Raw genomic sequence first — 482521 nt, forward strand, 5'->3', positions numbered from 1 at the left:
TTCATGTCCAGAGAGGCTGGCCCAGAGAACCGGCTCCATTTGGGGCCAGGTGGAGGCTATTGGACCCTAAGCCTCCACTCTGCTGACTGCTCCGTCTTTCATCCATGGGGACCCCGCAGTCGCTGCTTGGAGGTGTGGCCACACACCCAAGGAGAAGGACACGGGGCTGGTGTTTGGTCCCCTTAGGTCCCCGTAAGGCCGAGTCGCAGGGGGTCATGGATGCTGGGAGGCCTCATGACGCCCCAGGAGAACGCACCACACAATGACCCCCCAACCTAGCCTGCTGGCCCTGGGAGCAGAGCCCCCACCGGGTACTCACCGCTCTGGGAGGCCTCCCCGGCGTGGTGGCTGCCGCCCACTCGCAGGCGCTGCTCCCCATCTGGTGAGGCCAGCGGCACTAATCAGCGCAGCGTGGTGCAGCCGAGTGGCTGGGGCTTAATTGACACCAGGTGGCCCCTCCCCAGGGGCAGGTTGGGAGGCTGCTGGCGGGCTGGAGGCTGAGCCCAGGCAGGGGCTACACCCAGGCCGAGTGGCTCAGACTCCACGGAGGGGTGAGGGCAGTAAGGCCGCTGCCAGCCACCCCTCCCCTGCTCTCCCACTGGCGCCCCCATAGCACGCCCAGTCCCTCTCTTCCCTAGGCTCTGACCTTTCTTTCATGTTAGAGAAGTGGCTGTGGCCGTGTCTGCCCAGGCGGAGGGTGGCTCAGGTTTCCCCCTAGCTGGCTGGGGCAGCCAGAGCCTGTGAGCTGGGCCTGCAGTGGCCAGGCAGGGCAGCTGGAACCTGAGGGTCCCAGGTGCCACTCATTGTGGTCACGACTGATCCTGTGACCTATCTTTACTGAGCACTTACTATGTGCCAGGTCCTGCCTGCATGGTGCCCACACTGCCCCCACTAAGCAAAACAAAACAAAACCCAAACCATTTGTCAGTTAAGTTGATTCCAACTTATGGCAACCGCATGTGTTGTGGAGTAGAACTGCACTCCATAGGGTTTGAACACCTGACCTTTCAGTTAGCAGCTGAACACTCAACGATTTGCACCACTCGGGGCTCCCCCACTACATCCGCCGCTAAATATGGGAGAGGACGGAATTTATTAACCCCACTTTGCTGATGATGAACTGAGGCTCAGAGAAGCTAAGCTTCTTCCCCAAGGTCACACAGCCTACTTAAGAGTAGGATAGCCAGGATACATGCCCAGCTGTCTGAGACCATGTGGGGATTTTAACCTCCACCTGCACAAATGGTAATATTATTCCCATTTTTAAGATAAGGAAATCAAGGCTCAGAGAGAGGAAGCCAGTTCTCAAGGTCCTACAGCAAGGTGCAGAGTTTGGATTTGCCACTAGGTCTGCTGAGTCAGACTGCCTGGGAAAACAGTCTACTGCTGAAACCCAAGCCTTCTCTCCCGACCCACATGTGTCTCTGCCTATATTAGGGCTCTGAGTCTGAGCCACAGCTTGGAGCTTAGTGGAAAGAGCACTGGCCATGGAGTCAGAAGTGCTGTGCTAAACCTGCTGTGTGACCTTCAGCAGGTTACTCTACCTCTCTGGTCCTTTCCACAGCTGCAACAGGCACCAAGTGGGACATCACATGGAAAGGGCTTTGTGGCTGGAACGCTAACGAAGGATTGGGGAATGTCACAGCAGCCACCACTCTGCCTCAATACCCTTCCCAGAAGCCCCAACCCTCACAGCCAGGGAGTGTGGGACCCATCAGTTACAAGCACACACAGGCTTTGCAATCACATGGACCTGAATTCAAACTTTGACTCAGTGCCTCCCCAACTATATGACCTTCACAAGTCACTTCATTTCTCCCAGTGAGTGACGCTGGCCTGGGTGTGTGGGCATGACATGAAATCGTGGCCAGTACTTGCCTCTTCATTCAACATGTACTAAGAGCCTACTATGCGCAGCTTACTGTGCTGGGGACGCAATGGCGGTCAGCATAGAATCAGTCCATGCCCTGGAGGTGGAGACAGATGATAAATAAGGAAGCACAAATAACTATGTAATTCCTTGTAGTACATGCTCGACAAATAGAAGTAACTATTTTTTGTGCACTTATTCAACAAAAGAATTTGTTGAGCACCTACTATGTGCCAGGCACTGTTCTAGGCACTCGGGAGACAGTAGGAAACAATGCAGTCAGATCCCTGTCTGCATGGAGCTGACCTGTTTTAATTATTAACTGCCTCGATTATAACATATAGCAATAATAATTATACTATTCATCATCAGGACAGGTTTCCCTCACAGGTAGTGTGCCTTGGTTTCCTCACTGGTAGAATAACCTGCCTGTCTGCCCCAAGGTGGAGAGGGGGATTCCAGAATGTTCCTAGGTCTATTCCTGTGTGAGGCTCACGGGTTCTTTTTGGTCTGACTTTTGAGCACCCTGGCGGGCAGCTCAATCCCCTGGAACAGACCCAGAACCCACGTGGGTTGGGGGGAGCTGAGCTTGTGACTCAGCCCATCCAGCTTGTCAAGCCGAGAGTAGAAGGGAGCAGGCAGCTGGCTGGGCTGTCAGCCATGGGGCTCCCGGGCCAGGCATGGGGCAGGTGCCTGGAGTGCAGAGTGGGGCTTTAGGATGACAAGGGAGGGGCTCCACGTTCAGGTGACAACATGCCAACTCATAGTGCTGGCTGTCACTAGTAAAGAGAATGTTCCAGTAAAATGGGGATAATAGTGCCCATGTGGGTAAAAACGTACCATGTATATGAAGGATTCAGCCCAGTGCCTGTCATGTCGTTAGCGCACTATATATTTTAGAGAATGTTAACCACCTCAGATATAGGGGCACGGACACAATGACCCCAGATGCCTGGACACAGAGGCAGGTCCAATGAGAGCACCAGTACCAAAAAAACTCATTGCCATCAAGTCGATTCTGATTCATAGTGACCCTATAGGACAGAGGAGAACTGCCCCACAGAGTTTCCAAGGAGCAGCTGGTGGATTCGAACCGCCGGCCTTTTGGTTAGCAGCTGAGCTCTTAACTACTGTACCATCGAGGCTCCAGAGCACTAAAAAAAAAAAAAAAACCAAAAAACAAACCCGGTGCCATCGAGTTGATTCCGACTCATAGCGACCCTATAGGGCAGAGTAGAACTGCCTCACAGAGTTTCCAAGGAGCACCTGGTGGATTCGAACTGCCAACCCTTTGGTTAGCAGCCGTAGCACTCAACCGCTACGCCACCAGGGTTTCCAGATGGGAAAACACAGAACCTGGCATTAGGGGCTATCGGCTGCATCATGGAAGGAAAGCACACAGGCCGGCTGGTGGACGATGGCAGGAAAGGAGGGGCCCATCAGAGCACTCTCTTAAGGGCCAAAGGCTCAGGCCATGGAGAGCAAGCAAGGAGAGGACCCTGCCCCAGACAACCAACCAGGGCTCACAGCCTTGCAAAACTGGCTACTTCTCCCAGTCCAAACACCTCTCAGGGTGGGCATAAATCAAGGCAGAATTGGCTAGCTGAATTTACCAAGGGGTGAGTTTGTGGTTTCTCAGTGTTAATGTCTGGACAGTGGGTTCGGGAGGCCCACAGAGGGTCCCGCATGGCTTCCCAATGCCAGGAGAATTAGGAGGTTGCAGAGATCAATAGTGCAATTTGGGAAAGCCTGAATTAAACTGGTTTCTTTCCTGCAGGACTTCTAAGAGCTTTGATTAGGCTAAAGGATGGTGTGATTCAGGCACACATGTCAGCAAGTTTTCCCAAACCTGTTTAACCCTGGGATTTTATTTTTCAAGGAATGCTTGAAGGAAGGATGTGGCTTCTAAAAAAGAATGGCGTAGGGGCGGGGATCCTGGTCCTGTCACTGACGAACTAGGTAAGTAGAATGGGAAGATAATTACAGAACCTTGTCCAGAAGATTCTTAGCCAAAGAGGAAAATACATGTAAAATATAAATTAAGAAGCAGGAAAGGACAGCAATTATTATCATTATAATAATTAATTTACCGTATTAATTATATATGTAAATACAATAAAATATATATAATAATAATGATACATTGACATTAGAATTCTTAAATGATCATGATTACATAATTATTATTGCATAACTGTAATTATCATCAACAGTCCAGGTGTTGACAAATGAGGATGTGGCAAGACTGGGTGCACCTGCCACATGAGATGATCTTGGGGTCAAAGTGGCCCACCAGAAGGCTTAAAGGAGTGATAGCATTATAGGGTGAAAGGAGAAAGAAGCCAGCCCAGTCCCCAGAAAAGTGATTGGAAGGTTCGTCCTTAGTTTTTGGCTACATGTATTCCAGGCTTACTGTGTGGGTTCACACAGCTGGTGAGGAAAAGAGAAAGACCCGTTCCCAGGGATCTGACTCTAAGGCCTGTGCCCTAATTCAGAACAAAATAGTCCATGCAAAGTGCTACCTCAAGGCCAGGCATAGAGTGAGTATTCTGTAAATGGCAGCTCAAAGGGTCACTGAGTAGGCCCTTTTGAGGTGCCAAAAACCAAAAACAAACAAACAAACCCACTGCCGCTGAGTCAATTGCAACTCATAGCAACCCTACACGACAGAGTAGAACTGCCCCATAGAGTTTCCAAGGAGCTCCTGGTGGATTTGAACTGCTGACCCTTTGGTTAGCAGCCGTAGCACTTAACCACTATGCCGCCAGGGTTTCCTCTGAGGTGCCAGTATCATCATAAAACGTACCTGGATGTAGAGAGAGCTAAAAACCTCATCTATCAGAAGAGCTGCTAAACCAAAACAAAACAAAAAAAAAACCCATTGCCATCAAGTCGATTGTGACTCACAGCGACCCTACAGAACAGAGCAGAACTGCCCCATAAGGTTTCCAAGGAGCAGCTGCTAGATTGGAACTGGTCCACCAGGGCTCCAGGAAGAGCTGCTAGGAGGTGGCAAAGTCATTCCTACAAAAGCCTCTAAATCTCGAAACTCAACCTTTGGTGCGAAGATGAGAAGCAAAGGGGAGGATGGATAGAACCACAGACTGGTGAGGGCTGGGGGCAGTAGCTATAGTATTGTGTACACTGTGAGAAATGGGGCCGAAGGGGTTTCCATTCTAAAACGACACTGACCTTTCTCTGAGTGGCCTATCTTAAATTGCTAATGGTAGCTATGTGCTTGGCATCATGCTAAGTGGTTTACACGTATGATCTCATTTAATCCTCACAAAAACCCTGTGGCATAGAGGCTAGTATGGTCTCCACCCATTATACAGATGATGAAACTGAGGTTCAGAGAGGCTAAGCAACCTGGCCAAGGTCACATGGCTAGTGAGCAAAAGAGCTGGGATTCTAGTGCAGTTCTGTCCGACTAAAGCTCTTGCTCTTTGCACTGCTGTGTGATACTGTCCCCTGGCGCAACCCCCTTTATGTTTCTACAGCTTTTCAGTGATTTTGTATTCGTCTTGTAATGCCATGTCTTACCCCATTTGACAATGACGAAAATGGGACATAAGCAGGATCAATGACAAACTTAATAAACTATTGGCTTAAAGATACATGTATCTAAACTGACTCTGAAATCGGCTTCTGCTATATTTATATTTAAAAATAAAACCTGAGTCTTATTTTGCTCTGCTCTACTCTTTCTAATTTGCTTACAGGGTCACTGTATTCATCGTCTTGGCTCTGAGTGTTTTGTAAATGCCCCTTCCTGAGAAGAGATGACATCATGACCTGACCTGGTATCACGTTGGTGAGCAGAGATCTGGGCCGGAGACTAGTGTGTTCACGTGTATTTGGTTTACAAGTGACAAGACAATTCTAAATGAGCTTCGGGGGTTAAAAAAAATAAATAAAAGAGAAGAGAAGTGGGCAGGCAGCAGAGAATTTATTGGAACACTGAATGAACATCTTGAGAAACTGAAGGAATCCAAGGAACAACAAATTCTTGGGGAAAGCAGAAACTGGAGCCGCCCTGAGGATGTCGGCAGCAGACACTTTCCTGGACCTTCTCTGAGCCAGAAACTTGACTTAAAAAACCAGTAGCTGTTGAGTTGATTCGGACTCCTGGAGACCCCAAGTATGAGCCATTCAGTCTGTGCTGCGACTCTCTAACTCCGCTGCCGTGGTGTGAACGCGGCTATAGACAATGTGCAAACAAATGGGCGTGCCTGTAAGCCAATAAAACTATTTATGGATACTACAATTTGAATTCCATATCATTTTCATGTGTCACAAAATATTATTCTCATTTCGATTTTTTTTCCAGCCATTTAAAAATGCAAAGCTCATTCTGATCTTGTGGACTGTACAAAAAGAGGCGGCCGATCAGATTTGGCTCTGGGGAATGTAGTTTGCTGACCGGCCCCTGTTGTAATGAAAAGTAACATTAAGTCATTTGAATGATTCAAATTTTCATCCCAAGAGAGAGAAAGCAGCAATGGAGAAAACATCTTTTCAAATATGTCTTTTCAAAAAACATCTTTGCGAGTGAACACTAAACCAGCCTTTTATCGGTACCAGAAGGACAGCCACAATGCTCATTAGAAGCAAAGATGGTGAGACTTCATCTCACATACCTTGGACATGTTAGCAGGAGGGACCAGTCCCTGGAGAAGGACATCATGCTTGGTTGGCTGGAAGAGGGTCAGAGAAAAAGAGGAAGACCCTCAGCTAGATGGATCGACACAGTGGCTGCAACAATGGACTCAAGCATAACAACAATTGTGAGGATGGCACAGGACCAGGAAGCGTTTTGTTCTGTTGTACATAGGGTCGCTACGAGTCAGAACCAACTGACGGCATCTAACAACAACAACAACAACAACAGTTACTGTTGCTTCAACTTGGACTCATGTGTATCAGAGTAGAATTGTGGTCCAAAGGGTTTTCAATGGCTGCTTTCTTGAGAGTAGATTGCCAGGCCTTTGGTTAGTAGCCAAGCTCAGTGACTGTTTCCACCTCTCCCCTGAAAACAAACCCATTGCTGTCGAGTCGATGCTGACTCATGGAACCCAGTGCGTTACACAGTAAAATGGCTCCATAGGTTTTTGTTTTGTTTTTACTGTAATCTTTACGGAAGCAGGTCACCATGCCTTTGTTCCCTGGTGCGGCTGGGTGGGCCTGAACTGTCAACCTTTAGGTTAGTAGCCAAGTGCAAACTCTGCACCACCCCATTAAAACCCTTTGCCTTCTAGTCGATTCCAACTCCTAGTGACCCTGTAGGACAGAGTAGAACTGCCCCATAGGGTTTCCAAGACTGTAATCTTTATGGAAGCAAACTGCCACATCTTTCTCTTGCACAGCGGTTCGAACCACTGACCTTCCAGTTAGTAGCAGAGCGCTTAATCACTGTGCCACCCAGGGACTCCTAAATCAGCCTTAAACCCAGAAAAGCAATCACTAATCTGGGCTTCAGCTGGTGATGCTGGGCAGTCTGTCCCCTATTCCCCTGGTTCAGTTTGTAGGGGACATCACTCAGCTATGCTTCATGTCTGCCTTCTTGTTGGGGTGGTGCTAGCAACTTCCTGTTTCTTGAAGAACTTCTAGCCTTCTGCTTTAAGTGGCATCTGATTTCCCTTTAAAGAAAAACATCTCATTGGGGCTGGAAAATGTCACAAAGAACAAAAACCCAGGATGGCCCTGAACTAAGCTCTAGAAAATAGCTGGCCTTCTGCCCTCCAAGCCTCATCCCACAGTCAGGCAGCTGGTATGGAACCAGATGCTGTTAAAAAAGAGAGAAAAAAAGATCAAATAAATCAAAACCCTCAGATGTTTTGTTGGAGGCGTCTGAAGCGCCCTTCTTTTGGAATGTAAAGTCAGAGGGGAAGGAGTCCCTCTCTAGAGGGGACTGGAGCCTAGAATTTCACGCCCCATGCTCTCCTTTGGGAGCAAGTCCTGGCAGAGTGGGGAACGGAGCTGCTGTAAACTCCCAAGACACATAGATTCCAATGACAACAATAATTGTCATTGTTGTTAGTTGTCATCAAGTTGGCACTGACTCATGGTGACCCCGGGTACAACAGAACACAATGCTGCCCAGTCCTGCGCCATCTTTGTGATTGTTGATGTGCTTGAGGCCATTGTTGCAGCCACTGTGTGTTTTGAGTGCCTTCCAACCCAGGGAGCTTGTCTTCCAGCACTGTAGCAGACAATATGCCGTTGTTTTCATTGGCTCATTTTGGAAGCAGATTGCCAGGACTTTCTTCCTAGTCTATATTAGTTTGGAGGCTCCTCTAAACCTGTCCACCATGGGAGACCCTACCGGTACTTGAAATATCAGAGGCATAACTTCTAGCATCATAGCAACATGCAAGCCACCACGGTATGACAAACTGACAGGTGGCTGGTGGATGGTGATGGATAGCCATTCTTTTACAGAATGATAGTAAGTTGGAAGGATTTTACTTTTTGTTTTTGATAATCTTACGTGGCCAAACAAAAAGTTGGTGACAATATATAAACTCTCCTAAAGTTTTTTTTTTCCCCCTCTCCAGCAAACTTGGACCATTAGGCTTCACAGTCTGTAAAGAGCCCAAGAATATACTTTGATTCTTTTCCATGGCTGAGAGCACTGTTTCACAAAGTATTCCGTGGAACATGAATTCTCTAAGATACTGTGAGCAAAGGGCTCAGGGGCCAAACAAGTTGAGAACCTTATGTAGTCTAGCCCCCTCTGAGAGACTTACAATGCATGTGAGCATATTAAAGTCTCTGATAAGTCCTGCAACAAAGAAACCTGCTTAGCTTAGTTTCATCTAGTGCTTCACTGATTTTGACCACTGTACTTTATGCTTTTTGACCACACTTACTAACTTCCCTCAAACGTACTTCAGAATAATTCTAGGCACTGGCTGAAGTTGCTGAATTTGGGCCCACAAGCGTGTTTTTCCTTGTTTGGCTCGTTAGCAGCTAAGATGGCATTTCAAATGTGCGTGAATCCCCAGGGGAGCCTCCTGAGTTATAAATGGTGCCAGGGAAACAATGACCCAGTTGTCAAGTGCCGTGGTAATTTAGAGTCTTGGAAGGGCAGGGACTCTGTATTTATACCATGGGGTAGAGCTGGACCCAGCTGAGTCCCAGCCTGCCTGCAGGCCAGGAACCAGCAACCCACCCCCAGGAGCAAAAATCCAGATTGTTCAGGGAAACAGTTACCTGCAGGCAGATTTCAGAAACACATATGCAAATGTCAAGCAAGGCATGCAGGTACCCAGCTCTGACCAGAGGGAAGGGTGGCAAGAGGCGGTGTCAGGCTTGTAGGTGAGGGAGGGGGATGAGCGAGAGTTTGTGAGGGTCAGGGTGTGCATGGGTGTGTGGAGGGGGGACTAGGAATTTGCATGTTCTGAAAGTGGGTGAGTGTGGGTACAGGTGTGTGCTTGCAGTGAGTGTGGGTTCAGGTGTGTGCTTGTAGGTGACAGAGTGTGTGAGTGTGTTAGAGTGTGTGTGTGTGTGAGAGAGAAAGAGAAAGAGAGAGAGAGAGGGCCTGTGGAGGCCATCTCCCAGGAGGCAGGGCAGGGGCTTGAAGGTGGGGGGCAGTCAAGTCCCCTGGCTGCAGCCAGTCCTCGGTGTCAGAGGCCTCCAGGCCACCTCTGAAACCTGTCAGCTTATGAGAAGGGCTGAGCCGAGGCGAGAGGCCCTCCTTTGCTCAATCCCACCTGTCCCTGGAGCCCCAGTCACCTGCATAGGCCACACCTGCCTCCCCCGACATGGCTCTGCCTGGACCTCCCAGTCTCTTGGAAGATGGAGGAAAGGCCCAAAGGCCAGTTTGACCCAGAGCTCACTTCAGGAATCGAGGATTAGGATCGGTGAGGGAGAGATGCCTTAGCCCTTGTGGGACCCATGTGTCTGACAACCGACAGGTGACCTCAGAACTGCTGCTGCCTTTAGGTCAGGGCCCCAAACCCTAGTTGGCATTTCAGGCCCTCAACGAATGTCCCCCATCCAAGTCCAAGGCCTCCTTCTCAGAATGTCCTGACCTAAAGCCAGCATCGAGGGCTTACTCTGTGTGGAAGATGATAAGTACTTTTGGTCAAGCCTGTGGATGTTCACAACCATTTTATGAAATAAGCAGTGTTATGATCTCTGTTTTACAGGAGGCTCCAAGAGGCAAAGTGATTTGCCTGCGGTCACGCAGTGCTAAGTGGTTTAAGTCTGGGACTCAGACCCAAATCCGGTGGTTACTGCCTGTGCATACAAGATGCTCCTGGCTGAGGCAGAGCTGCTTTGGGGTGGCAGACTCCCTGAGGTTAGTGCCTTTTGCTTGTCATTCTGAAAGCATAGCTGGGCGAATGATAGAAGACCCAGGTTCAGATCCCAGCTCTGCCCCTTGCTAGCCTGTCTTAGTCATCTAGTGCTGCTATAGCAGAAATGCCACAAGTGCGTGGCTTTAACAAAGAGAAGATTATTTTCTCACAGTCCAGTAAGCTAGCAGTCCGAATTCAGGGCACTAGCTCCTGGGGGATGCTTTCTTTCTCTGTCGGGTCTGGAGGAAGGTCCTCTTCAGCAGTCTTCCCTTGGTCTGGGAGCAACTCAGCCCAGGAACCCCCAGTCTAAAGGACGTGATCCACTCCTTTCAGGGAAACCTATGAGGTTTCCCTGTCTTTCTGCTCACTTCTCTCTTTTATATCTCAAAAGAGATTGGCTTAAGACACTACCTAATCTTGTAGACGTCGTCAATATAACTGCCACTAATCCATCTTATTACATCATGGTAATAGGATTTACAACATATAGGAAAATCATGTAAAATGGTGGACAATCACACAATACTGAGAACCATGGACCAACTACGTTGACAGTTATTTCAGGGGGACACAATTCAATCCATGACATAGCCTTACCTCTTTCTGAGCCCCAATTTCTTCAGCTCCAAAATGGGGTGATATTTCCTAACTCCCAGGGCTGTCAGGAAGCAAGGCCACGTTTGAATGAATGGTGATTAAATCATGATTGGTGGCATCCGTGGTGTTATGCCTGCCACATCGTTGAGGAACGATTATTTGAGCCTGAGTCTGTCTTAGTGACTCCTGTAACTTCTCTCTTGCTACGTCTGTGAGATAAGAGTAGCTGATATTGCTTTCCCAGCATGATCCTTCCTCTTCCATGAAAGCTTTCCTTACTGTTCGCCCCATAAACCAGGCCTGCACTACCCCCTCTCATGCCCTGTACTTACCCAAATTCAGAGCAGGGTTTCTCCACTTGGGAACTGGTAACATTTTGGGCTGAATAACTCCTTGTTGTGGGGGCTATCCTGTGTACTGTAGGGTGTTTAGCAGCATCCCTGGCCTCCACCCACTGGATGCCATTAGTACCACCCCATCAGCTGGGACAAACAAAACGTCTCCAGTCAAACCAGTTACCATCAAGTCGATTCTGACTCACAATGATGCCATGTGTATCAGAATAGAACTGTGCTCCATAGGGTTTTCATGGCTGTGACCTTTCAGTAGCAGATTGCCAGGCCTTTCATCCTAGTCACCTCCAAATGTCCCTTGGGGGAGTGACATTTCCCCTGGTTGAGAACCAAGGATTCATTGCAATCATGTGAATCATTACCCGTCTTCTCTGGAGGCAGCCCAGCAGGTGGTTCAGAGTGTGGGCTCTAGATTCAAAGTGTCTAGGTTTGGATCCTGGCTCCATGCTCAACACTGTGAGACTTTGGGCAAATCTCTCAACCTGTCTGAGCCTTGATTGTTTCAGCTGTATAAGGGGAACAATAAAATATTGGCTTCAAAGGGCTACGGTGAAGATTAAACAAGATGACAAATGTAAGGAACTTAGCCCTGGGCCTAGGAACGGGCTGATGGGTGGGCTGTGGAGGGTCTCACATCTGAGCAAAGATGAGGAGGAGTCCAGGGGCTGGAAGGTCTAAGAGGCCTTGTTTTTGCTTCCTGGGGAGCTGGGCCACCTCATCTGTGCCTGGGTCTCTGGCTCCCAGGCACTTCCCCCACAGCCTGTACATGGAAGTTAATGAGCCGTTCAGTTCCGATGACTTGCAAGGCCTCCCTCACTCAGCTCTACACCGGCTGTGCCTGATTGATCGTGGCCCCGTGGCCGTAGAGGACCACAAGCCAGAACCGGTACCATCAATTCATTCCAGGCTCTAGGGAAGATTCCTCTGCTTTAAACAGGAGCTATGGGGATGGAAGATTTTGGCATGGGTATATTCAACTCACTCGGCAACAGAAGGGACTGTCAACATTGTCCCAGAGCTAACTGTCAGCTCCGGACTTGAAACAGCTAAGGTTTATTGGTTGCTTTTACCAGGAACTGTGTTAGTGTTTACCTGCTTTTACTCCTGACCACAGTTCTATGAAGTAAAAACACTGAAGCTCTGAGGGCTGACATCCCTACCCAGCTAGGTCACACGGCTGGTCTAAGTGGCAGAGCTCAGGACTGAAATTCAGGTCCTGCAGAAGTCATTTCCTTCTTGGAGCCTTCGTTTTTCCATTTGTAAGATGGGGCCACCCATACCCCTTACCCAAACGAGTTGTGGTGAGTGGGAAAAGAAACCGTGTTTGTGAAAGTTGGTTGATGAGTTTGGAGTGTTAGATGCCAGTTCCAGTAAGAGAATGTTCCAGAACTAAGTGAAACATACTAGGGGTGGGCCAGGGCCTGGGTCATCTCTCGGCCATCAGAGATCGAGAATTGTGGGGTACGCAATGCCCCTTGAGTGGAGTTTGTTTTTCAGCCACACTAGGAATAAAATTTTAATACTAGCAACTAACATCTGTAGAGCCTTTACCAGGGCCTGGACTCTGCCCTAAGTACTTATATTAGTTCATTTAATCATCACAACAGTAGGAGGTAGATACTAGAGATATAATTGTGAGCTGCAGCCGAGTCAGCTCCAACTCATGGAGACCCATGTACAACAGAACAAAATGTTGCCCGGTCTTCATCATCTCCACAATTGTTGGTGTGCTCAAGTCCACTGTTGGGGCCGCTGTGGATTTTGACTGCCTTCCAGTCTAAGAGGCTAATCTTCCAACACTATATTGGATAATATTCTGTTGTGATCCATAGGGTTTTCACTGGCTAATTTTCAAAAGTAGATTTTCCAAGGCTTTCTTCTTAGTCTGTCTTAGTCTGGAAGCTCTGCTGAAACCTGTCCAGCATTTATGCCCATTTTATAGATGAGGAAACGGAGGCTTAGAGAAGCTAAGCAACCTTCCCAGTGCCACACAACCTGCACATAGTAGAGCGAGAATTTGACTCCAGTTCTGTCAAGAGGCTCTTGTTCCTGGAGTGGGCTCCTGGGAAGAACTTTCCAGAACAGATGAGACTGGTTATTCCATCTCTCAGCAGCATGGTCTCCAGGGAGGGAGCAGGCAGTTCTGGTTGGGGTTGCTTTCTAGCTTGTTTCCCCATCTTTCAGTTCCTTCTGCTGTTGAATGAGTTGAAGATCCTCTGCCTCACTAGCTGGTTTTCCAGGTCAGATGAGATCTTGTTTCATAAAAGCATTTTGTCCAGTGGTAGGACCCTCATCTTCCATGTGGGAGAACTGGGTTCATTTCCCGGCCAATACACCTCGTGTGCAGCTACCTCCCATCCGTCCATGGAGGCTTACATGCTGTCATTATGAAATAGGTTTCAGTGGAGTTTCCAGACTAGGATGGACTAGGAAGAAAGGCCTGGTGACCTATTCCTAAAAATCAGCCAATGAAAACCCTACGGATCACAATGGTCTGATCCTATTGTGCGTGGGGTCATCATGAGTTGGGGGCTGACCCAACGGCAGCAAGCAACAACAAAAACCAAACCTGTTGCCGTCAAGTTGATTCCAAATCATAGCCACCCTGTAGGACGGAGCAGAGCTGCCTCATGGGGTTTCCAAGGAGTGGCTAGTGGATTCTAACTAACGACCCTTTGGTTAGCAGCTATAGCTCTTAACCGTTGTGCCATCAGGGCTCTAGCAAACAATAAAGTCGGCTCTAAAAATCCAAGGTTCTTAGGAGCCCACCATGCTGCGTGTATACTCAAGAGAGAATGAGATTTGATTCTTGCCTTGGGTTGGGACAGCTACTGCATTCCTCTGCCCTCAGTCTCCTCATCTGTAAAATGGAACCGGGCAGTGAAAAGATCAGTAGTTGGGAGGGGCAGGGGAAGGAGGGAGAGAGGTGCAGGTGAAGCATAAGTCATTTTTAGAGCAGTGAAGCTATTCTGCAGGATACTGTAAAGGTGGATCTACGACACGCATTTGTCAAAACCCATAGGACTGCATAGCCCTACTGTAAACTATGGACTTTAGTTAATAATAATGTGTTTGTCTTAGTCATCTAGTGCTGCTAGAACAGAAATACCACAAGTGGATGGCTTTAACAAGGAGAAATTTATTCTCTCATAGTCTAGGAGGCTACAAGTCCAAATTCAGGGCATCAGGTCCAGAGGAAGGCTTTCTCTCTGTCAGCTCTGAAGGGAGGTCCTTGTCATCAATCTTCCCCTGGACTAGGAGCTTCTCCACGCAGGAACCCTGGATCCAAAGGATGAGCTCTGCTCCCGATGCTACTTTCTTAGTGGTATGAGGTCCCCATGTCTCTCTGCTCACTTCTCTCCTTTATATCTCAAAAAGAGATTGGCTTAAGACACTATCAAATATTGTCGATCTCATCAATATTACTGTCTCTAATCCATCTCATTAACACCATAGTGGTAGGATTTATAACACATAGGGAAATCACATCAGATGACAAAATGGTAGACAATGGTAGGATACTGGGAATCATGACCTAGCCAAATTGATACACATATTTTGGCGGGACACAATTCAATCCATTACAGTGTCCACATTGGTTCATCAGTTTAACAAATGTACCACACTGATGTGAGAAACTGTGTGCAGAGGGAGAGGGGGTATGTGGGAACTCTCTGTACCCTTTTGCGCAATTTTTCTGTAAACCCAAAAAATAGGGTCTATTAAAAAAATGGAATTGGGTGGTTGTGGCAATTAACAAGACAAGGCTAAGTATTTTCTGGACTAGGCACAGAGCAAGAGTTCAATATGTACAATACGTGCAAGCCACATTTGTGTGTATGTGTGTGTGTACGTGTGTGTACATGTGTGTGCACGTACATGTGTGTGTTTATGCTTTCACACCATATTCATCCCTAAGGCGAACACTCATTTATGGCTGGCCAGATGGAAGAATACTCAGCCAGGCTGTGATAATTTGGATTACTTATCAACAAACAAGGAGCCCTGGTGCTGCAGTGGGTAAAGCGCTCAGCTGCTAACCAAAAAGTCAGCAGTTCAAACCCACCACATGCCCTGTGGGAGAAAGATGTTGCAGTCTGCTTCCACAAAGATTCACAGCCTTGCAAACCCTATGGGGCAGTTCTACCCTCCCCTACAGGGTTGCTATGAGTTGGAATTGACTCGACAGCAATGGGGTTGGTTTGGTTTGGGTCAGCAAACATTCCCTTCTCTCCCCCTCTGTGATGGTTAAGGTTGTGTGTCTACTTGGCTGGGCCATGACTCTCAGCAGTTTGGCAGTTAGGATGTAATTTGGCAGTTATGTAGTGATATAATCAACTCCATGATGAAATCTGTATGAACAGCCAATCAGCAGAGAGGGAGTTTCTTTGTGAGTATGTCCTACCTTCAGTATATAAGTGGATGTTCCAGCAAGGCTCTTGCTCTGGATCCTGCATCCTGCTCGTCATCATCTGACCTCTGGCCCTTGGAACTTGAGCTAGTAGCTTACCTGCCAATCTTGGGATTCGTTAGCCTCTGCAGGCTGTGAGCTAGCAGCCTGCCATCTGACCTGCCAATCTGGGGTTGGTCAGGCCCTGCAGCTATGTGAGTCAGGAGAAGCCTGAGGCCTGACCCACGGACTTGGGACTTGCCAGCCTCTACAACCGTGTGATCCATTTCCTTGAGATAAATCTCTCTCTCTCTCTCTACGTATGTACATATGTACGTGCTTCACTGGATTTGCTACTCTAGCGAACCTAGCCTAAGACAACCTCCCATTTTGGTGGGAGCTTAAATCCCTGTCTCTTTGAAAGTCTGGGCCTGTGACTTATTTTGGCCAATGGAATGTTAGTGTACACAGTTTAAGACGATGGCTTGAATGTGCTTGTGCAGGTCGGCTTGGGTATTATGTTCTGTGATCTGTCATCTGAAGAGCATGGTCCAGGGAACTGCCCCCTGGCAATTACTGATCTTTTCACTGCCCAGTTCCATTTTACAGATGAGGAAACTGAGGGCAGAGGAATGGATTAGCTGGCCCAACCCAAGGCAAGAATCAAAGCTCATTCTTTCTTGAGTATACACACAGCATGGGGGGCTCCTAAGAACCTTGGATTTTTAGAGCCAACTTTACAAAGTGCTTTGATGAAATTAGATCTCATCTGATCTGGAAAACCGCCAGTGAGGCAGAGGATCTTCAACTCATTCAATAGCAGAAGGAACTGAAAGATGTGAAACAAGCTAGAGAGCAACCCCAACTGGAACTGCCAGCTCCCTTCCTGGCGACAGTGCTGCTGAGAGATGATAGAACAAGCTTCTTCTGTTCTGGAGACGTGAGAAAACATGTACAGCAGACTTGAACCCAATATGAAGCCTAAAGAGGAGGCTCTCAGTGAAGCCCATCCTACAGTCCCAGGAGCATAAGATAAATGCTTGTTGTCGCAAGCCACAGAGTTTGGGGAGTTTTGTTATGCACCACTCTTGTGGCAATAGCTGACTGATACATTGGCCAATGCCACATCTCGAGATTCCTTTGGCTCGACAGACAACAACAGAATTCAGACCCATTTTGGCAGCAGTGCGATGCAGTAATTCTCAAATTCTTTATTGGCATAAATAATTCAGACATTGTATTCTCACTAAACGTTGCACTAAACACAAGAAACGAGAGGCTTGCCAGCTCAGAGGCTCACAACCTGTCCAACAGCCCAAGTTAGAAATACTTTGTTGAGAAGTGTAGAAAACTTTATAAATGGTTCTGTACAAATATACACAGTGGATCCTCCATCCATCTGGTCTTCCTTTCCTGGATGGCATCTGCATCGACTGCTCTTTCCCAACAATGAGATGTTGGCAACGAGTGAGAAAGAAATAGAGACAGAGACCAAGACAGACATAGAAAGGGAAAGGAGTGGCCCCCAAAGAAAAACATGAAGCCAATTTCTTACGTCGACTCATTCTGCAACAGTCAGCACAAACAGACATGGAGAAAGCAACACGGGTCATCGGTCCTGTTGATCTGTACAAGGATTAGTCTTTATATAATATATATATATGTATAATATTTATAGGTATATATACTTTGTGTATAGAAAAAGATAACAGCATCATTTACAGAGAAAGCCTTTTTACAGTTGAGTTTTCCTAAGGTCAATAACTTCAAGAGTTGATCAACCGAACGAATCATGCAACTAGTGTGCAGAGTGGACTCCAGTGCAAGGTGAAAGCTTGGGGAGAAACTAGTGCTGGAGCTATGGACCACTGAGTTTGGGATGTTCTTGGGCAAAGGGGCTCACCTGGTGGGACCAGTCTTTTCTGCCCCAGTAAAACCCCTTGGCTTCAGCCTTGGGGCCTGAAGATGTCTTGCCTCCAAGAGGGTCTTAGGGGGCTGATCTTGCCAGTGGCTTCCCAGCTCTTTTATGGATACTGACCACCCCCCCCCCACAGTAGCTATGGGGGATCCTGATGAGACTTGGGCATCCACTCTTGTGTCCCTCAGGGCACCAGCACCTAAGAAAATGGATAACATCCACCGCCTCTTCATTCTAACACCCTGTTGTTCCAGAACATCTAGAGTGGGATTCTGAGGGACATTTCAATTAGGTGATGGAGATGCCGCATTTACTGAGCACCTGCTGTGTACCAGGTTTTTTGTGATGCTACTGACATTCACTATTTCATTCACTCCCTCCAAAGACCTCGTGAGTTAGGCATACACTAAGTGCTAGTGGGCTCCATGAAGCCAAGGCAATCCAAAAATACTCTGGCGGAACTGCTGACACTGAGGAATCACCCATCACAGTGAGGAGCTTGAGAAATGCAAGTTGAATCAAACTGAACCAGCCCCACTAATTTACAGCAACCACACCCACCCTGGGAGTCCTACAGTCAGCAGAACGTACCATGCTTCCTAGCCTTCAAGCCCTGACACGTATTTATAGGGATAGTAGGACATTCCATTCCACCCATGCTTCAGGCTGCACTACAGACTTGGCTTGTGGCCCACTCTGATCCCTAGGTCTTCTTCAACTACTTTTATAATTAACCAACATTTTGCCCGTTACAGCTGTAATATTTAGTTAGAGAAGCTTAGTTAGAGTCTTTCCATCAATAAATTTCCACGTTCATGCATGTCCTTGACCTCAAGACTCCCGTGGCCTATGCATAAAGTGACAAAACTCTCCAGGAAAGAGGCCATGGTGAGACTGCTGAGACAGAGTTCCTGCTGTGGCAGGACAGATATGTGGGTTCTGGAGAGATCAGAGATACACAAGTCACAAGAGGTGGTAGAGGGTTAGAGAAGTAGAAGCCACGGAAGAGAAGGAAAGTTTTCTAGAAGAAAGGGCTGATGGCCAACCCACCTGTAGCAGAGGTGGCCATGGTCTGAAGAACCCCATGCAGGGGCACTAAGCAACAGAGGGTCATGGCCTCCATCCTGTTGAGGCAGCAGAGAGAGAGACCACAGGGCCGCAGACACCCGCAGGGAGAGTCACCCCTGCCAAGACAGGGGGTCTAAGCACGGCTTACCTCCAGCAAGCACACACCCTCCTGGGACACCTTCCTCCCCAGGACACCAAAGCCAACAGCACGGACCAAGGCATGGCAGGGTGAGAAGTCAAAGTCTCCGTGTCTGAGCTAGGGCACCTCTGCTTGGGGATGGAGTCTCCCAGGGCCCACTGCAAGGCTTGAGGGAAAGCAAAGGCAGGCAGGCAAGTGCCCTGGGGCAAGCTTTTAGCCACCTGGAATTACTCCAATAAACCATTATCTTGTCTCACAGTCTGTGTATGGGCTGTTCCTTCCACCTGGAACACTGTTCCCTGCCTCCCACTCCCATTCCACTCATCTCTCAAGACAAGGTTCAGAAATTCCCTCCTCTGAGAAGCCTTCCTTGAGGGCCCTTGTCTGGGTTGTCTTGTTGGGGCTCAGGATCCCTATCAGAACTCATCTATTTGCTCCACTGGACTTCCGGTACCCTTGAAGTCAGGGGCTTTTTTTCCCATTTGTCCAGAAGCTCAGGAGGCACTCAATAACTATTTATTGACTGAGTGGATGAAATGAAGTCTTGAGGAATGAAGGGATACGGGTTGCCAGATGCTGGGCTCTGCTGAGGGTGTAGTGAGTGTGGCTGGGATGCAGCTTTTGAAATATGGGGAAGATTCTCTGAGAATCCTTCAGCTACTCAACTGGAAGCATTTTAGGTCCCTCAATGGGCTGAAAAGCAGGAGCTACAGTGGTACTAGAGGGCCACGGCATGGAAGCAATGCCTGTGGACTCCGGGATAGCTGTGGGGAGAACCTGGGGCGGAAGGCCTCCCAGCTGGCTGACGCTGCCTGAAATTCCACCATTTGGGCTTCCAGCCTTTGGGTCTGAAGGCTTGGGGTTTCAGGAGGATTTACTCCTGACAGTAAGGTTAGGATGTGGATTAGGGCATTTCCTAGAAGAGCGAGCAGGGGGGTCCTCAGGTGGGAAAAAACTACTGACCAAGGAGGTGGAGGGGCCAAGGAGCGACTTTCTGCATCTCACATTTGTCCCCAGGCCTGGACTGAAGGCAGCCTGCACTGGCTGGGCCCCTCCCTGAATGCCCAGTCCAGCCAGGGGGTGCCCAGTTGCTGCCCAGGAACCGTGAGAGGTTGAGCAGCCCTCGGTGTCCGCCGTGGGGCAGGGCAGGAGAAGTGCGTTAGAATACTTTGGTGTCTACACTGTAGCTACATAGCAGTTACTTGAACTTGTATCAGTTCGTGTGTAGCCATTTTACTATTATTAATGTTATTATTTTTTTGCAAAACAGGTAGAAAAATAAACCCAAGGAAAATGGCTAGAATCTCAGAGGACCAATGCATTGCATTAATTGTCCAAGACATTCCTAAACTGCCACTGCCCCAAGCCGGGCAGGGCTGGGGTGGGGGGAAAGATGGGCCCCACAAGGGGACGGGGCCCTAGCCCACTCAGTTTCCTTCTTGGAAGGTGCTTGGCAATGTGCCCCAAGTTCCTAAAGCAACTTCCCAAAGCCCAGTTCTATGCAGTGCCTGACTCACTCATTTGCCCCAAGTTCCTAAAGCAACTTCCCAAGGCCCAGTTCTGTGCAGTGCTGACTCATCCCCTTGCCCCCTCCATGCCCTGGGACTGCTGAGACTCCCAGGGGTCTGAATTAGGGGTGGGACAGACAGACCTACAGAGCTTATCCACACTGATCGCCTGTGTCCATCTCTAAGCCCGCTGCGGGGGATGGGTCTTGTCCGGCCCATCTATTTTATTGCTTCATCTTGTCCATGGAAGTGGAAAAGGGCAAGTCAACATTCTCCTTGCCTAGATAGCCTTTGTTATGGATTGAACTGTGTTCCCCAAACATGCATGTTGTAAATCCTAACCTCTCTGCCTGTGGTTATAATCCCATTTGGGAATAGGTTATCTCTGTTATGTTAATGAGGCAGGATTAGTGTAAACTGTGTCTTGAGTCAATCTCTTCTGAGATATAAAAGAGATGAAACAAGCAAGCAGGACAGAGATGGGGGAAGAAAGATGCTAAGCCACATGAAGATCACCTAGGACCAGAAGCTCAGAAGAGACAAGGACCTTCCCCCAGAGCAGACAGAGAGCCTTCCCCTAGAGCCAGCGCTCTGAATTTGGACTTTGAGTCTCCTAAACTGTGAGAAAATAAATTTGTTTGTGAAAGCCACCCACTTGTGATATTTCTGTTACAGCAGCATTAGGTAACCCAGACAGCCTTAAAGTCACTGAAGATGCTGAGTATTGCTTTTCCAACCTATTTCCCTGCTATGTTTGCTCAAAGAGCCCTTCCTTGAACTTCTATCCTGTCTGATTTCCTTTTGTACCCATGAAAAGCTGCAGATGGTAGGACGCTGGCTTTGAGCCCTGCAGTGCGACCGGTTTGGCGGGGGGCGGGGGGGGCAGCTCACATATGACCCCATGCCCATCTCTTGGCCAAAATCAGTGAAAATCAGATGGGGGGCACTGTACTCCTGAAAACCTTCTAATGCCTTCCACCAGCTGTGGAAGAAAACACCCTCCTCCTGCCTTCAGTCTATGAGACCCCCCCCCTCCACCTGGCCACCCCTCCCTCCCTCAGTCCAGCTCACCTACTGTCCTTCCAGCCCTTCTGCTGTGGCCTTCTTGCTGCTCCTTCACCTCTCCAAACTCGGCCTCACTTGGGGTCTTTGCCTTTGCAGCCTCCTCTAACAGTGGATCTCAACTGGGGAAAGGTTTGCTTCCCAGCGGCCATTTGGCAATGTCTGGAGACATTTGTGGTTGTCACAACTGGGAAGAGGTGCTGCTGGCATCCACTGGGTAGAGCCCAGGGATGCTGCTAAACATCCTACAATGCACAGGGCCAGCCCCCACAACAAAGAATTATCCAGCCCCAGGTGCCAGCAGTGCTGAGGCTGAGAAACTCTGGCTCAGGCTGACAGGCCCTCCCTCCTTCTCTTCCTTTAGGTCTCAGACATGTCAATGGCCCATTCACAATAGATTCCTCCCATGTTATTACCCCCGTTAAGTTTTTCTTCCTTAGTCCTATACAAGTTGTAAATGTATGTATTTGTTGTTTGCATGTTTCTTATCTGTCTTCCCCGCTAGGCTCTAAGCTTCAGCATGGAGGAGGCAAGGCTCTGTTTTGCTCATCAATGAATGCCCAAGGTCCAACACGCAGTGAGGGGACACTGTTGGTTCAGTGGCAGAATTCTCGCCTTCCACGCGGGAGACCCAGGTTTGATTCCCAGCCAAGGCACGGTCTGTCAGTGGAGACTTGCGTGTTGCTATGATGCGGAAAAGGTTTCAGTGGAGCTTCTAAACTAAAATGACCTAGGAAGAAAGGCCTGGTTATCTAATTCCAAAAAGCAGCCAGTGAAAACCCTATGGATCACAATCCAATTCACAGCTGATCATGGGGATGGCACAAGAGGGGGCAGTCTTTTGTTTTCCTTGTGGATGGGGTCGCCATGAGTCAGGGGCTGAGTCCACGGCAACTCACAGCAATAACATGGAGTAGATGCTCAATAAAGACCTATCGAGTGAATGACGGATGAAGAAACAAGCCCACGGAACTCTGCACCAACCCGGAACACCGACATCCGTGTGAGGACACAAAGGCCCCCCTTCCTCTGGGCCATCCTCTCGCCCACCCCTGGGAAAAGGCTATTGTCTGCCTTGACGGTCTGCCATGATATCCTAGGACCAGCTTTGCTAAAATTCTCACTCTAGCGCTGGAGGTCAGGGTATTTTTAAACTAGATGAACTAGCTAAGCTGGTTTTTTTTTTTTTAAGTGGTGGAAAAGAAAAACTTAGATTTGTTTTTAATCATTAGACTTCCAAACCTAAGGAGGCACGATGCAAATAGCATGTTGGCATAAACAATGGCTGCCCATTCAATGGAGGGAGGGAGCTGTTCTTTGGAGCTAATTTAGGCTAAATACAAGGCAGCTATTTTTCATCTCCACTATTGTGTGACTTTCTCCTTGGCTCCTAGTACGGGGGAGATGTTATTGGGCAGGGTGTAGGAGCATGGGGAAGGCAGAGGGGAAAGGAAAGGAAAAGGCAGAAGGAGGAAGGTACTCTCACCCCACCAACTGGTTATTAGGGACATTTCCAGAGCTCAGGAGTAGAGCTGGTGGTCAACTAGGACCCTAGAGGATTTTATCTGGGTTTGAACTTGATTTTAAAGCCTTCCACAGAGGAAAGAACTCCAAGAGCAACTGAAGTTCAGTTTTCTTTTCCTCCCCTGTATATATACAACATAAGGAGCCCTGATGGTGCAGTGGTTAGGCACTCAGCTGCTAACCAAAAGGTTGGTGGTTCGAACACACCAGCCGCTCCAGTGGGAGAAAGATGGGGCTGTCTGCTTCCGTAAGGATTACAGCCTTGGAAACCCTATGGGGCAGTTCTTTTCTGTCCTATAGGGTTGCTATGAGTCACGAATCGACTCAATGGCAACAGGGTTTTTTTGTTTGTTTGTTTATATGCAACATAGAGTCCTCTGGTAATACAAATGAAATGGTTAACGTGCTCAGCTGCTAACTGAAAGGCTGGAGGTTCAAGGTCCCAGAGGCGCCTTGGAAGAAATGCCTGGCGATCTACTTCTGAAAAATCAGGCATTGAAAACCCTATGGAGCACAGTTCTACTTTGACACACACAGGGTCGCCCTGAGTTGCAGCTGACTCAACAGCACCTGGAATGTGCAACATCCCCTGATGTCGTGGACGGCCACATGGAAGCACTTTCACCAACAGTCTCAAGTGAGGAGCGGCCCTCCCCGCTCCCCCACCCACCACTGCTCACATGCATACATGCACGCTGTATTTCTGGAAGGTCCTCATGTGTCAGGCCCGCCAGCCCAGCTGTTTTGTGGTTAGGGGCAGCATTGAGGCCTGGGGGGCCTGGGGGAAGCTGTTCCCTGGAAGATAAGTGATTTCTCTCCTAACAGGCTGATTACCAAACAGAATCATACGCTGTGTCTTAAGCCGAGGTATATCTACGGAAAACAGTGCCTACGGCAAGCACTAAAGTTGCCCCCTGCTGAGACACAGTGAGGGTAACAAGTGCCCAGGCAATCTCTAAGTTGCGCCCCCTGCCCAACTTCAAGATGAACAAAAGCTGATAGTGGTGACACGTTGGCATAAGCGCCTTCCCCTCTCCTGTCTGGCTACCTCAGTCAGAGGCCTTTCATATTTGTGGTGCCTCAAAATGTCATTCTGTACCTCTTCTGTTGCCCGTTGGACTTGTGCCTGGGACAAGTGACCCCCTCTATCGCCCCCCGCTACACCTGTGTCCCTGTCCAAACATCTGACACCCATCTTTTAGATAACTGTACCATGGTTCACACTTACCATGGTATAAGCTCGAAAATATACGTCAAGCTCAGTAATCTGTTACTTATCCCATTACGGCACTACATGAAAATTACAACTGTACCTTCCTTGCTTTCACTGATGAAAATTGGCCTAAGATGTGGTTGGTCATCTCTTTTTCTCTTTCTACACTCAGCAGAGGGAGATCACACAGTCTGCCTCGACCCATAAAAAAGGAGGCCCTCAAATACAAAAGTATTATTTTTAACTTGCTGAATGATCTCTCCCAGCCGGTGATGGAAGCTGCAGTGGTCACAGAAACCGCTCAGTGGCGCCCCCTTCAGATGGCCCCCAGGGCACATGCCATAGCTGCCATACCTTAGACACACCTCTGGACTTAAGGACAAAATCTTTCTGCCTTTTCCAAATTTCCTGATTGAAAATAAGCCTCTGTGGGCTACAGACAGACTACCCACTAGCTACAGAAAAGAATTCAAATGACTGGGGTTCTGGAAGTTTCAGAGGCCGGAGTTCTGAGCCCACCTGTGCCTCTAAGAGGGGCTCTGACCCGGGGAAGGTTACCTTCCCTCTCTAGGCCTCAGCTCCACTTCTGTGAAAGGAGGAGGCAGTGTGAGACCAGGGATAGTTACTCCTGTCCAGCTTAAGCAGTAACTCTGATTGATCGGGGGTGGTGTCCTGTGGCTGTACCTGTGGTCAACAGGAAGTTGTGCTCTGATCGATTAGCAATGTCTGCCAAGGGTACAGGTAAGGGCAATGGTGTCAGATACATTACATATTCTCCCTCCTTGGACAAGAGATTCTGTAGGCACCCTTCTAGAGCTTCATCCCAATGACCTGGTTGACACTAAAAATTCAGGTGAAGACCTAGCAGGCCCCTCTGAGGGGATACCAAAACCCAACCCACTGCTGTGGAGCTGATCCTGATTCATGGCGACTCCATGCGTTGCAGAGTAGAACTGCTCCCTAAGGTTTTCGTAGCTACAATTTTTGCGGAAGCAGGTTGCCAGGCCTTTCTTCTATGCGCCACAGGGCAGGTTTGAACTGCCAACCTTTAGGCCTGCACATGTTGCCGGCGAGTCGATTCTGGCTCGTAGTGACCCTATGAGACAGAGTAGAACTGCCCCATAGGGTTTCCAAGGAGCGGTGGGTGGATTCCAACTGCCAATCTTTTGGTTACCAGATGAGCGCTTAACCACTGTGCCACCAGGGCTCCTTTTAGGCTAGTAGTCAAGTACAAACTGTTTATGTTACCTAGGGACCTTATCTGAAGGCATGACATCCTATGTTATTTCTACATTGGTCTCCAAGCCATGGTGTGTTATGGAAGCCACCACCACGCAGAGAACCCGATCCCTTCGCTGAAGACAGAGTCAGCAGGCATTGTCCCTCGTGGTGTCCTTCTGCACGGAATAGCTGTCCATGCGTAGGGAACCAGGCCTGGGTAGGGATGTGAGGTGGCAGGGAAAGGGGCCAAGCTTTCTAGAATTCAGCTTTTTCTTCCCGCATTAAATGGATGAGTAGGACAAGCTTGGGGCCACTGGTCACTCCCGGCCCCACCTTTCTACCTAGATACGTCTTGGTTCAGCTTCCTGGCTCACCACTTACAGCACCAGTCTCCAGAGAATTTAGGGGCTGGGTGGGGGAGGATACCTCTGTCATCCCCTAGCAGGCAGTCTATAAATGCTGGTGGTCAGCTACTCTTTTCTGTGGACCAGTACATTGCCATTTACTCCCTGAGTGCCATATACAATATCGAATCAAAATTATTGTGGTTGGTCTTATTGGGGATTCAGAAACCAGCCTGGGAAAGCTAGGGAGGAATAGCCTGCTGTTAGCCTTCTAGAGACTCAACCCCATGAAAGTGCCTTAAAGGCTCTGACAAGTCTTGCAAGGAAGAAAGTGGTTTAATCTTGTTTTACCAAGCCATTTCCAAGGCAGAGTTGTCCCAGAATGCTTTCAATAAGGCATCATCCATCTAGTCTCCCATGGAATGATAGTTTTTAGGAGCATACTTGGTAAATATGAGTCTAATCTAAGCCAGGTGTGTTCTAGCAAAGCCCATTTCCTTCTCCAGCCTGGCCCTCAGGAGAGAGAGCATGGCCATGCCAACGCCATGGCGTTGATGCTTTCCTATTCTAGGTATGTGGGAAAGGCTGTGTGATTCCAATGAGAGGGAAGGCAGGAATGCTCCTCAACTTTAAGAGGGAAGACACTCACTGGCAGGATCCCTTGGGAACAGAGGCCCAGTTAAAAACTCGTTATGAGAGGGGGTAGTGCCAGGCAGACGGTGCTGGCTGCTTGGAGCAGAGATGCCAGAGGAGCCCAGGAGGGGCCCTGCCAACCCCAACACACATTTCCTGAAAATCCAAGCCGGCTCTGGCAGCCTGACAGTCTGTGAACACAAGTGGGAGCTTCCGAGCAAACTTCCACCATGGTCCCCACCCTCCCTGCATCCTCCCTACACTGACTTCCTGTTTTCCCTCCCTCTCTCCTGGCTACAAGCTGCAAATAAAGGTCAGAGGTTGGGACTGTCACATCCCACAGGCAGCTGGGTATCAGCCACTAAGGATGGTGGTGGGCTCTGGGGAACGGATGAGCCCAAAGACTTACATTGAAAATGTTGGCTTGACAAAGGTTTACGTCTCTGTGTGGGCACTGGTAGCTCAGTAGTAGAGTTCTTGCTTTCCACGCAGGAGACCCAGGTTCAATCCCCAGCCAAGGCACCTCGGGTGCAGCCACCGCCCGTCTGTCAGTGGAGGCTTGCATGTTGGTATGATGTTGAAGAGGTTTCAGTGGTGTTTCCAGACTAAGACTAGTAAGAAAGGCTTGGCAATCTATGTCTGAAAATCAGCCGGTGAAAATCCTATGGATCAACACAGTCCGATCCTATTGTGCATGGGGTCACCATGAGTTGGTAGCTGACTCGATAGCAGCTGATGACAACGACAGACACCTCTCTGTACCACAGAGCTTCTTCACCTGTGTACTGAGGATAACAGTACCTAGCTCTATGGGGCCCACCATGGGGATTCAATAATTTGGCACCTAGTAAGTATGCAGCGTGCAGTGGCTGTTAGAACTGTGACACTACTCTGCCTCCCAGGGCCTGGACACCCTGGGACACCTGACCTGATGGGGCTGTCTATACGAGCCATGGCCATTAAGCCTGGCAAACTTATTTAGGGGAATGTGGCATCCACAACAGGGGGCTTGGGGACTGGAATCACATCCCCATCTGGCCCTGCCAACGGAGCCCCCATGGCTACAGGGCAGGGCAGTCTGACTCCCTCCTCCAGGGCCTTGCTCTGACCCAGCAGCCCTACCTCTTTGCATCCTGCAAACACTTACCTGCACTTACTATGTGCCAGGCACTAGGCTAGGTTCTGCCACATGAATAACTCAATGAGATCAAGGAGGACTGAAGACCTTCCAACTTCCTGCCTCCTGCTGGCTCCAAAATTAAACTGATAACAAGAATGGGCATGGGTTGTAAGGCTTCAAGAGGAGCCAACGATGTGGTTAATATTCTGGACCATCTGACCCGACAGGATGGAGACCCACTGCGGCATGACACGGGAGACTCAGGACAGACAAGAGCTTTTAAGATGCTGGGTTCCCACATTCTGGGGCCTGGACTGGCCGCTGCTGCATCTTGTTCCCCTTGCACTTCTGGCCTCTTCCCTTACAGGTGTCTGCGGGTGAGGTAAGGTGAGACTGGGGCCAGGGAGGGTGTCTCCATGAACTGCATGGAAACTTACCCATAGGCAAAGCATAAACATATACACCCCTTGCCGTCAGGTCAATTCTGACTCATAGCAACCTTACAGGATAGAGTAGGACTGCCCCATTGGGTTTCCCAGAAGTGGCTGGTAGATTTGAACCGCCAGTATTTTGGACAGCAGCCAAGCTCTGAACCACCGTGCTACCAGGGCTCCAAAGCATAAATAGGAAACAGCAGAAGCACAGCCCAATAGGGTCCTCTCCTTTTACTGCTAGGCAGAAGTATAAATAAAACCAAATGCCGTGTCAGCAGCCACCTCGACTGGGCCATAAAGCCCATTCAGTTGTCCAGCGATTGTCACACTCAAGACAAGCTGCCATGCCCAGCCTGCTGACACTCCACGCATGGAGTTGAAGTCCATGACCACTGGGAGCTCAGCGATGGGGAAGTATGGATCAGGCCAGCTCTGATAAGCTCAACAGTGGTGGCCTGGGCCTTGACGGCCAGGGAGTCTGGAGAATCAACCTCCCAGGGGGACCTAGGATCCCTCATGCAGGGACATTGCTGACCAGCCAAGGCACAAGGGAAAGCTCCTTAGAGGGGAGTGAGGATTGGAGCAAGCCCAGTTCTTGGAGATGTATGGGTGAAGTGAAGACTGCCCAGGGATGAGAACCGCAAGGGCCAACTTGGGAACTCAAGGTTGAGAGCAAGTGTGGGAAAGATAGCCAGTAAAATTACAGTCTTAGAAATCTTAGGGGTCTTAAACCCAGAGTCCATCCATCCACCAATGCCTGAATTCCTCCGTAACACATAGGCCAAGTGGCTTCAGCCTCTGCTCCAACCTCTCAAAGGACAGGGAGCTTTCTACCTCCCCAGACCAGCCCACTCCACCTTGGGGCAGGCCATTGGGAGGTTCTCCCTCCGCTGAAAGAAGCTCTCTCCGCCTAGAACTCTTACACGTTGGCTCTTGTTCCTTCCCTGAGAACCAGAGACAAGTTAGCTCATCCTTCAATATGGTGGTCTACTAGATCAGAGGTTGGCAACCTTTTTCTCTAAAGGGTCAGACAGTAAATAGCTTTTGCTCTGTGGGCCATGAAGTCTCTGTTGCAAGTAGTTAACTCCCCCTTGTAGCGCAAAAACAGCCGCAGTCAGTATGCAAACGAATGAGTTTGGCTGTGTTCCAATAAAGCTGTATTTAATGACACTGAAATTTGAATTTGGGATCATTTTCATTGGCCTTGAAATTTTCTTCTTTCGATTTCTGCCCCCCCCCCCCAATTTCAAAAAGTAAAATCTATTTGGTGGGTTGAATTTGGCCCATGGGTCATAGTTTGCCAACCTCAGCTCTAGGCCTCACAAGGCTGTGATTGAGCCTCGGCTAAGTATATATACTGGAGTCCCTCGGTAGTGCAAATGGTTAATGTGCTCACCTGCTAACCGAAGGGTTAGAGGTTTGAGTCTACCCAAAGCCACCTCAGAAGAAAGGCCTTGTGATCAACTTCCAAAAAAACCAGCCACTGAAAACCCTATGGAGCACAGTTCTACTCTGACACAAAGGTGGTCACCATGAGTCGGAGTTAACTCGGCGGCAACTGGTTTAGTTAGGTATATACCACTTCCTTCAAGTGTTCCTTAAATAATCAACCATAGGTAGGGTCAAGAACTGTGGGAGTAGAGGTGAGTCCTGTTTTGTGTGTGTGTGGGCTGTTGTGGGTGTGTACATGGGGTGGGGGTGAGGAGGGGCATGTTATTCAGTAGACTTGAGAACAAGGTTTCCAGGATACCAGAGTCTTAGTCATCAAAGATCAATCAAGCGTGTCTATTGACTGCGGATCTAGGCAGAAGTGGAGAGAAAGAAGGGGAGTTCCACAGCAAGATGAGATTTTTCTCCTTACTAGTAAAAGGAAAACCAGGAGAAAATGAAGCAAAGTGCCACCTTGGAGTTTCCAGCTTGTTCTGGGAATGGGGGCATGTGGGGATGAACACACAAGGTCAAGAAGGTTCCCCTGAAAGACCAGTGGCCTGGAAGATACGCAGATTTAGTGTGGAAATCCACATGCTCTTCAAAGAAAGCAGCAATGTTTCTCTCTGCAAGGTCAAGGCTACCCAGGGAATCTCCACCCTTGGGACTGGGCCATTTGGGAAGCGCGGGTATACAAGGGTTTGCTGAAAGTGGGGCACAGACAGAAAGAACTCACTACTGAGTCAGTGACCCATGTGTGCTGGGTGCTGCATGTCTCTTCGATTGGACAAGTGCACACACACAATCTTTGTTGTGTGGATTCTGTAGAATGAGTCACAGGCAAGGCTTGCAATTAAGATGTAAAAATACACAAAAGCCACTTTTTATGCCCTGCAAAATAAAAATTAATGAATATGACCTCCACCCAATACTCTGCCATTGAACAAAGACAGAGGTTGGCAGGAAAAGAAGTGGCTTGGTTCTTCCTGGATTAAAATGTCTGCAGGTTAAAGCTGGCCTCCCAACAATTCAGGGTGGTGCAGGTAGAGGGTAGGGGACAGGGAGGGGCTGGAGGCCCCCAGCAGAGACTGAGGGGATGGGAGCAGAATAGGGAAGTAGGAGAAGAGGAGGAGCCAGGAACAGGTGACACGGGACCCAGGGGTGGATCCAAGGAACCCTGTTCTGCAAAGCAGAGAAGCCCCAGAGGAGGAGGGAAGGCTGAGACTTCTCCCTGGATCACTCACTCCCCATTGCCCTTCCACCCAAATGATGCCTGTGAACAAGTGGAAAAATCAACCTCTGGAGACCCCGCTGGGCCTTGCCAAAGATGGTGGTTGGTCATTTTAGTTGATTCTAGAAATAGAAGAGGCCTGGGGAGCAGGTTCTGGTTCTTGAGGGCATTTCCACTTCAGGGTGGCTACAGGCTGTCCCCTCCTCATTTCCTCTCCTGGCACAAAGGTAGGCAATGAAGAGTAGGGTCCATGGGCCCAAGAAGTCCTGGTTTGATTATAGAGAATCAAGTGGCTGGATCTTCAGGCCACCTGCAGGCCACTGGCCAGAGCCAAGGCAGGCCGCAAGCTCAGGCCCTGGGTTGGTCCAAAGGGTGGCTTGTTTGGATGGAAGGCATCAGCCGACAAGAATGGCAGAATGATGTTACCTCTGGTAACATCAGAACAGCAGGGACTTGTGCGAATGCACGTAAAATGCCGCCAAGATACATAAATGTGGAGCCAAGAGTCACAAGAATTACAGATGTTTCCAGAAGAGGAATGTCCACTTAGGGAACATTTAGTCCTCTGGTCCTAGACAGTTGGGAGCACTGCAAGGGTAAATCAGAAGGTCCTTTGGGAAGCAGGTATCAGTGAGCACAGGGGTGTCCTCTTGGCCAGGGTCTTGGGAAGCATGACTGGTCTCATCATTTTCCCAGGTAGGAAGTGGGTGTGGCCCCCAGACCACAAACAGTCTGGAGACCACACAAGGTGGGAAGAACCCCACGTGTCTGGTTGGATTTCAAGTCTAAGTTCAGGTTGGGTTTTTGAAATCTCAGTTTCCCTCTCTGGGAGGGAGATACCTGGATAAGGTAGCGGCCAGAGACAAACAAGGCCTGGCAGTGCCCAGGAAGAAAAGAAGGGCTGAGTGCTGAGCCTGGGCATCCTGCCTCATGCCCAGCTGCCCCTGCTGTCACTCTGCTCAGGGACAGACTCCTTCTTGTGCCAGGTGGAATGAATGGGGTGGGGGCTTTGGGAACATGAGAGATATGATCCAGAGCGCCCCTCACTCACCCAGCCTGCTCCCAACATCCTCATGCAGAACACTGGGGTCTTCCCCAATGAGGTCGGGAAGACTGCAGGCCCAGGCAGGGAGCAAGGGCAGGGATGGAAGGCCAGGCACTGAGTGAGCACAGCAGGCAAGGGGAGGGAGCACAAGCTCCTAATGGGGAGGCCCCTCGGGACCAGCAGCAGGCGGAGCTGAGAATGCAAAGGAAAGAACCGGGTTGCTGTGTGTATGATCATATAACCCAATGCACGCATATCCCAGGACCTGCATCGGTCATTACAAGTGGACAACCTTAGCTGGTGCAAGTGCCAGGGCAGGGGGAGGAAGAAGGAATGTGCTAGAACTCCCTCCCCAGTATCCCGGTTCTCAGCACCCTGACTTCAGGGGTGCCATGGATGGAAGTGAGCTGTGAGGAGCCCCAGAAATCCTCCTGGCCAGGGAACCACTGTGCCTTCCAAATAGCAAGCAGGTAGAGGGGCAGGGAGGCAAAAGAGCACAACGCTCTCACAAAACGCGAAAAAGGCAGAAATGGAGCCAGTCCCCTAGAGAGACCTATAACTCAAAAGACATGCAAAACTGCTTTGGTACACATGGAAACTATGTGTGAAGGTGCCACAAACCATAGCAGGCTTGGGTTAGGGTCTCTGCAAATAAATATTTCCGAAGCAACAAGCTTAGGTCTTGGCCCAGCAGCCTCTACCAAGCCTGGCGCTCAGCTCTGCACTCCCAAATGGTACAACTGGAACCCACCATACAGACCCCAAAACCACTGAGGGGAGGGTGCTCCACAGCAGGGCAGCCTGGTTCTCGCTTGTTGGAAGAACCGAGAGTGAACGGCATTGCACACGCGCAGACACACACGTACACACAGATCGGTGCTGTGAACCTGCCCACTGGGGCCTCCCGCCTAGTCTCCACGCCCAGGGCTCCTCTTTGGGCCGGCAGCTCTCCTCTCTACACTGGTCCCGGGCCTCTGATCAATGTTGTGCCCCTCTGGCTGGTCCGGCTCAGTCCTAGAGCAGGGGTCCCCAACTTGGCCCAAGAAAAAGGGCACAAGTCTAGGGTGCTGTTAAGCTGCTGAGCTCAGTCCTGCAGTGCTCCTGGGCCGGCCTGGGTTGGTACCCGCTGATGGGAGCCTCTGGCCTCCTGAGCTGGCAGAGGGCAGAGCAGGGAAGGAGAGGAGGCTTGGAAGCTGAGGCAGCTGAGCGCCATCCCATCGTCCAGTGGTCACAGCCTGGAGAGGGGAGAGAAGAGAGGGTAGAGAGAGGGACACATTGCAACAATGCCGTTCTTTGAAAACCCGTGCCTCTACAGGGGGAGCTGGCAGGGCCTTGTCTTTACTGAGGCCCTACTGTGTATGGGGCTCTGCGACAAGCACCACAGATACCTTATCTCATTTAACCCTAAAAGCAGGCTGCAAGATAGGCATGGTTGTTATACCTTTTTGATGGATTCAAAAATTGAGGCTCAGAGAGGTTAAGTGTCTTGCCCAAGGGTACACAGCCAGGAAGCAGCAGGGTCAGGATTTGAACCCAGGGCTTCTCCCATTTAGCCATGTCTGCCATATGGCTTCTGAACTAGGGGTGGCCATCCAGGGTGTGGACTGGGCTGAGGCCACACAGTCTGGAGCACCAGCCTGCATGCCACAGAGAATTGGCTGAGCGTGGTCGGTCAGGGCTAGAGACGCAAAAATAGATGGAATGACCAGGATCCACACCATAGACTCCTGCTACGAGCAGAGGCTTTGCTGCCCACTGCTGATTCAGGCAGGGCCTGCGAGTCTCCCGAGATGTTCTGGAAAGATACCCAGATCATACACAGGGAATCTCTGCTCTCCTAGATGGCAGCAGAGTGGAGGGTCAAGATCATAGTTTTGGGGGCTACTTCTACCTGTATGTTCCAATACCTGCTCTGCTCCTAGCCGTGTGACCCCAGGGAAAGCTCTGAACCTCTCTGTGCCTCCGTTTTCTCATAGGTAAAGCAGAGACAACAACAGTGCCTGCCTCCTAGGGAGATCTGAGGATCAGTGATATAATACAGGTACAAGACTTGGCATAACACCTGGCACACACGTGCTTAATAAGAGGTACCCAGATAGTAGAGATGGTGGTGAAGATGGTGACGTAGGCCAGTGCTGTCCAAGAGAAATATAACGTGGGTCACGTATATAATTGTAAGTCTTCTAGTAGTCATATTTTAAGAACTAAGAAGAAACAGGTAAATTCATTTTCATAGTTACTTTATGTTAACTATTAGTTAAATAACTATTAGCTTAATAGTTATTTTATTTAATATATCCAAAATAGTTTAATGTCAACATGCAATCCATATAATAAATTGCATTTTTTAAATTGTATATGTTATGTAATGAATTACATTACATTCTTCTCTTTATATGAAGTCTTTGAAATCTGGTGTGAATTTTACATCTCAGTGTCAACTTGCCACATTTCAAATGCTCGAGAACCACGCGTGGCAACTGGCTTCCATGCTGGGCGGCGCAGGTCTAGAATCTCACTACTCAAAGGGTGGTCCACCGACCAGCAGCATCGGGTCACTTTGGAGCTTGCTAGGGATGCAGGATCCTGGGCCCACCCCAGACGTACAGGCTGAAAATCTGCATTTTAACAAATTCCCCAGTGATGCGGATGCATGTTAACTCTTAAGACAGATGGCCTAGAACACAGGGGCCCCAGTCCTGTTTCCCGGTCACCATGTGGCAAGGTTCTAGGAATCTCAGTACTCCTGAGATGCAACCCATCTTAAAACACACCATCAGAGGCAAACTCCAGGCCCCAGAGGTGAGCTGCTTACGCCCTTGGAACATGCTGGCTGTGGAGTATGAGCACTCTAGCTTCTGGCAGACAATCGCTGCTACGATACTGAACACCTACTATGCGCCCGGTACCGTACCAGGTGCTTTAACACATGACCTCATTGGATCCTCACAGAACACCTGCCAGAGGGGTTTTACTGCCCCCAGTTTGCAGAAGATGAAAGCTCAGAAAGGTCAAGCGGCACGTCCAAGGCCACACAGCTATCCAGCAGTGGGACAGGGATTCCAACCTATGTCTGTCTGACTGTGAAGACTGTGCTCTTTCCAACTATCTTGGGGAAAGGATAAGCCCCTTGGGGAAGAAGGAACCCCATCCTCCAGGTTCAGTAAGTTCAATGGCGGGGTAAGGAATGGAGGAGGGGTCTCCTGACATCCAGCCCTAGGGTATTCACTCCATAGATATCACCTTGGGAATCTTCCTGGGGTCCCCTGGGAAGACTCTATCAACTGCTGTGGTGTACCTGTACATGCAGGTGGGGGTTTGCAGAGGTGTGTATCCATGTATGCGTGTCTATCTGCAGGCATGTAGTGGCGGGTGGGCACATCAGTGCACATGTGCATATGTGTGTGTGTCTGAGTGTATCTGTATGTTAAGCAATGTGATTATGTACGCATGTGCATGTGTGTGTACCTAAGTGTGTCTGTGTATGTGTGAGCATGAGTGTGTGTATTCATGTACTGTTCCTGGGTACAACTGTGAGTTTGTACCTGAGTGTACCTGTGTGTGTGCACATAACCATGTGTGCCAGGCAGAGCAGTGGGGAGCAGGGACCCCTCAGCAGCCTCCTGTAGGCGCATCTTGTTCTCACCTCTTGGAGAGATCAGGTCCCCAGAGAGAGAGGCCATAGTCATTACTCCAGATAAGCTACTGACCTTGAGTCAGGAACAAGAGGGAGGGGCATGACGTAGAACCTCTTAATGAGGAAGCCAGAGAGACGCTTATGACACTGAAGCTGGGGACCTTCCCTGAACCTGTCTTCATGCCATGGAGACTGCTGGGAGCTGTCCACGGTGGGGGAAGGCTGCTGGGTCAAGGGGAGATTTGCTGAAATCCAGGCCCCACTGAGGGCTGCCCTGGATACCTGACACATGGACTTGGTGGGTTCAGGAAACCACCTCACCAGTGAGGCTCATACTCACTGGGGCATCAACCTTCATCAGGAGGAGATAGGCAGTGAGGTAGCCATGGTAGCCACAGGGACCAAGGCCCTATATGGTGGGCTCTAGGCCCCAAATCCCAGATACCACTGAACAAGAAACTGGTAGAAAGGGTGGTGGGGCTGGGGATGGTGGGTATAAGGGAGCAGAAAGCTGACAAAGGCCAGACGACAGGGTGGTGAGAAGAGAAGCTGGGGGAGAAAACCCACTCTGCAGACTTCCAGAAATGTCCAGGGTGAGACAGGCGGCGGTTTCGCTTCGGCAATTTCTCCAGCATGTCCATGAGCTTGGTGAAGGTAGGCCTCTCTTCTTGTTCAAAGGCCCAGCAGAAGAGAAGAATGTCCTACAAGAAACCAACACATAGTGATTGAACATAAATGGCAACTTTTTGAATTACTTCTGGGCACTACATTGGATCTCTCCATTTGTCCTTCTATCTGCTCTCCCTCAGCATTCCTCCATCACTAATTCCCTCATCCATTCTTGTCAATTCATTCATTCACCCTTCATCCATAATCCATCTGTCTGTCCATCTATCTATCCATCACTTCATTCAGCCATCCTTCTACTCATCTATTTTCTGAGTCCATAAAGCAAACTAGGTAGAATCTATGCTTGAAGGCCTGGGATACACTGAGATAAACAATACTCCTAAAGAGTTTCCTGGCATTTTTCTAAAAAGGGAAGGAGCAAAGGGAATTCCAAGGTTTCCATTCATACCCCAATACTATAAGTGGCCTTCAAAGTCGCATAGGAGAAAAGCTACCTTTAGTAATCTCCTCACCTGAGAAAGGATACCTAGGTAATTACACACATAGGTACAGGTAATTACTCCCTTCCTGAACTACCTGTTTTCTGACCAAAAGAGACTATTCTTCCTGCTCTGTTTTAGAAAAAGGTGGTTCATTTATACTCAGGCTTTTCCATTTGTGCATATCTTGTTCTGTGTTGGATAATGCTTTTATAACTTTTATATAGATGCAAATCAAATTAGATTCATTAGTACTGGTGATATTGTAGCGAATGTATTAAAAAAAAAAAACAGAAAAAGAAGGACATTGCTTGGTTCCATTTCTAGGAAAAATCCAGCCAAGAGCTACTGTGCCCCTGGTGGTAGGTACCTGAATTGCAGGCATAGTGCAGAAAGCTTGCCTTCTAAGCTCCAAACCATTATCTGACAAGGCAGCTAGACGTGCTTTTTTGCCATCCTCTGAAAAAACATCTGTAACCTTAACACACAGAAAAAGAAGGCCCAGGACTGTGCCAGCTTCTCCCCTTGTATTCCAGACCTGGTTCTGTCCCAAGACTTACTGAGATTTCTTTTCCCATGCCGATCTGGCTGAGGTTGGGTTTCATGCCTGTGCCCATTTGCCAGATTATTGCTTCTGCTGGTTGAGTCTTGAAAGGCCACTCCCTGGCGTGGAGTTCATACCAGATTGTGCTGTTGGCAGAGGTGGTTAAAGGGATGTTGGTGTGATACATCACTCAAGACCCCGTACTCCCTCCCAGCACGCACGTACACTCAGCCAGCCTGCTGGATAACCACCCTAACCCCTAGTTTCTTCCTTATGGGTTGGTGTTCTGACAGTTGGGACAATTTAAAGCTTTTCTGATTTCTCACAAGTCATACTTACCCCAGGATACGTCTCTCTGGTGCCTGAATTAAACTGAATCAAAACCAGAACCTAGATAGTGGCTAGAATCTCTGACTCTATAGTTTTAATTCTAGGAAACTATTGAAAGTAAATAATTACGGATGTGGACAAAAATTCATGTACAAAGATGCTCTATACAGTATTACATGTAATATTAAAAGAAGTAGAAATAATGCAATTGTTCACCAATAGGAGCTGATTATATACCTTATAGTAAATCCATAAAATGAAACTCAATACTACAGTACTATTAAAATATATCAAAGAAATTATGCTAGTATGAAAAATATACTTAATATACATATAATTTTAAGTGGAAAAAAGGACACAAGACTGTACATAAGGCAAGATGTTATTCTTTTAAAACCATTATATACATATGACAAAAGCATAAAGAGAAACACAGCAAAATGTTAACAACGCCTAACTCTTTGTGATAAGATTATAGGGTTTTTTTTTATAGCTTGGAAAGTGGAACTGCAATTGCCTGTTATTAAAAGCATATGGTGCATGTTTGTTTTAATAAAATTTTACGTGTTTTCGGTGAAGGCTTACACAACAGTTGAGGTTCCCATTCAACAATTTCTACAAAAGTTGTCCAGTGACATTACTTATGTTCTTCACAATGCATGACATTCTCATTATTTCCATTCTGGTGTTTCATTTCCATTAATCTAGTTTCCCTTCCCCCTTACTTTCTCATCTTTGTTTGAAAGTAATTGTTGACTGTTTGGTACAGGTGGTTTTTTTTGTTCTGCTTGTTTATTTGTTTTTAAAACCTATGAGTGTTTTTTAAGTACAAACTGTCCTGAGGCACAGCAGGAAGAAAAAAAGCTTTGATATTCAGACTGACTTGGGTTCAAGCCCTGATGCTGTTTTATATTTGTAGGATGACCTTTGGGTAGGTCACTTCACTTCTCTGAGGCTAGATTTCCTTATCTGCTGAAAGAAAATGATGATAAAATAAATTCTAGTGGGAGAATGTTTACCTGGGATGCTCAACACCAGAACATTTCAATGCAGGACTTATTCTAGGAGGATTTACTATGCTCTCTACTGTCGGTGCCATAAATCATGGGGATGTGGTGACTGATGGCTCCGGGGAGCAGCCTGTGGGGATGGATCTGTGCTCTGCTGGGCTGTGCCTAAGTGAGAGGGTGAGGTGTGGACGGCAGTGAGAACCGCGGTGCATGAGTGCAGGCTGTCGGCCTACCGCTGAGCTATACCATGAGGCTGGACCTCAGTTCTCTGAGAACAAGAGTTTCCAACCCAGGAAGTATCTGAAAAAAATCCTAGGAAATGACGTTTCCTCTAAGAAAATCTGCATAAATTAGCTTTGAAGAACCATAAACACTCTTACCCTCTTTACTAGGAGTCTCCAGGTGGTCCAAATGGTTAAGCAATCAACCACTGGCCAAAAGGTTGGCATTTCAAACCTACCCAGAGATGACTCCAAAGACAGGCCTGGTGATCTGCTTTCAAAAGGTCACAGCCTTGAAAACCCTATGGAGCAGTTCTGCTCTGCACACATGGGGTCGCCATGAGTTAGAATGGACTCAACAGCAACTAACAACAACCCTCCTTACTAATCAGGGAGCCGGGTCAGAGCAGCCATTCCCAGGGTTTCCCTTCTTCATCAGCATCTTCTCTGTCCACCTGCCAACCTCATACCTCTGGGGGTGAGTTGTGGTGATGCTCAGGTGTTGGGAAGTTGGATTAGATGCCCAAGCAGTTCTCAAGAACAGGTGCTAGGTGATTATAGTTATAATAATAAACCATAATACCTATTGAGTTTCGACTCTGTGCTAGACACTATTCTAAGCCCTTATAATTATTATCATTACAGGGAGGTAGTACTACTATTTTTGGAATCCCCAGGTGGTGCAAACAGTTATTCCTATAAACCCCTGCCCCATGCTGGGAAGCTTAAAGAAAAGACTTAACATGTACTGAAAGTCCCTGGGCGGTGTAAATTGTTAACGTGCTCAGCTGCTAACTGTAAGGTTGGAGGTTCAAGTCTACCCTGAGGTACCTCAGAAAAAAGGCCTGATGATATACTTGTAAAAAATCTGCCATCGAAAATACTATGGAGTAGGGAAAGAAGAGTCTCTTCAATAAATGTGCTGGGAAAATTGGATTTCCACTCACAGAAAAATGAAACAGGATCCAAGTTTCACAGTGTACACAAAAACAAGTTCCAAATGGATTATGGACCTAAATGTGCAAACTAAAACCATAAAATTCTTAGAATAAAAAGCAGGGGCAACACTGTCAGGTCTAGCTTTCAATAATGGATTCTCTAACATAATAAAAGCACAAAGAGCAAAAGACAAAATAAATAAATGGCACCTCATGAAAATTAAAAACTTTTGTTCATCAAAAGACTTTACCAAAAAAATGAAAAGACAAGCTACTAATTGGAAGGATATCTTCACAAACCATATATCTGACAAGAACCTAATAACCAAAATATATATAAAACTTTCACAACTTAACACCAAAAAGACAAATAATCCAATCATAAAATGGGCAAAGGACTTGAACAGACATTTCACCGAAGAGGACATTCAAATGGCCACCAAACACATGAAAAGATGCTCAGTGTCATTAGCCATCAGAGAAGCAAATCAAAACCACAATGAGATATCACTTCACTCCCACTAGGATGGTGTCATGGATTGAACTGTCTCCCAAAAATACATGTATCAATTTGGCTGGGTCATGATTCCCAGTATTGTGTGATTGTTCACCATTTTGTCATCTGCTGTGATTTTCCTGTGTGTTGTCAATCCTACCTCTACGATGTTAATGAGGTGGGACAGGCAGCAGTTATGTTAATGAAAATGCAGGACTCAACCTACAGGATTGGATTGTGTCTTGAGCCAATCTCTTTTGAGATGTAAAAGAGGAAGTGAGCAGAGAGGCAGGGGACCTCATATCACCAAGAAAGCAGCGCTAGCGGTACAGCGCGTCCTTTGGACCCGGGATTCCTGCGAGAAGAAGCTCCTAGTCCAGGGGAAGATTGATGACAAGGACCTTCCTCCGGAGCCAAAAGAGAGAGAAAGCCTTCTCCTGGAGCTGATGCCCTGAATTTGGACTTCTAGCCTACTAGGCTGTGAGAAAATAAATTTCTCTTTGTTAAAGCCATCCACTTGTGGTATTTCTGTTATAGCAGCACTAGATGACTAAGACAGATAGCTACGATTTAAATAAATAAATAAAAGATGTTGGCAAGGATGTGGGGAAAACAGAACTCTTACCTGCTGCTGGTGGGAATGGAAAATTGTACAGCCATTGTGGAAAACAACAAGGTGGTTCCTCAAAAAACTAAAAATACAACTACCATAGGATCCAGCAATTCCACTGCTATGTACATACTCAAAAGACTTGAAACCAGAGGCTCAAACAGAGACTTGTACACCAATATTTACTGCAGCACTATTCACAACAGCCAAAAGGTAGAAACAACCTAAATGCCCATCAACAGATGAATGGATAAACAACGTGTGGTACATACATACAAGGGAATACTACTCAGTCAGAGAGAAATGAACTCTTGATACATGCTACAATACAGATGGAGCTGGAAGACACTAAGCTGAGTGAAATAAGCCAATCACAAAAGGACAAAAATATTGTAGGACCTCACTTATATAAAAAGATAAGAAAAGGCAAATGTATGAGAACAAAGTTTATTAGTGGTTACCAGAGGTGGGAAAAGTGGGGTTAACAGTGATGGAAAAATCCCACTGATTAAGGATAGGGTGGCACAGCTTATTAATTGTAATTGCTATCAATAAGCTGTATACCTGTAAAAAGCTGAATTGGCAAAAGTTGTATGATAGATATATTTACAACAAAGACCAAAAAAAAAAAAAAAAAGAAAGAGTAGCTGCTGAGGCTGATTATATACACCCAAAAACCTCATGGGATTTAGTTTCATGATTTGGAGTTTAAAAAAAAAACCAAACCAAACCCATTGCTGTCGAGCTGATTCCAACTCATAGCGATTCTACAGGACAGAGTAGAACTGCCCCAGAGAGTTTCTGAGGAACGCCTGGTGGATTAGGGTCATGGAGATTTAGGGTCATGGTTTCATGGGACATCCCAGGTAACAGGCCTAATAACATGTTTAGTGCCTCTGTTCTACCTCCTAGTTCAATGTATAGTACCTGGGGTCTTAAAAACTTTGCCAGCGGCCATCCAAGGCACAACAATTGCTCTCTATTTGCCTGGAACAAGAGAGGGAGAAGAAGAGTCAGGAAGAGGAGGAGGATATGGAACGTGTGGTTAATTGCCTCCATGAATAACTGCTTCCTCTGCCATGAGACCAGAAGAACTGGATAGTGCACAGCTACCATTATCAAACCCTTTGATCAAAGATTCCATAGAAAATCCTGATCAAAGGGGGAAAATGTGGAAGAGAATTTCAAATTCTCATGGACTCCAGACTTCCTGGAGCCATGAAGGTTGGATGAACCCCTGAAACGATTGTCCTGAGATAATCTTTAAACCTAAAACCAAAAATATCCCCTGAAGTCTTCTTAAAACCAAACAGTAGTTTAGCTTACAAAAACTACTGTTTGGTTTTAAGAAGACTTCAGGGGATATTTACAAAATGTCTGCCTTGAGCATTACGCTCTTTTAAAAACTATACGGGATCAAAGTGGCAATAGCAACTTGAAAGATTAGATAGTAAACTTAGGGGGCAGTGAATTGATGTTAATGGGGGAGGAGCAACTCAGAAAAGGAAAGGTGAGAATGGTTACACAACTCAAAGACTGTAATCAATGCCACTAAATGGTACATGTAGCAACTCTTGAATTTGTGTATGTTTTGCTATGTATATTCTCAACAACAACAAAATAAATATAAGTATATATTTTGTACATTCCAGGTTCCGATTATTAATGGATGTTTGCAGCTGTTTCTTCTCATTTTGAGAATGAACACATGAACACATAAACATCGATATCCTAGGCATTAGTGAGCTCAAATGGACTGCTATTGGCCATTTTGAATTGGACAATCATATAAGCTACTACGCTGGGAATGACAACTCGAAGAGGAATGGTGTTGCATTCATCATCAAAAAGAACATTTCAAGATCTCTCCTGAAGTACAACGCTTTCAGTGATAGGATAATATCCATATGCCTACAAGGAAGACCAGTTAATACGACTATTATTCAAATTTACACGCCGACCACTAGGGCCAAAGATGAAGAAATAGAAGATTTTTATCAGCTGCTGAGGTCTGAAATTGATGGAACATGCAATCAAGATGCATTGATAATTACTGGCGATTGGAATGTGAAAGTTGGAAACAAAGAAGAAGGATCAGTAGCTGGAAAATATGGCCTTGGTGATAGAAACAATGCCGGAGATCGAATGATAGAATTTTGCAAGACCAACGACTTCTTCGTTGCAGATACCTTCTTTGACCAACATAAATGGCGACTATATACATGGACCTCGCCAGATGGAACACACAGAAATCAAATTGACTACATTTGTGGAAAGAGGTGATGGAAAAGCTCAATATCATCAGCCAGAACAAGGGCAGGGGCCGACTGTGGAACAGACCATCAATTGCTCATATGCAAGTTCAAACTGAAACTGAAGAAAAGCAGAGCAAGTCCACGAGAGCCAAAATATGACCTTGAGTACATCCCACCTGAATTTAGAGACCATCTGAAGTATAGATTTGACACACTGAACACTAGTGACCGAAGACCAGATGAGTTGTGGAATGACATCAAGGACATCATACATGAAGAAAGCAAGAGGTCATTGAAAAGACAGGAAAGAAAAGACGAAGATGGTTGTCAGAGGAGATTCTGAAACTTGCTTCTGAATGTCGAGAAGCTAAAGCAAAAGGAAGAATTGATGAAATAAAAGAACTGAACAGAAGATTTCAAACGGCGTCTCGAGAAGACAAAGTAAAGTATTATAATGACATGTGCAAAGAGCTGGAGATGGAAAACCAAACGGGAAGAACATGCTCGGTATTTCTCAAGCTGAAAGAACTGAAGAAAATTCAAGCCTCGAGTTGCAATAGTGAAGGATTCTAAGGGGAAAATATTAAATGACACAGGAAGCATCAAAAGAAGAGGGAAGGAATACACAGAGTCATTATATCAATAAGAATTAGTTGATGTTCAACCATTTGAAGAGGTGGCATGTGATCAGGAACCAATGGTACTGAAGGAAGAAGTCCAAGCTGCTCTGAAGGCATTGGCAAAAAACAAGGCTCCAGGAATTGATGGAATATCAATTGAGATGTTTCAACAAACAGATGCAGCACTGGAGGTGCTCACTCGTCTATGCCAAGAAATATGGAAGACAGTTTCCTGGCCAACTGACTGGAAGAGATCCACATTTATGCCTATTCCCAAGAAAGGCGATCCAACCGAATGTGGAAATTATAGAACAGTATCACTAATATCAGACGCAAGCAAAATTCTGCTGAAGATCATTCAAAAATGGCTGCAGCAGTATATAGACAGGGCACTGCCAGAAATTCAGGCCAGTTTCAGAAGAAAACTTGGAACTGGGGATATCACTGCTGATGTCAGATGGATCCTGGCTGAAAGCAGAGAATACCAGAAGGATGTTTACCTGTGTTTTATTGACTATGCAAAGGCATTCGACTGTGTGGATCATAACAAATTACGGATAACATTGCAAAGAATGGGAATCGCGCTCATGAGGAACCTTTACATAGATCAAGAGGTAGTTGTTCAGGCAGAACAAGGGGATACTGACTGGTTTAAAGTCAGGAAAGACGTGCATCAGGGTTGTATTCTTTCACCATACCTATTCAATCTGTATGCTGAACAGATAATACAAGAAGCTGGACTATATGAAGAAGAATGGGGAATCAGGATTGGAGGAAGACTCATTAACAACCTGTGTTATGCAGATGACACAACCTTGCTTGCTGAAAGTGAGGAGGACTTGAAGCACTTACTAATGAAGATCAAAGACCACAGGCTTCAGTATGGATTGCACCTCAACATAAAGAAAACAAAAATCCTCACAATGAGCAACATCATGATAAACAGAGAAAAGACTGAAGTTGTCAAGGATTTCATTTTACTTGGATCCACAATCAACAGCCATGGAAGCAGCAGTCAAGAAGTCAAAAGACACATTAAAACCAAAAACACATTGCACTGGGTAAATCTGCTGCAAAGGACCTCTTTAAAGTGTTGAAGAGCAAAGATGTCACCTTGAAGACTAAGGTGCGCCTGACCCAAGCCATGGTATTTTCCATTGCGTCATATGCATGTGAAAGCTGGACAATGAATAAGGAAAACCAAAGAAGAATTAATGCCTTTGAATTGTGGTGTCGGCAAAGAATATTGAATATACCATGGACTGCCAAAACAAATAAATCTGTCTTGGGAGAAGTACAACCAGAATGTTCCTTAGAAGCAAGGATGGCAAAACTGCGTCTTCCATACTTTGGACATGTTGTCAGGAGGGATCAGTCCCTGGAGAAGGACATCATGCTTGGTAGAGTACAGGGTCAGCGGAAAAGAGGAAGACCCTCGATAAGGTGGATCGACACAGTGGCTGCAACAATGAGCTCACGCATAACAAGGATTGTAAGGATGGCTCAGGACCCAGCAGTTTTTCATTCTGTTGTGCATAGGGTCGCTATGAATTGGAACCGACTCGATGGCAGCTAACAACAACAACAAATGTATATATTAAAAAAAGAAAACTCTATGGGTATAGTTCTACTCCGATGCATGTGGGGTCACCATTGAGTCAGAGTAGGCTCAATGACAACCGATCTGTGGTTTTACTATTATTATTATCCCCATTTTACAGATGAGTAACCTGAGGCTCAGGGAGGTTACATGTCTTCCCACAGTCACACAGCAGATAAGAGCTACAGCCAGACATTGAACCTAGTCCATCTGACTCCAGAATTGTACCAATGGTCATTGTGTTATAATGAAAAGCATACATTCCATCCTATCCAAGAGTCCATGGTAATCAGGGCCGTGAACAGTTTGGGTGCATCCCCACAGTTGCGTGGCACTTGGCGAAGATGGCACAGACAGCCTGCAGGCACCACTCACGTGACAGAAGGAAGGGAGCACACTGGCTTGCTGCTGTGTGCTGGGGGTTTTACAGACGTGTTCCCATTCAGCCTGCGTTCCCATTCACCCCTCAGGACATCTCAACAGCTTTCATAATGCTTGATTTACTGTTGAGGAAAGTAGGCCTTGAGGGTGAAATAACTCCCAAGCCCACCAAGACTCAGTGGTTGAAAGCTCCAAGCCTGGAGTTGGGACATCACAGGTTCGAATTTCAGTTCCATCACTAACTACCACTAGGTAAGTCCCTACTGAGGCTTTCTGAGCCTCAGTGTCCTCATCTGTCAATTGGGAACAACAACAGTCCTTGCTTCAAAGGGTGTTTGTGAAGAGCCAATGAGAGCACAGATAACAAACTTCACACAGTGCTCAGTACACTTTACAACGTTCATTTTTGTTCTAAGTCTTGCGAGACCATAAGGTCCCCAAGCAACAAGATGAGCCTAATTGGCAGGAAACTGAGGGTGCCAGGTCCTTCGGAATTCAGCAGTGTCAGGAATAAAGGCCTCATTAAAACTTCCTTTCAAACCCAACTTTCAAGAGAAACTCACTTAAAAAAGGAAAAAAAAAGTGCTAAAGATTAAAACTCCAGTGGAAAACCAATTACTTACTTTGGTACGTTCTGCTAATTACATTTTTTTTCTTTAGCTAAATTTACACTAAAATATACTGACTTAATTATTGCAATTTGGTTTCAGATAACAATATCTAACTAGATAAAGACTTGCGCCTAAACTCATCAGGGCAAGTGACAGCCTCGAAAGCGGTCCAATCAACAGCGTCGAGAATACTGCTCCGCTGATAATGCCCCCTCAGGGGTTTCCAGTGAGGATGCAGTGGGGGTAGTGTTCCACAGGGGACGTTCTCGCTAATGTTTCTCCCTGGTGGTAAGTCTCACTGCACACATCTGCAGACCTGCAACTTGCCCAGGTAGCTTCTCCAGTGTTATTTCCCCCAGCGAGCAAGGCCAGGCAAAGATTATTGTTATTCTTAGTTGCCTTCAAGGTGGCCCTGACTCATGGTGATCCCAAGCACGATGGAACAAAACGCTGCCTAGACCTGTGCCATCCCCATGTTCGGGTGCAGACAGGACCATTGTGATCCATAGGGTTTTCACTGGCTGATTTTCAGAAGTACATCCGGCCTTTCTTCCCAGTCTGTCCTAGTCTGAAAGCCCTGCTAAAACCTGTTCAGCATCATAGCAACGTGCAAGCCTCCACTGATAGACGGGGGGTGGCTGCATGTGAGGCGTGTTAACTGGGAATCAAACATGAGCCTCTCGTGTGGAAGGTGAGAAGTCTACCACTGAACCACCAATGCCTCTTAAGGCAAAGATGAGTGTGGCCATCTGAGAGATGGGATCATGGAAGCCACCTACTACACCTTCTGCAAGCTCTCTACCCTGCTTCTTGGGGCTGTGTCCTGGACCTTCCTCTTTCCCTACACATACTTCCAGGGACATCTCGTCTACTCTCCTGGCTGCAGTTACCATCTATTTGCTGACAAGTCCTAAAACGTCTCTTTTCAAAACTCTAGACTTGTAGATACATTCAGCTGCCTTCTGGTTGATTCCATTGGTGATCTCCAAGGTAGCTCAAACACAGTGTGTCCAAATGGCTGCTTTGTCTTTGGTGCATACGCCAACCCTGCCTCCAAAGTTTCTACTGTGGCAAGTGATACCACCCTCACCCAGGTACTTAAGGTAAAAATCTGGGCACCATGCATGTTCCATCCACCATCAAGCCCTCTCACTCCCACCCCCTACTGCCCACACCCACTGGCACTGATGCAGTGGACGTGGCCAGCTTCTCCCCCTGGATTGCCGCCCAGGGCCGACCTTGTCCTCTTCCATTCCCTTCTCTACACAGCATCCAGAGCGATCCTTCTAAAGCTCAAACTATGATAGTGTCACTCCCCTACTGGAAAACCATCAATGACTCCCCAGTGCCCTTAGGGATGAAGTATAAATGCCTTAACTTGGCTTCTATGTCCCTGCAGGACTGACCCTGCCTCCTTCTCCAGTCTCTTATTGCACCACTCCCAGTCTCATTTCCTTCCTGACTCTCCATCCATCAGTTCCTCCTACTCCCACATATACCTCCACTGCAGGCAACCTGCTCTCTTTTACCTCTGGGCCTTTGCACATGTTCCCTCTGTCTGGAACACTGTACCCTATTTGTATGTAACCTTTAGCTTCAGCTAAGGAGTCACCTCCTCCTTGAAGCCCTCCTTGGCCTTCCAGGTTGGATTTGATTTCTCCTTTGTTTCCACAGTCCTGTGTTCATTCCCAACAGAGCATTTACTGTACTTTACTAAACCTGACTCTTTACTTGTCTGTCTTCCACTAGACAAGACAGAGTAGGGACCTTTGGTGGTTTGAAATATATGCACAAATTCTTTGATACTCTTTCCTGCAAAAGGTAGAGCTTTAATTCCCCTCCCCCAAGGAAGGGCTGGAATGAGTGACTTACTTCTAACAAGTAGAATATGTTGGAAGTGATGACGTGTGATTTCTGAGACTAGGTCTTAAAAGGCAACATGGCTTCTTCCTTGCTTTCTCTCAGATCACTAATTCTGGGGGAAGCTGGCCACCATGTTGTTAGGTCACCCAAGCAGCCTATGGAGGGAGGGCCCATGTGGTGAGGAACTGAGATCGCCAGCCAACAGCCATGTGACGGAGCCATCTTGGAAGCGGATCCTTAGCCTGCCAAGCCTTCAGATGGCTGCAGCCCAGGGTGACATCCTGACTGCAATCTCATAAGAGACCCTGAGCCAGAACCACTCAGTTAAGCCACTCACAAATTCCTGACCATAGAAACTTGAGATAATAAATGTTTGTTGTATTAAGCCAATAAGTTTTGGAGGAATATGTTATGCAGTAGTAAATAATACAAGACCAAATTTTGTATCCCCAGCACCTGGTACAGTCCTAGCACACAGTAGGTATCATGGATTGAATTACGACCACCCCCCAAAAAAATGTGTGTATTAACTTGGCTAGGCCATGATTCCCACTATTCTATGGTTGTCCTCCATTTTGTGATTGTAATTTTATGTTGAGGGGATTAGGGTGGGATTGTAACACCACCCTTACTCAGATCCAATGTAAAGGGAGTTTCCTTGGGATGTGGCCTGTACCACCTTTTATCTCTCAAGAGGGAAAAAAGGGGAAGCAAGCAGAGAGTTGGGTGTCTCAGCATCAGGAGGAGAGCACGTCCTTTGGACACAGGGTCCCTGTGCCTGAGAAGCTTCTCGACCAGGGGAAGATTGAGGACAAGGACTTTCTTCCAGAGCCCACACAGAGAGAGAGCCTTCCCCTGGATCCGATGCCCTGAATTTAGACTTGTAACCTACTAGACTGTGAGAAAATAAATTTCTCTTTGTTAAAGCCATCCACTTGTGGTATTTCCATTACGACAGCCCTAGATAACTAAGACAGTAGGTAAGCAGTAAAGACCTACCAAACAAATGAATGAATGGGTCAGGTAACTTGTCACAGTCATAAAAACATGTAGAAATCTGGCACAGAGGTCTCTAGAGTTACTCTTTCCACTAAATCCCACTTAGATCCCTCAATCTCACTTGGAAGTCTAGCTACCCTCCCCACAGACAGGTGCCCTGTGCCTTCCAAGAGCACTGAAGGAAGGCTTGGGAAGTGCCCCCCTGCCCCAGGAAGACAGACAAAGCTGGACGGAGGGAAGCCCACCTACCCAAGTGCAAAGACATCAGAGTGCTTGGAGAAGGGGAGCTTGTCCTCTTCCGTGTCGGGAGACAGCTGGCGGATGATTTCTGGCGCCAGGTGGCACAGCCAGCCATTCTGGATGCGCAGCTTGTCCTCCCGCCTGGAGAAGCAATAAACAGAGTGAGGGGCTTGGGAGCCAGTCCCATCCCAGCCCCACTTCACAGCCAAGGGAGGGCCAGTCCCCCAGCCCTGACCCCATGTCTGAAACCACCTCCACTGGCTTTCTGGCTTCCCCACATCGGGCACTGCCTGAGAGTCTACTTGAGACCCAGATGCAATGAGAGGGGCAGAGAAAGCTGGGCTGGGGAGAGAGTCAGGGTCAAAACCATCCTCAGATCCTCTTCTACATCTTCACTCAGCAAATACACGCTGAGCACCTATGTCTGGGCTCTAGCCTCAGTACCAGGGAGACAGCAGTGAACAAGATCAAAGTCCCTGTCAGCATGGGGCTTGGACTTTACAGGGGTAGAGGCAACAAATGAATTAAATAGACAGTGAAAAACAAAGACAGTGGTAAATGTTACAAAAACTGAAATAGGGGAATGTGTCAAAGACCGAGAGGGTGCTTACCTTAGGTAAACTCTGAGCTAAGATCTACATGACATAAAGGATCTAGCCATGTGAACAAGGAGAAGAATATTCTAGGTAGAAGAAAGAGCTAGAATAAAGGTCCAAAGCAGGCCCCATTTGGGGTATTCTAGAAACCAAAAGAATGTTGGTGTAACTGGAACACATCGGGCCATTTTATGTATCTATTAAAATGTCCATAACCAACCCCTGTTGATGGGCATTAGGAGGTTCCCCCCTCCCCATTATAAACAATGCTGCGAGGAACATCTCTGGGTACATAAACTGAATCTACCCCTTCACCCACGTGTGTGATTTTTCCTTAGGATACATTCCTAGAGGAGGAAGGATATTGGCTCCCTTCTTCGCACCGCTAAGTCTTATAAAAAGTACAGTTTCCACTCAGGACTGAAATCTGAGAACTGCTCTTACAAGATTTTCACTGATTGAAGACTCCATTACAAAAGGGCCAGTTAATACAGGGGAAGTGGGTGGGGGTGGGGAGAGGGGGACGGAGATCTAGAACCATTGCAGGTGAGATCATGAGGGACCACAACCCCTGGCATGAAGGTCTCTATGGCCACCTTAGGTTGACTGCGTCCCACATTTCTTCCAGGGTGGGCTTCTGAGCTGTGCAAGGTTTGATGTGTGTAAGGTATGAGTGTCAACAGCACTCATAACTGGCACTCAAATGTGTTTCTGCTTCTAGAATCAGGGAGACTCGTAACGGTTTAAGAGCCAATCTGTTGCTTACTAGCTATGTGACCTTGAGCAGGCCTGACTCTTTTCTCATCCATTCATATCCCATAATCATGACATTTGCCATATCTGAGCAGCTTCTAGACCAACAGATCGTTCCATGATGATTAAAATTTCTGTATCTGTACTCTCCAATATGGCAGCCACTGGCCACTTGGCTCTTGAGCCTTTGAAATGTGGCTGGTGCGGCTGAGAAACTGAACTTTCCATTTTATTTACTTTTAACTAATTAAATTTAAATAGCCACCTGTGGCTCATGGGCTGTCCTGAGCACTGTAGGATGTTCAGCAGCATCCTTGGCTTCTACTCACTAGATGCCACTATCACCACCCCCTCCCCAAGTTGTGACCACCAAAAATGTTTCCAGACATGTCAAATGTCCCCTGGTGGCCAGAACTGCCCCCTGGATGAGAACCATTGCTCTAATGTACATAAATTAAGGAAATGGTCCCAAACTTGAGTGTGTCAGCATTAGTAATACATGACCCACTGGTGAAGCATGCCCCGTCTATACAGCAGACCTGAGAACACTCCTCCTCGGCCAGAAAACAGGACCCTAACCCACTTGCAAAGCCTTGAGTCATCGAGCAAGCCCTTGCTCTGAGAATCAGGGAAACCAGCAGGGGTTTAAGGACCAATCTGTTGCTTACAGGTTGATAGACCTGAGTCTCTGTTTTCCCATCTGCAAAATAGGCACATTAGTGTGTACTTTCCACGGCTGTTGTGAGGATTCAATTGAGGCAGTGTACAGCACAGGACCGTGTGTCATAATTACTGGACATAATTATCACCTGTGTATTTCTTTATCCTAAGGACTCTGAAACGGAGTTGAGACTAGAGCCCAAAGTAAGAATGTTCTCCAAGGAACAGGGGCCTTGGCATGGGCCAGCCAACATTTCCCCTAGCACACCCAGGCCATCTGGGGTGGGAGAATATGCTGCCAAAAAGGGCCCACTTCCCATTTCCATCTCTTTCCGAGTGCCTAGGCCACCTCCTCCGGACTCTCTGGGTCAGAGGAGGAATGTAGCCACGCTAGTCTCATCAGCTTGGGGTGGGTGTGGGTACAGCCTGGGAGGGGGCCAGGAGCCAGGCCTGTCACAGACACCCTGGGGCGTCCTGTTCCCATGGGGATGTGCCCACTGGTGACAAACCAAAATCATCTTCATTATGGTTATTATTATGATTAATAACAGCCTGTGGACGGCTGGCACGATGGCTCTGCCATCTTAAAGGACACCTTTTCTAGATGACGGTGGAACAGCTGTACGCAGCAATGCCTGTGACGTGCTCCCATGGAAACCCTGGGTTCTGTCTGGGTGCTCAGACCCCCACCCTACACCCAGGCTGAGCAGATCACCCCCCGTGCTGAGCTCCTAGAGCTGTCAACACCCCAAACTCTTAAGGGGAGAACAGGGAGCCAAGTAAGTCCCGCTGAGTGCCTACATGTATGCTAGGTTGTCCTTCCCGCTAATCCTGACAAGCCCCCACCCCCCCACACCTTTTACCATGGAGTCGACTCTAATTTATAAACAAAGGCTCAGAACTCTTCTGAAATTTGCCCAAAGTCCCGAAGGTAAGAGGGAGAGAGCTAAGCCCTGTTTGATCCCAAGTCTTTAAAATTCCATAGATGATATTCCTAACTAGAATTCTACGCTAATCCCTGTGGAAATAGAACCATTAGGGAGAAAACCCCTAAACTAAGCCCTTTCCACCTTTGTCTCACTTATCCTTCAAAACAGCCCCAGAAGGTAGGTATTATTATTTCCTGCCCCATCCCCATTTTACAGGTGAGGAAACTGAGTCTCAGGGAGTCAAATGTGTGTTAAAAAGAAAAAAGTTTCTGTCATTGATCACGCAGTAAACACTCACTGAATATTTGTTGGCTGGCTGCCTGACTGAGGGAACTTCCAGCCCCTATCTTCTGAGAAATGATTGGCCCTGCTTCTTGCAATGCCTGTACCTGGGGCTGTAACCCAGCCCCCAGTGCTGCCAATCAGGCCCATTGGTGGCCCATGTTTAGGGGGTGCCCCTGGTCTCTGGCTGCAGCGTTGGGGGCTCCCATCTGCACATGGAGCATTTATTGTTTGGAGGTTCCTGTTTACAAAAAGGAGGCAGCAACCATGACCTGAACCCCTGCAGAGGGTGCCGTGGAGTCCCCACACTACTCTTGAGGTAAACTATTGAGGCGAGTCTGCTAAATGGGAAAGGTTTTGGGTCTCAGAGGGCACCCCAAGAGCTCCACCTTTCCCCAGCATGGCTATGGGGCTGTGACAGATTAAAGATGGCTGAATATTCTTTGTTATCCCTCCCATTGAGAGACGAGGAGCCCTGGTAGCACAGTGATTATGAGTTCGGCTGCTAACCAAAAGGTCGGCAGTTGGAATCCACCAGCTGCTCCTTGGAAACCCTATGGGGCAGTTCTACCCTGTCCTATAGGGTTTCTATGAGTTGGAATAGACTCAACGGCAATGAGTCATTGAGAGATGGAGTCTAAGTCATCTCTGGAATCTGTGGTGACTTTAGTGACCTGCTTGACCAATAGAATGGGGTGGAAAGGATATTCTAGGACTTTTGACGCTAGGTCACAAGAAGGCTTGTTCCACCTGATCCTGTGAATGCTTGCTCTGGAGGAAGCCGGCTGCTATATAAGAAGTCTGATTAGCCTGAGCTGCCATGCTGTGAGGAAGCCCAACCTAGCCACATGGAGAGGCTGTGGGAAAACGGAAAGGGCGAGAGAGAGGAAGTAAAATGCCCGATCAGCCTTCAGTTGTCCTAGCCCTCCAGCCCAGGTATATAAGTAAGGATGCCTTCAGCTGACACTAACCTCTGCCACCATCTGACTGCACCTACATGAGAGAGCCTGAGCCTGGTCAACCCCCAGAACCATGTGGGATAATGATAACTTGTTGCTGTAAGCCATTAGGTTTGGGTTATTTTGTTACACGGCAATAGCTAACTGAAACAGGGATGAAAGCATCAATGACTGCTACTCCTGACACTCCCACATGACTTACTTGTTGGGAGTTGTTGTTGAAGCCCCTGACCTCTCCTTACACTAACTAGGTTGTGTTGACAACCAGGCTGGGGCAGGAGTGATGCTGTCTGGGTGACAAGGCTAGAGCCTTCTTGCCTTCAGCTTGGTTGAACTCTCTCCTGGTTGACACTGGGCCTCCGTGGATGAGCCAAAGGGAAGGATGCCCACGTCATGCCACTTCCTGTCTTGCTCCTCTTCCTGTGGTTTGAGAAAACCAAGAGTCTAAAGGAAGGACATCTGAGGCCCTGCCCCTTTTGCTCCACTTGGGGGAAAATCCACAGGCAAGGAGAAAAGAAGAGAGTATGGATAAGCCACCAAGAGAGAGGAATCTTCCATTTCTAAAGAGCTCTGAACCAGGTTAAAGAAAACACCTGCTGGGCCTTGGCTGTCTTGACCCAAAGACTTGGGTTCAGGAGTGAGGCTACCAACTGTATCCTCTGCTCATGGACTGGGGCCCTGGGAAACAGGAGAGGATGCAACCTCCTACCAGCAAACACTGGGCATCCAAGGAAGACCAGCTTCTACAGCGTAACTCCTATACAACCGCCATACTGGCTCATCTATTTGTTTATTTATTGCCTGCTTCTGTTCTTTTTTTTCTGTTCTTAGCTCAGGTAATGGGGAGATTTTTGTAGGCTGCTGTCAATTCTTTTTGGGTGGAGTAAAATCTGTCAAAGAAACTTAAGTTTCTGTTCGTTACTGTGTCACCCAGAAAGGGCTGGATGGAGTTTTGCCAAATTTTGGATGAGCCAACTTAAATATAAGGTATAATATAGCATGAACAAAATTCACTTTGGGGGCATATTGGGGTATACCTCAAAGAGATCAGTAATTTCCAAAGCAGCTGAAACTGAAGTAAAATGAGAGACTCTGTGGGGCCCCTTTGGGAGACACACACCATACACTGTAAGATGTGTGGTGAGAGAAACAATCAGGGGTTTGAAGAGTGTGCCGTGTATGTGTGTGTGTGTGTGCAGTGTGTGGTGTGCACGTGTGGGATGTGTGTGTGTAGTGTGTGTTATGTTGGTGTGTGCGTGGTATGTGGTGTGTGTGGCGTATGTACATGGTGTGTGTGGGTGTTGGTATGTGTATGCGTATGTGGTATGTATTGTGTGTGTGTGGTGTGTATATGTACTGGGTAATGGGTGTGTGTAGTATGTATCATGTGGTGTGTGTGGTGTGTATGTGTGTGTGCGGTATGTTTGTGAGATATGTATGGTGTGTTTATGTGTGATATGTGGTGTGTGTGCATGGTACGTGTGGTGTGTGGTATGTGCAGTGTGTATGTGTGGTATGTATCATGTGATGTATGTGTGGTGTGTATGTGTGTGTGTACGTGGTATGCTTGTGGGATGTGTGTGGTGTGTTTGTGTGTGATATGCGGTGTGTGTGTGTGGTATATGTGGTATGTGCACGGCGTGTGTGTGCTATGTATTACGTGATGTATGTGTGGTGTGTGGTATGTATTCTGTGATGTGTGTGGCGTGTGTGGTGTATGTGTGTATGGTGTGTATGTGTATGTGTGCGCATGCACGCCTAATTAAAAGTCACGGGTAGATCTTTTGAGATACCAATTGTTTGTTCAGGATGGAGCTGTTTTCACAGTCAGTTCAGTGTGGCTTGCTCTACGGTAACTGTTGGTGGAGAGTTAATTACTTAACGATGGTTAATGATTCTCTTGAGTGATACTGGGGAGGCCTATGCAAATCAATAATAATTACAACAACTCAGCGGCAGCTACCATTTGTGGAGTGTTTAATGTCACCAGGTGCTGTGCTAGATGCTGGAAGTGTGTTATCTCATCCTCCCAAGGACCCTACCAGGTACTCATCGTCCTACCCAGCATTTTCCTGCGGACCAGGAAACTACAGCTCAGAGAAGCTGACAGAAAGTTAAAAAGTGACCTGAGCCAAGTTAGACCCCACGTAGGTCTGACTTTGAAGCCCTCGCTTTTAACCCCTGGGCTGAGGTAAATCAATGAATTCATATGAATTCACAATTCACAAGCGCACAGGCTCTTGGGTAATCTCAACTTCTAGATGAGTATTTGGGGTAAGAAAAGAACCCTCCAGTTAAGCCCAAGGGCAAGGGTTTCGCAAGACTTGGGGATGCTCTGTGCACAATAACACACCCTCAAAGGTGCCATTAACAAGACAGGTGAACAAGGTGCTGGCCCCAAAAGGAATCAGGTCATGGCCTGGGTACCCATCAATAGCACGGCAGGTGTTGTGGATTGAATTATGTCTCCTCAAAATGTGTGTATCAACTTGGTTAGGCCATGTATGGTTGTCCTCCATTTTGTGATTGTAATTTTATGTTGAGAGGATTAGGGTGGGATTGTAATACCACTCTTAATCAGGTCACCTCCCTGATCTAAGGTAAAGGGAGTTTCCCTGGGGTGTGGTCTGCACCACCTTTTTTTTTTTTTTTTTTTAAATAATTTTTATTGAGCTTTAAGTGAACATTTATAAATCAAGTCAGTCTGTCACATATAAGCTTATATACACCTTTCTCCATACTCCCACTCATTCTCCCCGTAATGAGTCAGCGCTTCCAGTCTCTCCTTCCGTGACAATTTTGCCAGTTCCTAACCCTCTCTACCGTCCTATCTCCCCTCCAGACAGGAGATGCCAACACAGTCTCGAATGTCCACCTGATACAAGTAGCTCACTCTTCATCAGCATCTCTCTCCTACCCATTGTCCAGTCCCTTCCATGTCTGATGAGCTGTCTTCGGGAATGGTTCCTGTCCTGGGCCAACAGAAGGTTTGGGGACCGTGACCGCCGGGATTCCTCTAGTCTCAGTCAGACCATTAAGTCTGGTCTTTTTATGAGAATTTGGGGTCTGCATCCCACTATTCTCCTGCTCCCTCAGGGGTTCTCTGTTATGCTCCCTGTCAGGGCAGTCATCGGTTGTGGCCGGGCACCATCTAGTTCTTCTGGTCTCAGGATGATGTAAGTCTCTGGTTCATGTGGCCCTTTCTGTCTCTTGGGCTCATAGTTATCGTGTCCGCACCACCTTTTATCTCTCAAGAGATAAAAGGAAAGGGAAGCAAACAGAGAGTTGGAGACCTCACACCACCAAGAAAGCAGTACCAGGAGCAGAGGGCATCCTTTAGACACAGGGTCCCTGAGCCTGAGAAGCTCCTTGAGCAGGGGAAGACTGGGGACAAGGACCTTCCTCCAGAGCCCACAGAGAGAGAAAGACTTCCCCTGGAGCTGACGCCCTAAATTTGGACTTGTAACCTACTAGACTATGAGAAAATAAATTTCTCTTTGTTAAGGCCATCCACTTGTGGTATCTCTATTATGGCAGCACTAGATGACTAAGATAGCAGGACTGCCACTTAGCTTAGTGACCTCAGGCCCAATACTGAGTCAGGCCTCTAGAGACACTGGGGTAACTTCGCCTCCATCAACGTCATCTGTCAAGAACCCCTCTGGGCCCTTCTACCACCTCTCACCTGCCGGCCTGCAGCACTCCGGAAATGCTGAAGAGCCCAAAGTCTGTGATGACCACTTTGCCATTGTCGTAGAAGACGTTCTTGGACTTCAGGTCCTTGTGAAGGATGCCCTTGGCATGGAGGTAGCCCATCCCCTGCAAGAAAGGACACAGGTAGCGGCCAGAGGAAACCTGAGCACTCGCTGCCACCCTGGCTTGAGTTTACACTTCTTGTCTAGCAATCTTGCCTACCCCATTGCACCGCACTCAACAGCTGCAGAGCCTGGGGCCCAACCACTAAGGCTTAGAGGTAGAGAAGGAAGTTGGCCTGGAAGAAAGCATGACAGTGGGAACAGGCAGGGGCCCCACATCACAAATCTGCCTCCACCCTCAGGTGTCTTCAGCCAGCTCTTCTGTTTCCTAAAAATGTCCCCAAAAGGAAAAGGGTGGAGACCAAATCTGGTAGGAGGTTCTCAGAGGAAAGGAATTCCTTTAACCATCTTCCCCCACTTCCTTTTTTAAGAATGACTCCTCCATAGGACTCCTTCTTTATGTCTAACCGTAGTCCACATCACTGCAGAAGGCACACCGAGTTCCTCAAGAGGTTTGTCATGAACCAATAATCAGGAACACGGAAAAGGGCCTATTGGAAGTCTAGCTCAAGGGTGGAAGTCTAGATTTGTTTTCTTTGCCTTTATGAGTAGTCACATTTTTATTTCTTCTGGCAGCTCAGTACTAACACTTCCAATAGGAAATAAAAGCCTGAGTACAACTGACTAATGAGACACCCACCAGAAAACACAGGATGTCCCCAGTTGTTTTAAACAAAGACATCACCCAACAATCTGATGTTTCCCCAGCAGCCATGGACAGAGATTGGCTTGCACTCATGGGAGCACAGTTCAAGGGTGCTAGTTCTTTTTTTTTTTTAGGGGTAAGGCCACCACCCATCTGTCAGTTTTTTGCACTGTGGTGGCTTGCGTGTTGCTGTGATGCTGGAGGCTATGCCACAGATATTTCAAATATCAGCAGGGTCACCCATGGTGGACAGGTTTCAGCAGGGCTTCCAGACAAAGACAGACGAGGAAGAAAGACCTGGTGATCTACTTCAGAAAAACAGCCAGTGAAAACCTTGTGGATCGCAACAGGACACTGACTTGCTTGGTTTGGATATGTCATTGGGAGGAATCAATTGCTGGAGGAGGACATCATGTTTGGTAAAGTAGTCCAATGAGGGAGAGGAAGAGTCCTGGTGAAATGACTGGCACAACAGCCTTAACAATGGACTTGAACATGCTGGTGATAATGAGGACTGGGCAATATTTTGTTTTGCTGTACATAAGGTCACCATGAGTCAGAGTCAACTCAACAGCAGCTAACAATAAAAATAATAATGGCGGTGAGGGATCCTACGTGGGAGCTGAGCAGCTTATACCTGCCCCTGGTCCTCTCATACATCCAAGTATCATGGGGAGGAGGCACCCAACGGAAGCTAAGTATTAGCAGACCACTCCTAATGGTTGTATTTCCACAAAATTCTTACTTGCACATGGCCTGGTATTTTTCAGGCCAAGTCTAATTTCTTTTAAGCTTATACTGGTGGTCTGAAGCCAGACAGTCACAGGAGCTCTGTGGGAATTCTTAGGTGGGGACTGGGTCTTTCTGAGGATCATGAAGGAGGTCCCAGAGCCTACAGTACCTTCACAATTTCTTGGGCAATCTGTCTAGTTTTGTTGACATCCAAGACGATCTTGGCATCCCTCACCACAGAATAGAGTGTCCGTCCTTTACAGAGACTGGAAAACAAAAGGACAAGATAAATGGTTGGTAGGTGTTAAGATGAGGGCAATGCACAACAGTTACTAAAAAAATCAGAGTGGACGCACCACTGTTATGCCTACAAGATCGTAGAGCTGGGGCTGGACCTCAGAGAGGGTTCAGGGATGTGGGTCTGGGAGATGGTTCTTTTGGATTCTCAGGACCATGACCGATTTCTGACATCCAAGGACATGTCAGAATCTAGCCTAGTCAGGAAGTGGATTCACTACTGTCGGTCGAGCCCAGTCTCTCACAGGTGGAAAGCTGAGCCTAAACCAACAACTTCTGGGCTCCTCAGATACCACTCAGACAGCGCTCTGCTAGCCAGTTGTGCCAGCTGCTTCCACTCACCAAGAGTTAACAATGTGTGTACGTGTGGCGGGACCATCATGAAAGACCAGCAAAGCTACAGCTGATGTATATTAAGTATCATCAGCAAATGAGGTATTCAGGCTTACAGACAGGTGTGCATAGACACCAATGAGATGACCAAAAAAAAAAAAAAAACCAGACACCTGTCTAGATGGAAGGTTTTTCAAACTATTTCAGCCTCATTGAGTTCATTTTGAGGACCAGTGGTTTCGGATGAGTGACAGGATGAAAAGGAACGTTACGCAGTGAAAGAAACATCTTCTTGTTTAGTTGTCCACATGCTATCTGTTCATTTTCCCAGCATGGAGTCCAATTTCTGGCACAGACAAAGCAGGCACTCCACAAACAGTCACCAAATGAGTGAGTGAGTGAATGAATGAGTGAATGAGTGAGTGAATGAATGCGTGAGCAGATGAACTCTAAATTCACCATAGCAGTCTCAGCCCCCAGCACAGTATCTGGCTCATAGAATCAAATAATGGCTGAAAGAAGAATGTCGTTATGAAAATCAATTTTTCATCTCTATCAAAGGAACAGCTGGAACTTTTTTCTTTTAATCAACGGCTTGATTGTTAAAATATTCTAGACCTTTTATTCATTCAGTTCGTGTTTAAGAAGCCCTTGTTGTGTACCACTAGACTTTTCTGAGGTCGCATTTCCTGGTGGTCGAAGTGTGAACTCTGGTGTCAGAGGGATCTCAGTTTTGATACCAGCTCCACTCCTCACTCCGTGTCCTTGGGTGAGGGTCATTTAGTTTCTCAGGGCCTCAGTTTCCTCATCTACAAAAGGGAACTAATGATACCTACCTTGTAAAGTTACTATTAGGACTGAATGAGATACAGAGCTTGGTACAGTGTCTGGCATCTGGTGGGAAGCATAGCATGGCGGTTAGGGGAACCAGGGTCTATAGTGGGACCCTGTGGATTAGAATCCTGGTCTGTCCTTCAGTGACTGTATGATCCTGGACAGGTGAGTTAACCTCTCTGAGCCTCAGTTTCATTATCTGTAAAATAGGGCCACCATTCTCTGCCTCACAGAGTTGTTAGGAGAATCACATGAAATCAGGTGTTTAAAGTACCTATTCGTACCCAACTCAGAGTAAGTACTCATAAAATGCTGGCTATTAAGAGAAACAGTAAGTGGTCAATAAAATGAACACACACACTAGTGCACATATACAAATGGTATATTTATATATACACAATGTCTATCTATCCATCCACCTATCCATCCACCTACCCACCTATCATCCACCTGCCCACCCAACCATTCACCCACTCATCCATCCATTTATCCATCCACCCATCTATTCACCCACCCACCCACATGCCCACCAAGGTACCACCTATAAATGCCCATGATCTTTGACTACAATTTGTTTCTTCACCTGCTTAAGGTGAGATTCCTGGGGTATAGCTGACTCACAGGGAGTCTGATTCACCTGCCCGAAGTGGCCCAGTAAACTGGCGGGAGGCCGCCCGTGATGACTCAAGGCTGTCCCCTGTTGCTGGTCCGAGCCGTGTGTTTGCTGTGGCTGCTAGAACAGAGGTGGAAGCAGGGTGGGCTGCGCAGCCAATTAAACCATACTGACATTTAAGTGTTTGAGATGGTGGAGACCGTGGGCGGATTTCCTCCCCTGGATACCTCACTCTTGATCAGCTACCTACACTCATTAGAAGCCAGAGCCCAGAAAATACCATCGCCACTGCAGACAGCAGAGAAAATAATCACAACAGGCCTCAAGGCTCCCAGAGTCTCCTGCTCAGAGTAATGGCATCCAAGTTGCAAGCTTCCAATTTCCATCGTTCACCTTCTTTCTCTCCTTACACCCTCCTTTCCAGCAACAGCTGCTAAAGCCTTGCTTCTCTCACTACCCTACAACGTCTGGAGTTGTGGGACAAACCGACTCTGATTGGTGGGAGGATAAATTGGTAATACCATTTTGGAAGACAGAAACTAGTTGCCGTCGAGTTGATTCTGACTCATGGCGACCCCACGCATGTCAGAATACAACTGCGCTCCTCAGAGTTATTAACGGTTGATTTTTTGGAAGTAGACTGCCAGACTTTTATTCTGAGTTGCCTCTGGGTAGACTCGAACCTCCAACCTTTGGGTTAGCAGGCAAGTGCATTAACTGTTTACATCACCCAGGGACTCTTTGCCCATCTACTAAAGCCAAATATACAAATAACCCATGACCAGTAATTCCTCCTCTAGGTATATACCCAACAGACATGTATCCTCATATTCACCTGAAGATACATACTAGGATGTTACTACAGCCTGTTCAGAATAGCCTCAAACCAGAACCAATTAAAAAAAAATGATAAACTGTGATACAACCATATAACAATACATTCATATTGTACAATAATGATCAAACTACTGCTAACCACAAAAAACATGGAAGAACCTTATACACAGTGTTGAGCAAAAGAAGCCAGACACACAAGGCCACAAATAAAATGATTCCATTTATATACATAAAGTACAGGAGTTGACAAAACTAGTCTGTGTGCCAGAAGTCAGCATAGTGGTGACTCTTTGGTGGGGAGGGGCTGGAAGAAGTACGAGAAGGACTCGGGGGCTGTGATATCTGTTTCCTGATATGGAGGCTGGTTAAAGAGATGTACATATTCAGTGACATTACTCACTGCCTTCGAGTCGATTCTGATTCATGAAGACCCTACAGGACAGAGTAGAACTTCCCAATAGGGACAGAAGCTGACTGCCACAACTTTCTCCCACGGAGTGGCTGGTGGGTTTGAACCGCTGACCTTCCAGTTAGCAGCCGAGCACTTAACCTTTGTGTTACCGGGGCTCCTTGGAGCTACTATTTACTGGGAAACAGGGATAGTAGGAAAAATAAAAGCCGATGTGTACTGAGCACTTCGTAAGTGCCGGGCATTACCCTATGGACAAGAGCCCCACGGGCTGAATATTAGGCTGGATTCCATTGATTCTAAGATGCATATTTCCTCACATTTCAACACTTCTAAAATCAGAACATGTCGTGCACTCATTGTTAGGTCAACGTTTAATTGGCAGCGTTTTGTTCTTTCTTTATAGTCCATAAAATACACAAAGCATATTCCAGTTGATGGCATTTTAGATTGGATGAAATACAGTAGTAACTCCATTTTACAGAGGAGGAAACTGAGTCTCAGAAAGATAAATAACTTGCCCCAGATTATTCAAGGCACACCTGGGATTTAAGCCCAGGCAGCCTGGCTCTGGAGCTTACGCTCTTAACCCGCATGTGTTGTCTCTCCCCACTTCTTCTCAAAAGCCTCCCCAACCTCTCACCTAGCATCTTTCACTGAGACTCTGAGTGCCTGGCACATCACGGTCCCCCAGTAAATAGCAGCTGTAATGTCACTACCACCATCACCTACAGCAATGAAGATTAATGAGGGCTGCGGTCCTCAGTATCGAAGTCAATCTGGAGGTCAGCAGAGGGCGTTTTGGTGCCCAAGGATGTATTTCATAGCTCTGTAACTTCCAGGGTGGTATGTGCACACACACACATACACACACACCCCTTGGTATATCTTTCAGCAGCAAAGATCATGTCCCTCCAGGACCAGGGGCAAGAACAAGAATTCTCCATTTTGCCTGCAGAATTGCCCCCAAAGATATCCACGTCCTAATCCCCAGAACCTGTAAATATACCACCTTACATGGCAAAAGGGACTTTGCAGATACAACTAAGGTGCCTGAGGTGGGGATGTTATCCCTGATTATCCGAGAGGGCTGGATATCATCACACAGTTCTTGAAAGTGAAGAAGCAGGCAAAAGAGAGAGGCAGAGGGAGGTCTGACTCCAGAAGAGGAGGTTGGAGAGATGTGATAATAGGAAGACTGAGTCAATCCATTGTTGATGCCTTTGAAGACGGAGAAAGAGGACACGAGCCAAGGGGTGTAGGCAGCCTCTAGAAACCGGGAAAGGCAAGGGAATGGATTGTTCCCTAGAGCCTCCAAAGGGAATGTAGCTCTGCCAACCTGTTAATTTTAGCTCATTAGACCCATTTTGGACTTATGACCTCTAGATGTGTCAGATAATGTATTCGTGCTGTTTCAAGCCATAAAATGTATGGTAGTTTGTTGCAGCAGCAAGAAGAAACTAATACAGTAGAGAAGTAAGTACTGCCTCACAGGGTGGGTGTGAGGTTGAAACAAAATCATCCAAGTGAAGTATTTGGCCCAGCATGTAACTGTAACATGTACTCTGAACACTGGAATAATATGGAGATAGTATCATCGCTAATAATAACACTCTCCAGTCTGACTGACTATTCATTCCCCACCCAGCTCACCAAGTGACCATGTCAAATTGCCAAGCTGACCATGTTACTCTACCGCTAACACTGTTCAATGGCTCCCCACTGCCCTATGGATAGACACCCAACTCCTGCACAGCCTACAAGGCCCTGGCCATCTGGCCCCTGAAGGCTGCTCCACCCTCTTTTTGTTGCACTCTTCCCTTTACTCACTCAGCTCTAGCTACACTGCCTACCTCAAGCCCTTTGCTCATGCTGTTTCCTTGGCCTGCAACACTCTCCCCACTTCTTCTCAAAAGCCTACCCAACTTTTCGCCTAGGATTTGCCCCCATAGGTCCCCACAGCACTGTGGACTCCATCCTCAGTGCTCATCATGATTGTAATTACATATGTGATGGCTGGAGTCTTCAATTAGAGGGCATCTCCTCTCCCAGCCCCTAAGCTCTGTGAAGACAGGCAGGAACCAGGTCTGTATATTTTACCACTACATCCCAACACAAAAACAGGTCCTGAAGACGTGCTTGAATAGACGGCAAGCGCCATGGGCTATCTCACATGGCCTTGGGCGAACCTCCTCTTCCTGTATTCCAGGGAGTAAGGTCCTCACCACATGTCACAACCAACTAAACAGGGACAACATCTCAGGGGGCCGTGTCTTCACTGTTCTTTGCTTATGTACCATTGGCTTATATTTGGAGCTCTAAGGAGCCTTGGTGACACAGTGTTGGCAGTTGAAACCCACCAGGCACTCCACGGGAGACAGATGTGGCAGTCTGCTTCTGTAAAGATTACAGCTTTGGAAACCCTATGGGGGCAGTTCTACGCTGTCCTATAGGGTTGCTATGAGTCAAAATTGACTCAAGGGCAATGAGTTTGGTTTTTGGTTTTTGGAAGGCGCTCAAGGGAGCCCTGGTGGTGCAATGGTTAAGCGCTCAGCTGCTAACTGAGAGGTTGCTGGCCAAACCCACCCAAAGGCCTGGCAATCTGCTCCCATAAAGATTATAACTTAGAAAACCCTATAGGACAGTTATACTCTGTCACATGGGGTCAAAATCAACTCAACAGCACCTAACAACAACAAGGAGCTCTAGAGGTGGCCGGACTGAGGGGGGAAAATGGTCCATTAGGGACAGGGAAATGCTATGGTTTGAACCGTGTCCCCCACGAAGATCAGTTGAAGGCTTAACCTCCGATACCTGTGAATGTGATACTATTTGGAAATAGGGTCTCTGTAGTTGTAATCCAATATGACCAATGTCTGTCCTTGCCCAAGGAGGAGATGAAACACAGACAGACACACAAAGGACAACGCCATATGGAGACACATCACAGAGGAAGACGGCCACATGAAGACGAAGCAGAGATTAGAATTTTGCTGCCACAAGACAAAGAATGCCTGGGGCTGCCAGAAGCTAGAAGAGGCAAAGAAAGACCCTCCCCTAGAACCACTGGAAGGAGCATGACCCTGGCCTCCAGAGATGAAAGAATAGATTTTCTGTTGTCTTATGCCACTCAGTTTATGGTACTTTGTTATGGCAGTCCAGGAAGCTAATAGAAAGGATATCAGGCCCTCAGACAGGCTTGATTTGGCTTCCATTATGAGTCAATTAACCTTAACTTTGCACGCTCCTAGACAGGGCACGTGGGTCTCCTTTGCCACAGTCCTCACCACTCTGTAATGCACTGCACCTAGCCTGCTTGATGCATTTACACCACCCGCCCAGACCCCATCGGTGCTGAAGCTTGGCCACAGGTTCACAAACTTGAGTCTGCATCAGAATCACCTGGAAGGCTTGTTAGAACATGGAATGCTGGGCCCCATCCCCAGAAGTCTGATTTGGGTGAGGCCTGAGAACCTGCATTTCTAACAAGTTTCTCAGGTGATCCTTGTGCAGCTGGCCCAGGGACCTGCTCTGAGAACCACTGCTCAAAGCCAACCTCTCATTTTACAGATGGAGAAACTGAGGCCCAGAGATGATCCAAATCCACTCAGTGAGTGGCACCGTGTGCCTGAGAGTGTTCTGGGCACAGGAGATACAGTAAGGAGCTAGACAGACCCGATCCTTAATCTCGTGCGGCCAACTCTCACAGAGAAGGCAGTCAATAAATCAGTAAGCAAGCAAATAAATGAGAACTTCTACGAGGCAGAGAGTGGGTGTTTCTTTAGCTAGGGTGGTGACCTTTACAGTGAGAACTGAACGAAGAAAGAAGCAAGCCATGTGAAAATCTGGGGAAGACAGTTCTGGGCTGAGGCACCAGCCAGTGCAAAGGCCCTGGGGTTGCTTGAGTAACTTAGAAAAGGCCTCCATGGCTGGACTTCGAAGAGTCTCTCCCAGGGGCTGCATGCCTCAAGTGTCTTCCCTCCAAACAAAAGAAACAGCTGGATGGAAACGGTCCCCGGCTCTGCCTAATGCGAGCTCTGAAGGCAGCTGGTTTCAAAGTCAGCTGTTATTTTAAAAAACATTCAGGCAGTCAGAAGGGATTTACAACCCCTTGGCTGCTCACTTGCTTCTAAAGCGCATTCCCCGCTTCTCCAAACTCAAAATCCACTTAATTGTCCTCAAATCCACTCCCCCAGCCCCTCCTTTTAGCAAATAAACCACGTTTCAAGCGACAAGCTGTGTGCTCCATCAAATTCAGCCGCCGGCAATCGCCAACATCCAAGCCGTTCATGAATCTAACACCGAAGATATTAAGCCTCAGGACTCGGGGGCTTTATAATAAAAAATGCCAGGTTAGCTTCATATAAAAACGGGAAATGCCAGCAAGCAAGTGAGAAATGCCAGCTGTTTGCCACCTGCCTAACCCAGAGTATGTCCAGGAAATGAAGAGTTATAGAGTTACATTAAGTAAGGGGTTGCAGAAGGCTTGAGTCCCAGCCAGACAAGAAAGATGACAGTGGCTCACCAGTCATTAAAATATGCAAAGCAGGAGTGTAGGGAGGGGAGAGCTTGGCGTTTGCTAATGCCCACCATCCCTGCCCTCCTCCAGCCTTTGATACTGCTGTGAAGCTCACAGAAACGGAGAGGGAAAAGAAGTCTAGACTCATTCTGTCTTCTTCCCTTCATAGCTGAATCTGATTTCGCCATGTCAAGAAGACAGGAGGCATCTGTGTGCACAGACAGAAGTACCTACATGGACGTGTAAGTACAGATATGTGCGTGCTGACACATACATTCACAGAAGACACAATTACAGATACTTCTCAGACATAACCAAACACCTTTAGAGATTGGCTTTCTAGGTTTGAAGGCTCAGGACCTTACTCTCATGGGACAACTGAGTCAATTGGCATAATACAGTTCACAGAATTCATGTTCTGCTTCCTAGTGAAGTGAGTAGTGTCTGAGGTCTTAAAAGCTTGTGAGTGGCCACCTAAGATAAAACTATTGGTCTCTACTCACCAGGTGCAAGAAAGTAAGAAGGAAGCCAAAGTCTCAGAGAAGAAACAAGTCTACAGGGCTAAGAGCCTACACAAGTCATGGCCTCATCTACCCGGAGACCAGAAGAACTAGATGATGCCCGGCTACCACTACTGACCTTTCTAACCGAGGTCGCAATAGATGGTCCCAGACAAAATAGGAGAAAAATGTAGAAAAGAACTCAAATTCTTAAAAAAGGCCAGGCTTATTGGACTAGTTGAGACCAGAGGACTCCCTGACACTACTGCCCTGAGATACTCTTTAAACCTTGAATGGAAACTATCCCCTAAGGGCACCTTTTAGTGAAATAACAGAGTGCCACATCAAATAAAGGATATTACCTATAAGCACAGTGCTCTATTAAAAAGCCACCCACCTGAGACCAAAAGGTCAACAATTACTCTACAGCAAAGATGAGAAGATAATGGGGCAGGAAACTAGAACACTGGAAATGGAACAACCACAACGCAATTAAAAGAGAACGCTGACACATTGTGAAAAATGTAACTAATGTCACTGAACAATTTGTATCCCAAAAAAACCCAGTGCCTTCGAGTCGATTCTGACTCATAGCAACTCTATAGGACAGAGTAGGACTGCCCCACAGAGTTTCCAAGGAGTGCCCGGCAGATTTGAACTGCTGACCCTTTGGTTAGCAGCCATAGCACTTAACCACTACGCCACCAGGGTTTCTTGCCAAATAGGAACCTAACTTACTGTATAAACTTTCACCAAAAACATAATATTATTTAAAAAAAAAAAAAAAGAGGCGAGGAGGGAGTGCTTGGGGCCCTTCAAGGACTGGGCCCTGGGTTGCTCTTGCTCCCTCATTGGTGACTCCTTGCTTCTGGGGACTTGGGCTGACATGCAAGACATACCTGGTCCTTAATCCATGCACATCCTCCCTCCTCCCCGCCGCCCCCACCCCCACCAAATATGAGCTTTACTGGACATAACCAGTTGCCGTTGAGTATTTTCTGACTCACGGCGACCTCATGTATGTCAGAGTCCCTGGGTTGTGCAAACAGTTAAGCCCTCAGTTACTAACAGAAAGGCTGATGGTTCAAACCCATCCAGAGGTACTCCGGAAGAAAGGCCTGGCAATCTACTTCTAAAAAATCAACCACTGAAAATCCTACAGAGGACAGTTCTATTCTGATACACAGGGAGCCACCATGAGTGGGGAGCTGACTCCATACCAACTGCTAACTGGTATTCAGCACTATTTAGCACTGCTTGGAGATTAAAGGAGGTAAGATTATGGTCTCCATCTACAGAGCTTTCTCAGACAAAGCACTAAACGGAGAACTTCTCCCAATCCTGGAACAGGGAGGCACTGTTTTACAAATGAGAAAACCCATGTGCAGGAAGGTTTAACAACCTGTCCAGGGTCCCAGTGCTTTATGGGGAAGAGTACGTTTGTGGCAAGGCCAAGATTTGAGTTGAGGTCTCAGATCTTCACATCTTTCCATTATTTCATAAGATCCTTTGGGAAACTGATGTAGCAAACGAGGGGCTGGCTGAGCCTGACTAGAAACCTCTGACCTCTGCATACCCTCATCTGTCCATTGAGCTCAGCTGAGACCCCTTGCCAACACTAGGCCTTTCCTTCTACCCCTGAATTCAGGGCAGGCCATGTTTGCACACAACATGTTTGCTGCTTTTGTATGGGAATTCCCAGGTGCCCACCCAGAGACAAGCCGGGCAGGCTGAAGATGGCCAGACTGAGAGGGTCTTACATGGAATGAGTAAGTGAATGAATGAAGGATGGATGGATGGATGGATGGACGGACGGACGGATGGACAGGTGAGAGCCCCACTGACCATCTGGGGAAGACTGCACTCTGTGCCAAGGCAGGTAGGTCTTCACCTGCTGTCTTCAGACATGAAACAGACCATGAGCCAAACTCAGATCAACTTAGCAATGGTGCTTTCAGCCTCTTTCTTGCACAAGGTACCATGGGGAACAAAAGAACAAATGGGCCAGGGACCCTCCAGGAATGGATATCAAAACACGAGGAGTTCTTCCTGTTTGCTGACCAGAACTACTTTTTAAAAAACTAAACAGTAAACTGCATTAATGTTTTAAAAATGTATACATATGCCACCGAATTTATATGTGTTAAAAGTCTACAGAGAGGAACAGACCCCAAGGGGTCAGCAAGCGTGTCTCTAGGTGGTGGAACTAGGAGCGTTACAATTGTTCTTGCCGCTTATCTCTGTTTTCTCATTTTGCTCCAATAAACACATGTTACTTCTGTAAAAAGAAAGAACAGGAAGAAAGAAAGAAAAAAGCCGCTCTGGGTCAGACTGAAATGAAACCGGACAAGTATGTTTATTCTGTAAGATGGTCTGGAAAATACTGAACTGGTGAAAACTGAAATGAGAAAGTATTGCCTGAATCTAATTCCTGGCCCAAAGGGCTCGGCTTTGCTTTGGAGACTCTGCCGTTACTCTGAAGGCAGAAGGCATTTTTGCTCCCTTTGTTTTTTGCACATTCTGGACACATGGTAAGTGCTTCCTGTTTACTTGAAACCCCCAACAATGCTCTCCCCCAGGAAATGTTCAAATCCTAGTGAGGAAGACAGAGTTTACTATTGTATTTTTAAAAATAACTGTGTGGCTAGTCAGAGGAGAAGGGGCAGGCAGAGGCGGGGAGCACGCATAACCCCTAAGGATGGCTGTATCCTTTCTGCTCACGTGCCCCAGTCCCCCTGGGTGGTGCAAATTGTTAACATGCTCAGCCGAAAGGATGGAGGTTCGAGGCTACCCAAAGGCACCTTGGAAGAAAGGCCTGGTGATCTACTTCTGAAAAATCAGCCACCGAAAACTCTATGAAGCCCAGTTCTACTCTGACATACATGGGGTCACCATGACTCAGAGTCAACTTGATGGCAATTGGTTGTTTTTCCAGTGGGAAAGCAACTGCTCAGGAAGGATAAATAACTTGCCCAGGATTCTTTTCAACAAGGATGTGGTGGCGGGATTTGGGTACAGTTTGCCCAAAGCCCCAGCCCTTCCACTGCTGCTCCCTTTTCTGGGAAGGTCTCCTGTGCCTGGCACCCCCAGCATGGACCCAACCAGCCCATTGTCCTTATTTCTCCAGGGCAGGAATTTTCAGTGAGCCCTCTGAAGAAGTGTGGACAACCAGACGTACCAGAGCCAAGCTTCTAAGACAAGGGTTGGCAAACTATGGCCCAGGGGCTACATCTAGTCCAGTGTGTGTTTTTTTCCTGGCCCATGAGCTAAGAATGGTTTTTACACCTTTAAATGGCTGAAAACAAAAATTAAACGATTATTTTGTGCATGTAAAAATTATATGAAATTAAAATGTGTCAGTGTCCATAAATAAAGTTTGATTGGAACACAACCACACCCACTTGTTGGCATATTGCCTAAGGCCGCCTGGCATTACAGTGGCAGAGTTGAGTAGTCCTTGATGAAGACCTCATGGCAAAGCTGAAAATATTTACTATCTGGCCCTTTACTGAAAGTTTTTGTTGCCTTATACTCTAAAAAATTGGTGTGGGGCCAATAGAAATTGGGTTGCTAGAACGAAAAGGAATTTGACAACTTCCGACCACCCTCCTCTGCATCAGTAACTGTATGGGGTCAGGGGCCAGATAGGTTTGCCATTTGTTCACTTGCTCACTCATTCATTCATTCATTCAACCAACCATTCACTCATTCATGGAGCCATTCACCCATTCATTAGTTCACTGAGCCATTCAATCATTCATTAACACACTGGACCATTCATCCAACAAGTCAACCATTTATCCATCCAAGCAAGTGTCGTTGAGCTAACAATCACAGACTCCCTACTCTGCCAGGAACTGTGTGAGGCGTGGGGATACTAGGTCTGGTGGGATAGGTAGCACACAAGGAAGTGCAGCCAAGTGTTACAGGTGCTGGGGCAAGACTCTGCCTGGGACTGAGTTAGGCTAATAAGTAAGAAGACAAGAGAACAGGGGCCAGTGGAAATGCAGCCTGGGAGCCTATCTGCAAGCCTGTGTTACAGAGCAGTGGAGACAGCCTGAGCTACTCACAGCATGTCTAGTCAGGAGAGAGGCTCCAGTGAGGACCACCGGATGTGCCCAAGTAGGCCCCAGCAATGGCCATGACTCAAACATGGAAGCACATGTCAAATCCATGACATACAACTTAAAAAAACCCAAAAAACCAAACTCAGTGCCGTCGAGTCAATTCTGACTCATAGCAACCCTATAGGACAGAATAGAACTGCCCCATAGAGTTTCCAAAGAGCGCCTGGAGGATTCGAACTGCTGACCCTTTGGTTAGCCGCCATAGCACTTAACCACTACGCCACCAGGGTTTCTGACATACAACTTACATGCGTTTCATTCTTCTGCCTTGTCCACCCACCTGACTTCCTGCCCAAACCCCTGTACTGTGCCATAATGAAGCCTCCTCAGGCAGTCCCTGGGCACTAAATTAACTGGAGAAATGTTCATCTAAGTGAAGCAAATCCCAAACTTCTTTAGAATGCTTTCTCTATGGGCCACTGGCTTAGACAGGGCCACTGGGGGCTGGGGTGGGGGGCAGGAATTACCTGACCCACTGCCACCACACACAGGATCGCTATACCTGGGTCAACAGCCACAGGTGTGACACATGTCTGGGCATGGGGATCTGTATGTGTGTATGTGCACACGTGTGAATTCTTGTTTCTATGGGTACAGATTGTGCTTCTCTTTCTGTGTGTAATGCGCATATGTACATGTGTATATACACGTGTGCACTTGTGTGCACGTATACATGCATGAATGTAGGTACGTGTGTGCTTGCATGTTTATGTCGTGCAGCCACGTGCGTATATGTATGTGTCTTCTCTGCATTTACGTGCACATCTGTGCCTGTCCGTATGTATGTGTTTTAGGGGTGGGGTATCCTGTGACTGCAGTTGGGGAGAGCGTTGCCACCTGCAGAACTGGTAAAAGCCTCTCTCACCACCCAAAAGCACATTGGGTCTACATTTCCTAGGCCTTGAAATGCTCCAATAAGAAAATCAATTCTTTGTCCGAAAACTCGAAGTTCACAAAAATCCCAACTCACTTCTTCCTGTTGCATTTACTGAGGAGCCCTGGCATAAGAATTCGGGGAAAGAAAACTAATTCCACAGCTTTGTCCATCAGGGAAGGAATTTCCTTTTGTTTCTACAACCCGTGTCTCCACCGACCTAACAACAAAGAACACTTATGTTCTTTGCCCTCTGAAGCTTTTTAGACAGAAGCTAGAGAAGCTAGGAGACTTAATGAGGCCTAGGTGGGCAAGATTACTGGCGTGAACATCGGGAGGGAAATGAACTACCATTTCATTACGCCCAAGAACCATTCTCCGTAGAAGGAGAAGTAGAAAAGAGAGTGGAGAGAAGAGAGAACTTACCAGTAGCACCAAGCAGTTAAGAGGTTAGAATCAGGAGTTAGAGCTGGGTTCCAGACCCAGTCCTGATATTCTTTATCTATGACACTGTAGGTAAGTTGCTTAAAATAAAGTGGACAAACTGGCATCTATCTCACAGGTCTGGGAGGATTAAATCAGAAAACTCTTGCATGGTGAAGGCAATGTCCTGGTTCACCAAGTCTTGCTCCATTTTGCTCTCTGGTAGACACAGGAGAGACTACACTTCCCAGGCTCCTTGTAGTTATGCAAGATCATGTGGCTAGTTCTGGCCAATGAAAAGTGATGCCTGTCACGTCATGGCTGAGGTAGTGAAAACCCCATTGCCGGATCTCCAGTCTCTCCTCTTTTGAGCTACTGTGATTACAGAGGCTCCAGGATGACATGGAAGAGCCACGAAATTGGAATAGCCTGGGTCTCTAAGTAACTGCATGTAAGACAGTTGCCCTGGAAGACTGCCCAACCTATAATGGACTTTATGTGGGTGAAAAATAAAGTTTCTGGAAACCCAGAGAGATTTCAATTATTTGTTATTGTGTCATGGGCCACTATCCTATCCTGACTGTAGGGGACAGTGGTGGTTCACTGGCAGAATTCTCACCTTCCATGTGAGAGACCCAGGTTTGATTCCCGGCCAATGCACCTCAAGCATGGTCACCACTTACAGGTCAGTAGAGGTTTGTGTGTTGCTAGGATACTGATCAGGTTTCAGTGGAGCTTATACATTAGAACAGACTAGGAAGAAACGTCTGGTGATCTACTTAAAAAAATCTGCCAATTAAAACCCTGTGGATCACAACGTTCTGATCTGTGACCAATCATGGGAATGGCGCAGGACGGGGCAATGTTTCATTCCATTATGCATGGAATTTCCACAAGTTGGGGGCTGACTCAACGTCAGTAAACAACAATCTTGACTAAAACAACATACAAAGAGATTCGTGCCTGGAACACAGAAAGCACTCAGTAAATAGCGGCTATTATGGATTATTATTATTATTATTATTATTATTATGGTTAATACAGAAGCCCTGGTACGGCAGTGTTTAAAAACAGCTACTAACCAAAAGGCTGGCAGCTCAAATCCATCAGCTGCTCCTTGGAAATCCTATGGGGCAACTCTACCCTGTCCTGTAGGGTCGCTATGAGTTGGAATTGATTTGACGACAATGGGTGTTTTGGTTTTATTATGGTTAATAAGAAGCCCTGGAGGTGCAGTGGGTAAAGAGCTTGGCTCCTAACCAAAAGGTTGGTGGTTTGAAACTACCAGCTGCTCCACAGGAGAAAGATGTGGCAATCTGCTTCCATAAAGACATACAGCCTTGGAAACCCTGTGGGGCAGTTCTCCTCTGTCCTATAGGATCGTTACTAGTTGGAACCGAATTGACAGCAGTGGGTATTATGATTAATTGGTGGACCTCAAAATACAAGGAGAGCGAGGCTGGGAGGAGAGAATGGAGAGAGAAAGGGACAAGAGCAAAATAAATAAAAGAAAGATACTGAGGTTGGGGTCAGCCTTCTGCAATAAATATCTCCAGGGAACCAAAGTCTCTGGGATGGCAGCCGTGTTTTCCTTGGGGCTAAAGAAGGGTGGTTCTTTTCCAAATGCCCACAGACACCTCCATTTCTGCATAGCTGGGAAGCACCGAGATTTTAAAGAAAAAGAGGCGAATGGGAATCTGTGCTTGGTGAGATTCAATTTCATGTTTTTGTTAATAGCTTTCTCCTGCTTCTCACGGATAGAAAGCAAGTCACCCCGGGGATGTACCCTCATTGCTCAATCGTCCAAAAACAGAAAATAAATGTCCATGGAGATTAAAAACACAAGTTTCGTGCCCCGAAAGGTTGTCATGTGACAATGCTGCATCTTTATGGGAAAGATGAAAACGCTATATAATCCTATTATGAATATTTCCATTAGTCACCAAGCCTCACCTTGGTAATCTGTATCAATTGAAAGTCCTGTCATTCCCCAAAACCTAATTTAGAAGGTACAGGAACAAAATATAAGTTTGTGCCAATTTCTCAGAGATGGGCAAAAATCGGCACTCAAGTTCATCTGGGGTTCTTTTTCCCTTTAAGCTCTTAACTCCAGGGTACCAAAAGAGACTCCTCTTAATGTTCGCCCTGTGTAATCTTGCCCTCTCAGGCCTCCACAAATCCCGTAGGTGCTCTATCTTCTATCTACAAAGCTTTGAGGGTAAAGATGTAGGGATCTTAACAAGCAAAGACCCAGCCACTTCGACACCCAAGGCTCATGGGCTCTGGGATTCTCTGGAGAGATTGGTGGGAAGGGGTGCCTGGGCCTGGAGCCAAGAAGGAAGAGAAGTCAAGAAGAGCTAGGACTAGCCAGACCACACACTCTACACAGCTCAGGACCAGAGCTGAGTCAGTTCCCATGCTGTCCTCTCCACCAGTATGGAAACTATCACATCATTTCAGCCACCCAGGGATGGGTGTAGTTAGACCTCACTGTACAGTGAAGAAATGATGCTCAGGGTTTAACCCAAACTTTGGAGCCAGAATGTGGTAGATGCTGCTTCCTCCTCCCATGACCAGAATTCAGACATTTTGGTTCTATGGCCTTGTGTTTTTCATCAGATGGACCCAACGTCCTGCTCAAGCTGAGCTGCGTTTCTGTTGCTTTCACCCGTGGAGACCTGGCAAGTAACAAAACTTTATGCAGCCTCATCTGTAGAATGGGGACAAATAATCATATTCACCTCTCACGATGGCTGTGAGCATTTGATGACACAGAGTATACATAACATCCTCAACACGCAGTCTGGCTCACAGTAAGCCTCTGTTAACGGAATTGAATTGTATCCCTTGAAAATATGTGTTAAAATTCTAACTCCTATACCTGCAAATATGACCCTGTTTGGAAATAGGTGTTTTCTTTGTTATGTTAATTAGGCGATACCTGAGGAGGTTAATTAGGTCAAACCTTATCACTTCGGAGTTATAAAAAGAGCAGAAGACACACAGAGACACACACGGGAGGAAGACAGACGTCACGTGAGAGTCATCTATAAGCCAAGGAACCAAAGCACGCCCTGGGTGACTGACATGGAAGGAACTGACACAGCTCTGAGACCCTGATTTGGAATTTCAGCCTCCAAGACTATGAGAAAATAAATTTATGTTCTTTAGAGCCATCCGCTTAGGCTATTTGTGTTACAGCAGCACTAGGAAGCAGAGACAGGCTCAGTAACTATCCATTCTTATTACTATCACTCATCCACGAAGGTTGAGCTACCTTACCTTTTAGTGCTCCACTGTGTACCCCCCAGTTGGCACCATTTGGTCCAACTCAACTGAACTATTTGTACCTTTCGAGATGTGACAGCTTCTTTCTCCTACCTTCTTGCCTTTGCATATGCTGTCCCCTCCACCGAGAACATCTTTTCTGCATTTCTTATTTCTTCGAAATTGTCTTGTTCCTCAGGAAATAGCCCATGTCACCTCTTAGAGTCCTTTCTTCTGAATTCCCTTCACAACTCTGCATACCTCTGTTTCAACACCTCTTACATGGTATAGGAAACCCTAGTAGCATAGTGGTTAAGTGCTACGGCTGCTAACCAAAAGGTTGACTAGTTCGAATCCACTAGGCGGTCCTTGGAAACTCTACGGGGCAGTTCTACTCTGTCCAATAGGGTCACTATGAGTCAGAATCAACTTGATGGCAATGGATTTTTTTTTTTTTTTTTTTAACATGTGTAATCATTGCTGAATTTCCTGTCTACCTCCCCCATGGCTGTGAGGCTTTCGAGGACAGGCCTGTCTTATACAGCACGGTAGTTCCTAGTACCTAGTACCTACTAGTATGTTGGATAACCTACTAGTATAAACTAGTATCTACTGGTTATGTTGGATGGATGGGTCAATGAATGGACAGATCAGTGAACAGGTATATGAATTATTAACAAAGCCATTTCTGAAAATGTTTGATTGGGGACACAGGTTTTGAATGTCTATAACTGGGAAGAAACCTTCAAAGTCAACACGCATGTCACCAGTATGGGCCAACAAAACACCATCTTGATCAAAATTGGGAGCTAAATGTCAAGGCTCTCAGGTGCGATTTCATAAATTATTTCAGCTAGGCAGCCTGAAGAATGAGAATATAGATTTTATTAGTTTTCCATGTTATATGTTAACACTCTTTTTGGCAGCCTGAAAATGACATTGCTCTCCTCAGTCAATATCACCTCTTTTCTCATTTAGCAAATGTTGATATTGTTTTTTCTGAGTTGTCAATCTGAGGTTGTGATTTCCATGCAGGTTTGGCACATGCATGTGAGCATGTGTTTGCCCCAGAGGTTCAGAAATACCTTCCTCTTGGTGTCAGAACAGCCCTGCGCCATCTACAAGCCTGACTGTTGCCTCCCGGTGCAGCTGCAAAGACAACACACCAGGGATGGGAGAAGGGAGGCCAACCTGGGGCCCTTCCAGAAGGAAAATGGAGAAGCAGACCTGGGGTTTTTCTCCCCCAAGGGTGGAAGCCAGGAGAGGCCCAGGGGCGGGCCCAGGGGCTTTAGAGTAACACACAGGCTCAGGCACTTCCTGGCTGAGTACCACAGGCAAGTGAGTTGACCCCTCTGAGCCTGTTTCTTCATCCGCAAAATGTGGGCCACCATACCACCCTCCTGAGTCACCAAGGAGATAAGCAGGTGTGAATCCTGGCTTTACCACGGTACGTTATCTTTTTGAGCCTCAGTTTTTTCCATCCGTAAACTGGGTTTAATGAACCTATCTCACTGTCCTGAAATTAAATTAGATAATACACTGTAAGTGATTACTGTTGTACCTGGCTCATAAAGAGTGCTAATGAAAATGCAGCCAATAATAAGAAGGACAACAACAATAGTAACAAATGTTAATTTCCTTTCTCCCTTTAAGAGGTCAAAGGCATGAATTCATACACCACCCCTGAGTGACAGCCTCCTGGGTCCTAGGCTCAGTGCTAGGCTTTGGGGTCACACAGCTCAACAAGACAGTCCGGGACCTCTGGGAACTTCCCGTCTAATGGAGGAGGCAGTTATATGAGAATGATGTCCAATACAGGCCACAAACACAAGTGTGACCACGGAGGAGGGAGCAGAGTGTGCTGCCTGGGGGGGCAGGCAGCTGGTGGAGAGGGTTTCTAGCAGATGAGTAAAGAAGGCAGAAGGAAAGCATCGGCCAGAGACTTATTGAGATATCATCCCAATGTCATTGGGTACTTGGGGGCTCAAAGGAGACAAGCGACTGCTATCAGAAAGTTCTAAGTCCTTCTCTTATGATGAACTCCATTGGCCTCCTCAATGGTCTTCCCACTTCCCTGCTCCCTCCCTCCAATCTGACCTCTGCACAGCAGCTAGAAGGATCTCTGTAACTCAAAAAGAGCACCATGTTACCCCCCACCTCAATAAAAATCCTTAAACAGCTTATAAGCTGAATGAAACCCTTGCCCTTTGTGATCCGGCTCCTGCCTACCACTTGTCCCCTCGTGCCCAGGGAGAAGGGAACCTGACATAGCTGCAGGGGGCCATGAGGCAGTTATTCCTCTTGGGCACTTAGGAGGCCCAATTAGATGTTCCAAAAGATTTACAGTCTTCATACAGAGCCTCAACTCAGGGGAAAAATAACTGCCAAATTACATGTCTGGAAGTGACGTGTGGGATTCAGGCAACTGGTGCCTCTTCTGAAGGATGGGGCAAGGCCACTCTGTCTTAAGAAAGACAGAAAGACAAGGTGGGCAAAGTCTCAGCCAGGGCTGAGTTACTTCGCGGTACGCCAAAGTCAACAGAGATCCTCGCCGTAGTGGAGCAGCCAAATTCCAGCACGTAGCAAGAGCTGTGCACCACCAGGCAGCTAATATCCATTCATTCATTCAACAAATATTTATTAGGCACCCGCTATGGTACCAGGTAGCATTCCAGGTAATAGAGTGGTAAACAGAGCAACGCCCTTGCCCTCATGGAGCTTATGTTTCAGCAGAGAGAGAAAAATCAAAATAAGCAAATGAAGGACTATAATAATGATGATAACAACAATAATTGCATTATTCTAAGCAGTCTGCATATTTTACACCCTTTAATCCTCAATGATAGCCCGACAGAGTGGGTGCTATGTTATCCCCATCTTACAGATGAGAAAAGTGAGGCACAGAGAGGGTAAGTAACTTGCCCAAGGACACACAGCTAAGTAGTGGCTAACATTATCACTGCCTTTTACTTAGCAGTCATCAAATAGGTACTGCTCTAAGTCTGTTACTTTCCATCATCACCTTCAATTCTCCTCTTAACCCTGCGAGGTAGGTATTCTCATTATTGCCATTTCACAGGGGAGGGAACAGAGGCTCAGAGAGGGGAAGTGACTTCCTGAGCTTACCCAGGTACTACGCAGGGGAGCCCAGGCTGGAATCCAGGTCTAGGTTCTCTTGAGAAGACAGAAGTGTGAGGATGGTTTCTTTGCTTTAGCAAACCTAAAAGATTCCAGGCATATAACTGACCACCCAGGAGAGGGCTTGTTGACGTTGTTATTAGGTGCAGTCAAATTGATTCTAACTCACAGCAACCCCATGTGACAGAGTATAACTCTCTCATATGGGTTTTCTTGGCTGTAATCTTTAAGAAAGCAGATTGCTAGGTCTTTTTCCCATGGAGTCCCTAGGTGGGCTCAGACCTCCAACCTTTATGTTAGCAGTCAAGTGCTTAACCACTGTACCACCAGGGCTCCTTAGGATGGAACTTTGAGGATCAATAACCGCCTCCTTCCCAACTCACAGCGCAAAGGCTCTGAGGTCTGACTGTGATGCTCCATTCTCGGTCTTACCATCTCCTCCCTGGATGCCCTGGGAAGTCCTTCATCTGGAAAATGGGAATGACAGTCATACCCACCTCAAGGGGGTTCCTGTAAGATCACCCAAAATCATTCAAGTCAAGGATTTATCAGTGGCCCTGGTACACAGAAATCACTTAGTAAATTTTTAACTATTCTTAGTGTTGTTTATACATAGGGTTTCACTGAAGCTGTCAATGACATAACTGTATTCTAGTTGGATCAACAGTCAAAGTTCATGAAAGCAGCAACCAAGAAATCAAACAATACATTGCATTGAGCAAATCTGCTGCAAAAGACCTCTTTAAAGTTTTAAAAAGCAAAGACGTCGCTTTGATGACTGAAGTGCACCTGACCCAAGCCATGGTCTTTTCAATCGCCTCATACGCATGTGAAAGCTGGATAGTGAAAAAGAACACAGAAGAAGAATCGATGTGTTCAAATTGGGGTGCTGGCAAAGAATATTGAATATACTACGGACTGCCAAAAAAAATGAACAAATCAGTCTTAGAAGAAATACAACCAGAATGTTCCTTAGAAGTGAGGATGGCAAGACTTCAGTTTGCTTACACAGCATCAGGAAATATCAATCACTAGGAAAGGACATCATATTTGGTAAAGTAGAGGGCCAACACAAACGAGGAAAACCCTCAATGAGGTGGACTGAGACAACAGCCACAACGATGGACTCAAACATATCAGTGATTACGAAGATGGCACAAGACTGGGCAACATGTCGTTTTGATAAGGTTGTTGTTGTTGTTAGATGCCATCCGGTCAGCTTCGACTCAGAGAAACCCTACGAACAAAAGAATGAAACACTGCTAGGTCCTGCGCCATCCTCACAGTCGTTGCTATGTTTGAGCCCATTGTTGCAGACACTGTGTCAATCCATTTCGTTGAGGGTCTTCTTCTTTTTTGCTGACCCTGCACTTTACCAAGCATGATGTCCTTCTGCAGGGACTGGTTCCTCCTGACAACATGTCCAAAGTACATGAGATGAAGTCTTACCATCCTCGCTTCTTAGCCTGTTTTAGTCTGGAAGCTCCATTGAAACCTGTCCCCCATGGGTGACCCTGCTGGTATGTGAAACACTGAAGTACCAGTGACATAGCTTCCAGGATCACACAGTACAACAAACTGACAGATGAGTGGCTCGATAATAAGACTACCATGAGTCAAGGCCGACTCGATGGCAACTAACAACAACCATGGTCCTTACTGTTATCATTCCCACTCTTACTTCTAGTAAGAACTATCACTCCAGCCTCTGCTGCTATTTGGAAATTACTGCCCCTGAATTTTGTCCCTGGGAACCTCAAAAGCCACTTGCACCTGGGATTTCACGGGCCAACCCACCCAGCTGTGGAAGTAACAACGGTGAGGTCAGCGATCAATTATTAAGTCCCAATTACGTTTTAGGCACCAAGGAAATACACTTTACCTGTGTTCCTATCACGTTTACTCTTTTCAATAACCCTGAGAATGAAAATATGCTCTCCCCTTTTTGGGGAATGAAGATAGTAGCTGGGAGGTGACAGAAATGAAGCTACACCAGAGTCTGCAGAATTCCAGAGTCCCTGTCACTGTGTTCCCCTGAAGCTGCCATGGGGGTTAGCATGGCTCTTCTGTGAACAGTTCAGGGTATTGAAGCCCTGGTTCCACATTCACATCATCTAAAAAATGATGTCCAGGGGCCCAGTCCAGATCAATTAAATCGGGATCCTTTGGAAGTGGACAGTGGGGTCCTTTGGGAGTGGAAGGTAGAAGGTGCTCTTACTAAAAAGTTTCCCAGGTAATTCCAATGTTTAGCCGAGCTTGAGAACCGCTGGAAAAACTGAAACCACATATTTTGACTCAGTAAAGGAAAAGTCTCTCTCATTTCCATTGAAATCCATCCAAAACACTATCTGCCCCCTCACTTGCTTTGCAGTTTTCAGCTTATAAAACACTTGCGCCTGCATGGCTTATTAAGCTAATACTTGAAGCAACACTGTGGGCTAGGGGTCAGTGTGCCCATTCTACAGATGACGAAGCTGAGATCACAGACCTCAAACGATTTGCTCAAGGCTGTCCAGCACCAAGATGGGAAGCCAGGTCTTTCAAGCCCAAGTCCAAGAGTCCTTCCACAAACAAAAGGACCACAGACCCTTAATAAAGACATCCGAAGAAAGTCACAAGGGATCATTTCGCCTGAGGGAAGGAGTTCAAGGGACCTGGTTTTGACACTTGACCCCAAAGAATATTCTTACTAGGGTTGGCTGAAGGCTTTTACCATGATACTGAACTGGCAACATACAGCCAATTGTCAAATTTGGACCAGGAGAGAGGGTGGCTGTGTTCTTCAGAGAGAGACCACTTCGAGATAAAGTCAAGGTGTCTGGGGTTGCAAGGCAGGGGCATTAAGGCTGGTTGGGGTCCGTGTGTCACTGGCAGCTCCATCTGCCTGCAGACAACGAAACCGCTGAGGCTCTGACTGCTTGGCGTTCTCGAGTGGGTTAAACCCACCCTCCTTGTTTAAACTACTGATCTGCTTAGCAAACACTTTCTCTATAAATAATGAATAAGTAAACTCCAGCCTGCACTGATCAATTATTATGAGTTCAGAGTTAATGGGGCGTAAAGCAGGCAGTGAACAGTCCTGCATTCTGGTCTGCAGCTTCCACCCTACCACCACCTGCAGCAACGGTGTTGAGTCGCGCCCAAACCCAAACCCGATCCACTGCTGTCGAGTCAATTCGAACTGCCGAGTGTGAACGCTTAGGGCAGAGGAGAACTGCCCCATAGGGTTTCCGAGGCTGCAATCTTTACAGAAGCAGATTGCCACATCTATCTCCCGCAGATCGGCTGGTGGGTTCAAACCACCAACCTTTTTGTTAGCACCCAAGCTCTTAACCACTGTGCCACCAGGGCTCCCATCAGCACAGAGCTCCACAGAAATTAGAACCAAAGGGGAGGAAACATGGTGGTGTGAAGCTTTTAGTCCTACCACCTGGTTATTCATTTGGGTTGTCTGTTTTCTTTTCAGATCTGGGAATGATAGATGGATAAATAGGTGAATAGTTGAGTAGGTAGATGCTAGATGAACAGGTGGTTGAGTGGGTGGATACTGGACGGACGGACGGACGGACGGACGGACGGATGGATGGATGGATGGATGGGAAGATGGACAGATGGATGGGTGGGTGAATAGTTTAGTGGGTGAATACTGGATGGATAGATGGACGAGTAGATAGATGTCTGGGTAGGTGGGTGAGTGGATGATTGGGTGGGTGGTTGATGGAAGGTGGGTAACTGTGGGGTAGGTGAGTAGAGGATGAATGGATGAGTTGATGAGAGGATGCGTGGATGGATAAGTGGTCATTCACTCCTAAGGGTTAAACTTAGACCAAACAGACCCAGGCAAGGAGGTAAATGACCTGCGAAGGTTGAAGTAGGTAATACCACAATCATTTTACAAACAAGAAAGCTGAGAGCTAGAAAAGTTAAAGGCTTGTCTGAGGTCACATAGCAGTAGAGGAAGAACTTGAACTCTTATCTCCCTCCTCCTTTCCTGCCGTTTCCTTACTGGATTCGGCACCTGAAGGAAGGTCCATCTGTCCGGATGCCATGTCAACAGCACCATTTTTTCATCTCTACCTCTGGGGGTGAGATAAGCCCAGGGATGTGCCGGCACCAACGGTAAAAGGAAAGGAGGAAAGAGCAGGGCAGGGGAGCCAGAGGGAGCAGAGTTCCTGCTGAAGGAAGGGTCACAAGGCCATCGAAGCCTGGGAAGCAGTAGTTTATCGACAAGGTAGAAAAATAAAACAGTGGGCTGTAGTGCAGCATCTCCTGTTCTCAGAGCCTGTCAAAGGCAGCCCTTGTTGCTCTGCAAGAGATAAGACCCGGTTGTCGGAGAAGCTATGACAGTCCCCAGTGGTCCACAAACACTCCCGCACAAGTCTGCTGAGAATCCTTGATCCATGCGTCAAAGTCCCGAAGGGCTGTGCTAATAACCGCCTTGGAGGAACTGGCCTCAGCTGGGGAGATTCTGAAGATGGTTGTGACCCCTTCCTTGCCTTTGAAGATATATGATCTGTTCCCTGCTTGGCACTCCTTTGGGTCTTTTGAACACCTAGACGAGAAGGAATCCTCTTTTGAAGTGGACTAGGAGACAAACCTTTTGATTAAAGTCAAGAGCAACTTCTCAGCCACACACTTCACTACTGCCGTCAAAGGGAGCAGGGACAAAGGGATGGGAAGAGGGACCTGCTTCTCGTCAGTCACAGCACAGGCCCAGCCACTGCCCTGCAGACCACTGAAAATGAGGAATGGACCGGGAAGTCCCCTCAGTTACATTCCCAACTTTAAACTTGGGTCACTGTCACCCGCCAATTTAACAAGAAAGTTGTCTTTGCCAATAAAGTACTTATGTATATCTGCTTGGACAAGGGCGGACCCGAGTTCAAATCCCGACTCCACCATTACAACAGTACCAACCTCACCTGGTACATGGGAAATATCAAATTGCTTGAAAGAGTATCAGCCACATAGACAATGCTTAATAAGTTATCTATTATCTTTACTATATGATTTTTTAATGTACCACATCTATCTTGTCCTGGTTACTTTATGAAGAGTTTTCAGTTTTTGCTATTTCGTTTGTTCCTCCTAGCTGCCCATGAAAGAGTCCTGGTAGTGCTGTGGTTAAAGTGCTTGGCTGCTAATCAGAAGGTCAGCGTTTTGAACCCACCAGCTGCTCCACAGGAGAAAGATGGGGCAGTCTGCTCCTGAAAAGATTACAGTTTGGGAAACTCTATGGGGCAGTTCTACTCTGTCCTATAAGGAGGCGCTATGAGTTGCACTTGACCAGATGGCAATAGGTAAGCCACCCAGGGAAATATACATTGTTGCCCCCATTTCTCAGATGAGAAAACTGAGGCTGAGAGAGCGGACATGATTTGTCTAAGTTCACATAGCTAGGTTGCGTTCACATGACAAGGTGAGAACACTGATTCAGGACTTTCAACTCCATACCCAAGTTCTTTCTACTGCAGCACAGGTTGAGAGTTTTATTTGTGTCAACTCTGTTGTTCACTCACCGTGCAGGGCTGGTAGTAATAACAGCAGCATCTTGCCTGTCCTTTCAATACCAGCATCTGAAACTCATGATCACACCCTTGTTGAGACACTCTGGGCCTTGGGCTTCCATGACACTGCACTCTCCTGGCCCCTCCTGGTCAGCCTTCCTTGCGACAATACTCCCTCCTCTTCTCTTCTCACCTTGGTCTTCTGGTGGTTCTCAAAGTGTGGTCCCAGGAATGGCACATTATGTGTATTCTCAGGCCCCACCCCAGACCACTGAGTCATCAGTTCGGGTTGGAGCCCAGACTTCTGTGTTTTCACAAGCCCTTCAGGGGATTCTGCTGCAAGGTCAAGTTTAAGAAGCACTGCCCTAGGCCACCTCCCCAGGCCATAGCTTCAATTATCTCATAGCACAGATGACTCAGAGTTTGACATCTCCAGCCTAGAACTCATCTCTAAGCAAGGTATCTCTAAATGACCACTTGATGTACCTACATGCCCCGTGAAAGACACAGAGACACCTCAAACTCAACATCCCCCCAAACTCTCCAGATCTTTGTACTAGTTTTCTATGGATGTGGTAACAAATCACCACAAACTGGGTTCTGGAGGCCAGAAGTCTGAAATCAAGGTGTTGGGAGGGTTGGTTTTTTCTGGAGGCTCTAAAAAGGAATCTGTTCCACGTCTCTCTCCTAGCTTCTGGTGGCTGTGGGCTCCTTGGCTTGTGGATACACCACTCCCATCTGTCTCCATTGTCACATTGTCTTCTCTGTGTCTCTGTGTCCTTCTCTCTTTTTGCTAAGGACACCAGTCATTGGATTTAGGGTCCAGTCTAAATCCATGATGACCCCATCTTAAAACCCTTGAATTAATTATAGCTGTGAGGACCTAGTTCCAAATAAAGCCACATTCACAGGTACCGGGCATTGGCTTTTTGGGGGGACACAATTCAACCCACTATACTCTTGCTCCCTGAGCCTGATGCAGTTCAGCAATCTCCTTCTCAGTCAGTGTCCCCATCACCTCCTTCCTCCTCGCCAGCCCACCCCACCATCACATCCAGTCCTTCCCTCCTCCCTTTCCTGCCAGGCAGTAACAGAACAATGCTGCCCATGAGTAGAGGGGGTTTCTGGGCACTGGGCATCCAAAGAATGGAAAAAGCAAACACTAAATACAATTTCTTTTCTCTTCAGAGTAAAACCTTTTCTTGGATTTCTGCAATTCGACAAAAGTCAACAAGCACCTACCATGCGCCAGGAATGTGCTAGATTCTGGGGATACTGTCAGCAGTCCATCTCCCTCTCTCACTGTCTCTGTCCCTATGTCTCTCTCTCTCTCTGTCCCTCCGTCCCTCTCTTGTTCCCCTCTTCTGCCAAAACAAACTCTTATTTCGCATTTGAAGATATATGCTCCCAAAGCATATATTAATATGCCTATTGATTTTCTTCTTGCCAGTCATTATCAAGATTTATTTATCTCCACGGCTCCTCATTGACTGAGGAAAGCAGTCTTCCCAGCGGTCAATCAATCCTGATCTACTCTATGACAAAGAGTCGATATCTATTTATTATTTGATTTATGGGCGTAATTATCTTAAACACGATCAGGCAGGGGACAAAGCAGACAGGAGAAGTTGAACAGTGACCAGGCAACTGTAGCGGGGTTGGGAATACATCACGCCAAGCCCCAGGGCCCAGCAGGTTCCCACAGCAGTGGAAACGCACTGATCTTACACTTCCCACTCCCTGCCCACTCACACCACCCTGGTGTCGGCCGCCAGGAGAGGGACGGAGGAAGACAAATGCCAGGGTTTCAACTAGCACCTGCCGACAACTCAACAAGTCAGTCGCAAGTCAGGCAGGTTTTGTGGTTTGGCAATGAACCTACATTTTCCAACTCAGTCTTTGTCCTCCCTATGGGAGGGAACCCAGTTGAGGGTCCTAGGTAAACACAAGGAGCCCTGGTAGTGCAATGGTTAAGAGCTTGGCTGTTAACCGAACCGAAAGGGTGGTGGTTCGAACCCACCAGCTGCTCCAGGGAGAAAAGACCTAGTGATCTGCTCCCTCAAAGATTAGAGCCTAGGAAACCCTATGGGCAGTTCTACTCTGTGCTATTGGGTCACTATAACTTGAAATTGACTCAATGGCACACATCAACAACAAGGCGCCCACGGGGTATTAGAATGAGGGCTGGACTTAGGCATGGCTGAGAACGGAAATGGGATGACAGGGTGGTTTGAAAATGGATTTTGGCCACAGTCAGTCTTGGGTTCAAATCCTGCCTCTTCCTGCCTTTATGACCTTGGGCTTGTTGCTTCCTTTCTCAGTTTCCGCATCCACCAACAGCAGAGTTGAATGTTACCTAATTCGGACGGGAACATTCTGTTAAAATGACTCAAAATACAAGAGAGCCAGGATCTGCATGCAGGCTGGTCAGACTCTCAGGAGAGATGGAGATTTTCATTATAATTTTGCCTTTCCACATGAAGCTCATCCACACTCCTGAATCTTTGTTTTGGCCACCGACTGCCAGCAATACTGAGAAGACCATCCCTCTGGCTTCTGGAACACATGTTAAGGGCTTGATGTTGCCCATACTTGCCTTCACAACATGGGAGAGCAGCTGGCTATTTTTAACTTTGGTAAATAGTGAAAGCTGTTGAAAATGCCTTGGTTTTCAAAGGACTGTAAGCCCGCTGTTGCTACCCCCTTAGGGAGTCGTGCCGAGTATCTTCTAGAACCCAGAGCATGAAAACCTGCATTTGCTCCTGCTGATGTCTGATCAGGACCAGCGCCAAGTGTCCACACCGTTCTTGGAGGAGGGAAAGTACATTAGCAGATCTACTCTAAGCTCTCCTAAGTAAAGGGAATGCCCCCAGTAATCTTTATAAAATGCAAACCAGACAGTATCACTTCACTGGGGAAATCCCTGGTGGCTCCTCCCTGCTTTTAGGAGAAAGGTGCAAATTCCTTAGCCTGGATCACAAGGTCAAGGTCAGCTCCAGAGTCATATTTACTGCTGTATTCCAGCTCATGACTCTTGTCCATGGGGCCTTGTTCTTCCCACTTCTGGGCTTTTGTATGTGCTGTTCCCACTACGAGGGATGCCACAAACTTCTTGTCCAGCTGGCTAATTACTTGGTGAGCTGTCTCGGAGTCCTCCCAGACCCCCATGGTCCTACTACAGACCTTCTCACACCATTTGGTAATCGGCCAATCTCCTGTCTGTCTGTGAGCTCCAGGGGACAGGGACCATACTTTCCTCTCTCTGTGCCCAGCATCAAGTACAGGACCTTGCACACAATGAGCATTTGGGGAAAATACCACCAAATCACTCAGCCCCTTCATAGTATTACTGCACTTTACACCATGTAATTGGCATCGCTTTGCTTTCCATTACTGTGACTTCTCCCATACCCTATAGTGATCCCCCCAGTTTGTACTAGATTTTATTTATGTCCCACTCATTTCTCAGGAAGTCTAAGGAAATAGCACCATTCATTGTTTGCTGCTAAACTTGCTTAGAGGCGCGGGCTGCGCGATAATGCGGGTGAATGTATTTTTGGAAATTGTTATTCATTCATTCAACGAGCATTTCAGGAGGATCTAATGTTTTAGAGACTGGCGATACAGGGGTGAGTCAAACAGCTGAGGGCCTTGCTCTCCTGGAGCTGATGTGCTGGGGGGGAGTAGGGAAAAGAGACAACAAGCAAGCAAACAAATAGGGCCACAATACAATTATTATCTTATATGGTGATCAGTGCCTTGATGAATATAAAATGGAATGATGTAATAAGAGGGACTATGGCGGCACTGGTGGTTCAGTGGTAGAATTCTTGCCTTCCATGTGTGAGACCTGGGTTCGATTCCCGGTCAATACACCTCTTGTGTAGCCACCACCCGCCTGTCAGTACAGGCTTGTGTGTCACGATGATGTAAAACAGGTTTCAGTAGAGCTTTCAGGCTAAGATAGGCTAGGAAGAAAGGCCTGGTGATCCGCTTCTGAAATTCACCCAATGAAAACACTATGGATCACAATGGTCACATCCCCAACTGACCATTGGGGGGCCACAGGACTGGGCAGTGTTTTGCTCTATTGGGCATGGGGTTATTATGAGTTGGGATGACTTGACGGCAGCTAACAACAACAAGGTGGACTAAAGGTAGAAGAAGCTGGGCAGTGGTGACAACTTTGGATGGGCTTTGGTGACGCCATGCTCTTTTGGCTGCCCTACCCCTATGACCACTTCTTGTCCGTCTCCTGTGCAGGCCTACCCTTCCCTATCAGGGCACCCAAATCCGGAGACGCTTCCAGCTTGGTCCTCTCTTCCTTGGCCAACCACATCTGTGCCCACAGCCTCAGTCACCACTTCTACACAGATGTCTCACACATGTGTATTTCTAGCCGAAACCTTTCATCTGAGCTTGAGAGACCAGTACATCCAGTTCCCTCCCTAATGTCTCATCTTAGATGGCGAAATCTAGAGGCGTTAAGTAACATGGGCAAAGTACGAGCCAGGAGCAGAGCTGGGACACAAATCCAAGTGGTCAAACTATAGCCATCCATTGCCTCGTATCATTAGATATTACGACAAACATGAAATACCAGCTGTTTTTAGCACCAAGGATGCTTTTGCATCTAAGGGGAAAAATACTACTTCTAATCGCTGCTGCTGTTGTTATTATTTCTACTATTATAAAATTATCTTTATTATTGTGACAACTAGGATATGTAAGTTAACCAGCACCTCTAGTACAGGGGGCCTTTACCTATAAGATCTCTAATTCTTATCACTATCTTGCACGAGAGATAAATATCACCCCCATTTTATAGATGAGCAAACTGAGGCACAGGAGAGTGAAGAAATTTGCAACAGACCCAGGTCCAAAAAGTCCATGTTCCATGCAAATATTGTTTAGTGAAAACAGCATGTTATAAAACAAGATGTGCCAGGTGATTCTATCATCACTGGAAGGAGATCCATCCTTGTATGTATGTGTGTCACAGAGCTGTGGGCTGTCCACCAAAACCCACTTCCTTTTCCCCCTGGGAACACCGGTAACTATTTCCCAGCTTCCCTTGCAGGTAGGTGTGGCTGAGGGACTGAGTACCAGCCAATGGTATGCGGGTGGAGTGATGTATGTGTGCCACTTGCTCATAGGAACCTCTCACATGTGATTCTCCATGCTCTATCCTCTCTTCCCAGCTAGAAGCAGGGAACTTTTAGCCTTAGGAGATGGCAAAGCCAAAAGATAGGCAGGGCTTGAATCCCTCAACCCACGGAGAAAAGCCACCTACCATCCAGCAACACCCAGAGTGGCCTGTTATATGCGCAAGAAATGAGCTTCTGTTGTGTTAAGCGACTTCCGTTCTAAGGCTCATTTGTTACAGCAGCTACGGTTATCCTGACAAGCACTATGCGAGTGTTTGTATGTAACCTGAGAAAAATGCCAGGAAGGATATTCACCGAGACTAATGTGATTCTCTCTGCCTGGAGGCATTAGGGGTGAATTTCGTTCTCTTCTTTTTGCTGCTGTGCATTTTCTGGGACAAACTCATTACCACTTGTTAAATAAGACTCAGAAATTATTTTTTGAGGGATGGCAGAGATCCCGCATGTGACTTCAGAATCTTTGAGATGTGAGGCAAGTTGTGGCCTGGGGGGAGGTCTCTGCCCGTGCGGTCTTCCACTGGCCATAGGGTCTTTCACCAATGGACATACCCAGTGTACATGAGATGACGCTAATAACAACGACAACGAGGCAGTCCATTTATAGTACTTCCTTCACAAAAGTCCTGGGGCGCTTTACATTTCAGCACAATTAAAGGCAGCCACAGACAAAAAACCTTTTCAGCTGTGCTTTATAAAGGGAAAGCGATTCAGCTTTTTGAACATAAAAGGAAGCTGGTTCCATGTGCTGAGGGGGACAGAATCTTCCTGTGCTCAGGCTCCCCGACTCTTGTATGTTATATTTAGGACAATCAAACTGGCTGAAGAAAAAAAAAAAAAATCAGAAAGTCCACAAGTACAGAGTTGTACCGAAAAGGCAAGTAGAGATTTCATTCAGGCTTTGAAGGAATACCGCCTTAGCGCGAGGCAGTACTGTCCACCTGTCTATCTGTCGAGTATAGCAGCTTGGTGCTATTATATTTGAATGTGTGAAAACAGGCCCTGATTCGGAGTTAGAGATAAGTAATCTATTAAACAGCTCCTGATATTCACCGGCTTTAAAATGCTGTGCAAATGAGGCCCTGGGACATTTTGTTACTTCTCGTCCCCGGGGATGGGTGAAAGCTTGAAGTCACACGCATATGGGCAACACAGTCAAAGTCACATGGCTGAGAAATGCTGCAGGACTCTGGGTAGGCAGCAAGAGGATTGATAACACATGCCAAATGAGAAATTAAAAAAAAAATATTCCCAAGGGCATGGGGAAACCCTGTCTTCTTCATCTTCTTTCCTCAGGCGCACCACGAGAGCCCTCTATCACAATGAGATGGTTATGCCATGCCCCTAATAGCTTGCTGTCCCCACCTCCAATCCCTGGGAAAGAATCCTGATGAAGTTCACTGTGTTTCTAACACAGAGGAGCCATTGAGGCAACTTTTCTGGAACACCTCCTCCCCCCTGACACACACACACACACACACACAGGAAAAAATGCCAAACTGGCAGTTGGAGGCCCCGGAACCCTACCTACTTCTGCCTGTGACCTCCAGCATTGGCTTTGAGATCTGTCATGGCTGCTCCCAACCAAATGAGTTTAGACACACTTGAACCAACTAGCTGAGAGCAAGAAGAGGCAGCAGCCATGCCATCTGGAAACTTCCACAGTAGTGTGGCCAGTTTCTGTTTAAAATCCTTTGCTGGCTCTTCACCAAATTAGGATAAACTCCAGGCCCTTTTCCATGGCCTTTGAGGCCCTGCATGATCTGAACTTTCTCTTACTTCTGGTCCTCAGACAAGCCTCGCTCATTCCCACCACATGGCCTTTGTATCTGTTGTTCCCTCTACTTGGAATGTTCTGCCTCTGCCTCTTTGCAGAGCCATCTCCTCCTCCTCATTTAGGTCTCAGCTCTAATGTCACTTCCCCAAAGAAACCTCTAAAGCCCCCTTTAAAGGTAGCCCATCTATATAGAAAGTGTGGCTCATTGCCTTCACAAACCACCACCTCCTTTGCCATGGAGACCAGAAGAACTGGATGGTGCCTGGTTACCATTACTGAACACTTTGATCAAAGATTCCATAGAAGAACCCAGATCAAAAGGGGGAAAACGTAGACCAGAATTTCAAATTCTCATGGACTGTAGACTTTCTGGAGCCATGCAGGCTGGATGAACCCCAGAAACTATTACCCTGAGACAATCTTTAAACCTTAAACCAAAAATATCCCCTGAAGCCTCCTTGAAGCCAAACAATAGCTTCGCTAGTAAATAATGTCTGCCTTGAGCACTGTGTTCTTTTAAAAACTATATATATGGGATCAAATTGACAACAGCAACTCAACAGATTAGACAGGAACCTTAGAGGGTAGTGAGTTTATGTTAGTGTGGGAGAAACAACTCAGAAAAGGAGGGTGAGAATGGGTATACAACTCAGAGAATGTAATCCATGTCATTCAGTTGTACACGTAGAAACTTGAATTGGTGTTAGGTTTTGTGGTGTGTATTCTCTACAACAACAACAACAAAATAGCCCTCCTATCAGTGTGACCCATTACTCTGTTTCTTTCACCATACTTAATCACAGAGCCCTGGTGGTGCAGTGGTTAAGAGATCAGGCTGCTAACCAAAAGGTCAGCAGTTCAAATCTGCCAGCCACTCCTCGGTTCTTCTGTGGAATCTCTGATCCAAATGTTCAGTAATGGTAACCAGGCACCATCCAGTTCTACTCTGTCCTACAGGGCTCCTATGAATCAAAAGCAACTCGAAGGCAACAGGTTTGGTTTGGCTTGGTATCACGGCGCTTTAATTATCTTATTTATTTGCTTAACTGGTTCTTGTCTGTTTCTTCTACTGAAATGTGAAATCCTTGTATAAACTGTACAAGCTGTATTCTGACCAAGTAGCATGCAGCCTGGTACTCAGCTGGGGCAGATAAATGTCTGTGGAAGGCGAACACCCGTTAGTGCTGATGATAACAGGGTCCAGAAGGCTCTCAGGCCCCTGCTGGTGCTGATATTGGCACATTCTAGGCCCTCACTCATTTTGGACCCAGCTGCTCACCTTTCAGTGTCATGGCACAAAAGCTCAGTGAGGGGACAGGTAGATTTTCAGGGTATGCAGGAATTTCTTGGCAGTAGAAAAATCTGCTCATACAAGGTAGAGGTACCAACAGGTTCTTTAAAGGGATAGGTCTCACCCAAGTGGGTCAGAATCCCTTCGAGGGCTTCCTAAAGCACAAACTGTAGTTGGGGTGGGAGGTCAAATTTGCATTTCTAACAAATTCTCAGGTAATAGGGTTCAGGGGACCACACTGTGAGAAGCACGGGTTTAAATAATTCTGGAATTCTAGAACAATATTTTGAGGGAGTGCGGATAGGGGCTTCTGGACTATGGAGCCATTATGAGTTGCTAATATTCATGAAATGAGTCTTCTGCCAGGAAGGAGAGAGTGTGTTTTTATGAGAGAAGGAGAGTGGGAGAGAGGATAAGAGTCAGAAAGAGAGAGATAGAAGAGATTAGGTGTGCAACTTAGGGTATATATGGAAAAGGGTGTGTGTGTTTGTGTTTGCTGGCCCTACAGGAATTTACAAGGCGTTACGGAGAACCAGTTCTAATAAGCCAGTGTTCTTAAACTGTGGTGTGTACCAAACCCCATGGATCTTAATAAAGACAGAGGCCCTGGCTCAGTGGAGTACAATGGGATCTGGGGCCCTGGTGATTCTGACATGAAAGTGTTGAATCCATCCCCCTTGACCTGGACAAGGCAACCGTGGCAAAGAAGGGACACACTAGCCTAACATTCAGATGTACATAAACTCAGTTCCAGGTTCTGCCAGTTACTCATCTCTGAATGGGCAATGGTTCTCTTTGCCTCTCTGATCTCAGTTTTCCCATCTGTAAAATGAGCACAATGATAAACAGGAGCAGCTCACGGTACTTGCCAAAGGCTGATGGAATCTGCAGCTTCTTTGGTTCATATTTCGGATTCTGCATTCATCCTGCCCCTCAATCAGGGAAATGGTTCCACAGCTCTGCCATCTTTGGCTTCAGTGAAAGGAGCCATGTAATGGGACCATAATGTGCTGGGCCCAAAGTTTCCCATGTTCCTCTGTGAAGGGCTGGAGCAAAACCTAACAAAGGCATTGTGATGCTTGTGATAAAGCTTTCAGGAAAGAATGGGGCAGCTTCTCACTCCCTGGTCTCCTCCCTATCTCACCCCACCCTAGCAGTAACCAAGAACTCAGCCAGGACCTTTTCTCTGGTTCAGGCCCTCGCCCACTGTCAAAACAGCAACTGTGATAGAATGGGCTTCATAACACAGTGTGCTCTGGTCTGGCCAAGGGCAGCAGGATGGGGTGGGGAGGTCACTGAGCTCCTGCCAAGGTCATCAGCTCTCTGACCATGATGGGAAACAGGGGCAGATAAGGTGAGCAATTTCACCGAACTTTTGTCGCCTCTGCAACTATCAAAACACTCTCCTTTGGGCCTCTGCCTTTTATTTTGGAGGTTTCCCAATTTCTCCCCTCAACAACACCCTTGCATACCAGTTGCTGTTGAGTTGACTCCAAACTCATGGAAATCCCACGTATGTCAGAGTAGAACTGTGCTCCACAGGGGTTTCAGTGGCTGATTTTCAGAAGCAGATTGCCAGGCCTTTCTTCCAAGGCACCTCTGGGTAGATTCAAACCTCCAACCTTTCAGTTAGCAGCTGAGCACATTAAATGTTTGCAACACCCAGGGACTCCAGATTCTCTGGTGAAGCTTTACAGAGAGGGAGGCAGAAGGAGATCTGGCTACAGAAGGATGTGGCAATGTGAAGTTGGACGGAAGATGCTACACTACTGGCTTTGAAGATGGAGAAAGGGACCACGAGCTATGAAATGCAAGGAGGGCAGCTCTAGACACTGGGAAAGGCAAGGCAGGAAAATGGGTTCTCCCTAGAGCCTCCAGGAAGAAACCCCGCCCTGCTGACTACCTTGACTTTAGCCCAGAGAGACCCACTTCAGGCTTCTGACCTCCAGGACCGTAAGTGAATAAACATGTGCTGCCTGAAGTCACCAAGTCTGTGGTAATTTGGTACAGCAGTCACTGGAAACTATACAAGCAGCACCCAAGAATCCGTATTTGAACGACCTCGCCCCTTCCCTCCCCAGGTGACTCAGGTACAGGGGGTCTAGGCAGACCATACTTTAGAACGCACTGCTCCAAAGCTGTTCCAGTCTGCATCTCAAGCACAGCCCATTCGCAGAGAACCGAAGGAGCCTGTACAGAGACATCTGTTTCCACCTGCTCATTTCACAGATGGAACAAGTGAGGCTCAGGAAACCCTACAGCAAAGGCAGAAGGGAGAGAGCAGCTTTCCTTTAACTATATACCTTTACTGGTTCTCAAATTCTATTTGGGGTTTTTTTTAATGAGCGATTGTGCAGGCTGCCGATAGCTTTGCAATAATCTCATAATAACTCAATTGTGAAACGATTTAGGAATCCTGCTGCTAATTGCATTTGGGGATATAGCAATAGGGTAACTAGTTGGTTATTACTCATTCCCAAGAGCCAAACATATTGCATTACAAAAACGCTAATCTTAGAAATACTTGTTAACTTCGATGATAATTACGAAGCAATTGGCTAGAATACGCCATTGTGAATTTATATGGAATATGCTAGGTAATTATCTGGTTTTATGTTCCCTGTAAAATAATCCAGTGTCCAGAAGTTGTTCCAGTTGGTTGGCTCTTATCCAACCATCGACCTCTGCCAGCCAATCGTGAGAATTCAAGTGATTAATCAAATTACTCAAATATTTGGTTTCACACGGAACGTTCCGAGGAGAAACGTGGATGGCCAACAAGTGGACGCTGCTGAGCATGACAGAGGGGTGCACAGAGCCCCTCCCGACGATAAATATATAACAACACAATAATAGGGAATAAATGCCACTTCTTTGGGGCTCATCTGGCATCATCAAGACTTCACACAAAATACCAAAACACTTCAGAGACCAATTACATGTCCCAAAGCTGCAGAGTCTTTATCGTGGTGCCAGGAAAAGGCGGCGTTGTTGTGAAATCTGTAGGCAGTGATGGTGCTTAGGGAGGGGGGCCCAGAGTTTTGTGCACAATGGAAAATGGCCACAAGCGCAGCTGCCTGGCAGGATGAGTGGCACATTTCCATAACAACCACTCGTTGTCAAGGATGGCTGCTCACTGCATCTGTCCACTCCCAATCAGTCCCCCCTTGGGAAAGCGGGCAAGGAAGGCATGGGTAACTGGGCTACACTGATAACACCCAGAAGTTGGAGAGCAGGGAGACGGGAGGCCCTTAGAAAGACCAGGCGAAGGAAACAACACGGTGGATTTCAAAATTTCTCTAATTTTGTCGTTCTTACCTGCTGTCGAGTCAGCCCCCCAACTCATGGAAACCCTTTGCACAACTGAATGAAACAGTGCCCAGTCCTGTGCCATCCCCATGATTGGTTGAGGATTAAACCATTGTGATCCACAGAGTTTTCATTGGCTGATTTTGGGAAGTAGGTTGCCAGGCCTTTCTTCCCAGTCTTAGTCTGGAAGCTCTGCTGAAACCTGTTCAGCATCATAGCAGATGAGTGGTGGCTACACATGAGGCACATTGGCTAGGAATCAAACCTAGGTGTCCCGTGTGAAAGGTGAGAATTCTACCACTGAACTACCAATGCCTCACTAATTTAGGGATGTAGAAAAAAGGAGTTACCAGGTCAGTAGGTGAATATCTGACCAGAGAGAGTAACTGACCAGAGTTGGAGTAACTGACTGGTCAGAGGTGTGGGAGGAAGGACAGTGCTGGGGAAACTACTACTTTCTGATCAACTTGCATATCCCAATGAAAGGGAGAGGAAAGTACCTGCTAAAAGAAGATGGCATACTGGATAAGTAACACGGAAGAAAACTTAGGGTCTCACTCTGGCAGATTACGAAAATGGACACAGATTTTCCCTTTCTTCCTTCTTTGTTCTTGCAATGTGACGTTGCAGATCCTCCCATCAAGAGATAGAGTCTGTTTCTCCACCCCTGGAATCTAGGTGAGGTCCTGGGGTGGTGTAAATGGTTAACATGCTTGGCTTCTAACTGAAAAGTTGGAAGTTTGAGTCTACCCAGGAGCACCTTGGAAGAAAGGTCTGGCAATCTACTTTTGAAAAATCAACCAGTGGAAACCCTATGGCGCTCAGTTCTACTCCAATGCACGTGTGGTTGCCATGAGTCAGAAGTGACTTGGCAGCAACCGGCGCTGAACCTAGGTTGACCATGTGGCTTGCTCTGGCCAATGGACACTAGCCAACGTGATACCAGAAGAGGTTTGAAAAGCACTTGTGTGTTAGGACTTGATCTGTTGCTGTACTTTGGGACTCCGAGACCACCATGGAGGATGAGAGACCATGAAGAGGAGAGCCCAGGCACCACAGCTGACAGTTTGCCAACTAGCAGACATGGGAGTGAGGGCACCCCACCAACCTGGCAACTGACCACAGACACGTACAAGAGTCCAGCTGCTGAGCCTGGCTCAGGGCAGAACAGTCCACAGAATAGAGAGAAACCACCAAGTTTTGCGGTCGTTCATCATTCAGCAAAAGCTTACAGATAACATTCATACAGTCAGAGCAGCTCAACCCCTGAATATTACTGAGGCTGATTATTTCAGCGCCACCTCTGGCCTGTGCAGGGTAGAGAATCACCATTTTAACCCTGGTTTATGGATGCCGAATGACCATCCCTAGATCTCTAGTCTTTTGCAAGCACATATCGTTCTACATGTGAGCTCTAGTCAACCCACCAACAGCATCACCAATGGTGAGACACAATAACAGACTTTTTACTGATCACTTGTCTGTCATTTTGTCATACTGTGCTGGCTTGCATGTTACGATGATGCTGGAAGTTATGCCACCAGTATTTCAAGTAAAAGCAGGGCCACCCATGGTGAACAGGTTTCGGCAAAGTTTTCTGACTAAGCCAGACCTGGTGGCTTACCAGAAAGGCCTGGTGGCCTACCTTCAAAAATTAGCCAATGAAAACCCTATGGGTCACGATAGAATACCGTCTAGGTTGGAAGGCACTCAAAATACACAGTGGCCACAACAATCGACTTGAGCATACATGGTGTAGAACCAGGCAACGTTGAGTTCTGCTGTGCACAGGGTCGCCATGAGTTGGAGCTAACAGCAGCTAGCCACAACAAATGATCACCTAGAGCACATAAATGGACTCAAAGAGGCTTTGTGTCAATAGAGAACTGATCAAAGGTACACCAACCCTTCCCTGAGTCCATAGCTCCTGCTATCACACCTGCCAAGATATGAGTCTTGTGTATTTGGGATCTCATTACTTGAGTATGGGAAGAAGAGGGCTTCTAATTGACTCTTAGCATCACAAGCCATACTAGGAACATCACTGTTGTAGCCAGTTCGAATCCAACAGGGGGGCAAATGCCAGAGTTTAAAAATAGGCCAAAGGATTGGTTCCCAACTATTCAGCTGAAACCGAAGGTATTTATGTTTTCCGTGCTCTAAGTCACTAGGCAAGGTTAGAGAGAGTGATTCCAAGAAAGTCATTTTTTTAACGTCAGTTCTCTGGTAACAGCCTCTTCTGTGCACCCATAGGCTAAGGAGACTGTATATTCATAACAACAACGGTAAATTCCTGCAAATGTGCTCGGCAACTTTAAATAAGGCCTGGATAAAAAAAAAAAAAAAAAATTTTTTCTTACTATTCGTCAGAATATTAGCCGGGGAGTTAACCAACTACGACCCGAAGGACAAATCTGGCCCATTGCCTGTTTCTGTAAATACAGTTTTATTGGCACACAGCCATGCTAATTTGTTCATGTACATTCACGGCTGCTTTTGTGCAACCATGGCAGAGTTGAGTAGTTACAGCAAATAGTTTCAGATAAGCTGAAAATATTTACCACTGGGCCCGTTTTAGAAAAAAAAATTGCCGACCCTTGTTTTAGTCGAATCCACTCAATTGTACATATGGACAGTGTGAGTCTCCAAGGTGTTATTACACAGATACTTGGAAACAAAGGGAATGAGACCCAGCTTTTCTCACTCCCCATCCAATGCTCTCTCCAAGGCACTGTTAGGCTAAAGAGTTTCAGCATTGAAAGTATTTTCTGGAATCGTAAATCTTAAAGCCATCTAAGCTGGTGAATGGTAAAGCTCTATTAGCCAGAGTGCTGAATTAACCCCAACTCTCATTTTCCGGCTAGGGCAGAAACACCGCCTTGTGAATCCACACGTGGGGAGCCCGTCTGGGGCCCTGCCCAGGGAGGACTGACCTGGTGATGATGGCCAGGTGGGGCGGGCTCATGCAGGCGCCCATGAAAAGGACCACGTTCTCATGCCGTGTCTGCCTGTAGGCCATCACCTCCCGCTTGAAGGCCTTCAGCTGGTCCTCATTGTCCCTCTCGATGTCTATCAGCCGGATGGCCACCTCGCCGTGCCAGCGGCCGTGGTACACCTGCCCGAAGCGGCCCTTTCCAATGAGCTCCCCGATCTCCAGCTGCTCAAAGGGGATGTCCCACTCCTGAAGGAAGATACTGGTCTGGCTGGCCTTGCGCGGGAAGCTCCGGGCTGAGAGGAGGGACAGGTTCATCTCCTCAAAGTCATCCTCGGACTCCTCGGCCTCATCATGGCCCTCTTCATTCTGTGGCCAGAGGGGGAAAGGTCAGAGCTATTCCTGCCACTGCCCGGCCTTGCCACGAGGTCCTGCTGGGAGCCCCGTGCATGTGTGGGTCTGACACGTCTCTCTGTGCATGTCCACCTGGTGTGCACGTACACTCTTTTATTCCCCCAGGTAGCTCCTGTCTAGAGTCATACAATGAAGGAGCTAAAAGGGACATCATTATAGCCCACCTCACCTGTGTCTGATGAGGGGGAAACAGAGGCTCAGAAAGGAGAAGTGCTAGAGGGACCACCCATCCCAGGAAAAAAATCCCTCAGTCCCAGGTAAACCGGGTGGGCAGGTCACCTGATGAAGATTAAAAAAAACAAAACCAGTTGTCGTCCAGTCAGTTCCAACCCATGGCAACCCCATGTGTGTCAGAGTTGAACTGTGCCCCACAGAGTTGTTAAAGGCTGGTTTTCCACAAGATCACCAGGCCTTGCCTCTGTTGTGCCTTTGGGTGGACTCGAGTCTTCAACCTTTTAGTAGTGAGCGAGTTAACCATTTGTGCCACTCAGGGACTCCGTGATAAAGAGAACAGGCTAAAATACGGGTACAGCATGTATCTGCATATAACATGTCACAGGCCTCAACAGAAAGTACCTGTGCCTCCCCCCAGGGAATTTGGAGCTGATGAAGAAGAAACTGGAAGAGGCCAGAGGTCCCGAGGCAGCAGTTGCTATGGCAGCCAGGGAGGGCAGGAGACAGGAGGGTGTGAGGTTAGCACTGCCGTTGTTAGCTGTCGTCGAGTCGGCCCCCAACTCATGGCGACCCCATGCACAGTAGACCAAGACGTTGCCCGGTCCTGCACCATCCCAATGATTGGCTGCAGATTGAATCTTCGTGACCCATAGGGTTTTCATTTATTGATTTTGGGAAGTAGATCTCCAGGCCTTTCTTCCTAGTTCATCTTAATCTGGAAGCTCCACTGAAACCCGTTCAACAGAGCAACATGCAAGCCTCCACTGGGAGAAGGGAGATGGCTGCGCTTGAGGCGTATTGGCCTGGAATCCAACCTAGGTCTCCCATATGGAAGGTGGGAATTCTACCACTGAACCACCAATGCCCCATGTGAGGTTAACAGAATGCGCTTAATAGTCAGGCCAGAACTTGAATCTGGCCTCTGTGATCTTGGGCAAGGCAGTTCACTTCTCTGAGCCTCCCTTTCTTCACTGTAAAGTAGGGGTGATAAAAGCTGCCTCTGGGGGTGGCGTGTGTGCGGTTTTCAATGACAGTAAGACTATACAGTTCTTTGCATGCACTCGACTGCCTGTATCAAACTCCCCAGGATATCTAAGAAAATTCAGAATCCTTGGCCCCACCCAGACCTACTGAGTCTAACTCTAAGCAGGAGAGGGCCCGTAATCTGTATTTTTCACACACATGCCCATGTGATTCGGGCACACTTAGGTGTGACATCCACTATAGTTAAGCCCTCAAGGGACCCATCTTCCCAGCATGGTATCTGGGGTTACCTGGGGCAGGGGTGCCCTGCCTCTTGGATTCTTTTGCTGGAGTGTGGGAACAGCAGGTAACCAAGCCGGTGAGGATTCTCCGAGGCCCCGGGGCCTGCTGAAGCAGCCCTGAGAAGGTGGCCTCTTGAGTGCTGCAGGTCTACCTGATCCAAAACACCTATGCAAGGTAGCCCTGCCTACACACTCAGGAGAAATGACACAGAAAACCCTGGCTTCCCCCTGAATCACTTCCAATCGCCACATAGTTCCAGAAAAGGTAAAGATTTTCTCTGGAAACCTTACTCTATGCCTTCCAGCCTGGGACATGCTGACAGAGCCGAGGGGTTGGGACACTTCATTTGTCTGCTCTGACGAGGTGCAAAGAAGCCCCAGAACATTCTCAATACTCTACCAATCCTAGCATCCCTGAAGTCCCTACCTCCCCCCATTATTTTTTCAGAGGCAGTGGGGCACAACCTCTTCGGTAGTCATCCAACTCTGAGCTGATTTTTCAACTAAGAATGTAAATCTCTTGCCAGCTTCCCCACAACTTGTTTTTCCATGATGCGCACTGTATAACGGCCCATTAGGCTCAGTGCTGGGAGGGGCCAACGCTTGTTAATTATCCCCGAGTTACCACATCCATCAAACAGGGCCTCTGCATGCCCCCACCTGCCCCACACCCTCTGCGTCATTGAAGACATCAAATGGCTTTGCTCCATTCTGGGCAGCCCCTGGAAAAAGTTGCTTCATGGCTCTCACGTTCTTACCTCCGAGGTTGGCTCCACTTCAATTTGAAGTAATGGATTTCCTTCCAAGCTTTAAAGAAAGACAGACAAATGTGACCCCCTAGGTGAAAAGGTACGGCCATGCATTGGGTTTACCCAGGGATGGAGAATTCCAGAACACAAAGTTCTCACAACCAGGCCCTTGCCTCACCTTTCACACCAATGCCACGTAACTGCACTAACCCACAGCCCTGCTGTAAAGAAGCATTGTGCAAGGACATTGTTTTCTATAGATTTTCTGGGCTGCTCGGGGCTCATTTTTCATTATTGCTTTGGTTTCCACCAATCTAGCTGCTCCTTACAAATGGGCCTAGATGCCAATTTAGAGCTTTAGAGCTTCTAGGTGTTTACTAAGACAGAATTCATCAGACCAAAGAAAAAAAAAAATTTTTTTTTTTTTTTTTTACTAAGGCTGATTCACAGTCAGAATCTTTTGGAAGGATTCTAGTTATTCATTTGTTTGTCTGCTCATTCGTTCGACTAGAATTACATTCCAAGAAGAGTTCTGGGCCCTTAGAGGGATAGAGAGATAAAACTGGCATGGCTCTGACTGTCAGCAAATATATTACTATTGAAGGAACTAAAGCAAGCTCGTAGACATTGTGCACAGAGGGTAAAAGTGACAAGGGCCAAAAGTCAGGTATGAATGAATGGAGCATGGTAGAAATTCCAAAGAGAATTACTGGATATATTTGGGGAGTTCAAAGTCTCTAAGTTGGACCTTGCCAATTGCATTGCATCAGGATGTGTGAAATGAGAATGAAGAAGAAAGCTGAAGTGAGGCTGTATTGGACTAGGAGATCCAGGGCTGTGTGTGTGTATGTGTGTGTGTGTGTGCATGCACTAGTGAGCACATGTCTAAGTATCCGTGCATGCTGGGTGTGGGTGTTGGGGAAACCAATGTGTCTGAGTGTGTGAGTACCCAGCACATGGCAAGTACTGTGTGGCTATTATGGGCTATGCTCTGCGTAGGGACTCTCCTGTGTGTATATGAGTCAGGGTACACACTGGGAGTATTGGGGACCATACTGCATGTTGATGGTGCAGTTGGGTATGCATTGGGGGTGTGAGGGGGGTGTCAGCATGCATGGCATGTGATGGGGTGTTGGGCACAGTGTGTGTTAGAGGTGTGTCTGGGGTCTGTTTTGAGAGAAGAGGATGTGTGCGTGTTTGCAGGGTGTAGTGGGGAGATGGTAACTGGGCTGCGGAAGGCAAAGAAGAGCTGGAATTGGAGGGAGAAGGAAATCACAGTGAATACCATGCTCCCTTTTCTATGTCTCCACTGGAAGCATAGCAGAGTCTCCCTCGACTCCCTCATTTTGAGGATCTCTCCTATTGAGTCTCAGACCCCAAGAGGCTGCGGACTCTGCAGAGTTAAATGACTTGTTGGAGGGGCTCCTGGTAAAGGGGAGTCTGAAAGGCTGCACACACTAAAAGAAGGGGGAAGAAGTGTGGGTCATAAAGTGGTTTTTGCCATCATATTAACCTATCATTTATAGTCCAGGCTGCAGGACAGGGTGACACCACACAGTGACAGCTGATGGTGTCAGGAACTTGACACGCTAGGGAGACTTGGGTGGGAAAGTGCAGCCAGAGTCCCTCCTTGTGCCTGACAACAAGACTAGCCGTCCTCCTCTTTGCATCAAGGCAGGATTACAGCAGCCACGATGACTAAATTATTTCCGTTCTACAAAGAGCTCGCTCCCATCACCCTACACACATTGAAGCAGATCGCAGGCAGCTATTGACTCTGCTTTTCGCTGGCACTCCCTGACTGTCAGTTAATAATCTGGAGTGCGTCTTGCACAAATTGTGAAATTGGTTTATGCGCAGCAGAGAAATGATCCTGAGCTAGATGTCAGTACAATATTCCCCAGCAAATTGCTGCTGCCTTGATTTCAGGGATGTACCATTTGGCTCTTTAACAAAGTCCATAAGATGGGGGCAGTTGGAGGAGCCAGAAGAAAAACTAAGTAGGCAAAAATGAGTTGGAAACCAAACAAATTGAAATTAGGTCCCTAGCCTGCCCCCAGACTTTGGTCACAACCAAAGAAGCTAAGTTGAGAAAGGTGATTTCAGGCCAACCCTGCATAAGCAACAGACCGCCTAGATAGCAAGGCTGTAACTTAAGTATGCTATACACAAAGATGTTCACTGCAGTGTTGTCTATAAGAGTGAAATATGGGAAGCATGTAAGATCCAACAATAGGGAAATGGTAAAGGAAATCATTCTCCACCAATACGATGTTTTACAGTCATTAAAAACAATGCTTATCAACAGCCTGGAATAATAAGGAAGATGAAACTGTATAACGTTAGGGGTAAAAAAGCAGAATGGAAACTGCATAAACTGGGGGGTCACAACTATGTAAAATACGAACAGAACAAACACATCAAAATGCTAACTGGTGGGATTAAGAATGATTATTTCCCCTTTCTTTTTTTAACAGAATATTCCAAAATTCCTAAAATGAGCTTAATTATTTTTATAACAGTACATACAAGGGGTCAGTAAACTTTTTCTATAAAAGCCAGATAGTAAATATTTTCAGCTTTGCAGGTCATACGGCCACTGTCACAACTACTCGATTCTGTTGTACTGCAAAAGCAGGCACAGACAATACGTAAACAAATGTGCGTGGCTGTGTGCCAATAAAACTTTATTTCTAAAAAACAGACAGTGGGCTGGATTGGTCCCACAGGTTGTAGTTTACCGATCCTTGACGTAAAGCTAAATTATGTTTTCTAAAAGGAGGGGAGTGACTGTGAATCACCATCTTTCCTTTAAGCTCTAGTTTTTGCCCAGGGAAAGTTGTCATTCTGATCACAGAAGGGCCTGGAGGTCCTAAGAAAATGGTCTTGCCCTGGGATCACACGGCAGGACCAAGAATCACAAGCAGAGCTGATTTGTGGTGGCCAGCATTTAGGCCCCCGTCCCTCAGCTTGGGCTGTAGTTTTCACTCTTTTTGCCTGTGTCACTCCTCTCACCTCTCTGTACTTCTCGTACTTCTCCCCCAGCCCTTCCCCACTTCATCAACTTCAAGGAGAGGGAAAAAGAGTACAGGAATACTGAGCGGACTAGAGGGCTCATGTCAGGAAGAAGGAAGTCTCTGTCGCACTTACATTGGATTCGATGTCACCGGATGCAGGATGACCTGAGGCGCACGGGTTGGCGTCTCCGGCACCGGCACCACATCTGCAAACCACAGGCTGAACAGTGAGAAACCAAACGTGGAGGCCACGCCACCCCAAAAGCCTGATTCCTGGGAGATGCTGGCAGCCGGTAAATCCCCTGAATGGTAGGCCCTTGGAATTGGCCAATCCCCTTTCTTCCTTCCTCGACCGCCTAGACTTTATCTTCTCAGCTGCACCAGTGTTCTGGATGACATTCTGCATGAAGTTCCCCACTGTTGACTAAGGGGCTGCCAGAACCCCCAAGGTTCTGGCCAGATCCATCTGGTCAGCTATGAACCCTCCTCCCTCCTGAGTTCCCTTTGGGATGATGAGGGTGCTCGGTTTCATGTCTCTCAGTACCCAGCTCAAGCCCCTCTGGTCATCTCTCCCCTCCCACATAACTCTGGACCCCTCTTTATCTTGCCCATCCTTCCCCTGCAGACCACCTTCTCAGGCCTTTCCATTGTGCCCTCGGGACCTCCTGCCCCTTCCTTCTCCATTTCTACATCCAGCCACTGTCCTGGGTCAGGCGATTCCCCTAACATCCTCTTTGACCTCATCCATCCCAACAACATTCCCCTCCACTCTATTCCAGCAACTCCCGCACCTCCACCCTTGCTGAGAAGAGGCTGTTTCCAGCTCACACAACTCACCTGGGAAGATGAACTGCTGCTTGTATTTGTAGTAGTGGGATGCTTGCAAAAGAAAGAAAACACCAAATGAGCGTTGCCCGGGAGCTGTCCCTCCAGGTGCCAAAATGCGCTCCAACAGTGACCATGTGGCCATTCTCTTTTCAACCCTAGGGGATTTCATACATCTGCAAACCAAAACTCACTGCCGTCGAGTCGATTCTGACTCATAGCAACCCTATAGGACAGAGTAGAACTGCCCCATAGAGTTTCCAAGGAGCAGACGCCCCAAATTATGAGGGACTGAGAACAAAGGTAAAGATGCCACAGCCCTAAACACTGAGGTCAAATCTCCCCTATTTAATAACTCATCCTTCCTGAAAACAGAGCATCCCAACTCAGAGTCACCCTGAGTTCCTGTCCCATAGCCCATCTAAGGACCCCACTCTAGGCTGCCACCAAGACTCTAGCTGCAAACCTTCTGGAACAAACAAGTCTTATGCTTATTCATTAACTTATCAGTGTACTCAACGAGTATTTACTGAGTGGCTACTGTCACATGGGGTCACTATGAGTCAAGATTGACTCAACAGCACCTAACAACAGCAACAACTATGTGTCAAGGGCTTAGCTTGGCACTGGGGATAGAATGGTGGACCAGACAGACCTCTCTTTGCCCTTGTGGACCTTGTGGTAAAGTTGGGAATAGGGGAGGATGAACCAGTAAGCAAGGTATGCAGGGGCTTACAGGAAGCAAGGTATGTGTGGACTGAATCGTGTGTACTTACTAATCTGTACTGCACAATTTCACGTGGGTTTCACATCAAAGATGTAGTGAAAAACAGGTGAAATTGTGCACTACAGACTAGTAAGTAAACACAAGTAAGCCCGTGTGTATCGTGTTTACTGGGTAAGCCACCCCTGGTGGGGAAGACAGTCGGTAAATAAACATGCCACTACCAATCATGGTAAATACCATGGGTAAATAAACAACTGCGATGACAGAATTGTGGGACAACCTCATCACACAGAGTAGTCAGGAATTATTCATCATACCCTATTTGATTCTTGGGTAACCCTTCTACTTGATTCAAAATGATTTAAAGAGATCCTACTGTATCATAAAGGAGCCCTGGTGGTGCAGTGATTAAGTACTCAGCTGCTTCTTTGAAGATTACAGCCTTGGAAACCCTACGGGGAAGTTCTAGTCTGTCCTATGGGGTCACTATGAGTTGGAATCAACTTTACAGCAATGGTTTTTTTTTTTTTTGGTTTGGTACTACGTTGTAGGAGTCCGTGGGCGATACAAACAGTTAATATGCTTGGCTGCTAACTGAAAGGTTGCAAGTCCACCGAGGGGTGCAATGGAAAAATGGCCTGGTGATCTATTTCAAACAAACAAACAAAACAGTCATTGAAAACCCTACAGAGCACCGTTGTACTCTGACACACAGTGGGTCACCATGAGTTGGAACTAAACGATAGAACTCAACACAATCTGGTGGCTTTACTATGTCACCGGCTTTGGAGCTAAAAAGATGAATAAACGACTATTCTGCCTTCCAGAGGCTCATAGTTAAGGGGCAGCTCCGCAAGGCATTGTTACCTAAGATGTACATGGCCAGGCAGAAAGACCCACCTTAAAGGACTGAATGCCTTCCTCATCCACAGAGTGGGTAGACAGTGATTTCTCCATGTATGAGCTGATGCTACGGGTCTCAAGTAGAGGACATAGAAAAAGCCCCAGACACTGGTTTCCCAAGCCAGCCATTTGTATATTTTAAAATATCTACCAGCGGTGAAAGTATAAACGGGTACAAACTTCAGGAAAGGCAACCTCACATCATGTAGCAAGAGGAGCCTAAAAAATGTACTTAAGCTTTGGTCCAGCACTTATCTTTTTTACTATCTAGAAATTTATTCTAAAGAAACATCAGAGATACACACAGATGGATGAACAAGGATATTCATCACAGTATTATTTATAACGGTAAACAGAGAAATTATTTAAAGGAACACAGAAATCATTTAAATATCCCAAGAGGGGATTACCAAGCACTAGCCCAGGGGGTATGAGCCTGGGGCCAAGAAGCTGGCTGTACAAAGTTGAATCCCAGCTCTGCCTTTGGCAACTTGTGAGAAGCTGGAACGAGTAACTTAACCTCTCCGAGTCTCAGTTTCCACATGTGTAAAACGGAGACAATAATAGGTCCCTTCCTTGTAGGGGGCCCTGGTGGCACAGTGGTTAAGAACTCGGCTGCTAACCAAAAGGTCGGCAGTTCGAACCCACCAGCCGCTCCTTGGAAACCCTATGGGGCAGTTCTACTCTGTCCCACAGGGTTGCTATGAGTCAGAATCGATTCCATGGCAACGGGTTCTTCCTTGTAGGTCTGGGATCATCACTGCATGAGATAAGGTTGCGAAGTGGGTGTTGGGTAAGTATTAGCTGTGACGAAGGGGCCAAGGCCTTTCTGAAACCAGCCGCTGTCCAGTTGGTTCCGACCCATGGAGACCCCATGTGTGTCAGAGTAGAACCGCGCTCCACAGGGTTTTCAAGAGCTGATTTTCTTGGAGATCAGCAGACCTTTCTTCTGAGGCTCTTCTGGGTAGACTCAAACCTCCCACCTTTGGGTTAGCAGCTGAGCATGTTAACATTTACTCCCCTTGAAGCTGGAGTTGGCTTCTAAGCTTCTTCAGGACAGACAGCAAGTCCCAGTATCTTGGGATCCCAAGTACCTGGTTCTGGCTCCTGTGGGTACCTAAAGCCTGTTTGTTGAATTAATTAACTCTCATTCATAAATAAAACAGCAGAAACTTTTTGATTAGTCCAATTCCAAAATATCCCAAATAGGTGGAGTCCATACTGATGCATTTTTGATTCTGGAAAATGGGAGGGGGGGTAGGGGGGAGTGGGTGTGGGGAGGGTGGGTTCTAGGATGGGAAGCGACTTATCCCAGGCCACGGAGCACACTTTTAAAAGAAAATCAACCTCCATGATTGCAGGGGCCTTCTTCTGTTAGGTAACCTCTGTTTGTCTTTACACACAGCCATGTTGTTCGTTGAGTAAGGGCTAAAATTAACAAAAGAAAAACTAGCCGTAAGGGCTAAAATTAACAAAAGAAAAACTAGCCGGGAGTTACCGAGAGGCTCCGCTGCTCTCTTCCCTCCTCAGTTCCAACTGTGATGGGGGAGTCCGCGGCCTTGGAAAAGGTTAGTTGGCCGTTCCGCTTTTTAAGAAGGAGGCGTTGGGTGTCTGCGAAGGGCCAGGTGTCAGGCAATGGGACACTGCAAAGGCCTCTGTGTGCAGAGCCTCGGCAAGCTCATTCCTGATGAAAGGGAGGCAAGAGGCCGGGAGAGGCGGAGGGCGCAATGCTGTGAGCACTGTTCTTCTGTCGACACTGGATGCCAATAAGAAGCACTCCAAGGGGCAGCTGAGGAACCCAAGTGGCTCTCTGGCATCTAAGAGGACTTAGGGACTGGGGGGCTTCAGGTGACAGGGAGGACAGAGAGGCAACTCTGAAGCACTTCCACTCTTGTGTGCCCCTCCCACCCAAAGGTCTCTGCCCATGGCAGCCAGGGTGGTCTTCCAGGAGGAATTCTATCAAGGCAGCCCCTGCTTGGACCTTTCCATTGCTTCCTATTGCATCTTAAATAAAAAACAAAAGTCATGTCACGCCTGACAAGGCCCTATGTGGCCTCATCCCCTGCGTCTGTGCAGCCTGGCTTGTAACATGGCCCTTTGTTTAAGCACTCAGACCATGGGGGACATTCTTTCGCTTCCTCTAATGGCCCAAATTCCTACCTGTGCCAGGGCCCTCGCACATGCTCCTCCCTCCACCTGGATAACTCCTCCTTCAGAACTAAGTGTCTCTGATCCCTCAAGCTACACTCGTTCCCCTCTTAAATTCGCTTATAGCATTGTTCTTTTCCTTCACAGCGTTTACCACAATTTATAGTTTTATTTTCATGCGGACGTTTTACTTGGTAAATCCCTGAGTCTCCCACTAAGCTATAAACGTCATGAGAACAGGGATGGTGGTAGGCAAAGATGTCCATGTTCTAATTCCTGGAACCTGTCAATAGTTACTTTACATGGTGAAAGGGACTCTGCAGTTGTGATTACTGTATTTTACGCAAATAACGTACGTTATACATATTTTCCAACCTCACAACTCCCTCATGAGTTATTTTCCTAGGTGCGTTATACGCGTTAAACGTGTGGGTGCATTATTTGTGGGAAATACGGTAAATTAGGAATCCTGAAATCGGAGGATTATCCTGGATTATCTAGTGGGCCTAATGTAATCACAAAGGTCCTTATGAGAGAGAGACAGGAGGGTCAGAGTCAGAAAGAGAGAGACTTGAAGATGCTACAGTGCTGGCCTTGACGACAGAGGAAGAGACCATGAGCCAAGGAATGTAGGCCGCTTCTAGAAGCTGGAAAAGGCAAGGGAGCAGATTCTCTCCTCCAGCTGCCCTGCTGACACCTTGATTTTACCCCAGCAGAACTGATCTTGGACTTCTGACCTTCACAACTAGAAGACAATACATTAGTGTTGTTTAAAGCTACCAAGTTTGTGGTAATTTGTTAGAGAAGCCGTAAGAAATGCATACGGAGGCCACGTCTGGTTTGCCCACCATGCCACATCTGGTGCCTAGTACAGTACCTGGGACAGAGGAGATGCTCATTAAATATTTGTTAATGGAACAAATGGATGAATGCACTCCAAGAGCCAAGAAGACAACTGAAGAGGAAAACTGCAGCCCAAGGCAGTACGTGAACTGGAAGTCATTCAGTCATTTGTTCATTCAATAAACATTTATTTAGTACCTTCCATAATAAAAAAAAAAAAAAAAATTTTTTTTTGTTTTTATAATAGAAAAAGGAGTCCCTGGGTTGCATAGTGGTTAAGCACTCAATTCTGTCTCCTTTTTTCTATGGAACTTTAGAATTTGCCATTTCCTGGAATGTGTATATATGTGTGGGCGGGGGGGGGCCGGGAGTAGCATCAAGATGGTGCTGTTGTTGTTGCTGGGTGTCACTAAGTTGATTTTTGACTCATTGTGACCCTGTGTGACAGAGTAGAACTGCTCATAGGGTTTTCTAGGCTGTAACCTTTGTGGGGAGTGGGTTGCCAGATCTTTCTCTGTGGAGCAAATGGGTAGGTTCCAACGTCAACCTTTCTGTTAGCAGCCAAAAGATAGTGCTAGGTAGCTCCAAAGAAAGAAGGTATCTGAACACCACAGTCTCAGAAACCCACCAAACAGTCCCTGAGGGAGCCCTGTCATGTATCTTGCCACAGCAGATGTCACAATAACCTCTCATTGTTAGTCCCAGTTTTCAGAAGAGAAACTGAGACCTAAACAGAGTCACTGCCCTGCTCAAGGCCACAGAGCTAGGAATGGGCAAAGCTGAGGTCTGTCTGTCCACCCAGCGCACCTGACAACCACCCTAAGCTGTGGCATGTCTACTGTAGCACCAGGACTCAGAGGAGAAGGGCAGAGAACAAGGGGGGTCAAGTGATTGGAAGAGCAGAATCACCAATACTGCCAAGCCAGGCATGCCACACTTTGTTTTCTAACTAAAAACTCTTTCTTCACATGTCCTGAGGTTAACAGATAAGCCGAACACAGCCAGTAAGCCCACATTCCTTTTTGGATAAGACTCATCTAGCTTAATGAAGGCCAGGGACATTGCTATGCCTCCGTGTTAACTTGAACGGTTTCAGAAAATTCAGCGTCTGGCAGGGAACATAGCCAAAGCTCCATTTCCCATCAACAGAGCCTCACTGTCAAGAGCATAACGGCTTATAACCAGGTCCTTGTGGGAACAGATAGGTACTTGTCACTCTGGAGGAATTTCATTGAAGGCTGTCTGACTGGACTTTAGAAGGTTCTTTATTGTTTTCCATCGCAGCTTTGCATTTTATTATTATTTTCAATTATAAAATTGATGGATGCTCCTCATTATATATGTTATACCCGAAAAACCAAACCCGTTGCTGTCAAGTCGATTCTGACTCATAGCGACCCTGTAAGACAGGGTAGAGCTGCCCCATAGGGTTCCAAGGAGCAGCTGGTGGATTCAAACTGCCAACCTTTTGGTTAGCAGCCCACTCTTAATCACTGAGCCACCAGGGCTCCAACAGAACATTACAGAAGTATATATAAAATAAAATCCTTCTTATAAGCAGTAGCCATGAAGTTCTTTCTTCTAGATGTTTTCGTACATTGCTATGGACTGAATCGTGCCCACCCCCTCCCCAAAGTATGTATTGAAATTGCCTCAAAAGGCCAAGGGTTTTTGGTTACACTGTGAATGTGATCCTTTTTGGAAATAGAGTTTTCTTTGTTATGCTAATGAAATCATGCCCAAGTAAAAAACCAAAACCCACTGCCCTTGAGTCAATTCTGACTCATAGCGACCCTAAAGGACAGAGTAGAACTGCCCCACAGGGTTTCCAGGGAATGCCTGGTGGATTCAGACTGCTGACCTTTTAGTTAGCAGCCATAGCTATTAACCACTATGCCACCAGGGTTCCCATGCCCGAGTAGGGGGCCTTAAACATAATAACTTCCCAGTTATAAAAAGCAGAACAGACACAGAGACACATACACAAGGGGAAGAGAGATGCCAAGGAACAGCCAGGAATGCTAAGGATTGCTGGCAGACATCAGAAACTAGAAGAGAACATCATAGAAAGAATCTACATGGCAGAGAGACCCTAATTTGGTCTGTTAACCTCCAGAACTGTGAGAAAATAAATTTCTGTTCTGTAAAGCCACCCACTTGTGGTATTTATGTTATAGCAGCACTAGGTAACTAAGGCAGGCATATACAAACACATATATACACACAAACAACACACGTACGTAAACAGATATAATTTTTTTTTATAATAAATAGGAATATTATTACACCTATTGATCTGCAAGTCACTTATTTTTCCACATAAGCCACTTTATGGACATCTTTCTACATCAGGATATGTACACAGAGCTACTTTATTCTTTTTAAGGGCGGCAGAGTGTTTGGTTATACTGATTTTATATTCATTTATAAATATAAATATGATTCACAGTTCAGTATATTCAACCAGTCCCCTCTTGATGGGCATTAAAGCTGATTCCAGTTTTCACTGGGCAATGAAATCCTTACACAGAGATTCCTGGGCCCTTGTGCAAACCTTTCTGCATAAAAACTTCTAGAACTAGGATTGTTGGTCAAGGAAATACACATTTAGAACTTAAACAGACAATGCCAAATCACCCTCCAGAAAAGTGTACTCAATCCATACTCCCAGCACCACGGTACGTGGGGTTTCATCTTTATTTCCACAATTCTGTCTATGCCCATGTTATTTGGCGGTGATGATGAGAAATGCCAAAAAACGATAGACACTGTAATTTTCTTTATCATTGTGTTTATCTGATAATAATGAAAATTGAAAAAAAAAAGAAAAGCTTCTGTTAGTCGACTCTGACTCATGGTGACCCCGTGTGTGTCAGAGTAGAACTGTGCTCCAGAGGGTTTTCAGTGGCTGATTTTTCAGAAGTAGATCATCAGGCCTTTCTTCCAAGGTGCCTTTGGGTGGACTTGAACTTTCAACCTTGGGGTTAGCAGCCGAGTGCCTTAACTATGTGCACCATCCAGGGACTCCAATAATGAACACAGCTTATGGGTAGTTCCTGATTTACAATGGGGTTCCTTTCCAACAACTCTGTTGTAAATCCGTTCTGACGTAAGTTGAATACTTTTTTTTTAGTTTTTATTATTGCCTGCTACACAGCAGTGTTTTGAACAGTAAATCATAACATTAAACATCCGTGAGTGAATATCGAAGAATGATAACCTCAGCAAGTTATGTCCTGCAATGCTGTATGTAGTACATATTACTAACAATAAGATGTACAAAAAAAAAAAAAAAAAGGTCCTAAGAGTGGTTTGTTGTAACTCGAATACGTCGTAAGTTGGGGACTACCTGTACTGAGATCTTCAATGAGACAGGCACTCTGCTAAGCTTTGCACAGGTATTATGACATTTAATCTTTCAATGACTTCGTAAGGTGGCGCTGTTATTATCCTCAGTTTACAGATGAGGAAACTGAGGCACAGGGAGACAAATAATTTTTCCCAAATCATGTAGACATTAAATGGTAGAGCTGATATTTGAACCCACGTGGTCTGGTTCCAGAGTCCACACTCTCAACTGCTTTGTTAATTGCCTCTCCCGTGCCTTCCGTCAAAGGACCCCTTAGCCCACTTCCCAAAGAGGCCAGGACGCTGTCATGATATGTCACAGAATAGGCAAGGATCAGCTTGCAGGTTAGCACAGCAAATCAGGAAGGACCCCTCCTTGGGGACCCTGACTGAGGGAACAAAAGAGCTAAGGGATATAGTAATCACCCTCTGGTCGGTCAGGTGTTGTGTCCAAGGATCCAGCAGATTCTTACAAGGATAAAACAGCTATGGTGCTCGCATGCATGGTTCTCCGTTACAAGGGTTCTTTCCCAGCTGCTGGCCCATAAACAAGCAATGAACGATCTCAGGGAAAATACTCCCTGATGTCAGTGTCTCAGAGGGGTGGGGTGGATATAGGAGAACATCCATGCCCACTTCCCCCCAAGTTTTGGGCATCATGGGGTGTCAAAGGGTCTTTGTTCCATTCAGCCCCGTTTGGAGAAGTGGAAATGGACTATGACGGAGGTGGCAGTGGAAACACTGAACAATTAGTCCAATTGACTCAGTGGCACTTACTGAGATGACTCGGTTGGCGACTCACATTATGGTTCTTGGTGGCTGCCGGGTGAGTGGCCCCCATACTGGACGGATACGAGGCTGCCTCAGACTTGAACTTAACAAAAAGCCCGATGTTGCAAGACTTCAAAATACACGCTATCTCTATAGACACAAGCAAAATCAAAGCAGTGTGGGCAGGTTAACATGTTCAGCTTGTCCTCAGCTGGGCGGTTGTATCTGGATATTGCCCAGATGTGGGGCTGGGCCTCCATGAGCCTTTCATCCATTCACTCGTGGCTGGTTAGCCTCGAGGGTATAATCTGTGACTCAGGACCTGAGATTTTTGCCCCCATGTGAAACTTGCTGGCTCAGGAGGAAATCAGCCCCTGGACCAGCGCTGTCCAATGGAACATTCTGCGATGATGGAAATGTTCAATATTTTGTGCTGTCCAATATGGCAGCCACTAGCCACATGTGGCTACTGAGCCCTTGGAATGTGGCTAATGTGACTGGGGAACTAAATTTCCAATTTAATTTAATTTCTTTAAATTTAAAAAAGCATTAGTCTAGCGGATGATGTCCTGGGTGGGGCAGACACTGAAAGGTTGGAGATTCCAGTCTACCCAGAGGCACTCTGGAAGAAAGGCCTGGCAATCTACTTCCTTAAAATCAGCCATTGAAAACCCTATGGAGCACAGTTCCACTTTGACCAACAGGAGGTCACCATGAGTTGGGGTCGACTTGACAGCAACTGTTTTTTTTTAATATAAGACAATTGCCCCGCACGTGGTATGGCTCAATCCACATGCCTTTTCTTCCCCTCTCTGATCTCCATCCTTCAAGCATGGACCAACCCTGGCATTGCTCTGGCGTGAACCCAACCCCCTCCCTAATCTCTGCCCCTCCAAAGTTGTGCCCTCCACGCCTCCCCAAGCACGGAAGTACCTGGCAGGTTGAAGTTCTTCTGCTGCCTTGTGCACTGCGGGGAAGGGTGCAGGGGAGAAGGCGGCGTGGCGCTGGGTGGGAGCGGGGGCGCTGGTGAGGAGGGCGTGGAGGACGTTGTGGACGAGGGGTTGCTGCTGGAGTCTGGCTGATAAGGGACAGGGATGTGGTCCTGTGGGAAAAAACGGGGCAGGGGTCAGGGACAACAGGAAAGCAGAGACAGCAGTGAGAACAAGCTGAGCAGGAAGGAGTCTCTGTGCTGCCCACCCAGGCCCCACCCCAGCATCCTCAGCAACCTTGCCCCTTCCTCAGTCATCAGATCCTTCCAAAGTCCTGCCCGCCTCATCATCCCCACGGGGTTGCACCCAGCTGTGGGAGGAACAGTTTCTGGAGTCAAACTCCTGTCCATTGCCTTTACTCCAGAGTGGAAGGTTACCATGTAATGAAAACCATGTAGGTGGCAGCCACTCTCCCTGTACCTCTTTGATTCTTCAAAATCCCATGCCAAGGTGTCCAGAGTACTCTTTCCATCCTAACACCTCTCCTCCGGAGTGTTTATTAAAGAATCAGCAGCCTGACAGTTCATGAGAGAGCATGAGAGTGAGCCTTCAGCATCTTCCCTTAGTCCCTGTCAGAGCCAGCACTGTCTCTCCTCACCCCTGCGTTAGCTGTAACGTGAGGATCAAGATAGAACCCACGGTACGTCCTCAGAATGGCCATGGTCAGGGTAGGTGCAAGAGCAGTGTAGTGGGTTGAATGGTGGTCCCCCAAAGGACATATCCACTGTGAATTCAGAATGTGACCTCTCTTGGAATAAGGGTCTTTGCAGATGTAACTATGGTTAGGATCTTAAGGTGAAATCATCCTTGATTAGGGTGGGCCAAAGATGAGGGGTCCTTATAAGAGATAGAAAAGAAGACATGCAGAGAATCACAAGTGAGAAGGCCATGTGAAGACGGAGGTAGAGATGGGAGCGATGTGTCCCAGGAACACCAGTGACTGCCAGAGCAATCGGAAGTTAGGAGATTTGCACGGAACAGATTCTTCTCTAGGGCCTCCAGAAGGAACAACCCTGCCAACACCTTGATTTCAGACTTCCGGCCTCCAGGACTGTGAGAAGAATAATTTTCTGTTGTCTTAAGTCACCCAGTTCATGGTAATTTGTTATAGTGGCCCACGCAAGCTATTACAAAAATCAAGAGTTTTAAGCTTTCAGAAGTTTGACATACTGTGTCTTCGTGTGGATTTCTTTGGGTTTATCCTGTTTTGGGTTTTTTAACCATCTCTTCTACCATTAACCCAATCCACTGAGTTTGTTTCTTTCTTTTTTTTTGTAGCAGGGGAGGTTACTGTATTTGTCAGTTCTGAAATTTCCTTTTGGTTCTTCTTTGCATCTTCTGTTTCTTTGCTGATACTTTCTATTTCTTTGCAGGGACTTTCTATTTTTCCATTTGTTTCAAGATTGTTTAGAATTGCTCGCTGAAGCATTTTTATGATGGCTGCTTTAAAACCATTGTTAAATCGTTCTAAAATCTGTCATCTAGTTTGTATTAATTCATCAGTAGTGTCTATCGTCATCAACAGTGTCTATTGATTGTCATTTTTATTCAGTTGGAGATCGTCCTGGCTCTTGATATGACTACTGATTTTCAACTGAAGTCTGGATATTTGGGTCTTATGTTATAAGACTCCGGATCTTATATAAACCTTCCATTTTAGCAAATCAATCTTAGAAGAAACACAACCAGAATGCTCCTTAGAAGTGAGAATGGCTAGGCTTCAGCTTGCTTATTTTGGACATGTCATCAGAAAAGACCAATTGCTAGGAAAAAAATCATGGTTGGTAAAGCAGAGCGTCAGCAAAAAAAGAGAAACCCTCAATGAGATGGACTGAAACAACTGCTGAAACGATGGATTCAATCATACCCGTGATCACGGAGATGGTGCAGGACTAGGCAATGTTTTATTCTCTTACTAGGTAAGGTCACCATGAGTTGGAGCCAGCTTGATGGCATCTAGCAACTACAACTTTAGCTGGCTTTTAGTGACAGTCTTCTGTCAGGGAACAGGACTGTGCCACCTTGTCACTAGCAAGTGGTAGGAGAAGTTCAGATTCCCTCCTCGGCCTCTGTTGGCACCTAAAGCCTGGAGGAACTCCTCATTCCTGCTGGGTGGAGGTGGGAATTCTGGCTGCCATAGAACTTCACTGATGCTACACTTGCAGGGAGGAGCAAGAGTGCCTTGTTACTGCTTCCCACATGGCCTTCACTGATATCACACTCGGGTGGGCTCATTAATGCTGGGTGGTATTGAAATGTTTGACTCTCTACTAGGCTTCCTCAGCCACTACCTCAGAAGAAAGGGCCAGGACCATTGTGTTACTACTGCGTAGGGGTGGAAGTCCAGACTCCCCACTGACTCTGAGTGGGGATGTCCTCGTTACCACCTAGTGGGGATGGAAGTCCTGGCTCCCTACTCGGCCTTCTCTGACAGCACTCAAGCAGAGGGGCTGGGGGACCTCCTCACAGCCTGGCGAAGGTAGAAGTCTAGACTTCCCAGTTGGCCTTTGCTGGTATGGGTGTAGGTGGGGTCATATTTTTTTTCCTCCCCTGTGGTGCTTGACTGGAGTAAAAGAGTTATTATCTAAAAAAAAAAATTTTTTTTTGTCTTATTAGGCTATTCCATTCCTGATCCTTTGACTAGAGGGAACAGACATTTGCTGGGGCTCTTTTTTGTTTTTGCCCCTCGGCATTTCTGGGTTTCCGACTTCTTCAGCTCCAAGTCTGGAATATAGAAGGCAAAAAGAAACAGGGAACTCAACGTTGCGTTGTTCCTCAGGTCCTAATTCCCTGGTTAGTCTCCCTTCTCTCTACCTTTCTTTCTTTTTCCATTGTCATTTCTCCACCTTATATTTGTTTTCTGTATAATGCCTAGGGGTTTCAGTTGTTCTTAGTGGGAGGAATAGAGAAAAAGACATCTACTCCATCTTCCTGGAAGTGGAGGTCCTCATTAATTTGTTAATTCATAAAATCCTGGCAACAAACCTCCAAAAGGGGTGTTACCTCCAGAGGAAGAAACTAAGGGTCTGAGAAATGGAGAAACTTGGCTGTCATCATATACAGAGAGAAATAGTATACCCATCCCTTAGATAATTCGTGTCTCCAGGCTACGGAATTTTCCCTGAAGTAATGGATCTCCCCAGTATGATTTCTAACTCATTGCTGGTAAAACAAAGAGGAGTCCCAGCTGAAGGTGGGGGGACCTGGCCACTTGAAAATAGGCTTACCATCCCAGGCAAGTTCATTCTAGCCACCTAGCAGACAAGACCACCTTGGGGGTAATTCTGATCTGATTCTAGTAGAAGGGTATCAGGAAGCCAGCCTTCTTACTCTCTCCTAATTTATCTAACGGACATGTTAGTCTAAGGAATAATATGTCAACGACACGTGGAGCTAAGATTCAGGTGGCTGAGCTGTGACACAGACAGCAGCTCTCATTCGGCCCAATGGGACACATGAGGTTTATAGGGTAAGGTAGGGACTGACTATGTCATTTGAGGGATAAGGGAAAGCGTAAAGCATGCATCTACCCATCCTCCAAGGAGCCCTGGTGGCACAATGGTTAAGCACCTGGCTGCTAATCAAAACGTTGTCGGTTCGAACTCACCAGCTGCTCCGTGGGAGAGAGAAGTGAAAATCTACTTCTATAAAGATTACAGCCTTGGAAACCCTGTGGGACCGTTCTATAGGGTCGCTATGAGTCAGAATCGACTCAGTGGCAATGGGTTACCCATCCTCCCAAGTGTCTCCTCTTTGAACTTCCATTCGCAGACTGGCAAATTTCAAGAAGTTTCCATGTACACTCTGCAAAAAGGCGGTCATTACTATAGTTTAAAAGTCATAAAAGGTTTATGCTAAAAGCTGGTATCCCACGAGAAGGGACGCATGCGTTTAAAAGGGGAACTTTGGCCTGTGACACGCACGTCCAGCCTGGACTTGGGCTTGCCTCGCCTGCTCCTCCCCCGCCCCGACTATCTCACGCAATGTCCACCTCGGTCACGTTAAATGGCCCATGGCTCCCAACACAATCCAGGCTGTTTCACATTTTCAAGGCTTGGGACACGCCATTTCCTCTGCTTGGGATGTCTGTCCAGCCCTGTCCCTGTCCATCTGCAAGAATCCTAATCATTCCTCCGAACGCAGCTCAGATTTGCCCTCCTCTGGGAAGCTCCTCTGACCTCCACACCCCGCCAGGTAAAGTGCACCACGCACTCCTGTGCTAGTCCTGTGACATGGAGTTGGCCTTGGATGGTGCTTCTACATGGCCACTCCTCAACTTACTTCTCTGTCTCACCCGCTAGACTAAAGGTGTGTTACCTTCATCTGTGTTCTCGGCACTTGGTAATGTGTCAGACCCAGTGTGCTCCCTCAATAGATGTGCGCTAGATGAAGGAAAAAGGAATGAAGGAAGAGAGGAACAGAGGGAGGGAGGAAGAAAGAAATGGAGGGAGGGCTGAAAAGATGGAGAGGAGAGAGGGAGGGAGGAAGAAGGTCTACCTCCTCTCACTAGACTGTGTCTTACTCATCGCCCTCTTCCTCCTACTTCTTCCTCCTCTCTCTTCCCCCACCTCTTTCTTTCTCTTATACTTCATTCAAGGAGCACTGTGGCACAATGATTAAAGCTCTCGGCTGCAAACCAAAAGGTTGGTGGTTTGAACCCATCAGCCTCTCCACAAAAGAAAGATGTGGCACTCTGCTTCCCTAAAGATTACAGCCTTGGAAACCTTATGGGGCCGTTCTGCACTGTCCTGTAGGGTCACTGTGAGTTGGAATCGACTTGATGGCAATAAGTTTATACCTCATTCTCTTCCTCCTTCTCTTCCCACTTCTTCTTCCTCTTCTTCCTCCCCCTCCTCTTTCTTTCTCCTATTCCTCATTCTCTTCCTCCTTTCTCATCACCAAGCTACTTCCATGTCCTCAGTATCCAGCGTTGGACTAAATCCTGTACACACATCACGGCATCTAATCCTCTCCACAATCCCACAAGGTAGGTACTACTATACTGCCTGTTTTGCAGAGGGAAAAACTAAGGCAGAGGGATAGTACAATGTACTGCCCACAGTCACATAGCAAGCAAAGGGGCTGAACTTCCAGCCCAGGCAGTCTGGCTCCAGAATCCACACTCTAACCATAATGCCAGGTGAAAAGGCAGGTGTCTTGTGAGCCTGGACTGACTGGGCTAGGCAGGAGAGAAGGCGCCAAAGAGCAATAAAAAGGAAATCTTTAGACCAAATTGGCTCAGAAATCTATTGCACTAACCACATCATTGCCTGACAAAAGGAATCTATGTGAAGCCAGTGAGAAGAGAAAGAGGGAAAAAAATAACCCAGCCCTCTGATAGACCCTGTCCACCTTCATGTCAAAGTCGCTTTCTAAATGATGGTTAATTTATTTCCCTTATCAAATGCTCTTGCTTGCAGACAAGCAGAACAATGTCACAGTCACTGATCCATCTGACCCATGTTTCTATTCCATCTCACACCAAGAGGCTCACTGTGCCTGTGAAGCAAGAGGGAAAGGTCTCCAGAACGCTCTGAACCCCTCCCCCTCAAGACATGACAGAGGTGAGGGTGGGTTACAGGCATGCATACTTACTTCCCAGGAGCCACAATATCTGAGCCCCCTAGCCTCCCAGCAGTGGGAATCCCCTCTCCTAGAGACCTGTGTATCTTCTGCAGAAAAAGGAAAAGTGGACCCAGCCTTGATTAAAGCATCGAGTCAGCTCCAACTCATGGCAACCCCATGCGTGTCAGAGTAGAACTGTGCTCCATAGGGTTTTTTTTTTTTTTTATATATAATTTGTATTGTGCTTTAAGTGAAAGTTCACAAATCAAGTCAGTCTCTCACACATAAACCCATATACACCTTGCTACATACTCCCAATTACTCTCGCCCTAACGAGACAGCCCGCTCTCTCCCTCCACTCTCTCTTTTCATGGCCATTCCATAGGGTTTAGAACTAGATTGCCAGGCCTGTCTTCTGAGGTGCCTCTGGGTTAGCAGCCTATTGATTAGCAGCAGAGCGTATTAACCATTTGTATCACTCAAAGATTCCAATATCTGATTGGGGTCACTAAATCTAAGCTGATAATAATAGCTATCATTTCCTGGACACTTACCATACGCCGGGAACTGCGCTAAGTGCTTTTATGTTCATTGTTTCCTTTCATCCCCAGAACAACTCTCTGAGGTGGGGTCTCTTATCACCCCCACCATGGGCATTTTAAACATGGCCACGAATTCCTTGAGACTCTTCCTATTAAGAGGTAGGGTCTGCATCTTGAATCTGAGCAGGCTTGTGGCTGCCTCAATCAGTACAGAATGGCAGAAGTAATATTGCCATCCCTAGATTATAAGAGGCCATGTAGCTTCCACTATGTTTGTTAAAACAGTCACTCTTTGAGCCCTGAGCTACCACGTAAGAAGCCTAACTATCCTGAAGCAGCCATACTGGCAGGAAGCCCAAACCACAACTAAAGTTCACATGTGGGCACTCCAGTTGTCTCTGCTGAGCCTAGCCCTTGACTATTCCCAGCCCAGCCACCAGACGTGGGAGTGAAGGGGGCTCTGGATCAGGGGCCAGCAAACTTGTTCTGTAGAAGCCCAGACAGTAAATATTGTAGGTTTTGCAGGTGACACAATCTATCTTGAGTACTCAACTCTGGCATTATAGCACAAAAGCAACCATAGATAACATACAAGCAAATGGGTGTGGGCTGTGATCCAATAAAACTGTATTCGCAAAAACAGGTGGTGGGCTGGATTTGACTTGTGGACCACAGTTCGCCAATTCCTGTTCTAGATGATGAAACAGACAAGCCATCCCCACTATGCCCTGTCTGTTCCCACGTTCCCGATACCTAGAATCTGTGAACGTAATAGAAAGGTTGGTGGACACCACTAACTTTGGGGGGGCTTGTTGCGCAGCAGTAGATAACTGGAAAACATCCACTGTACATACTGGAAAACGGGGGCTCAGAGAGGTTAAGTCACTTGCTTGAAGTCTCACAGCTAGATAATGGAAGAAGCCGAGGCTGCCTGCCAGGTCTGCCTGACTCCAGAGGCCAAGCTCTCAACGGCTAGGATGATGCCATAAGGTGCCGGCTGACGACTGACTCTGAAATCCAGTAGTGAAAATAGTGAGGGATGGCACAAGAGGGAAGGAACATACAGGCTTCGGTAGGCAGGCATGGAGGGTAAGGTCCGAGATGGAGGGAGGAGCCAAATTAAGGAGCTGGATTTTTTTCTAAGTGTAGTAGAGAGCCACTGGATGGTTTTTAAGCAGAGCAGTGTGACCGAAATTACACTTGTTAAGAATCACCCTGGCTGCAGTTGGAGAATGGACTGGGGAAGGGGTGATCTTCGCCAGAGTCCTGTGAGAAGTGAGACTGTGCCTTGCCAGGGACAGGCCACACGGCCATCGTGACCTCATCTGGGACCTGAACAGAGGTCCTTGCCCCTACCTCCTTGGGTTGATCTGAGCTTTATCCGCCCTCAGCTAGCACACAAAGGCTTTCCAAGCCCCTGCTGGTGTCTATGGCACTTGCAGGGCTGGAAGCGTTTCTGGGACAGCTTTGGTGCAGCCTGCTCTCCAGACCAAAGGATGTGGACATCACGCCGGAAATTTCCAGGCCACATGGCAAGGAAAGACGCACAGAGGAGCCCACAGCTGACCACCCTCCTGAGGGCCAGCAGGAGGCAGACCAACCTGGCTGTGGCTCAGGGCTCTGGACCCACACAGTATCCATCCACTTAGTCTCCCACCAGAAGCTCAGAAATAGACCCCATTCCTTGGCAGTTTGATTCAACAGATGTGTTGGAAAGCCCAGAACCATCTGCAAAGCTGATGCTGGCAGACGGTGAAACATCTCAGAGAGCAAAGCAGGTGGGGTCTAGGCCACTAAGGAAACTCTCTTTCAGTCTTTCCTCCTCTCTCGGTTGCGTCCTTCCTCAGCACATTCATTCTCATTTCATCCTTCCTGCCTCTAAATCAGACACATTGTTGGCACATCCATCCCTGCACCGATCCTGGATGCTTCCCAAGTTTACTCAACACAAACCACACAGAGTCCGGAGAGGCCCAGGTGGGCGGGGACATGAGTGCTACCTTCCAGATCAATCCAGTGGGCCCTGCCCAAGCCCTTCCTTTCTCCTGCTGCCCACCTGCCCCCCAAATCCCCAGACCCAGCAGAACTCCAGCCTTACCTTGTTGATTTTGTTGGTTTTGGGGAGCGTCTGGCTGATGTGCAGGTCTGAGTACCGGGGTGGCTTCCGCAGTGGGTTGTTGATGTCACATGGGACCGACTCTGTCCGGACTAACCTTGCTGGATCCGTAGGGGCAAAAACAGCGATGTGGGAGTTTTAATATCAGTTTGGCCTAATGAAAATCAGAGCTCAGAGCCTGAATCAAAGGCCCACCCTCAAGACTGGAAGGGGATTCACTAAAAATAATTGTCATTGTTTTTGTGGTGGTGGAATCAGGGTGTTTCCCGTGGCTCCTAAAATTTTTATATTGCTCATCAGTGACTTTTGACAATGAAATGTTATCAAAAATAAAACTGATGCTATAAAGACAGGGTTTTATTTTTTTCTTTCTTTTTGTTTTTTTAAATACCATAATTGTTTTCATGTTGGCAGTCGTTTCAGAGCAGGACTTTCCTGAAATATGAGAGGTAATCAGTGGGGAGTCCCTGGGTGGTGCAGTTAATGTGCTCAGCTGCTAACTGAAAGGTTGGTGGTTCAAATCCGCCCAGAGGCAACTCGGAAAAAAGGGCCTGGCGATCTGCTTTTGAAAAATCAGCCTTTGAAATCCTATGGAGGACAGTTCCACTGTGACACATATCACGGGGTCGCCGTGAGTCAGAATCGACTCACCGGCAGCTGGTTTTGGGTAGGAATCAGTGGGCAAGCTCACGATGGCGACCGGTCCCTGCCTCCTGTAACCAGCGGATTTGGATTTAGATCACCTTTTGTTACTTTTGGATTTCTCTGGCCTGAGAAGCCTGCTGCATATTCAAACACATCATATGTCTGAAACCAGGCCACCTTGGATCACTGAAAGAGAGGCTCAACTTGTCCAGCTTTCTCCTCTGCATCACCCTGAAAAAGCCACACAGGAAGCTGGGTACACAGCTGAGGCTAAATAAGTGCTTCCTGACCCAAACCATGACATCATCCAAGCTCCTTCTCCCTGTGGCCCTTCTGTTATTTCTACTATTTCCCCATGCGGAGGGAAAAAAGTGAGAAGCTGAATTCAAAATTTGATGTCTGGCCTTGTTACTTGTTGTTAGCTGCCATTGAGTCGGCCCTCAAATCATGGCAACCCCATGCACAAGGGAAGAAAACACTGCCTGTTCCTGCGCCGTACCCGCGATTGGTTAGACCAGACTGTTGTGGTCCATAGGGTTTTCACTGGCTGATTTTCAGAAGGAGATCGAGAGGCCTTTCTTCCTACTCCCTCTTAGTCTGGAAGGTCCACTGAAACCTGTTCAGCATCACAGCAACACACAGGCCACCAGTGAGAGACAGGTGGCAGCCACGTGTGAGATCCCATGGCTGACAATCAAACCCAGGTCTCCCACATGCAAGGCCAGAGTTCTGCCACTGAACCTGAATGCTACTTGTTAACTGTTTTTTATTGTGGGGGAGTGGGGAGACGCTGGTTGAGACACTAAAGCTTTAGCTTTGGGCTGACCCAGTGATTGAATTTCTCTGCTTAGCCTGCTTTGTCATCACCATGGAAACTGACCATATTTTCAACTTCCTACCAACAGAGGAATAAAGCAAGAAGCTGGTGGACCTCTGGAAAGTTCAGTTTGCTTTGCTTTTATGAGCACCTGCTGTCTTTGAGCAAAGGGGCACAGCTGTGAGGAGGGGTGGGAGGAAGCCGCCCTCAAATGTCAGCTCCCAGAGCAGGGCACCCTCCAACAAGCAGGACTTGGTTCCCGTCTCCACGTGGGAGTTGAACCCACTACAGAGAGGAGTCAGGGGATGGGGAGGGAGCGAGTTCCCCCAGACAGGCAGAGGCTCAGGAGCCCTGAGATTTCAGGTTTTAAAATAGCCTCATTGAGTGTATACAGTTACTGAAGGAACAGATGGTTCTTAATTAAGGACGTGGGGTGGGCAGGGCCGAGAGAAGAGAACTGAAGGCTTCTCCTTAACTTGCAGATTTCCCTCCTTGCAGAGATAAACAATGCCAAGATCATCGAAAACCAATGGCCCCTGGCTTTGGGACATGCTCCAGCTCTCTCGGCAGCAATTCGCCTCCTTCTTTAAGTTTGCCTTGGGTTCATTTTAAAACAAAGCTGGTTGCCACGGCCAAAGAGAGGCGTGAAGAGGAAGGAGAACTCAGGATAGGATTACCATGTTGCTGGACCCAGAAGTTGCCTCGCGGTGGCTCTCAGACCACACCCAGCCTACACATGGGGGAGGGGCGGGGAGGTGGTCAGCAGGAGTTTAAAGTATTTTCATAAGTGGCTGGCATTTAAAAGTAGGAATCTGTCACAGAAAACTCCTGGCTTTTCTTTTAAATATCAGAACTGCTGGCAGCACAGCGCCACACTGTCCTCCCTAGATGGCACCTGGTTGTCCAGTTTGCCATACACCACCTCCTCCCTCTCAGCTTCTCTCATTTAGGATACTTGCTTGGCTCTGGCAGACACCTAAGTTTTTAACTCCTGCTCTAGACCAGTTTTTCTGAAACTTTAAAGTACGTGGGAATCACCCATGGATCTTATTAAACATGAAGGTTCTGACTCAGAAGGTCAGCTCCTGGGTGGTGCAAAGGATTCAAAGTCTTGGCTACTAACCGAAAGGTTGATGGTTCAAATGTACCCAGAGGCACCTCAGAAGAAAGGGCTGGCGATCTGCTTCTGAAAGGCCAGAGCCATGAAAACCCTACAGGGCACAGTTCTACTTTGATACACATGGGGTTGGCATGAGTCGGAATGGACCCGACAGCACCTGGATTGGACTGGGGTGAGGTGGGGCCAGAGATGATGCATTTCTAACAAGCTCCCAGGTGATACAGATGCTACTGGTCCGTGGACCACACTTTGAATAGCAAGGGTCTAGACCAGGGTTATCCAATAGAACTTTCTGCAAATGATGACAATGTCCTATATCTGTGCTATTCAATATGGTATCCACCAGCCATATATGGGCAAGAATCAAGACAGCTGGACTACAAGGTTTCCCAAAGAGGTGCCTCCTCCCAGAGTCCTCCTTGCGTCTTTCCTTCCAACTCAGCAAAACTGGCCTTGCGTTTGCATGGTGAAAGGCTGGTGGTGGCTCTCCCAAGGCTTGCAGCTGCCTCTCTGCCTAGACCTGCTCACACAGACACGCCCAAAGCCCAGGGAGGTGGCATACAGCCAGACTGCCCCCACGCCCACTTCTGCAGGGACAGCTGATGGGTCTGAAGAGCACATTCTGGAAAGACACTGAAAAAGGTGCTCTTTTCGAAGTCGGAATCGACTCGACTGCACTGGGTACTGGTTTTCGAGTGAGAAGGGAAAGCAATGGGATTGGGAGAAAGAAAGGGGAGTGAAAATTAGGAGGGTAGATAAGAATGAGAGAACAGGAATTAGAGACAGGAAGAGGAACTGGGGGGCTAAAGTATTAGGGACTAATATAGGGGGCCAGAAATACAGTGAACAGATAAGGGGGATGAAAATAAAAAAGACAGGTGTCAGGAAGAAGGGTGTTGGGAGGAGGTAGAAATAAGAGGGGCAAATATCAGGGGTCAGGAGGTATCCAGAATGGGCCTGGGTGGGACACCTATCACGGATGGCCTGCACGAGCCCCAGCCTACTCTCACCCCTGGGGCAGCAAGTATTATATACTTACCTCCTCGGTGGATGATCAGGAGGTGACAAGGTGGGGCTTCTTTGGTGCATTTGTTGTGGCACTTTAACCTGCAACAGAGAAAGACAGAGAAGGATGGATGGATGGACGGGTGGATAGATGGATAGATGGATGGAGGCACACATGGACAGATGGATGGATGGATGGAAGCACGAATGGACAGATGGATGAATGGATAGATGGGTGGGTAGATGGATGGGTGGGTGGGTGGATGGGTGGATGGATGATGGGTGGATGGGTGGATGGATGATGGGTGGATGGATGGATGGATGGACGGACAGACGGACAGACGGATGGATAGATGGGTGGGTAGGTAGACAAGTAGATGGGTGGGTGGATGGACAGATGGACAGATGGGCAGATGGATGGATGGGTAGATGGATGGATGGGAAGGGCAGATGGACAGATGGGTGGGTGGGTGGATTGGATGGATGCATGGATGGATGAACAGATGGATGGAAGGAAGGACAGATGGACGGATGAGTGGATGGATGCATGAATGGGTGGGTGGGTGGGTGGATGGATGGATGGATGGATGGATGGATGGATGGATGGATGGATGGATGGATGGGAAGTCCCAGTGGTTCAGAAGACTCCGGGCGCTGTGGATACAGAGGTGTGTGAGATGAGCTGCCGCAGCTGCTGCAAAGGTGGATCCTTGGCATCCAGGAAATTAAGCCTGAAAAGAAGCTGCTGCTCTGCACTCTCGACCTCACAGGTCAGCTCCAGGAGGTCCAATAGTGGGTTTGCTTTCTAGTTGCCCTTATCAGTCTGTATTTGTCATCATTGTCACCACATCCCTATTCATCATATCCCATTTACTTGGATACTCATTTGCCAGCCACCAACCCACTATGAGTCGGAATCGACTCGACAGCACTGGGATGCCACTGGATGTTTACAACAATCTTATGAAGTGGGTACTATTATTTCTATTTTACAGATGGGGAAACTGAGGTTGGTTGACTTGGGACAAGTTCTGGCAGAAAACCTGGATCACTGGTCCCAAGGGAGGCCTCTCATTTTTCTCAAAAGCTTAAGCCATAGGAGTCTTAAGGCTTAAGCTAACAGGGACTCCCAATTAGCATGAGATTAGTAACAGGTATTAGGTTTCAGAGGTATTAAGAGTTTAGAGTCAAAATGTACTCCTTTGAGACAAGCCTAAGACGTAACCTTGCTCTTCCCCCTACCCTTGCCTGACTTCATAAGGGTAAGGAAATCCCCAAGTTACTGAGACCTGGCTTTGTCTTTTTCTCTTAGAGGTTCATGTAAAAACAATGGATACACGTTGTCGCAGATGCTACCTGTGCTCCATGTCCCCGTGGATTTCCTTACCATTTCTGTGCATACCAGGCTAACTTCCAACAGCCAATACCAGCCTCAGGCTGCTCAGAGGTTTAGTATTTAAACAGCAAGGTACAGACACTGTGCAGAGAAGCAGGAACATTACATTTGCCCTTCACCGTCTTCTCTTCTAAGGAGCCCTGGTGGTGCAATGGTTAAGTGCTCAGCTGTTAACCGAAAGGTTGGCGATCTGAAACTCTGCAGGAGAAAGACCTGGCAATATGCTCCCATAAAGATTAAAAAAAAAAAAACAAAAAACTAGTCCCATAAAGATTACAGCCTAGAAACTCTGTCACATGGGGTCGCTATGAGTTGAAATTGACTCTACAGCACCTAACAACATCTTTTCCTCTGGGGATCGGATAAAAAACCAAACCTATTGCCGCTGAGTTAATTCTGACTCATAGCGACCCTATAGGACAGAGTAGGGCTGGCCCCTGGGGTTGCCAAGGCTGTAATCTTTACAGAAGCAGACTGCCACATCTTCCCCCCTCGGAGCGGCTGGTGAGTTTGAACTGCCAGCCTTTCAGATAGCAGCCAAGTGCTTAACCACTGTGCCACCAGGGTTCCTTAGGGATCCGATAGTCCCCCTTAATAGAGGGGTGCCAATTATCCAGATGAAGACCTGATGATGATTCCTTGAAGTAAAAGGCAGACTTTAAGTAAAGGGGATGACCCTCAATAATGTGGGTGGGCCTCATCAAATCCGTTGAAAGCTGTAAAGTGCAAAACCGAGGTTTCCCTAAGGAAGAAGCATTGTCTTCAGCCCGCCCTGCGGATTTCAGACCTGACATTCCCACAGCCACAGATGTCAATTCCTTGAAATGAAGAGAATTATTCAGTACATTCATGTTTAATTTTATATAATAAATTTATTATTTTGATTTAAATTAAAATCTTAATAAGTTTTATGTAAAATTTAATAAGAAAATATAAATACACTCTACTGCTTATGTTTTTCTGGAGAATCCTGACTGACGCAACAAGTAAACGAATCGATGGGATAATTTCAGGTGTGGTGAGTTGGTGAACAAAATAACACAGGGAAACAGGATGGACAGTGGTGGGGATGTGAGGGGCTCTGTGCACCAGGGCCACTGGGAAGACTTGTCCCAGGAGGTGACACTGGAGTAGAGGCTTGAGGAAAGAGCTTCCAGACAGTGCAAAGGTTTGGAAATAAGAGCAAGCTTCTTGGGCTCAGGGGTCAGAAAAAGAACAAAGAAGGTGAGGCTGAGATGAGGAAGGAAAGGGGACAGGGGTCCCGGAGGCCACGCCAAGGAGTCTGCATTTGATCCACCGGAGCTTTGGAGGAGTGTGACCTGGTCAGACTGATGTTCGGGAACCCCAGCTGGAAAATCTGCTAATGCCAAGAAGTTTCTGTACCAGTTCTGTTTGGAATAGCTCAATTTCATCCTGGAAGCTTCCAGAAAGAAATTTTTTCTTCCTGCTACTCCACCTATGAATCCTCTCTAAGTGAGTGGTGGTCACGAACAAGTGCAGAGGGAAGGGCTGTATGCAGGTGCCAAGGAGCCCCAAGGTCACTGGGGGCAGCACACCGAACAGGCGCAAGGAGTTTAATTTAAGCTGTGGACCATGGCCGAACGAGGTCTGGGCAGAAGAGGCTTCCAGTGACCTTGCCTGTTCCCTGTCCTCTCCTCTGGTACGTTACTCGCCAGCATCCCTTGCTGCTTGTCCCTTGCAATAATTGAAAACCCTCCTTCACCTCTGGCCAAGGGGTGGGAGATGGAATGCTCATCCTTCCAGCCAGGGGCCTCGGAGGGCAGCGTTAGGGTGGGAGTATGGCCGCTGCTCACACAAAAAAATCCCTGAGGGAAATATCTACGATGCCCAGGTCCTTATAGCCTGCACATCTGAGATCTGCTAATCGAATTGGAGGATTAACCTCGCCCTGAAATCATACAGACCACAGAGAGGAGCAAGAGAAAGCGTGGGAGGCCATTGCACAGGGCAGGCACACTTCCACTGGGTCTCACTTAGGAAGAGCCATTTTTCAGTGGGAAATATGAGCGATTCCGCCCAAATTATACTTTTCCTTTTCACTGCCCATGGAAGAAAGAGCTCCCATTTAAAAAACCAGTTGTCCGGCCGATTCCGACTCATAGTGACCCTCCAGGACAGAGCAGAACTGCACCATAGGGTTTCCTACGCTGTAATCTTTATGGCAGCAGGCTGCCACATCTTTCTCTCACAGACTGGCCGGTGGGTTGAAACCACTGACCTCTCGGTTAGCAGCTGAGCACTTAACCACTGTGCCACCAAGGCTCCTTGGAAGAAAGAGCTACTAGCATGAAACTCTTCAGTACACCACGTGCTTCAGGATCAGATTCCCGAGTCTCACCCTCTGAGATTCTGATTCAGAAACATCCCCTGGGAATGCGGGCTTTCAGCAAAAAAAAAAGCTGCAGAACCACGGTATAAGAGGAATAAATTCCACTTCCCAGACGAGAGATGTCTGGAGCCTAAATCTTCCAGAATACCTGAAGCAAAACCTGTTGCCATAAAGTACATTTTGACTAACAGCAACCCTACAGGAAACAGAAGAACTGCCCGTAGGGTTTCCAAGGCCATAAATCTTTACGGGAGCAGATTGCCACATTTTTCTCCCGTGGAGCGGCCAGTGTGTTGGTACCACCAATCTTTCAATTAGTAGATGAGTGCTCAACCACTGTGCCACCAGGGCTCCTTTTCCAGAATACAACCCCCGCCCCCCCAAAAAACCCCGAGGCTGTCGAGTCGATTCCAACTCATAGCAACCCTATAAGACAGAATAGAACTGTCCTCTAGGGTTTCCAAGGAGTAGTTGGTGGATTTGAACTGCTGACCTTCTGGTTAGCAGCTGAGCTCTTAACCACTGAGCCAACAGGGCTTCTTTTCCAGAATACAGCCCTCCTCAAAAGGGAAAATGGGGTCAGGGTAGCATAGGGGAAGAACCTGGGTTCAAATCATGGTGCCGCCACATCCTGGCTGTGACAACTTGGGAAAGTTGCTGGGCCTCTCTGAGCTGCAGTTTTTCCATCTGTAAAGTGGGTACAATTATAGTATCTGCCTTACAGGATTGTGGTGAGAATTAATAATACGGTGCATGTAAGGTGCCTAGGACAATACTTGACACATAGTAGGTACTCAAAAACTAGCAGCTACTATCCTTTTTATCATAGTGTCATTGTTAGGTGCCATGGAGTTGGTTCCAACTCACAGCGACCCTATGTACAACAGAACGAAACTGTCTGGTCCTATGCCATTCTCACAATCGTTGCTATTTGAGCCCGTTGTTGCAGCCACTGTGTCAATCCATCTCTTTGAGGGTCTTACTCTTTTTTGCTGACCCTCTACTTTACCAAGCATGATGTCCTTCTCCAGGCACTGGTCCCTCCTGATAACATGTCTCAAGTATGTGAGATGAAGTCTCACCATCCTGATGCAGGCTACAATGTAGATGAGCCCTAAAAACATTATGCTGAATGAGAGAAGCCAGACACAAAAAGTCACATACTGTATGACTCCATTTACATGAAACATCCAGGATATGTAAATCCACAGAGACAGAAAGCAGACTGGCAGTTGCCAGGGGCTGGGTGGGGAGGGTGGGGGATGGGAGGGGAGTGATTACTTAATGGGTATGGGGTTTTCTTTTGGACTGATAATTGGAACTAAATAGAGGTAGTGGTCTCACAACAACGTGAACGTATTAAATGCTGCTGAATTATTCACTTCAAAACAGTGAATTTTATGTTATGTGAATTTTGCCTCAAACTAAAACAAAACAAAACGAAAAAGCAAGCCCTCTGCCCCTCGATTCCTCGTGCATCTCTTTAGCCTCTTTAAAAGTTTACCCTCCCCAGCTGTGCGACCATGGAAAAGTCAGTCCACCTTGCTGAGCTCCGGTTTCCTCATACGTAAAATTCAAAAAGGATCAAACAAGAAAATGTCTCTGTGTTGTCTGGCATCGAATGGGCCAGTGTTCTAGGAGGGATGGCTAAAAGATACTTTGTGCACACCCAGTAAAAACCTTGCTGCCTTATATAGCCTGGTAACTTGGAAAAGGTTATTTAAACTTCCATTCCAAATGGTTAATTAAAAAAAAAAAAAAAAAACCTTCCAAGGTTTAACGGGATAAGCTTCAGTTATCAAGAAAAGCTGCTTATGTGGAATATCTCATTGTCCAAAGGAGATCCTGGCTAATTAAGACATTTCTCTGTCCGCAAGTTAAATACGTGCATTCATTCTTGAGGGTAGAATCTGGGTCTTACTCATTTTTTAGTCCCCTCTCCTTTTCCCCTTTTAGTCCCTGGTCTGGTGGCTGATGCCTAATACATGTTTAATAAATATTAGAGAGATGGAAGAAGAGAGGAAGAAAGGAAAAGGAAGGACAAGCAGAAGGGAAAACCTAACAAATGCTACTGATTTAGGGGCATTAATCGTCTCTCTCAAACATTTTTTGAAAAATGACTTTGATTTCTTAAAAATTATTATCTACTTAGTTTGTGAAGGAGTCCCTGGGTGGTGCAAAGGATTAAGTGCTCAGCTACTAACTGAATGGGTGGCAGTTCGAGTCCATCCAGAGGAGCCTTGGAAGAAAGGCCTGGTGATCTACTTCCAAAAAATCAGCCATTGAAAATCCTATGGACCAGTTTCTACACATGGGGTCACCATGAGTCAGAATCGACTCGATGGCAACAGGCTTTGTTTCTTTGGTTTTAGTTCATGATGTGAACTGCAGGTAACGTCCCTCTCTGCACTGCCTTCCTCCTCCCTTTCGTCCTCTCTCCTCCTTCTCCAACAGTCCTTGGGTGGGGGTGGGGGCAGGGATGTGACCAGACTGGACCTCCAAAGATCTTGTTCTGGAGCTGTGGGGGCAAATGGCCCCATTTATAAGCAGCTCTGCTGTTTTCTTAATACGTTTGTCATGGTGCCATGGTCCCCAGCAGACCTGTAGAGCAGACGCAAACCCAGAGCCTAGCATGGGGCTGGGCTCAGAACACTGGCCTTTGCGGAAGCAGAGACAGGCCAGGCTTCTGGTGGGGAAGACTGTTCAAGTACTTTACTGGGTGATGGTAGCAAATTTATAAAGTTTACTGTGAGCAGCCCAAAGCCCTGATTTCTCTTACTTTCTCTTGCCCCACACCAGCTCACTTTGCCAAACACCTGGCCAGGGCACAGCCTTTCCACACAGAGTGCAAAGGCAACATTTTAAAAACCTGGCCCCCAATGTGGGAAGAAGGGAAGAGGGGTGGGGGTGGGGGTCTTTGCTTAACGGGCACTGAGTTTCTGTTAATGGTGGCGAATAACTCAATTAAACAAGCATCAACTTTGAGCCAGGCGCTCTTACATAACTTACTTAGTCTGAACAACCACCCCATGAGAGGTGGATATTGTCATGCCCATTTCAAAGTCAAAAAGACTGAGGCTCAGCACACAGCCTAGTCACACAGATAGCAAAGATCAGAGTCAGGATGACTGACAGACTGCTCATTCATTCATGCACTCAAAACAAAACAAAACACCAGTATTGCATTCCTTCTCTGTACCAGGTACTGTGCTAGGCACTGGGAGGGAGGGGCTGATAAAATAGGGCAAGAATTCTCTTTAAGGCTCTTACGATCTAGCAAGGAGTTTATTTTTTATTTTCTAGGGATGCAAACCCATTTCTTATGGACTCAAGCACGAACATTCTTCTACTCATCCCACTGCCTCAAAATCTTTTAGAAATAATCCCACCTGGACTTCAACCAGGTACTTGGACCCTTGGGTTGGCAAGGACCACCTTCCCTCCAGAGGCTGCTTTTGAGAGCTATTCAGCCACCAGGTATTTACTGACCACTTACTATGTGCCCACACTGTGCTAGCCCTAGAGATATAAATGGTAAACAACCCAGACAAGGACCTTCCCTCAAAGAGCTGGGGTGACAGGCAGGTAAACAGGCGACGACGACATGATGATATATATGATATATGGTTATGATGAGCAATTGCAGGGTGGCGTTTCTGATTTGAGAGGAGTCTGGGAGGGCTTCCTGGAGTAAGTGATGACTGAGCCAAGCCTGAAAGATAAGTGGGAACTAGGAGAGGTAGAGGAGCTCTGGTGGCCCAAAGGTTTAAGCACTTGGCTGCTCACTGAAAGGTAGGAGGTTTGAACCCACACAGCAGCTCCATGGGAGAAAGTCCTGGCCATCTGCTCCCACAAAGATTACAGCCTAAGCAACGCTACAGGGCAGCTCTACTCTGCCACATGGTGTCACCGTGAGTCAGAATGGACTTGACGGCACCCAGTGACAACAACAACAGCAGAGGTGGGCAGCAAAGATCTAGGCAGAAGCACTCCGGTGCAAAAACACGGTAATGAATGAGCACCTGGCCAGGGTCAAGGTGGCCAGAGCTCTGGGCTGAGGAGGGGAGTAGTGAGAGGGGAGGAAGGAGAAGTAAGCAAGGTCTTATGCAGGGTCTCATCAGGAGGCTGGATTTTATGCTGAGAGCAAGAGGTAACCAATGGAGGATTTTAAGCAGGGAGGTGAAGGCTGGGTAAGTGTTTTGGAAAGAGCCCTCTGGGAGGGGATTACTGCAGTTAAAGGGCAGCGACCTTCCTCTCTCTCATTACCTCCCCCCCCCGCCCCGCCCCTGCACTGCCATTGCATGAATTGCTGCCTGCTGCTTCTTGCAAAATCTCCAAACCAAATCACTGCTCCCTTGGCGGTCGAGCTGATCCTACCAAATGCCCCAACTGAGCATTTCTGTCTCATTTTGATTCCCCTGTGGTCTGTGCATTGAGCTGATGCTTCTAGAAGTGCCTCCATATGCTCTTGGTGAAGGATATCATCACCTCCCTTCCCACACTGCTGACAACTCAGAAGGTGCAGCTTCCTGGACTCTTAGAAAGAAACTCCGACAACAACATAAATAAGCAAGATACAGTCGGGAGGACTGACATAAGCCAGACATCAGGCTCCATCGACATCATGAAAAATAATCAGAAACCCCAGCACCACTCTCTCCAGAAGAGGCCACAGTGAGGGAAGCTATAGATTTAGTTATTACCTGTTAGAAATGCCACCTCCAACCCAAATTCCTTAAGAGAGAAGAAAGTGACTGTAGGGCCTTCTTGGCTCCCTGGACCGGGAGATGTTATTCAGAACACAAAGGCCCATTTGTTATCTTTCAGTCCAAGGAAGGATAATGGCAGAGTGCAGCAGGCTCTTCAGCAGAGCTGTAGTGAGCCTACTATGTGGCCGGCCCTTTGCCCATGTAAAGTGGTTAGGAGTCTGGGATCTGCAATTAGAGAGATCCGTGGCTTTGTATCACAGATCCACCCACCGTGAGACTTTGGGTCAGCATTTTACTTCTGAAGGCCTCTGTTTCCTCATCTGTGAAATGGGCATAATAATGGACCCTGCCTTCCATGGTTGTTTTGAGGATTAAGCAATGAGGTCACGCATGTAACGTGTTTAGCAAAATGTCTGGCACTTCGTAAGCACTCAATACATGATACCATCATCATCACCACATCCAATCCCCACCTCTGCCTCCACTGGAATCCTAATTGTCCCTCACATACAACTGTAATTGGAACCAAGTTTTTGCTTGTATTAGGCTAAAATGCATGTAAGGGACCATTAATTCCCATGATAATTATTGCAAAAACTGAAGTGTTTCTATTAATGGAAAAGTAAACTCAAGCTTCAAGCTGGTGATCTCTGAAACGCATGCTCATAATTATACCCTGCCAATATCCTGCCTGTTGTACAAGTTCCTGAAGCTTCCAGGAACTCAGCAGCAGCTGCAACATCCGTGCTCATCATTCCTCCGGATTCTCAAAGGCTGGGCAAGTTAGTGTGACCAGTGGCTCAAACCAGCCCTGGCCTACTGCTTCACGTTTTCATCTCTTCATCACCTGTAGCTGGAGCCATCCTGATGCCCCAGTTCTTCTTCATATAGTCCAGCTTCTCAGATTATTTGCTCAGCATACAATTGAATAAGTATGGTGAAAGGATACAACCCTGACACACACCTTTCCTGACTTTAAACCACTCAGTATCCCCTTGTTCTGTCTTAATAACTGCCTCTTGATCTATGTACAGGTTCCTCATGAGCACAACTGAGTGTTCTGGAATTCCCATTCTTCAAAATGTTATCCATAGTATGTTATGATCTACATGGTCGAATGCCTTTGCGTAGTCAATAAAACACAGGTAAACATCTTTCTGGTATTCTCTGCTTTCAGCCAAGATCCATCTGACATCAGCAATGATATCCCTGGTTCCACGTCCTCTTCTGAAACCAGCCTGAATTTCTGGCAGTTCCCTGTTGGTGTACTGCTGCAACTGCTTTCAAATGATCTTCAGCAAAATTTTACTTGTATGTGATATTAATGATATTGTTTGATAACTTCCACATTCAGTTGGATCACCTTTCTTGGGAATAGGCATAAATATAGATCTCTTCCAGTTGGTTGGCCAGGTACCTGTCTTCCATATTTCTTGGCATAGACAAGTGAGCACTTCCAACACTGCATCCGTTTGTTGAAATATCTCAATCAGTATTCCGTCAATTCCTGGAGCCTTGTTTTTTGCCAATGCCTTCAGTGCAGCTTAGATTTCTTTCTTTAGTACCATCGGTTCCTGATCATATGCTACGTATTGAAATGGCTTAATATCAACCAATTCTTTTTGGTATAATGACTCTGTGCATTCCTTCCATCTTCTTTTGATGCTTCCTGCGTCGCTTAATATTTTCCCCATAGAATCCTTCACTATTGCAACTTGAGGCTTGAATTTTTTCTTCAGTTCTTTCAGCTTCAGAAATGTCAAGTGTGCTCTTCCCTTTTGGTTTTCTATCTCCAGCTCTTTGGTCATGTCATTATAGTACCTCGTCTTCTCAAGCCACGCTTTGAAGTCTTCTGTTCAGTTCTATTACTTCATCATTTCTTCCTTTTGCTTTAGCTACTCAGTCTTCAAGGGTAAGTTTCAGAGTCTCTTCTGACATCCATTTAGGTCTTTTCTTTCTTTCCTGTCTTTTTAATGACCTCTTGCTTTCTTCATGTATGATGCCCTTGATGTCATTCCACAACTCGTCTGGTCTTTGGTCATTAGTATTCAATGTGTCAAATTTATTCTTGAGATGGTCTCTAAATTCAGGTGGGATACACTCAAGGTCATCCTTTGGCTCTTGTGGACTTGTTCTAATTTTCTCCAGTTTCAACTTGAGCTTGTATATAAGCAATTGATGGTCTATTCCGCAGTCAGCCCCTGGCCTTGTTCTGACTGATGGTATTGAGCTTTTCCATCTTCTCTTTCCACAGATGTAGTTGATTTGATTCCTGTGTATTCCATCTGGTGAGGTCCATGTGTACAGTCACCATTTATGGGTGAAAAAAGGGTATTTGCAGTGAAGAAGTCGTTGATCTTACAAAATTGTATAACGCAATCTCTGGCATCGTTTCTGTTACCAAGGCCGTATTTTCCAACTACTGATCCATCTTTGTTTACAACTTTTGAATTATCAATGCAAGACAGCAATGGTTTTGTTTTGTTTTATGGTAACTCTAGAACGAACAAACCTGTCTTGGAAGTACAGCCAGAGTGCCTCTTATGATGGAGAGACTTCGTCTCATGTATTTTGGACATGGTATCAGGGGGGACCAGTCTCTGGAGAGGGACATCATGCTCAGTAGAGAGTCAGCGAAAAAGAGGAAGACCCTCAACAAAATGGAATGACACAGTGAGCACAACAATGGGCTCAAACATAGCAACGATTGTGAGGATGGTGTAGGACCAGGCAGTGTTTCATTCTGTTGCACACAGGGTCACGATGAGTCAAAACTGACTCGGCAGCACCTAAGCTGCGTAAGAAACCACCAAACTGTTTAGAAGCTGTGTTTTTCATTCTCCTACTCCTAGTGGCAAGGGTCCTTGGATGGCACAAACAGTTAAGGCCTCTACTACTAGCTGAAAGGTTGGCAGTTCAAATCTACCCTAAGCACCTCAAAAGACAGGCCTGGTGATTTGGTTCTACTCAGAATTGACTCAGTAGCAACTAACAACGACAATAACAACCCCTAGTGGCAGGAGTCTCTGGGTGGTGCAAACAGCTAACAAGCTGGGCTACTAATCGAAAGGTCAGAGGTGCAAGTCCGCCCAGAGATGCCTCGGAAGAAAGGCCTGGTGATCTACTGCCAAAAAGTCAGCCACTGAAAACTCTACGGAGGAGCAGTTCTACTCTGACACACACGGGGTTGCCGTGAGTCAGAATTGACTCAGTGGCATCTGATAACTGGCACCCCAAGTGGCAGTACAGAGCCCCCTACATGACAGCCACTCCTTTGGGACCGGCTGACCTAACCAGAGCTGAAGCACAGTGTATAAAGTGAGAGCGTAAAAACCCATGGCCGTTGAGTGGCTTCCGACTCATAGCGACCCTAAAGGACAGAGTAGAACGGCCCCATAGGGATTCCAAGGAGTGCCTGAAGGATTTGAACTGCCAACATTTTGGTTAGTAGCTGTAGCTTTTAACCACTACACCACCAGGGTTATAAGAGGGCTAAAACAAGCATCAGAGAAAGAAAGTTAAAACACTAATTCTCCCCTGGCAGAGTGAGAGGGTGCCTCCGTCCTTTCCGCACGCCAGCTCCCACAGAAAAGAAGCCCTGTGGTTCAAACTCTTATTTTCTAGAGTAGAAAAAAAAAAAAAAAAAAGAGTAGAAGCCACCCCGAATCACTGCTCTGCACCTTCCTGTAAGAAATGCAGACAGGAGTGGAGAGGTTTCCAAGGAGCCAGACCTCAGCTGTGCAGAAGCCTGCTGGGGGACCCTGAGAAGCGATGAGGACACAGACAACAGATGATAGAGGGCTGGGAAAAATCCATCAGCCTCGGACTGCAAAGCAAACTTCTGCAGCTGAATCCACAGTTATCAGACAATCGGTGAATTGTGCTGACATCCACCACTCAGAGCTAAACTCCATTCCCTGCTTATGGACCTATTAGAAGAAAACGCCTCAATTTAGATTACAGCAAATTGCCTTCCGAGCCTTAATTTCCTATTAGTTCATTAATCTCTCTATTCAGAACGCCAACAAGACAGCTGATGATAATTCCAGAGGAAGTGGGCATGAAACTAAAGCAGGAGGGAAGGGGGTTAGACGTTAAGGAGAAATTTCCTGGCTTCCTGGGTGGAGGGATAGCCCAAAGTCAATTCGTAAAGTTAGTCATAGTATTAGCGCTCATTGATTAAGCACTCATAGCGTGCCAGGTACTAGACTGAGCATTTACCTGAATTATCTCACTTAGTTTTTTTTTTTTTTAATCTAGCATGGTAGATATTACTATCCCCATTTTACAGAGGCAAGAACTGAGGCTCAAAAGGGGTTTGTACAACCAGTTGGTGGCAGAAGCAGGATTCAAACACAGTAAGAGTCTGATCTTCTGCCCAGGTTCCTAATCGCATGTTATCTTTTTACTCCTCACACAGAGCTTAAAGGATAAAATTATGTGCCAGGTACTGCGGGAGAGGATGCTGAGAAGATCCACGTCTAGAGCGAGGCCAAGGGGTGCCTTGGAAGGAAGGCCTGGCAAAGAGCCTGAAAAACAAGCAGCAAAGATTTACTACCCTTACAAAAACAGCTCACGCTATGCGTCAGGCTAGAAAATAAGATTTGAACTTGTGTTTTAAACTATGACCTTTATCTGGAACAATGGTTCTGAAAGTGTCATCCGGTAGAACTTGTTAAGATGTCAATTCTGGGGCCCCACCTTAGACCTTCTGAAACTCTGGGAGTGGGGCCTGCAATCTATGCTTTAACAAGCCCCCTAAGGGATGCATGTTCTAGTTTGAGACCCAAATGTTTGAGTGTTCGACTATTAGCCAAAAGGTTGGCAGTCTGAAACCACTCAGAGGCGACTGGGAAGACAGGCTGGAGATCTGCTTCCAAAAGGTCACAGCCATCGAAAATCCTATGGGACAGTTGTGCTCTGCACACACAGGGCAGTTGGGAGTCGGAATCGGCTCCAGGGCAACTAAGAACAACAACAATCTAGAAAAGGAGTCCCGGGCTCAAATGGTGATGAAGCATTCGACTACTTACCCAGAGGTTGGCGGTTCAAACCCAGGCAGGGGTGCCTGGGAAGAAAGGCCTGCAGTCTGCTTCTGAAGGGTCAGTGCAGTTGAAAACCTTAGGAAGCACAGTTCTACTCTGACACACGCGGGGTTGCCATGAGTTGGATCAACTCTGTGTTAACCGATATAATATAAAAACAGAAAATCTGCTCTGGAAGGGACCTCGGAGGTCGTGCAGAGCAGGGCCTCTCAAGTTTCAGGTGCACCAAGACCACCTGCGCAATCTGAAAATGCAGATTCTGATGGAGCAGGTCCGGGGCAGGGCCTGAGACTCTGCATTCTAACCAGCTCCCAGTTGATGCTGAGGCTGCTGCTCTGGGGGCCACAGGTGGAGTAGCAAAGATCTAACCCAATCCCTGGTCACCCAGGGAGTTTCTGGCATTAACAAGACCAGGATTGTGCTAGGTTTAAAAAACAAAACAAAACAAAAAGCATTGCCTCCAGGGAGGATTCAAACCCATCTCTTTGGGGTGTTTTAGGTGCACAGCAATGACTTGGACTACACACTATTTTTCCACTATTTTCTCAGGTGTGAGACCTTCCCGAACCACTTTAATTAAAATTGCAGCCTCCACGCTGAACCACTTTAATTAAAATTGCAGGCCCCACCCTATCCTTCCTATCCCCCTTTCTCTACTCTTCTCCTTCTTGTTGTTGGGTGCTGTCTAGTCAATTTCTATTCATAGTGACCCATGGAGACAGAGTAGAACTGCCCCATAGGGTTTCCAAGGAGCGGCTGGTAGATTTGAACTGCCGACCTTTTGGTTAGCAGCAAAGCTCTTAATCACTGAGCCAGCAGAGCTCCATGGCAGCCCTGGGACACTAATGTTCACCAGACTCAGCGCCATCTCTTTGAAATGTCCCCTGTCACTGTTCTTTATGATACACCATGCACTACGTTTCTCTGTAGGTCTGTCTCCCGTAAACCTGAGGATGGGGTCAGCGTACTACCCATCTCTTTACCTCTTCTAAGCCTCCTATCGACCCATAAGTGAGTCCAAAATTTGGCCAGTCTTTGAAAACACATATAAATGACCGTCCATTTGTATTATAATTAATGCAAAAATGGCAAGATTTTATTTCTGGAAGACTAAGTCCTGACTTGGACTGGTGATATCAGCAATGCATGCTCAGACTTGTGCACTGGAGAGAACTCTATAAACCCTGCTCTAGATACACAAATGCAACGTCCAGCCTCCCGAAGCACACATGGGAGTTGTGCAGCAGCCGCGGCAGCCACAGTCACCATTTGGGCAGTTTTTCTATGGTTGGTGCAAGTGGGTGACAGCGGTGAAGACCAGGGCTTGGTTTGAAGTCTAACTCCTACACACCAGGAGCCAGGTTTGCATAGGTGGAGTGAGGAGGAATGTTCTTTGATAACATATTGTCATCTGGGGCCAGGGCATTTCTCGGAGTCCTTCCAACAGCACTATGATGGGTGCCAACAGTACACCCATTTTGCAGATAAGGAAACTGAGCCCTAAGATGACAAGATGCTCCTGCTCATGCAGGGAGTTCAACGACAGAGCTGGGAACCAAACTCAGTTCTGGCGGCTTCTAAAGCCCGACCTCCTTGCAGCTTCCCCCCGCCGCACCCCCCCCAGGTCTCTCCCAGCCTCCTCTTCCAACCCTTGGTGGAACGGTGCCTTTGCTTATTAATTCTAGAACACAGAGCAAGAGGAAAGGCTGCCTCAGAGTTCCACCTCCAGCGCCGAAAATTAAAATGGCTCAGGAAGTGTTCAGCCTTGCTGACTCCCGACTGCGTCCCTGTCACCTAATTACCTAACTTCAAAGGCCCACATGGCAGGTGTGAGGATGCGAAGGCTGCCGTTCACCCCAGAATTCAATGTGGCCAGACACAGAGGAGACAGGCCCCCAGAGCAGTTGAGTACAGGGGAAACCGGACAGCCTGTGAGCTGGACCCAGGGCTGGGCCTTGTGCTTCTCGGAGTCAGAATGACCAGGGGCCACCATTCTGTGGGCTCATTTGAGATGTGGGGTCTACCTCAGACAGGGATAGGGGTGCAGCGTCAAAACACCAAGGCTTGGTAATCACTGCCTGCCTCCCCTTATTCCATGAAGCTTAAGGGTCCTTAGGGCTGGAACTCATTAATCTTCCCAGTCTCCAGCGGGAAGGGAGCTCAGCCTTACCCTTCCTTACTTGCATGAGACCTCAGGAGGAGAGTGAAAACTCACCCCAGCTGAGATCCCACCTCCACCATGGGGCAGAGATGCCGGGAGGCCTGAAGGGCCTAAGGGAGAGTTTCCTGCCAGGATGGTGGACAAGGAAGAACAAGCCTAGAGGGATTCCTATGATCCTTTAAACTAAGGGACTCCCAGAAAACAAGCAGATGCACACGTATTTGTAATTACTACATACAGTTGAATGTCATTGATTATTTTACAGTAACTGAAGCAGAAAGAAAACAAATGAAACCCATTGCTGACAAGTCAATTCCAACTCATAGTGACCCTATAGGACAGAGCAGAACTGCCCCATAGGGTTCCCAAGGACTGGCTGGTGGATTTGAACTGCCAACCTTTACGGTTAGTAACAAAGCTCTTAGCTCTTAACCACTGAACCACCAGAGAGGGTACTTAATACATGCTTACTGAAGGAGGGGGGAGGCTGGGAGGGCAGACAGAAAGGCAATTGCAATCTTTTATTGAACTCTGCCTGGAGTTCCTGGGTGGTGGAAACCCTTAACACACTCTGCTGACAACTGAAAGGTTGGAGGTTCAAATTCACCCAGAGGCACCTCGGAAGAAAGGCCTGGTGATCTACTTTAAAAAAAAAACAGCCGTTGGATACTCTGTGGAGCACAGTTCTGCTCTGACAGACATGGGGTCTCCATGAGCTGGAATCAATTAGACAGCAACTAGAACTCTGACAGGGCACTGGGCTGTGTCCCTCGTTCTGTTGATTTATTGAATGCTCACCCTCAGATGAGGCAGGGATGGTGCTATTCCTTTCAAGCAGATGAAAATACATGAGACAGAAATGTAAAGCGACTTCTCCAAGGTCACACAGCTAGAAAGTGGCAGAGCCAGAATTTGAGCTCAGCTTAGTGTGACTCCAGGGCTTGAATTCAGGATCACGGTTTTCTCCTGCCTTCTTACCCTTTGCCAGCCATGACCCGACACGGGCGTGCAGAAGGGGAAAGGATGAGGGACAGAGGGGTTGTGTGGTCTGGCCTTCTCACCAGAACTCAAGACAGCATAATGCCACAGAAAGTGAGTAGAACAGGACTCAGGGGGCCAGGGTTCAAGTCCTGAGTGCCACTTCCTAGCTGTGTGACCTGAGGCACATGGCTTATCCTGGCGACACTCAGCTTTCATGTCTGTAAAATTGAGAGAATTATAATACTTCCTTCCCCATTCAGAGAGTTACAGTGACGAGAAAAAACAGAGGACAAAAGGACTTTGAAAACTCTAACTCAGGTTGGCAACTACAGCCAAAGGGCCAAACCCGGCCCTTGGCCTGTCTTGGTAAATAAAGTTTACTGGAACACGGCCATACGCGTACTCAATGGCTGCTTTGCCCTGTAAGGCAGAGTAGCTACAACAAAGACCTTATGACCTTATGACCTGAAAAGCCTAACATATTTACTATCTGATACTTTACAGAAAAAGTTTGCCGACCCTTGCTCTTAAGTGTTATGAAAATGCAAGGTACCACTGTGTCCCAGAAGACAGCATTATGCCTTTCTAGCATCTTCGATCAGCTATAGTTCTTATTCAGAATTGTTCTCCAGACACTTTGCCCCAAATGAGGAGGTTTATTTAAGACCCATTTCTGGAAAACGGAGCAAGTAACTCTCCCGAGAATCAAGAAACTGAGCTCCCCTGAGCTATTACTTCAGGGCCTGGTATCGCTCTGACTGACATCAGGCACCACGGGACGTCACTTCAAGGGGCAGCCACTTACTTGCAGTTTTTACACTTGAGGCCAAAAAGCATCCCTTTCCCACAGACTGTGCAGGTCTGAGACATCCAGTACTTGGTGGAAAACCTGTGGAAGAGAGACAGAAAGGTTCAAGGGTGAGGTGACAGTGCCTGGCGGATCTCCATGAGGGTAGCCCACTTAAAGGGAAAGCGCATGGGCTCCCGAGTTAGACGGGTCTGGATTCCAGTCCTGCCTCTTCCCACATCTGTGACTTAATCAAGTTGCTTCCATCACTGGAACCTCAGTCTCCTCATCTGCAAAGTGGAAGTAATAATGGCGTTGACTTCATAGGTTATTGGCAGGTCACATCTGCAACGTAGTATACGCTCAAGGAGCTGGGTTGTGACTCTATTTTTACCTTGAACATTTGTAACGATCATTCATTTGTTCAACAAATAGTGCCTGATGGCCTACCAAGTTCTGGGACAGAGCAATGGGTGGGGCTTGAACTGGCCTCAGAAAGCTGCAAAGCAAGGTGGGGCCTCCGGGGAGTCCCCCTGAGTCATTCCTGGTCATATTACCTGGAGAGCTTCAAAGAGGTGAAACTCCAAATTTGGGTAGCAGAGAAGAGCTCCCTAAAGTAAAAGCCCTTTCAGACTATCAGGTCGCCCCCTCCCCCCAACTACCACCACTTGTTGCCAACACAGGGCAGCTTAGACGCTTCCTATACACAGCTGGAGTCCCTGGGTTGTGCAAGCAATTAAATGCATTCACTCTAACCAAAAGGTTACAGGTTCAAGTCCACCCAGAGGCACCCCAGAAGAACAGGCTGGTGATCTACTTCCAAAAAATCAGCCATGGAAAACTTTGTGGAGCACAGTCCTACTCTGACACACATTGGGTCACCTTGGGTCGGAAATGACGCCACAGTTTTGTTTTCTTTTTTTTTAATACACAGTTTTGGACCAACGGGAGAGCAAGTCCATCAGATTAACTTCTTCGATTCCCCCAGCTGCTGGTGAACTTTTCCTCCTCAAGAGATAGCAGGAAGCAGCAGGACTGGGTGCAAGGAAAGTATTGAAGGTTGCCGGGTCACGGTTAATTTTAATTTTCAATTTTGTCACCGTCAGCAGGAGTTGTATCTAATCTCCACCACTTCAGAGTGTCAAAATGAACATCGGAAGTGATTATGTAACTCAGTGCCTAGGAATTTTAAGGGAAAGGTGGCATCCTTCTGCTGTACCATTTGCCTGATCTAGGTCAGTGACTCTCCGAACAGAACAAACTGCAGCCCCAACGTCCTTATCTAGGCAAACACAATATTCCCAGCGAAGACTTGTGGCCAAGGAAACTCTTTCTCCAGTGTGGGACAGGGGGCTGTTTAAGCCCCTTTCTGTCCCTTCAGCAGGGACAGAGAGTTTAATGGGGTCTGTTTTGTAGGATTTGGCAGCTCTGGGGAATGTTTTTCACCCACCAGCCATGGAATTGGGAGTGGGAAGGTGAGTGGCCCGTGGAAGTTTTCTCTCATTTCCAGCCCAGCCCTCCCCGCCCCGGACCGGCTCTCCTTCTTCCCTAGCTTAGCTAAGATGACTGACATGACAGCGGGTGGGATTCGAATTTCATTTCTGCACCAAGGCTGGGATGAGGGCAGGGCTCTCCCTCCAGGCTCCAAGCATGGGGCAACACGGAAGAGTAACAGGTCATCTAAGAAGACGTTCCTGGCACCCCAAGATCATCAGGTGGCCTCCCTCCTCTGGACATCTGCAAATGAGCCTGGGGTACCATCCCGGTCCCAACATTAGGGTCAGAGATCCTCGGGGCAGGGCGAGCCAAGAGCAGAGCCAATTGAGGACTAGAGCCAATCCAGGTGAAATGGCAGAGCAGGGGCTGTAGCATTTTCAGGGGTGGGGCCAAGTTAGAGGTGGAGCCAATGCAGGGGGTGTGGCAGAGGGAGCATGATAGATCCAAGGGTAGGACTGAGCCCAAGGGTGGGGGCCAAGCTGAGGGGCAGAGCCTATTTGGGGGTGGGGCCAATCTTGAGGGTGTGGCAGAGACAAGGGGCGTGGCAAACAGCAGTGGAAGGGGAGGCAGGCAGAGGCAGAAAGATGGGCAGGGAGGAAAAAGGGGCGGGATGAGACAAGGGGCAGAGCTGACCTGGGGTGGGGCCATGCCAGGGGTGGGGCAGATTCAACAAGGGAGCCAAGCCAGGGACTAGGACGGAGCCAAGCCAGGGACTAGGGCGGAGCCAAGCCAGGGACTAGGGCGGAGCCTAGCCAGGGGCCATGGGGAAGCAAACAGCTAAGAAATGCCCCTCCAGGATACCCTTTTCTCTGCATCTCATCCTGATCATTGATGTCTCTATTATGTGTTTCTCACTGCGTCCTCCGACATTTTTTCACGAGTCTTAAAAATGGTCCTGTCAACATATTTCTTTCACAAACTGTTAACGAGGTACCCTTGGGGGAGCGTGCACATTCCTGCTTCCCCCCTCCCCGCTCACAGCTATGTGCAGGGTCGGATTACCCAATAAGCAAGGTATGCAAGTGCCCAGTTGTGCCTTCCCACCAATTTGCAGTGCACAATTTCACCTGTCCCCCCCCCACGTCAAAAATGTGGTGAAACCCATATGAAATGGCTCACCACAGATTAGCAAGTAAATACAATTAAGCCTGAGCATATAGTGTTTGCTGGTTAATCCACCCCTGGCTATGTGTCTGCCCCTCTTATTACCCCCGATGGCCCTCAGCCCTTGGTGTTGCCGTGGTCTGTTTAACAGGCTGCCTCCTTCCACTAGGCCGGTAGCTCCTCGAGGGCACAGACTTTACGTCTTGCTCAATGCTGCAACCCTGGCCTAGAAACTCTATAAACACTAGTCAAAGAACCCATGAATGAGTGAACAATTCCCTCAGCTAGTTCACAGAGGCCTTGGTGCAAAGAAAACTCCCAGCAGTGGTGTCAAAAGAACACAAAGTACTGAGACTAACTGGTTTTAGAACCATCACTTAATAACCAGGGCCTCAGTTTCTTCATCTGCCGAATGGGCATTACCATATCCGCCCCACCTACCCCAATGTGAAGATAACGAAATAAAAAGCCGAAGTTAAAGACCAACTTTTAGGGGCTGACTGGTATATGCAAACCCTGGGAATCCACCCCCTCCAGAAAAGGGGCAGGTGTACCCCCAGAGAGGTTGTCCTGTGTGACCAGCTCTGGACTGTCTCATGCCTCAGCAGAGAGCAAGGACTTCTGAGTTCAGCCTGCCAGGCCCAGGTCCTATCTTGTGTCTTCTGGGCGGGAGACCCAAAACTAGAACGTAAAGCACTCACTTCAACAAGACATTTATTGAGTATTTATTATGTGCCAGGCCTTGTGCTAAACCTGTTTCACATATTATCTCTTTTAATCCTCACCACTGCCCTATGCGTAGGCAGAATGATTTGGTGAGAAAATGGATCCTCAGAGAAGTAAAATAACTTGCCAGGCTTTACTAGCTGGAATCGGAAAACAGACCAGTCTGACTCCAAAGCCCTTGTTTTTAACCAATACGTGCTAACTGTATAAGGGCCAGATCAATAAGCAGCAGCCATCTCGGTTCCCCGGCTGCTGCATCAAGGTTCAGCCTGGCAGAGGAGAGGGGCCATGGTGACATAGGAACTAGAGCAAAATACTGCCCGGCCTTCCCCGACCCGGGCAGGGCCAGAGCCCAGCAGCACCCCTTGCTGTCCTGGAAGGTGGGCACCAGTGCACCTACCTGTGCTTGATGGAGTTGCCCAGGTCTCGGCGTGGGATCTGTGGGGACCAGCGCGGCACTGACAGAGTGTCTGCAGGGAGAGAAGAGAAGAGGACAGGAGCCCGTTACATAGAGGGCCAGAGGCTGAGGTATGCTCTGGCCAAGCCCTGGGAAGAAAAGGGAGGATCACTGGCCTCGGGAAGGACACCAACCGCCATCACTGTCTAAACCAAAGCAAAGCGGAACACTGTTGCCTCAACTCATGCAAAGGCCCCTGGGTAGGGCCACCTGAAAGAAGTGGGAAAAATAAATTGAGTATGGTTTCCATTTGCAGAGTGCTTGCTGTGTGCCAGGCATGTACTAAGTGACTCACATACCTTCATTCATTATATCCTCAAAACAACTCCGAGCACTGGGGCTGTTAGTGTCCCCATCTTATAGATTAGGAAACTGAGGCTTGGAGAGGGAAAGGCACTTGTCCAAGCTCCTACACTCAGTAGGCTGCACAGCGGGCTGTGAATCCAGGTGTGAGGGACTCTAGGGCAGATGCCTTTGCATGCAAAGTTGTAATGGCAGCACATTCCAAATACACCATCTTCCTAATTTTTGCCATGCTCCTGTACAACCCATAAATTTATTTCCTTAACATTTTTAATTGACCCCATTCTTGCTTAAAGATATTCATCTTAAAAGCAAACTCTAAATGTATACAACTTTTTGCATATCATAGGTAACTATTTTTAAAATCTCCAACCATGTACCACCTAGAATCGTACTACAAAAAACTGGATGGATGGATGATTAGGTGGATGGATAGATGGATGAATAGGTGAACGGATGAGTTGGTAGATGAATGGGTGGTGGATGGATAAATGGATGGGTGGGTAGATGGGTTGATGGATGGGGTAAGTGGGTGGGTGGACAGATTAACTGGACGAATGGATGGATGGATGGGTGGGTGGGTGGGTGGGTGGATGGGTGGATGGTTGGATGGGTGGATGGGTGGATGCGTGGATGGATGAGTTGGTAGACGAATGGGTGGTGGATGGATAAATGGATGGGTGGGTAGATGGGTTGATGGACGGGGTAAGTGGGTGGGTGGACAGATTAACTGGACGAATGGATGGATAGATGGGTGGGTGGGTGGGTGGGTGGATGGGTGGATGGGTGGATGGTTGGATGGGTGGATGGGTGGATGGGTGGATGGATGAGTTGGTAGACGAATGGGTGGTGGATGGATAAATGGATGGGTGGGTAGATGGGTTGATGGACGGGGTAAGTGGGTGGGTGGACAGATTAACTGGACAAATGGATGGATGGATGGGTGGGTGGGTGGGTGGGTGGATGGATGAGTTGGTAGACGAATGGGTGGTGGATGGATAAATGGGTGGGTGGGTAGATGGGTTGATGGACGGTGTAAGTGGGTGGGTGGACAGATTAACTGGATGAATGGATGGATAGATGGATGGATGGATGGGTGGGTGGGTGGGTGGGTGGATGGTTGGATGGGTGGATGGGTGGATGGGTGAATGGATGAGTTGGTAGACGAATGGATGGTGGATGGATAAATGGATGGGTGGGTAGATGGGTTGATGGATGGGGTAAGTGGGTGGGTGGACAGATTAACTGGACGAATGGATGGATAGATGGATGGATGGGTGGGTGGGTGGGTGGGTGGGTGGATGGATGGGTGGGTGGGTGGGTGGATGGATGGGTGGGTGGGTGGGTGGGTGGATGGGTGGGTGGGTAGATGGATAGGTAGATGGATAGGTAGGTGGATGAATAGACAGATGGGTGGGCAGATGGATAGATGGGTGGGTGGATGGACAGAAGAGTGGGTGGGTGAATAGAGAGATGGGTGGGTGGGTGGATGGATGGATGGATAGGTAGATGGATGGACAGGTAGATGGATAGGTAGATGGATGAATAGACAGATGGGTGGGCAGATGGATAGATGGGTGGGTGGATGGACAGAAGAGTGGGTGGGTGAATAGAGATATGGGTGGGTAGGGTGGGTGGATGGATAGATGGATGGGTGGGTGGGTGGGTAGATGGATGGATGGGAGGACCAAACAATAAATTGCACACACTTCAGACTAGCTGCCTGTCTTCATCTGTAGTCCCAGAGCACCAGCCCCCACCTTCACCCTATCTGCCCAGCTACCTGGACCCTCCTCCTCCCAGACCTTGTAGGCCAGAGAGAGGTGTGAAACGACAGCAGAAATGAACTAGTGCTGCCTATGGACTCTCCATCAGCTAGGGAGAGAAGAAACGCGTGGCTGACCCCCACACCAGCTCTCATTTCTCAGGCCAGATGGAGGCAGCTAGCTCCCTTTTCTGGGCTGCAGATGCATGCCTCATTTTTCACAGCAATTGTTATAGCGTGGCATGCTCATTGGGGAGCTGGGCATGTCTGAACCTACCAGGGAACATTTAACCCCCAACCCGCTCAGTCCTCCCTTCTGTCTAACGACACTGTCGGCAACCATCTGAAAGCTGTTTCCAGAAGCCCCAATTCTGTCCTTGTAAAGCTGGGGCCCTTTCTGGGAGAGCTAATGATTTTCCAAGCCCTAAAGGGCAAAGAAAACCCAAGAGGGAGACAGCAGGATACATTAATCAGAATCATATCCTGTAGAATTTCCTCTAGTTTAACTAAAAACTAAATGTCATCAAACCCAAGCCAACATTACTACTTGTTCCAGTTTCTGATGGAAACAAAAAAGACAAGAAAGAAAAACAGTTTTTTAGAAAAAGAGCACTCCTTCCACTCCTGTCTCTCTCCTTTGGCGACTGAAGTCAGATGAGGGAGGGAGGATGCTACCTGTTAACCCCTTAAGCTGCCTTCTCCAGGGCCAGGGCTGGGCCGAGGTAGGAGGGCTGTACTGGGAGCAAGGATTAGCGCAGGTATGAAGCCTTCTTGTTCAAGTCGACAAACCTAGGGGTGCCAAATGAGTTTCATGTCATGGACCATTACCAACCAATAGCAGTGAAAGCCTAGAGAGGTTTGTTGAGAAGGATTCCAAGGCTTGACTGGAAAGAGCACTGATATTGATTAGCAATGTCTGCCATGGGTGAAGAACAAGATGGTACCAACAAGTCTGCATGTATTTGCCACCCCTGCTAGGGCAGGACCCATGTCTTCATCATCTTTGTTTCACCACTTCACACACGTTTGCTGAATTCCAGGTTATTATAATAAAAACTATTCATGTTTATTGAAAACTCAATATGCACTAGGCATTATGCTGTGCAGTCTCTACCTGGAAGCTATGCCTCTGTGAGGTCAGTGCTATCATTATTCCCATTGTACAAAGGAAGTCACAGGAGCTCAGAGAGGTGCAATGACTTGCTGAAGGTAACACAGGTAGGCACCAGCAGAAGAATCTGAAGGAATTACTCCATAATTGTTCACAAATCCTCCAGGAGCCCCACACCCATGTTCTCGACTGGGGTGCTTTGCATCCTCTGGGGACAGATGCAGTGGTTAAGAGCTATAGCTGCTAAACAAAAAGTCAGCAGTTCGAATCCACCAGCCACTCCTTGAAAACCCTATGGGGGCAGTTCTACTGTGTCCTATTGGGTCACTATGAGTCAGAATCGACTTGACGGCAATGGGTTTGGTTTTGATTTTTTTTTTAAGACATTTTTGGTTGTCACAACTGGCAGACAGGTGCTACTGGCGTTGAGTGGGCAGAGGCCAGGGGTGCTGCTCAGCATCATACAATGCACAGGACAGCCCCTACAGAAAGAATTATCTGGCCCCTGGTTTAGATGCTTCTCTACTTCTCTATTCCCCTCTCCCCGCTCCCCCCAAAAACCCAGGTGATGTCTCTGGAGCCCAAGTCACCAGGAAACAAATCCTTCTTTATTACAGGCACATACCACTGTTAGAGTCATCCTAGTTATTCTGTTATTCTTCTGTGATTCTCAATTACAGCACCTTCTCAAAAAAGAAGATGTAATTAAGTTTAATAGTTTGGATTCATTTCCCAATATCTGGTAAAGGGTGAGTTCTGTCAATTACATTAAAGTGGCTGCAGCATCATTAGTCTCAGGCAATAATAACCTCCACACGGCTTCCTACGTGGGTGTGGAGATCTGAACTCTGAGATCCTCTCTTTACTTTCTTCGTTTGGATTTCATTAAACTTGCCAGTGCAAACCTTAAAGCAAAGGAAAACTATTTAAAGAGGCGGTGGGGGTGGGGGGGAATCTATGAAAATCCAGGCCTTATCATAACAGAGAAGGCAAACACCATTTACAGCAATTAAACCGATATAGAAACTTCTGTTTAACAATCAAAGCACCTATTAAGATGTCTCCAGAGCTGAACAAAAGCTTCTTTTCTCCTCTAATTTTCTGATAACAAGTCAGGCAGACACAGTGGCAGAATGTGCACTTCCCTGGAGCCTTCAGTCCCTGGGGTGGAATAATAGATATATCTCCTTAGGTATTTTCATTTTCAGCGCATGGCAGTGGAAAGTGTTGGAGGGAAAGGGTTTCTTCTCCCCTTTCCACAGGCCCCACCGTCAAAGCCTGCACAGAAATGTCTCCACTTAGAAGAAGGGGGATAGCTCGGGAGCCCTGGTCTGTACAACCACCTGGTAGCCAGCCAGCCAAACAGAAGGAACTGACATGAATAATCATCTCTGCTATTTAGAACTTTGGAGTGAAAAACTCAGACTCCAACCTGGTGAACCTGCAATCAGGCTAACAGAGGAATCAGGCATGGGTATACACAGAGATACCAAAGTAAACACGGGTCATGATAAGGAGAAGCAAGAGAAGGAAAAAGGAAAAAAAGAGATAATAATATAAACAAACTAAAACATGGGAAAAAGATAAATGTACTTTTTATTGAATGTTACCATGCACCAAGCACCTGTATGCCAAATACACTCTTCACATATATTATTATCTGATTTAGTCCATACAATGGATGCATTGGTAGTTCAGTTGTAAAATTCTCATCTACCACGTGGGAGACCCAGGTTTGACTCCTGGTCAATGCCCATCATGTGTAGCTAGCACCCATCTGTCAATGGAGGCTTGCGTCCTATTAGGATGCTAAAAAACATTTCAGTGAAGCTTCCAGACTAAGATGGACTAGGAAGAAAGGCCTCGGGATCTACTTCCAAAAACCAGCCAATAAACCCTATGGACTGCAATGGTCAGATCTGCAACTGATCGTGGGGATGGTGCAGGACAGGGAAGCCTTCCATTCTGTTATGGACAGAGTTGTCAGGAATTGCGGCCACTCCATTGCAGCTAACAACAACAATAACAACCCATACAATACAATGATGTGACTCAGCTATTACCATTAGCCCCATTTCATCAATGAGGAAATCGGGAAGGTACACCATTTGCGCAAGAGCCAATAAACACTGGGGCTGGGATTGTGACAGTCAATTTCAAACCCATTTCACAGATGGGAACACTGAGGCTTAGAAACAATAAGCAAGTGTACATAGCTAATAAGTGACGGGGTTGAGGTTTAAAACGTAGATGGGAACAAACCGGAGGCTTCTAGTCAAGACAGCCCTCCAAATACATGGAGTTCTACCCATCCCATGCTGTCAGTGCCTCCTACCTCTGTCTGGGAAAAGCTGTGGAAACATACAGCATCGACCCTCTCAAGCTTAGCGAAAGGCCATGGAGGTCTGGAGGGGATGCAATACCATGTTGTTCACTCCTCCAGTCACTCATGCAGTCATTCAGCCAGTGTTTGATTGAACAAAATAACACCTCTACCAAGATGCCCACATCCTAACCCACTGAACCTGCAACTACGTTATCTTCCATGGCCAAAGAGACTTTGCAGATGTGCTTCTGCTAAGGCTCTTGAGATGGGAAGGTTATCCTGGATTATCTGGTGGGTACAATGTACCATAAGGGTCCTTACATGGGGAAGAGGGAGGCAGGAGAGTCAGAGAAGGAGATGTGATGAAGGAACCAAAAGTGAGAGTGCTGTGGCTGCTAGCTTTGAAGACGGATGGCGGCCACGAGCCAAGAAATGTGAGCAGCCTCCAGAAGCAGGAAAAGGCTCTGATGAGGAGCCTCCAGAGATGTGTAGCCCTGCTACCGACTACTTGACAACAGCCCCATAAGCCTCATTAAGACTTCTGACCTCCAGACCTTTAAGATAATACATTTGAGCCACTAAGTTTGCAGTAATTTGTTACAGCACCTATCACAGGGCAGGCATGGTTTTAGACCCTGGGGGTGCGGCGAACAAGACAATCAGGTTCTCTGTGCTGACAGCCTGGAGGGGGAGCCAGTAATGAGTAAAAGTACAAGATAATTTCAGACAGTGATACATTCCACGAGTGGGGGGGAAAAAGTACAGAGCTTGGGTGTTTTTTTTTAAAGGCAATGGGAACATGGAAGAGCAGTAAGAATAGAGGTAGGAGAGCTGTGCTCAGCTTACAAATTTAAGAGCTCCCTCTGGCGGCGGAGGCGAGAACAGCCCTCCAGCTTGTCACTTTAAGAAGGGGCAAGTCTTCCTGCAGCTCTTACTGTCCACACCACCCCTGGCCTAAGCATCAGCCCTGAGCCTCACATGAGACCATTCTGTCTCCCATCCCAGGCCTTTCCTGTCTTATCTCTCATGACCCTATCGGCATCCCTCAATGAAAAATCCACACCCCCATTACCCCCCGCCATGTCCCTGGAAAACCGAAGGGGGTGCAAGCTGGCTCTGCAGCCTGTGTTCTTTTCAAAGAATCAACAGGATGCCTTCTACCTCCTCGGCCCTGAAGGAGGGTAGGATGAAGTGTTTTGCCCCAAACCCACTGACTTGTCGCACTGGAAAATGAGTTACAGTGCAGATCGACCTTCTTATGGGACAATTTCTAAAGGCACCCTGACTAAGTGTATCCCCATTCCCAGGAAGGTAAGGACAAAGAGGTGGCTGTGGGAAGAAGGCAAAGCAGATTTAAAACATCATTCTTTGTTATTTGTCTACTGTGGGGACAAAAATATTAAGCTGAGAGCTCTTGGGTGGGGGTGGGCCTGGGCTTCCTCCCTTATCGTATCCCCAGTGTCTCGCCGGACAGCTGTACGGAGGTTAAATGTCTGCTCCGTGAATGGATGGACAGATGGATGGACGGCTAGCTAAGTCAATAACCAAGCCCTGGCCAAAACTCTGCTCTTTCACTGGTTAAGTGGTGTAAAAAAAAAAAAAAAAAAAAAACAGGTTGGCAGTAGCATCTGACCTCTTTACCTGACTTCACAAGGGGGAAGGAGAATCAAGATCAACAGCCCAAGGCTGATTCCTGTGAGGTGGAGGTCAGACGTACCCCCTCTCTCTGCCAACTTTTTACCAGTTCTGACACCAGCCGTCCCTCCCACGGCACTCTCTACCTCTCTGCTGGGTTGGATAATTCATTGCAATGGCCACACAGAACTCACAGACCATACTGACGATTATGGGGTTCATTAGGGAAATACTAGGTTACAATTCAGGATCAGGAATGACTCAGGATACAGTTCTTTGGTCAGGACAGCCAGGGAGAGGCCTGCGTGTGGACAAGGCCAAGAAGCTGTCCTGACCGAAGAACTGAAATGGAAGTTCCAAACTGCCCTGTGGCTTCCAGCCCAGGGATATGAGGGACTGAGTGGGAAGTCCGCAGCTATGCTGTAGTCAAATCAACTAGCACATTCCTTGGGCCTGAAGAGATCTGAAATTAATAAAACTGATGCTGCTAAAATTTGCTTTTCAGACTACAGGCCAGTCACCAACTGAAATCCCACTGGTTTATCCAGGATGCCAATCAGTACTTGACGAAAGCTGCTCATGGTATCATTCGCATGGTGGGGAACGACTCTATTTGCTTTAATATCCAATTCGAATATGTCAGGTCTGAAAGTACTTTAATTATGTGCTGTCTCTAAAGGTTAGATCTCCATGATCCTTCATGGCTGAATTGAGTTTTTCTGCGTATTTGCCATAATTTTCTCCCCGAGACAGCTGCATATCCCATCCCAAGATCCAAGGTTTATCAGCTGGGGACCCTGCTGGCTGTGGAGGGTTCTGGGAACCAATGGCACAGGTGAATGTGAAAATGACATTAGGGCCGTGTAGGGTGCTGTGTCATGGGGAAAAAGATAAGGCAGTGGGGACTGGTGGGGGTAACAGATGTTAGGGATGAGCGAGTATCTTGCTGCTCATTCTTGATGGAAGAGACCATATATAGGGATTTCAGAGGTGAGTCCTTGGGATCCTCAGGGCATTCAGTTAAAATAAAGGACAATGGTGAAGCTCCCTAGGCAGAAATGGGAGCACTGTGCAGAAAAGGAGGACCAGGGTCAAACCCATCTGCATGTGTCCGGGGCCAGACAGGGATGTAAACTAGCGATGAGGCCCTTGAGTGTGGACCTGCTTTGAAGTCGGAGCAGCAGGCTTCATTCCTGAGTGGGAACGGCCTTCAGGGCATCCGCTTGCCTAACGGAGCAAGGAGACAGAGCATGGGTGGGACTTTGAAGTCAGCAGACCTCTGTTCAAACACCAGCTCTGCTACTTACTAGCTATGGGACCTTATGAACTTTCACCTCTCTGAGCCTCAGTTTTGTCACCTGTAAAAAGAAGATAATGAAATCTCCCTTATGGGACTGTCAGGAGGATTAAATGGGGTACTATCGCTGGAGCAGCGCTCAGCTGAGTGCCTGACATATTATCATTATTGTTGTTGTTAAGCCTCTAGGATTGACACACCAGTTACAACATGACAAAGCTCTCCAAGGACTCTGATGGAGAGAGGGTTTGGCAAACAATGGCTGCACGGACCAAATCTAGTCTTCCACTTGTTTTTGTAAATGAAGTCTGACTGGAACACAGCCACACCCATTCATTTACTTATTGTCTAGAGCTGCCTTCACACTACAATAGCAGACTTGAGTAGATGTGACAGAGACCATATGGCCCTCCAAACCAAAAAATATTTACTACCTGGCCTTTTACAGAAAAAGCGTGCCGACCCCTAACTTAGAGCTGCCTAACTCACCTTCATGGCCTATTAGCAGAAAGGTTTTTCTTGGAGCCAGGAGACCTGGGTTCAAGACCCATTGCGCCACTTACATGGCGGGAGTCCTTAGACAAATGGCCTGTATTCTCCAAGCCAAAATGTGCATGCCCTTGTGCTATCACCCTCTCCATTCGCCGAATCCTAGGATTCTGTGGGTGTCTTGTTTTGATTCCCACTTTACAGAAGAGAAGAGGTAGGAAAGGAAGACCCGGAAGTACCCCAGCTAAGATTCTAACCCATACAGGTCTAACCCAAGGCTGTGTTCTTTCTACCCCTCACTGCCTCCTGGTAAGATAATCCATGAGGAGGCAATATCTCCAAACACATGCCACTGCTGAAGTCCAGGTGACTCATGGGAGCAGAGGGAGAGGAAAATTACCTTTGCTCTCGCTGCTTCTGTCGGGTTAATGAATAAGATGATCTAGGTGTCACCTTACCAAATTAGAGCGCAGACCTGGGATTCAAATAAGTGGTGATGGTGGTCTTGGCTGAGGGGCATATGAAGCATCTCCAAGTAGAATCCCACCTTGCTAGGACAGCTGGGCAGTGAGGGCACCCAACAAACGGTAGCACAGCAGAAGGAGGGCTGATCCCTGAGGACAAGATGCAGGAAAGGGCAGAGAAAGAGAAGAGCAAGCAAAGTTCTCCTCCATCACCCGATCTTCCTGGCCCCAAGCCTGGTTAAAAAATACAAAATGAAGCTAAACCAGAAATGCCTTCAAGCTCTAGTGGGAAAATGAGAATGGATTTATTCTAATATCCCCCTCCGGAATCATTCTCCCCTTTTTAAAAAACCATCACCACTTCGTGTCTGAGTCCCGGCAGGTAACTGCTGAGCTGGAATCCCTTCAATTTGCTGTAAATCAAACGCGTGGACAGTGATAACATCACTCCCTCTCCCAGGGAGCAATGTGAATCCGGAGTCATCACCTGTGATTTACTTCAGCCCCCTCCGATGGCCTCAATTAAATTTCACTGCCGAGAAAGGCAGAGAAGATGGCTGAGGCACTTGATTACATTCTATAATGTGTTCACTGCTGAATTTATTAAACTGTATCAGGGATTGTTAACCTCATAGCCAAACAATGGGAGACCTGGGCGCCACACAAGTAATTATCTTCCTTGTGGGGATGATAAATGAAGAATCTAAGATGTTAACAATTGCTGGGGTGTGCGTGCAGGGGACATGTGGGCCGTGGTGGCCGATGCAGGAGGATATGACAAGAAAAGTAAGGCAATGAGTCTCTAATTCCATGAGACACCACCCAAGGACTGGAGGCAATTATCAATCGTCCTGCAAATCTAAAGATGAGACGCTTTAGGAAACCCATCTTTCTTCCCTCACCCAGTATCTCCACCCAAAAACGTTGCCTCAAATTTTCCCTTGAAAAAATGTTACTGCTGTGGTCAGGGAAGAGGATGGGATCATTTAGAAATGTCAAGATCATTTTATGTAATAAGATAATAAAATTAAACTACAAAGGAAATAAAAATCTTGACATCTAGAAATCCAGAAGAATCTCATTAGGATAACGGATCTGCCTTGGTTTGTCTGAGATGCACTCGGAGAAATAAATTATCAAGACGAAATAATGAAGGGGGGCTAATGATGATGGAAATATGGCACTGATTAAGGGTAGGGCTGCACAGTCGATACTGTAATTGCTGTTAATAAGTTGTACATCTGTAAAAAGTTGAATTGGCAAAAGTTGTGAGACAGATACATTTACAACAATGCCCCCCCCCCCCCAAAAAAAAGAGTAGCTGCTGAGGCTGCTTATGGGATTTGGTTTCTTGGTTTGGAGCTTCACAGGCACAGTTTCACGGGACACTCCAGTTAACTGGCCTAACACCATGTTTAGTGCTTCTATTCCACCTCCTAGTTCGATGTGTAGTGCCTGGGGTCTTAAAAACTTGATTTGGCCATCTAAGGCACAACAATTGGTCTCTATTCACCTGGGACAACTGAGGAAGGAGAGTCAGGAATAGAAGGAGGATATGGAATGTGTGGCTCATTGCCTCCTTGAATAGCTGCCTCCTTTGCCATGAGACTAGCAGAACTGGATGGTGTCTGGCTACCATTACTGAACATTTTGATCAAAGATTCCATAGAAGAATCCTGATCAAAAAGGGGAAAATGCAGAACAGAATTTCAAATTCTCATGGACTCCAGACTTCCTGGAGCCATGAAGGTAGGATGAACCCCTGAAACTACTGCCCTGGGATAACCTTTAGACCTTAAATGAAAAATACCCCCTGAAGTCTTCTTAAAACCAAACAATACTTATTCAATCTGTACGCTGAGCAAATAATCTGAGAAGCCAGACTATGTGAAGAAGAATACAGCATCAGGATTGGAGGAAGGCTCACTAACAACCTGAGTTATGCAGATGACACAACCCCGCTTTTTGAAAGCAAAGAGGACTTCACACACTTGCTGATGAAGATCAAAGACCACAGCCTTCAGTATGGATTGCACCTCAACATAAAGAAAACAAAAATTCTCACAGCTGGAACAATAAGCAACATCATGATAAACAGAGAAAGTATTGAAGTTGTCAAAGACTTTATTTTACTCGGATCCATAATCAACACCCATGGAAACAGCAGCCAAGACATCACATGATGTACCGCACTGGGCAAATCTGCTGCAAAAGACCTCTTTAAAGTATTCAAAAGCAAAGATGTCACTCTGAGGACTAAGGTGCGCCTGACCCAAACCACGTTTTTTTTAAATCACCTCCTATGCATGTGAAAGCTGGACAAATGAATAAGGAAGACCAAAGAAGAATTGATGCATTTGAATTATGGTGTGGGCAAAGAATATTGAATATATCATGGACTGCCAGGAAGAACCAACAAACTGCCTTGGAAGAATTACAGCCAGAACGCTCCTTAAAAGCAAGGATGGTGAGACTTCATCTCATGTACTTTGGACATGTTATCAGGAAGGACCAGTCCCTGGAGAAGGACATCATGCTTGGTACAGTAGAGGGTCAGTGATAAAGAGGAAGACCTTCTAGGTTTCATGGTTTGAAACAGTGGCTGCAACAATGGTCTCAAACATAGCAATGATTGTGAGGATGGCACAGGACTGGGCAGTGTTTTGTTCTGCTGCACATGGGGTCGCTATGAGTCGGAACCCACTCAGTGGCACCTAACAACAACAGTAAAAAATGTCTGCCTTGAGCATTATGTTCTTTTAAGAACTATCTATATGGGATCAAATTGACAACAGTAACTCGAAAGATTAGATAGGAACCTCCTGACCCTATGGGTGGTAACGGCTGACCTGGCCCAAAGGGACTAGGGATGAGAGAGAAGGGGCTGGCAAGACTGAAGTGCAGGGGGTGTGTGGACTCCTGAGCCCACGGCTAGTACCCACTGACTTAGCCCACAAGGGCTAGGGATAAGCTGACCAGAACAGGATCAAATGAAGAAAACGCTGGACACCATGACCTGATGTAGACTGCTACCATTCAACGGCTTACTCTGGACTGGACTTTGCTTATGAATGCAGATGCTCAAATTTCCAACCCAAACAGAAGAGTTTTCAGATCAAGGAACAGCCTCATCTCCTCAGAGTGGGGCTGGATTACCCAACAAACAAGGTATGCATGGACCCAATTGTGCCCTCCCATCAATCTGCAGCACGCAATCTCACCCAACCCCCACCATGTCAGAGATGTGGTGAAACCCATGTGGAACTGCTCACACAGTAAACACCATCAAGCCCGCGCATACCTTGCTCAATGCTAGCCGGTGCATACCATGTTTACTGGGATAATCCGCTCCTGCCTCACAGTACTGGTTTGATAGGGATGAGCAGTTTAGAAATTGGCTACGTAAAATGGGGCAAGATGAAGCCATGAAGTGGCAGGCTTACATGCTTTAGCGGGTGGGCTTACACTCAAAATGAGGAGGGACAAGGGAGGGTCCCTACGGAATAGAGTCCTCTTTTCCCGATGGGTCTGGGGAGGAGAGGGTGAGGGAAGATGGTGACAGGATCGATGATTCAGTTGTGAATGGTGTCTGTTACAGGGTTAACTGTGATGGTAAAAACTGGAATTGTAGAAGCAGTAACTGAAAGAGTGGGCTGGCCGTAAAAACAGTGTTGCAGGGGCGTGTGACCTCCTCACCTAAATTCACAAGGGGGAAGGAGATAGAATGGTTATCAGCGTCAACAGCCCAAGGCTGATTCCTAGGAGGCAGAGGTCAGACAGGCGTCTTCTCTCCAACGTTTTTACCAATTCTGACACACCGTCCCATGGCACTCCTACTCTGCTGGGTTCCATAATTCATTGCAATGGCCACACAGGACTCACAGATAATATTCACAGTTATGGGGTTTATTAGGGAAGTAACAGGTTACAAGTCATGATCAGGGATGCCTCAGGATACAGTTCTTCGATCAGGACAGCTTCACCTCAGCCATGCCTGCAGGCAGGCCATTCTCTGGCCCTCTGGTCCTCAGCCGCTCAACCCCTGGGCCCCCCAGCCTAGCCTCTGCCCTGCTCAGGCAGGTGTTATATAAAGCTCTTTAGCTCCACCCATAAATGCCCAGGGTACTCCATTCCACCAGCAGGCCTTGGCCCAAAGGTGCTCAGCTCTCTCGCTCTGTGGGTGGGCACGCCCACTGTAACTGCCTTATTCCCTGGGCTGGGAAGCTCACTGCAGCATCTCGTACTGGTCTCCTGGTTCTGCTGCTGCTGCGTCTCTACCACTGCTTCTCACTATCTTGCACCATCTCTAGCGGTACAACTCTCTCTCTCTGTCTCCTGGGTCTAGGGGGTTCTCAGTGTTGGGACTCCGGGTCTAAAGGATGTGCTCTACTCCTGTCTTATCTTCTTGGTTGTAGTGTGGTCCCCCCTTTCCGCCTCTGAGATGGCTCATTTTAAGCTTAGCAGGATGGCAAAACTGACCAATCCCCTGTTAGGGTTCTATACATCTTATTTACATGGTTCCACCCCACATGGGTGCCATGAACCTCATTTGCATTATTAGCGAGCTGTTCAGTCTCCTGGGTGGGCCACAAACACCTTATTTGCATACTCATATCAAATCATTTGGAGGGAGTTACAAGACCATGGAGAGAAAGGCCATATGAAAGCGATCCATCAAGCCACAGAACCTTAGGGGGAGGTGAATTTAGGTTAATGGGGGAGGAACAACTCAGAAAAGGAGGGTGGGACTAGTTACACAACTCGAAAAATATAATCAACGTCACTAAACGGCTCACGCAGAAAAAAACAACAACAAAAAAGACCAGCTGCTGAGGCTGCTTACACACAGTCAAACATCTCATGGGATTTGGTTTCTTGGTTTGGAGGTTTAGGATCATGGTTTCATGGGACATCCCAGTTAATTGGCCTAATAGCGTATTTAGTGCTTGTGTTCTATCTCCTAGTTCACTGCGTAATGCCTGGGGTCCTAAAAGTTGCTTGCAAGTGGCCATCTATGTCATAACAATTGGTCTCTACTCACCTGGAGCAATAAAGGAAGGAGAGTCAGGAATAGGAGGAGGAGATGGAAATGTGTGGCTAAGTGCTTCCATGAACAACTGCCTCCTTTGCCACGAGACCAGAAGAACTGGATGGTGCCCGGCTACCATTACTGAACATTTTCATCAAAGATTTTACAGAAGAATCCTGATCAAAAGGGAGAAAATGCAGAACAGAATTTCACATTTTCATGGACTCCAGAGTTTCTGAAGCCATGGAGGTTGGATGCACACCCCAAAACTATTGTCCTGAGATAATCTTTAAACCTTAAACCAAAAATATCCCCTAAAGTCTTTTGAAAGCCTAACAATAGCTTAACTAGTAAAGAAAAAAGTCTGCCTTGAGCATTGTGCTCTTTTAAGAACAGTCTATGTGGGATAAAAGTGACAACAGCAACTTGAAAGATTAGGTAGGAAATTTAGGGGGCAGTGAGTTTATGTCAATGGGGGAGAAACAGCCCAGAGAAGGAGGGTGAGAATGGCTGCACAACTCAAAGAACGTAATCAATGCCACTGAATTGTACATGTAGAAACTGTTGAACTGGTGTGTGTTCTGCTGTGAATATTCTCAACAACAACAAAAAATAAAATATTAAGAACAAAGAAGGAAATAATGAATGTGCCGAGTATGGTGGGTGGGGAGTATATCACTTAAATACAGTCCTGAGGGCGGGCCCAGCGCTCCTTATGAGAAATGAATGGCATTATGAAACGGGTCTCTCTGTTCCAGAGGATTGGTCTAAAGTTGATTTATCCAAATGATTGTCTCAAGGACCCCCATTATAGCATCCTATCTACTCGAGTAGGGCAGTGGTGGTTCACTGGTAGAATTCTCACCTTTCATCTGGGAGACCTGGGTTCAATTGTCAACCAGCGCACCTCACGCACAGCCATTACCTGTCGGTCAGTGGAGGCTTGTGTGTTTCTATGACGCTGAACAGGTATCAACGGAGCTTTCAGACTAAGATAGACTAGGAAGAAAGGCCTGGCGATCACCTTCTGAAAATCAGCCAGTGAAAACCCTGTGATCACAAAGGCTCCATCCGCAACCAATCATGGAGACGGTGCAGGACGGGGCAGCCTTTCATTCCATTGTACGTGGGGTTCCCAGGAGTTGGGGGCTGGCTCTGCAACAGCTAACAACAACAACATTAACCTCACACCTTAATGTTTCCTGCCCTTCCTGGCTGCCCTAGCAAGCACTGCCACAGGAGCTCTGACCTCTTCAGTTTCTGACTCGTCAGTTCCAAATTCTCTGGGGGAGGCACAGGCCCTGGGAAGAGTGAATCTAGGGACTGGACTCATTGGGAGGTGGGTTCACTTAAGTGTCTGGCGCCTGGGCTGGAAGGATTCAGATCAGGACTGTCGATCAGGGCGCCTCCAGGTGGCCCCTCCGTGTGGCGTGGCTTCCTCACAGTATGGCGGCTTACGTGGTGCCTGTTCCAGCAGGCCAGCTGGAAACTGCCTCGCCTTTTATGAGCTAGCCTCAGCAGTGATGCAACGCACCCCCACTGCCCAGACAGTGTGGAGCAGAGAACATCCATGCCCACTGTGCCCTGTCCAAATCTTTGACCTGGAGAATGCACGAACATAATCAAAAGGTAGTTTTACACTGTTAAGTTTGGGGTCATTTGCTGCACAAAGTTAAAAAAAAAAAAAAAATAATCCCATTGCCATTGAGTCGATTTCGACCCATAGTGACCCTATAGGACAGAGTGGAACCACCCCCATAGGGTTTCCAAGGCTGTAACTCTTCACAGAAGCCGACTGCCACATATTTCTCCCTCAGAGCAGCTGGTGGGTTCGAACCGCTGACCTTTCGATTAGCAGCTGAGCCCTTTTACCACTGCACCATCAGAACTCTAAGTTAGGGCTGATTTATTATGTAGCACCACTGACTGGAACACAGTGCTGGCCTTCTGGAAGCCCTGGGACAAGGAAGGTACTCCATCACCAAGTCCTATTCATTTTATCCCCTCGCTTACCTCTGATTTGCCCTCTTCTCTCCAGCTCCACACCCAGATGGCTCAGATTACCCGTAGCCTCTCTAACTCCTTCCACTCTTGGTCCCCTCCAATCCATTTCCTACCTGGCAGCCGAGTGATCTCAAACACATGAATCAGATTCCACGTCCCCTGCTAAGACCACCCAGTGGCTCCCCTTAAATCTGATATGAATTCAAACTTGTGACCATAGCTTACAAGGCCCTGCACCATCTGGCCCCTGGCCATCCCTCCGGTCCCATCTTGGGATCCTCCCTCTGCAGCCCCCACCCACAGCTCTGAAGACACGCTGGCCTTTCCTCCTCAAATGTATGATAGTCCTTCCTTCTTTTCCACACACTGTTCCTTCAGGCTGGATCACTCTTGTCCCTGCACCTTCAGATCTCAGCTTCAATGCCCAGTGCCAGGGAGGCCCCCATCTAAATGACCGCTTCCCTCAATTCTTTTCTTGGTGGCCCTTGTCACTACTAGCTTTTGTGTTACAAGGGGAGAGTTTAGTTCTAACAGTGACCGTATAGCCCACAAAGCCAAAAGTATTTACTGTTTTATCAAAAGTTTGCTGACCACTGATTTAACTGTCCTGGGGTATGGTCTAGGCTTTGGAAATTTTTAAAAGTTCCCAATTCTAACAGTGCAGATAGGTTTGGAAACCACTGGCCAAAGTGCTTTCAGTGCGTTAGCTGAATGACCCCTTATGACAACCACGTCTGTTTTATTCCCACCTGCATTCTCAGCCACGAGCGCAGTCATGGGTACAGACAGATATCTCCTTAAATATTTATGGAGTAAATCAACAAATGATCCACCTGTGGGGTAGGAACTAATTATCCCAGTCTACGAATGTGGAAACTGAGGCTCAGAGGTCATCTAAGGTAAAAGTCCTTCTGGGATTTGAACCTAGATCTGCCTGGACTGGAAGCCCCAGTTCTGACCACTATTTCTGTGGTCTCTCTTTGTTGTTAGCTGTCGTTGAGTCAGCCCATGACATATGGTGACTCCATGCACAACAGGATGAAATGCTGCCCGGTCCTGTACCATCCCCAAGACTGGCTGCAAACTGGACTGCTGTGATCCATCAAGTTTTCACTGGCTGATTTTCAGAAGTAGATCACCAGCCCTTTCTTTCTAGTCCTCCACCAATGCCTCATGGTCTCTCTTTAGATATTCAGAAAGGAAGGGAGACTACCAGCAGAGTGGGTAAGGGGTCTTTTTGTGCACCCTTCCTGAGAGAGAAGCCCTGAGTAGGAGGACAGGCAGCCTGGACACACAGAGAAATGTGGGGCAGTTGGGCCAGCAATGCAGAGCCGTCTCAGACCACACGGCCCAGGCTGTGTCTCCTCGACCTGAAGGAAAATGCTAATTGGAAGAAGCCTGTCTTGCCCCACGCGGCTCAGGCTTAAACAAGGACAAAACAAGAGTTGACAGACAGAGGCCCCGCACTGCCATCACCACCAACATCCCCAGGAAGGGAGAAAAACAGGCAGCTCTGTACTCCACCAATTTCAATTGTAAATATTCTCATGTCAAAATAAAGCAACGGAAACAACAGTATCAGTGACAGGCATGGGGCAGGGGAGAGATGGGCAGGGGGAGGAGGGAGGGGGACATGCACACTGGGCTTGGCTTTGGAACCCCAGAAAGGGGGAGAGGGTACGTTTGTGGACTGGGTGTTCCCACAAACACCCTCTTTTGCCTAATAGGCAAAGGGTAACATGGAAATGATTTACAGGTACAGACCTGAGCTGGAACCCCAGCTCTGCCATTACCTACCCTGTGATCTTGCGTCTTCTTCCCACTAAGCCATCTTTGTACAAGGGGGGTGATAAAACCCAACTGGCAAAGTTCCTCTAAGGATCCAGTGCTGGCATGTCAAGCAAGTGTCTGGCCCATAGTCGGTGCGCAGTAACAGGCAACTGTCCCCATGAATGAGGCAGTGGTGGTTCAGCGGTAGAATTCTGACTCTCCGTGCAGAAGACCCAGGTTCGATTCCCGGCCAATGCACCTCATGCGCAGCGATCATCTGTCTAGTCAGTGGAGGCTACCATGTTGCTATGATGTTGAATAGGTTTCAGCAGAGCTTCCAGGCTGAGACAGATGAGGAAGAAAGGCCTGGCGATCTGCTTCTGAAAATCAGCCAAGGAAAACTCTATGGATCACAATGGTCTGATTTGCAACCCATCATGGGGATGGTGCAGGACTAGGTAGTGTTTTGTACTGTTGTGCATGGGGTCGCCATGAATTGGGGGCTGACTTGATGGCAGCTAACAACAATAACGATATCCTAGAGCAGCCTGGGCACTCGTTTTCAACTTTCCTTAGCAGCACCCTCCCTGACCAGAGAAGGCAAGTCTCTTTTGGGAAGACAGCCACAACTCTACTGAGAAGCAGCGGTGAGTTATGGGGTGGGGAGCACTGTCTAGGTCCCTCCGGCCATTTATTCCCCTCCCATCACCCTGTTCTCAGAGCGGCTCCTCGCTTGCCGGGGTTTGATGGATGGGTCTGAAGTTCCTATCACACTACATCATCAATTACTTACATATTTATTGCCTTGAACTGAGTTTATGGATCTTAAATCAGAGCCATTCAGAATTGCCTAGGCTGAAATTCTCCCCCTATGGAAATGTGGTGTTTTTTAAGTAAGTAGCCACCCTGTTATTTAATGTTCAGTGGAAGTTAACTGTCCAGAGAACAAAGGGCTGCTGAGAAGCGCCCCCCGCACCCCCCACAGAACCAGTCAGTGGAATTTGCTGCCTGAGAGGCTCAGCGGGACAGACCAGGCGAGCTTGCGGCAAGAGGCCCCAGTCAGAGTTCAAGAAACCCAAGATGCCAGGCATCCTTGGATCTGAGCGTCAGTGAATGGGTCTCCTCCCTCCTGTGGCTCCCTGAGTCTCAAAGCCCTGTCCAAAGAGGTGTCACCCTGTCTGTAGTCTGCAGACACAGTGGGGACGGCCTTGTGATGGATCAGAATGCAAGGTCAAGTTGGAGTGTTCTGGATCCCAAAACGTGTCCTTCTCGAACGTCTCTGAGTGGGGCCGGGCTGCCTGCTGAGGGGACAGAGATGTGACAGATGCCATGAGGCCACTGAAGCTGGAGACCTCCTTCATCAGTAGATGACACTGCATCAGGGCCAAGGTTTACCAGTGAGAGGTGCTGTCAGGTCTGGGGACACAGCGAGCCCCCACCACCAAGAAGTTGGAGATAAGAAAGTTAGGCCCTCAAGAGTTAAACTATCCCAACCCCTAATGGATCAGAGGGCAGAGAAATAAAGTCACCCTAAGGCAGGAAAAAAAAAAAAATTTTTTTTTTTTAAGGCAGGGGTCTCAACAAGGTGGGGGGGCTTGAGGGAGGGGCAACAGACCCGACTATTAATGGCATGAGGTTTCATTTTGGGGTGATGAAATCTTCTGGAATTAGATGATGGTGATGGTTGTACAACTCTGAATATACGAAAAACCACTATATGGCACACTTGAAAAGGGTGAGCTTTAAAGTATGTGAATTACATCTCAAGATGTTATTTAAAAAAAAAAAAAATTGAGCATGCACCAGAATGACCTGGAGAACTTGTTAAAATACAGATTGCTGGGCCCTGCCACCAAGTTATCTGGTTCAATTAAGTCTGGGGTGGGGCCTGAGACTTTTCATTTCTAGTAAGTTCCCAGGTGATGCTGCTGATCCAGGCACCTGGCTTTAGAACTATCGCTCTAAAGTAGTGTGTGCCACTCCCTGCCTGCCGTAAGACTTTGGTGCAGCACTGAGGGACAACATCTACTGGGACATTACCCTGTGGCCAAATACAGTGACAGGGCCTTTTCACCACTCTGTCTCCTATATGGGGTTTATTTACAGAGTTGTCATTGATTTTAGCCATTGGGTAGGCTGAAGAATGGCCTCCCATGTTCTAATACCTGGAACCTATGAATGTTACTTCACATGGCACAAGGGACTTTACAGACGTGATTAAATGAAAAGTCTTGAGATGGTAAGATTATCCCGGATTGGGATTTCTGGGTGGGCCCTAAATGTAATCACAAGGGGCCTTACTAGAGGGAAGCCAGAAGGTCAAAGGAAAGTGATTTAATCACAGAAGCAGGGAGAGACAAAGCAATATGATGAGGGGCCACAAGCCAAGGAATATGGGCGGCCTCTGGAAGCTGGAAAAGGCAAGGAAATAGATTCTCTCCTAGAGCTTACAGAAGGAAACAGCCTTGCTGACACCTTGATTTTAGTTCCAGAAGGCTCATTTTGGACTTCTGACCTCCAGAACTATAAAAGAATAAAGTTGTTATTTTAAGGCACTAACTTTATGATAACTTGTTACAGCAGCCATATGAAACTAATACAGTCATGTACCTCTCAACTCTTTCCAAGAAGAAGCATAAATGAGCCTTTATTAAGCTTCTATTGCATGCCTGGCATTTCATGTACATGTGATCCTCACAACAGCCCAAGGAGATCGGGACTATTATGCCCATTTCACAGAACAGAAAATTGCAGACCAGAGATCAGTAACTTGCCCAACACAGTAAGTGGAGGAGTTGGCTGTTTCCTGCTAGTTCCTCTATCTGAAATTGCCAGCACAAAGAAGGTCTGTTTATCCAGTATGTGACCTAGCAGCCTGAAGCTATGGGACTGGTGTGGTTATATCTGTGAGTTAGGTTCAACATGTCGTGAAGATCAAAACTAAGGAAATCCATCACCTACCCTTCCTACCTGTTGCCGTTGAATTGATTATGCCTCATGGTGACCCCATGTGTTACAGAGTAGAACTGCTTCACAGGATGTTCTTGGCTATAATTTTTATGGAATCATACTGCCAGGCCTTTCCTTCCATAGCACCACTGGGTGGGTTCAAACTGCTAACTTTACATTAGTAAAAAAAAAAAAAAACCCATTGCCGTCGAGTCAGACTCACAGCAACCCTATAAGACAGAATAGAACTACCCAATTTGGTTTCCAAGGCTGCCACATCTTTCTTCCACAGAGAGGCGGGTGGGTTCGAATCACAGACGTTTTGGTTAGCAGCCAAACACAACCACTGTGCCACCAGGGCTCCTTCCTTTAGGTTAGTAGTCAACAGCAAACAATTTGTGCCACCCAGGGACTTTTCCACCTTTCCTAGAAGTAAACAATTTAATCTATGAAGTCTATTAGTGAAGACACCACCCAAAAAGGCCAGAGGTGTCCTCTCACCTCAAATAGTCGCTTATTGTTGGTAGGTGCCATTGAGTCAGTTCCGAGTCATAGTGACCCCATGCACAACAGAACAAAAACACCACTTGGTTTCCTGTGCCATTCTCAAAATCGTTGCTGTGTTTGAGCCCACTGTTGCAGCCACCGTGTCAATCCCTCTCATTGAAGGTTTTTCTCTTTTTCACTGACCTTCTACTTTACCAAGCACAATGTCCTTCTCCAAGGACTGGTTCTTCCTGAAGACATGTTCAAAGTATGTGCGACAAAGTGTCACCATCATGACTTCTAAGGAGCATTCTGACTGAACTTCTTCCAAGACAGATTTGTTCATTCTTCTGGCAGTCCATGGTATATTCAATATTCTTTACCAACACCATAATCACTTAGCAGGGACTTAATTTACCAGGGAAATTATCTGGCCTCTTAGACTGACACTAGTCACTGATGTTGAGTGTTAGCTCTTTGTAATTCGACACAACTTCAAATGGGATCCAGAGGCAATACTGATTGCAGATGTGGGCTCTGAATCAGGACACCACTTCTGTCATTTAATAAATATGGGACCTGGACACGAAACTACTTCTCCTGGCCTTTTACAGCAGTAACTGTTCCAGATCGGTGGCTCTCCAACTTTGTGAGTCAGAATCACCTGGGGGGCTTGTTAAAGCACTGAATGCTAGACCCCACCCCGAGGGTTTCTGAATCAGTACACCTGGAGTGTGGCCCGAGAGTCTGTATTTCTGACTCATCCCAGGAGATGCTGATGCTGCTGGTCTTGGTACCACACTCTGAGAAGCGCTGCTCTCGGTCAAGGTCTCTTGACCTCATCCTTGCTGACATTTGGGGCTGGATCATTCTTTGCAGTATGGGCTACCCTGTGCATTGTAGGATGTTCAGCAGCATCCCTGGTTTCTACCCACTAGATGCCAGCAGCACCCTCCTCTCAGTCGTGACAAACAAAAATGTCTCAGACGTTGCGAATGGCCCGTGCGGGACAACATTGCCCCTGGCTGAGAACAGATGCTCTCGCTCAAAGATACTAAGAATGCACAAGAAGACGGTATGATCACTGAACGGGACCCCAAGCTTCAAAACCATCTTGACCACAGCCCCCACTATTTCATAAGGTGTGGGTTGAATGGTGACCACTGGGGCTGGGAGGCAGCTGGAAAGGAACAGAGAATAAGGCAGTATCAGAGAGGGCCAACCTATATCGTTCATCCCTTGAACTGAGGCAAGGCCACTACATCGATTAATCTGTCTGTCCTGCACGCACCATGCGGTTGGTCAGGTAGCCAAAGGTTCTGCCAGCCAAATGGCTCACTGCTTCTTCCAGTTACCCCTAAGTTCTCAGAGATGCCACTGCGCCCAGGAACAGTCACTCAGCCTGGTAACTACGTACAAAATGGCCAACCCTCACAAATCACTGAGGATAATAGGTATGAGCTAGTGAAGGAACACTTAGACTCAGAGATGGTCTGATTGCAAATATCGAAGAGGAAACGATGAGTTCACAAAGTAGCCCCAGGTTCCCGATTCTCAAACTCAGCACACCTGATCCTAAGACGCAATCTTCTCAGGGGCTTCCAAAGCCAGGCGATTGTCGGAGAGGAAAGGCAGAGGTGTCAGAGCCGGGCTGCAGGATGGGTGGGGATGCAATCAGAGGCACCTTCAGAACCTGTTCACGCTGCCACCTGCCCCCATTCTCTGCAGAGCAGGGCTCTGAATGTGCCCCTGGACCCCACCCTCTGTCTACTTTACCTGGCACTCCCGTTCTTGTGAGAGGCACACGACCTAATGATGGATTCGTTCAATGTGCTCATTCTCGCTTATGTACAAAACAAAGGCAGGATTGATGAACTGCAGGGGAACACATTCACCGGCTGATCTATGCCTTTTACCTTGGAGCAGCCAGCACACCTCCAAGAGTGTGTCAACAGCTCTGCATTTCGTCAGTAAGACCTTGATTCTCTAAAGGCTGAAAAGAGGTTTTCATGGATGAATGCTTAGAGCCAGCTCAGGGTTTCTGCGCCCCGCTCAAAGCCTCCAGGTGACTCTTTTTGCATCTGCTAGCTTCTTTCATCCCTAGACTATCACCCTTGAGAAAGGGCAGGCAAAGGATGGAGCTCCGCGTGTAAGGAAGAAATGGAGGTGTTACAGGCATTGGGCGGAGTGCTTTTGTGTTCTGGAAAGAGCAAGGTCTTGCTGTCCTGAGCTCACATCTCAGCTTCGCCCCGGCCAAGTCTTTGACCCTCTCTGAAACTGTTCAAAAAAAAAAAAAAACAAAAAAAAAACCCATTGCTGTTGAGTCAATTCGGACTCATAGCAATCCTATAGGACAGAGTAGAACAGCCCCCACAGGGTTTCCAAGAAGCAGCTGGGGGACTTGAACTGCCAACATCTTGGTTAGCATCTATAGCTCTTAACCACTGTGTAACTGTTTACTTACCCGCAATAAGAGGATTTAAGCATCAACCCAGCAAGGTGGCTGTCAGATTAAATAAGGCTCTGGAGTCAGACTGCCAGGGTTTGAATCCTGGCTCAGCTGCTTACCAGCTGGAAAACTCTGGGCAAGTTCTTGCTTCAGCTCTGCGAGCCTCATTTCTGCATCTGTGCCTCACAGAATTAGCTGAGCACTTAGAATGGTGCCCAGCACTTAATAGGTGCTGAAGTAGTATTTGTGCCTCTTCACTTACTTCCACTGAGCCGAAGACTATATCAGAGAAGGCAGGAATAGTCCGTGTTCACTCATTTATAATTGAAGGTCTTATCTGCTATCTAAGGAAGCCTGTTGGCCCATCCCTCTGTCTCTAGGCAAGAATCACTTAAAAATACCTGCAGAAGAATCTGAGCCAAAGATTTTATATGCTGCCAAATTTTTCAGTATAAAGGCTGTAGAAAAATAATTAGAAGCATTTTAAAATTAAAAAAAAAAAATTTTTTTTTTTTCCTATGATTCTTCCTGAAAAATTTTACAAGAAGCTCTAGGCAACCAGAAAACATTAAAGAATCATCAACTTATGGCCTAGGGATAGAAACTAAATACATTTAACTACAGAGTTAACACTAAGAATTGGGCATACAGGTGACTGAAAAAGAGCATGAAAGTATTATAAGCTCTAAATCCAAAACGAAACCCACTGCTGTCAAGTTGATTCTAACTCTTAGCGACCCTATAGGACAGACTAGAACTGCCCAAAGGGTTTCCAAGGAACGGCTGGTGGATTCGAACTGCTAACCTCTTGTTTTGCAGACAAGCTCTTAACCACTGCGTCACCAGGGCTCCATTAAAAGGTCTAACTGTGTATATATAAAAAAAAAAAACACACAAGCAATAAAACTAAGATGAAAAAGAAAAAAAAAAAATCCAATCTCTTAAGAATTCCCCACCTGACTTCCATCACCTTATCAAGGAATGGTCTACAGCAGGGATTAAGGAACATTTTCATGGAGGTGCCAGAAAATAAGTATTTAAGGCTTTGCAAGCCCCATGCTCTCTGCTGCATCTACTCAAACTCTGCCACTATAATGTGAAAGCGGCCACGTACAATATGTAAATGAATGGCAATACTGTTTTCCAATAAAACTTTATTTATGGACACGGAATTTGGAATTTCACATGCCATTTAATATGACTCTTCTTTTGATCTTTCCAATTATTTCAAAATGTCAAAGTACACTCTTAACTTGTGGGCCATACAAAAACAGGCAGTGAGACAGATTTTTTTTTTTAATTGAAGTGAAATTCACATAACATAAAATGAACCATTTTAAAGTAATCAATTCAGGGGCACGTAGTGCGTTCACAGCGTTGTACAACTATTACCTCTGTCTAGTTCCAAAGCATTTTCATCTCTGCCAAAGGAAACCTGCACCCATTAAGCAGTCACTCCCCACCCCCTCTCCCCCTAGCCCCTGGCAACCACCAATCTGCTTTCCATCCGTGGGGACTTACCCATGCTGAACATTTCATATAAACGGAACTATACAATACGTCACCTTCTGTGACTGGCTTCTTTCACTTAGCATAATGTTTTCGAGATTCATCCATGTTGTAGCATGTATCAGAACCTCATTCCTTTTTATGGCAGAATAATATTCCATTGTATGGATAATTCCTATTTTGTTTATCTGTTCATCTATTGATGGACATTTGGGTGGGTTCCGCCTTTTGGCTACTGTGACTAGTGCTTTTATGTACACTCATGTACAAGTATCTGCTTGAACGCCTGCTTACAATTCTCTTGGGTATCTACTTAGGAGTAGAATTGCTGGGTCATACAGTAACACTGGAAACTCTGGTGGTGTAGTGGTTAAGAGTTTGGCTGCTAACCAAAAAAGGTCAGCAGTTCGAATCCACTAAGTGCTCCTTGGAACCCCTATGGGGCAGTTCTGCTCTGTCCTATAGGGCCACTATGAGTCGGAATTGACTCAATTGCAACAGATTTGGTTTTTGGCAGTAACTATGTTTAATGTTTTCAGGAACCACCAAAGTGTTTCCCACAGCAGCTGCACTATTTTTACTCCTGGTTTCTGGTCCACTCAGGGATGATGGAGCCAACCCCAAGAAACCAAGGGCCACGGTTAGCCAGAAACCCCTGCCAAGCTTCTAACAGCTTCTCCCTTCCCCACACTGGCTTCAGCCACCCATCCCTGGGCCTTAGTTCTCTCTCCAGCTGTGGCCCTCACCACCTGCAGAAGAGAAGGGTCACCAAGGCTCCCTGTAAGGAAGGGTAAAATAGAAAAACTCCCCCCAACTCTAACGAGTCTCAGTACAGCATTGTAGAGTAACATCGAGAGCTCACATTGTAGCTAGTCACTTCCTAGTTGGGAAGCTTGGGGCAAATTCTCCTCTCTGCTCCTCTGCTTCCTCTTAAGATGGTAATATCTTCATCCCAGGTTGCTGGCGATGGCTATGTGAGATGCCACAATCAGACACTGCATGCAAAGCATTTAGGACAGTGTCTGCACACAGAAGGACGCAATCGATGCACGTGGAAACAGTTAAAATGTTTAAATAAGGCGCCTGGCCTTGGTGTCCCTGGTGATCCGTGCTGACTTTCAAGCTACCTGTCTCCCTCCCTCCTGCCCACTCTTTCTTTCCTTCTGCCCTTCCTTCCTCCCCCCTCCTACCCTTCCTTCTCTCCATCTGTCCTTCCACCAATTGTCATTTGGTGACTGCTTACTCTGCCTCACATACTGGGCTCAGCTTTGGGTACGTGGAAACAGAGGTCAGATAAGGCCTCTTTCCTTAAGAAGCAAACAGTCCTTCCAGACATGCTCCTAGATGACAAGAAAACAGGGCAGAAACTGATGAACACTGTACGGAGAGGTTCACATGAACAAACCCAGGAGTGGGGAGGAGAGAGGCAGGGAAAGCTGCTTTCTGTCCACCCAGGACTCCTGCTTGCCTGCCTTCCCAGACTTCTGAACTCCTGGGATGTGTGACCACGTAGCCAGGCCAGACCCTGTGCAGCACCTACGTTGTGATTTGTACACTGGTTCACAGAGCACGCATCCTCTCTCCCAACACAGCGTGAGCTCCTCAAGGGCAAGAAACAGGTCTGCTTCATCTCAGCCTCCCCGTGCCCAGCCCAGGCCCATCTAATTCAGAGCAGTCACTAGTAAAGATCTAGCTGCATTCAGTTAAGGCATTGGCTCTACTAGTTCGCATGAAGCATTGGTAGTTAAGTGGTAGACTTCTCGGCTTCCACACAGGAGACCTAGGTTCGATTCTCAACCAATGCAACTCACGCACAGCCACCACCTGTCTGTCAGTGGAGGCTTGCATGTTGCTATGATGCGGAACTGGTTTCAGTGGAGCTTCCAGACTAACATGGACTAGGAAGAAAGGCCTGGTGATCTATTTCCAAAAATCTGCCAATGAAACCCCATGATTACAACGGTCACTCGACAGCAGCTAACAATAACAAGCTAATCTGCATAAATTTCTCTAATATTAATTAATAGTAACGACTTAGATGCACTCCCTCTACCGAGAGCTCACTATATTGACCTCATTCAGTCTTTGCACCCATGACGGAAGGGGTGTATGCATCCTCTCTTTTGCAAACAAAGAAACTGAGTTCAGAGACCTCACAGCTAGCGAGGGGGGAAAGCCAGAACTGAACCCCAGGCTGGGCAGCTCCAAAACCCTTGCCCCATCCACCAGGTCTGCGCAGCTCTCGGAGCCACATGGAGCTGGGACGCTGGACTCAGCTCACCTACACGAGCCCGAGTCCTCTCCCCGAATGAGGGAATCTCCACAGGAGAATCAGGCAAAGCTCAGAGCTACCTGGGCGCATGCTCTTCCGTCCCCATTGCATCAACCGACCTCCCTAGAAATGAAACTGCGGAGGAACAATAACTGGGCTTGATGGGCAGGGGGCAATAGATGTCAGGCGTTTTGATGGCAAGAGATTAACCCAGTAGTTCCTTGGATCAGCGGCCAACCGACAGGTATGACAGGCGGGTACAAGGTTTCTGACGCCAGTGGTGCCCTTCTGCAGAGAGCAGGCAGAGTCGGGGCACTGTCGGCGCCACATGAGGCCGGGCTGTCCCCCGGGGGCCGCTGAAGCATGAGCGACAGCTCCTCGGTGGATTTGGCACCTGCCGGTGCTCAGCTCCACCACCCCGGCTCACAAGAATCGCTGCCACGTGGGCTAGGCAACTCAGAGGCTCATCAAACTGTTGAGGGAGGCAGCAAGCCACTAGAGTCTGAAAGAACTGGGTTCAAATCCCTACTCCACTCCTTGTAAACAGGGAACATGATTTAGCTTCTCTGAGCCTCAGTTTCTTCATCTGTACCATGGAGTGGAAATAGCACCTACTTCCTGGGATTCTGCCTAGCCTGCAGAACCTAAAATATTTACTATCTGGCCCTTTAGAGAGAAAGTGTGCCAACTCCTGAGTGAACGCAACCTCCTGGGTTCACAAATGAAGAAACTGAGGCTGCACAATGGCAGAGCTGCTGGAATCGTTTTCTTATTTTATGTTTTTCTGAGTGTTCTTTCTACTATATTACTCAACCTCCTGGGTAAGATTTTTAGCCAGTGGGAGTATAAATCTGTATCATTTTCACAGGATAATTTGGTAATATAATTCAATAGCCTTATAAATATGCATGCTCCGTGACACAGGAATTTGTCTTCTGAAAGTGTCACCTAAGGAAATACTCAGAGATACGCACAAAGATCTATTGCTGTGAAGGTTGTTTGGAATTACAGGATTGTTTTTAGAATTTCCCCAAATTAGTCAACATTTCAAATGTCAAACAATAAGGGAAGGGGTAAATACAGGACACACTCTGAAGAAATGCTGTGTGGCTGCTGAAGATAATCCTGATTAAAAAAAAAAACACACACATACACAGGATTTCAAGTTTCATATAGAGATATATTGCTATTACACACACACATATATAAAAAAAACTCAATGCTATTGAGTTGATTCTGACACATGGCAACCCTATATGACAGAATAGAGCTGCCCCATAGGATTTCCAAGGAGTGGTTGGTGGATTCAAACTGCTGACCTTCTGGTTAGCAGCTGAGCTCTTAACCACTGCACCACCAGGGCTATATTTATATATATATATTTTTGGATATATATGTATATGTGTGGGTATGTGTATGTATGTGTGTGTTTGTGTATATATATATATATATATATGGTCACTGTAAGTCAGAATCGACAACAATGAGTTTGTTTTTTTTTTTGGTGTATATACATATACACACACATACATACATAGAGAGTATGTACATGCATGTATGTATGTATGTACACACATACACACATACAGAACCAAGAAATGAGAAACTGGAAACATACATTTCAAAATATTCATAAGAACTCTAAGTAATGATATTACTTCTGCAAGAAACCTTATCAGTGCTGTACAAAATAAGTCAGCATTCAACTTCAAAGAACCTGGGAGTCATCTCCCCTCCCTCTCCCCCTCCTAAGCTCAGCACTACACGCGGGCTTTACGAGAGTTAGGAGGTGAGGCTTCAGAAGCATGAACCCTGGCAGGGGGCAGAGAATGTCTCAAAATGAAACTTGAGCAACTCTGACTTGGTTTTGATTTTCAAAGGATGTCTTTAGAAAGCTAGGCAGAGTCGGGCAAGGCCAGGTGTAGCATTTAGTCTCTGCTAAAGTCTCTCTCTCTTTTTTTTAAAGTCTCTCTGGTGGCGCAGTGGTTAAACGCTTGGCTGCTAACCAAAAGGTTGGCAGTTCAAACCCACCAGCCGCTCCTCAGGAGAAAAGACCTGGAGATGTACTCCCAAAAAGATTGCAGTCTATGAAACCTTATGAGGCAGTTCTACTCTGCCATTCAGGGTCATTACAAGTTGTAATCGACTTGACAGCACATGACAACAAGAGTACCACAAGGAACCCTGGTGGCACGATGGTTAAGTGCTCAGCTGCTAACCAAAAGGTTAGCAGTTGAACCAACCAACCACACCTTTGGAGAAAGACCTGGCGATCTGCTCCCGTAAAGTTTACAGCTTTGGAACCCCTATGGGCAGTTCTACTCTGTCACATGGGATTGCTATGAGTTGAAATTGATTCGATGTCACACAACAACAAGGTTTCCACACCAGTCAAATAAAGGTGTGCACATGAGCGTCATATATATTTCTCAGTACTTGAAAAGATTCACACAAACGCATAGTGCGTATCCATCGCAGCCTGCCTGCTATCAGTAAACACAGTGACGAGTGGATGGAATATGGCGCAGGTAGGCACTGATGAAGCTTACATTCACAGGGACAAGTGTATGGGACGTGGCGTGGCTAGGCACTAATACAGCTTACATTCATGGGGAAGGTGATGGTACCAGAGTGGATACATGAGGAGCCTAGGAGCCTTGCTACATGATTCAGCCAAGATTCTGAGCAGAAATGACAGCTGAAACCAGGGCTCAAATAACAACCAGGAGCTTCTTTCCCAATCACTTCCGGAACTCATGGTCTACTGGAGAACCACAAATAATCCTAACCAGAGATATTCAAAACCCTACCTGTGTTTGACTTTGGAAGGAATGATACAATTCCTTTTGGCACAGGGTTTCCTTTCACTAGGGTGACTCAGGACAATACTTAAATACGTTTGTACTCCCTGGAAAAAGCATCCCAGAAACCCGCTAGGAAATAGGAAATTTATCTTCTTCTAAGACATATGAATGGCCAGTTCATAGACGGAACGCCAATGGCCAATATACCTATGAAAAAAATGCTTAACCTTGCTAATAAGTAAATCACTGCAGATGAAAATCAAACCATGCTTCAGCTATCAAACTGACAAACCTTGGTAAAGACAAGTGAAAGTATAGGAAATGACTCTTCTCATACTCTGTAAATCAGTGAAGCTCTATTGGAAGGCACTTTGTTGAAATCTATCAAAATTCCACAAGCACATAGCCTTTGACCTAACAATTTTATGTCTAGTTATTATTTTATGGATATGCTCGTTTACCTGACACAGCTCATTGGTCTTCCCAGATTCTCCCAGTCTTGCTGTCTCCCAGACCCTTAGCTGGTTGGTCTGACTCACCTGTCATCATCAGACCACCTCCATATGGCCTGTGTGGCTCTGCACACCTGGAGTCTCCCAGTGGCCTTCTGGACTCAGATGAAACACCAAGCACAGGGCACAGGGTCTGGCCTTCAAGAACCGGTTGCTATTGACTCATGGTGACCCCATGTGTGTCAGAATAGAATGGTCCTTCACAGGGTTTTCAATGGCAATGATCTTTCGGAAGTAGATCATCGGGCCTTTATTCTGAGATGCCCCTGGATGGATTCAAACCACCAGCCTTTCAGTTAGCAGCCAAACACTTAAATGATTGCACTACCCAGCAGCAGCCAAAAGGGCCGAATGACACAACCTAGAAGTGCTGGAGAGCTAATGTACTGTAGGGTGAACTTTGACCACTAGAAGACAGGACATGAGCTGGGCAGACTCATTTCCTCTCTGTACATCTCTTCAATGGACTATTCTTAAGATGTGGTTTCTCTGTGCAGCCTGTCCTAAGGCATCCCATGTGGTTGAGCAGAGGCACCTGCTGAATGACTTCAGGGTCTCACTGTGGCTCATCATGAAGCAAGGGCCACATGCTAGTGCATCACGTTGCATTGCTTCCCCTTCTTCCCTGTCTCACTTCCCTTATCCTTCACTCTCAACACCCTAGGACTGCGCCTACCAAAAGAGCACTAGCATTTAAGTCTTGCTTCAGTATCTGTGTTCTGGGGCACCTAGGCTAAAACTACCAGCATTATGCTCACAGAGATATTTACAAGACATTGTGGCACTGACTCAATGAAAAGTTAAGTAAAACAGGGTAGCGAATAAATTACAGTAAATCCACAGTATGAAATATTATATGTTGTTAAAAAGAGAATGCCATTAACATATATGTACTGACACTAATTAGATAGTAGGTAAGAACTACTTTAGGTGAAGGGAAAGACAGCACACAGTACAGGGGAGGTCAGCACAATGGGACTAAACCAAAAGCAGTTTCCTGAATAAACTGAATGCTTCGAAGGCCAGCGTAGCAGGGGCAGGGGTCTGGGGACCATGGTTTCAGGGGACATCGAAATCAATTGCCATAATAAAATCTATTAACAAAACATTCTGCATCCCACTTTGAAGAGTGGCGTCTGGGGTCTTAAATGCTAGCAAGCAGCCATCTAAGATACATCAATTGGTCTCAACTCATCTGGATCAAAGGAGAATGAAGAACACCAAGGACACAAGGTGATTACAAGCTCATGAGACAGAAAGGGCCACATGAACCAGCGACTACATCATCCTGAGACCAGAAGAACTAGATGGTGCCCGGCTACAATCAATGACTGCCCTGACAGGGAACACAACATAGAACCCCTGAGGGAGCAGGAGAGCAGGGGGATGCAGACCCCAAATTCTCATAAGATCAGACTTAATGGTCTGACTGAGCCTAGAAGGACCCCGATGGTCATGGCCCCCAGACCTTCTGCTGGTCCAGGACAGGAACCATTCCCAAAGCCAACTCTTCAGACATGGATTGGACTGGACAATGGGTTGGAGAGGGACACTGGTGAGGAGTGAGCTTCTTGGATCAGGTGGACACTTGAGACTATGCTGGCATCTCCACCCTGGAGGGGAGATGAGAGGGTGGAGGGGGTTAGAAGCTGGTGAAAAGGACATGAAAAGAGAGAGTGGAGGGAAAGAGCGGGCTGTCTCATTACGGGGAGAGTAATTGGGAGTGTGTGGCAAGGTGTATATGGGTTTTTGTGTGAGAGACTGACTTGATTTGTAAACTTTCACTTAAAGCACAACAAAAATTATTAAAAAAAAAATACATGTACTGATAGGAATCATGCATTCAAATTGTGGTGCTGGTGAAGAATACTGGATACACCGTCGAATGTACGAAGACACATTAACAACCGGCGACACGCAGGTGACACAACATTGCTTGCTAAAAGTAAAGAGGACTTGAAGCACTTACTGATGAAGATCAAAGACTACAGCCTTCAGTATGGATTACACCTGAACATAAAACAAAAATCCTCAAAACTGGACCAATAGGCAACATCATGATTAATGGCGAAGGCACTGAAGTTGTCAAGGATTTCATTTCACTTGGATCCACGATCAACACCCATGGAAGCAGCAGTCAAGAAATCCAACAAGGAGGCTTCACACTACCCGATCTCAGAACCTACCATAATGCCACAGTAGTCAAAACAGCCTGGTACTGGTACAACAACAGAGAGATAGGCCAATAGAACAGAATCGAGAACTCAGACATAAACCCATCCACTTATGGTCAGCTAATCTTTGACAAAGGACCAAAGTCCCTTAAGTGGGTACAAGACAGTCTTTTTAACAAACGGTGTTGGCAAAATTGATGTCCATCTGTTAAAAAATGAAACAGGACCCATACCTCACACTATACACAAAAACTAACTCAAAATTGATCAAAGACCTAAATATAAAACCTGAAACTATAAAAATCATGGAAGAAAAAACAGGAATAATGCTAGGGGCCCCAATACCTGGAATAAATACAATACAAACCATAACTAACAATGCACAAACATCAGAAGATAAACTAGATAACTGGGAGCTCCTAAAAATTAAACACTTATGTTCATCAAAAGAATTCACCAAAAGAGTAAAAAGAGAACCTACAGATTGGGAAAAAATTTTCAGCTATGACATATCCAACAAGGGTCTAATCTCTGAAATCTACAGGATACCTCAACACCTCAATGACAAAAAGACAGATAATCCAATATAAAAATGGGCAAAGTATATGAACAGACACTTCACCAAAGAAAACATTCAGGCAGCTAATAGACACATAAGGAAATGTTTGCTATCAATAGCCATTGGAGAAATGCAAATCAAAACCACAATGAGATACCATCTCACCTCAACGTTACTGGCACTAAAAAAAAAAAAAAAAAAAAAAACAGAAAATAACAAATGTTGGAGAGGTTGTGGGAAGACTAGAACTCTTATGTACTGCTGTGGGAATGTAAAATAGTACAACCACTAAGGTAAACGATATGGTGCCTCCTTAAAAAGCTAGAAATAGAAATGCCATACAATCTAGCAATCCCAGTCCCAGGAATATATCCTAGAGAAATAAGAACCATCACAAAAATAGACATATGCACACCCATGTTCATTGCAGCATTATTCACAATAGCACAAAGATGGAAACAACCTAAGTACTCATCAGCAGATGAATGGATAAACAAATTATGGTGCATACACACAGCAGAATACTACACAATGATAAAGAACAATGATGAATCTGTAAAACATCTCACAACATGGATGAATTTGGAGGGCACTATGCTGAGTGAAATAAGTCAATCACAAAAGGATAAATATTATATGAGACCACGATTATGAAAACCCAAGAAAAGGTTTACACACATAAAAAAACAATCTTTAATGGTTACTAAGGAGGGGAAAAGTGGGGAGGGGAAATCACTAACTAGATAGTAGACAAGTATTAACTTTGGTGAAGGGAAAGACAACACACGACGTAGGAGAAGTCAGCACAACCTGACCAAGCAAAGTTATAGAAGCTTCCTAGACCCATCCAAACACCTTGAGGGACCAAGCTATTGGGGCTGAGGGCTAGGAACCACAGTCTCAGGGGATAGCTAGGTCAACTGGCATAACATGTTCATAAAGAAAACGTTCTACAGTCTACTTTGGTGTTGCGTTTGGGGTCTTAAAAGCTTGCAAACAGTCATCTAAGATACATCTATCAGTCCCATCCTGTCCAGAGCAAGAGAATGAAGAAAACCAAAGACACAAGGAAAATATTAGTCCAAAGGACTAAGGACCACATGAATCATAGCCTCCACCAGCCTGAGCGCAGAACTAGACGGTGGCTAGCTACCACCAATGACTGCTCTGACAGGAACCACAATAAAGGGTTCCGGACAGGGAGGGAGAAAATGTAGGACAAAATTCAAATTCACACAGGAAGACCAGACTTACTGGTCTGACAGAGACTGTAGGCACCCCCAAGACTATGGCCCTGGACACCCTGCTAACTTAGAACTAAGGCCACTCCCAAAGTCCACCTTTCTGCCAAAGATTAGACAGGCTTACAAAACAAAGAACAACACATGTGAGGAATGTGCTCCTCAGTTCAATAAAGTATAGGAGACTAAATGGGCAACACCTGCCCAAAGCAAAGATGAGAAGGCAAGAAAGGACAGAAAAAATGCCTGAACAGACACGAGGTATAAAGGGAAAGGGGGAGAGTGCTGACACACTGCGGGATTGCAACCAATGTCACAAAAGCATTAGTGTATAAATTTTTGAATAAGAAACTAATTTCTGCTATAAACTTTCACCTAAAGCACAGTAAAATTAAAAAGAGAAAAACAAATCATAGGACATATTGCATGGGGCAAATCTACTGCTAAAGACCTCTTTAAAGTGTTAAGAAGCAAAGATATCACTTTGAGGACTAAGGTGCACTTGACCCTAGCTGTAGTATTTTCAGTCTCCTCATGTGATTGTAAAAGCTGGACAATGAATAAGGAAGACTGGATAAGAATTGATGCCTTTAAATTCTGGTGTTGGCAAAGAACATTCAATATATCACAGACTGCCAGAAGAACAAATAAACCTGTCTTGAAATTTGTGGCCAGAATACTCCTTAGAAGCGAGGATGGCGAGACATTGTCTTACGTACTTTGGACATGCTATCAGCAGAGACTAGTCCCTGGAGAAGGACATCATGCTTGGTAGAGGGTCAGTGAAACAGGAAGACCCTCTAGGAGAAGGACTGACAGAGCGGCTGCAACAATGGGCTCAAACATATTGGTTCTGCTGTATATGGGGCTGCTGTGAGTTGGAACCGACTCGATGGCACCTAACAACAACAGCTGCAAGAAGAAAGAACAAGTCAGTCTTGGGAGAAATACAACCAGAATGCTCGTGTTGCTTAGAAGTGGGGATGTCAGACTTCGGCTCATTACTTTGGGTGTGTCATCAGGTAAGACCAATCACTAGAAAAGAGAATTACGTTGGGTAAAGCAGAGGGTTAATGAAAACAAGGGAAACCTTCAACGAGACAGGCTGATACAATGGACTCAAACATACCGACAATCATGGAGACAGTGCAGGTCCAGGCAACTTTTCATTCTATTGTACGTAAGGTAGCTACAAATCCGAGCAGACAGAAAGGCAACTCACAATAACAACTATTATGAAAATATACCCTTAATATATTGTTAAGTGAAAATAAGCCAGGTATACAATAATATACATTTTAATAAGATAAAAAAGAACACTATATATAGATAGATAGAGAGAATGAATAATTCAGTCTGGTATCTAAGTGGACACCTCCTATCGGAGGAATTCGATGTTTTTACTTGATACACTTGTGTATTGCTCAAATGTGTTGCAAATAAGCATAAATTACCCTTGGTTATTAAAGAAAGTAAGTCTAAAAACAAAACTCTTAGAGAAAGCATGTTCTGAGGATAAGACTCACACAGGGTCACTATGAGTTGAAATTAATTCAATGACAATGAGTTGGGTTTAAGGATAACATATATGGGAGAAAATACACTAGTGGATAATTGAGAATAGACTGGACTTGTCCAGGTGAAATGAAAAATTCTCTAAACTCTCTGGAACACATCTCCCTGGGCGGGCTACTTAGAACTCTAGTTTATTATCTGATAAAATATGAGTTTACTATCACCGTTAGGGGTAAATGACTGATCCAGTGGAGTAAGGAAACTAACAAAAGATAAAAGGGAAGGCTGTTGACATCTCCATGTGGAGAAAGGTCCCTTAATATCTTTCAGCCATACTTTTGTGCCTTCAACTGTGGAGAGCTGGAGATAGGAAAATGAATCAACATTACAGGACTGACTTTTAATTTACACCCATGAAATAATTTTGATGGTTGTTCATAAGTGTTTAGCTGATGTTTACTCTGGAATTGTCGCCACAGCCTCTGAAATTTGCTTTGATACTCTCCAACTGTTACCTCTCTACTAATACGTGAGTGTGGAAGGAGCTGCTTTTTCGTGTCCTGACATCTTTTTTGATGTGTTGAGACTTGGCCTGAATTTGATAATAGTGGTTGCAGTTCAGAAAAAATTTATCTTAAAAGCAAACCTATTCAGTACTCTGTCCCCGTCCCAGCATGCTATCACTTCTCCTCCACCCTGACACACACACTAGGGATACCCAGGGTACCTTTGGCTCCTGGGGTACCCCCACTCCAGTCTACCTTCTATGGAAGGAGGAATCTTTGGGCACCAGCAGACATGACCACAACCTTCATTCCTTTATTTGCCCATTGGTGCCCTAATAAACTTCCTGTAGGCTAATATCCATCTCAGAGCCTGCTTCTCTGGAAATAACCTACTACAATGGGCAACTCTGGGAAAGGAGGCAAGGCTCCATCACACATTTTCCTTCCTTCCTTCCATTCATTCATGCATGCATGCATTTAATGAGCAAAGGCTGGAAACCCTCCAGGATCCAGAAATTTATACGTAGGGCACTGAGTTGAGCAGCTTTATGAAGGTGTACTTGAGTGAAGTTTTATTTGTATTTGTCTTGCTTGGAAAGTTCAAGGCATTTCTTGAAGCTTGGTGTCTTAGTCATTTTTCAGGAAATTCTCTGTCATTTTCTCTTCAAATTTTGCTTTTGTTCCTTTCTTTCTCTCCTTTTTCTCTGGAATCCCCATTGCAAATACACTACACTCTTTCAACATGTCCCATATGTCTTACATGTGTTATTTTCAGTATTTTCCATCTTTTTTTCTTTGTGTTTCAGTCCAGATATTTTCTTCAGACCCATCATCCAGTTCACCATTTCCCTTTCCAACTGTGTCTAATCTGCTGTGAAAGATATACTGAGTTATTAACGTCAGTTATTTTATTCTGCAGTTCTAGGATTTTCATTTGATTTTTGTATAGTTTCCAGATCTCTTACTGAAATCATCTTGTCATCTAATTTCTTAGATATCTTAATCACAGTCATTGAAAGTCCATGTCTTACAATGGAATACTATTTAGCAATTAAAAAAAAAGAATAAAGAAATGATAAACACAACAAAATGGGTGAATTTCAAAAATATTATGCAAAGTGAAAGAATGGAGACAGAAAAGAGTATGTATTACATTAACAAACAAACCATTGAGCCGATTCTGACTCATAGGACCAATTCACATGAAATTCTAGAAAATGCAAAGGAATATATAGTGACCGAGAGCAGAAAAATGGTTGATGGAACCAGGGTGGAGGGAGGGAATGACTGACTACAAAGTGGTACAAGGGAATTTTGGTGGGAGATAGAAACGTTCTGTATCTTCACTGTAGTAGCAGTTATACAGGTGTAACATTTGTCAAAACTCATCAAACTGTACATTTTAAATGGCTGTGATTCATTATACCTCAATGTTGTTGTTGTGTGCTGTTGGGTCAATTTTGACTCATGGTAACCCCATGTGACAGAACAGAGCTGCCCCAGAAGGTTTTCTAGGCTGTAATCTTTGTGGGAGCAGATCCCACGTCTTTGACCCATGGAGCTTCTAGGTGGGTTCAAACTACCAACCTTTGGGTAGCATGTGAATGCTCAACCATTGCACCACCAGAGCTCATTTTTATACCTGAGTAGTGTCGGTTTAATAAAACCTAAGTAAAACTTAGGCCTGTTGAGGACACAGCTCTGAACTGTGGCAAATCCCAAGACACAGGAATTAAGAGGAAATTAAATCACGATAAAATAAAAGAAGATAAAGTCCATGCCTGATTACTCAAATATCTGGATCTCCTCTGGGTCTATTTTTCTCTCCTGGTTTTCAGTCATGTGGTTTTGCCTCCTGACATGCCTGGTAATTTTTTATTGAATTCCACAAATTGTGTATGAAAAGTTGAGGCGATCATTTGAATCTCTGGATAATGTTTTCTTTCTCCAGAGAGGATTGAAAGTTTGCTTCTGGCAGCAGTTAGGGGAGGGGTAAATCCCATTAACCCAATCAGAGATTAAGCCGATTTAAAGCTTGGCTTTATTCTTATAAATATTAGTCTATTTCTAGTTCATCCTTTCTCCTAGAGTGTAGCCTCCTCGGAGTCCCTGTTGGACACCTGAGTATTTACCAGGGTCCCTTTCTTGATGGGCCTTTAGCTCCATGAGGTGCAGAAGTTGCTCAGCTTCTCAGCCTCTCAGTCCCTGCTTTGGAATTAGCAAATGCCTTGAAGGGAGAAGCGGCACTGAATTTGGGTTCACCTCTTGAAACTCTCTTCTCTCTGGGATCTTGGCCCCTCAATCCTCACTCCATTGGTAGCTCCCTGATGCCTTCAAACAGATTTTTAAAAAAGAATTTTTTTTCCCCTAGCTTTTCTGGCTATTCTTGGCAGGGAGGATGGCTCATAACAAGACAGTTCATCATTGCCGGAAGCAGAAATTTTTACAGGACCCTGGGGAGAAACAGATCCTATACCAGCCCTGACCTTCGAGAAACCAACTGGGAGTCATGGAGAGAAATGGATTCTCCAATGCTGCCTGCTAGGCGTCCAGGCTACCAAGCAGGTACAATTGCTCTTCCCCAGCAACATTTTCCCTTCTGCAGTCTGCTTTCCAGAACCATCAACTCCCAACTAGAAAGGCACTACTGACAATGTGGAGTCCCTAGGTAGCGCAAACAGTTAACATAATGGGCTGGTAAATATTTTTAACAATATATTTTATATATTAAATATTTTTATACTATATTTTCAGCCCAATTTTGAAAGATAGCAAACGTCAGAGGGTCCACTATCCAACAGACTGCCTACAGCTTCTCTGAGTGTGGCACTATTTGCTTTCTTGGTCAGCCCTCTGGACCCACCCAGAAGTGGGCCATGGACATGCTTGTGGACAGGTGAAGGATACCTATTTTGAATAGTTTTAGATTCCTCCTAGCACACAGAGGAAGAAGCAAGGAAAACCCCAAAGTTCTAAGGAAGTGGTGTTACACGTGCCTAATGTACTCCCATCAGTAACGACTCTCAGTACCCCCAGTGATTCTCATTTACGGAAACATTAATCAAAATACTAATCTACCGTATGCCAAATGGTGCAGGCCAATGAATGACACATATGGTGGGTGCTCACATGCACTCCAGGCAAAGAGAAAAGCATGTGCAAAGGTCTTAGGGTATGACAGTATGAGGGACGGAAAAAAAACGGTATGACTGGAGCAAGGAGCATGGGGATGGGAGGAAAGTGCTAAAGTGTGTGTGTGTAAGAAGGAGGAGTTGGTGAGTTGGGGGAGATATGGCAGAAAATGAAGCTGGAGAGGTAGGCTAGAGCACACAGAGCCTTGTGGGCCATGTTAAGGAGTCTTGGCCTAACAGCAATGGAGAGTCATAGAAGGTTATAGGCAGTGAGTAAGTGATTGGTTGTCTTTTGCAAAGATCCTCTTGGCTGCAGTGTTGGGAATGAGTTGGAAGAAGGCAGAAGGAAAGCAGGAGTTGGGAGGCTGTGTCTGTGGTGGTGATGGCTCTATACTGCCAGGTGGTATGCCAGTTGGAGAAAGCGGAGGTAGGGACCATATGTTCCACAAAAATCAGAAGCCTTGCAGATAAAGGTCAGTAGTACTGTTTACAGATTGGTATTGACCTAACATTTCTGACCTAGGGAACAGAGAGGGCAGTACTAATGAAGATTCACCAAAGACGTGGGGATTCGCAATGCAGGCCAATGGGATCCAGAAGTGAGAATGCTTCTCGGGCTGACATGAGATGACTGCAGAACAAGACTTTCAATAAATGTTTGTTCAATGAATGAGCGACTGTTTTAGGAACTCCCAGGGAGGTGCTATTTTAAATCTACTAGTATAGAACTGTTTCTGTATTTGAAAAATATTTAGACTCTTATTTTGTGATCAAAAAACAACTTTATGACTTCTTTATGATTATTATCAATCTAGGTCTTTAATTCCCCATCAGACAAAATTTTGATTTTTATCTACATTTTCCATGCCTAATTATTCTTTCTCATCTGTATTCCAATATGCTAAATATTATAATAATAAATCTAGATAATCTTTAGTTGGTCCCATAGTATTCCAATATGCTAAATATTATGATAACAAATCTAGATAATCTTTAGTTGGTTCCTTTCAAGCATATTATGTGTTAATTAACATACAGAATCCAAAAAACCCACTGCTTGCCGTATACTCATCAATAAGAAATATCAAGTTCCTTGGGGGTAGGTTGGGAAAAAAACTTATACCATACACTCAAATCAATTCCATGTGGATTATGAACTTAAATGTAAAAGGCAACACTTAAAAACTTTAAGGAGAATATATAGGACAATATATTTATGACCTCAGGGCAGAAAGAACTTATTAAATAAGATTTTTGTTTAAGCATGAACATAAGAAATGCTTCATGTGACTGCATTAACATTAAAAAATTTCTCTTCAGCGAAAGAGATAATAAAGCAAGAAGTCAGGCAACAAATCAGAAGATACTGCCACACATATAACAAAGAATTAGAATCCAAAATATACATTTTCTTTAATTCCTAAAAATCAATACGAAAAAGACAACTTACCAGGAAAAAAAAAAAAAAAATGGGCAAAAGGCACAGACATTTTGCAGAGGAGAAAGCACAAGAGGCCAAGAACCTCATGAAAAGCCCCTCAATCTCATCGGCATTCAGGGAAATGGAAGCTGAATCATTGTTTTACTCTCTCCAAATTGAAAAAGGTTAAACAATCTGGCTACAAGTTGGCAAGGGTTTGGAGCAATGGGATTGTACATTACCGGTAAATGTATAAATTGATGCAAGCATTTTGGAAACCAATTATACATCATCTAGTCCAATGGTTCTCAACTGAGGGCAATTTTACCCCCAGAGGACATTTGGTTGTCACAACTTGGGGAGGTGCCACTGGTATCTAAAAAGTAGAGACTAGGGATGCTGCTAAACATCCTACAATGCACAGAACAGTCCTCCACAACAAAGAACTGTCCGGCCCCAAGTGTGAACAGCACCGAGGCTGAGAAACTCTGATCTCATCAAGTTGAAAACCTGCAGACTCTTAGATCGGACAGATCTACTCTCAGGAGTATGTCCTGGTTCCACCTTTCCAATATTTTACTGATAAAAATTAAGAAGGGCACTTGTATCAGGGACTAAATCCCAGGCATCTCCCTCAAGAGGCTGATTCCAGAGGTTCAAGTCAGGATCCAGCAATTAGAATCTCTGAACAAGTGCCCTGGTGACTGGTATCACCTGAGAAGTTTGGGTAACTCCATCTTTGAAGGCTCTTGCTCCAGTGCACCAGGAGACTGTCCAGGAACACTTCAGAGTTAAAACACAGGGAAGAATCCAAATGTCCAGCAACAGAGGAACACATAAATTAACAGTGACCTATTCCTACAGTTGAACATTGCCATATTTCATATTTCTCAGGTGCTAGACTCTAAGGTGCATTGTTAATTTATGAACCACTAAGAAAGAAAAGAAGGCGCCCTGGTGGTGCAGCGGTTAAGTGCTCGGCTGCTAACCGAAGGTTGGCAATTTGAACCCACCAGCCACTCGGTGGGAGAAAGATGTGACAGTCTTCTTCTGTAAAGATTACAGCCTTGGAAACCCTATGGGGCAATTCTACTCTGTCCTATAGGGTCACTGTAAGTCAGAATCAACTCGACAGCAATGGGTTTGGGTTTGGGTTTTTTTTTTTAAAGAAGGAAAAAGGGCTGTCCATTAAGCTATGACACAGTGCTTTCTTGTACTTAAAATTTTTACTTCGGTGTTACTTAAAATGCTCTTTTAGATTTATTTAGACATATTTCACCATTTTCATGCCGCTCTATCACCACGCCTTTTGGCATAGGCAATAACTGTTTTGTTTCAATGCCAAGTCATAGTGTAATATTGCCGAAGACCTTTTAAATGGCAATTAAACTGAACTTATGTAAGACCAACAGTGCACATGATACCGTTCAAGTGACAACAATATGAAGAGCTATATCCACGTTCTCTGGACAGCAGCAATGTCAGCTATAGCCTGACTCTGCCAGGCAGACAGCGATGGTGTGGGGATATGAATTGCAATTTACAAGTCAATTTCCAAGATATTAAAATATGTGTGTGGGGGGGGGGAGTGTACCTTAAGAGTTGGTGAAACAGAGCATGTCACTGCATAAAATGACTATAATTATCTGCATAGACATGAACAAATCTCAAAAACAGAATAACAACAAACTATTCAGTGAAAAAAGCTGCACGATCCATAAAGTATGGCTCCATTTGATGAAGTTCAAAAACATGCAAAACTATACACACGTGAGATAGCCCACAGAGAAAAGCAAGACATAATAAAACAAAATTCAGGATGATGTTGTCTGTGGGGAGAGGAAGGAAATGCTATCAGGAGATGCAAACGAAGGGCTTCCAGGAGTTTGTGATGTCCTGTTTTTCAAGTTCAAGTTCAGTGGTGAGTACACAGGGATTCATTTCATCAGGGGCACTAACCAGCCCGAGGCCCAAAATTTAAGGGAGCATCCAAGAACTCAGTCAGTGGAGAAAACCCTGAAACTATGGCCCCGGATGCTCTGTGAACCCAGAGCTGAAACCATTCGCAGAGCCCACTGTTCAGACAGAGATTAGACAGGACTATAAAACAAAAACTAATATGCCCAAGGAGTGTACTTCTTAGTTCAGTCAGACTCTTGAGACCAAATGGGCAGCTCCTGTCCGGAGGCAGGATGAGAAGGCAGGAAGCAACAGGAGCTGGCTGGAGGGACGTGGGAAACCTGGGGTGGGAAAGGGGAGTGCACTGTCACATAGTGGGGATTGCAACTAATGTCACAAAACAATATGCACATACATTTTTTATGAGAAATTAACATGAGCTGTAAACATTCACCTAAAGCACAATAAAAAAAAAACCCAGTCAACACAATGAAAATAATGCAATATTTTTAAAAACAAAAATTAACACAAAAAAATCCATGATGACCAAAATATCAAACTTTTATTAAAAAAGAAAAAAAAAGACAGGTTTCATCCTGTCCGTATATGACACTCGCCACTCTGTAATCCTGGCTCCAGTTGGAGTAAAACTTTATTTGCAAAAAAACAGGTGACTGGCCCAAAGGTTATAATCTGCCCACTTGATTTTTTAAATATATTACACTGAAATGTTTTCATCTCAATACTTGAGTTTTTTGGCATCCCCTTAAATTTTACACCCAACATGAATCCCTCACTTGCCTCACCCTAGTCCTGCGACTGTATTGTGTTATTCTTTTAAGTGTACACAGAATAGAAACATATACAACATACACACACATATGTATGTGTGTGTGTGTGTACATATATGGAACCTTGGTGGCACAGTGGTTAAAGAGCCTGGTTGCTAACTAAAGGGTCGGCAGTTCGAATCCACCAGTCGTTCCATGGAAACCCTATAGGGCAGTTCTACTCTGACCTATAGGGTCACTATGAGTTGGAATTGACTTGATGGCAACAGATATACACATGCTATGAATGCTATGAGTCAGAATTGACTCGACAGCAATGGGTTTTATAAGTATACATATATACCCAAAAAACCACGTATATAAAAATACTGTTTTTTATTTGTAAGATTTTTTAAAAATATTTTACAGAAAAGGAAAACCAGTGAGAAGAACAACCAAAACAGCATTGAGGGGGGAAGCAGGCATACGCCCTGGTGGGTAGCCAGCTGAGGGGTGGAAGGAACATGCTATTCAGTCTTATCAGTCGTTACCAGTAAAATCAAGGGACGTTTCCTAGCAAAAACCCCAAACAGATGGGTGGGGGCCTTTATTCCAATCTCTACCGGCCTGGCCCAGGAACTTTCTTGGACAGCTCCACCCAAGGACGCAACACTCTTTAGTTTATAGGCCACTTTGCAATCCATTCTTGAGTTTAATCTTTATCATATGTGCCTGTGGGGGAGGAAGAATCCACACTTTCTAAATGGGGAAACCAAGTCTCAGAGAGGTTGACTAGCCTGCCCAACACTGCACAGTGAGAAAAGGCAGAGACTTAGTCTTGGGGGTTTCGAATCCGTTCAATACTCAGCCCAACCTATGCAACTGACTGGTGTCCCTTCTGAACCAAGAAACACCTCACCTAGTTTACCATGAAACCAGACAAAAGGAAGTAAAGGGGGTTTCTGAGGAAGCTTATTTAATTGGATAAATAAATGTTTCAACCCAAAGAGCCATAGTGTTGCAAGCAGTATTGATGGATGAGGCTGAGGTTGAGCGGCACAGCTGTGTCTAATTGGCTCCCTCCCACCCCTCTTCTGCCAAGAGCCCTTGGTGGGCTGCCTGTCCAGACTCCCCTCCACAGCAAATGGCCGTCCAGAGAGCTAGTGGGGCATTTCGGGAAGCAGCATTTAACTCTTTATGGTCACTAGGGGGCCATCTGCCAGTTGATCACTTGAACGTATTGATCGATGAGCAATTTCACAGCTGAGAAGAGCTCATGTCATTTTCCCAAAAAGCACCCAGCTTCCTCCCAAACCTATTATACAGTCACTGAGAGACTGAGTCATTAGTATCGTCCTCGCATAATTCAGGGCTGCAGACGTACCCTCTACAGACACGGCCTTCAGGGCAGCAGAAGTTGCCTTGAAGGGAAGTGTAGAAAAAGGCACAGGCGGGCAGTCCTGAGCCCGAGGCTTGAAAGCCACCCTTGGGTACTGGGATTAAACCCCAGATACGAGCTAGGCCCTGTGGCTCTGGGTTCCACTCCTTTTTCCAGTCTCACCTCCATTCCTCTCTTCCCTGCTGCCCAGACAGACCTCCTGTTTCTGGAACCTGCCAAACTCTTTCAGCGCAGGCTGCTCCTTCTGCCTTAAACGCCCTTCCATCCCCCTCCATATCTGGCTAACCTTATTTCTCCTTCAAATATCAGTGTAAACAGTAAGCAGGAGACTCACAGGGCAACGATGGCCCCACCACCACCCACCCACAGCTGTTGAGTCAATTCCGACTCACAGCAACCCTGTAGGACAGAGTAGAACTACCCCATACGGTTTCCAAGGCTGTAAATCCTTACGGAAGCAGACTGCCACATTGTTCTTCCACGGAGCGGCCGGTGGGTTTGAGCCGCTGACCTCTTGGTTCACAGCCAAGGACTTTAACCACTGTACCACCAGTACATGTAAATCATGGTCCCAGTACATGTAAATCACATGGGAATGCATCATGGTCCAGGGCCTGCCTTCTATTTCTTTCTAGGGTTTGAGACAAGAAGAGAATGTTCACAGCACCAACGCTGAAGTAGCAGGTGTTTGGAAAACCCTACGAGACCTCTGCTTCCCCTCCCTTGGACCAAAAAAATCCACTATCGTCAAGTTGATTTCGACTCGCAGTGACCCTATTGGACAGGGTAGAACTGCCCTACAGGGTGGATTCAAACTGCTGACCTTTTGGTTAGCAGCTGTAGCTCTTGACCACTACGCCACTAGGGAGCTTCTGAAAATGCCCAGTACTCCGGCTGGATCAGTGGTTCCTGACCTTGGCCAAACACTGGAATCACTCATGAAGCTTTGAAAAGTACCAATGCCTGGGCTCCACCCTCCAGGAGAACTGGTGTCACTGGACTGGGGTGCAGCCTGGCCATCAGCATTTTTAAAGCTCCCAGGTGATTCGAATGTGCAACCAAGGCTGGGAACCACCAAGCAAGAAGGTTCCTTCCTGCTTCATCACCTGCTGAGAGCCAATAATGAAGGACTTCCTGAAACCCTTACTTGAGGGATCTCAAGTACACAGAAAGGGAGACACTCATCAAATAGGTTCATGCTCCCCCACTTGTCTGTCAGTTTGTCATACTGTGGGGGCTTGTGTGTTGCTGTGATGCCGGAAGCATCACATATGCATGAGAAAGCTGGACAATGAATAAGGAAGACTGAAGAAGAGTTGACGCCTTTGAATTGTGGTGTTGGCGAAGAATATTGAATATACCGTGGACTGCCAAAAGAATGAACAAATCTGTGTTGGAAGAAGTGCGACCAGAATGCTCCTTAGAGGCAAGAATGGCGAAACTGCATCTTACATACTTTGGACGTGTTGTCAGGAGGGATCAGTCCCTGGAGAAGGACACCACGCTTGGCAGAGTACAAGGTCAGCGGAAAAGAGGAAGACCCTCAACAAGGTGGACTGACACAGTGGCTGCAACAATGAGCTCAAGCATAACAACGATTGTTAAGGATGGCGCAGGACCGGGCAGTGTTTCGTTCTGTTGTGCGTAGGGTCGCTATGAGTCGGAACCGACTTGATGGCACCTAACAACAACCACAACAACACCCTGAGCCTCCTGAATCAGCCTCTGGAGGGACATGCCTGAGGTTTAGTCCCTAATACAAGTGCCCTTCTTAACTTTTATCAGGAAAGTGTCGAAAAAACCGATTCAGGAGATACTCCCGAGAGTAGATCTCCCAGACGTAAGAGTCCGTGTGTCTTCAACTTGATGAGATCAGATTTTCTCCACCTCGGTACTACTGACCTTTGCGGTTGGACAAGTCTTTGTTGTGGGGGACTGTCCTGTGGGGGACTGTCCTGTGGGGGACTGTATATCTGAATGGTTTCTAGTTGTCAAATGGTGACCTTACACCACAAGGATCAACAGTCCTAGGAGGCTGGTGGGTATCACTGACGTGCCCATGTATCAGATAAAGAAACCAGGGCTTTGAAATGCTGAGTAAGCTAACAAGGATCAGGAAGCCTCGGGGAGCAGCACTGGAGGAGAGCCCAGACCTCCAAACCTCTAAATGGTTTCTAACTAACTAGACTGCAAGTTCTCTGAGGTCAGGGCTGTAGCATACATTTCTTTGTCTCCTCCATGATCCCCAGTATCATACTTTACATGTTAGGAATTCAATCAATATTAATTGCTCCATTCAAGTACTGGGCAGAGGGGCAGGGGGTGGTGATGTCCAGCAGAAATCAATGACAATCAAAGCTGGCCTAAGCCCAAACAGTAGAATAATACTGACAACCTTAACACTTGGGTAGCCCTTCCTGTGAGTGTGCCCATGACGCTCAAGCATCCTTTCATTTCATCCTCTTCACCACTCTACAAGGAAGGGATACTGTGCCCATTATAGAGATAAGGAAAACAGAGACTCAGAGATTTTAGGTAACAAATGGCAGAGATAAGACTGCAAAAGCCAGCTTGCCCAATTCTAAACTCTGCACCTTAATCAGGATGCTATGGGTTCACCTTCGGTGTGGGGCTGAGTTTAAACCTGGCATGATGGGGTCATCTTCCCTTGCAGGCTGTGTCCTTCTAGGAACCCCCAAGGGCAGTCAGAGGATGGGGACAGTAAGGAGACTCCTTGCTAGGGATTACTGAGAAACATAGCCCAAAGGAGACACTTGGAGAATTGAAACGGTTTTCTGTACGTTGGAGACCTGGCCCCGCTAATTTGAATCATGAACGAATTTGGCCCAGGAAATGGCTCTCAAAGCCCTTGAGGAAAGGCACCCACATTATTCATCTCTATCCTAATGGATGGGGGAAACTCTGGTGGTGTAGTGGTTAAGTGCTACAGGTGCTAACGAAAGGGTCGGCAGTTCAAATCCGCCAGGTGCTCCTTGGAAACTATATGGGGCAGTTCTACTCTGTCCTATAGGGTCGCTATGAGTCGGAATCGACTTGACAGCACTGGGTTTACCCTAATGGACACTGGTTGCCAACCTCCCCAGGATTCATTCTCCCTTCTTTAGGCAAAGTCCCAATTTCTCAGCCCAGAGGTAAGCAGCACGACCTTGGGCTAAGTCAGCATGCCGCCCAGTTCCCTGGCCCCAGTGATTGGTTTAGAGGTGGACATATAACCTAAGCTTGGTCCAGCCAGGGATTTGCCCTCTGGGAATATCAGTTCCCTCATCTGTGGAATGCGGATGTGGGAGCATAGATAAGGAATAGGAGAGCCTGGGGTAAATGGTATGGTTCTGTAACAGCGTTACTTCATGATATAAAATCAGTTGAAGTCCAAGAAATCCTCACCTCAGGGATTATGGGGACAAAGGCAGTCACAATCAAACCCAGGTGCTGATGAGAGGGAACAGCGCTGCCCACGCTGACAGTGTGCACCATGACCAAGGATCAGGACTCACTCTGAGAGGCACGAATGACCCCCTCGGCTCCGAACACCAACCACTTACCAACCAATTTTTACTGCCACAGATCCTGGTGGGAGCAATCATAACAAAAGGTCGGAGGTTTTCTATTGCATGCTGAGCCCCAACTGTTTGTACTAAGGTAGGAACTGCAAAAGGTGCAGGCAGACAAGAGACAGGAAAGCTGATTAAAAAAAAAAAATCCGGAAGTGACAGGGCGTAGAACACACCCACTCACCCATGCCCATGTACACCTCACAGCCACACATCTGACCACCCTCCATACACGCAACACATGTCACCTTTTAAAGGAAGGCACTCTTGCCTTCCTTGGTAGTTCCATAAACTCTCTGATGAGCCCTTTAAATAAATAGCTGCAGAGGCTACTGTTTGGCAGCCACCTTGGTATAATGGAAAGAGCCACTGGTTGGTCATGAGCAGACCTGAGTTGCAGCCTGGCAACCTTTAGCAGGTCCCTTCCACTGTCTGGTCTCAGCATCCCCTTCTACAGACTGAGGGTTTGGACTCAGTGATTTCTAAGACCCCTTCCAGCTCTGACATCCATGATTACAGAACAGAGGTTAAAAGTTGGGAGCCCCAGGATTAAACACAACCCACAAACCTGTGAGGTCTATTTAATACTGGCTCACGCCATGTTACAAGATTCATCATTGGTGGCTAATATTTTTAAATTGGGATATTTCATCTAAAAGTCAGGATCTCTGACTTCTTAAAATTCCAAAGGTCTGCTTCTGTTGGCCCTGGACAGGAACCATTTCCCAAAGCCAACTCTTTAGACAGGGATTGGACTGGACAATAGGTTGGACAGGGATGCTGGTGAGGAGTGAGCTTCTTGGATCAGGTTGTCCTCTCCTCCCTGGAGGGGAGATGAGAGGGTAGAGGGGGTTAGAAGTTGGCAAAATGGACACGAAAAGAGAGAATAGAGGGAGGGAGTGGGCTGTCTCATTATGGGGAGAGCAATTGGGAGTATGTAGCAAGGTGTATATAAGTTTTTGTGTGAGAGACTGACTTGATTTGTAAACTTTCACTTAAAGCACAATAAAATTTTTTTTTAAAATTCCAAAGATCTGGCAGCTCCAGGCCTACCTTCCCATGTGGTCACCCCTCTGGAGCTGGCTGGCAGCTGCCCCTTTGGATGGGTGCCCCCCTCCTAGTTCTACACAGTCCTGACGTCTCTATTTGCTTCCTCAAACCATCAGCTCACTCATTTACGTTAATTCTTAGGACCCTACAGGCACCTGAGAATCCAACCTATTTGAGATGGTATATAAGGTAAAAAAAAAAAAAAAAAATTTTTTTTTTTTTTTTTTTTATAAGGTAACATTGGAAGAAAGAGAGACAGAGAAATTTACTTCAAGGAATTGACTCATGCAATTGTCGGGGGCTGGCAAGTCCTAAGTCCATAGGTTAGGAAGCAAGAAGAATGAAGAATAAGAGAATCCTGACAAAATGTCTATTTATGGTCTGGAGGCAAAACACACTCTAGGGAAACTCTTTTTACTCTTAAGATCTTCAACTGATTGGGTGAGGCCCACCCACATTATGGAGGGTAATCTGCTTTACTTGAGGCCAACTGAGTTAATCACACAGAATTACTTTATAGCAGCAACTAGACTAGTGTTTGACCAAAAAACTGGGCACCACAGCTTTGCCAAGTTGACACATAAAATTAACTATCACAGCAGTCATGGATTATAACTCTTGAATAAAATGAGTCCAAACTGATAATAAATAGATAAGTAAATAAACTAAGAGAAAAGAAAATCAATACAAGGCTGACTAATACATATAGAAGCAATGATGGAGTTAAAAAAATCATCGTTTGGTTACCATCTTAAAATAATTAATTCAACCAAAGACTCGTCAAACCAAAACTATTGCCATCAAGTTGATTCCAACTCGTAGTGACCCTACAGGACACAGTAGAACTGCCCCACAGGGTGTCGAAGGAGCAGCTGGTGGATTTGAACTGCTGACCTTTTGATTAGCAGCCAAGTTCTTAACCACTGCGCCACCACGGCTCCAAAGACTCATCAGTGGATGCTACATCATGGCAGGGTTGGGGGAGAATTTGATGAAGAAAGAGATATTTACATCATCTCAAAGAATCTCTCCCAAAGATACTAATTACAAAAAAACTGTTATGGGAATATAGTTAACATACTGTTGTCCAGAGGAACGGCACAACACCTTAATTAAGCAAGTGCTCAAAACTAACATCATCAAGGGCCAAATGACACAATGTGCCTCCAGATGTGACGCACTGAGAAGGACAAACACCATTTCTGTAGACGTCCTCCCAAAGCTGCAGAACCTGAATCTAACCACAAGGAAACATCAGACAAACCCAGATCGAGGGACGGTCTATAAAAGGGTCAAACTCACAAATGACAAAGAAAGGGAGAAAAGCCATTCTACATGGAAGGGGGCTAAAGAACCAGGACAACTCAATGGAGAGCGTAGTCTTCCGTTGGATTCTGCCCCTGGGCGGGGGGTTGGGGGAGTAAGGAGGGGGCAGGATGCCACTCAGCACACTATTGGGACAACTGACTAAATCAGAAAGTGATTAGATAAAAGTATTGATTCCATGTTAAATCTACTGATTTTGGTAACTGTGCCGTGGTTATGTAAGATAAAATGCAACTTTTTTTTAGTCCCAAATGGGTCACAAAAATAAAAGAGGCCGAGACAGAGGCGGAGGAAACACAGGGAGGAAACGCAGGGAAATGGTGCATATGCAGAAATTGTGGAATGGGTGCATGTTCTCCTGTGTATATTTTCACGCGCGCGCACACACACACACACACACAAAACAACCTGGTGAATCTGACTAAAAAGGGGATACAGGCATTCCTCGTAGTATTCCTCCAACTTCTCTGTGGGTTTAGAATTATTTCAAAACAGAAAGTTGAAGAAAACGGTTGCAAAAACCAGTGATTCTGAAATGTCAGCCTGCAGAATCCCCGGAGGGCTTATGAAAACCCAGATCACTGGGCCATCCTCCAGAGCTTCTGATTCCGTAGGACTGGGGTGGGCGTGAGAATCTGTAAGTCTAATAAGGTCCTAGGTGATGTTGCTGTGGTCGGTGCAGCTCACACACTGTGAACCCCTGGTTTAGGCCACGATGAGTTAGAATCAACTTGTCGGCAGTGGGTTTGGGTTGGAATTGCAGGGGCAACCTCCAAAAGAACCAGATACACAAAGAGTTAAAAGCTGCTGCCTTTGGGAAGTAGGGCAGGGGTGAGATGGTGCCAGGGACCAGTGTTTTTAATTATGAACCTTTCTGTGTCCTGTTATTTGTTTGCCAAGTGTATCTTTATAATGCCTGCAAAGCACCTAGATGCAGGCCTGCCTGACAAGTGGTCAGTGAATGTCGGGGACCTGTGGGGACCTGTAGGGACCTGAGCTACTAAGGGCTGCAAACATGTCAGGCGGACATCTCCTGTGTCTGCTGGAGAGGGGTGCGGAATGATACCAGCACCAACATCAGCACTTCATTCTTGGGGAGAATAGTCCTTTAAAAAAAAAAAAAAAGACCCTAAATGGTATATGAGGAGCCCTGGTGGCTCAATGGTTAAGCACTCAACTGCTAACTGAAACGTCAGCAGTTCGAACTCAACAGAGGCTCTGTGGGAGAAAAGACCTGGTGATCTGCTTCCATTAAGATTACAGCCTAGGAAACCCTATGGGGCAGTTCTATTCTGTCACACAGGGTCGCTGTCAGTTGGAATGGACTGGATGGCACACGAGAACAACTATATATATGTTTTCCCCTTGGAATTGCTACCACTGAGTTGGGTCAGACACGAACGTCACAAAATCTCTCCTGATTCTGAGAGGAGATGGTGGTTCAGGCAGCAAACTTCTCTCAAGTTCTCTTCTCCATCTTTCGGGGAGTAATGAACCTTGGCCTCAAGCCTCATTAAACCCCATTATATAATCACCCCCATCCTGGAGTCTCTTTATAGCCCTTCCGGTGGCTGGTTTCTTGGGAGTACTAAGTTCAGCTTCATCAGTTTTTATTGCTACCTGCTGCCTCCCCCGACAAATCAGGCTTCTGACTCAGCCACAAGGTATGCACGAGGCCGAGCTCTCAGGCGAGGGTCAAGGGTCTCTCGCCTGTCTCCAAGAGACAGAACAGGAGGTGCCTGGACAAGAGATGGGGAGAGGGCATGCCGTCTTTCAACACACCACAGAGTGGGAAGAACTGTATTCCACAAGACCAGGGCCCCATAGGCAACTCCAGCTGGTGCCATCAGGACCAAGACGGGGAGGTTCTGGAACTATCCGTCACTTATTCCCCTCGGTAACTGCTGTCCTGAAGTGCTCGACCCCCACAGGCAGCTAATAATAACACCCAAGGAGCTGCAGGTGGTAAAACTATCCTGTCACTCCTCACCTTCTACCCATGGTATCCAGTCAAGTGACAATGCAGGAGCTGGCTGCAGCTCATTCCTTCAGCAGCTGCCTGGTGCCCCCAGGAAATGCTACCACCTGGGACTATGACTCCCTCAATTAGCAACGACAGAGTCCGGGCGGGGTAGCAACTGGTTAGCCAGCAAGGGTGCTGTTCCCTGAGTGGGTACAGCCGGCTGACTAGTGAGAAGCATCCTTGGAGCCACCATATCACCCACCACACAATCCCCTAACTAGGCAAGCACATAGGGGAAGAAACTCGAGCAACTTAAGTTCCTTTCTCAATGAACTTGTTTCAATGAAAACGGCATTGTGATTTCATACCAAAACACTGTGAACAGGTAGATTTGGAATGAAGGCAAACTCCATCTTAGGCCAGTTACTTAAACTCTCTAAGCCCCAGTTTCCTCATCTGGAAAACGGGGATAATAGCAGAGTTAATGTACAGTTAATGTACTCGGCTACTGGTTGAACGTTCAGGTTCACCCAGAGGCACCTCAGAAGAAAGGCCTGGCAATCTACCTCTGAAAAGTCAGCCATCAAAAACCCTATGAAGTATGAAGCCGAGTTCTACTCTGACACACACGGGGCTGCCGTAAGTTGGGGTTGACTCAATGACAACTGTTTTTTTTTTTTTTTTTTTCAGTAGTATCTAACTTACACAGTATTGCAAAGCTTATATAAAATAATAAAAGTAAATTGCTTTGTACAATGCCTGGAACATTGTCAGCATATAATAAATGCCAGTTTTTTACCATCCTTTTGTAAATAAGTGCAAATTATTATCATCATTGTTATAAGCTATTCCATCACGTAACATACAACAACAGCTCCCCAAAGTTACCGTTTACCGAGACTTGGTGCTCCAAGCACGGCCCCTGTGCTGGAAGCTTTCAGGCGTTCCTCCTTTAGTCCTCACTACAGCCTGGCCAGGCAGAAAACAGACTTGGGACGTTAAGTGATTTGTCCAATGACATAGCTATGTCAGCAACCGCTTAGTTGCTATAAACCTGAAATCACTTCCACCAGCCGGTAATGAATGATGATGAATACTCCTTCCATCTAGGTGACATGTTTTTCATCCTGAAGAACTGTTTTTATCAGGGACTTAGAAGCAGCCAGACTGAGGTCAGCTGGGGTCAGAGACAGACTCACAGCTTGTCGGGCCTGGGTGGGGCAGGGAGCAACATACCGTACTCAAAGCAATGCGGAGTAAATACAGCAAAGAGAGAGAAATGAGTCTGCTGTTCTCTTTTTTTCTGGGAAGCAGGTTCATTAACGCATGGAATGGAGGTGCTGACATCTTCCATTCGGAAGAAAAGAGTCTGATATCTTGGTTTTTGTCCATAACCAAGTGAGGCTCTGAACTCAAGGGCTGGCTAAGATTTGGAGCCAGGTTTCTCTGTAAGATGAGGATCCAGCCACTCTCCTCCCTCTGCTTCCTCCTCGCCTCCAGCCCAGGGAAGCAGGGCAAGCCCCAGGGAGGTGGAGTGCTTCTCGCAACCTATGCGAGGTGGCTGGGCACCCTGAGATTCCCAGGCTCGGCCACTCTACTCTGCCTGATGCTGCCTCCAAGTATTACTGTGGGAGGCTGACAAGATGGCGTATCACCACCCATCTCAGTGAGGGGAGAGCCAGAGCTGACAGTGACAAATGGGCAGACAGAGTGAGCCTGGCAGGAAGGCTGCCCGAGGGGCTCCCTTGCCTGGGTCAGCACAAGAAAGGCCAGCACTGAGGTCCAAAGGCAGGAAGTCCTCTTCTGAAACTCACAGTGGCAGAGGAATGGGACAAGCAAGGAGGAACCAGGACCTGGCAGCTGTGTCCCCCCAACAACCTACCCAGGGTCTCCAAAAGCAGCCTTCTGAGTGAGTCAAAAGATTTGCCCAAGGAAAGCTCAGTGGGTAATCTTTAGAATCACAGAGATTCTAAGCTCTGGGAAGGACCCTCAGAGAATCTAAGTTTCCAATTGTAAATTGGGGAAACTGAGGCACGGACCAAGGAAAGGAGCTTGCAGCACCAAAGAAATAGAATGCAGGCTAGAAATGAATCTGTCACACGGGCGAGAGCATTGCCATTTCTGAGTCTCAGTTTCTTGATCTGTAAAATGGGGATAATGCCTGCCTCACACAATGTAGTGGGGTTAACTGTGACAATGCAGCTGGTGTACCAGGCAGAGACCAAGGTTGGACAGGCAACTGGTGGTAGCACTGAGATCCCAACAGAGAGCTTTTCCTTCCCTGATCTGGGGCCTGTCTACCACGTCACACTGCCTCTATTTCTTTTATTTGTTAGAATCAAAGAAAGTAGGGACTGGTCCATGGGGTTTCAGATACTTGGGTTACATACTTATTCTCCTACTGACTCTCAAATGCTGTCATTTTCATTTCTGGGGGATCAGAGGGCAACCCCTTTGCATATAAGGATCAGGACCATCCAAAGGGGCAATTGTGCTTCTGGGGCCTCTTGGCACCGGCATCGCTTTTAATTCAGAATCCACACAAAACTCTTTGGCAGGGGCTCAAATGTGCAAATCTGTGTTGTTTTTTTTTTTTTTTTTTTTTTTAACACAGGCTAAAGATGTTTCTAGTTTGGCCAAGACGAAAGTACACAGCAGTGGTCAAACACTCAGGGGTGGCCATGCTGATGTTCACTCATGAAACGGTGATGCCTGAGGACAAATGGCTGCTGGAGGCAGCTAGCTGGCACAGTGCCAATGTAAATTCCAAGCACTCTTGGGTCCTTGTGGTGGTGGGTGAACGCAGCAGCCCCAAAATTAATCACGGTGCCAGAGGATGTAGATGCTACTAGGGAAAAGGAGCTAATAAACATTATAATCAACATCATAATGCCATGCCCTCTGATCTCCAGGAAAAGGAAGAGACAGCATTTGAATCTCAGTGGTAGAATGAGAGTGTAACCCAAATAAGAGCTGACACCCCACAGACCAGTCTCATTTCCTTTGATCCTAACAAATAACAGAAATTGAAGGCAGTTTGATGTGGTGGGAAAAGTTCCAAGTCAGGAAAGGAGAAAAGCTACCTTTTATTAAGCACTTGCTGTGTGCCAGGCGCTGTGCACAGGACTTGACATGAATGAGCTCGTCTAATCCTCACAATCACCCTATGAGGTGGGTCTATGGTTATCCTCTTTTTACACATGAGGACACTGGGGCTCCAAAAGGCTCTTGACTTGCTCAAGGTCAGGCACACTGCTCAGAGGTAGCACAGCTGGGATTTAAGACCGGGTGTCTGCCTCCAAGGCCTGCGTTCCCAGCCATGACATCTGCCTCACCCTGCTGCCATTACACATTGGCTATGTCATCAAACCTTTTCCTCATCCATGCTCATCAAGCCACTCTCTGATACCATGCAGGTCCGACTGCATGGAACATATCTGGCCCGTCTGACAGTGATTTCTCTTGACAAATTAATAAATTGGCTTTCTGGTGTTGACATGTCTGTCTCGGGTGCTATTTTAGCTTGCTTGGTTTGCGGCCTGCACAACCTGGCCACGGAGACAAGCCAGTCTCTGGACCTTCTCCTAACTGACATCCACATGGGTCTGTTCTGGTCCCAGGCCCTCCACGGATCCCTACAGAAGATGCATGATATACATTGTGGACTCTAAGCCAAGTTCAGCATTCCACCCCAGCCTAAACATCCAACTTTGTTAAGGCAGAACTCCGAACCCAACAGCCTGGACACATATGCTGGATGTTACATGTGCATTCTTCCAAGGAGAGAGTTAATAGATTTGATCAAATTCTCAAAGTGTCCATGACCTTCCCTAAAAAAATTTTTAAAAGTTAAAAACCCTTATCTAAAGAATAAAACCTCACATTTAGAGAAAGGTGTCCTGCTGGGTGTTTGAGGTATCATAGTTATCAAATCACATATGATGGTTAAGCTTATATACTGAGGAGTCAGAAAGAGATGGATTCCAATCTCCGATCAGCTCTTCGGTAGTTGTGTGACTTTGGGCAAGTTCCTTAACATCTCCGAGTCTCGGTTTCCTCAACTGTACAGTGGGAATAATCCATCTTCACAATTGATTGTTGCAAGAACTAAATGAGATCATCAATGCCGGTGATTAGTCTATACCACTAGCTGCCTCCAAGGAGCCCTGGTGGTGCAATGGTTAAGTGTTCATCTGTTAACCAAAAGGTTAGCAGTTCAAACCCACCCAGTGGCTCCACGGAGAAAGAGCTGGCAAAATGTTTCCATAAAGATTATAGCCAAAAAAATCCTATGCGGCAGTTCTACTCTGTCACAAGGGGTTGCCGTGAGTTGGAACCCATCTGATGACACCCAACAAAAACGACCAGTTGCTGCCAAGTTGATTCTGGTTCATGGCAATCCCATGTCTGTCATCACAGAATTGTGCTCTGCAGCATTTTTAATGGCTGAGTTTTTAGAAGTAGATTGCCAGGACTTTCTTCCGAGGTACATCTGAGTGGACTCAAACCTCCAATCTTTCGGTTAGCAGCCAAGTGTATTAACTGTTTGCCCTACCCAGGACTCCTAGTATATACTAAAAAAAAAAAAACTAGTACTCAGTAAATGTTACTTGTCATTTATCAAACCAGCAACACAGCATGGACAGCATGTGGGTGTACTGAAGGCCAGGATCATTTCCTCCTCACTCCAGCATGCCCTCCTCTTCCTGAGCTCCCAATCAATAAAAGTTGTTGTCTTAGCTGGCCAATTAGTCGGGCTTTTTTCAGGGGGCTCCCCTCTGACCACGTCTGTGCCTGTTCAGCAAAACGGGCCTCAGGGCAGAGAAGATTAAACGCCTTCTGAGACCTCACCCTTCCATCACGAGAAAGTTCCATTTCCGCTCTGGGTAATAATCGCTATGTCTCCAGCAGAAATTCATCAGAGCAAAATGTAAACCACCCCAGGCCTCGCTCGGCCCAGTTTGAACCCAAATGCATCTTGGAGATGTAAAGGTTATACGTGTTGACCTGAGTGGAAAAAAAAATACAAAATTTAATCATCGATGCCTTCTCCACAGTGGCCAAGAAAAATCCTGGTTGTGAGCAGGGTGGCTGAGAAGCAGCAGAGAGAGGGGAGAGAAAAGGCTTATGTTTCCTCTCCCGCCCTGCATGTCTGCTTCCTTCTGCCATCCTGCAACACCTGCAGGAGAAAGAGCAGGAACTTGGCACAAACGACAACAGCCCGTCAACCTCCCAAGCACCAATTACATATGTCCTTTTCAAAAGCACCCAAAGGGGTGTGAGCAGTGCAGAAGGAAGCCACCCAGGCAAAGGACACATGAGCCTGTTCAGTGAGCGTTTCAGGAGCCATGAGAGGAGGAAAAGAGAGGGTGCACCCACCTGGAGAACCAGGTGCCCGCAGAGGGGAGGTGGTGAGGTGCAGTGGCCCCACCCAGTGCAGCCAGCCCCCAGGGTGACTTACTTGCAGAGAAGTTGGCCTCGCTGTGGACGGGAGGGGTGGAGGGCAGGAAAGTTGGGTGTCCCACAAAGAAGGAGCGGAGGGAGCGCTCGGACAGGAGGGGTGAGCGTTGCTGGGAGGGGATGTTCTCACAGCTGCCCACGCTGCTGTGGATCTTGAGGTTCAAGGGTTTGCTCTTCTTCTTGGCTCTGAAGAGGAGAGAGAAAAAGAGGAGACGGAAATATATCTATTTTTTTTGGGGTCCCCCACAAGCAATCCAAGATCCACAGGGAGAAAGTAGAAGGGCCCCACCAGCACTCTGGCGCTGACACAAGCGTGTAGAGAAAAGGGCTGGGCAAGGGGGTGTTTCCCACCATGAAAAAAAAAGAAACGCAAGCAAATACAAGTTATTAGAGAAGCTCTAGAAAGCCAGAGTCAAGTTCAGCTTCTAGCTCCAACCCTCCACTTCTGCTTGTACATACTGAGGTCCAGGGCCCCAAGCCCCCAACCCATGGCCACTGTCCTTTGGCCTCTGGCTGTTTGATGGTGCTGGGAAAGTGAGAAAGCAGATGATCACGTGGTCTTCCAGTGCCCACCTGCACTGTCTAATCAGAAGCTTTGGTCTAGGAATGCTCCCTGATAATGGAGACTGGGAACTGAGACTCCTTCTGTCCCACTTTCCTTTTTCTTTCTCAGGCAAACCCCTTCCATGTTCTGGGTACACAGTCTATTTACTGCTTCTGCATGTGTGTCATATGGCACCTGGACAGTTCCATTTCTGTATCTTTTTCTGACGGGGGCCGAGGTGGGACAGGGTCCCTCTTCTGCAGCACAAAATGGGTGCATGAAGACCATCATCCCTGTGTCGATTGCCGCAGGGAGTGACCCACCGGCCATGCCCAGTATTGAAGATGACCTTGTTCTGTTTCTTCTCTATGTGAGTAAAGCGTTGTTCCACCCAATGCCTGTGTATGAGTCGTGTCTTTCTTGGCAACCTTGGACCCTGGCTCGACAGTTTGATACACACACTGAGCAAGACTGACAGATGAAAACATGGGTTGACCTTCTCAAGTGAACCCAGATCTGTGTCAAGGTGGCATGCACCCTCTATGTGTTTATATTTCCCAAATTCGCTGCCTTCTATCCATACAAAAACATCAAACTTGTTTCTGCAGAAACTAAACCTGCTGACTTTCAAGAGATGTAAGGAGAGAAACCAAGCCTTCAGCAGGTTCCTAGAACCCCTTCTGGAAACCTCCTCGTCAGGGCTTCTGGTGCTAGGTACCTCCTTCAGAGTTCACCCAGGGTCTGTTTGTCCTTGGTCTGATCTCTACCAGATGGTACCTGCCTTAGGGTTGAGGAGGGAAGGGTGCTCCCCAAAGCTGTAGGCTGGATTGGTTGGGATGCTTCAAGGGCCATCTCTCAGCATAAGGGGGAGTAATGCAGAGGGTGAGTAACATACAGAAGGGGTTCTGGGTGCCCCTATCCTTCATCCCTCCTCCTACCATGGCCACATTGCTTGAGGGGGTGGTTTGCATATGATGATTAATGGCATGATTCTGGGGCCAGACTCTCCAGATTCAAGTGCTGACCTTGCCACCCACTGTTGTATGAGGTTGGGTGAGTCAGTTCAACTTCTCCAAGCCTCAGCTCTCTCATCTACAAAACAGTCCTTCTTCATAGGGTTGTAGGGAGGATTAAATGAAATAATCCACATAAATTCCTTAATACAGGGCCCAGCACAAAGTATAAACATGAGTTGCTGTTGTTATTATATAATGGGATTCAATCTGATACTCCTTTATAAGAAAGAGTTTCGCAGCTAAAACAAAGTGGTGAAGTTATGAACAGTCCTATTCTTAGGGACTCTTCAAGACCCAAGAGATTGGATGTGACTGTACACCCTGTGCCTAGCAAAATGACTCACACACAGCAAGGAATGTAAACATTTGTCGAATGATCTTTAAATGGCAAATGGGAAGAGGGCAAAAGAGGAGGCCATCCCTAGACCCCTTAGCTCATATCCTTTGGTCTGGGGTGGCTCTGAAACCATTCAAGGGCAGACAGAAGGTGGCCCTCTGATCTCAACTCCGTGCACCAGCTCTGCCCCTGCCTAGCGGGGTCAGCATTTGCCTTCTGCCTACAGCAGATACACTTGTGGGAAAAACTGGGCAAGAAGGCAAGGGCTCAGCAATCAGCCACAGGCCAACACTGAAATAAAAATACCAGGGTTTTCAGTATGCTCTTGCAATTACTCATTTTTCTTCCAGCCATCTTCCTTGCAAACAAATCATTAGAAGGTGGGATTGTTGACTTTCCAGAAGGATTCCTCACACTGCCAAAAGGCTGAGGAAGACACACCATAGGATGAAGGAATCCAACTTGCTGATTATTAAGCTTTGATTTGAAACTAAGGAAATGCATCTATGAAATTATAAGCATAAAACACAGATATTCATTTTTTTTTTTTAATTTTCAGTTTACCAAACAAAAGGATCAATCAGAGTATGAATAACAATACCAGGAGCAGCATAATACTGCTACTCTAATTGGACTGCTGAGCATATCTCAGGTAGTATATCAAGTGCTTTTTAGGTATTATCTTATTTAAGCGTCCAGTAACCTCACAAGGGAAGTGCCATGATTGTCGTCTCTCTACTATGAGAGGAGCCTTAGTGGTGCAGTGGTTAAAGCGCTCGGCTGCCAACTAGAAGGTCCGTAGTTGGAACCCACCAGCTGCTCCAAGGGAGAGAGATGTGGCAGTCTGCTTCCATAAGGATTACAGCCTTAGAAACCCTATGGGGCAGTTCTACTGTGCCCTATAGAGTTGCTGTGAGTTGGAATTGACTTGACGGCAATGACCTTGTTTTTGTTGTTGTTGTTCTACTGATGAGGATACTGCAGCACTGAGAAGGTAAGGGACTCGCAGGAGGGGTGCCAGCATTTGGACAAAGAGCCCTGGTGGTGCAGTGGTTAAGAGCCTGACTGCTAACCAAAAAAAGGTTGGCAGTTTGAATCCATTAGCCATTCCTTGGAAACCCTATGGGGCAGTTCAGCTCTGTCCTATAAGGTCTCTATGAGTCAGAACTGACTCGATGGCAACAGGTTTGGTGTTTTTTTTTTTAGTATGACTCAAGGGCCCATCTCTCTACCGCCACTTCACAGAAGACACTCCAGCTCAATTTGACTTCAAACCACTGTCCACCCTGATGCCAGCTGTCCTGTGGACCTTGATTCTGCATATGCCCAGGCCAGAGGTACCAGAGTGGCTAAAAACTGAGCCAGAATCTTCACTTTAGCTCCACTCACCTCTTCTCTGGGGCCTTTCTCCAGGATGACCTACCAATCACTCCACATGGTCCTTTCCACTTGTCCTTTTTCTCTCTAACCCTGAGCCCTCTCACTTGGAGTGACTAAAGAGAAGAATACCGTTATAGGGGGAGAAGGAGGGGCAAGGAACCATGGACAGATCTCAAAGGACCAGCAAAACTGCTCTTTACAAAATGTCTCCACTGTCTGTCTCCTTCTGCCTGGCAAACTCCTACACGTACTCCATCACCCAGTTCGTCTTACCATGTCTGTGACACTCTCTCCTACCCTACTGAGCTATTTATCATTTTCTTCACCTTGTTCTCTTAGAACCTGCTTCTCCATCATGTGCTACGTAAGACCTGATCTCCTTATCTTGGCACCCAAGCTCCCTGCCCCTTAATCTGGCCTTGTGAACCCTACGCTTCCCTGCTCCAGCCACATATGCCGTACCGTTTCTCAACCCCAACCCTTTGTTTATGCTGTCCCTGCTGCCTGGAATACCCTCCCCTTCTTTGCCTGGTTAGTGCTTCTCTGTCTTTTATGACTCAGCTCTGGTGTCCTCTCCTCCAGGAAGCCTTCCCTGATACTCTTCTCTCCCTCCCAGCCTGGGCTGGATGTTCTTCCCTGGTTCTCCTAAAATATTCTGTATATATCTATATCTATAAACAAACAAACCCTGTTTCCGTCAAGATGATTCTGACTTACAGCAACCCTATAGGACAGAGTAGAACTACCCCATAGGGATTCCAAGGAGCAGCTGGTGGATTTGAACTTCTGACTTTTTGATTAGCAGCCAAGCTCTTAACCACTATGCCACCAGGACTCCATCTATATCTGTAGCTACATCTATATCTATGGCTGCACTTTGCTATTTTTCCATATTTGTTCTTTTAGTATCTGTCTCCCAAGAGGCCTGTGAGTTCTTTAAGGGCAATGACTCTAGACTGTCGATTTTCTCTGTCTTTGGCAACTAGCACAGGACCTGCACATAGTAGGTGCTCATTAGACACTTCTTAAATGACTGATCTGAATGAAGACCCTGGCTCTTATCACATTGCCTTCTCTGTTTTCCACCATGGACTGGGAGCTCCCTGAGGGCAGAAACCCTATGGTTTTCTCTGTTGGATTCCTCAGCCTCTAGCTCCTAGCTTGGCACCAGCTGAATGGAATGAACCACTTAATCTGGTTCTGAAACATTTCTCCCCTGCTCAAAGAGCTGAGGCAATTGGTTTAGGAGAGCTTGGCTTGAAACTGCATCCAAAATTCACCCCCCTGCTCCTCTTCCCCACCTCCCCCATCTTTCACTCAGATCTGGCCAGGAGCTGGCACCCTCTTGTGGCCAAAGCGAAGCCTTCTTGTAAATCTTCAGCGTTCTCGATGAAGAACCCAGGAAGGTGTGTTAATTTAAGACTCACCTCCCATGCAGGCGGCCTAAAAGTCATCCTCTCCAGGGGGCCTGCTGCTCATCGGATTCAAGGAAGCCAAGTGGGATGCAGAGTTGCCTGCTCAGAACCTGGGTTGTCAGCCCTGGGTTATCTCCTGAGGGGCCTAAAGGAAGGGGCAGGAAGGTGCCTCTTGGTATAGCAGCCCTGCTGGCTGACTCCCCCTGCCCGAGAGAAGCCAGGAGGAGAGTGGCATTTCCTTCCACACAACTGCCCATTGGTAGAGGTTCAAAGAGTTGTCTACAATGAGAAGTGATTTAGTGGTTAAGCTCGCAAGCTGGAGTCAGGAAGACCTGGGCTCAGGTCCTGACTGTGACGTTGGGAAAGTGATCTGGCCTCTTGGAGCCTCAGTTTCCTCTCCTGGACAATGGGAGAAATATTAGCACCTACCTCAGAAGGCTATTGTGAGAATTCTAAGATAAAGCGCTCAGCATGAGCCCTGCAAAAAGGGAGAGTCCAGGTAACATCACCTTGTTACTAACATTGCTATGACCAGGTTAAATCAGATGCCGATACAGCTATCAAAACAGCCCTGAGGAAGCCAAAAATTGAAGTCAAGCCACGTTTTTCAGCTGAAAACTCTATCAACTCCCTCAGCCCACCACTGCCCTTGGCAAGTGAAGAGGACACAGCCAAACCGCCTGGCAGTAGACACCGTTATCATCTCCAAAACACAGGAGGCTTGAGGTACTCAGCCACCAAGAGACAAGGCCTGATCGATTGTACAAGAGTCAAGTCTAATTCAGCACAAGTCTAGCAGTAACTCAATGACTTTAGACAATCAATCTGCTTTAGCAATTAATGGCCACAAATGGAGTAGAGAAAGTGCATATGTGAGTGAGACAGATGGATGGAGAAAATAGATGGGATGGAAGGGAGGGAAGGTGGAAGAAAGAAGGAAAAAAGGTAGAAGAGGAAAGGATGGATGGATGGATGGATGGATGGATGGATGGATGGATGGATGGATGGATGGATGGATGGATGGATGGATGGATGAAATAAAGAGAGTATGATAGGATGGAAGAATGGATAGAAGGGAAGAAAAAAGGTAGGTGAGTGATGGATGGATGAATGGGTGAGTGAAAAGATAGAAGGATGGAAAGAACAAATGGATATATGAATGGAGGGAGGCAGGGGAGAGGAAGGAAGGAAGGAAGGAAGGAAGGAAGGAAGGAAGGAAGGAAGGAAGGAAGGAAGGAAGGAAGGAAGGAAGGAAGGAAGGAAGGAAGGAAGGAAGGAAGGAAGGAAGGAAGGAAGGAAGGAAGGAAGGAAGGAAGGAAGGAAAAGCAGGATTAATGGATGGATGGGTAGAGGGATGAGCCCTGGTGGCACAGTGGTTAAAGCGCTTGGCTGCTAACCAAAAGGCAAGCAGTTCAAACCCACTAGTCACTCCATGGGAGAAAAATGTGGCAGTCTGCTTCCATAAGATTTATAGCCTTGGGAACCCTATGGGTCTGTTCTACTCTGTCTATGAGTTGGAATTCACTTGACAACAGTGGGTTTGGTTTTTTGGTTTTGGGTGGATGGATGGGTGGATGGAAGGAAGGAAAAAAGGAGAGAAAGAAAGAAAAGTGGAAGGATTAATGGATGGGTGGGTGGATGGGTGGAATAAAGGAAGAGAGGATGGTAGGATGGAAGGATGAATAGAAGGAAGGAAGAGAGGAAGGGAGGATGGGTGTCATGGATTGAATTATGTCCTCCCAAAATGTGTGTATCAGCTTGGTTAGGCCATGATTCCCAGTATTGTGTGGTTGTCCTCCATTTCATTGAGAGAATTAGTGTGGGATTGTAATACCACACTTAGGCAAGTCACCTCCCTGATCCAAGGTAAAGGAAGTTTCCCTGGGGTGTGGCCTGAACCACCTTTTCTCTCGCAAGAGATAAAAAGAAAGAGAGGCAAGCAGAGAGTTGGTGACCTCATACCACCAAGAAAGCAGAACCAGGAGCAGAACACATCCTTGCCCGGGGTCCCTGCGCCTGAGAAGCAACTTGACCAGGGGAGATTGAGGACAAGAACCTTCCTCCAGAGCTGACAGAGAAAGCCTTCCCCTGGAGCCGACACCCTGAATTTGGACTTGTAACCTACTAGACTGTGACAAAATAAATTTCTCTTTGTTAAAGCCATCTACTTGTGGTATTTCTGTTACGGCAGCACCAGATGACTAAGACAATGGGAGAAAGGTGAGATGAAGGATGGAAGGATGAATGGCTATCTGATCAGAGTAGAGTGGAAGGGAATCCTATATAGTTTCCCACCCATCAAGGAAGCCTCTGTGGATGTGATGTGAGATTCTCCCTTACCATCTAGGCCTCATTATACAGGCATGCCCAGAGGAGAAAAAACAGACAAAAATGACTGGTACTATAAGCCTTATTGGATAGTTTGTAGTACACCCTGCAGATGAAGTGTTCAGTTGAAAAGAACATCCTCTACCATGATCTTTGCAGGATATTAGGTATCTCTCACATAAACATCTTATTTGGAAATGGGACCAATTCTGGGACAGCAGCAAAGTGAGGTGGCACAAAACATGGGAAGGGGCCTCCATCCTTCAGGCTGTATCAGCCCTGGGTGGACCATGCTGTTTTCTGGATGGGTCTCCAAGGCATGGCTCCCCGACATGGCGGGCTTGTGCTAACAGTGGCCCCAGAGAGCCAGGCTAAGCTGAGGCCAGGCATGTTCCTTCCCTGGGGCCCTTGCATGTGCTGTTTACATTTCCTGGAAAGGACACTCTTCCTCCCCACCCCAGATTCCAACAGGCCTCACTCAGCTTCATTCAGGTCTCTGCTCAAATGTCACCTGCACAAAGAGACCTCACTCAATCACTGTCATGATAGAGCTATTTGTTTGCTCATTCAGCAGCTCTCTCTCTCTCTCTCTGAGATGCTCATCTCTTTGTTGAATGAATGAATGAATGCCCATCCCAAACTGCAGCCAAGGGCCAGAGCAGATTCTCAATAAAGATCCTCCCCATTTTGGGGTGGACAGGCTTTTACTCTTCCCAACTGTTCTCCTTGCCTTGGGCTCTGAGTAGCTGATTCCAGGGTGGTAAGTCTCTGCTATGAATTAAATTGTGTCTCCCCCTAATGTGTTGGAACCCTAAACCCGATACTTGTGGATATGATCCTGGTTTGGAAACAGGGTTTGGTTTGTTATGTTAATTATATCATACCTAAGTAGGGTGGGTTCTAAATCTAATCACTTCTGAGTTACAAGAGCTGATTATCACAGAGACACGCGCACACACATGGGAAGACAGATGCCATGTGAGGGTCATCTCTAAGCCAAGGAACGAAGGAATGCCCGGACTACTAGAAGGGAGGAATCAACACAGCTGAGGCCTTGACTTGGACTTTTAGCCTCCAAAACTGTGAGAAAATAAATTTCTGTTCTCTAAAGCCACCCGCTTGTGGTATTTCTATTACAGCAGCACTAGGTAACTAAGATAGTTCCCCCACAGAACACTGTCTTATTCTTCGATTTTGAAAAACATGTCACCCGGAGGCCTCCTCTTGGGTAACTGGATCAGGTCAAGTGCAAAGGATGGAAGTGACCCAGCTGAGAGGGATAGCTCCCGTGGCCACGCATAAGACCACTGGTCATTCTTTCCTGTTTTGGGAAATGGCTCCTGGAGCAGCGCTTTGCTGCACAGTGTGGCTGGTGTGTAAGAATGTGTGGTTTTGCCTTTCTTCCAACCACACTCTGAGGAGCCTGTCTGCTCTCAGCCCTGTCATTTCCTCCCAGTTGGCTGAGCCAGATGCTCCAGACACCGTTAATGAGATGCTGAGGGATTTGGCCGGGTGAAGGTTTTCAAGTTCAAGGGGACACAACCCCACAATCTGAGGAAGCCAAGGGCCATGTGAGCAGGCAGCTCTGTGTAACTGAAAGTCCAGCAAACTCTTGGAAGAGGAAATGGTACAAATGGGTGCTGACCAAGAGCCCTTCTCAATGCAGAGACAACTGACAGACCTCAGCAGAGGGTGGCCAGGGCTGGCAGAAGAAATAAGGCATGTCTCTGCCTTCAGGGGGCCTATACTTGACAAGCAGCTGGAAAGATGCTGCTAAACCAGCCCTCCTGACTTGTAGATTGAGACAGGACCACATTCTGTTAGAATTCCCCCAAGATTCTTCTAGTCTAGGGGTTGGCAAACTATGGCCCACAACCTGTTTCTGTTATTGGAACACAGCCAAACCCATTAATTTATATATTGTCTGTGACTTCTTTTGCCTGACAACAGAGAGATAGTTGCGATAGAGACTGTATGATCTGCAAAGGTGAAAATATTTACTATTTGGCCCTTTATGGAAAAAGTTTGCTGACTCCTTCTAGATTCCCTGTCCACATAAGTTGTTGTTAGTTGTTGTTGAGTCCATTCCAACTCATGGCGACCCCAATTGTGCAGTGTAGAAATGCTCCACAGGGTTTTCAAGGCTGTGACCCTTCAGAAGCAGATCACCAGGACTGTCTCCTAAGGTATCTCTGAGTGGGTTCGAACCACCAGTCTTTCAGCTGCTAACCAAAAAGTTGGCGATTCCAACCCAGCCAGTTGTTCCACAAGAGAAAGACCTGGCAATCTGCTCCCAGAAAGATTACAGCTTAGAAAAGCTTATGGGGCAGTTCTACTCTGTCCTATAGGGTCACTATCCGTCAGAACCAACTGGACGGCACCCAACAACAACCACAACTAAGATGCTTGACTGTAGCCATGATGGAGGCAGACAAAAACCATGCTCTCCCTGGGTGTTTATCCTGGTGGGGAGTTGCAGACCAACAGACAAAACGGTGAAAAAATGTTGGTTAATGGCTGCAGAGGAACAAAAACCCAGCGACGTGATTGACAGAGGCTGAGTGGCAAGGCCTCTCTGAGGACATGGCATTTGAGCTGAGACCTGAATGTCAAGAAGCTACCCCTGCAAAGATTGGAGGGATTCAGAACCAGGCAGCCAGAGCACCTGGTACAAAGAGAATGATGCAGGGGCAATCTTAGGCAGCCCAAGGAATCGGAGCAAGCCAGGGCAGCTAAGCGAACAGTGGGCGAGGAGGAGAGAGGCTGGAGATGGGATCGGAAGGCGGAAGGCAGTCAGGGCACTGCTCATCCTCGTTTGCCACCAGAGAGCAGTCAAGCCAGCTGCTGTCGAGTCAGCTCCAACTCATGACGACCCCACGTGTGTCAGACCAGAACGGTGCTCCACAGGGCTTTCAGTGGCTGACTTGTCAAAAGTAGACTGCCAGGCCTTTCTTCCGAGGTGCATCACGTGGCCTCGAACTGCCAACCTTTCAGTTAACAGCCCAGTGTGTTTACCATTTGTACCAGTCAGGGGCTCCCACTGGAGAGAGATCAGTTTTAATTGGAGAGCAATGGGAAATAGCTGGAGGGTTTTAAGCAGAAAGATAACAAGATCTGATTCTATTTCTTTTTTTTTTAAAGATCACTCTGCCTGATAGGAAAGACTTGACTCTGGGGGAGGGGACAAGGATGGAATTAGGAGGCCCAGAGAAGAAGCTGGGTAGTCACCCTGTAAGAAAGGACAGTGGCTTGGACTGAGGTGAAGCAACATGGGTAGAGGGAAGGGAAACATGTGGGACTTGCTGGCAGAGTCAATGCGGTGGGATGAGAGACATGTCAGGATGCCTCCTCAGCTGATGTGTCATATAGATACACAGTCTCAGACAGAGACACTCCTATGTGTATAAACACTTTCTGCAAGAATACACAAGGCTGCCAGTGCTGGCGAGGGGACTGGGGATTGCAGCAATCGGCAATCGATACTTTCTCCCTTTTCCACTTGTCTCTGCCACTTGATCGTAGTAACAGAGTACTTCTTTTATAATAAATAAACGCAACAGGAAAAAATTGACACCGAGTATTTTTTTAAGGTTACATTTTGCTCAGTACTCAGTATCTAAGAAACTTGCTACCAAGGCTTGATTGGGAAGAAAGAGCAAATCCTGTAAGATATTGCCTCAGTTTAGGGTGAGAACAAGACAGGGTAGAGGAAAGGGAGAGGAAGGAAAAGATGCTCTATTGCAGGTGTCGGCAAGCTTCATTGTACAGTAAATATCTTCGGCTTTGTGAGCCATACACACTCTTGTCCCTACTATTCAACTCTGCGTTTGTAGCACAGAAGTGGTCAGAGACGATACCTCAATGAATGGGAGTGGCTGTGTTCCAAAAGAACTACTGACAAAAACAGGCAGTGGGCTGAATTTGGCCCTCAGACTGGAGTTTGTCGACCCCTTTTCTAGCAGAGTCAAATTCACCTGAAAGGAGGAAAACTGAAAGAAACCACTCAAGAGCTGCCATCCCGGACACCTTTACTTTATGGTGTCTTTCCTTGGAGGTGCAAATGGTTAATGGGCTCAGGTGCTAACCAAAGGGTTGGAGGTTTGAGTCTACCCAGAGGCACCTCGGAAGAAAGGCCTGGCAATCTACATCAGAAAAATAAGCCATGGGAAACCCTATGGAGCACAGTTCTGCTCTGACACACATGGGGTCACCATGAATCAGAGCTGACTTGACAGCAACTGGTACTTCATATAAGTGGGTTCATACCTATATCCCCATTTTGCAAAGGTGCCGGTAGAGACAGGAAGTTCGCTAAGTCAGGCTGTCTGGGTTATCAATTTCAGAGTTTGCCAGGGAGAACCAATCTTAGACTTGCAAACTGGGCATCTTGCCCGAATGCTGCTCTCAGCCAGTGCTTTAACGGGACAAGGCCAATGTTGCTGCTGCCCCGGTAGAATCAGTAACCCCACGGCTCCCTCTTCCGGCCCAGCCCCAGGGGCCCCCACCCCCAGCATCTGCGCTCACCCAGGCAGTGAGCCCTGACTCTGCCTTCCCGCATGATCTGTGCCGGCATCCAGGCCTCTGATTTTCCTGCATCCCTGTGATTAGCGACTAATTTTTTTGTTTCCCAACCCATAAATCAGTTACAGACCAAATATTTATACAAGCCATCATTTCCGACTGAACCAGGGTTCATGACAGCCCTCATTATTAAAAAAGATGACTGATTTTGGGCAGAGATTTCATGGACATGTGGGTGGATGTTGCCTTTTAGGTTCCTTCCCCCTCCCCTGGCCTGAAGAAAAGACAATTTCCAAGATAAATTGGCACAGAGGTCTGCTCTTGCCATCTCCCCTGGGGCTGCTGGGACATGGGCAGGCTTCCGTCTGCCCAGTAAGTGATGGGCCCCCAGGGAAATGGACAGTGCTGGCTTCTTCCAGCTTCTCTTGGCCTCCCCCTGAGGCCAAAGAGTACAGCAAGGAGTCATCTGACTCACAAATAACCCCTGAAATCAGAAGCCCTGAAGAAGGCAGAAGAGGGGAGGGTACGGAAGGGGGCCTCAGCAGAGTCACCACCCCAGCCCACGTTGCCTGTGGCGCAGAAGGTGGTTTGGCCTGGCCAGGGTGGACCCCAAGGAAGGCCATGTGTTGAGGTGATAAGATTACGAGGGTTGAGAGAGAGTAGGAGGCCAAGCTCTTGACCTTAGCAAGTCACCTTGGGTGTTGCTACTGGTCTCTTTACTGTAAAAAGCAGGGATCTGCTGAGCGATCTCTCTGCTCCTGGTATCTTGTGTTCTAAATGTGACATCTGCCGTTCATTAAGGCCTAATGATGTGCCTGGCCTTGTGTTAAGCATTTTATAGGCACTGTCGTTGTTGTTGTTAACTGCTGTCAAGTTGGCTCCCAAATCATGGTGACTCCATGCACAACAGAATGAAATGCTGCCCAGTTGTACCCATCCCCATGATTGGTTGCAGATCTGACCATTGTGATCCATGGGGTTTTCGTTGGCTGACTTTCGGAAGCAGATTGCCAGGGCTTTCTTCCTAGTCTTAGTTTGGAAGCTGTGCGGAAACCTGCTCAGTATCATAGCAACACATAAGCCCACTGACAGGTGGGTTGTAGCGCTGCATGTAGTGCATTGGCCAGGAATTGAACTCAGGTCTCTTGAATGGAAGGCAAGAATTCTACCACCGAACCACCCATACCTCACTTATAGGCATTAACTTCATTTTATTCTTTAAGATGGAGAACGTGATCTCCAGATGAAGAAACAGAGGGTCAGAGAGGCTAAGCAACTTGCCCAAGGTAGCACAGCGTGTAAGCAGCAGAGCCAGGATTTGAACCTGGCTTTGTCAGATCTCAAAGCTTACTCTCTACAGTATACCACAGTCTCCCTGGAACCTGGCTTTGCTTGGGACACATGGCAAGGAAGTCTCTGTTGTTGGGATTCTCAACATCCTGACAGCTCCATATGAAACCACTCAGAGTGAGGATTCGAAGCAAATGCAGACTTGATGATAGCGTGCTCAGATGGTGAGCCAGCAAACGCCCTTCCTTCTCTCTGCCAGGGAGAGGTCAGCAGGGAAACTGTTTTTTTGCCACCTATGGAATATTTCACAGAAGCTTCCTTTACCCTGGGAAAAAAAAACATAAACTGAGAGGGAGTCCTTACAAACATGCCTAGCAAGGCACATATTCCAGTCTGGTGGTTCTACGCGATCCACCCTGGAATCTGTCCACCCTAGCCTGAGCAACAATCACATCAAGCAGGTTACTGAGGGCTCAGGCAGGACTCAGAAGACGCTGAGGCTGGCGGGTGCCCCAGGCCAGGCACTTAACCTTGGTGCGCTCTCAGCTTCTTCACTTGTAAAATGAGGGGCTTAGAGCAGATCAGCCCCAAAAGCTCATTCATCCTCGGCGTGCTGATTCTGTGATGTCGCTCCACCTCTCCAGAGTCACAGTGTGACCTTGGGCTGTTCAGAATCTGCAAGGCTGCAAGTCCTCTTATTTATACCATGGGGTCACCTCTCCAGACCCTTCGTCTGCCCCTTGCTTCTGCTGGGACAAGTGAGTCAGCATGAAGCGTGACCCAAGAGCTTCAGAGGAGAGAGAGTCGAGCAGAGAACGCAGAGAAACCTCAGCAAGGATGATCCCACCGGTGGAGAATTTCCAGTCAGTCAGTCAGTCAGAGCTGTCCTGCAGCGGCTCCAAGAAGAAAGTCTGACACTGTTTTTCCATGAGCGTTTGAAGAATTTTGCCTGCGAGCAGTCATTTGCAAACCATTCTGCAGAAGCCGTGACTTGTGATGTTAAGATTTGCTGGTTTGGCATCAAACAATATAGACACTGGGTTCGTTGTGAGTTGTAACTTAGCATGTTCATCATCAGCATATTTATTCTTACTCAGCAGGACTCGTGTATTTAAATATCTTAGCCAATAACCTATAGTGCTGCTTTGCTGGGAGCATTTGTTTTGTGATCACCCAGCACTGTCTCACACACACACACACACACACACACACACACACACACACTCCCCCTTTGGAGAAATTCTTTCTCCTCCTCTGTGCACGATCTTGTTTGGGGTGTGAATCAGGGGGTGCTGCCCTCGCCAAGTCATGAGGTGCCATGTCAGACCCATCAGAATCTCTCTGGGGAATCTAAATCTTGAGTGGGGACAGAACAATAGATAAAAACACTACACAACCTCCGTTTATGTAGTGGTGGCTCCCCAAAACCCTGCCAAGTCATTCCTGCTACTTAACGCCCTAGACTCTCCCTGGATCCTGCTCCTTTCTGAGCTGGGTCTCTACCTTTCCTGTCGATCCTGAAAGCTCTCTTCCATAGTCTTCCATTTGAGTCCCTTCTCTGTTTAAGTTAGCTAGGGCTCGTTTTGGTTGTTTGCAAGCAAAGACCCCTAATGCATCCTTGCAAACACCAAAGCTGAATTTCCCTTAAAAAGAAAAAAGCCTACAGCTCTACTTTTCACTAAGTTGAGACTAAGTACGTTCAGCCTCAAAACTTCTCAAATCCTTTAGGGTGGGGTGCAGAAATCATTTTAAACAAGATCGCCAAAGACTCTTTCACACCCCGGAAAACCACTGCTCTCCATGGTTAAACCTCCATTGATGACGCTTGGCGGGACCGTTACTGGCAGGTTTGGTGTTGGCTAACGCTCCAGAAAAAAGACCACTCACATTGCTAGCATCTGTTTAGGCTTTCTAAGAACCAGACTTCAAAGGCTGAGGGTTTAGTCCCCAGAGGCTGGATCGAGGTTGGAGTATGCAAAAGAAAAGAGGAAAGGTACCTTGAAAGGGTGCTCCTTGGGGACAGCCACATGGACATTTTGCAGAGCCATGATATCCACGTGGCTACAAGATTTGAAGGCTCCAACATTCCATACTTCAGAAAAGTCCATAGTATTTACAGCACACCCGAGGTACCCCCGAAACAGCCCCATTTAGTGAATCCTCACTGGGGCACAGAGAAGAGAACAAAGCAGGAGACATCTTAATAGGGGAGCAATTTAATAAAACATGATGCATCCATACTACAGAACACTACACAGTCATTAAAAAGAAAGAGGTCTAAACTAGAGGTCAACAAGCTTTTTCTGTAAAGACCAGATAATAAATATTTTAGGCTTTGCAGTCCATACAGTCTCTGTTGCAACTACCCAACTCTTCCATTGTAGCACAAACGCAATTCTAGATAATACAGAAACAAATGCGTGTGGCTGTGTCCCAAAAAAACTTTATTTATAAAAACAGTAGATGGGCCAGATTTGGCCCTTGGGCCATGGTTTGTCAATCCCTGCTATTCGTGAGCAGATGTGTAAAACTTGCCAAGGCCCACTGATGTGTGAAGAAAATAAGCTGCCAAATGACATGTGTAGTATGATCTCATTTATACAAATATAAATACATATAAACATAAATACATTTATATGATGCTTGGAAATATATGTTGTATATTCACAAGACATATGTAAAGGCACAGACAAAGGACTGGAAAGGTTTATACTGAGAAAGATGGCGAGAGTAAGGGGGTTGGGGAAGCTTCCATATTTGACTATGTACATCAACCTTTTACAGTGAAATGCCTACCATGTGGACAATACTTATATAATCTGGAAGGGAGGGAGGGAGAGAAGAAAAAGGAAAGGAGGGAGGGGGGAAGAAGGAAGGGAGGAAGGGCAGAAAGAAGGAAGGGAGAGAGGAAGTGAAAGAGAAAGATAATAGAGGAAAGGAAGGAAAGAATGGAGCAAGCAACAGAGAGAGGAAGGAAAGAAAAGGAGAAAGGGAGGAGAGAAAGGAAGGAAGAAGGCAGGCTATGTTTCAATAAAACTTTATTTACAAAAACAGGCTGCAGGCTGGATTTGGCCCATGGGCCATGATTCTCTGACCCCAGGTCTAGACTATCAACTTCATAGGCAGGGGCCATAGCAGTATTGTTCACTGCTGAATCAACAGTGTCTAAAACAGGTCCTGGTGCACGGTAAGTGCTCAAGAAAAAGTTGTTGAAAGAATGAATGAAACCCAGCCTCTCCCTATTAACGTGGAAAACCAACAACTCAGCTGTTGTCCTAAGTCCTTGACACCAACCCCATTACTTATTTAAATACCTTGAACTAATTGCTGCCAGCATGCAGGTTAATTAAATGGCAGTGATCTAAGAAAAAAATAGTAAGTTCTCATTCTCACATTATCACATCAAAGGGGTCTTGCTCTGTGGCACTTTGCTGGCTTAGACAAAGGGAATCTGGGCTGATGGCTCCCACTCTGCTTCCAGACACCTGTTTTCCAGTTCCCGCCGGGCACCAACGCCGACCCACGGGCCTGCAAGTTCCCTGAGCTGCAAGCAGATGTTTCCATCTCCAAGGAAACCACACCCCTAAATGCCACACAGTGTTTCCAAAGCACAGGAAAACAGATTCTGATTCAGAGGAGAATTTGCAAGCCTTCTTTCTAAAATAGGGACGGGGCTTCGTGTGGGACCCGGCATGGGTTGACAAGGTCGCAAAGGTGACTTTCAAAAGAATCAGGGTTGTGTTTTTCAAGGGATGGAAGGAGAAATAGGAAGCTGTGCAGGTGGATTTGAAAAAAGAAAGAAAATGCTGCACTTTTGAACATTTTGTTCTACTGTGCCTTGGAATCAAGGGCGGTTAGTGTCTAAACGGTGGATTGGGAGGGCAATGTCAAGTGCAAACTTTAAGTCTTTGGAAAATAAAACAACCTAGTGCCTTACTGCTACAAAGAAAGAGCTGTGGCAAGGGGACACTGGGCCAGCGGAGCCTCACCTTGAGCTGCAGGCACCTGGAAAAATGGATGAGAGGCTCCTTGCTCCCTCCTGCATATGCAAAGTGCCTTGCCCTTCTGGTTCTTACACCTCCAATGTGACTTCCCAGCCCTGTTCGGCGTCAAGATGAATTATGTATTGGAAGGGTTTGGCAGGTTGACAGAGACAGATGGCTGCCGACCAAAGGACATGCTGGGTACAACCAAACCCATCACATCAAGACGTTCCAAAAGCCCCTCCCGCCTCCCATTTGCCTGGATGCAGAATCACTGTGCTGTGTGGCTGCCTCCATCACTATCCACAGCCCCCATCTCGGATGTCTCCTTGTCGCTAAAGTGAACAGCAAGGCAGTATATGTCATGGGCCAAGCCGTGAGCAGCAAACTAAATCAACCAAAAAACCAAACCAAACCCACTGCCGTCGATTCTGACTCATAGTGACCCTGCAAGACAGAGCAGAACTGCCCCATAGAGTTTCTAAGGAGTGCCTGCTGGGTTCACACTGCCAACCTTTTGGTTAGCAGATGTAGCTCTTAACCACTATGCCACCAGGGTTTCCAAATTAAATCAAGAAGCAGGAATAAATCAGGATAATAAGAAGCACTCCTGTTGCTTGGGCACCTCCCCATGGTGGGCACTGGGATACACATTTTCGCTGCATGACTTCTGGTCTTCACAGCCCACGTGGAAGGGCAGAGGGCCATGTTCCCATTTTAGAGATGAGAAAACTGAGGCTCAGAGGATGGAAGCCACTTTGCCCAAGGGCCCACGGCTAGGACATGGCACAGGTGGCATTCCACCAAGACCTGGCTGACTCTAAGTCTCTGCTCCTTTGCCTCTGCAGATGCTGCCGCTACTATCAGGCTGGTGGGGCCCAAGGGAAGGAGAGACTTTCAAAGTCGGTCCAAAGAGTGTGTGGATGCCAAAAAAATGGGAATGCAGGGTGGTTGCAAAAGAACAAACACAGAAGTCAGGAGACCTGGAGGCCTTTGCCACCAGTGGACTGTGTGATGTGCTATGTCAATTAGTCTCTTTGGGCCTCAGTTTCCTTGTCTGTCAAATAACACGGGTGCAGGAAAGCCTCCTGGAGATTCCCCTTCATTCAGTAAGTACTGACTGATGGCCCACTATGTGCCAGATGCTGGTCTGCTTGCAAAAAACTCCAAGCCCAGCAGGGAAGACATGAACATATCACTCCATCCCAGAAGCATAGTGGGCAGAGGGTGAGGTGATGGATGTGTTAATTCTTGACATTAGAGGTCAAGGTAGATTTTGTGGAAGATGAGAGTCCAATATCAACAATAATAGTAGCTCATAGAATATGTACAAAGTGCCAAGCACTGTGCTAAGTGCTTCACATGCATTTTTTCAAATGGGATCTTCATAAGAAATCCATGAAGCCAAGGCTGCTACTATCCATCCAGTGTGCTGGATGCCCAGATCCACCTTCAAGGAAAGACTTGCAGCCCCAGCTGCTGGGAGTCCCCTGGGAGTCAGCCTACAGCTGTCAGCCCTGCAGGGATGGCCTCAGCTGCAGAGAGTTGCCTCCTCAGGGCCACGCCCCTTCCCAGGACACCCCACATCCAGAGAGTATAAAAGCCTGGCCATTGAGTCCCAATGCGGGCTAACCGTGGGGCTAGCGAAGACTGTTGCCAGGCCTCCATCACAGCTCCAGTTCTCCCGGTGCCCGCTGCTGTGTCCTTCCACACTCTTCCACAGGCGTGCTCCCAATGGCACTCCATACCTATCATGCACTGTGTTAAACTCCACCTCAGAGTCTGCTTCCTGGGGAACCCAACCTGTGGCCCCGTTTCTAAAAGAGGAGGAAACAGGCTCAGAGAGGTCACGTTACCTGCTGAAGTCAGTCATTTGGGAACTGGGAAAGGAACAACGTGAACATGGGTGGATATGGCTGCAAGTATCTGGCGTTAACAACTACCCTCTCCCACCACCCCGCTGGGGTGATAGAAGCTGGGCAGGCTGAGGACAGAAGGGTGGCCCTTGGCAGATTTAAATCCTACAGGTGGTCAACAGAAGGAGGACCTGGGGGCGTGTGATGAGGGCACAGGTTAAAGATGGGAGAGCTGATTCTTACTAAGCCAGTGGGCTTAATGGGGCTCCTCAAATAAATTACTTTCCTCCAACTGCATATGCCTCGGTCTTCAACAGGCGCCAAGGGTAATTGTTGGATCATCGAATTTCGTCTTAGGAAAGGAATGAAAGGGTTAACCAAGGGACCTGAAAAAATGTGCTGGCAAGTGGAGAACTGAAATGGGGAGGGACCGGGTGGGAGAAGAGAGATGCTGGAGAGGTGACTGCTTTTTTTTACGAAGACAAAAGGGGGGCCACCAAGGCTGGCTAAAGGGACGGGGCACCATCAGCTTGGAAAAGGAAGCAGAACTTGTGGGGGTGAAAGCTGACAGCCAAAACAGCGAGGGCAAAAGCCATCAGCCAGCTGGGCTGTGTCTGCTCTCCCTTCCACCTCCTCACCAGCTGTTAAATATCTTCTCTAGCTGTGTGTGCTCCACCTGCTCAGATCCCATTTAATTAGAGGCTCAGGGTCCCCAAGTGCCTAAAGCAAATACCAAGTTTATGGCCATTAGCAAAAAAGGGGCCTTAAAACCTAAGCCATGGAGGGCCAGCCCCGGTACCACCTGCCGCCCACCACGCCAGGGAGACCACTGGGCCCAGCTAAGATTTCTTTTGGGTCCCCGTCCACCCATGATTACCATAGTACCTTGGCTATAAGAAAACCAGTGGATGGTGAGTCTGGACTGGGAGTCTGACAAACCTGGAATTTGCTTCTCTACACCTTGATTCCTCGGCTATGAAAAAGGAATGACCTATATCCTAGAGTTGTTGGAGGTGGTATAACGATGTCACTGGGAGTATAGACCCGGAAGTTAGAACAGGATTCAGAACCCAGTTCTGTGGCTAACGAGCTGTGATATTTTAGGGAAGCTAGTTAATCTCTGGAAACCCTGATGGCGTAGTGCTTAAGTGCTACGGCTGCTAACCAAAGGGTCAGCAGTTCAAATCCTCCAGGCGCTCCTTGGAAACTCTATGGGGCAGTTCTACTCTGTCCTGTAGGGTTGCTATGAGTTGGAATCGACTCGACAGCACTAGGTTTGGTTTTTAGTTCATCTCTCTTTGAGAAGGGATGCGATTGTGTTCGATGGTGCCATTTCCAAAAGGACCCTGCTAGCTCCAGTTGCCCTAGGGCTAACTAGTATGTCAACTAATGAATGACCCCAAGACATCCAAAGTCACCTGTGGCCATCCCTTGCCAGGCCCAGTTGACCTCAAGGAAATAAGAAAAAAGGTGATAGGAAAGAAACTGGACCTAGACAGATACCTTGCAGGACTTCAGTCTCCTCATCTGTAAAATGGGGCTAAGAGTAGTGCCTACCTGCCCTGGGTTGCTAGAGGAATTCTTGAGATTGCATACGTCAAACTGGGCTCCCCAACCTTTTTCATATCATGGCACACACAAAAAGTGATGCAAGTTGTACAGCACCTTAGGTAAACAGACGAGGGGGATCCAGCTGCGCCAGGCACCGGAGGACTGCACTCATCAGTGCTTCAACGCACCTTTAACTATCTCGCAGGACTGACCGGGAAGCTCCACGGAAAAGCACCCAGCACAAGGAGCAAACAAAGATGCTGCTTTCCTGTCCTCCTAATGAAGGGACCCAGGTCAACCCAGGAGGACCATCCAATCTTTCTCCTTACATGTTCTTGGCATTAATAATAGCAGCTCTTCACTTTAAAGCTTAATTTCTTTTTATTATAAAGTAAATCCACACTCTTTAAGCTATTAAAATAGTGTAGAAAGGTACACAATGAAAAATGAAAGTCCCCCTCTGGAGGGCTCCCTGGGGGGTTGGTAATGTTCTAATTCTTGATTCAGGTGCTAATTACAGTGTTCATCTCATGAAAATTCAAGAAACTGTATATACTTACAGAGCTCTGGTGGTACAGTGGTTAAGAGCTTGGCTGCTAACCAAAAGGTTGGCAGTTTCAATCCACCAACCACTCCTTGAAACCCTATGGGGCAGTTCTACTCTGTCCTATAGGGTTGCTATGAGTGGGAACTGACTCAACGGCAAGTTTTTGTTTTGTTTTTTTTAATAACTACTTATGAATGGTATATATGTTGTTGTTAGTTGCCATCAAGTCACCTTTGATTCACGGCAACCCTGTGTATAACAGACCAAAACACTGTCCGTTCCTGCTCCATCTTCATGATCGTCGGTAATCGGAAAATGTTCTGTTGTGATCCATAGGGTTTTCACCGGCTAATTTTCAGTAGATTGCCAGGCCTTTCTTCTAAGTATGTCTCAGTCTGGAAGCTCCATTAGAACCTGTCCACCATGGGTGACCCTGTTCCTCTCTGAGACACCAGTAGCATAGCTTCCGGCATTATAGCAATACGCAAGCCACCACAGTAGGACAAACTGACAGATGGGTGGTGGAAGAGCACAATAAGGTAAGTATTATTATTATACCCATTTTATAGATGAGATACAGAGTGACTAAGTGACTTATCTAAGACCATGCTGCTACAGCATAGTGGAGGCAGGATCTGCTGCAGATGTCAGATCCCAATGCCCATGGCTCCACCACTCTGCCTCCCTCCCTCGGCTCAGCCTTCCTAAGCATTCCACATGGAAGTGAGGGACGCTCTCCACCTATGGCTTTGCCTACCCAGCCATCCTCCAACCTCAGCATCACAGCAGTGAGGTCCTTAATGAAATGCAAATTAAATGCAACCAACAGTGAGCACCAAATTGCCTTTCTTATTTATTTCTCCCCCACATAGGACCAGTCTAGTTGTTATTTAAAAAAAAAGTCACTAAAAAATAATGATGCTGCTCTGATGCTATGGAGATATATGCTACCTGCCTGCCCTTTAATTGCCTTCCTGCCACTGTGTGTACTTAACTAGGTGAGGATGCTATTAACTGCACTAAAAAAACGTTTATTCACAAGAAAGCCACGTAATGAGGGGAATCGTCAGTGCACGCACAAATGCTAGGCATCTCTCAGATAAGGGAGAAAGGCTCATTCCAACTGCCGAAACGTCCTTTGGACAGGTCCTGTACAATTCCCACCTTGGTGCGCTCGTGCAGGGCAACACTTAATCAGTGATTCCACATGATAAAAAGGAACTTCCATTTTATTTCTCAAGTACTTCTTGACTCCATCCACTTTCCAACATCACCCCCTCCACCACCCCAGAACGAGGCACCATCAGCTCTGGCCAGATGACTGGAAAAAACCTCTTTCCCAGCCCTGGCTGCTCACCAAGCCTGTCTGTATAACAGCAGAGAGAACTTGTTAAAAGTATTTAAGTCTGGCCATGCCATGCCTTAGCTGAAAACCCTTCAGTGGCTTTCCAAGACTCAGAAAATAAAGATCCAAGTCTTTCCATAGCCGCTGGAATGGAATGAATGGTAAAAGCCCAACCTACTGCTGTCGAGTTGATTCCAACTCAAAGTAACCCTACGACAGAGCAGAACTGCCCCAGAGGGTTTCCAAGGAGTACCTGGTGGATTTGAACTGCCGACCTTTTCATTAACAGCCAAACACTTAACCACCATGCCACCCAGGCTCCAGCTGGAATGAATGGTGGCCCCCAAAAAGATATGTCCACTGGAACGTGTGGCTTTATTTGGAAAAACAGTCTCTGCAGTTGTAATTAAATTAAAGATCTTGAGATGAGCTCATCCTGGATTCTTCAGGTGGGCCCTAAACCCAGTGAGGACAAATATCCTGTAAGAAAAAGGCAGAGTGACATTTGACACAGACAGAAGAGGAGAAAATATGGAGGAGAAGGCCGTGTGAAGATGGAGGCAGAGCTTGGCACGATGCGGCCACAAGCCAAGGAATGCCTGGCACCACTAGAAGCTGGAAGAGGCAATGAAAGATTCTCTCTGTAGCCTTCAAAGGAAGTGCAGCCCTGCCAACACCTTGATTTCTGACTTCTGGCCTCCAGAACTGTGAGAGAATACATTTCTGTTAAGTCACCAAGTTCATGGTAACTTGTTACAGCAGCCACAGGAAATGGATATGACCTTCGAAGCCTCCACATCTGGCCACTCACACTCTCATTCTCTCCTCTGCCACACTGACCTTCTTCAGACACTCAAATGCAACATGACTCCTCCCCACACCAGGACCTTTGCACATGCTGTTCCCTCTCCCTGGGATACTCAGCCTGTCCCAGTTAAATTCTTCTAGACCTTCCCATAGCAGTTCAATCATTGCTTCCCTCAGGAAACCCTCCCTACTGTCATTGGCCGAACATGATCCCCCAGTACAGACCCTCCCAAATGTCTCTCCTTGGTACCCCTCACGGTTACCATTGCAAACGTGTGAATTCAATCACCCACCTCATCGAACTGTTCCATGAGTGCAGGGACTACGTCTGTCTTTATCACCTCTGTCCCCAGAGCTAAGCACCATACCTGATATATAACAGTCACTCAAATGTTTGAATGAGTGTTGGAATGAAGAGAAGTACAATTTAGAGAACCTCAAAAACAGGGTCTATAACCAGACATCAAGCAAAACCAAACACCAGCTACCATAGAATTAATTCTGACCCATGGTGGCCCCATGTGAGTCAGAGTATAACTGCGCTGCACAGGGTTTTCAGTGGCTGATTTTTCAGAAGCAGACCATCAGGGCTTTCTCCCGAGGTGCCTTTGGGGGGGACTCAAACCACCAACCTTTCAGTTAGTAGCCGAGCGTGTTAACTATTTGCACCACCCAGGGACTCCAGACATCAAATGGACCCATGAAACTAAGAAGAATTAAAAAAATAAAAAATTCCCTGAGGTTAGCAGGCAATTTAACTTGACTCATTTTCCCATAAACTACATCAAAGTTTTCAGAAACAACTTCCAGAGTCCATGGTGTCAAACCAGGACTTCTTGTCTTCTAGACTCTGGTGTTGGAAGAACTAATTTCTCCATTAAGGATCATTTTTTTGTTTTGTTTTTTTCAAATCTGTGCCCCTCCCCAACCAAACTGGAAAATTCCCGAGAGACCGAGCTGAAGCTTCAATCACTTCCAAAAAGACAGCAATTCTGTGAAGTCGCTGGTGTTGGAGGCCAGGGCACCCTGGCCCTTTTAAAAGCTTCTCTTTGGCTAATGGGATACTTAGCTCGGATGAGATCTTCCTGGGCTGTGTGATTACACTTTCAGGGCCATTTTTCTCTACTCACAGCTGGCCAATTGACTGAAGGGGAAGCCAGCCCAGGGCTCAAGGGAAAAACTAGTGTGGAAGGGCAGTTTTCCAGCAATGCGCTTGTTTTCTTCTCATTTTCTCAGAACTCAAACTCATCAATCCCTTAGAGAAGGCCCAAGACAGAAATGAGAGGGAAGTGAAGAAGGTCAGGATCAAGATGGAGCCAGGGAGGTGGTTCTGGAGTCAGGGAGGTAGTTGTAGAATCAGGGAGGTGGATCTGGAGTCAGGGAGGTGATTCTGGAGTCCGGGGGTGGGGTGGTTCTGGAGTCAGGGAGGTGATACTGGAGTCCAGGGGGAGGGCTGGTTCTGGAGTCAGGAAGGTGGTTCTGGAGCCCAGGGGGAGGGTTGGTTCTGAAGTCAGGAAGGTGGTTCTGGAGCCCAGGGGGAGGGGGTGGTTCTGGAGTCAGGCCTCAGTTCACATTACAAATCTAGGATCTGGCATTTGTCAGCTCTTGGGCAAGTCACCTAACCTCCTTTGGTCTCACTTTCTCATCTGTACAGCAGGGATTCATGTGCTCATTCAAGAAGTAATTATGGAGCACCATCAATGTGCTAGGCAGATTGGGACTCAGGTGAGGTGAGTGAGGCACTGGGGCACAAAATTTAAGGCAGCACTTACTCTCAGGCCCCCGCACAGCCTGACAGTGGCTCCGAGAGTGAGCACCTCTTTAAATTCTGCTCCTCACTTGCCTCCCCTGGCCCTGGCATTGGTGCTAGGATACACTGCTAAGCACACAAGGTCATTTCTCTGTCATGAAGTCTATGAGGTAAAGGGGAGACTGGCAAACTGCACAAAAGAAAGAAAAAGAAAACCATTAGTGAGAGCTGCTGTCTCCAGAGCCCCAATCTCTCCATAACCTTCCTTCTCCTCTGTGCACGGGACCTCTCCCCAATCTGGACAATTAGAACCATGGTGGGTTAACGATCCTTTTAGGTACAGGCACCCTCTTTGGGCTTTCCCTTCTGCCTCTCGAACTGGACCCCTACTCTTTCTCCCACCAGCTGGATGTTACTGGGAAGAATGAAACCAAAAACCAAACTCACTGCCGTTCAGTCGATTCTGACCCATAGTGACCCTATAGGACAGGGTAGAACTGCCCCATAGAGTTTCCAAGGAATGCCTGGTGGATTCGAACTGCCGACCTTTTGGTTAGCAGCCATAGGTCTTAACCACTACGCCAGCAGGGTTTCCTGGAAAGAATGAGACGACCCTTTTCAGGCCAGGGGAGCATGGCTGGAATGGAGACTGCTCTGCCTTCTACCCCCAGATGCTACGTTGCTATAAAAATAACAATAAAGGTTGTCACTTACTGAGTGTTTACTATGTGCCAGGCACTGTGCTAAGCCTCTACATTCAAAATCTCATTTAATCTTAACAAACAAGAGTCCTATTGTTGTTGTTAATTGCTGCCCAGTTGACTCCGACTCACGGTGACCCCACGTATAACGGAAGGAAACATTGCTCAGTCCTGCACCATCTCCATGATTATGACAATCCACCTCATTGAGGGTTTCCCTGATTTTCACTGACCCTCTACTTTACCAAACAGGATGTCCTTTTCTAGTGATTGCTCTTTCCTAATGACATGTCCAAAGCAAGCAAGCTGAAGTCTCACCATCCTCACTTCTAAGGAGTATTCTGGTTGTATTTCTTTTAGGACTAGTTTGTTCATTCCTCTGGCAGTCCATGGTGTATATTCAATATTTTTTGTCAACATCATAATTTGAATGCAACAGTTCTTTTGCCTTCCTTATTCACTGTCTAGCTTTTATATGCATATGAGATGATTGAAAAGACCATGGCTTAGGTCAAACATACCTTCATCATCAAAGTGGCCTCTATCAGCATACCCATTTTACTGATGAAGAAACTGAGGTTTAAAGAGGAGAAACAACCAGGAAGTGGAGAGGTTGGGATTTGAATCTGGGCTGACTTCAAAGACCACGTTTTTGTTTACTAGCCTGTACCACCATACATTCATTTAGCCACTCATTACTTCAACAAATCATTCTTGAGGGTCTGCTACATAGCAAGCACTGTACTAAGACCCAGGGATAGAGAAATTCATAAGATAGACATGGCACTTTGCCTTCATAAAGCTTAAAATCCAGCAGGGAATATGTACTCCCCTACATGCACACACAACAAAAGGAAACAGATACATGAAGAGAAATAATAGCAGGTTAACTAAATGCCCATCAACAGACGAATGGATAAACAAAATATGGTCTATCCGTACAATGGAGTATTACTCAGCTATAAAGAGAAATGAAGTCCTAATACATGCTACAACATGGATAAACCTTGATAACATTATGCTGAGTGAAGCAAGTCAATCACAAAAGGACAAGCATTGTAAGACTCCACTTATATGAAATATCTAAAACAGGCAAATGGATAGAGACCAAAGTTTACCAATGGTTACCAGGTGCAAGAAGGAGAGGAAAAGGGGGAGTCATTGTTGAAGATGCATTCAGGATCTATTTACAGTGATGGAGAGCTTGGCAGTGGCTGATAACGGCAGGTTAGCAAGGGCTGGGGCTGCCATCTTTCTGTCCAGCAGGTGGCAAAGAGGCTGGTCTGATTAGTGCTGTACCCAACATCTCACAGGCTTGCACCCTCCAAGTGCAATAATGACAGCAAAATGCTCCATGGTTACACTACCAAGAAGACAGGTAAGTAGGTAGGCAGATGTCAAGCTGACTCCGACTCATGGCAACCTTATGTACAACGGAACAAAATGTTGCCCAATCCTGCATTGTCCCCACAATCACCGGCACGTTCAACTCCATCATTGCGGCTATTGAGCCAAACCATCTCATCGAGGGCCTCTCTCCTTGGCCCTCTACTTCACCAAACAAGATGTCCTCCTCTAGCAATGGATCCCTTCTGATGACGTGTCCAAAGCAAGCGAGTCAGACAATGTTCTACTGGGACCCATAAGATTTTCACTGGCTGATTTTCGAAAGTAGACCACGAGGCCTTTTTTCCTAGTCTGTCTTAGCCTGGAAGCTCTGCTGAAACTTGTCCACCATGGGTGACCTTACTGGTATTTGAAATCTCTGTGACACAGCTTCCAGCATCACAGCAACGTGCAAGCCACCACAGTATGATAAACTGACAGATGGATGGTAGGCATTACCCAGAAAACATGCAAGAAATAAACAAAGAGAAGCTATCAGCTTTGACACCTGAAAGCACAGCAAATCCTGACTCGACTTGCCTAAATTCCATAACACTCCTCCTCTGGCCACAATAAAAGCAGCAAAGAAATTGCACCTGGAAGTTCCTAAAAGTCCAATTCCACCTCCTGCTGAAAAAGCACTTGTGTGTCCTAGGCTAGGCTGAACTTATCAAACACACACAGCTACCCAGCAATCTTCCCAGAGAGCAGGATCAGAGGCCAAAGGAAATTAACGTAAATAGACCCCATCAACAGCAGTCTCTTCCAGGCCTGCTCTGTGGTGGGGTACGTCCTCCCAATCAGGAAGCTTGTGAACTCCAGCTGCGTGGGGTGTAGGCTGTGAGCACCAAAATTACCCTCTTCCGTGCAGTGTCAATAAAACTGGGCAAAATCTGCTAGTCTTCTTACTTTGCAAAGAAACTCTGGAGAAAAAGGGCGAAATAGCATCTCCCAAAACAGGGCATTAAATATCAACAGAAGGTGTTTGGGCAAATTCTGAGTAGGAGCTGAGCCTCATTTTCAGGGCATTATTTGATCTGTGCACTGCTTCCTACGGGGTTCAAATAGAAGACCTGTAATCTTCAGGGTTGTGTGAATCCGAGGCGGACATTTCCTATTCACGGATGGAGGAAATTCATATTCATGCCTTGGCAGTGAATGGTTTCTAAGCTGCAGGTGCCCCTGAAAGATCTTTCACATCAACCATTTTCAGTTACGGAAACAACTTTCTGAATAGCTGCAGCCTCTGGGAGCGTATCACAGCCACTGCCATCTCCAGCCAAGTGGGTGAGTGGAAGGGCACCTTTCCAACATGGAAGGGGAAGCTGGTCATGGCTGAAGCTGAAAGAATCCAACTGCCAGGCATCTCGGAGCTTGCTTCTTCAGTCTCTTCAAGAACTGAGCAAAGCAGCCATCACGGGCAACCCAGGCCAGTAGGGAGAGAAGGAAGCCCTGAAGACCATTGAGTCAGGCCCCTGGAAAGCCAAGGGCATGGGCTCTGGAGTCGGATTGCCTGGGTCCAAATCTCAGCTCCACCTTGTGCTAACTTTAGATCTTTAGCCTCTCTAGACTTTGCTTTCTTCATTTGTAGAATGAGAATGGTAATGGTAGCTATCTCAGGGGGCCATTGGACAGATGACATAAGCTAACACACGTAATATCCTCAATTCCTGTAAGTGCATGACTGATGTCAGTTATTCGTATTTCTGAGCAAGATGGACATTCTGGCCACCTGTTTTAGTTTCCTAGGGCTTCTGTGGCAAAGGAACTGAATAGCTTAAAACAACAAATTTATTGTCTCAGTTCCAGAGACCAGAAGCCCAAAATCAAGGTGTCTGCCAGGCCATGCTCTCTATGAAGCTCTAAGGATGAGTCCTCCCATGTCTCTTCTTAGATTCTGTTGGCTCCAAACAGTCCTTGGGTTCCTTGGCTTACTACAGCTACATCATTCTAATCTCTGTCTCTGTCACCACATGGCTTTCTTCCCTGTCTCTCTTCTGTGTCTCTATATGTCCTATCCTCTTCTCACAAGGACACCAGTCCGTGGATTTAGAGTCCATCTTAACCCAATAGGACCCCCTCTTAGCTTGATTATATCTTCTAAGACCCTTATTCCAAATAAGGTCATATTCTCAGGTTCCAGGTGGGTGCGATCATGGGGATGGCACAGGACCGGGCAACATTTTGTTCTGTTGTACATAGGGTCACCATGAGTCGTGGGCTGACTTGACAGCAGCTAACAACAATAACCATTCAACCCACTACACCACCCATGCTTTTCCTTCTCTTGAAAGTCACCAGGAAGAATCCTCTAGTACCTCCTTTTAGCAGGCATCTTTTAAGATACCTGTATGGCCCACATTCTCCCTCTCTAAAGACTCCTACCACCAGTAGCCATGTTTGCCCTGCATGGGCCTGCTCCCCTCAGTAAAAAGTGGTAAGATTGGGCTGGACCCTGGGCTAATATGGGCCAATAGAATTCTCTCTCAGGGCTTTGGAATTGCAACCCATTACACCTGGTAAGTTAGCAACAGGTTCTTCGTGGTTCAGTCATGGCCAAGGAAGTGACACTGAAATAGACATGAATTTTCAAAATTTGGGTGAACCAGAACCATAACAGGAACAGGAAAAATTACGGTCAAAGCCCTGCTATAAACCTAATCTCCCTCTTAGAAGACAAGCGCAAGCATACACATTACATAGCAACCAAATCTCTCGCATGTCGGATTTTGCAGAGTCAGAGACAGTGGTGCCCCGCTCAAAGATGGCAGCTGACCATTCCACTCTGAATGTGCGTCGTTTTCCTCAGTCCTGGCAATAATCCAATCTCATGCATCAGGCTCCTGAAAGGGCTCACTAGACCTCTTCCAAGTCTCCCATTCCAGGGCTTTGACCTGTAATTTTTCCTATTCTGGTTATGGTTCTGGATCACTCAAATTTAAAAAGTTTGGGTCTGTTCTGCTTTTGCTTCATTGGTCATGACTGAACCGGTTTGAACTGGTTCAAAGCCCTGGTTAGCACAGATGCAGCAATGACGGGGACATGTGGATTTAAAGCTGAGGCTGCCGTGTACACAGTGAAACGGAGAAAGCTGATCTGAAATGGAACAGAGGTTACGGCAGAGGGGCTGAGAGGCGAGGGAGGAACTGGGAAGGTCATGAGGCATCAGCCACCTGGGTTCTCCAATTTGTTTCCATTTGGGTTCTAGGCTCTGCTCACCCCTAGCTGCAACTCCAGCCCTCAGATTCCCCAAGGCACCCCATATCATTCCAATAAACTTTACTTTTCTAGCATAAATGTGAATTTTCTGGAGATAGATTTCTGCTCCTTGTATCCTTAGAGCCTTGACTGAGACACCCCTGTACCCTATGCCCCACTTTATAGGCCATTACTCCCTAAAAAAACAAACTCACTACCATCGAGTCAATTCTGACTTACTCTACAGGACAGAGTAGAACTGCCCCATAGGGTTTCCAAGGTTGTAATCTTTACAGAAGCTGACTGCCACATCTTTCTCCCATGGAGCAGCTCGTGGGTTTGAAACACCAACCTTTTAGTTAGAAGCTGAGTCCTTTAACCACTGTGCCACCAGGGCTCCTCCATTACTTCCTTAGAGTCAAGAAATTCTTTCTCTCCAACCACAGTCTGTCTAACTTAGATCCATTTCTCTTGTTCTGGCTCCTACAATGAAAGTCATTGGATAGGATCTGCTGTATTACACACACACACACACACACAGAGCAACAACAACCTCTTTCTAAACCCACAGGCAGTATCTGCATCACCATCCCCTTCTGGACCCAGGCTTTACAATGCCAGCCCTTCTATTTTTTATCTACAATCGTCTATAGACGATTGTGGTGGGCCTCAAACTGTGGCCCTTGGGCCAAATTCAGCCCACCACCTGTTTTTGGAAATAAAGTTTTATTGGGAAACAGTCACACCCACTCATTTACATGTTGTCTCTGGCTGCTTTTATGTGACAGTGGCAGAGTTAGCTCCAACAGGAACTTGTATGAACCACAAAACCTAAAATATTTATTATCTGGCCCTCTACAGAAGTTTTTCTGGCCCTTGTTCTATACCAAGCTCAAGACAGAAAGACGGATCTTTAGCTGGACTGGTTTTAATTAGAAGCTAAGTCTAAGTTTCTACCACCAATCTGCCAGTTTGTCAGACTGTGGTGGTTTGTGTATCGCTTTGATGCTGGCAGCTGTGCACCAGTGTTTCAGATACCAGCAGCATCCACGGTAGACAAGTTTCATCAGAGCTTCCAGACTAAGAGAGACTAGGAAGAAAGGCCTGGCAATCTATTTCCAAAAATTAGCCAATGAAAACCTTATGGATCACAATAGAACACTGTCCGATGTAGTGCTGGAAGGTGAGCTCTATAGGTTGGAAGGCAACAATGGATTTGAGCATACCAACGATCATGAAGATGGCACAGGGCTGGGCAACAATTTGTTCAGTTGTACATGGGGTCGCCATGAGTGGAAGCCAACTCAACGGCAACTAAAAACAACAAGTCTAAGTTTGATGAGTACGGTTGGTCAGAACGGCGCATGTGCCTGGCCCTGGGCTAGGTCCCGGAGATACAACTGAGAACAAGATAGGCCTGGTGCTACCTTCCAGGGACTTAAAGTCCACTCCACAAGTGTTCACTTACTTACAGCTATGAAAAGTGCTACAAAAGGGCAGTCTCCAGGGCTCTGATTGCTGATAACAGAGACATGTGGCCTAGTGAAGGGAGCCTGGGAAAGTTCATGAGGAAGCTAAGACTTGAGGGGGGAGTAAGAGCCATTCAAGAAAGGCCATTCCTGGAGTGAGAGATACACAGGCCATTCCTCAACCTGCACTGGAAAACGTCAGCTCAGCCCATTTCCTCCAACACACTTCCAGGTATGCAACAGGCCCACTTAGTTATCAAGGGCCTCTTAGGCGCCCAGAATCAGGAACTCAGGACAATGCAGTGCAGGGACCCCTTTCCTAACTCCTATATTCACAGTAGCCAGTACTCTCATGGGCCCCCAGGGAGTGCCAAGCACACATCCCCCACCCAGTCCCTATCCTGACAACTCCAGGTCCTGAAGCTGAAGCCCCAGCCTCAAGGGTGGCCTTGGCTTGACGGCAAACAGCTGAATCTGCCTTTTGCTGTAGGTGTGCTGCTTCATTACCGCCATTACCCAGAAACCACACTTACAGCTAAGTGCTCTTGGCCCTCATTGGTTCTTATAGATTGGGCCATAACAAAGCACTTAGGGCCTGCCAGCCAAGGCTTGGGCAAGGAGGGGCTCTCCAACATGGACAAGGAATACTCTCCTCTTAGGAAATTCCGCCTGAGAAATCTGGGTAGCTGGTGAGATCAGGAGGACCCAGACTTCTGAATCTACCAGTCTGGAATACATTCCCCCACCTCCACGCACTGCTCTGAACCTCAGTGTATTCATCTGTAAAATGGGTTGATGACACCTGCCTTACAGAGCTGTTGGTAAGATGAACTGAGAGGGTTATCTGGTGTCTATAGTTCACTGAGTGCTCAAGCTGAGTGTTTTGAATGCATTCACTCATTATGACTTCCAAGTCTATACACCAACTGTCACGGATTGATTTGTGTCCCCCCAAAATATGTGTCAACTTGGTTAGGCCATGATTCCTAGTATTGTGTGGTTGTCCTCCATTTTGTGATTATCCTGTGTGTTATAATCTTTGCCCATGGTTAAAGAGAATTAGGGTGGGATGTAACACCTTTGCTCAGGTCACATCTCTGATCCAATGTAAAGGTAGTTTCCCTGCGGTGTGGCCTGTACCACCTTTTATCTTACGAGAGATAAAAAGAAAGGGAAGCAAGCAGAGAGTTGGGGACCTCATAGCACCAAGAAAGCACTGCTGGCAGCAGAGAGTGTCCTTTGGACCTGGGGTTCCTGCATAAAGAAGCTCTTAGTCCAAGGGAAGATTGATGGCAAGGACCTTCCTCCAGAACCCATGGAGAAAGAAAGCCTTCCCCTGGAGCTGACACCCCCTAATTTGGACTTCCAGCCTACTAGACTGTGAGAAAATAAATTTCTCTTTGTTAAAGTCATCCACTTGTGGTATTTCTGTTACAGCAGCACTAGATGACTAAGACACCATTCACAATTATCAACCCCATTTCACAGATGAGGAAACTAAGGTTCCCAGAGGGGAAGTCACTTGCCCAAGCCATCTGTTCCCTGTCCACATTCCCAAAATGGACAGACATTCAGAAAGTATACCCTCTTCTCTCTCAGCATTAGCCATCCTCTGGAAAACAGATTTAAAAGTGGTCCAAACACAAATGGAAAGAGACAGAAGACAGAGCAGTGATTTCCTGGAGCTGTGGATGAGCAAGGACTGACAGCAAATGAGCACAAAAGATCTTTCTGGAGAGACGGAGGAGTTCCAGCACTGGCTTACGATGAAGGCGGTACAACTATATAAATTTACTAAAACGCATTGAATTGTACACTTAAAATAAGTGAATTTTGTAGGATGTAAATGATACTTTAATAAAGCTGTTAAACGAACGTGATTAAGCTTCCAAAAACAGCAGCCTGGTCAACAGAATGTCTAAAATATGAAATATACATTATAATAAATAAGAGGGCTACTACAGAATGACATAGAAGATTTATGTCCACACGAAAACTTGACATGAATGTCGATAGCAGCATTATTTATCAGAGCCCCAAAGCGGAAACAACCCAAATGTCCATCAACAGATCAATGAATGAACAAAATGTGCTACATCGTACAGTGGAATATTACTCGGCCGTCAAAAGGAATGAAGCACTGATACATGCCACAACATAGTTGAACTTTGAAAAGTCTATGCTGAGTGAAAGAACCCAGACACAAAAGGTATTGCAGGATTTCATTTATAAAAAATGTCCAGAATAGACAAAGAAGAAAGAAGATTTGCAGTCACCTAGGGCTGGGGATAGAGCACTCGTGGCGTGCTAGTAAGCGCTCAGCGGCTAACTGAAAAGTGAGTGGTTCGAACCCACAAACTGCTCCACGAGAGAAAGATGTGTCAGTCTGCTTCCATAAAGACTACAGCCTTGGAAACCCTATGGGGCAGTTATATTCTGTCCTGAAGTGTCACTATGACCTGGAATCAACTCAATGGCAAGGGGATTTAGTTAGAGGGGTGGGGGATAGGGAGATGGGGAGCAGGGAACTAAGGAGTTTGATGTTTCTTTTTGAGTTGATGAAACATTCTAAAATTGATTATGGCGATGGTTGTACAACTCTGAGAATACTAAAACCCACTGAATTATATGCTTTAAATTGGACAAATTGTATGGTATGTAAATTATATCTAAATAAAGCCCTTGAAGTTAAGATGAAATAGAGGATTAGTTCTAGCCTTAGACTGCCCAAGTTCATATCCCAGCTATATTATCTTCTAGCTGTGTGACCCTGGGTTACTGCCTTGACCTCTCTGAGCTTTGGTTTCTACATACATAAAAAGAGGAGTGTTGAATAATAAAAGTACTATTGCATAGGGTTGTGCAAGAAATAAATGAGGTAACGTACTAAGCCCCATGAGTCAGAGTCCCTGGGACCAACTGCATAGTCACCGGCCTATTGCTATTGGTATTCTGACTCTAAAACCAGCACCAAGGAGTGGCTGTCTGCAGAGGGTGGACAGCAGGCTGCAAATATTCCTGAGTCCACTCACTGAGTCCCCCTGGATCAATGATCTCTGGCAGGATTTTCCCCAAGATGTTCCTAAGAGCAGTAGTTCTAAGAGATGTTGATAAGTATTATATGAAAAAGGGTCCCAAGGGCAAATTAGCCTGGGAATTTCCAAGTTTAAATAAACAGAAACAGACATTTACCACAGACCTTGTCAGAGCCTTTCATACACATATTTGTGTGTTGGGTTTCTATCAGGGCTTCAAACTGGTTCCTCCCAGTTCAATCATGACCGAGGAAGCAACACCGGAACAGAACCAAATTTTTAAAAATTTGGGTGAACTGGAACCATAATCAGAAATGGAAAAATTACGGGTCTAAGCCCTGCTAGAAACTTAATCTTCCTCTTAGAAAACAAGGGCAGTGTACACACTGCATAGCAACCAACTCTCTTGCCCATTGGATTTTAGGCAGAGTCAGAAACAGCATTGCCCCACTCAAAGATGGCAGCCAACCATACCACTTTAAATGTGTGTCACTCTCCTCAGACCTGCAAATAATCCAGTCTCATGCATCAGGCTCCCGAAGGGGCTCGCTGTACCTCTTTCAAGTCTCCCATTCCAGGGCTTTGACCGATAATTTTTCCCGTTCCAGCTATGGTTCCAGATTACCCAAATTTTAAAAAAATTTCACTCTGTTCCGGTTTTGCTTTGTCGGACATGGCTCAACTGGCTTGAACTGGTTCAAAGCCCCTGGTTTTTGTGCAAGGAGACAGTACCCAGAGTTTTCAAAACTAACTTAACCACACGCCATTTCTGAGAGCTTCTGTGGCACTACAGTTTGGCAAAATATATTATAGGAAACAGTGATCTCTGGCTTCAATTAAACCATCATGAATCTACTGTTCAATGTTAAGTCAGATAGTGATAACTGAAAACTCAACCCAGGACCCCAAGTTCTATTCTTCTGTTCGCTCCCGTGTTGCGTCCTCAGTGCTGTATCTCATGGAATCCTCTAGATAACCTGGGAGCTAGGGGCTGGGATTTCCTCTACTCTAGAAAGGTTGGTAGCATAGTGGTTAAGAGCTCAGCCGCTAACCAAAAGGTGTGCAGTTTGAAATCACAAGTTGCTCTACGGGGCAGTTCTACTCTGTCCTACAGGGTCACTGTGAGTTGAAATCAACTCGACAGCAATGAGTTTGGTTTGGTTTTTTTTTTTTTAAGAAAGGTTGTAGGTTCAAGTCCACCCAGAGGCACCTTGGAAGAAATGCCTGGTGATCTATGTCCAAAAAATTAACCATTGAAAACTATATGGAGCATAGTTCTATTCTGACACAAATGCGGTTGCCATGAGTTGGAATCAATTTGACAGCAAATGTTTTTTTGGTTTTATAGAGGTGAAGTGACTACTCACTACTCTACTAGTGAGTAGTAGCACCAGGCTGGGGACACAGCAGTGAACAAGACAGCTTCCCATGGGAATCACACTCTAATTCAGGATTTCTCGGCCTCCACACTACTGATATTTGGAGCTGGGTCATTCTTTGTGGTGGGGACTGTCCTGCGCGTTGTAGGACATTGAGCAACATTCCTGGCCTTTAATGCCAGTAGTAGCACCCCCACCCCCAGTAGTGACAACCAAAAATGTCTGCAGACATTGCCAAAGTCTCCTGGGCTGGAGGCAAAATCATCCCAGACTGAAAACCCCAGCATTCCGGGAGAAACAGATATTAAATGCACTTGACTATAAAGACTCGGTTAAAGGGCATCACCTTGATCACCATGACCAGTTTTTATCCTAAGAAAGAAGGTCACGGACTGGGTTTGCTTCTGGGTGTCAAGGGGGTGGCTCTAAATAGGACCTTTGATATCCAAGAGGTATTTGAAAAATCCTGCAAGGAAGTCAGAATATTAAACCCGAGCCTTGAATCTAAGGAGAGAAAAGAGTGAATAAAACATAGTGAGGCCCGACAGGTAATGATGCCATTTGAATACGGCCTCTTGCTCTGAGCCATCAAACCATCGCTTCTGTTTTGTTTAAGGCAGAGGAAGAAAAAAAAAAAATGACCAACAGGAAAATTGGCAGGTGACATGGAAGACCTCGAGGGCATCTGGATTTCATTATCCACCTCTCATCTTTTATTTAACAAGGAAACGGCAAAGTTTCTGAGCATTTGTTGGGATGGAAATGATGGAACATTCAAGAGCCTTATGAACAAAAGTATGAATTAGGGCTGAGTGGAAAGCTCCGTCCTGGAGTGGACTATGGGGGACCTGGGATACTGACAGCCCCCTATATCTCAGGTGGTCTTGGAAGCTGAGGCAGGGCAGCCTGATATTGGAGCTGAGGGTAAATAAAAGCAAGTGTATCGTGGTGCTTAAAAGCTCTGGAGTCATGGATTCAAATCTAGCTCCACCCCTGTGGGTGGGGGCTATGGGGCACTGGGCATGTTCCTTACAATTTTGGGGACTCAGTGTCTTCATCTGTACCCTGAGAGCAGCCATTCCTAGGGTTGTAAGGATTAAAGGAGTTACATAAAGCTTTGCACACAGAACTAACACACAGTAAAAAACACAGTAGGGCCAAGTAAATGGTTAGTAGCCCTGGTGGCGCAGTGGTTAAGTGTTCAGCTGCTAACTGAAAGGTCAGGGGTTAGAACCCACCGGACTCTCTGTGGGAGAAAGATATGGCAGTCACACTGTAAAGACTACAGCCTTGGAAACCCTGTGGGGTAGTTTTACTCTGTCCTACAGGGTTACTATGAGTCAGAATCAATGGATTATTACGTGGTGATTTTTCACAAATGCAAGCTGTTCCCTGCAAACCTCCTCCTGGTTCACTATGCTTCATCCATGTCTACCTTCCTCTCACAAACATACTAAAATTCTTCCTGCCTCAAGACCTTCATACGTGCTGTTCCCTCTGTCTGGAACAGTCCTCACTCCATTCTCCACTTAGCTACTGTCTACATGTCCTTTTGAGGCTCTTTCTCTAACTGTCCCATCTAAATCAGGTCCTTCTGTTGTCCTCTCTCATGTATTTTCCTTCCTATCCTTTATCACAATTTTATAACTTGTATATTTGTTTGTGCAATTATCTCTACGAAGACTACTGCTGCCTCCAGACTCTAAGTTCCAAAAAGGCAGGGACATTGGATAGCTTACAAGTTTACAATCAAATAATTTCAAAGTATTCAAAGTGCTATGAAAGAAACACACAGTGCTGAGACTGGGGATGACAGAGGGGTCAGGGGGGCCTCTCTGAGCAGCTGAAGCTGATGGAAGGGGAGGATCAGAAGGAGTTGGCCAGGCAAAGAAGGAGGAGAGTGTTGCCAAGGAGAGGTAAGGCATGTGCAAAGGCCCTGAGGCAGGAAGGCACTTGCATGGACCAGGAACTTATTGAAGATCAGTGTGGCTGGAGCTGTCTGGAGAATGGCTTAAACCAAAAAACCAAACCTGTTGCCATCGAGTTGATTCCGACTCTTAGCAGCCCTGTAGGACAGAGTAGAGCTGCCCCATTGGGTTTCCAAGGAGTGGCTGGTGGATTTGAACTGCTGGCCTTTTGGTTAGCAGCTGTAGCTCTTAATCACTCCTCTTAACTTAAAAATAAACTTGGAGGAGGGAAATAATGCATGGGAGGCAGTCAGGGTCAGCCAACAGGAGACGCTGCTGGCTTAGACAGAGCGGTGAGTGAGAATGGTCACACCAAGGGGTAGACGGAGTCAAGATGGATTTTAGAAGTGGAACTGACAGGCAGGCATCACTGATGACTATTATTTGTGTTGCTATACAACACAAATATTGAAGCCTTGGGTGTGGAGGGATCTATGGATCATACTGGTCAGAAACTCCGGGGACTCTGGTTGGACCTCTTTCCCCTGATTTTTCCTGGTCCCATCTTCCAGATGTCCTCCATGGTTCTCTCCATTCGTGATCACCATAAGCTCCGACAGAGATGCTCTTTACTAGCTCCGAGGATATATGGTTCGAAAGGTCTGAGGACCCCCTTGTGGTTGGGTGTGTACCATGGGGAGTTGGCCCAGTGGCATGGGAATCGGGGTGGTGCAACTGACCCACGCTGGATTCTCTGCCCCTCCCCTAACCACTCTCACATGGAGGTGCCAAAGGCTGGGCTAGGGGGGTGGGTAGGGGGCAATGGAGGTGAGAGAAGGGGAGAGGAGGTAAGAAGAGGGGAGGGGAAGGGAGCCTCCAAAATTATATCCTCCTGCCCTCTCCTCCTTGCTCTTTTCTATAAGCTCTGATGAGCAGGTGCCAGCAAAAGAGCTTCTAGAATGCAAGGTGACATAGGGCTGCACCCCAAGGGATGATGCAAAAACACAAATTACTCCAAGAGGCTGACTCAATTTCAACTGCTGGAACTCTCTGGACGCCAGCAACCCACTGCTTACAAGTCAGAGTTAAATGAGTTGGGCTCAGCATTACTTGTGATGTTGGGGCTGGGGAGGGCAAATTATTCCCTGTATTTCATGTTATCCTTTTCTCATTAATCTAAGGGGTCAGAGCGAAGAAAAGGAATTTTCTTTCCTGCTTCAGGGGTGGGATGGGGCTGGGGGGAAGGCGGAGAAGCTCTTCATTATCAAAGCCTGGCTCGTTAAATATTCATCCAAATGCCTACCACCCGTTCCAGGAGGATGAACGGATTTAAGGTTCGAATCTTACTGATCTAGTATTCTTTTTGGAGCCCCAGGTGGAACTCTTTCATGTGGCTGCAAATTATAAAGCCGTGCCACCCTTTGAAGGGAACTTTCTGTAATCAAATACAACTTTTTTTCAGCCTAACTTTTTTTCAGCCCAGAGATAAACTGGAGGGCCGACTGCCCACTGGCAGGGACCAGCAAAGAGGAAGGACCTAGGAGTCTGGGAAGAAGGGAGGGAGCAGAGGAGGAGGGGAGAGGGACAGGAGGAATGGAAGGAAACAGATACTTGCAGAGTATTTACTATATGTCTGGTGCTTCATTTACACCCAACTCATTTCACCTTTACAACAACCCTTGAAGCAGAAATTCTCCTCTGAGAGGTTAAGTGACTTGCCCAAGGTCACACAGCCAGCAGAGTGCACAGGGCAGGGATTTGAATCCAGTCTGCGTGACCTCTAAGCTCCTTTCCCTGTAACAGCTGCCTCCTGACTCACACAGGCATGGACAAGCGAAGGGTCCTCTAAAACACTGGTTCTCAACCTGCGGGAGGCAGGAAGGGGACTCTGCCCCCCAAGGGACATTTGGCAATGTCTGCAGATATTTTTGGTTTTCACAGCTGGAGGTTGAGGGTGTTCCTGGCATCTAGTGGGTGGAGGCCAAGGATGCTGTTTAAACATTCTCCAATGCACAGGACATCCCCCACCACAAAGAATCATCTAGACCAAAATGCCAACAGTTCTGAGGTTGCGACACTAACAGTCGCTCCCACATCTTCTGGCTCCTGATTTCACCCTGGGAATCTAGAAATTCCACCCAGGGCTCTAATTTTTTGCCCTGGTAGAGAGCAGGTATTTGGAGAATTCTTGCCTATCTGTGTTGCCCCTGGATACATAAATTCTTACCTAAATTCATGCTCACGCTCACCATTTCACAGCGGCAAGAGAAACACAACTTTCTCATTAAGGGGCACGGTCTACGTTTCTCTCCACCCAGAGTGGTTAAGAACCTATGCTTCCTTAAAGGAAAGCGCGGCTCTAATTACTGTTAATGACAGCACTAAGTAGGCCCAGCACACTCAGCGATCACTGCATTGGGGTCCTCATCTGACGCCCATCTCCATGCAAATGAAATGCAGCACTGGAGAAGAAATGGGGGATCCACGGGCACATGGAAGATCTACAAGAGCACTGGACACAGAGTCCACAATTGCTGAGTGTAGTATACTCAGGGCCAATCACTGGGCCAGGCAGGGGGCATCCTCCTCTCATTTAATTTCTACAACGGCTGTTTCAGGAAGTTAATATTATTGTTGTTCCCATTTTTTAGAGCAGTGGTCAGCAAACTTTTGCTATAAAGAGTCAGATGGTTAGCATTTTAGGCTTTGTGGGCTATACCATCTCTGCCCCAACTACTCAACTTGTCACTGTAGCATGAAAGCAGCTATAGACAATAGATAACAAATGCACCTTTCTGTCTGTCTGTATATCCATCTATCTATTCATCCATCCATCCATCTAGAAACAAATATCCATCAGCAACCTACATGTGTCAAGTACTTCGGATATCAAGGTGAATGAGTCTCATCCAAGCCCTTCTCTAGACAGCTCTAGCCACACTGGTCTTCAGTAAGTTCCGGGACCATGCAAACACTTTCCTGACCCAGGGCCTCTGCACACGTCTTCCTTCTCCCTGGTACACAATACTTGCTTCACCCTAACCCCCCTCTGCCTGGGCGACTCCTGATCCTTCCAATCTCAGCCTCAGCTTCTCAGAGAGGCCCCCTGGCCCCCATCATCCCCAACCTCAGCACCCTGGGTGCTTCTTTCATAGCACTTGCAACACTTTGAAATGACTTTATTTGATTGTAAACTTGTTTTGTGTCAACCTCCCAGTCAGCATATAAATTCCATGAAAGCAGATGTCAAATCTATGACATTCTCAGCATCTGACACATAACAGATGCTCAGTAAACAGTTATTCAATTGAATGAACGAATTTAAATGGAAAAGAGTTGGTTCCAAAGTATGGCTTCCACCTATTACACCAAGCACAGTCTAGACCACACCATCCAATATGGTGGCCACTGGCCACATGTGGTTAGTGAGCACCTGAAATGTAGCTAGTCTGAACTGAGATTCTGACATCCCAGATTTCGACTTCGTACAAAAAATAAATAATAATACAAAATGCCTCAAAACATTTTTATATTGATTACATGTTGAAAAGATGTTTTGGATCTACTGGGTTAAATGAAATAAACTATGAAAATCAATTTCATCTGTCTCTTTTCACTAGTAGAAAACTTTAAATTATACATATGGTTTGTATTATATGTTTATTGGGTAGCACTGGACTAGAAATCTCTCCAATTCTATTCCCAGATCTCTTACTAATTAGCTCTTTGACCTTGGTCTAGTCAATTAACCTAAATAGGCCTCAGTTTTTTCATGGAACAAATGAAAGTAAGAGTTTCTGATCTGCCAACCACACAGGGTTGTGGTGTAGCTCAAATGAGATAATGGATGTGAAAGTGCCTGGGGAAAAAAATTTATACAAATGCAAACTGTTCAGTAATGAGGTTTTCGGACTCATTTCTAAGTCCCCAAAGGTTTTTTCCCTCCCTCACTGGCTCCTGGATACAACCTAACTTCCTCCATCTCCCCCAACTTCTGAACCTTACGGTCTGACTTCTGAAATCAATATTAGTTCTTCCTTCCAAGTGACGCACCTCTTCCTGCCCAGCCCTAGGGACAGAATTTCAGAAGCTGAAGAGTTTGGAGAGGCAAGTCCATTGTCAACCCACTCAAGTTCACTCCTGGTGACCAAAGCTGTTATGTGATCCTCTTTCTCACCCTACTCTTTCAAGTGATAAGGACGCTAAGGAAAATTTGGTTATCTGGACAACCTCTTCCTTGTATTATTACTGTACCTTGCCAACTGCAATTCTGAAGAGAGCCCTGTATAATTTACGTTGATGGAGGGTTGAGGTTGTAATTATTTTAAAAATGTACATGACATCTGTTGGTTTAGCCTGCCTTTTATTCTTTCCCCTTGTTCCCATAGAGCACCATCATTTCTCATTCAAGGACCCCCTCTTTTTCTAGCTTCCACCTGTGTTGTTGTTGTTCGGTGCCATCAACTTGATTTCAACTGATAGTGATCCCATGTGACAGACTAGAACTGCCCCACAGGGTTTTCTAGGCTGTAATCATTAGGAAAGAAAATCGCAAAGTCTTTCTCCCTTGGAGCCACTGGGTGGGTTTGAACAGCCAGCCTTTTGATTTGCAGCTGAGCGCTTTACCCCACCTGGGCTTCTTATTTGTACTGGGTTGAATAGTATGCCCCCAAAATTCAGGTCCACCAGTAACCTGTGAATCTGACCTTATCTGGAAACAGGGTCTTTGCAGATGGTATCAAGACCAGGTCATAGCGGATTACAGCGTGCCCTAAATCCATTGTGACTGCTGTCCTTTATAAGAAAAGGGAAATGTAGACACAGAGATATACACACACGGGGAGATCATCACATCACGTCAGAGGCAGGGATCTGAGCCATACATATACAACCCAAGGAGCACCATGGATTGTTGGCAACCCCCAGAAGCTGGAAGAGAAACATGGAACAGACTGTCCCTCAGAGCCCCCAGAAGGAACTAACCCTGCTGACACCTTGATTTTTGGACTTCTGGTTTTCCTAACTCTGAGGATAAACCTCTATTGTTTTAAGCCACCCAGTTTGTGGTACTTTGCTACGTTAGCGCCATGAAACTAATACATCATCCATGTGGCATGTGTGGGGCAGACAACTGTGTGTGCATCTATCCTAATCAGCTTATTCCAGACCACTGGGCACAGTCATTGTTTCAAGGATGGGCATGTGATCCAAGTTGATTCAGTGGAAGCCAATCCCAAGACTTCTGTGGAAACCTTCAAGAAAGAAGAGCTTCTCTTCCTGCTGGGGTTATAAGCCTGGAACTACTTGAGATATGGGGTGGGGAAAAGCAGGCCATGAGAAAGAAAAGCTATTGAGGATCAAGGGATGGAGGGGCCAAGTCCCCTGAATATTGTTTAAGCACCTGAATCCAGCCTTACCTGAAGTCACAAAAGCCAACAAATATCATTTGTGGTAGAAGCCAATGTAAGTGGAGATTTAATCACTTGCTACCAAAAGAATCTCCACTAACATAAAACAAGATCAAGTATAATGCATTTTAAAAGAAATTTACTTTATGACTTTCAGTTAATATAGTAACTCCACCTGGGTTAACAGAGTATTGTCTAGAAATTTCCATTATTTCTTAGAGGGGCTGCTAAGAACCTTTTACAACTAGATTATCAGTTAAATGCAAACAGGCTCTTCTCAAGTCACTAGGAATGCATGGAAGTTCATGAGAAGGGCACTTTGTCTAGGGCCATTCTACTGAAACCCTCTTGTTCACTGACTGTGGAAGGAAAGAGGTTGCTTAGCAAAACTAAACTTCAGACAAGTTGCTCCAGTCAGGACAACTGGCAAATGGATTAACTGGGCTCTAAATTAATGTGTCTTTCAGGGTTTTATTCTTGTTACCTAAAAGCATAAACCCACTGTCATCAAGTCGATTCTGACTCATAACCGACCTTATAGGACAGAGTAGAACTGCCCCACAGGGTTTCCAAGGAGTGGCTGGTGGATTCAAACTGCCGACCTTTTGGTTAGTAACCAACCTCTTAACCGCTACGCCACCAGGGCTCCACCTAAAAGCTTAGACTAAGCAAACCCCCCTGTTGGAAAGCTATGTTTTACCTAGGAAACCTTCACCCCTAACCTGAAATCCTAGCCTAGGGTCACTTCCTCAGCTAGCCTATGAAGCTGATGAGTGAGTAGTTCTTGGGCAGATGGGGAAACTGAGGGTCAGGGGTGCCCAGCCAGAATGAGGTGTAAGAACTGGAAAGTCCAACTTTGCCTCCAAGCCAGGCTCCCTGCTATGAAGATTAATGAGGTGAGAGTTGTCGAAGACCTGGAGACGTTAAGACAAAGCAACCACCCAAATGCTTAAGGCTATTTTTAGCCTCTTCTGCATGGGGCTTGAATACATGCCAACATGGTCAGCCCTGGAAAACCATGGCCTTTCAGGCCTGTGCTGGTCTCCACTGTGTCCCCTCAGCCGTATGGATCTTGAACATGGAGATGTTGGCAAGGTCTAAGGAGATATAGGGTCACCATCTTCCTAAGAGAAAGGACTTCCAACTTCCTGGCCCATCGCCCAGTAGGCTTCCTATTTCAGTGGACTTCAAGCCTATTAAATGAGTTTGTAGGGTTTAAAATTTTTAAATATTAGAGTATGCAAAGTAGTGACCTGTAGGGTAACATCTAGACAGCAGTCAAATTTTATTTGGCTCATATAAGGCTTATATTTGAATTTGTTGGCAACATTTTTAACAATAGGGAAGTGTCACACTAAAAAAAAAAAAAAAAAATCCATACTTCTGGCTTCTCTTGGTCAACTGAAACTCAAGGCCTACATTTCATCTGGCAATAGTCATCCAGAGATGAATGGCTGCCCCCTTTATATGGGCCACGAGTTCTGCAGTTTGCCGTGTTTTCCACCATGCCCTATTATCACTCCTTGATCCTAAGGCAGAATGTCAGTTGCCATTCTTCCTCTTCCAATAGGCTCTTGTCGGGCATTTGTGCTTCCTGAATGGCTCTATTAAGGTATTTCAGTTTTCAAGCTCTGAAGATGCACATGAATTAATCACATAGGAAATTGGATAGGCAAAATTGAAACAAGCAAAGAGGTGAAATAAGATATTTCTAAGGCGCCATCTGGAGCACTGGTAGTGCAGTCATTAAGCGCTTAGCTGCTACCTGAAAGACTGGTGGTTTAAACCCACCAGCCAGCTCCATAGGAGAAAGATGTCATAAAGATTTACAGCCTTGGAAACCCTATGGGGCAGTTTTACTCTGTCCTATAGGGTGGCTATGAGTAGGAATTGACTTGATGACCATGGGTTTGGTTTGGTTTGGTTTTTTTTTTCTGGTTATGTCCCTATCTAACTTTGGCCTTATATGGTTGTATGAACAGGCAGAGTCAGAGAAGCCTTCTAAAGTCACTGCTGGGTGAGATGGCAATTTTCCCCCACCCTTCATGTTTCTTTCCATGCTAAAGGAAGTCTACGACCACCATAGTTCTGACCCCTCTTCACCTCTCAGTCATCCCTTCCATGGGGAGAGAAAGTGACTTAGTAACTTTGTGTTTGGGAGTTCAGGAGAGGAAATGGGCCTGTGTAGCCCCGCCCCCTTCTCATCATTCTTAGGGTTGGGAGCGAACTGCCCTCAGGAAGTAGAGGTTCCAGTCTCCCCTTCCAGGCCCCGTTTACAAGGAAGGGCTTCACCCCTGCCGAGGTCGTGCACTGCTAGAGACTGGGTGTGTAAATCTGGTCATTAAGGGGTAAGTAAATTATTTATTTATTTATTTTTTACTAATAAGGTCACTTGCTCACAGATAAAAGTCATATTCTCTAGCACCTTTCAGTAAAAAGGTTGTTTTGATCCCCAACTGCATCACTCTTCAGTCTTATTTCTCAACTGATTCAGAACTCAAGAGAGAACTGGAGGGAGGAGAGCTTTTTACTGGGTTCTGGAAGACCTCAACAGTCACCTAGGCAAACAGTTGTTATTCTGAGGGTTCATTACCCCTTTTGAAAGTCTGAGGAAACATATAGATCCTCTACTACTCTTCTGCCCCACCTCCATGTTCCTGTCTATATACACACTTCCATACACATGTCAGAAACCTTGGTGGCATAGTGGTTAAGTGCTATAGCTATTAACCAAAAGGTCAGCAGTTTGAATCCACAAGGCACTCCTTGGGAACTCTACGGGGCAGTTCTACTCTGTCCTATAAGGTCGCTGTGAGTTGGAATCAACTCAATGGCAACAGGATTATACACATGTCCGATCCCTAAAGCCCATTATACTCCAGGTTTTGTTTTTTTTTTTAATTCCTCATTTGGTTTCATCCCCAAAAGGGAGAAGGAGCCCTGGTGACGCAATGGTTAAGTGCTTGGCTACTAACTGAAAAGTTGGTGGTTCAAACCCACCAGCTGCTCCTTGGAAGAAAAGACCTGGCGATCTGCCTCCATAAAAATTACTGCCTAGAAAACCCTATGGGGCATTCTACTCTGTCCTATAGGGTCACTACAAGTTGGAATCGACTTGATGGCACACAACAACAACAACCAAAGAGGAAGCAGGTGACTTACTTGAGATGAGATGGGACAGAAGCAAGACCAACATCCTGATTGTCAACTTTAGTGGGTTGAATAGGTCCTCCAAAATTCATGCCCGCCTGGAACCTCAGAATGTGGCTTTATTTGGAAATAGGGTCTTTGGAGATGTAATTAGTTCAGAATCTCAAGATAAAATCATACTGGATTTAGGCCGTAAGTCCAACGACCAGTGTCCTTACAAAAAGCAAAGAGACAGAGAGAAGATGGGAAGATGGTGGCAGAGATTGGAGTCATGTGTTTATAGGCCAAGGAACACCAAGGATTGCTGGCAACCACCAGAAGCTAGGACAGGGACATGAAAGGATTCTCCCCTAGGGCCTTCAGAGGGAGCATGGTCCTGGTGCCACCTTGATTTGGGACTTCTACCCTCTAGAACTGTAAGAGAATAAATATCTGTTGTTTTAAGCCACCCAGTTTGTGATCATTCATTATGGCGGCCCGGGAAACTAACACGCCAGTCTTCCTCACTTTGCATCTGATGCATTTATTCATTCAATAAACTCTAGGTGCCTGTGTGCCAGACACTCATTGGACATGCAATGAGGAGCTCCATCGTTAGTCTTAATGAAGAACTCAGATATCTGTCTACTTGTTACACAAATAAATGGCCAGTCACACATCATGATAAACGCTATGACAGCAAAGAACAGGGCACTATTCTTCACAAGGTGGACTGACCTAGTTAAGGTAGTGGAGTGAGGAAAAGTTTCTCAAAGAAAGTGACACCTGAGCCTAGACCTGCGATCTAAGCAATGAATAGGAATTAGCTAAGAGGGGGCAGGGTACAGAGAGAAGACGCATGCAGACTGAGGGAACAGCATGAACAAAGTCCCTGGGGTGGGGGTGGGGAAGGAAAATGACATGAGATGAAGCTAGAAAGAAAAGATATGTGATAAAAAGAAAAGATATGTGATACAGGGGACATATACAGGGATTGACTAGAGAATCTCTTTAGGACCTACTGTACCTAAACCAAACCAAACCCATTGCCCTAGAGTCGATTCCAACTCATAGTTGATTCCAACTCATAGTGACCCTATAGGATGGAGTAGAGCTGCCCCACAGGGTTTCCAAGGCTATAAATCTTACGGAAGCAGACTGCCACATCTTTCTCTTGCGGAACAGCTGGCGGGTTCAAACTGCTGACCTTTTAGTTAGCAGCTGAGTGCTTAACCACTGCACCACCAGGGCTCCTTGGACCTACAATAAGACTCGAAATTAGTAGGGGTTAGTTTAAGCTTTGGCATCCTGGTGGTGCAGTGATTAAAGTGCTTGGATGCTAACCAAAAGGTCAGCGGTTCAAACCCACCAGCTGCTCTGAGGGAGAAAGATGTGGCAGTCTGCTTCCATAAAGATTTACAGCCTTGGAAACCTTATGGAGCAGTTCTAACCTGTCCTATAGGGTCGCTGTGAGTTGAAATCAACTTGACAGCAGCGGATTGGTTTGGGTTAGTTTAAGTTTTGACAGAAATAAGAGGTTAACAGGCTTAATCCCATTTCCCAATTCTGGGAAAATTTCTCTGAAGGAAATAAATCATAAAAAACAAGGAGTTACATGCACCAAGGTGCTCAGAGAAGTGTTATCTTTAACACCCAAGCTCTGGAAATAACAGAAATATCCAACTAACAGAGGAAGAGTTACAGAATCGTGGCATCAACACAGTGCTGTTGAATATAGTTCCCACAGCCACATCCTGGTATCACCATCTAAGTGGAGAAAGGTGAGATAGCTCTTAGAAGAGATCTAACACTGGTCCCCATAAGATGGAAGACGTATTGGTCTAGATGAGTGATGCCCAAAAGAACTTTCTGTGATAACGGAAATGTTCCGTATCTGCATTGTACAATACGGCAGTCACATATGGCTACTGAGCACTTGAAGTGTGGTAAGGAACTAGATTTTTAATTTTATTTAATTATCTTTAATTTAAAAATTGCCATTTTGGGCTACAACAACAACCCATTGCCGTCAATTCTAACTCATAGCGACTCTATAGGACAGAGTAGAACTGCCCCATAGGGTTTCCAAAGAGCACCTGGTGGATTCAAACTGAGAACCTTAGCAGCTGAGCTCTTAACCGCTGCACCACCAGGGCTCCCCATTTGTGGCTAATGGCTACCATATTGAACAGTGCAGGTCTAGGTCTTTCCATACATCGGAGATCACTGGATGATCTATATCCAAGCAGCTTGAGGGGACACAGAAATAGTGAGCCTGGGGAGCAAACAGGGATATGCTCCACCCCATCCTAGGTCTCTGACCCCTATGAGAGCATGGAAGAACCCAGTGTTCCACGGCTCCAGGAGGAAGAACATGGAAGTTAATGGATGGACACGGGCTATGTGTAGGTGCTCACCAGAGAAGGGGCCAAAGGTGGTATCACTGGTGAGACCAAGGGGACAAGGCTTCTACTTTAAGGAGGGTGGTCCTCAGTGACACAGGAGGTTGCCAGGATGGACATGAAGACTGGCCAAGCATAACTATGCTCATCATTTACACAGAAACCACCCACATCAGAAGAATCAGATGAAACCAAGGCATCACCAGGGAAGCCCAGTCTGGACTCAGCTTTACCAACCAAAATGACCAAAACCTAGGCAACGTTTTGTTCTGTTATAAATAAGGTTGCCATGAGTCAGAACCAACTTGACAGCACCTAGAAACAACAACCCTTCTTTCCAAGCCATTTTTCTCTTCAGAAGTAACCACTGTTAACAGTTCAGTATGTATGTACCACCAAACCTTTTTCTCTGCCTTTACAAATGACCTATGTATATATAAAATCGCACAGTTTTTTCTGCAAAAAAAAACAGAACAAAGTGACCAAAATGACAATGAATCTACCCAAGTTGTCATTAAGGATGGGAAGGGAGACATTTTACATAGCTCAGCTAAAGGTATGACAGGAAAATAAACGTCAATCAACCTATTATAACTGCTTCTAAGCATTATAGGCTTACCTAAGTTATTTAATTATAAGCTTCACGATAACCATACGAGGCAGATACTATCATTCCTGTTTTACAGAGGAAGAAACTGAGGCTCAAAAAGGTTAGGTGAATAATCCACAATCCCATAGTAAGATGGCAAAGTTGAAATTTAAACCCAGGCCTTTCTCACTCTAAAGTTCTCTTTAATGTTGCCAGGTCATTTGATAATGATACAATCATTGCATAAAAACTAAAGCTCAAAGGAAAAAAGAATGCATGTAAAAATTGGTGGAATTCAAATAAAATCTGTACCTGAGTTAACAGTATTATATGAATGTCAGTTGCTTGGTTTTGACAAGGTATTAGGGTTATGTAAGATACTATCACTGAGGGAAGCTAGGTGACACAGGGACTTCTGTACTACAATTTTTTGTGAGTCTTAAATCATTTCATGACAAAAATTTATTTTTAAGAAAAAGCTACAATGGATCTAAGATATAGCAATTGGTCCCATCCCACTTGGAGCAAAGGAGAATGAAGAAAACCAAAGACACAAGGAAAATAGTAACCCAAAGGACTAAAGGACCACATGAACTGAAAAAGACTCCACCAGCCTGAGACCAGAAGAACTAGATGGTGCCTGGCTACCACCAATGACCGCCCTGACAGGGAATACGACAGAGAGGCCCAGGCTGAGCAGGAGAAAAATGTAGAGCAGAACTCAAATTCACATAAAAAGATAATACTTAATGGTATGACAGAGACTGGAGGAGCCCCCAAAACTATGGCTCCTGGATACACTGTTTACCCAGAACTGAAACTATTCCCAAAGCCCACTCTTCAGACAAAGATTAGACAGGACCATAAAACAAAAAATAATACACTTAAGGGATGTGCTTCTTAGTTCAATCAGATACAGGAGACCAAATGGGCAGCTCCTGTCCAAAAGCAGGATGTAAAGGCAAGAACTGGTCAAATGGACACAGGGAACTTGGGGTGGAAAGAGGGAACGTGCTGTCACATTGTGGGGACTGTAACTAATGTCACAAAATATGTGTATAAATTTTTGTATGAGAAATTAACTTGAGCTGTAAACTTCTACCTAAAGCACAATCAAAAAGTCAATTAATTAAATTTTTTTAAAAAGCTACAATGGGTTTTTTTAGGTTGCATAAAATATTTATTGTGTATTTCTAACATTGAAGTACTTGGCCTATGTTTTTAGTGAGGAAAACATTCAAACATACCAAGAAAATCTTAAATTTCAATTATATAAAGAATTTTAGACTCAAGCTGTCTTTAAAGTATGCTCTTACTATTTCTTTCAATTTACTCTGTAAAATACAGTATTTTGAGGGGATAAGATTTTTTTCTTAATGTATATCTTTTGAACTACACCTGGAGGTAAGTAGCAACCCTTCTCAGATATGAGTGGATCGGTATAGGTACTGCTCTACCATTTGCAAACACAAAACTGAACTTCTCCTAAACAGCGACACTATGAGCCATACCAGTTGTCATCGAGTCAGCTTTGACTCACAGCAAACTCATGTGCGTCAGAGTAAAACTGTGCTCAATAGGGTTTTCAATGGTTGATTTTTCAGCAGGAGATTGCCAGGCCTTTCTTCAAAGGCACCTCTGGGTAGAGTTGAACCTCCAACCTTTTGGTTAGCAGCCAAGCACATTAACTGTTTGCACCACCCAGAGATTCCATATAACCTTTCTATTTAGTCCTAAAGACACACAAGACTTTAGGTGGCTTTGCTAAAGCTCATAACTACGCAGCAAGCATCATCTCTCTGGATTATCAGCACAAACCTATGCTCTCCCACAGGCAGTGCTGGGCTGCTGAGTGCATATGACACACATCACACAGGTGAGGGTTTGAAATGCCAGGACATAACCAGCAACTTCGGCCCAGATGCACAAGAACATGCCAAGAATAAATGGAAAGAATCGACAAAGACAAGGAAAAGCTTCAGTCCCTTATGGGGATGGTTGTTTGTGAGTGTTCTGTCCTAGCTTGATGAGTCACTCATTAGGAAAGAAGAAGCATGACCTTTTTCTACTGATTCCAGGATGACCTGGGGGCAGTGGCAAGGGTTTCATAAAGTCAACAGAGGCAAAAGCAAAAAGAGGAACAAGGCTCCCCATCAATCTGTTTAGATAGGATGTTTTTAAAGTGTTGACGGAAAAATAAACAAAAAACTGGCTAACAAGAGCGGAGATGCTAAGTCTTGTCATCTAATGCCTTTGACCCCTGGATTAATCAATTTTCACCAAAACAAAAACAGAAGACAGCAAGGGAGGTGAGGTAGATTGCAAAGGGGCATAAGACATAAAAGAAGAGGAAGCAAAAATAACCTAGTTTTGCTCTCCCAGGTACCGTCATCCAAAACCCAATGAGAAAAGGGAAACTGAGAAGGGAAAAAACAAAAAAGATGAATGAGGAAGAAAGAGGCCCAGGGGGCTGTAGTCATCAAGACAGTGTGGTACCAGCGTAAGAACAGACAAGTATGTCAGTGAAGCAGGAGAGCTCTGAAGTCGACCCATGCATACATACTCAATTTATATTAACAAAGATGTTAGGTAATTCCATGGGGAATGGGTGGTCTTTTCAACAAATGGTGCTAGAACAACCGGATATGCACATGGAAAATAACGAATTTTGACCCTTACCTCACACCATACACAAAAGTTAATGTGAGATGTATAATAAATCTATCAGAGTAGCTAAAACTATAAAGGTTCTAGAAGAAAGCAGGAGGATATCTTGGTGATCTTGGAATAAGCAAAGATTTCTTAGGACACAAAAAACACTAGCCATAGGAAAAAAAAAAAAGAATAAATTAGACTTCATTAAAACAGGAAACCTCGACTTTTCAAAAGACAGCCATAAGAAAAAATTATATAAAAAAAGCTACAGAATGAGAGAAAATATTAATACATGTATCTGGCAAAGGACTTATGTTCATAATATATAAAATAGTCCTAAGGCACAATAATAAAAATATAAACAATCCAGTTAAAAAACAGACACAGGACATGAAGACATATTTCACATAAAGAGATATACAAATGGTAAGTCCATGAAAAGATGTTCAACATCTTTAGTACCTGCTGTTGTTCTTGTCGGGTACTGTTGTGTTAATTCCAACTCATAGTAACTCTATAGAACAGAGTAAAACTGCCCCCATAGGGTCTCCTTGGCTGTAATCATTATGGAAGCAGATCTCTAGGTCTTTCTCCCACAAAGCTGCTGGATGGATTCTGGATGGATTTGAACCATCAACCTTTCAATTAGCAGCCAAGTGCTTGATCATTTGCACTACCAGGACACCTTCCTTTAGTCATCAAAAACCAAAAAGCAAACCCCTTGCCGTACAGTTGATTCCAACTCACAGCAACCCTATAGGACAGAGTAGAGCTGCCCCATAGGGTTTCCGAGGAGCGCCTAGTGGATTCAAACTGCCCACATTTGGTTAGCAGCCAAAGGCTTAACCACTGCACCTCCAGGCTCCCCTTTAGTCATTAGGGAAATGCAAATTAAAACCACAAAGAGATACTGCTTCATACTTATTAGAATGAATAAAATTAAAAAGCCTGACAATACCAAGTGTTGACAAGGATGTGGAGCAGGGTTTTTCAACCTCAACATTGTTGAGATTTTGAGTAATTCTTTGATGGAGTGGGGGGCAAAGTGGGGGCTGTCCTGTGGATTCTAAGATGTTGAACAGCATTTTTAGCCTCTATGCACTAGTTATGACAACCAAAAATATCTCCAGATACTGCCAAATGTCCTCTGGGAGCAAAATTGCCTGCTCTTCCTCCCCCCACCACCTACCCCAGTTGAGAACTACCGATGTAGGGGAATTGGAACTCTCCTACTTGCTGGTGGGACTGTAAAATGTATAACCACTTTGGAAGACAGTGTGGCAGTTTCCTATAAAGCTAAGCATATATATACACTCTGACCCGGAAATTCCACTCCTAGGTATTTACCCAAGAAAAATGAAAACATATGTCCATTAAAAAAAAAAAAAAAAAACTTCTTCAAGAATGTTCATAAGCAGATCGATTCATAGTAGCCCCAAACTGGAGACATTCCAAATACTCTTCAATGTGAGAATGGCTAAATAAACTGCGCTGTATTTATAAAATTAAATACCACTTACTAATACAAAAGAATGAACCATTGGTACACACAACATGGATGAATCTTAAAAACGTCATGCTGAGTGAAAGAAGCCAGATACGAAAGACTACGTAATGCGAGATTCCATTAATAAGATATTCTGGCAGAGGCGAAACTAAGTTATGTGATAAAAATCCCAAGAGTGGTTGGCTTCAGAGTGGGGAGAGATGATTGGAAAAAGAACGTGCTAGGGCAGATGAGAAATGTTATATCTTGATTGGGTTTGTGGATGCTTAGAAATATACATTTATCAAAACTCATTGATCTAAGCCTCTGCTAAACCTCCTAGGGAAAATGAGGTGAAGCTAGGAAGAAAAAAAAAAAACTCACGCTATATACTTAAAATCTGTTTTTCATTGAGGATAAATTATACCTTAGGTTTTCAAACTGTAAAATAAAGAAGCTAAATAGAAGAGAAAGGAAAACTGGGAAGTGGGATGCCCTTTCACCATGTAAGGGGCGGATCAAGATAAAAGACAGAGCAGACAAAGGCCAGAGGAGGAAAGAGTTGATGAGGAACATGCCAGCAACTTTATCTGCACCTCTGGCAAGTTTTAGCATCTTGCTACACCTGTGCTCGCCATGGTTAAGTAAACTCACAAATTCTTCACGGAGGCCCAGTTTCCAGAGCTGTTCACAGCAAAGTGGCCCAGGCAGACATCCCAGCTGTTGTCCGTAATAACCTGGAATGGAACATTAACTTCTGGGGGCCCCTCTGGCTCCCAGAGAGCCCCTAGGCTCCCCACACTTCAGGAATATTCTTGAAAACCTAAATGGACGATTGAGAAAAACTCAGCACATGGTGCCGGGTGAGGAGCCAGTGAGTTCCCTGAGCGCCTGAAAGGCACGGAGCGTGGATGACAGCTCTGCAGACCTCAGCACCCAGAGTGCACCGCGCTCTCATTTCACATGGCGCTGGGGACTTGGGCTGAATGAGTAGCAAAGTAGGAGCTGCGGGCCAAACTCTTCTATGCTGCCTCTTTGTCATTAGTTGCTACTGAGTCGGCTCCGACTCATGCATGGCAACTCCAAGTACAACAGAACAAAATGTTGCCCGGTCCTGAGCCATCTTCTCAATCAATCGTTGATATAATCAACCAGTATGTATCTTGAGTGCCTTCCAACCTAGAAAGGTGATCTTCCGGTACCCTATCGGACGATATTCTGTTGTGATCTATAAGGTTTTCACTGGCTGATTTTCAGAAGTGGATCGCCAGGCCTTTCTTTCCTAGTCCGCCTTAGAAACTTCACTGAAGTCTGTTCAGCATCACAGCAACATACAAGCTTACACTGACAGACGGGTGGTGTGTGTGCATGCGGTGCGTTGGCCGGGAATCGAACCTAGGCCTTCTGCATGTAAAGCGAGAATTCTCCCACTGAATACCATTGCCCTCGTACACAGCATAACAGAAGTGTAGGCAGAGGCAGAAAGGAGGCAGTATTGTGTCGGGGGGCCACAGGCAATGGTGTGAACCTGAGTCTTGCTATCGTTGTTGTTGTTAGTTGCGGGCAAGTGGATTCTCAATCCTGGCGACCCCATGTGAGCAGAGTAGAACTGTACCTCCATATGGTTTTCAAGCCTGTGACCAGGCCTGTGTTCTGAAGTGCCTCTGGATGGGTTTGAACCTCCAACCTTTCGGTTAGTTGTCCAGTGCTTAACCATTTGCATCACCCAGGGACTCCTCACTATCTATACCTGTTAGAATATGGACAACGTCCGCCTAACTTCCCTGCGCGGCTGAGCTGCGGTAGAAAAAGCTCTCTGGAGACTGTTTAACTCGCAGGTCCTCACAGACCTTCTACGAAACAAAGGTCTTAAGAAAACAAATCTGTACCTTCCCTGGGCAAAGGACCCATTTCTTAGATAGTCCTCCCTGTCTTCACTGAAAATAAGATGACTGGCGTCTCAATACCTTGGAAAGTGAAATCAAAGCCAGTGCCAGACCGGAGGCCCTATGCGATCCCAGATGCCTCCAACCCCGACTGAGAGATTAAGAGCCGGATGGATAAGGAGGTAACTGCTAAACCTGTGCATGACTCGGCCGATGGACACAGAAACGCCACCCACTCATGTACAAATCATGATCCCGAAACTTGGCTGGGGCTGGAAGGGACGAGTCGGCGACTGCTTCCGGAAAATCATTAAGCACCAGTCTAGAAAATTAACCTCACCTGCTCTCCTTGTAGTTTCCGGGAGCCCAGCCATGGTGGAAGGGGGCCCAGCTGGAGGCCTAGAGACTTGTTAATATTTTTTTTCCTTCTCTATTAATTTGAGTTAATAAATACCTCCAACTTAAGGGGAGAAGGAGGAGGAGGCGGAAGCCTCCTTGCTAGTGACCAGACAGCCCCTGGCCAGGTTCATTTTAAATTACAGAGTCCGGGCAGGGCCTGCCAGGGAGCTGTAGTCCAGGAGGCCATCAGAGGTGACGCATGCTGGGGAGTGGGCAGCCCTGGGGGAATGAGGGCTCCCTTCTCTGACGTCAGCACCAGGAGCAGATGGCAGTGCTACCCGTTGACTTCCGCTCAGCTGTGGCACCAGAGCTACACTCTCCCATGTCCTGGAAGACACACTACACACCTGAAAGAATTAATTAATGGAATATAGGAAGAAAAGGGCTCAGCACAACTGGACTGAGTCCTCAAGGCCAAAATGTGCCATGGCTAAAAAAGTTCCCCGCTGACTATACATAGGATAAACTCCAAATGCCCCAACAGCTCCTCCTCAGTCCTTTCTCGACCCTGGCCGTACCATACCCCCCCGCCACAAATACATATGCACGCATACACACGGACATGCACACTCACATTCAACTACTTTCAATTCTCAGACCAGCCGCAGCCCCCAGGCCTTTGCATGTGCTGTTCCCCTGCCTGGACACTTCTCCCTCTCTGTTCACCTGGCTAACTCCTAGTCACTCTTCAGGGCTTATCTTAGATCAGGGGTTGGCAAACCACAACCCAAGGGCCAAATTCAGCCTACCACCTATCTTTGTGCATAAAGTTTTATTGGAACACAGCCACACCCATTCATTTATGTATTGTCTATGGCTACATTCACATTACAATAACAGAGCTGAGTAGTTGTGACAGAGGCCACATGACCACGGAGCCTAACATATTTACTACATGTCTGTAAGAGGAAAAGGGCGATAATCCCTATCTTAGATGATAGTTCCTCCAGGAAGCTGTCCCAGGATCCCTACAATGTTTTATGTGATCTTCACCTGGACTTCCTCAAGCCTAGTCTTCCTTTCCCTACGCCAGCCCTTTCCCCACTGAGTTAAAACTGATGTAACTCTATTATAACTCTCTCCTGTGGACCCTGAGCTCCTTAAGAGAAGGGCTGACGATCTGCAATACTAGTCCCAGGCCCCCTCCCACAGACCATGACACATAATAAACAAAAAAACCAGTTGCCATCCATTCCAACTCATGGCAACCCAAAGTGTTATGGAGCACAATTGCTCCACAGGGTTTCCTTGGCTATGATCTTTATGGATGCAGCTCACCAGGCCCTTCTTCCATGGAGCCACTGGATGAGTTGGAACTGCCAACCTCTAGGTTAGCAGCTGATTGCAAACCGCTTGTGGCACATAACAGGCACCGAACAATATGTTTGCTGACTGAGAGAATGAACAAGGAAGGAATGAATACTCACTCATTTTAATGCAGAGCTGGAGAGCCAGATAATGTCTAAGTAGAGTTCAGCTCTACCACCCGTCTGTCAGTTTGTTGTATTATGGAGGCTTGTATAATTGCTGTGATGCTAGAAGCTATGCCACTAATATTTCAAACATGAGCAGGTCCACCTGCGGTGGAAAGACTTCAATGGAGCTTCCAAATAGGCTAGAAAGAAAGGCCTAGAGATCTACTTCCAAAAATTAGCCAATGAAAACCCTACAGATCACAACAGAATATTGTCCGATGTCATGCTGGAAGATGAGCCCCATAGGTTGAAGGCTCTCAAAACACACAGTGACTACAACAATGAACTCAAGCACACCAATGATCATGAAGATGGCGCAGGACCAGGCAACATCTCGTTCTGTTGTACATGGTGTTGCCATGAGTGAGAGCCAACTCTACAACAATTAACCGCAACAGTAGAGTTTGACTAACTCAGGCTTTCGAAGACTTTGTCAAGAGAACGCACAGCAACACTGTTTCTCTGCAATGAACAGAGGGAAGGCCCAAGCTTGACCCCATCCAATAAACAGGGAACCCCCGCCCCGCCCCCCTCCACCAATGTTGCCTGGGGAACTGATCCCAGACCAAACTCAAAGGGGATAAGAGGAAAGTTTCACTAACAATTGGGGCCCAGGGTCCTCCAAGCCTATTCCAAGTTAAGACCCACCTTCCAAATTCTACTATTGCTTCCAAAATATACCCCATGGCTCCTGTTATGGATTGAATCGTGTATCCCCAAAAAGATGCATTGAAGTCCTAACCCCTCTGCCTGCAAAGAAGACCTTGTTTGGGAAATATGGTCTTACTTTGGAGATGTTATCAGTTTAAGTTCATGATGTCATACTGGAGCAGGGTGGATCCAAATCCTATATGACTGGTGTTTTATAAAAGGAGAGAGAGACAGGAAAACACAGACACACAGAGGGGAAGACAGATGCCATGTGACTCCATCATCATATAGCATCTAGAAGCAGCAAAGGAGCTCCAAGGATTGCCGGAAGCCACCAGAAACTACGCCCCAAAAGGAACTGACGCAGCCAAGACCCCGATTTGAACTTCTAGCCTCCAGAAGTGTGAGAAAATTTATTTCTGTTCTTTAAAGCCTCCCACCTTGTGGTATTTTGTTATGGCAGCCCAGCAGACTAAGGTATTGACTTATCCTTCTTTTCTGCTCAACTATAAACTCCTGGAAAACAGGGGTTGTGTCTGTTTTGCTCACCAGGGGTCCCTTCTAGGACTCAACACCACATAAAGGCACTCTGAAAATGTATGACGCACGAATGAATGAAGGAATGAATAAAACCCAATAACCATATCCTTCCATCTGGCATACAGTAGTATAGAATGTTACGTGGGGCCTGATTACACTCGGGGATGAATCCAATGTTGGCTCCTGACCCAGTAGGGACCACAGAGGTATCCTTCTTGAGGATGGTCAAGGCTGTCACATGGCTACCTTGTGTCTGGCATGCTGAGGGTACACACTTGGCTTTGAATTGCTGCCCCATCATGGCCTCCAGTTTCTGGATGGCTCTCTGGGGTCTCAGCTATCCTCCAACCTCACTGCCAACCTCTGCCTTGGCTTTTGAAGGCCTCGCTTACTGCCTGCCTCAGTGTGACTGCTCCCTCCCAGGCTGGTATCACTCCCCAACCTGGCCCAATTATCTTAAATCAAAGTGCTGGGCAGCTGCCCTCTATGACTCAAGTTGCCATGTGGGAGCCAAAACAATGTGGCTAAGTTGACCCTGGAAGGAATTTTTATGTCTCTCCATTTATCTTACAAAAAGCTTTATTTCAAATTCTATCAAAAAGGTCAAATATCAAGACAGAGAACAGTGCCTCTTCTTTTTCTACCCTCTAGAGTGAATTGATTTGGGGCATTTAACTTGGCAACCAAGTGGCATGCCCTCCCAGAAGGCTGGCGCCTGCCAGTGGCACGAGAGAGAGAGAAGAGAAGCAAAAACTCAACACAATTACCACGAAAAAAGATTAAAAAGGAGCCATAAATTCTACTCAATAAATAAAGTCCCTCGGAAAACCCACCATTTGCCTGTACAAAAAAAGGACTTTTATTCCTAGACACCTCAATCCTGAAGCTCATTCTAACGTTTTTCCTTGTACCATGTTAATAATAATAAGTATAATTATACATTCCAGACACCAATGCCCAGCACAATAATCATTCCAGTTGTGATTAAGCAGCCCTTGGTTTGTCTAAACAGCCAGGCCTGTAGGCTGACACTTGTGGATGATTTAGGGAAAGGAAGTCTGTAAGATAATCACAGCACCATTAAACCACAGAGTGCCTTGTAATAGTAGCTAAGAAAAACATTCGATAGCTTTAGGATGACACCACTCTCCCAGCTTTTTCTTATCTCTGTTTTTGATATTCTGAGTCACTCATATCCCCATTGACAGGAGAATCATTTGCTCCAATCAGCAGAATTAAGGGCTCTGGGTCGGGGTGGAAATCAGATTAATCTAACATGCCAGATTTCATCGATTGATAGTGACTTTGCCAGAGTGTTATGTTGAGAAGGATTCTGAAGTCATACTGGTATCCATTAAGAATGTCTTCCTGTAGAACTTGATGGGGAATAGCCAGCCTTACACATGCCAGATATGCCAACACTATCTTTGGTCATTTGACCATAGTGGAATCGGGTCAAAATGGGTACTGAAATGTCTACCCATTCTTTGTGCCCAACTCAAATACATCCTTCAAGTTCTCATCAAAATATCATCAGTGTCATGGCTTTACTTCACCTTTCCTTGGCACTGTTCCCTTATGTCCAGGAAAAATTAAATACTCCCTATCTGTTAATAATATAAAGTTGTCAAATATGTAAACTCTACATCTTCCTCTACTCTAGCACTTTTTATCTACCACTTGTCTGTCAGTTTGTCATACCGTGGTGGCTTGTATGTTGCTGTGATACTGGAAGCTATGCCACCAGTATTTCAAATACCAGCAAGGGTCACCCATGGTGGACAGGTTTCAACAGAGCTCTCAGGCTAAGAAAGACTGGAAAGAAGGACTTGGTGACCTGCTCCTGAAAAAACTGACTCGTGAAAACCTTACGGATAGCAGTGGAACATTGTCTGATATAGTGCCAGAAGATGAGCCCCTCAGGTTGGAAGGCACTCAAAATATGACTGGGGAAGAGCTGCCTCCTCAAACTAGAGTCGACCTTAATGACATGGATGGAGTCAAGCTTTCAGGGCCTTCATGTGCTGAGGTGGCATGACTCAAAATGAGAAGAAATAGCTGCAAACATCCATTAGTAATTGGAACATGGAATGTACGAAGTATGAATCAAGGAAAAATGGAAGTTGTCAAAAATGAAATGGATGTGTAAAGATCAATATCCTAGGCATTAATGAGATAAAATGGACTGGTATTGGCCATTTGGAATCAATCAGACGTTCTATTATGCCACGAATGACAAACTGAAGAGGAATGGCATCACATTCATCATCAAAAAAAAAAAATTTTTTTTTCAAGATTTAGCCTGAAGTACAAGTCTGTCAGTGATAGAATAATATCCACATACCTACAAGGAACTCCAGTTAATACAACTATTCAAATTTAGTCACCAACCACTAATGCCAAAATAAAGAAACTGAAGATTTTTACCAAATTCTCCAGTCTAAAATTGATCAAATATGCAACCAAGATACATTGATAATTACTGGTGATTGGAATGTGAAAGTTGGAAACAGAAAAGAGGGCTAGGTAGCTGGATAATACGGCCTTGGTGATAGGAATGATACCGGGGATCGGGTGGTAGAATTTTACAAGACCAATGACTTCTTCATTGAAAATACCTTTTCTCAACAACAGAAATGGCAACTGTACATGTGGACCTCATCAAATGGAACACACAGGAATTAAACTGACTACATCTGTGGAAAGAGACAACGGAGATACTCCATATCATATCATCAGTCAGAACATGGCCAGGGGTTGACTGCTGAACAGATCATCAATTGCTCATGTGGAAATTCAAGTTGAAGCTGAAGAAAATTAAAACAAATCCATGAAAACCAAAGTATGACCTTGAATATATCCCACCTGAATTTAGAGACCATCTCAAGAATAGATTTAATGCACTGAACACAAATGACCAAAGACCAGACGCGCTGTGGGATGACATCAAGGACATCATACACAAAGACAGCAAAGGGTCTTGAAAAAGAAAGAAAAGACCAAAATGGATGTCAGAAGAAACTCTGAAACTTGCTCTTGAACGTAGAGTACCTAAAGCAAAAGGAAGAAATGATGAAGTAAAAGAGCTTAACAGAAGATCTCAAAGGGTGGCTCAAGAAGACAAAAAAAAAAAAAAAGTATTATAATGAAATGTGCAAAGACCTGGAGTTAGAAAACCAAAAGGGAAGAATGTGCTCAGCATTTCTCAAGCTGAAAGAATTGAGCAAAAAAATCAAGCATCAAGTTGCAATATTGAAGGAAAAAAACTGAATGACACAGGAAGGATCAAAAGAAGATGGAAGGAATACACAGTTACTGTACCAAAAAGAATTGGCCAATGATTAATCATTTCAGGAGGTAGCATATGATCAAGAACCGATGGTACTGAAGGAAGACGTCCAAGCTGCACTGAAGGCATTGGCAAAAAACAAGGCTTCATGAATTGACAGAATACCAACTGAAATGTTTCAACAAACAGATGTGACACTGGAAGCACTCACTCATCTGTGCCAAGAAGTTTGGAAGACAGCTACCTGGCCAACTAACTGGAAGAGACACATATTCGTGCCTATTTCAAAGAAAGATGATCCAGCGGAATGTTGAAATTATCGAACAATGTCATTAATATCACATGCAAGTAGAATTTTGCTGAAGATCATTCAAAAATGGTTGTAGCAGTACATCGGCAGGGAGCTGCCACAAATTCAAGCTAGATTCAGAAGATGACGTCAAACGAGGTGTATCATTGCTGACATCAGATAGATCCTGGATGAATGCAGGGAATACTAGAAAGATGTCTACCTGTGTTTTATTGACAAAGGCACTCAACCACGTGGATCATAACAAATTATGGATAATATTGAAAAGAATGGAATTCCAGAACACCAACCTGCATACACCAAGAGTCAGTAACTCAAACAAAACAGGGGATACTGCGTGATTTAAAATCAGGAAAAGTGTGTGTCAGGGCTGTATCCTTTCACCATACTTATTCAATGTATATGCTGAGCAAAAACCCAAGAAGCTGGACTATAAGAAGGCGGAGTCATCAGGATTGGAGGAAGACTCATTAACAGCCTGTAATATGCAGATGTCACCACCTTGCTTGATGAAAGCAAAGAGGACTTAAAGCACTTGCTGATGAAGATCAAAGACTACATCCTTCAGTATGGATTACACCTTAACATAAAGAAAACAAAAATCCTCACAACTGGACCAATAAGCAACATCATGATAAACAGAAAAAATACTGAGGTTGTCAAGGATTTCATTTTACTTCGATCCACAATCAATGCCCACGGAAGCGACAGTAAAGAAATCAAACAATGTATTGCATTTGACAAATCTGCTGCAAGAGACATCTCGAAAGTGTTTTTTTAAAAAAAAACCAAAGACGTCACTTCAAGGACTAAGAGGCGCCTGAACAAAGCCATGGTGTTTTCAATCACCTCATATGCACGCAAAAGCTGGGCAATGAACAAGGAAGACCAAAGGAAAATTGATGCCTCTGAATCATGGTGTTGGCGAATAATATTGAATACAGCACGGACTGCCAGAAGAAAGAAAAAATCTGTCTTGGAAGAAGTACAGCCAGAATGCTCCTTAGAAGAGATGAGAGTGAGACTTTGTCTCACTTACTTTGGACATGTAATCAGCAGGGACCAGTCCCTGGAGAAGGACATCATACTTGGTAAAGTAGAGCAGCTGCGAAAAAGTGGAAGGCCCTCATGAGATAGACTGACAGAGTGGCTGCAACGATGGGCTCAAACATAGCAATGACTGTGAGGATGGCACAGGACAGGGCAATGTTATGTTCTGTTGTACACAGGGTCGCTATGAGTCATAAGCGACTCAACGGCACCTAACAACAACAACAGCACTTTTGATACTGATGAGGGTAATTCCCCTCACTTTTGTCTCCTCCTCTAGACAGGAACCTATACATCCTTCTCTGTATCCTCCATGCTTATCCCAGGGCCTCAGCCATGGCAGGGGCCCAGCAAATATTTGTTAAATTTATGTTCCATTTGAACAAGTCCCATCCCATCCCAGTTTCACCCTTGTTGTCTTTATGACAATAATTGTTGTTGTAATAATTTGCACAGTGATCGTACGTGAGTGCCAGTGAGTTTAAGTATTTGCACATAGTTAGATTTCTGAAATAGATAAAAAGAAGACCTCTCCTGAAATCTTAATTACCTAATGAATCTGTCGGGCAAAGCTTATTCTGATACAAAGGACAAATGATATAGCCTAGTCCACACACAAGATACGAATCAATTGGAACTAAGAGCATGAGATTGAGTGTTGACAAAAGTACGAGGGAGGTGACTTATGCAGTCTGGTTCTCTTGGCTCACAAGGCCAGTGAGAGTTTTCATACACGGCCCCAGATGGACAAAAGGGAAACACGATCACATATAAAACACTACAGAGGTCTTAAAGCAGAAACACACACAAATGAACATTCTAGATGTGCTTTGTGGAAAAACAGACGAATTTCTAAAAGGTCAATTATAATAAGGTCATAAACAAAACTTTCCTATTTATGCAGGACTAACAAAGGCACCACCAGCCATCTGTCAGTTTGCTGTACTGTGGTGGCTTGAGTGTTGCTGTGATACTGGAAGCTATGTCACTGGTATTTCAAATACCACCACGGTGGACAGGTTTCAGCAGAGCTTCCAGACTACGACAGGCTACCAAGAAAGGCCTGGCCGTCTAATTCCGAAAAGTAGCAGTAAGTGAAAACCTTAAGGATCTCAACAGAACACTGTCTGATATCACACTGAAAGACAAGCCCCCTAGGTTGGCGAGCACTACACAGTGGATTCAACAACAGACTCCAACATACCAACGATCCCGAAGATGGCAAAGGACTGGGCAATGTTTTGTTCTGTTGTACACGGGATTGCCAGGAGTTGGAGCTGACTCAATGGCAACTAATAACAACAACAAAGGCAAGTCACATTAGTAAAGGTGTACAGTGTAATTCCAATTCTGAAAAGCAGGCATGAGATATATTAAATATACCTATACACACATGGTATGTATGTGTCTTAGTTATCTAGCGCCGCTATAACAAAAATACCACAAGTGGATGGCTTTAACAAACAATTTATTTTATCACAGTTTAGGAGGCTAGAAATTCAAATTCAGGGTGCCAGCTCTAGGGGAAGGACTTCTCTTTCTATCAGCTCTGGAGGAAGGTCCTTATCTCTTCCACTTGTTTCCTGGTTCCTTGGAGATTTCCATGTGGCTTAGCATCAATCTTCCCCCATCTCTGCTGTTTCCACTTGCTTGTTCAAACTCTTATATCTCAAAAGAGATTAATTTAAGACACATCCTAAAATAATCCTGCCTCATTAACAAAGACAACCCATTCCCAAATGGCATTATGACCATAGGCATCACACACACACCACACCCATTGCCTTGGAGTCAATTCTAACTCATAGCGACCCTATAGGACAGAGTAGAACTGCCCCATAGGGTTTCCAAGGAGTGGCTGGTGGATTTGAACTGCTGACCTTTTGGTTAGCAGCTGAGTTCTTAACCACTGCACCACCAGGGTTCCTCCACAGACATGGAGGCTAGGATTTACAACACATATTTTTGAGGGAAACAATTCAAACCATAACAGTATATATGGAAGGATTCATACCAAGCTATTAATAGTAATTACTAGTAATTTTCTTTGGGGGGAGGAAAGGGGAATTTTATCTTTTATTGCTTCTACTTTAATATTGCTTATTAGAAACAGATTCGGTGAGAATTATTTCTGTAATTAAAACAAAATTGTAATTGAAAATTACGTTTAAAAAAATTTGCCAAAAAAAAAAAAAAGATTTATAAAGGAATTCCTTTTTAATACTGAGCTTCTCCCAGGCATCTAAAATGTGGTTCAGTTTACAGAAATCCAGTTTATACATTTTCAGGTCATCTGACAAGAAAGAACAAGTCATTTGTATTGTGGACAGATAAATGGGGAACTCAAAAAGACATACAAATCATTGCACAGATAAGAATTATTAGGTTTTTTCCCAGCACCATGGCTGTGAGATCCTTGGACGGAAGGTCGAGATGACCAGAGTCCCTGAAATGGCTCACTCTTCATTTTCCAAATGGCTGACTGAAAAGAATTATCCACAGGGGTGTGTCCATACAGCCAGAGGATGACAAAGATGTAAAAGAACATTGGGGAAACTCTCGCTAACTTCCATGTTGACGTCTGACTGCACCACTCCCTGTATCTATCCTAGCACTAGGTCTATGCCAGTGCTTCTCAACCTTTTTATCATTATGACGCTTAAAGGAAACTTGTAGGTTTTTTTTTTTTTTTCCTAATTGCCACCTCTCACCCAATGAATTTCAACACAACACACATACTATATATCTGTTTCTGTAACGTGGCCTTTTGGAAGGCCACAAGCTATAGTAATAGCCAAGATTCTTTTTGATCCTCAAGAACCAATTTTTGCCCCATGGGATGATCCCCCTCTATCCCCCATTGAGAATAAATGCTTGATGTGTATATACGGGTACAGAAAACAAGTAAATTGGTATATTCTTCCCACTTCCCTCATCATGTTTTCTGTATTGTCTCAGTTTCCACAGCAAGTATGGCTTTTACCAGGGGGAAGAGAACAGAGCAGCTTTCGTTTTCCGTGTGTGTGCACGTGTGTGGGGACATGTATTTTAATAATGCCAGATAAGTAAAACCAAACTTTTAATAAACTCAAATGCAGAAAGAAAGAATAACTGGAGAGAAGGAAGAGATGAAGAGAGGGAGGCAAGGAGGGAGGGGGAGGGAGGGAGGAGGGGGAGGGAGGGAGGAGGGGGAGGGAGGGAGGGAGGAGGGGGAGGGAGGGAGGGAGGAGGGGGGAGGGAGGGAGGAGGGGGGAGGGAGGGAGGAGGGGGGAGGGAGGGAGGGAGGGAGGGAGGGAGGGAGGGAGGGAGGGAGGGAGGAAGGAAGGAAGGAAGGAAGGAAGGAAGGAAGGAAGGAAGGAAGGAAGGAAGGAAGGAAGGAAGGAAGGGGAAAGGAAAAGAAAGATCTTTGAGAATGAACACAAGCAGAAGAAATGGATTTGATTAGAACCAATCACAGAAGTTCTGATATATTCCAAAATACCTACAGGGCAAGGCTCCAAGTGGTGCTGAGAGACACCCTACAGCTAATATTCTCGTTTTTTCAGCATGCTCTTTTTAAAAAGGCCCATGAGGTCATATGAGGAGAGAACTGAAACCCAAACAGACCATCTGATACATCTGTCCTGGGTTTGTCTGAGAGAGCCAAGGATGAAAGGTCTAAAACATAGCCTTCCTCCAACCCAAGAGCCACCAAGGTCTTGTGTGCTTGAAAACTCCAGGAATCAATGGTTTTGAAAGAGTCGGAGGGTATTCAGAACAACCTGTGACTTCCGAGACTCCGCCTTCACCCCAGAAAGAGGAAATAAAGGCAGGGTTAAGACTGTCAAGCTGCAGAAGAGGATCGTGCCCAGGAAGTCACAGCTTTAATGAGAGAAAAAACCAGACTGCTGAAGCCAGGGTGAGCTGTGTGGTTTGGCAGGGCCTTTGGCTGCATTCCGTAGGATAGCGGTTGGCTTCTCAACCCTTCTCACCTACTGCCGGATGGGGCTCATTCTAGAATCAAAGCTGGCAAGAATGGAAAGAACACTCAGAGTAAGAAAAAATAATGTGTGTGTGTGCGCGAGTGTGTGTAGCTCAGCAGTTCGAATCCGCCAGGCGCTCCTTGGAAACTCTATGGGGCAGTTCTACTCTGTCCTATAGGGTCCCTATGAGTCGGAATCGGCTCGACAGCAGTTGGTTTTTTGTTTGGGTGGGTGTGTGTGTGTGTGTGTGTGTGTGTGTGAAATGAGTTTCACAAAACAACACTAACCCCCTCACTACATGCAATGAGTTCTGGTACACTCTAGACCCAGGATAGTCCATTTCATTATTTTAAATGCTGATCACAGCCCATTAAAATGACGCTGCCATCCCACTAATGGGTCATGACTACAGATTAAAAACCCATGAAGTATTCCAACCCCTTTGGTTCACACCCCAAGATGCACCTTACAATCAGTGCCTTAGATTCACCCACATTCGGGAAGGAAAGCTCACAAAACGCTGGCTGATCTGTGAAAACTGCCCTCCTGGGCAGGTGTCCCTGAGACCCCCTGAGGGGTGGCTCTGAGCACAATGACCAGTCAGGTGCATGTCCCAAAGGATCCCAGGACCCTCATCAACACTCACAGAACGCGCAGCTAGGCCTCTTAAGACCATTCCATCAATGGGGACAACCTCCCCTCCCAGCACTATGTCACAGGAGAAGAGTGGCACGTGGGTTCTTTATTGCCCGACGCAGGAGGGAGCAAGATGTCGGCAAGAGGGGTAGGCTCCCTGAGCCGCTCAGCATACCTGCCCCCTGTACACTGTCCCCTCTCTCTTCTACTCACCCCTCCCTCAGGGTGTTTCAGCACAGCAGCCACTTTTGCCCTGAGATTGCTGGGTGACAGCTCCCGGGAGCCAAAAATCAAGATGGACAGGACGTGCTGCCTGCACTGGGGAGCAGAGGGGGGATGGACGGAGGGCAGGGACAAAAGGCAGGCTGCAGCAGGGCAGAAGAGCCACCTGTCCCCAGGCCCACACACCAGGTTCAGGTGTCCTTAACTCAGTGGCACTGACAACTCTACACATGACAGGAACCTGATAGATTCCTGAGGTGAAAGGTGAGTGGGCGTACCTAGGGGACAGGGCATCTGGGGATCCCTGAGAGCCCTGGCAATGTTACGGGAGGCCAGGGTGAAGGCAGGGTCCAACGATGGCCTCCGTATTTTATTTCTCCTAAAAGAAGCTGTACCAGCCCTGCCTCCCTGCAGCTCCTGTCCAGGATGCCCTGCGGAGTCTCTGGGCTGGTCTTAGGGCTCAGAGGGGAGACAGAGACCCAAGGGGCCTCCGAGCTGGGGTCTGGGCTTCTCCCACACAAAACCAGTTGCCATCAAGTCAGTTCTGACTCATGTAGACCCCACGCGTGTCAGAGTTGAGCTGTGCTCCATAGGGTGTTCAATGGCTGATTTTTTGGGAAGCAGATTGCCAGGACTTTCTTCTGAGGCACCTGCAAGTGGACTCAAACTGCCAACTTTTTGGATAGCGGCTGAGCAGAGTAAGCATTTACACCACCCATGGGCTCTTTTTCCCACACAACGGGCCTCAAATTTAGACTTTTTACAGTATCTCCTAACTGATGATATATATAGGCAGTCCCTGGATTACGAAGGAATTCCGCTCCTAAATCTGTCTTTAAGTGGAACATGTATGTAAATCAGAACAGTTAGGTAGAGTTCATATCTAACCTCAGTGAGTCAAATATCTGCCTTAGTATATAGTATATAGCAAACCTTTCTAGAAGCCCGGGTGGCATAGTGGTTAAAGCACTTGACTGCTAACCAAAAGTTCGACAGTTCAAACCCACCAGCCGCTCCACAGGAGAAAGATGTGGCGGTCTGTTTCCATAAAGATACAGCCTTGGAAACCCTGTGGGGCAGTGCTACTCTGTCCGATAGGGTCGCTATATGTTGGAATCAACTGCACAGCAGTGGGTTTGGTTTTTGGTTTGGTACCTTTCTATGCACAAAAACCACTAAAGAAACGCTTCCAGGTACATTAAAACATCCTTAACATAGTAATACAACAATAATAATAACGTTTTGATGTGCATCACAAAGTAGCGCCTGTTTGCTATTATGAACCATTGTGCTTAACTCGAATTTTTTAAATAATAGGCTTTACGGGGTTGGTTGGTAGCTACAGGTCGTACTTAAGTTGGATGTTTATAACCTGGAGACTGTGTGCAATTGTTTTATTTTATATGCCTTAAAAGCTATTTTATTTTTAATTAAAAAACTATTTTTAACATCAGTTTTGTTAGATGTTGTGATGAAATGAGTTCCTGTATGTGGTTCTCTGCCTCGGTTCTTTGGAAAAACATCTTGAGAGTTTTTTCCCCCAAACGCTGAGGCACTACCTTTGCCCTAGCTTTCCACCCTAGAGGGTTTGTTACTTTTGTCCAGGTTGATTGACATTTCCAGGGTAAGCTATAAACAATTTGGTTTGACACTTTTTGTCTGGTCCTGGGCTGCAGCCTGCCCTGTGATTGGTGTGCACCTTGCAGGAATTGGTCAATAGACAAAATGAGGTGAGTTGTAGCCCAGACATACCTACTATGCAAATGAAGTACCTGTGGCCTACCAAGAGGTGAATGGTCAGTTCGTGGCCCTCGTGGGAGTGCCATACCTTGAAATTTCCAGAGTTGTGTATTTAAGCAGCCCACCTCACAAAGGTTTTTGGTGAGACAGAAACAAGAAGAAAACCAGCAGGAAGAAGTAGAAGAAAGAAAGCAGAAAGAAGTAGAGAGAGAGGAGGCAAGGAACCTCCTAAAAGAGCTGCAGTACTGATCAAGGGCTGTAAAACAGAAAAGAGCAAGGAGCCTGAAAGGGGCCCAGTGGCAGAGCCAGTGGTGACAGGCCCAGAAGGCGCCTCGTGGCAGAGCCAGCAGGGTCAGACAGCAGGGCCAAGAGGAGCCTGTCCTCAGCGGGCTAAGGGGAGTTGAGAGAGCTGTCTTGCACTAAAAAGGGAGACCGCCTGCATGCCTCCTAATCCTGATCCTGAGCGGTGGCCTGTTGACCCTGATTCTGTGTTGTACCCTGTTCCTTAATCAACCATTTAACTGTAAGAATGATCTGTGAGTTCTGTATGGCCACTGCAATGGATTAGTGAACGCAGAAGTAGAGAGTGCAATGTGCAGGATGGGTGGTGTTAGAACTGGTAAAAAGGTTAGGGACCAGCCTTGGGCTGATCTTGATTCTCTTTATGCTCCCTGAAGTTACATAGGTTCTGATGCTACTACTGGCCCCGTTACTTCCTCCGTTTTACACACGTAAATATTTAAAACATGCTACCAATCTTTGGTAAGCCTATTTAGCATTTCTTTCATTTTTAATATACCAAAAATCACAAAAACATGCAAGGGGCCCAGGCCACGCTCAGTCTGGAAGGGGCCCTGCAGAGAGCTGCCCATCTTACCCACTAGCCACCACTGTGGTCATGGATACCATGTCACCCTCTCCCTGGCAACAAGCCCTCCCAAGCCAGAGCCACGCACACATGCACCCATTTTTATGGCCTTCTCCAGGGCCTGCCAGCTCACGCTTAATCTCCTATGTGGCATCCTCTGCTCTGATTGCCCATGCCTCCTCTCCCTGAACTACACCCCCCATCAAGCCTGGACATGTCTCTTAGTTCTAACTGGGGAGCACATTCCGGGCACAGGGTAGGTCTAGGCCTGCAAGGCCCAGCACAATAGCCACTCACCGCATGGAAACGTGGCTGGTCCAAATTAAGGTGTGCTGTAAACACAAAGCACACACACTGGATTTCAAAGATTTGATGTGAAAAAAAGAATGAAGTAGATCTCAGTAGCAATATGTTAAGGAGCCCTGGTGACTCAACTGTTAAGCACTTGGCTGCTAACTAAAATTTGGTGGTTCGAAATCACCAACCAGCTCCGTGGGAGAAAACACCTGGCAATCTGCATTTATAAAGATTACAGCCTTGGAAACCCTACAGTTCTGTCATATAGGGTCGCTATGAGTCGGAATAGACTCCATGGGACCCAGCAACAACAACAGTAATATTTTACATCCAGTACATGTTGAAATGATAAGATTTTGATATATTGAGCTAAATGAAATACATTATTAAAGTTAACATCACTTGTTTCTTTTTAATTTTTTTAATATGGTTATAAGAAAATTTCAAGTTACCCATACAGCTCGCATTCTATTTCTGGGGGCAGCCCAAAGCTGGCTCTGTAGGAATGGGCAAACCTCTTCTGGAAAGGGTCAGATGGAAAATATTTTGGGCTTTGCAGGCCATACGATCTCTGTCATAGTACTCAACTCTACCACTGTAGTATGAAAGCAGCCATAAATGCTATGTAAATGAATGACTGTGGCAGTGTTCCAATAAAACTTTATTCACAAAAAGAGTTGATGGGCTGGATTTGGCCACGAAGCCACAGTCTGTCAATCCCTACAATCCCTACTATAGAGCCTCCAAAAAAACAAACAAACCACAGCCATCAAGTTGATTCCAACTGATAGTGACCCCATAGGGTTTCTGAGGCTATAAATCTCTACGGAAGCAGGCTGTCACACCTTTCTCTTACAGAGCCGCTGGAGGTTTTGAACTGCTGATCTTTTGGTTAGCGGTCCAGTGCGTTAACTACTGTGCCACTAGGGCCTAATAGCAGAAAGAAAGGGCCAATTCTGGAAAATTCCATTTTACTCATTTTCTCATGGACCTTCAGCTAAAAAGTACCTTCCATTCGACTGGATGAAGGGAAACACAAGTCTGTTCCCACGGCTTCCCTAAGCCCATCCCAGCCCGGGGCTCACGCGCCCAGCAGCACCCACCAAATGCACTCACTTGGGTGTGTGGACCTCGTCCACGCGGTGGCCCAGCTGGAATTCATGAGACTTGCTCCGATGCAGCGCTGTGAACCCTGGGATCAAGTGGATCAGCTTTCGGGATGAGGGCGGTGGGGTCCCTGGCGGCTTCAGCTTGTTCTTCCTCCTCATGGGCGGCGTGCCGGGTGGGGTCACGGTGGTGACAATATTGGGGGTGCGTGGCGGGGTACGGACTGCATGTCGCTGCCGGGGTGATGGCGGCAGGGAACGGTGGCCCGACTCCAGTGGCAGTGGTGGGCACAGGCCTGGGTAGGGGTCCACAGTGAGCCTGTCCACGTGGGTGTACACAGGGGCCCCAGGGGTGGGGCTTGGGTGACAATAGTGCTGGACACACTTGGATTGGACCTTGGGGCTCTGGGAGGCGTGGGTGCGGACCCATGGGGCCGGCTCCGTGGGGCACACGGGATTGTTCTCCTTCCCCGTCTCCGTGGTAGGCCACTGGATGGTCCAGTCTTGTTTAGAAAGGTTGCCTCCTGGGTGAGAAAAAAGGAATAGAAAGACCATGTTATAAACAGTGAGAAAACCAGGCGAGTTACATCAGAGGTATATTTACATAAATTCAACCACGCTCACTCGGTGCCTCCAAAAAGAAAGAAATCCCTTGGTTGAACCTGTCACCACAACCCCCACTCAACATCCCTGCACTCCACGACCCCATGGCCAGGGAGCTGACAGTCTAAATGCCCAGAAAAACCCAGAAGTAAATTCTTGCCTTTTGAGCTGCTGTTATAGATGTTAATTATGTCTTCTAAAAAGATAGGCTGAAGTTCTAACCCCTGAATGTGTTTGGAAATAGGTTCTTTGAGGATGTTATGAGTTAGGTTAACATGAGGTCATAGTGGAGTAGGGGTGGGTCCTAGTTCTATATGACGGTATCTTATAAAAGAGACATGGAGACACAGGCGAGACAGCCACATGAAGCCGCATCTACAAGTCAAGAAACACCTGGAGCTACCAGAAGCTGGAAGAGACCAGGAAGAATCTTCCCCTAGAGCATACAGAAAGAGCATGGCCCTGTGGATGTCCTGAATTTGGGCTCCAAGCCTCTAGAACTGTGAGACGATAAATTTCTGTTCTTACAAACCAGTCACTTGTAGTGTTTTGGTAAGGCAGCCGTAGGCAACTAAGGCAGCTTCCAAGGATCCCAGTTCTAGAAGATGCAAGGTCACTTAAAGGATTTTCAAGGACAATTTCTCTCCTACATATCAACTTAAATACCTAACCCTCACATGAGAGAAATGGATTTCACAGAATACGTTACGTGCTCGCCCTGGTCCCTCCCTGGGCACTATATTCACCACCCAACCCACAATCCTTCCAGATCTTTTACTGTATGACTCCATTCATGTAACAATTTAAATGACAAAATTTTAGAAATGGAGGATAGGCTGGTGGTTGGGGTGGGGGGAGGGAGATGGGTGTGGCTATGAAAGGGCAACAGCGAGTGGGATCCTTGCTGTGATGGAATGTTCTGTATCTCTACTGTGGTGGTGGATACACAAACCCACCTAGGTGATAAGATTCCAATGAACTGAATACAGACACACACACAAATGCATACAAGTGAAAACTGGGGAAATCTGAACAAGTTTGGTGGACTGCATCAATACCGATATCTTGGTAAAGTACATATCTTTAGCTACACTATACTGTATCAGTTTGCCAGTTGCCATCATGTCGTCCCAAATCGGGGCGACCCCATGTGTGTAACAGTAGAACTGTGCTGCATATTATGTGCTAGTATATGTTATTATATACTATAGTACACTATACCACAGTATACTAGTATGTATGGTAGTATATATTATCATATACTATAGAATGTGCTTGGCTGCTAACCGAAAGGTTGAAAGTTTGCATCAACCCAGAGGGACCTCAGAAGAGAGACCTGGTAAGTTATCGCCAAAAATCAATCAATGAAAACTCTATGGAGCACAATGGTCCAATGTGCGGTCAATCATGGAGATTGCACAGGACCAGGCCAAACTTCATTCCATTGTGCATTGGGTCACCATGAGTCAGTGACCAACTTGAGGGCAGCCAACAACAACAACAAACGAAGGAAGAGCTGGCAGGAGCAGGAAAAAGGTGACCGTGTGGGCATGCCCATCATGGGCCAAGGAAGGAGGCTGGGGCAGAAATAAATTCCAACATAAAGTCAACTCACAATAACAATAACAATTATTATAACGACCATAACAAGAGCTAATCTAGAGGCTGACAGTTTACAAAGTGCTTTCATGAACACTGCCTCATTTTTACTTAAAACAACTCTGTCTTGGTTATCTAGTGCTGCTGTAACAGAAATACCACAAGTGGGTGGCTTTAACAAAGAGAAATTTATTTCCTCACAGTAAAGTAGGCTTAAAGTTGAAATTCAGGGTGTAGGCTCCAGGGGAATGCTTTCTCTCTCTGTCGGTTCCGGAGGAAGGTCCTTGTCCTCAATCTTCCCTTGTTCGAGGAGCTTCTCAGGCACAGAGACTCTGGGTCCAAAGGACACACTCTGTTCCTGATGATGCTTTCTTGGTAGTATGAGGCTCCCTGTCTCTCTGCTAGCTCCTTTTATATCTCAAGAGATTGCCTCAAGACACAATCCAATCTTACAGATTGAGTCCTGCCTCACTAACACAACTGCCGCCCATCCCCCCTCATTAACATCATAGAGGCAGGATTTACAACATCTAGGAAAACCACACAACACCCACAATACTGGGAATCATGGCCCAGCCTAATTGATACACACATTTTTAAAAAAACACACATTTTTAGGGGGACATAATTCAATCCATGACAAACTCCTTTTCTTATTACATGTTCATTATAGAAAAGTTAAAAAATTCAGATAAGAAAAAAGGCAATGTTTCCACAGTCCAGTAAGGATCCCTATTAATGTTTGGCTGTAGAGCCTTCCAGATGGTTTTCTGTGTACATTTTTAAAGAAAAAAAAAAAAATGCCATAAGACCTTATTTAATGGTTTATAATATGCTTTCTTCACTTGTTATGTTGGGAGTGCTCTATATCTTGTGTAATTTTCATAAATCTGTAAGTAAAGGTTCATTTGGATCTCCAATTTGTAGATAAGAAAATGGATGCGCAGAGACAAAGATGGTGCTCAAGGTCACAATGGGGATGGTAAGTGGCAGCTAGGATTGAAACCCAGGACCTTGGCCACCTCAACAACCAGGACACAGTGGTGTCTGTGATAGAGAGCTAGGGCCTGCATATACTAAGTCCATGGACCATCATAAATCAGCTGAATGGGGATGGGTGCTGGAGAGAGGGTTCATTTTTGATAAGGGTCTCCCTTTTCCCTTTTTCCAGACTTTGCTAGAACATTCTACCTAGGTCCCCATCACTACAGTGTCTACTCTCAAATATTTACACACACACATTCACATTCAGAAAGTCAGCTCTGGGATCAGATGACTTGGGTCCAAATTCTGGCTCCCCGGCTTACTAGCTGTGTGGCCTTGGGCACTAGGCTAAGCCCTCCGAGTCTTAGCTCTATCACCTGTAAGATGAAATACAAATAGAACCTACGTGATACAGTTAACATGCTCAGCTGCTAATCAAAAGGTCGGGGATTTGAGTCCACCAGAGGCATTTTGGAAGAAAGGTCTGGCAATCTACTTCTGAAAAATCCGCCATTGAAAACAGGGATCACGGTTCTCCCCTGAGATACATGGAGTCGCCGTGAGCTGAAGGCAACTCAGCGACAATTGATTACTAATACCTCAGGAGAATATTATGAGGATCAAATGAGGTAACACAAGTAATGTGTTCACAGCACACAGTTGTTGTTCTTTTTCTTGTCAACTGCCATGCAATCAGCCCCCAACTCATGGTGACCCATGCACAACAGGATCGGACCATTGGCATCCATAGGGTTTTCACTGGCTAGTATTTGGAAGTAAATTTCCAGGCCTTTATTCTAAGTCTGTCTGGAAAAAAGCTCTGCTAAAACCTGCCTAGCATCACAGTTAACATGTAAGCCTCTACTGACAGATGGGTGGTGACTGCACTTGAGGTGTATTGGCTGGGAATCGAACCTGGGTCTCCCACATGGGAGGCAAGAATTCTACTGAACCACCACAGCACTCCAGCACACAGTAGGCATTCTATAAGTGCTAGCTCCTGTTATTATAACTCTCAACACTATGGTGATAAATTCGTATTTTCCATTTAACGCATGTGTACTTGTGCCGAGAGCTTTGCAGAAGACAGATGTTATGCTCACTCTTGGGTGAAAGTTGAAGTTCAGGCAGGCTGAGCAGCAATGAGAACCAGGGAAAACACTGAGATTCAAGCCCAGACCAGCTTCTCCATCACCCAGCAGGCTCTGGACTGACGTATTTTCTCAGGGAATACAAACTCATTGTCCAATTAGACTATGTAGAACATGTTCAAGAAAGGCAATCTTTTTTAAAAAAGTTATCTTAATCATATATTGCATCACAAAGCCACCCAAAAATACCTCAGGGATTATCTCTATACCCGTTGTTGTCCCTGAGTGAAATAGAAAGAATATGGGGACTGGGAATCAGAGAGGCTTAGAATTCTCATTCTGATACTGGAAAGCTCTGTGGCGTTGGGAAGATTACTTAACCTCTCTGAGCCTCAGTTTTCAGGTTTGTAAAATGAGAATGATCATGTCTCCCTTGGTGGGTGCAGTGAGAATTAAATACATTCAATCATCCATGCACTTATTCCACAAATACTTCAACATGTAGTAGACTTTCTGGTTCAGTGGTTAAGATCTTAACTGTTAACCAAAAGTCAGCAGTTCAAATCTACCACACACTCCTTGGAAACCCTGTGGAGCAGTTCTACTCTGTCCTATAGGGTCACTATGAGTCAGAATGGACTCAATGGCAATGGAGTACACTTTCACCTTCTCCTCCTTCTCCCCTGGAATCCTGGGGTCACTTCTCATGAAGAAGTTACTGTTCTAGCCTGAGACTTGATCATGAAATTTCAAAATTCCCTGAGCCTATCCAAGAGAATACCAAGCTCATCTTGGGTCTTCAAAAGACATGACTTAATTGCATTTAGTTCCTGTCTCCTCTCCAGTCTGGTCCCTGAATCTCCGAGAGCAGACATCCCATGACCTGGAATTACAGGCCAGGGTCGCTGTGAGTCACAATCAACATGACAGCAACAGGTTAAGAAGCTCTGGTGGTGCAGTGGTTAAGCGCTCGGCTGCTAACAAAAGTCAGAGTTCCAACTGACGGGCCACTCCGCAGGAGAAAGATGTGGCGGTCTGCTTCTGTAAAGACTGCAGCCTTGGAAACCCTATGGGGCAGTTCTAGTCAGCCCTATAGGGTTGCTATGAGTCAGAATCCACTCGACAGCAGTGGGTTTTTAGTTTTTTTTTAACAGGAGGTAATGAGCACATCACCCACTGCCAGGTTCCCTCAGAAGGAGAAGCAAGGCCTCTACATGTGGAAGAATTGTTTTCTGAACAGAAAGAGCAAGCATTCATCCTCCCAAATAAACACCAGGCAAGGAATGGGTGTTTTTATAACACACAGATCACCGTGTGTTATAAACTTTGTAACATCACACTTAGAAATTAACTCGTCCCTACCTATCCTCGGTGGGGGCAGTGGTGGTTCAGTAGTAGAATTCCCACTTTCCATACAGGAGACCCAGGTTTACTTCCCAGCCACCACCTGTCTGTCAGCGGAGGCCTGTGGTTGCCATGATGCTGAAAAAGCTTCAGCAGAGCTCCCAGACTAGGATAGATTAGGAAGAAAGGCCTGGTGATCCATTTCCAAAAACCTGCCAATGAAACCACTGTGGATCACAGTGGTCTAGTCTGCAACCAATCATGGGGATGGTGCAGGTCTGGGCTGTGTTTTTGTTCCATTGTGCATGGGATTCTATGAGTCGGGGACCAACTCGATGGCAGCTAACAACAAACCTAACCTCACTGTGACTCAGTTTCTTCATCTGTAAAACGGGGATAACAATAGAGCCTTCCCCTAGGATCGTTCTAAGGATTAAATCAGACCATGCAAGGAGAGCATTTAGGGTAAATCCCGAGGGCAAGCCAATGTTGCATAAATCCTAACGTAAAAGGGGTAGAAAATCATCTATTCCACGTGATGCTGAGGATTAAATAAGTGTATAAAATGCCTTGCCTTGTGCCTGACACAGAGTGGCACCCGAAGGGCATTCAGTCCCTACCCCTGGTCTTGCCAGCTGCTATCCCCTACAGAAAATAAATCTATATAACCATAAGCCACTGAGCCCTCACCTGGGGGGTCAACAACATTTACTGACTATGGACTGGGGAGTCATCTTATGAAAGTTAGCATTTTAGAGGAGCTCGGGGAATCCGTGCTTAGCTGCTGCACTGTAACAGGTAAGACTGATCCATTTGATAAATAAGGATCGACTATGTAACAAGGCTTGGCCACAGTCAACCAGTTGGTGGGAACCTACATTTCGTTCTTCCTCTATCACACAGTATCTTGCAGTCAGCTGGGAGCCAGCGCCCCCATCACCTACAGTCCCCCCAAACACACATACGCACGTGCACACACACACGCGTACAAGCATGCATGTACACGTCACACATGCACATACTCATACATGCACACTCACACAGACACACACACACACATGCACACACACGCACACCCCTTCACTGGGTTGAAGGAAGCACTGCGTCATCCCCAGATACCCTATCCTAAAATTTTTTCAGAGTCTGAGAGAAATAAAGGCTTTTCTGCTGCCCAACCCCCTTCCTCATCACACTCCCTTCCTCTCCCACCCCCCGGCACTGCAAAATCAGAAGTTTGGGGATGAAGAAGCAAAAAGCCTCATTTCATTATCCAAATTGCCAGCTGCTAAACTGACAGGGATTCGACTTGTCTCTGCTGCAGCTTCAGAAGCGGTCCACCGATGGGCTGTTTCATATCAACTCTTCCCCTCTCTCTTTCGATCCTGTTTTTAATAAAGTCTGAGGGAAAAAAAAAGGTAATTTTTCATTTTAAATAGGGTAGGTGTGGGAGCAAGGGGCTTTGGGAATTATTAATCTTTGCTCTTGCCATCTTGTTATCCGTTTCTGGAAAACCATTTTATTTCAAGTCTTGAAGTGGGCGGGGAGAAGGGAATAGGTTTTAAGAAATGAAAGGTTTGAGGATTGATTAAAGGTGCTCCAAGGTGTAGTGGGTTTTCTTTTGACATCCTCTGTTAAGGGACCAGGAGAAATAAAAGCCATTCTCAAGGGAGAAAATGATTTCAGAAAGTCTAGGCGAGTGTCGAACTTCTTTGTCCCTTCCCATTAAAATTTTATAAACAGGCGACCGTGGGGCTTAGAATGTGTCTGATTTCAGAGCCAGCAGCAGAACATATATGCGTTAGCCCTACAAAGGCAGGAGCAGGAGAGAGTTCTCCGTTCCGCGGTCACCACTGCTTCCAACCTCTGTGAATATTTCAAAGTCGTTGTTAGTTTAATCCTCCTAACTTTCTGGCAAGAAGCAGAACTTTTCGACACTGGTTGACAATACGTGACTGGAATCATTGGTACAACAAAACGGTAGTTTGTGGTTTAATCCTTGTAACTTTCTGGCAAGAAACAGAACTTTTAGCGGCTGGTTGAAAATATTTATTTAACTGGAGTCTTTGGCCGACAAAAAATAGTAGCAATAATAATTATTACTGACACTAACAACAGTTACTACATTGAGTACCACCCATCTGTCAGCTTGTCGTACTACGGGGGCATGCATGTTGCTGTGATGCTGGAGGCTATGTCACTAGTATTTCAAATACCAGCAGGGTCACCCGTGGTGGACAGGTTTCAGTAGAGTTTCCACCCCAAGACAGTCTAGGAAGAAAGGTCTGATGAGCTACTTCTGAAAATTAGCCAATGAAAACCCTATGGAGCACAGAATATTGCCCAGGACTTCGACTCACTTACTTTGGCTGTGTCATCAGGAGGGACTGCTTGCCGGAGAACGGACATCATACTTGGTAAAGTGGAGGGCCAGTAAAGGTGAGACGAACCCTCAACGAGATGGACTGACATAGTAGCCACAACAATGGACTCGGATATACCAACTGTCATGACCATGAGGCAAGACTGGGCAATGCTTCGTTCTGTTGTACGTGAGGTCACCGTGAGTCAGAGCTAACTTGACAGCAATTAACAACAGATTGAGCAGTTACTACGAGCCAGAAACTATTCTAAGTTTTTTGCATGCACCACCTCAGTGCAGCCTCACAAGAATCCTACAAAGAAAATTCTGCTGTTGTCTCCATTTTACCGTTGAGGAAATGGAGGGTTGGAGAGATTGAGGTGCCCAAGGTCACATGGCTAGTAAGCGGTACAGCCGAGTTTCTAACTCAGACTCTACCTCTCCCCATAGTGGCTTTCCCTGAGTCTCCCAGCGCCCTCAAGAAATGAGAGAACCACCCAGAAAACCACTAAAAGGCTGGGCCATTTTACAAAGGCCTGTGGGTCAGCCCTGAGGCCAATACCTTCTGACTCTCTGAAGGTCAAATATGACACACATTTTATCCACAGTCCCTGGAAGAGAAGCCTGAGATCCAGGAAGTATTTCTGAATTTCTAGTTTGTAGTATTTAGGGAAGAAAACAAAACAAAACAAAAACGAATAAGGACAAATGAAAAACACACAGTTGCCAAAGCAATTCAGCGCTTGCCAGAATCTTAATCTAAGACCTCATTAAGGAGCTTGGCATATCTGACCACACTGAGGGTCCCGCTGGGCACTGTCCCCACCCCAGGACATCCCCAGTGAAATGAACGAACGCACTGACCCAAGTCCGCGCAGGGCATCTGTCAGACAGGAGGGGGTGAGGGAGCTTGGGCTCGGACCCTGCAACGCGGCCCAGGTCCTGCTCTACAAGGCATTTGCAGTTCGACTGCCCACTAAAGAACTGACCAGATAGACCTTCAGTCTCTAACTTTAGGATAGCTTTCCGATTTGAACAAAGCACTTCTTTTAAAAAAATCATATTGAGGTGAAATTCATATACCACGCAATTAACCGTTTTAAAGCGAACAATTTGGTGGCATTTAGTACATTCACAATGTTGTACAACCCTCACCTCCATCAAGTTCCAAAACATTTTCATCCCCCAAAAGGAAATCCCATACCCATTGAGCAGCTACTCCCCCTGCCCCTGGCCACTGGAAACCACCAACCTACTTCCTTCCTAGTTAAGTTACTTATTCTGGATATTGCATACAAATGAAATCATACAACATGTGGCCATCTGTGTCTGGCTTCTTTCACTGAGCGTGAATGTTTTTAAGGTTCATGGACATTGTAGCATGGATCACTGTTTCGTTCCTTTTAACAGCCGAATAATATTCCACTGTATGGATAGACCACATTTAGTTTATCCACTCGTCCTTTGATGGACATCTGGGCTATTCCCACCCAGCTCCGCCCCAGCTCCTTTCCCTCCCCCTCCTCCCTTTTCATTTTCCTCATAGCCCTTTCCCTCAGTAGAATTTTGTTATATTTATCTGTTTATTTCTTTCTCCTCTGTCTTCCCCACTGGAGTATAAGCTCTATGAAGGCAGAGGTCTGGACTCACTGTCTCACCTCTCTATGACCCAGCACCTAACACAAGGCCTGGCAATAAATAAATATTTTTATCTCAATGCATAAATATTTGTTGAATGAATCAATTCTTGAACACTTATAAATTATAGCTGCCATGCTTGTTAATGTTATTTATAGTAAACCAGTTGCCATCAAGTCAGTTCTGACTAACGGCGAGCCCATGTGTATCAGAGTAGAACTGTGATCCATACAGTTTTTTTTTTCCAACAATTCCACACATACAATTCAGTGACATGATTACATTCTTCAAGTTGTGCAACCATTCTCACTATCCTTTTCCCAATTATTCCACCACCATTAACATAAACTTACTTCCCCCTAAGCAGAAACTCCCCTTTTCCTCCTCCCTACCACTCCTGGTAACCACTAATAATTTTTGGTTTCTACATATTTGCGTATTTCATATAAGCAAGATCATGCAGTACTTATCCTTTTGTAACTGACTAATTTCCCTCAGCATAATGTTTTCAGGGTTCATCCATATTGTGACATGTATCAGGACTTCATTTCTCTTCATGGCTGAGTAATATTCCATTAAGGAGCCCTAGTGGCACAGTGGTTAAGTGTTCAACTGCCAACCAAAGGTCAGCAGTTGGAACCCCCCGGCTGCTCCGTGGGAGAAAGATACTGCTGTCTGCTTCTGTAAAGATTACAGCCTTGGAAACCCTATGGGGCAGTTCTACTCTGTCCTATAGTATCGCTATGCGTAGTAATTGACTTAACAGCAATGGGTGGTAATATTCCGTTGTACACATATACGGCATTTTGTTTATTCATTCGTTGATGGACACTTCTCACAGAGTTTTCAATTGCTGACTTTTCAGATGTAGATCACCAGACCTTTCTTCCAAGGCACCTCTGGGTAGACTCCAATCTCCACCCTTTCAGTTAACAGCCCAGTGCGTTAACTGTTTACATCACCCAGGGACTCCATCATTTATACCAACCACCCTGAATTCAGGCAAGAAATTAGGGGGGAAAGGCCTCACAGCAGTACAAACTCCATTTACATTCAGGGATGCCACAGACGGATGGAGTTTGGGGAAATAAAGGCCTGGTGACCAGAGAAAGGGGGAAGAAGCTCATCTTTATCTTGATTCCGCCCGCTTTCTAGCTCTACATTCCCTGAGAAATTGCTGTGCCTCTGCCCCGTCTGACCCTTCATCAAAAGCTGTCCTGATCCATTGTCCTCCTCGCTGCTGCTCCATGGGCCTCTGAAGGAAACAGGAACTGGGGAGCCTCCCTGCACTCAACCAAATCCCAGGGATGCAGCAGGAGAGTGTCCCCACGGGGAGAAGCCACATTACAGATGGATGACTCCTGAGGCTCTTTAAATTCCAGAACTCTCTCTTGCTCCATCACTCTGCCTCCCTTGAGTGACAGGCATTATATTAGTTTTCTAGCCTTTTGTGTCGGCAAACTCCCGAAAGCTGAAAGTAGCATTATACGACCTTACCTGCTAGAAGGCACCCTATTTTTATCTCCAGACAATGGACTTGGGGAACAGGCTTTCCAAATCCTTCTGTCTCTTCCCTTGGCACGCACCTGCCGTGATTTCTCTCCTAATTTCTCGCTACAGGGACAGTGATTGTGGAGGCTTCAGAGCCCGAGGTGGCAAAATATAAATTTGCTTTTGTTACCCACATAGTCCTAACCCAGAGGCAGAGATGAAAGTAGGTGCTTCCAGGAAAAAAGTGTTGGGTGGGTAAGCATTTATTATCTTTCGTTACCCCATTTATCAAGGGCATATACTTCCATAGGCACCAGGAGGCTTTTCCAAGATGTCTAGATTTAGCATTTCTGAGAAAACTCCTTGCCACAGGATGGCAGAACCTAGCAGGGCTTGTGAGCTGGGTTTGAATCCCAGCTCTGCCATTTACTAGCTGTGTGGCCTTGGGTAAACTGCTTCACCTCTCTGAACTGCGGCTTGCACATCTCTAAAATGGGAATAATAACTGTGCCCACTAGATAGAGTTGTTCTGAGAATTAATTAAAACAAAGCACCTAGTGAACAGTCTACCTACTGTGCCGTTATTACTACTGTTATTATGCTCATTGCTGGTAGGAATTCTGTTCCTTTCTCCCAGACAGAATTTGTGCATTCATTTGGCCAATTTTGGTTAGACACCTTACTTTGGACATATCATCAGGAAAGACCCATTGCTAGTAAAGGATATCATGTCTGGTAAAGTAGAGGGCCAACAAAAACCAGGGAAACCCTCAATGGGATGGATTTACCCAATAGCTGCAACGATGGACTCAAACATACCAATGACCATGAAGATGGCACAGTCCCGGGCAACATTTCGTCTGCTCTACATAAAACTTCCATGAGTAGGAGCTGACAACAACAACAGCAACGTGTATAAGGCACTCTGGTTACCAAGACAGACAGCTTTTCTACCCACCCAGAACTTACACTCTAAGGCTGCACCATCAAATACAGGAGCCACTTGCCACACGTGGCTGTTGAGACCATGAAATATGGCAAGTGCAAACTGAGTTATGTTCTGCCCACAAATATTCAAGTCACCAATGAAGATCCATTGACAACTAATGAAGGCTTAGCATGGGAGAAAAAAGTGAACACATAGCTTATTAATCATTTTTACATCAACTGCAGGTTAAACTGACAATATTTTGGAAATACTGGGTTAAAATATATTACAAAATTAATATCATGTTTCTTTTTACTTTTTTTTAATGTGGCCACTAGAAAATTTAAAATTAGACACATGGCTGACATTATATTTCTCTTGGACATATAGTGTCTAGGGCAGATCTAAAAGAGACAGCTATTAAAGAAGAATCATACCTTAATTGTTCAGTTACAATGTAACAGATCAATTGAGGGTTGGAGAAGGCTTCCTTGAGGAGTAATATCTCAGCTGGGATCTGAAGGGTGAGTGGCAGTTACCTAAACAAAGAAGTAAGGACAAGTGTCCCATCCAGAACCAAGATATCCAAAGCTGTGACCTATTCACGGAAATCTGAGGGGTCAATGGGGCCAGGGTACAGACAATGGCATGGGGGGAAGCTGAGGCAGGGGAAGTGGGCAGATACTGGCAGACCAAGGTGGGGAGTTGAGAATCTACCCAGAGGAGAGTGCCAGCTGCAATGTCATGGCACCAATAACCACTCCTGATGGACCCGGCGCATTTGGGTATGAACCTGTTCATGTCTTCAATTAGATCATGAACTCCTGGAGGACAGAGCCATGTCCTAGTACTTTCCACTGCTTCATACCATCTCAGCCCCTGGCACAAAACTGGCAGCAATAAATGTCTGTTGACTTGACCTGAGAGAGGCCAGCACGAATAGGTCCCCCTAAGCAGGGAGCCCTTCCTGGCACTTGGTCTTTTCCTCGTTACTAAACCCGTAGGGCAATCTGATACTAGGAGAGAAGGCACCAAACTCAAAAGTGAGCAGTTGGTTATTCATTCTACAAATATTTACTGAGCACTTACTATAAAGCAAGTACATGGTGAGAGGCTGGAAGCCTTGGTCAGCTCCTGCTAGTTGTATCTGAATCATAAACGCTTAATACTCCAATACAATAACTCCTCTCATATTGCAGTAGGAACTGCTGGGAATCTTACTGTTGTTAGTTGCCATCAAGTCAGTTCTAACTCATGGTGACTCCGTGTACAACACAATGAAACCTTGCCCAGTCCTGTTCCATCTTCAACAATCCTTGGGATGTTCAAGCCCATTGTTGCAGCCACTATATATTTTGAGTGCCTTCCAACCTAGGGGCTCAATCTTCCAGCACTATACCGATAATACTCTGTTGTGATCCACACGGTTTTCATTGGCTTATTTTCAGAAGTAGGTCACCAGGCCTTTCTTCCTTGTCTGTCTTAGTCTAGAAGCTCCACTGAAACCTGTCCACCATGGGTGACCCTAGTAGTATTTGAAATACAGATGGCAAAGTTTCATGCAAACCACCACAGTATGACAAACAGACAGATGGGTGGTGGAGCTTGTTAAAACACCAATGATGAGCCTCAGCCCGAAGTTACTAATACTGTAGGTCTGGATGAGCCCAAGAATTTGTATTTCTAACAAGTTCCCAGGTGATGCTGAGATTGTTGCTGGTCCAGGGATTGTGCTTTGAAAACCACTTTTCTAGACTTTGGTATCAAGACCTTTCAGTGTTTTAACCAACCTTCATACATCTCACCATAAGCTAGTCTCCAAGGGTCTCTAATTCTGACCTTTACCTCTTACTCCATCAAATGGGAGATCGAGAGGAAGGGCACAAAAGGAATTCAGCCCCTAACGAAACAGAGACAGTTCGCAAAGCGCTCCCCTGCCAATAACTGTGACCAGGGAAGACCTAGGTGGCATCATTGGGGGAGGATGATTACAGCCAGCCCTTGCTCAGACCTTTCAAATTCTAATTCAGTCACATGCTTACTTTCCAAGGCATCAGGAGAGATGCTTCCACCCACGCTGTCTCATGTATCCATCATAGCAACTTTGCAAGGCAGCTACCATGATTCCCTTTTATCTGATGGCAAAACTGACACTCAGAGAGGTAAATGGGTTCGCCAAGGTCACAGAGTACAAAAAGGCAGAGCTAGGGTTTGAACTCAGATCATTAAAGTCCAGGTTTGGAACACCCCCTCCCACCCTGAGCTCTCCTGTAATGAATTCAGTTCAGTTCCACAAAGAACTACTAAGTGTCAGGTTCTGAGACACAGAGGTAAACAAGACAGACAAAGTCACTGTCCCTGCTGGGTTCAGAGAAGATTCACATAAGTAGATCACTGAAATACAGAGTGCAATGTATTGTCCAAGCACAGAAACCTGGTGTGTCTTATCAGGTCAGGCAAGGCTTCTGGGAGGAGGTGACACCTGAGCTGAACCTTAGGGGAGGGCAAGAGTTAACTGGAGGAAGGCAGAGTATTCAAAACAGAGTTTGGCTAGGTGCCTCCAGCCACCCTTGAGCACCCGCCACTGCCCAGGACTTTCCGACTCCATACATGGTACTGCCATCCACTCAGTTGCTTGGGACCAAATTCCAAGCGTCATCCTTGATACATCTCTTTCCCTCATACTCACAGCAAGACCTATCGACACTACCTCTATACACATTCTGAACCCGGCCACTCTCTTCATCACCATCCAGTCCAAGGCACCATCATCTTGTGCCTGGACAACTCCAGTAGCCTCCTGACTGGCCTCCCTGCCTCCCCCTCCATCTCCTCTACAACCCATTATTCAACAAGTGATCTTTTACAATTATATATCAGACCCTCACTCCTCTGCCGAAAACCTCCAATGGCTCCCTATTACTCTTCGAATCCAACTTCCTTCCTGTTGCCTACAAGCTTCCTCCTAATCAGATCATAGCCCCAGTCTCTGTTTTCTCATGTCCCTCCACCTTCCTCCACTACCTCATCTCCTCAAACACACCAACTCACCTCAGGGCCTTTGCACTTGCTGTTCCCTACTTGGAAAGCTCCCTCTAGGCCCTTGAAGAGATGGCTCTTGGTTACCTTCTCAGGGAGGCCTCCCCGACCTCCCAGTCACTCTCTATTTATCAAAGTCACATTTTCTTCACAGTACTGAGCCATTCTCTGCAGATTGTATTGCAACAGATATCAACTTGTATCATGTGTATTCTGTCCTACTAATTAAACAGTTCTCTGTTTATTTAAAGACCAGAATCTTCTTTCCATCTCTCTCTCCTGCCCAAGTGTTAACTTCTCCCTAACCCCAAAAGACAACTTACACAGCTCTGTATCTACAGTAAGTGACCACTTTATAAACATGTGGAGCTTATAAAACATGAAGGACTCAACATTCCTTCAATAAGATGCAAGAAAAAGCAACAATTAAAAGCAGAAGCTCTGGAAGTTGGACAGAGCTGGCTATACTACGTGCATCCCCTGGGCTGGTTGCTTAATTTCTGTGCCTCAGTGTTCTCGCCTGTAAAATCGGAATAATGGAAATCCCTATCTCAGAGAGAGAGAGCTTCACATAAAGTTCTCAGTGCTGTGCCTGGTACAGAGTAAGCCTTCAAGCAAAGGGAGCTATTATTAGGAATTCAAGTCACTTAAATCCCATCAGCACCCTCTCCCAGCCCCTCTGCCCCTGCCCTCTGGCTTTGTCCCCACGTCTGACTCATTCTGCCCCTCTCCATGCCTGGACTGCTGGTTGGCTGCTATTTCTCCAGAGCTGGAATATGTCATAACGTGACTGATGCATCCAATCATAAAAATAACCAGTTATTTTGATGCAGGATGCGTCATCCCTAAAAATAACCAGGTGTCTTGGAAGTGAAGGCGCCACGGGAGATGGTGGGTTGCATCAGGAGGAGATACACCCACACCGATACACACACACACAAACACAACCCCATCCAGATGACGCTGTTGTTGTTGTTGCCATTGCTGTGTGCTGGTGAGTGGATTCCAACTCATAAGGACCCCGTGTGACGCAGTAGAACTGCCCCATAGGGTTTTCTAGGCTGTAATTTTCATAAGAGCAGCTTGCCAGGTCTTTCTCCCGTAGTAACTTTAAAGGGAATGGGAAAACACACTTAACACGGCTTTAACCAAGGGGGAAAAAGGCTCCCCCCCTGCTTTATCACTCCCTGTGACTTGATGATTGTGACATTTTATTAGAGGCCTCTTGTCAAGAAGCAGCCCAGATGGGGTCAGATGAGGCAGCCTAACTACAGGATCAGAGAATACTATAGGCTAACAGTGTCCCCAGGCTGTGGCGAAGTCACTCACTCACAGCTCCAGTAACCGCCCCGGACTTCGTTTGCCACGAGCGCTGAGCAAGTATCATGATTCCTGCCTTTAGTAGAGAAATGCCCCCCAAGACATGTCACCACCTGACACCGTAACTTCCATCACAAAGGACACCCACTCGTCATACTTCGAGCCACCGGAAAGGGCTCCCTGGCTGTTGAAAATGCCAGGCAAGATGAGGCTGGGGAGAAATTCACTCTTCACTCCTAGGGCCATGTGTTTTCCCCCGTGCACTGCAGGGGCTTTGGACACAGGGTTTTAAAAGCCTAAAGACTTTTTAGAAAAATTAATGGAGCTCAACTTGTCAGCAGTGGCATCTTCCGAGCAATGCCACCTCTGCCCCCTCCTTTTTGACACGCACTGGGCCTTCAGTAAAACGACGCTCCTTTTGCCCACTGAGCTCAGCATGCCTAGTGGAACAGGTTAGAATGCCAGGAAAGCAGGAGAAGGTTCAGAGGGGCGACTCAGGGTTCTCAGTGACCGAGACTCTCTGGGAGGGACCTGCTATCTTCACAGATGCTTTTGGCCCCAAGAAAATAATGTCTGCCTCCCAAGATGCAGGGAACAGGTTAAGCCAGCTTGCTAGCAGGACGGTGAGCACTAAGTGAGATCATTAAGAGCAGGGGGAGGTTGGTGTTAGAATGCCTGGGTTTGAATACAAGCTCCGTCTCTTACTAACTAGGCATCAGTGAGCAAGTGATTGAGCGAGCCTCGGTTTTCTCATCTGTAAACTGGGGATAATCATACCTACCTAATAAGGTGGGCAGGGAAAAAAGCCCTGGGGATCTACTTCTGAAAATTAGCCAATGAAAATCCAATGGATCATGTAGGATGTCCGATATAGTCTGATATAGGAGCCCCTTAGGTTGGAAGGCACTCAAAACGCACAGTGGCCACAAACAGTGGACTCAAACATGCCAACAATCGTGAAGATGGTGCAGGACGGGGCAATGTTTCATTATGTTGTACATGGGGTCACCACAGGCCAGAGCCAACACAACAACAGCTAACAACAACGACAATAAGGTGGGGGTGAGGACCAAATGAGATCATCTAAGGAAATCACTTAGGGCCACACCAGGACACCAGGCATACAGTAAGGATCAAGTCATCGTCATCACTGTCGTCATCATCATCCTCATTACTTCAGACAAAATATGGAAGGGGGTACAAGCTGCCCTGTCAATTTCTAAACCCATGTTATGTTCCTGAGGGTGAAGCTTTATACCCAAAGGAACATCGTCATTTTGGGCAAAGAACATGGCTCTTGGAGTCAAACAGGCCTGGGTTCAAATCCCAGCTCTGCCCCCTACCAGGGGCATGACATTAGTTTCTGCAAGCCTCGGTCTCCTCAGCTGTCAAGGAAGCTGATAATGTCTACTTCCCAGAGCAGATGTGAGAATATACGCAGAGTTCCTTGCCAGGTGCCAGAAATACGGTAAGGCCACAACAGGTGAGGGTTCCCTCTGCTTCCCCTTAACGTGGTGGCTTAAGGAAGACCAGAAAAACTTCCACTCGACCTGACCCACGTGCAGATCTCCATCAGGGCCTGATGGAGTCCTATGTCACTGAAAGCCACCAGCCCGCAGCTCAGCCTCCAGAGGACCAGAGAATGACGCTGGGCAGGGAGATCACGCTACAGTCACCTTATTCTCCCACTCATTTAACGACCATTTACTTAAGGCCTGTGTGTCGAGCTCAGAACTGGAGGCTGAGAACATGAGGGAGGGCAAAACCAATGCAGTTGTCGCTCTCCCAAACGACACGCCATAACAGAGTTGCCCAACAGTAAAGAAACTGTCACACAAAGACTGGATTTTGTACAACAGTGTTAAGCATTTGGAAATGAGGGCACAGGGCACTATGAGCAGCCAGAGGTCACTAACCAGATCCAAAATAGCTAACTTTTTTCCTCTCGCCTTTGAAGCATCCAACAGGGCCTTCCGACAGCCCAGCTCTGAAAGCCTCCATTTCTAAGAAAGCAGACGCACCAGGGGCTGAGCTACCCGTCCTGAGAAGGAAACAAGCAGTGATGGAGCTGCTCTGCCTGGAGTTGCCCATTCAAAAGCTCTCTCCTGGGGCTGCTTCCTGTTCCAGCTGCAGGCTAGTCAAGTCTTGAGAGGAGAGAATGAGCACTTGCTAAGGTCACAAAGTCAAATAACAAGTGTTGGTGAGCATGCGGAGAAACTGATACTCTCACACAGTGCTGGTGCAAATATAAAATGGGGCAGCCACTCTGGAAAACAGTCTGGAAGTTTCTCAAATGATTAAACATAGAATTACCATAGGACCCAGCAATTCCACCCCTAGATATATACCCAAGAGAAATAAAAACATTTCTGTGTCCACTTAGAAACTTGTACACCAATGTTGACTGCAGCACTACTCACAATAGCCAAAAGGGGAGGCCAACCCAAGTGGCTATCAACAGATGAGTGAATAAACCTAAGGTGGTATCTCCATACAATGGAATATTATCTGACCATTAGAAGGAATGAAGTTCTAACACTTGCTATGACATGCGTGAACGTTGAAAACATTCTGCTAAATGAAAGAAGCCACATAGTATGATTCCATTCAAATGAAATGACCAGAACGGGAAAATCTATAGAGACAGAAAGTAGGTTAGTGGTTGTATAGTGCTGGGGGCGAGGGGGATTAAGGAGTAATAGCTAAAGGGTACAGGATTTCTTTTTCTGTTGATGAAAATGTCCTAAAATTGGCTGTGGCGATCGTTGTACATATCTGTGAATATACTACAAACCACTGAATTGTACACTTTAAGGTGTACAACTATATATGTGTGTGAATTATATTCCAAAAATCAAAACCAAACCTGCGGCCATCAAGTTGATTCTGACTCACAGCGATGCTACAGAGCAGAATAGAACTGTCCCATAGGGTTTCCAAGGCTGTAATCTTTAGGGAAGCGGGCTGCCATATCTTTCTCCCGCAGAGCAGCTGGTGAGTTTGAACCGCTGACCTTTCAGTTAGCAGCCAAGCGCTTAACCACTGTGCCTCCAGGGCTCCTTGTGAATTATATGAAAGCTGTTTGTAAAAAGTTGCTGAGGTTAAAGATGGGGAAGGAGAAGGGAAGGCTGGTGAAAAATCTGATTAAAAAAAAAAAAAATCACATCAACTGGACTGTACCAAAAGCAAAGAAGTTTCCTGAATAAACTGAATGCTTCGAAGGTCAGTGGAGCAAGGGCGGGGGTTTGGGGACTATGGCTTCACGGGACATCTAAGTCAATTGGCAAAATAAATTCTATTAAGAAAACATTCTGCATCCCACTTTGAAGTATGGCATCTGAGGTCTTAAATGCTAACAAGCGGCCATCTAAGATGCATCAATTGGTCTCAACCCACCTGGATCAAAGGAAAATGAAGAACACCAAGGTCACAAGATAATTATGAGCCCAAGAGACAGAAAGGGCCACAGGAACTAAAGACATACATCATCCTGAGACCAGAAGAACTAGATGGTGCCTGGCTACAACCGATGACTGCCCTGACGGGGAACACAAGAGAGAACCCCTGAGGGAACAGGAGAACAGTGGGATGCAGACCCCAAATTCTCATAAAAAGACCAGACTTAATGGTCTGACTGAGACTAGAAGAATCCCGGCTGTCATGGTCCCCAAACCTTCTGTTGGCCCAGGACAGGAACCATTCCCGAAGCCAACTCATCAGACATGGAAGGGACTGGACAATGGGTTGGAGAGAGATGCTGATGAGGAGTGAGCTACTTTTATCAAGTGGACACTTGAGACTGTGTTGGCATCTCCTGTCTGGAGGGGAGATAGGAGGGTAGAGAGGGTTAGAAACTGGCAAAATTGTCACGAAAGGAGAGACTGGAAGGAGGGAGTGGGCTGGCTCATTAGGGGGAGAGTAAATGGGAGTATGTATATAAGTTTACATATGAGAGGCTGATGTGATTTGTAAACTTTCACTTAAAAAAACTAAAATAAAGCACAATAAAAATTATTTTAAAAAAAATCAACGGATAAGCAGCCATTGGCCTTATTCTTCCCATAACCAAAATTCCAAGGATGGGTATCCGGAATCACACTGACAGGTGTCTGCACCTCAGCACCGCCGCTTCCAAGCTGTGTGTCCTTGGATGAGTTACTTAACACCTCTGAGCCTATTTTCTAATCAGTGATAGTATTCACTGCTGAGGGTTTTTGGGAGAAAAATGGATGCAAACCACAATGTCTGCCTCTTACTGTTGAACAAATAGTGATGATGGCTAAGAACCTAGGGCCCCTATGAGTCACTAAAATTCTGCCCCACCTCCCAGAGCTGTGTCTTGTTGAGAGTAGAGGAAGGCACATGGTGGAGCCAAGGAATCTCCCTCAGAGCTCAGCTTCCTGCACCCTATGAGACACGACTAGTGACTGTAAGAGATGGTGGAGTGATAATTCATTGATGATGGTTCTGCCTGGAGACTTAGGAGAAGCATCCAGAGGACATCTTCTGAGGCTTGGTGCATACAGGCATTGCCCTCTCTGAGACCCGGGGACATACACACGTCCCCAAACATCACCTGTTATCAGAATGCTCGGGGTTGGGGGGAGGGCGGCTCAAAAAGTACAAAGAGAAAATGGTGTCAGCCTATAGCTCACCTCTGAACAAGGTCAGAAATAAAAAGAGAGGGCAGGTGCTCCAGTGGCCTGCCAGGTGTCACTGCAGATGGTCACAAGAATTGGGGACCAATTATGGTAGGACTTAAAGGGCTCTCACTACATGCCGCACCCTGTGGGGGGGTCTCTGAGAGTGGAGGGTGCTTGGGTCCGTTCCTTCAGGGCTAGGTTCCAATTGGTACATCCTCAGTTGCTACTCCTGACCACCCCGCCCCCAAACCCTAAAACCCCAGAGTCACAGACTCCTGGATGTTTGTGTTCCTTGCGGAGCTGGGGAGGCCGAGACCCAATGGCCACTCAGTTGAAGAAAAGCAGATCTTGGAGGGACAGAAAAGGGCGACTAGAGAGCCAGGAAAGCAGGAAGTGCCCATGGCCTGAAGAAAAGAGACTGGGCAGCTGGTTTGGGATTCCCAGAGGCCCCGGGCTGAAGAATGTTCCATGATCAGGGTTTCTCACCACAGAAGCTTATCCCGAAGAAGAGTGAGTGAGAAGGCAATAGAGGAGGTCTGGGATATACCAGTGTCTCGGGGTGGCACTAGCAGTTAAAGCTCTCGGTTACTAACTGAAAAGTCTACCCAGAGGCACCTCGGAAGAAAGGCCTGGCGACCTACTTCCAAAAAATCAGCCATTGACAATCCCATGGATCACAGTTCTACTTTGACACGCGTGAGGTTGCCAGGAGTTGGAGTTGGCTCAATGGCAACTGGTTTGTTTTTGTTCATTTGTTTGTTTTTTGTGGTCAAGCACTCAGCTGCTAACCAAAAAGTTGGTGGTTCGAACCCACTCAGCGGCTCTACGGTGGAAAGACCTGGTGATCTGTTCCCATAAAGATTATAGCCTAGAAACCCCTATGGGGCAGTTCTACTCCATCACATGGGGTCACTATATGGCACCTAACAACAGCAGTATACTTGCAATAGGAATGACGAGCAGAGCCACCCACGAGCCACATGACCTTAGGCAAGTGTATGAGCCTCCTGTGGCTGCTGTAATAAATGGCCACAAACTTAGTGGCTTAAAATGACACGAATTTATTATCTAACAGATCTGGAGGTCAGAGTCTGAAATGGGTCTCGTGAAGCTAAAACTAATGTGTCGGCAGAGCTGGGTTCCTTCTGGAGGCTCTCAGGGAAGTCCAATTCCTCGCCTTTTCCACCTTCTACCAGCTGCAGCACTCCTTGGCTCCTGGCTGTCTTCTTTCATCTTCAAGGCCAGTAGCGTAGCATCTTCAGATCTCTCGTTCTGGCCCTCCTGCCTCCCTCTTTTTCTTATAAGGGCCCTTGTCATTACATTGGGCCCACCCAGATTAATTCAGGATACTCTCCCCATCTCATTACACCTGCAAAGCCTCCTTTGCCAAGTAAAGTCACATATTCACAGGGACCGGGGAGTAGGGTGGAGCCCTGGTGATGCAGTGGTTATGACCTCAGGCCGTTAACCAAAAAGTCGGCAGTTCTAATCCACCAGCCGCTCCTTGGAAACCCTGTGGGGCAGTTCTACTCTGTCCTATGGGATCGCTATGAGTTGGAATTGACTTGACAGCAATGGGTTTTTGGTTTGAAGATTGAGGTATGGGCATCTTTGGGGGTAATTATTTTGCCTACCATAGCAAGTAAGTCCCTTCACCACCCTGAGCCTCAGTTTTCAGACCTGTAAAATGGCTATAATAATAATAATAATGGGATCAATGCCCTATGGTTGGTTTGAGGATAGGAGCATGAACAGAGCAATCTCTTAGCAGTGGCCTAGGACAGGGCAGCGAGGAGTTCAGTAAGGGTCCATATCCTTCCTTTTTCTTCCCTTCTCCACTCCCACTCTTTACGAGAAACTTCCCAGGAAGCCTGTGGCATCTTTGGAATCAAGGTTGGCCAAAGTCCTTATCCAAGTTTGAGGCTCAGGAAGGAGTTACATATTGACTTCCAGCCCCAGCTCTGACAAGAGGTTATCATTCTTCATAGAAAAGTGAAAAATGGATCTTCACACCCCCCGATCTGGGAGTAATGGGATTTTTCAAGCAGGCTTCATTACTGTGTCTCAGTGCCATTTGACTGATAATTGTATTCTGAGGCCAGAATTGATAAATTGCCCGTGCATTGTCATTACTGGATGTTTACCTGATCTATTTGATGAATATTAATTCGCAAAAAAAATATTTCCATTCCCAAAGCCATTCCGGCCAAAATGATGCCTTGTTCCCTCCCCTCGCCTACCAGTGACTGCCGAGACAATGTACAGAGTTAAATAATAACAAGCCCTTGTCAGAGTGATTTATTGGGCATGAAAACAAAGGGAGAGAAGCACTAGAGCTTCTCCTTCGTTAAGCAGCACCTGGGGGAAGGGACACTGAGTTCCTTTCCAGAGCTGGGAGAGGAGAGAGGAGAGGTGGAGTCCACAAGTTCATAGACCAGGGAGTTTAGATGACCCATTTGGACAACCTTTGCCAAAGCATCTGTGGGAGGTAACCAATGCCTCCTATGAACCCCTGTGCCAGGCTGGGGAGCTTACAGAAATGAGGAAACATGTACTGGGAGTCCCTGAATGGTACAAATAGTTAATCCTCTCTGCTACAAATGAAAGGTTGGAGGTTTGAGTTCATCCAAAGGTGCCTCGAAAGAAAGGCATGGAGATCTACTTCTGAAAACTCAGCTGTTGAAAACCCTAAGGAGCACAGTCCTACTCTGACACACGTAGGGTCACCATGAGCTGGAGCTGACTCAATAGCAACGAACTTAGTAGCAAGTACTAAGCGCTAGCTCTGACCCAGGCTCTCAAGACATGCATTTCATTCTTGCTACAATTTTGTGAGGCTGGGTCCATCGTTGTCCCCATTTTACAGACGAGCACACTGGGGCTCAGAGGGGTCAAAGTCACCCTAGAAAGTGGCAGCGCTAGGTCTAGAAGCAAAGTCTGACTCCCAAAGATATTTCTCTTTCCATTATACCAGGGGTTGGCATACCAGGGGTTGGCCCACAGGCCAGCTGCCTATTTTTGTAGTTTAGGTTTTGTTGAAACACAGCCACACTCCTTCATGTACGTTGTCATCTATGGCTGTTTTCTACAATGACAGAGGTGAGTAGTTGCAACACAGACCCTCGGGACTGCAAAGCCTAAAGAGTTGACTATCCGGCCCTTTAAGAAAGTCTGCCAACCCCTCCTACTACACCACTTGCCACCAAGTTTATAGGCCAGTTGGAGAACCCAGACTAAGTGCTCAGTAAATGAAGCCAGAATAATAATCATTATTGCCACTGTTGTTTAATTATTTTTATACTGCTTTGACCATCTTTAAGGAGCCCTGGTGGGGCAGTGGTTAAGCGATCAGCTGCTAACCGAAAGGTTGGCTGTTAGACCCCACCAGCAGCTCTGCAGGAGAAAGATGTGGCAGTCTGCTTCCGTAAAGATTAAAGCCTTGAAAACCCTACGGGGCAGTTCTACTCTGTCCTATAGGGTCACTAAGAGTTGGAATTGACTCAATGGTAATGAGTGTTGGGGTTGGCCATCTTTGCTACCTTGAGAAAGACAGAGAACTTGTCCCAGTCACTCCATTAAGGAATCAGCCTTCAAAATAATGACTGTTGTGTTTTCTGCAGTAAGTCATGAGGCCCTTCAGCATACTTAATAATAGTTTAAGTCTTTTGATGTTTCTAGGTTCTTAATGAAGGTTTAAGACGTAATCACATCCTTCAACAGCTCTTCTCCTGAAAATATGAGCTGCTCTTCCTCCCATTTGGAATTTTCCAGGGATGTCCAAAGGTATACACTGGAGAAGGTCAAAGTGATTTCCCAGACAGACCGCGGGCGAGATCCTGGTGGGATCATAAGTAGAGAAGCATTTTCAGACACAGAGTCCTGGCAGTCAGGTGCCAGCCTAGCAACCTCAGGAATCAGGAAAAATTCTCCAGCTCTAACTGGGATAACCCATCATCCCAATTTTCCAAGGACTGAGGAATATCCAGAGACACTGGAGTTTCAGGGCTAAAACCAGGAAAGTTCCAGGCAACTCTGGACAAGTTGGTCACCTTAGCCTCAAGGGATCTGGTGTTTGCCTGGTCTCTGTGATGAATATTAATTCACAAAAAGAAATTTTCATTCCTAAAGCCATTCTGGGCAAAATGATGCCATCTCCCCTCCCTTCTCCTTCCCGTGACTTCCAAACAATGTACAAAGTTAAGTAATAACAAGCCCTTGTCAGAGTACAAGCAGATGGGAAGCCCACTCAAGTCAACCATCAAGTTGATTCTGATTCATGTGCGTCACAGTAGAACTGTGCTCCACAAGGCTTTCGATAGCTGATTTTTTCAAAGTAGACCACCAGGCCTTTCTTCCAAGGCACCCCCAGGTGGAACTGAACCTCTAACCTTTTGGTTAGCAGATGAGCACATCAACTATTTGTACCACCCAAGGGCTCCTGAATTCGACCACACATCTCTAAATTTAAGGGAACTTCTCTGTTGAATCCCAACCTGCCCCTACCTTTTTACGATCCAACATGGCTGCGCTCAATTTGAACTCTGAACATTACTTGGACTGTCTCTGAAACAGCTTGGGCCAAGACACACAGGTTTGGCCTTCCCCACTCACTTCTGTAGAGGTAGCAAAGGACAGTAGTTAAGAGCACAGACTCTCAGCTCTGATCACTAGTTTCACTGCCTCTGAAACTCAGTTTCCTCATCTGTAAAATGGGCACACGCAAAACACTGGCTTCATAAGGCTGGTGTCAGGATGAAATCAGTGAAAACAACCAGAGCACAATCAAGAGCTCCTGATACCCAGTAACTGCCCTGTGCTCACCAGTTGCCATCAAGTCAGTTCTGACTACAGCAACCCCTTACGTGTCAGAATATAACTGTGTTCCACGGGGTTTTTAGTGGCTGATTTTTTGGAAGTAGACTTCCAGGCTTTCTTCCAAGGAGCCTCTGGGTGAACTTGAACCTCCAACCTTTTGGTTAGAAATCAATTGCATTAACCATTTACACCAACCAGGGACTTGGTGCTAGGTGCTAGCTGTGCTTAATTATCTCTGAACCTGAAATTTTTTTTAACTTAAACAAAAAAGTGTATTTGTGACTATAGCAGTTTGCTCACAGAATCACAGAGTGTGTGGAGACCAGTTTTGGCAACAGAAGAGGGCCTGGGCAGCCCTGGAGTCCAGGCAGCAGGAGCTGTTCAATCGTCTTCTCACATGCCAGCTCTGGAAATGAAGGCACCCCAACCAAGTTTTCAAATTTGTGCCTCTCCATCAACACTCAAATCCTGGGGGGAGTGGTTGGCCCAGCTTTGGTTATATGCTTCCACTCCTTGGCCATAGGAGCTCAAGCCACCTTTGCCTACAGTCCTACAAAGACTACACACAATGGAAGAAGGCCAAGGCCCCAAAGAAAATCACGGTGATGGTCTCGGAAGTAGGGTTGTTGTTGGGTGCTGTCAAGTTGATTTCAACTCATAACTACCCATGTGACAGAGTAGAACTGCCTCACACAGTTTCCCAGGCTATAGTTTTTACGGAAACAGACCCCCCGGTCTTGTCTCCCAGAACCGTTGAGTGGGTCTGAACCACTGACACTTCAGTTAGCAGCTGAGCACTTAACCACTGCGCCACCAGGGCTCCTTAGGAGTAGGGTAAATGATCAGAAAATCGCAAATTCCACTGAGCGGCTTAATAACCATGTGTTGATTTAGCGACAGTGCCCCGTTCCCTTGATTCTAAGACACCCTGCGCTGTAAGATACAATAAGCAACTTCTTTAGACCTGATCAGTGAACATCTTGGACAGCATTAGTTGATCTGAACCTGAATTTTAACCATGTGGATTTATTTGTATTTTAGACCCTGGCTAATTTTTTTTTAAGTGCTGTCCACAGACCAGCAACATCAGTGTCAGCCAGGAGCTTGTTAGAAATTCAGGTTCTTAGACTCCACCCTCGACCCGCTGAATTCAAACCTGCGTTGTAACGTAGTCCTCAGATGACTCACGTGCATAAGAAAATGTGAGAATGCTTTTAACAGTATCCGCATTTCCTAAAAGTTGAGACTCAAGAGTTATTACTGTTGTTGTTAGCTGCTGTTGACTCAGCGCCCAGCTCACGGCACCCATGCACGATGGAACAAAATGTTACCTGGTCCTGCACTGTCCCCATGATCAGGTGCGATCAGACGATGTTACATTGTGATCCATAGGGTTTTCCTTGATTGGTTTTCAGAAGCAGATCACCCAGTCTGTCTTAGCCTGGCTGCTTCTCTGAAACCTGTCCAGCATCACAGCAACAGACAAGCCTCCACCGACAGGTGGGTCATGGCTGTGCATTAGGTGCCCTGGCTGGGAACCGAACCTGCATCTCTCACACAGAGGGTGAGAATTCTGTCACTAAACCGCCGTCCCTCTAGACTCAAGAGGGAGGTAATATAAAGACAGAACTTGGTGCTGGAGTCAGCAGACACTGGGCCCCAGCTTTGCTACTAACATGCTGCAGACTCCAGTCCCCACTTCCCTCCTTAGCTGCAGGTTAGAATTACCTGGGGAGCTTTGCAAAAATCCTGGTACCCAGACTGCAGCCCAGACCAATGAAATCAGACTACCCCGGGAAGCCCATGCAGCTGAGTTTTAAAAGCTTCCAAGGTGTTTCTAATTGTAGCCAGGGTGCAACTCAGGGTCCTGCTCTAGCCCAGATCCCAAAACTCCTCCATGGCTCGGTTCCCTCTCTCTAAGGTGATGGAGATGGCCAGAGGACCTTTTTCCTTTAACCAAAGTGAAATTCACATCGCATATAACAACTCAGTGGCATTTAGTACATTCACAATGTTATGTAACGACCATCTCTATCTAGTTCCAAAACATCTCCATCCCCCTAACAGGCCTCGGCACCCATTACCCAGCCACTCCTACTCCCCAGCCCTGCAACCACCAATCTGCTGTCTGTCCCCGCAGACATCTGGACATTGTCTGTAAATCGAGTCATACGATATGTGGCCTTTTGTATCTAGCTTTGTTCACTCAGCCGAAATGTTTTCCAGGTTCATCCACACTGTCGCATGTATCAAACTTCATTCCTTTTAAGTTACATCAGATTCTAGTGTTCTGTGACTCCAAACTCAAATCGCTCCCCACAGAGGCTTAAAGGCGTAGGCCTCTTGCTGTCCCAGCGTGGACTCTTGCCCCAAAGCTGTCACGCTCTTCCTCACGGCCCCTCCTTCCCTGTCAGGATCCATTACAGGGGGACCGGGATAAAGAGGGGCGCGCCCACACGTCACGGTGCCTGTTCCGCTCAGCCCCACTCAGCTCAGTTGAGCAGCCCTGACATTTCTCTTTCATGGTGGAGACTCCGCAGTGCCACAGGGGTGCTGCGAGGCCCTGATGAAACCTGACAGGGACGGGCTGAGTGGTGAAACAAACGTCACTCTTGCCTAACACCCTGTTCCCAAAACAAAGCAAGGAGAAAATAAAGCAACGACTCCCTGGGTCTCTCAGGAAACTCATGGCTGTACTGTATTTTGGAAAGCCACCTCCGAATTCCACCTGGTCGCCAGGGTCCTGGGTAATAACCACTGCCCTCCGGAGTCTCCCCTCTCCACCCAAACACCACTGAGCAAGGGCTTGAATGTGGCATATGAGAAAGGGAAAAAAAAGAAAAAATCCTTTTTGAGAGGGGGGGAAAAGAGGCACTTAGGACATTCCCAAACTGAGTTCCACCGAATAACACTGCTCTACAATATGTTACCAACACCCGTCTGTCAGTTTCTTGAACAGTGCTGGCTTGGGTGTTGCTATGACGCCGGATGCTATGCCACCGGTATTTCAAATACCAGTAGGGTCACCCACAGCAGACAGGTTTCAGCAGAGCTTCCAGACTAAGACAGACTAGGAAGAAAGGCCTTGAGATCTACTTCCCAAAAATTAGCCAATGAAAACCCTATGGATCACAACAGAACACTGTGAGCCCCCTAGGGTGGAAGGCATAGATGGTGCAGAACCAGGCAGCATTTCCTTCAACTGTGCATGGGATTGCCATGAGTCAGGGGCTGACTCGAGGACAGCTAACAACAACAACATATTACATGTATGCCTATTCCTAGCCCCCTGCAATCTTCGTGCTAACAGGCCCTCTCGGAGCTTCTGATGTACACTCAAGCTTGAGGACTCCTGGCCTAGGGTCTCCACCATTGCCTTCTATAGCCTGGAATCAAATCCCAGGTACAACCTTTATTAGCTCTGTGGCCATGGTTAGGTTATTTAACCTCCCTAAATCTCAGTTTCCTCGCCTCTAAAATGGGAACAATAACAGTAACTAACTGAGAGAGTTAGGATTAAATGAGATTTTCTTTGGAAGAGGCTTAGCCCAGGATGTGATACACAGTCAGAGCCCAATGCCTATGAGATCGCAGCCATTAAAACTAGGAAAAGAGAGTATGTCCACCTAACTCCATCTCAAACTGAGGGCCCTGCCCATCTCTCCAACCTGAATGCCTACGCTCTTCCCCTCACCCATTCATTCCAGTTCTGGGGAATGCCTTGCTTTTCCTCCAACAAGCCCAGCTTACTCCCACCCTGGCTAGCTGAACACAAGCCCATAGCTAGCCTCCATTTCCCAGCCTTCTCTGCAGCTACACTCTGGCCAATGGACTATGAATGGAAGTGAGGTAGAGTGCTTCCAGGCATGGCCCATAAATACCTCCTACATAATCGTCTACTCTCCCCACCTCTCCTCCAAGGCAACCCTGGTAATAACATGTTGGCAGTGGTGGAGCCTGAGTCCTGGGTTCCTGAATGACTGTGTGGAACCCACCCCCACTTCCAATCAAGAATACCCAGTTGGGATTTTGCATGAGTCAGAAATGAACTTCTACAATATTTAGCTACGGAGACTTTAAGGTTTATCTTCTATAACAACCAGCATTACCCTAACTATATACCACCTGAGGGGCTTACACTTGCTATGCCCTCTCCCTGGAAAGTTCTTGCCCAAAATTTCTGCATGTCTTGAGCCCTCCTATTATTCACGCTTGTATTCCAAGGTTTCTCAAACTTGGCACTGTTGACATTTTAATCTGGACAATTCTTTGTTGTGGGGCTGTTTTGTCCACTGGAGGATGTTCAGCAACATCCCTTTTCTCTACCCACTAGATGCCAGCAGCACTCTAGCCCCCAGCTGGGACAATCAAAAATGTCTCCTGACATTGCCCAATGTCACCTGGAAGGTGAAATCATCCCCTGGTCTACACAATGTCACTTCCTCAGAAAGCATTTACTTGGCCACCTAATCTAAAATTACTCTCTTCAGCATCACTCTCCACTCCCTTGTCCTCTTTGTCTGCTGTTCATGGCACTGCTACTTGCTGGATTTATAGTATTCATCGGTTTCCTTGTTTGCTGGCTCTCCTCTGCTAGAACAGAAGTTCCACACAAGCTGGGGTTGTGCCCATCTTGTTGTCTGCTTTGTCCCTCACACCAGCCCGGTACCCACACCCAGCAAGGGCTCAGTAAGTCTTCATGGAATGAATGAGAGGTGAACCAAATGGCAGAGATGGGAAATGGACTGGGATGGGAGATAATTTTTTATATAGATTACATGTTGCAATTATTATATTTTGGATACACTGGATTCAAAATTGGGTTCACTCCTGAGGTTCATCTTTCAGCCAAAGATTAGACAGTCCCATAAAATAAAACGAGACTAAATGGGCACACCAGCCCACGGGCAAGGACGAGAAGGCAGGAGGGGACAGGAAAGCTGGTAATGGGGAACCCAAGGTCGAGAAGGGGAGAGTGTTAACATGTCATGGGGCTCGCAACCAATGTTACAAAACAATATGTATATTAATTGTTTAATAAGAAACTAGTCTGCTCTGTAAACCTTCATCTAAAGTACAGTAAAAAAATAATAATTTAAAAAACACTACAAAAATTGTCACCTGTTTCTTTTTACCTTTTTAATGTGGCAACTGGAAAGTTTAAAACTACATTTACGGCCCCTATTATATTTCTATTGAACAGCGCTGATCTAGCAATTGAGCGTGGAAGACCCGAGTCCACAATCACTCCAAGGGAAGCCTGCAGGTCCAATAATTTATTGCAATGAATCGGACAACAAATGGTCCTGCGTCTTCCTCTTCATTCTGGCGTCACTTACACGCTAAGAGCCTGGGGGTGGGGGTAACAGGAAGTAACTATCTTGCAATCAGAATAAAGGAGGTGGGGGCTCTACCAGCTTTGATGCTACACCCCCATCCCAAACACCAAGACTCCAGCCAAAGAGCAAAAATTACTTAAACTGTACCAAAACAAAAACCAAATCCATTGCTGTTGAGTCAATTCCGACTCGTAGAGACCTTATAGGACAGAGTAGAACTGCCCCATAGGGTTTCTAAGGATCGGGTGGCGGACTTGAGCTGCCAATCTTTTGGTTAGCTGCCGAGTTCTTAACCACTGGACCACCAGGGCTCCAAATCGTACAATTAAAAAAAAAAAAAATCGTACAATAGGCATCCCTAAAATAGTCCCAACCATTCAAAAAGAAGTTCCCCTTCCAGATCTGGTCTTTCGAAAATCGTCTGACAGAACCGATTCCTCTATGGCAGCTCCATTCAGAGAGGCCTTGGGGAGGCACGAAGGGCTGATTCCACCTCAATGACTCAAAGCAGGATGCCCAAAAGTGTGGTTCCTGAGTCACCTGCATCTGAATCACTCAGGCACATGTTTAAAATGAACATTTCCAGGCTCTAGCTCAGACCTGCTAGCTAAGAATCTATGAGGAAAAACATTTGCTACTCATGTCACAACAAAAGGCTATTTCCTAATATGTAAAGAGCTCTTACAAATCAATAAAAAGACAATCAAGTAATAAAATGGTCAAAGTATATGGACAAAGGTTCACAGAAAAGGAAAAGACAAACGCCTCTTAAAGTTATAACTAGATACTCGGTCATCCTTGTACCTGCAATGCCCAGCTCAGAAACTGCCTTGCATCCCATGTTTGCTAGCAGTCAGGCCCGGAACTGTGGGCTTTAGATGCATTATTTTCATTTTCGCAAGCCACCCTGTGATAGGAGATGGCCATCTCCCCATTTTACAGATAAGGCAATGAGGCTCTGAGAAGTGAAGTGAGTTGGCCCATGTTCCACAGCTCATAAATAGCAGAGCAGGAATCCCAACCCAGAGCTGTTCTGGAGGATACCATAGCCAGCACTCTGAACCATTACATACGTAGCACAAAGAAGGTGTTAGGAAAATAAACATCCAGAGGCAAACAGTGGGTCAGAGTGGAAAATGTCCTTGTGTCAAATCTTGCCAGGAATCCTAGAACTCAGCTTTCCACCAAGTTCAACTATCATTTCATGAAAGGCTTGATACGCCATTTAAGGACTTTGACAACCTCTCATTTGCCTGGTGTTTATTTCCAGAATAGAAGTTTCTCTTCCTCTGGAAGGGAAAGTTTACTGACAAAAAGAAGTCCCTTAAGACCTACTGTCTGTTTGCATCTGAATTTCAAAACCATTCTAGCAAAACTTCATTAGACTCTGAGTTTGACATAAGAGATAATGATCTGATTTCTCCCTCTCTCAATCACATTCCCAAATAGAAACAGCACGGAAATTAGATGGCTCTAATTAATGACTCAATAAATAGAGATGAGTGGGAAAGGTTGGCATGACAGCTTACTCCAGATTATCCATACACTTTTTGGTTCTTAATGTGTTACCTTCCTGCAAGCAGCCTTACACCAGTTGCCGCTGAGTCGGCTCCGAGTCACGGTGACTCATGTGTGTCAGAGCAGAACTGTGCTCTGTACAGTTTCCAATGGCTGAATTTTCAGAAGTAAATCACCAGCCCTTTCTTCCGAGGTACCTCTGGGTAGACTCAAACCACAAACTACTTGATTAGCAACTGAGTATGTTAACAAATTGCACCACCCAGGGACTCACGCAGGCTTATCACTCTTTAAAGAAGGGGTAGCTCATTCCAGGATCTAAACTACACTTGGCTCTGACTAATAATCTCACACACACACACACACACACACACACACACACACGTGCACCCGGATTTGTAGGTCAACACTGATAAACAACATGCTATCTGTAAGACCTGGATTAGACCCCAGGGCCTACGACAATGGATAAAGAAAGACTCCTCACTGCAAGGGCTGGAACTTCACCCAACCAACCTTCTTTCCTCTAGATGTGTCCTCTGTAGAGGAGGTAAACAGATGAGAGACTTAAAAGGTGGCCTCTGGGGTCACACTGCTGGGGAGCAATCTTAATGTCACCTTTTGGTCTTGGGGAAAATTCCCTACCCCATCAAATCTTAATTTCCTCATCTGGAAACCATGAACTACAGTGTTGTTACATAGAACAAAACACGCCCGGTCCTGCGCCATCCCTACAATCATTGTTATGCTTGAGCCCACTGTTGCAGCCTCTGTGGCAGTCCATCTCTTTGACGGCCTTCCTCTTTTTCGCTGACCCTCTACTTTTCCAAGCATGATGTTCTTCTCCAGGGACTGATGCCTTCTGATAACGTGTCCAAAATATGTGAGACGTCTCTCCATCTTTGCTTCTAAGGAGCATTCTGGCCGTATATCTTCCAAGACAAATTTGTTCATTTTTTAGGCAGTCCATCATATAGTCAATGTCCTTCACCAACAACACAACTCAAAGGCTTCAGTTCTTCCTTGGGCTTCCTTATTCTTCATCCAGCTTTCATGTGCATGTGAGGCAACTGAAAACACCATGGCTTGGGTCAGGCGCACTTTAGTCTTCAAAGCGACATCTTTGCTTTTCAATACTTTAAAGAGGTCTTTTGCAGCCGATTTGCCCAATGCAATGTATCATTCAATTTCTTGACTGCTGCTTCCAAGGATGTTGATTGTGGATCCAAATAAAATGAAATCCTTGACAAATTCAAACTTTTTTTTATCACAACGTTGCTTATTGGTCCAGTTGTGAGGATTTTTGTTCTGTTTATGTTGAGGTGTAATCCATACTGAAGGCTGTGATCTTTGATCTTCATCAGTAAGTGCTTCAAGTTCTCTTCACTTTCAGCAAGCAAGGTTGTGTCATCTGCATAACGCAGGTTGTTAATAGGTCTTTCTCCAATCCTAATGCCTCGTTCTTCTTCATATAGTCCAGCTTCTCAGATTATTTGCTCAACATACAGATTGAATAGGTATGGTGAAAAGATACAACCCTGATGTACACCCTTCCTGACTTTAAGCCACACAGTATCCCCTTGCTCTGTTCAAATGACTGTCTCTTGATCTATATACAGTTTCCTCATGAGCACAATTAAGTGGTCTGGAATTCCCATTCTCTGCAATGTTAACCATAATTTGTTATGATCCACACAGTCAAATGCCTTTGCATAGTATATAAAACTTAGGTAAACATCTGTCAGGTATTCTTTGCTTTCAGCCAGGATCCATCTGACATCAGCAGTGATACCCCTGGTTCCACGTCCTCTTCTTAACCCGACTCGAATTTCTGGCAGCTACCTGTCTATATGCTGCTGCAGCTTTTACTTCCCTGTGACACTGATATTGTTTGAGAATCCAAATTTGGATGGATAACCTTTCTTTGGAATAGGCATAAATACGAATCTCTTCCAGCCAGTTGGCCAGGTAGCTGTCTTCCAAATTTCTTGGCATAGACGAATGAGCACTTCCAGCACTGCATCTGTTTGCTGAAATGTCTCAACTGGTATTCCGTCAATTCCTGAAGCCTTGTTTTTCACCAATGGCTTCAGGGCAGCTTGGACGTCTGCCTGTAGTACCACAGGTTCCTGATCATACGTTACCTCCCGAAATGGCTCAATGTTGACCAATTCTTTTTGGTATAGTGACTCTGCATATTCCTTCCATCTTCTTTTGATGTTTCCTGCGTCATTCAATGTTTTCCCCACAGAATCCTTCAGTATTGCAACTTGAGGCTTGAATTTCTTCTCCAGTTCTTTCAGTTTGAGAAATGCTGAGCATGTTCTTCCCTTTTGATCTTCTATCTCAAGGTCTTTGCACATTTCATTATAATACTTCACTTTGTCTTCTCGAGCCACCCTTTGAAATCTTCTGTTCAGTTCTTTCATGTCATCATTTTTTCCTTTTGCTTTACCTACTCAACATTCAAGAGCAAGTTTCAGAGTTTCTTCTGACATCCATTTTAGTCTTCTCTTTCTTTCCTGTCTTTTAACGACCCCTTGCTTTCTTTATGCATGATGTCCTTGATGTCATTCCACAATTCGTCTGGTCTTCAGTCATTAGTGTTCAACACGTCAAATTTATTCTTGAGATGGTCTCTAAGTTCAGGTGGGATATACTCAAGGTCGTACTTTGGCTCTCACGGACTTGTTCTAATTTTCTTCATTTTTAACTTGAACTTGCATTTGAGCAATTGATGGTCTGTTCCGCAGTCAGCCCCTAGCCTTGTTCTGACTGATGATATTGAGCTTTTCCATTGTCTTTTTCCACAGACGTAGTCAATTTGTTTCCTGTGTATGCCATCTGGCGAGGTCCATGTGTATAGCCGCCGTTTATGAGGATGAAAAAAGATATTTGCAGCGAAGGAGTCGTCGGTCTTGCAAAACTCTGTAACGTCATCTACAGTACCGTTTGTATCACCAAGGCCATATTTTCCAACTACCGATCCTTCTTCTTTGTTTCCAACTTTTGCATTCCAACCACCGGTAATTATCAACACATTCTGATTGCATGTTCGATCAATTTCAGACTGCAGAAGTTAGTAAAAATCTTCCATTTCTTCATCTTTTGCCTTAGCATTTGATGCGTAAAACTGAGTAACAGTCGTATTAACTGGTCCCCCTTGTAGGCATATGGATGTTATCCTATCACTGACAACGCAGTACTTCAGGATAGATTTTGAAATGTTCTTTTTGATGAATGCAATGCCATTCCTCTTCAAGTTGTCGTTCCCAGCAGAGTAGGCCATACGATTGTCCAATTCAAAATGGCCAAAACAAGTCCATTTCAGCTCACTAATAACTAGGCTATTGATGTTTATGCATTCCACTTCATTTTTGGCAATTTTCAATTTTTCTAGATTCATACTTCATACATTCCATGTTCTGATTATTAATGAATGTTTGTAGCTATTTCTTCTCATTTTGAGTCATACCACATCAGCAAATGAAAGTCCTGAAAGCTTAACTCCATCGTCATTCAGGTCAACTCTACTTTGAAAAGGTGGCTCTTCCCCAGTCATCTTTCAAGTTCCTTCCAACCTGGGGGCTCATCTTTCAGCACGATATCAGAGAATATTCAGGTTTTCAGTAGCTAATACTTTTCAGAAGTAGACCCCCAGGTCCTTCTTCCTAGTCTTTCTTAGTCTGGAAGCTCAGTTGAAACCTGTCCACCATGGGTGGCTCTGCTGGTATTTGAATACCAGTGGCATAGCTTCCAGCATCACAGCAACACAAAAGCACCCACGGTATGACAAACTGACAGACGCATGCGGAGTAAACCATAGTAGAGGCAGTGTACACTTAGTGGCTAAAACCACTGACCCTGAGGCCAGCCTGGTGGGTTTAATCCTGGCTCTGCGGCTGCAGCCAAGTTGCTTAAGCTCTCTCTGCCTCAACTTCCTCATCTGTAACGTGGAGATAATTAAAATACTTACCTACCTCACAAGGAGCCCTGGTGGCACAATAGTTAACCAAAAGGTTGGTGGTTTGAACCCACCCAGGGGTACTGTGGAGAAAGACCTGGTGATCTGTTCTGGTAAAGATTACAGCCTACTAAACCCTACAGGGCAGTTCTACTCTGTTGCTTTGGGTTGCTACAAGTCTAAAATCAACTCAACGGCACCTACAACAACAACAACCTGACTCATAAAGTTGCTGTGCGAATTGAGCATAATACACATAAACCACTTACAACAGAGCCTTCATACAGTATCTTTCATAAAGAATTGGCTCTTATTGCTCTCATACTGTTGTTGAAAGAGCTAAACAAATGAAAGTAGGGAAAGTGCCTAGCACAGGGCCTGCCACTGCAGACTCAATGGGCTAGTGTTCACAGGTGCTGTTTATGCTGTTGTTTTACTGTGGTTATTGGTGCTTCCCAACCAGCCTCTGATCCTGCTGAAAATTTCCCGTGGCTGGAAAGAGGAAAAGTTAATGCCACCTTTGGCTGCATGATGAGGCAAATAATGCCTCAGAAACTGGGGTCTTGGTGTTCGCTGGTCAGGGCACAAGAACAGTGAAAGAGTATGGCAGGTAGGACAGTGGGGGGCCTAAAAGTCTTGCCAAATGAGAAATGGCTGAAGGAACTGAAACTGTTTAGTCAAGAGAAGAGAAAATTAAAAAGAAGTACCAAATACTATCTTTGAATAAGCAAAAGTCACATTAAACATCACTTCCCATGAGGCTTTCCCTGACCATGGAACCCCCAAAAGGTCAGCTTCCATACACTCCTCTCCTCCAAAGCAACACTATTTCCAAAATTAGCTGTTGAATATCTTTCTCCCCCGCCCAACCAGGAGCTCCATTAGTGCAGGGATTGAGTCTGTCCTGCTCGCCAAAAATCCGTAAACCCGCTACCATCAAGTTGATTCCGGCTCATGGCAACTCCATGGGTTTCAGCACAGAACTGCTCGCCACAGGGTTTTCAACTGCTATAATCTTATGGAAGTAGATTACCAGGACTATCTTCTGCAACACTGCTGGGTGGATTCAAACCAGCAACCTTTCAGTTAGTAGCTGAGAGTAAAATGTTTCTGCCATCCAGGGATCACCTTGCTCATCACTGCAGTCAAAATATCGAGCACCGGGCCCAGGGAAGTGAGTGAAAGTGGACAGGACTAGTAGACAGGAGGGAATGACATGGAGGGCAGAGCCAAAACCAGTGAGTGGAAGCTGCACTGGGAGGCTGTTTGGGCTCACTTCAAGGGCCAAATACTGAACAGGGGCCCATGGGAGAAGTCAGTTTGTTAGGAAGTGAGCTCCCTGTCACTGAAAGCATTCACAGGAGGTAGCTACCTGCACTAGGTAGGAGTCTGAGTTGCATTTGTTCATTCAGTGAATATCTACCACGATATCTCTGTACAGGCTGTGTCCTAAGCATCTGGGGGGATTCAGAGTTGCTGAGAGCCTCCTGGATCATGTGAGGCCACCTCGAAGTGCAATGGGGTCCAAGGACACTTTGGGGGTGTCAAGATATGTTCACTATCTCGATCTTGGTGTATCACAAGTTTCATAGGTGTCTACATTTGTTAAAACTCACCAAAATCTATACTTTAGATATGTGCAGCATATTACATGTCAATTATATCTCAATGAAGCTATTAAAAAAAAAAAAAAAAAAAAGCCCCACACAGTGATGGTCAACTGATTTTTGACAAGGATGCTAAGATCATTTGATGTGGAAAGAAGAGTCTTTTCAATAAATGGTGCTGGGAAAACTGGATTTCCACATGCAGAAAAATGAAGCAGGATCCTTGCCTCACACCATACACAAAAACAAATTCAAATGGATTAAGGACCTAAATGTGCAAAATAAACCATAAAATTCTTAGAAGAACAATCAGGGACAATGCTCTCAGGCCTAGCTTTCAACAATGGATTATCTAATACAATAACAAAAGCACAAACAGCAACAGACAAAATAAATAAATAGGACCTCATGAAAATTAAAAGCTTTTGTTCATTAAAAGACTTTACCAAAAAAGTGAAAAGACAAGCTGCTGATCGGGAGAATATCTTTGAAAACCACATACCCAACAAGAACCTAGTAAACAAAATATATATAAAACTTCAACAACTTAACACTAAAAAGACAAATAATCATAAAAATGGGCAAAGGACTTAAACAGACATTTCACCAAAGAGAACATTCAAATGGCCATCAAACACATGAAAAGATGCTCAGTGTCATTAGCCATCAGACAGATGCAAATCAAAACCACAATGAGGTACCATTTCACTCCCACTAGGATGGCTAAACTAAAAAAAATAATAGTAATAACAAATGTTGGCGAGGATGTGGGGAAAATGGGACCCTTATCCATTGCTGGTGGGAATGCAAAATGGTACAGCTGTTGTGGAAAACTGTGGGAGTTCCTCAAAAAACTAGAAATAGAACTACCATATGATCTAGCAATTCCACTCCTAGGTATATTCCCAAAGGACTTGAAAGCAGAGAGTCAAACAGAGACTTGTATACCACTGTTCACTGCAGCACTATTCACAATAGCTAAAAGATGGAAACAATCTAAAACCCATCAACAGATAAATGGATAGACAAAATGTGGTACATACATACAACAGAACACTACTCAGCCAGTAGAAGAAATGAAGTCTTGATACACACAATATGGATGAAGCTTGAAGACATTATGGTGAGTAAAATAAGCCAATCACAAAACAACAAATATTATATGACTTCACTTATATAAAAAGACAAATGCATAGAGAACAAAGTTTATTAGTGGTCACCAGGGGTGAGAGGGAGGGGGCAAAGGAGGGTTTAACAGTGACAGAAAAATCGCATTCATTAAGGGTAGCATGGACAGCCAGTTATCGTAGTTGCTATGAATAAGTTGTACACCTGTAAAAAGTTGAATTGGCAAAAATTGTGTGATAGAGATATTTACAACGACTACAACAACAAAGAGCAGTTGTTGAGGCTGCTTATGTACAACCAAACACCTCTGGGAATTTGGTTTCTTGGTTTGGAGGTTTAGGGTCATGGTTTCATGAGACATTCCAGTTAATCAGCCTAATGACGTGTCCAGTGCTTCTGTTCTACGTCCTAGTTCATTGTGTAGTGCCTGCGGTCTTAAAAAGATTGCAAGCAGCCTTCCGAGGCACAATTGGTCTCTATCCGCCTGGAGCAACAGGAAGAAGAATAATCAGGAATAGAAGGAGGATGTGGGATGTGTGGCTAATTGCCTCCATCAACAACTGCCTCCTTTGCCAAGAGACCAGAAGAACTAGATGGTGCCCAGCTACCATTATTGAACAATCCAATCAAAATTTCCATAGAAGAATCCTGTTCAAAAGGGTGAAAACACACAACAGACTTTCAAATTGTCATAGGTTCTAGATTTTCTGGAGCAGTAGAGGGTGGATAAGCCTCTGAAACTATTGCTCTGAGATAATCTTTGAACCTTAAACCAAAAATATCCCCTAAGTCCTTTTAAAACTTAACAACAGTTTAGCTTAACTTGTAAAAAAGGTCTACCTGAGCGTTATACTTTGTTAAGAATTATCTATATGGGATCAAATGGACAACAGCAACTTGAAAGTTTAGACAGGAACCTTAGGGGGCACTGGGTTTATATTAATGAGGGAAGAACAATTCAGAAAAGGAGGGTGAGAACGGTTGCACAACTAGAAGGTCGATGTCACAAAATTATACATGTAGATACTGCTAGAATGGTGTAAGTTCTGCTGTATATATCCTCAGCAGCAACAAAAGAAATAAAATTTAGAAGGGGGAAAAAAATGACACCTTTACGAAACAGTGGAGTGAGAACATACAAACGCCAAATGGCACAAAGATGTTCACGACAGTATTGTTCGTGACAGCAAACACAACCCATCACTCAAAAAACAAAACACAAGACCAGAAAGCACAGCATAACCAAAAGCCAACAGTAAGGTATATTCCGCATGGACATAAGAAGAAATGGGGTCTAGCTATTAAATCTGATATTTTTAAAAGGCAATTAATAACATGGCCAAAAAACAAAAAATATTGAGTGAAGGAAAAAGAGTATAAGACAATCCATGCAATTTGATACTATTTGTTTCTTTTAAAAAAAGGATAGAATTACAATTAAAATATATTCCCATACAATTTGGGCCATTCTGAAAGAATTTTTAAATATTGGAAAGAACAACCATAAAATGTTAACAGGGGCAAGGTTGCGGGTCATTTTGGTTTTCTCTTTGATATTTTTCTTTACGTTCCAGAATTTTTACAAAGAAAAAGGATTTTAGTGGAAAAAAGACAGGTATTCACTTTAAAATAAGAAATAAAGAGCAAGTCCTGGGTTTCCTCCTCTGTCTCCCCCCAGCTCCCGGCTCTATGGAAGGGGGCAGCCAAAGGAGGGTTAAAGTCTGGGTGACTTTGGCTCCCTCTGAAGACTGGCACCCACGGCCCCTTGTAAACCACAGATGAAGGTTTGGGGGGCACTGAGGTTGTGGCCAGGAGGCAGGGGAGCTGTGCCTGAGGCAGCTGCTGATTGCATTAGGGCCTGGTTCTGTTTCTCTCTAAGTAGATTACGCTTTTCTTGAACTTGCTCCAGTGGGTCCCGGAAATTCAGCCCAGGACAGTCCTGTGGTTCATTTTCAGAGCTCACTGGAATATGTTTAAGCATGTAATAAATACATTTAAGCCTAATCAGATAAATCACTAAATCAGATCGTTATCTTACAATTTGAAAGCCAGGCTCTGGCTCCAGATCCTGGGGGGAGGAGAAATGGAGAGAAATACGAAGCCTTTGGACAACTGCAAGGTCACATGCCCCCTCCCCAATGCCACCCACCACCAAAGGCAAAGAACCTCCTCCCAATCCAGGTGTCCACCAGCTAAAGACTCGCCTCAGACTTGGAACAGACACAGGGCAATCAACAGAGTAAATATAAAAAAAAGCACCCAGGTGCTACCAATAATTCAGGACCTTTCAGAGGGATGGCCATGCTAGAATCCCAGGTGTGGTTCATCTCTCTGCCTCAAAGCAAAAGAACTTTCAAGTTCTCAGGCAAGGCCACTGGAACAGTCAGCATCATCCTTCTGAGTCTGGAAATATGTCACTGAAGTTTTACTGTGTCCAAGTCCAGAGAACTAAACAGATATAAGTTCGAATCCCAGCTCTACTACTCATTCTCTATGAGACCTTGGGCAAGTGACTTAGCTTCTCTGTGCCTCAGTTTTTTTCATCTGTAAAATGGGGATAGTAATAGCATCTACCTCACAGTGCGCTGTGGGGAAGAGCAAATGAGATACTGCATGCAAAGTGCTTATCACAATGCCTAGCAGAGAATAATCCATATAAGATATTGTTATTACCTGAATTCTTATTATAGAACTCCTATGTAGTATCTTTTTTCAATGTAGACACACAATATCCAAAGGGCCTGACATATAGTTGGTCATCAATTAATATTTCTTAGATACATAAAGGGACAAAAGGAGCCCTGGTGCTGCAGTGGTTAAGAGCTCAGCTGCTAACGAAAAGGTCGGCAGTTTGAATCCACCAGCTGCTCCTTGGAAACCCTATGGGGCAGTTCTGCTCTGTCCTATAGGGTCGTTAAGTGTCAGAATTGACTCGACAGCAACAGACTTTTTTTTCTAAAGGGACAAATAGGTACACGGATGCACAGCTGGTACATGGATGAGTAGAATTCATAGATGGATGAACAGGTACATGGATGGATGGATGGATTTGTGGATGGACGTGTACATGGATGGGTGCATGGATAGACAGGTGGGTATATGGATGGATGGATGGGTTCAGGGGTGAGTGCATAGATAGATGAATGAAGGCATAGATGGACAGATGTGCGCATACGTAGATGGCTTCATGGATGATGGATAGATGGTACACCATGATGGCTGGGTTCATGGATGGATGGGTACATGGATAGATGGATAGTAGCATGGATGGATGGATGGATGGATGTGTGCCTGTATAGATGGGTTCATGGATGGATGGATAGATGTGTACACCATGATGGCTGGGTTCATGAATGGATGGGTATATGGATAGATGGATAGCAGCATGGATGGATGGATGGATGGATGGATGGATGGATGGATGGATGGATGGATGGATGGATGGATGGATGGATGGATGTGTGCCTGTATACATGGGTTCGCGGGTGGATGGACAGATGTATACATCATGATGGCTGGGTTCATGGATGGATGGGTACATGGATAGATGGCTAGCAGCATGGATGGATGGATGGGTGTGTGCATGTGCAGATGGGTGCGTGGATGGATGGGTACATGAATGTAGCCTCTCCAGCCACAGAGACCTCCTGTTGGTTCCTCAAACAGGAGGTCTATCCCCCTTCAAACATTCATTCTCTCTGCCTATAACACTCCCCTGCCTTTATATTCTTCAGGTTCCAGTTCAAATATTACTTCCTAAGATAGACCTTCTGTGACTACTCTAGTTAATATGGTCTCCCTCTCAATATCGTCTTCATAGTGTTTATCAGATTCTCAAATAATCTCATTTTTTGTTTATTGTCTGTCTCCTCCATTAGATGGCTCATTTCACAAGGGCAGGGGCCTTATCCATCATTGCTAAATCTTCAGCAGAGTGCCTGGTGCATAAAAAGGGCTCAATTCCTATGGATGGGTGGATGGGTGGGTGATGGGCAGATGAATGTGTGGGTGAACAGATATATGGATGGATGGACACACAGGTAGATGGATGTATGGGTAGTTGAGTGGGTGAATAGATGGGTGGGTGAGTCAGTAGGGGGGTGGGTAGACGGATGAATGGGTGGATGGATAGGTGGGTAGGTATGGATGGGTGGGTGGATGAATGGATGAATGGATGAATAGGTGGATGGATAGATAGGTGGGGTGGGCGATGGACAGATGAATGGGTGGGGGTATATATAAATGGGTGGCTATATGGATAGATGGATGGCCAGATGGATGGATGGATGGATGAGTGTGTAGATGGGTAGGGGGAGGGAAGGAGAGAATAATGAAAGGGAGGGATAAACGAGGGAAGGAACAAGAAAGAATTGATGGGTGAATGAATAAATGCACTCCAATCCCTTCTGAATCATGCTCAGACAACTGCCCCCTTGGCCCAGTTTCACTCCCCTTCTGCTCAGCTACCAGCTGTTCAGACCAATAGTGTTGGCAGAAGAGACTCACAACTCTCCCAGGTGCTAAAGGACTTCCATTCTCTCTCAAAGCCCGTGGCAGTTCTGCCCTGCAGCTTCAGCCAGAGCTGTGGCAATAGCCTGTCCCTGGGGGTTGACTGCGTTCCTGTTACATTGTCTTAGCTAAGCAAGGCAGGGTCAGGCAACCGGCCATGGGGGAGAAGGAAAAACAGGATATTTTAAAAGACAAGGGGGAAAAAAACCACTCTAAGAGGCAAAAAAAAACAAGACAGCACTTTGAAATATACTGCTTCTTAGGGAGGCGGTCAAGCCCCCCACTCTCAAAATATTCAGAAAATGACAAGCGAGAGACACTTGAAGTCTGAAGGGTGACCTGTGAGAAGCACTGCCTGACGTTAGCAGAGGCAGGTATTAGCATCTAGCAAGCTCTTCTAAAACATACACACACACATAGAACACACACACACACACACACACACAGCTAATTAAAGAGTTAGAACTCCGGTTTTCGTACAAGCACTTGTGGGGAGTTACTCCCTCTTCTATTAAATCTGTTCTCAGGAGCCCTGAACTCCACTTCTAACTTCAAAAAGCCATTACAGAGGATGACTTGGAGGAGGAGAAAAACGGAATCAAGCCTGCCCTTTTGAAAGGAAGAGAGGAGAAGATGTACCGTTCCCGAACATCTGACGAAGAAAAGACTGGACTTGGTGTTCTTCAGAAATGCTAAACCAAATGGGGCCAGATGTTGGCAGCTTCTGGGTTCTCCTTCCCTTCTACATCTCTGTGCTGGGCCTCTGCCCAGTGGGTATGCTCTGCCTCCAAGATAACCCATCTATACAGGGACGGGAGCCCTGGTGGCACAGTGGTTAAGAGCTCCGCGGTTAACCAAAAGGTCGGCAGTTCAAATCCACCAGCTGCTCCTTGGAGACCCTATGGGGCAGTTCTCCTCTGTCCTATAGGGTCGCGATGAGTTCTACTCTGTCCTACAGGGTTGTTATGAGTTGGAATCTATTCAACGGCAATGGATTTGAGTTTTGTTTTGTTTTGTTTTGTTTTGTTTTTTTGGCTTTTTTATACAGGGATGGGGTAATCATTAAAATCCCAGGCATGAGTCTGACAACCTGGATCCAACACTTAGTTGTGCGATCTTGGCAGAGGCTTAACTCTGAACCTCAGTTTTCTCATCTGTTAAATGAGGATAATAATAGCAATTACCATATTAGGTCACTGCGAGAAATAAATTAGATAATCTATGTAAAGTGTCTGGCACAGAGAAAACAGTCGATCAAGTTGGTTATTACTGTAGTTTTGTGGATAATTATTCCCTTATTTAACATTTACAAGGTACTTCATATATATCAAGCATTAGACACTTTTGATAACAACCCTATGAAGTAGTAAGAGTATTATCCTCATTTTGCCGAAGACAAAATGGAGGCACAGAGAGGTTAAGCAATTTGCCCAAGGTCACACAGCTAGTAAGTGGTAAGGCTGATTTTCATGCCTCACTGACTGACTCCAAAGTCCATGCTCTCAGCCCCAAGTTATGCTTAAGCATGATCCTTCCACAATTTTTTTTAATCCCTGTCCAAGCCATTATTTCATATTACCTCCCTGACCTGCTCATAAGACAAAATACATCAGGAATTCATATTATACCCATTTTACAGACCCTAACACTGAGGGGCAAAAATGCCAACAGACTTGAGATCATAACCCAGGGCTCTCATCACTTCCTGTGTTAACTTCAGAGGCCAAAACCAAACTCCACGAGGCCAAGACCATGTCCTCCTTGCTCACCCTGTGCCCTAGGGCCAGTGCTTGGCCAGAATTAGCACCAGTAGCTATCACTCCAACACAAGCTCTTCCACTAAACAGCAAGTCCCAAAGTATGGCTTCTTGAGACACTTGTCTTGACATATGCTTGGTGAAAACAGGAAGCCACAGCCAAGTTCAGGTGGAATCCTGAACCTTATAGTATCACAGTGACCATAACAGCTTACTAAAGACACAAAGAAGCCCTACAGGGAAGAAACCTGTTTGATTTTTTTTCTTGAAGTAAAACCCCTCAACATCTTTTGATGGGCATTTTGGAAAATGCTGCCCTGGATTGTAATTTAATTACTAAATCATTTACTGAGTGCTGGCTGTTTACAATACACTTAATTTATATATTATAGCTTATTAAATTCTTAAAATAGTCCTAAGAAGTGGGTGTTACAATTATCCCAATTTCATAGATGAAGAAACACAGATCTCTCAGTCCCTTTATCAAAACAAAGCAAATGTACAAACCCTGGACCTGCCCTTGTGGCCAAGCTGTCCAGAGTTCTAAGGACAGTCAGTATCTGTGGCCAACTGGCCCCAATCGTGGTGACTCTAGGACTTCCAAGACTTGGCTTCAGGTCCCTAGAGAGCATTCAGTATCCAGACCACCTGGATGTCCCTCTGGGACTTGCCAATTCCCTTTATGGAATGCATCGGACTCCTTCTTCCCTGGGTGGCTAGCCCCCTGACTGCCATGTGTACTTCACTGCGAAGACAGGAACTGTGCCATAGAGGACTCTCTCACCAACCTCATCTCTTTTACTCATCTCCTAACCCTTCCTTCAGGCTGACATCCAACTCCTTGAGTTGTTCATGCTCTGTTACACCCACATGTCTCACTACAGTCTGTTCCCTGTGCCTGGAAGGCCGTGCTTCTCGAGCCACTTGGTAACGCTCCACTTTTATACCCATCTCAAATGTCCTGTCCTCTATGAAGACTTCCCTTTCTTCTATACTCAGTCCCCGAAACACTGCCTGTTTCCTCCTTTGTGCCACCACTGCAGTGAGTACAGTCCTCTGTTAGTATCTGGTTGTGCTGCAATAATTCTTTCAAGAAAAGAAACATGCCTGCTCATCTCTAAACTCCTTGTACCTAAATGGGGCTTGGCACAAAGAAAGTGTTCTATAAATGTTTGATGAAGCACTAAGTGAATGAGTCAACTTGTTAACAAGCATATACATTAGAAACAAATGAAAAACAATAGGTGGCCATAGTCAAGGACTAAGCCAGCGGCCAGCAAACTGTTTCTGTAATGGATGAAACAGTCATATGGCCTCAGCTGCAGCTACTCAGCTCTGCTATTACAGAGCCAAAACAGCCGTAGCCAATACATAATGAATTAAGTGTTTATGAATTCAACAGATAAACGAATAGATGTGGTGGTGTCCCAATAAAGCTTTATTCCAAAAAGCAAGCAGTTGGCCAGATGTGGCCCAAGGGCCATAGTTTGCCAACCCTTGGACTAGACTATTTAATGCATCTCAAAGTGGCACAAAGGAGTCAGGTGCGCTCCCAGCAAGGCATCCTCTATTTTCCCCTAAAGACAGTTGGGAGGACTAGAATACAGCAGAAACCCTTTATTAAAAAAAAAAAAAGATGAGGAAGAGGGAGGAAGATCTGCCACCTCCTAAGAAAGCTGCAGAAGTTTCTGGATGATTAAAAAGATTTTCTCAGCACTCTCTCAGACTTCAAGCTTCAAACCCCTGAGGCAGACATGGAGAGAACAAAAATCTCGGCTCTGAGTTAACGACAGATTCCTCTGAAAAGACAGATGTGACTTCAGCCACAAACTTAGATGACAGAGGACGGGGTGCTGTTTGGGCTTTATGACCACTTTATGATTATTATTATTAATTCTGTCATTTCTATTGATAAATCCTGACCTAACCAACATCTTAGCAAAGAAAGAAAACAGAGGAGAAAATCAGCTCAAGGGAAAAACAAAACTCAAAAGAAATTTAATTAAATGAATAGATGACTGTAAAAGAAAAGAGATGTGACATGTCCCAAAATCCAACTTCCTCCCATGCCCTGTCGCCTGGGGAACTAGTGGAGCAAGAAAATTCAAATCCTTCCCTCCCACCCCTACCCCAGGCAAGAAATTCCCTGATATTATTATCAGTACGCCCCTGCCGCATTAAATCATGTCTGTTCAGGCAGACTTTGTTTCATTGTGCTCTTTCTTTCCCTTCCCCAACAGATGTACTTCAGAAGGAAGCTTCTTAGCTCTTTCTTCTTCTGTCCTACTTTTTGGCTGATGGTATCTCTCCATCAGCATTCGGCATTATCTTTCCCTAGAGGAGAAGTTTTCTACGTGCTCCAGGCTAGCAGAAACCTAGCCTGGCCCATCCCCGGCAAGGGAAGGGCAGCCCTCGCAGCTCCCTGCTCTGCCTCTTTGTGATCTAGATGGCGTTCTTCTTTCTTCATCTATAAATTGGGGCCAAGAACATCGGGCACTCGACTCACACAGAAAATGAAGTTGACAGAGAATAAAAAAATGCTTGTGGGACTGCCGGAAGGATTAGATGAGATCAGATAGGTGAAGACACTTAATAGGAACGGTAATTACTGCCCGGCAATGACAATACTGTACCAGAAAGATGTTTACCTGCGTTTTGGTGACTATGCAAAGGCATTTGACTGTGTGGATCATAACAAATTATGGATAACACTGCGAAGAATGGGAATTCCAGGACACTTAATTGTGCTCATGCAGAACCTGTATATTAAGACCAAGAGGCAGTCACTCAAACAGAACAAGGGGACGTTACGTGGTTTACAAGCAGAAAGTGTGTGCGTCAGGGCTGTATCCTTTCAACAGACTTATTCAATCTGTATGCTCAGCAAATAACTCGAGAAGCTGGACGATATGAATAAAGAACGCGGCATCAGGATTGGAGGAAGACTCATTAACAAACTGCGAGATACATATGGCACAACTTTGCTTCCTGAAAGTGATGAGGACTTGAAGCACTTGCTAATGAAGATCAAAGACTACAGCCTTCAGTATGGATTACACCTCAACATAAAGAGAACAAAAATCCTCACAACTGGACCAATAAGCAACATCACGACAAAAGGAGAAAAGACTGAAGTTATCAAGGATTTCATTTTACTTGGATCCACGATCAGCGCCCGTGGAAGCAAAAGTCAAGAATTCATATGACATATTGCACTGGGCAAATCTGCGCAAAAGACCTCTTTAAAGTGTTAAAATGCGAAGGTGTCACCTTGAGGACTAAGGTGCGCCTGACCCAAGCCATGGTATTTTCAATCGCCTCATATGCATGTGAAAGCTGGATAATGAATAAGGAAGACCGAAGAAGAACTGATGCCTTTGAACTATGGTGTTGGTGAAGAACACTGAATACACCATGGACTGTCAGAAGAATGAACAAATTTGTCTTGGAAGAAGTACAGTCTGAACGTTCCTTAGAAGTGAGGACAGTGAGGCTTTGTCTCAAATACTTTGGACGTATTGTCAGAGGGGACCAGTTCCTGGAGAAGGACATCATGCTTGGTAAAGTAGAGGGTCAGCAAAACAGAGGAAGACCCTCAGTGAAACGGACTGACATAGTGGCTACAACAACGGACTCAAACATAGTAACGACTGTGAGGATGCTGTAGGACTCGACGGTGTTTTTTTCTATTGTACACAGGGTCACTATGAGTTGGAACTGACTCGACCGCAACCAACAACAACAACAATAGCCAGCTGAACCAGTTGGCATGGAATCAACTCCTACTCACGGTGACCCCATGTGTGTCAGAGTAGAACTGTGCTCCGTAGAGTTTTCAATGGCTGATTTTTCAAAAGTAGATTGCCAGGCCTTTCTTCCAAGGTGCCTCCAGGTGGACTCAAACTGCCAATCTTTCAGTTAGCAGTGCTGAGTGGTCTTTTCCCAATATTCATGGTGCCAATGAATGTGGAAAAGTGGAGATTTAAAAAGCATTCCTTCCCTATGGGTCTCTCTCCTTGGATGTTTATGTTCTCCAGTGGTGCAAACTCACTCCACTACTAACCAAAAGGTTACAGGTTCGAGTCCACCCAGAGGCACCTCAAAAGAAAGGCCTGGCAATCTATTTTTGAAAAATCAGCGATTGATAAATTCTATGGAGTGCAGCTCTACTCTGACACGCATGGGGTCGCCATGAGTCAGAGCTGACTTGACAGCAACTGGAACTGGTCCTGTTTCACCCTCTGGTCATTGGCTTAAGGACTAAAGGAAAGTGGATGCAGTTGGGTTGGGTTCTGGCATTTTCCCAACATACTACATTCTTCTTTCCAAAAGAAAAAACAAAAAAGGTACACTTTTCTCAGCGTGTGTACATTGCTGACTTCGGAACTGAAAATTTACAGGCAGTTTTCACAACACAAAATGGTCCAAAAAGATATTGCCAAAAAAAATATTTCTGAGCTACGATGATTTGGGGAAACGAAATGAAAAAAAAAAAAAAAAAGAGCAGATCTGAGACTTGGCATTTGATGTGCAGTAAGACAAAATAACCAGCCCAGGAAGGGAGTGGAGCCATGCAAACACCGCCTGTCGTTCTCAGAACATGGCATGGATAGCCCTGTTTCCAGGCAGCTCCTCCTGCCCTGGCCCAGGCTGTACGAAGCCCCCAGACGCTCCCAGCCCCCGTGCTCCCCTGTCTATGAAGAATGACGGTGGGGATCATGACAATCCTAATCCCACGCACTGAATGTGTCTCGTGACATCTGAGCGGAGACCCAAATAATGAGAGCGCGCCAGCCACGCAGAAAAAATGCACCAGGCAGAAGACGCAGGCAGTGCAAGGGTGGGAACACAGGTTTCAGGCTTAGGGAATGTGAAAATGTGCCAGCAAGGCGCTATGTCGATGAGTGCAGTAACGATACAGACGGGGAAGCCATGGTGTAAACCACAGGAGCGCTCCAGCATGGCAGGATACCGTCACTGCTGAAGGCTCACTGACCTGGCCCAAGCCCACAGAGGAGCCCCGGGGGAAGGGTTTATACGGCAGCCATCCTGTCCCCAGGGAACCAGACCTGCAGAGCCGGTGTGGCTTGTCCACACTCCCACAGCTAGAGGAGGTTGGGGGGACGATGGGGGGGGTCAGAACCCAAGTGTCTAGCCCCAGGCCCCGCTCCGTCTACTCTTACCGCCTTTCCCGGTGTATTTCCTCAAGGAAATGGCGATCGGGAGCTGTTTACCTATAAAACTGAAAAGGTTGAACAAGGTCCCTGGGGAGAGAGGGAGAGCTTGTGTGTGTGTGTGCATATATGTGAGTGCATGTATGTACGTGTAGGTGGTGTGCATGTGTGTGACGTGTACACATTTCTGCATGTGTGTACATGCCCATGTGCTGTGCATACACTTCCACGTGTGCATGTTTACATGCTATGTGTGTACATGTGCACATACATGCATGCATATACGTGTGTGTGCTATGTGTACATTTGCATACGTGTGCTCTGTGTGTGCGTGTAAGAAGGAAGAGAGGACACCAAGGCTCACAGCTTTCATCTGGTTCCTGTTAATTTGACCAGAGACCCCTGGGAAAATTGCGCTCTGGGTATAAGTCAAACTCCAACTCAATTACAGCTTTCTGTGCTTTTACAGAACCTCCGTCTGCGCAAAATCTCCTGGCTTTCATCTGGCCTTAGGATGCTTAAGCTGTCATCATCGTCGTCATTGTCATCATTGTCATCACAACAGCAGCTACATTTCGGGAGCACTAAGGACAAGCCAAGTCAGTCGTTCTCAACCAGCGGCGATTCTGCCCCCAGGGGACATTCAGCCATGTCCAAAAACATTCTGGGTTGTCACAATTTGGGGAGGGGGGGAAGCTACTGGCATCTAGTAGGAGGAGCCCAGGGATGCTGCTGAACATCCTACAATGCCCAGGACCGCCCCACAACAAAGGATTACCCAGATCCAAATGTGTTTCTATAAAAGACTGTGGGATCCCTTTCCCAATGTCTCAAATATTGTTAAAAGAAGATTGTGATTACAATACCTTTTTCTGCCCCAAAATAGACAGAGAAAGAGAGCCTCAAGTCGACTCCGACCCCTGGCAACCCTATGTACAACAGAACAAGACGGTGCCTGGTCCTGTGTCATCTTCACGATTGCCAGCGTGCTAGAGTCCATGGTTGTGGCTACTGTGCCAGCCTGCCCCGCTGACAGTCTCCCCCGCCCTCACTAGCCCTCTACTTCCCCAAACACTATGTCCTCCTCCAGCAAGTGACCCTCCCTGATGATGGGTCCAAAGCAAGCAAGTCAGACTAGGCTCTGTTGTGATCCATAACATTTTCGTTGGCTAATTTTCAAAAGTAGATCTCTAGGCCTTTTTTGTTTCTCTGTCTTGGTCTGGCAGCTCCACTGACACCTGTCCACCATGGGTGACCCTGCTGGTATTTAAAATACCAGTGGCATAGCTTCCAGCATCACAGTAACATGCAAGCCCCCAGAGTACAACAAACTGACAAATTGAGGAGTGGCCAAAACACTTAAAAGAATGGAAACACTACCAGCCATGACTGGGGCAGTAGCTCCGTCAGGTTCAGGCAGAAGTCGAGCAGGCAAAATGCTCTATTATCCACATCCATCACTGAGTGGCTTCCCCAGTGCCAAGGCCCTGTGACCTTTGAGCTGCCCAGGAATCCTGTCTTCCGGAGCAGGCTGAGGAAGAGCAGGCAACACCAGCACTGGAGTTAATAACCAGCAGGGAGCAAAACCTCTGACTTGGCCCATTCTCTTTGGGGCATATGGTTTCCAGTTTATTCTAGAACCAAAGTAAGGTCTTGCTCAGATCGGGGAGACAGGCGTAGGTAGAGGCAAAGATGCACACCATTTAGTCCTCTCAACAACACTGAGAGGTTTAAGCATCATTATGCCTGTTCCAAAGATAAGGGGAAAGGCTAGTCCAGCTTCATCACAGCCAACAAGAGGACCAGCCCAGACTCACGTCCCAGGCTTATAACTCACATGTCTCTGATTACGCCACGAGCTGGCCAGGCCAGCGGGGAAAAGGAGCCAGGAGCCCAGGCCCTTGCTTACTGCGGCCACGTCTTTTTTCACCCACGTGCCCTAGTGCCTGGCACATCGCAAGAGCCGACGGTAATTCCAATTGAAGGAAGTCCGACTGCTTCTCTTCATAGCCATTCTATTAGCAGCTTCCAGGAGGGCTCCTACACAGCTAGAGTTGTCCCAAATCTGGCCCCAAGCCCCTTCTAGAAGTCTCCAGAGAGATCACGCCACTCCACTGCCTCGGTTTTCCTTGTCTGCTGAGAGCTCCCTTTGCGGCTCCACTAGTTATTATTTGGAGAATGAATTTCAAGGGACGTTTCTTCTTTACAGCTTGTTTTCTCCTCTTATCTGGCCTTGCTTGCAGTGTGGCTGGGAGACATGAACACTAAAGGAAGATTAGGGGCAGCTCAACCCCAACTGAGCAGACTGCAGGTGACCAGACATCTTGAGCTTGCCCAGGCCCTCCAAGGCCAGCAAGGAAAAGATCCTACAGGTTTCCCCTGCTTTTCAGCCTGCTGAGAATTCTCTGCCTGTGACATAGAACTAAGCCCACACACGCTCCCTGCTGGAGTCCCTGGGTGGTGCTAACGGTGAACACACTCCACTGCTAGCTGAAAGGTTGGAGGTTCGAGTCCACTCAGAGGTGCCTCAGAAGGAAGACGTGGCTATCTACTTCCAAAAACTCAGCCACTGAAAATCTTCCAGAGCACAGAGCTACACTGACACACATGGGGTCCCCGTGAGTCAGAGTCGACTTGACAACAACTGGTAGATCCCCACTGAAGCTCAGCCAAGTCTTTTCTCTTCTCTGGGATTTGGTTTTCCCTTCTATGAAAGCTGAGTTGATCAGGCAACAGTGTCTTTCACTTTGCAAATTATTATACATCTTATACATCTTTTCTGCAGCTCTTGAGTATCCTAGGCTTCTCACCTACGGAAAGTTCATCAAGCAGCGCCTCCTGGTGGCCGAGCCCGACATTGCATCACCAAGAAGCAGCCTATGTAGGATGGAGTCCAAGGCAAATACCAGGAGGAAAAAGCATCTTGGTGTCTCTAGCCCAGCAGCTACTTGGCCCTACTTTTTTAAAGCAAAAAGCCAAAGGTTTAAAGGAAAAATACAGCCTGACACTCAGTTCTTCCACCCTCCATGATGAGGAAGGTTAAAAGTCTTTAGAAGGCAGAGCTTGAAAACAATCTGTCAGTTCCAGTCGCCAAGGGCGGCCTGGTATCCAATTACTATGCGTCTCTACCCCAGAGAAGGGACAAACTAAAGGAAGAAAATGATCAGATGACGAAGCTAAACTGAGTTCTGTTCTCAAGGCTAGGGCTCACTGTGGTTTGGAAAGTATAGTCTCCACTTCGCCCCAACTCGGAGTACCAGGTTTTCTGTGTGACTGGGGAAAGGAGGGCATTTCAGGTTTCCTTTCTCAAGTGAGGGGCCCCTGGGTGGTGTGAAAGGCTAAAGTTCGGAGGTTTCAGTGCGCCCCGAGGCACTTCAGAAGCAGGGCCTGGTGATCTACTTTTGAAAAATCAGCCACTGACAAGCCCACGGAGCACAGCTCTACTCTGACACACATGCAGTCACTATGACTCGGAGTTGGCTGACGGCAACTATTTTTTGGTTTGGGTTTTTTTGTTTCTTTTTTCAGTGAGACATGAAGTCAGTAGGGGAATGTGGAAAGTAAGGAAACCTCACTTTGAGAATCCTGCTGGGATGGTGGGACACACCAGCCCAAAGAGAACTGCAGGCTTGTTCAGCCAGGACTTCCAAGACAACGTCCTTGTACACGGCCCTCCAGAGAAAATGAAGTGTGGTCCCACCACCAAAGAACTCACAGTCTGGCAGAGAACAGACAAGAAAAGTCAGAGCGTAGGACACTGCATGGGGAAGGCACACACTTTGGGTGAGACCCACGTGGGTTTCTGTGGAGGCTCTGCCAGGTACTAGCTGTGTGACCCTGGGAAAGTCACTTAACCTCTCTGGGCATATCCATCCTTCCAGCCCTTTCTGTCTCACCTCCCTCCCCTCTGCCACTGCTCCTAGGACTCAATATATAAAAAAATATAGTAAGTGCTTAATAAACGGTAGCTTCACATAAATGCTATACCACTGTGTCAAATACCAATTCTCCCTCCCCAGAGACTTCTTCACGGCAGACGCTGCCTCCCCAACCTCTTCATGCATTTATTCCCCTAGCCACAAAAGAAATTCTTTATGAAATCTCTCCTAGTTTTTGACATGTGTTTATTTGTTTTAATAATATTCTTTTTTTTCTTGCCAGGTCTTTTACAGCAAGGGGTCAGCAAACTTTTTCTGTAAAGAGCCAGATAGTAAATATTTTAGGCTTTGTGGGCCACACAGTCTCTGTCACATGACTCAATCCTGCTGTTGTAGTGTGAAGACAAGGAGCCCAGGTGGCACAATAGTTAAGAGCTCAGCTGCTAACCAAAAGGTTGGTGGTTCAAACTCACTGAGCAGCTCTGCAGGAGAAAAACCTGGCCATCTGCTCCCATAAAAATTACATCCGAGAAAACCCTATGGGGCAGTTTTACTCTGTCACCTGGGGTTGTTATGAGTCAGAATCGACTCAATGACACCCAACAACAACAGTATGAAGAGAGTCAAAGAAAATCTGTAAATAAATGGATGCGGTTCTGTTTCAATAAAACTTTATTTACAAAAGCAGATGTACATCTGAATTTGGCCCTCCAGCTATAGTTTGCTAATCTCTGCCTTAAAGAGCGTAACTGCTTATTACCGCTCCCACCCTATCCCATAGCTGAATTATAGACAGACGGCCTTCCCCTCACTTCTGCTTTCTAAGGCAAATCTACAGTTGCTCTAGTCTTCCCCTCCAAGGGCATAATTTTCACACTTAAATGAAAAAAATTCATGTGTTTGCTGATTTTTCAGTGATACTCTTGTTACTGTGCTAAGTACTTTGAGGGAGTATTAGGCCGGGGATCAGTCCAAGCTCAAGCCCCGGCCCCACAGTTTACTGGGCCAGGCAGGTCACCTCTCTGTACCTTGGTTCTCTAATGTGAAAAACTGGGAACACAACAGTCCCCCTCCCTCACGATTGTCCTGAAAATTAAGTGGCTCAGCTCTTAAAATCAGCTTAGAACAGCGCCTGAGACAGAGTATGCGTTTAATTGTTTTTTGCTGTTGTTGTTAAAAGATGGCTCCCGCTATCTATGAATTTACAATCTGAGATGTGAAAACAACTACAAGATAAATTGCCCAAAGGGTAACACAGGATTAGAGCAGGGGCAAACCCTGCTCCCAGTAATCAAGGAAGGCTTCTTGGTGGTGGTAGCATTTATGTTACATCTTGAGGCATCAAAAGGCATTGACTGAGCCAAGGGAAGGTTTACAGCAGGAAGATACAGCCCAGAAATGTTTCCTTCTTGAAAAGGTGGGAGAAGAGGGTTTAATCAATGAAACTATTCAAATCTTCAGTCTGAGCACCAGGCACCCACAGACCTAAGGAAAACATCACAAGTGTTTTTCGAGTTTTTTTTTTCCTTTGACCTCTTTTTGTATAAATTACGTATCTTCTTGTTTACCGCCCAGAAAGAAAATGCAGACAAGCAAAAGAGAAATAATAATCTCCCTAATCCAAAAATAACTACTCTACATACCCAAGTGTATTTCCTCTTAGATTTTTTTCTATGTATCAATTCTAAGAATACTGAATAATGTGCAAATGTGGGTAAAATTATGGTCAAAATGGTGCCTTTTTTTTTTTTCCCCTGACCCAAACAATAGCTTGGATAATTCTCATACAAGATTACAAGTCAGCATTCCAGAAAATAATTAAACGAAGCAAGCAGCCACTGGGCAAATGGCAATGTAATGAACTGGAACCATCTCCCAGTTTCCGGCAATGCCAGTATCATGATGTTGGCGCATTAACCCGTTCCCTTCCAGGCCAGTAAAACTGCCCCATGGGGTTTCCAAGGCTCTAGTCTTTATAGGGAGCCCTGATGGTGCAGTGGTTAAGAGATCGGCTGCTAGCCAAAAGGTCAGCAGTTTGAATCCACCAGCCACTCCTTGGAAACCCTATGGGGGTAGCTCTACTCTGTCCTATAGTGTTGCTTTTAGTCAAAATTGGCTCAGTAGCAATGAGTTGGTTTTGGTTTAATTTTTACAGAAGCAGACTGCCACCTCTTTCTCCCACAGAGCAGCTGGTAAGTTCGAACTGCAGACCTTTTGGTTAGCAGCTGAGTGCTTAACCACTGCGCTACCAGGGTTTCTATAAAACCCACTGTCATCGAGTTGATTCCTTCTCATAGTGGCCCTACAGGACAGAGTGGACAGAGTAGGCTCAGGCTAACCTTTAAAAAAAAAAAAAAAAAAATAGTAGCCAGTTATTCAAACACTAATCTAGGTGTTGCTTTGAAAGTATTTAGTAAATATGGTCAAAGCCTACGATCAGTTTGCTTTAAGTAAGGAAGATTAGCCCAAATGATCTGGGTGGGATGGAATTATCAGTTGAAAGGCTTTAATAGCAGAACAGAGGCTTCCCTGAACAAGATATTCCACCAGGGCTCCTGGCTAACCTACTGTCCCCAGTTATTCAATCAAACACTAATCTAGGTGCCACTTTCAAGGTATTTTATAAACATGGTTAAAGTTACAATCAGTTTACTTTAAGGAAGATTAGCCTAAAAAATGGCAGCAGGCCTGAATTCATCAGTTGAAAGGCTCTAGTAGCAGAACAGAGGCTTCCCTGAACAAGATATTCCACCTACGGACCAAAAAAAAAGACCAAACCCACTGCCACCGATTCAATTCTGACTCATAGTCAGCCCTATAGGACAGAGTAGAACTGCCCCCTAGTTTCCAAGGAACACCTGGTGGATTCGAACTGCCGACCTCTTGATTAGCAGCCATAGCACTTAACCACTATGCTACCAGGACAGCACCTATGGAAAGCAGCTTTAAATCACACCTGAGAGTTCCAGCCTGCCTTCCTGACAGCCTGCGCTATGAATTTCAGACTTACCTAGCCAGCCCCACAATTCTGTAAGCCAGTTCCTATCATAAGTCTCTTAATACATGGAATCCTGACTCACAGGCTCACTCTGATCACTCCATCAAAGCTAGTTAGCTAGTTGCTGAAAGAAGGTACTCAGCCATAACTTGAACAAAACCTGCGCCATTTTTCCTTTCCCTAGCCTGTCTCTTAAAGTTACAATCAGTTTACTTTAAGGAAGATTAACTCCCCTAAAAGTTAAATGTTAACTAATGTCTCCCCTAGGATGGTGAAAAACAAGTGATAGCAATCTACCTGTCAAACAGGATGAAGGATGGCGCCAGCCACCCCCTGGGCTGATGGGATAATGGCAAGAAAAAAATCAACATGTTTGAAGTATGACTACCGAAACCAAACAGAAAGAGAATGGACATGCCACAGGCTCCTAAAACCCATGTCCCCCTTTTCCTATAAGACCCTAGCTGGAGTACAGTTCCTTGAGACAGACAGCTCTAGGAGGAGAGCATCCCCTCTGTCTCCACATACCGGTATATATAACAAAGCTCTTGCTACCCACCTCAGCCCTGTCTCAGGAATTGGCTGTTTGCGGTAGGCGGCTCTAACTCACGAAATTACGGTACCATCGCCATCATATCACCCTATCTGAATACTCTGTGTAGAGATGATCACTATTCCTTACTTTTCTTATTTATTGTTTCCCAAGATACATTCTAGAGCAGCGCTGTGCAAAAGAACTTTCTGCGATGATGGACTATTCTAGAAATGCGCCATCCAATAGGAGAGCTGCTAGTCACGTGTGTCTTCTGAGCACCTGAAATGTAGCTAGTGTGACTGTGGAACTGAGTTTTAAGCCAATTTCATTTTAATCAATATAAGTATAAACTGCCACATAAGGCTGGCAGCTACCCCACTGGATGGAAATAAGAGAGCAGGAACCTGGTCATCTTATCTACCACTACATCCCTAGTGCCCCCACAGAGACAGGAAGAGAGATGGTGTTGGCTAAATTTATAGAGTGAATGAGTAAGCCGTTTTTGTGTAAGCTCATTCACGTTAGCCTTCTGTCACTTGCAACCATGCGTCTTAACACAGTGTTTCGTACTTGAATGCGATTCTTGTCACCGCCACCCCCCCACCCCCCCGCACCCCAGCCCACAGAACTGGAGAGCTGGGGAATGTAAACAAAGGGGGAGGGAAGGACACCAAAGCACTAACAGGCCAGACCCTGGTGTGGTTTCGGGAGGGCAGCTTCTCCCTTGGCTCTCTCTGCCTTCCCCGCGTTACAGCCCAAGTGGAACAAACAATAGGACAATCAAGACTGGCTCCACTCTTTGTTCTAGTCAAAGACTCTATGGAGGAAGGCAGGGTTCTGGTGGGCTTCACCCAAAGCCCAATCCAGGAAAAATCTAGAGAGCATCTGAGGCTGTTCTGTTTCAGGGCCACTCTGAATGCTGTTTTCTCCTGGCTGCCAGCTGCCCGCCTTGGTGCACAGGAGAAGGACCTGGAGAGGGTGCAGCCAACCAGGATCCAGGCAGAGGAGAAGGGAAGGAAGGGCCAAGGTTTCCTGTGTGTGCAGCTCCCTGAGCAGTGAGGAAGTAGAGAAAGCTACCATTGGCCATTCAGTTGACTGAGACTCATGGTGGCCCCATGAGTGTCAAAGTAGAACTGTGCTCCATAGGGTTTTTTTCAATGGCTGATTTTTGGGAGCAGATTTCCAGGCCTTTCTTCCAAGGCACCTCAGTATAAATGTGAAATTCCAACCTTTCCTTTAGCAGCCGAGAACATTAAGTATTTGCACCACCAGGGACTGGGAAATGAAGACATCCCCCCAAAAGCAAAGAGAAACTGAGACGATAGTCAATAACTCTAAAATAAAGCTGCCCCTTAGAGAGACAGAGAGAGAACACATACCTGACCAGAAACAAAAGCTTCTTGACTTCGATTTACTTGGTCTCTACCTGAGTTTATCAATAAAACTTGTATTCCTCATCATTTAACAAACAAGCACTGAGTGCCCACTACACACCAGAATTTAAAATACCTGATTTCCTTGCTCCAGAAAATGCCAGCTCTGGCCTGAGGGCTAGGGATACCAAGATGGGTATGTCACGACTCTCAAGGAGTAAGAGTCTGGTGGAAATGATGCTAGTTTGCTGCCTAAGTTGGGATAACTGTTTTGGTTAAGAAGAAGGGTAGGAACTGATAGAAACCTCCAGTTCCCAAGATGGTTAGAAGCTTCAAGGAACCAATTCATTTGTGAAAAAAACAAAAACAAAAACCAAACCCGTTGCCATCAAGTTGATTCCGATTCATAGCGACCCTATAGGACAGAGTAGAACTGCCCCATAGTGTTTCCAAGGAGCACCTGGTGGATTCGAACTGCCAACCTTTTGGTTAGCAGCTGAGCTCTTAACCACTGCACCACCAGGGTTCCTCAACTGTGAGGCAAGGAGAGATTTTAAAACACGAAGGGCTATTCAAAGATGGCTCACTGCTGCCCTCTGGTGGAAACACATAACAAGAGCATCAAAGAGCTGTTTTGTATTGCCTTCGACAAACACAACCTGGCCAAGGTGCTGGGGCTACCAGGGTGGGTAAGCAACATACTGGGGCTGCCTTCAGAGAGGTCACAGTCAGATGAGGGAGCCAGACAAGGAAACTGAGAATCACTAAAAGACGTGGTCAATTTGTGACAGAAACATTCATTCATTCATTCATCCATCCATTTATTTACTAATTCAACAAAGTGCAGAGGCCTTGAGGCAAGAGGGATCGTGGGAAAGCAAGGAGGCCAGTGCAGCTGGAGTAGAGCAAGGACAGGAACAGCAGGAGTTGAGGCTGGAGACGGGGGAAGGGGCCAGCAGTGCTGACCTTGCAGGTCCCTGGAGGTACGTGGTATTCTGGTGGCCAAGGGTGAATGGTCAGCTCATTCCGTGGCACCCAGGAAAGGCACACAGAGACCTAGGCCTTGTGCTGGCCCTAAGGATGAGCAGGAATTCACCAGGAGGACAAAGGAGAAAGGAAATTCTAGGCAGAGGCACGTGTATAAAGAACTGAAATTCAGGCCTTATTCAGGATACTCTAAGTAGTTAGTATAACTAAGTACCTAGTATATTCAGAGCCCTGGTGGCACAGTGGTTAAGAGCTCAGGTTGCTAACCAAAAGACAGGCAGTTCAAAATCCATCAGCTGCTCCTTGGAAACCCTATGGGACAGTTCCATTCTGTCCTATAGGGTCACTGTGAGTTGAAATCGACTTGATGGCAATTTTTCTTCTTTTTTAATCAAAATCTGATCAGTGGGGCTCTAACTAAGAGTCAAACCCTGAAGCGCTTTGCAATCCACAAAGAATATGCCTGGTAAGGCACTGGTGGGTTTTCACAGGGCAGGCGAGGGAGGCCATGTGTTTACTCACACATTTATTGAGCCCTTCCTATGTGCTGGATACTGAGCTACACAGTCATAATAAAATGGTGATCAGTAGCAGGTACAATCCCCACCCTCATGCAGCTTACAGTCTAGCAGGGAGACAGACACCTATCCAAAAAATCACACCTACAATGTAAAGGATTGAATAGTGGGCCCCAAAAAAGACACATCCAAACCCTAACCCCAGAACCTGTGGATGTGACTTTATTTGGGGGAAGGGTCTTTGCAGATGGAATTAGGTTCAGGATCTCAAGATATGCTCACCCTGGATTTCGGGTGGACATTAAACGCCGTGGCTGGTGTTCTAATAAGAAAAAGAAGAGGGAGACCTGAAACACAGAGACACAGAGGGGAGGCCAGGTGAAAACAGAGGTAGAGAGTGGAGTGATTTAACTACAAGGCAAGAAACGCTAAGGATCGCAGGCCGCCACCAGAAGCTAGGAGAGGAGCAGGGAACAGATTCTCTATCAGAGCCTCAGAACCAACCCTGCTGACTCCTGTATCAGACTGCTGGCCTCTAGAACGCTGAGAAAGTAAGTTTCTGTTGTGTTAAGCTGCCCAATCTGTGGTACTTTGTTATGACAGCTCTGGGAAACTAAACTACCCAGAAAAGGTTAAAATTAAAATGCAGAAAGTGACTCATCTGTCAGTCTGTCCTACTGTGGTGGCTTGTATGTTGCTATGATGCTGGAAGCTATGCCATTGGTATTTCAAATACCAGCAGGGCCACCCATGGTGGACAGGTTTCAGAGGAGCTTTCAGACAAAGACAGACTAGAAAGAAAGTCCTCGAGGCCTACTTCTGAAAATTAGTCAATAAAAACCCTACAGATCACAAGAATACTGTCCAACACAGTGGCCTCAACACTGGACTCAAGCGTACCAACAGTCGTTAAGGAGGTACAGGACCAAGCAACGCTTTGCCCTGTTGTACACAGGGTCGTTATGAGTTGGAGCCAACTCGATGACAATTAACAACAACCCCAATGCATACCCGATATTTCAGATTCTGGACCCTAATTATCTGGTACCAAATACCCTACAACCTCAGACAGGCTCACCTGACATGTGGACATTCCTGAGGCAGGAGAGAGAGGCGTTGAGGCGGGCACACTCCTCCCGATTGGCTCCGTATTTCTCCACAGTCTCACACACCTGCTCATCCGTCATCTCCAAGAGGTCCTCCAGACTCAGTTGGCCAGGGGTGATTTCCTAGGGGAAGACAGGGAGAAGGGTAACTAGACTGTAAAGGCCTAAGGGAAGGCAAACATCAAGCCTCTATGCTGCCCTCTAGTGGTTCTTTGTGGAGTACACAGCACTGTGTAGATGGCTGCTTTGCACAACGGTTGGGGGGCTTGGACTCTGAGGCCAGACACCTCTGGATTTGAACCCCATTTCTGTCACTCATTAGCTACATGACCTTGGACAATTCACTTAACCTTTCTCAGCCTCACTTTATTCATCTGTAAAATGGGGATGTCTAAACCTCATTTGAAAAAAAACAGTTGCCTTCAAGTTAACCCCAACTCATGGTGACACCAAGTGTGTCAGGGTAGAACTGCACTCCACAGGGTTTTCAATGGCTGATTTTTTAAAGTAGATCACCAGGTCTTTCTTTCGAGGCACATCTGGGTGGACTCAAACCTCCAACCTTTTGTCTAGCAACAAACATACCTCAAAAGGTAGTACACATGCTTAGGACATAGTCAGCACTCCATAAATGGCAATAGTTAGGCTTCCCATCCAGCTTCTGAGCTCCTTATGGACAGGGCCCCATTCTATTCATCACTAAATGGGCTCAGTGTCTCCTGTTTTTCTCAATAAGCATTTTCTGGACTATGGTGATTCGTCCAAAATCGCAGGGTGAACTCAGCACAGCCAGTTGGACACCTCAGGTCTCCTGGTGGCTGTTCTCCTGTCTGCTTCCCTTCTTCTCTGGCCACAGGATCTGGGGTTCATACTGGGTCTTCGGAAACTCTAAGAGATAAGGGACTGAACTGTGTGGGTGGCTCAAGGCTAGAAATGAAACAGGATTTGTGCTTGAACCATGGGACGCAAGCTCTGTGTTCTAAGACCCAGTGGTAAGGCTGGGGTATAGCATAGAGTGTGGAAAGGGGCATTTGAAGAGATGGGCTGGACACAGAGACGAAGAATCTCTCGCTATAAATGTGTTGAGCAGGCGTCCCTTCACTGCTACCGGCAACCCCTTCCCTCACCTTTTCCAAAACAATACCTCCCTAGACATCAAAATACAAATACATCTCAAAATCGTCAAACCTCTGTTTATGCATCTATGGCTATATATGTGTGTGTAAGAGCCTTCATCTTATATCACTTAACAGTTTTCTAAATTTTTTTTATAGATTTTATTATTTAAATAATGATTTTCAGTATCTGATGGATAGATAGGAAACCCTGGTGGCGTAGTGGTTAAGTGCGACGACTGCTAACCAAAGGGTCGGCAGTGTGAATCTGCCAGGCACTCCTTGGAAACTCTATGGGGCAGTTCTACTCTGTCCTATAGGGTGACTATGAGTCGGAATCAACCCGACCGCACTGGGTTCGGTTGGGTTTGGTATGGATAGCTATTCTAGAAAAAGGTTGTGGAGTACCTCTGCCCTCTTGTGGCCAGATCTGTGTATTGCAGCAAAATACAGAACACCCGCCTCCCCCACGCACACATAAGACAGAGAACCAGAAAGAGAACTACATCAGCACATAACACTTCCCCCAAAAAAGAGCTTCAAGGCAAATGCCAAAGTCCAATCAGTGACTTTCCAAAGCACTAGCGCAGGGGGCAGAGAGAAAAAAATAACTGAGTCTCTTGCAATGCTTTCTCAAACAAGAACACATTGCAAACAAGCCTCACTCTAAGGAAGGTGACGGACCAGGATCTGAAAGTACAAAAGGAATCACACGTAGAGAGGATGATTCATGACACACAAGGATTCTCCTCCTTGCTGCAGGATTCACTTGTTCGCTTCAATCCTACGATTTGCCAAAATACAGAAAATATTCAAAGTACACCGAGGTTTGTGTGTGTGTGTGTGTGCATGTACACGTGGAAAAAAAAAAAGGAACAATTTTGATGACATCAAAAACTGGAGAAAGCCTTTAACAAACCTGGGCCAAAAGAACAGATGGACTTGTGTTTAATAAAATAATGTTAGTAATAATAATAGTTGAAATATACTGAGTATTTTTAAGTATTTCTCATGGATTTTCTTTTAATGTCACAAAGACCACTTAAAGTAGGTACTCTAATTATCACAATTTTCCAGAACAGGAAACTAAAACTCAGAGGTTAGACCACTTGCCCAGGGTCACACAGCAAGTAAGACAGGAAGCAAAGGCCCTGTGATCGGAAGGTGCCTGTTCCATAACTAGCGAAGAGACTGGTGTGGTTAGAAAAAAAAAGAGAAGCAAGTAAAAGAGAAATAGACTATACTATCAGGGAGGTAAATGGGGGTTGAGGTGGAACCTAGAGACTTAGTAAGACAGAGAACAGAGGGGCCCCCAAATCTGCAAACAAAGTAACAGAAACGGGCCAGGGCACAGAAAACAAAGCCATCCCCCCAGAACAATGGGACAGGGTATCTAAAAATAGCCCCAAAACTTCTTTAAAGTTGCCTTTCAGAAGCAGATGGAGAAAACCAGGCCCAGGGACATGCGCAGAACATCCACCTGTGACCAGCTGTGTGACCTTCCACCAGGGGCAGTGAGGAGCTACAGCCTCAGCGCGGGAATCGAACCTGGAGAGCAGGAGACTGCGCAAACATGACACCCCACAATAAGTCCTGCTACGAATCCCAGAGGCCTCCGGGACAGGAGCCATCTTGGAAAGCTGCTGTGCACCTTAGTTAACATATCCCCACCTGTGTCTATGAATAAATATGATCTTTTCCCGCCCAAGAACTTTTAAAAACTCAGGCCCACCTTTTGTTCTGAGATGGGGGTATGCATTGCTCTAGGCCCTCCTCGTCTCCACTTGCAAACCTCTTCAATAAAACTTTGCTCATGTGGAAAACTACGTGCCTTACCTGTTCATTCTTGACCAGTGAGAGGCAAGAACCTTATTCCAGTAACACAAGTGGTCGGGTCAAAATTTGAACCCAGGCTGCTTCACTTAGGAACTTCTCCACACTGATAGTTCCTTTACAGAAAGGGGCCCTCTGCAGTGGGAGAGCTGGAACCCCAGCTCCACCCCCACTTCCTGGCTGGTGGCCTTGGGCTCAGGATGCTCTTGGACTGAAGTATGGAGCCAAAATTTGGGTACCCCCAGGCCGGTGATGGAAATGCATGAAGGTACCAGTGGGATCTAACGGGAAGCAGCTCCCGTCCATTGTTGCCAGACAGGAACTGAGCTCAGTGTGTTCAGCAATTATGAATTTTCAAGACAAGCCAGAGAGATTGGATTTTATGCAAATTCTTGCAATTTTAAATACTGGCTTTAAAAAATGGTTTTGAACACCACATCAGCCAAACAAAAAAATGTCTGCAGGTCAGATATAGCTTGAGGGCCACTGGTTTTCAAACTCTGGTATGAAGAGTTGTTTCTGCCTGATTTGCCCCACCTGTGGCACTTGGTAAAGAACAGCTTCCTAATGAAAGTTATACCTACCATGTACATTTTGCAAGGCACAGTAGACGTAAAAATAAAAAGACATGGAGCATCACCTCAAGGAAATCTTCATATAATCCTTAATATGTTACCGTAGGGAGCCCTGGTGGTGCAGTGGTTATGAGCTCAGCTGTTAACCAAAAGGTCACAGTTCAAATCTACCAGGTGCTCCTTGGAAAACCTATGGGGTAGCTCTACTCTGTCCTACTGGGTAGCTATGAGTCAGAATCGACCCGACGACAATGGGTTTTTAAAGCCTCATGGGAAGTGTACCGGGCCATTCAAATGGACGTACTGTCTGCACCCATACGGGCCCTTTCATTCCAGGATGTTCACAGGAAACCACATCTCGCCTAGCTGGCCGTGCTGGGAATGACCGAGGGATCATGGAATCACGCACCTCCTGGTATGTGTGTGTGAGATGGGGGGAAGAGAGGAATGGGAGTGCTTATCTAGCCCAGGACTGCCAGGTCTGGTGGGGTCCAGCAAGCTCATATTGGGAAGAAAGTCTTTAAAGGACAGAAGATGGAAGGGGATCTCAAGCAGGAAGCAGGGAGCAGCCCCGTGAGAAAGATCACTTGGACAAACATTAAACTTCAAACTTCCAACACAAATTTTCCCCTGCTGTCTTCTTTGAACCAAAAAACACCTTATTCTAAATAGTACGTCTACTCTGAACATTGTGTTCTTCTAAAGAAATTATCTATGTGACATCAAATTGACAACGGCAACTTGAAAAGGCTGGATGAGAAGCTTAGGGGCAGTCGGTTTAAGGTAATGCTAGTGGGATCATGTGGAAAATGACAACAAGAATGGTAGTACAACTTGAAGAAGTAACCAGTGTCACTGAATTTCACACACAGAAATTGTTGAAATGGTGTGTCTTTGGCAGTGTATATTGTTATCGTGTGCCGTGGAGTCGATTCAGACTCATAGGGACCCTATGGACAGAGTAGAACTGCCCCATAGGGTTTCCAAGGCTATATATCCTTACAGGAGCAAATCGCCAGGTCTCTTCTCCCATGGAGCTACTGGTGGGTTCAAACCGCTGACCTATTGGTTAGCAGCTGAGCACTTAACCATTGTGACACCAGGCCTCCTCTGTTGTACATTCTTTCACCAAAATAATTTTTTTTCTTTTTTAAAAAAGGGCATTTATGTCCCTTTTTTTAAAATAAAAATAAAAAAAAGGGCATGGGGGTAGCCCTCCTCTGCCCAGCTCCGGGGTCCCCAGCACCAGCACAATGAGGAGAAAGCACAGCACTTCCCACCTTTGGCTCGGATGTCCATCAGAGCTGGGTTCTGCGTGCTGGGCTCAGCTTCCTGCTGCCAACGGGGATAATAGTCACAGATGCCTCAAAAGGTCACTGTGAGGGTTCCTCAAAGGGCTAAATGCAGAATTGCCATTGTTGTTGCTGTTGTTAGGTGCCATTAAGTCAGTTCCAACTCACAGCGGCCCTATATACAACAGAACGAAACAAGCAATTCCATTCCAAAAGACCTGAGCAGAGGGGAAAACAGAAGCCTGTACACTAACGTTCACTTCGGCACTTTTCACAGCAGCCAAAAGGCGGAAACAACTGAAACGTCCATCAACAGATAAAGGGATAAACCCTACGTGGTACACTCATACAGCGGGATAAACCCTACGTGGTACACTCATACAGCGGGATAAACCCTACGTGGTACACTCATACAGCGGGATAAACCCTACGTGGTACACTCATACAGCGGGATAAACCCTACGTGGTACACTCATACAGCGGGATAAACCCTACGTGGTACACTCATACAGCGGGATAAACCCTACGTGGTACACTCATACAGCGGGATAAACCCTACGTGGTACACTCATACAGCGGGATAAACCCTACGTGGTACACTCATACAGCGGGATAAACCCTACGTGGTACACTCATACAGCGGGATAAACCCTACGTGGTACACTCATACAGCGGGATAAACCCTACGTGGTACACTCATACAGCGGGATAAACCCTACGTGGTACACTCATACAGCGGGATAAACCCTACGTGGTACACTCATACAGCGGGATAAACCCTACGTGGTACACTCATACAGCGGGATAAACCCTACGTGGTACACTCATACAGCGGGATAAACCCTACGTGGTACACTCATACAGCGGGATAAACCCTACGTGGTACACTCATACAGCGGGATAAACCCTACGTGGTACACTCATACAGCGGGATAAACCCTACGTGGTACACTCATACAGCGGGATAAACCCTACGTGGTACACTCATACAGCGGGATAAACCCTACGTGGTACACTCATACAGCGGGATAAACCCTACGTGGTACACTCATACAGCGGGATAAACCCTACGTGGTACACTCATACAGCGGGATAAACCCTACGTGGTACACTCATACAGCGGGATAAACCCTACGTGGTACACTCATACAGCGGGATAAACCCTACGTGGTACACTCATACAGCGGGATAAACCCTACGTGGTACACTCATACAGCGGGATAAACCCTACGTGGTACACTCATACAGCGGGATAAACCCTACGTGGTACACTCATACAGCGGGATAAACCCTACGTGGTACACTCATACAGCGGGATAAACCCTATGTGGTACACTCATACAGCGGGATAAACCCTACGTGGTACACTCATACAGCGGGATAAACCCTACGTGGTACACTCATACAGCGGGATAAACCCTACGTGGTACACTCATACAGCGGGATAAACCCTACGTGGTACACTCATACAGCGGGATAAACCCTACGTGGTACACTCATACAGCGGGATAAACCCTACGTGGTACACTCATACAGCGGGATAAACCCTATGTGGTACACTCATACAGCGGGATAAACCCTACGTGGTACACTCATACAGCGGACTGTTACTCAGCCATGAAGAGAACGCAGTCCCGATACTTGCTACGACATGGATGAACTCTGAAGACAGTAGGTACGATCCCACTTATATGAAGTATCTAGAATGGGCAAATGCATAGATGGGGGAGAGGGGTGTTACTACTTAATGGGCACAGAGCTTCTGTTTGGGACGATGAAAAAGTTTCAGAAATGGATCATGACGATGGTTACACAACATAATAAATATAATTAATGTCACTGAGTTGTATACTTAAAAATGGTTAAGATAGCAAAATTAGTTGTTGTTAGTTGCCATTGAGTCAACCCTGACTCATAGTGACCCCATGTGTACAAGTGCTCCATAGGGTTTTCAAGGCTGTGATCCTCTAGAAGCAGATCGCCAGACCTTTGTTCTGAGGAGCCTCTAGGTGGTTTGAACTACCAACCTTTCAGCAAGGAGTCAAGCAACGCTTAACTGTTTGCGCCACCCAGGGACTCCATATATATTCCACGACAACAAAATTTTTTTTTAAAAAAAGATCATCAGAAGAAAACATTCTTTGATGGTTATGAGGACAGGGAGAGGGGCAGAGAAGCAGAGGGAAATTCACTAACTAGATAGTAGACAAGAATTATCTTAGGTGAAGGGAAGGACAACACACAATACAGGAGAAGTCGGCACAACTAGACTAAACCAAATGCTAAGAAGTTTCCTGAATACAACTAAACACTTCAAGGGACAGTGTAGCAGGGGCAGGGGCCTTGGGGATCATGGTTTCAGGGGACAGCTACGTCAATTGGTATGACAAAGTTTATTAAGAAAATGTTCTGTATCCCACTCTGGCGAGTGGCATCTGGGGTCTTAAAAGCTAGCAAGTGGCCATCTAAGATGCATCAATTGGTCCCACCCACCTGGAGTAAACCACAATGAAGAACACCAAAGACACAAGGAAAATATGAGCCCTAGCGACAAAAGGGGCCACATGTACCACAGACTCCATCAGCCAGAGACCAGAAGAACTAGATGGTGCCCAGCTACCACCAATGACTGCCCTGACAGGGAACACAACAGAGAGTCCTTGATGGAGCAGGAGAAAAGTGGGGTACAGAACTCAAATTCTAGTAAAAGGACCAGATTTAATGGTCTGACTGAGGCTGGAGGAACCCCAGAAGACATGGCCCCCAGACTCTCTGTTAGCCCCAAACTAAAACCATACCTGAAGCCAACTCTTCAGACAAAGATTAGACTGAATTATAAAACAGAAAGTGATACTCATAAAGAATGTACTTCTTAGCTAAAGTAGATGCATGAGACTAAATGGGCAGCTACTGGCTAGAGGCGGGATGAGAAGGCAGAAAGGGACAGGAGCTGGCTGAATGGACAGGGGAAATTCACGGTAGAAAAGAAGAGTGTGCTGTCACATTACAGGGAGAGCAACTAGGGTCACATAACAATGTGTGCATAAATTTTTGTATGAGAAACTAACTCGAATGTAAACTTTCACTTAAAAGCACAACATAAATAAATAAATAAGGTCATGTGAGGTGCAGCAGAGATCCCTTAGCATGATGCCTGGCTGAAGAGTCAATCATGTGAACTGGCTTATTAGAAAGGGCTCACCCCCATCTCTGGAAACTGGGGACCTGGGATCCTAGAGGGTAAGGAAGATGTGCTCGAATTCTTAAAGCAGTTGGACATAAGACATCAAGTGTTCTGGCTTAGTTTAGAAACTGCAAAACCTTTTACTTCCAGAGTTTTCAACAGCTGACATTTACTAACTGCTCATTAGGTGCCAAGGAGCCCTGGTGGTACAGGTGGTATAGCCCTGGTTAAAGCAATCGACTGCTAACTGAAAGGTCGGAGGTTCAAAACCACTTCCAGCTCCGTGGGAGAAAGATGTGGCAGTCTGCTTCTGTAGAGATTTACAGCCTTGGAAACCCTATGGGGTCGCTAGGAGTCGGAATCAACTCGATGGCAGTGGTGAACGAGGTGACGGCCCAGGAGCTGAACATTTCATATGTACCATTTCATTTTATCGTGTCAGCTATGTAGGAAGAGGGGATGGTTCAGCCCATTTAACAGATGAGAAGACTAGTGTCAGATGACTGGGCTGTCCAAGATGGTAGACACTGACCTCATTAATTACAATTAAAAATTCAGTACCTCAGTCACAGACACGACCCATATTTCAAGTGCTTGATAGCCTCACGTACCTAGTGCCTACTGCATGGGCCAGCACAGATATAAAATGTATCCACGAGAGCGGCAAGTTGTACCGGCCTGCACCGCTCTAAAACGTTAAGTGATTTGTCCGAGGTGATTCCGTTAATAACTGGCAGAGGTGAAAGGAGTTCTAACTGACCCTAGACGCACACACTTACTTAAGTGTGCTACTTGGATCCCATTAGAAATCCTGAGTGTCTTCACCCCGTATATACTTACTGAGGGCCTACTATGTGCCAGGGACCATGCTAGGCACAGTCAAAAGCCTGTTGCCTGACCAGCAGCTGAGGGGGTGGCTGCTGGCAGGTAAGGGGCAAGGGGTTCAGGGTCACCTCCAGGACTTCCTTGCGCACATCGACGATCCGGAACCAGTGCCGGAGCTGGGGGAAGCCATCCAGCTCAGCGTTGCGCTCCTGTAGGGCCACCTTCTTTTTGCAGGACAGCTGCCGGCTGAAGTACTTCACCAGCTTGCTCTGTGGAGACACGGAGGAGGACAAGGACACATCTCAGAGACACTGCCACAAGGGCAAAAGGCAAGAATCATCCCCTACCCCCACCCAAACACCATCCAACTCTGAATTAACAGAATTCGGTTCACCTACATTGAGCTCCAGTTTTCCACACATCTTCACGCTGTGTTGGTGAAGATGGGGACGCATAGGTTCAAACACTGCTGGTGGGACCACACATTACTACCACTGCAATGGAGGGACATTTGGCCATATCGATCTACATTCCCACTACCCGTCTGTCAGTTTGTTGTACTGCGGTGACGTCCATGTTGTTACGATGCTGGAAGCCACACGACCAGTATTTCAAACACCAGCAGGGCAACCCAGGGTGGGCAGGTTTCAGCAAAGCTTCCACACTAAGGCTAGGAAGAAAGGCCTGATGATTTATTTTTGAAAATTTGCCAGTGAAACCCCACGGATCAAAACAGAACACTGCCCAATATACTGCTGCAAGGTGAGCCCCTACATTGGAAAGCACTCAAAATACAGACTGGGTGCAAAAATGGACTCAAGTACACCGCTTGTGAAGATGACAAAGGACTGGGCAACGTTTCATTCTGTTGTACAGTGGGTCGCCATGGGTCAGAGCCAACTCAATGGCAATAAAAACAACAACAATCTACATTTCCACTACAGATATCCTTTGACCCAAAAATTCCAGTTCTAGGTATCACCCTACAAATATCATGTGCAAAACACTTCATGCAAAAGGATATTTCTGTTCGCAACGGCAAAGGCTGCAAACAACTCGAATGACTATCAAGAGGAGGCTTAGCACATAAACAACACTACCTCCATCCAAAGGAACTCTGCACAGCTCCAAAATGAAATGAGGAAGCACCCTGTGTACTGATACAAAATGATCTCCATGATAATGTCGATAAAAAAAATAATAAACATTCTCCCATTCATGTGGAAACCTGTCACATACATCTCGTTGTTGTCAGCTACTGTCCAGTCATGGCAAGCCCACACGTAATGGAATGAAATGCAGCCTGGTCCTGTGCCATCCCCATGATAGGTTGGGGATTGGACTGTGGTGCTCCACAGGGTTTTTAGTGGCTGATTTTCAGAAGCAGGTTGCTTAGGTCTTTCTCCCTAGTCCGTCGTTGTCTGGAAGCTCCACTAAAAAGTGTTCAGCATCTTAGCAACATGCAAACCTCCAGTGACAGACGGGTAGTGTCTGCATAGGAGGTGTACCAGCCAGGAATGAGGTACCTTGGCCAGGAATCGAACAGGGGCCTCCTGCATGGAAGGCAAACATTTTACCACTGAACCACCAAGGCCTTTTCATGTCTGCATGTTCGTAAATGTGGACTCTCTGGGAAGACTCCAAGTCCTCTGAGAAAGGGAACCATACGGTGGGGGAGGAACAGAGATAGGAGAGCAACGTATCACTTCCCTTTTGTATCATTTAAATCCTAAGTCCTACAAAAGTATTACCTATTCGTGAATTCATACTTTTAAAACGAGATGAACCTAAATCCATGCTTCTGGAGAGATACCTACAACCTGAGATATTGCTGCTTTTGTAAAACGAACACATCGACAACAAAACAAGCAGAGAAAAAGGTGTGGAAGGATATGCTCCAGGCTGTTAACTCAGGAGGGAGAGACGCTATGGAGGGGTGAATCAAAAACGGTTAAACACACTCTTTTGCGTTGTTTCAATAGTTAACCCAAAGCATACTACTTATCATTTCTGTAACTTAAAATATATTTAATAAAGATAATGAAACAAAAATAAAATTCTTAGGTATGTACATTCCTTTGGCATTCCAAAGCACCGACAACCAATATTTATCAAGAAGGCAGTCCAGAAATTCCAGGATTGCAAAGTTCTAAAAACTCCAGAAAATTAATTACTTATAAAACTGACCAACAGGGGAAAAAATGCAGTGGTTTTAAAATATCCCACTGACTTCTTCGCTACTCTTCCCTTTAAGAGGTGGAGCCCATTCCTCTCCCCTTAAGTGGGGGCTGGACTTAACAACTTACTTCTAACAAACAGTATGGTGAAAGTGTGATACACAACTTCAGAGGCGAGGTCATAAAAGGCACTCTGGCTTCCTCTTTGCTCATTCTCTCTAGGACCGCTCTCTCTAGAAGAGCCAGATGCCATCTCGTGAGGACACTCAATCAGCTTTTGGAGAGGCCCACGTGATGGGAAACTGAGGCCTCCAGCCAACAGCCATGTGAGTGAGCCAACATAGGAAAAGCTCCTCCAGCTCCAGTCAAGACTTTAGAGGGCTGCAACCCAAGTCAACACCTTGACAACAACCTCATGACAAACTCTGAGCCAGAAACACCCAGCTAAGCTACTCCCAAATTCTTGACCCACAGAAACTGTGAGACAGTAAATGTTCGCTGCTTAAAGATGCTGAGTTTTAGGGTTATTTTTTAGGTTTTTTTTTTTTTTTTTAATATATAACTAAGGAGGCCCTGTGCTGCAACCAGTTAAGTACTTGGCTGGTAACCGAAAGGTTGTCAGTCCGAACTCACCCAGCAGCCCTGTGGGAGAAAGACTTGGTGATCTGCTCCCATAAAGTTTACAGCCAAGAAAACTCTATGTGGCAGTTCTACTATGATATATGGGGTTGCCATGAGTTGGAATCGACTCGATGTCACCTAACAACAATGATATATAACTAATAGGATGAAATCCATTCAACCTGATAATAGGAAAAAAGAGAATAACATTCCTAGAGACAATGAAAGCACACCAAAAAATATGTTCACAAAACAGAAGAAAATTATAACCTACTGCACTTCAAAACTCTCTAAAAGACATTAAGAAAATGGTGCAAGCTGTGGAAAAACAAATTAAAATTAGGAAATCTCAAAGAGGAGGTAACAGCATAGTGAGGTAACAGCATTCAGGAAGGGATCAGAAAGAAAAGAAAAATTCCATTCAGAAATGGATGCAAAATTAGAAAGAATACAAGAGCAAAGAAATACAATGGAAAATTCCTTAAGATAAATAGGTAAAATGTAAAAAAAAAAATTAAAAGTTGGAAATAAATTAAACTCTTCATAAGGCAGGCATCAGAGACAGGGTAGGCAGGCAGCCCAGCAGGGGTCAGAGCCCAGGCAGTGTCCAAGCAGAGTGGTGATCCCGTGGGAGGCGAGGCCCAATCCAGGACGACATCTGAGCAGGGCAGTGTCCCAGTGGAATGGGGAGATTAACTACATGCCAGCAGAGTAAGCAAATAACTAAGTATACTGAGAATTACTTTTCTCACTGTCTGAGAAGAGCAATACACAGCGGAAAAGGGGAAAGCTAGAATAACCCTGTGGTGTTGGACTGAGATTAGAGATATCAACGTGAAGTCATGGTTTTCAATACATAAACCACACCAAAAATACTTCATTGCTGTCGAGTCGATTCTGACTCATGGCAACCCCACGTGCTACGGAGTAGAGCTACTGCATAGGGTTTTCTTGGCTGTAATCTTTATGAAAGCAGTTCGCCAGGCCATTCTTCCGTGGTGCCCCTGGGTGAATCTGAACCACCAATCTTTAGGTTAATAGTTGAGCGCAAGCCATTTGAGCCACCCAGGGATCCTTTTTCAGTACATACATATATAAAAATAAATACAGGTATAACTGTGTATATACATGTCTGCCTGTGCACATCCACACATCTATTCCCTCGGCTGTCCACTGAGGGGGCCTAGGAACAATGACACCAGGCTACCACACTCGGCTGCTAACTGAAAGGCTGGAGGTTTGAGTCCACTCAGAGGCATCTTGGAAGGAAGTCCTCCTGATTGACTTGCAAAAAAACAGCCACTGAAAACCCTACAGAGCACAGTTGTACTCTGACACACGTGGGGTCACCATGAGTCGGAATAAACTTGATGGCAAGTTGTCTTTTCTGAATTTGGAAGGACACTGCATTCACCCTAGCTCCAGGGGAGCAAGTCCAGAGGCAGGGCAGGTCCAAGGCCAAGGCTGGTAGAGAATCAAATACTTGAAAAAGGCGCCACCTCCTGGGCAAAATTCTTCACATGTTCCATGGTCTGATACCAAGTATTGGACGAGCTGAGATCTCGTCATCAGAGTCTTAACCTTCATCTGAATTTACTGCTGTAAACGTTTCGTGTAGAAAGGTGGTGCTTTTGGAAAACACGCACCTGCCTTTGCCTAAATCCTATGGTTTCTGTCCTTCTAACACCAAACCAAAAACCAAACCCACTGCTGTTGAGTCGATTCCGACTCCTAGCAACCCAACAGGACAGAGGAGAACTGCCCCACAGGGTTTCCAAGAAACAGCTGGTGGATTCGAACTGCCAAACTTTTGGTGAGCAGTCAAACACGTAGCCACTGCATCATCAGGGCTCCAGTTACATGTTTAGATGATAATATTTTAGATCTATTCAGTTAAATAAACTATATTATTAAAATTAACTTGTTTCTTTTGACTTTTTTTTAATATGGCTGCTAAAACCAAAAAAAAACCCAAACCCAGTGCTGTCAAGTCAGTTCCGACTCATAGCAACTCTACAGGACAGAGTAGAACTGCCCCATAGAGTTTCCAAGGAGCGCCTGGCGGATTCGAACTGCTGACCCTTTGGTTAGTTTCCGTAGCCCTTAATCACTACGCCACCAGGGTTTCCAATATGGCCACTAGAAACTTTAGAACTCCACTCATGGCTCACATTTCTCGCTTGCCTTAGGTTTCTAATGGACAGCAACGCCCTAGGGTTTGATCCTAAAGAAACAAGTAAGGATATTCATGAAGTTTTAGCTCCAAGTTGGTAAGAGTCATCAAAGACTGGAAAAAATTCAACTCTTCAACAATAGGAAATGATATAAACTATTATATATTCACATAAGGAGCCCTGATGGCACAATGGTTAAGAGCTTGGCTGTTAACCAAAAGGTCACCAGTTCAAATCCACCAGCCTCTCTTGGAAACCCTGTGGGGCAGCTCTACTCTGTCCTATAGAGTCGCTATGATTTGCAATCGACTCGATGGCAAAGGGTTTGTTTTTTTTTTTTAACATTCATATGACAGAGTGCCATTAAAGTTAATATGGTAGACAGTTTTATAAAACTATATGTATCTGCCAGGCGCTCCTTGGAAACTCTATGGTGCAGTTCTATTCTGTCCTATAGGGTCACTATGAGTCGGAATCAACTCGACGGCACTGGGTTTGGTTTTTTTTTGGTATATGCTGTTACTGTTATTTGGTGTCATCAAGTCATTTTCAACTCACAGCGACAGAGCAGAACTGTCACTCTAGGCTGTGATCTTTACCAAAGCAGATCACCAGGTCCTTCTACCACAGAGCCTCTGGGTGGGTTTGAAGCACTAGCCTTTCAGTTAGCAGCCAAGTGCTTAACTGTTGAGCCACAGGGCTCCTTATGTAGGCACAGAGAAAAAGTCCTGGGTAGGTATACAACAAAATATTAACAGCAGCCATCTGTGAAATTATGAGTGACCTATTTTTTCCTGTTTGTTTCTGCATAGCAATATTAGAAAATAAACGTACAGGCATTACCTGCTGAATGAAAAAAAAGTTATCTTTTTAAAGACTACGCTTGGATAGGCTTGGCAACATTTTTTCACCACTGATACTATCTAGTGTCAGTGGGCAAGTGGGGAACTACTGAGGACGCCAGTGAAGGGCAATTTGGCTCGGCAGTGTCTACCAACATTTTAATATGCGTGCGCTTAGATTCAGGAATCTCATTCTAGGAAGCCACCCTACCAAAAAACTTAGACACATGTGCACACAGGTAAGAGGCTGGCTGGTTGCTGCAGCACAATATGTGGGTTTTTTTCTTTTTTTTTAGTTTTTATTGTGCTTTAAGTGAAAGTTTACAAATCAAGTCAGTCTCTCATACAAAGAATTATATATACCTTGCTATATACTCCTAGTTGCTCTCCCCCTAATGAGACAGCACACTCCCTCCCTCCACCGTCTATTTTCATGTCCATTCAGCCAGCTTCTGACCCCCTCTGCCCTCTCATCTCCCCTCCAGACATGAACTGTCCACATAGTCTTATGTGTCTACTTGAGCCAAGAACCTCGCTCTTCACCAGTATCATTTTCTATCTGAAGGGTTGGCTTTGGGAAGGGTTCCTGTATTGGGCTAACAGAAGGTCTGGGGACTATGACCTCTGGGGTCCTTCTAGTCTCAGTCAAACCATTAAGTCTGGTCTTTTTATGAGAACAATATGCGCTTTTTAAAACTTGAAAGCAATAGAAATGCACATGGAACAACAAAAAAGACAAACAACCAGTTAAAAAATGGGCAAAGGACTTGAACAGACATTTCACCCATACCCATAAGCACGTGAAAAGATGCTCCAAGTCATTAGTCATTACGGAAATGCAAATCAAAACCACAATGAGATACCACTATTACAGCACCCCCCCATATGGCTATTGTCAGCAAAACAGAAAACCGTAAGTGTTGGTGAGGGTGTGGACAGCTGGGACTCTCACCCACTGTTGGTGGGACTGTTAGATGGTGCAACTGATATGGAAAACAGTTTGGCAGTTCCTCAAAAAGTTAAAGAATTACTATTAAAAAACCCAAAGAATTACTATATGACCCAACAGTTCCATTGCTAGGTATAAAACCAAAGGAACTGAAAGCAGGGACTCAGATACTGCACGCTGATATTCATTGCAGCACTATGCACAATAGCCAAGAGATGGAAACAACTCAAATGTCCACGGATAGATGAACGGATAAACACAGCGTGGTGCATTCATACAATGGAATACCGCTCAGCCCTAAGGAAAAATGAGGTTCTGATATATGCTCCATGTGGAAAAGAAATCCATGCAACTAACAGCATTATACTAACTGAAATAAGCCAGACACCAAAGAACCAATATCGTATGACCCCACTTACATAAAATATCTAGACTAGGCAAATGCCTAGTGACCAAAGTTTATTAGTGGCTACCAGGGCAAGTGGGAGGGGGAAATGGGGAGTTGCTGCTTAAGGGGCAGTGGGCTTCTGTTAAGGGTGATGGAAAAATCTGGAAACAGATAGTGGTAATGGCACAACAGTATGAACGTAATTAACATCACTGAGTTGAAGATGTGAAAACGTTTGAAGCGGCAAATGTTTTCTGACATATATATTTTATTACATTTATTTTGTCACAATTATATATGTGTATGTTTGTGTGCGTGGATATATATGGCTTCGCAGAAGAAAGATGTGGCAGTCTGCTTCCATAAAGATTACAGCCTCGGAAACCCTATGGGGCAGTTCTACTCTGTCCTCTAGGTTCGCTACGAATCAGAATCAACTTGACGGCAAAAGGTTTGGTTTTTGGTACATATACACAAACACACGCGCACATACACATACATAACAAAAGTCACAGGAAAAAAATGCACACGAATAGAATACAATGGAGTACCCTATACAGGTCTTTTGAAACGAAGCAGATAGATACATACTGACTTGGGAAAATCTCCGAGATTCTCAACTTAAATAAAAAAACAAACAACAAAAGGCACTATATAATATGACTGCATTGATATCTCTAAGAACATATGTGTGCGAGTGATCTAGGTTTGTAAACACACAGAAAAGTGCCTGCAGAACACACATCCAACTGTAACAGTAAGTACGGGCATGAGGGGCGGCAGAAGAGAGGGCTTCGCTCTGCACTTACACACTTTTTTATACTAAGCACACACTGCATTGCCTTTTCAATATTTAGAGCAATTTTTAAAATTCAAGTCTTAGTTTAGGTGTCCTGTCCACACCTGGCATGTACCTCAACTTCAGTTCTCTCATTCATTCAACAAATGTTTAATAAGTGCCAGCTGTATACCAGACACTGGGCCAGGCGTGCATAAAGGTTGGGATCACAGTGTCAAAGGGCTGACTACCAGCATCGGAAATAGTATTTTTAAAAAACCAAAATGACTAGCCAGGAGTTTTCCTTCTTTCTGAAAGTTTCAGTACAGAGAATCCAGGCCAACTCTGAATTCCTGAAGATTTAGACGTGAAACCTGTATCCAGCAGTAATCTATTCCAATAAATCTCCGGCAAAGGTAATTCTCTCAGGATTATAACTCTGCTCATCACATAGAAAAGAAGCCCATGCATTTGAAAAGAAAATGAACCTCTCAGGCCCTTTGATAACACCATTTTTTAACAGCAGTAAGTATGCCCGAGAACCCTAGTTGCACAATGATTAAGCATTTTGCTATTAAACAAAAGGTCAGCAGTTGGAGCCCACTAGCCACTCTGCAGGGGAAAAGACCTGAAGACCTGCTTCTTTAAAGATCACAGCCTTGGAAACCCTATGGGCCAGTTCTACTCTGTCCTATAGGGTCGTTATGAGTCGGAATTGATGGCACACGACAACACAAGTATACCCAGAAGCTCTGATCCCTTTGCATTGATTTATTCTAAATTGAGGGCTCATTCCAAAAACCCATTGCTGTTGAGTCGATTCCAACTCATAGCGACCCTATAGGACAGAGTAGAATCGCCCCAGAGAGTTTCCAATACACAACGTCGTGATAAACAGAAAAAAGATTGAAGTTGTCAAGGATTTCATTTTACTTGGATGCACAATCAACACCCATGGACGCAGCAGTCAAGAAATCAAAAGACGCACTGCACTGGGCAAATCGGCTGCAAAAGACCTCTTTACAGTGTTGAAAAGCAGAGATGTCACCTTGAAGCATAAAGTGCGCCTGACTCAAGCCATGGTGTTTTCAATCGCCTTATATGCGTGCGAAAGATGCATGACGAATGAGGAAGACTGAAGAACTGACGCCTCTGAACTGTGGTGTTCGTGAAGAATATTGAACATACCACGGACTGCCAAAAGAACGAACAAATCTGTCTTGGAAGAAGTACAACCAGAATGTTCCTTAGAAGCAAAAATGGTGAGACTACATCTCACATAATTTGGACATGTTATCAGGAGGGATCAGTCCCTGGAGAAGGACATCATGCTTGGTAGAGGGTCAGCGAAAAAGAGGAAAACCCTCAACAAGATGGATGGACACAGTGACTGCAACCACGGGCTCAAGCATGACAATAATTGTGAAGATGGTACAGGACTGGGCAGTGTTTCATTCTGTTGTACAGAGGGTTGCTATGAGTCAGAACCAAGTCAATGGCACCTAACAACAACAACAACGTAGAGTTTCCAAGGAGCACCCAGTAGATTCGAACTGCCAATCTTTTGGTTAGCAGCCATAGCTCCTAACCACTACGCCACCAGGACTCATCAGTAAATGGAAAAGTAGAAAGCACGATGAACAAGAGAAAGAAAACTCTGCTGTGTACCCCTTTACTCTTTTCTTTTTCATGCCAACGTATTGGAGTGGGAGGCAGAATCACGTGGCGACGAAGAGCCCGGAGCACCGGAGTCAGGCAGAACTGGGTCCCAATAGCCACTCAGTAGCTTACCCAGCTCAGCAAGTTTCAAAGTTGCTCAAAACAACTTCTGCACCTGGAAAGTGAGGGTAAAATTGTGCCTACTTCATAGAATTGTTGAGTTAAAGGAGTATTCATACTAATTGGCATTGTGGAGTCACTCAGAACATAGTAGCTGGTGTTCTGGTTTTGTGTTTCATGAACTCATAAGCATCTCCAACAACTAGCTTGTGGGGGTTCGAATTATACCCCCAGAATACTGACTACAGGTATCAGAAAAAATATTTTCAAAAAATCAAAATTAATCACTGTTTTAAACTAAATAATGGATGGTCTTTACAAGTCAAATGTATCCCTTTCCCAAGGATTAAAAAAAATGCAGATTAAAGTTACACTGCCAGGATGTGTTATTTTTAGTTGGATAAAATCATTTTAACTGCCTTCCTAATTTACTTAAATCTTGACTTTGAAATTAATAGGATTTGATTTAAATCCGCCCAACTTACAGAAATTATTTGAAAGTAAAACATGCTCACTTCGTTAACAGTATCTGTAAATGGGGCTTTTTGCTAACTGGTCTCCTTCAGCCTTTTCTTAATAATCAAGGTCTTCCTGTTTATTATTTTGTACCTATGCATGCTTGTGTTTTATTTCACATATTGTGAAAGAAATAAGTATCTGGTCTCTTTAAAATAAAATAATAAAGTGCCAATTTCTTAAAGAAACAAAGCAGCATCAGTTGGGAAGCTAATGACATCATATCTCTTTTTTTAAAAAAAGCCTTCAGTGCCACAGAACATTAAAAAAAAAAAAAAAACTAGGCTGAAACCAGAAGCTGAGTGGCAGGAGCAATGGAACATGTCACTACCCTGCTCGAACCCCTGTTCTCAAATGGCAGCATTTCCCAAGTGGAGGTATCGCTGATAACTCATGGTGCTACCCCGGCATGGCATGGAATAACGTTGGATCACAAAGTAAGCACATTCTTCCCTATGCAAATTTCCCTCCAGCCTTCTGACTCCAGCAAGGAGACAGTCTCCATCCAGTGATACCATGTCTCTAACACCTCTCTAATCTCCCAAGACACCCACTCACAGCCTTGAGCAGGTTACAGTATTAAGCACAACTTCATGACACATTTGTTCCACTGTATTTATCTTCTTGCCTACCTTTCATTTATTTTACCTCTCATTTATGGCAAGGAATACCAGTTTTTCATTACAATGCTTATACAAAGTTCAATGTTTAAATAAATTCGTTAAAATTTTGAGTTGGCTTCAAGAAAATGCACAGATATGGCTAAATGTGTGATGATGATATCAAACTGATGAGTTTGGGAAACAGTGTCCCACAAAATAAAGTCCATACTACTCAGACTATATAATTCAGGGCTCAACTTTATTCCACCTCCTCTTCCTTGCATCTCGCCTGTCCGTGCAATTCCCTAAACAGGTTACCTCAAATGTCACCTCTCTGTGCCTTTGGTCAGGCTCTTCCTACCCAGAAGTCCTGTCTATATCCACCTGACCTCAGTCCTTTAACCCTCCTGAATATACACCCTTTGCCATGTGACTTTGTGGTCAACTCACTAAAGGGGCAGAGGCTATATCCCTGTCTTTCCCCATGTGACTTGCTTCAGCCAACAGAAAGAGCCTAGCCTTTAGAAGTCCTGTGTGTTTCACTTGCTGTCTTGCATCTTTGTCATCTTAGTGAGAACATGCCCAGGCTAGCTGGCTAGTCAGCTGAAGGGTGAGAGGCTACGGAAAAGAACCAAGTTCTCCCAGGCATCCCACCCAAAGCCACCCTAGCTCAGCCAACAGCCAACTGCTGCCCGTCCTTTGGCTCTTGGGGAGGCCAGCCAAGACCTGAAGAGCCACTAAGTTCCAGATGACCCCAGATGCATGGCCAATAAATGTTTATGCTGCATGATGCTGAGTTTTTGTGGCTGTTTGTTATACAGCATTACAGAAACTCAGAGCGAACTGATATACTATCCCGTCAACTCAGGGAAATCTGGCTTCCTCTTCGAAGCCTACTTCAAACATCATCTTCTCCAACCCTCGTCAATTCCTCCTTGGCACTCTATTTGTACAAACTCTATTATGGAATTTATTCCTTTTCTGGAATTATATACCTGACTGACAACGTAGACAATGGATACCTTAAAGGGTTAAGGAGTCCTCTCTAGCTTTGGAAGACTAAGGGAAATAGGTGTATGGATAAAAACAAAGTGCCAATACTGAGCACTTCCATGTGCCAGGCCCCATGCCAAAAGTCATGCATGCATTATCTCAATATATCCTCACGTCCACGGGAGGTAGGTGCTTCTAAGATCCCCATTTTACAGATGGGGGAATCAGGCACAGAGAAGTTAAGTCATCTGCTCACAGTCACACAGCAAGTAAGTGCACAGCCAAGAGTCAATCCCAGGTCTGACCCCAAAGCCCTAATACCGCGGAAAAGATAACCGTGTTTTAGTTTAGCTTTAATTATTTAGTAAACATATACATAGATTTTCCTTTTAAAAAAAAAAACTAGAACATTTCAGATAAGGCCAAAGCTCTTTTCAGCCACTCCCACCAATGCTGGCCCCTTCTCCCCAGGGGTAAACACAGAGGTTCATTTGGTGTTCCTCTTTCCAGATCTTTCTCTGTGCATTTACAGACATACAGGCATACTCTGGAAAATCCCCGGTATTGTTTGACGTGTTTGGGGATTCTTTTTTTTCCCATAAATTGTATCCTGCAGAAAGCATTGTTCTGCAACTTGCTTTTGCACTCAGTAACAAGCCTTGGGGATCTTTTCATGTTAGTCCATACAGATCTGCCTCGTGCTTTTTCATCTTCTGCATAAGGGATTCCTTTGATACCTGGGTCAAAAACCCATGACGCGAGCTTTTCTGTGATATCTGCTGGGGGCATCTTTGTCAGCGCCATAAAGCATTTTCAGGAAGAAAAACCACAACGGTAGCCACGGTTACTGAACACTTCTGGTGTTCCTGGTGCTGTGGGCTAAGTGCTTTAAGTGTGTTATTTCATTTGTAATGCATGCAACAATGCCAGCTGTGAGATGGATATTCTCAGTCTACTCTATGAATAAGAAACTAGGGCTTCAAGAGGTTAAGTCACTTGCCCAGGTCCACAGAGCCTTTTTTTTTTTTTCAATTTTATTGTGCTTTAGATGAAAATTTACAGCACAAATTAGTTTCTCATTCAAAAGTCTATATATAAAATTGTTTTGTGGCATTGGTTGTGATCCCCACAACGTGTCAGCACTCTCTCCCTTTCCCTTTCCACTGCAGGTTCCCTGCATCCATTCCTCCAGTCTTCCTGTCCCTTTCTGCCTTCTCATCTTGCTTTGGGGCAGGTGTTGCTCATTTGGTCTCGTATACTTGATTGAACTAAGCAGCATATTTCTCACACGTGTTATCGTTCTGTCAGCCCGTCTAATCTTTGGCTGAAAGGTGGACTTCAGGACTGGCTTCAGTTCCACAGAGCTACTTAAATGAAGGAAACTCCCTCTCTTTCCTACGGTACTGCGCTATTAGTTGTTCACAGGCCTTTCCTACTGAACTGAGAATCCAAAGGTCAGGACTTACTCATCTTGGCAAGGCTTCCAGATATTGCAGGAGAAGTGGGTTTCCAAATTCCAGCTCTGTGGGCTAGGACAAGTCATTTCAGCTCTTCAAGCCTCCACTTTCTCATCTACAAAATGGGTGTATGTCACTTTTACTCACAAGCCTGTTGAGGCATCTATAAGATCACATCTGTGTAGAAGACAGGCAAAGGTCCCCTGCATATTGGTGTCTAACTTTGTTGATGGCAGGCTTGGATTCTGTGGGAGGGGCTTCTAGGGTCACCCAGAAACTGAAAACCTGCTCCTGCCCAGGAATCAGAATCAAGGAATACCCCCACTATGAGACACTGGAAATGGAAGTGAGAGAGATAGGTTTAGGAGTCAGATGGAGTGGGGAAGACAGGGTGGGAGGGTGGCCTTGGAGTCAGGCCTTTCCACTGCAGCAAAGGGTAGCAAGACTGTGGCTACTCTGAACAGAGACAAACGCCAAGGGGCTCCCGGTGGGCCTGGAACCAGGCCAAATGGCAGAAGTGAGAACAGAAGGGCAGCCAAGGTTCAGCGCAGGCACCAGGGATGTCAAATTAAGAGAGCAACCTCTGACAAAGCAATGTTCCATCCTCACAGGGTAATAATGATGGGAGTTCCATGTTGATTCTAAGAGAAACACAGCCTCTCTCTCGTGCAATTAAACTGTTTTCGATGCTTTCTAAATGCAAGGAGCTGGAGCTACAAAATCAATCACACACTGCCCCGACCTAAGGAGTGGCCCGAAAGTGGCACCGTCCCTTCAGATAAGTACAGAGATCGTGAGGGTGCATTTAGACACTTTCATGTCTATCTGACAGTCATTTTATGTCTGTGGAATCTAATTTTTTTTTTTTTTCAAAAGGAGGTTGGCATTTTGTTTTTTGTGGAATTTTTTGTCCATATCATCTTTCTAGTTATTCCTGTTTATTGCATTTTATAAAAGTATTAGCTGCAAAGTATCAGGGGAAAACACTTACAATTTGAGACCCACTGGCCTCCCCACTCAATGGATTTCAGGTATTTATCTTACCTTCCAACACTAAATAAATTACTTTCCAAAATGATTCCAAAGATATTTTACTTGAGTATCTTATTTGTGTATCATAACAACTCTGAAGTAGCTCTGAAAAGATCATCATTCCACAAATGGGGAAACTCAGGCTCAGAGGTATGCCCAAGGATACACAGCTAAAGGAATACCAGAGTCAGGATTTGAACCCAGGACCTCTGATTGCCAGACCTGTGCCATTTTTCACAAAAGCCTCTACTGAAGCAGGGGGTACGAGCAGCCTAGAAGTCAAGGATGAGAAGCACAATCAGAACAGGGCCATGGGGTGGCCTCACCATGCCAGGCAGCCCAGTTTATTTTTAGGTCATCCTCAATCCAACTCTTATGTAGAGGTGAACTGCAAAAAGTCCCGAGGTCCCATCTTTAAATGAAGAAACACAGAGCTACTGGAGAGAACACACCCAAGCTGAACCCACCATCTGACCCTGCACTGCCCAGGTGCAAAATAAGAGTCCCTGGGCTTGGGGTTAGGAGACCTGATGGTGCAGTGATTAAGCACTCGGCTGCTAACTGAAAGGTCAGCAGTTCAAAGCCATCAGCCATCCCGTGGAAGAAAGATGTGGCATTCCTGTTTCTGTAAAGATTACAGCCTTGGGTCACTATGGCTTGGCGTTAAAAGGATTGCCCGACTCTAGCCCAGCGGGAACCCAGAGATGTAATTCTCAATCATGACACCAGGGGGCAGCCTGGCGCCTTCCATGGAAGATGGAAAATTTTTCAGACCCTCCCCGAGCTAAGCATCCTTAGTGCCTTATTACTGTACTCTGTATTAGCATGATGATAAATTTAGCAGCATAAACAAAAAAAAAAATTAAAAAGTCAAAACATGTGACAGAGCTAAAAATAATCACGTCTGAAATCTCTGATGTGAAACGGAGAACTTTTCACTCAGAATCTAGACCAAGATAAGCCCTGAGACCTGTGGGCAAGTCCCCGAGATTTGGTTTGCTAGAGGCCAAGACCATCATCCTTTAGGTGCTAGTTTTTAAAACCAGAGTCCACGAAAGCTGGAAGGCTAAGGAGCACGTATTGAGGACCTTCTAGGGACCGAGTCCTTTCATAAAAGTTGTATCTCATGTTAACCTCACAGCAAGCCAAGGGGAGAGTCTCACCTCCCACCCCATTTTACATACGAGGAAATTGAGGCTCAAGAATGTTACCTAACTGGCCTTAAGACCACACGAATAAGAACACAGGTTCCAGAACCTTCCGTACCCCTCAGGGCTGCCTTTCAGCACTCCATTATTGTTGCTTTCTTGTTAGCAGGGCATAGACTAGTACCAAAGAGCTTGACGTCCTGAATCCATGGGGTCAGGCTTCTGCTCTTGTGTCTGCCATTGCCCAGAGTTCCTCCCCCGCCCCACCCCAGCATTAGAGACAGAAGGTTCTTTTTCATCTTTCAGGTATCACCTCAACGTCACCTGCTCAGCAAGGGCTCTGCTGACCACCCCCAATGTCACCATCACACCTCCCTGCTTTATTTCCTTGGAGGCACTTCTTGCTATCCCAGAAATTACCCTCTGTATTTGTTTCCATGGTTACATCTGCCCGGTGCGTGTGCGAGCACACACACACACCCCCATCAGAATGTCAGCTGAGAGGGCACAGGCCGTGCCTGCCCTTTCCCCCAGTGTTCAGATGGCTGCCTGGCACACAGTCGGCGCTCAATAGTTTTTTCTCGGCTGTTCAAGGAACCAACATCATTTGGGTGAGGGCCAGGTCTCTATGAATAAGTCACAACTCCTTTTCCACGGCTGCAGTGTGGTCAGAATCAGGTCCCTCGGTCTGTGGCCGAGGCTCTCAGGTTATCAGCCCCTGCGTGGGTAACGAAACCACTGCAGCCTGAGCCAGCTGCCCGACGCCTTCCCACGGTTGCCAGGGTGACCATTGTCATAACATCCCCAGCGTTCTGCGGGGCCAGCTGACAGGGGAGAGAATTGTTTGACTCCCTACATCTCAAGTAACCAGCAGATTTGCATCCACAGGCAAATTCCCTGCTGAGGGAGGGCTGGAGGCCTAAGAAGCGGCCTTCTCTGAGTCCTGTTAGAAAAGGATCCCTCACAGCGATAAAGCAGGCCACCAGTCACGGGGCTGGAAACCCTGTCTGCCAGAAACAGCCCCACTGCCCGGGCCTTTGGGTTAAAGCCCTCGGTGTCACTGGTATTCCTGTTTTCCTTTACATAGTTACTGGTAATTAATATTACAAACAGTAGGAAAAAGAGTTATAGTATTTAATGGGCACCTACTGCATGTCAGACCCAGTGGTAACTTCCCTGCACAATCATAATTTTAATATTTATGCCATAGCAATATGCTACAGCAATACATTATGCTATTTCAGATTTACATTATACCTTTGTTTATAGTATAAAATAATATCTATTCGAGATATATGGGCACCCACGTTCACTGTTCACAATAGCAAAAAGATGGAAACAAACTAGGTGCACATCAACAGACGAACAGATAAATTATGGTATATTCACACAATGGAATACTACACAACAATGAACAACAACGGTGAATCCACAAAACATCTCGTAACATGGATGAATCTGGAAGGCATTATACTGAACGAAATCAGTCAGTCGCAAAAGGACAAATATTGTATGAGACCACTATTATAAGAACTCAAGAAAAGGTTTAAACACAGAAGAAAACATTGTTTGATGGTTAGGGTAGGGAGGGAGGGACAGAGACAGGTATTCACTAACTAGACAGTAGACAAGAATCATCTTGGGTGAAGGGAAGGACAACACATTGCACAGAGGAAGTCAGCATAACTGGACTAAACCAAAAACTAAGAAGTTTCCTGAATACAACCAAACACTTCAAGGGAAAGAGTATCAGAGGCAGGGGTCTGGGGACCATGATTTTAGGGGACATTAAGAAAATATTCTGCCTCCCATTTTGGTGAGTGGTGTCTGGGGTCTTCAAAGCTAGCAAGCAGCCATCTAAGATCCATCAATTGGTCCCAACCTACCTGGAGCAAAGGAGAATGAACACCAGAGATACAAGGAAACTATGAGCCCAAGAGACAGAAAGGGCCACAAAAACCAGAGACTCCATCAGCCTGAGATCGGAAGAACTGGATGGTACCTGGCTACCACCAATGACCCCTGACAGGGAACACAGCAGAGAGTCCCAGATGGAGCAGGAGAAAAGTGGGATGCAGAACTCAAATTCTAGTAAAAAGACTAGACTTAATGGTCTTAGACTGGAGGGACCCCAGAAGACATGGCCCCAGACTCCCTGTTAGCCCAAAACTAAAACCACTCCCAAGGCCAACTCTTCAGACAAAGATTGGACTGGACTAAGGCCAACTCTTCAGACAAAGATTGGACTGGACTATAAGATATAAAATGATACTCATGAAGACAGTGCTGCTTAGTTCAAGCAGATACATGAGACTAAATGGGCAGCTCCTGTTCAGAGGTGAGATGAGAAGGCAGAAATGGACAGGAGCTGGCTAAATGGACACAGGACATACAGGGTGGTAAGAAGGAGTGTGCTGTCACATTATAGGGAGAGCAACTAGGGTCACATAACAATATGTGTATACATTTTCGTATGAAAAATTAACTTGAATGGCAAACTTTCAGTTAAAGCACAATAAAAAAAAAAGGCAAAAAGAAAAAATACCTATCCATAGATATATGATAGCTAATATGTTTATAGATATATTTGTAATTTTAAAATATAACAATATTTATATTATATATTTAAAATAGTAAAACTGACATTTGTTGAGCACTTTTTACATGCCATCCCTGTACTTAGTGCTTTAGGAGTTCCTGTGTGACAGAAACGATTAAGTGCTTGGCTGCTAACTGAAAGGTTGGCGGTTCCAACCCACCCAGAGGCACCTCAGAACAAAGACCTGGCAATCTGCTTCTGAAAGGTCACAGCCATGAAAACCCTATAGAGCAGTTCTACTCTGACACACACGCGGTTGCCATGACTTGGCGTTGACGCAACAGCAACTGGTTGGTTTTTTATTAATAAACTATTACACAATATATTCTTAATCATAACTAAGTTTTAGTGAGCACTTACTATGTGCCAAGCATCGCGCGAAGTGCTTTGTTAATATCTGATTGTCAAAGGTACCCCAAGGGCTAAGAATCCTATCAGTCCCACTTCATTGATGGCAAAACAGAGGCACAGGGCAGGAATATAACTTGCCTAAGGTCACATGGGATCCCTGGTGGTACAGGGCTTAAAAGCTCAGCTGCAAACTAATAGGTTGGCAGCTCAAACCCACTAGCTGTTCCTTGGAAACCCTATGGGGTAGTTCTACTCTGTCCTATAGGCCCGCTATGAGTCCGAATTGACTCTGCAATGGGTGTTTTTTGTTTTTGTTTTTTTGGTTAACGTCACATGGCTAATAGTGAGCTGAAGCTGCCCCCAAGCCTGCCTGATTCCTTATTTCCAGTCTGCATTTCAAAGTTGTCAAAATTTGGTGTTCAGCAGAATCACCTGGGAGCTTGTTAAGAACACAGATACTGAGCCCCTGTTTCCCCCAACCCGGGCATAGGGAATCAGATACTCCTGGGGACCAGGGGCTTCTCCTAGTCTTTTCTTTTAAACAAGGTCCCCAGATAGTTTTGACAGGCAAAATGTTTAGAACCATCGTTCTAGGCTTTGTTGCTCAGCCCTATTACAGACTGGTTATCAGCCCTTAACACCACAGTGCCAATTAGGTGATACGATTAAATGAATGGGTCTTGAGGGACAGTCTCCAGTGATGTATGAAGGGCCAACAATTCCTAAAAGGATGAAAAGAAACAGCGGGAACAAAAGAATGCGGTACCCCCAGATCTGAGCAGGCAAACCTAACTTGTGTCACAGTTGCAACCACGTCCAACTTTTTCAGAAGAGGCCTGTATGAAGGTAAGTAATAACACCACACTTCTGTTCAGGCCGAGCCTAAATTACCTCCCACTGCCCCCCGCATGCACATACACACACTCCCTAACCAGCTGCCAGAGAGTCAGAAGTGGCTGACTTTTCAGAAGTAGACAGCCAGCCCTTTCTTCTGAGGTGCTTCTGGGTGGACTTCAATTACCAACCTTTTGGTTAGTAGCCAAGTATTAACCATAGGGACCATCCAGGGACTCCATATTGGATAATGCAGATTTAAGACTTTCTCCTGCTCCTGTTGACTTTCCAGGTATGTTTTGGGGTTAAACAGGAGATGACCGCAGGAGGTTCGGGGTTTGCTGAAAGAAGTGCCTTCACAGGTGTGCAGCAGTGCGGTTCAGCTGAGCTCAAGACAGTCTCCCACTCAGGGACAAAGACCTAGGGTCCTGTGACTGTCACCTGCTTTCCTTCCCTGTGGCTTCAAACTCTCTCCACCTCTCCCCCAAATGGACATCTGATGGATTTCCAGGGCATGCTGAGTGCAATCCAAATGCCTTACACTGGCCTGCACGGCCCTGCATGGTCTGGCCCCTGCCCACCTTTTCCCCATCATGAACCCCAAAACCTTTCACTCCACATCCTCATGAATGTTCTTCCATTCCTCAAATGAGCCGAGTTCACTCCCCAGCTCAGCCTTTGCCAAGAACCCTCCCACTGACAGACATGCGCACACACAACTGCCCATCACTCACTCACCCTTTCAGAGCTCCATTCACAGGTTCTGTCCTCCCAGGGGTCCAATCTACATCCTGATCGAGACCAACGAGACCCCCACCCCATTATTATCTCATAGCATCATGTTGTTTTCTTCATAGCACTTGTTACAGCCTCCAGTCATAGTCTCGTGCTGTCTACTTGCTGAACATCCTTTTCCCCTGCTGCACTCTCAGCACCGTGAAGGCAGGCACCAAGTCTATTTGTCCTCCTCTGCATCCCTAGCAAGGAGCCCTGGTGGTGCAGGGGTAAAGTGCTCAGCTACTAACCACAAGGTCGGTGATTCGAACCCATCAGCCGCTCTGTGGGAGAAAGATGCAGCAGTCTGCTTCCATAAAGATTTACAGCCTACGAAACCCCATGGGGTAGTTCTACTCTGTCCTTCAGGGTCGCTATGAGTTGGAATTGACTTGACAGCAATCACTTTGGTTTTTTTTTTTCTTCTTCTTTTTAATATCCCTAGCACCTAGTACAGTGCCTGGCACATGTTGTTGTTGTTAGGTGCTGTCCAGTCAGTTCTGACTCATAGCGACAGAACAAAACACTGCTTGGCCCTGCACCATCCTCACAATCCTTGCTATGATTGAGCCCATTGTTGCAGCAACTGTGTCAATCCATCTCATTGAAGGTCTTCCTCTTTTTCACTGACCCTCTACCTTACCAAGCACAATGTCCTTCTCCAGGGACTGGTCCCTCCTGCTAACATGTCCAAAGTATGTGAGACAAGGTCTCACCATCCTTGCTTCTAAGGAGCATTCTGGTTGTACTTCTTCCAAGACACATTTGTCCATTCTTCTAGCACTCCATGGTATATTCAATGTTCTTCACCAACACCATAATTAAAAGGCATCAATTCTTCTTTGGTCTTCCGTATTCACTGTCCAGCTTTCGCATGCATATGAGGCGGTTGAAAATACCACGGCTTGGGTCCGGCTTCCCTTAGTCCTCAAAGCAACATCTTTGCTTTTTAACACTGTAAGAGATACTGGTCCCTAGTAGGTGCTTAATAAATATCTGTTGAATGAGGAAGTAAATGAATGAATGAGTTGTTTATACTTTTGTCCTCTGCCCTGTGCCCAGACCAGTGATTATCAAAGTATAATCACCAGATCAGGGGCCATCAGCATCACCTGGGAACTTACTAGAAACAAATTCTCAGGCCCCACGGCAGACTTACTGAATCAGAACTCTGGGCTGGGATGCAGCAATCTGGCGGGGTGGGGGGGGCGTTGCACAAATTCGCCAGGTGAGTCTGATGAATACTCAGGTGCAAGAACCTGCTCTAGCTCACTCTGTGCACCTGGGATGACCCCCCTCCCCTTTGACCTCCTGCTCATCCTTCAGGTTCTAGTTCAAACACCTTCTCTCCCAGGAAGCCTTCTTTATTCCCCATCTGGAAGCATCATCTACCACCCCCAGCTCCAAATGCACAATGTCTATGCTTGACAGCTAAAACTGACTCCCTTGTAGAGTTGTTTATATTCACATCTTGACTGTTGTGCCAGGTTTTAAGCGTCTTGAGGACAGGGTCCTTGTCTTTGTCATCTTTGCATTCCCCCAACTATGAATGTAGTGATTTTCCCCTGGGAAGTAATTAAAACTATGGGAAGGGATCCAGGACTGAATGATGTGCAAGGATGAACAAATGAAAGGCACTATCCACAAACAGAAACCACAGCTCCTTCTTCAGTCCTGGGTTCAGGCTGCCAGCCTGAACTTGCTGTGACTTTTTGCTTAGTTTGTTTTGGGGGTGTGGAGGGGGTTTGGTGAGTAGGAGACACAAACACCGCAGACTGGCAACTCCAACCATCTGCTACTAACCTAGAGATGAGGTTGCTGACAGCAGAGAGGAGGGAAAAGCTATACTTTCCAAAGACAGAGAGAATCTTTTCATCTGGTGAACCTCTTTTGTCCCACCAGAACCTCTGCTCCATACCTCCTGCTGCGTCATTTCTCCCATTAGCCTCAGCTGCTAATAAATGGTGTCTTCGGCTGGGTTCTCTACAGAAGCAAAACCAGTAAAGTGTATAAATACATAGATTTATGTCAAGGAAATGACTCACGCAGTTGTAGAGGCTGGAACGTCCCAAGTCTATGGGTCATGAGAGAGGCCTTTCCTGATTCACACAGCCTCAGGGGCTGACGAACCCAAGATTGGCAGGTCACAGCAGTGTTCTTGCTCACAGGCTGCAAAGATCCATGAATCTCAAGACCAACAGACACAATGGCAGGTAAGCTGCTAGCTCAAGTACCAGGAACCGGAGATCAGACAAACAGGAGCCAGCTACACGATCCAGAGCAAGCAAAAGCCTCAAGCCTTGCCAGAAAGTCCACTAATGTTCCATGAAGGCCACACCCCCAAGGAAACTCCCTTTCCACTGATTGGCTACTCACAGCAGATCTCATCATGGAAGTGAGCACATTATATCAAATCTCATCAGGGAAATGATCAGATCATCATATGACTACAACATAACTGCCGAACCACTGAGAATCATGGTCCACCCAAGTTGACACACAACCTTAACCATCACGAATGGTAACAACAATTCCCATTTTCTAGACCCTTAATGTACATTATCTTGAATTCTTATTAAAAATCTGCCAGGTTGGCCTCATTATCCCCATTTTACAGGTAAGAAACAAAGGATTTGGGTGGTCAACTGACTTGTCCAATGCAACTCTAGCTGGGCAGTGGCAGAACTGATCCCAGGGCTGTCTGGCTCCCAAGCTTTCACAGACGCTCATCATTTCCTGCTTTCAAAAGTACCACTTACCTGTCCCCTACACACACAAGCACATCCACACTGGCTTCCACTTGAGCAGAGGGGAAGTCACACATTGATGGGGGGAGGCGGAGTTGAACTGGAGGAACCTTGAGGTTCTAACTTTCAACCCTGGGGTCCTATGATTGCACAGCTGGGACCTACTCATTCTTCTATCCACTCATCCTTCCATTCACCCACCCACCCACCCATCCATCCATCCATCCATCCATGCATCCATCCATCCATCCATCCATCCATCCAACCATCCATCCATCCTGCCAGCCAGCCAGCCAGCCATCTATCCATTCACCTATTCAATCATCCAACAAATAAGTATTTCATTCCTGCTACCTGCCTAGCACCATACAGTGAAAACACAGGGAAACCAGGATTGACTTCCATCTTGAATACCAATGACATCAGGTGGAACGTTACATCAGAATGACATAAGTTACTATTACTACTATTAATAATAAAAACAGTGTACAACCAACTGCATAGTAGATTCAGATGAGATAATGTTTTAAAAGTACCTCTCACACTGCCTGGCACATACAGTTCACAATAAATAAATAGCTGATTTCCTGCAAGTGTCAACCACGATGCTAAACCCTGGGATTAAATGGTGAATAAGGCAGACTTGGTCCCTGCCCTCATGGAACTTTCATTTTTGTGGGAAAGAAAGACAAAAAAACAAGTGAACACCAATAAATAAGATAACCCGATTGTGCTAAACGCTATGGTAAAACATAGGGCTTAGGATGTGTAACAGGGAAAGGGTGGTTTCTTACCTGAACTAATCAAAGAAGGTCTCCTTATAGAGGGGATCAGGCAGCAGGGTACAGTATATGCAAAGGCCCTGAGGTGGGAAAGCATTTAGCACGTTTCAGGAGCTGAGAGCTGGAATATCACGGGCAAAGTGAAGAGAAGGAGATGAGATCAAAGAAGCAGGAAAGTGCTGGACTACGCAGGACCTATTAAGGTCACGGCCAGAAGTTGGAGGTAGCGTACTGGTTAAAGCACTCAGCTGTTAACAAAAAATCAACGGTTCAAACCCACCAGCCACTCTGCAGGAGAAAGACGTGGCAGTCTGCTTCTGTAAAGATTTACAGCCTTGGAAACACTGCGGGGCAGACCTACTCTGTCCTACAGGGTCGCTGCCAGTCGGATTCCGCTCAACGGCAGTGGGGTTTGGGTTTGGTGGGGGGACCTGCAGAAGGTTTTTAAGCAGGGAGTGACATTTTCTGATAAAAATGGGCAAATAATTTCACCTGTCCCACAAAGCAACCTTGTGAGAGATGGGCCTGGTCAATGTCATTATGCCCATGTTTATAAATGGGGAACAGAGGTACCGAGTGATGAGGGAATTCCTGCACCTGTTCAGGACCGTGAGTCTGTAACTCCTCTGTAGCTCACCCAGGTTGGGCATTCGGCCCCCTTCCCTGGGTGATACAAACGGTTAGTTGTGCTTGACTGCTAACCGAAAGGCTGGAAGGTCAAGTCCACCCAGAGGCACCTTAGAAGAAAGGCCTGGCAATCTACTTCTGAAAAACCACCATCGAGAACTCTATGAAGCACACTTCTAGTCTGACACCCATGGGGTCGCCATGAATCAGAGTCAACTCACTGGCAACCGGTTCTGCCTCTGAACAGTGAAGTCCTACCACAGACTTACATGTCTGCATCATCCCGAACCTGGGAGCAAAGTGACTCGAACAAAAGGAAGAGAGAGAAAAAAAGGGCGCGGGGCTGAGGAAGGCGAGATCCTGTCACACCATGAGGCCTCATTTCAAGAACCATTCCCTAGTAAGGATGTCCTCAAGCCGGGTCAAACCTTTTCAGCCTGGTTTTAGAGAGAGAAAATCTTCAACCATGCCAGCTATTACTCAAACTTAAGACGGTCTTCTCAAAGGGAAGTTTCTGAAGTTCTATTGCTTATAGAATTAAAAAAAAAAAAAAAATTTACTTCAGAATCCAGATGGCCAGCTATCCCCTTATGTGCAGTTTTCACCAAAAGGTAATACTGACCCATGGAACAAAACAAGACTAAAGGGGCACACCATCCCTGGGGCCGGGACTGGAGGTAGGAGGGAACAGGACAGCTGGTAATAGGGAACCCAGGGTTGAGAAGGCAGAGCGTTGCCATGTTGTGGGGTTGTTAACCAATGTCACACAACAATGTGTGTACTGTCTGATGAGAAGCTAGTTTGTTCTGTAAATTTTCACCTAAAGTTCAATTAAAAAAAAAAAAAGTTAACAAAAGGTGATATGGAGAACAGGTGCTGTCAAATATGAGACTTTGAAACTGAGGGTAAAAAACATTTCTTTTGTTTCTGGTAGATACGAAAGTTGTGACACTTTTACGGAACACGATCTAGCACGAGCTATTAAAAATTAAAATTACACATTCCCTGAGCTTTGCGGCTATTGTACAGAAAGCAGGAGAAGTGGAACACACAGACTGCTGCTATCGTTGTCAGCTATTGTCGAGTCAGCCCCCGACTCATGGCGACCCCATGCACAATGGACCAAAACGCTGCCTGGTCCTGCACCATCGCCATGATTGGTTGTGGATCAGACCACTGTGATCCACAGGATTTTCACAAATAGATCGCCAGGCCTTTCTTCCTAGTCTGAGGTGTACTGGCCAGGAATGGAAGCCGGGTATCCCGCATGTAAGGCGAGAATTCTACCCCTGAACCACCAGTGCACAGACTAGAGCTCTGCAAAGCCCACACTGAGGAACGAGGCACTGGAACTCACCCACCTTCTCAGCCTCCATCTAAGACAGGGAGCAAAGGCCCTGAGATCAGAGGGTGCCTGTTTGAGAAACAGCGAAGAGACTGGTGTGGTTAGAGGAGAAACGTGTAAAAGAGAAATAGACTATACTATCAGGGAGGTAATAGGGGGTTGAGACTTAGTAAGACAGGGAACAGAGGGGCCCCCAAATCTGCAAACAAAGTAACAGGAGTTGGGCCAGGCCACAGAAACAAAGCCATTCCCCAGAACAGTGGGGCAGGGTATCTGAAAATAGCCCACGAACTTCTTTAAAGTTGCCTTTCAGAAGCAGCTGGAGAAGACCAGGCCCAGGGACACACGCAGAACATCCATCTGTGACCAGCTGTGTGACCTTCCACCAGGGGCAGTGAGGGGCTACAGCCCCAGCTGGGGAATCAAACCCAGGGAGCAAGAGACTGTGCACGTGCGACACCCCATAATAAATCCTGCTACGAATCCCAGAGGCCTCTGGGACAGGTGCCATCTTGGAAAGCTGCTGCGAGCACACCGTAGTTAACATATCCCCACCTATGTCTATGAATAAACATGAATCTTTTCCTGCCCAAGAACTGTTAAAAACTCAGGCCTGTCTTTTGTTCTGTGAGAAGCGGGTAAGCGTTGCTCTAGGCCCTCCTCGTCTCTGCTTGCAAGCCTCTTCAATAAAGCTTTGCTTGTGCGGAAAACTGCATGCCTTACCTGCTCATTCTTGACCAGTGAGAGGCAAGAACCTTATTTTGGTAACACACCTTCTACCCTTCACTTCAGTCCCTCTCTTTGCTTTAAGCCTTGCCAGCAACAAACGGGGCTAGAGGCAGCCATAGATCTGCCATAGAGAAAAACTGCACATAAATAACATCTGTCTGCCTTCCTGACATGCCAAGGATATCCCTGCCTGAAGGAGGGAGGACAGATCCCTAGCTCTGTGTGCTGGGGCACGTAGCTTCACCTACCAGGGCCTCCATTTCCACGGCCACGGGTACATTCACAACAGCCCCGTTGGATGCAGACAGCAAAGCCCAGATTCAAAGAGGCCAAAGGACTCTTTCAAGGTTGCATAGCTAAAAGACGGCACAGCTGGAGTGAGAATCCAGGTCTTCCCATTGAAGGTCGTAAGAGTCATCCTGCCCTCAGTTACTGAGGGCTTACTGCACGCTGGACACCATGCTAAGCACTTTATATACATATTTCATTTGATCCTCACAACAACTCAATGAGCAGGGATTATTATTAGTCACATTTTACAGATAAGGAAACTGATGCACAGACAGATTAGGCAATTTGTCTGAGATCACACAGTCAGTAAAGGCAGAGCCAGAAAACCAATACAGGTCATCCAGCTCAGACCCTGGCACTCCTAACCATCGTGTCATCGCGTCGTTGTCAGCTGCACAACAGAACTAAATGCTGCCCGGACCCGCGCCATCCCCATGATGGGTTATTTCTCCCCCAGCAGGAATTAAATGGGTGGCAGCAAAGGAGAGAAGCATTGTCTCCAAAGGTTTCCTTCCATTAGGAGGCAAACCTTTTCCACGAGTCCATTGGCCAGGATAGGGGACACAGGGCCACAATCAACCAGTCACTGGAAAGGAGAATGCCACTGGCTTAGACTAGTCACATGGACCTGCTGCAGGGCATGCTACTCAGATACCAAAAAGACTCACTGTCATCGAGCTGATTCCTACTCATAGCTACTCAGATAAAAATAAGCATGAGCAAAATCAGATTCGGGAAACAAGGCACAAGGGTGGGCTTGGGATGGGCAACAAGAGTGCCCACCATACCCAGTGTTTAGCTCCAGAAGGACTTAAGACTTGGGACAGTATTTCCAACAAGCGCAGCCTCATCGAGAGGGCCAAACAATGCCTGCCATAAAACTCTGCCAAGGATAACAGGAAAACCATCAAAGTTTTTCAGTTTCCATCCAGATGGTTGACATGTGCACTTTCCCCAGGCATTTCTGAACCTTCCCTGAGAGGGTAGGTTGAACTCTGGAGGAGATTTCTAGGAAAACTCAGAGAGGGTTAATGCTATAAATGAAAGTGTCCACCATATCAAAAGTGTGTTCCCACACGTCCTATGTATTATAGTCCTCATTCACAGATGTAGAGGCTGAAGTACAGTCAGGCGCTTCAATGACTTGCCCAGCATTCCACATGCAAGTCAGCGGCGGCAGCAGCAGCGGCAGAATTAGAACCTGGGTCATGCAAGTCTGTGGGGACCACAGGGACCATGCACCCCCTTCCCAGTCTCAGAAGCCTCTTCTAACTCAGGTCACGTGTATTGCTGCTGTTGTAGAGTCGGACCCCGACTCATGGCAGCCCTGTGTACCAGGAAACAAAACGCTGCCTGGTCCTACACCTTGTCCATGATCTGTTGGGGATAGGGCTGTTGTGCTCCAAGGGTTTTCACTGGCTGATTTTTGGAAGTAGATCGCAGGCCTTTCTTCCTAGTCCCTCTTAGAATGGAAACTCCACTAAAATCTGTTCAGCACTGTCTCAGTTACCCCGTGCTGCTATAACAGAAATACCACAAACGGATGGCTTTAAATTTATTCCCTTACAATTTACAAGACTAGAAGTCTGAATTCAGGGTACCAGCTTCAGGGGAAGGCTTTCTGTCTCTGTCTGCTCTGGGGGAAGGTCCTTGTCATCAATCTTCCCCTGTCCTAGGAGCTTCTCAGCACCAGGACCTCAGGTCCAAAGGACACACTCTCCTCCTAGTTCTGCATTCTTGGTGGTAGGAGGTCCCCCGTCTCTCTGCTCGGTTCTCTCTTTTATATCTCAAAAGAAATTAAAACACAATCTAATCTTGTAGATTAAGTCCTGCCTCATTAACACAACTGTTGCTAATCCCACCTTATTAACATCATAGAGGTAGGATTTACAACACAGAGGAAGATCACATCAGATGACAAAAGGGTGGACACTCACATGATAATGGGAATCATGGACTAGCTACGTTGACACACATTTTGAGGGGAGACACGATTCAATCCATAACAAGCACCATAGCAACACACAAGCCTCTACTGACAGACGGGTGGTGGCTACATTGGCTGGTCTCTACCTGGAGAAATGAGAATTCTACCACTGAGGCACCATTGCCCCCAGGTCACGTGAAGAAGGAAAATCCAGGCACAAGAGGCAGCTCGTCGGCAAAGGAAAACAGATGTCTTCTGGTTATTATTAGCAAGGCGAGGCAGCCGGGTGTCGAGGGCACCAGCTGTGCAGCTCTCAAGGGAAAGAAGCCCAAGGTGAAGTGCACGGACCACAAGCTGTGCATTTGAGCATTGAACTTCTGCAGTGATGGTGGCCGAAAACTTTCCACCAAAATCCCCACCTGTAGCCACTTAGGGGAAAATTAACGTGTCCCCTGGGCTGAGATTTTCTATGTTTAGCCTCAACTCAATGGAAGATTTTGTTAGAAAGTTTGGAGATGTGACTATTTTTAAATAATGAGGCACTGCACCACAACGTCAGCATGCTCACAGAAGTAAAGAAGGCTTGCATTTTGCTTCTTTTTTCCCTGTTACAATTCAAACAGCTAAACTGCAGAGTAAAGCAAAGAAAGTTAACACTTACTAGAAGCCTACCATATGCCAGGGACTCGCTTTATCTTAGACCACCAAACAAACAAACAAAAAAACTCATTGCTGTCAAGTCAGTTCCAACTCAATGGGACCCTAAAGTCAGAGCAGAACTGCCCCACAGCATTTCCAAGGAGCAGCTGGTAGATTCGAACTGCTGACCTTTTGATTAGCAGACATAGCTCTTAACCACTGCACCATATATCCTAGACCAGTGGTTCTCAATTGGGGGTTACTTTGCCCCAAGTCTGGGGACATTTTTGCAATACTTGAAGACATTTTTGGCTGTCACAACTAGGGGCAAGTGGAAGACACTGTACTGGCATCTAGTGGGTAGAGGCCAGAGATGCTGTTAAACATCCTAAAACGCACAGAACAGCTCCCTCCCCGCCCCACCACCAAGAATTATCCAGCCCCTTAAATACCAACAGTGCTGAGGTTGAGAAACCCTGTCTTAGGCCAATGGTTCTCAAACTGGAACGCGCGTCAGAATTCTCTGCGGGACTTGTTAAAACACAGATTCCAGGGCCCTGCCCCCAGAGTTTCTACTGCAGTAGGTCTGGGGTGGGGCCTGAGAATCTGCATGTCTAACAAGTTCCCAGGTTATACTGATTCTGTTCATCAAGGGACCACACTTTGAGACGCACCGTCTTGGGGCATCCTCACAACAGTTCTGAGGTGCAGGCACTGTTCTTCCTATCTTAGGTATGTGAGAACTAAGACTCTAATGGGGGTGAAGCATTGCCCAGATCCATCTGTAGAATCTCCAGCCTCCGTGGGTGATCACAGGCTTTACTGCTCAGCCAACTAAGTATCCAAAGGACGTGGAATGGGACCTCTGACAATGACAATGACCATCATCTACAATGGAGCTTATGAGTTCCGGACTAAGGGGACCAAGCTCAGAATTCCACCGTAGTGTCTGGAAACACTACTTTTGAATCTAGTCTTCGTAAACAAGCTTACTATTAAAAGGTCCTCTCTGCCTTTTGCAGGTTCGAGAAACTTATCATAGAAAGAGCATGTTATCCAGGTCTCCATGCCCGATTTATTTAATGTGGGGGCTCACCTATGCTTTGTTCTGATCCATTTTATTGTATTTGAAGCTGTTTATATACTGAGAAAGCATAGTTTTTTTCTTCCCACCTGGATCCACCATGGGACATCTTACTGCCAAATCTTGCATCACGTTTGAATGGTGTAATGGAAATAATGCTGGACTGGGAGTCAGGAGACCTGGGCTCCAGCAGAAGGGAAAAGGAGGTCTCGAAGTGGAAAATTGCAACATCCCATCTTTGACCTCCAAGGGCTGATGGATTCCCTTGTGGGTGAGGAATTACCACTGGGTCACCTTGCTACGTACATGGTTAAGCACCATCATGCCTCGCTTCAGAAAAATTAAATCTTTCAAAGGTCCCATGAGAAGTCAATGACAGAATGAGGCAGGGGAGAGGGGAAAAAGTACATGAGGTTCCCAGATTCTTAGTCCTTTAGTTCAAATAACTAGACCGTGCTCGCTTTGTTACAAATGTCCAATTATACCTAAAATGAAAAAAGAGAAAAAAAGGAACTTTTTTTTCCCCCCATCTTTCTCATTTCTCTCCATGCTTCCCAAATTAGGGGCTCTCATAACACATATTTCCACTTCTTCCATTCTGACCTTTTAAAATTCTTTTGTTCCCAGTCTTTCAAGATTCTGTCTTCACAGGCCAATTTCAGAGTTTGCCAAACATTTTTTCCCCAAGCTGGTTTCCCATAAAAGATATACTTCCCTCTATACCAGAGCAAACTACTGCTAAATCCAGCCCACTCCCTATTCTTGTAAATAAAGTTTTATTGGAACACAGCCACACCCAATCATTTACATGTTGTCTGTGGCTGCCTTTGTTCTACAACAGTAGAGCCAAGTAGTTAAGACCCAGATTGTATATCCCACAAAGCCTAAAGTATATACTATTTGGCCTTTATAGAAAAGTTTGCTGACCCCTGCTCTATACACACACACACACACACACAATTTCATACAAAGTAGTTTATAAACTGAATTTTCATAACCAGTACTACATTTCTACTCTAGATACATTTTGAACTCCTGATTTCTATTCCAGATGTCTGTCTTACCTCCTGCCTCACCCCCAACATGAAGACATTTAGTAAATATTAGAGTTAATATTAAGTGGCTAGACTTAACATTTCCTAAGCTATGTAAATGAATTTCTAATGAAATTTAAGGGAAAACTGGGATGAGACCCTATGTCAACTAAAAAAAACCTTTTAAAAAGAGTGACCCAGTCTCCAATGAATTGGTCACTGAGGCCTGGTTTTCTCATCTGCAGGTGAGAACCAGCGCCCCCAGTCCTACCTACTTTGCAGGGTTGGTTGAGACTCATGAACCTGGAAGTATAATGTGCCCAAAGAGGTGGCACCACAGCACTGGGCAAAGAGCATCATCTCTGGGGCACCAAGATCTGGGTCCAAATCCACCACTGCCACCCATAACTGAACCACTTGGGTCAATCATTTTATCTCTCTGACCCGTGTGTCCTTACCTGTAACCTGATGATTCTACTACCCACTTCAAATGGATAGTTGTGAGAATTAGATGCCATAAAATGAGACCACACAGAGCACTCAGCAGTACCTGGAACATAGCAGATCCCCTAATTTTCTAGTATCTGGGATGCAACACAAGGCAGAGCCAGGAGAAGGGTGAGGAGAGCGAGGCACTCGCCTCAGATGAAAAAATGCCAGGGGATACCAAAAAACTCAGAAATCAAGATACATAACATTGTAACGCAATACTTTAAAAAATGAAAGTTAATGAGGAAAACAAAAGACATGATGAACAAAACATCATAATTTTAAATAGAGACAAGATCTAACAGTGGCAGGATTATTAGGGTGGGGTAAGCAAGGTGAGTCATGCCACAAGTGCCAGGTCACATCCTGTTTTTATTTAAAATTTTGATGTTTTGTTCATTATCTTTTGGTATTAATTTTTGATTATTTAAATACTGCATAAGAGTATTATTTATCTTCATTATTGACTTTTTTGGTGCCCCCTGCCTTGAAATTTTGCATCTGAGGAGAGGGCCTTTCTCGCCTCACCCTACTCCCAGCCCTGAGTAAGGTCTACTGTCTCATTTGGTCAAGAAAGTTCTCCTAGCCCAGGGGTTCTCCAACATGGCTACAATATAAGGGTCAACTAGAGATAAAAATATAATAATAATAAAACCAGTACCTAAGCCCCAACCCCAAGCCAACTAATCTGAATGGATGGAGGTATGGAGTGACATGGGCATTTGGTATTTTTCAAAACATCTCCAGACCGCTCCAATCCACTAGAATGGCTATAATAAAAAAGACAGACAATAACAAGTGTTGGCAAGGATGTGGAGAAATTAGAACCTTTCCTGGTGGCACTGTGGTTAAGCGTTTGGCTGCTAACCAAAAGGTCAGCAGTGTGAATCCACCAGCTGCTCATTGGAAGCCCTATGAGACAGTTCTACTCTGTCCTATAGGGTCACTACGCGTCGGAATCTACTTGACGGCAGTGGGTTTGGTTTGGACAATATTGGTGAGAATGTAAAATGATACAGCTGCTTTGGGAAACGGTGCGGCAGTTCCTCAAAATATTAAACACAGAGTTACTATATCACCCTGCAATTCCACTCCTAGGGATATACCCAAGAGAAATGAAAACATGCTCAAACAAAAAATTGTATACAAGTGTTCACAGCAGCATTATACATGAGAGCCCGTAAGTGGAGACAAACCAAACGTTCACCAATTGATGAACAGGTAAACGAAATGTGGTAAACCCACACAATGGAGTATTATTCAGTCATAAAAAAGCACAAAGTGCTGATATATGCTACAACATGGAGGAACCTCATAGAAAACACCATGCTAAGTGAAAGAAGCCACACACAAAAGACCACATATTGTACAATTCCATTTATATGAAATGTCCAGAAAAGGCATAGAGACAGAAGGTAGATGAGTGGCTACCATGGGCTGGGGGGAGAGAAGAACGGGGGGTGGCTGCTAATGAGCATGGGGTTTGTTTTGGGGGTGATAAAAAATATTCTAGAATTAGACAGTGGTGACGGTCGCACAATCTTACGAATATACGAAAAACCGCTAAACTGTACATTTTTAAAGGTGAATTTTATGGCATGTGAACTATACCTCAATTAGAAATGAAAAGCTCCCAGGCTGGTTCTGACATGCCACCAAGGATTTCTATCTCCATTTTTATAAAACGGGTATGCTGGTCACTGCCCACCTCTCAGAGACACCAAGGCTCTGCTGGAGTTTAGGTCAGGAGAGCCTGATCTGGCAGGTGCTGACCCAGGCAGGGCTGTAAGCTTCCTGTGCCTACCCAGGAGGTGTGAGAGTGGAGAGATTTCCTCCCCTCTGCCCTGTTCCACTTTGCCCAAGTCAACAGGGACTGCCGCTCAGCTTGGGGGAAGGGCACCACCCTCACTTGCGTTCTCAGGAATTAGGTCCTCATTAGCATCCATCTCCCAAGCTGGAGCAGATGCCAGTTTTAGGGCACAATGCGCACAGCAGAAATATCTAGAGGAAAAAAAAAAAAAGTACGAAGGCATGGGTGCCAAGGAAATACACGCGAACTAAGAATAGCTTTGGCACGCAGCACGCTGTGCTGAAAGGTGAGAAGGTTGCTCTCCTGACCCAGCAAGTCTGAGATCGCAGCTTCTTTTAAAAGAAAAAGAAAGCGTTTCGTTCCACCCAGGAGCCTCCATGATCATGAAGCAGGAAGGGTTGACAAGGAAACCACATCAGCTTTGCGGGGTCCAAAAATACAACCAAAGCTTAGCTGGTGACTCCTGTGACTCCCATGCAAGGGGCCATATTCTGGCTTCTTTCTGCCTTCATGCCGTCTCCAGTACCTGGCCAAACAGACATGCCTTTGAGATAGCAATGGCCTTCAAAGGGGAGGAACGTTCTCCCCCGTGGAAATCCCCTCTGGTACAAAAATAAGCACTGGGTTGGTACCGTTCCTATTTTCTTTGAAGTGAGCTACATGCATTGGGTGCTACCTCACTGCAGAACGGAGAAACCTGACGATGCTAGGTCATTAACGCAGCAGAAACCACCAAGTAGGTGCCGTACAAATACAATGGGTGAAAGCCCCCAAATTCTTGGGAAGATTGTTTTATTTTGAAGCCTTCTATGAAAACACTCCTGCAGAAGTTTCATTTGACTTGAAAGTCTAGCCACCCACAGGGAAGGGTTGGCAGCCTACTGTGCAAAGCATGTGTGTCACACGTGTGTGTGTGTGCACACACGGGTGTGTGTACATGCAGACGAGCAGTCATTTATCACTCTCCATTCAGGAACTTACAACCAGCCCCAGGTTGTTCCTTGCCAAATCCGACAAGGAAAAACACCACCAAACATCTTCCTGCGGAATCCTACCTTTTCTACATCAACCTCCTGCATGCTAGTTCCCCATCTTGAGGGTTAGGAGACTCAAATGCACTTCAAAACACTGAGGAGGCTGCAGACACATACACTGAATGGTCAAATCCCACCCTCCAAGCACCTGTTTTAGTAAAGAGTCAAATGCAATCACACTTCAAAAATCCTCCAGCTTAGGTCCTACCCAGAGCAATTAGGCCAGAAAAAGAAATAAAGGGCATCCAAATTGGTAAGGAAGAAGTAAAAGTATCTCTATTTGCAGATGATATGATCTTACACACAGAAAACCCTAAAGAATCCACAAGAAAACTACTGGAACTAATAGAAGAGTTCAGCAAACTATCAGGTTACAAGATAAACACATAAAAAACAGTTGGATTCCCCTACACCAACAAAGAGAACATCAAAGAAATCACCAAATCAATACCATTTACAACAGTCCCCAAGAAGATAAAATACTTAGGAATAAATCTAACTAGAGATGTAAAAGACCTATACAAAGAAAACTACAAGACACTACTGCAGGAAACCAAAAGAGACCTACATAAGTGGAAAAACATACCCTGTTCATGGATAGGAAGACTCAACATTGTGAAAATGTCTATTCTACCCAAAGTGATGTATAGATGCAATGCAATCTCAATCCAAATTCCAATGGCATTTTTTAATCAAATGGAGAAACAAATCACCAGCTTCACATGAAAAGGGAAGAGGCCCCAGATAAGTAAAGCATTACTGTAAAAGAAGAACAAAGTGGGAGGCCTCACTCAACCTGATTTTAGAACCTATTATACTGCCACAGTAGTCAATAACAGCCTGGTACTGGTACAAAAGATACACAGACCAACGGAACAGAATTGAAAATCCAAATGTAAATTCATCCACTTATGACCAGCTGATATTTGACAAAAGCCCAAAGTCTGCTAATTGGGGAAAAGAAAGTCTCTTTAACAAATGGTGCTGGCATAACTGGATAAAAAAAAAAAACTGCAAGAAAATGAAACAAGACCTATACCTCACACCATGCACAAAAACGACCTCAAAATGGATCAAAGACCTAAATATAAAATCTAAAATGATAAAGATCATGGAAGAAAAAATAGGGACAATGCTAGGAGCCCTAAAACATAGCATAAATAGTACACAAAACATTACTAACAATGCACAAACACCAGAAAAGAAAATAGATAACTGGGAGCTCTTAAAAATCAAACTCTTATGCTCATCCAAAGACTTCACCAAAAGAGTATAAAAACAACCTACAGACAGGAGAAAAAAAAATTGGCTATGACAAATCCAATCAGCATCTAATCTCTAAAATCTGTAAGATACTGCAAAACCTCAACAACAAAAAGACAACTTACCCAATTAAAAAATGGGCAAAGGATATGAACAGGCACTTCACCAAAGAAGACATTCAGGTGGCTAAGAGATACATAAGGAAATGTTTCATGATCACCAGCTATTAGAGAAATGCAAATCAAAACTACAATGAGATACCCCAACAAGGCTAGCATTAATCCAAAAAACACAAAATAATAAATGTTGGAGAGGTTGTGGAGAGACTGGAACACTTATACACTGCTGGTGGGAATGTAAAATAGTACAACTGCTTTGGAAGTTGAGTTGGTGCTTCCTTAAAAAGCTACAAATAGAAGTACCATACAATCCAGCAATCCCACTCCTTGGAATATATCCTAGAGAAATAAGAACCCTCACACGAATAGATATATGCACACCCATGTTCACTGCAGCACTGTTTACAATAGCAAAAAGATGAGAACAACCTAGGAGTCCATCAATGGATGAATGGATAAACAAATCATGGTATATTCACACAATGGAATACTATGGAACAATAAAGAACAATGAATCCATGAAACTTCTCATAACATGGATGAATCTGGAAGGTGCTGTGCTGAGTGAAATTAGTCAGTTGCAAAAGGACAAATATTGCATGAGACCACTATTAGATGAACTTTAGAAAAGGTTTAATCACAGAAGAAAACTTTCTTTGACGGTTACAAGCGTGGGGAGGGAGGGAGAGGGGAATTCACTTACTAGATAGTAGACGAATTATTTTACGTTAAGGGAAGGACAACACACAATACAGGGGAAGTCAGCACAACTGGACTAAACTAAAAGCTAACAAGTTTCCTGATACAACCAAACACTTTGAGGGACAGAATAGCAGAGGTGGGGGTCTAGGGACCATGGTTTCAGGGGACCTCTAGGTCAACTGGCTTAACAAAGTTTATTAAGAAAATGTTCTGCATCCCACTTTGGTGACTGGTGCCTGGGGTTTTCAAAGCTAGCAAGCGGCCATCTAAGATGCATCAATTGATCCCAACCCACCTGGAGCAAAGGAGAATGAAGAACACCAAAGACACAACGAAAATATGAGCCCAAACACAGAAAGGGCCACATAAACCAGACTCCATCAGCATGAGACCAGAAGAACTAGATGGTGCCTGGCTACCACAATGACCGCCCTGACAGGGAACACAACAGAGAGTCCCAGATGGAGCAGGAGAAAAGTGGGGTGCAGAACTCAAATTCTAGTAAAAAGACCAGACTGAACGGTCTGACTGAGACTGGAGGAACCCCAGAAGACATGGCCCCTGTACTCTCTGTTAACCCAGAACTGAAACCATTCCCGAAGCCAACTCTTCAAAGATTAGACTAAACTATAAGACATAAAATGATACTAGTAAGGAGTGTGTTTTTTAAGTCAAGTAAACACATGAGACTAAGTGGGGAGCTCCTGTCCAGAGGCGAGATGAGAAAGCAGAAAGGGACAGGAGTTGGTAAAATGGACATGGGAAATACAGGGTGGAGAGGCGGAGTGTGCTGTCATATTACAGGGAACGTAATTACAGTCAAATGACAATGTGTGTATAAGTTTTTGTGTGAGAATTGTAAACTTGCACTTAAAGCACAAATTTTTTTTTTAAATCCTCCAGCTTGAACAGGGATTGTTGAAGCTTTCTTTCTCAGCTTTCTTTCAGAAAAGAGTAGAAGGTTTTTTTTTTTATTTGGTGACGTAAGAACTATGTAAAGTAAATTCCTGCTCTGAGCCAGGGGGCAGGACCGGATGACTTGAGAAGTTTCTTCGTTCTGTTTAAACTGTTGTTTGAAGTCCTTCCCTTTCATGAGATCTTGATGCTACAGGTCCTAACATTTGGTAAGCATAGATTATCTTAACAGTTATATAAATTTGATCTCAAGAGTTATATAAATTTGATTATGGATGTTTAGCACACGATAGTAGTTGTAGTTAGATGCCATCGAGTCATTTTTGACTCATAGTGACCCTATGTGACAGAGCAGAACCGCCCCGTAAGGTTTCCTAGGCTGTAATTTTTATGGATTGACAAAGTGGCTGCAACAATGGGTTCAAACACGGCAACAGTTGTGAGGATGGCACAGGACCAGGCGGTGTTTCCCTGTGTTCTCACAGGGCTGCTATGAGCCGGAATACACTCAACAACACCTAACAACAATCTTTATGGATGAAGACTGCCAGGTCTTTTACCCATGGAATTGCTCAGGGGGTTCTAACCTCCACCCTTTCCAGTTAGCAACCGAGCACTTAACCATTTCTGCCACGAGGGCTCCTTCTACCATATGATGCAAACATAAAACTATTTATCCCAAGGTCTTCCAGCAGCTTCCCTACTTTGAAACACGGCCATGAAATAAACTGTAGATAAAACCCTATGAGATGCCACTGAATTGTACATGCAAAAATTGTTGAATCAGTGTATGTTCTGCTGTGTATATTCTCAACAACAACAAAAATAAAGTCAGTTTTAAAAAAAAAAAAAAAAACCTACGAGAAGTTAAACAGCTTTCACAAAGCCCACGTACTCAAATCTAAGTGTTTTCTTCAAGGAAGCTGCAGTAGGCAGATTTTTAAGATGGTCCCCATGATCTCCACCCCCTGTGCTTCTGTCCTTGTATAATCCCTCCCCCCTTGAATGTGGCAGAACCTGTGACTTCCTTCTTCTAACCACAGAACTAGACAACGGCAATGAGATGTCATTCTTTGCTTAGGTTATATTATATGGCTATGAGATCACACCCATGATTATGATTCATTATATAAAATGCCATTTTAGTAGGCTAGGGAGAAAGACTCCCTGGCTGGCTTGGAAGAAACAGTCATGTTGTGAGCTGCCTACAGAAGGGGCCACATGGCAGGGAACTGCGGGCAGTTTCTAGGACTGGAGAGTGGCTTCCAACCAACAGTAAGAATCTGGGCCACTCAGTTATACAGTTGCAAGGAACTGAATTCCAACAACCTGAATGAGATTGGAAATGGATTCTTCCCTAGTCAAGCCTTCAGATGAGAACACAGCCTAGCTGAAACCTTAACTGCAACCTTGAGAAGCCCTGAGCAGAGGACTTGGCTAAGTCCTGCCCAGACTCCTGACCCATGGAAACTGTGAGATAAGAAAGATGCATTATTTTAAACCCTTAAGTTTTTGTGGTCATTTGCATGCAGCAATACAAAACTAATATAGAGCCCATCAGATTCTTCTTGGAGGCTTATTTACTCTTACCCAATATATAATTCTAATAAATCCCTGTGTATATTTTTCTAGAACACAGGCAATAAGAAACACAACAATATCTAGGCAGACCCATCAGAACAGACCCTGTAAGAATCCCCCTGACATAAGCAAAAAGGGCTACTGGGCAATCTTTAGTACGCAGTGGGTACTCAAAGAACATTTGAGGAAAGAACAGAAAAAATTTTAATAGTAATGCCTACCACCTACTGAACAGTTTAGTTTATGCCAGACTCATTGCTACCAGTTACCAGTTGCTGTCAATTCTGACTCATGGTAACCCCACGTGTATCAGAGTAGAACTGTGCTGTATAGGGTTTTCAATGTCTGATTTCCCGGAAGTAGATTGCCAGGCCTTTCCTTTGACGTACCTGTGGGTGGATTTGAACCTCTACCCAGGGACTTTATAATGAAGGGTCTTAAAATAATCAACCACAGCCTGTCTTTATTTAAAATTTTGATATTTTTTGCACAATGGAATTTTTGCATTGATTTTGATTTTTAAAAGTATTGCATTAAAATGTTAGATATCTTGATTCCTGAGCTTTTTAGTTAACCTCTTAAATTTTGTGCCTAAGACAAGTACCTCACTCGCTTCATCCTAGCCCAGCCCTGGCCCCCACTTCCCTTTAATGACCCCCTGTTCACTGTTTCATTCACAAGCATATGTCACAAAACAATATGTGTATAAATTTATGAATGACAAATTAACTTGAGCCGTAAACTTTCACCCAAAGCGCAATAACAAAAAAAAGAATGGACTTGATGGCAATGGATTTAGTCACAGGTGGCTAATAAGCATTTTAAATGCTGCTAATGTGGATTTTAGCTGTGCTTTTAGCATAAAATACACTACAGTTTGAAGGCTTATTAAGGAAAAATAATTTAAAATATCTCATTAATAATTATTATTATTGATTAAATGTTGAAATAATTATATTTTGGCTATATTGGGTTAAATAAAATATATCATCAGAATTTCACCTGTTTCTTTTTACTTACTGTGGTTGCTAGAAAACTTTAAATTACATACATAAACCAAAAAACCAAACCCACTGCCGTCGAGTCGATTCCAACTCATACATAGCTCATATTATGTTACATTATACTTTTATTGAATAGCTATTGATTTGGTGTTTGATACTATATATTCTGGGTCTTTCCTACATTCTCAGGATTTAAAAAAGTCTCAAAAAAAGAAAAAGCATTTGTCACAATGGCAGACTCTTGTTCGCTGATGTCAAGCAGGCCTCTTTGGAAGAGACCTTGCGCTTCTGAGTTTATTATGCCAACCCGTTCTCTGCTGGGAAAGATTAAGCCAACTTTTGGTCTTAATGATTTGATGTCTAAGCATTCTGAACAGAAAAGATGCCCTTGCCAAAATCATTGCTTGGTTGGGACTCATGTCCATTTACTATATTGGCTGGAGCATCCATAGACCCAGAGCATCACGTTCACGTTTCACAGTTAAGAGTATTGGTCCAAGGCCAGTTGACTCAACACTTTATCAATCTCTAGTGCATTTCTTAAGTATGGGCTTTGGTATTGATGCTGCTATTCTTAAGATAGGGAAGATAACAAAAAGCAGTGGCTTACAAGTCATTAAGTTAGGGTTGCCTGTCTATAACATCTCAGAAGCTCAAATAATAATAACCACCTTGCTATAGCTACCGTGAAGATGAGACAGTATATAAAGTCCCTAGCACTGGGCTGGGAGTCCCTGGGTGGTGCCAATAGTTAACATGCTCAGCTGCTAACCAAAAGGTTGGAGGTTCAAGTCTACCCAGAGGTACTTTGGAAGAAAGGTCTGTTAACCTACTTCTAAAAAAAAAATTAGCCAGTTCTACCCTGACACACCTGAGGTCACCATGAGTCAAAGATGACTCGATGGCAAGTGGTTATCGCTACTCAACTGGAAGAGCCATCTCTAGTTTCTAACAGTCCACAGTCGCTGGAGCCACTTGGTCATCACGTCCCCTGCTGGAGAGGTTCATGAGGACTGACAATAGTGTACAAATGGATTGGGCAAGGCAGGGCTTTGTATACAGTTGTGTTTCTTGGTTATAGAGCTGTTATTAACTTTTCCACGTGGCTCAAAACTCGGGAAGGTATTTTGACGTGTATACATGGAGTGCACATTCGTCCCTTTGTCTCATGCTCCAGAATGTCTCTGCAAGGCACTGGGAGGGACTATGGAAACTGCCTTGTCCCCAGCATTTGCCAGTCCAGATCTTCCAGCTTCATCAACACTGAATGACCCAACAATTTCTAGGTGGAAGGACATGATTTTGAACTCAGTTTGAAAATTCTTGACATAACAAAATATGTTTATGCTTGCTAAAGGTGACCTACCCGGAAAGACGTTTTCATGGTGCAACACAAAAAAAAAATTATGTTAAGAGACAGGTGACAAGGGTTCAAATCACAGCTCTGCCTTTGGTGTGGGGACAATAAACTGGGCATTAGTGTCAGTAAAATAACAAATACAATTCCACAAAATAGGAATCACTTATCCTTGTCTTTCTGGAGGGAGCTGAACTCAATTACACCAAGTTTCCCTTTTTCTGATCTGATACCATGACTTAAAAAGCACATAGGAAGATTAAAAAAAAAGTCCCATCGCCATCAAGTCAATTCTGACTCATAGCAACCATACAGGACAGAGAAGAACTGCCCCATAGGGTTTCCAAGGCTGTAGTCTTTACAGGAGCAGACCGCCACATCTTTCTCCCCTGGAGCGGCTGGTGGGTTCAAACAGCCGATCTTTTGGTTCGCAGCCGAGCACTTAACCACTGTGCCACCAGGGCTCCACACACAGGAGGTAACAAGTTAATAACAAAAATCATGATAGTGGTGATCATAATCATAGTTAACACTCATTTATTCCACAAATATTTATTGAGCAGCTGCTATGGACTAAGCACTGCCCTGGGTGTTGGGGATACAAGAATGACAAATGCTGCTTTTTTTTTTTTTTTTTTTAAGTGCTTGCCTTCACACAGTTCCACTCTAGGGAGGTGTTAGGTTTTTTATGTGCCCAAAGATTCACTTGCTGAATCCTTAAAACAGTGATTCTCAAAGTTTCATGTGCATCAGACTGGCCTAAAGGGCTTGTTCAAACACAGCTTGCTGGACCCCTCCCTGGGAGTTGCTGATTCAGTAGGTCTGGATGGGGTTCAAAAATCTGCATTTCTAACAAGTTCCCAGGTGATACTGATGCTGCTGGTCCAGGCACCGTACTTTGGGAACCACTGCCTTCAACAGTTTTATGAAGTAGGCTTTTATTCTCCTCATTTCACACGTGGGGAAACCATGGCTCAGAGAGGTTAAATGACTTGCTCAAATTAACACAGTTAAGTAAGGACACCACCAAAATTCACACCCAGGTCCTTCTGACCACAAGGTCTATGGGATTAGCCGTTGCGCTGAGCAGCCTCAGTTCGGAATGGCGAATCCGGACGCGGCGATTTAGCAGAGACTGAACACGTACGCTTTCGGTGCCTGGATTTACAAAACTGAAAGATATGAATATTCCATCCTGTGAACCTGGGTGTGCGGGTCTGGGAGCTCAAGACGACATTCGGCAGGTATCTCAGGTGAGATCTGGTCTCCAGGTGATGGCACGGCAGCTGCGCCCCTCTCCCAACACCCTCGGCTAAGCTAATCTACAGGGTTGGATTGACGTCAGCCACAGTGGAAACTGCTCTCCTGCCCTGACCTGTTTAGAGATTAAGAGAGCACAGAACGGGGAGGGGGGGGAATATGAATATCAGAAAACGCGAATGGAAAAACCTGCAATAAACCAACCACCTGTAAGAGTACAAGGTTTCAGTGAGTTAACCTCGCAGGGTTTAGTCATGAAATGCAAATGCAGAGAATTTTAACCTGACAGATTTCCAGTAATATCTGGAAGGGGACTTGTCACTACTTTAATTTTTTGATTTTCTGTTTTTCTCCCTATAAAGTTGTATAATATTGGCTTCAGAATAATGCTTTCACTGCCCCTCTTTTGGAGCTGCCAACTCACTGAAAAGGTATTCAGAATCATCACACTGCTTGTTCTTCTTCTAGAGACAAAAAATCAAGTAAACGTTTCTAGTGTGAGCCGAAAGGTTCTGGAAGTTACAGGTTAGGCAAAATTAAAGTGATAATTTCAGGTTCCAAGAAGGAAGAAAAAGAAACAGATAGGGTGGGTATTAGCAAGAGGGGCTGCTGATAAAAAAAATCAATCTATAGTTGGCATCAATATCTTCCATTTATCTTGCATTGAACTGAAAATGATGCATGTGAGGGAAAGAAAACATAGAATATATTTAAATGACCTTGCCATATATACATTTCCAAGTAAACATTATGAGAAAATAATTAGAAAACTCATTAACTTCAGCTTTGTTTATGCTCTGCCCCCCCGGCCCAGGACTAGTTATTTACTGAGTTTAGCTTTCTTCTGGGTTACATTTTAGAATCGCCTGGTATGTTTACTGAAAAAGGCTGTCCTGTGAGAAAAGTGAGGCATCTGAAATCTGAACAAATGTGGAAATGCACACTCATCTTCCCCTTTAAGGAACTTCATTTGGGCAAAGTATTCCTAAGCAGTCAGCTTTAGGAACAGAACAGTAAACGAAAGCAGAATTCATGGAAGCTGCCCTTTCTACTACCTGGAGAATGTCTACAGCTTCTTTAAGAACCACTATGCCACAAATAAACAAAGGCACGTACTCAATCTTTGAGATCTGAACAGAGAATCCATGGAATTCTTAGGTTGAAGAGATCTCAATATGTCGTGACTCTTACAAGAATGGGAGAGTATGCTATATTAAGTCATACAAGGCTGGAATAAAAACACTATGACACGATACAGAGAAAGCTTGGTACTTACAACATGTCACACTTGAGTGTCCAAAGCAAAGCAAGTTGCAGGACACTCTTCAGTTGTTGGGGCAACGAAGTATCAATTCAATCCCAGTATTTAATTCACTGCAGCCTTGAACTATTTTCTGGTGCTAGTGGTAGCATAGTGTCTTGGATTGAATTATGTCCTCCCTAAAAAATTTTTTTTTAATATGTATATCAACTGGGCTGGGCCATGATTCCAGGTGCTCTGTGATTTTCCTGTATGTTGTAAATTCTGCCTCTATGATGTTAATGAGGAAGGATGGGCAGCAGTTGTGTTAGTGAGGCAGGACTCAACCTACAAGATTGGATTGTGTGTTGAGATATACTGTCTCTTGAGATATAAAAGAAAGAAGCGAGCAGAGAGACAGGGGGACCTCATACCACCAAGAAAGCGGCGCCACGAACAGAGCCCGTCCTTTGGACTTGGGGTCTCTGTATGGAGAAGCAACTAGTCCGGGGGAAGACTGATGAGATGGTCGACAGAGAGAGAAAGCCCTCCTCTGGAGCTGACGCCCTGAATTTGGACTTTTAGACTACTTTACTGTGAAGAAATAAATTTATCTTTGTTAAAGCCATCCACCCATGGTATTTCTGTTATAGCAGCACTAGATGACTAAGACAGACAGTAAAATCAATACCAGCAATTCCACTCCTAAGTACATGCCCAAAAGAATTGAATGCAGGAACTCAGATGCTTATACGCCAATGTTCACTGCAGCATTATTCCCGATAGCCAAAAGGTGGAAACTTTCCAAATGTCCATCAGCACATGAATGGACAAACAAAATGTGGTACAAGTAGTTCCGAAATTACGATGGGGTGCCATTCCGACGACTCCGTTGTAAGTTACTTCATGACACTGCTATACAGCAGCGTTTTCAACAGTAAATCATAACACTGAACATCTGAGAACGATAACCTCAGCAAATTACGCATTGCAACATTGTGTGTAGTACATATTACTAATGGTAAGATATACAAAAAAAATAACCAGATAGTCGTAAGTGCAGTTCATCATAAGAAGTACAAAACAAAAACAGACGGTCGTAAGTGCGTTTCGTCGTAACTCAGGTATGTCGTTAGTCAGGGACTACCTGCGTCTCATCAGTACAATGGAATATTATTCAGCCACAAAGAGAAATGAGGTTCTGATAGATGCTATAACATGAATGAACCTTGAAAACATGCTGAGGGAAATGGACACAAAAGGACAAATATCGTATGAGTCCACTTACATGAAATATCTACAATAGGCAAACGCATAGAGACAGAAAGTAGACTGTTGATTACCAGGGACTAGAGGAAAAGGGCAGTCAGAAGTTATTGCTCAAGGGTTACTGAGTTTTCATTTGGAAAGGTACAGTGGTGACAGTGGCACAGCACAGGAAATATAAATTAATGCCACTGAATTGTACACTTAAGAATGGTTAAAATGGCAAATTTTATGTTATACATATTTTACTACAAAACAAAAAAGCAAAAAAAAAATTTTTTTTTTAATAAAAGGGAGCTTGGAGGACCTGTCATCAACCCCATTTTGCAGGTGAGAAAAGTAAGGCATGAAGGTGGGGCATGAACATCCAAGGTGAAAAGGCAAGTTAGCCCAGAACCTATACCAAAGGTTTTCAAACTGGGTTCCACGGGAACCCTCAGGGTTACAAGCTGCAGTGTAGTAGGCAGGAGTCCAACACTCCCAACTACTTCCACCCCAGGAGCTTGACTTTTACCTGCTTCGACTTCACCTTTTCCCAGGTCTTCAGTTAGATTTCACTTGGGAAAAAAGGGCTCCATAGCTTGAACAAAATTCAGACACTACTTCATTGCCTCATTGTTGTTTCCTATAAAACGAATTCACTCTGAAGCCAGTTCCCTCTCTCCCAGGTCTAAGAAGCCTGACATTGTTTATCAAAAGGATGGTGATGGGGTAGGAAACAAGGCCTCGGTCTGTGTCTCCAGTTCTCCTACCACGGCCCCCTCAGCTCCTATGTCTTCTATTGGCTTTCTCCACCAGCACAATTATCTAAGATATATTTTCCAAAGTATGTACGTATAACTAAATAACAAGCTGCCATCGAGTCAACTCCAACTCATGGTGGCCCATGTATGTCAGAGCAGAGCTGTGCACCACAGGGTTTTCAGTGGCTGATTTTTCAGAAGTCCATTGCCAGGCCTTTCTTTCAAAGCACCCCTGGGTGGACTTGAACTTCCAACCTTTCAGTTAGCAGCCCAGCACATTAACCATTTACACTGCTCCAGCACCTCATAGTATGTACATGCCTGTTAGTATCAGGAATTAGTTTATGCATGGATATGGCATGATATAACACTGAATCACATGGTATAAAAATTATTCCCTTTTTTCAATTACATCACGATTACATCAAGAAAGTCTCAGTTTAGTACTATTATAGCCTTAACAACGTTCCCACGTTTGCCAATCTCCTTTTAACCAAGAGAGAGCCTCTATTTCCTCATTTGTAAGAAGAATACTTGCTTCATAGGACGGTCGTGAGGTTCAAATTAGCTATTTTGTGAAAATTATGAAGCACCGCGCTTGGCAGAGAAAATAGTCAATGTTGGCTAACGTGAGTCTTGCTTTGTACCTGTTACGATACAAAGTTCAGGAATGAGTAAGGCCCCTGCCCTCAAGGGGCCCCCAGCCTTAGCATTGTTTTATAAATTATCTCAATTTAAACTTACTTGGCTTTAGAAAAGCATCAAGGTTTCACAAGATCTCCTTGAGACAATTAGAGAAATGCTCTCTGTAGCAGAGGCAGGGTCAGGTTTTCGGCTGTACCCACTTATTACAGTGCACAGTGTTACACAGTGTCAGGGGATCCTTCAAAAGAGGTGCCAGGGTGTACCGCCTGGGAACACTGGGCTTGAATGTCAGTTTACAAGGCAAGCATGAGTCTAGCACATAGAGTATCATAGTGTGGTCCTCAGAAAGGGCCTGCGTGCTCATCTATGCTGCTTTGTCACTAGCAAAGGGAAAGATACCATTCACAAAGACCAAAGGGTTCAATGACTCCCAGCTTGATCATGTTTGAAATTCACTATCAGACGCTCCTGTCATATCTTACATAGGACCTGCTAGGCCAAGTGGTCACAGTACACACTCCTTAGCCTTTAAGATACTACATGTTTCTAAGCTTCCATGTATCAGCCATGCCTGACAAACTTCTATGCAGCCTGCAAAACCCAATCCAAATGTCACCTTCTGTCTTAGCTATCTAGTGCTATTATAACAGAAATACCACAAACGGGAGGCTTTGCCACAGTTTAGCACACAGTTTAGGAGGCTAGAGGTCTGAATTCATGGTGCTGGCTCTAGGGGAAGACTTTCTCTCTCTGAAGCAAGGCTCTGAAGGAAGGTCCTTGTCTCTCTGAGCTTCTGCTTGTAGGCATCTGTATGTGGCTTGGCATCTCTCTTCTTCCATCCCTGCTTTGTTTGCTTGCTTGCTTGTTTAACCTTTTATATCTCAAAAGAGACTGACTCAAGACACACTCTGCACTGATCCTGCCTCACTGATATAACAAAGACAACCCATTCCCAAATGGGATGATAACCACAGGCTTAGAAGTTAGGATTTACAACACATATTTTGGGGGACACAATTCAATCTATAACATCTTCAGTGTGATACAAAGTTCAGGAGCTGAGGGGGCCGTGGTAGGAGAACTGGAGACGCAGACAGAGGCCTTGTTTCCTACCCCATCACCATCCTTTTGATAAACAATGTCAGGCTTCTTAGACCTGGGAGAGAGGGAACTGGCTTCAGAGTGAATTCGTTTTATAGGAATTTGAACTGTGGTAGACTGTATCACCGTTCTGCAAATATTCTCTCTCCCCTCACACACACATATACGCATTGATGGTAGGCTTGGTCATATGACTTGCTTTGGCGAAAGGCATGTGAGTTGGCATGAAGCATGCCACGTCTGAGCAGATGCCTGAAATGTGCGGGCCTGGTTTGGTTTGGCCTCTTGCACTCCTGTGATCTGTCAAGAGAAGGGCATGTCCAGGCACCTGCTGTCCCTTCAACCTGGGTCCCCAAATAACAGGCCCATGGAGTGTTTCCAGACCCAACACATAGTCTCTACCAAAACTGCTGCAATGACCCATGGAATAATGAGCAAGAAATAAGTATTTATTACTGCAAATCACTGAAATTGAGGGTTGTTTCTTACTCAGAAAAAGCTGACTAATACATTCACCAAACAACACCTCCCTCCCTACTATGGCAGTACGTGAATATGTCTCTATCCAAGGACTACTTATCGTGCTTCGCGTATTTTTTTCTTTCCAAGTCCATGTCTCTCACGAGACAGTTAAATCCTTAAGGACAGGGACCACCACATCTCTTCCGGTTTTTTCATATGACAGGCATTCATGATGGTTGCTGAGTAAACTATACTAAAACCACTAACCACTGCCGTCAAGTCGATTCCGACTCATAGCGACCCTATAGGACAGATATACTAGCAACCAGAAAAATAAAATTCGTGGTCATCACAAGCTCTCAATCACTGCAGGTGTTAAGTAGCAAACACAAGGAGGATTTTAAACGTGCCAACATATTGTTAGGCAACAAGCCAGGGCCTTACGCTTCTTGGGGCCAGGAGGGCCACTTGTCCTGAACACTGAATACAGAAAAGACCTCCAATTCTGACATCTGAGGCTATATTCAAAGGACACAAACCTTGGGTCACTGTATTTGTATGTTACACATGTTGATTTCCCAAAGGTAAGCGGATAAAACATACCACCAAGTTGCATAATTCTGTTTTGGTATTTCCTATATTTTATTTTTAACATGCTACGAAACTAAAAGAAATGAAGTGGCCCAACACCTCTCTCACCCTCTCGGGGGTGTTGCAATAATTTGTGGGTAGCTATGAGTTGGAATCAACTCCACAGCAACAGGTAAGGGAGTCCTAAAAAATTTTTAGCGCCATTACATACTAAATGGAGTCCCTGGGTGATGCAAACAATTAACACACTAGGCTGCTAACTCAAAGGTTAGAGGTTTGAATCCATCGAGGTAGCTCAGAAGAAAAGCCTGGTGATCTACAACCGAAAAATCAACCATTGGAAACCCAATGGAGCACAGTTCTTCTGACGTACATGGGGTTGCCATGAGTCCAAATCAACTGCAAATCAACTGATATAGTATGTCCTGGATATGAAAGTTGTTGTTGTTAGGTGCCACCAAGTCAGTTCCAACTCACAGCAATGCTACATACAACAGAACGGAACACTGCCTGGTCCTGTGCCATCCTCACAATCATTGCTATGTTTGAGCTTATTGTTGCAGCCACTGTGTCGATCCGTATCATTGAGTGTTTTCCTCTTTTTTTGCTGACCCTCTACCTTACCAAGCATGATGTCCTTCTCCAAGGACTGGTACCTCCTGATAACACGTCCAAAGTATGTGAGACAAAGTCTCATCATTCTTGCTTGTGAAGAGCATTCTGGCTATATTCTAAGACAGATTTTTTTGTTCTTCTGGCAGTCCACAGTATATTTGACATTCTTTCACGAACATCATAATTCAAAGGCATCAGTTCTCTGGTCTTCCTTATTCATCGTCCAGCTTCCCTGTGTATATGAGGCAATTGAAAATACCCTGGCTTGGGTCAGGTACACCTTAGTCCTCCAAGTGACATCTCTGATTTTTAACACTTTAAAGAGGTCTTTTGTGGCAGATTTGATTTCTTGACTGCTGCTTCCATGGGTGTTGGTTGTGGATCCAAGTAAAATGAAATCCTTGACAACTTCAATCTTTTCTCCATTTATCATGATGTTGCTTAGTGATGCAGTTGTCGGGATTTTTGTTTTCTTTATGTTGAGGTATAATCCATACTGAAGGCTTTGATCTTCATCAGTAAGTGATTCAAGTCCTCTTTGCTTTCAGCAAGCAAGGTTGTGTCATCTGCATATCACAGGCTGTTTAATTAGTCTTCTTCCAATCCTGATGCCGTGTTCTTCTTCATATAATCCATCTTCTGCGATGATGTGTTCAGCACACAAATTGAATAAGTATGGTGAAAGGATACAACACTGACTCACACCTTTTCTAGATTTTAAACCACACAGTATTCCCTGATCTGTTCGAATGACTGCTTCTTGGTCTATGTACAGGATCCACATGAGCACAATTAAATGTTTTGGAATTCCCATTTGTCACAGTGTTTCCCATAATTTGTTAGGACCAGGCAGTCAAATGCCTTTGTATAGTCAGTAGGACGCAAGTAAACATCTTTCTGGTATCGTCTGCTTTTAGCCAAGATGCATCTGACATAAGCAATGACATCCCTCATTTCTCGTCCTCTTCTGAATGTGGCATGAATTTCTGGCAGTTCCTGTTGATATACTGTTAAAACTGTTTTTGAATTGTCCTCAGCAAAATTTTACTTGCATATGATATTAATGATATTGTTTAGTAATTTCCACGTTCCATTGGATCACCTTTCTTTGGGATGGCACAAATATGGATCTCTTCCAGTCAGCTGGCCAGGTAGCTATCTTCCAAATTTCTTGGCACAGATGAATGGGTGCTTCCAGCATTGCATTCGTTTGTTGAAACATCTCAATTGGTATTCCGTCAACTCCTGGAGCCTTTTTTTCGCCAACGCCTTCAGTGCAGCTTGGACTTCTTCCTTCAGTACCATCAGTTTTTGATCATATGCTACCTCCTGAAATGGCTGAATGCCAACCAATTCTTTCTGGTAAAGTGACTCTGTATTCCTTTCAATTTCTTTTGATGCTTCCTGCATCATTCAGTATTTTGCCCATAGAAGCCTTCAATATTGCAACTCGAGGCTTGAATTTTTTCTTCAGTTCTTCCAGCCTGAAAAATGCTGAGTGTGTTCTTCCCTTTTGGTTTTCTAACTCCAGGTTTTGGCACATTCCATTACAATAATTTATTTTGTCTTGCTGAGCCACCCTTTGCAATCTTCTGTTCAGCTCTTTTACTTCATCATTTCTTCAGTTCGCTTTAGCTACTCTACATTCAAGAGCAAGTTTCAGAGCCTCTTCCGATGTCCATTTTGGTCTTTTCTTTCTTTCCTGTCTTTTTAATAATCTTTTGCTCTCTGCATATCTGATGTCCTTGAGGTCATTCCACAACTCATCAGATCTTTGGTCATTAGTGTTTTGGTGACTAGTGTTCAATGAGTTAAATCTACCCTTGAGATGATCTCTAAATTCAGGGGGATATACTCAAGGTTGCACTTTGGCTCCTGTGGACTTGTTCTAACTTTCTTCAGCTTCAACTTGAACTTGCGTATGAGCAATTGATGGGCTGTTCCAAAGCCAGCCCCTGGCCTTGTTCTGACTGACAGTATTAAGCTTCTCTACTGTCTTTTTCCACAGATGTAGTCTATTTGATTCCTGTGTATTCCACTCGGCTAGGTCCACATACATAGTCACCATTTACGTTGTTGAAAAAAAGGTATTTTCAATGTATGTTACTGGCCCTGCAAAATTCTATCATGGGATCTCTGGTGTCTGGTTTCTATCACCATGGCCCTATTTTCCAACTACTGATCCTCCTTTGTTTCCAACTTTCGTATTCCAATCACCAGTAATTATCAATGTTTCTTGATTGCATGTTTGTTCAATTTCAGACTGCAGAAGTTGGTAAAAATCGTCAGTTTCTTCATCTTTGGCCTTAGTGGTTGGTGTGTAAATTTGAATCATAATCTTATTAACTGGTCTTCCTTATAAGCCCATTAAGTTTTCCCAAAACCAAATTAACCCAGTGGTTGTCAACAGCCAAGTTCAGCGGGAAAAGCTACTTCACTGCTACTTAAGACTGTTAAGATGTATAAAACAGAGTCCAGAATTTCACCACTCGAAGGCTTCATTGAAACATTTTTGGTATTTTTTTCCCTTATATATTGAGGTCATCTGCATATAATGCTTTGCATCTTGCTTAACCTTATATTATCAGCATTCCTCTGCCTTCTGAAGTTCTGACTAATATTCCTGTCGACAAACAGAACTTCAGTATTCCACAAGGGTATATATTATAATGATAGTTCTCCTATAATGGCAAGGTTTTACTTTAAGTTTCCATGGTTCCAAATGGTCTTAAGGACACAGGTATATTTTTTGTGTTATTCAGAAGAATATAATACTTGTTTAGTAATTCATACCATCATTTTAATAATATTAATTCCTGCTTTTATCTTAACTAGGAAGTCAAGATACAGCATTAAGTAGGATAAGAGATATACAGATAGCTAACAGTTCCACATACCGTCCAGATTTAAAAAAAGGGCCAGATTTAAAAAAAAAAAAAAACAAACAGGAAAACAGAGATTAAAAGGAAGAGTAATTTCATTTTAACACTTTGGAGGATAGCATTTTCTCTGACCACAGCTCCTTGATGCTGTATTTCAGGAAGACGGCAAGTGAGGCCCAGTAAAGATGGTGAACTGCCAGCTCGAGAGGGAGGCTTACCTAGTTTAAAAAAAATTCATTGGCAGTCAGTCCCCGCAGGGCAGACACTGTTTCCAGCAGTTCTGAAAACAGTTTGTTCCAAATTAGCCTTTTGATGAGCGTCTCCAGCCGGCCAGAGGTGAGAGGCCCTACGCAGGGCAGGGGCAAGGGAAGTGGAGATGAGGGTGGCCGTGACCTCTTTGGCTGGAAAATGAACGGCATCTCTTTCCCCTTCTTCAGAGCAGAGTACTCAATCGCTGGAGTCCCTGAGAGGAGAAACACCCTGGGATTTGCAGAATGTGTTGCTAGACCAGAGCTAGATCAGTTCTAGATCTGGTTTCTTTCAGCTGTAAGCCACTCCTTTGTCACTAGGTTGGGGGAGCTTTGAAAGTATTTGCCAGGTGTAATGACACCCCCACTTTGCCTGCCTCCTCCTTTCCATGCCTCTGGCCTCTTCCCTTTTAAACCTGTCCATCCTGCTTTTTTATCCTGCTCTAGTGGATTGAATAGTGCCCCCTCAAAATTCATGCCCACCCAGAACCTCAGAATGTGGCCTAATTTGGAGACAGGGTCTTTGCAGATGTAATTAAGATAAACACCGAGATGAGGCCATACTGGATTAAGGTAGGCCCTGGGTCCAATGAGAATGTCCTTATAAGAGACTGAACAGGACACACAGAGACACAGGCCACGCGAAGACGGAGGAAGAGACTGGAGTGATGCTGCCACAAGCCAAGGAAGCCAGGAGCCAGCAGAAGCTGGAAGAGGCAAGGAACAATCCTCTCCTAAAGTCTTCGGAGGGAGTGTGGCCCTGCTGGCACCTTAATTTCAGACTTCTGGGCTCCAGAACTGTGAGGGAATAAATTTCTGTTGTTTTAAGCCACCAAGTTTGTGATATCTTGTTACAGCAGCCAGAGAAAACTGATACACCTATCCTCCCCCAAGATCTCCACCGTGGCCTCTCAACCTGGCTGTATGATTCTGCTGCCTGATTCCCTAGCCTCCCGCCTCATGTCCACCATCCTACACGCCATCCTCTCCCCCAACTCTGTTCCCCTCTTCACTGTAAATGGGGCTACTGGCTCCAGAAGCTTAGGTCCTAAGGGGGTCCTGCCACTTACTGACTGTGTAACACTGGGTATAGTACATAAAATGCTCTGCGCATCAGAATTCCCAGCTACGAAAAGGGAATAACGACATTCTGGTTACATACTGTTATTACTGTCATTGTTAGCTGCTGTCGAGCCTGCCCTGGACTCATGGCGACCCCATGCACAATGGAACAAAACACTGCCCAGTCCTGCACCATTCCCATGACTGGGTGTTGATCGGGCTGTTGTGATCCATAGGATTTTCACTAACTGGTTTTTCAGGAGATCACCAGGCCTTTCTTCCTAGTCCGTCTTAGCCTGGAAGCTCTGTTGAAACCTGTTCAGCATCATAACCACACACAAGCCTCCACTACCGATGGGTGCAAACCTGGGTCGTCCACGTAGAAGGTAAGAACTCCACTACTGAGCCACCGATGTGTAAACGCCCAATGAAGTCATTCCTACCACTCTTACTTCCTCATGCTGGAGAACTAAGCCACCAGAGACACATGCCTGAGACTCACCAACGACAAAACAACCTGTACGAGAGCAGGTGCAGCTCCATTCACATCTCAAAGAGCCATTTACTTTCAGCAAAATATCATCTGTCCCACAGATGTTATCCACTGAAATCTGTAGGTTTTGCAGAATAGTTAGTATTTAATCTTTGCAAACTTATTTTTTCATAATTGTATAGCATCTATACACATAAAACGTTTACATTTAGGCTTGTGCAGGGTTTCCCAACCACAGCACTATTGACGTTCTGGCCCGGATAAGGAGCCCTGGTGGCACACTGGTTAAAATGCTCGGCTGCTAGTCAAAAGCTTGGCGGTTTGAACCCACCATCCACTCTGCAGGAGAAAGATGTGGCAGTCTGCTTCTGTAAAAAGATTTACAGCCTTGGAAACCCTTTCGGGGAGTTTTACTTTGTCTATAGGGCCGTGTTATGGATTGAATTGTGTTCCCCAAAAACGAGTTTCAACTTGGCTAGGCCACGATTCCCAGTATTGTGTGGTTGTCCACCATTTTGTCATCGGATGTGATTTTCCTATGTGTTGTAAATCCTACCTCCGTGATGCTAATGAGGCAGAGTTAGAGGCAGTTATGTTAATGAGGCAGGACTCAATCTACAAGATTATGTTATGTTTTAAGTCAATCTCTTTTGAGATATATAAGACAGAAGCGAGCAGAGGGATGGGGGACCTCATACCATCAAGAAACAAGAGCCAGAAGAATATCGTGTCCTTTGGAGCTGGGGTCCCTGTGCTAAGAACCTCCTGGACCCAGGAGAAGGCTGATGACAAGACCTTCTCCCAGAGCCAACAGAGGGAGGAAGCCTTGCCCTGGAGCTGGCACCCTGCATTTCGATTTCCAGGCTCCTAGACTGTGAGAGAATAAACTGCTCTTTTTTAAAGCTATCTACTTGTAGCATTTCTGTTACAGCAGCACCAGATGACTAAGACAGGTCACTATGAGTCAGAATCAACGGCAATGGGAATTCTTTGTGGCGGGGGGCTGTCCTGTAAGATGTCGAGCAGCATCCCTGGCCTCTAACCACTAGATGCCAATAGCATACCCTCCCTTCCACGTCACGACAACTGTAAATGCCCCCTAGAAGGGGGGACAGGCCCCCTCACAGTTAAGAACCAGTCTTGAGTCTGTAGGTGTTTAAGTAATATTATAATGGTTCAGTGGGAGAATTCTCACCTTTCACGCAGGAGACCCAGGTTCCATTCCTGGCCAACGTACCTCATGTGCAGCCACCCCCGTCTGGGAGTGGAGACTTACATGTTGCTATGACGCTAAAGAGGTTTCCACAAAGCTTCCAGACTAAGACAGACGAGAAAGAAAGGCCTGGAGATCTACTTCCGAAAAATCAGCCCTTGAAAAACCTTATGGACACCATGAGTCAGAAGGACTAGATGGCAACCGGTTTAACTTCTGTAAGTAAACTCAGTGCTTAAGGTAGAGAAAGTAGGTTCCCAGTGTGGCTGCCCACACCAGGGAGCAGGGTGGATGGGAGGGAGAATTCCAGCAAAAAGAAGCAGAATTTCTGTGTTTTGGGCCTACCTGGCTTCAAAGTGGGTTTACAGACAAGAGATGGCAAGCTTGTGAGGGGCAAACTTGAGAAACTCTGAACTCACTGTAGGGGGAAACCTGACAACCCTCCCTACTCCGAATTGCAGCAATTTCTACACTGCCCTTACTCCTAATCTGAGTGTTTTATCTTTCAGAAGCAGTAACAGAATGGTAATCTGGTTCAGGGACCCAGATCCCTGGGTTTGAATCCTGGCTCTGTAATTTCAATATCTTATTCAACCTCTCTGGGCCTCAGTTTCCTCATCTGTAAAATGAGTGTAATAATAAAACTTACCTCAATGGGCTGCTGTAACAATTAAATGAGCCAATGTATGTCAAGTGCTCAGGACCCTGTCGGACACATTAAATACTGTATAAGTGCTGGTTGTTGCTGTTAGTCCTAATGCCACAAATGCCAACCGTGATGCCTGGCATACAACAAATGTCTAGTAAATATTAAATGAATTGAATAAGGCCGTCTCTGAGGTCACACAATGAGACCTTGTTATAAAGAGGCTTCTAACCAAGGCAGCTAATACAGAAGCTTTAGAGTCAGGCAGACCTAGACCTCTGACAAGCTGTGTGACTCTAGGTTGGTTACTTCACTTCTTTAAGCCTCAGTTTCCTCAACTGTAAAACGGAACTATTGATACTTGCCTCTCAGAGCTGCAGTGAGAACTACGTGCCATCAGTATGAAGCTCTTTGCAACATGCCCAGCACACAACAAATGCTCATTAAACATCAGCCCTCCTCAGCAACTAAGTCGGCTTGTATTGAGCTCACCCAGTTCTACCCCTTTTCCGTCACAAACAATGTTATAAGGGCATTCACAAGAAGACGGGTCATTAGGAAAGTGGTTTAAACCTTTCCAAATAAAAAGAAGTAATCAGTAAACAGGAGATGCCCTTCTGCCATGTATAAACGCAAAGCCCTGAAGAGTTTACCAAATGTATGTTTGTGTGACAGCTATTTATGGAGGCTGTATACTTTTATTTGCCTAGAATTTGATGTACTAAATGTAAACAAAATACGATGACGTCTCTAATAGAAGCGGTCCCCAGACAGAAGCCAGGGCTCCTTCCCAAGCTCTCTGGAAGGCTGGCTCCACTGCAGACGCGTTGATGCAGTATATTTAGGCTGCTAATCACACCCAGCAACGTTCCCACCTATCTGGAGACAGGGCAAACCCAACGAGTCTCAAATTAGCAACAGCCTACATAAATCTCATCAGCCAAACCAATGCGAATGCCTTCACTTCTTCTCAGAGAAAACCTGTGAGAAATTCTCTCTAACAGGCTCACGTTCATGGCTCAAGATCAGCTATCAGGACAATGGAACGGCCTCTCAGTCAAAGCCTGTGGGGCCGAAAAAGCACACGTCAGTCGACTCTGGGTAACCAAAAAGTAGAGTTTACATCTAAGGAGGGGAGTTTCTCAGTTAAAGAAAATCTGGTTAGATCATATTGTTGGGTGAACAACAGGCACAAATAAAACACTGGGAAAATTGTACATCAGTTTGACTTTATGTAAGATATTTCTGAAGACACAGATCAACAGATTAAATGACTCGTGTGCTAGACCAGTGCCCTGTTGACAAAGAACTATTATTTCACAAGAATGGAAAACATCTGTAGTGGGTTGAAGAGTATCCTCCCCCAAATTCATGTCCCACTGGAACCTCAGTATATGACCTTATTTGGAAATAACTCTTCGCAGATGTAATTAGTTAAGGATCTGTGATGAGTTCACCCTGGATTTAGGGTGGGCCCAAAATCCAATGACTGCTGTCCTTATAAGAGGACACAGAGACCCAGAGTGTGAAGATAAAGGCAGACATCAGTATGATGCTGCCACAAGCCAGGCGCCACCAGAAGCTGGAAAAACATAAGGAAGCCTTCAGAGGGTACGTGGCCCTACCAACACCTTGATGGTGAACTTCTGACTCCAGAAATGTGAGAGAATAAATTCGTCGCTTTAAGCCACCAAGTTTGTGCTAATACAACATCTCAACTAAATTAAACACAAATATATAGAGCAACAAGACCCAAATCAGAAAATATTTGGGGATTCATCTATCCATCATTGAGCATCTACCACATACAACCACCACCTGTCTGTTTGTCGTACTGTGGTAACTTTGTATATTGCTCTGATGTTGGAAGCTATACCACCAGTATTTCAAATACCAACAAGGTCACCCACAGTAGATAGGTTTCAGTGCAGCTTCCAGACTAAGACAGGCTAGGAAGATACTGTGCACTTTCTGATGAGGTCATTACAAAATACAGAACACCACCTACGAAGTATTCTTGCAAAAGAAAAAAAAAGAATCCAAGCCTAATCAAACTTCTCTAGATCTAGCTACCATTTGACAGGAAGCATGGCAAACAGAGGAACAAGTTAAACCATATCTTAAGAAGCATGGAAAATCTTCAGGTCAAATGACCCTGATTCTTCTAAAATAACATAAAAGAAAAAAAAAAAAAAGGCTGGGGGGAAGAGGAACTTGGAAGATTAAGAGACTGAAGAGACATATAAGGCAAATGCGATCTGAGATCCTTGTATGAATCTTGATTCGAACAAATCAAAAAGACATTTTAAAGACATGGAGAAATCTGAATGTAGACTGGGTATTAAATGATACTAAGGAATTGTTTTTTTATTGTATAAACTGTGATAACAGCTTTGTGATTTTGTTATTTTAAAAGGTCTTACACCTGTTTAAGATGCATATGAAATATTTCCAAATCAAAGTCTACAACTTGGGGATTTGCTTTAAAATACTCCAACACACACACACACACACACACACACACACACACAAAATGAGATGGAGGCGGATGAAACCAGATTGGTGAAATGCTGACTATTGTTGGATCTGGGTAATAAGTACATGGAAGTTCATTATACTGTTTTTTTTCTTTTGGGTTTAGGTTTTTCATTAAAAAAGATTTTAAAAATAATAGTCTCCTATTGTCCTTGCTCCTTAAAAGGGAAAATAGGTAGTGCCGATCATTTTTAACCAATTACAGTGTCATGGATTGAATTGTGTCCCCCAAAAATATGAGTCAATTTGGCTAGTCCATCATTTCTACTATTATGTGACCGTCCGCCACTTTGTCATCTGACGTGATTTTCCTATATGTTGTAAATCCTACCTCTTTTTTGGGGGAGGGGTTTTATGATGTAAATGAGGTGGGATTAGAGGCTGTTAGGTTAATACGGCAGGACTCAATCCACAAGATGAGATTGTGCCTTAAATCAGCCTCTTTTGAGATATAAAAGAGAGAAGTGAGCAGAGAGACACGGAGACCTCACGCCACCAAGCAACAAAAGCCAGAAGAATATCGTGTCCTTTGGGTGTCCTTTGGAGCTGGGGGCCCTGCACTGAAAAGCTCCTCAATTGGGTATGATTGATGACAAGGACTTTCCCCCAGAGCTGACAGAGAGTGAAAGCCTTTCCCTGGAGCTGGCACCTAAATTCGAACTTCTAGGCTCCCAGACTGAGAGAGAATAAATTTCTCTTTGTTAAAGCTATCCATTTGTGGAATTTCCGCTATAGCAACACTTGGTGACTAAGACACAGAGTTATTCACTATTGTTTTAATGCATGGTAGTATTTAGCATTATAAAGATTATAATATCAACTATAATTGTTATTAGTGTAATTATTTCCTGTATGCCTGACATAAGGTTAAGCATTTTAGACGTATTATCTCATTAAATCCTAATACTGAGAGGTGGTGGTGGCTGTTGTTGTCAGCTGCACTCAAGCGAGCCCCAACTCATGACGACCCCAACAAATGAAACGCTGCCCCGTCCTGTGCACCCCTATGATCAGCTGTGGATTGAATCACTGTGATCCACAGAGTTTTCATGGACTGGTTTTCAAAAGAAGATCGCCAGGCTTTTCTTCCTAGTCTGTCTTTGCCTGGACGCTCCGCCGAAACCTCTTCAGCTTCATAGCAACACTCAAGCCTCCACCGACAATGACGTACATTAGGTGGGCATGGAATCCGGGTCTCCTGTGTGTCGTTGCTGTTGTTAGGTGATGTCAAGTCGGTTCTGACTCATAGTTACTCTATGTACAACAGAACGAAACACTGCTCAGTCCTGTGCCATCCTCACAACCGTTGCTATATTTGAGCCCATTGTTGCAGCCACTGTGCCAAACCATCTCATTGAGGGTCTTCCTCTTTTTCCTTGACCCTCTATTTTACCAAGCATGATGTCCTTCTCCAGGGACTGGTCCCTCTTGATAGTATGTCCAAAGTATGTGAGACAAAGTCTCACCATCCTCGCTTCTAAGGAGCATTCTGGCTGTACTTCTTCCAAGGCAGATTTGTTTGTTCTTTTGGCAGTCCATGGTATATTCAGTATTCTCTGCCAACACAATAATTCAAAGGTTTCGATTCTTCTTTGATCTTCCTTATTCACTGTCCAGCTTTTGCATGCATATGAGGCAATTGGAAATATCATGGTTTGGTTTAGGCACACCTGAGTCCTCAAAATGACACCTTTGCTTTTTAACACTTTAAAGAGGTCTTTTGCAGCAGATTTGCTCAATGCAATATGTCATTTGATTTGTAGACTGATGTTTCCATGGGTGTTTATTGTGGATCCAAGTAAAATAAAATCCTTGACAACTTCAATCTTTTCTCCTTTTATCATGATGTTGCCACTGGTCCTGTGGTGAAGATTTTTGTTTCCTTTTTATTGAGGTGCAATCCATCTTCATCAGTAGGTGCTTCAAGTCCTCTTGGCTTTCAGCAAGCAAGGTTGTATCATCTGCATATTGCAGGATGTTAATTAGTCTTCCTCTAATCCTGACACCACCTTCTTCTTCATACAATCCAGCTTCTCAGATTATTTGCTCAGCATACAGGTTGAACAGGTATGGTGAAAGGACGCAACCCTGACACGCACCTGACTTGAACCAGGAGTATCCCCTTGTTCTATTCAAACTACTGGCTCTTGGTCTATGTACAGGTTCCTCGTGAGCACAATTAAGTGTTCTGGAATTACTATTCTTTGCAATGTGATCCATAATTTGTTATGATTCACACAGTCGAATGCCTCTGAATAGTCAATAAAACACAGGTAAACATCTTTCTGGTATTCTCTGCTTTCAGCCAAGATCCATCTGACATCAGCAATAATATCCCTCATTTCATGTCCTTTTCTGAATCTGGCTTGAATTTCTGGCAGTTCTCTGTCAATTTACTGCTGCAAATGTTTTTGAATTACCGTCAGCAAAATTTTACCTGCATGTGGTATTAATGATTTCTACATCCCGTTGGATCATCTTTGTTTGGAATGTGCACGAATATGAATCTCTTCAAGTCGGTTGGCCAAGTAGCTGTCATCCACAATTCTCGGCATAGACAAGTGAGCACTTCCAGCATCGCATCCGTTTGTTGAAACGTAGATGGGAGGCAAGAATTCTACCACTACACCACCAAGGTAGGTCCTGTTATATGCATGTTTTACAGATGGAAAAACTGAAGCTCAGGGTTGCTCAAAGACAATGATAAGACAGCTAATTAGACAGCTGATTAGACCACTAATAAGCAGCAGCAGGTCCAAGATTTGAACCTAGGACTGATCCTGACATTTGTGTGTGTGCTCACCCACTATACTGACTGCCCAAGGTAGCCTGTTCAGAAGAAAAACAACAGCTTCCCACCCCATCTTTCTCTTGTAGATGTGGACTCAAACAATAGAGACAAGAGGAGAAGAGAAAGCATCATCCCAGCCTTGGTTTCCTTCTTAGGGAATCGTGCAAAGCTTCTCCAGCCCATCTCATTTTCTGCTACAAAAACAGGAGCCCTGCTAACCTGTTGACAGGGCTGCTGTGAGCACTGAACATCATGTGCAAAGCAGCTCGAGGATGACGAGCGCTCCCTAATTCCTAATTAGCGTCCCTCAGTTAGAGATCTGGAAGCTGCTGCTTTGGAGGCAAATTACAAGTCATATTTGCACATGTCAGGGCTGCTTTGGATGGAGAGAACTGGAAAGATTCTATTGGTGCCATTTCGAAGAGCTCCTGGTGTTTAGTAGGTTTCCCTGAACACCCATTCTCCTCGTCACAAGTTTACCCCCACCCAGAGGAGACAGTCACCCAGCAGTCACCAACAGCGAGAAACGCAGATGGCCCTGCTCTTGCAGAAATAGCCAATGACCTTCATCACCCACTCCTCTCTCTGCAATGTGAAGGCACAATTAAAGGTCCAAGGGTGCACTGGAAACCCTGGTGGAGTAATGGTTAAGAGCTATGGCTGCTAACCAAAAGGTCAGCAGCTTGAATCTACCAGGCACTCCTTGGGAACTATGGAGCAGTTCTACTCTGTCCTACAGGGTCACTATAGTGTTGCTGTAAGTTGGAATCGACTCAACGCCAACAAGGTGAGGGTGCCCTTGCTAGACTACCTGGGAGGCAGGGCAGGTAGGACAACATATCCTGAGGTTCTCAATTCCTGACTCCACCAATTACTAGCTGTGTGTCCTTGGGGGAGTTACTTGGTCTCTCTGAGATTTCATTTTATCATGCATCAGAGGTGATGGTACCACCTCCACACATTGTTGTGTGGATAAAAACATGATAATATGTGGAAAGTGCTTAGCCCAGTCATGGCACACTGTCAGCACTCAATAACAACACTGATCATTTATGGTAATAATTCTATCATTATTATAAAGAAGGTTCAAGCCCTTCCCAGGCACCAGCCATACACTGGTATGTGAAAGCAAGGCGATCGACACTTACCAACATAAAATTATCACCTGGAAAACCACTCTTCCTCCTTACTTGTAATGGCAACCAGTACTTGTTGAATATTTACAAGCCAGGCACTTGAATTATTTTTGCGCATTTAATTCTCACAGCAATCTCAAGGGGTAAGGGTTGTTATCTCAATCTTATAGATGAAAAAGTGAAGTCTCAGACTGGTTAGGTAATTTGCCCAAGGCACTATACTTAGTAAGAGCAACTATCTGGATTTAAACTCAGGTCTGAGACTCTAAAGCCCAAGCTTTCTCATCAGGTCACATTGTCACTCCTAGAAATGAAGAAAAATACTCTTCTTCCTCTTTGAGAAACACACACCTGTGACCTCCGGGGTCAACGGAAAGGACAAACTAAATCTAGAAAACCAGCACCACCAATGAGCTGCTGTGTGACTTCAGACAAGTCCCTTCACGTCTCTGCATCCCACTTTCCTCACGTGCAAAACGGAGCTGATAATAGCGAGGTTGTTCTCGAAGAATGAGCCGGTGCTTCTCAAACTTTAATGTGCACAAAAACCACCTGATTGTATGAAAAGGCAGATTCTGATTCTGTGTGCCTGGGCCTGAGACTCTGCGTTTCTAACCAGCTCCCAGGTGATGCTAATGCTGTCCATCCATGGACCACACTTTGGTTAGGCAGCTGGGGATTACACAAGATCGTGTACATCAAGCTCAATCAAGCGCAGAGCAAAGAGTTAGCACTAGGTAAATGCTGGAGCCTGGTAAGGGTCGCTATGAGTCGGAATCGACTCAACGGCACTGGGTTTTCTGGGTGGGTTACAAGATTAATATTGAAGTTGACATAGACCTTTTCAATAATTTTTCCTTTTACAGATAAAATGCTCATTGCTAAAAGAAAGAAACCACACCGACTATGATGACTATTATCAGAAAAATGGAAAATAATAAGTGCTGGCAAAGATGCAGAGAAATTGGAACCCTCAGGCATTGCTGGTAGGAATGAAAAATGGTGCCACCACTCTGGAAAACAGTTTGGTGGTTCCTCAAAAAGTTAAACATAGAATTACCATAGGATCCAGCAATTCTACTCTTGGGTTTATACCCAAAGACTTGAAAGCAGGGACCGAAAAAGATACTCGTACACCAATGTTCACTGCAGCATTATTCACACTAGCCAAGAGATGTCAACAACACAAGTGCACGACCCCAGCTAAATGGAAAAGCAAAACGTGGTACATACATACAATGGAATGCTATTTAGCCATAAAGAAAAATGAAGTTCTAATACATGCTAGGACATTGATGAACCCTGAACACATTATGCTGAGTAAAAAAAAAAAAAAAAAAAGCCAGACATAAAGGACAAATATTATATCAGCCCAGGAGATAATCTACAACAGACAAACGCATAGAGACAAAGTGTATCAGTGGTTTCCAGGGGCTGTGGGGCGAAGACAATAGATGAGTAATTGCTGAAGGGGTGCTGAGTTTCTATTTGGGGTGATGAAAAACTTTTGGCAATGGCTAGTGGTGATGGTAGCACTATATGGGAATGTAATTAATGCCACTGAATTGCATACTTAAAAGTGCTCGAAATGGCAAACTTTTTGTTACACATATTTTACCACAATAAAACTAAAAAAACAGACAGACATGAATTTTGATTTGCCTCTGAAATTTCTTAACCCCCCAAGAACACTCTTCTTATGGAAGCTGCAACACAGTCATGTGGAGCAATGACTTCAACAGCTATGCAAGTGTCTCCCACAGTAATCTAAAAACATTTCTCTCAAAGCAGCATATGGATAAAAACACCAAGCTTGAAAAACATTTCCATTTTAAATGATCTTAAGCAAAAAGAACCATGCATAACACACAGGGCGAACCTCAGTCCAGCCTAGACCATACTCTGTGTTTGGGCTTCCCCTAAAACATTCTGCTGACCAGGGAGTTCATTTCTACTTAACCCTGGCATTGCTCAGGGCCTGCGGGGGGGAATAGATAGGAAGAGTTAAGGACCAGGGCGAAAAAAGAAGCACACGTCTATGGCTCGGATTCATGTTGTGTTTCCGTGTCAACCCCCTTGATAAACAGGTCGTGCCCACTTGGATCTGGGGTAAAAGCTAGAATCAGGACTTCCAAAATGATGCCCACCAAACCTAGGAATAACTCAGTCCAAATCACTCTTAGATGTTTTCTCTCCCCTTCCCCTCATGCCTCATCCTCCAATTTGAATCTGAATGCTGCCTGTAGGTGTCAAGATTTGAGATAGTATCCCATTACTCTGCTTCAAATATTCGATCTGCTAGGTACCAACAGTGGTGTCACTAGGGTTGGTGGCACCCAGTGCGGTAACTCATGGTGTCACCCCACCCCAAAGACCATCTCCCGTACCAGACCATACAGAATCCACACTAATGTTACTCATAAATGGTAATTCCCGTATAGCGCTCCTTCTTTCCCTTTAATTACCGCTTCATTCTCAAAAGTTATTAATGTAGGCTCACAAATACTACTTACCACAATATTGTAGCTAAAACATCAGAAAATTTGACAAAATCGGCAATTACAAAAACACTGGCAGCAAGGAAAACAACAGCACGAGCTTGTACCGCCTACAGATGAAACCACGTGATGCGAAGCATCATTGTAATTGGGTAATAATGACAACTCTGACCTGAGCGCATTAGAAAGTTCAAAAAGTATGTCAGCACAGAGTTAGCCTTGTAGTTACACTGATACATGCTAGCTGGTCTTACAAAAAATGTTTTTGTTGTTATAATGAACTACAGGGATATTTTTATAAAAATAATTTCTGCTGAAACACTGCACAAAAATTTTATAGTCATTTCCATGTCACCTCTTCTGACAGTGTCACCCGGTGTGGCCCACACACCTCTAGTGACACCAATGGTACCAAGCCCAAACCACAGGAACAAGTCAACCTGAAAATTTCCAAATATAGCTGAGAAATTAATTTGGAAAACCAAACAGATAATTCTAGACTAGCCAGATTAATTTCTAGAGGCTTACTACAACTGCAGCAGGTAACACTTACTGAGTGCTTGCTACGTGCCAGGCTCTACGCTAAGCACTTTGCACCTATTATCTAATCCTCGTAACAACATGATGAGGCAAATATTCTTGTTTTCCTAATTTTACAGATGGGTAAACTGAGACACAGAGGAAATTAAGCCCAAAGTTATGGCTTGTAAATGGAAGAACCAACACTTTATCCAAAACATAAACCTAGCTTGGAAACCCTGGTAGCATAGCAGTTAAGAGTTACGGCTGCTAACCAAGAGGTCAGCAGTTTGAATCCACCAGACACTCCTCGGAAACCTTATGGGGCAGTTTTACTCTGTCCTTATAGTCGCTATGAGTCAGAATCGACTCAACGGCAACGGGGTTTTTTTTTTTTTTTAAACCTGGCTTAAAATGAGAATTTTAAAATTGCTTTTATAGTTGGTATATGTATATATACAAAGGATAGGACAGTTAAACTAAGCATTCAAACTTAGCCATAAACATAATAGTCAAAAATAAGAACAAAGAGTTCACTCAGGTCTTACTTAGCAGTATCTACAATTTGGGGATTCTTCCTGGCGCTAGCATGAGGGGGTGTGGGAGGTCAGATGGGAGCGGTCAGTGGTAACATGTTTCCCTTGTTATGATCACCTAGGGTTGCCAGATTTAGCAAATAAAATACAGGACAGCCAGTTAAATTTGAATTTCAGAGACATAACGAATCATTTATTATATGGCATGTGCAATATTTGTTCCACTTACTCTGAAAAATTATTCATTGTGTATCTGTAATTCCAGTCTAAAGGTGCATCCTGTGTTTGATCTGCCAACCCTATAATCAGCAAATATCATAAAGTGTCCCCTAATGATGAGCAGGACATCTGGCTTGGTAAACTGGAGGGTCAGCAAAAAAGAGGAAGACCCTCAACAAGATGGACTGACACAGAGGCTGCAATAATGGGCTCAAGTATAACAACCATCATGAGAATGGCATAGGACCAGGCAGTGTTTCGTTCTGTTGTACACAGAGTCGCTATGAGTTGGAACTGACTCGACCACACCTACCAACAGCAGCAACAATGAGCAACACAGACTCAGCGGATCCTTGTGGAACCAAAGTTTGCCAAGTGCTTTCCTTTGATCCTTCCAGTGTCCTCTGTGGCTCAGTGAAGTTATGTGACTTGCCCAACTCATGCAGTGGCAAGAAGGTGGTGGAGCTGGGACCGAACCTCTGCGCTCCAATTCTACACCTGCTCACTGTCACAACAAAGCAACATGGACCCTCTTGAAGGGAAGCCAGACATGAGAAAACACTTGTTATGGATTGAATTGTGTCCTCAAAAAATATGTTATAAATCCTAACCTCTGCCTGTGGTTATAATCCTATTTGTGACCGGGTTATATTTGTTATGTTAATGAGGTAGGATTTGTTGCTGAGTCAGTTTGAACTCACGGTGACAAGAGAACAAAATACTGCCCAGTTCTACACCATCCTCACAATCGTTGTTATGTTTGAGCCCGTTCTTACAGCCACTGTGTCAATCCATGTCATTGAGGGTCTTGGGTTTTTGCTGACCCGCTACTTTACCAAGCAGGATGAGGATATGTTAACGAGGATTAGGTTATGTTTGTTACGTTAACGAGCAAGATTAGGGTATATCTTGAGTCAATCTCTTTTGAAATATAAAAGAGATTAAACAAGCAAACAAGAGAGCAGAGATGGGGGAAGAGAGATGCCAAAGCACACGAAGGTCACCCAGAAGCTGAAGCTCAAAGAGACGAGGGCCTTCCTCCAAAGCTGAAAGAGAGACAAAGTCTTCCCCTAGAGCCAGCACCCTGAATTTGGACTGCCAGACTCCTAAAGTATGAGAAAATAAATTTCTGGTTTTGTTAAAGCTATGCACTTGTGGTATTTCTGTTATAGCAGCACTAGGTAACTAAGACAACATTGAGAGCAAAAGTTTAATTCTAGAGTGGATTTAGTGGCATGAGGGCTATTACTTAAATCCAGCTGATGCTGTGAAATCTCAGTTCAAAGACTTCTGAAACATCCAACTCTGGGTATCTACACATTCCCAGATAATACCTTTTGATCCTTAAATACTACTAAAATTTTCTGCCTTTGCTGAATTCTGGATTAAGAATTCTAGCTACTTTGGGGCAGCAGAACCTATTGTTTCCTCTAGCTAAGCTCACTGTCTTCTGGTGACAGCACCCCAGCTTTCATTTGGAGAACTTCTCCACTCAGTCCATGGGGTTTGGGAAGAACTGACCTCATAATGTCCCTGGCTCCAGAATTGACCAATGAGAATACGGTGTCTTCCTACCCCAGAGGAGAGACATGAACCAAGCCTGACCAGTGAAAAGGATGTCTCAGACATCCACAGGAGAGACTGGGAAATCATCACGCCCTTCCTGCCATAGTGGCTAAGGTGAGAGAATATGTCTGGAGCTTCCAGTGGCCATCTTGCCACCACAAGGAGAGACTTTTCCTGAACAAAACCAACACAGAAAGAAAACAGAGCTGAGAGATGGAGAGAGAGGTCCTCGTCTACATTCTTTAAGGACCTGGACCCAGTCATGATGCAGCTGGTGCAATCGAGAAAACTTCTCAGTTACGTAAATAGAAGAATTCCCCCTTTTTGCTTAAGCCAACTACATGCAGGTTTCTGTCACATGCAACCAAAAGAGTTCTGATTAATACAACCAGTCAAAGCTATCATTTTTTGAATCAGTCAACAGGCAAGGTCAAAAACATCTAGAAATCCTGTTCCCTGTAATTTCTAAATATACCAAAACCCAACCACTGCTTACCACCCTGGTATGCGCCACCACTGTCTCTCACAACAGTCTTCTAATTCATCTACTGCTTCCACTCATACCCTCTATCCTCAATGTAGCAGCCAGGCGGATGCTGTTAAAACTCAAGTCAGGTTACAGGACAAATAATCTACACAAGTTACGGCCTCACCTACACTGAGACCAGAAGAACTAGACGGTGCCCAGCTACGACTACCGACCATTGTAGTCAGGGCCACAACAGATAGGCCCTGAAAGAATAGGAGAAAAATATGGAACAAAACCTTAAATTCCTCAAAAAAAAAAAAAAAAAAAAAAACCATAGGCCTACTGGGCTGGTTGAAACTGGAGGACTTCCCAAGTTCCTGAGACTGTTGCCCTGAAATACTCTTCAAACCCTGAACTGAACCTAACCCTTGAAGTCATCTTGTAGCCAAATAACAAACTGACTTACAAAATAATGAATATTTTATATGAGTACTGTGTTCCTTTAAAAAAAAAAAAAAAGATCACCCATATGAGACCAAATGGTCAATAATTACTTTATAACAAAGAAGAGAATGTAAAGGGGCAGGGAAACTAGATTAATAGAAATGGAACAACCAGAATGGGAATAACAACAATGTTCACGTAATATGAAGAACATAATCAATGTCACAACTTGTGAAGAAATCGCTGAATGGGAACCTAAACTACCGCGTAAACCTTCACTAAAAATGTAATATTATTTAAAAAAAAAACAACACACACACAAAACTCAAGTCATGTCATGGGACTCCTCTCCTCTAAAGCTTCCTCATTTCACTTAGTAAAACACTAGTCTTCAAGCTCCCCAATGATCTGGCCCCCCCCTTCATCACTCTGACTTCATCCTCAACGCTCCAATCCTGGCTGTTCTTCTGTGACCTCAGGACCTTTGCACTAGCTGTTGCCTCCACCTGGAGTGCACTTCCCCCCAGATATCCTCACGGATCACTCCTCCCTTCCTTCGAGTCTTTCCTTAAACATCAACTTTTCCACAAAGTCAAAATGAAGACCTACCCCCATCTCCATTCCCCTACTCTCCTCTACTCTTTCTTTTTTCCATAGTACTTCCCATCTTCTATCACACTCGAGGAGTCCCTGGGAAGTACAAACAGTTACTGCGCTCCGATGTTAACCAAAAGGTTGGAGGGTCCAGCTCATCCAAAGGTGCCTCAGTAGACAGGCCTGGCAATCAGCCACTGAAAACCCAATGGAGTACAGTTCTACTTTGACATACGTGGGGTCACCATGAGTCAGAATTGCCTCAATGGATGGGAAATGGATGGATATCATACTCGATAGCTTCCTTAGGGTTTGTTATCTGCTGCCCGTCTCCCCCGACTAGAACGTGAGCTGCATGAGGGCAGGGCTCTGTGCCTGTTTCACTCACAGATGCAGGTAGCCCCAGCACCTAGAACACTGCATAACATGTTGCAGGTGCTCAAGACTGGGAAACCATGAGTTGGGATGAAGCAGACCGCACAAAGGAGACAGGTCTGAAAAACAGAAAGTCCGCCTCAGGAAAACCGGACACACATGAGCTACAGCCCAAGAGAGTTCCTAGTGACCTCCCCTCCACCGGACCCCAGCTCCAAGGTGGCTTCTGGGATTGGTGCCTCCTCTTCCCTTCCTGGTTCTACCTTTGCCAAGAACCAGGTTCCCATCCCCACAGACAACTAAAGGCAACTGGCGGTGAGGAAATGTGATTATGCACATATGACTAAATAGCAGGGGGAAAGTCCTCCTCTTAATCTGAGTTAATTTAAGACTGCTCCCATTATTGTTAATCTGATCAAACAATGACCAGCTTCTCAGACCTGCAGCACGCTACTAATGAATTTTTCATAACTCTGCAGAGACATTTTCTGCACTTCTGTTAATAATAAAACCACAAAGCATGAGATTTAAAATGTATTTCCATGTTGCCACCTCTTTTCTCCTGGCTTTATTCTCCCTCCCCCCGTCCTACCTTTCTTGGAAGTCTTGCCCAGCTATATTGTTATTATTACAGGCTGGCTTTTGTTTGTTATGGTGCTAAAGAACCTGCCTCTACCTTAGGAGACCAATAAATTCATGTTATGCTTTCAAATCGTATTTGAGAAGTAGAGACCATAGATCAGAGAATGTTATTCGATTTGGCCAATGAGACTGTCTCATTTTTCTATAATAAAGAGGAGATGAGGAAGGAAGAAGATGCAAAGAAACACAGTTTAGAGAAAGTAAAAAGTGCTGCCCACCCCCTTACCTCTAAATGGGTGGGAAACAGTACCCAGTCCAGCCACGTTGGACTTCACAGAGTTCGTCATATACCTCTGTGCTCTGGCATATACTGGTTTGGAACATCCTTTCCCAATCTCTAGATAACTCTACTTATCTTTTGGGTTTTAGCTTTAACATCACACCACTAGATCTATGGGGGCATTTATTCTGTTTCCCAGCATCCAGTACAGTGCCTGAATGCAATATATATTTGTAAGTCCCCTAAGAACGAGGCTTTGTTTCAGTCACTGTTGTAAATCTAATGCATTTAACACATAGTAAACGGAACGCATGGGATCCCTGGGTGCTGCAAATGGCTAACGCACTTGACTGTTAACTAAAAGGTTGAAAGTTCAAGTCCACCTAGAGGTGCCTCGGAAGAAAGCCTGGCAACCTACTTCTAAAAAATGGCCACTGAAAACCCTATGGAGCACAATTCTAGTTTGATGCACGTGGGGGCACTGTGAGTCAGAACTGACTCAACGGCAACTGTTTTTGTTTTTGTTTATTTTTAATGGAATGAACGAATGAATGAGCACGGAAGCGAATCAACCAGGTCCTCTTTCAGAGCAGATACATCAATGACTGAAGACTAACCCTAACACCAAAGCTGTGACTCTCTTCCTTTGAGTTTCCTTTGAGACACAGTGCCCACAATGTTGCCATGATCGTCTTTAATGGTGACATGTCTTGGTTCTTTAAGACTGGACTTGACTATCTATCCATTTTAAATAGATAAAAGCCATCGGGAATCAGTCAAGCGGCCACAGTGAAGGCTATCATTTTGGCTCACAATAAATAAATAAAGAGACTTGTTTTCTTTGTAAAACCAAACAAAACTCTTTGCCACCTAGTTGATTCCAACTCATAACAACCCTATAGGACAGGGTAGAACTAACTGGCCCACAGGGTTTGCAGGGAGCAGCTGGTAGATTCGAACTGCTGACCTTTTGGTTAGCAGCCAAGCTCTTAACCACGGCACCACTAGGGCTCCTCTTGTAAAGACAGTTTTCAAAAATGTTTCAAGTAATGCCAGCAGAGCTAGGACAAGGCAAAGTCCTGCAACAGTGACTGCCTGACAGTCCTCCTTTGTTCTTGCTTGACGAAATATCTGATCAAAAAATTGTTGGTGCAATAATGGTAATTTGGTTATGCTTAAAACAGAGTACTTATTGTTTATTAGACATACACGTTGAAATATTTGAAGATGAAATAGTCTGGGAGTTGCTTCAAAATAATCCAGGGGGAATAAAGAGTGGGTTATGGATGAGTTAGATCGGCCATGATACGATCATTGTTGAATCTGGATGATGGATACATAGGGTTCATTATGCTATTCTCTCTGCTTTCATAAAGGTTTGAAGTTAGTGTGTGTGCGTGTGTGTGTGTGTGTACTATCGTCTGGTCATAGTCACATCTCTTACTTTGCCCTCACCGGAGACTGAGAATAACCACCCAATACCAAACCAAACCAAACTCACTGCTGTTGAGTCGATTCCAACTCATAGTGACCCCACAGGACAGAGAAGAACTGCCCCATAGTGTTCCTAAGGCCGTGACCCTTTACAGAAGCAGACTGCCGCATCTTTCTCCCAAGAACCGCCTGGTGGGTTCAAACCACCTTTCAGTTAGCAGCCAAGCACTTAACCACTGTCCCACCAGGGCTTCTTCCACCCAATACACAAGCATTATAAAACCAACGATTAACTGGTTATCCCATCTTCTCTGGGCCAAACAATGTAATCTTAATTTTCATCAGCCCATAGGTAGGCAGGACTGGGGAAAAAATGTGAAACGGCAATTGTCAAACCATCGGCGTTCACAAATTATTTCAGCAGTATTGATCATCTGTACCTTCCTTTCCTTCACTCAACACTGCTTCCACACACAAACGCATTTGAATTACCAGGGAGAATGGTGAGACTCTTGGTCATATGATAATGAGGCAATGTCTGGTTTTTATTAACTACCACGAATTATCAACTCACGCCAGAAACAAAGACTGGGGCATATTCCCTTATAAACATCCATAATAAATATCCCTCATGAACCTCTCTTTGTAAATCGCTGCCCTGCTTAAAGGTAACTCCACCAAGGATACAACAAATATCATTACTTGGAATATCTACTTAATAGAAGTGTTTCAACCTCATAGCTTTAGTAACAACACTATGGTGATCTTTGAAATAATTTTTGCTCAAACCCCAGCAAGCTCTTCACATCATAGGTACCTCATAACTGTGTTGTTGTTGTTGTTAAGTGCCGTCAAGTGAATTCTGACTCATATTGACCTTGCACACAACAGAATTAAACACTGCCCAGTCCTGCGCCATGCTTACAATTGTTGCTATGTTTGAGCCCACTGTTGCAACCACTATGTCAATCCATCTCGTTGAGGGTCTTCCTCTTTTTCACTGACCCTCTGCTTTACCAAGCATGATGTCCTTCTCCAGGGACTGGTCCCTCCTGATAACATAACTATAGCACTCCATTTATTTATGAAACACAAATCCATTCCCCGCTGCCTGTATTTTCAACATACGGAAACTGAGATGTTTTGATTATGAGGTTTTCTTACAATTTGAACATGCGAGCTAGGTGTTCAGTCAACCTTATTTCCACCCGTATTGGAAAGAGTGGGAACTATGACTTTTTCTCAGGCACTGGGTTCAATGGTTCCATGCACTCTTCACAAACAGAGTACATAAACCTCTATATGCTATGTACCAACCACATTCAATGCCAATTTAACATTCAAGTACGTGAATCTAAAACTGAAAACTAAAGTAGACTTGCTTGTTTGTTGATAAGGAACACAGGAGAGAACACAAAGGGATAGTTCACGGGCTAAATCCAACCTACATGTATGTTTTGCTTGATATTCATAGCATTTGTTGTTTGTTTGGATACTTAAAAACTGGGAACTTTCACATTAAGAATTTTGATTTCTGGGTTCTGTTGAAAAATGGAATGATCTGACAATATTAGATCCAAAGTCTATCCACTGGTGACATCTGACATCTGTGGATGGGACGCGTGCTCTCCAGCTCACCACATCCCCTATGTCACTTCCCAGCCCATCTTCCTCCTGGGCATTTCCTGCCTGGCCTCTGTCAACAACTGACTATGAGATCAATGGGGATCAGAGGGCCTCATCTCTTTCTGGGGTCATTTGAGAAAAATTTCACCTTAGACTTCCTTGTCATTGCCATGATTCAAATTCTGTATTTATTTCAACTAAAGTGTGCATTTTAAAAACTGAGTCGACCTAAATGGGCACACCAGCCCAGGGGCAAGGATGCGAAGGCAGGAGGGACAGGAAAGCTAGTAACGGAGAACCCAAGGTCAAGAAGGGGAGAGTGTTGACATGTCGTGGGGGTGGCAACCAAAGACGCAAAACAATATGTGTATTAACTGTTTAATGAAAAACTAATTTGCTCTATAAATACAATTAAAAAAAAAAACTGTGTCAACCTCAGGTTTCTTAGCTCATTTTAACTTGGTCCACAGTTTTAGTAAAGTTATTCTACATTTTTTATTGGCACAGATTTATTTGAAACATCATTCATGAAGACCCAAAGCTCTACTCTTATAAACCCTGAGGGTGTTATAAATTGGTGTATTCTTTCTAAAGAACCATTAGGCCATATATGAGAAAAGCCTCATAACCATGTACTAATCCCAGTTCTAGGTATATTTCCTGAGGAAACAAATAAGGATGCTTTACAAATACTTCGTTTCTACAGAGTCCTCAAAGCTGTGTTTATGACAGTGAAAAGCCAGAACAAAACCTAATTCACAAAAGAGGCTTGGTCAACTCAATCATGCTGGAATTTTACCTGCCATTAAAAAGGCTATAGAAAAAGATTCTTGGCAGAGAAAAGACATTCATGACTCAAGCCAACTTTTAAGTGAAAAAGAGAAGACTACAGAATAGACAATATAGTTGTTCTTGCAAGTCACATAAAAATACATGTTTGCATGAGGAAAAGCACATAAAACTCTGTACATAGATGTTAACAATCTTCACCTGGGAGAGGTGGCATTATACGTGTTTTCATTTTTCTTTTTGCCTAAATGTATATTCTATTTTTTCCTGGAATAAATATGCCTTGCTTTAATAAAGGGGAAAAAATGTTTTTTATTTTCTCCACTTCCGAAGCCAGTGTGAACAATTCATAACCTAGCACGTATATAACCTGAATAGCCAACCAAGCCCCTGCAAGAGATCCAAGGGATTGTCACCGAGAACCATCGCACACAACCACAAAAGGTACGTAAGGAACTTCTGACTCTAGAGCTCCTGAGCACCAGCCTGAACCTGGGACGTGCCTTTCGTTTTTGGCAAAGGACAGTTTCCTCCCCAAATGTCCCCATCCCCCTAGCGGCACTATTCACCACAGCTGAAAGGTGGAAATAACCCAAATGCCCATCAACTGAGGGCTGGATAAACAAAACGTGGTATATACACATACAACGGAATTATTGTTCAGACATGAAGACAAACAGAGTTGTCATATATGCTACAGCACAGATGAACCTTGAAAACGTCATGCGATGTAAACGAAGGCGGGCACAAAAGGCCACATATTATACGACTCCATTTATATGAAATGCCCAGAATAAGCAAAAACACAGAGACAGAAAGCAGACTGATGGTTGCCGGGAGTGGAGGGGGAAGCGAATTGGGATTGACTGCTACCAGGTATGGGGGTTTTTTTTGGTGGTGATGGCAACGTCCTCAAATGAGACAGTGATGATGGCTGCACATCATTTAGCAAGTAAACATACAAAAACCCCACTGAATTGTACACTTTCAAATAGTTAAAATGGTGAATTTTATCTCATAAAAGAAAAAACCTAAAAGAAAAAAAAAAATACTGAAGCAGCTATATTGCTACCAGAGAAAGTAGATTTCAGAGCAAGGAAAACTACCAAAGATAAACGGGAACTTTAATTCATCGAGAAGCTGTAACAATCTTAAACGTGTATGCGCCTAGCACAACGGTTCAAAATGCATGAAGCAAAAACTGATGGAACGGAGAGGAGAAATGGACAAATCCACAATTATAATTTAAAAAGCCCACTGCCATCGAATCGATTCCGACTCATAGTGACCCTACAGGACAGAGTAGAACTGCCCCACAGAGTTTCTAAGGAGCGCCTGGTGGATCTGAACTGTTGACCTCTTGGTTAGCAGCTGTAGCACTTAACCATTACGCCACCAGGGTTTCCAACAATTATAATAGGAGATGGAAACACTCCTCTCTCAGTAATTGACAGGACAACTAGAGAGAAAATCAGCAAGGCTGATTCTGGACCTAATTGACTCTGAAAGGACACGTTAGCCATCAACAGCAGAACACAGTCTTTTCCAGGGCATAGGGAACATACATGAAGAAAGACTATATTTTGTGTCATAAAATAAACCTTAAAGTTTTTTCAATAATTGAAATCATCCAAAGTACATTCTTTGACCATAATTGAATTCAACTAGAAATCAGTACCAGGAAGGTAACGGAAAAATCGAAACACTGAGAAATTAAACAAGGCTATAAATAACCTATGTATCAAAAAGAAAACCTCAAAAGAAATGATAAAATATCGTGAACTGAAATATATCAAAATTTGTGGGATGCAGGTAATATAGTCCTAAGAAGGAAATTTAGGGTAATATTTATATTTGAAAATGAGAGAGGTCCCAAATTGACAATCCAAGCGTCCACCTTAAGAAGCCAGAAAAAGAACACAATAAACCCAGAGCAAACAGGAGAAAGAAAATAATAAGAACAAAAATCAGTGAAATTGAGACAGAAAAACAATAAAAGCCAATGAAGCCAAAAGTTGGTTCTTTGAAAAGATAAAATTGATAAACCTCTAGCCAGGCTAACAAAGAAAAAAAGACAAAAAACCCACAAATTACCAGCATGAGAAAAGAAAAGAGGGGATATCGCAACAGCTTAAAGGGATAATAAAGGAATACTACAAGTAACTCCATGCACATAAATTCCTTGAAATAAAATTTATCTGTCCATGAAAGCCACAAAGTAACAAAATTCACCCACCAACAAGTAGATTACATGCAGAGTGCTAAAACTATTAAAGAAATGAATTTGTAGTTTAAAACCTGAAAAACAAAATTCTCTAGGTCCTGATAGTTTCACTGGCGAGTTCTACCAATATTTAAAAAAGAAATAAGACCAATTCTATGCAATCTCTACCAGAAAACAGAACAAAAGGGAGCACCTCCCAACTCATTTTATGAAGCCAGTATTACCCTGATACTGAAACCAAAGACAGTATATACAAAGAAAACCACAGGCCAATAACCCTCATAAACAGAAAGACAAAAATCCTCAACAAAGTACTAACAAATTAAATCCAGTAATATATTAAAATAATAATACACCATGATCAAGTGAGGTTTATCCTGGGAATGCAAGACTGTTTCAAAATTTAAAAACCAAACAGTGTAATCCATCATATTAATAGACCAAAAAAGAAAAACCGTCTGACCATAACAACTGATGCAGAGAAAACAACACTGGACAAAATTCAATATCCACTCATTATAAAAACTCTCAACAAACTAGGGCTAGAAAGGAAGCTCCTTAATCTTTTAAAGAGCATCTCCCAGAAAACCTAAAGCTAACATCATTTTAACAGTGGAAAACAGAATTCTTTCCCTGTAAAATTGGGAACAAGGCAAGGATGTCTAGTCCCACTATTCCTATTCAACACTGTCGCAAAAGTCCTCGCCAGTGCAGTAAAGCAATAAAAAGAAATAAAAACTGGAGAGGAAATAAAACTGTCCCTATTCACAAACAACATGATTGTCTATGTAGAAAATCACATGAAGTGTAGAAAAAAGCTCTTAGAACATATGAGCAGGAACACAAAATTCAATCATGTTTATATATATTAAGTATTAATAATCAGAAACCAAATTTTTTTTTAAAAACTAATACCATTTACAACAGATCCAAAAAAAATAGGCACCCAGCAGGTATAAATCTCACAAAATATGTATAGGATCTGTATGCTGAAAATGACAAAATGCTGACAGAAGAAATCAAAGAAGATCTAAATATATGGAGAGACAAAGCGTGTTTCATGGATTGGAAAATTAGACATAGATAAGATGCCAGTCTTCTCCCCAAATGGATCTAGAGATTTAATGCAATTCCAATCAAAATCTCAATCAAAATTTCTTGTAGCTATTGACCAGATGATTCTAAAATTTATACAGAAAGACAAAGGAACAAAGTTGAAAAAGAAGAATAAAGCTGGAGGACTCACATTCTGCAATTTTAAGAATCACTATAAAGCTACAGTAATCAAGACAATAAAAAAAAAAAACTTTTTTTGTTTTTTTTAATAAAGCTACAGTAATCAAGACAATATGGTACTGGTGAAGGGATAAACACACAGAATAATGGAACAGAATAAAGAGTCCAGAAATAGATCCACATAAATATGACCAACTGATTTTTCACAAAGGTGCAAAGGTAATTCAGTGAAGAAAGGATATTCTTTTCAAAAAATGGTGTTGGAACAATTGGACATTAAATGCAAAAAAAAACTCACCACTAACAACAACAAAAAAAAAACCTTCAACCTAAACCTCACACAGTATATAAAAATCTACACAAAATGGATCACAGATCTATGTGTAAATTTTAAAACTATAAAACTTTTACAAGAAAACACAGGAGAAAATCTTGGCAACCTGAGGCTAGGCAAAGGGTTCTTAGACGTAACACCACAATCCATAAAAGAAGAAATTGATAAACTGGACTTCATCAATTTTTTTTAAGTTCTGTTTTTCAAAAGACACTTTAAGAGAATGAAAAGACAACCCACAGGATGGCAGAAAATGTTTGCAAACCACATATCCGACAAAGGATTTGTATCGAGCGTATATAAAGAGCTCTCAAAACTCAACAATAAAACGAACAATTCAATTTTTTTAAGTGAGCAAAAGACTTGAACAGAAATTTCACCAAAGAGGATATGCAGATGGGAAATAGCCACATAAAAAATGCTTAACATCATCAGCCACTGGGGACATACAGATTAAAACCACAATGTGACACCCCTTCACACCTAGTAGAATGACTAAACTAAAACTTCTGACAATACCAAGTGCTAACACGACGTGGAGCAGCCGGAACTCTCGTACACCGCCGGCAGCAATGCATAAGGCCACAGCCATTCTGGAAAACCGTTTGCCAGTTTTTGATAAAGTTAAATGCACAATTATCACAGGATCTGGCCAATCCATGTCTAGATATTTACCCCTGAGAAATTAAAACTTAGGTTCGTACAAAAACCTACATGTGAATGATTATAGCAGCTCTGTTAATAATCACCAAACTCCGGAAACAAATCAAGTCAGACAAGTGGATAAACAAACCATGACACAATGGAATACTGTTGTTGTGCGTGGCTGAGTCAATCCCGACTCACAGCGACCCCATGTTACGGAGCAGAACTGCACCAATAGGGTTTCTCTGGCTGTAATCTTTATGGAACATTACAATAAAAGGGATGAAATAAAAAGGGATAAAATACTGATACATGCAACAATCTGGATGAATCTCAAAGGCATTACGCTGGGTGAAAGCAGCCAGTTTCAAAAGCTACACATTCTATCATTTCATTTACATAATATTCTCAAAAAGATAAAACTATAGTGATGGAGCCCCGATCAGTGGCTGCCAGGGGTTAGCCGTAGCGGAAGGCAGGGAGGGACTACAAAGGAGAAGCATGGAGGAGTTTTGGGGGCTGTGTTTTTACTGTTCTGTATCCTGACTGCAGCAGTGGTTACACCCATCTACACATAGGGTCAAGTGTGTAGAATTATATACCAAAAAAGAAAAAGGGCAAAAATCCACAAGAGTACATGATGTACGATTCCATTTCTAGGCAGTCCTCAAAAGGGGCAACACTCATCTAAAGTAGAAAAAAATCGCAGAATTGGTTGATGTAAGGGAGGAGCTGGAGGTGTGGAACTTTTGATGATGATGTTTTGATGTTCTGTATCTTGACAGAGGTTTAGATTACTGGGGGGCTTGCCTTTGTCAAAAGCACACTTCGTAGCTATGCTTTTCACTGTATGTGCATTTTAGATCAAAAGAAAATTAACAAATACTGAACTCTAATGATAAGTACGCAGAAGTATTAAGGGGGAAGCGTACTGATGTCTGCAATTTACTCTGAATACACAAAAAAAATAAGACGAATTGATGGATGAAGAGAGGAATGGAGAGAGAGGTGATGATAAATACAAGCACAGCAAAATGCTAATGGTATCATCCAGGTGGTGGGTGGTCGCTATAAAATCCCTTCAATGTTTCTGTATATTTGAAAATTTTCGTAATAAAACGCTAGAGGAAAACTAAACTATTTAGCATTGGCTTCTATTCCCCAGTACAAGCGATCTGGGGAGCGTGAGAGTGTTTAAGGAACGTCCCTCCAAGTAGATATTCCTCTAGAGAACACAGGGCTTTCCTTGGAGCTGACAGCAAGGAACCCAGTCTTACAGGTGTTTTGCTGGGCAGCTTAGATTTTGAACATACTGCTTTTGGGGTTTATCACAAAGCACCATTTCTCCAAGTCTGATAAGATAAAAATGCAAAAGGTAACATCTAGACTTGCTCTGTCTCTTCACTAATAAAACAAAGGCCCAGGACTGGTTCTTCCTCATACCTGCCTGTTTGCTTCTGTGCTCAAGTTCAGGCCAACCAACCCTGCCCAAGCATCACCAAGCATCTAGGCCCACAAAGAAACAATCACAACGTTTCCAACTAGCCTGGTACTCTGGGTAACTGAAGTAGACAGGCAAAGAGAAAATCATCATTGCCAACAACCTCAGATCCTCCAAATGGAGTAAGAATGAAACTCACACATGACAGAGCAAGTAGATGGTGACTGCACAGTTTGGGGTGCAGACTTACCAGGAGTCTGGGGGCACAGCCACCTCATTTCTACCTGCTAGGTTCCAGAGCTAGATGCAAACTCTTGAACTCTGTCCTCAGCCAAAGGAGGCATCAGCCTCATTCCCTCTCCTCCAGAGAACAGAACCAAAGGATGGAAGTCATTAGGAGGTAGACCCAACTCAACAGGACAATTCCAACGAATACAGAATCTCCTAATAAAAGGTCTGGCTTGTGAGGACTGCTCACCACAAGAGGACAAATCACCAGGCCGAAGCTGGCCACTGGCCAAGAGGTGGGGCCGGACAACCTTGAAGGGCCTTCCTACCTAGAGAGGATATGCTTTACAGGTGCTTGTCTATCATAGCTTCTGACTTTTCAATTCACCACACAAGCTTAAGACAAGGAGTTGTAAGGCCCAACCCCATAACAGGTACTTTGTTATCCAGCTTGAGTCGTGATGAGCACATGGTTTAAAGAGTAAGGCTTACCAGACACTGGTGGAAGGTGACTCATCTGTGGGCAGATTCAAAGAACTCGACCTGGTATCAGAACCTTGTTTTTATTTTTCTGTCACCTGCAGCCCAGCAGGTGTGCCATTATCCCCTAGAAGGCTTCTGGGGGTCTCTTCTTCTCATGCCTCCCTAACAGTCCCCTGACTCTCATACACTGGGGACTCAGTTAACATTCGTTAGATAAGCGGATGACACCCTCAAGGAGAGCCTCTCCCCGGATGGCACCCAAACCAAACCCATTGCTGCTGAGTCAATTCCAACTCATAGCGACCCGAAGGCTTCCAAGGAGCACCTGGTGGATTCGAACTGCCGACCTTTTGGTTAGCAGCCGTAGCACTTAACCACTACGCCACCAGGGTTTCCCTGGATGGCACAGCGGGGCTGAAATACCCTAACCTGACCCACACTGACCTGCAGAAGGATGATAATAAAAAAGTCAATCCTCATTAATCACGCATTTCATACTTGCGAATTTGCCTACTTGCTAAAACGTATTTGTAGCCCCAAAATCTAACTCACGGTGCTTCCGCAGTCATTTGTGGACATGTGCAGAATGGCGAAAATCTTGAGTTCCCCGACACATTCCCAGCTGAGGTCAGATAAGGCACTCTGCCTTCTCATCTCAGCTCTCACACTGTCAACAAATGACCTTTGCGTGGTCAATTCAGTGCTACCTTGTTTTCATTTTTGTGGGTTTTGCTGGTGATTTCACTTTTTAAAATGGCCCCCAAATGTGGTGCGGAAGTGCTGTCTAGTCTTTCTAAGTACAAGGTGGCTGTGTGATATGCCTGAGAAAAAATGTTAGATAAACTTCACTCAGGTATGAGTTACAGTGCTGCCCGTTCAGCTCAACGTTAATGAAACAGTAATGTATATTAAATAAGGTGTCTTTAAAGAGAAACACATACATAAGACAGGATTATATATTGATCAGTTAATCGAAACGTCCTGACCAGAGGCTTGAAGGAACCTAAACCTGTATTTCCCCTGGGAGCCACGGTTCAGTGTTTGCTGATTCACTGTTCATGGTGACTATCGCAAATAACAAGAAGTGACTTTTGCTATGGCTAATAATTACTGAGCACTTGCCACATGCCGGGCACTCTGCTAAGCTCCTTAATGCATGACTCCACTTAATCATCATATCAACCCTATGTAAAATTATGCTCATATTATAAACAAGAAAACGGACTCAGAAAGGAGAGGTTACTTAGCTAGTAAGTGCTGAGCTCAGATTTGAGCCCAATCTCTCTTACTGCAGAGTCCAAGCCCTCCTTAACTACTTAACTACACTGCTTCGAGCACCTGCCCAAATTTCCAGGGACCCAATTAAGTTATTATTTCTGGGTCTTCATCTCACATCTCTACTGGTCCAGGAAAAATGGACACATCTGTCTTTGAAACGCATCCATCATTTTGATCAATAGCTGCCTAGTAACTCTAGGGGGCCCAGATTTTCAGTCTTCATAGACCAAGATTCTATTATGACTAAAGAGAGAAATCACCTCGATGTTCAAAATCTGTGCTGTTTCACAGAAAAACAAGGCAAGCCTCATGTGTAACTGTAAATTTTCTAGTAGCCTCAGGAGAAAAAGTAACAAGCAGCAGGTGAAATTAATTTCAATGTATTTTCTTTAACCCAATATATCTAAGATATGATTATTTTCAACATGTTATCCATGTAAAAATTATTAATGAGGTATTTTACACTATTTTCTTCATACTAAAAGTTCAAAATCTGGGGTTTATTTTATACTCACAGCATATCTCATTTCAGACTTGCCACATTTCAAATGCTCAATAGCTACATACGGCTGGCGCCTACCATACTAGACAGAGGGAGATGTCTCCCTGTCTTTATCTCCTCTTCCCTCAGCTCCATGACGGTCCTACTTCATTTCTATCAGTCCCATATTTCTCCTCAATAGACGTCCTCCGTAACAGTGACCAATGAAAGCATTTTCATGACAGAGTACACAATCACTGTGATTCTCATTAACCCTATAGAGTTTAACTCTGGTCCCATCATTACCGTGATCATCTGTTCTCCACATTTGCCTTCTATTTGCCCTCATCGGTCTTTCTTCTCTCCCAGGCTACGTCAGCCTTGGGAAATCTAGGGCAGAGGAGGAAGCCCGTCTCCCTTCCTACATCTGTGCCTGCCTTATTGTGGTTGTCTGGGTCAAGTCAGTGACTCTAAATCTCAGTAAACTCGCTTGTAAAACAGGAACAACCACACTTGTGGTCACAACCCACTGGGGAGATACTCCAAGGGTCATGGAAACACTGCTGAAGAAAATCACTCTGTATTTCGACATTCTTCTTCTATTTTTGTCCCTCTTCCCTTACCATTCCTCAGCTTCTCCATCCTCCTTTCCAGCTGCAGCGTGTCCCTCTTCTTCCTCAGCCTCTGAATATCTCTCCTTTCCCCAGGTCCCCAGTAGCACACCAGGGGTGATGAGGAAGGCCAGGCCTTGGGGCCAAGAGGGTGGAAGCCCAGAAAATGGCCAACTCTGTGGAGGGAGAAAGAGCCCTAGCTTTCTGCCCATTGGAAAGGGAAGGATAACAAGCTCCCTCGTAGCAGAGAAGGTAGTGAATCTCTCAGAAATAGCTCTTGTCACTGACTCAGAGCTGTGGGACTCCCCCCACCTCTAGGAGGACAAGGCAGAAGGAAAGGGACTGAGTCTTCACAGGCTGGCCACTCTTGTGTGGAAAGTCACCAGAGAATCCAGGTCCTTCCCAACTAGAAACAGTCAACATGAGATTTTAACCTGGCACAACAATTCTAACCTTAACCCTAAGCTTTCACTTATCAAAAACACAGGTAACCAAAAATTAAAATAAAAAATAAAGCAGTGCTCTTAAAAGCCTGTGAGCGGCCACCTAGATAATCCACTGGTCTAACACCTTCGGGAGCAAGGAATAATAAAGAAAACTAAAGGTACAAGGGAAAGATTAGTCCAACGAACTAATGGACCACATCTTCCACAGCCTCCACTAGACTGTGTCCTGCACAACTACACGGTACCTGGCTACTACCACTGACTGCTTTGACAGGGATCACAATAGAGGGTCCCCGAAAAAGCTGGAGAAAAATGTAGAACAAAATTCTAACTCAAAAAGAAAGACCAGATTTGCGCGTCCGACAGAGACTGGAGAAACCCTGAGACTATGGACCTGGGACACCCTTTCAGCTCAGTAACGAAGTCACTCCTGAGGTTCACTCTTCAGCCAAAGACTGGACAGGCCCATAAAACAAAACAAGACTAAAAGCGTACACCAGCCACAGGGCAAGGACAAGAAGGCAGGAGGGAACAGGAAAGCTGGTAACAAGAAACCCAAGGTTAAGAAGGGAGAATGCTGACATGTCATGGGGTTGTTAAGCAACGTCATAAAGCAATACGTGTACCAAGAGTTTAATGAGAAACTAGTTTGTTCTGTAAACCTTCACCTAAAGCACAAGAAAAAAATAAAATAAAAAATAAAGCAGTCCTGAGGATATGGGAGAATAGACACTTTCATACACTGCTGGTGAAGGGCAATTTGGCAAAACCTATCAAAAGTCTTAAGACTTTGCATGTCATTTGATCCAGCAATTCCATTTCTAGGAAGTAAAGACAAACAATAGCCATGAAGATGTCTATTACACCACTGTTTACAACAGTGTACAATTGTGAACACAAACATTCAACAATAGAATTTTGGTTAAATAAATTATACCACATCCATATAATACTACGTGGCCATTAAAAATAATCTTTAATAATATGAAAATACATTCCCAATATATTAAGGAAACTTCTTATCTCCAGGCTTCCTCAGAGCTCCAGACTAACATATTCAACTGTCCACCTGACAAACTTAACATGTCCAACAGAACTTGGCTGCCAAGCCGCAACCTACTCCTTCCTGGTCTTTTACATTTCACATAATGGCACTGCCCTTCACCCAGTTCTTAGGCCAAACACCCAAGATTAATGATCAATTCTTTATTTTCCTTCACTCTTCACATTCAACTCATGAGCACCTCCTGTACCCGCAACATTCCTAAATCCAATGACTTGCCCCATCCCACAAGCACCACACTACTCGAAGGCATGGACATCCCTGGCTAGGACTTCAGCAATAACCTCCGAACTATCTCCCTTCTCTCATTCTTAGCCCCTACAATCTATTTGCCCTGCAGCAATCAGAAGTATCTTTTAAAACACAAACCAGTCACTCCCCTGTTCAAAGGGTTTCTACGACCAGGGCCCTAGTTCCATCTCCCACTGTATCCATCATCCTTCCCCACCCACTCACTCCACTCCTAATACAGTGGTCTCCTTTCTATTCCAATGACATACCAAGTACATTCCCACCCAAGGAATTTGCATCTGCTGTTCCCTCTGCCTGGAATACCCTTCCCCAGATAATCCATGGCTTGCTTCCTCATGCCGGTAAATCTTCCTCAAGGGGGTCTTTGCTACCTCATACCTCTTATACCCCTCTCTTTCTCATGCCCTCCTTTGTGGTGGTGGTGGTTGTTTTCATAGCCCTGTTACACTGTTACATTAGATTGTTCATTGGCCCCCAGTGAACCACATTCCCTAGAATCCACACCCTCAATACAGTGCCTCCAACATTAACTCTGGACTTACCCATGAAAATTGCTTTGGCCCATGGGATATGAGCAAAGGTTTCAGAAGCAGAGGCTTAAGAATGGCTTGTATGTTGGGACTTGTCCTCCTGGAACACTGCTGCAGCCCTAATTTAAGAAACCCAGGCTATGAGACCAGAAGAACTAGATGGTGCCCGGCTACCACCAATGACCAGCACAACAGGGAACATAACAGAGAGTCCCTGATGGAGCAAGAGAAAAGTGGGGTGCACAACTCAAATTCTAGTAAAAAAGACCAGACTGAACAGTCTGACTGAGACTAGAGGGACCCCGGAAGACACAGCCCCTGGACTCTGTTAGCCCAAAATTAAAACCATTCCCGAAGCCAACTCTTCAGACGGAGATTAGACTGAACTATAACACATAAAATGATACCCGTCAAGAGTGTGCTTCTTAGCTCAAGTAGATACATGAGACTAAATGGGCAGCTCCTGTCCGTAGGCGAAATGAGAAGGCAGAAAGGGACAAGAACTAGTTGAATGGGCACAGGAAATACAGGGTGGAGAGGAGGAGTGTGCTGTCACATTATAGGGATAGCAACTAGGGTCACATAACAATGTGTGTATAAATTTTTGTATAAGAAAGTAACTTGAGCTGTAAACTTTCACTTATAACACAATTAAAAAGAAAAAAAAAAAGATACCCAAGATATCCTGCTGGAGAACTCATGTGGAGGAAAACTGAGGCTTCCCAGTCAACAGCCCCAGCCAAACACCAGCCATGAGAATAAGGCCATCTTGGATCATCCACTCCCAGATAAGCTACGAGATAACTGCAACAGCATGAGTGACCCAGGCAAGATCAGCAGAACTGGCCAGCTCATTCCACAAATTGCAGACTTGTGGGCAAATAAATGATTGTTATTTTAAGCCACAACATAAGCATTGGGATGGTTTATTACATAACAATAGATAACTAACACAATAGCAATGGCAGAGAGTACTAACTATTCAACAGAATCTGTTTCCTCCCGGAACCCACAGCTAGACTTCCTTTCCCATCTTCCTTGCAGTGTTGTGACTAAATTCTAGACAATGGGACTGCAAGCAGAACTGATGAGTGCAACTTCAGGGATAAGGCTTTTAAGAGGCTTTGTCTTCTTCACACTTTCTCCCCGCTTCTGGATGCACACAGCGACAATGCTTCAGAAGGGATGGCACCTGGAGCTTGGAAGGGAAAGGCCCACCAACCAGAAACACCTGTTTTGAACTGTTCTGTGAGCCAGAAAGACTTCTATTACATCGGAGCCATTACGCATTCAAGGGTCTATTTGCTACAGGCTGTTTTTATAAGTCCAAAACTTAAGAAGGGTATTTACATTCTTAGAGGCTGAAAAAACAAAAAAATCAAAAGGAGAAGAATATTTTGTAACCCATGAAAATGGTATCAAATTCAAATTCCAGGGTCCGTAAGTCAAGTTTCATCGGAAAATAGCCACATCCACTCATTTACGTACCATCCATAGCTGCCTTTCTGCTGTAACAGCACCCCTGAGAAGCTGTGGCAGAGACAGTGTGGCCTGCAACTCTGAGAACATTTACCATCTGGCCCGTTACAGAAAAAGTTTGCCGGCCCTGGCTGTAGACTGCCATCCGACTAATGTTTAAACATCTTTTTTGTTGTTTTCACTCCAACACCTTCAAAGACGTCTGTCTCCTCTCTCAAAGAGATGAAACTTGGTAGGTCTGACTCCCCCGTACTTAGTCAGGCCTCAGGAGTCAGCGACCTAAATTCACTTCCTATGACACTACCAGGTGCCCTCCATTCTGGATAAGCTGGTCTCTCAGCTGCCCCAGGAAGGCATAAGGATGCCATCATCTGGCTGTTATTCTTATCTAGACAGTGCTTCCCCCATTTGCCCCTTGTAATCTAAAGGCTCCTCATCCTTCAATCTCCTCAGGGTCCCCACCTCCCCGTCCGAGAAGCTTCCGTAACTGCTTCGCCAAATGTTTCCCAGGTGTATTCCACGGAACACCAATCCCAAGAGATATCCTTGGAAGGAAACACGCACATGTAGCACATTAAAGGCTCTGACAAGTCCTGTAGTAAAAATGCCTATTTCTCTTTGTTTAATTCCATCTTTCCCAAACTTAACTGTCCATAGAACTTATTTTGTCCACAGAACACTTGTTGAACACCAGCATCCAGTACAGGGCCTGGATTTCAACATGTGTTGAAAGAATGAAAAACGCTAACATCCCTCAGAGTTAGGGTTCCACAGAAGACACTTTGGAAATGCTGCTCAAGCTCGCTCTTTTCTCCCTCTACCCTGAGCTGTTCCCTTCCACGTCATCTATTCTGCACCAAGTAAAGCTAAAAATCATCATCATAATAGCTGTCATGTATTTAGCACCTACAGGCACTATGCTAGAAAAAAAAATGTTAGGGACAGCACTAAATTGATTGGGACTCAAGGCAACCCCATGTGTGTCAGAGTAGAACTGTGCTCCACAGGATTTTCAATGCTGATTTTTCAGAAGCAGATCCCCAGGCCTTTCTTCTGAGGCACCTCTGGGTAGACTCAAACCTCCAACCTTTCAGTTAGCAGCCAAGAGTGTTAACCATTTGTACCACCCAGGGACACGGACAGCACTAGATCCTTGAAATGTTGTCTCTTTTAATCCTAACCACTACGCTATGAAGTAGGTACTGTCATCCCATTATTGCCGTCTTGTCAATAATCAAGCTACAGGTCAGAAATTTAAATCATTAGTACAAGATAAAGTAAGTAGAAAAACCAGTAGTCAAAACTACATTTGGTCTAACTCCAAAGTTCATGAACTTTCTTCTCCACTATATGTCTCCTAATAACATACTGTGGTCAATATTGCTGACTATACGCCCAAAGGAAACCCTGGGGGTGTAGTGGTTAAGTGCTACTACGGCTGCTAACCAAAAGGTCAGCAGTTCGAATCCTCCAGGCGCTCCTTGGAAGCCCTGTGGGGCAGTTCTATTCTGTCCTGTAGGGTCGCTATGAGTCAGAATTGACTCAATGGCAGTGGGTTTTTTTAGTTATACATACCCAAGACCCATTGGTGCTTTCTTCCATACTAATAGAACCTTGATTTCGTATGTAATGGCATGTAAGCCCAGGCAGGGATCATGACCAGTCTAAGCCTACAACAATGGTGTTCCTGCTTCCCCACCTCCCAGCCTTCCCTGCAACTAGGAGTAGGCATCAGACCCAGTGCTGGCCATGAAGACATAATGAAACATCATCTAAGTCCTGGAGGGAGTGTCCTGGGAAAGACTTTGATACCTGAAGCAAAGGCGTGAGACCTTTATTCCTTCCAACTCACCTAGTCTTCCCTTCCTGCTTTGAACCTGGCTGTAATGGTGGAGAAAACCCTGGTGGTGTAGTGGTTAAGCGCCACAGCTGCTAACCAAAAACGTCAGCAGTTCAAATCTACCAGGCGCTCCTTGGAAACTCTACGGGGCAGTTCTGCTCTGTCCTAGAGGGTCACTATGAGTCAGAATCAACTCGACAGCAACACGTTTTGGTTTCTGGTAATGACGGAAGCTGTAGGAGTCATCTTGCAATCATGAGGGAAAGGCCGTAAGATTTAGTCCTGATATCGTTGACCTATTAAGCCAACAACCAAAGCAACCACATACCTCCAGATTTCTTGTTACATAAGAAAAAGAAACTACCATTGTTTCATCACCAGGACTGGGTTTTCCATTTCATGCAGCTGAACACATTCCTCATTGGTCCACACGCTATCTTTGTAGTATTGACTGTTTGCAGTCTCTCAGTATTTCACATGCATTATCAGCCTTGTCTCCCTCACCATGAAGAACATTTCTTGAAGACTAAGTCCATGATGTACGTTATTGTCTCAACACGAGCATAAGCCTGTGACTAAACTTTGCTTAAGATCAAGGTTTTCAGATGTAGTCTACTCAATTTAATGCTTTAGTGTTTCTGAGCGGGGCGTTTTCACCATTAAATGGCTTGAAATATGACAGTCGTCTCTTAAACAGTTAGTATTTCTCAAAGTGCCAGTATGAAAACACACACTAAAAGCATCTAAACGGTTTATTAAATGCAGATTCCTGGGCCCCAGTGGCATTAGACTCCCTGGGGCTAGAGACTGAGAATCAGCATTTCAGTACACTCCCTCAGAGGATGATGACGTACACAATTTGAGAATTTCTGGAGAAAAAAAAATTTGTGGATTCAAACCCCACGCGAGGATTGGCAGGACTTGGCTGGGCCTTGAGCCACCAGGCCCTCCTCAGTCGCCCAACCCTAGCCCTAGAGATTTATTTAGTCCCAACATAAATTGGCGTAACTGCAGGAGCCCCTGCCCTTGGTGATGCAGAGGAAGCGGCTGGCATGCTGTGTGGCATACTGGGGCTAAGAAACGAACAAACAGATGCACTCCCAATAACTGTCACCACCCACCATCCCAACGCCTCCATCCCCCAGTATAAAAAAGAAAACCGCTACACAGAAAGGAAGCAATGGAACCCAGTGCCCACTGTAACCACCACCACTCTCGAGGGAGTTATCAAAGGATGGAGCGTGCAGAAAAAACTCTTCAGAAACGTACAGAATGTGACACAAACTAGCCAGGGACTCAGGGCTCACAGGTACAGAAGGGACCTCAGGCTGGCCTTGGCGTGATTGATTTATTTAGTACATGCAGTTCTGAGCGGAATCTGCTCTTGGGCACTGTCCAGACAGAGACAGAAGGCTGGGCCCGAGCATCCCACACTTTTTCTCCCAGCAGCAGAGTCCTAGCCTAGACTGCTTCCCCAAGCTCCCAGAAAGGCAATGCCTGTACCTCCCAACATAATTCCCAGTCCCCCAATGCCCCTTGACATTTATCTCACTTCGTTTCTGAGGGTCATTTTCCCAGATGACAGGTGCACACAGAAATGAATCCCAGGTAGCAGACAGCATATTAAAACACACACACACTAACTCCTCTTTCAAATTGATGACTGTCCTGTATGCTGACATCCAGTCAAATTCAAAACCATGGATGTAAGAGACCTGCAAGTGAATTGGAGGCTATAATCAGCTCATCCAAGCTAAAAGAGGGGCATGAAGGTCAAAAGACCTGGCAGGTATTGAAGATTTCAGACCTTAGAAACTCCAGAGCCGGACGCAGAGGGAAAACTTCCCAGCGGTACACATGCCCACTCCGCCCAAGGGAGAACCCCTCTCTCTGGCTCCCAGCACCATCGCCATCACCCTCAGCAAACGCCAGTGAACGGGAGTTCCCAAATGTGAGCCGCTTTGAGGGAAGGAAGTGAGTTGAGTCTTTCAGAGGTCTAGAACAATGTGGACATCCTACGATTGCGTGGACACCAGCTATTTTCTAATGCTCTTGAAACCTTCCTCCTTGGACCAGCGGGCCCTCAGAAGAAATCGTTTCTGCCATCTTCTTTCTGAATAACTTTGCACCCCCTTCCCCCCCAAAAAACTGCTTGAAACTCCCCCTCAAGTTCTGTTGGAGACTCTTACAACACACCACAGATATTTTCCCACACCACCTGCGAGTGCTGATGGAGGCTTTTTTTTTTTTTTTCCTTTTACATGTTTTAGGCATGCAACAACTCACTGCATCAAAACGATTTGACTGGGAACAGGTAGCCCAGTGGGGATTTATTTTTTTCATGCATCTTGCCTCCTGACATGTGGATCACTGGGAAAAAATAACAAACCCTAAGGAGCAAAAGGGGGGCTGGGAAGGAGACAGAGAGGAGGAGAGGTCTATATTTATAGGCAGCCACATTCTGCGAGCAAAAACCACCTTTTGACCACCTGCAGAATGCGCAAGGTCACGTGGCTGCTCTGCAGCTCCTTAATGTATCACCCAGCACTCAAGCCCCCGTGGCACATAAACAAATTCACTATCGGAAAACACAGAGAACTTCCTTCTCAGAGAGAAAGCGAATGATAATGGCAACAGCAGCAACGATAATAAATAAGGAATAACAATCACTACTACTACTACCACCACCCAGCCAAGCGTGAAGACCACAGCAGCACAGTCAAGGGGTAGCCCATGCAGGCTTTGCGAAAAGAGAAATCACAGAAAATCAAATTATGCCCACCTTGTTACCTCCCCCCTACCCCCGCCGCGAATAGAATCAAAGGGAAAAGGGAGAAAGGAGAGCGAAGGCACGGTTGCTTTTCTCCCCTTTAGGCAACACCTACCTCCAGGGTCCGGATTTCTTTTTGCGTGAGGTCGTTGGAGGTGGCACATTTGGTCCTGAGCCCCTCCAGGTTGGAGATGCTGAGGTCTATCATGTTTTGGACCAACTCGCACTGCTGTAAGGCTTTTTGCAAACTCAGAGGCTGCTGCTCCTCGCTTTTCGTCATGTTTTCCTCATCCATCGCTTTTGCTCTGCAACCCCCCTGCCCCTCCTCCTCCTCCCAGAGAGAAAAAAGGGGGGGGAGCAGAGGTAGTCTACCCCCTACGCCTCTCCAACCACTGCGACTTCTCAACAATGTCTCGTGAAGAAGAAACCCAACATCTCACACAGGGTTGGGGAGAGGGGGCAGAAGAGGGGACGAGAGCCAAAATTTATTATTTTATTTTGGGGTGTCAAGCAGACTCCATTAGAAGGTCTTCTCTGAGTCTCTGGTCCCCGAAAAGGAGAGATGCTGTTTCTCAGAGGCAAACCAGGTGATGCGACGCTGTCTGTACACTTAGGGAGGAGGAGGAGGAGGAAAAAGAGGAGGAGGAGGGAGAGGAGGAGGGAAATGCGGAGGAGGAGAAGGAAAATAGCGCTCACTCTTTACACACCGGCTCCGTGAAGGACAAAATTATATATTTTTGGCTGGCTGGCTTTTATGTCAAAAAAAAATCTGGTTTTCCCCCCTCCCAGTTGCAGTGACATGGCATTGTCCACCGTTTGGGGTGCTTTAGCGCGTTCTCAAGATGCTGTCTGCATTGCTCCCGCGGCTGCGGCGGCTACTGCGGCTGGCTGCTGCCTCCTCGCGCTGCTGCTGCTGCTGCTGCTGCTGCCGCCGGGCTCCGGGGGTGACGGCTGCTGCATTCGCTCCTGCCTCGCTCCACACCGACATCTTGCCTGTCAATCAAAGGGAGGGGGAGCGAGGGAGCGCCGGCGAGGGATGGAGAGCGCGCGGGGGACCTGCCGGGAGCCGGTTGGCGGAGGCGCCGTGCGCGCAGCCGCCCCAGCCGGCCCGGCCCCGGCGCGCAGGGACCCGCCGGAGGAGGCGCGCGCAGGCTCGCGCACCTGGTCGGGCCGAGGGGCAGCTCCTGGCGGGGGCAGGGGCGGGGTTTCCAGGGATGCGGAGCTCGCGGGGCCAAGTGAAATTACAACCGGGCGCGCGTGCGTGCGTGCGTGCCGGCGAGAGAGTGCGGCGGGGCGGGGAGCGGGAGGGCGCGCGGCTGCCCAGGCTGCTCCCCAGGGCGGCGGAAACGGCACGAGTGTGCGGGAGCGTGGAGGCTGGCAGAGGGGCGGGGAGAGGGCGGCGGTGGCGCCGCGGGGGTGGGGGCCACTACTACGGCCCCGCTCTCGCGAGACAGGCCGGCGCGCGCTCAGCAGGTGCGCTCCGGCGGGGAGCAGGTGTGCGTCCAACTTTAAAACCCCGAGCGCGTGCTGAAGAAACGTCAGCCTGAACCTGGGCACGTCCCCGCTGTCTTTCTTTCTGTGCGTGCCTTTTTGTTCGTTTGCCCTTTCTTATTACTGGGGGAAATTAAAAGGAAAAAAAAAAAAAAAAACCATGATGAACTTCCATGAGCTGAATGCAGCTGCCTCCCAGAACTGGTACCTGGCGTGCAGTCACCCTGACTGGTGGCTTTCCATTTGGAAGGACAGTGGAGTTGTTGCCTTATTCTGACTGTGGCTATATCCTACAAGGGCCTACCTAACCGCTCGCCCCTTCCCCCAGCCCACCTAACTGCCTTTATACTCCACCCGTCTCTATGCGCGGGCGCACACAAATACATACACACACACATTTCTGTTTCTCTAAAAATCAGGGGTCAACAAACTACAGCCTCTGAGCTAAGAATGGTTTTTCACATTTTGAAATGGTTAGGGAAAAATTGCAAGGAGAAAATTTGGTAACGTGAGAATTACATGAAATTCAAATTTCATTGTCCGTGAGACAAAGTTTTCTTGGAACACAGCCACCTCCTCATGGCTGCTTCTGCACTACAACCGGCAGAGCTGGGTGGCTGCAACAGACAGTGGAGGACCCACAAAGTCTATAATATTTACTGTCTGGCCCTTTACAGAAAAGTTTGCCAATCCTCGTAAATCACCAAATGTATTCCTATCTCAGAGCTCTTTGCATTCGATGCCCTCCTAGTCCTCTCACGGTTGCCTCCTTCTTGTCACTAAGTCTCAACAGAAATGTCATGTTAGAGACACCTGATCTCCCTGACCACCTTATCTAAGTGTACCCCCCACCACACTGTCCAGAGGCTGTATTTGGGGTAATTAGTAAAAAGCACCTCTCTCTCCAGATGAACAGAGGTGAGAGCCACATAATACAATATGTCTTTCCTAACGGAGACCGCTTGAGAAGTAGAAAAGCAGCTAGTGACGGCCAAGTTGAACGGCAAACTTTCTTTTTCCTTAGACTGTGGACCACGTGGTTTTATAGCTCATACAGAGTTGAATCAGCATTTTCAATATCTGTCATCGAGAAGCTCAAGCGAGTTCTCCATGCTCTAAATCTTTTAGGCTATGAAGTTTATGGATTCCAATTCTCTGGTAAAATTCTCCATCTTTTCATCTGTTTGCTCTTTTTTTTTTGAACATACTAATTACGGTTATTTTAAAGCCCTTGTATAACTCCAATACGGAGTTCACCTGCAGGTCCTGTTTCTGTTTACTAGTTTTCTTTGTTTTCAGTGCTTTGGTCCTGTCTCTTGGCAGGCCTTGCAATTTTTATTGACTGCCAGACGTTGTGCATGAAAAAAAAAAAATAGAAGCTCCAGGTGATGTTATCTAACTCTGGAGAGGGTTCACCTTTTCCTCTGCAAGACAGATGGCATGGGAACAGATCACCTCAATTGAGTCAGGGCTGAGCTGGACAGAGGCTGGAGTGCAATGTTGGTAAGACACCATCTACCTCTGCCCCCCACCTCTAACTAAGGCTTTGCCTTCCAGAAATTCCAGCTGAAAAGCCTGGGTGTAGATTGAGGCCCCTCTCCCTGGTCCTGAACCCTAATCCTTACCTCTTTATCACAGCAAGGCTGCTGCGCTCCTCCAGGTGCTTTCTGCTTCCTTCCTTGGCTGCTCCTGCCCTGTACAACTTCAGATTCTGGCAACTGTCTTGCAGGAAAAGCCCGGTAAGTTAGGCTCACTTTTTCATCCCTCTCTTCTCTCTATGATCTTGGCCTCTCAAATCCCATTTTGTCTTTCCAACCCTGTAAGACTGCCCAAAGTTCTGCTGGTTTCTCTGTCCCCCAGCAACAGCCCTTTTACCTGGGGAAAGCCTGAATTCTCAACCTCTTCCTCTCGCCCCAAATCGCAAATGTCCCCAAGGAAAGAGTGGCTGCACGTTATCAGCTCACCTCACCAGGGCTTCTCCCTCCACAGTCTTGGCTCTTCTTGTCCTAGTTGCTTCGGCCGCTCTCTGATGCCTTTAGGCAGATGATGATGGTGATGATTTCTGTTATCGTTTGCTCTTGTTTTTCTAGTTGTCCTCAGAGGAGGCAGAAGTTTAAATGATGAGAGCAGCCCATAGGTTGGAAGTCTCCATCTGGTAGCACACTAATGCCTTCTGTTTGGCCATCTTTTTTCTTTTCTTTTTTTTTTTTTATCAGCTGCTGTAGTGGACACGTAGTATGCTTTGCAGCCACTCAGCCTCTTTTCATTCCCCTTCCTATGTTTGGAGAGTTCTCCACATTATGAGTCCCACCTCTTTGTAATAGAAACCAAAACACTTCCAAAACCTTCCTTGCAACCACGTCTTTGTAAGTGTGGTCTAGGCTGCCATTAAACACATCACATGAGCTTTCTATTGGGAAGTAAGCAACAAAGGAGAGGAATCTATCTGATAGCATGCATGCCAATGCACCTGCTTTCAGGTGTCCTGTCCGCTGTGTCATCAGTGCAAGCTGTAGTATCCATGTCGAGAGGCAGGGACTGCGTTCACATCCCACCGTGTGGTTTGGGCATCATCCCTGGCTGCACAGCCTGAGCCTGGCTCTCTTGTCCTCCTGGAGCTTCTACCGGCTTTCTAACCTCCTTTGTTAAAGTATTTCTGCTTAAAAAAAAAAAACTGCTTAAACCACCTGGAAAACACACTGCCATTTGCAACAAAGAACCCTGACCGATACTCTTGCCAATAATTCCAAAATCAGGAGACAGTCCAAAATATGCAGATTTTTGGCTTTTCTGGAAAAATCGGGAGATCTGGCCACATCAGGCAACAACTGACTGGATCTAAGGGGTAGCTGCCCCTTTGAGATGGGACATGGACTCCCCTGTTCACTGCAGTCCCCACCCAGCCCTCTTCATTCATTATTTTTATTTCCTGCCTGGCTCCTGTAGGCATCTGAGTTTGCTGCCCCTGGTGTAGCTTAAGTTGTTTTGCACCTCGGAATGGTAAGAACCTCACCAAGACAAGGCTTGGAGGACCAGAGCTAATTGATGACATTGTTGCTGCCACCGTATTTCATGGCAGAAGCTCCATGCTTCCTCTGAAGGACACATGTCTTTCAGTGGCTTAATCAATAGTTGGAATAAATTTTTTATTACAGGGTTATGGGATGTCAGCAACCGGCTTTATTTTTCTTCTCCTACTGCCTTTCAACACTCAGATTCACTGTTGTTTCTCTTCCTTCAGCCCCCTGGCAGTATCTCAGTAGATCCCATAGCTTTTTAGCCAATTTCAACTATAAAAAGAGTCTCGGTTTTAGGCATTAAAAATCCAGTTGAATGAAAACTTCATTCCCATATCCAGTTCAACACTTCTCCTTTTCTCCCCGCCCAGGTCTGAGCCGCAGATAGCTCAGGAATCTGCGATAGACACAAGGGGTGGGGTGTGTCCTTTCTTCCTCCTCTTCAGTTCATCAGGCTGGAGTGTGGAAGTGGAGGCATGAGTGGAAAAGGGACCCTCACCTGAGAACAGGTGACAAAGGTATAGTTGGGTGTCAGCAGCTTCCTGTCTTCCAAGGGTCCACATGCTGGCATTCTCACATGGGGGTGCACTGGGGGATCTTCGGAGACCTCCATAGGAACCCAATGAGTGGCCTCAGGCACACCTCTTTTCAATTCATATCCTGGACAGTTTCCCAATCCTCTGAGTTCCCCTGGCCTGGCAGGCTGCCCTCTTGGGTGAGTCTTTTCAGAATGGCTCAGGCCTAAGTACCCCTGGAGATAGCCACCTGGCCCCCGTGAGACGATGTACCTTTCCCTAGTGGAATGGGAAGTGCAGACTACTCCTTTTCTGTCCTTTTCTCACCCTATAGCCTTCAGTGGGCAGTGAGATTGCCAGCCAAACCCCTTGGAGCTTCCAGTCTCACAAGTGATTCTCCTTTGGGGCCCAGTCCCTTATTTTAGGGGTAGGGAGGAAAGAAGTAAAACCTCTGCTAAGATCTATGAAAGAAAACTCTGGATAACATCTTGACCTTGTCTTGTATATGCTGGAGGTTGATGGTTATCGATGGTCAAAGGACCAGTCTGGCCACCCACTGCCCTCATGGTGAAAAGCTTTAGCGGAAATTCTAGGTCAACAGGAAAAGTCTCATTCCACATCCTGTTATGCTAGCAATGACCTGGCCCCAATATTTTCTAAGTTGCATTGTGAATAACGACACAAATTGGGAAGTGGTGGAGGGTCTGCCAGTGCCCTGGAGATGGAACAAAACTAACAGTGACTTTGTCTTGAAGGGCTCAGCATATTACTTTCCCAGGGCATCCCCTCTCCACTTCTTCCCTACTAATTCTTAAGAGGAAAAATACCTGAGAATGCTAGCCCCCAGGATACAACCAAATCGTCCGCAACCGTGAGACAATTATCATTGTTCTTTTTGAACTCATTGATCCCCAAAACATAAACACCTTTTAAAAAGTAACTTTGATGAGAACAGGCAGATTGCTCCTGTGTGTAACCTTGTGAGGTTTTTCTAACATCAGAAAACTGCCTTTTTTTCTGGATTTCTTCCCCTTTTGGCCTTTTGCCTCTTTGTCTCTTAATTCTCCAGCACAAGCGAAGCAACCAGATCACCCCCTTGATGGTGAGATAATGTGAGCTCACGGTAATGGACAATTTAGCCCAGTGATTTATGCTGGCTTTGCAAATGAAGAACTCAATGATGCACTGCGAATTTTCGGAGCTAGCACCCTCAGGATGGGAGAGGATGTGCACCGGGCACTCTCAGAGTACTCAGAGATGCAGAGCTAAGAAATACCTTGAAAAGCGTGGTAGAGCAATGCCATCGATGGCACTTGCTTACTTCTTATGGCATCTTGTCTATGAGGTTCCAGGTGAGCATTAGCCCAACGGCTATCACCGCACAAATCAGCAAAAGCCATCGGCTCTGCCAAAGCACCAGGGGGCACAACTGGGGGAGGAGAGCACAGTCTGGTTTAGACTTGCCCTCACTGGGCACTTGGTACAGGGAACAACCTGTGTGGCATCCATCCACAGCAGCCCCAGTAAGGCTCCCAACACTTTTTTGTTTTGCCTCTCATTGTGGTAAAATACAGAGGACATAAAATTTACCCTTAATGACATTTAGTACATTCGCAGTGTCGGGCAGCCATCATCACTGGCTAGTTCCAGAGCTTCTTAATCACCCCCGAAAGAAAACCCTGTACCCATTAAGGTGTCACTCCCCCCTTCCTAACTCCCCGCCCCTGGAAACCACGAATCTACTTTCTGTCTCTACCGATTTGCGTATCCTGGATATTTCATGTAAACGGAATCATGCAATATGTGGCCTTTGGGTCTGACTTCTTTCACTCGGGGCCCTGGTGGCTGGCTAGTGGTTAAGAGCTACGGCTGCTAACTAAAAGGCTGACAGTCCTAATCCACCAACCACTCCTTGGAAACCCTATTGGGCAATTCTACTCTGTCCTATATAGGGTTCCTATGTGTCGGAATCGATGCAATGGCAATGGGTTTGGATTTTCTTGTTTTTTTTTTTTTTTTTTTTTTTGTCTTTCACTGCATATGTTTTCAAGGTATTTACTTCCTTTTTATGGCCAAATAATATTCAAATATATGGATATAACAAATTTTGTTTATTCTTCCATCAGTTGATGGATATTTTAGTTGTTTCTACCTTTTGGCTATTATGAACAGTGCCACTATGAACATTTGTGTACAAGTTTTTGTTTGAACACCTGTTTTCAATTTTTTGAGTATACACATACTGGGTGGGTACACATCAGAGTGGAATTATTAGGTTATACAGTAATTCTGGAAACCCTGGTGACATAGTGGTTAGGAGCTATGGCTGCTAACCAAAAGGTCGGCAGTTCAAATCCACCAGGCGCTCCCTGGATACTCTATGGGGCAGTTCTACTCTGTCCTATAGGGTCACTATGAGTCAGGATCAACTCAACAGCCATGGGTTTGTTTGTTTGTTTTTTAATAGTAATCCTATGTTTAACTTATTAAAGAACTGCCAGGCTGTTTTGCACAGTGGCTGCACCATTTTATATCCCCACCAGCAATGTACAAGCGCTCAGATTATCCACATTCTCACCTCCCAACTTTTCTTGCAACTATATTGTTTCATTATGAAAAAGCAGTGATGGCATACTTATGGGAAGTACGCATTGACTTATACGTTTATTGAGTGCCTACCACGTGCCAGGTACTATGATATATGTGTGGGATTTAAATATTAATGAACTACAGTGTATTAGTCAGTATTCTTTTAGTTGCAAGGGACAAAAACCCAAAAGAAATCAGTTTAAGCCAAAAAAAAAAGGAGTGACTCACACAACTGGGAAGTTAAAGGGAAGAACTTCGTTCCTGGTCTGGTGCTGTCCATGTCTCTCCCCATCTGTCTCTCAGCTCTGCTTTCTTCTGCGCTGGCTTCATTCTTGGGTGGCTTTTCCCCAGGATGTGGCAACAATGGCCACAGAAAGCTTAGCAACTCAATCAGAAACCAAGTATCATTCCCATTATTTCCAGCATAAGTTTCAGGATAGATTCTGCTCTCACCTGGCGTAGGCCAGGTCCTGAACAATCACTGTGGCCAACAAGATGGAATGTGTGCATCTGCCAGGCCTCACTTAAAAGCCTCCTTGGGAGCTGAGGGAGTAGCATAGGCCCCATCCTTGGTATGAGAATGGGAGAGGGCTGGGCCTCCAAAGAAAAAAGAGGATGCTATTTCCAAAAAGGTAGCATCTGAATTGTGCAACCGGTTAATGACTAAGCTGCTAATCAAAAGGTTGGAGGTTTGAGTCCCCCCAGAGGCACCTCAGAAGAAAGATTAGAGATCTACCTGGGAAAAATTAGCCATAGAAAACCTTGTGGAGCACAGATCTACTCTGACACACATGGGTCACCATGAGTCAAAGTCAACTCTATGACAATTGGTTTATTACTAGAAGAAGAAGGAATGGATATAAGGCAGACAACGACATCAGAAATACTCCACCATCCTTGAGGGAGTCGTGGTCTAATGGGGGAGACCCATGTAAACAAACCCTGTAATTATAATGCCCTCTGGGAATAAAGGAGATGAGTACTTTAATCTTGTATAAGAGAAAGAGGGGGCTCTGCTGAGGAGAGGATGAGGAAGCTGAGATTAAAGGCAGACACAGAGCAGAGAGTCTTGAAATCTTTGGTGATCACGGACAACTTACAAGGCATATACAGTTGTCACCATTATTTTCAAAGTCACAATCAAAACGCCAAAACCGTGAGGCTTTGTCTTGAGAAGGATTACGCGGGTGAATATTACGTGGCAGGCTCAGACCTTAACCCTGCACACTTCTTCTACTGATTAGCCATGGTAGGGTGACCAACCATCCTGACTTACTAGGGACCAAGGAGGTTCCTGGCATGAGGGACTTTCAGTACTAAAACTGGGAAAGTCCCAGGCAAACTGAGATGAGTTGGTCACCTTGCACTCCAGTCACCAAATAACGAGCACCTGCAGTGTCAATAGACCTGGGATAGGTGGCACAGGGGCAGACATTGTTGTATAAGATGGATCCCTGTGTTTAAACAAAATGTGTACCTAATGTTTATAGTCATACTATTCACAATAGTGAAAAAGTGAAAACAACAGAAATGCCCATCAACAGATGAATGGACAAACAAAACGTGGTATACCCATACAATGGAATACTACTTGACCATAGAAAGGAATGAAGTACTGATACGTGCTATGACTTGGACGAACCTGGGAAACATTATGCTAAGTGAATGAAGCCAGTTACAAAAGACCACATATTGTGGGATTTCACTTATATAAAATACCCAGAATAGGCAAATCCATAGAGACAGAAAGTATATCGGTGGTTTCCAGTGGCTGGGGGAGGATACAATGAGGAGTGACGGCTTAATGGGTACAAGGTTTCCTTTTGGGGTGATGAACGAGTTCTAGAACTAGATAGTGGTGATTATTGCACGTCGTGAGTGCAGTAAATGCCACTAAATTGTACACATTAAAATGGTTAAAATGATCGATTTTATGTTACACTACCCTATAGGACAGCTTCCAGGGAGCAGCTGGTGGATTCGAACTGCTGACCTCTTGGTTAGCAGCTGAGCTCTTAACCACTGAGCCACAAGGTTTCCATATGTGTTTTTACCACAATAAAAAAAAAAAAATGCTTGCTGCCTTACAAAGGCAGATGGCCTGTAGATGAGTTCTATTTGGCTCCATAGAGTTTTAAAATAATTTCAATTTGTTACTGACATTTATAAAATGGGATCTTTTGTATAAAAATTCTGATGACCAATTTATTTTTGAAAAATCCCAAATCCTGGTCTGGCTTGCGCTCCATCTCTGACTGGCGGCATCCCCTTGTGAGCAGAGGCTTTCCAGGTCTCTACCTTCACCCACCTTCACCTGGTTCCTTCCCTCCTCTGCTATTTCTGCTGGTCCCACAGGCAACGAAGTCGAGGATTTCCAACACGCACAAAATAATGGGAAGACAGATGATAAGGCGTAGAAACCAGACAAAACGTAATAAAGTTGTAACTACTTGTTTTTAGGTGCCCTTGAGTGAATTCTGACTCACGGCGGCCTCATGCAACAGAGCAGAATTGACCTATAGGGTTTCCTAGGCTGCCATCTTTACAGGAAGGAGCCCATCACCAGGTCTTCTCCCATGGAGCCGCAGGGTGGGTTCAAACTGCCAAGCTTTTGCTTAGCAGCTGAGCCCTTAACCGTTGCACCACCAAGGTTCCCTGTAACTACACGGTGACTTCCGTTTTCATTCCTTGAAACTGAGATATCAATGGGTTACCACTCGTCCCAAAATGTTATCTGGCTTTTTGCAAAGGTGTGGAAATTCCCCCTTAAAGTAGTGGTTTGAAACCTTAGCTACACTCTGGAATCTAAAAAATACTGATGTCCAGGTGCCACCATGCAGAGATCCTGATTTACGTGGTCTAGGGTGTCCAAAATGTCAAAAGCTCCCCGGGCAGGTGACCCTAAGGCGCGGCCAAAGTTGAGAACTACTGCGTTAAAGCTTCCATTTGGTCAACTGCCTTTCATGGGCCTCAGATGTCACAGATCAAACTACACATAGGAATCTTTTTAATTTTTCCTAAAATGTCTTCGGTTGCTCTCGATGTATACCCTTATAGACACATTCTATCTTAAGATACTCAACAGGCGTCTTGACAGACACATGACACATGCATAAATCATCTATTTTGGGTTTGTTTTTCTGGAGGGGAGTCAGTTGCAATATCAAAAGCAGCATCTAAAGTGCCTCATAAAACCTAAAAGTTATCAACACCACGTTTGTTTACCTGGCGTGAGCAGCTCTGGATGTGCTAAGGTCTAAGGGTAAGGAAGCCATCTGATAAAGAGCACATGCTGTTTACCAGCCCTAGGAGCCTTAATGGTTGGTCATGGAAATATGCAGGCATTGTTCAGAGGGATCACCCCTTTTCAAAGTGCAACCGTGACGCAATTGCTGCCATCCTGGACTTGTATTTTCCATGTGCTCCTGCTTATTGCCGGTAAGCTCTCTGCAACCAGGGCTTTCCTACAGTACACAAAAGCATCTGCTGGGCAAAAAAAAAAAAAACCTGTTGCTGTTCTGGGCCTATTCAAGGCATTCCACCTACCCTGGTGCAGACCCTCCCTGCAGTCGGCTGTGCCCAGGACAGAGCTGAAGCCGGCATCTGTCCTCCAACTGACACATGACTGGCTGCTCCTACTTCATGCTCCACCACAGCTGTCTGCATCTCACCTAGTATCACAGTGTTGGCTCAGCTTCCAGCATCCATCTGTGACTTGTAGGGAAAAAAAAAGAAAGGAATGCATGCGGGAAGTGAACAAAATTGCCCATGTAGTCCTGGATGAGCCTCAAATCACCCCAAAATTGATTGCTGTCTGAAATTTACATGCAAAACCACTTGTCATACAGTCAATTCCAACTCATGGTGAGCTCATGTGTTTTAGAGTAGGAATGCGCTCCACAGGGTTTTCAGTGGCTGATTTTTCAGGAGTCAACTGCCAGGCCTTTCTTCTATAGCACCTCTCACGGACTCAAACCTCCAACCTTTACCCAGGGGCCCTGAAAGGTACATACCCTGAGTTTATTGAGAATTGAGACATTCATGTCTGACAATTTGAACTGAATGTCCTTTATAAACTTCTTCTGCTGATTTTGGGCTTTCGGGGGAAAAATTAGAAGTGTTGAGTGGGGCAGAATCCAGGTTTTCACCAGTTTTGTGGTTTTCTGCACGGAATCTGACAAATCAGTTTAGTCTTTTCTAACATGCAGTTTTGGTTTTCGACATTGAGAACAATTTTTATTATCGTCACAGGAAATACAAAGGCAGACCCAGTTTGTGATTTAAATTGAGGGAGAGCATTATTCCCCTTCAAATCATTTCATCAAGGAGAAAGTCTCCATGTGGTTGCTAGTCAGTGTGTAACACCTCTAAAACCTGCTGACCTTTTTAAAGTGGTCCTCAACCCTGGGGCGCTTACTGAGTCATTGATTCATTTATTCACTCAGCAAATATCAGTAAATTTAGAGTCCAACCTCCCAAGAGGATGAAAAGAAGATGTAGACGTGCAGGGGGTAATGAAACATCGTCACAGATGGATGTGGGGCTCAGGAGAGTTAGTAGAGCATTGCAAGTAAGATGGTCTGGGTTCAGATCCCAGCTCTGTCACTTCCTGGCCCTGCGGCCATAAGCAGGTGATTTCACCTCTCTGCACCTCAGTTGTCACACCTCTAAGATGAGGGTATCAGTTAATAGTACCCGCCTTGTCGGATGGTACTGAGGAGTAAATGACTCACTCTGTGAGAATCAGACGTCACTGCTACTGTCTGGGTACAAAACCCACCACAGTAACACACAGGCAAACGCACGTCTGTGGCATGACAGATTTAAATACACGGACCGTTCTCACCAGTCTCCACATTCAAAAAGTCTATATTGAGTTAAGGGGAGAATCCAATTTAGAATTTCTGCAAGTGTGGTTCACTGGCCAGCTGCATCAGAACCACCTGGGCTGCTTACTGAAATTGCAGAAGCCCTGGTCCCATTCCAGACCTGCTGAACCCGAATCTTTGGGGTTAAGTCCCTGGGAATCTGCATTTGTAATAAGTACTACCCCCCTCTACATGACTGTGATGAAAAGTAAAGACAGAATGAGCAAAGAGCAATGCTGTTCTTACAAACCCAGTAAAGCAGTGTTCCATATCCGAGTATTACCTTTATTCACAATTTTTATCCCATCATCTTACAGTCTGTGACAGTATATGTTTATATTTTTCGAGAAACTCATAATTTTTACAAAATATAAATTAGTTTTAAAAGGGATGTTTACTTCATTGGTGCAAATGAAGAATAAATATCTTGCCATCATTAGATGGTAACTGCACAAGTAAATATAATTTTCAAAAATAATGCTGTTAATTCTAACCAGACCCTGTCCCCTGCTGCAGCTCTAAATCTGCAGCAGCATCTGTCTTAAAAAGTCACCAAGTGTTCGAGGTGTTACAGGCTTACTAGCACCACACAGAGACTTTCTCCTCGATCAAATGACCGAAAGAGGAATAACGTCCTTCCTGTCTGACTGAGTACCATCTAACGTGTCTAACCACCACCTAGTATCATTTCCTAGTAAGCTACGGCTCACATTTGATGCAGAACTGCAGTAAGGTCTTCCTCTGCAAGTTCACTGACTCCAGATTTCATTTGCCCCCCCCGCCCCCGCCAAAAATAAATTTTTTTTTAAACCCAGATATTTGAGACACTGGTACACACGGTTGATGTAGTCCTTAATTCTGTCTTCGTGAGTCTCCAGGAACACTCTTAGATATCACTCTGAAAGGCGAAGGGCATCAGACAAACTTGGCCTAGGCTCTGACTCATTTATTCAGCTGGGTGACCTTGGGCAAGTCTCCAGAAACCTTCATTTCCATAATGACTGAAAGAGATCCTCATTCATTCCACGATGAAATAAAATGATATATGAAAAGCCCTAACATAGAGTGTGGCACCTGATTAACATGCAATTAAAGGTAGCTTTTAAAAATTGCCAAGACTTTAACCATTTTTTGATGGAATTTTGTAAAACACTGTTCTACCTCCTAAGCTTCACGATGACTCAAGACTATCATTTTGAAATGTTCCTACGGTCATTTTATTATCATTACATACATTTCTAATCACTTTCAGTGTTTGCCTTTGTTGTTGTTAGGTGCTGGCGAGTCAGTTCTGACTCATAGCGACCCTATGTACAACGAATGAAACACTGCCCGGTCCTGTGCCACCCTCACAATCGTTATGCTTGAGCCCATTGTTGCAGCCACTGTGTTAGTCCATCTCGTTGAGGGTCTTCCTCTTTTTCGCTGATCCCCTACTTTACCAAGCATAATGTCCTTCAGGGACTGGTCCCTCCTGATAACATGTTCAAAATACATGAGTCTCGTCATCCTTGCTTCTAAGGAGCATTCTGGCCGTACCTCTTCCAAGACAGACTTGTTTATTTCTTCTGGCAGTCCATGGCATATTCTTCACCAATACCATAATTCAAAGGCATCAATTCTTCTTTGGTCTTCCTTATTCACTGCCCAGCTTTTGCATGCATGTGAGGTGACTGAAAACATCATGGCTTGGGTCAGGCACGCCTTAGTCTTCAAGGTGACATCTTTGCTTTATGACACTTTAAGGAGGACTTTTGCAGCAGATCTGCCCAATGCAATGCTTCGTTTGATTTCTTGACTGCTGTTTCCATGGGTGTTGACTATGGATCCAACTAAAATGAAATTCTTGACAACTTCAATATTTTCTGTTTATCATGATGCTGCTTATTGGTCCAGTTGTGAGGATTTCTCTTTTCTTTGTGTTGAGGTATAATCCATACTGAAGGCTGTGGTCTTTGATCTTCATCAGTAAGTGCTTCAAGTCCTCTTCACTTGCAACAAGCAAGGTTGTGTCATCTGCATATCTCAGGTTGTTAATGAGTCTTCCTTCAGTCCTGATGCCCCATTCTTCTTCATATAGTCCAGCTTCTAGGATTAACTGTTCAGCATACAGACTAAGTAAGTATGATGATAGGATACAACCTTGAAGCACACCTTTCCTGACTTTAAACCACGCAGTATCCCCTCGTTCTATCGGAACGACTGCCTCTTGGTCTGTGTAGAGGTTCCTCATGAGCACAATTAAGTGTTCTGGAATTTCCACTCTTCACAATGTTACCCATAATTTGTTATGATCCCCCAGCCGTCTGTCAGTTTGTCGTACCGTGGGGGCTTGCGTGTTGCTGTAACGCTGGAAGCTATGCCACCGGTATTCAAATGCCAGCAGGGTCACCAGTGGCGGACGGGTTTCATCTCAGCTTTCAGACTAAGACAGACCAGGAAAAAGGGCCTGGTGGTCTACTTCTGAAAAAAACTAACCACCAAAAACTTTCCGATTGGTCATTTCAAATAAGCAGTGGACTGATAACCAAGCTAAGTGTCCATCCATAGAGGACTGTGATGGTTGATTTTATGTGTCGACTTGGCTAGGCTATGGTGCCATTTGTTGGTCAAACAGGAGTCTAGATGTTTAGATGAAGTATTTATATGAGATAAGCATTTAAATCAGTTTGCCTTAAGTAAAGCAGGTTACCCTCCATAACATGGTGGGCCTCATCCAATCAGCTGAAGGCCTTAAGCCAGGAATTGCACCACTCAGACCTCTCCTTCCGTTGTCACGACTCCCTCTCTGATTCTGACTCTTCTCTTGCCCTTATAAGGAACTTCCTGATTACATTTGGAGTCCCTGGATGGTGTAAATGGTTAAGGTGCTCAGCTGGTAAATGAAAGGTTGGAGGGCCAAGTCCACCCAGAGGTGCCTCAGAAGAAAGGCCTGGCGATCTACTTGCCCCCCAAAAATTAGTCACTGAAAACCTTATGGGGCACAGTTCTACTCTGACACACACGTGGTCACCATGAGTTGGAGTCGACTTGACAGCAACTGGTTTTTGTGGCTGCACTGTGCCCACCAGGTAATCCAGGTAATCCAGAAGAGTCTCCCCAGCTCAAGACCCTTAATGTGATCACATCTGCAGGGTCCTGTTCGCCGTGCAGGAGAACACATTCACGGGTCCTGTGGATTAGGGCGTGGACATCTTTGGAAGTCTGTTATTCTGCCCAACACAGTTATCAAAGAGATATTCTAGAGTACCAGGTGAAAGGCAGTATCAACCAGATACTGAATTTGATTCCTACTCTTGCCCTAAATAAGATTCCAAGTGTACTGAGAGCTTATGTGGTCCCAGGCGCTCTGTTAAGTGCTCGATATGAATTTATTTCTCTCAACCACTGTCCGTGGTAGATACTATTATTGTTGTTGGGAGCCTTCGATTTTTGGCTCATAGTGACTCCATGTGACTGAGTAGAACTGCCCCATAGGGTTTTCTAGACTGTAATTTTTACTGGAGCAGATCCTGCCGGGCCACTGGGTGGGCTTGAACCACCAATCTTTCAGTTATTGGCCATGCGCTTGACCGATGCTCTACCTGGGCTCCTTACAATCCTTATTTTACAGATGCGAAACTTGAGGTCCAAAGAGGTTAAGAGACCTACCTTTGGTCCGACAACCAGTAAATGGTGGGGTCTTAATTCAAACCCTGGTCTGCCTGACTCCCAAGCTGATGCCCTTAACCTTCTCACTCTACTCCTCCCTCCCTTGTTGCAAACGTTGAATCTTTAGACTGCTAAATGGAACTACCTCCTCTTACACTAAGTGCCAGCTCAGGAAGGCAGTCGAAAAAGGCTCAATAAATATTTGTTGACCTAAGCTGCCAAAAATGTCATCTCTTGCCAGTCTTTCTACAGTTCTTAGGGCATTCCCAAGTTCCCACATTCTGGACTCCAGTAAACTTTTATTGGGTATTTATAGGCCAGGCACTGGAGAAATTCGAAGATGAATAACATATGTGGTTGACTTCCAAGGAGCTCACTTTCTAGTGAGGGGGTCATGATTATGACCTTGGAGAGTTTCTAATTTTTCTCTTTTTCATCCATTTAAACAGTCAGCGATGAATTTAGTAATAGGAAGTCTTGTTATCACTTCCCCCAACTATTCACAATATGAACCTGAAGAACAAGAAGAGAGTGTGGAAGTTCTTTTGGACTTTTTTTATATTAATATATATTTTTACTATGCACACTCACACAGAGTGGTGATTTTAGGTTCTGTTTCCACTTTTTAAAAATGGGACCGTGTTCTACATATTATTCTTATGCATGTTCTTCCACTTAGGAATGCAATGAGGTATATTTCCAAGCTTACTTCCTTAACTATTTCACTCTTCTTTTGAGGAAACCCTGGTGGCATAGTGGTTAAGTGCTACAGCTGCTAACCAAAAGGCTGGCAGTTGGAATCCACCAGGTGCTCCTTGGAAACTCTATGGGACAGTTCTACTCTGTCCTATAGAGTCAGTATGAGTTTGAAGCTCCTCAAAGTTGTTTCAAGTGTTTTCCCCTGGAACTTGCAGGATGAGAACTTTCTTTTGCAGCTCAAGTCCTGGTAACAACAGGTCTACCCCTCACTAAACCATCAGACACCTGGTCCCCAGAACGATCCTTCCAAAATTCACATACCGTATGATGATCTCTCCCCTCCCAAATTTCCACAAGCATTTCAGAATAAATCCAAATCCCAACTCTTAGCCTAGCATTCAAGGACTTTCAGAACCCATCTCCAATTCTATTTCACCTTTTGTTGTGACAAATCACACTCTCTCCTCCATACCCTCCATCCCTCCTGCTGACTTTCTTCATTCCCCTTGTTGGTCTTCTTGCAGGCCCTCAAATCACCAGCCTGTCCTGAATCCAGGCTTTCCAACATGTTCTCTTCTCTGCCTGGACAGCTTTCTCTACTCCCTATCACCAGGGCAAATTCCATTCATATTATTCATTTCCTTAGGGAGGTCGTCCTTTCTTTTTTCACCTTAGGTAATGTGCCTCACTGCTTGTAGTTAACTTGCTCGATGTCTGTTTTCCCCACAACACTCCAAGAGCACTGGAGGAGGGTCTGTACCTGCTGTACCCTTAGGGCATAGCACAGTGCTTGGCACATAGCAGGCACCAATAAATTGTTGCTGAATGACTCATCTGGAATTTTTACTACTTGTAGATGGGTACACAAACACCTAGGTGCACTCTCATGTTGATTATTTGGTTCCACTGACAATGATAAGAGACGAATCGCTTACCAAAATAAAGGCGTCCTAGTTTCTTTTTCAAAAGTGCTTTGTCTATTTTAAGAATCGTGTTTTTTCCTCATGTTTTTTATTCCTTTACTTGTGGTTTTAATCATTACAAATGAACCTACTTTAAATAGTTTTTAATAACCCTATTATTGGAAGCAACTGGGATCTAACATTGTTGTTTATTGTTTGTATTGTCTCTTGCTCATGGTGGATTTGTTTCCTTGTCTATTTTGTATTTTGAGTGAGTAAATTTTTCTTTGTGAGAATCCTACACATCTAGGCTGAAGGTTTTTCCCTCCAGAGTTTGTGTTCAGCTAATTTATCGGCTCCAGGTTTCCCTTAGTATAAATCTGAACCCGAAGGCCGTATGAAGATAGGCCCAGGGAAACAAATTCAGGGAGTCCCCCCACCCAACAAGGGCCTAGCGTGGAGCAAATGGTTAACATGCTGTACTACTAGCATAAAGGTTGGAGGTTCAAGTCTACCCAGAGACACTTTGAAAGAAAGGCCTGGCAATCTATTTCCAAGAAATCAGCCATTGAAAATCCTATGGAGCACAGTTCTACACTGATACACATGGGGTCTCCATGAGTCACCATCAGGTCAACAGCAACTGGAGGCGTCATCTCCCTATACCAGCAGGACAGATTTTTCTATCGCCCTTCTCTTGAAAAACGTTAACTCTTTGGGGGTCATCATTTGGTGTGGCAGTCTCAATTCAAATTACCCCAAAGTCCTATCCCCTGTCCTTTGGGACTCAAACCTCTTCCCACTCCAGGAAGACCCAGCTCATCCTTTACCACTGTGAGTTTCAAACCCTCTTTTCCTGACTCCTAAAGGTTATCCCATTTAAAAAGTTTTTTGTCTTCAAGGGACAGAGTAGCAGGGTTGGGGGCCTAGGGACCATGGTTTCAGGGGGCATCTAGGTCAACTGGCATAATAAAGTTTATTAAGAAAATGTCCTGCATCCCACTTTGGCATTTGAGGTCTTAAAAGCTAGCAAGTGGCCATCTAAGATACGTCAATTGGCTCCAACCCACCTAGAGCAAAGGAGAATGAAGAACACCAAAGACACAAGGAAAATTTGAGCCCAAGAGGCAGAAAGGGCCACATTTAGACTAGAGACTCCATCGGCATGAGACCAGAAGAACTAGATGGTGCCCGGCTACCACCAATGACCACCCTGACAGAGAACACAACAGACAGTCCCTGGTGGAGCAGGAGAAAAGCGGGGTGCAGAACTCAAATTCACATAAAAAGACCAGACTTAATGGTCTGACTGAGACTGGAGGGATCCTGGAAGTCATGGTCCCTGGACTCTCTGTTAGCCCAAAACCAAAACCATTCCTGAAGCCAACTCTTCAGACAAAGATTAGACGGGACCGTAAGACATAAAATGATACTTGTGAAGAGTGTGCTTCTTAGCTCAAGTAGATATATGAGACTAAGTGGGCAGCTCCTATCTGGAGGCGAGATGAGAAGGCAGAGGGGGACAGAAGCTGGTTGAATGGACACGGGAAATACAGAATGAAAAGGAGGAGTGTGTGCTGTCACATTATAGGAATTGCAACTAGGGTCACATTACAATGTGTGTATAAATTTTTGGATGAGAAACTGACTTGAACTGTAAACTTCCACTTAAAGCAAAAAAAAAAAAAAAAACGTGTTTGTTACATTTTATCCTGCATTTCTAAATGACTATTGGGGGAAAGCTCTGAGGTTATCTAGTCCAAAATAGGGCCAAAAATGGAAACCTACTAGACTAGTTTCTAGATCTTTCCCTCATTCTGTGTGCATGAGTCTATTTTTATAAAAAGTTGTTTTGTTCTCTTTTCAGTTTCTGTACACATACCACTTTTCCTTATTCTCTTATCTTATACTTACAACACTAATGTTATGGAACTATTATGCTAATAATTTCTCATGTATGAACTATTCCTTTTCCTGTTAGTCATTTGGTTCTCATTACTGATTCCATTTCATCACCTTTCCTAACTATTATTTTCTGTAATTTTCCAGTGAAAAGGCACCAAATATAGCTAATATTTGATCAATACATCCTGTTAATTTAAATAATCTTTTTTAAAAAACACTATCCCAATCTTGCAGATTAAAAAAAGAAACTTGAAGTCAACAAAACTGGTAGCCGTATTCCAATGCATAGGCCAAAATGCTGTGGGAAGCTTGGAGCTGCAAGTGACTAAGTTTTTTCAAAATTCAATACTGGTATTGCAATTGAATTTTTACAATTCCAGTGAAAGTTCTGACTTCTTTGAAACTTTTTTTAGGCATAGATAAATTTAGGAACATCTAACATAAATTAGATTTAGGAACATGAAAACATGTATTGATATACCAGTCTGTCAAGTATATTTTATGCGGATAAAATGTACAGTCCAACAATGCTATAGCAGAGTCCAGTTTGTAATACTATTCATTGTTACTCACAGCTTCTTTGGAATTTCTCATTTACCTGACACCAAGTACAAATTAGATGAGTGCTGAAGTGACAGCTTTTGTCACAGCTATAGCCAAGGTTACGTATTAACTCATTTACCAGTAGATCTTACCACTCGTCTGTCAGCTTGTCATACTGTGGTGGCTTGCATGTTGCTGTGACGCTGACAGTTTTGCCACCAGTTATTTCAAATACTAACAAGGTCACCCATGGTGGGCAGGTTTCAAAGGCACTTACAGACTAAGACATACTAAGAGGAATGACCTGATGATATACTTCTTAAAAACACTGGCCAGTCTCTTCCTTAAAAAGCTAGAAATAGAACTACCATGCGATCCAGCAATCCCACTCCTTGGAATATATCCTAGAGAAATAAGAGCCTTTACACGAACAGATATATGCACACCCATGTTTATTGCAGCACTGTTTACAATAGGAAAAAGATGGAAGCAACCAAGGTGCCCATCAACGGATGAATGGATAAATAAATTATGGTATATTCACACAATGGAATACCACGCATTGATAAAGAACAGTGAGAAATCTGTGAAACATTTCACAACATGGAGGAACCTGGAAGGCATTATGCTGAGTGAAATTAGTCAGCTGCAAAAAGACAAATATTGTATAAGACCACGACTATAAGAACTTGAGAAATAGTTTAAACTGAGAAGAAAATATTCTTTTGTGGTTACGAGAGGAGGGAGGATGGGAGGGTGCAAAAGGGGTATTCACTAATTAGTTGGTAGATAAGAACTATTTTAGGTGAAGGGAAAGACAACACACAATACACGGGAGGTCAGCACAACTGGACTAAACCAAAAGCAAAGAAGTTTCCTGAATAAACTGAATGCTTCGAAGGCCAGCATAGCAGGGGCAGGGGTTTGGGGACCATGATTTCAGGGGACATCTAAGTCAATTGGCATAATAAAATCTATTAAGAAAACATTCTGCATCCCACTTTGAAGAGTGGCGTCTGGGGTCTTAAACACTAGCAAGCAGCCATCTAAGATACATCAATTGGTATCAACTCACCTGGAGCAAAGGAGAATGAAGAACACCAAAGACACAAGGTAATTACGAGCCCAAGAGGCAGAAAAGGCCACATAAACCAGAGACTACATCATCCTGAGACCAGAAGAACTAGATGGTGCCCAGCTACAACCGATGACTGCCCTGACAGGGAACACAACAGAGAACCCCTGAGGGAGCAGGAGAGCAGTGGGATGCAGACCCCAAATTCTCATAAAAAAGACCGGACTTAATGGCCTGACTGAGACTGGAAGGACCCCGGTGGTCATGGCCCCCAGACCTTCTGTTGGCCCAGGACAGGAACCATTCCCAAAGCCAACTCTTCAGACATGGATTGGACTGGACAATGGGTTGGAGAGGGATGCTGGTGAGGAGTGAGCTTCTTGGATCAGGTGGATACTTGAGACTATGCTGGCATCTCCTGCCTGGAGGGGAGATGAGAGGGTAGAGGGGGTTAGCAGCTGGCAAAATGGACACAAAAAGAGAGAATAGAGGGAGAGAGAAGGCTGTCTCATTACGTGGAGAGTAATTGGAAGTATGTAGCAAGTTGTATGTAAGTTTTTATGTAAGAGACTGACTTGATCTGTAAACTTTCACTTAAAGCACAATAAAAATTATTAAAAAAAAAAAGACATTGGCCAGTGAAAACCACATGAGTAGCAGCTGAGAAAGCTGAGAACTGTCCGATATAGTACTGGAAGTAGAGCCCCTCGGGTTGGAAGGCATTCAAAATACAACTGGGGAACAGCTGCCTCCTTGAAGTAGAGTTGGCCTTAATAACCATGGATGGAGAAAAGCTTTTGGCACCTTCATCTGCTGACGTGGTATGACTAAAAATGAGAAGAAATAGCTGGAAATATCCATTAATAACTGGAACGTGCAATGTACAAAGCATAAATCTCGGACAATTAGAAGTCATCAAAAATGAAATGTAACTCATAAAGATCAATATCCTATGCATTAGTGAGCTGAAATGGACTGATATTGGCCATTTTGAATCAGACAATCATATGGTCGACTCTGCCAGGAACGACACATTGAAGAGGAATGGCATCACATGACTGGTCGAAAAGAACATTTCAAGATCTGTCCTGAAGTACAACACTGTCAGTGACAGGATAATATCCATACATCTACCAGGAAGACCAATTAATACAACTATTATTCAAATTCACGTACCAAATACTGAAGAAATTGAAGACATTTACCAACTTTTGCAGTCTGAAGCTGATCAAACATGCCATCAAGATGCACTGAAAAGTATCCTTAATTGGGATGCAAAAGTTGAAAACAAAGAATAAGAATCACTGGCTGGAAAATATGGCCTTGGGGATAAAAATGATGCCTGAGATCACATGACAGAATTTTGAAAAACCAATGACTTCTTCACTGCAAATACCTTTTTTCAACAACGTAAACGGTGACTATACACGTGGACCTTGCCAGATGGAATACACAGGAATCAGATCAACTACATCTGTGGACAAAGACTATGGAGAAGCTCAGTATTATCAGTTAGAAAAAGGCCAGGGGCTTACTGTGGAACAGACCATCAACTGCTCCTATGCAAGTTCAAGCTGAAGCTGAAAGAAATTAGAACAAGTTCACAAGAGCCAAAGTGCGACCTTGAGTATATCCCACCTGAATTTAGAGATCATCTCAAGAATAGATTTGACACACTGAACATTAATGACCAAAGACCAGATGACTGGTGTGATAACATCAAGGACATCACACATGAAGAAAGCAAAAGGTTATTGTCTTGGTTATCTAGTGCTGCTATAACAAAAATACCACAAGTAGATGGCTTTAACAAACAGAAAGTTATCCTCTCACAGTCTAGAAGGCTAGAGGTCCGAATTCAGGGTGCCAGCTCCAGGGGAAGGCTTTCTTGTTTAGCTCTTGGGGAAGGTCCTTGTCATCAATCTTTCCTTGGGTCTAGGAGCTTCTCAGCACGGGGGCTCCAGGTCCAAAGGGCATGATCTACTCCTAGCTCTTCTTTCTTGGTGGTATGAGGTCCCTCTCCTCTCTGCTCGCTTCTCCCTTATTTATATCTCAAGAGAAGATGACTCAAAATAGATTGGGTCCTACCTCATTAACACAACTGCTTGTAATCCTGTCTTATTAACATCATAGAGGTTAGGATTTATAACATACACAAAAAGTACATCAGATCACAAAATGGAGGCAATCACACAATACTGGAAGTCATGGCCTAGCCACATTGACGCATGTATTTAAATCCGTGACAGTTACTAAAAAGACAGGAAAGAAAGAAAAGACCAAAATGGATGTCAAAAGAGACTCTGAAACTTGCTCTTGAACATAGAGGAGATAAAGCAAATGGGAGAAATGATGAAGTAAAAGAGCTGAACCACAGATTTCAAAGGGTGGTTCGAGAAGACAAAGTAAAGTATTATAATGAAATGTGCAAAGACCTGGAGTTAGAAAACCAAGAGAAAAGAACATGCTCGGCATTTCTCAAGCTGAGAGAACTAAAGAAAAATTCAAGCCTTAAGTTGCAATACGGAAGAATTATACGGGCAAAAAATTGAACGACGCAAAAGATGATGGAAGGAACACATAGAGTCACTGTACCTAAAAGAACTGGTTGACATTCAACCATTTCAGGAGGTAGCATATGATCAAGAATCAATCTATTGAGGCAGAAGTCCAAGCTGCACTGAAGGCAGTGGTGACAAAGCTCCAGGAATTGACGGAATACCAATTGAGATGTTCCAACAAACAGATCCAATGCTGAAAGTACTCACTCATCTATGCCAAGAAATTTGGAAGACAGCTACCTGGCCAACCAACTGGAAGACATCCATATTTGTGCCCATTCCAAAGGAAGGTGATCCAACAGAACGCAGAAATTATCAAATAGTATCATTAATATTGCACACAGGTAAAATTTTGCTGAAGGTAACTCAAAAACGGTTGCTGCAGTACATCGAAAAGAAACTGCCAGAAATTCAAGACGGATTCTGAAGAAGACGTGGAATGAGGGCTAGCACTGCTGATGTCAGACGGATCTTGGCTGAACACAGAGAATACCCCAAAGATGTTTACCTCTGTTTTATTGACTATGCAAAGGTATTCAGTAACATTATGGACAACGTTGCAAAGAACAGGAATTCCACAACACTTCGTTGTGCTCACGTAGAAACCGTACATAGACCAAGAGGCAGTCGTTCAAATAGAATAAGGGGAGACTGGGGGTTTAAAATTAGGAAAAATGTGTGTCAGGTTTGTATCCTTTCACCATAATTATTCAATCTGTATGCTGAGCAAATAATTTGAGAAGCTGGATTATATGAAGAAGAATGAGGCATCGAGATTGGAGGAAGACTCATTAACAACCTGCGTTATACAGATGACACAACCTTCCTAGCTGAAAGTGAAGAGGACTTGAAGCACTTACTGATGAAGATCAAAGACTACATACAGCCTTTTCAGTAAGAGACACACTTCAACATAAAGAAAACAAAAATCCTCACAAGTGGACCAATAAGTAACATCATGATAAACAGAAAAACGATTGAAGTTGTCAAGGATTTCATTTTACTGTGATCCTCAATCAAGGCCCAGGGAAGCTGCAGTCAAGAAATCAAACGATGCATTGCATTGGGCAAACCTGCTGCAAAAGACCTCTTTAAAGTGTCATAAAGTAAAGATGTCACCTTGAGGACTAAATGGTGCCTGAGCCTAGCCACGGTATTTTCAATCACCTCATATACATGCAAAAGCTGGACAATGAATGAAAGACTGAAGAAGAATCGATGATTTTGAATTATGGTGTCAACAAAGAATATTGGTATACAATGAACTGCCAGAAGAGCGAACAAATCCGTTTTGGAAGTACAGCCAGGATGCTCCTTAGAAGCAAAGACGGTGAGACTTCATCTTAGGTACTTTGGACATGTTATCAGGAGGGACCAGTCCCTTGAGAAGAACATCCTGCTTGGTAAAACAGAAGGTCAGCAAAAAAGAGGAAGACCCTGAATGTGATGGATGGACACAGGAACTGCAACAATACGCTCAAACAGAGCAACACTTGTGGGGACGGTGCAGGACTGGGTAGTGTTTCATTCTGTTGTACACAGGGTCCCTAGGAGTCAGAACCAACTTGACGGCACCTGACAACAACGTAAATAAATAAATCGCTCGATGACAGAAACATTCGCAAATGCAATAGTTAACACAGTCACAAAGCTTTTTCAAAAGATTTTTTTTTTTTTTTACAATTTTCATTATGCTAAGATTTTTCAGCTTCGGCTAATGAGTATTTCCTGGCTTTTCTTCTCAACCTCCAAAAAGTTTTAAGAGTCTGTAAACCCCAAATTTAAGGATTTAGAAAACTGTCAGTGTCAGTTATTCTTTGATGCCTAACAGAGCACCCCAAAATGTAACGGCTTAAAGTAATTTTACTGGCTCAAGATTCTGTGGGTCAGCGTCTTAGTTTCTTAGCGCTGCTGTAACAGAAATACCACAAGTGGGTGGGTTTAATGAACAGAAAGTTATTTTCTCACAGTTTAGAAAGCTTGAAGTCTGAATTCAGGGCACCGGTTCTAGGTGAAGGCTTTCTCTCTCTGTCAGCTCTGGGCGGGAAGGTCCTTGTCTCTCTTCAGCTTCTGTTGCTCAGTCCCTCACAGCATCTGTCTTTCCCCATTCCTGCTTGCTTGCTTCTGTGGCTCATCTCCTCCCTTTATATCTCAAAAGTGATTGGTTTAAGACATGCCCTGCATTTTACGGTCTCATTAACATGACAAAGAAAACTCTATTCCCAAATGGGATTACCTGCACATGGGTTAGGATTTACAGGGTTAGGATTTACAACACATATTTTCTCAGGACACAATTCAATCCATAACAGTCAGGAACTCTAGCAGGGCTCAGAGGGGCAGCTCATCTGTGTTTTACATGGTGGTGTCAGCTAGGGTGGCTTGATGTTTGGCTGGAAGATCCAAGATGGCTTTGTTCACAAAGATGGCATCTTAGCTGGGGCCTGGCTAAAACAGCTGGGCCTCTGTTCTTGTGGAAGTCAGCTGGACTCCTTCATATGTTTGGAGCCTCCATTGTGGCTGTCAGCCAGGGTCCTCAGTTCCCCTCTACTTGGCCTCTTTCTCTAGCAGGATAGCTTGGACTTCCTCGCACGGAAGCTACAGGGTTTTTCAAGGCCTGGACTCAGATGTCCCAGAAAGACACTTCCACCACATTCTCTGGATCAAAACAGGTCACAAAGCAAGCACAGATCCAAGGGGTGAGGAAATAGACTCCACCTCATGATGGGAGTGGCATGCATCCACAGGGATGGGAAGAATTATTGATGGTCATCTTGGCAGAGAATCTACCACAATCACCTTGCCCAAATAAAGAGCATCCATAAGGAGCCCTGGATATGTAACGGTTAAGCACTCAGCTGCTAACTGAAAGGTTGGCAGTTCGAACCCACCCAGCGGGTCTGCAGGAGAAAGAGCTGGTCGTCTGCTTCCATAAAGATTATAGCCAAACTGAAGTCACTCCTGAGGTTCACCCTTCAGCCAAAGATTAGACAAGCCCATAACAAAACAAAGACTAAATGGGCACACCAACCCAGGGACAAGGACGAGAAGGAAGAAAAGACAGGAAAGCTGGTAATGCAGAACCCAAGGTTGAAAAGCAGACAGTGTTGATATGTCGTGGAACTGGTAACCAATGTCACAAAACAACATATGTATTTATTGTTTAATGAGAAACTAATTTGCTCTGTAAATAAATACATGTATATTAATTAAGGGGGAAAAAAAAAGATGATAGCCAAGAGAACTGGATGGGGCAGTTCTACTCTGTCACATAGGGTAGCAATGTGTTGGAATCAACTCGACAGCACCCAACAACATTCTATTTATAAAGTTGCTAGCAGTTAAATAACAAGTGTATTAACTACAGTTTAGTACCACGATTAGAACAGCTTATAGTACTTTGACTACAGATATCAAAGTACTTTCTCAATATAAACATCTTTAGGGCCTTATTTGAAAGTCATTTGTTTTTCAACACTTGCAATTTTAACTTGGAAAGCGCGTGTCTTAACAAAATGACAAAATACAAGTGGGTGGTTTTAAAGAACAGAAATGTATTTTCTCATAATTCTAGAGTGTAGAAGTCCAAATCAGGGTATCAGCCATGCTGATTCTTTCTGAAGGCTTTAAGAAAGGAACTGTTCCAATCTTCTCTCCTAGTTTCTGGTGGCTGCCAGCAATCCTTGGTGGGTTTTTCCCTTTTGCTGTTTGTAGATGTATTTTCACAGGGTGTCTTCCTCCTCCGTGTGACTCTATTTCCATGTCTGCTATTCCCTTTTCTTTACCCCAGTTTTTATAGGCACTACCCAGAAGGAACTAGGATTAGGATTCACCGTACTGCGGTATGAATTCATTAATTTAGCCGATAACATCTGCAAAGGAAACTCTGTTTCCTCAAACAAGGTCAAATTCACCTATATAGGGATTAGGACTTCAATGTATGTTTTTGGGGAATACAATCCAATCCATAATAGTACCCAGCCATTGCCGTTGAGTTGATTCTAACTCATAGGGACCGTATAGGACAGAGTAGAACTGCCCCACAGGGCTTCCAAGGCTGTAATCTTTACGGAAGTGGAAGCACACTGCCACATCTTTCTCCCAAGAAGCTGCTGGTGGGTTTGAACTGGTAACGTTTCAGTTAGCAGTAGCGTGCCCTAACCACTGCACCACCAGGGCTCCTCTCAGTACTATCAGCTAATTTCTCCTAGCTTCTTAGGGTCTGGAGGACTATCTTTAGTTCATTACCCCCGTGTATGTCTTCTCCGTGGTGATCACTTGGGAGTATAGAAAGACATGAATAAATTACCTTGTTTTCTTGTTCTGATAATATCATATTGCAGACTTGGGATAACATTCTAATCCCACTACTTGTTTTTAAAGAAATAACACGATTTTGATTTTGCAAATTTTATACCACCAAGTTCTCCACATTCGGGTACACCAAGATCTCACCATTGAAACCCTTCCTGGTGTTAAGCAGATGGATAATTTTGAAATATGTACGTATGGAAGTAAGTTCCGTGACTACCCCAATACGCCAACCCCTTCATGGCATTTGGAATTATGCAATGAAAAAGTGTTTTCAGTGATGCCCTTTTATGTGATAATTTTGCAAAATTTATTCTCAATTATAATTTCAAATCACCTGAGCAACAGAAGAAAATCAGAAGTTGTATCAAAACCAAGAGCTTGTTCGAATTTAGCATTAAGAAAAGATCTTTAATTAATTGGCACAAACTGAAATAAACAATATTTAACAAGCCTGTTCTGATTGACATTTGCCAAAATGTGATACATTGAATATGTTGTTTTTGTCCAATGCCCCTTCAATTAAGACAAAAAATTAAAGCAGAGGGTATAAAATAATTTATTCCCAGGAGACTCAGAACACTTTAATTAGATATTCCTTTAAGAAAGAAATTTGCTTTTGTTAAATTTTTGCTAAAATCTGTGCTTTAAATGACCTTTAAATTTCAAGATGTTTTCAAGACACAATTGTCCAATCTTCATAATAATGAACATGCCAGATATTTTAATTTTCTGAAGATCTGCCAAGTCTCTTCAGTGTGGAACAAGATTTAATTTTAAGGAACTTCCCTGTTTAAAAAAACAAAAACAAAGCCCCTTTCTTTTAAGTGAAGAGAAATTTTTTAAATATATTTTGACCATCTGTATCTTTGAAATACGGAAAATATCTTCAAGCTTTAAAAATTCTCCCCAATATTGACTTGGGACAGACAGCTTTGGGGCTTTGAGTTCCAGTGATGTTCTCTTGCTTTACTTTTCGGCATCACGTTTATTTAAACATACATTTCTTTTATCACATTGCCATTGAACTTAGGCCAAATGCTTTGAAAGAGTGAGTTGAAGGGAATTGGAAGAAAGAGATGAAACATCTATAAATAGCAGTTCTTTGTGTAGCATCTACTGTGTAATAAACTGTTGTATAACTCTGCCATGCAACTAAGTAATGATAGTAATTTGCATTTTCTTATTACTATTCGGCCTCGAATCGAATCTACAGTCCTTTGCCAATGTTAAGGCCTATTTCTCACTTCCCTTCATCTCTCAGGGGCCCTTCTATGCTGATGGGGGAGCACAGAGCCTCCCCCTCTTGTTTTGTACAACAGGTACCCACCTGCATATTCAGTCTCACAAACCCAAAGCCAGGAAAATGTAACTACATTGCCACCGCCTCCTTATTAACACCTTTTTGTCTTTTTTAATCACGATGACCCCAGAGATTCCTGTCCAGGGCCATTATGTTGGGCTCAAGGTGGGGAGAATCAGAAATGGTCCCAGGAGAAGAAAAATTTCTTAAATTTTACCAACCCAGAGCGCCTCTTGTTAGCGTGACAGAATAACGTGATGGAGAAATTAACTGTGACTGTTTTTTTCTCTTGTAGACTCATCACGAAAGACTATGGGGGATTTTTTCCCCCCAAGCAATTAAGGCTTAGGGTTCTGAGGAGTTGGGCTTACATAGCCCAGCAGAGCTTTAATGCCGAGGAACATTGGGACTTGGAGCTGAACTGTCAAAACGCCAGGCCCTTATAGGGGAGGAGGTGGGAGTGTTGTATAAGAGAGGAGAGGCCCAACTCCCTGAAGAATTCCATGACAAGGAGCCCTGGTGGTGTGATGGTTAAATATTTGGCTGCTAATAGAAAGGCCAGCGGTTCGAACCCACCCAGCAGCGCCACAGGAGAAAAGACCTGGCAATCTGTTCCTGTAAAGATTACAGCCTAGGAAACCCTATGGGGCAGCTCTACTCTGTCCTATAGGGTCACTATGAGTTGGAATCGGCTCAACAGCACCTAAGAACAACAACAGGGATAGAGAACAGTGGACGGGGCAGGATAACGGGACAGCAGTACACTGAGTGGTGCCCAGTACTTCTCAACTGAAATATTCGGACAAATCACCTAGAGACCTTATTAAAATGTAGATTCCGAACAGGAGGTTGGGGTGGGGTCTGAGACTCTACATTTCTAATAAGTTCCCAGGTGGTACAGACACTGCTGGCCTCAAGGGTCTAGATCATATCCTATTCTCATATAGTTCTCTGAGGGGTAGAAGGACTTCAGAGTGAGGGCACTGGGAAGCCTAAACCTCAAACGCTGTGGCACCGGAATTAATAATAAATGTTTCGGGGGGCTGAGTTATATACACTGAGGGAAAAGACAGTATTACCACTAGTGCCTCTCATCTTCAAATGCATCACTCCAGTCGGGACAAAGAGTATCTAGTCCAACAGACTACATAAAGAACCGAAGACTAGAAACCCTTCCCAAATTTTCTGCCATATTTTCCCACAACCTCCCAGGCCTCTTGAATGACCCTGAGGAAGGGGAGGAACCCAGTCCCCAACCACCAACAGACTGAATTTCCGAACTATCTTGGCTTGAGGGAGCAGGAGTGGAGAATCTTAAACGCAGTGCCATCGAGTCCGACCCTAGAGGACAGAGTAGAACTCCCCCATAGAGCTTCCAAGGAGCGCCTGGCGGACTTAAACTGCCAACCCTTTGGTTAGCTGCCGTAGCACTTAACCACTACGCCACCAGGGCTTCCGTGGAATCTTAGCCAGACTCATTTAATTTACAAAAATAAAGAAATGTAAATGGATGAATTCCTAGAAACACACTACCTACCTAAACTAACACAAACAGAGGTAGAACAACTAAATAGACCCATAACAAAAGAAGAGATTGAAAAGGTAATCAAAAAACTCCCAACAAAAAAAAAGCCTCAGCTTCACTGCAGAGTTCTACCAAACTTTCAGAGAAGAGTTAATACCACTACTACTAAAGGTATTTCAGAGCATAGAAAAGGACAGAATATTCTCAAACTCATTTTACGAAGCTAGCATATCCCTGATACCAAAACCAGGTAAAGCACTACAAAAAAAGAAAATTACAGGCCTATATCCCTTATGAACTTAGATGGAAAAATCCTCAACAAAATTCTAACCAACAGAATTCAACAACATATCAAAAAAATAATTCACCATGACCAAGTAGGATTCATACCAGGTATGCAGGGATGGTTCAACAACAGAAAAACAATTGATGTAATCCATCATATAAATAAAACAAAAGACAAGAACCACACGATCTTTTCAATCAATGCTGAAAAGGCATTTGACAAAGTTCAACACCCGTTCATGATAAAAACTCTCAGCAAAATAGGAATAGAAGGAAAATTGTTGGCCAACAGCCAACATCATCCTAAATGGGCAGAGTCTGAAAGCATTCCCCCGTGAGATCAGGAACCAGGCAAGGATGCCCTTTATCACCACTCTTATTCAACATTGTGCTGGAGGTCCTAGCCAGAGCAATTAGGCTAGATAAAGAAATAAAGTGCATCCAGATTGGTAAGGAAGAAGTAAGAGTATCTCTGCTTGCAGATGACATGATCTTATACACAGAAAACCCTAAAGAATCCTCAAGAAAACTACTGACACTAATAGAAGAGTTCAGCAGAGTATCAGGATACAAGAAAAACATACCAAAATCAGTTAGATTCCTCTACACCAACAAAAAGAACATTGAAGAGGAAATCACCAAATCAATACAATTTACAGTAGCCCCCAAGAAGATAAAATATTTAGGAATAAATCTTACCAGAGATCTAAAACACCTATACATAGAAAACTACAAGACACTACTGCAAGAAACCAAAAGAGACCTACGTAAGTGGAAAAACATACCTTGTTCATGGATAGGAAGACTTAACACTGCAAAAATGTCTATTCTACCAAAAACGATCTGTAGATACAATGCAATTCTGATACAAATTCCAATGAAATTTTTGATGAGATGGAGAAACAAATCACCAATTTTATATGGAAGGGAAAGAGGCCCCGGATAAGTAAAGCATTACTGAAAAAGAAGAACAAAGTGGGAGGCCTCACTCTACCTGATTTTAAAACCTATTATACCACCACAGTAGTCAAAACAGTCTGGTACTGGTACAACAGATACATAGGTCAATGGAACAGAATTAAGAACCCAGACATAAATCCATCCACATATGAGCAGCTGATACTTGACAAAGGCCCAAAGTCAGTTAAATGTGGAAAAGACAGTCTTTTTAACAAATGGCACTGGCATAACTGGATATCCATCTGCAAAAAAATGAAACAAGGCTCATACCTCACACCATGCACAAAAACTAACTCCAAATGGATCAAAGACCTAAATATAAAATCTAAAACGATAAAGATCATGGAAGAAAAAATAGGAACAATGGTAGGAGCCCGAATACATGGCATAAACAGCAGACAAAACACTACTAACAATGCAGAAGAGAAACCAGATAACTGGGAGCTCCTAAAAATCAGACACCTATGCTCATCCAAACACTTCACCAAAAGACTGAAAAGATTACCTACAGACTGGGAAAAAGTTTTTAGCTATGACATTTCCGATCAGCATCTGATCTCTAAAATCTGCATGATACTGCAAAAACTCAATTACAAAAAGACAAATAACACTATTAAAAAATGGGCCCAGGATATAAACAGACGCTTCACTAAAGAAGACATTCAGGTGGCTAACAGATACATGAGGAAGTGTTCACGATCATTAGCCATTAGAGAAATGCAAATCAAAACTACAATGAGATTCCATCTCACTCCAACAAGGATGGCATTAATCCGAAAAACACAAAATATTAAACATTGGGGAGGTTGTGGAGAGACTGGAACACTTCTACACTGCTAGTGGGAATGTAAAATGGTACAACCACTATGGAAATCGATTTGGCGCTTCCCTAAAAGGCTAGAAATAGAACTACCATATAATCCAGCAATCCCAACCCTTGGAGTATATCCTAGAGAAATAAGAGCCTTTACACGAACAGGTATATGCACACTCATGTTCACTGTGGCACTGTTTACAATAGTAAAAAGATGGATGTAGCCAAGGTGCCCATCAAGGGATGAACGGATAAATTATGGTCTATTCACACAATGGAATATTACACATTGCTAAAGAACAATGACGAATCCATGAAACATTTCACAACATAGAGGAATCTAGAAGGCATTAGGCTGTGTGAAATTAGTCAGCTGCAAAGGGACAAATATTGTATAAGACCACTATTGTGATAACTCGAGAAATAGTTTAAACAGAGAAGAGAATATTCTTTGAAGGTTATGAGGGGGGGAGGGAGGGAAGGAGATGGTTTTTCACTAGATAGTAGATACGAACTATTTTAGGTGAAGGGAAAGACAACACACAGTACAGGAGAGGTCCGCATAACTGGACTAAATGAAAAGCAAAGAAGTTTCCTGAATAAACTGAATGCTTTGAAGGCCAGCATAGCAGGGGTGGGGGTTTGGGGAGGGGACTATGGTTTCAGGGGACATCTAAGTCAACTGGCATAATAAAATCTATTAAGAAAACATTCTGCATCCCACTTTGGAGAGTGGCGTCTGGGGTCTTAAATGCAAGCAAGTGGCCACCTAAAGATGCATCAGTTGGTCTCCACCCACCTAGATCAAAGGGGAACGAAGAACACCAAGGACACAAGGTAATCATGAGCCCAAGAGGCAGAAAGGGCCACATAAAGCAGGGACTACATTAGCCTGAGACCAGAAGAACTAGATGGTGCCTGACTACAACTGATGACTGCTCTGACAGGGAACATGACAGAGAACCCCTGAGGGAGCAGGAGAGCAGTAGGAAGCAGACCCCAAATTCTCACAAAAAGACCTGACTTAATGGTCTGACTGAGACTAGAAGGACCCTGGAGGTCATGGTCCCCAGACCTTCTGTTAGCCCAAGACAGGAACCATTCCTAAAGCTAACTCTTCAGACAGGGTTGGACTGGACTATGGGATAGACAATGATACTGGTGAAGAATGAGCTTCTTGGATCAAGTAGACACATGAGACTGTGTTGGCACCTCCTGTCTGAAGGGGAGATGAGAGGGTAGAGGGGATCAGAAGCTGGCCAAATGGACACGAAAAGAGACAGTGGAGGGAAGGAGTGTGCTGCCTCACTAGGGGGAGAGCAATTAGGAGTATATAACAAGGTGTTTACGTTTGTATGAGAGTCCAACTTGATTTTTAAGCTTTCACTTAAAGCACAATAAAAATTAAAAAAAAAAAAATGTAAACCTTCTTCAGCCCAAGTGTCATGGAGCAAATTCACGAGTTACCCTTTGATCTCAAACTTACAGAGAATCAGATTTAGGAACTAATAATTTACTAGTTATTCAATCCACCACCCATCTGTCAAGTTTGTCATACTATGATGGCTTTAGTGTTGCTATGATGCTAGACGCTATGACACCGGTATTTCAAATACCAGCAGGGTCACTCATGGTGGACAAGTTTCAATGGCGCTTCCAGACTAAGAAACTCTAGGAAGAAAGGCCTGGCAATCTACTTCCAAAAATTCGTCGATAAAAACCTTATGGATCACAACAGAACACTGTCCCACTCGCTTGCATCCCATTTGGCAAAGCAGAGGGCCAATGAGGATGAGGGAGACCCTGAGTGAGATGGACTGGCACAACAGTCACCATGATGGACGTGTCAGCGATTGTGAGAATGTTGTAAGACCAGGCAACATTTCATGTTCAGGCAACATGTTCAGTTGTAATGTAAATTCGCCATGAGTTGGAGTTGATTTGACAGCAACTATCAAGTTATTCAATCAGTAAGTGTTTAGGTTATGATGAATGAAGTCCCTAAGCTCTAATATTGGGGATTCCTGGGCTTCTGACAAGGGAAAGTAGTTGGGAGGACAAGTTCACCAAAAGACCTGAAGTTTTAAAGTCCCAATTTCCAAGAACTTGGACCTTTCCCCTTATATATGCTCTTCAAATTGCCCTTTGAGACTTTTCCCTCCTTCAAGTCCTTAAAACCCAAAAAACTCAGTGCCATCAAGTCGATTCCAACTCACAGCAACCCTGTAGGACAGAGTAGAAATGCCCCATAGGGTTTCCGGTGAACAGCTGGTGGATCTCAACTGTCAACCTTTTGGTTAGCACCCAAACTCTTTACCGCTGTGCCACCAGGGCTTCTTCAAGTCCTGGCTACTCATTTCAACTTGACTTCACTCATATAAACATGTGCAGGAGAAAGACCCACTTTGATTTTCTTCTGCCAGCATCTTCCAAAGATAGCCTTGCAACCATTCCCTCATAAGAACAAGTCTTAAAAATAAACTAAGGCAGTAAGTGCAGTGTCCAAAGCCAAGTATGTTCCAAAGCTGAGAGCAATAAAATCCAGGGCTCCCTTTCTCTAATCCATTTTAAGAGCAAATGCCTTTTGTTGGTAAATTTGTTTGTAATCTCTGATCCTGCCATCTCCAGGACTCCATGTTTTATCAAAGCATTTCCAAATCTGGTTCTGATTATATAAAAATTCTTTGTGCCTGTGCTCGTCAAATGTCACAATTCACATGAAGATACCGGGTTAACTTGCCCTTCGATTCCCCAGAAGGGCTAAAATCCAGGCAGAAGGTAAAGCCAAGAAGGAATGACTACCTCTTTTGTCTGATCATCTGTCCTTGAAATGAAATCACATTGTTTTTGCTTAGTCAACAGGGTTTTGGTTTGTTTTTAATTAGTTGCCAACATTTGAAATCAAGAATTTCACATAAAAATCCAAATTTCTGGTTTCTCTTGAGAAATCAGAAGATAAGGCAACATTAGCTGCCTGTGTGCTGCAAACCATTAAGCACTTAGCTACCAATGGTTCAAACCAACCCAGAGGCCCCTCAGAAGGTCTGGTGATCAGCTTCCAAAAGTTCACAACCATGAAAACCCTATGAAGGGAGTTTTATTCTGAAAGACATGGGGTCACCATGTGTCCAAATGGACTCTAAGCAACTGGTTTGTTTGTTCTGGTATGGTGGCAACTTTTGGCAACTATCCCTCATAGCTCAATATTGGTGTAGTGGATATTGGTGACACTTTCTGCTCAAGCCATCTGAACTCCTCTCCTATATTCAGGGATGTCCCCAATTCACAAGTTTGGTGGGAGGCGAACGTCACTGCCCACTATCCACTCGCATTCAGTCTATGTTTGACCACATAAAGCATGTCCCCTCATGCTTTTCAATGGGGCACTACTTTTAGGAGGACATCAATTTTGGTAGAGGGTCAGCAGAAACTAGAGAAACCCTCAGTGGGATGGGTGGACACAATAGCTTCAACAATGGGCTCAAACATAAAAAAGATCATGGAGATGGCGCAGGACCCGCAACATTTCCTTCTGTTATGCATACGGTTGCCGTGAGTCGGTGGCAAGGGACAGCAACCAACAAGAGTTTCATGAAGAGTTCAGGACAAGAGAGTTGGAGAATTCTTTCTGACAGTGGAACTAGTGAAAACAACTTAAAATTTCTAGGGGCAGCTGGCACAGGAGGATCAGTAGCGTCCAGAGGTCGGCAGCAACAGGAGTTTCCTGAGTGGACTGGTTCTGTGGGGTAACATTTGACCGTGTTTCCACTTGCATGGCCTGTCACTGTGCCTGTCCATTTTCCAAGCCAAGTTCTCCCGCCTTCCTAGTAATTATGTGAGCTCTTCCATACCTTTTTTTTTTTTTTTTCTCCCATACCTGGTTGCTAAATTCCTTTCCTCCTTAAATCGTCCAGCTACAAATTCTGCCCCCTTGAGGCAGGGCATAGTTTCCACCCAACCCTCTTCCTTTATATATCAACTTCCAGGCGCTTAAAGACTTGTGAGTTTGTAACTAAGGTTTTATCTCTCCCTTTCTCCTTAAAGTGACAGAACTTTCGTGCTCCGAAGAAACGTAAAGATTACCTAGTGGGAGAATCCGTAGTTTTTCTTAATCTGAGGAAAAGTTTCCCAGAATCCCCCAGCTGACATCCTCTCACACCTCATTTGGGTAGAACTGGGTTACACGCTCACCCCTGTAGCGAATCAGTGGCAAGGAAACTTGAATTGCCGTGATTGGTGGTTTATCTTGTGTCCTGGTTGAACTTTGGCTGAATATTAGAATCACCTAGGTAGCCCTTGCAACTGCTAAGGCCCTGTCCCACCCCTTGGGCGTAGATTTAATTGGCAGAGTTCTGGCATGGGAATTTTCTTAATTCCCCAGGTGATTTTAATGTCCAGCCAGGGCTGTGAATTACTGATTTAATTCAACTCCAATCCCACCCCGGGTCCATTTTACAGATGGGAATACTGAGATCCAAAGAGATGTTAAGTAACTTGCTTGAAGGACTGCACGTTCGCTCACTTAATAGCAAAAACAGAAACAAAACCACACACGCAAATGACATTTATTTAAAAAACACACACACAAAAAAACAACAAACCAAACCCATTACCCTTCAGTTGATTCCAACTCAAAGTGAATCTGTAGGACAAGCTGCCCCATAGTTTCCAAGGCTGTAATTTTTCCGGAAGTAGACTGCCACATCTTTCTCCCACGGAGAGGCTGGTAGGTTCAAACTGCCAACTTTTCGGTAAGCAGCCCAGCGCTTAACCACTGCACCACCAGGGCTCCTTGCAATATAGTGTAGAGAAGTGAATCTCAAACTTGAGTGCACCAGAATCCCTTGGGGAGCTTGTTACAACACAAATGCCTGGGCCCCACCCCCAGAGTTTCTGATTCAGTGCATTTAGGGGAGGGGAGTGGTAATTTGCATTTTTAACAAGTTCCCAGGGGAGGCTGATGCCCCTTGTCCAGGGACCACATTTTGATAACCATTAGTAGCTAAGAACTCGGTCTGTGGAGTCAGACAATCTAGGCAAGATTCAGCTCTACTATCACTGGTGTCAATGATAGTAGCTTGGACATGTGGCAGGGATTGAGTGCGTATAATAAATGCAAAGCACTTAAGACAGTGTCTGGGCCATAGTAACTGCTTAGTGAATTAGCTGTTATCATTCATTCCTTCCCTGAACAATTATTTACTGAGTGCTTTGTTTAAGGAAACCCTGGTAACAGAGTGATTAAGAGCTATGGCGGCTAACTAAAAGGTCAGCAGTTCAAATCCACCAGGTGCTCCTTGGAAACTCTATGGGGCAGTTCTACTCTGTCCTACAGGGTCACCATGAGTTGGAATCAACTCAATGGCAATAGGTTTTTATGCCCACGTGTCTGGGTGATGGAAATGGTTAAACTGCTTGGCTGTTAACCAAAAGGTTGGAGGTTCAAGTCCACCCAAAGGCACCTTGAAAGAAAAACTTGGTGAGCTATTTCTGAAAAATCAACCACTGAAAGCCTTAGGGGGCTCTACTCTGACACAAATGGGGTCCCCATTAGTCAGAATTGACTCTGGGAACTGGTAGTTTCCTTTCAGCCAGGCACTATTCTAGGTATCAGGAGTACAGCGGTGAGTACATCAAAGCCCCTGCTCTGAATGAGTTTATAATCCACTGGGGAGACACGTAATAGATATGTCCTGCCAAAATACATGTTGTAAATCCTAACCTCTATGCCTGTGGTTCTAATCCTATTTGGGAATGGGTTGTCTTTGTTATGTGAAAGAGGCAGGTCTAGTGTAGGGTGTTTCTTGAGTCAATCTTTTTTAAGATATACAAAAAAAAAACCCAGTGCCATCGAGTTGCTTACGACTCATAGCGACCCTATAGGACAGAGTAGAACTGCCCCACAGAGTTTCCAAGGAGTGCCTGATGGATTCAAACTGCTGACCCTTTGGTTAGCAGCCCTAGCACTTAACCACTACGCCCCCAGGGTTTCCTTTTAAGATATAAGAGAGGTTAAACAAGGGAGCAGAGATAAAGAGAAATCTGGGATGAGGTAGATGCCAACACACATGGAGATCTCCCAGGAACCGGGAAACAAGCTGAAGAGACAAGGACTTTCCTCCAGAGCTGACAGAGAAAGAAAGCCTTTCTCTGAAGCCGGCACCCTGAATTCAGACTTCTAGTCTCCTAAAATGTGAGAAAGGAAATCTCTGTTGGTTAAAGGCACCCACTTGTGAGATTTCTGTTACAGCGGCACTAGATAACTGAGGCAATAGACAATGTCATACATAATTCCAACCAAACTGAACAACAAGAGCACACGGTTTTTTGGTTTTTTTTATTGTGTTTTAAGTGAAATTTTACAGCTCAAGTTAATTTCTCATACAAAAACTTATACACACATTGTTATGTGACCCTAGTTGCTATCCCTATAATGTGACGACACACTCCTCTTTTCCACCCTGGATTTCCCGTGTCTGTTCAACCCGCTCCTATCCTTTCTGCCTTCTTGTCTTGTCTCCAGACAGGAGCTGCCAATTTGGTCTCATGTATCTGATTGAACTAAGAAACACAGTATTCACAAGCATCATTTTATGTCTTATAGTGCAGTCTAATCTTTGTCTGAGGAGTTGGCTTCGGGAATGGTTTCAGTTCTGGGTTATCAGAGAGTACAGGGGCCATGTCTTCTGGGGTTCCTCCAGTCTCAGTCAGACTGTTCAGTCTGGTCTTTTTACTAGAATTTGAGTTCTGCACCCCACTTTCCTCCTGCTCCGTCTGGGACTCTCTGTTGTGTTCCCTGTCAGGGCGGTCATTGGTGGTAGCTGGGCACCGTCTAGTTCTTCTGGTCTCATGCTGACGGAGTCTCTAGTTTATGCGGCCCTTTTGTCTCTTGGGCTCATATCATCCTTGTGTCTTTGGTGTTCTTCGTTCTCCTTTGCTCCAGGTGGGTTGGACAAACTGATGCATCTCAGATGGCCACTCGCTAGCTTTTAAGACCCCAGATGGCACTCACCAAAGTGGGATGCAGAACATTTTCTTAATAAAGTTTGTTATGCCAATTGACTTAGATGTTCCCTGAAACCATGGTCCCCAGACCCCTGCCCCTGATACTCTGTCCCTTGGAGTATTTGGTTGCGTTCAGGATACTTCTTAGCTTTTGGTTTACTCCAGTTGTGCTGACTTCCCATGTATTGTGCGTTGTCCTTCCCTTCACCTAAGATAATTCTTGTCTACTATCTGGTTAGTGAATTCCTCTCTTCCTCTTTCCCCACCTTTGCAACCATCAAAGATTGTTTTCTTCTGTGTTTAAACCTTTTTTTGAGTTCTTATAATAGTGGTGTCATAAAATATTTGTCCTTTTGCAGCTAATTTTGCTCAGCATAATGGTTTCCAGATTCACCCATGTTATGAGATGTCTCGCAGATTCATTGTTGTTCTTTATCGTTGCATAGTATTCCATTGTGTGAATATACCATAATTTGTTTATCCATTCATCCATTGATGGGCACCTAGGTTGTTTCCATCTTTTTGCTATTGTAAGCAGCGCTGCAATGAATGTGGGTGTGCATATATCTATTCCTAAGAGCACACAGTTTTATGAGAAATTGTTCCCAGTCTTGTTGGAATCTCCCAATGCAAGGAGGTGACAGCATTCTGTTTTTAATGCAAAGGCCCCTTAGCACGATGGCTTTTATGATGGTGGTTGAATAAAGCCCAGGTTATGGTTTCATTTGGGAGGAAAAATTTGAAACAACAACAGGATGGGTGGAGAGTATGTTAGAAGGGAGGGTGGAGACTAAGGCACAACTTCACTGGATGATCTAAGTACATTATTTCATTTAATCCTCACAACCATCTTGGAGTAGATATTGGACAAGGAGAGAAGCAGCCTGCCCAAGAATAAGTGAAAAAGGTGCCGAACATATGATCTGAGCAACCAGGGTGAAAGCTGGCCTTGGGAGGAAACAGGTGGTGGGGCACTATCATACCACAAGCCACATCTGACATCCTTCTATTTGGTCTCTAGGCAGGGGCCAGGGCAAAGCTGTAACTACCATATATACTTGGCCACTGTCCCCCTATTTTGTTCCTACAACAGACAGCAGTGATATAAGATGCAGAGTGCAGCAGCTTCTGAATTCGAACACTGCTGACC

The 482521-nt window shown here is 45.4% G+C and overlaps 1 protein-coding gene across 1 annotated transcript; it reads right to left on the reverse strand.

Moving 5' to 3' along the window:
* Window positions 1-35037: 35037 nt before the first annotated feature.
* Window positions 35038-442313, reverse strand: KSR2 (kinase suppressor of ras 2). Its single transcript, XM_023559458.2, has 19 exons — window positions 441468-442313; window positions 349787-349927; window positions 340807-340957; window positions 278600-279113; window positions 206746-206930; window positions 147529-147598; window positions 143820-143903; window positions 126409-126474; window positions 122768-122894; window positions 114507-114675; window positions 104846-104887; window positions 104142-104214; window positions 101001-101049; window positions 98391-98758; window positions 58407-58503; window positions 56730-56863; window positions 48875-49006; window positions 36708-36837; window positions 35038-35739 (listed from the first exon to the last, which is right to left on the reverse strand). The coding sequence occupies exons 1-19, from the start codon at window positions 441645-441647 to the stop codon at window positions 35386-35388; spliced, it is 3066 nt and encodes a 1021-aa protein (XP_023415226.1). The 5' UTR covers window positions 441648-442313; the 3' UTR covers window positions 35038-35385.
* Between the last annotated feature and the right edge of the window lie 40208 nt (window positions 442314-482521).

This window comes from Loxodonta africana, chromosome 19, assembly GCF_030014295.1.
Source record: "Loxodonta africana isolate mLoxAfr1 chromosome 19, mLoxAfr1.hap2, whole genome shotgun sequence".
NCBI lineage: Eukaryota > Metazoa > Chordata > Mammalia > Proboscidea > Elephantidae > Loxodonta > Loxodonta africana.

What these genes read in the sequence shown, in the direction of transcription:
- KSR2 (XM_023559458.2), bottom strand. Translation starts at nt 441,647, where the DNA reads ATGGATGAGGAAAACATGACGAAAAGCGAGGAGCAGCAGCCTCTGAGT. An exon ending in CGAGGCCAACTTCTCTGCAA is followed by an intron (nt 147,599 to 206,745) that starts GTAAGTCACCCT and finishes CTCTCCCTGCAG; the next exon opens with ACACTCTGTCAGTGCCGCGC. An exon ending in CTCCTGATCATCCACCGAGG is followed by an intron (nt 122,895 to 126,408) that starts AGGTAAGTATAT and finishes TTTTGCCCCTAC; the next exon opens with GGATCCAGCAAGGTTAGTCC.